The sequence below is a fragment of the Acinonyx jubatus genome, chromosome B1, assembly GCF_027475565.1.
Source record: "Acinonyx jubatus isolate Ajub_Pintada_27869175 chromosome B1, VMU_Ajub_asm_v1.0, whole genome shotgun sequence".
Taxonomy (NCBI): domain Eukaryota; kingdom Metazoa; phylum Chordata; class Mammalia; order Carnivora; family Felidae; genus Acinonyx; species Acinonyx jubatus.
The window spans coordinates 101072296-101649011 of record NC_069382.1 but is presented as its reverse complement, the minus strand read 5'-3'; the positions used below and the strand labels follow the sequence as shown (position 1 = coordinate 101649011).

Here is a 576716-nt window from a genome sequence, read left to right as displayed (position 1 = left end):
TATTTTTTAAAAATTTTTTTAGTGTTTATTTATTTCTGAGACAGAGAGAGACAGAGCACGAGCGGGGAAGGGGCAGAACGAGAGGGAGACACAGAATCCGAAGCAGGCTCCAGGCTCTGAGCTGTCAGCACAGAGCCCGATGAGGGGCTCAAACTCATGAACCTGTGAGATCAAGACCTGAGCTGAAGTGGGACGCTTAACTGACTGAAACCCAGGTGCCCCTCTCCATTCTTTTTTTGAAATTCCTATCATTCATATATTCATTCTGAGATGGTTTCTCTAAATTTCTTAGCTTCTCTCTCTCTCTCTCTCAAAGATTTATAATTTCCTTAAATATATCTTCTAAGTATTCTATTTTTTGTTTTGTGGTATCACCTTTATAATATCCAAGAACTATTTTTTTGTTGTTTAGTTGTTCATTTTAATAAGATAGGGTTTTACTTGTTATATATATTAATTAATTTTATTTATAACGAATTAGAACTTTTTGAGTACATAAGTGCCAAGCATTGTTTTCAACATTGGGAAAACAGCAAAGAACAAAGCGAATAAACTTCTCTGTTTTCTTGAAACTTACATTCCAGAAGGGAAGATAGGCAATAAATGAGGTTAACCATTAAAACATATAATATGTAGATAATAACAAGTCCTTATATGGGAACCCAGCTAGAAAGGGGCTTATAAATTGTAGGGAAAGGGAATGACATTGCAAATGGAGTTGGCAGGAGAAGGTAATGTGGAGAAGATGACTTAGAGTTAAGAACTGAAGAAGGTGGGGTAAAAAGTCATTTAAATATTTGGAGAGAAAGATTTTAGATTCTAAGGAAAATGAGTGCTTGCATTGAGCAAAAGCAAGCCATCAGAGTAAAGGCAATATGTGAGAGAAACTTTGGCAGAAGGTGAAATTTGAGAGAGGTGGCCTGACAGACCACTCACATAGACCTGCAGGACTTTTTCATTTTATTCCATGTATGAGGAGAAGGCATTTAAGCATTTTGAACAAGGGGTTTCCATAATTTGATTTGTTTTTAAGGAATCATTTATGTAGCTATGTAGAGAAGAGATGAATTTTTTGAAGGATAATAATATGGTTGAAATTTTTAGATTGCTTATTATTAGCCATACTCTGTTCAAAGTGCTTTATGCACATTATGTTGTTCAAGTCCTGATAACAATTTCATGTGGTAGGTACTATCATTTTCCTCATTTTACAGGTGAGGAAACTGAGACACAGTGACATTAAGTGATTTGCCTAGGTCATACAATAGGGAACTAGCTGATCTAGGATGTAAATCCTTGCAATGCATTTTCAAAATTTGAACTCTTAGCTCAAAACTACACTTTATGGGTGACAGAGCATGTGCAGGGCCAGTAGTTTGCAATAGTCCATGTGAGTGGGGTTGGTAGTTTGGACAAAGGTGGTAGAGATAGAGTTGTTGAGAATCTGCTGAATGCGAGAAGGGTTTTGAAGGTAGAGTTGTCAGGATTTGCAGATAGATCTGTGCAAAAAGGAAGAATGGAGGTTGAGGAAGACTCCAAATATTTTAACAGTTAGGTAAATGAGGCTCCATTCGTTGGGAAATGGAGCATAGTGAGGGTAAGTTTGGAGGGAGTAAATCAGTTTTGAACCTGTTGCATTTAAAGATGTCTGCTAAGTATTCCAATGGAAATACCACATGGCAGCTGGATATTGCTGAATTATGGAACTTAAAATAGATTAGGAATGGGATAAAAATTTGGGAGACATCAACAGGTTTGGTATTTAAAGGCCCTGGAGTGAATAAATTCAACTAAGGCAGACAGAGAGAGAGAGAAGAAGTTTGAGGATTGAGCTCTGTGTCATGGCAACATATAAAAGTCAGAATATTCAGAAAAGGAGACTAATGAGAGAGCCACCAGTGAAATAGGAGGAAAACCATGAGAATACAGACACCCAGGGGCCAATAAATATATGCTTCATGAAGGAAGGATGGATCGACAAAAAGAAATGCTTCTGAGGAATTGGAAGAGATAAGGACTGAAAAATTCTTAGTTGGATTTGAAAACATAGAGCCCAAATGTCCATCGACTGATGAATGAATAAAGAAGATGTGGTATATGCACACAATGGAATATTACTCAGTGATCAAAAAGAATGAAATCTTGCCATTTGCAGCAATGTAGATGGAACTAGAGCATATTATGCTAAGTGAAATAAGTCAGTCAGAGAAAGACAAATACCATATGATTTCATTCATATGTGGAATTTAAGAAATAAAACAGCTGAACGTAGGGGAAGGGAAGGAAAAATAAGACCAAAACAGAGAAGGAGGCAAACCATTCTTTTTAAAAAATTTTTTTTAATGTTTGTTTATTTTTGAGAGACAGAGAGAGAGAGAGAGAGCACAACAAGGGAGGGACAGAGAGAGAGGGAAACACAGAGGGAAACACAGAGCCTGAAACAGGCTCCAGGCTCTGAGCTGTCAGCACAGAGCCCTATGTGGGGCTCGAAATCACAGACCGCGAGATCATGAACCTGAGCTGAAGTTGGACACTTAAACAACCAAGCCTCACAGGCACCCCAAGAGATTCTTAATAGAGAGAACAAATTGAGTGTTGCTGGAGGGGGTGGGTGGGGGAATGGGCTAAATAGGTGGTGGGCATTAAGGAGAGCACTTGTTGGGATGAACACTGGGTGTTATATGTAAGTGATGAATCACTAAATTCTACTCTTGAAACCATTATTACAATATATGTTAACTAGCTTGGATTTAAATAAAATAAAAATAAAAATAAATATAGAGGTCATGAATAACAAACAAAAGAGCATTTTTAGTAAAATGATAGAATAGATTTAAAGAGAATAGGAAGAGAATAATAGATGAAACAGACAACTCTTTTGATGAGGTTTGCTCTAAAGAAGAGAAAAATATTGGAGGAGGATACTGGGTCAGTCGAGGCTGTTGATGGGAATGGTCCAGTAAGTGGATGAAATTGATGGTGGAAAAAGCAAAGGTCATGAGTAAGAAAGAGGATATGGGACCCAGTCCACAGAAGGAAGAATTGACCTTAAGAACAGCAATGATCTATTCATTGTCATCAGATTCGGGAATGGGAGAATCTGAATGCCCTCTTTTGTTTGCACATATTTAGTCAATAAAAAATGCAATGTAATCAGCTAAGATTGATGAGCAGGGAGGACATTTTGTCTGTTGAAGGAGAGATGAGAAGGGGTAGACTAATTTCAGAGAGTGGGAAAAAGAATGGACCATTAAAACTGATAAGTTGGGGCACCTGGGTGGCTCAGTCGGTTGGGCATCCGACTTCAGCTCAGGTCATGTTTTCACAGTCTGTGGGTTCGAGCCCCACGACAGGCTCTGTTCTGACAGCTCAGAGCCTAGAGCCTCTTTCAGATTCTGTGTCTCCCTCTCTCTCTGACCCTCCCCCCGTTCATGCTCTGTCTCTCTCTGTCTCAAAAATAAATAAACGTCAAAAAATATTTAAAAAAACTGATAAGCTTTCTGGGCAACAATGAGGTATGAGACCACGAAATTGAAGGGAGGTAAGTTACCAAGGTTGTGTATTTTTCTGCAGCAGTATGCATTTGTTCTCATGTAGACAGAAAAGACTGAAATTTGGATTTGACCAGGTAACTTTGACAGAGGATGAAGGGCAAGAAAATTGAGGGTGGAGAGTGGTTATACTGAAGGAAGAGGGAATTTAAGTAAAGAAAATTTAAGGAAGCTAGGGATGGGATGAAGAATATGACAGTAAGAAATTGATCATTTAATAGACTAGAGGTTCTAAAAGGGTCCCAAAATGGTTGTAAACAAGGTATAGAGCAATGAGCCCGAAAAATAGAGATGGCGGGCTTGCACTAAGCACATGATGCTCAGTCCATAGTTTTGAGTGAAATCAGAATGGACATTATTAAACTAACTGTACTTATATTCCCACTGCTTTTTGAGTCATGCCTAGACCATTTACTCAGTTGAATTAGTACGAGGCAATTTTTTTTTCAGCGAATTGCAGGTATTTTATTTTTTTTTAAACTTTTGTTTTAATGTTTATTTTTGAGAGAGAGAAAGAGAGAGAGAGAGAGCAGGGAAGGTCAGAGAGAGGGGAGACAGAGGATCTGAAACAGGCTCTGTGCTGACAACAGAGAGCCCAAAGTGGGGCTCCAACTCACAAACTGTGAGGTCATGACCTGAGCTGAAATCAAGAGTAGGACGCTTAACCAACTGAGCCACCTGGGCACCCCAAGAATTGCAACTATTTTAGAGGTGGCCAGAAAATAACTCATGGAAAAGAGTATTTCTTCTGACTCATAAAAAGTCGATAACAATTCATAGAACCTTTTATTAGAATTTTGGAAATAGATACATATTCTATATTCTTTATTCTACATAATTCTATTTTCCAAACAAGTGTGTTATTATTATTATTGTTATTATTAATTATTATTATTATTATTTTTTACTTTGGGCCCAACGAAAGGTTTTTTAACTCATGACTCCAAGATCAAGAATCACATGCTCTACCACCAGGTGTCACTGACTATTGGTAATAATGTATGGAAAATAAAATTTAAATTACATGTATGGTTATATGGTATGCATATTATACCTCAAAAAAGCTGTACCAAAATGAAGTGGACATGCCCACATAAGTTGTGGAAGTTAACTCAAAATGGAATCCTTCTTTGTTAAACTATATACCAAGTGTCTCTTCTTCCATTTATATTAATGGATCATGTCAGACACAATGGCCATCTGGAAATTTTTGTAAAATATCTTTCCATTAAAAATAATTAAAATGCAACTTTTCAAAAACCAGTTTTTCCTGCCCAAATTTGGTTACTTTCAAACACATGCATTGTCATAAGCATATTTATCAAGTTACCTTCTAGCTGCCTCCGTATTCTTAATCCACTTTTATTAGTAAATACAGAGGATCTTCCAGTAGCCAACATCCAGGAGCCAACTTGCTCCAGTAACAACATTACCAGGGATTCCCATGACAAGTAAAATTAAGTATATGGCCTTAGCTAGTAAAGTTTATTTTACATTCACTCAGCTAAATAAATCTTTTGAAGTCATAAATCTAAGGATGTCATCTCTCCAACTTAAAGTCTTCTAGCAACCTTCTGTTATAGGTAGAAAAATATTTGACATCTTTCCCATGATTTGTAAATCCCTACATAATCTAGGCCTGACCTCCAAGACCTTATTTCCCTGATACCTATCTGCCTTCCCTTCCACATGATCTAGTCACACTAGTTTTGTTGTTCCTGGAAGACTTATTTTTACCATTGCAACCAAGCTCATTCTGTAATGCCCGAAGTTCCGAAACCTCCCACAAAAGTCCACCAGAGTCGTAAGTCAAAGCCAAGCGGCAAGGGTCGTTTATTGCAGGTTCGAACCTGGTCCTCTGCGCACTCGTCGCGACTCGCCGGTGACGCAAGAGGCCTCGATCAGGGTTGGTACAGCGTTTTTATAGACAGAGACAAATAGCACAGGGGAGGTTTCAAATTATGAGGGGCCTGATTAGTTGATTTTAAAGTAAGGACATTTGTTGTTCTCTGATTGGGCGTCCTTTGTCTGTCCTTTGGCCGGAAGGCTTTGTCCCTTACTTGTGGCGGGAGGAAGAAGGGGGAAGGGGGAAGAGGGTAGGGTAGGTGAGGAATGTGCTAAGCAAGCAGGTTTACAGAAGCGAGAAATGCCGGTTAGTTTATGTACAATCACTCATTCCATTACATATCAGACTACATTTAGGAAGGTGTACAACCCATTCTACTACACAGCGGGTTACATTCAGGAAAGGCCTCACAATGCTGGTAGCAAACAGCAAGCAAAACAGACTTCTCAGCAATTGTATTTCTTATCAAAGATCCATAATAAGCAGAAAAGAGAACCTAGCTTTAAACTAAGGCAGGGCTGTCATTTGGATTGTTCCTTTCAATTCTTAATGTGGGGCTTTGCAATTCATCTAGAATGCTCTTCTTACCTGCAGGACTTCTTGTGGTAGGCAACTTTTAATATCCCTCTACCATGGACACCTGTGTCCTGTAATCCCTTCCTTTGTGCATGGACTAAACCTATAGACTTATTTCTATAGAGATAAGAATAGAACATGGTAAAATTAATGAGAAGTCACCTTTGAGACTAGACTATACGTGGTGGCTTCTCTTTATTTCTCACTTTCATGCCCTGGATGGCCATGGGTTGATTTACTCAATCCTTTGCTCAAGGAAAGCCAGCTGTTATGTAATGAGTAGGCCCTTGAGAAGCCCACATGGCAAGAAACTGATGTCTCCAGTAGCCAGTAAGGACCTACGGCCTGCCAGCAGCCTGTGAGGAAGCCGTGAAAGCAGATCTCCACCAGTTGAACCTGGAGTCGTGTGCTGCTCTAGCTGGCTGACACCTTTGCTAGAGACTCTAGCCAGTGGGCTCAGCTAAGCCACACCTGGATTCCTGACCTAAGAAACCATGAGATAATAAACATCTGTTTTAAGTTAGAAAGTCTTGAGGTAATTCCTCATGTGGTCATAGACAATTAATATACTTCTTCTTTTCACTCAGGCCTCATAACTAATATCTGTTCCTCTAAGATGGGGTCAGCAAACTTTTTCTGTAAAGGAACATATAGTAAATATTTTAAGCTTTGTGGATGATGCAATCTCTGTCTTAACTACTGAAATCTGCCATTATATCAGGAAATCAGACAAAGATAATATGTAAATGAATGGTCATGACTATGTTCCAAACTCGTTCTATGTGGAAAAACAGGTGGTAGATAGAGGTTTGCCCACCCCTACTCTTAGAGACCATTCCAAGCCCCTTGATTTAATGTCATTTATATCATACTAAAGTCACTATCATTTAAGCTTCTTGACTTAGGCTTTTATCATCCTTCTCATTAGAATAGAAGCTGCTTGAGGGCATACTGCACTCTGGGGCTCAGAACAACGGCCAGCATGTTTGACAGTAAATACTGAGTGGGGCCATGGATTGATTTGGATGAAGTTGGAGGGGACTTCCCAAATGAAGAAGTGCCCAGGAAGCCTAAGATAAGTGAAATAGGTCAGTCAGAGAAAGACAAATACGGTATGATTTCATTAATATGTGCAATTTAAGAAACAAAATAGATGAACATATGGGAGAGGGGGAAAAGAGAGGAAGAAACGCATCATCAGAGACTTTTAAGGATAGAGAGCAAACTGAGGGTTGAAGGAGGGAGTTGGGTGGGGGATGGGTTAAGTGGGTGATGAGTACTAAAGAGGGCACTTGTTGTGTTGAGCACTGGGTGTTGTATTTAAGTGACATTCTGCTCCTGAAACCAATATGCACTGTATGTTAACTAGCTAGAATTTAAATAATTGGAAAGAAAAAAAAAAGCCTAAGAGATACAGCACAATCAAATATACATGCTTGTTCTGTCAAAAAGGGCATTATTCTCTACTCCTTCAAAGGGCCAAACTGTGGGGTGCCTGAGTGGCTCAGTTGGTTAAGCATCTGACTTCAGCTCAGATCATGATATTGTGGTCCATGGGTTCAAGCCCCATGTTGGACTCTGTGCTGACAGCTGGAGCCTGGATCCTGCCTCAGATTCTGTGTCTCTCTCTTTCTCTGCCCCTCTCCCACTTGCACTCTGTCTCTCAAAAGTAAATAAACATTAAAAAAAAAAGGCAGAACTATGAAAAGTCACACTCTATGACAACATCTGTATAAAACTTTCCCTGACACCCAAGAATATTATTAATTTTTATCTCCTTTTTTCTACTTGGTACATGTACGGGTACTTATTTATTTACAAGTAATTATTTATTACATTTTTTAATCCTAGCTCCCCAAATAGAATGTAAATCACTTCAAGGCTAGGACCATATTCTTTTCATCTGTATACACCAGAACCTGTCATAGTCACTGCTCAGTAAATGCTTGTCTGATACAGTTTGTACACAATATATATCAGTGCTAGAGATGTGGATCGAGGGAGGGGAAGAAAAAAGAAATCAATTAGAGGAAGAGTTTTTGTTTACTCTTATGAGTTCCATAGAAAGCACAATCTTCTAAATATGAAAGATGTTTGACAATTAGCTGGTCTGCCTCTGCAGTGTCTTCTATCAGGAAATGTTACTCTTTTCATAGGATTTGTCTAGATAATTGCCTTTACTTTGCTAGTAGAAGCGAGCATTAAGCAACTTTATTGAATGTTTGCTTTCTATAGAGGTGCCAAGTCCAATCTTCCTTCTTCATTTTGCCACATAACTACTGTATTTTATTATAGCACAGGGTACATAAATTTCCATCTTTCTTCTGAAACAATGTTGTGAATCATTCTCTGTAACGTTTTGTAACATTTCAAAATATTAGAATAGACAGCAAGATGAAGGAACAGCTGCGTTTGGATAGAACCCTGTATTTTACAAATGGGTAATAATGCATCATATATTCTTTCCAAGGTTATGGTTGCACAAAATGCTTATTGAAATTATTCACAAGCATGAGTCAGTAAGATAAGAATGAGTTGAATTTGGCTTTTTAGCTATGTGGTAATGTATTGGATTATGCCTTATGCGGATGGTACACATACTTTTATCCAGATAATCATATGTCTGGCTCTACGATAATGTATGTTTGCTCTTTCAGCTTCGCAAATTACAACATGGCATTTGGGGGCAGAGTATGGTTTGGATGCCAATGGAACTGGCAGTCGATCTTAATCTTTACTGTCTTTGATTGTATATAATTTATTTTAATTGCAGAGAAGCACAGATTTCAAATTTAACTTTAGTATGGCTTTCAGCACAACATAATAGAAATCACACTACAATTTGGTCTTTATTGTTATATTTTAGTCTGTGATACGACATTTGATCATTAATATTCCAGGTTATAAATAAATTGAAAAAGAGTAAAAAACTGAGATGCCTTATAATGGGCTTTAAAATAAATTTTATCATTTTAAGTTTTGTGTTTTCTACATTCATTGTAGAAATAACTTTTGAAAAACAAGAAAAGCATGTAAACTATGAAATCATCTATAATTATAATGTTTGTAGATTGCCACAATTTATATTTTGATATTTAAGTTTCTAATATTTTAAATATATTTCTCTATAAAAAAGTCAACAATAAAAATCAAAGTCAGACTGACAATAATGTTTTAGATATGAAGATATATTATTTTCTGAGAAAGATAAACATAAATATGAATAGAAACATACATTTACTCTTATTTGCCACTCTGTGTTCTCTTGCCAGAATGTAAGCTCCATGGAGGCAGGAATTTGTGTGTGTATTTTTTTTTAACCCTCCACTCTCCATTGCCTAAAAGAGTGCCCAGCACATATTTATTCAGTGAGTTAATTAATAATTAACATTTTTATGTTATAATAGTTTATAAAATTCTAATTTCAATATGTTTTAAAGATTTTTTCAAGTTTATTTATTGCAAGACAGAGAGAGAGAGAGAAAGAGAGAGAGCGAGCAAGCCTGAGCAAGGTGGGGGCAGAGAAAGAGGGAGAGAGAAAATCCCAAGCAGGCCCCTTGTTGTCAGTGCAGAGCCCAACTTAGGGCTTGATCTCACAAACTGAGAGATCATGACCTGAGCTGAAATTAAGACTCTGATGCTTAACTGACTGAGCCACCCAGGTGCCCCCCCAAATTCAATATATGTTCAGTACTATTTTTATGACAGTTAGATTGTATCATATTCACTTTTAACCAATCTTCATTTTATGTACATTTGTCTCTGATTTTTTTACCTTTGTGAAAGTAACATTTTTAATATTGTAACAGTTGCACATTTTATTTATTTATTATTAATTAATTAATTAATTAATTAATCTTTTTAGAGAGAAAGGAAGAATGTGAGTGGGGCAGAAGGGCAGAGGGAAAGAGAGAGATACTCTTAAGCAGGCTCCACCTTCAGCACAGAGTCCTACCTGGGGCTTGAACCCACGACCTTGGGATCATGACTGTAGATGAAATCAAGAGTTGGATGCTTAACTGACTGAGCCACCCAAGGCGCCCAAGTTCTACATTTTTTATTTTTCTAACTTCATTGAATAGACCAGAACTTCCAGAGTAATACTGAGCCATAATGATTGATTGCAGTTGGGATTCTCATGCGAATCCTGAATTAAATGGCATGTGTCTGACGTTTTATAATTAAATTGAGTTCTGGCTTTTGGCTTTAGATAGAAGTTCTTAACCATTTTGAAGAAATATACATCTATTTATACTTTGCTAAGATTTTAAAAACTAAAGATGTGGCATGAAATTTTATGAAAAAGCTTCAAATGGTGTTTTTGCTTTTTAGTATCCTTTGGAACTTTTTCTCAATAGCCAGATATGATATTCCAGATAAAGTGAAATACTGTACTTGTGCCTTTAGGATGGGATGGGGGACAGGAAGCTTTCTATTCTAGTCCTCTGATTTGATCGCTGTCTCTTAGAGAACCTGCCCTAGGTACTGTGAAGTTGATCCAAGTAGTCCTGGGGTTTTAAAAATCATATACCTAAGTTTTTGTCTCTTTTATTTCTCTACAACAATGCCTGTCATAGGGTAGGTGTTCAATAAAGATACGTTAAATGAACAAATCGGTGAATCTTTTCTGTAGAACTGGTTTACTAAAGTTGTCTAGTTTGCGGAAGTTATCTTGCTGAGAAATAATTATTTCCAGCCAATGATTCATTTTCACATATTTTCAAATATATTGTTATCCAATTTCATGAGCTATTGTTCTCTTTTAATTAAAAAAAAACTCTTCTGAATATGTGACACATCCTCTTTATCATTTCTAATTATATATATTTTTGCTGTCTTTCTTTAATAGGATCTCAAAGTTTGCTTTGTCTTGCCTTCAATCCAGATTTCATTTTCAATTTAACTAATTTTAGCCTTTATCTTTCTTGATTCTCAGTTCCTACTTTCTTTTGGTTTATATTGTTCTTTTTATAAGATCTTTAGGCACGTAGTAGATTTTTTCCCCCCCTAATAATAAAGGAATTTCATTTTCATTGTATTTAGATAGGTTATACCTTTTCTTTAGATCTGAGTGCTGAGGAATGTTCTTTAATTCCCATATCCATTTAACAATTTTCCCCATTTCTGCCTCCCTCCTCCCCCCAGCTCCTGGAAGTCACCAATCTGCATTCTGCCTCTAAGGATTTACCTTCTAGGTATTTCATGAAAATGACATCATTAAATATGTGATCAATTGTTTCTGGTTTCTTTCACTTGCCATAATGTGCTCTCTGCACTACCATTTGCAACAACCGATCCAGGAAGCCAAAGGACAGATCCTGCAGCAATTGGCCCCAAATGACCAGGACTTCATCAATAACTGACAGTTCCCTAATTTTTGTCCCTGTTTCCAAATATGAAAGAATATGAAGAAAGCCAAATATGTTCCCATAACCAGTTGTATAGGATGCCCCACTTCTAGTTAGCCTGCATGCACTTTCCCCATGCTAACATACTCCAATCAGGGAATATCTAAAGCCTTTCCTTTTTTCACTGTAAAGTTCTACCACTCTGCCGGCTTTCAAGTCTATGCCAAACACAAGCAATGGTGGCTGCCTCCCTTGGCATGGCAAGCTCTGAATTAATAGCCTTGCCTGTTCTCCTCAAATTTTTGAAGACCCTAAGTGGCTAAGTCCCAGGGTTAAAACTCCAGGGGACTCATTCATTGGAGGATCCCCACACTTTTGTGACTTTTGCCTGCAGGATTTCAACCACATCCTCACAATAAATATCGTGGAAAAGAAACCATCTTGAAATACACCAGAGCATTCTGCTCTTCTCAACAAGGTCTGGCTAAAAACAAAAACAAACAAACAAAAAAAAAAAACCTAGTTGGCCAGGGCCTACCCTGTTGGGGTTTTATCAGAATGTAACTGACCTGGGGAGTGGGAAATATGAAACTATAGCCAGTTTGAGCCTTCCACGTGGGAGAAAGGAAATACCCTACTCTAGCCACTGTAATCATCCTGTCCCACTTAAGGAAAAAGAGAAAGGGACTGAGAAACACTTGTGAAGTTCACAGTCAATAGACATAGACTCACTAAAAGACTGTGATGTAATCATAGGACTAGAATGCTTCCTGTCCCTCACCCCTTCCTAAAAGCACATTTACAGCATTTCCTTTTATCTGGCATATTGTATCTGGCTATTGAGAAAAAAATTACAAGGGATACTAAGAAGCAAAACAAACAAACAAACAAAACAATTTGAAGTTTCTCATAGACTATATAAAGTTAGGTGGTATTTTTTGATTTCACTCTGACAATCGCTGTCAATAGACACATTTAGACCATGTATATTTTTAGTTATTATTGATATAATTGGATTTAAGACATAGCAAGGATGTTAAAATTATTAGACTGGGAATTTAAAACAACTATGACTTATTAGCATATTGGGATTAATATGTAAAGAGCTGTGATGGACAGATGAAGTAGACAGCAGGTCAGAACAGAGGAGCAATGTAACCAGAAAACCAAGGCTTTGCCTTTCATATCATAGCCTAGGCCTATCATTTTCAAACTACAGAGAATCAAATTTGTTTAAAACCCTGAAAAAAGCCAGAGGATAAAAACACCTTACCATAGAGGAATAAAGATGGAATAATATATGAATTCTTAGAAATCATGGAGGCAAGAAGAGAGTGGAGTGAAATATATAATGTGTTGAGAGAAAAAACAGCAACCTAGAATTCTTGTATTTGCAAAGTTATCCTTCAAAAGTGAAGGAGAAATAAGGACTGTCTCAGATAAACAAAACTTGAGGGGATTTGTTGTCAATAGACTTATCTTGCAAGAAATGTTCAAAGAAGTTCTTTAAAGAGAAGGCAAATAATGTAGGTCAGAAACTTGGGTTTATATAAAGAAATCAAGAGAATCAGGGCAGGAAATAAGTGAAGGTAAAATAAAGGGGTTTTTTTTTCTTATTCTTAATTGATCTAACAGGTAAATTTTTTTCAAAATAATAGCAACAACACATTCAGTTTATGTTTGCTTATGTATTTATAGATGCTTATATATAGATGAAATGAGTGGCAGCAATGATACAAGGGATGAGAGGGATAAATTAGGATTATTTTGTTATAAGGTATCTCATACTATCTGTGACATGGAGCAGTATGGTATTGAAAGAGGCCTTGGGATTAGTTGTATAAAAGTATATCACAGGGGCGCCTGGGTGGCTCAGTTGGTTAAGCGTCTGACTTCGGCTCAGGTCATGATCTCGCAGTTTGTGAGTTCGAGCCCCATGTCGGGCTCTGTGCTGACAGCTCGGAGCCCGGATCCTGCTTCAGATTCTGTGTCTCCTTCTCTCTCTGCCCCTCCCCCACTTGTACCCTGTCTCTATCAAAAATAAATAAAATATTTTTTACAAAGTATATCACAAACCCCTAAAACAGTAGAAAATTAAGTATAATTGATATGCTAAGGAGTGAAAATGGAATCTTATAAAATGCTCAGTTAAAACCACAAAAGGCAGAAAAAGAATGGAAGCCAAAAATAAGAATAAAGAACAAGGACAACAAATTGGAAACAGTAACAAATGTGGCAGATATTATTCCAACTGTATCAGTAATAACTTTGAACATTCATGGTCCAAATGTATCCACTGAAAGAGATCATCAGAGCACAACAAGAAACCCACTTTAAATATAAAGACACATATAGATTAAAAATAAAGAGATGGAGAAAAATATTATCACGCTAACACTGACCAAAAGAAAGCAAGGGATAACTATTAATCTCAGACACAGCAGACTTCAAAGCAAGGAAAGTTATCAGGGATAAAGAAGAAGATTACATAATGATAAGTAAAGAGATAATTCTTCAAGAAAACATGCCATGTGTATGCACCTAACAACAAAGCATCAAACTACGTGAAACAAATACTGATAGAACCATAAGGAGAAATAGATGAATTCACTATCATAGTTGAAGATTTCAACCCGCCTCTATAAGAAATGGGCCGATCCAGCAGGCAGAAAACCAGAAGGACATAGTTTAAATAAACAACACCATCAATCAACTGTATACAATGAAAATTTACATACTACTTTACCCAACAACAGCAGATTACACATTCTTCTGAAGCTCACATGGAATATTCATCAAGACAGACCACATTGTGGGCCATAAAATACGCTTTAACAAATTTGAAAGAAAAGAAATCATACAATATCTGCTCTCAGACCACAATGGAATTAAACCAGAAATCAATAACATAAAGGTAACTGGAAAACACCAAAATACATGAATATTAATCCATGTGCTTCTAAATAATACATGGGTCAAAGAAGAAATCTCAAGATAAATTTAAAAATATTTCCAACTATATGAAAAGATAATAACAAAATTTGTAGGATGCAGAAAAAAACATTTCTTAGAGGGAAATTTATAATATTTAACGTATATCTTAGAAAAGCAGAAAGACTTATAATCAATAACCTAAGTTTTGAACTTAGGAAATTATTTAAAAAATAGAGTAAATTAAATCCAAAGTAACCAGAAGAAAAGAGATAACAATAGAGCACAAATAAAGGAAATTGAAAAGAGGAAATCCATAGATAAAATCAATGAAATCAAAAGCTGGTTCTTTGAAAAGATCAATAAAATTGATAAGCTTCTACTCAGGACATCTAAGAAGAAGATAGGAGACAAATTACTAGTATTTGAAATCACAGAGGGAATATCACTCAAAGTCCCATGGACGTTAAAAGAGTAATAAAGAAATACTATGAACACCTCAAGGCCTATGAATTTGATAAGCTAGATAAATTGGACTAATTCCTTGAAAGACATCGTCTGCCAAAACTTACCCAAGAAGAAATTGAGAATCTGAATAGACTTATACCTATTAAAGATATTGAATCAATTATTAGTCTTTCAATTAGTCTTACTAATTGAATCAATTAGTAGTCTTTCAAAAGAGAAAGCGCCAGGCCCAGATGAGTTCACTGGTAAATTCTTCCAAACATTTAAGGATGAAATTATATCAAATCTTCACAATCTTTTTTGAACCATAGAAATACAGGGATTGCATCCTAACTCTTTCTTATGAGACCAGCATTACCTTAATATCAAAATCAGACAAAGACATCACATGAAAAGAAAACTACTGGCCAATATCTCTCATGAACATAGACACAAAAATTCTCAACAAAATCAAATTCAACAATGTATAAAAAGAATTATACACCATAACCAAGTAGGATTTATCACAGGCATGTAAGAGCAAGTCAATACTCAAAAATAAATTAATGTAATCTATCGCATCAACAGACTAAAAAAGAAAGTCCACATGGTCATATCAATAGGTGCAGAAAAAGTATTTGACAAAATCCAGCATTCTTTCATGGTAAACTCTCAGTAACCTAAAAATAGAGGGGAACTTCCCAAATTTGACAAAGCCTATCTACCAAAACCCTACAGTTAACATCTAAAAAGAAATACAAGTAAAAAGAAACTCAAAAGAAATTGGCTATTTATCCATTAAAAAAGACATGGAGGAATTTCAAATGCATATTACTAAGTGAGAGAAACCCATCTTAAAAGTCAACATACTGTGTAATTCCAACTATATGACATTCTAGAAAACATAAAATTATGGAAACAGTAAATAGATGCAGTAGTTGCCAGAGATGGGTGGGGGAGATATAAATAAGTGGAACACAGAAGATTTTTAGGGCAATGAACATACTCTGTATGACACTATAATGGCTGCATGTCATTACACATTTGTCCAAACCCATAGAATGTACAATCAAGAGTGAGTCCTAATATAAACTATGGATTTTGAATAATTGTATATGTCAGTGTAGGTTAATCAATTAGAATAAATGTACCACTCAGATGGGTGAAGTTGATAATAGGGAAGGCAATGCTATCTCAGGGGTTGTATTTTTTTGCTACGAACCTAAAACTGCCCTAAAATATAAATATAAAAACTGATCTATAAATATAAAATATAATATAAATATATAATATAGATTTACACTTGATATCTAAGTCTAATTCAGTTCTTACACGGATACTTTTTCTTCATTTTATCTACTGAATTATTTATTTAGGAAATTATTATTTTTACCCTGGGGTATCTCTAGTGCTTTACTAGAACATTGGTAAGTGTTCTATTTATTATTATTTTTGTAATCAAAATGTCATCTGTCTCCTTTAGCAGCTGTTTTACTAGCTGTGCATTATTATTTTATTGCTTTCTTAATTTTCTAGTTAGCTCCCTTGGGCTCCTTTAAGTGGTCTTTTTGACCTTTGATAGATCACTGAGGCACAGGTCCTCTTGGCCTCCGGCAGGCCAGGGTGAGATGATCCCTCATGCAGAACTGAAAGCTACCTTCTTTAAGTAGCCAGAAATCTCCTTTCAGGATTTTCCACTCTCTGTCTTGACCTGGGGTTACTGATACTAGACTTAGGTGTCTCCATTCTAAGAGATCCAAAATAAAATGCAGAGATGCTCCAAAACTATGACTCAGGATAGATTGGTTGAAAGCTCAGGAAAGGGGAATGATTTTCCATAAACCATACTGCTGGAATTATTTTGTCAAATATGCATAAATCACAGATTGCACCCTTCCCTCCCTCTTTCAGTCTATCATATATACACTTTCAATTGTTTCATCTGTAATAAACACAATACCCAGGGCACACCTAGATGGGGAGGACCCCAAGGTTGATTAGCAGGTCAGCTCTCTTCCTTTTTCTTCTGCTCATCACCTTCATCAGGTTTACTTTAAACCTTACAAAAGAGATGCTTATAAAGGCAAGAAGAAAGGAGTGGTGAGAGATAATGGTTCTTCTCAGGTAAAAAAAAAAACATTCCCTAGAAGTCCCCTTTTATCTCATTGGTCAGAACAGGGTCACATGACCACCTTTGGCCACAAGGAAGCCCCAAAATAGAGTGGCTTACATTTTTAACATTTTATAATGGGAGGGAGGCAGCTTCTGCACTAAGAAGGAGAGAAGGGAAGTTGCTGTTGTAGTAGGCAATGTACAAGTAGGCTTGCTGTAGTCCCAGAATGCTATTGGAGGTTAGGTCTTGAGTGGGGGAAAAATATGTATGTTGCTACTGCAGAAATCTACTTTCCTGAATTGGATGATAGCTGCCTCCTTTGGCTTGATGCTGTGTCCATGTATGTGGGGCAGTGTTCAGGACACAGACTATCATTTTCCCAGTATCTCTTGTCCTGCTGCTCTGACTTGGGGCTTCATTTGTATTTTGTGTGTGGAAATCCCTCCTGAGATCTAGCATACCTTTTATCAATAGTCCTAGTTTCTAGCACAGTTGCAGATTTACATCTGCTTTTGAGATTGCATAAGAATTTTATGGGGAAACTAAGGAAGGTATGGGAGGTGATGACTACTAAATCAGTCCATCTTAACCTCAATTCTGTATATTACTTTGAGAATATATTTTTCAGTGTACCAAAAGAAAGCATAACTGACAGTCAAAATCCTAACTGCTCTGAAATTAATAAACAATGTAATAATAGGCTTGACTTTTTGCAATATTTTCCTTTCTAAAAATTTTTGCTGATTTTTCAGACTTGTGTTAAGAAAATGTCTTTAATGTTAAGTGTTTAGTATTTGCTACACTAGATCATGTGGCATAAGGTGACTGTGTATGGTTGGATTCTTGAAGGACATTTCCAGAGGGAACAGGAAGGCAAGTCAGGATAGTAAAGCCCAGACAAAGGAACTCTGTATGCACAAAAGTAGTGAACTGTATGAAAACAATACTAGGTGTTGAGCAAATGAGCACAATTTTACATGGTTAGAAAGAAGTTAGGAGTGCTTTGATTGTTTGACCAAGCCACAAAGAACCTTCTATTATGAATGAGGCATTTATCTTATCCTGATGAAGTATTTGGGGGAAGGATGGGAGTAAATAGAAAAAAAAATACATATACAATTATTTTCCTAATACTTAGGAAATAAAGTGTCCTTTATAGACAGATACAATAATTTTTTTTTAATTTTTTTAACATTTATTTATTTTTGAGACAGATAGAGACATAGCATGAGCAGGGGAGGGTCAGAGAGAGAGGGAGACACAGAATCCGAAACAGGCTCCAGGCTCTGAGCTGTCAGCCCAGAGCCCGATGTGGGGCTCGAACTCATGGACCATGAGATCATGACCGGAGCCGAAATTGGATGCCGAACCGACTGAGCCACCCAGGCGCCCCCAGATACAATAATTTAAATAAGCCCCAGGTGTCTTATTCCCAAACATAAAACATTCTGATGTCTCCGGGCGCCTGGGTGGCTCAGTCGGTTAAATGTCCGACTTCGGCTCATGTCATGATCTCACCGTTCGTGGTTCTGAGCCCTAGGTGGGGCTCTGTGCTGACAGTGCGGAGCTGGGAGCCTGCTTCGGATTCTGTGTCTCCCTCTCTCTCTGCCCCTCCCCTGCTCGCTGTCTCTCTGTCTCCCAAAAATAAATATTAACAAAATAATTAAAAAAACAAAATTAAAAAAAAAACATTCTGACGTCTCATGGTATCTTACCACTCAAAATGTGGTCCATGAGCCAGAGGCGTCTGTATCACAAGGGAGCTAGTTAAAAATGCAGAGCCTTAGGTCATACCCCAGATTCACTGAATCAGAATCTCATTCTACCAAGATCTCAGGTACATTGGCATTTGAGGAGCATTCACAGTGTTTGAAGTTGAGGATGGAGTGAAGTGAGAAGTTGAAAATTGATCATCTTATTTCATGACACTATGAGTTTTTACGTTCCATATTACTTTCAGGCTCAGCCTTATTTACTAATAGAATTGCACACATCAAAAGACTTCCATGTTCTTATTTCCACCAATGACTTTCACCTGGGGCCTGAATTTTAAATGTTAGAAGCATGTCTTTGGATTAAGTGTGAGAAGAGGTTAAAATATTAACGTGTCCCTTGAAATAAGTAATGCCTTCTCCTATATATACATAAGGTAAGGTTTGCGCTAGTTGTGTATGTGTGTGTGTGTGTGTGTGTGTGTGTGTGTGTGTGTGTATTTAAACAATCGTGAAGCAGGGCCCAAGGATATTGGAATCAGAAGTTTGCATCTGGGGAAGGGGGAAATCTGAACCATGAGGCATAACTGTGGGGACCATGCCCATGGGAGCACGGAACAGCCCTGGAAAATTGAGAGATGGGGATTCCAAACAAGAAAGTTAGGAAAGACAGCTTGGAAGCAAATTATTTAGGGTCAGTCCCAACAACCCTACCTACCTGCATAATGTATATAACTTACTCAAATAACACATTTGATTCCCTTGACAACTCTTTCCTGAGACAAATAGCACTCCCAGTCGTTCAGCCTGAATTCCTAAAGGGTTAAGCAAAGCATTAGCCTCCAGGAAAAAAAATGTCATCAAAATGGAATATCTGAAATGTTTTTTATTTAACTTTGGTTCTGTACCAGAATGAAGCTTTAAGATTACTCTTATAAACACACAAACTGAAAACAATATGTCCCAATTACACCTTGGACTATACTTATTCCTTTTCTATTTTGTAATGAACTATTTTAAGATGTTAGAAAGAAAAGCTTTATTCTTGCATTTCAACTGGGAGGGATTCTGCAGCATCTACATTACAGTTTTGCTCCATGTAAATGATTTTTAACGTCTATACCTTTTTATCACTAAAAGAAATGACAATTTTATTTAAATACTTCACTTATCTGGGATAGGAAATGAACCCTTCTGAGTGCTTGCTATCTGACAACGTTGGCGCGAAGATGCTTAAGATAAATACTTTAGGTGGAATAGGAACTATTTCAGAGCAATTTTTACATGAAAATCATTCTAAAGAAAATATTCTCTGAAACTTTGGAACAAACCTCCAACCCATTTCCCCTTCTGCACTCACACACACAGGCAGAATCAGAAAAGGTGAGCTCAAACTTGAATTCATTCCTGCCTCTCTCTGAAGACTTAAGGAGGTTACTTAATTGACTTTTTGTTCCCCTGTCAACTGAGCGTTGGAACCTGAAAATAATTGCCTGGTATAAAAATCTATTATGTGACTTGAAAAGCAGAGATCTCCATCATTAAAAGTAAATATTTGGCTAGTCATGCAAATGTTAATTTTTTTTTTTTTTGGTACCAAAAAATGATGCTTTGCTAAGCTCATTCAAAATTATGTTTACATGTTTTGTCACATCAAGAGATGAATACTCAGAACAAGAGGACATGAGAATAATTCATCTAATTTCTATTGTTCTTAATATGTATAGAAACTCATCTGAAGGTGGGTATGCTTACATTTTTTTGACCTTGTTCAGTTGATAGGAGTATATATTCTGTATATATAAAATTATTTATTTATATTTATATACTATAGAGAGAGGTATAGGAATATAGATGTATATAAAAAGATATATAATGTATATGCATATGTACATACATTATATGCATGTGTATGTACATATGCATATACATTTAAGATTCTTTTCTATTTCTAATGAAGTTGAAATCTTTTCTATTTCTAATGAAGTTGAAATAAATAAATATATTTATTTACCATCCATAGTATTATTTTTTAAATATCTACTAATTTCCATTTTCCATACACCTATTAGTAAAATAATGGCACATTGTACTCATTAGCATATTCTCTTTATATATTATGAGTGTTACTTTTTTTTTCATACTCTCTTCAACTTCAGAAAGTAAGGTTACAGTTTTCGTTTTGTTTTATTTTTCTTTGTTTTAGTTTTAAATTATAAAAGTTTTAAATTCTTATATACCCCAAATCTTTAATTTCCCTAAATTAAAAATTGTTTCTTAAGCAGTTTACTTTGAAGTGGTTGTTCAAAGTCAAATGAGTTGAAATATGATAGCAGATAGAGATCAGGAGACTCTTTGGAGGTCCTAAACTCTCCTGCTGTGTGCTCAGGAGACAGAGACATTTAAAATAAATAAATAAACAAACAACATGCTTTGTTTCCAGAGCACAGTCACTGTTCATTTTGAAATCTGAAAATAAACATCTTATCATTCCCATGCATTATTCAAACAGAAAGATAAGTGTCTGCATACATAATCAAATGGTCTGCACTGGATAAAATCTGGACTCATTTGATCAACTAGTGTAGAGCCATCTTTATAGCTTTTCACACATTTTATCTAATTGTAGATAAATTTACATATAATCACAGTTGCTGCATGAAATAGGAGAAATCTATTTTAATCATTTAATATTTCATTTTAAAAGCCATGTTTTACAGCTTTAAAATAACTATAGCCCTTTAATTAGAAATTGCCATTATTGCGCATGAATATTCAAGTGGTGTGCTATTCAAAATGTCTATTCCATTATGTCACACATATTCCATACTATTGTCTTATCTCTATATCTCCTCGACAAACAAAAACTCTTTCTTAAAATATCTTGTGATTTATTGTTAAATTTTGAAGTTAATGTTAAGACTTTTAAGATGATTTGTTTAATAGAGAAAAATTTTGAAGATCAAATAATATACATTTCAAGTAAGTTTTTTTTTTAATTTGAAAGTTGAGCTTGGTTGAGTCAGAGGTGACAGTCAAAAATATTATTGGTATATTGTGATTACTATAAAAAACTTGTCTGAAACTAGGTTTCAGACTTTCTAATTTATCAAAAAAGTATTTGTTTCCTGAATTTTTATTTAATTGTAGGATTCCTCAGTGACATAGAGGCACACATGATATCAGAATTCTGTGTCCGATTGTTGTGCTTATTTTGTACGCGGCTGCCTCCTGATACGAGCTCATAAAGTTTTCAAGCTTGGGCCAGAATGCCTTTTTTTTTCCAGTTCTTAGAGGGGCTGCGCATGGATATGATGAATGCTCAACCAATGTTTGATGATTGCATGAATAGCTATATAAATTGATGTGGAGGGGCTCCTGGGTGGCTCAGTCGGTTACGTGTCCCACTTCGGCTCAAGTCATTATCTCACGGCTGATAGGTTCGAGCCCCGCGTGGGACTTTGTGCTGACAGCTCAGACCTCAGAGCCTAGAGCCTGCTTCGGATTCTGTTTCCCTCTCCCTCTGCCCCTCCCCCCTCCAAAGTAAATAAATGTTTAAAAATTTAAAAAATAAATTGAAATGGATATTTTTGAAATGCCTAAGCATAAATGTTGATTGGATGTTTCTATTTTTGTCAAATTTGATGACAGTATTAAAATTTGTGCAAGAGTTTATTCTAGGGTACCTCAGAAAGCAGTGTACGTGGTTGCACAGCTACTCTTCCCCATGATGTGGACCGTAGCGATTGCAGGAGAAAGCGTTGTATTTCAGTCAAGGACATTTATCCATATAATGTTCTTAATCAATTGAAGCTTTAGATGGGGGAAACCCCCAAATTATAGTTAAAACTCGCATTTGTGAGTGCAATCTAGAAGCTTGGAATGAGAACTCAAGAGGCATGCTGGATGGATTTCAGCTTTATTTCTTATATACAAGGATTCTCAAAATCCCTACACTGATGTTTATAACTCCAAGCTGACATGAAACTTCTGGCGCTTTAAGAGACCATTATTACTTTACTCCAAAATGTTATAATTATTTCAGACTTAGTACAAATGTTAGATCTTAAAATTGTTTAAAATTGTTTAACCTTGTTCTGTTAAAGTTTTGCAAAAGTTTTATAATAATAAGGGGAAGTGCAAATTTAAATATATGCACGTGTAAGGAAAATAATGAATATTCCTACTTATAAATGGTAACTCAGTTTCTACAAATGACGTCTATAAGGATATCAATTTTCAGCAAACCAGAAGTGAAAAAGTAGAGGGTATGTTAAGTAACTTTTTGGCAGGAATGTTATGCCTATTTTTTCAAAGCCTTTTAATTATTTTAGATCTTCGGAGGAAATTTTGAAGTGATTTGTAATGTATATATTATACCACATCTTTTTTTCCCAACAGATTTACTGTTTCCTCTTCATTTTCCCCCTAGTTTCATGGTTCTTCAGGAGCCACATGTACTCCTTCAAAGAAAGAAAAACAATTTTGCCCTCTTGGTGGAAATCTGCCTGAGGCTTTGGTATTCACAGCACAGCTTGGCTTACCTTTTACTGAGCTGGGAAAAAGTCGGGAATGTTTCATCATTTTACCACTAAAACACTCCTGGTTCAAAAGTCCCGGGATCAAGGAGAGCTCCATTTTTTCTTGCTCTTCAAACAAGCAAATAAAATAGGCAGACATTATATCACAATTTACTTCGGTTTGTAAAGAGAGTCACACTGTTTTGTGGTCCCTCACTGATGACTAATTGGGTTAAACTAGGTTGTCAATGACTTTGGGTTTTATAAATGGCAAACTGTAAAAAGCATTGCAAAAAATTACCTTCTGTTTTCAGGTCAATTTTTCTTCAATCCATGATCTGTGACTTTGGTGTAGATATAGAAGCAGCAGGTTTAGTATAGAGATGCTCTTAATATAGAAGGAGACACATGAGTGCCTCATTAGAATACTAATGTTTGAGAATCCTCACAGCGCTAGCAAAGTTAATGCCTGCCCTCAGGACTGAGCCTGCTGGGATGATGGCTCACTGACAAAAGACTCCATGTTGACAAAAGTGATAAAGTCAACAATATCAGATATTCACAAAAAGACTACACAAATCCAGCAAGCAACATGATTTCATTTCACTGCTCAGGAATTGTGCATATGTAGAGAGGTTAAGCTCTAAAGAAATTTGCCTTAGTTTGCTCACAGAACATATTTTGCTTTCTTCAGCATACCTTCAAATTAAGCACAGCATACAAATTAATACACACCTTGTACTCGGGGTGTAAAGGATATCATTTCCAAAAATATCACCTAACCATTTACATTTTATTGTGATCCTAAATTTTATAAAACTTAGCAGAAAATGCCACTAACTTGATTTCTTACAGATTCTCAGCCTGAGTCGTGGAGCCCATCCAAAGCCTTACATCCATGTGTCAGTCACGGCAACAGTCCCACCCCCGCAAAGTGGTGTTTCATGAGACTTTCAAAGTTCAGGGCATTTTGTCTCTGGTATTGGCTGGTATCCACTTAAACTGTATATAAGTCTGAGAACAAAAGCAATTGTTTAGAAAGTTGAATGTGTAAATTGAGGTAACACAGTCTAATTCCAATAATTTGAACATTTTTTTTCTAGTCAGAATACATACAATATCTACAAATTTACCTATCTTAAAGTGGTCATAGGAGTACAAGTGATCATATTTGCTAGTGGACAAGGCCAATATTAAGACAGTGGGCAATAACCAGTTTCCTTTCACACCACATTCCTCAAGTTAGCAGCTGTTAATGAGAGTGCATTTAGGGAAAACAGTCTACAGAAAGAAGCTTGCTGTCTTATCTTTTTTACCTCATACAAAACTTCAGGTATGGGTAAATTTTGGGAGAAGATAAGGGAGGCAGACATAAAGGAGGACACAAAAACATTATATGTGATTGGGGAAGGTTATAATATCATTTATTCAAATCTACATAGTCCACTGTTTTTAATACATGGCCATTTCTGCGTGTGTGGGATGGTGGGAATTATTACGTAGGATATGGAGATTCAAGCCACTTTTCCTTCCATCAAGAAACTCAGGCTCATGTTGCTCAAGCAAACCCATCATCATGCACAGAATAAGTGCACCTGTAAAGGCAAACACTGAAAGCTTCATGTGTAGAGAGAAGGTCTAGAGAAGGCTACCTATAAGTAAAGGCATCTAAGCCAAGTTATACAGCTAGTTAGGAATTAGTTAGATTAAAAAAAATGAAGGTGGGGGTGGCATTGTAGGCAGTAGAAGCCACTTGGGAAAAGTACAAAAAACTGTATGAGGGAATCATGGAATATTTGATAAACTTCAAGTAATTCTCAGCACAGTGTATGGGGTGGGAAGAAGCAAGAGCCCGAAATACGAGAGAACGTACATGATGAGAGATTTTGTATTCCATGCTAAAGACTTCAGATTTTATCCCGAAGGTGATGGGGATCCTTTCATGATCACTTTTCAAATTTCAAGATTCCTTTGGAACAACGATGGAGGCGAGAATGGAGGCAGAGAGATATGTTAGGAGGCTATAGCCACCTTATGCACAGAGGATGATCGGGACCTCGGTTGAAGTGGCATAGTGCTGGAGACCAAGACGAGAGATGTGACTGATGAAGATTAAAGAGGTAGACTTGACAGGACATGGGGTGTGATAGCCTGTGGGGAGGGGTTGTAGCTCAGTGGCTGTTAATGAGTCCAAGAGGAAAAATAGATTTTCAGAATAACATTTTGAAATCTGCTGAGTTTAGGGTTGCAGTGGGACATCCAAAAAGAAATATGCAATGAGTAGATTTTTACAGAGTATAAACCTGATGAGAGAGGTCTGCACTGGTGATAAAGTTCTTTGCACAATTGCATTGGTAGTTGAAGACATAAGAATGTATAATGCCACTTAACGAAAGTCTGTAGAGTGGAAAGCAAATAAAATGTATAACAGAATGACATCTCTGATACTATGACATCTTTAAAAAAAGACTGTGTTTGTGCTCCTTCCTTTCCCCCCTCTTTTTGATCATTTAAATAAGTAAACATACACACAAAACTAAATGACCATGTAACTCTAGTTATTGGTAGAAATATAAATGTATAATTATTGATAATATTAATTGTTAAAATACTTACTGAATTAATATTTACTGACTAGCCACCGGTGCTGCCCTAAACGTTTTACGTGCATGATCTAATATAATACTTCATATAGACTCATGATAAGAAGTATTATAATCTCATTTTTCAGATAACAAAACCAGTTTAGAGCAGTTTAAAAAAACTCCATAACGGGAGGTCACAGGAATAAAAGGCACAGCATAGGGAATATAGTCAATGGTACTGTACCAGCATCATGGTGACTGATGGCAGCTACACTTGGGGGAGCATAGTATAATACACAGACTTGTCGGACCATTATGCTGTATGCCTGGAACTAATGTAACATTCTGTGTCAACTATACTTAAATAAAAAGAATTAAGAAATTTAAAAATTTGTTCACGTTCATACAGGTAGCAGATGATGAAGCTGAGATACAGAATCTTAGTATGCCCTATTTAAACATTATTGGGGCGCCTGGATGGTTCAGTTAGTTAAGCGTCCAACTTCAGCTCAGGTCATGATCTCACGGTTCATGAGTTTGAGCCCCGCGTTGGGCTCTGTGCTGACAGCTCAGAGCCTGGAGCCTCCTTTGGATTCTGTGTCTCCCTCTCTCTCTTTTCTTCCCCCGGTCACACTCTGAATCTTTCTCTCTTTCTCAAAAATAAATACAGATTAAAAAAAAATTTAAACATTATTGCTCACCCCTTGGACAAAATTGTGAAATATGTGAAGTAGTATTTATCATCTTGCACTATTAGCTGCAGCATCGGCAACCAACCCACTTTTCTGAAATCTGCACCACGTGCCTTGATAAATATTTTAGTTTTAAAGATAGTTTCACTTGCTGAACTCTCTCTGTTCCCATTTTGTTTCAGTAAATACTCTCTGTTATCATCTTAGTGGTTTACAGAGGTGAAGTTAGTGTGTGTACTAATACATAAAAGGACAAAGTCTTCTTAGATCATACCTAAGCATAGAGGCAAATTAAAAAAGAGGTGTTAGACCATTTATGAGTCCTTTAAAGAAAAACAAAATACTGTTGAGCCTTGAACAACATGGGTTTGAGCTTCAGGGGTTCATTTACATGTGGATATTTTTCGATAGACACAGTACAGTATGGTAAATGTATTTTCTCTTCCTTATGCTTTTCTTTATAACATTTCCTTTTCTCTAGATTATCTTAAGAATATAGTATATAAGGGGCGCCTGGGTGGCTCAGTCGGTTAAGCCTCCGACTTCAGTTCAGGTCATGATCTCACGGTCCGTGAGTTCAAGCCCCCACGTCGGGCTCTGGGCTGATGGCTCAGAGCCTGGAGCCTGCTTCCGATTCTGTGTCTCCCTCTCTCTCTGCCCCTCCCCCGTTCATGCTCTGTCTCTCCCTGTCTCAAAAATAAAAATAAAACGTTAAAAAAAAAAGAATATAGTATATAAATCATATAACATACAAAATACGTGTCAATTGACAGTTTATCTTATTGGTAAGGATTCTGATCAACCATAAGCTATTAGCAATTGAGTTTTGAGGGAGTCAAAAGTTCTGTTTGAATTTTCTACTGTACAGGGGGTGGAAGAAAGCTTGTCAGTGCTGCTCACCTCCATGTTGTTTAAGAGCCAACTGTAAAATGGAATTGAGAATAGTGTGTTACTATGGGGAGTGAGATTTGGGCATATAAAGTTCACATTCTTAAGCAATATTTCTGTGGCTCATCTAAACCAGAAGTGTAATTTTTTTTTAAAAAAATTAATGTTTATTTATTATTGAGAGACAGAGACAGAGCACAAGCATGGGAGGGGCAGAGAGAGAAGGAGACACAGAATCCGAATCAGGCTCCAGGCTCTGAGCTGTCAGCACAGAGCCCCACAGGGGGCCCGAACCTATAGATGGAGAGATCATGACCTGAGTGGAAGTCAGACACTCAATGACTGAGCCACCCAGGCGCCTCCAGGAGCGTAATTTTTTAAAGTACTCCCCACTGTGTGCAAGCTCTCTCTTTCAAAATAAATAAACTTAAAAAATTTTATTTTAAATATTATAGGGGAAATCACTTAGGCTTGCAAAAATGAGAAAAAGAATTCCCTCATCTTCTACTTAGATGTTTTTTCTCAATAACGGGACAACCTATCAACGAAATTATTTTTTCCAATATAGCATGAGGTCATTTTTTTACCATTATTGTCAACATTATAATAAAACAGAAATTATGCATCCCTCCTTTTATATGTTCTTTCCACAATGAAGTACAGATTGTGAGCTCAATAATAGCAGAGACTCTGTTCATTATTTTCCATTTAAATTCCTAGTGTCTATCAAATTCCTGACCCATTTTTGACTTTCGACAACTATTTGTCAAATGAATGAATTATATAGATTGCCACATTTTTAGAAAATAGTTGAAATTTCTGGTGTCTCATATTCATTCTGCTTCTGCTGCAAATTATATGTGCTCTTTGATTTATATACTAGTGTACTGCACCAAAGTAAATATAATTGCCAAAAGATATTGTGGACAGCAAGCCTCTATTGCGGTAGAACAGTATTTCTTGAGATGAATACAGTGTTTTGTAAGGAATGCTGTGGTCACTGCACTTACCTAGTTTATTCTATCAAACTGAAACATATCTGCAGAGTATCTTGACAGTTTTGGTTTCATTTATCAATGTGCACTATAGATTTTGCTATAGTATCCTGTTGACTATTTTGCAATAATGCAACTCTTCAGCAATTGTATTCTAGTACCATTTTATATTGAAAAGGTCAGGGGTTTTCTAGGCCTCAGAAATTCATGTTTTCAGCAATTTCATCTATGTACAACATGGTATAAGCACATTCTACATTGAAAATTTAGAAAAATTGTGACTATGGCTGTTGGAAGACATAACTGGAAATCCATCTTTAAATGACTTTTGTCATTTTGTCATTCCTTTGTGAGGAATTGAAACCAGTTCAAAGGCGTGAAGAACATAGTAATTTTTTTTTTAATTTAAAAGTCCACTTTTGAAGTAAAGAAATCAAACATTTTTTTTTTAGGACTAGTATATAGTTTTTCATAGATATTGGACCCTCATTTTAAAAGGCTATAAGCATTTTTTTTTTACTTACCAGTCATGTAACTTGGTTTTTTCAAGGAACAATAATAGAATTTTGTCACCATAATATTTCCAGAAAAATTAATCTAATGTTGTTCAGAAGTCATTTCATTCATTTAAAGCCATTCTGGGTTATATCTCAGTTCCTGACTAAACTACTGATTATCAAACTTCTGAATGAATTGCTGTAGAAATGAAAAAGATTTTAGAAAGGGATAAATTACTATCTAAAAATTGTACTCGTAATATGTTTTATAAGATGATGATATTGCTTGTGATTTAAATATGCAAATGATATAGAAATATAACATTTAAAATATCATCTGAAACTCTACAACTGAAAATACCATTGTTAACAATATATGAATACTAATTCTGATGTCTCTCTTAACATAGTAATAGACTGAGATTAAAACTTAGATCTGTTTTACACCAATCGCCATTTTTCTTCCATTATTTCACAATGCCTTCACAAGGTTAAAGAAGTATATGGACTCTTACATAGCAATGTTTTGGGAGTGCAAAAATCATCATGACCAGGGAGATAGTGACTAAGAACCTGGATAATACTCCTTGTAACTGTTGAGAGACCATTCTTGCGTTTCTGCACATGTTGAGAGAGGCACTGACAACATTTTGCTCTAGACTATCTGTTAAATCATGTTTGTATAGCGAACAGCCTGGGAAGACAGTGTTTTCTTCAGCAGCAAACAAAGATTTGTTGGTTGAACAGTGTAATAAGCATAATATATCCCTCTAGGGATATATTTCCCTCTAAGGCAAAGTTTGGGCAGATTTTCTTGCAGCAATTATAAAAAATGGGACCTCCTAAGCTTGGGGTACCTCAGTTGTGACACAAAGCCAGTGCATGCACAGAGTGTAACTGGGCCACCCAACTCTGCCACGGAACTCACAGGGCAGGAGATATGACCAGACAGCTAAGATGTTAGCTTTAAGTTCAATTTTTTTCTTGGTGTGTGCACATCTTGATCACTGTTCTTTCTGACTCAGAAGATAAACTTTCTCTGCTAGTTTGCTAAAACCTTAGTACTTCTATGTATTTGTATGTGTGCCTGTGTGTGTGCGTTTACAAGAGGTGCCCTTTCCTTAAAAAGTTGTTATAATATTGACGTGAGGGCCATATGGCCTTCCAGTTTTTGGATGACATTGAGAAGTGCAATGCAATTTGCAAACAAAATGGCATACATCCTGGAGCAATTAAACTAATTCTTTTTTAATGACTAAGAATGCTATGTCCAAATTCCAAACCATTGCTTCAAAATTGATCATTAACCAGTACACCCAGTTAAATAATGTATAACAAAGGAAGAAGGTAAGAAGTGAATTTTTATATTGTAGGCTAGGAAAACAAATTTTATCAGGTCCTCGTTTATATTAATACAATGTTTTCTCCCCTGGTAAAGGCAATGAATGGGAATACTTTTTAAAAATATTGAACTCTATTATGTGTGTTTTTAAAAATGAGATAGCTAAGCATGCAGTGACATGGAAAGACTTCCAGGATACAGCAGGTTAAAAAAGCAGATCAGAGAATAATTACATAAATTGCCTACTGTGAAAGAAAGATTAAAATGTATGTATATTAAATATTCTGGTTTTGGTGCTTTTTTAACTTAAGAGATTTTTGTTTGTATGTGCAATTCCAAAATCTAGCCAGAATATGTCTAATTTGTCTCTTGATTTTTGCCTAGAAAATGATAAGCCCCTTTATTCTGCATATGGAGGTCTTGTTTTCAGGTTAGGAATGTTTCCTTCTGTCTTTGATTTTTCACTTAATCAACAGAGTGTAGTGGGCAATGGGAAAGCAGGAAATGAATAACACAAATCTGTTTTAGAGTTTTACTGTAATCATTGCTAACATTTATGGAGGGTTCTCTATGTGCCAGGTTGTTAGAATTAAACCTCGTTATATCCTCACACCAAGTATTCTAAGTATCCACATTTTACAGATCAGTAAGTTGAGGCACAGAGATGTTCAGTAACTTGTTCCAGGTGTCTTAACTTGGCAAACACACAGCCATGGTTTGAACCTAGGAGCTTTGACTTCAGTGCACATTACAATTAAGTATTTACCTGAATGAGAACTTCCTTGTAGTTGCCCTATGTGATCTTGTGCCTTTCTCAGGAACACTGCATGTGGGGCCTCTATTTCCTATTTCCCAAATTTTTCATTCTTTCTCTCCATTGCTTTTTTAGGGGAGGATGGACAGTATCTTTTTCTCTTTAAGTTTAGAGGGTATAAATTAATTTATCATTCACATTGTCGATTCACTTCTTTCTCAGGAAAAAAAAAAGAAATTTCTGAGAAAAAGTGTCAATTCTGCTGTTATTGCCTCTAGAGTGGATTTACAATATACTGTTGTTCTTGTTCTTAGTGAAGATTTTTATCTCATCTCTCTCTCTCTTTTTATTGCTTTTAATCTCATAATTGGGCTCCATTATTATACAGCAAGCTATGGTTAGTTATACATAGTATATCTAGGGGTGAACTGATTATACTCCTGCTGGAACAACTAGGAATCTTTCTCTGAATGTCAGAAAGCAACAGGGTCTGAACAAAAAGTCTTTTGGGTGGGGGAGGGCGTATTGTAAGATCAACAAAGCACATACACACGTTTACGTAAGAACTCTTACCACTTGTAACCATGTTCAAATGCTATAACCTCTCTTTATATTAGATATTTCCTTGTGTTTCAGTTTTCCAGAAGCAGATACATGAGATCAATATAACCGGAAATATATTTTAAGTTATTCCTTAAATTTCTGTCAGCATTATTGAATGTAGTCAAATTAACGTATGATGGACAAACTGGCTCTATTGCATTCTATAATTATTGCTGTCAGGATACTTCCAGCTAGAGATGGAATTGTTTTTGCATTTATCATTCTCTGTTCTTGCTTATGTATTTGTCAGTGCAGCTGTGATTCATTTATTTTATAATACTGCAGCTAATCGTGTATGGGCTATTTGATCAAAAACAACATTTTAACAAGACCAAAATAGCCAAGGCAAGGAAAAAGTGTAGTTATATAACAATGTTAGAACTTTTTTTGGAAGCAGCATTGAAAAAGATTATTCATTTGTATAGTTCTGAAAGCCAAATAATAATTATGTGGCATTGTTCTCTTGTCCATATTGTCCAAATCTGGGTTGGTAAGCCAGGAAGAGAAAAGTGAATTATCCCTCATTATCTTGTTTGATTTGGCCCTTTAAATGGTCAATATTGCTAAATTACCCTTTGGGTGGAAAGAAATTAGATTGTATCATATGCCACTAAAGGTCTATTTTCATGGTTGGATGTTTTTGAATTCATGAGGCTCGGAATGCCATGCTAAAGTAAAGATAATTATGAATGCAATTATTAGTCATTTATGCCATTAACATAACATACAAATGGATCATTTGCTCAGAATTTGTAAGGCACTTACAAACACTGGGATAAAAAAACACCCAAAACTCCAGGATCTAAAGTAAACTTGATTTGAGACAGTAAGAATTAAGGTATATACTCCTGACAATTTTTGTTCCAAATATATTTTAATTAAGATAATTGCTATTTCTTATGCTTTTGTGAAGGACCATCAAATCTGGGTCTAAGAAACTTTGAACAATGATCCTATAGTTTAAGCCCAGTTCTGTATGAGTGAAAAGTGCAATGAAGTCAGCATTGATGGGCACTTGGATAAATTTGGGGGGATTAAAGAAATCTTCCTTGTAGCTACTTCTATTATGTTCTAACAAAAGTGGTTTGATTTGATAAAATGAACACTCTGCTGGGATAGTCGTTGTTTTGATCCTACCAAGCAGGTTTTCCCAGTCTCATCCTCTGTAATAACACACTCCAACATTTACTTTGGGGAAGTATTCCTCCCTTGTTCCTGTGGTCCTAATGGGGCTCCCAAGGACAGTACCCTTCCTGCTGGGCCTGAGATTGCGGTTCAGTTTAGCCAAAAGACAGAGAAGTGATCGGTCATGAAATTGATCATCTATCCCCAGCTGGGCCAATCATATTGCTGAGTCATTTTGCACATAGTAATTGAAGCCAGATGAAGCATGTGACCCAAACCGAGAGGAAGGACAGTTGAAGTCCTCCGGAATACATTTCTGAGTTAGAGATGGTGAAATAGTGTTACCTATAGCTGAATCAATAAGGAGCAAAAATGGCTTAAAGTCAGTGGAGTTATATGTCTTATAACAGAGAAACGAGTAATGGTCATGGAGGCGGGGCTGGGCATGGTAAGCACTGAGAGGAGAATAAGATCATTTTTTTCTGACTCTATCATTCCCTGGAGTTCCTGAGGCTAACTGCATCCTTAGACATCTGAACTTCAAAAACCAGTACATTCCTTTCATTTAAATGCTTTTGAATTGTATTAATGTTATAATTAATTGAATAACATCACAAATTACTGAAAGCAACCTAATAGAAAAATTGATTTGCTATAGAACAGGAAATAGAATATTTATTTTGACATCTGATATTTCCTATATTGCTGAAGTAATTTGTAGTGATTTAGTGTTCAATTTCCTAGGCAATATGGAGATACCATATAGCGAAATACATAACTAGCAGGGGGAAAAAAGGAAGTAATGGTAGCAAGGCATTCTAAGTAGTAAAGTTATATATAAACATATGAACAATTGTATTAGTATGTTAGTATATTAGTACATTTAACAATGTCAAAATGCTTCAGAGAGTGGGCTGCATTATGTTGAAGATAAAGATAAAGCAAATAATAAGTTCACCAATGAAAGGTAAACAATATTGATGTTCAACAGTAGCATATCTATCAAAATGAAAGTCACTAACATTTATTGAATGTTTCTCAGGTGTTTTCACATATGTAATATTGTTTTAACCTCACATCAACACTGTAAGAAATTTAGTATCCTCACTTTATAGGAAATAGGTTTCTGTGAGAACAAGTAATTTTGCCCACCATTATATAGCTAGTGGTTCTTAAACCATACCACCAGCCTCTGATAAAAAATAATCATCCAATTGTTGAGTTTGCGGGTGCTTAATTTAGAGAAATTTTGGACATCGTGCAACATATGCAATTTATTGAAAAAATAAAGTGAATTTCATTTGAAAACACAGTACACAGCATATATAAAGATTGATCTGAATTTTGGGTAAGAAAAGAACCTGAGTATTTGTTTTAGGAAAAATATTGATTTTTGAATACACAAACATAAAAATTTCAGGTGATCAAAAATATCAAGTACAAAAAATTGATACTTTTTTAAAGCTAGGACAAATGCTTAGTATAATTATAATACAAAGAGTTCACATAAATCAGAAAAAATAATTCAATAGCAAAAGGAGCAAAGACATGAAAAGGTAATTCAAAAAAGTATGTTAAACATATATAAAACCAGGTTACCTAATTAGTTACTATAAATGCATAGTAAAATAATGAGATGCCAGTTTTTAATATACCAAAATGAAAAATATTTTTAAAATGAAATATTCCACCAAATTACTCATAAACAGTACCTATGGAGCAACAGCTTTCCAACACTGCTAATGGGAGTATAAACTAGAACCACACTTGTATAGGATAGTTTATACAGTATGTATCAACAACCTTAAAAATGTGCCACATCCTTTCACATGGTAAATTTGGGGGGACAAGTTTATTAATAAATTAATCAATGAGTAAAAGTATCCCAAGACTTATATCAAACAAATACTTTTCACAATGGTAGCTGTCATGAAAAAAAATTGACATAAATTCACCATCTATCTATAAGTGAATAATGGAATGGTATTTAACCATTAACTACTTTATAATAATTAAGTGGTACATTCACTAATAAGGTGTAAAAAAATCAATGTTCAACAAATGTACATCTGTAAAAGTGAAAATTGCTGTTCTATGACAATAGAATAGTTAATGTCATGGGAAATAGTAATCATTTATCTGCATGTATGAAAATGAAAGGTAACAAACTCTAACTTGTGGTCTTATAAATCCTGTTCTTTGGGGCCATACTGTGACAGGCCGAACTAACCAACAAAACAAAGAGAAATCAATTATTGTCAGAATCAGTTTGTAAAATCAGTCTAGGAGACCAGGTGATTCATATACCAATAAAACTTCATAATATTTGGAAATGTTTATATTCATTAACAAATGTAAAGAAAAAAACATTGATTAAAGGTGAAATAGACAACTATTAACTAAGCATATTTCTGAGTTGAAGGTAACCAGATATAATATTGTGATTTATAACAAGAAATACATTATTCATCTTCATCTCACTTCTGATACAGAAGTCCTAAATCCCTTAGAATTTCCTATATGACAAGAGTTATAGAACTGTCTTTTGCTATTCATAATGAGTCCCTTTTCATAACAAACCTTTTTATTAATACAAACCTGAGTTTATGTTAATGAGGAGACTTTCAGAAAGCCCCAACCAAGGATTGGAGGGTTAGAACTTTCAGCCCCACCTCCAACCCACCCCAACTCCGGGGAGAGGTGCGGGGGCTGGGGATTTTTAGTTCAATCCACAATGGCCAATGATTTAATCAATCATGCCAGTATAAGAACACAAAGGGCAGGTTTGGAGAGGTTCCAGGTTGGTGAACACATCCAACCCCTAGGATGTTGGTAAGCTCCAGTGCCATGAGGACAGAAGTTCCAGCATTCAAGATCCTTCTTAGCCTCACCCTATACACCTCTTCATCTGGCTGTTCATCTATATTCTTTATAATAAATTGGTAAACATAAGTAAATGTTTCTCTGAGTTGTGTGAGCCACTCTAGCAAATTAATCAAACCCAAATAACACAAATAACACAACTTGACTTGCAACTGACATCTGAAGTGGTTGTAGTGTTGTGGGACTGAGCCCTTACCTGTGGGATCTGATGCTTTCTCTGCATAGGGAGTGCTACAATTGAGTTAATTGCTTAGCGGTCTTAGAAAACACACAATAGACCGGGTAACCTTCTAAGTCCAATGTAGTTTGAGCACATGGAGCATTTTCTGTGATGCCAATAATAGAATTTTTAGTCTGAGTGACATTCCCAGTTGTCATCATAAATAAACAATGAGCATTCTAGTAGCTTCCTTAGATTTAGTTTTTTGTTTGTTTGTTTTTTGGGTTTTTTTTCTCTTGTAGCCAGTCCCTAAGACTGTGATTGCTCCAGGCACAAAAGACAGAAAATCTCTGAGGATTAAAAATGGACAGTGTTATGGACAGAATTATGTGTTCCCTCAATTCATATCTTGAATCCCTAAACCCCTGTACCTCAGAATGTGACTATATTTAGAGGGAGGGCCTTTAAAGAGGTGATTAAGACCAAATGAAACCATTAGAGTGAGTCCTGATCCAATCTGACTGGTGTCCTTATAAGAAGAGGAAGTTTGGACACACAGAGAGATACCAGAGATGTGCCTACACAGAAGACCTCGTGAGGGTACAGGAAGAAGGTGGCCATCTGCAAGTCAAAGAGCAAGGCCTCAGGAGACACTATATCTGCTGTCACCCTGACCTTGGACCTCTAACCTCTAAAACTGAGAAAGTAAATTTCTGTTGTGTAAGTCATCCAGTCTGTGGTAGTTTGTTATGACAGCCAGAGCTGACTGATACAGTTAGAGAGGCCAGCCACCCCCTTATTTAGCCCCTCACACACTTTCATCTGCTTTCACATGTTTGGCTACCTCCTGAGAATATATGCTTGGATATGAAGCCAAGTTCAGGAATAGTTTGCATTTTCTTCTTTCTACTTTTTTTCATTAGGTATGAATTTTTCTGTAATTCAAATGTATTTTTGTTTAAACTCTAGAAAACTATTTTTAAAACAAATAAAAAATAACCTCTCTATTTAAAAAGTTTCAGTTCAGCTAATGTTTCCTCATGTCACACAAAAGTGCCTTTAACAAATCATAAAATTCAATTTAACCATATATGTAATAAAATGTCATAATAATGAGAAATTGAGTGAAGCACTGATATGACTTATCTGATTGACAGTATTCCATATGCTTTTAAATATCCATATATTTGACTTTGTAAAACAGAATAGTTGCGATTTGGATATAAACTCTGTTGTTGCATTGCTTATGTTTTTGCTGGTTTTTTTCTCGTATCCCAAATCTGGAAATAATGATGACTTATACCCTTTCAAAAACATCTCTGCTATTAGCTTTTTAATAAAATTTCTTCCCTGTGTATAAACATTGGGGGACCAAATGTTGAGGGACTAATGAGAGGGCTCAAAACAGGTTTGAAAGTGAGAATGGTTCCAGTGGAAATACAGCTGCAGAAGAACATGGATCATTAGAAGAACCAACAATGACAGGGGTGATAAAGAAATACAATATGGGAAAGAAGGATCAAATTCAGGATACAGAAGAAATAAACTTGGTTTGGAGGAAACAAACCAAGATTTATGTGGCTTTTGATCAAATGTCAAAGTACAGGATACAGACAATAAGTAAGTGAACCCACAAGCAACCGAAATATTTTAGTTTATTCCCAGCTGACATTCCCAATGACATTTCCTCACTTATCATTGGAAAGAAAAACCATTGAAAAATGAAAGTGACTTTATAAATCACTTTGCTCTTCTCCAGTCAGCATCTAACCTTGCTATGCTTGTGTGGTAAAAAATAATGCTTTAAGGCACAACGCTCTCGGAACTGTGGAAAGACTGGAAAAAGCATTTTTTAGAAAATCTTTCATCCTAAATGGATTTGAAATATTGTACTAGCTGGCTACATACTGAAATAGTTATTCCACGTAGATGTGCACTTGGATTATACATCTATGCCTTTAGGTGTACTAGATTACTTTAGGAAAAGTAGTAAAATAATAATAATAATAATAATAATAATAATAATAATAATGGCTCCTGCTATTTGGGAGGGATTTTTTATACACGCTGTACTTTAAAGAAAATTATAATAGAAAATATAACATACTATATTATAATTATAATAACAGCTCAATAGTATATAAGGTTACAGATAAGGAAATCAGTGGTCAAATCCTTTAGTTACTTTGCTCCTTGTCTCAGATCTAGCAGGTAGTAAAGAATTTGAACCCAAGTTTGTTTGACCCAGAGCAACAGCACTTGTCTTCTACCTCCAATGTCTCTGATCTCAATACTGTGCTACCATCCTCTCTTGATGATTAAATGCCCGCTATTGTGGCTCCTTTCTGTTCCCTGAATATACTGATCTTATTTCCATCTCAAGATCTTTGCATTTACTGTTCCTTCTGCTCAGAAAGTTCCTACCCAGAAAATTCTTCTTATGACTTTCTCCTTTTGTTTGTTGATCTCAATTCAGCTAACACCTCCTCAGAAGGATTCCCTAACCACCTCATTTAAAGGAGTCCAACGACTGTCACATTTAATCGTTGTATTTTCTTTATGACGTTTATCACCACTAACTGATTTTTTAAATTTTATTTGTGAATATGGTCATCTGTCCCCATCTTCCTCATCATATCCTTATGTCCTAGAATAGAGCTTAATACATAATTAGGTACTCAATAGATATGTGAGTAATGAAGGAATGAATCTCATTTAATTCGTATGAGAGAGATTTAAAGAAAGTATGATTATCCTTAACTTTTTAAAAATTTTGAATCTTACTGAAATTCACAAAGGTAAAGGGTCTTTCCACTGATCATTAAATTAATGTGTGACAGAAATTTAGAACCAGATTAGTCTTGTTCCAAAACCCAGTAAGTACACTGCCTCAAGAGAAATGACGGTTTCCAGAGTCACCAGCTTGTGTGGCTAAATGTGTCTCCTTCAAGAATATCTTTAGTATAGAAGAAATAGCCTTGAAAATATAGTGGATCTCTAATTACTGGAAAGTTGTATTGGTTCAGAGACACAATAAAAGGAAGGGATAGAAAATCATTAGTTATCTTTTAGATTGAAAGTTTTTGCATCATAAAGGTAAACATCAATGAAGTTCAAGGGGGAAAATCACTAATGCTTAATTTTCGAAAAGTTACAGGAAGAACTATACATGAAATTTCAGAAGTTATCTTCCAGGACTAAACTATTAATTGGTACTTTTTCCCTGGTTATTTACAGGCCCATTTTCGTTTTGAAGCTATGAAGGGAGTACTTTCAATAATTTTATTTAAGGGGCGCCTGGGTGGCTCAACCAGTTAAGCATCTGATTTCAGCTCAGGTCATGATATCACAGTTTCGTGAGTTTGAGCCCTGTGTCGGGCTCTGTGCTGACAGCTCAGAACCTGGGGCCTACTTCTGATTCTGTTTCCCTCTCTCTGTGCCCCTCTCCTGCTCACACTCTGTGTCCCTCTCTAACAAAAATAAGGAAACATTTAAAAAAAATGAAAAAAAAGAATTTTATTTAAGCTACAACAAAATTAAAAGATCATGTTAGCAAAAATAAAAAAAAACTGATTTATTAATCTATCTATATGTATTTTTTGTCCATAACTATATCTGTCTATATATGAAACAGGTATGAATTTTCATGAAGGAGAACCATCAGGAAATAAAGTAAAAAAAAAAAAAATTCCAAGAAGCATTTCCATTGGAAAGTAATTGTCAGAGTCAAAAACCTAAAGTTGTTTGAATTCCAAGAACTGAAAAAGAAACAAGATTATTTGCAGATTGGTGTATTGCTTCCAGAAGGAAAGATGTAGGTTGTTAAAAATTACTGTTGGGTTCATTTTCTGACAGCCTGGCTGTCCCCTCCCCCCCCCCCAGACGGGAATATATTCATTCATTCCTACCTGTGTTAGTTGAGCTTTCCGTCTGTCTCCACCTCAGTCCACAATAGGATTATTTTACCTGTGTACAGGACAGCTCAAATTTATGTTGTGAAATTCTGTGCCTGTGTCCAGGAGTTCACACAGTAACATGGTAAATGTACAAAAAATGTAAAGCTCTTTGTTCATTTGACTTCCTTAGGGCAGAAGTTCAGATTTGAAAGGGGAGTTTAAGAGATGTTTATCTAAGATCATCATATATGGTATTTAGAATAGTCTTTCCTTTTCTTGTTCTTCAATAATTATAATTTTCTGGATTATTTTTCCTAAGGTTATATAACAGTGGTTATGCTGAAACATATGAGAAGATAATATACAAAATAAATCACAGGAAATGATTTTTGGATATTTTCATTAATTTTATTGAAGAGTATTCTACTGTACAGTTTCTGATAACCTCACGAAAGCTGTAATTAATAAAACCATATGATATGTAATAATAGTAGCAAAGTCATATAGCTGTGTCTCAGGCACTATTTTAAATGCTTTATATGAATTCCCACAAAATAATACATTCATTATGTCTTCTTTTGTGATGAGGAAACTGAGCCGGAGAGATGTGAGGAAAATTGCATCAAATCATCCAGTCAGTGAGCATCAGATCCGGGATTCTAACCCAAACTGCCTAGCTCCAGAGGCCAAGCTCTAGAGACACTAAATTGTACTGATACTTTGTCAAATGTATTTATCACTTAATGGGGCGCCTGTGTGGCTCAGTTGGTTAAGCATCTGACTTCAGCTCAGGTCATGATTTATCTCACAGCCCGTGAGTTCAACCCCGTATCGGGGTTCTGGAGTCTGCTTCAGATTCTGTGTCTCCCTCTCTCTGCCCCTCTCCTGCTCATGTTCTGTCTCTCTCTCTCAGAAATGAGTAAACATTAAAAACAAATTTAAAAATAAATAAATAAATCTTTATCTCTGAAATCCAGTCTTTAATTTTCAACTGCTAAATTTTTAAACAAAACCCTTTTTTTTTTTTTTTCTTAAATTCAGTGCATCATTTTCTCCCTGAGCCAACTGTGTTCCCATTTGCCATGAAGTTGTTCAGGGAGCATGAAATCTAACTTCAGAGAGCTCCTGCTGGGCCGTTTACCTGCTATGTGAACTTCCCTAGGACGTGTAATCTCTGTATTCCTTAGTTCTCTCTTTTGCGAATAGATGAAATGATACTGAATGACGGGTGAGGGAGGGGAAAGGACATTCCCTCCTGGACTCCAGCTTGGGCATCCAGCCCCATACCCAAGACTGAGATCTCATCCAACTGTCCTCAGCTTTGATGCAAAGCAGATGCTTCCTTCTCAGCCTCACGTCAGGGTTTCTCTGGCTCAGCTAACCTTGACTCCCTTTCCTCTGGGCTCTAAGAAACTCGGCAGTCCACCTCAGGGCCTCCATCCCGCACGCATCTGTTGCCCCTTCACACAACTGCCTCTCATCCTTCCATACTGGAAAGACGTTGGGAATTTTTCCCAAGTCCTTTCCAGGAGAGGGGAGGTACACAGGACCTTCCTGCTTTTATATGTGAAACCCATGAGATGTTTCCTGAAGCTAGAGGGCAGTGAAACACCAGGCCCTTTTGAAGGACTCCCCAGCATTTAACCCTCTTATGTCCTGTCTTATTTACCCCTCCGTCTCCAACTTTCTAGTGTCCCTGAGAAAGGGGTACTATCTCACACTGGCCAGAATCCTTCCAAGTATTTGTTTGAAAATAGAAAATCAAGTGTTTGAATCCCCCTCTATCCCTCCCAGTTTTGGTGTAACAACCATCAGCTGAGATGGTGGGGATTCTTTATGCGGATCTGCATGGGGAAGGCCCACAGAGAACAGAAAGGACAGGCAGGAAAGTATGATTAGTTCGTATATCAAAGTATCATACTGCTACAAATTGTAACAGGATGAGTTTAGCCAATAGTAACAAAACTGTTCTCAGCTCAGTAAACAGTTATTATCTCCAACTAAAAGCTTAACAATTCTAATAAAAGCCCTGTGGGAACTTTCTTTTTTTCTTTTCCAGCCTTTATTACTTTCACTAGTTTTTCCCCCTCATCCTCTTTTCAACCTTGCCTTCGCTTAAGGCATATTGACCTTTCCTTGCCTAAGTGAGATATGGTAGGAGTTGAAGTCAATGTTCTGAGGCACAAATGGGCTCAGGAAAAAGAACAGTTATCTTCTATGGACAAATAAGCCTACAAAGCTGACATATTACCTACTATATATCTTTCTCTCCAGCCCCATGCATATTAGTTTAGCAAATGTTCTGAGAAAATTTGCAAAAGAGAAACCTGTTTAAGTTGACCAGTTGTTAGGAGTGCCTGGGTTGCTCGGTGGGTTGGGTGTTTAACTCTTGATTTTTGTCTCAGGTCATGATCTCATGGTTCGTGAGATGAATCCCTGTGTCAGGCTCTGTGCTGACAGTATATGGAGACTGCTTGGGATTCTCTCTCCCTCTCTCTCTGCCCCTCCTCTGAGCTCTCTCTCTCTCTCTCTCTCTCTCTCTCAAAATAAGTAAATAATCATTAAAAAAAGTAAATTGACCAGTTGTTTTACAAACATCCAGTGCCAACATGCATTTTAAGTAACATATGTTGGAAAATGTTCCTTTGGATAAGTTTCTAGACTGGAGAGAGAGAAGTTAGAAATTCTTCTAATTTCTTAAAATGATATACTTTACATTTCAAAGTAATTTTAGGGGTCCCTGGCAATGGGTAGTCAAACTCCAGATGCTTCCATCCTAACTACATGGTCAGTGTAAGATCTTATAGAGGTACCTTATCTGTATCAGTGTGAAACTTAGAAACCAATATTTCAAAGCCCTATGTGCATTTTTTTCTTATCTCTATGGGAAAATATATGGATATTTGGATAACATATAAAAGGAGACAAGTTCATGCAAAAAAAACCCTTAAATAATGAATAAACTTCAAAGTCTATTTGGGTTTTATTAATTTTTTTTTTTTTGTCTCAGGAGGATTACAGTTTAGCTAATGTTTCTCTCTCTTTCAGTTCATATCACATCAATCTGCCCTTTTGACAAGAGACTCAACATTCTGTCTTTCCACAGTTAACACATAATATTTTTCTTGAAGAACTAGGGAGACTTACATTTGAAAAAAAAACACAGTGAGGCTGTTCTTTGCTTCATTAACAACTTGACCCCTTTCCTACATATAGTTTAAAGTATCTTTAGAATTGGGACATCAGAAGACAAACTAAAATAAAAAAAAAAACAGAAACCAAAGAAAAACAGAAAACATTTTCCTTGGTGCTAGGAAATTCAATGAGATGAGGGATTGTGTGTGTGTGTGTGTGTGTGTGTGTGTGTGTGTGTGTTTAACCTACAAATTACCTGTTGTTCAACCATGTGCCCTTGTTAAATTCAGACCAAAGTTTGGGTAGTTTTTATTCCATTATTCTTCATCATACTCAGATTAAAATATAACTAGATAGGAGTGCAAGGGTGAGTGGTCTCTGAAGTGAAAAAAAAAAGACAAAAAAACAAACACAACACTAAAGTTTAAAACCATTTTAAATGTTAGAATTGATATTGGATGTGATGTTGCTCTTAAATGTGTTTCCAAGGTTTTAGAAAGTAGAGTCGAACTTACAGTATATCGAATGCTATAAATGTGGCAAGATGATTTGCAAATTGACATTGAAATGAAAGCAAGGACGATCAAACCAGAAAAATAATGAGACTCAGCACCAAACACAACATTGTGTCTGATATTCCATGAGTGGTGGCTTTATGAAGGGATTGCTAGTTGTTAGTAGGTGGGAGGGTGTGGGTTCGCCTTGGTGGAGGTAAACATGGCATGACAGGTGTTGGATTTAGGCCTTTCCTTGCATTACGTAAACACACAGGGAACCAAGAGTGTGAGGCAAAAAACACGAGGCCAAGGGTTTGACTTTATACGCTCAGATCTCCTAGCAGATATCTGGCCAGATCCTAGAATATTGGGAAAATAAATTGGAGGTCTATGGACTTTTTATAGCCTTACTGACATGTAATCGACATATAATATTTTTTAAGTTTAAAGTATACAAAATGATGATACACAAATATACTGTTAAATGATGACTTCTATAAGGTTGGTTAACACAACCATTACCTCACATATTTATAATTTTGTGTGCACGTATGGTGAGAACATTTAAGGTCTACTCTCTTAACAACTTTCAGGTCTATAAAACAGTATTCCTATAGTCACCATGTTATACATTACATCCTCGGGACTATTCATCTTAACAATTGGAAGTTTGTATCCTTAACCAGCATCTTCCCATTCCCCTTACCTCTGAGGATTCTTTTGATAAACACTGCTCAGATGATCCTGTTTTTCTTAGCAAAAATTGATAAAGTCTTAAAATGTATACTGGTTACCTTCTTAAAAGTTTTCTTTTTTATTTATTTTTGAAGGAGGGAGAGAGAGACAGAGCATGAGCAGGGGAGGAGCAGAAAGAGAGGGAGACACAGAATCCAAAGCAGGCTCCAGGCTCTGAGCTGTCAGCACAGAACCTGATGTGAGGCTCGAACCCACAGACTGTGAGATCATGACCTGAGCTGAAGTCAGACACTTAACCAACTGAGCCACCCAGGTGCCCCTTAAAAGTTTTCATTTGATCTTTTTTTAATGGTTAAATTATCAAGTCCATTTTTATTAGTAGTATACATGCATATATATGCATATATTAATATATACACATACACAAACATATGTATAGATTTATTATAAGTTCTCACTTTATTCTCTAAGTTTTTATTCTTTCTTAACAGCAGTTTTGTTCTATACTGTTACTTTTAATATATTACCTTTTTAATTGAAAATTCCATTTTATTGATCTTAATCTGCATGTTAAAAGCTTCACATACTTGGTATGTTACAGTAAAATTAGTAGTATTATTGCCACTTTAAAATAAAGAAATGAAGGTACAGAGAACTTAAGTAACTTGCCCAAGTTCGCACAATTAGTAATTGTTCTTCATGTACAGTCCTGACTACATTCATAACTTGTGCTTCTAATCTCTATGAAATAATGCACAAAGCTCCTATTGGCCTGGTTTATGTTTGTGTATTCCCTGCTTGTTCCTTTATTTTTAGCTTATATTTATTAGTTTTCACCAAATTTAAAAATTGTCCTTTTAGCTTGAATACACCAAATGCTTTTTTTCTATCATATCATATCATATCCATTTCTGTATTTTGAAAATGTTTTTTTTCTGTTTGTCATAATATAGTAAACATTAAGGAGAAGAATGTGGAGTTTAGTGGCAGAACAGCTCAGGTCTAATGAAAGGGGCCATGCAAAAGAACACATTCTTTTGAAGAATTTTGCTAGATGTATCGCCAATAAGTTCTAGTTAAATTTCATTGGCCAGAACTTGGTTGCGTGGCCATTCATGACCATCAGTGAGTCTGGGACATGCAGACTTTCCTTGGGGCACATTTCCTAAGATTTGGTTACTATGGGATAAAAGGAAATGACTCTTGGGTGGCCTGGTAGCTGTCTGACACCTGAGGAAAACACAGAGATGTGGGTGGGAGAGGAGAGAGTCAGAGAGAGAAAGTGAAGCCTTCTGACATGGTTCTTTAGGTATTATTTAAATAAACAACCAGAGACTCAAACATCCTACCACCACACCTGATATGAAACTATGAATCTAGCAAAAACTTCTTATTCATCATTCATCAAATATTCGCCAGAACATGAACTCTATAAGAGCAGCTATTTTTATTTATTTATGCTCTACCCTAGCACTAAGGTCAAGTAGATATTTAGTAGGTACTTAAAAATAACTGTTAAATGAGTGAAATCTTTATTATACATCCACTAAACAGTTCTTAGTGTTGTGCTTAGGCTTGAGAATACATCAGTGAACTAGACAGAGAATGCGTTCTTATGAAGCTTGAAAACTAGTAGGCAAGATTGTAGATTCAAAACATAATTATGTCAATGAGTGGTGATTATCAAGATAAGGAGAAAAGAAAATGTTATGGAAATTTCTAAATATGAAATTACTATCAAATCAATTTATCTACCATTTGGAAAGTGTAACTGGAGTGAAACAAATATTTCTGTATTAAGTCATAAAATACAAACAACATAAGCCTTTAGGATTCTAGACCATGTAGGATTCCAGAGCCCAATATAAAATAGAAAGTGAAGAATGGCAGTGATTGTCATAGAGCAGGTATCAGATGGGTTTATAGACTCTGACTCAGTGCACTCCCAGGGCCAACTTCCATGAGCTACACTGGACTACAAGGTCTGTCTATCAGTTGTCACGCCAACTAGCTGACCATATTTTCCTTTGCTTCTCTGACTGTGTCATTAGATTTCCCCTCTGCTGAGAACTTATATGTGTTAGGCTCCTAACCTGGAGTTCTTTTGTCTAAGTTGAAAAAAAAATAGAATCAATATTCTTGGTTAGCCAACATTACAAAAATTCCTGGTTTGGTATTTGTGGTATGTGATATTCGAGTAAGATAACACAGAGCATGGAGCAGAGCACGGAGCCTGTTTGGGATTCTCTGTCTCTCTACCTCTACCTCTCTCCCCAGATGGTGCTTTCTCTCTCCCTCCCTCTTAAAAAAAAGTCAGAAAAAAAAAGCCATGTGTGACCCTAAGGTTCTGTGCTCTAAACATAAAAGTTATTTATCTGTTCTTTATGTGGTCTATAAATCGAATTGTTTTTCAAGACCTAGATGCAAGGATGAGTAACTAAACTGCTACATTTATTCATTTATTGTCTAGTTTGAAAGAAACCCATGGGTCCCCTGTGATTGCGTGAATTTTTCTGGCAACATTTATCTTTGACAGTGACATAATATTACTAAACTTAAAATTATGTGTGTGGTTATCTTTTTTTTTTAATAGGCTCAGCGCCCAATGTGGGGCTCAAACTCACGACCCTGAGATCAAGAGTCACATGCTCTACTGACTAAGCCAGCCGGTTCCCCATGTGTGTGGTTATTTTTATCAAGAGTTACTGAACTTGTACATTTGAGTAAGACTTTCAAAGAACTCATCTGTGGCAACTCTTCAGAATCTATCTGAAGATTGATCATTGCCCTCAGAACCAGCATAATCTTAAAAACCTCTGGTCTAGAGTGACTTATTTGGATACAGGATAGTATAGACACATAAAGTAATTCTTGCCTCCTCTTCTGCAAACCTCATAATGAATCTATTGTTAAGATTTGTTCATCTTTACTTTTAAAAATGACCTAAATCCAAGGACTTCTCATCACCTTCCCCACTTCTACCTAGCCTGAGACACCATTATCTCTCCTCTTGACTATTTTGAAAGATTCCTAAGTAGTTTCTGTTTCCTTTTTGTACCCCTACAGTGTCGTCTTCTTCTTCTTCTTCTTCTTCTTCTTCTTCTTCATGTTTATTTACTTATTTTGAGAGAGAAAAAGAGGCAGAGAGAAAGAGGCGAGAGAATCCCAAGTAGGATATGTACTGTCAGCAAAGGGCCCAATGCAGGGGGCAGGGGTGGAGATCCTGAGAACCATGAGATCACAACCTGAGCCGAAATCAAGACTCAGATGCTCAGCTGACTGAGCTATCCAGGTGCCCCCCACCTTAGAGTGTATTCTTCTAAGATCAGTCAGGATGAACTTTTAAAATTATTAATCAGGTAACAGAACTCACAGTTGGTTGTCATCACACTAAGAATAAAACGGAAAACCATTTACGCCTCCTACAGTGCTCTGCACAGTCTGACTCTATCTCCGTCTATATCTCCTGTCCTTGTCCTCTCACCTTTGCTCACACTGACCCCCTTGTTGGTTCAGAAGCATAGAGAGATTGTTCTTGATTTGGCGTCTTTGCTTTTGTCATTTGATGCTATTCTTACCTGACCCTCTCCTGTCTTACTCATCCACTTTAACAAGACTTCTGCTGAAAGATGTCATCCCCTCCAAGCTCTAGAGTCTAGGCCTAAAGTAATTAGGCTGCACAAAATAAGCACTTTCTCCACACCTCACTTTTATCTTTAGTTGTTCATTATAGATTTAATTTCCACCTAAAATTATATTATTCATGTGTTGATTCTTCCATAATCAGTCTGCCACACTGGAATTTAAGGTTCACAAAGGCTTGGATTTGCCTAGCACATAGTTCTCAATGAATATTCATCTAATAAATTAATACTGAGCCAAAGCAGCATCAGTGAGATGCAGGGAATCACTAATCTACTTCTTTGCCATCATACCACGTACTTGAAATTCTCACAATTTCTATTTACAACCCATGCTTGACTTGTTGATATTGTAGGCTGAGTTCTGCAGAAGCTATGCCACTGATGTCAAAGTAACAAATCACCATTGTCTTCTTCTTTGACTTTTGTTTGTGCCCTATTTATCTGGATGTGTTTGGAGTTTTCCAATGTGTTTTGCTATTTTGTTTCCAAGTTATAGAAAAAATACCATGTTTTGTCACTAGTCATTATTGTCTTTAAATTATGTTGCCTTGACCAGTTTCTCTTAATTGATTACCAGAAATGTCAGGTTCATGCTATTACTATTAATCATTTATAAATTTTGACATAATCCTCATAGAAAATGTCTCCAAGTTTTAAATAATGTTTCAGAATGAAGCTTTTTGAGTCTACATATCACACATAAGTTATCACCGTCCCACTTTCTATTTTTCTGTGTTCGTTGGGTTATCATATGACTGTTTCATAATCAACGCATACATCTTCCTTACTTTTTGTACTTTCCAAAAAGTTTTTACTCGACATTATTTCATACCTATAAGCCACATTTAACATGGCAATCATTGTGATTTTATAACATCACAAGAAAGTAATATTAGTTATTCAGGATAAATCACAATCATTTATTTTATACCTACAGAAAGTCTTCAATTACTTTCAGTTGCTAGAGAAAAAGAGAATGACTGATTTTGAAAGCTTTCTTGCTGTTGGTGGAAGCATGTTGCAACATGTCCTTAAAACAATCAGTTTTCAACCACTTTCACAGAAAACATTATTCCACTATCATACTACCCCACCTTTGTATATTTTGTATATATATAACTTAAGTACTCCACAGATGAGCAATCATTACAAAATTAAATGCACACAGCTTTATATATGTACTGTGTGTAATGGATATACAATCAAGAAGCATTATAGATGCTTAATTGCATTGGACCCAGGCCAGAAGAAGCCTTCAGGTATTAAGCAACTTTGAGTTCAGTCTCTGGAAATAATGCTTTGGATCAAATGTGCAAGGATATCAATGAGTTTTAGGCTCTTCTAAAGTCAACTATGACATTTAATTTGGGGGTTTCTATGCCTTATAACATTAACCTCATTTTAGATGGACTTCTTGAAAACTTTTATTTTTCTTTTCCTGTCTACACTTTGCTGTTCTGAGTAATGAATAGAGATGCATTCTGAATTAAATAGCTAAGCAACCTTTTGTGAGTAATGGGCATCATGGTATTTAGACCTACATTTGTCTATTTTTTTGTGGCTAGAAAAATAAGACAGTAGTTCTGTAGCTAATTACTTCAGTAGTTATTGAATATTTGTTGTGGCAAGGCTTAGTGCTTGGCATTTCTAATAAACTACAAAATTCATTTTATTCTAAGAAATAAAACGAATGATCAATATGATCCTACAGTGGATACTTAATGCCAAGTTTTTCTTGGGGATGAACAATTGGAAATGTTTGAGTTTCCATTTAAAATCTAAGAATTAATCTCAAATAGGGGCTGTTGGTTGGCTTTTCACGTTTGTCAAATGCAATTTCTGTAAGTTATTTTGTGGATAAACTGAGCTTGATTTGAGTGTGGTTTCTTTACTTACAAATCTTCAGAAGTCCTTAAAACAAATTTATTTAAATTTGATCTGGATTTTAGTGATATAGTCTTTTGATATCAAGATCTATGTCCAGAATTTCTCATTTTAGATCAATAAGAGAAAATTTCCAATCCAGATCTCCCTATAATTTTTGAACATATATTCATGAAATTAAAGAAAAGTGAGTTAAATTTGAACAAAAGTTCAAGGTAAAGAAAGATTCAAGTTACATCAATACTTTTTCTCTTTATAGTAAAGTCATTTATTTTTATCTTATTTATTTATTTTTTGAGATGGGGGAGGGGCAGAGAGAATCTTAAGCAGGCTCCATGCTCAGCACAGAGCCTGATGCAGGGCTCGATCACACGACCCTGGGATCAGGACCTGAGCCTAAAACAAGAGTCAGATGCTCAGTCTCAACTGACTGAGCCACTAGGTGCCCCTATAGTGAAGCCATTTAAATGAAAATAATGAATCATGGCAACTATAACAACTGTGTTCTTTCATGTAACAAAAAGTTTGCAACAGTTTTCTTTAAATATTGCAAGAGTGTAGGCTAAATGAAGAGAAGCAAGATTGCTTTTAGAGAATTTATACTCTATTTAATGTGATAAAACATATTCATAAAATACAGGATGGCCAAAGTCTGCCCAGGGTTTCACCAGAGAAGCTGAGTATGAGAGTTAAACCTTAGAAAAGTCACATTTGTATCTGCAAGGAGGAGAGAGAAGAGCATGACAAGTAAAGTGCCCAGAATGAATACTTGAGGATTCAAATACTTGCTCTGTGAAAGCTTGGCAATAACAAGGGTTATCCTCCTCTTTTCTTACTGATTACTCTGCCTCCTGGTCTCATTCCTCTTTCCAGCATGCCCTCTCATGGCTTTTGTCAACACTACATTCTGTTCAAACACTACCAACCATTTTCTCATGACAAAAACATGCTGCAGGAGTGGGACTGGAAAAAAAGATTAAGACCACTGAGAGCAGGAGAGTTGCAGAGAATTCATGAAAAGTTGGGGTTACACGGGACTCAGGATTTTGATAAACAGTATAAGGAAAAGTGAGGAGGAAATTCTTGCTCTGATGTGAGAAATGGATTGGAGTTTAGAATGAATCTGGTCTGCTTTTTTCTTCATTAGCACATTTATTTTGGGGAACATGGGTGGTTTACCATGGTCCATTGAAAAGACCCTGGGGGTGTTGAAAGTTATGACATGAATTCCTAAACAGTAGGATATTTTTAAAGATTCTTTTGGTCAAGGTATTTACTAAGCAGTACTTTAGATAAAAGTAATCTGACATAACTTACTTAAAGGAGCGATTCTGCAAGTTGATCAACAAACAAGAATGCTATGGTAATTAATCGTCTGCACTGACAAAAAGATGGTGTAACAGACTCTAGACAAGTAATGTTCAAATAAACTTTCTACAAAGATCGAAACATTCTACACTCTCCAATTTGTAGCCACTAGCCACTTGTGGCTATTGAACTTCAAATGTAGCTAGTATGATGGAAGAACAGTATTTATAACTTCATTTAACTTTGATTTTAGACACATGTGGTGAGTGGCTACTATTTTGGACAGTATAGGTATAAGTCACTTAAGACTGAGGTTGTCCATTTTCTTTCCAAACATATGTCAGGACAAAGAATTTTCAAGTTTTTATCATCATAGTTTTTAAAAAGGCTTTATTTCCATGAAAATCTCATTTATTTCAAAAATCTTATTTTTAAACTTAGGGTTTTATTCTCTAAAGTGATGTTGTCCAATACAAAATCCACTCACTACAAATAGCTATTTATATGTCAAATTAAATTAAATTTTAGTTATTACTTTCCTAGCCTTATTTCAAGTGACCAGAAGTCACCTGTGGTTGGTGGCTATCATACTGACCATGCCATTCCAGACACAAGTATAGTATCAGAAATAGAAATTAACTCTGAATGCCAAAGATCAAGCAAGAATCACTCGTCGGAGCTGTGATATTTAGACAGGTGGAGATATAAGAATAAGGAGAATCAAGGAAAATGCCAAGAGATTGAGCCTTGGAGACTAGAGAAATGATGGTAATGCTGACCGAGACTTAGAAGTAGGAGATGATGATTCCTTATGGTAGGAGAAAGAAATGTTCAATCTTGGATGCATTGAAATGGCAGGACTCTAGATAGAATGATTCCAGTCTCTTTGTTTTTGAGCTATCACTTGAACTTTTAAGTTGAACGATATAGAGAATGATAGGGAGGGTGATTTGGTTGGGAGGGATTAGACATTTGAAAGCATGGAAAAAGGCAAGGCCAATTTGGGGTATAGACTAAACATATCTTTGTGTTTCATAGTCATTGGGAAGAAGCAAGAGAAGAAAAACAGTGCTTACCAGAGGGAAAGGAAGAGGTAACCGTGGTGGGTTGGAGGAAGGACAGCTACACTGTTCACCAGGCATTCCACTGGCATTAATAAACAATTTTTCTAATAAACAATTTTTCAGAGCTCGAGAGCTCAATGTTCCACATGAAACCACATGGCCTTGGGGCCAAGATGTCTGGTAGGAGACTTTCTGAGAAAATCCCTCTGTCGGAACCAGAAGATGAAAGAGACCTGGATTTAAGTTAAACATCTCTTTAACAAATCATATCCTTTTAATTAAGCAATGTGTTATTTAATCTAGCAACTGGAGCAGTACTTTGCACACAGTGAATATATAGGAATTATACATCAGGAGGAAAACAGGAAAGAAGAAAGGAAGGAAGGGAGAGAAAGAGGAGGAGATTGCAAAATAAATTAATACTATTTTATTACATGTATGCAGCAAAAATATAAAATTTTCTCCAACATCTGACTATATTAGTGAATAGACATAAAATTATGAGGAGTATCTTATTTACATTTTAAAACATGGGCTAAAGAACAAAACTGAGTAAAAAAATAATACATACTTTTTCCCTTTCCAAAACTGTTTCATCTGTTGTGCAGGGAAGTATGAGTCTATATGGTATTAGACCCATTTTCCATGAGTCCCATACATCAAAGCATAATGTACACAATTCGTTACATTTAAGGTACTAGTAAAAATCCTCAAAATGGCCTTCAAAGGATGATACATGGAGGCAAAATGTACATTCATCTGGGCTTTATAACATAACAAATATATGAAAGAACTGTTCCCATCACTAATGTGAAGCAGGCACTGGCTAACCAAAACACATTTGCAGATGCCCCCTGAAAATATTTAAACATAATTAGGTATAAGTTGTTTATTGTAGATGAAAATAGGGAGGTTTAAAAGTGAGTGTTGGAAGGGAGGGATCAGGATAAATGTTGGCTTCATACAGATCAAATTGTGAGAAACAATAGGCAGAAAAAGCCTTAAATAAGGAATGTTCAGGAAAATAAATGTTTCTTCTATCCCACTTGGGTTGTTCTATCTGCAGCCTTAATTTGCTTTGGGTGTATCTCTTGAGCCCGAGGATCTATTCATAGTGTTACATTTTTATTCTGGAATATTCTTGGAACATTTGTTTTTAAATCCATGCCCGAATAAGGTCCAGTTCTATTGATCTATAAACATAATGCAAATTCTACTATTCAGTAATTTGGGGAAAAAAAACACCTAATAATCAAAATATATTGAAAGTTTTTGTCTACTAATAGGTTTAAAATAAAGAACAAAACATGCCTGAGTTTTACAAAATGAGCAAAGACAGGGCTAAGAGATATATGTTCAATACTCATCTTGCAGATTACAGAATTATATCCAGAATCATCTCAATATGTTGACTCATGCCTTGCCCTCCTCACCAGAAACCAGGAGGAAGAATGTGATTTATCATGTATTAACAATTCAACCCAAACCCTGAATTATAAATATTTAAACTCTTAAGCTTCTTTTAAAACATAGCAATGGTCGATTTTTTCTTGTTTAAAGGAAATCCATTTGAAAAGCAAAGATTGTTTACATGAGTGATGGCATTAAAAAACTAATAAAATACTTAGGCACAGTTACTGTGTATTCTCCATGTCATTTTAAAATAGTGCTATGTTCTTCATCTACATTAATAGTTATTATTCTTTACAGAATGAAAGACAAAGTCCTAAGCAGTGGAGTATATTTGGCAAGTAACCAGAAAATATAACCGAAGTTCCAAACAGTGGGAAAACAACAACAACAAAAACACAAACACACAATTGTGAATGTAGTTTTTGTCAAAAGGATGGCATGAAAGAGATCAGCAAAGCAGAAAGGGTTCAGGAATGTTTAATCCCGAAGGGATAACATTTATCAAAGCAATTTGCAAGGATAATTTCGTCACTTCTGCTTCTGTGAACAAAGGGTAACAAATGAGTTTGCAGCATTTACTACCAAATTTGAAGCAGTTTTTCAGCAACAGGGAAGTGATGTCATTACTGCTATAAGATTTTTTTTTCTTGTAGGCAAAAGGGCAAACCTGGCATTGATTTAAAATGTATTCCCAATAGGCATAGATTTTGAAAGGCATATAGTTTTATAAGAAATGAAATGCATGCCAGTTCTTTTAATAAAGAACAAACAAATCCTCTGCCTTTTATTTTTTATTCTACATGTAGCTGTATTATGTGGATATCAGAACTAAGAAAAATACATTTTATTAGCTTATAAATAAAAACATTTATCATTCGAAAAGTGTTGAAATATTTTAATACTCATCATATTTTCATTTTCATATTAAAAGTTCAATGGAACCAGAAAAATTGTGAGACTAAGACTGGAATGTTTGATAGTTTTTTCCCCCCAGAGTCTGACATGTACTTACGAATGCTTGGTTTACAGTGGTTTAAACAAGGTAGAAATCTGTTTCTCTCTCTTCCAAAAGTCTGGATGCATAGTCCAGTACCGATGTGATAGCTCTCATAATCATCTGTGTTCTAACATGTTGCTTTGCCCGCCTTCCTCAACACCACCCTCTTTTCATGCCGTGTGCAGCATGGCTTCTATAGCTCCTTCCTCCACTTCTGCATTCTGCCAGCATACAGTGGAAGGAGCTGTAGAGAGCGCGTCTCCTTCCTTTAAGGACAAGATCTAAAAATTGGACACTTCACCTCCACTCAGGGTCCACTGGCAGAATTTTTGGGTCTCACTTAGCTGCAAGGAATTTTTGAAAGTATAGGCTTTATTCAGGCTAGGTATACAGCTACTAGAATTGAGGGGTTTTGTTACCAGAGGAAGAAGGGGAAACATGTCATGGGGGATACCTTTCTCCCCCAAGACATCTTACTAATCTTTATAAACTAGAGCAATTAAGTTTTCGTCAATGCACTGCAATTTTTCTATAATTTAAAAGTAATTAAGACTGAAAGATGTTTGTAAAAACCTTTTATAAGGAATTTATATTAGTCTGCTCAGACTGCCATAACAGAATACCATAGACTAGGTGGCTTGAACAATAGAAATTTATTTTCTCGTAGTTCTGGACACTAGAAAGCAAAGATCAAGGTGCCAGCAGGATGTCTGGTGTCTGGTGAGACATGTCCCCTCAGAGAGTGAGACCAGCCACCTTCTCTCTCCTCACGTGGCCTTTCCTTGGTGCACGCGCAGAGGCACAGAGAGCAAGCTTCTCTGGTGTCTTTTCCTGTAAGGAGATTAGTCCTACTGAATCAGTGGCCCGTCCTTACGACTTCATTTAACCTTATTTCCATAAAGGCCCTATCTCCAAATACAGTCATATTGGGGGGTTAGAGTTTTAACATAAATTTGGAGGATACATAAACATTTAGTCCATAACAGAGTTTATTTTAAAAAGTCGTATATTTTTTCCCAAACTGGTTAAATGGCTTAGTCATTTTATCTCTTCGCTTGATGAAATGAAGGAATTGAACTAGACAATATCTAAAGTTGCTTTACGAACTGAAGATGTGTGATGGCATGAAGAATCTATATACTATTTATTTTGTTCTCATAATCATCTCATGTGTATTTTTTTTAAATTTTTTTTTCAACGTTTATTTATTTTTGGGACAGAGAGAGACAGAGCATGAACGGGGAGGGGCAGAGAGAGAGGGAGACACAGAATCGGAAACAGGCTCCAGGCTCCGGGCCATCAGCCCAGAGCCTGACGTGGGGCTTGAACTCCCGGACGGCGAGATCGTGACCTGGCTGAAGTCGGATGCTTAACCGACTGCGCCACCCAGGCGCCCCTCATGTGTATTTTTAACACCAGAAATTTTATCCACTTTTCAAGATTAATGTTAGTATTGCATATTACACAAAATAAATGTTTGGAGAAGTCCATTGGAATGATGTACTTTCAAAATATGGTTTGTCAACAATACTTCTGAGTACCTACAATTGTTTGCAGGGTGGGAGGAAAGAAACTTGTGTAAATAACTTTTTTCTTATGACTTCTACGTGTTTGAAAACTTCTTGTTTGGGAGGGGAGAAGAGCAGACAAGTCAAAAGAAGTTTTGCCAGGATCACGGAGTGCTGTCAAACATTCACCTAGTTGTTCACTTATGGTTTGATCCACATAACTGACTAAAGACAACTTATAGAATGAATTGGTTTTTTCATGGTGATGGAATAAATTCCTTAATAAGCCTATAGCCCTGGCATGTGTTATAGCATAAAAAAATAGCTCTAAACTATTTTGGGATTGACCTTCCCTTTGGTAGGATTATGAGGAGAAAAGAATTCAATATCATTAAGCTAACCTGAGGAAAAGTTGATAGCTCTTTGGCAGGTATGTTACACAGGAGAAAGATCTGTGGTTCTGGGATGGCAAGCCTTGGTTGTGAAGACTTGCTCCAACACTTAAATCTCTGGTCTGGCCGCAATCAAGTTCTGAACCTTGGTGAGTTATTAGCAAACACTGGGATAATCATGACCTCAGGATTAGTGGAGATTAATGTGTGAAAAGTAATGCACTTACAACCGTGATTCTGAGCAGCCACAGACACTGACTGCTGCTTCCCTTCTTTGTTGCTTGTTTGTTTTTCCCCCCTCACTGGTAAAGAAACACACACCCCCAAATTTTACCTACTATCAAAGTTGCATTTTTTACAACTGTGTGGAATGAAGGAAGAATTAATAAACGATGAAGAATAAGACTATATTAACATGCCATGCTGTGGATTAAGTTTGAAAGCATTGTAATGATGAGGAATTTTTAAGCAAAAACAAAAGAATTCCAGGGCAACAGATGAAACATGAGGTGGCATTAGCAGCATTCCAAATGGACTTCTAGGGTGTAATTGTTTCTGCTTCCTCTGGGCTGGGTGATTTACCAATGCTACTTAGCATTTCTGTGTTTGGTTTGGGAGATCAAAGCTCTTTACCAGCTCTAATCCTCATAACATTTAGGGTAAATATCACCTCTTTAAAAGCCCAACAATTCATTTGGTGTATACCAAAGCCTAGTAAGAAGTAACTCTAACATTTTAGGATTAAAACCATTATTTTCTACAGATTATTGAGAAAACAGTTTTTTGAATGTCCAAGTGCAAAAGCAACATTTTAAAATATTCGACTCTTTGCAAATAAGATTGCATCACCTCTATTTTTGCCTGCTGTGTCACAAAGATATGGAGGGTTAAAGACATAGCTACATCACAAAGGTCTTTATTTTTGTCCCAAACATATTGAAATTACAATATCAATATATATAATAGTGGAAGAAGATAGAAAAGCAGAAATAGAAAAATTTCTGAGTTTTAGATAAAGTATTTTCTGGTAGCTTATCAAAATCAATCATAAAATTAAATATTTTTACATTATTTAAATAAATTGCCTAAACCTCACAAGGCCTATAAATGCATTTTATTGCTCCAACAGGTAATTAACCATTGTTTTGTTTGTTAAGTAAAACCTGGAAGTAGAAGTAAATGAGGGAAGATTATGAATGTTGCAAATAGTAATTTACTACCCACGTTCAACAGTTCTCTTACTTCCTATCAAAGAATCCTGGAGGGGTAAGACTATGAAATGTAAAGAAAAGAGCAGCTAAGAAATGTATGATATATGAGGCGAATAGGATAGAAGGTTATATGTGAAGATAATTTTTTTCCTCAAAATAAATCAACAGTGATTATGTTCTTATCTTCTAGCAACTCAAAATGTAGCCGAGGGGAAAGGGCAAACATAACTAAAATATTATAAAACGAAATCACATGGAAAGAGTACCCAATATCATTGCAGATCAAGAAAATGTGAATTAAAAGTACAGTAACACACCACTTCATACCTACTAGAAAGGCTAAAAGTAAAACAAAACAAAACAAAACAAAACAAACCTGACAACATCCAATGTTAGCTGGGATGCACAACAAGTAGGACTCTCAGACAAAATTGGTGATGGTTATACAATGGCATTACCTGTATATTCCAGACATACCTTCAAGGTGGCATTAAGTGCTAAGAGAACTGGTTTTATTAAGTTATCATTTACTTGAATTAAGACATATACTGATGAGGGAGAATAAGGAAGACTGAGGGCAAAGTACAAGCTAGCACTTCCCCCCCTTCCCCCCACCCCACCCCAGGTGGGATATGTGTGATATTCCTCAGGCACTCTTGGCTGCCCAAAAACAAAGGAAAGAAAACAAATGGTTAACAATAGAGATCACAGTCATTCAGGACATGAGTCTCCATCAGTATACAAATATCTTAGTAAATTATAAGAAAAAGGCAACCTTATCAATAACCTAATCTTCAGAAACCTGTAGACTCAGTTTCCTGGAGCCCCAACATCACCGTCTCCTCCTTAGTGATATGGGGAACAAAGGCAAGAAGAAAATGGCAGGTAAAATTAAATTTCCTTATAACCTGCAGCCCACTGGCAAATTCTTGAGGCAAATACATTTCCTTAGGAACTCCCTACTGTCTTAATGTTAACGCTTTGCTAGAGAAAAAAACAACATTAGTTTGAAAATAGCTAGGCCTCCAGTAATCTGTGAGTCTTTAGTGTATGGAAATCCCTTTAAGAAACTTCCTCTTGACTTTACCTCCTCCAGCCCCATAGTGTATAACCAGTCTCTCTTCACAACCCCAGCATAGCTTTCTGCCCACGGGTCCTGTCCCTGTGCTTTAATAAAGTCACCTTTTTGCACCAAAGACGTCTTTAAGAATTCTTTCTTGGCCATCAGCTCTGAACCTACCATCAACCCACAAAAGTCATCATACACTACTTGTGTGTTTCTCTCTGGCCCAAAGTCCTGGTTTCCTATTTCCCTAATTTTATTAATGGAATAAAATCCTTAACTAGGACAACCTGATCTCATTCAAATATGTTTTATGGAATTTGGATGATGACATTTAAGTGTCTCTGATATACCTGGAAACTATTAAAATTTTCCACGAATCCAAATTGGGTACAATAACAACAACAACAACAATGTTTTATTAAAAGCTTTTGGAAGTAGAGTAAGTTCCATATACTTTCTGGTTAAGGTGAAAGAAATTTGTTAACTGTATATCTGGTAGTCACTCTGATACCTGAGCATTCTCGATTCTCAGTATTCACCCTGAGGACACAAGAGGTTGGTGTAACTGATGTGGGAAACAAAGGCAGTAGAAAATGGTGGATAAAATTAAATTTCCTTATAACTTGCAGCCCATTGACAAATACTTGAGGCAGACAGAGTAGAACATTTTTCCAGGAACTCCCTACTGTAATGTCAATGTTTTGCTAGAGGGAAAAACAATGTTAGCTTGACAATAGCTCGGCCTCCAGTATCCTGTGAGTCTTCTTTTGCATATGAAAATCCCATCAGAAACCCCTGGACTTTACCTGCCCCAACTCTATAGTATATAACCAGTCTCTCCTCACTGTCCCAGGGTAGCTCTTCCTGCCCAAGCTTCCTGTCCCTGTGCTTTAATAAAATCACATTTTTTGCACTGAAGATGCCTTAAGAATCCTTTCTTGGTCCTCAGCTCTGAACCCCACCACCACTGCAAAATCTCATCAGTAGCTGTGTAAGAAGGCAGAACGTACTGGATGGAGGTGCATTTGAAAGGAACAATCCAAATGACAGCCCTGCCTTAGTTTAAAGCTAGGTTCTCTTTTCTGCTTATTATGGATCTTTGATAAGAAATACAATTGCTGAGAAGTCTGTTTTGCTTGCTGTTTGCTACGAGCATTGTGAGGCCTTTCCTGAATGTAACCCGCTGTGTAGTAGAATGGGTTGTAAACCTTCCTAAATGTAGTCTGATATGTAATGGAATGAGTGATTGTACATAAACTAACCGGCATTTCTCGCTTCTGTAAACCTGCTTGCTTAGCACATTCCTCACCTACCCTACCCCCTTCCCCCTTCCCCCTTCTTCCTCCCGCCACAAGTAAGGGACAAAGCCTTCCCGCCAAAGGACAGACAAAGGACGCCCAATCAGAGAACAACAAATGTCCTTACTTTAAAATCAACTAATCAGGCCCTCATAATTTGAAACCTCCCCTGTGCTATTTGTCTCTGTCTATAAAAACGCTGTACCAACCCTGATCGAGGCCTCTTGCGTCACCGGCGACGAGTGCGCAGAGGACCAGGTTCGAACCTGCAATAAACGACCCTTGCCGCTTGGCTTTGACTTACGACTCTGGTGGACTTTTGTGGGAGGTTTCGGAACTTCGGGCATTACACATTAAATGCATAAAAATGTTTTCCACATGCACCTATGAGTGTCTGATTCTACTTGGACTGGTATTTGAATGGTTAGATTCTCATCGAATCCAGTTATTTTTTTAATTTTATTTATTTATTTTTTTTTTGCAGCTAATAGCATCTGTTACCAGTTAGTTTCATACAACGGTTTGCTTGACTGAAACGGAAACCTGAATCTTTTTGTTAATTTACTCTAAATTTAGAGACTGCATTTGCAATCTCCAGTCTATCCCTGTTAGAGCCAATCAGAGAAGAGCAATATGTGTATCTAGTCTGCATTTTCCTGCTTAGTTATTAAAGTTACTCTTAGATTGCCTTGGAAGCCATATGCAGTCACCTTCACCCAGGATTTCAAATTTTGAAAGGTCAAGAACTTAATGACTGGCACAGCCAAAATCTTGTCTTTACTCCTTGTGAGCAATTTCCCTACCATCTCAAAGAACACGGCAATTATGCCACGCCATTGGAAAGATGCAATTTTGATTAGTCTCATCCCATTTTAAATGTTTCCTCTCATTGTTGCACTTATTATGCTAATCTAAAAGAGAAGCTATCAATATAACTATTCATGCATTCAAAAAATGCCCATGTTAAGGTGTTAAAACTTTAATATTGTATTGTAATATCGTGAAATTCTCTAAAATTAGCAGAGGAGATCATTATTGTTACTCTGCAATGTCAGTGGGCCCTTTCAACCACGTTCTCTGTTGCCTCCCATGTGGTAATCTGTGGTCTCCTCTGTGTTTCTTAAACTATCCCAGATGAGAGGCAATCATTCTTTGCACAAATGAGACCCCTTTACTATCTCTGCCATGGGACTCTTTCCTATCCTCCCATTGAGGGCCATGTGTCCAAGGCAGGGGCGAGGAAAACAATATGCAGATGTTGTCCTTGCCACATGACCCCCCGGAAAAAGTTCACAACATGTTGGTTTGCTTTCTTCCAGGCCTGAAGGGGTGGCTCTCTCTGACGTGTCTCCTTCTATTAGAGGTGCCTTTGGGACACATGCATGGTTTAGTCAGATAAGCATCAGGCTCTGGTCATGATCTTGTAGTTTTGTGGGTTCAAGCCACAGTGCTCTGCACTGACAGCTTGGAGCCTGCTTGGGATTCTTTCTCTTTCTCCCTCTCTCTCTGCCCTGCCCATACTCATGCTGTCTCTGTCTCTCTTGAAATAAATACATGTAAAATAAATAAATAAATAAATAAATAAATAAATAAATAAAAGTGCCTCTGATTAAATTTGGCCTGCCCAGAATAATCTCCCTTTTGATTAACAGAAAGTCACTAATTCATGACTGATTGCACATTTCATTCATATAGTCCCTCAAACTCAAGAGGAGAGGATTATATAGGGTGTGTGTACCAAAGCCATCTTAGAATCCTGCCTACCTGCCTGAATTGTCCTGTAAAATGGCCTTTTAGTTTATTTGTTTTCTTTCTAAATAAACAAAGATATTATTTGCAAATGAGGATTAATGTAACTATTTTCCCATTTTACGCAGAACAAATATTAAATTACATTCTTCTGGACTTTAACGTGAATACTGTATCTCCTTTATGTTCTATGATTTATATGCTCACACATATGCATACAAAGATGTAAATGTATTCATCTATTCATATTTTGTTAAGAGCTTTCACTAAGAATGGATGTTGAAGATAGTCATTTCTGTGTTAAAAGATTGGTTATTGTGGTATTTAAAAGCATTATCTCTGGAGTCAAACTTGCTTGTGTTTTAACACTGGCTCTGTACTAGTTGGGAGCAAATCACTCTTCCTCTCCATGGCTCTGTTCACTTGCACATGAGGAGTATCTTAGTACCTGTGCTAATGAGTTACTGTGAAAATTAAATACATTAACACATATGTATGCTTATGATGAGTGCCCAGGCCAAGTTTTATATTATTAGTAATTCCATACTAATATGCTAAATTATCTTTTTTTTTATGTTTTTTATTTTTGAGAGACAGAGAGAAACAGAGCAGAGGCAGGAGAAGAGCAGAGAAGGAGACACAGAATCCAAAGCAGATTCCAGGCTCTGAGCTGTCAGCACAGAGCCTGATGCAAGGCTCAAATTCATGAGATCATGACCTGAGCCGAAGTTGGTTGCTTAACCTATGAGCCACCCAGGTGCCCCTGAATTATCTTAATAGATCTGTTAACAGAAATTCCCTTCTGTTACAATCATGAATTTTCCAAACAATTAATTGAAAAAAATTTCCTTTACATCCTATAATTCCAGGAAATATATTTTTTTAATTCAAATGGCTTGTTCAGTGATATAGATAAGTAAACTTTCAATATATTGAATAGCTTGAACCAAACACTCAGGAATAAAATAATTTGATTTTTAATGTTCAAAATAATATAATTCCTTAAAAGACAAATTGTGAGGTAACTGGTTGGGGTAAAATTTTCTCTGAATAGATTATTTTTTTTAATTTATTTATCCTGAGAGAGAGAGGGAGAGTTCATGTGTGTGAGTGGGGAGGAACAGGGAGAGAGGGAGAAAAAGAATCCAGCCGGTGTGTGACTCAAACTCATGAACCATGAAATCATGACCTGAGCCAAGATCGAGAGTCAGATGCCTAACTGACTGAGCCACCAGGTGCCCTTCTGAATAGATGATTATATTCATTTTCTGGAGAAAATTTTCTTTGGATATACACTTTTAAACTATATTTAAATTCATTAGGTAAACAGGAAGAACTACTTTGCAAAGAACAATTTACTAAACGAGTACATCAGGAAACAATCTGCCTGCTTTACATTGAAATTGACAAATGTTTAGCTTCTAAGTGCTTATATATGTATAGGACTGCTAATAAAGCAGTGCTCAGAGAGGCATCTTTACATGATATTTATATCCATGACCTATGTAAATATATAAGAATTTGCCAAGGTGATATTGGAAAATATTCAACAACTGTTATGGCTCAGGCCTGACCAATTAGAATGGACATGGCTTACAAACCACTCGTGTGACCTCCCTGTTGTACACAGGCTCAACTTTTGTCATCATCTAACAAAATCAACAGATGAGAAGAGTTAATATTTTCTGAACATTTTCTATGTGCCAAGCACTCTTCTGATACCTTTATTTGTATTAATTGCTTTAACTTTCACCCAAGCCCTGGGATGTAGGCACTATTATTTTCCTCACTGTAGAGCTAAAGAAACAAGCACAGAGAGGTCAAGAAACTCACCCAAGGACACACAGCTCATAAGTGGTGGAACCAGGCTCCAATCTCACAACCAATATGCTCAACACCCTCTCCCTCAATGCTTGATCCCATTCCTGCCCTACCATCCTGACTTGGGATTTTCTAACTGGTAGAAATAAAGAGGAAGAAAAAAATATCTTGTTGATCCTTAGTATGTGGAATATGTAGAACTTAGTTTTGGTCCAAAGTTCTTAATACTGAGCCTGAAACAAGTATCTTAGTGATGGATTCCTAACAATGTCATCCTCATGATTTTAAAAAGCCATTTTTAATTTCTCTTTTTGAAATATTTAATTCTTATGTTAAAAATTATACTGAACTTGTATTCTTTTAACTTAAAATTGTCATCTGTGTATATATCATCATCCATCGAGTGGCCCACAGATTCTGAAAATTTCAAAAACACCAATGTAAATTAAGAATACATTCTCCTATTGTATGATTAATGAGTATTAATTTTTCCCAGTGGTTATAATGGAATGGACTGGAATTATGAACCAGTCACTTACAATGTGGTTTTAAGTGATATTCACTTACCAGATGTGAGATTTATTTACAGTTCATTTTAACAATTTATTATTTCTAATACTTCCTTACTTCTTTCAGAAAAAAATTAACATTAGGATATCTATTACTACAAACCTATGAATTTTATTCAAATCTAAGTAAGCATTGATTTCTTAAAAGAACGATTTGTATTCTTAGGATTATGGAAGCCCAGTTCTCTATTATACTGAGAAGATAAACAACTAAAATTCCAGAAACCAAATGGGGCAATTATGGCTCAGAATTCACGAACATTAAAATATGAACACCATCATGTAGATGGTGCTTTTAGGTATCCATGTGTTCAAATCATTCCAAGTGATAATGACTCAGGAACTATAAATAAAAGTATGTATCACTGATGCTTTTTTGTCAGTTTTTCAATACTTGGGCCCAGTCATTATTTCTAGGCAAGGTAGCACTGGATTTCAGATGCTGAGGGTAGGAAAACTGGAAATTCGAGAGCTGGCTGCCTCACAACCTGCATTGCTTCCTCATGCTGGGGTGGTAACACAAGGCAGGCTAGGGGTGCTACACTCTGATCACAAACACACTGGCACCCTGCTGGGGAAAATATACGTGCGGGAAGATCCATTTGAAAGTTATGCCATTTTTCTTTTAAAGTGTAGATTCCTGAGTGACAAATAATAAAGTCAAGTAAAGATTTAACATTGCAGTCAAAGCAGTGAAATATTCTGAAAGTATCTTCTGACCTGTGATTCTTGTTCACCGAAATGGTTGTCGTGGAATTAGAGCCTTTGAGGCAGTGTGGTCATAAACAACACATACTCTTTCTGTCTCATCATTCTTGGGATATGGTCATAACACTTTGATACTTTTTCTAGAAAAATATTTTCTTTTCCTAATTCTGTCCCTTAGGCATGATTTCCACACCCTCACGTTTGCAGAAATGATTTCTTCTAAAAAAGAAATCTAATTAAACCATTTATCACTTTTTCTTTTTCCAAAGGGGTAGAGTAACAAATTAGCCTTAAAGTCTACTGTGCAGTTGATAGATGGGAAATAAAGATGTGAAGTCATTTATTTTAGCTGCAAACTTGGGAATAAAACACTTGTAGGGCAACAGGCCAAGGACCTTTCAGAAATGATAGCTTACAGGGTGTGTGAGTCCTGGCATAGAAACGTCCACCCATCTGTCCAAATGGGACAGAATGCTCTGTCATTCACTCTAATTCCAACCATTAACCAAGAACTGGGGAAATCTCACACTTTGTATTATAGCTAAAGCATAGTTTTGATAGGTTTAGAAAGATAAAGTTAATATTGCATATAATATAAATTTCATATCAGAAAATGAAACTCATTGGCCTAAAAGTATAGTGACAGTAAGCTAAGAAAAAATATCTATAATACAAAACAATGTAAATTAATTACTATTAATTTCAGTTGATAGTTACAAAATCAAAAACAGTGCTATGGATTGTAATGTATCTGATGGGTTCTATGGTCATTTTATGAATAAAGGTAAACTCTTGGGATGGCTGATTAAAGAACACAGAAATATAGCTGGCTCCATAATTTATTCTTCTTCTAGAATATAATCCTTATTATTCAAAGCACATACACAGAAAGGCTTATTCTTTTGCCAAGCACATAACTTTTATATAATTGTTCAATCAACATTAAAATTCAGAAAACCCCCTTTTCTTTTTATTTTGGAGTTTAGTTTAGAAATTGTCTTTTTTTAATGGAGAAAAAAATATTTTTCATTCTTTGGAAAAAAAATATATGAAAAATATACTGAATGCAAGCCTGATTGTCTTTCCCAGAGATAGATAAACCAAAAATACTTGAAAAGTCAAATAAAATTATAATATATGTTTAAGAGCATGATTATTTGCCAAGGGAGTGGTTGAAAATTATGCTAAGATTTCAGAAGAGGAAACCATTACTGAAGGTGACCATGGTTAAAAGAAGTCAGACAAGGGAAGAAAATGACCTAGGCTTTGAAGGAGGAATACGTCATATGCACAGGGTAGGCAGAAGAGACTAGATTTGATGAGCAATGTGGTGCAAAGAATCATTGTTTCAGTTGTGGTCATCCAGTGGCTTAGCACAAGAGAAGTTTATTCCTGCTCATGCAATAGTGCGAAGCTGGTATTTTGGGAGGTTTTGTACTCTGTGACTATTCAGAGAATAGGAGACCTTTCATTTTATGGTTCTGGTGTCCTTCAGGATTCCATCATCTTTTAAATGTGGTAGAAGGGAAAAAACACCTACAAAAAAAGAATACGCTCTTCTTAAAAGCCTTGATATGGACCTGACACACACAACTTCTCTACTCATACTGCGCAAATGAAATGCAGTCACTTAGCCACCTCTTAGTGCCCGGGAAATGTAATTTTTGGCTGGGCACCCACTTTTTAGCGGCAGAAAAGTAGTGCACACGTGTGCATATACGCAACTAAGTGTTGATGTTCTGTTGGTCTTTGTTTTTGGTTCTCTTTTCATTTCACTCTAAATGGTCTTTCCTGAGGAATTTCATCCACAAACAGAAATGATTTTTATATTTTCTCTTTAGCTTAGAATTTTCTGGAGATCGATCCTGTTTGTTAAACCTCTCTTTCCACTTGGGTATCTTTTAGATATCTAAAATACAATTTGTGGAAATGTGAATCATCAATTTTCTTTTCAAAGTTTATTCATATGCCATAGTTTCCATCGTGAAGAATGGCTATGCTGTCATATTAGTTGCTCAAGGCCAAAACCTGGAACATATATTTGACTCCTCTCACTCACTCACTCACCCTTTTTTTTTTTTTTTTTTTTTTTTTTTTTTACCATTGGTCACATCCTTCCCCCTCATCACTACTCCTTCCTTTCCATTCTTCCCCACCCTCCCTTGCCCTGGGATTTCTGCAAGAATATCCTGACTGGCCTCCTTGATGTCATTCTAGATGCTTTTCAATTTATCCATCATCATTTTTGTCAGGGTGATATATTCAAAAGGCATGTATGTTCTTATTTATCTCCTGTTAAATCTCATAGGATAAAATCTAAACATATAGCTTGGCATGCCAAGTTCAGCCCCTGCCTTTTTTTTTTTTTTTTTAGCCTCTTATCCCATTATTTTCCAATGTGTTCACCTAGCTGAGCAATTACAAACTTTGCATGTTTCCATATATTCTTTCCTCCTTATGTAAAAGAAATTCCTCTTTCTCCTGCTTTCTGTTGCTTCTTCCACCTGTCAGTGTGTACTTCCCTCCTAACAAGCTCAAAAATTACTTCTTCTGAGAGAGTCATGTGTACTCCATGTCCAGATAGGATGTGGCACCTCCTGAATTTTCTAGTTCTAGAACTCCCATCACTGTGTCACAATGACTTACTTGTCTGTCTTCGGTGGTTCTGAACCCATTATAATTTCCAGAGAATTTTTAAGAAGTACTAACGAGCAGCCTTCATTTCACACCAGAGAAACAATCTCGAGAGGTAGAATGTTTTAAAAGCTTTGCCAGTGATTCTAATGGGCAGCCAAGTTTGAAAACGGCTGCTGAAAGGAACTAATTGTAGGGCACTGCTATAGTGTATTAGCTATTGAAGGAATTAAGAGAAAGAAAGAGAAAAAAAGCAGGGGGAGGAATGAAGAAAGGGAGGAAGAACACTTCTTAGAATTGTATTCTGGAAGAAATGAGGAATAATGGAAATAAGTATTTGCTAGATACCTACTTAGTGCCAGGTATTGCATTGCATGATTTAAATATACATGGATTTTAGTTGAGCTAAATAGTTTGAAGTTTGTCTCAGTTTCTCTTAAATGTTTCTTGGAAGCCCTTAAATATTACATGGGAGTAGTGATTATAATGTTACCAACACTAATCCGTGATGGTGTGTTAAATGAACTCAAATAGTGTGAATAGAGTGAGATCAGTAAAAAGTTAATAGCTTAATATTAGTATTAATTGAATCCAAATTATAGCATAGTTTATCATAGTTCGTCATCAGTAAATGAGTCTATTTTTCCCCACTGTACATTTTGCCAAAACCTTTTTTAACATGAATTTCCACGCGTGACTTTATGTCACTTCAGTAATGTGCAGTAGTATACACATCTATGTTTGTCTCTAAGTTTGTTAGTAACTTTGCCAATTACACAGATGGGGTGATGTCATTATTGCCCATGTGAGCCTATGAGTCCTGCAGGTGGAGTAGGTTGAGTGGGAGGAAAGCAAGAAGAAACAATATGGAAGAAAATACTGGAAAGGGACAATAAAGAAGTAAACGCAAAAGAAAATAAATTTGTTTTTAATTTTTGAATCTCAAATTTTAGTAAAGTCTATTCTAATTTCAATAAAGTCTACGATATTTAAATATTTATAAAAAATTCCAGAAACATGACTGACACTTAATATTCATTGAGTTGCTGGTTCAAATCTTAAATTTTTTTAATGTTTATTTATTTTTGAGAGAGAGAGAGAGCATGAACAGGGGAGGGGCAGAGAGAGAGACGCACACAGAATCCGAAGCAGGCTCCAGGCTCCAAGCTGTCAGCACAGAGCCCGACGCAGGGCTCAAACCCATGACTGTGAGATCATGACCTGAGCCAAAGTCGGACGCTCAACCCACTGAGCCACCCAGGCACCCCAAGTCTTTTCTACTGTTTCAGGTTATTAAAGGTCAAAAAGATCAATATTCATATGTTCAAATACAAAACTAGAAGCCCTGTGTCCAGCAAATTATGTAAACCTAAGTAGGTAAAAAAGAAAGCAGACTAGGTTGATACTGAGGGGAGAGGGTTATTGAACCTTAGCTGTGGCTTAGTGTTCATTTCCGACTCTGTAACTGATAACAATAATAAAAAATAAAACACTCTGCTTTATTGTTGAGCCACTAGAGTAACCAATGCTGAAAGCTATCCTGCCCTAGAACTCTCCAGATAACAAATAAGACAGTCATGACTTCCCTATTTGTTTAGTTCACACCAAGCTGTGTTTTTTGACACTTGCTACCCAATTGTGTCTTGCATATCCTGAACTGATACCACAAGCTCTTTTTTATTAGAAACCTTATGGTGGCATTAATGTTCTCAATAGTTATACCTAATTGTAAAACAGCACCACTTTGCACATAATGAAGTAAATCCTTGTCATTCAAATGTCCATAATTATTTATATGCCTAGAATGTAATCAAGACACAGCAATTTTATTAAAAAGTAAATTAATCTGGAAGCTATCTTATGTTATATATTTCCCTATGTCATTTTTCAAAGTACAGGTAGAGATATTCTTGCTTTTCTTATGGTTGATTCAGTAAATGAAATAAAAATCTCAAACAAAAGAGAGATGAAATGTCAGGTTGTGCTGGAAATACAGGATTATGCTAAATAAATAAGAAATATGACATGTTTAATATCCAAACTATTTGTTTACCAAGGACAGACAAATATATATATTCGTGTGTGTATTACATTTCTCAATTCACAACCATATTATTTGCCTCAGTATGTGATTATCAGTGCTTGCTTGTAACAATATCCCAAAAATGGTACAGATGTTGAGTAATAAATAAATTTGTATGTTGGATGGATTTCGGAAAATCAGAGTTTCTGTTGACTTCTGGCTAAGCACATTTCTTTCTAATATTATTCCCAATGACTGTGTTCTTCAAAGTCACATTCCTCATTTCCTATGGCTTGCTGAACTCACACATTATGTAATTCACTCCACTGTATATTTATACAACATACCTAGATATGGGAATATCCTTGAATTAATTTCCCCTGTTTCTCAAATGATATGACATTTGGGGAAAATGTATCTGCATCTGTCATCAGCACTCTCATTAAGCAAAAATTGTCGAAAATAAATATAAAATTTCAGTTTGTCGATACTTTAAGTTACATCTATCAGATAACCCAAAAATAAGAAAAGATGAAGTTAGCATTTTTTTGTTGTTAACTAAGATATTTTTCATGTGAGATAGAAGAAAGATTAGTTATGTAAAAAAAAAAAAAAGAGAGAGGCATAGAGATTTGACCATTTCTGCTCTCTCCATCCTCTACCTATTCCTTCTGCTCCACATTCTGCTGTACTTACGGGACTTGTACTGGTTAACTTGTCTACATTTTTTTGTCACGTAAATGTAATGAACTTGTATCACAACATAAGAGATTAAACCCAAAATACATCAGATTCTTCCTTAGGCTAATACTAATGTTTCAACTTATTTTTTTTTTTTTGGCACTCATGAAAATAGCTATCTGAAGTCTAATTTTGGGGGAAAGTCAGAGATTGAAAGACAATTTGAGGACGTAGTATTAGGTCCCTCCCTCAAAGCTAACCTGAGGTTACTTCTGCTTTTCTTTTTATCTTGATGACTTTGTGACATCACTGTGCCTCAATAAATAGTATAATAAACTTTTATTTCATAAGTTGAATAGTTCTGACTGTAGGGTTTTCCCCTGCGTAGAAGGCTGCTTCTATAGATCTTTCCTTTGTTGACTGCTTTTCATTATCCACAGCTTAGAAAGTCCTGGAAAATCTCAAATAGCAACCCTTGCATCAGTCAGTTCTACTCCATTACTCTTCTTTATTTTCTTCATGGTAATAAGTACTACCTGTGTCATATCGTCTCCCATGATAAGAACGTGAGCTCCATCGGAGCACGTTCATTGTCCATCTCTGTCACAGTTGAACCTATGCATCTGTGATTTCAGGGCTTATGTTCCTTCAAGATTCGGTCAGTCCAGACCACCTGGGGCTGGCTCTAGCACAATGACAAAATCACATAAAATAGAAAAAGCTATCTTCTTTTGGTGAACTTGGCACAAAGTAACCTCCTCTTAGTGACATGACCCCTACATACAAAGCTCAACAATTAGAATGAGCTGTTGTATGGACTCAAAACACGTGTGATTCCCATGGGCAGCCTCATATTAGAACACCCCACTGGTTGAGTAATCTGTACTATCTCATAAGTGGTGGTGCTGATCCTACCTCCGCTGTAGTACACACTATCACCAAGAGTTTGCGGATAGTAGCAGATTACATCCAAACTTAAGGAAGGGAGTCAGTTCTGGTGGCAAGACATAGGCTCCTCTAACTTCTCCCTTATCCTCCACCTATCCTCTGAAAATAACAAGGATTATGTCTTACAGTTATGGCAAAGGATTGTGTCTTACTCACGTCTGTTTCTCCATTGCCTATCATAAGATTCAAAATTGTTCAAGAAATTCCTGGCTTCACTGACTTTGTATGAACTTGAAAAATTTCATAATCTCGTAATGTTTCAGGTACTTATTTGTAAAATAGGATAAAGTTTGTAAATAACTCCTAGGAATTTATTGAGGATTAAATGGGCTAACCCACACACACACAAAATTTTTTGAATCGTTTTTGGTAAGTAGCAAGCTTAAAAAAAATCAACTATTAGTAGTAGTAGTAGTGAATACTAAAATTATGTGAATTTGTATGCTAACCATCAGTTTCATGCTTCAATTCATTTTATTTTTGTAGTATTTGGTCTCTAGTGTTTCACCTGAACCCCAAAGGAGAGGAATGAAAAATAAGAAGTCTTCTTTGAGTGAATGAACTGCATAGCTTTCAGTGTCATACTTGTCCAAAAGGTTGCATTATGGCATAATCAACAAACATGTTCCATGTTCTTTCAGTCTTTCATTTTCCCATTTTCAGTTTCTTCTCCCTCCCTCTTTCTCCTCTCTTGCTCTATTTATACAGATTTCAAGAAATAATGTAATATATGGGAACCTGGAATTCAAATGACCTAATGTAGCATTTTTGAGTCCATCAAAGTCAGTGTTTATTAACAACAATACATCAATATCCCTTGCCCATTAAAAATACAAAAACTGTAGACTGTGTGAGGTTACTTCTCTCCCACATCCCATAATTAAGCAGGAGACTTGTTTTTGCAGGACGGGTATAATTTCTCATCAAAACCCACTGTTATCAAGTCTCAAATGTGGAAAATGTTTCAACTATTTTTTTTCCTTAGATTATAATTATTTCTTTACTGTTGCTAAGGTAGAGAATGGTTTTCCTTGAGTATATCTCCCATGCTTTTTGGTTCTGTTGTTTACCCATTGTTGCCGCATTTTTTTTTTCAGTTTCACCTTCCTGGGAAGCTCGCTTAGATTCATGGTACTGGATGCCACTCTTTCATTCAACAACTTTTAGGGAGCACAATCTATGTGTCTAACTCAGTTGGTGCAAGATCATCTCCATGGTCTTCCAATGTTTTTAATTATTACACAAATTTTTGTGTGTGCAGTCAATCAGGCTGTGGAGGAAAGAAAATAACAACACCAGAGTCACAGAAATGCAGGACTAGAAAGAGATTTTAATAGTCAAGACTTCCACTTTCAGGCAACACCACGATTACTGCCAGAGAAATGAGACTCTTGTTTTCAAACTTTCAGCAAAGTGATTCCAAAGCTTCTTGTTAACCTACTGTGAAGTTTTATTCAGAAAAAGTAGATGAAATGAGGATTTTCCACAGTATATTTGTAAGCTCCATTTAAATTTAATATAGATATTTCTGAAGATCAGTACTTAAAACATTAAGAATTCTTCAAAGATGAGTGTATTTATAATGAAACAGTTTTTAAAACACATGACGACTGTAATTTCCAACTTCAGAAAAGGTACGTTCTCTAGTCTTCCAAACTTTCCTTTGCCTTGCTTGGGTTCTTCTCCAGAAGTGTCAGGGAAAATAGTTTTATTTTCCTTTGATCATTCTTAAGAGCGTTTTCACTTTTTTGGTGTTTCTTGAATTGTGGTGTATGCACAGCTGTCTCAGCATGAACTTGGATGTCTGTCAAAGTGTCTGTTCATGGGCCCTATACCTCACAGCTACTGAATCAGAAATATTGGTGTCGTTGGATTCTCCTTCTTAGGAAATTTAATTCTTCATTATGTTCTGATATGCATGATTCTTCAATTACTTGATTATGTGTCTAGTACACAAGTCATTCATTAAATGGAATTATTTCCCCCCCAAAATTGTAAGTTCTTTCTGAAGCCTAGGGCACAACTCTATTATTCTTTGTGTGCTAGGAATATCATAATTTAGGAGAGATTCAGGATATTGAATTTAAGTTTCTTCACATCTTTATTACTTCTTTATATCACCTATTCCTTAATTCCACCTAGGTTCTTTTTTAACCCACTCCTAACTTAGTAGAATGTATTCGATGTGATGCCATACATATCCATGTTTTAAAATGTGACTGGATTTCACTTCCTTTCTCTCCTCTCTACTTGTCCCACTGATCCTATGGTACTTGTCTCATTTGCATTATCTCTTCCTTAGCTCTTCTCACTGCTTTTCTATTTCCTATGTCTTTATACCCAATGGTAGCTAATCAGATAAATGTTAAGAGAAATATCAAGTACTCGATAAAGTGGATGCTTCAATATGGTATTATCATCTATCGCTGGATTCTTTTCTCATATGTGAAATTGTGCCTCAATTACTAGCACTTGTCTCAACATGCTTCCATATAAAATAGTAATAGTAATATAGGCATACCTTAGAGATATTGCAGGTTTAGCACCTAACCAATGCAATCAAGTGAATATTGCAATAAAGCAAATACAGTATTGTAATAAAGTGAGCCAAATAAATTTTTTGGTTTCCCAGTGCATATAGAAGTTATGTTGACACTATACTGTAGTCTATTAAGTATGCAATAGCACTATGTCTAAAAAAAAACAAAATCAAAAACAATGTAGATACCTTAATTTAAAAGTACTTTATTGCTAAAAAATGCTAACCATGATCTAAAAAAAATGCTAAACATGATCTAAACTTTCAGTGAGTCATAATCACCTATCACAGCTCACCATAACAAATATAATAATAATGATAAAGTTTGAGAAGTGAGAATTACCAAAATGTGGCACAGAGACACAAAGGGAGCAAATGCTGCTAGAAAATTCGTGCCACTGGACTTGCTTGATGCAGGGTTGCTGCAAACTTTCAATCTGTAAACAAAACAAAACAAAACAAAACAAAACACAATTACAGTAAAGTGCAATAAAACAACAATAGTGTCATTTTTACTCTCTTTAGTGTCAGGTAGTTAAAAGGAATCGTTTGTTCATGTATGCTAACATATTTTATAAAAAAAAATTAAAGAAAGGGGTGTGTGTGTGTGTGTGTATGTGCATAGAGATACTAGCTATTTACCATATTTTGAATTTTGTGTCTTCTTTCACTTTAAAAAAATTTTTTTAATGTTTATTTATTTTTGAGAGAGAGAGAGAGAGAGAGAGAGAGAGAGACAGAGCATGAGTGGGGGAGGGGCAGAGAGAGAGGGAGACAGAATCCGAAGCAGGCTCCAGGCTCCAAACTGTCAGCACAGAGCCTGACTTGGGGCTCAAACCCATGAACTGGGAAATCATGAGTCAGTCGGACACTTAAGCTACTGAGCCACCCTGGCGCCCCTCTTCTTTCACCTTTTTAATCTAGATGATGCTAAACTTTTCATTTTATTCCATCACAGATTGAGGAGATTTTCCCCACCAATTTAGGCAGAAATCTCAGAAGAATAGGAAACTAAAATCCATTTAACAAAAGAATTGTGGGGAAAAGAGGAGAAGGAGGAAGGGGACATGGAGGTGAGGAAGAGGTTATGCTCCTGATTATTCTGCACCAGTATAGATATTGATTTAATCCAAGCAGGATTATGTAATGGGAAATAAACATCAGTGATTCACAATTCCTTGCTACAGCCAGATGCAGGCCTATGGAAACCATAAGAATTTTTCTACCACATAAAATGTAGTTTCTATTTAGTCTCAAAATATTTTCCTATTTGTAGCACTTTAGATATTTAAGAAAAAAATAATCACTAATGCCAAATTCTAAGGAACAATATTACCTTTGGAGACCAAATTCTTTAAGTTGATGTATAATAGCCAGCACTTTTATTATTAATTAATAAAGGAGTTTGTTAGGTATAGTGAAAAAATTAAATCATGAACATTGGATATCTTAAGAAGTTTTCTTTTTGAGAAAACTGATAACCAATGGTTTACAATGAACCTTTACTAGAGGAAGACATTGACTAATAGGACAGCATGGAGCACAAAAAAATGGAGTAAGAGAGAATTTCACGTTTCAATAATACTGAATATTGAATATGGTGGACAGGAATATGGTTCTCAGAGCAGTATATTCTGTTATGTGCCAGAACCCTTTGCTTAAATGTAATACCCATGAAGCAACTGGTTTGTCATGGGTACACAATACATGCTTTTTGAATGAGTGATTAAGTGAGAATGATTTATTAAATAATTATGACATATCCATATTTTGCCATTTAAAACAATATGGAGAATATTTAGTCACAACAATATCTTCACATATATTTAAAACAGGTTATAAAATTGCAGAGTATAGTCACATTTTTCTGTAATGATAACATTTTATTCTTTTTTTATTATTTTTTTAATTTTTTTTAACATTTATTTATTTTTAAGACAGAGAGAGACAGAGCATGAACAGGGGAGGGGCAGAGAGAGAGGGAGACACGGAATCTGAAACAGGCTCCAGGCTCTGAGCTGTCAGCACAGAGCCTGACGCGGGGCTCAAACTCACGGACTGTGAGATCATGACCTGAGCCGAAGTCGGACGCTTAACCGACCAAGCCACCCAGGCGCCCCAATGATAACATATTTTAAATTTAAGTTATATATAGAACTTTAAAAACAATACACATTGAGAAATATATTTCCTTTAATTTTTCAATATTTTAAGCAATTCAGTAAAAATCCTTGGTGATAGCCTAGAACATTGCCTAGTTATGTACTAGGATAATTGCTAGATCAAAAGGTTTCTTTCTTTCTTTCTTTCTTTCTTTCTTTCTTTCTTTCTTTCCTTCTTTCTTTGTTTTGTTTTGTTTTATTTTGTTTCGGCTTAGGTTTTTCATACATATCCATAAGTTTACTTCATGAAAGATTAAACTGATTAAAATTGTAAGTGTATTGAAGCTCAGTGTTGCCAACATAGAACTGTATAAAGTCTTTCAGGTATAGATAAAAGCTGTTTAATGTAAGAACAGGATGGTTTCTGTTTTGTTGCAAATAGTAACACTTGTACTTCTGCCATTTGGTTGGTTTTAACCCATATATTTCACTCATGTTCTCAGTAAGTTTTAATGTCTTTGGTCTTAGCTGAATACTCAAGCCTCTCATCTTTTACATCTGGTATGAAACACTTTTGCACATACACAGTTCAATTGAAAATCACCAGACAACTTTTGACTCATTCACACCACTCTCTCCATATATATTTTGATTTGGCATTTAGGAACTGATAATTTGGAGCATGTGTTCTCTTAGTCTCAACAAGATCATTTTCATAATTTTTTTTAAATGTAAGGCCAGTTTGAGTACTCATCTCAGAGGACCTCACTATTAACACTTCATTCTGTTTATCACCTCACCTTAAAAATATCTGCCCCCTCAACTAACTAATTGATTATTCTGGCAATATTTTCTTGTGTAGAAACAATGTTGCCTCTCTACTTCTCAAAGAGGAAAGGAACTAGCATTTATTAAGAATTTTTTTTTTTTGGTAAAGAATGTAACACTTTACACCTGATTTCGTTTAGCATTTTCAACAGTTATGTATGTAGGTCTCATTAATTTATATTTATAGATGATAAGATTGAAGCTTAACTATTTTAAGGAACGTTATCCCCCAAGTCCGAAAGTTCATGTTCTTTTTTGTTTAATTCTTTTCTTGTTAATACTGTTTTCTTTTCCCCATTCCTTTTCAGTTTCAGAAGTGATCAATATTCAGGAACTCCATTATGAGTTTCAAGCTGAGGCTTTGGGGCATGCAGGATAGCAGCGTGATATTCCAAACAGTTTAGTTTGGCTGCAATGCAGGTTGCTTTGGAAAGAATGGAATATGTGGACATCAATTCATAGTGAAAGTGCATGATTCACATTCAGAAAGCAAATAGGCAAAACATGATGAAAGATTAGATACGGGAGGTTAGGAAGAGTGAGGTATCAAGGATAATGACTGGGATTTTGGTTTATGGAATTAAATGGATACTAAATCAATGACTCAGATATGGAATATAGGACAAAGTCTATCATTAAGTAACTGACCATACGGAAAAGTCTGAAGCTCAGGGGAGAGAATGGGACTGGAAATGTACTTGTGTGGGAGGGTTAAATATAGAGAAGGTGATTGAAGTTCTGGGATCTGATCAGATGACCCAAGGACCAGATATAAAGAGACACCTAAAAAGAATCTTGGACTGACTTTTAATTGAGTCAGGACATCCAACATTTAATTGAGTAGAGGAGACTAAGCAGCAAAGACACTGGAGAAAGAGATGAGAAAAACCAAAGGAGAAAAGTGTTTCAACTGGGAATAATACAGACTATATAGAAAGGTGAAAAAACGATGACAGAAAATGAATGTTGGATTTATTGCCATGTATGTCCCTGTTGACTTTGTTGAATAGCACACCGGGAGTGATAAAGATGAAAGTCCCACTGTATTGTCAAGACATGAGTGAGGGCTGAGAAAATATGTAGTGTACAGAGAAAATGAATAGAAGAAACTTTATTGGGGACAGAAGAGAGAAAAGGCAGTATCTGGAAAGGTAGATATGTTCTTGACTATTTATATATTTACTTTAGATAAAGATATTTGAATAAGTTAATATTTATGTAACAATCCAGTTGGAAAGAAGCAAATTAATGTCGAGGAGAGAAAGGAAAATTGACAATGCAAGGACCCCAGCTGGGAAGACTTCAAGGTAAGGGGTGGCATTGACTTTAGCAAGAAGGAGATATAATGTGATGCTTTGCTTTGAAGACCTTTTTTCACACATTTATATATTATAGCTGACTTTATAGTCTTACTCCCTTACTGTGGCTATATTACTTTTAAATCTACAATAATATTAAGATTGGATACTTAATAAAATAGAAAAACTTACAGAAAATTTTTAGAACTTTCCATCCATTTTCTTTTCACTTGGGGATTTAGTTGTTATCTTAAAAGCAAAATAGTTCAGTAACCAGAAACCTTTCTTTTTCTTTATTTTCCTTTGCCAACCGCAGTGGATCTCAAATTTAGTTGTGCGCAAAAATTACTAAATAAGATTGTGTATGTGCTCTCACGTCCTCCACAACACTGGATATTATCATACTTGTTTTTTTTCATTTTTTGTCAACTTAATGGACACTTCCTCATTTTCATATTAATTAATCTATGCTCTTCCTACTTCAACACAGAGAATTTAGAGTGGGGGAGGCCTTATAATGCTCATTTTATTACTAAAACGTTATTAACATGCCCATAATTTGCTCATGTTGGATTAGCATGATTTCGAAGAAAAGTTCCATCCTTGGCCAAAGTAACACTATATTTGATCTCTTTAGCAAGTACCTACTCCAGAGAAACAAAATGTATAAAAAAAATGATCCCTTTCATTGGAAGAACTCACAAATTTGCTTTTAAAGTCTACATATTTTTTCAAGACCTTTGATGACTATCCATTAGTCAAGGTTCATTCCCTATTACCATTTTATATTCCTAAGCCTAGTGATAATCAACAATGTGTGTTCACTATATGAATGAATGAATGAATGAATGAATGGTTTCTGAATTGTTATATCTAAATTGACATGGGTTCTTCAAAAATGAACGTATTAGTGTTATTGTACACTATTATTTTTATTGACCAGTGTGATAGTTACTCAAAATGCAATATCTCTAATCCTCCCAACATTCTGTAGAATAAGTATTATTAATCCCATTTTACAAATAAGAAATCAAGGCACAGAGATTTTAAGTAAATTATGCTTATTTGTACAGATAATAACAGGCAAACCTGAGAGTCAGTTTTATGCCTGACTCCAGAACACATGATCTTTCAGCCATGTCATGAATGGTGATATATGCTTGGGTTATAAAAACGTGTAATAATGAGTAGATTTATTTCCTATCATAAACTTCTACCCAGACAGATCTATAAGGCAGATATCCTAGAATTTTAGACATCTTAATTTATCTTCTAGACAGAAGTATTAGATTTTCTCTATGATGGTATACTCTAGAAGCATGAAAAATAGGTTTTAAATTAGGCTTTTTTTTTCTGAAAAGGCTAGAACTATATGTTTAGTCATTTAAATATTTGTGTTAGTTAATTTTGCCATAGTTTTTGTGATTGAGCTGGGAAATATATCCTATTTAAGTACAATATTAGTAAATTTATTACTAATAGTTGATCCCAAATATTTAACTCTTTAAAAAAATCTAACTCTGGTTTTATGGTAAGGTGTTTTGGAAAGAGCTGACCCAGAGTTCTTGAACTGAGTCAAACTTTTTCAAAGTATACCAAAGAACCTCATCCTGATTTGGGGCTTCAGGGTAACTTGGCAATGAAAGCACTCACAGGCAACTTTCTGGCCATCTGATGGCCTTCCTATGACCTAGCCACAAGCACTCTATTAATCTACTTTATCATGGGGATTAGTAAAGCAAAGGCCACGTCCTTCCACCAAGCACATCTGGTCCTAACTCTTCTTATCTCTCCATGTCCGTTTCATACAGTACATCTATTTTTCGTCAGCCATGAATGCCTATGCTTTTTGAAGAGGAATCATTTTCTATTTTCTACCTTTTTTACTTCCATAAAAAATTTAAAAATAAAAATGTTCCTATTCTATCCTTTTCTACCTTCTATCTACTTCTGAATACATAAAATGTTTGAATTTGCTCATAGAACATAATACAATATACCCACTGTTCCATCAAGTTTTACCGGTTTCTTACTTTTAACAAGAATAATCCTTATTTAAAGCTATGAATGATAGTCACCAGAGCCCAGAGTACCATTTTTATATTTGCTTTAAACAACTGCATGAGTGGTTCTTCCTAGTGAGATCAATGAGGTTTTTCACAAAATGAGTCATACTAATGGCAATGTCTTTATCTCTGATTCAGCCACATTGAAAGGGAGGAAGAGGTGTGTTGTGCCTGGTTGATGGGGTGTCCCTCCATCTAAGCCAGCCTGGGACTGTGGTATAGGAAGCAAGGCAGTCTCATCAACAAACACCTTTCTCCCAGGGTCAAACTGGGGATTACACAGAAGGAAGAAGTTTCCTGTTCCTCCTCCCACTCTGTTTCTGAATAATGAAGGCTCTTTATTAGGTAGAGATCTTTTGCATTAACTATAGCAGCAAATAAACAGACAATTTGCCCAAAACAACCCTAACTACTTTTATTAAAGATGTTTATTTACTTATTTTGAGAGGGAGAGAGAGAGAGAGCAGGGGAGAGGAAGAGAGAGAATCCCAACTAGGCTCCGCACTGTCAGCACAGAGCCCAACATGGGGCTCGATCTCATGAACCTTGAGATCATGACCTGAGCTGAGATCAAAAGTCTGATGCTTAACCAACAGAGCCACCCAGGTCCCCTCCCCTAACTACTTCTGAATGACACATTTATCTTTAAGCTTCAATTTTTAAAATTAAATATCTATTTTTATTAGTTCTTACAATGATGAAGAGAGATTTAATAGAACATCATTTACTTATACTTAACTATCAATTAAAAAACTTAGGACAATGTTTTCTTTCTATATCTAGCAATAGTATAAAAAAGGGAGAATTCATCACGGAATGCATCTATGCTTCCATGGTTCAGATTTTCATGCTTTTACAAATACTTAAAAGTAAGATTGACAACGGAAATGCTGGTGACTTCTTGGTCAAGCAATTCATGAGATTTTGTGTGTGTGTGTGTGTGTGTGTGTGTCCATAAATTCATATACACTCTAAAAATCAGTGACAAAGTCGCTGTTTATTCTTTGTTTTAATGGACAATATTAATAAAATAGTTCCTGTGGCCAAAGGGATCTTTTATTCAAGCACATGCTTATCAACATACTCTATGGTAAGTTTCTGCTATTATAAGGCAGCCTCACAGCTGAAAATGGTTTGGGGTTTGTTGTCTGGAGCATTTTGATAAATGGAGATAAATGATTAAAATGGTTCAGTCTTTCTAAGCCCTAGCAGAATATGACAGCATATAAGTCTCTAAAGAGATTTATGTTTGCTCTTACAGCTGGCTGTCCATAGCTACACCGTTCCCTGGGGAGCCTTGCAGACCTAGGGAATGATGAGAGTGTTTTGCAGCTGTAAGAGATTTAGATCCCTTTAAAGAACTGCTTTAGCTACAACAAACCAGTATTTCAAAAGAAAGTGAGCAAGGCCATAGGCTGTTCGTGAGATTCCCAGCCTTAACCTGGGGAAGCTCACCTGTCAAAGGCAGCTCACGAAGACCATCCTAAATTCTTAGCTGACACTACAAAACGTCTGAGATGTCATCATGTGTTGTAAACAAATCTGTGCATTTCCACATGTTGTTCCTGGGGCCAAAAAACAGCAAAACATAATGAAATATTGTGAATAAAAGCATGCTTTTGATAAAGTTCAGTTGTCTGAAGAAAATGTGATGTGGGAGAAAGTGGCTATGTCATGTGTCACAGAAGTAGAAGGCTGGAGAAAGAATAAGAGGGAGGAAACTTTGTCTGTTGGGTGCCTTTTATGTACTAATAATGTTGACTCCCTGTTTTATGCTCTGCTCTGTGGTGGGCCTAGCCCTCTGTGGTGACAGCAAGGGAAAGAAAACCAGCCAGAAAACAGGCTGCCTGGATTTGTCGCAGCCCTGCACAAAAGAAGAATCATCAGAAGAATGAGCGTCCACATGTTCCCAGCACTGATTCCTCCTCTCTGGGATTTCCTTCCAAGTGGAGAGGCAAATGTATGGATCAGGCAACTTGGCTCTAGCACTTCCCAGTTTACGGTTTAATGTTGACACTGACTGGGTCAGCTAGGGAAGCACCACTGCAGATAACTGGAAGGATTCGTTTCTTCTACAGACTCAATTTAACCAATTTATATGTAATTAATATTCTTGCCTCATGATTACATTGTTCCCACCCCCCTGCCCAAACATTCAACAAGCGTTTATTTGCCTACCACAGAGTACATATTCAGAAGGCAGCAGCTCCAAGAGGAGTTGAAAAAAAAAAACAAAACCAAAGTTCTGCGTGAAGCATTGAGACAGAGCAAGGAGTGACTCTGTCCTCAGCCCTAACCACCTCAGCTCTAACTACCAAATCCAGGACTCCAGGATAGCTAAAACTCTAAGTCCTTGAAAGGCATACCTTGCAGGAATGCAGAGATAGGATGCATACTGAAAGGAGGGACTTGACTACAAAGACTGGCTAAGGCAGGAACAAACCAGTTTGCACCAAGATGGACCCTACTGCTGAACTTTCACCAACTTTTCACCTCATTATAACACTAAAAATCATGCCCAGGAGTAGAGATTTAACATTTTTTTAGGCGTTACTGTTTATTTATTTTTAATTTAAATCCAGCCTTGTTAACATATAGGGTAATAATGATTTCAGGAATAGAATTTAGTGATTCATCATTTACATATAAGACCCAGTGCACATCCCAACAAGTGCCCTTCTTAATGCCCCTCACCCATTTAACCCATTCCCCCACCCATAAACCCTCCAGCAACCCTCAGTCAATTCTCTGTATTGAAGAGTCTCATAGGGTTTGTCTCCCTCTCTGGTTTTATATTATTTTTGCTTATCTTCCCTTATGTTCATCTGTTTTGTATCTTAAATTGCACATATGAGTGAAATCATATGATATTTGTCTTTCTCTGACTTACTTATTTCACTTAGCATAATACACACTTGTTCCATCCATATTGTTGCAAATGGACAAATTTCATTTTTTTTGATCACCAAGTAATATTCCATTGTATATATACACCCACATCTTATATATCCATTCACCAGTCAATGGACATTTGGGCCCTTTCCATACTTTGGCTATTGTCAATAGTAATGCTATATATTGGGATGCATGTGGTCCTTCGAATCAGCATTCCTGTAACCTTTTGACAAACACCTAGTAGTGCAATTGCTGGGCTGTAGGGTAGTTCTATTTTTAATTTCTTGAGGAACCTCCATACTGTTTTCCATAGTAGGAAGAGACTGTCTTTTTTTCCATTGATTATTCTTTCCTGCTTTGTCAAAGATTAGTTGGCCATACATTTGTGGCTCAATTTCTGGGTTCTCTATTCTGTTCCTTTGATCTGTATGCTTGTTTTTGTGCCAGTACCATACTGTCTTGATGATTACAACTTTGTAATACAGCTTGAAGTCCAGAATTGTGATGCCTCCAGCTTTGGTTTTCTTTTTCAGGATTGCTTTGGGTATTCTGCTGGGTATCTTGTAAGCACCATATGGATGGGTCTTTTTTTCTTATGCATTCTGATACCCTATGTCTTTTGATTGGAACATTTAGTCCATTGACATTTAGAATGGGTATTGAAAGATATGAATTCAGTGCCATTGTGTTGCCTGTAGAGTTGGTGTTTCTGGTGATGTTCTCTGATCCTTTCTAGTCTTTGTTGCTTTTGGTCTTTTTGTTTTGTTTTTTTTCTCCACTCAAAGAATCTTCCTTAAAATTTCTTACAAGGCTGGTTAGTGGTCACAAATTCCTTTAGGTTTTTTTTTTCTTGTATATTATGGATATGAGTCCTTTGTCAGATATATGTACTGGAACTCTATTTTCCTAATATATCACTTGCCTTTCATTATTTAATGGAATCTGTGATGAGCAAAAGTCTTCAATTTTGATAAAAACATTTCATTTAAAAATTTTATTAGAGCTCTATGCATTATATTAAAGTGTTAAAATATTTGCCTATACCAAAGTCATGAAGATTTATTGTTTTCTTTTAGGAACATTATAGTTTTAGCTTCCACGTTTATTTCTCTGATCCATCTTTTTTGTTTGTTTGTTTTTGTTTTCAAATAGTGCAAGGCAGGGATAAAATTCATTTGCCTCCCCTCCCCTCCCCCCGTATGGATATCCATTTACTCCAGCGCCATTTATTATGTATTTTTTAAATTTATAATTGAGGTACTGTATGTATTTTTCTTATTACCATATCATTATCCTAAGCTGTTGATTCTACTGCCTGAGGAATATGCAAGTTTGGAGAGAGTCCACTATATGTCACTTGCATTCCTACACATGTTGCAGGGTGTAACAAGACTGCAAAGCCCTGATCACTCCTTACCTGCATGATTTCAGGGTTCTGATTGCAAGTGACCTTGAAAGATGAGATAATGTTTTCCTCTGGAACAAAGAGCAGGCTTTCTTATTGCATCTTATCAAGTCAGTGGATTTCCCAAGCTTGGTGCTTCTCAGCTCTGATGCAAAGCTCTGTGTACACAGCATCCATCTGGGCCATAGCATGTCACTTCCATAGGACTTCTGGGTAAGGATATCTCATGCAACCCTGCTGATGCTCATGTTACTTGCTGTGCCATGAGTATTCAAATCTGCTGTTTCTGACCCAGGAATCTCAGGCCTTCTACCAGAATCTTTGAAACAGTAACAGACCAACTTACTGTCTTGTAAGAAGGATAAAATCATGGAGAGCTGAATATGTTATCTTAATCATCAAAGCACGCTATTAAGTTGCCATATTCGTCACCATTTCTTAGATTAAAACACCCAGACCACAAGAGACCAAAGAACTTGCCCAATTTTATTTAATTCCACAGTCAAAACTCATTTTTAACGTTTAAACATTGTGAAATGTAGCATAAATATAAAACATGCCTAAAATATACACAGAATTTAAGGACTACTTATATAATGAACACCCATGTAACCACAACTTAAGTCAAGAACTGGAACATTGCCGCCAGGCCAGAATCCCTGTGTGGGTCTCTTAAAACTTATATCCCTCTTTTCGTCTCCTGTGGGGGCTAGATAGCCCTTATCTTGATTTTCATGATAATTGTTGTGTTTTCTTTATGGTTAATACATATACTTCTATTAACAATATGGCTTGAGTTTGAACTATATATAAATGATATGTATAGTCTATGAATTATTTTGTATAATGCTTCTTAAAATCAACATTTCTAAGATTTATAATTGTTGCTTATAGCTCCCCTTTGTCCATGTTCACTGTGGCATAGTGCACAATACTAATATACATGTTGTTTCTTTATCCTGCTGTTTCTGGGCATGTGAATTGTCTGTAATTTTGAGTTATTACCAAAAAAACTGTTTCTAAGAGAATTCTTATATCGGTTTTTGTGTGTATGTGTGAGCTTATGCATTCATTTCTCTTCCATATATAAATAGGAGTGGATTTTCTAGGGCATTGGGGAGGATATGTTTTTCTTTATTGGAAAATGCCATAGAGTCTCTAAAGTGATTCCACCATTTTACGCTCACAACAGCAGTGTATGAAAGTTCCAGATGCTCCACATGCTCATCATGGTTTGATACTGAGAATGTTTTTAATGTTAGCCATTATGTTTTTTACGTAGTGGTGTTTCACTCTGGGTTTAGTGTCCATTCCTCTCATGACAACTGAGATTGAGAATATGTTACATATGATTAGTGGACACTTGGGATATCTTCCTTTGTGCAGTGTCTGTACAAGTTATTTGCCCAACTTTTAATTAGTTAGTTTTCATTTTTCCTATTGATTTGTAAGTATATCAAAGATATTTATTTGTTTTCTGTTAAAGGACCTGACCTATAAATTTATCTCGTAATTTCTTGCTCCCTTTCTATTGGCCAGAACTATCACATGGACAAAGATAACTTGAAGACAATACGGGAAGAGTATTCTAACCTGGGTGGCAGTGTGCTTAGCCAAAACTTAACTATAGAAGTGAGAGAAAACACAGATAATTGTGCAGGATAGTTAGCCACTTTTGCTTTACTAGGGCTGGCCTAAAAATTTGATTATTCATTTGCTCTATATGTGACGCACATGGAACTTTGCAGAACTAGGTATAGAAACATCCAAAGCATCAAAAATTATTATTATAATTCTGCTTGGTTCAAGGAGAGCATTAAATGGAAATAAATGAGTTTCTTAAGATAATTCGTTCCATGCATCAGCTCTGCCTACAATACCAGACCAAGTTATACTTCTATAATTTACATGCACCTAAGCTCTGATGGTGGTCGGGGGTATTTGGCATGACACACACAAGTATTCTAAGGCCTAAAATTATATACCAAGGCCACATTAGTTAGAATCAACTACACAACCATATACACCATTTACATGGACATATAAACCATCACAAAATGACAGCATTAAAAAGTCACACAGGAAGTTTCTGGGTGGCTCAGTCGGTTAAGCATCAGACTTCTGCTCAGGACATGATCTCACAGTTCATGGGTTTGAGCCCCACATCGGGCTCTGTGCTGACAGCTCAGAGCCTGGAGACTGCTTCAGCAAAAATAAATAAACATGAAAAAAAATTTTTAAAGCCACATGATCTGCTTCCATCTCTCCATGCAACACTGCTAGCCAGATCCCACTCCTTGATTCCTTGACTAGTGCTCCTGAAGTTGGGAATTGACTCAAGTGAGACTCATTAGTTGGATCAATGGAAATCAGAGAGTCTGCCTTTTTCGGGTAGATGGTTGAAGAATGTGGCCTAGGTATGTAGCAACAATAGTTTCTGAACACTGAGTTCTGAATCAGAAAGATTTGACCAGCAGGCAGCGCTGGATGATCACAGGCCTCCTGTTGTAGTGGCAGTGCCTTTTCTACCCAACTTACAACAGGACGCAGAGCAGAGCAGAGTGCATGCTCTGTGCAGGAGAACAGATTCCAAAGAGGAAAGAGGATACAGCTGACTCACAGATCACCACGCATTAACCGTTCCTGTAAGATATTCCTCTTTTCATGAGAATCAGTGAGTAAAGAAAACATCAGAAATGACTTTGCCTATTCACTTCCAAATACACTCTTTGCAGTAGATAATAAAGTAAAAATGATGTAGAATGCTGAGTATAAATTGCTGAACAGCAATGTATGAAATGAATGCAAACACAAATGAATCAAGGTGATAATTTTAATATTATATAAAGCAGAACTAAAGGCAAAGAGATGTACCTCTGACAGGGGAATTTCATTCTGCTAAAGTGTTCTGTTCAAAATAATATAGAGTTAAAACTGTTAATTACTAAATAGCACATATTGCAATCTGTAAAATAAAACGGATTTATTTTGTGATTTGTTTTTGATAAAAAAGATTTCAATATAAGGTCAGTTGCCAAGAATATGATAATATGAGATATCAGTCTGTATCAATGAATCAACTAAATATGTAAAATAGAGGACTTTAAATGATGTCAAAGGATGATGTAATAAATTCTCAACAAAGTACACACCATCTTTTCACTATCCACAGAATAGTTATAACTTTTTAAATTACATCATAAAAAATCCACAAATTTTCAACTATAAATAGCATAAGCCACATTATTTAGTAAATTAATGGTGTGAAATTAGGAACTGACATAAATGTTTTCACAATAACAGTAATAACACTTTAGCCATTTGGAATTTTTACAAAGAAAAACATTCTACAAAAGAATACCTGGGTCAAAAATGATACAAGATGTAGGCTAAAGCCTACTTAGAAAATAATAGCAAGGGACACCTGGGTGGCTCAGTCTGTTAAGCGTCTGACTTTGGCTCAGGTCATGATCTTGTGGTTCGTGGGTTCAAGTCTTGTATCAGGCTCTGTGCTGACAGTTCAGAGCCTGGACCCTGCTTCAGATTCTGTGTCTCCCTTTTTCTCCGCCCCTCTTCAATTTGTTGAATGCTCTCATGATCACTCTCTCTCTGAAAAATAAATAAACATTAAAAATATTTTTAAGGGGCGCCTGGGTGGCTCAGTCGGTTGAGCGTCCGACTTCAGCTCAGGTCACGATCTCGCGGTCCGTGAGTTCGAGCCCCACGTCAGGCTCTGGGCTGATGGCTCAGAGCCTGGAGCCTGCTTCGGATTCTGTGTCTCCCTCTCTCTTTGCCCCTCCCCCGTTCATGCTCTGTCTCTCTCTGTCTCAAAAATAAATAAATGTTAAAAAAAAATTAAAAATATTTAAAAAAAAAGAAAACAATAGTGAGAACAGCAGAGAGAGAAACTGGGTGGGTGGACGGAGTGAACAGAGGAAAAAAATCAGTCGAAAGCATTTACATTTTGGTTCAAGAAATAACTGAAATAAATGCAGTTATAATTCAATTCACAAAATCAAAGAAAAGCACAAAACAAATTGTAGGGACCATAGGAAAATGAGTATAATGGAAATAAAGATAAGAAATGATAGAGACCCTGGGAATGTTATGCAATGCAGCTTTAAGGGAACATCATGAGCCCTTTTCCTATTATTACGTTCTAAAAAACAAAATCACATATTAAAACATTGAGAATATTCTTGTTCCCAGGGTACCTCATTATTCTATTAGTAAAATGTCTTTATGATTAAGATTAATTGATGTTCTGCCAGTATGTATGTACATGTGTATGTGTGTGTATTGCAAAATGTAGATTAACATAAAGAAAGAGTGCTTTTATTCTTAAAATGCATTATTCGGATAATCTGGACCACTAAGAACCATAATGCTTCAGTGTTTAATAGATGCTCAGGATCCATGCTGGGTTGAGAAGGGGATAAGTAATATTTCATTTAAAGTCAAAGTAAGGTTAGCAGGAAATAGTTAAGAAAATGATTGTGTTTCTAGTCATTATTTGTGTTATGAGAAGAATATGGGAAAGGTACTATAATCTACATAAAATCATTCTAATTCTTAGTGCCTGGAAGTACAATTCATTCCATAATTACTTACTCAGGAGCCACCATGTGCAAAGTACTAGGGAGGCAATGATGGACAAAAACTGATGCAGTTCCTCATCTCATGGAACTTATAGCCTAGAGGATAAAGAAAGAAGATATTAATGAAATATTACATAAAGATAAAAATATTATTTGAATTAAGTGCTATTTGAAGACATAAGATCATGTAAGAAGATTTGACATAGGCAAGTAAATCAGGGAAGTATTTCCTAAGCAAGCGACAATTTAGTGATGATTTCAGATCTAATATTGACTTCATCAAAGCAGGTAAAGAGCATTTCAGGCAGAGGGATAAGCATATTCATAGGTACTGTAGCAGAGGGACTAGATTCTTCAAGAACTAGAAAGGTGGTAAGTATAGCTAGTGTCCAGTGAGGGAGTTGGAGAGTAGCTCCTATGTAGTGAGAGAGGAGAGACCATACAAGGTCTGCCAGGAATTTAGATTTTTACAGAAGAGCCGTGGACATTCAGTAAGGTATTATAAACAAAATGTGTGTGTGCGTGCATGTGTGCATGCCCATGTGCATGTAGTCATGGGTGATTTGATCGGATTTGTGCTTTGAAAATATTCTGGCTAGAGTAAGTGAATAAAGATTGATAGAGATTGCTGGGAAGCAACCATGGATCTAGGGAACCCAAGGGGAGGTTATGGTAAGCATCCTGGGTGGCAGCTGATGATGATATGAATGGAGCTCTGGCAGCAGACTCTGAGAAATGTCTATTAGCATTGTCTAACCAATATTCTAATTTCATCTGGACCTGTTTATTCATGGTACTTAAAAAAATGGGAATTAATCACTCTTAGCAATTAACAATAAAAACAAGTTTAAAAAGAAAGTCAACAAGAGTTGCCAAATTTGAATTCTAAGTGGCCATCTCCAGAGATGCCTTTTAATAACGTTGTTTTAGGGCAAACTTGGTGGTCGAATACATAGGACTCACGGTGTTCTTTAAATCATACCATGAAACATTTCTGTGCTAAATTCTATTATGCAAATTAATGAAGACAACTATATTTTTATATATGCAGTCTTTCACATCTTGAAAATTACATTGTATAAATATTTAATAATGCTTCCAGCTTATTAAGTAATAATTATTGACTCATGTTTTAGTTTATTCATGGTGTGATAACACTTACTAATAGATAAGTGGAAATTGGAAAAGATTTATGACACATTTATAAAAAAAAATTAAACAAAATTTTTTCCATTGATTTTTTTTCAAATGATCATACGAAAATGAACGATTTTGCAATCCTATCATCAATACATTTAGTCTGCCCTTATAGACTTTTAGATTCTGTCAGATTATGGTTTGAGACCCACTGTTTTTAGGAAAATCACCAAAAACATTGCATGGAAGTATAGTGTCCACAACAATTAAGTGAATTTAATCAGGAATCAATGATGAGTCATACTTTTCCTGCCTTCAAATGGGGTAGGTGCTGTTCTTATCACTGATTTCAAGATAATCATAAAAAAGGTGTGTCGAGCCAATCTTTTTTCCGCAATGAAATATGAAAATTCTCCCTAACATATGTTGAATTTGAGGTTAATCTATTTGCAATATCTGCCATCCATGATTTGCTCTTGTCAGTTCTGCTGATCTGACTAGTGACATGTTTAATCAAAAAGATGAATTCTCTTGAACTGAGGAAAATCTTTTAAGGATAATGATTTAAAGGTGCATCATCTATGAAGACTACCTCCCTTATATATGTACTTGCCTCAGCTACTTTTCAAAGCAAAGTTTTTCTTTATCACTTATAAATCACTTCAGTTATTGTATTATTCATGTTTGTAAAGTACAAATGCACTGATTTTAGCGAATCAAAACCCATCTGATTGTAGATACATTCAAAAGCATTTATGCTCATGTAGAGTTTGACCCAGGTTACAGATAACTGTAAATCAATTTCTAAATGGTGTCTAGTAAACCACGAAGGGCCAATATTCATAAAATAATGACCATTGCTCATTTTACTACCTCTTACCTTTTATTACTACTTATTACTTTTGTTAATTCTGTTTTTTAATTTACCTAATTCTTGTTTTAAAATTTTTAATGTTTATTCATTTATTTTGAGAGGGATAGAGGGAGGGAAGGAGAGAGAACTCAAATTGGGGAGGGGCAGCTACAGAAGGATAGAGAGAGTCCGAAGCAGGCTCCACACTCTCAGTGCAGAGTCTGACACAGGGCTTGATCTCACTAACTGTGAGATTATGACCTGAGCCAAAATCAAGAGTCAGACACTTAACCAATGGAATCACCCAGGCTCCCCGCCTAATTCTTTTAATATTATTTAGGCCTATGAAGTTACTATTATTTGCTCATTTTCTAAGAATCGTGTGGATAATTTTACTTAATGGCTTTTATGAAGCATCTTGAGAATTTGAAACAGAAAGTGTTGAGTAGTTTGAGAAACTTTGTTGCTCATCCTCAAATTCTTCCTAACCAACTCTTTCACTGCTAAAGAGACCGTAGTAGATCTCAAGAGTGGGAGGAGGATATTGAGGGGTATAAGAGAAATCTCACAGGATGTCAAACCTGGCAAAAGTAAAAGCTAAAACAACAATACTCTTAATTTATATACTAAAAAGGCTGCTATTCGTACTAAAGGTCATGTGACTATATTTCTAATTCTTTGAAAACTTTGGGATCTTAGAACCTGCAAATTTGAATATATTTAACTTTTCAAATGTTTACTAACTTCTACCAGCGACAGTTCAGTTTCTTTGCTTTACAGCCCACATTAACAGTGTTTCAATTTATTGTTTCCCTTTAAGGTTGGCTTTACATATACACACGCATCCCCAAAATAAATATAAATAAATAAACAAGCAAACAAGTGTGAACGAATAAGTATTACCTTTTGTATTATTTAGGAATTATATCTGACTAAAAAAGTAAGAGCTTAAAACAGTGGCTTATGTAAATTAGGTTTTTCATTTTCTTTTTTTCTTTCTTTTTTTTTTCTCATGTGAGAAACAGCCCAAAGAGATAATCCAGGCAGGTTTAATTGGTCTGTCATTATTGCCCCAGACCTTCTCTATTTTTTTTTTTTTTTGCCTTGCCATATATAGAACTCAGTTCCCATTCTCACGTTGACTTGTGAGTTATGAACTAGGTACAGCAGATCCAGCAATAATGTCTGCATCGGTGGCAGAAAGGAGGGGGAAGAGAAGCTGAAAGGGAGGCATTTTATAGGTACGCACTTTGCTGCTGCTAACAATAAATAGTGTTAAATAAAATTGGGGTAAGTGGATTTTTTGTAGGCAACTAGTGCCTGCCATGTCTTTCTTTTCTGTATCTCTTGATATATTTTGTATTTTTCAAATAGTTGTAGCCACAAAACTCTCTCATAGAACATTTATCATCACATAGAACCCAATGATGTATAATAGCCCAAAGTGGAGCTTCTCTGGTGGAAGCAAACTGAAGGATGTGAGTGCCTCCAGTTCTCCCTGCATGATCACATTCATGCCTCTACGGACCCTCTGAACAGACTGCAAACTACACATGGGATCTCCATGTCCTCTTGGGTATGCCGTGTTTTCTTATGTAACTGCCTAGGGAGACTTGGCCAATAGATAGTCCTGGAGGGAGACAGAGATTTGGTCAAGATGACCTTAGGATTTCTTTCGAACCTGAGTCATTGGATGGAGTCTGTAAAGCAACACACTCCAGTCCATGTGCTGAGTCAACTAGATGAAGTCGTGGCTGTGTACACAGTTTTTTAAATATTTTTTTTAACGTTTATTTATTTTTGAGAGAGAGAGAGAGAGACAGAGCATGAACAGGGGAGGGGCAGAGAGAGGGGGAGACACAGAATCTGAAACAGGCTCCAGGCTCTGAGCTGTCAGCACAGAGACGACGCGGGGCTCGAACTCATGGAGCATGAGATCATGACCTGAGCCGAAGTCGGACGCTTAACCGACCGAGCCACCCAGGCGCCCTTGTTATCTCCTTAATACCTATGCATAATTTCAGTTGAAGATTCAAAACAGATGGGTAAAATAATACTCTGTGCAATTCTTACAGAAATGAGTAGTTGTAAAAAATAAATAAATTTCTAATAATCTTGGGAAATGCGGTATCTGGTTAGGGAGGGCCTGAAATAATGCTTACCCATTTATTTGGCCATTTATCATTTTCTAGGTATTAACTATATTATGTGCTTTTAAATACATTCCAAATAATTTCACAGCTATCCTAGGAAGTAAGCATCATTTGCTCTATTTTCCATCCAGAAATGTGAGTTGCAAATAAATTATTTGTCCAAATTCACATGGCTTATAAATTTTGAAGCTTGACTAAAAACTGTTTTCTTAACTACAAACAATATTTATATTTTTTTAAGTGATAGAAGCAAGGAAATACAAATCCAAACCATGATGAAATACCACCTCACACCAGCATGTTCGTCAGAATGGCTAACATTAACAACACAAGAAACAACAGGTGTTGGTGAGGATGTGGAGAAAGGGGAACTCTCTTGCACTGCTGGTGGGAATGCAAACTGGTGCAGCCACTCTGGAGAATAGTATGAAGGGTCTTCAAAAAGTTAAAAATAGAACTACCCTATGATCTAGCAACTGCACTATTAGGTATTTACCCAAAAGATACAAAAATACAGATTCGAAGGGGTACATGCATTCCAATGTTCATAGCAGCATTATCAACAATAGCCAAACTGTGGGAAGAGCCCAAATGTCCATTGACTGATGAATGGATATAGAAGAAGTGGTATATATACAAGATGGAATATTACTCAGCCATCAGAAAGGATGAAATCTTGCCATTTGCAACGATGTGGATGGGGGTAGAGTGTATTATGCTAAATGAAATAAGTCAGCCAGAGAAAGCCAAAACCATATGATTTAACTCATATGGGAATTTAGGAAACAAAACAGATTAACATATGGTGGGGGGAGAGAGAGGGAAAGAAACCATAATAGACCTTTAACAATAGAGAACAAACTGAGGGCTGATGGAGGGAGATGAGTGGGGGGTGGGCTAGATGGGTGATGGGCATTAAGGAGGGCACTTGCTGGAATGAGTACTGTGTGTTATATGGAAGTGATGAATCACTAAATTCTACTCCTGAAACCATTATCACAATATATGTTAACTAACTTGGATTTAAAAAAAAAACAGTAATGGATGCTCAAGTGACTGAGCCACCCAGATGCCCCAGTAGACTCTTAATGATAGAGAACAAACTATGGGTTGACAGAGGGAGGTGGGTGAGAGATGGGCTAGATGGGTGATGGATACTAAGGAGGACACTTGTGATGAGCACTGGGTGTTGTATGTAAGTGATGAGTCACTGAATTCTACTCCTGAAACCAATGTTGCACTGTATATTAACTAACTAGACTTTAAACAAAAATTTGAAAAGAAAAAAAAATTGATGTAAGGAGAAATTGCAAGTAAGGGTGATAATAAAATAGGGGCACTGTTTTCTCATTCACAAAGGAGCAGATTAGATTACCATTTTATGAATATCCAGCCAACATTCTGCTTCCTCACAGCTTGGCTCTGCTTGGTGCCTGTAGAAATCTTCAAGTGAGCTTGATAATTCTACTAAACAATAAGAAAGGAAGATTGTTGCCACTTGAGTGGGCATGGACTCCTGAGAGAGTGAGAGAGAGAGAGAGAGAGAGAGAGAGAGTTCAATACTTTTAAATTCTGTCTTCACATTACACATCCATAATAAATTTCAGAAAGGTAGATAATCTTGCCTTTTTCTGCTCTTGAAATACCTTCTTTAAATCTGTTACTAATATTTATTGGTCCAGACAAAATGTCACTTTTCCTGAAATCTTTCCATGGAGGATTTCTAGATTTAGCAAATAAAGATAGAAAATCACCGGTTGAATTTGAATTTCAGATAAAGAACTAATTTTTATATAAATATGTCCCATTCAACATTACAAAACAATACTAAAAAGCAATTTATTGTTTACATGAAATTCATAACTAGTCATCCAGTATTTTATCTGGCGGCTCTTATGTAGGAGTAACATTTTGAAATGGAAACCACAAACAACGATACCCATAAAAATGAAAAGATAGCACTTTTGAATTCAAACAAATCAGAGTCCAAAGTTCGTGTTTACCACTTAAATAAGTGACAAGTCAGTGCCCCTTCAGTTGGTCTGTGCATGTAGAAAGGGTATAACACCTCTATTCACCCATGGGGAGAATTAGAAAGAATGATCTGAAGAAGGGGCTTATAAATTCTGGTGCCCATTGGGATACTCTGTGGGATAGGCAGACCCATATGGATATTCTAGAGCATGGAATTAAAAAAATATATATTTTCACATTTTAGAAAAATAATTTGAAAACTTTTATTGAAGTGTATTTCTTATCTGAATTAATTCCTTTATATTGACTTACTCTACATATGGGTTAACATTTTTGTGGGTGATTCTTATTTCCACGACTCAGTTCTAAACTCTGTACTGGCACGTGAGCTATTCTAGTGGAGCATGGAACATACCGAAAAGTACACTGTGTGTCAAATAGTTTTTACAGAGCAAACAAATTCAAATAAATCTTAAGATAGCTTTAAAATATAAGACAAAAAAAGTATATGTAGAGGAAGCAATTCCATATTTTTTACATTCCCTTGGTGATAATGAACCATAGAAAAGTTCCTGGGGTGCCTGGGGGGCTCATTTGGGTGAATGGCAGACTCTTGATTTTGGCTTGGGTCATGATCCCAGGGTTGTGGATCAAGCCCCATGTTGGGCTCCACACTCAGTGTGAAGTGCTTGCCTACTGAAGATTCTCTCTCTCTCTCTCTCTCTCTCTCTCTGTCCCTGTCCTCTGCCCTCTGCTTGTGTTCTCTCTCTCTCTCTCTCTCTCTCATTCTCACACACACACACACACACACACAAAATAAATATAAATAAATAAATAAATATTCCTAAAAATACCAGCTTAGCTCTCCATACCTTCAGCTAGCATCACCTTAAATTCTCAAAAATTAAGTTCTGTGATCAATTGAATTGTTTTTATAATTAATAAGACTGTGTATGCATAGGCAATGTCTGACATGTTTCTGTTTCAGCTGATGTTCTAGAATGTAACAGAAGCTCAATGTGATCAATCAATTTGATAGGATCATTTAAATTAATTTCACAGAAAGCTTGAAGCTTTTCTCACTCTCACCAAAGAGTTTAGGTTGAACAGGAATCAGGTGAGATTATTTAAATAATATCTCAGCAAAAATACCTTTGAATGTGGTTACATAATAACCCTAAAAATAAATTAAAGGCATAAGCACTAGTCATAATTCCTTCCTCTACTGGCACTGTGATAAGACAGGCAACCCAAACACATTTTCATAGGACAGTGAAATGAATTTGTCTTCAGTTTTAATTAAAACAGGGACATCAGCATGATGCTGACCATCATTAGTAGACAACAGTTTCAGCAGGAAAAAAAAAATGGTATGACAGAGCATAAGCCTCTCTAGTAATCATTCATATAATTTGATTTGGAATAAATCACTTGGATATGAAAGCAAATGTCCAAGCAGGTCATAGAAGTCCCAATTCTACAAACCACCTTTCTTGGGCAATTTGAAAGAAAATGCATACTATCACAAGATACCTCAATGAATCTTTAGTCTGTATTTTTCATCACTCAGCACTGGTGGAATTAGAGTTCATCAATATCCTCAGGCCTTTACATCTTGAAACATTTGTTGACCAATTAGTAGCAGTTAACAACACCAGTTAATATAGTGTGTGTTTTTAAAATACGGAGGGTAAGGTTGTAAGCACTTTACATATACAATTTCATTTAACCCTCCAAATAACATTGTCAGGTAGGATATGCAAGATTTATGAAAAGTCTGAGATTTACCATACTCATAAGCTAACAAATTAGCTTACAACAGTTTCATGCATGTTAGCAGAAGACATGAGACTTCTTGTTTAGAAACAAAGAACAGTATTATTACTCGTGGTGATAGTAATTGTCAAAGTATCTACATTTTCTTGGGTTAGTTATCCCAGCCCTTTTCCCTACAGAGAAAAGTAAAAAGAGCCAGGTTTATCTGCCCATACAATGGATTGAATTATAGGACAGAAACTCTGAGTTTAGGGAACCCAAAACATTTATAATAGACAGTAAGCATTATTGTTTGGGAGGGAGACATTATCTCTCTTTTCTAAAGCTCTTATCTACACAAGCATCCTTAAACATATAATCCATAACAAAGATAGTCAGTGACTGCTCAAAATACAACCAGAAAAATGAGAGTTACTTGGCAATTGTCTCCCAACACGTAATAATATTATTTTCATTTTACATATGAGGACACTGAAGCACAGTAAAATCAAATAAGGTCATATAGCTAGTAATCAATGGAGTCAGGATTAGAATTGAAGTAGTTTGACTCTAAAACTCATGGTCTAAACAAAAAATATTTGATGAATTAGTTGTGAATGATTATATTTACTGAGAATTCAATAATCTTTGAGCAGTCCATTATTTTTCTACAAAATCTTTATAGAAGTTGAACTTCAGTTAGTGTTACTGTTTGCTTAGATTTTTCAGTTACATCTAGGACACATTTATGCTCATTTTAAAGATTAGGGTCCAGGAGAAGGATAAAAGAAAAAAAATAATTACAGAGCAAATTACACTGTAATGTTAATTAAAGATGCCTAGGGGCGCCTAGGTGGCGCAGTCGGTTAAGCGTCCGACTTCAGCCAGGTCACGATCTCGCAGTCCGGGAGTTCGAGCCCCGCATCGGGCTCTGGGCGGATGGCTCAGAGCCTGGAGCCTGTTTCCGATTCTGTGTCTCCCTCTCTCTCTGCCCCTCCCCCATTCATGCTCTGTCTCTGTCCCAAAAATAAATAAACGTTGGAAAAAAAAAAAGATAAAGATGCCTATATCTATATCTGTCTATATCATCTATATCTATATCTCTAAAGGCAAAATTTCAAGCAATCTTTGCATAACAAATGTCCTCTGTGTTCTCAAAATAAGTTGTCTATTGAGGAGGTAATGAGAATATCACCTAAACTATTTAGAAACTACAATCTCTTTGTGGCTATTTCCATTCCTTTATCATTTAATCAGCCTTCTCAAGTAAACTAGCATAAATAATAACAGCATAAATAATAACATAAAGCATGTTTAGGTTCACAAAGAACCATTTAGGAAATTAAAGTAAGAGTCTTGTGGACTCTTAAAGTCTTAGTTATATCGAAAATCTAGGTCTATTCAAAACCTAACACATTAAATCAATTATCTTCCATTGACCATCCTTTAGTGGTCTATTGCAAATGATTTTATAATTCTTAATAGTTTATAAGAAGTGTGGACTGAAAGGTCTGGATGAACTCTAATTTCAAAAGATGATAAGATGCATGCCATTCCTGACTTGCTATGATCTCTTTCTTACAAACTGATCGAGCTCTCCAGAATCAGCACTGTTGGGGGTGTTGGCAGGAATGACACACTTCTTATTCAGAGTAATAAATGCAGTTTTTAAAGATACCTAGCTCATCCTAGGATCAGAATTGACTTGCTCTATGGTTAAAAATATTAAGTTGTGTATGATGACAAAACACCTTTTAGTACCTCCACCTGTCGACCAATTTCAAAACCTTCCTTTGTTTTATACTGCAGAGTGGTTACAGGAATACACTTCATGCATTCTGTCATGCTCATGGTGGACATAGATATTTCATTGGTCACATAAACAGCTGAGGGATACCACCTTTTTATTCTCCAATTTGTGATTTACTTAGATTTCTGAGGCTAAAAGCTTATAGAAGAAAATCTTCTAAACTTAGTAAAGCAAACAAATAAATGGGGGAGGGGGGAAGAGTAACAGGCACAAACAGAGGTTATTTTCCTTAGTGGAATTCAGACATAATTGAGGCCAGAGGTACTGTGGAAAAGCCGAGATCATAGCATGGTACATGTTGAATAACATCCTTTAATTAGCATGTTTTCTTCTCCAGAACCTCTGTTCTTTCACACAGTCACATATTACATCTTACCAGGTTCTGGACTGACAATTTTATTTTTAAGTGTTTATTTTCAATGCCTGGGACTTTAAGCCTCCGTTGTCTTCCATGCTTCCCAGAAAGTTCTGGCCTTCCTGGGTGGTCCTGGAGACCAAATGAATTTGCGTTGGTTACAACCCCACACACCTGGCCTCTCCCTGGAACTGTGTAAGCTGCAGGGGTCTGAAGGCTGTGATAGCGTACATGGTGTAGGTGGACAGGTGTGTGTGCAGGGGAGGATAGAGGAGACAAGGAGAGGGAAGAAGTAGACACCGTTCATGGCCAAGTAAACACAACAACATTGGCTGGCTAAAATTCCCATTGTCTTCATATTTTAGAAGATTTGTAACTTCTAAAAAATAATTCCCACTGAATTCTCACTTTCATGAAAAAATTAAACTGAAAGAGCGGGTGGACATTTTGTTAACAAGTTGGTTGTCATCATGAAGATTTCAAACTAAAAAATTACTCTTTCAATTCCAAATCATCAATCAGAATTTCTCACCTTTTATCCTTAGAAGGAAGTAAATGTGTCATAGGCAGACAATTTTTATTTATGTGTTTGGCTGACATTTATATGCTAGGCACTGTTACCCAGAAGCAAGTAACAGACATTGCTCCTGCCCTCAGGAGGCTTTATATCTTACGAACTAAATGCAGAGAATACAACTTATTGGCAAAGACTAAAATACATAAACTTTTCCCCATGTATCCAGAGTCTCAGTCACCAAACCTCATTTAAGTTAGGGAAAGAAGAGAGAAGGGATGATCCACATGTGTGACTCATGAAGATTTATAATCTCACTCAAAAGGTTTTTTGAGTCAAATGTATGTGCCAGTTCATATCCCATTGTATAATAGTAATGATAAGTCATGTTTTTATTGCTAATAATATTTATTTCTGTATAAGGAACCTGAGGCTCAGAGACATTACAGTGGCCAGCGCAGGTCACACTGGACCCATAAATACAAGAGCTGGGAATCAACGCCACACCCTTTCTTCCTTCTTTTATAAAATCCGTCTTGCTACAAGTAGCAGGAGACAAGAGACCCAGCATAGCTAGTCTGTTCTGATGTGAGTAAAAGAAATATCTGCAAGTCCTAGCTTTATATGTTCTGTCAAAGCAAAGAATTTCAGAGATTGTTGTAGACATTGGTATTTTGGTTTCTTGGATCTAGCAACAACATGGGAAAAAAGGGAGGGAGGAAATACATGGAGCATTTTGATTCATTTCATGGGGGTAGGGTCTTTTATAATAGAATCCCAAGATTGATGATGAACTGTGTGTTGAAATAAGGGAATTACTGCATTCCTGTTTTTCTAACTGTGAAGAACAGGATTAGAACAACATTTATGAAACTACAAATCATAGAAGTGCATTAAAGTGCGTGTTTTTTCTTATAGAAGCTGGAATGATTGACTATTGGACCAAGCAGCAAATCTCAGCATGCCTCTTACATTTACTAATTACTGAAGTGTAGTTAGGACAACAAAGAAAACTGAAAATACTCAGGAGTACCATTAAATAAACAGAGACTGTTCCAAAGCCAGGTGCTGAGTTTTCTCTGCTTTTTAAGTTTCTTGTCATACTCTATATTTCTTAAATGTTTTGTTTTAGAAAGCCTGTAGTCAGTCTTTCCTTTTCAAAAGGAGTGATATAAATTCTGATTTATCTTTTTTTTTCCTTACAGACTTGCCACTAAAATGTAGTCAACAGACTGCAATGTTGACATCACTTGATAGTTGATTAAAAAAATGCAGAATCTCAGGTTCCACCCAGACCTACTGAACCAGAGTCTGCATTTTAATAAGATCCCCATGTGACTGAAAGCACAATATGGTTTGACCAAAACAAAGCTTTCAGGACATTAGAGCAATTATATGAAAAATTAGTTATATAAGGAAGCTAAGAGCAACTTACTCAAATCTGACTAATAGTGTAAACGAGTTGGTCTCTTACAGAGATTGTCAAGAAATCCTTGATTCAATATCTATTTATAAAGCCTCCATTATGCACCAAGCACCGAGTAAAGAGGATGGATACCACAATGTATTATACTGGTTGACATGCCAACTTTTGTTTATTTTGCTAACTTATTTTTTTTCTTTAATTTCAAACATCTCAAGTCCCAACAGGGAGAGGACTGTTTACTTTTCACCTGGTAAGATCACACTTCCCATGAACGTATACATGTGCAAACATTGCATTAGTTGAAACTAATCTTAAGTGGATTCTTCGCTTATGGATGGGACTCGCCGACAAACTTTCATACAATTGCAAGAATAAAGTAAAAGACTTTCAGTGACCTCTAAAGTTGAAGTGGTTGTCCTTCCGGAGCATGACAATAGCCCTGTGAAGAGCGGTGCTATGGCTGCACCCACCCACCTCATCCCACCCGGCCCTAGTGGCATTTGTGTTCACTCCCAGGGTATGTAAACAGAGGCCTCTCTAGATTTCAGGTGATGCTGCGCTATGTGTATCAATTCTTCCTCATCCATCCCCTATTTTGGTGTCCCGGCTCCAATATTTACATCTCTGTCTCTAAGTAGGTTTTCTTGTTATTGTCTGTTAAGACCCCTTCACTTTAACAATTTCACCCACAGCACTCAGTACCACTAAAAGCAATGCTGGGACTGGGTAACAGAAGGAAGAGCCTCCATCACTTTGTTAGGATCTTCAAGCACAATGTGTCCCCATTCACCACAATGAGAAACCAGAAGGGTTTCCGTTTTCATTTTCCAGGAGACAATGGAAAAGTTCGGGGAACTAGCTGCATCAGATGAAGACTTTTAATATTGCCATTGTTATTGTCCTTCTTGTCTGAATGGAAACATATGGGCTAGTGTAATTTAAGTGCATCCGGAATACCAGCTGTACTAAGGACTTGCAGATATAGATGTGGAGCAGTGGTTCTCAACCCTGGCTGCACATTAACATCACCTGGGGAGCTTTGAATATGCACTCGTGCTGCAGCCCCACCCCTATAGATTCTGACTTAATTGTTCAGTGATGGGGACCTGGCATTGGTCTCACGCAGACATGTGTGTATACCTCAATATATAAGAATATACACACATACGACTCTATGTATTTGTATTCATACAGCATGTATCCTTATGTCATTACTTTTCATATAGAGAGAGCTGAATCTCTTTGCCTTATTAGTATATCTCTATATGAAAACATACAATCATATATACATACGTATACATACATATGTATGTATATGTATATGTGTTTTAAACATACATATATAAAACATTCTATATAAAACATACATGCAGAGACAATGATAGCTATATATTTGGATCAGAACTCTCAACCGTTTGTGCTTAACTTTTCATAAAAACTGGCATGTTTCATAAAAACTGCATAAAATTTGGCACGTGATAATTTAACTCTTAGACTTCTGAAATTGCAAGATACAGTTACAAAGAGCTTCTCAGTCTGGGTGACCATAATGCTGAGCTATCATGCATGCTATTTAAAAACTCAGTAAAGGTGCCTGGGTGGCTCAGTTGGTTAAGTGTTCGACTTCGACTCTGTTCACGATCTCATGGTTCATGAGTTTGAGCCCCATGTGGGACTCTGTGCTGACAGGTCAGAGCCTAGAGCCTGCTTTGGATTGTGTCTCCCTCTGTCTCTGCTCCTCCCCCACTCATGCTCTGTCTCTCTTTGTCTCATAAATAAATAAACATTAAAAAAATTGTTTTAAATAAAAATAAAAACTCAATAAAAAACCTAGCAATTTTCTACATAAAATAATGAGATGTGTTATGTTTGCCATTCAGATTATTGACAATATTTTAGTTTCCAGTTGGGCACTTGGCTTCAAGTCAGACACAAAAATCTATTAAGTTAAAATCAGTGCCATAGCAGTGATTTAATTGTTTCACCGGTTATAGGTAGATGGAATCAGCAAAAAGTGTTTACAACCATGTAGCAGGAGAATCAATACCCCTTGTAAGATGACTTTTAACCTATAGATAAGTTTATCATTATTTCACTTATTTGTAATTGAATCTTCTGAAGTCTTCCTTATTTTGATTTTACTGTTGTAGCAACTCAGGCTGGGAGAAGCTGTCGTAAGCTGGCTGAGTCAGGGTTTGAGTCTGGATCCTCTGGCCCCGAGTTCAGTGTTCCTCATGTTACTCATAGTTGCTGCCAGCCTGTTGCAGCCGTGTCTCTAACCCGGGACGCAAAAGCAAAGCCATGGCCTCACACTTGGCACGATTTCTAAAGTCCTGTTTTTTTCAGCTCGTTCTGCGCTATCAGCCATGTTGTCCTTAACGTAGAAACCAAACATGGAGTCCCTTTCTTTGTCTTCTTCGGGGAATATTACATCTGATATTACTTAAACTGGCGAGTGATAAGGCTTACTGGACATGCTGAAAAACGACGTCAGGGATTTTGCTACGGAAACAAAATACATATTGGCAGAAATTTAGCATTTGGTGAAGAACAGCTTGAGTTCCTTCCATCTGCCACACTGATTTTCTTCACACTTAACCAAAATCATAAAGCAAACCCAGCTCAGAGCAGATGAAATATGGAAACAAGTGCGAAGAATACAGGTCAGAGGGGCCCAGTGACTCAAGATTAGCCACTGGCGTCTCACTTCTGGGATCCAGGACGTCATGAAAAGTTCCCTGTTGCAGTTCATAAACCCACCAAAGATTTAATGTCCCCTGTCAGCATTCAGAGCATTACCTTAAAGAGGCTGAACCATGACTGAGCCTAAAAATGAAATACACTGCCGCTATTTATGTTCTTCTGGTTTACATGCTGGGCACTAGGAGCAGATCTGTGTTCAAAGCCCTGTTGCACAGGCTTGTTTCCTTATGATAATACAATATTTTTTCCTGTCATAAATTCTAGTCTTCCCTGGAAAAACAATTCATAGAAAAATATTCTATCCTGAAAGAAAATCATAAAGGGTATGTGGGGAATGTGGAATTTTAGACTTCAAATATTTTCAGAATCCAGATAAATATACTTTTTGTCCAAATTATGCAATGGTAATTTATATTTAATTATTTTAGAAATGCTTCCCTTTGAACAAATACATACCATTTTGTGTTCATGTCTATCTATATATCTTTCTATATTATATATATATGTATATATATGTATATATATATATATCTTTCTATCTCTATCTCTATCTCTATCTCTATCTCTATCTTTTTTGAATTCAAAGAACAACTTGGCCTAAAATATTGTGAGTTTTCAATTACATATGCTTCTGTAAATTTTGTTGGTATACAAAACGGATCACTGTTTGGAAATGCATAAACTTATAGAAAAGTAATTTTGGGCAGTGTTAATTGTAGGTGAGTTGGGTAAGAGGATATGTTAAAGGCACTTAAAAAAGAAAAGTTGGTTAGAAGTCCATGGGCTTTTTGGAAACCCCTTATCACTCTCAGTGTTACTATCTAGTGACGTCTAGCATTATAATACTTCTAGTGAGCAATAACCTTCAGGATATCTACTTGGTTTCATGCTCTGTGTTGTCCTCAAGATTTCGTACCTCTCTGTAACAGTCACAAGTTATTTTGTATGCTGAGTGGATAGTACTCATTAGAAGACAGATCCTTTATATTGAAGGGGTATAAGTTATCAAGATTTATGAGTAGCAATAAAACATAAGAAGTCAGTGAGTTTAGGAAAACAAATACAGGCCAATGAAGCCTTGAGACTAAACAGGAAAATTAAGAAAGGGGAAACTGTGGAATGTTTATATTTCTGCAATCACAAAAGTGAGATAAGCCAAAAACATAAGTGAGAATGTAACCAAATAGAGTTAAAATGTGATTAACGATGACAGTACACATGTATGGTTTCTGGTTGTATTGCAAATAAGATGCCCACTTTTATGCTAATGAAATCACCATGGAATTAAAACATGCAAACAAAAGGAAGAATGATTGGAGTAACTGGAAAAAGTAATTGTTTACCTCCATTTGGGGGAAGGACCAGGAGGTGATGAGAAGGATTTGTGCCACAGCATGATTAGGTTAAATTGTCTCAGGTTTGTGTGGTAGTAAGAACATCTAGGTATGGCACTTACCAGCTGTTCTTCCTGTGACCTTGGTCAAAGTCAATATAAGTAGTAAAATCATGTAGCTTCATTTCCTCACTGTCTCACCTCTTTCAAAAACCCACATCACTGAAGAAACTGGGGAAAAGGTTGAATTACATTCTCCTGGCTTTTAGGCATTGGGGTAATAATAACGACAGTCTGTTAAAGTTTGTGTTCTCCTTGATACTATGTACCGTATGGTGGCTTATTCAGAGGGAACAGTGGCTAGAGCAGAGGAGGCCAACACAATGAACGTAATTTGTTTATAGTACTTCATGTAAACCTGACAGTATGTTATGCATGGAATATTATTGTGACTTGGAAAAGCTCTAGATTGGAAGGGTGGTGTGGTATAGCAGATTTGTTTTCGTGCAGTTTCACCTATTTTGAACGAACAGATCATATGTTGCACCCCATTAATCTGTAACTTAAACCACACTCATTTTAGAACTTATATAGAATGGGGGCACCTGGGGGGCTCAGTCAGTTAAGTATCTGACTCTTGATTTTGGCTTGGGTCATGATCTTATGGTTTGTGAGTTCAGGCCCCTCATTGGGCTCTGTGCTGACAGTGGGGAGCCTGCTTGGGATTCTCTCTCCCTCTCTCTGCTCCTCCCCTACTCGAGTGCAAGCACTCTCTCTCTCTCTCAAAAAAAAAACCTTAAAAAAAACCATATAGAATAAATAGTTTATAATGCACATAATTGTTAGCTAGTTATAAATCCTGATTCTGTTCTTATTGTTGCAGGTCTGGGTCTGTATTGTCTATGTCTTATCAACCCAATAAGGAAGGGTCTGCTTGTAATAATTAAACTTGTCCATTGCTACAACTAAATGGACTCTTAACAAATCACTTTGAGTGTAATATTCTCATAGCACAGATATCAGTAATGCCATCATTATACAATATTAGGAAAAACCAAATTGTCTCATCCTTTATTGTCTTCACCAAAAGGACCCATCCTCCTTTTATCTTTTCTTAGACATTTTCTAGACTTTTTTCTAAGTGTCACCAGCTAATCAAAATGACTATTAAAAAAGAAGACATTTTTAAATGGGTGCTTCTACCTCTCAGCATTTTTTGACATTAAAATTTTCATATAATTGTGGTAAAATGCACATAACATGAAATTTGTCATGTTACTAAGCATATAGCTCAGTAGTCTTAAACATATTCCCATTGCTGTACAAACGATCTCCAGCGCTTTTGAATCTTGCAAAACTAAAACTCAAAACCTATTAAACAAACAACTCCCATTTCCTCCTCCTCTCAACTCCTGGAAACCACCATTTTACTTTCTGTTTTTATGGATTTGAATATTCTAGATACCTCATGAAATTGGAAGAATACAGTGTTTGTCTTTTTGTGACTGGCTTGCTTCACTTAGCAAAACGTCCATGAGATTCATGCATGTTTTGGCATATGTCAGAATTCCCTTTCTTTTTAAGGATGAGTAACATTTCATTGCATATAATGCTACATTCGGTTTATCCATTCATCTATTAATGGACAGCTGTGTTGCTTCTATCTTTTGTCTATTGTGAATAATGCTGCTCTGAACAGAGGTGTGCAAATATCTCTTTGAGACCTTAAGCACCTTTTAAATACCTTAGTTCCCAAATTGTATAACAAGACAAGAAATTATTTATACTTCAACTGAAGTCACTCATCATCATGGTAAGAATACAGGTTTTGGGGGTTAAGTTTGTTAATTGTCTTAGTCATCATATGCCTTCTATTTGTATCAATACAGAGTTTGAAGAGGGTCATCTGAAATAACACAGCAATCCCCATCTCCCTATCCCTTTCCATCTTCTATTCCTTCCCCCACCTGATTCAGAGATGCTGGTGTCCCAGGAAGTGGGGCAATGTGGGGGACGGGAGCAGAGATGGTGGGCAGAGGTGGCAGTCTGAACAGTTGAGAGATTCATCACACCGAAGAAAGAGTTGATTAAACAAACTATTGAAAATGATGAGAAACAGATTTTTCACTGTCTTGGAAGAGATTTGCAAATATGGAAAGGGGGAAAGCTAAAAATAACCTTAAGATATTGGTTTGGAAATGGAAATGTCAGAATAAATTTATGTGTGTGTATGTACCTACATTTATATGTATAAATGTATACCTACAAACATAGAAATAGTTATAGATATATGTGTATTCATTTGTATATGTACATATCTGTGTGTGTGTGTGTACATATGTGTATATGTGCATACATATATTATCTATCTCTGTCAGCCTGGAAGCAATGACAACAATGACAACGAATACATGGAACATCCAAATTTTGGTTTCTAAATACTATCTTTTACTAAAGGGAGTCAGGGATTTGGGCATAACCAACTGATTCTGGGGCTGGGTCAGGGAAAGTATGCAAATACCATGGAACAGTTTATGCCAGAAAGTAAGGAAATGCTTAGGGAAAGATGAGGATGTATCAAAAGGTCAAGGACATATAGGCACCTTGACAGGGTGCCCCTGAACAATCTAGTTCAATTTGGTCTCAAAAGAGTATTGGACTGTAACTCACTCATGAATAAAATAGAAATCCTTGAAACCCCACAAATATAAAGAAACAAAAAGGGAGAATGGAAAGCTTTTTCTCACAATGAGATGCCAACTAATAACTGTAGAGAAAATGATAGAAATAGGTAATGACAATCTGGGTAGGATGAAAGTGTGATTAGCATATCATTAGAGTCATCACTCAATAGATGCTAATGGATGGTTACAGGTTTTCTGAGAGGTATATCGCAAGACTATTTCTCCACAAAATATTCGTCAGATAAAAACAGAGAGGTAGGGACTTATGTTAGAGTAACTTGATAGGTACTTGAGTAATTTATAGGCTCAAACTTGATGAAATGATCAGCACAAACTCACCAATTATAGGACAAAATCACAACAGTGATTCCTGACACAATGTGCTAAGAAAGACATAACATCATTTCTGTGGAATTCCTGTCAAGAATGCAATACCTAAGGCTGATCATGAGGAAGATCAGATGACCAGGTTGAGGTCATCCTACAGAATGAAGCTTGTACTCTTGAAGAGCATCTAGCCCACGAGAGACAGAATAATATTTAAGAACTCTGCAGATTGAGGGACCCTGACGCAACATGACAACTAAAGGCAACTAATGTTCTGGAAGATATGGACAAAGAGGGATTATTGGGACCATTGATAAAATTTGAAATGCATCTGTAGATTGGATGGTAGTGTCATATCAGTGTTGTTCTCCTGATTGAGAGCGTTGAATGGTGGTAATACTAGAAGGTTCTCCGTGTTCAAAGAAGGTAATCAAGATTTCCTGGATTTGAATTCTGGCTGCAGCCTTTTGTGCCACTATTAGGTTGGGCACATTAAATAACCTCTTTTCTTGAGCTTCAACTTTCTCATCTGAAGAGTTCAGACAGCAGGGTTACTGCAAAGATTAAATTAGATAATGCACGTAGTGCTCTTAGCATGGTGTACAGCCAAGTGTATCTGGCTGTCGTCATGTTCTTCTTCTCTCCTTCCTTTTTCTCAGGACATTTGTCTCTCTTTCCCTAGAGACTCTGTGGTCTTCTCAGGCCAAATGGCACTATTAGTTGTCTTCTATGCAGCATGTTACACAAGGTCTGGCACTTATCAGAGGCTCATCTATCTTATCATAGTGGGTTGACCGGTCACTGATTGATGTCTTCCACCAGGGAAAGCTGATAGGCCATGATGCTTATGCAGAATAGGAAAGAAAAATTACACCAGACATTGTTTGAATTTTTGTTTTGAATCTTGGTCCATTTAGAATCATAAGGGAAATCATGGAAAAATAAGATTTTCTGAACACCATCTACTGCCTGCTTTTCAGATCCTTGACAAAAAAAATGTTACAAGAGCAGCCTGTCCTGAAAACATTTGGCACTTTTGCCTCTTGTGTGGCTGGAAACCATCAGTAAAAAAAAAAAAATCCCTTAAAAATCTCCCATGAATTTATGTAAAGATACATATTTTAGTTTAGAGGAAAGGCTGAGAAGGTTTAAAGTAATATGTGGCTTTGGAAGATTTCTAGATCACCTGAATTCTATTCTTATAACAAATTACTTCAGTGTGAAAGGAGCTACCGGAAAATAAATCTCAGTTCGGTAAACCAGTGGCATAGTAACCTCCTTCATCTTGCGTTTGCACTCTGTTCCCAAGGAAGAGTCACAAAACTAGCAAAACCACTCCAATATGATTTAGACCAGAGGACTTGTTCAAACTTCCCTTTTTTGGTAAACATTATCTATCGCTTGTGATTCAAATGCTCTTCATTTAAATAAAACCGTAATAAGCAATTGGATGCTATCTAAAATTTTTGAATATGTAAAAATCAAGTTAACATCAAAACACTTAAATCCTAATATCAGAAAGACTACATACAAATAAATGAAATTGTGGAGCAGCAGAGTGGATGGCTTAGTGCTACAATTGCTTTGGATCTTTGTGGGAAAGCTATTCTGAATAAAAGAAACACAAAGGGGTTTCATATAAATTCTCAACTTGAAACAAACCACTTCACCACCCACTGGCCAAGAGCAGATTAGGGATGCTGACACACTGAGCATTCGATGGCATCTCTTTCTGCTATCATGCAGATATGTTAGTTCTAACTGTTTTTAAATGAGGGAAAGAAGTCTCAGAGACAGTCACGATTTAGATTACACTGGGAATAAAAACCATTTCTCTGCAAGTTTGCAGTTTTGAGAACTCTTGCTAAATTAACTTGGTTCTGCACATATTTAGCATAATCACATATTCTGTCTTTGGTGGAAGTTTTTTGGAAGGTAGAAGAGTATATTTTAATTTTTGCGTTGTTATATTCTTCAAGGAGAGAAATCGCCTTACGTCCATTAATAGATGTAGAACGTGTGTAGGACATCACTTGGTATCCGAGATGCTCTTTTAGGAGTCTCTCTTTGGAGCCTGCATGAGTTATGTAGGAAAGAAGAATGAACACTTGGCCGGGAGTTAACAGATGGTTATTAGTCCCAGCTTGACCATTAATGCACTTTGTGGGACTTACCTAGTCCCTAGGCCTCCTTACAGAGTCTCAATTTCCTTCTATAAAGAAGAGGAGGGAGTCTTGGTAGCCCCCCAGGATCCATTGCTGACTGAAGTTTTAATATTCAGTCTTCAAAGATTCATATGTGTCATTTATTGCTTTTCATTTTCAGGATACAGGATAGAGTTTGGTGTATTTTCTTGGTCTTTTATTATGGCATTTGCCATATTTTTCTGTAGTAGGTTAATGTGGGTCCCCTCAGACAAACCAGGAGTAACCTGGGAATGAAGGCCATACACTTTGTACTCTTGTATTCTTACAGACTGACAAGCATTCATGATAGAGTAAATGGAGCTCAGATTTTAAAGTTCAGAGAGACTTGGTGTTAAGTTCTGACATTACTCTGTCATGGTCACAGCAGACACACCCCAAATTTTAATGACGAGACGATTTAGAGAAGTATGGGCAGGATCACAGGAACTAGAGGATTCTAAGGCAGCTAGGGTCTACCACGAGCAGGAAACCATTACTGTCCTTTGACAAGGAAAGGAGAATCAAGTGAGTCGTACGCCCAGAACCCTGAGAGAACTTGGGGCCCTGGAAAAGGGGATCCCCAGTAGGACCTGGAATTGTAGAGACGTGCAATAATGCCAGAACCATTGCGAAGCAGAGGAAAGCAGAGGGAGTAAGTAAATATCCCACACAGTTTCTCTTCTCACACTTTGATCCACTGGTGCCAGTGAGCAAAGGAATCTGGACAGTGGGATTTGTAGAATTCAGATTCTCAGGGCCTGCACAAGGCAGAGAAAGATGGAGGATAGGATTGCATGGAAAATGGAGTATAATCGCCTCCTAGCTTTCAAGTCGTGGGGACATTTATAAATCATTGAACCTAAGTTTGTCATAAAACATTGATGCTACCATCTCTCAAGGCAATATACAAATTAAAAAAGAAAATTTATACAGAAGTGGCTACATTATGGAGATGCTTGATACATAAATATCGTTTCCATTTACTTGTTGAATCAATGGACAAAGAAATGGGTGATACGGGGCAGATTAACTTTTGCCTTTGTGGGTCTGACACAGTGGAGTTGTTAGCATACACATATACCATGGTGTGCTGGCGATCATATCACCACAGTGTTCTCTGAATAGAGAATGCACTGATCTTCACTGATCTGGAGTGAAGCTATTATCAGCATGATCTGTGATAACACAAGTGTGCCTAGTTATACTGTGCAGTCAGTTGCACTGCTTATACACTGTGACTTGCCTAAGGACCACTTCCAGTGTGAGGGTTCTGCTTTGTTTTTTGAAGCCTTCTTACTAATTGCTAAACACTTGAACATGGTAACTAACAAAAGAAAAAAAAAGTGTCATGATCAGGTTGGGAATCACTGCCTAATTAAAAGGAATAGTTGTACAGAGAGAAGATGTTGGACAACATCAAGGAAATTCACTGGCCCCACTGATGGAAAGGATATGAAAATAAGATTTATAGGAGAATCAGCTCCATTTAAGAAGATTCATGCAAAGAGCATTTCTCAGCTATCTGACTAGCCGTAATTCCAGTAATGCCTCAAAATCTTTCATTTTTGAAGTTTTTATTAATTGAAAAATAAAAGTATAGCAACAACAAAGACATTTTAAATGAACAACTATAAAAACATTCTGCATACAATCATTTACAACTGTTTCCGAGGGAGACTTAGGGTTAGGGATTCATTTATTGTACTTAGTTACTGCAGGGAAAAAAAACCACATTTCTGATGTATCAATTTATTATGATTTATTTTCCATATCTTGAAACAATGACCACCTTTTAAAAATAATTCACTTATCTGAACCAGAGTTTCTCAACATTGGGATACTGATATTTTAGACAAGGTAATTCTTTATTGTAGGGGCTGTCCTGCACCTTGTGGAATAATTTACCAGCATTTCCAGTCTCTACCACTAGAGGCTAATAGCACCCCTCCCCCCAGTGGTGACAACCAAAAAAATGTCTCCGACATTGCCAAATGTCCCCCAGAAGCAAAAAGTTTCCTTTTTGAGAACCACTCATCTAGTCTGCCCTGTTGCTAAATGAGTTCAAGGTTCATTTAATCAAGGCACTGTCCATTAATTATAGGAAAGGAGCAGTGTATTTTACAAAGTTTTTATGTTAATGTGTGTATGACCATTAGTTTGGGAACTCACCAGAAGGGAAGTATGTTGTAAGTACTGGGGCCAGGGGTGTGTTAATACAGTTTTGTGCTCAGGGCCCAGCAAGATGGGTTGAGGTGTGATCACTGCTTCTAAGTATAATTTTTATTTTGGTAGCCTAACATTCAATCTCTTTCCCAAATGGAGTAAGAAAATTTCTCTACATCATTGTGACATGGGCTGAATTGATTTTTGTTATATTATTTTGATTATTCCACCTAGAATAAAAGAATAAAAGAGCGAAAGACATCATGTAGGAAGTTGACTGCTGCTATGTCTCTTACAGGATGACACCATAATTATGGAGTGTGACCATGATAAATAATTATGTGTTGAGCATTTCAAACCCAGAGATTCTGGAGGCCTTGATCACTCAGAGTTGAGTAGATTCAGAAGATTGCCGTATTCTAACCGAGTCTGGGTGAGACTTACAGATAAACCAAAAAGCCCATTTTAAAATTTGTAACACACAAATTTGTAAGATAATTAATAAACCTTCATGAGTACTGCCATAGCTGTCAGCATTATAACTTCCATTTTGGTTAACTCCTTCAGGGTCAGTAAGAAATGAACATGGGAAGGCGAATGTTTCCTCTCATGGTCCTTTTGTGGAGCAAGGAATCAGAGCAAGGACAGTGAGAGGAGCAATTGATGGCATCCGTTTGAAATTATTTTGTGAGTTATACCTTCAAAGACTGTCTGGCTCTGTCCAGTTTTCTGAATTTAGCACCTGCTCTCTCGAAAGTGCTGGATCAAAACTGACACACTCTGGGTTTGTGACTATTTTTTTTTCTGCACACCGGGCATGACAGTAAACACATTGTATCTTCACATGGATAACATCTTTGTTTCAGACACAAACACTATAATTTGGTTCTGTAGGCCTGCTCTTCCAGCTTTGGGCCTGAATGACACTCTGTCTTTTAAGATGCCTTCTTTAGATATCTTGTTTCACTACCTGTGGGGCTAGTTTATTAAAGTCATGGGGTTACGGATGGTTCCTCTCCCCTCAATATAACAGAATAAAGGTAAAGAGGTAATAGATAGCATGAGATAAAATACTAACCTTTTTGTTACTATTTCTAGACATTCATTTTTGAAAAAAAGTCTAAGAAATACATGCATGATAGCTAGTAATAATTAAGTGCATTAACTCACTTTAAGTTAATAAATTGAATAACAGTATGATACAAAGTAATATATTAATACAGTTTTGTAACTTATGAGTGGTTTTCTTAATAGAACATTTTAGGGATTGCTATTTTTTTTAAATGAGCATTATAAAGATGAAACAAACAAGTCAGTTCTACAGTGCAATCTTGTAGTAATATACATTTATATGTATATTTATTTATATTTATACAGCTATACCTTAAACATATATGTTTAAGAAAATTTCCTATTTTCCCCATTTAAAAATATACAGAATCTTATCTATTTTACAGATATGGAAATATTTCATCGGGGTCAATGTCATTTATTTCCGATTACTTGCTTTTGTCTTTAATACCATTAAGAGCCTCATAATTTAACACAGCCCTAGACCACCACCTGCATCTCATTATAAGCCCCTTAACGAGGCCTCATTTTATGGCAGAGCTTCCTTCTACAGAGGAGTGGCTCAGTTAGATCAATTCTCTATCACTCTATATGTTTTTGGTTTTTGTCAAGGGTCAAAGGACTCATTTTGCAAACTCACTAAGTTCTTCTCTAATGTAATAGTTCTAAGAACACAGTTATATTTACCACATTTACTATTGGTCCGGGGCAAATCATTAATGGGATCAACATGAATTTGAATTTCTTATTGAAGGGAATTGCCCAATAAAGAAAAGAGATGTAGGCTTTTATAGCTCCTTTTGCATCTGTCTATAACTTCAAGCTCTTTGTTACTTTACCTGTTGTGATGTTAAATTCTTCAACAAATACACTATAGATTTGAAACAGAAACATGAGAGGGAAATGTAGACTAACCAAGGAGAAACAGGTGGGGTGACCTACTTTGCATTTTGCACGGATGAAAAGATTTAAAATTTATTTTTTCTTGTCTTGGGGATTTGTATTCCCCAAATTGAAAACAGTCTAAAATAGGAAAAGTGTGAGCTTATTAGCACAGTAATACTCTCTAAATTCTCACTCCCTGGTGAAGGTAGAAAAGCGCTAATTAATCAATTGCTCAATTAGGAAAGGCTCTGAAGTGCACATTTGTCCTGGGAAAATATAAGCAACTGATGATCTGCCATAAGAAATAAGCATTTTAAAGAAGTCATGTTCAAAGTGGCATATTTGGGGTACAATCTTCCAGATAAAAAATGTACTCAGAGATTTACTGACTTGAAGTCTTTCGATTGAAGATGAACTTTCTTCAATTAGATATTATACACAGAAAAAAAGAGCATAAAGTTTATGCTTATATACTTATTCACTCATCCTTGTAATTATTTATTGTCTATGTACCTTCATAGAGTTTTGTGAGGAACTGATAATACACGGTAAATGCTTAGAGATTGTGATGCAAAGGAAAGGGACATATATCTAGACAAATAATGTTATCTAATAAATAGACAACTTCCATACTCTAAGTATAACAATTTGTCCACCTATTTTCAACATGCAGGCACGTGTTAGGAATGGAGGATAGATACACCTTGATCACAGAGTTGAAGACGGGGAGATCGCACCAAGTGAGGCTGCACAGATAGGAAAAGCTAGATCATCACAAGACCTTATGGGTTATGTGTAGAAATTTCAACTTTATGATGAGAAACAGTAAACTGTTTTGAATTATGAGTTAATATGATCAGCCTTGGTTTGTAGCATAAGTCTGAGATCACTATGGAGGAATAAGAAGAATAAGACCAAAGACAGAGATAGTATAAGGAAATCACAGTGCAAGCTCTAAGGAGAGAATCTGCAGTCTTAAGCTAGGAATACCGGGCCTCCCATTCACTATCTGTGTTATCTCATGAATAAGTGAATCTCTTCTAATTGCAGTTTTCTAGTCTGTAAAAGGCTACAGTAAGAAATATTTATTCCACGGATATGAATTCAAACTCATTGGACTCATTTAATGCAATATTCTATCTCATGGTTCATATAGCTAGACCGAGGGGCACAGGGACCTGCCTGCGCCCTGTCTCCTTTCTTTGTTCTAACACCCTTCCTCTGGCTCACTGTCTTGCCTTCTCTGACATTTGGCCTTCTACTTGACTCCTGCCCCTCTTTCTAGCCACTTTGCAAAGGGCTGGTCAGACTACGTGTTGGCTTTTCATCTCAGCATCTCTTTCTTTTGACTCACCCTTTGTCTCCTGATTGATGGCCACCTCCCCCCCAGCCCACTCTGTCCTGAGAATCAGCCCAACTCTGCAGAGTCCCTGGGTCAATCAGTTTGTTGGGAGTACAGAAATAATGAGAACTAAATGAAAACTAAATTAATACTTTAATGTTATTTTTCTTCGTCATATTACAAAGTTTAGAAGAAAAATAGCAAACAAAAGTTAGGGATTTTCCAGAGTTCATTAAGTGATGCTAACAAATGTGATGCAACCAACATCAATCAGTTGCCCAAATTAATTACACAAAACATCATGACCAAGTAACTATTTTCTCGTAGGTTTAGCTTTTTGTGATACTCCTTACAGTTTTATTAGAATTAAGTAAACTACTTTGAAAACCTTACTTGCAATCTCCCTTTTTCCTTTTGATGTTAAGTCAATTGGTTACCAACCAGGCTGGTTATAATATAATGCATAAACAGGAAAATAATCGACTGCTTGTTATATGTCTAGTATTGAAAGTAAATATTTTATCCTCACTTCTGGTGTTTCCTTCCAAGGAGAAGAAGTTCAATCAACCCAACATTCCCGAATTTTCTCTACATCTCTACTTACTGCATTCTGCACTGAAGCACAACTATATTGAAACTGGTAAAAATTTCCATTATGTGGGTTTCAAGACTAATGACCCAGCATCGAGTACATACGAATTACAAATGAAATGTGTCAAACAGAGATCAAAACCAAGCACAAAAGCAAAGGGAAGTAAATAGACACTAGCTCAGCAGGAGAATGATGTTCTGCCAAATATCAATTCACACTCTGGAATTACTGTGAATGTCTTCAGTGATGTCACATGTGCTCCTGACATGAAGCAAGGAGTTCCTCTGCCTGGGCGAGGTGACACGAAAGGATCATTGGCCACCGTGGCAAGTTCAGCTACATCTTTTGAGATCCTGATATATGCACAGCACAGTTCTGGCTAAGGATACAAAGAAGATTGGCTATTTTTCTATTTTTTTTTATTTTTGTATTTATATTTATAAATATTTTTAAATTCTACCAAGAAGGAAAACCAATTTGAAGTCCTAACAAGTTTTTTCCTTTCATTTTTCTCCTCTTCTTTTGCATATGGAGTTGTAAATAGTACGAAATAACATCTACACATTCAGAGCTAAGATGATTTGTAGCTTACTGCTGGCTGGCAGAGTAAATATGGATGAACTTATCCAGTAAGTAGACCTCCTCTGGTCTTATAAACAAAAGAAATAGATTTTTTAATTAATATTACATTTTTTTCCTAATAATTTTCCAATGTTTTCACTAGCTTTTTGTTATATATTTAAAATACTACTCTTCACTTTCTAATCCAAAATGAACTCAAATCTCTGATTTTCACAATAATACAATAAAAGCAACACATACACTAAAGATAAATTATGAGTTATAGAATACTTGTATAAAGAACTCAGGAAATTAAATGAAGTTGGTGTATGGAATTATTTGATGAATAAAAGGTCAGATTGAAAAGTAAATATTGAGCAACAATTTTGGTCATTTGATCAAGTTGAACTACTACATGTGAGGCTAAAGAATTCCTAAATGTGAATACAAACATTGAGGGCAGAGAATGAAAAGTGGATTGGCCACGGACAACGGATGGTAAATGGCTGATGACACAGATCACCTCTTCTTTAGGCTTCTAAGCACAAGGTTGGTCCCATAAAGTGATGGAGCTGAGCTTGCATCTGGATACTAAGTAATGCCAGCTGTGAGGATTAGAGGGCTATAGGGACAAAAAGCAGGGAAGATATTACAAATACCTTGAAAAATTTGTTGGCACAGCTTCCTGCAATCATCAGAATGCTTATATAGCAAGACTGCCTTAAAACCTGTAAGTGTTCCATCACAAAATCCAACACTTTGTTGATAAGATACAGTTTAATGCAGTGATTTGCACACTTAGAGTCACTTGGGGAGCCTTAAAAAATACTAAAGTTCAGATCCCAAGAGATGATGATATCATTGGTTGGGGATGGGGCTCAGGCATTGGTATTTTTAAGCTCCCCTGGAGATTTGAATGTAAAGTCAATGTCGACAAACCTTGGATTACTGGTCACCGGCACAAGATCTAGATTCATGGTCCCCATGTTCAATATACTCCTGCTTAGCTTTTTTGTAGCCGTGTACCTTGGGAAAGTTACTTACATTGTATTGGTCTGTATTTGTCTCTTCCTCTCTGCAGTATAGATAAAAGAGTACCTATCTAAGGACTGATCTAAAGTTCGTCAAGTTTGAATCTTATAAAATTTGACAACTCTCTTTAAAAAAAAAGGAATACATAAAATTGTTAATGTAAACTTAGGTACAGAAGTGAATTTCAGTGATTCAAATATATGAAAGTTCAAACAGTAGAAGGATAAGATTATTGGCATCTTGAGTCAGACAGGCTTGAATCTTAGTTCTGTCACTTACTAGCTTGTGAAACCACGCTAGAAATAACTTTGCATAGAAATAACTGAACACCACAGAAGCATATCCAACAGAGACCACTTCAACTTTTCCTCAGCCAGATCCCAAAAATGTATATCGGTGCAGAAGTTGGGGAGAAAAAAGCAATCTGAGTAAATTAATACATTCTTTCCTATTCTACATGTTTACATAGGTAAGTAAATTAATTGTTATATATTATACTTTATTATAAATGTAACCCCAAAAGTTTCTCTTTTATTATATTTGACTTATTTATTTAACTTATTTTCCTAAAGTTTTGTGTATCCAAATTGTCAGAGAAAAAAATAGTATTGGAAAAAGGGAGTCAGCTTTTTTCAGGTTCATGCTACATTTGAACTTGTAGAACAGATCTATACCTGTCACAAGGATTCCACACACAGAAGGACAATTCTATGATTCTATAATCTGCACACACATTTACAATGATGTTTATGCCCTCCAATATACATCATTCAAGCATTTGATCCGTACACAGTGAAACTGGGCATAATGGAGGAAATCCTGCAGCTTAAGTAAGAGTAAAGCTGAATAAAATGGCTGAGAAAACCTTTGCCCCCCCCCCCCCCAGGGCTCAAAGGGAAAAACTGCATCTTTCTCTGTATGTTTTCTAAAATACAGTATCATTTGAGTAGATGCCAACTCAGTGGGTAAACCCCAATTTCAACGCAAAACCTTTGCATTGTTATTGTGTTTATGCTCCCATTTTTATATATTGACTGTTATGAATGGAGGCAGTATTTTTCAGCAACATCGACAAAGCAAATAAATAAGATGGGGTATCTCCACTAATTTCCATAGAAACAAATTAATAACAAATAAATGTTAAATATTTTCCTTCACAAATTTATACACACATATTAGGATAATACAACCATAGTCTTTTAAAAAACCCTTGATCCTTGGGAGAAAAAAATGTTTTTTTTTTCTCTTTGTTTTTGTAACTTATTCAGTGCCAAGTTTAGCAGTTCATCTAAACTGTGAAACCACACTTGAAGGCCAAAAATGTCATAAGCAATGGGATCAAATTAAGAACGCGATGGGAAGCAGAATCCTTAGATGAAATCAAAAAGGTTAAGAGTCCATTTCATTGTTTAAACTTGAAATATGTACTGTTTAATTTTCATTTGAGACTTCCTGAATTGTTGGTGGGAAGATTATTTTTATCATCACTAAATTTCAAGGAAAATTAATATAATTATTTCCATCTATAAATTTTAAAACAGGAAAATTTCTCTGTTAGAGTCAGGAAACTTCCAAAATCCAGAAGCATTGTAATTCCACTTGATCAGTGAGGAATCAGGTACAAAGAAAAGTAAAGGATTGCTAAATAGTAGAATGCAGTTTACTTGAGGAAAAAAAAAAAAAGCTATGTAATTAAGTCTCAAACATAATTAAAATTAAACAAGCACTCTTGAGAACTTTTACATCTATTTCTTTTCCCACATCTGTCCAATAGCACCCTGTAAACAACATTCTCCAAAAGGAGGAAGACCTTTATATCATAGATTTCAGAGGCAAAGTAGAAAGAATCAGAAAAACTTTTAAAGGGGAAGCTTTCCATGATGTCACTGAAACTACATTATGATTTTCACGAAACTTTCCAAAAATTAAGATTAAGCTAAATAAAGCAGTAAGAACACATTAGTAAGTCTTCTTTCTCTTCACTTTTTGTTTTTAAGAACTGAGATTTCTAAGAAAATTTCATCGTGTAATTGTGTCTTTCTTGACACAATTTATCATCTGGATTTGTCATCTTTCCCTATCTCTGAGGTTTTTATTGTCTTTTTTTTTCCTTGTCAATTGAATTGTTTTGCTTTGTTTTCCAAGATTTTACTTAAATTCAAGTTAGTTAACATATAGTGCAGTATTGGTTTCAGGAGTAGAATTTAGTGATTCATCACTTCCGTATAACACCCAGTGCTCAGGAGTGGCTCAGTCAGTTAAGTCTCCGACTTCGGCTCAGGTCATGATCTTGCGGTCAGTGAGTTCGAGCCCCACATGGGGCTCTGTGCTGACAGCTCAGAGCCTGGAGTTCTGCTTTGGATTCTGTGTCTCCCTCTCTCTCTGCCCCTTCCCCGTGTGTACTCTGTCTCTCTCTTTCAATAAATAAATAAATAAATAAATAAATATTTTTTAAAAAGTTTAACACCCAGAGTTCAACATAAGTGCTCTCCTTAATACCCATCACCCATTTAGCCCATTCCCCACGCACCTCCCTCCATCAACCCTCAGTTTGTTTTTTATTAAGAGTCTCTTTAGGTCTTAATGTATTTTAAATCATTTTAACTTTAAATCTCTCTCTGTCTCTCTCTGTCTCTCTCCATCTCTCTCTCTCATACACATAAACACACACACACACACACACACACACAGAGCATGTAATGAAAGAAAGGGCAAGTAGAAATAAGATAGTAGCAATAAGATACAGTTGAAAACTCCTCTCATCTTGTTCTGTGTTCTCACCACTTAATGTGATTTAAAAAAAAAAGCTATCTAAAAATGAAAACTAAATCCCACCAAACAGCATTAGCTTCTAAATTAAACAATTTCTTTATATTTAGTGAAAATACAACCAAACTGAAGATGTAGCTTACACTAGCAAGAAAGGATGAGCTTGAGGCTCAGAGTGAGGCAGTAGGAACTCTGACAGGCAACCTGAGAGACAAGGATGTAAACATCAATCACAATGTAATTTAGAATCCAAAAAGCGCATTGTATAAGGGTGAGAAGAGAACTTGGGGACTGATGGTGTGACACCTATTAAAAATGCCTGTGTGGATTCTATTGCATTTCAAATGCATTCTAGATCCAAAGTGCTGCACAGTATGTGTCTGTCAGTCTTGGCTGTTCTTTCCTCTGGCTTCTCTTCCAGGTCTTACTCCCACTTCTAGCATCTTCTCCATCCCCTGGCCCCAGCAGAATTCCATCAGTCTCTCACAAAGTGTTTCTTGATTTTTCCCATTTGTTTATAATCATAGTCTCCTTTGAAACTTGATGGCGTTTTGCCCTTTACATACATAGATATAATGCATGGTATAGATCTAATGACTCTCCAACCAGATACTGTCCTTGAGGGCAAGGTTGAAACATCACTATATTTTTTCTGCTAGAATCTTGCCTTGTATGTAGTATACATACTCAGCAATGGGGTAATGGGCTAGAAAAATAATTTATAATTAATAATAATGAAATGGGGTAAATTTGGAAACAAAGAAAATTCTGTATAGTTAGAATTTTTTCCCAAGAATAATTTTTTAAAAAATTGTAACCTAAGTAGTAACATGATTAAAGTTATATATTTCTTGAACATAAATTTGTCTAAAATTGGGGGAGGTAGTTACGAGAAGGAGAAAAGAGGAAAGGACAGAATAGTTAAAAATGATTAGAGTAGCACAGGCATTTTAGATGAAAGCTTATAAAAATGGCAGTGAAAGGAGAATAAGGGTTAAGAAAATAATTACCCAGGGAAAATTAGCAGAAACTTTAGAATGTTTATAAGGAAGATTACCAGCCCTAAAATATCTGGAGGGTAAATCAGGATGCAACTTTTTTTTTTCTTTTGCGTAAATGGAGGAGGAGCAGATACGTGTGGGGGTAATAATCGACTCTGTTGAGTTTGCAGTGATACACTTACTCCCAAATGGAAATGCCCTGTAGGCAATTAGAAATGTGATACTGAAGTTCATGATAGCGGTCAAGATTAAAGAAATAGATGGGGAATTATACAAATAGAGGTGATAATTGAAACTATGAGACTTGATAAGTTTCATGTAAAGGAGAAGGCAGGGAATTACAAATCCTATCATTATAGTGTCTTATTAAAAATTCAAGAATTAACTTTAGCTACCCTCAAAGAGACACAGGAAATGAAAAAAATATCAATTTATTTTGTATAGGCTATGGATAAATGTTCCTTTTACTAATTTTGACCAAATTTCACACACATACACACATAATAATAATAAATAAATAATAAATAAATAAATAAATAATATATATATATACATACACATACATATAATTATGATACAATATCCCTTTGACAACTACTACTATTATTACATACTATGATTATGAGAACTCCTGACTCTTAAATTAGTGCTTACTGAGTGCTATACATTTTGTAATGTTTATATTAAAAGGGTTGAAATTGTTGTAATCCATTAAGGAATATTAAGTGTTGGGCCATACTACACTGGAGACAAATGTAATATGAGTAAAATGTAAAATGTAGTCAGCACATAAGAAATGTAATATAAAAAGCAAAATTAGTACATCTCTCAAGTGGCCCCATAGTCAATATATTATATACATATGTGAGTGTACATGTTTTGCATATAGAACATGACCCGAGGATGTGTATACTCGATGTAATGTAGTATACAACTATATTAAAATATATGAAAAATAGCTTTCATACTATTTCAATGATTTTATGGGTGCGAATATACTCATTAATTGAACAAATATCTATTGCATGCATATTTATGAAAATCACATTCTAGTTTAGAGAGATGGACAAGAAATGAAATAATTGATATATGCATATAGCAAATTAAATTGTGACAAGGGTTAAGGAGAATTGCACCAGGAAAGGAGATGAGGGATTCGTGGCGGTGCTGCATGTTAAAATAGGGTAGTTGGGGAAGATTCTGCAAAGAATGCAGCACTTAGAGAAACACATGAGGGAGGTGAGGGAGTGAGTCTCTAGGGCAAGAACATTTAGGCCATTTCAGAAACCACAACCTTCCTTGGAGTGAGAAGGAGCCACTAAGGGTTTTCGGAAGAGATGTGGCACCGCCCCCCGCCAAAATCCCACCAACAGCTGTGTCGGGAATTGTTAAATACAGTCACCACTGTACCAAACATAGGTGCAAATATTCCTTAAAAGCTGTGGAAGAAGAAGAGGAAAAAGGAAGAGGAAGAAGGTAGGAGGTGGAGAGGGGAGAAGGAAAAGGAAAGAAAGAACATTTCTATGAAAAAAAATACTGCTGTCCAAGACTTGAAACAAACCTTCTCTTTGAACATACAAAGATCATTTGGAATGCTCTCTCTAAGCTTAGAAGTGTGTGATGGACAGAAACACAAAAGGTCTTTCAGTACAATTCCTAACGAGATCAGGATCTACACTGACCTTGGCGGTTCTGTTTGTCCAGGCAGAATGGGGCATATGTAGAATCTGTTCACCAACGCTAACGTGTCAAACCACCTTTTTCCTGTGAAGAAACCCAACAAACTGGCATCATCATCGAGCATGCTCATATGTGAATGCGTACTGCTGAATAAGCACAAGCGATATGCATCTGGGTCCCTTCAAAAGAAAACCATAGGCTTTATTTTAGAGGAGAGTTAAAGTAAACAACTGCCTTACAGCAACTGAACTAAGTAAAACCAGCATGGTGATTTGGTCAAAGTAGAAAAACAACAGACCTGATTTTCCTCATATGGCAACGTTGAATAGAGATAAAGTTAACAAATTCACTGTACTTGTTAAATCAGTTTTCCTCCCATGCCAGTTTTAATTTGAATGTTATTTGGATGGTATGTATTTCACTGATGCACTAGCATCAGTGAACAGATGTGTTCACTAGTAATAGTGTTCAGGCTCAGGTTAACAGACTGCCATGCATTTTTATTTTTCAAAGTATTTTTTAAGTTTTTTCATTCATTTTGAGAAAGAGAGAGGGAACAAGCAGGGGAGGGGAAGAAAGAGAGGGAGAGAGAATCCCAAGCAGGTCTGCGCTGGTCATGGAGCCAGGAATGTGATGCTCTCTGGGACATGCTTCACAAACGGTTGCTGTGCAGTTTCTGAAGTGGGGTGCAGGATGTGCATCTGGGCCCCAGCCCTGCCACGGCCACACACAGGGATGTCTCAAGTAGGACACGCGCTCCCCGAAGCACACGGAGGTGGGGGAAACAGGGTGTGTGTTTGCCTTTGCCTGGATGGTCTCTGGGATTCCAAGGGATCCTGTCAGCAGCTGTGGGAACTCTGGTCTGCACTGGAAGAGACCTAGCTTCAAAGGGTGGCTATTTTATGCAGTTTGTAGAAACCCATTTAGTACCCATTTATTTGTGTGTCATTTTTTTAACTAAATTAAGTCAGAAGAGTTTTGTATCCAAAAAAAAAAGGGGGGGGGGAGGCTCGAGCTCACCAACTCCTGAGATCATGACCTGAGCCAAAACTAAGTGTTGGACACTTAACCAACTGAGCCATCCAGGTGCCCCTAGACTACAATGCATTTTTAAACCAGTGTGTAATTCACATAACAGAAAATTAATGATGCATTTTTTCCTATTTCACTTCAGTGATGTTTAAATTATTTGTACATGTGAAAATCCATATATATATATATATTAATTTTTTCTGTTTCATTTGAAAAACATTTAATGTCTCCCAAAGAAATAATACTATGATAGAAGCAGAAATGATCTCTTCAAGTATTTCTGTAAAGAATTTGAGAAGAATCATAAATTTCATGGTAAAAAATATAAAATATAGTGAGTCCCTATAAATCCTTAGTATTTCAGATAATTAAATTATAAACTCAGAGCCTTAGAACTCTTAAGACCTTAAAGTTTACCCACATTTCATATAGTCTTGTGGATAACATGCTATACATCTGCACACATATAGAAAGAGTGTGGGTTAGACCATTAAATTGCCAAATCAATGCTATTTCGAGACATATCACAAGACAGGGATATTTCTTTTGTTCATACAATATACATGATTTATTGCATGCCTCTTGTATATCAGGCACTGTGTTGGGCTGATATTCCAAAGATAAATAAGTGATCTCAGGTCCTTCTAGACTAGCTTTTCTACAGCTTTAGTAAAGAATTATACACATTAAAGTATGTAGGTATCAATTGTCTTCTTGGACACGGTAATAATAATTTGTTTCAGAAATCACCAAACATCCAATTAACATATTTTCTAGCAATGCAAGTAAGAAGACAAAGAATCATCCAAAGAATATGGCAATGCTGTATCTCTAAGAACTGAAGTTTATATTAAACTTTGATGTTTATTATGTTCTTGGTAATAAATATAACTTAAATTTTAACAAGTTGTGGATTTTTAAAAATGTAAACTCAAACTTCAGTCTAGAGTTTGAGGAACTTTTTCAAATGGGGGGAAATGAATATTTGGGAGAGCCCAGTATATGTGCTAACTCATTTATTGAACTGACTTGTTCACTCTCGGCCTCATCTTGGTATCCACAGGATGATGAACTTCCCATCTTCCCTTTCCCACCTTTCTAATTGCATATTGTGAACAAATCCTGGGTGAATTTTCTACAAATATCATTCTCTCATGTCCCTCCCAGGTTCGAAATCTTCCAATGTTTACTTACCATTGACAGGCTAAACTCCTCTAAAATATGGCTCTAACCAAACTTATAGCCTCATTTTACTTCTTTCCAAAACCTACTTACTGCTCCAATGAGCAGAGTTTTGAATTGTTCTCTAGACACAGAACATTCATTCTTGGTTCTGTCTTGTCTCAGGATGAAAGATCAGAGATATATTGTGCTAAAATTGTCCATGCATGGAAGAAGGAAATGCTTAAATGACTAGTATTTGCTTTTAATTTGTTGCTATAGAAATAAGAGGTGTTGCCTCTCCATATTTATGTCCTAAATCAGTGTTACGTGAAAATAATGATTCAATTAATAACAACAAAGTTTTATGAACAGGAACAAAACCATAACAATAAAGAAAATAATCGCCACAGTTAAAATAGAAATTTATCTTTTACACTGACAGTCATTGAACACAAGATTGTGAAATATAAACAAAGGGGGGATTGATTCATTATTGCTAGCCAGGAAGACATAAGTTATGATTTGGACACAGTATGGAGTTTATCTCTCCATTATGAGAAAGTCAACTTTTCTCCTTACTGAAAATGCTCACCTCTAACTCGTCCAGGCATTTAGAGCCTATCTGTCTGCTCCATGTCCATTCCTCGCTGGGATCTCTACCTTATCCTGAAATTTGAGAGTACCTTGTTCTTGGACAAGCCTATCATTTTGTCTGCCATGGCCAACCTTTTCCTCGAGAATGAATGCCTCCACCCCTTCAGCTCTCTGCTGTGGGAATCAATGAGTGCACTGTGAATCCATATATAAATTTATTTTTATATCCATAATCCTGTGTTGCCCGTGACAGTCCTAGTTTATGCCTTTTGTCACAATGTGCTGTTAGTTTGGCATTTATTCAGGATTTTAAAATTTTATAACAAAGTTTATTAAAGCTGCATTAAAATAAGCCAGGGTGGGTGGGTTTGATGGATTTCTACTGTACCCACCCAACTTCTACAAGAGTTGTTTAGCAGGGAACAGTGATCTCTTTAGCATTCTGTTCAATATGGAAGTTGATCTTAAATAAGTCTCTCAATTTTCAACCCTTATCAAGTGCAACATAAGTGTAATTAACACCTCTCTTTAAGGAGAGCATGTAGGGCATTTGCTGATAAAATGAACAGCACTCAGACACAAACTAATTCCTGGGAGAAATTCAAACAATTACAAATAGAACTGCCATATGACCTAGCAATTCCACTTCTGGGTATGTATCCAAAAGAAATGAAATCCCTGTCTTGAAGAGATATCGGCATCTCATGGTCACTGCAGCATTATTCATGATAGTCAAGGTATGGAAACAACTTAAGTGACCATCAATGGATGAATGAATAAAGAATATATGGTACACACACACACACACACACACACACACACACACACAATGTAAAATTACTTAGCCATGACACAGGAGGAAATCTGGCCTGTGACAATATGGATGGACCTTGAGGGTCCCTTGAGGGCATTATGCTAAGTGAAATAAATCAGATGGAGTAAGACAAAATACTGTATGATATCACTTAAATGTTGACTCTAAAATAACCAAACTCAAAGAAACAGAGAGTATAATATTGGTTTCCAGGGACCAATTGGTTTCCAGGGATGGAGAAAAATAGGGAGGGTACACATTTCCAGTTAGAAGTTCTGGGGATCTAATACACAGCATTGTAAATACAGTCAATAACACTGTATGGCGTACTTCAAAATTGTGAAGAGACTAGATCTTAAATGCTCTCACTACAAAAAGGAAATGATGATTATCTGATGTAATGGAAGTGTTAGCTGAAGCTACAGTGGTTAATCATATTGTGATGTGTAAGTGCATCAAACTAACACTGCTGGACACCTTAAATGTACACAATGCTATATATGCATAAATTATATCTCAATAAAACTGAAGAAAAATGCAAGTTGTAATTCAGAAAATTTATAAAGAGCTGCATATAAACATTACTGGAATAACGATGACTTTTTTTTTTTTTTAATTACAAAGCTGAGTTTGAGTTAATTATCATACACCAGCATGACAGTGTGCACCTTCTTTCCTTGCTTCCCATCATCACCGGGATCTGAGAAAAGTGTGAGATTCTGGAGAATTATTTGACAATCAACCTATATGTTTTTAATTTTTTTTTAATTTAATGTTTACTTATTTTGAGAGAGAGAGAGAGAAAGAGCGCGTGAACAGGGGAGGGGCAGAGAGAGAGGGAGACACAGAATCTGAAGAAGGCTCTAGGCTCCCAGCTGTCAGCACAGAGCCTGATGTGGGGCTTGAACTCACAAGATGTGAGATCATAACCTGGGCCAAAGTTGGACGTTCAACAGACTGAGCCACCCAGGCACCCCTCAACCTAAGTGTTTTATAATGACATTCACCTTTTTTTTTTCAGCAAATCCTCTAGAGTTTGCATTATTTCAAGTCAGTTAGAAATTTTTAACAAACTCCCTCAACAAATGGAATGCCAAGAGTTCACCTTTCCAAGCTTTTGTAAAATTACTAAAAAAAAAAAAAAAAAAAAAAAAAAAGCACACTTGGAAACAAGAGCATATTAAGCATTGTCACTACGAAAGCAAAACATCAACTGAGTAAATGATAGGCTCACATGGTATATTAGATTTGATTTTAAAATTCTATAATTGTGCTTTGGAGTATTTCAATTTAGGGGAAGAAGATTTTGATGGAGCTTTGGTTTTTAATTGGAAAATTTCTATTTTGGATAGAATGAAATAAAATTAAGAAGGTCTAAAATATTGCAGCAATTATGGTTTCAAATGAATCGGGAAAGAGACAATCAATTTAATGAGTTTTACCTTGTAAAATATCTCTCAAAGAAGTTCTTAATAGACAGCACACACATACGTATATGAATTAATATTAACCACCACTTAACAGAATTTTCCCTGATTGCAACTAAAACCTTTAGAGAGAATATATTTACAGAGAGATAAACATCATAGTTTATAGAAAAAAAAGCAAAGAAATTTGTTTCAATTTTAAATTATTAACCAAATGTACTACTTTGAAAAACATTGACGGCATTTTTATAAAAATAAAAAAATAAAAATAAAACTATTGATAGAATTGTATTTCTCAGCAAAACACGAATGACATAGTATTAGGATAACATTTGCTAAGTTACTTTAAACATAAAAAAAGTACCAATATAGATATGTTTTATTTTATGCAGTATATGTGAATATGCTTTTTTTATAGAAATATTTTTTAGAAATATTTTTATTTTTGAAAATTATTTTTGAATAGAATTATTTGATAAGCAAAATGAACTTTCAGTAAAAATACATTTCAAACTTCCAAATTAGTAACTCCTTTAACTCACAAATGTATCCTGGTGTGAAAGATAAATTATACAGTTCCTAATCATGTGACCCAAATTGAGGAGTTTCATTTTAGCAGAGTCATGGTAAATCTTAGTCCGATCAGATGAGCCACCACCACAATGTGGACTGAGGCAGGCCAACTGACATAAAGCATGATGCGTTCCAGCCTGTCTGTACTATGGACATAATCTGGCAATTTATCTAAACTCTGAGCTTTAGTTTTCTCATATATATAATAAGCTAATAATAGTGCCTGCCTCGTGTTGTAAAGATTACATTGATTCAAATATGTAAAGACTTAATGCCTGGTACATAGTAAGTACCTATATAATAGTTCAGTGATGTTAAAATTAATTGCATGGATGCATGCAAATAAAGCCATAAATAGTTAAAGACATTTAGCAGCTGCATAGCGTTTCAATACCCACTTATTTCTGATGTTTTAGTTGTCATTTAAAACCCTAAAATAGCTATGAATCCTTGCCAGTGAGGAAAAACAAAATAAGGGAATAAAGGGATAGATATTTGTTTTTATAGTCAAAGTTATACAAATAACAGAAAAGGCCTTTCCAAATACACTAATAATGCCCAAACTAAACACACAGTTTCCATCCACCCATTCTTCACCCCTGAAGCCCTACATATGACTATAATTCAAGCAAATCTCCCAACTGTCACCCGCAAAATTAAATTTAATAGAAAACATGGGGAGAATTCATTTGAGGTCTGAATATACAAACTTCAGAGCATCATGATATCCATAAGTGATTCATAGTAATGAAACATTCATTAATGTTGGCTGCCAGATAAACACTGAATATTGTTACTTTTTGGCAGGCTTTTTCAAACATGTTTTTGTGAGCAGTATGAAGGCTAAATATATTTTTAAAGCACTTTGTCAAATGAATACATTGGCTATTCTCAATTTTCAAGAAGTTGCCAATCAGATGATGGTATTAGTGTTTGCAACATGACAGAATTGACATTAGAACATTGAATTTAAAAAGCTGGATTTTTTAAGACGACATCTTCAATAGACAGCAAAGAGTTGATGCCTGTGTACCTGAAGTATAAAATGTGATTATTTTGTGTGTAGTGCCATGTTCACATGGTTCAGTTGTACCAAATACAGAATCATTTTTGGATGTTTTTATTTGTCTAAAAACATGGAATATATAAATGCTCGCCATGAAGAAAGGAAGCAGGTTTCTGCCTAAAACTCCTATGAGTTCATTATCACTGTGAGCAATCACTGATAATTCTTCGAATTTTAGAATTTAGTCATTTTACTTTAGGACAAAGGTAGCTACTTCCCTGTGAGAAGCAAGCATAAGAGGTTAGACAGCTGAACAACAGGATAACTTCAAGGTTTAAAAGAGCCCCAAAGCAACAAGGAACAAACCAAAAGTTGGCCCATTATGGAGACTGCCAAATTCTAGATTTAGAAAGTCTGCTCTTTGTTGTTAATGTTTGTCCTCAGGGTTCCCACCACCACTACCTCCCCCACCAACCACCAGCTTCTTTTTATGTTTTTCATTTGTGATCACAAAACAAAACGTGACTACATGTTAAAGCATTAGACAAGGGCAATTTTAATAATTTTTAGAAGGGTACAATTAAGTTTGGGTACCATATGAGGTATATATAATAAAAGACAGCACACAGAAGTTTTTATGAACATTTAAAAATAAGCAAGTACAGATAAACATATAGATATATCATTCAAACAAATTTACATTAAGAAAAGAAAATGAGGAAGAGTTGTTAGATTCCTCTGGGTTACTAGAAGCCACTTAAATCCAAGTCTTTCCAGGTATATTTCAAAAACCACAGAAACCATTAAGCAGAGTATATAAATCCTTTTTCTCACCCATGCATAGAAAACTCAGGAGATAAAACCTATTAAAAATGTCATATTACATATAAGTAGGCAGATAAACATCTAGATCCAGAAAAGCCATCTCTAGAACCCACCCACAGCAGATCAAAACCATCAGTGAAGATGGTGGGGAAAGAGGAGAGGATCATGAAGGACCTACCAGAGATAAAACCACATTTAAAAAGAAGAAGTCCTCCCCTGAGAGGGTCTAAGAAGAAGGAAGCTGCCATGGTGTGAGAGCTTATGGAGACAGCCATGGGGCAAAAAGCTATAGGCAGTCTCTTAAGAGTTCACTAGCTTCCACCTAACAGCCAGTAAAAGAAGAGGGCTTCCATCTTACATTCCCAAGGAAATGGATTCTGCCAATAACCTGAGGGAAGAAAAGAAATGGAGGTGGGAAGGAAAAAGAGAGAGAATTTAAAAAAAGAAGAAGAAGAAGAAGAAAAATTGGAAGGGGAAATTCTTTATCTTAGACATTAATATATGTTGAAGCAAAAAGAAAACTAGAAAATTTCCATTTTGCAACAAAGTTTGAGAAGATACTAAAATCACTGAGTGAAAAGTTATTGGGGAACTGGTTATCCATATCCATATCCAACGTATCATTCCATAGATTACATATTAATAAGAAAAGAAACGGGGCACCAAGTCGGTTAAGCATCTGACTTGGGCTCAGGCCATGATCTCACGGTTTGGGAGTTCAAGCCCTGTGTCAGGCTCTGTGCTGACAGCTTGGGGCCCGGAGCCTGCTTCAGGTTCTGTGTCTCCCTCTCTCTCTGCCCCTCCCCTGCTTGTGCTCTCTGTCTCTCAAAAATGAATAAATGTAAATTTAAAAAAAATAAGAAAAGAAACAAAAGAATCTCTACAATGTGGAAATTTTGCTATGCCACTTTAACAAAATGATCAAAATTACCACTAATAATTAAACAAACTGAAAAAGTGTATCTCTAGACATGATGCTCTGACGAAGAGATATTCCTGCTATCTAACCAGAAATGAATCATTAGGAAACTATTAGGACATTCTGCAAAACAACCAGCCTGAACTCTTCAAAACCTCTTGATGTCATGAAAGACCAAATAAAAAGAAAACAAACAAACAAAAAAAAAAACCAAAAAACAAAAAAACCAGAACTTATCTGGATTTAAGGAGACAAAAGGGACATATAGACATGGCAACTAAAAGCAGTGAGTGATTGTAGATTGGATCCCGGATTACTTAAAAAATAAACACTGTGAAAGACATTTTAGGGCCTCTTGGGGAAATTTGAATTTTAAGTATCTACTAGGCGATATCATTGTGTCATATTAATTATTTGAGTGTGATTTTTATAGGAGAACGCCCTTGTTCTTAGGAGGTTCATGGTACGGTAGTTAAAGTATTATAGTATTTGCAACCTCCAGTCAAACAATTCAGCCAAAAGAGGTGTGTGTGTGTGTGTGTGTGTACATAATACATGGAGAAAGTGAATGTGAACAATTGGTGATTAGATGGAGGCTGAGGATCATTGCACTATTAATATAACTTTTTACTAGTTTTGAATCCTTTCAAAATAAAATTTGAATACAAATAAAGGAGCTATAGTGCCTACTTCAAGTTTTTAAAATAAACTCTTTTTTGTCTAGTCATGGTTATGAAAGTAATTCATCATATTTAATATTTTGGTGGAAATGTGGAAAATATTAAACAACGAATTTGTCTATAATCCTGCTGTCTCCAGATAAACACTACTAATATTTTGCCATACTCCCTTTAAGTCACTTATTTCTATTCAGATATACATCCTATACATTGATATTTCAGAACAGGGATCATAAATCTTACTTAGTTTTCTGCATTAATGGATAAGGAACATTTTCCAAATCATTTAATAGTTTCCAAAATCTATGATTTTAATGGTTATATAAAGATATATCATAATGATTAGATTATAATTTTACAAAATTTCTCGTCTTTGGATACAATTTATTCTCTTGGTTACCAGATTCCCAGACTCTCTGGTTTTCCCCATTCCTCACTCTCCAGTACTTTCTAATCTCCTTTGCTAGATGTTTCTCAAATCAGCACGTTTTAATGAATGTTTACTTATTTTTGAGAGAGAGTGAGCATGAGCAAGGGATATGCAGGGAAGAGGAGAAAATCCGAAGTGGGCTCCTCATTGACAGCAGAGAGACTAATGCAGGGCTCAGACCCATGAACCTTGAGATCAGGACCTAAACTGAAGTCACGCGGCTCAACCAGCTGAGCGACCCAGGCACCCCGCATATCAGTGCATTTTTAACATTGATGAGACCTAAGTCTCAGCTTAGTTTTCACTTTGGCTTCTCTGTTAATTCGCGTTCGCTGAGTGATCTCACTCAGGCTAATGGTGATAAACACCCTCTCTGTGCTGATACCGAAATGTGAATCTGTAGCCCAGACCTTTACTCTGAATACCAGTCATACCCAACTGTTTATTCCACCTGGATATATCAAATTAATGCTAAATTCAAATTTCTGATCTTCTCCCCCGAATTTTCTTCTCCTATAGTCTTAAACATCTCATTTAATGGCAATTACTTTCTAACGTTCAGGCCAAAACTGTTAGAGTCATTTTGACTCCTCTCTGTCTCTACTTTGTACCTATGTCCAGTCTGTCAGCAAATCCTGTGAACTCCTCTTTCTACATATGTCCAGGACCTGTCCCTTCTTACCAACTTCCTTGCTAATATGTTGGCCTGAATAATCATCAGTTCTGGCCTAGATCATGCATTTCCATCTGACTGATACTTCTTATGCCCTACTCTCTATTCAAAAAATAAAAGTAAGTTGTGAAATTATACCTCTATTTGAATCCCTCCAGTAGATTCAGTCTCACAGTAAAAACCAAAGCTATTTACAACGTCTAAAAAAGGGCCCTATTTTCTGTCCTCACTTCACCCTTTTTTTCCCCTCCCTCATTGGCCATCCTGCTGTTCCTCAAATGTGTTTGCTGTAATCCCTGCTCAAAACCTTCAGATTTGCTGACCTCCATGCCTGGAATGCTCTCCTCCCAGATGTGTGCACTTGGGGAGCTTCTTGCTCCCTCTAGTCTTGGATCAAACATCACCTTATTAGGCCACTCTAACTATCCTCTTTAAAGTTTTAACTCAGTAACCCACAAATCCTTATTTCCCTTTGTGACTTTATTTTCTTTATTTGATAATCTCATTTTTTCTCTAGTTTTAAATAGATCACAGAAAGTGAATTACACAGTCAAAGGTTATGGGTATTTTAAAATATTTTATTTGTAGTGCCAAAACGATTTCTCAAAGACAGCTTCAATGCCAAGACTTTAGAAGACTGTTTCAATACTAAGACTATTCTAATTATTAAAACTAAATATTATCATTTTGAAAAAGTCTTTGCCAACCAGGCCAAAATAAATACTATGTCATTTCTCCTCCCTCCCTTCCTTCCTTCCTTCCTTCCTTCCTTCCTTCCTTCCTTCCTTCCTTCCTTCCTTCTTTCCTTCTTTGTTACTTCAATGTCATTTAATATTTTGATTATATAGTGAAACTTTCCCCAAGAACCAGGAAATTATAAAAATTAACATGTCTCTCCATTTACTGAGAGAATAAAACCTGATCTCTACCTCACATTCTCCACAAAAATCAATTCCAGGTAGATTGAAGATCTACATGAAATGGTTAAACAATAAAGCTTCTTGAAGATAGTATTAGAGAATATCGTCATGAACTTGGTGTACAGAAAGCTTTTCCAAACACCACATATAGAAATAAATATTCTGCGTAACAAAGCATTGAAAATGCTGCCTCAAAGCCCACTTCCATCATGATACTTTCCTGTTGAAACACTTTCATGTACCTATTGTACTCAGTAGAGTTTAAACTCCTTGTCTAAACTTCAATTTTTTTCTATTTGATCCATATTTTCCTGGATTTTGTTCAAGTTGCTTCATTCAGTATGAATGCTTTTCATCTCCGTTTGGCAAAATATGATGTATTACGAGTTGTAACACCAACTCTTTCATCAGGTTTCCTCAGATTCCCAGATAATAGTGGTCCTTCTCTTCTATGAACATTGAGAACACTATATCGTGATTTTTCTTGTATTTACTATTTTATGCCTTATATTTGCGCCTTATGTCTGTCCCAACTAGAGGGCAAAAGCATTGAGTCTAGATACACTCTCTTTTCCACTTTATAGATCCCAAAGTGCTTACCATAGTAGCATGGCGATTACACATAGTAAGTCCTCAACAAATGGTCACTATATTAATTAGTTACATTAGATAATATAATAAAAGATATATAAGTAATGATATATAATAGGGCATCCCTTTAATATGGGCTTTCATTTTTTATTCTTGAAAAATGATTATATTAAAACCAACTGCATGTAGTTCAGGTTGTTCTAAGATTCTAGTTTTAACCTCAAGCAGGTGCGTTATATATTCTTGCTGAAGGATTAAAGAAAATTATTCTCCTTGCCTTTGTCAACTTTGTTGTCTTATATTTAACTGTGAATATAGCTTTGCCAGTGGCAATTTCATAGTCCAATGTGTATCTGTGTTTTATATTTTCACATATGGAAATTGTCCTAAGATATGTGTGTTTCATTTAAATACACTATATATTTTAATCTATGAAACAAAGCAGTGACTGTGTTAAACACTCCTAAAACTTTTACAACTTTAGGGAAAAACACAAATGGCTTTACATTTATAATCTAGCTTTTAGTTTTCTTTTCTCTGTTTACAATGAGGTCAGTGCCAAATTTTTTATATATTTTTTTATTTTTTTAACTTAAGGGACCAAAACCTTGTAAAATAAAATGTCCATGCCCACCTTCTTTTAAAAAGTAACAGTTCAACTTAATCCCCCAAACTATGCATTTTTTCCAATGCATCCTCTTATAACACTCTTTTATCCATATTCAACAAATGAAAAACTTTTCAAAGGGGAGAAAGGAAAATATTTTAAAAGCCTTGAATAAATGAATTTATGGATTTCAAGGGTAATGACCTCTTAGTTTTTATTCCAGATTTTTTTTTTCATTGAAAGTTACCATAGAATGCTATTGAGTTAAAAGAAATAGAATTACTATGTATAGTTTATTTAACTCTAGGAGGTAATTGGTTATTTCTTTGACATGCTTTCCAGATTAGAAAAAAATCACACAAATATTCTTTAGGATATTAAATATGTAAAAACTTTTATCTATACAATTATACTTAAGTTTCTGACCCAAATATGTATTAACAAATATAAAAATGTTAAAGGATTCATAATGTGGGTGAAATCATGTAGTGAAATCCTCTTTTCTAAACCTACAGGGTATGACCTGGGATCTTTTGTTAAGTAATGAGAATCTTTTATTGTTAATAAAATACATCTTCACAAGTGTAGTAATTTTTTAAAAAAGCATCTCTTGGTCTTTTTAAAAGATATTTGAATCTGAAAATAGTTTACTATACCAGTTTACTGAAAGTAAACTACATCCAATGTGCTAGAAATCAGTGATAAGAGCAAGATGTTTGTGACCAAAATGAATTGATTTCAATGATAACTGGAGGCCCTAAGAAAAGAAAATGTATGTGTTGAAACGTATAGGCTTTCATTTTAATCATTCAGCAGAACCTGATTGAAGTGAATAAGGACAGGAAATAATAATTTACTGTCACTTCAAAGAAATATGATTTTAGTGCAAAGAAAGAAATATGGCTGACACCTTAAGAGTAGTTATTATGAAAAACAATATTGGTCAAATTGCAGTTTGAACATAATTCAGCCAACTTCCTTCTTTCATCATAAGGTTTGCATTCTTTAAAGTTGTAGCTTTACAGAATGATGAAGTCTTTTCATTATTCATCTCTGCCACTGTCTCAGAATTAAAAGGCTTGATGGTGACAAAAAGCCAATTAATCATATTTATGGTGACAACCGTGACTGTTATAAAACAGACATTCTTAGAAAGCATGCCCTTTTCTTTACATCAAAACCTGTTGAACGTGCTCTTCCATTCCCTGAGGCTTTGAAGGTAGATTATTGTTCTTTTCAGAGAGGAATAAAGTGTTAGTACAAATCTAATCATTGCCATGATGATGGTAGAAATGGACCAAAGTCAGAATTTTATATTCTGTTTCTTTTGCCATTATTCTTTTTGTTGCCTATGTCATCATCTGAAAAAGATGGATATAATTCATTGTGTAGTAACTCATTCAATCACATTCTAAAGTTCTGGATTGCTCCCTAAGTGCTGAGAACAAGAAATTCAAATGAAGACAAAATCTGGACAAAGGTTGAATTTATTCATTAGGTAATGTTTGAAACTAATTATAGTCAAGAAGTAGGAACTTAATTATATCATCCTGATCACATTCATCAAAACCTTCAAAAATTCTCATGGCATGGTCCAACTGACAAAGTTCTTAAGAAATGTGTAGTTCAGTAGTCAAAGAGAATTGCCTTTTTATTTTATACAGTCAGATTAAGATAAAATAGGTCTTATCAGTTGTACGATTTTTATTTTTCAGTCAAGTATAATTTCTCCTTAATGAATTTAGAGTAAGTCTTTTAGAACTATAGTCACTGACTTTTAGAAATTAAAAGACCTTTAGAATTTAGTTAGTGCAGAGACTGGTCACTTTTTATATGCCCAAATCCTTTTGTACTCTGAAGAAACCCATAGCTCAGGCCCCTACAAAATGGAAGTTCAGGGAATTAACAAAGAAAACTAGTTATACTAAAACACTTACTAAGATATTTTTTTAAAAATCAACTTTGGCATAGTAATATATTCGATTATTTGTTAATGCATTAAATAACAAGACCTAGCAACAGATCTAATGGCTGTGGTGAATTCAAAGTAGTAATAAGCAAAATTATATTTCAGTATATCCGCAACAACTATATTATGATATGACATTATCTGTAATTTCAAAGTTAGAAATAGTACTACTAAAAATATATATTTGTTGCCTACAACCATAATTGAAGAAAATACTGAAGTTTAGATAGGTATTAGTGAAAATAAAAATGTAATATTTTCCTGCCCAAATTCACAGACTATCTCAAATCTATTCAGAGGCCTCTTTGAGGTCCTTGGACCTCAGGTGAAGAATTGTTACATTTATTGTTTTCATTTCATATATGGGTCCCTTTTCTGTATTATGTGATATCTAATGTATCACACTTTAATGTATATACTTTAACTATTCAAAGGATTTTTGTTTCATATGATGCTAAACTAGGAGAACTTTAGTAAGTTGCTTGTAGGAAGTTACACAATTGAAATTCTTAAGACATATTATACCAGAGCAAAAACATTTAAAATTATTTTAATTGATGTACAGACTTTTATATTATATGGAATTCTGTGCATTATGATAGATTAATGTTGTCTTCAAATAAGCTAATTATTAAAATAATTTCCAGGTAACATCTCCATTCCCAAACTACAGATGGTTTATCTGACATCTTTTGAAGCTACTCACATTCAACTCCACCTACATCACTCATAGTAGATAAACACTTTTTATTGGAGTCAGAGACATATTGATGGCTAATAGTATACTTTTCATATTAACACCAATTTGCTACTTATCTTGGGAGGCTGGATGAGAGGTGGAATAACACCTATCCTCTACTTGATAAGAACATATTTTTCATTCCTCTGAACTTCCTGTATTGGAAATTCATTAATCAATATGAATCACATAAGAAATTTTGGCTCAAGTGGAACTAGCACCAAGATTTTAAAATACATTCTTTGAATCATAGTAAAAAATGTAATCATGGTCAGGACTTGGAAATCAGCACACTAGCTGATAGGCCAGTTACCAGATTATAAAATACAGCATACTTAGAAGAAAGAATACCTTAGACATTTCTGTGATGGCCCAATTATGATTGACAGAGAGATCCAGTCCAAATTAATGCCTGATTAACCTTTCTACCACCTGAATAAACTTGTGAGACCTTTGAAGTTTAGAGTTATTATAATGCTTCATCAGGTTCAGTGAGACAAAAGTTATTGTCGGAGTTTCTCACTTAGACACTGTTGGCTGTCTATATACAGAAGTTCCAAACAATCTTCTTTGCTTATGGAACCTAGATTTTGATCAAGAATTTGGGATCATATTTTTGTAGGAGAAACTGGGCACCTCCATATCTCCGGGCTGGAAGTTTTTTGGTTATCCTCATGTGGCCCTGTTCTAGCCAGAGCTATGAAGGGGATTCTGTTGAATATATTTTGGAAAAGGAAAATAAATTAGCATATTTATATTGAAGAAAAATAATTCTTCCTGACCCCGGAAGCCATTCTATGAAGATGAGGTGCTTGACATTGGTATAGATATCTTGTCACTATGAAGTAACGAAGTTGTAAGAAATCAAGACACCAAGGGTATCAGAGCTTAAATATGACCCTTGGTGATTTATTTATGTGATAAGTTTAATACTCTGAAATAGCCCTGTCTCCTTGCTTCTTGATGTGTGAGATAAATTTATATTATTAATATCAACTTTCAGAGTTAATATGGTTAATGTCATTGCAACTGGAAACATTCTAACTGAAACATTTCACTAAAACATTCATCACCTGCTACTCTTGGGCTCCCAAGAGTTACAGCATAAGAAGTTCTCTAGTTACAGGCACATTTTTTTATTTCTAACTTGAGTTTCTGTCCCAGAATTCATGCTGCCTTTCCTACCTGGTTTTGGCCTCCTAGAGTAAAACATAAAGGTCCACTTTATTGCTCTTCATGGTGGATGATTTCTTACTGCACTCCAATTCCTCAAGTATAAACAATGTAATTAACTCATTCATGGAATTATTAACTGAATACCCACTCAATGACAAGCCCTGAGCTAGGCAAGGTGATGGAGCTAAAAATGAAGAAGACACAACCTCCATCCTGAAGGACTCTAGTCTTTCTCTGCACTCTAATGCAGACACAAATGAAGAGTCCATATAAACAAAATATCATAGAATGATACACCAAGTATTTCTAAGTAGTATGTGTATGGAAAACAAGAACTTCAGATTGAGTGGGGGGAGGGAATTCAGGAAAAGCCTTCTGGCCAATGCCAAACAAGGCAAAAACCCATAAAAGTGCATCATTAATATAGGTCAGGCATTGAGTATCTTCTTTATTTTCTGCCTCATCATTAAAACGTTTCAGAATCAAATGTGCTTTCAAACTGAGGGTATTAACAACAATACAAACCAGTCTTGCTCAAACTAAAGAAATTTAGGGACATCTAGAGGAAGAAACTGAAGGAGGACTAAAATCTGTTTACCTAAAAATGATCTCCACATTTCTTCCACTATGAATTCACTTCTTCATGATTTTGTGCTTATTCCTTACTCTTTCCTTAGCTTATTCCAGTGTGTTCTCTTAATATGTACGAGAAACTTCACTGAAGGGTGTGCAGTGGAATGTCAGACCAACACGGTGGCCTGCTTGCCAAGAGCTGTCATGGAATTCTATCTGCCTTTAGAAATGTTATCTTTAAGTCAATTACAGTATCCTTTTTATTTTGCAGATGATGAAAATAAAGCCAAAAAAATATTAAGTAACTTTTCCATACTCACATAATTGGTAAGAAGCAATTGATATCAAGCCCATTGGCTTTTCCACTGTGTCATTCTATTACTTAACTATTGTTTTCTGTAAATAGGACATCTGTGACTCCACTTGGGATATGGAGCAATAACCACTTGGGATATGGGTAATTATTTCTTATTTAACCAACTTTAAGGCAATATTCATATAAAACAAACTCATGTTATAGACCTTAGCATCTCAGTAATTGAACAGCATCTTTCCTGAACAAACTGAAAAGCATCATCTACTTGGGGTTCTGCATTCAAAGAACTATTCCTTCCATTCATTTCCAACAGTGCCTTCTCCACATTTTTCTTTTTTTCATTCCCCTGGATCACTCCACTTTGTCTCTTTTGACAAAGAGATAAAGGCTATAAAAACTGACCCTGTCTCCAAAGCTTACCAGGCATGAGCTAATGGGCAAGTAACTTTTAAATCTTAGTTTCCTCACCTGTGAAATGCAAATTATGATTTTTCTTTAAAAGTAATCCCTTAAAAGGCTGTCATGAAGACTAAAGAAGATAGCACATGTAAAGTACTTAATACAGCATGGCTGCTTGGCACAAAAAATAAATTAAAAGGAGGTAGATGTTATCTTAATAATGGTTACTTCCAATTCAAGTCAGCAGAGTGGGGAGGTGGGAGCCCTTAAAATTGTTTTTTAAGTTCCTTTTGCCCTGCTCTTTCTGAGTGGTGCTCTGTGAAACTCCTCTATAAAAATATGTAGATTTGTCTGTATTTGCTGATCATAATTTAACACGATAAACAATAAAGATCAAACTTTTCTCATTAAGTTCTCACTTCTGGTAACATGCCTTGTTTTTCTTGTTTTGTTTTTTTGTTTGTTTGTTTTTGTTTTTTACTCTTATAGACCACTGGCATAGACTTTGAGTTGCTTATCATTATACTCCCACACCCATAATAGTTAATCAGTAAATTCTTAATGATGGATGAATCTAATTATTTACATGAACTTACTGACTCCTTTTCTTTCTACTCTGGAATGTGCTCACTCTTTGGAACTTTGTAAAAAAGGAAAATACATACTTAAATGCAACAGGCAATATTAATTTGATAAATATTTGATTAATTTCCAAATTGTATGTGAAGCCAAAATATATACTCGTCAAGATGTCTATCTTTCAAGGAGTTTAACATCTGCGTATGCCTTCACTTCAAACTATTGCCTTGAATGGTAAGGTACCATATAATTAAATTAAAAGAATTTTATTAGGAAATTTTTTCTTACAAAGAACATAAAGCCACTCAAATTCAAGAAAAATATTCATTGAAAAGATCCAGGAGAATCTAATTTTGGGAATTCCTGGCCATAATGGGTCTTAGAAAGTCTTTAGACCTCAATATCTCCATCTCTGTCTCAGGAGCTGAAGATCTCTCTTTTCTACCTCTTTCTGTATTTTTACTCTATTCTTATTTTTGATTCCTACTTGTTTTTAGAAAATTATTAGTGTTTTATCTCTTACAATTTTGGTTTGCAAATTAATTTGGATTAGTAAGCCACCCATTTGCTTTTAATCTTTATTTCTTAGTCCAATTATTTAAGAAAGAGTCTCTTAGTGTCTCATATTAGCCCGTAAATAATTATTCTTGAATTGGGTGTCATTCTTCTTTAATAAATGTAGCTTAAAAAAAAGGTAACACATAGTGCCAACTAGGCAACCAAGGCTGTGGACAGAAGAATGAATACTCAGAGAGGAAAAGTGTGAGCAAAGAGGTGGTGTATCTGTGAGTGATCTGTGTTGAAATTCTTTATTATATGGATTTGATAACTAAAAAAAAGCTTCTAGGTACACAATAGAATCATGTTTGAGATCCTTCTTATTGTATTTCTTTATGGTCAGAGGGCTTTCTTTGGTCATGGCTGGAATTTACAACAAAACACAAGATTCTGCATCCTTTAGTGGCTCTGTGGATGCAATGACGCTGATGCTGTTTCAATCTAGCTATTTCACTTGGGGATGTTATACTTGTCAAATTGCTCAGAATGAGTGTGAATGAAGTTTCTTGCCTCCAAACAAGCTTGTGTAGAGAATTACAGACATTTGTGGAATCTGGTTGGTATAAGAGCATAGATTGGAAGGTATGGATAAAGGAATAGGAGAGAGTTATGACCACTTCAGCAAGGGGAAATACTATTATGGTATAATGGTTGTCTTCCCCAGCTTTTAAGTACTGGAAGACTGTTTATTTTAGAAATTTGTTTTGCTTTCTGAGTCATCTCATGTAAGTCCTGCACATGTAACTGTTCAAGATTACCATAAAGAATGATGGTTTATTTCTCTCATTCTAACAAAAGAGAGATGGAATGTGTGTATCTATTTTTAAACATCTATGTCATTTCTGCAAATATTTGCTGATGTCCAAAGACCTCATTTAAAAAAAAAACTTACCATAGATATATTTCTGAAAATAGGACTATCACATCAGGGTGAGAATTCTTTCACTGAACTATAGGTACAAATTCCCATGATCCACAAACACTATTGAGTTTCTAATACCACGTCATCATGAAGAAACTCAGGGAAAGAGTGGTATAAATTTTATTTTTTATTTAAAAAATGGCAACATAGTAATGCAAACTCCCAAATGAGTTAAGAGAAAATTCTTTTTAAAAAATCAATTAATTTAACGTATATTATTTGGAAGAAAAAAGGCAATATGTTTATCAATATGCACTACCAAGAATTCCCACTCAGAGTTCATGTAGGTAATAAGTTTAGATTCATTACTGATCAGATTGGTGAATTTGGAAATGTTTGAGAAATGTTCATCAGACCTTTCAGACATTCAAACAAACAAACAAAAAAGATTTTTCAGACATTCAGATATTTCAGTGTCAATGCAATGTTAATAATGAAAACTTTATTTGTTTCTTTATATTGTAAGTTCACAAAATGCAGATGAAGAGGTTAAGGACTATATTTAGTGATGTTAATTACGTCTTCATAAATGTTATTTAAAAAAAAACATGGTTAATACCAAACCGCAGGCATTCTTGCACTCACTTAAAGTGGGAGGTTTCATCAGTGGTAACCCTGTATGTCCAGTTGAGTAACCCAGGAAGACCAAGGAACCAATTTGTTTTCCACCCATAATGGCTATTTTATAGAAAGTTTTTTAAATTTGTTTTTTAGTGCCATAAAACTATTGCAGGCTAGAGGTTCCAGAAATTCTGTATTTTTAGTGATTATAAGCACAATTTATAAGACTGAAAATTTCAGGATATTCTGTCTTTTAATGCTTTCTCTCTGGTTATTTGAAATAATTTTTAAACGTTTATTTATTATTGAGAGACAGAGATGAGCAGGGGAGGGGCAGAGAAAGAGGGAGACACAGATTCTGAAGCAGGCTCACACTTGGGGCTTGAACTCACAAATCGCAAGATCATGACCTCACCGGAAGTAGGAAGTTTAACTGACTGAGCCACCCAGGTGCCCCTCTCTCTGATTATTTTAGAAAGGGAAATCATTAACTGGGCACCTTCTATGAGAATCATTACATAAGATGGATAAAAGTACATTTAAAATATTCCTTATCTCAGATCCTGACCAACAGAAATTCATAAATGAATTTATGAACTCCCTATTAAAGGCCAGAGGGAGTTTTCCATAAGGATAAAGGAATTACTCATTGTAACTTGGAAGTCTTGGTGTATGTGTTTGATCTGAGAGGTCTTGTTCTACATTGTGACCTAACTATCTTGGATTTTTACTAACTTTAGAAACATCTTCTTAGGCTCCTGAAGTTTCACATATTGTTTTGTGTACCTCATGGAAAGAAAAGATTCTTGAGGAAAGCTTGATAGTTGAAGGATGCATGCTTGTTAAGTAGAAGACAAAAAAGAGAAGAGCAAATTATGAACAGAAATAACACTGAAAGATAAGTAACAAGATAGAACTTAGAGCAGAAAAACTGGGAAAAATTAAGTAGAAGGCCTCAGTTATAAACACTCCAATATAAGAATGGGAGCAACAAATATTTACATCCAAAGCTCGAATCCAGTAACTCAGATTGGGAACATAGAGTAACAGAAAAAAATGGAATTCACATAAATCTTAAGAGAATAATGTAGGTCTAAGAGAGACACTGTAGTGCAAGCGGGTATAAAAACATAATTGGTTCTTTTCATTAGAAAAGCATTCTCAGCTGCTATCATGACATGATGCCATATTTGTTAATGAAACTAGCTTCCCAATTGTGTGGACTTGTCCCAGACCTCCAATATGTGTATTTTCATGGTTTATGAGAGTGCATAAACTTATAAGAGTATGCAATGAGAAACTGTATCACCATTTCCATGCTACCCATCCTGAGGGATCCTTGAACGACATCAACAATGCCTTCAGTCAAACTAGTATCTGTTGCACATTAATTATTTTCTTAAAAAATTTTTTTTAAGTTTATTTACTTTTGACAGAGACAGAGTACGAGTATGAGCTGGGGAGGGGCAGAGAGAGAGAGGGAGACACAGAATCTGAAGCAGGCTCCAGGCTCCAAGCTGTCAACAGAACCTGACACGGGGCTTGAACTCACGTACTGTGAGATGATGACCTGGGCCGAAGTCAGACACCCAACTGACTGAGCTACCCAGGTGCACCTAAGGTGTGTGAAATAAAGGAAGAGTACAATGAACAAAGAAAGGGTAAAGAGGAGCTTCTGATCACATTTTCAGGTCTGGGGCCTCAATGAGAATGTATGAGTTGAGATGAAAACAAACAAATAACAAGAATGTAAATAGTAACTAGGTCGATGTGTATAAGTGAGAATATCCCAAGGCAGAAGTATCAGTATACCCAAAGTCCCTGCATAAGGCTTTTGATAAAGCAGGTACTTTTGAGAACATGAAAGAATGCCAGCTAGCTGTACTCAGAGAGCTTAAGAGCAGAGTGGTGCAAGATGGTGTGTTCTTTTGTCAGCAAAGAAGCCAGTAACTGGTGAAGACTGACAGGACCAAAGACAAGGGGCTTCTAGCTCAGGAAAACCAAAGGGTGTCTATGAGCAGGCTTTCCCTGGAGTTTCCTAGAAGGCTAAAACTGGGAAGACAAAAGTGGACCTCTTTCGTAACTCATGGGCATACCCATTTAGCAGGAGAGCCACTGTGGAACTGTTGTCCTCACACGCTGCCCGCCCGGAAAGCCCATTCTAATTTTATTCCAGGGAGAACAGACTAGAATAATATAAGGAGGCCTCTGACTCTTCTGACACAATAATTTGGAGTGAATATGAGAAAAGAAATTTGGATTTGGCAGGGTCAAAATGTGGCTATTTTACTTTGAGGTTAGACTACCATGAGCATTTCCCCACAGCCCCTAACCAATATGCCATCAGCAATGGAAAAGACTGGACTGAATGAATGACAAGCCAAACCTAAAACCAAACACAAAAAGAGATACATTAGTGAGATTTGAGGACGAAAATGTGCTGGAAGGGACCACACAAAAATAAAAAATGAAAACAATGGGAATCATCACAGGAGACAGAAGACCTATGGCAGGGAGATTTTCTTTAGATAATCGAAAGGGTTTTCCCAATATGCTCAACCAATGTTTCCCAAGGTGTTGTCCCTGAATCAGCAGCAAATGCATAGCCTAGAAACTTGTTGGTTATATAAACGCTCAGACTCCACCCCAGTCCTATTAAATCAGAAACCCTGGGGCTTGTGCCCAGCAATATAATGCATGCAAAAGCTGGAGACTCACTGTTCTAAGTCTAATGTCTTTACCCTTGAGGACCAATAACAGGTTGAAGTTGTAACATATTACCATCTGCTGTGGATTCCATGGTGTGTAGAATAATAAGGTAAAGCTAAAATAAAAGACATTTATTTCTGGATTCCATGTGTGTAGTTGACCAGTTGTCAGGAAAAACATTAACTTATATATCATGCCTCTTTTCCATGATTAGTTCTGAGTTTCAAAATATATCTGTTTCTTTGGGGTATTTAGCACATATTTTATGTTAGATTTACAAGTATCACATGTGAGGCAAAGTAATAATATGTAATTGGTGAATGACTGTTCATCGGAAAATGTTTTAATTTGATAATTTCATTTGGCACAGAAGGATTCTACTTGAACTCAAAAGACAATGAGATAGCTATGAGGATAGTTGAATAACTGAATGAAATAATGAATGAATGAATAAATAATAATGTGTACTCCCATTATTAATATTTCAGAATTCATTTGCATAAAGTTCATCTGCCTATATCATTCTGATAAGTAATTAATCACGAACACACATGTTCTTTAGCTAAAAGCTCATACTTCAAAGGTGACCTGGTGACCTTTTCTAAGTAGTTTAGTGGCTTTATCCCAGGATAGTGAGAGGATCAGAACTTAAATCCCACAGGATATTATTGATATTAAAGTGAAGAAAAAAATAGAATAGTACATTCAAAAATCTGGGACATGATCTATTTTTCTACTTGAGTAAAATATAACTTTGAATGAAATTTGTATATGATAATTATTAATAAGCAAGACTTGCTACCTACTAGTAAGACAAATCCCATGCAAATCTCATCAAACTATAGTACCAACCAAAATCCTTCACTTATGGTTGCAGGTATTTCCGAATAAAATAGCCTGGGTTTCAATATCACAATTTCCTACCTAGATCATCTTAAGAAATTACTTAACCTCTCAGTCTTTTTTCCTCCTTTATCTTCAGAATGGGTATAACATTACTACCTACCATGTGAAACTCGTGAACATTAAATGACATAATACATGTAAAATGCTTACACTAGTGCCCAACACTGTGTTCAATAAATGTTTGTTATTATTATTGTATTCATAACAATTTCAATATTTTATATTGAATATGAAACCCACAGAATGACAGTGCTAAAATTAGTCCTTGGCCACCAGTAAGGGACTTATCTAGCAGTACTACCTAAATACCTTTGACATGTGATTCACAGCTCATTTTAAAACTTAACACATTGATATGGTACAAGGACTACCATGGATTTGCATGGTAATATTATATGAGATGGATTTAAGCAAGCCATTTGGGATAATCCAAGCAAATTACCAACAGCTGATAGAGGATTTCTGCACGTGTAGCTGTGTTTGCTCTGGTCTTCCTGCCTGCTGGTAGCAGCAAAACACCGTATTAACTTTATACTTCTGGTGTCCACCTGGCCCTCCACTCCTAGACCTTGAGTTCCAGTGATGTCACCCTTTGATCTTTCCACTTTTAATGCCCATCTGCTGCGTGACTTTCCCTTCCAGCCCGAAGCCCAAACCTGTGAGAAAGAACAACCCCTCACTGAACATGAAAAAGTGATTATTTCTATTAAATAATGTTTAAAAATAGACATGGTCTAATACTTTCAATAGATTTGGAGTTGATTCATTAAAACTTCAAAAATCTATTTGTTCTTTTGCCTATGGTTGACCCAACAGAAAAATGAAGCTTAATATCCCTCCATTTGTCACTGCCTACATTTTAAAAATAAAAATAAATTGAAAAAGCCACAATTAATCCCCAGTTCTCAATATTTTTTTCAACGAGGGGAAAAAGAGATGACTTGTGGATTTGGAATCAGAGCTGTTATGTAAAAATAGAGTTAGAAGGAAAACTGAAAACATGTGAATGACCAGATAAAAGAGTAATGAGAAAAAAAATTGTTTAAGAGCCATGGTGCTTTCTGATGGCTCTAGCTCTGAATTCAGCCAAAGGGGAAAAGCAGTTTGTGGTGGTAAATATTGCAGAATAGCAGCATGCATGTGTAGCTACACACATCTGGCATGCAGGTGTCCAAGTGGAATTTGCCATCACTCCAAGAAACAGTCAGATGTTGTCTTTTTAAATGGAGAATGGTGTGAGGACTAGTGGAATTCGGTGTTAGATGTCAAGCGTACAACATATTCATTTAGCGCAGGATTGCGGTCAGAGTTGCTGTTTGACATCCTTTTGCGTTAATTTTACTCAATAAAAATGTTTCATGGATATGAGACAAAAACCAGTTCTAGCTCTCCCTTCAGAATCACATCTTTGGAGGAAACAAATGAAAACAAAAGGCTGTTTCTAGTTTACATTGCTGAAAACCTTATTTAACTTTAGTTACAGAGGGATCAATTGCTTTTTCGGTTTGAAAGAAATAAAAAGATTATTGGGGCACCTACGTGGCTCAGTCAGTTAAATATCTAACTCTTGATTTGGGCTCAGGTTGTGATCTCATGGTTTGTGATGTCAAGCCTCACATAGGGCTCTGCACTGACAGAGGGGAACCTGCTTGGGATTCTCCCTCTCCCTCTCTCTCTCCCCCCTGCTTGCTCTCTCTCCCAAAATAAATAAATAAACTTTCAAAGAAGATTATCAGAAAAAGTATTGATCACAGAGTTATTTTTAAAGCAGACTCCCAAGGACTAATTTATTTTTGCTATCCTCCCTCCTCTCAAGTTTCATGGCACCTACCTTTAATTCCTTTTTCAGAGACATCTACTGTTAAACATGCCTAGTCTTATAAACTTGGATCTCTCCTGGGAGAAAATATAGTAACCAAACAATTACAATGGCAAGGTTGTAATGGCAACCTACAATTAGTCATAGGAAGCTTGGCAGCTGTGTTTTAGCACCTTGAAAATAGCCCTTTAATTTTTTTTCTCCTCATGCATATAAGTCAGGGCTCTGCTTACATGATGCTTGTGGGGTCTAGGAGAGAGTCATTTGTTCTTGGTTTTCAAGACAATCAGTAATGGATATAACAATAGCCTCTGATAACTGAGAATTCTATTAAGAGGATGTTTTACAGATTATTGACATCTCTCAGCACAGCATGAATAGAAACTTGAGCAGTTGGATCTGAACTAGCAGAAGCTATTTGCTAAATATGCTCTAAGTTCCCTTGCCTTTCTCAGGCTCTTTTATTTACACCAGGCTGAAGGGACATCTCCATGGGTCTCCCTTGTGCGGTCTTACACTGTGATGGTGACACAGACCCTATGCTTTCTCTCTGAGGACTGTCAGCCCTTTTAGTATCAAACTACCTGTCTGTGGCTCTGCTAAGGACCACATTGGTCACCTTTTTTTGTCCCTATAGACAGAAACTGATTCATAACCACAGTGGTGTGTGTGTGTGTGTGTGTGTGTGTGTGTGTGCGTGCACTTAAGGGATATTTAGAAATGTGTAAACCCTGATAAAAAGTTTTCTATCCTGTCAGTATTAATTATCCTCATTTCTATTCTGTTTCTTCTTTTTAAAATGACCTTATTGGGTAATTCCCCTAACTTAAAAAAAAGTGACATGTGTCCAATATTGAAATTCTGGAAATCACATACACACATGCAAAACTCAAATTACTACAATTAAGTTTTAATGTTAATTACTAATTACTGATGTTAGATTTAATTAATTACTCTTGCATTTTATTTAAAGAGATATGTAAACACATTTATATATTCTCGTATGTCAGGTCCACTGTCTCATTCACTCTGCTGCTTTGGTTCTAAGTCTGAGGGACTGAGAATCATCCTTCTGCTTCGATCCACACTGGTATCCCCAAAGGTATGAAAGGTTGTCTGTGCTTTTATTTGTCTGGACACATTTTGCAATTATAACCAATCCAAGATCATTTCTTAAAGTGATCATCTAGTTACTCTCCTTTATACTATTAAGGGGGTGAATTTCAATAATTAAAGTTTAACCCTAAACCAATCTTGAATTTCTAGAATAAGCCCTACTTGGAAATGCTATATTATCTTTCTATGTATTGCTGAATTTGATTCACTAATATTTGCTAAGGATTTTTGCATCTGTATTCATGAGTTACATTGGTCTGTAATTCTTTTATTTGTAGTATCTTTATATGATTTAATATGTTAAGGCTTGAATATTGAGTTGAAAAAAATGTATGAAAAACATACAATTCTCCTCTATTTTCTGAAAGAGTACGCTCAAGATTGGTAGGGTTTCTTTCTCATATGTTTGATAGTATTCACCAGTGAAATCATTTAAATTTGAAGTTTTCTCTGAGAAAAATCTTAAATAAGAAATTTAATTTTTTATAATATATGGGGCTATTCATATTTTCTATTTCTTTCTGTATTGATTTTGTTAATTTGAATCTTTCATATGATTTTTTACAATTTAGGTATATTGTAAAATTCATTCATAAAAGTTGTTCAAACTATTTCCTTACTTTTTAATGTCTAAAAAAAGTCTTTATTCTTGTTTTTAGTAATATTTTTATCTTGATATTTAGTAATTATATTATTTTTCAAAGAGCAAACTCTTGACTTATTGATTTTCTTTAATTGTCTATTTTCTATTCCATTGATAACTTCTTTCAATGCTCTTACTTTCTTTTTTCTGCTTAACTTGGGTTTAATTTGCTAGAGTTTTATTTTGGTGTTTTATTTGTTTTTACTTCTTAAGATGGAAATATATATAATAGATTGCTCTTCTTTTTAACATAGCCATTCAAAATCGTAACTTTTTAAAAACACTGCTTTAGCTGTGTCTCCTATTTTTACAAATGCTTTTATTATCCTTTAGTTATCATTACTTCAAAATATGTTCCAGTTACTCATGTGATTTCTTTTTTGCCTTAATGGGTTCTTCTGAAGTGTGTTGCTTAATTTAAACATATTTTTGAGATTTTATAGATAATTTCTTGTTTTTAATTTCTAATTAATTATATTGTAGGAAGAAGTCATATTCTGTATGTCTCCCATTCTTTGGAATGTACTAAGACATGTTTATAATCTAGAATGCTCTAGCTTGGTGAATGTTCATGTTTATTTGGAAATGCTACCGTAAATACCTATGTATAGTCTATAAGTATCAATTAGGTAAAATTCATTGATAGTGTTTTTCAAATCTTCTGTCTACATGCTATTATCTTTGTTGTATTCTATGCTTTAGAAGGAAATCACACCCATGGTCAAAGAGAAGGTATCACACAGGGTGCAGGAATCACAAGACTACTTTTGGAGTCTGTCTACCATAATCTAAATCTAAATATTTTTCTTATAAATATCATATGCTTGGTTTTTGTGTTTTTTTATCAAGCCTGGAAATCTCTAACTTTTATTTAAAGTATTTGGTCCATTTACACTAATGTAATATTGTTATTGTTGTGCCTACCTTTTATTTTAAAATTCTGTTTGTTTTTTCCTTCCTTGTATTTCCTTTCCTTGAATCATTTAGGTGACTCACATAATTTTTTTGTATTTAGTTTTATGTGTCACACTGACCTTTAGATAGATCTCTTTATGTTATTTTTGTGTTGTTCTATGATTATAATATATATTTTTAACTCATGGCAGACTGCCTTCAAAAATATACTATTTATAGTTAAATAATATATTCTGTATTATATATAATCATATATTATGTATCATATATATTATGCATTATATATTATACACTTCAAATAATATATTGTTTTTATATTATTTCATAACCATTGTAAGAACTTCATAACAGTTATTTACATTTTCCTTACCTATACTTTGTGCTTTTCTTGTCCTATATTTTAATTCTATATATCCAAAATATTTCACAAATGCAGTTACTTTGTCACAACCACAGATTTCAAATGGCATATATGAAATGCAGCTTTGCATTCTGTGAGAACTAGTGTACCTTGAAGGATTTTTCTCAGATTTCTTGCCCTTCCCTCTTCTTTCTGCAGGCTACTGTATTACACTTGTGTAATTACACTCGTGTATTACACTTGTGTACTTCAAGGAGCAATGTTTTATTTCCCCTGCCTGTTTCCAATATTCGGAAAACAAATTCTTTTTTTTTTAAGACAACATACACGAAACAAAATCTTTTTTTTTCAATACATGAAATTTATTGTCAAATTGGTTTCCATACAACACCCAGTGCTCATCCCAACAGGTGCCCTCCTCAATGCCCATCACCCACTTTCCCCTCCCCCCCCTCCATCAACCCTCAGTTTGTTCTCAGTATTTAAGAGTCTCTTATGGTTTGCCTCCTTCCCTCTCTGTAACTCTTTTTCCCTCTTCCCCTCCCCCATGGTCTTCTGTTGAGTTTCTCAGAATCCACATATAAGTGAAAACATATGGTATCTGTCTTTCTCTGCCTGACTTATTTCACTTGGCATAACACTTTCCAGTTCCATTCACGTTGCTACAAATGGCCAGATTTCATTCTTTCTCATTACAAAGTAGTATTCCATTGTATATATAAACCACATCTTCTTTATCCATTCATCAGCTGATGGACATTTAGACTCTTTCCATAATTTGGCTATTGTTGAAAGTGCTGCTATAAACGATGGAAAACAAATTCTATTTGTTTGGCCCCTGGGAGGACATTGGTGGTGGATTCATGACTCCTTTGTAGCTGGAACTTCTAGGGATTTCAGCATCTCAGTCTAGCCCATATACATCCATTAGAAGTTCTGCTAGTTTCTCCTTACCCCACCTATGATGGATTTCCCTGATCTTATTGTTGCATGTCTAAAGATAGGAGCAGCTATTGGCCTCTCTTTTCTAGAAAGAGTTGATTACTTTCTGGAAATCAGCTCCATTGGCTTTCTTTGCATCTTCTTTGCTGATATTTTAGCAGAATCTCTTGGGACTTTCTATATCTTAACTGGAAAAGGAAGTCAAAAAACAGACTTTTTAAGAAAAAATAAAGACAGGACATTCTTTTTTCTTGATCTATATTCATCTTTGTTGTAATTTTCTATGGACAAGACCAAGGAAGCAAAAGCAACATATGTTAATGTTTCAAAAGTATTTTTTGGCCTAAAGATTAAAGATACAGGAAAATGCTCTCTTCTAATTAGTGAAGTCTTTTTTAGAGAATATAAATTTTAGAGTTATTTGCTTCAGTGGAGAGCAGAATAGCTGTACTTGTAAAGAAGACAATTATTAGCAAGTACAATATAGATTTTGAGAGTGTTTTATTGATTCAAAGCACTAAAAATGTGACGTTGTTGGCCATAGATTTTTTTCAGTTAATAAAGTCACAAATTATGCTTAATAAGAACATGTATGCTTTTTACTAAGAGTCTTAATAAAGTGTTGAAATCAGATATCAATTTAATAACTACATTGGCTAAGTTGAGAAATATTTATCTGAACATTTGACTTTTAAGTATTCACTTAATAACCAGAGAGAAAATAAGCATTCCCATTTCAAGAAAAAGAAATTAATTATTTCCTTCTGAGCTATGTTCACTTAAGTTGAATGACTTCATTTTTTTATACTTTAAGCCATGATAATTCCCATATGTGTTATTTTTGTAGATGATAAGCCATGGAGATCACTGTAGTTAAAAAATAAAATCTAGGTGTGCCTGGGTAGCTCAGTCGGTTAAGCATCTGACTTTGGCCCAGGTCATAATCTCATGGTTCATGAGTTTGAGCCCCACGGTGGGCTCTGTGCTGACAGCTCAGAGCCTGGAGCCTGCTTCCGATTCTGTGTCTCCCTCTCTCTCTGCCCCTCCCCTGTTCACGCTCTGTCTCTCTCTCTCTCAAAAATAAATAAACATTAAAAAAATAAAAAATAAAAATAAAAAATCTATATAATATAGCAAATATTATTCAGACTCATTTTGTAATTATCAAAGACCACTGATGATTTAATGCATAGAGAAACTGAAATCTGAAAACTGTGTAGCCTCACATAAGCTCATTTTGCCTGGTTTTTAAGTTCTATTTTACTGTTGTGGTCATTTAGAATAAAAGCAGATTCTAATTTTATACACTGAAGAGAACCTAATATTGAAATAAAGCAAAATAAAGTTTGGGATATCAATTCTTTTTTAGACTATTTTTGGCATCCATTTTTTTCTTTTACTTTTGGAGAAAGTTAAAAGAACATTTAATTTCTCATGTGATAGGGTTAAATATATATTCACCACTCCATTTCTAATGACTTCACGTTGAACCACAATTATTCTAAGATTAGGAAGAAGTCAGATACAGGATGTCTGGGTGGCTCAGTCAGTTAAGCATCAACTCTTGATTTTGGCTCAGGTCATGATCTCATGCTTTGTGAATTCGAGCCCCTCATCCAGCTCTGTGGGGATAGCATGGAGTCTGCCTGGAATTCTGACTCCCTCTGTCTGTCCCTCCCCTGTTGGAACTCTATCTCTCTCTCAAAAATACATAAAAATAAACTTAGAAAAAGAGAAATTAGTCAGATACAATGTTTAACAAAGGATGCTTGTATTTTTCTATTAATTCAAGGAGAAAAGTAAATGTAAAAATAATTTAGGACAAATCACTATTTTCTCCTGATATCTAGAGTCTCTTCCACACCAAAAAGTGGCTCTCAAAAATGGGTCAAAGTGTATCCACTACGATCATCATAACAGCATTGCAAAATATGAGATTCAGACCCCTGAGCAAACTCAGTAAATCAGTTCCATTAATTAATTTCATCCTGTTTATGTAAAAATTCACTTAGGAAATCTGACTTTCCCTTCCCTGAGACTGTTTCTTCTCTCTTTAAGTTTGCAATTTGGCCAAGCCTAAGGTAAAGGAAACACTTAAAAGTGTAATGTTATTTTTACTTCTTAAAAATCTCATATGTGACGTTTTTTCAGTTATACTCAGAATGAAACCTGCTAATATTCTGTTTCACTTATAGCCCTTACAACTTTCTTTTCCTGGCCCACCCTAGACATCATGAGTTTGAAAGACAAATACATGCCCCCTTGCTTTATTCATGGACACATTCTCTCTTTCAAAACTAGCTTCTCTGATAGGCTTACCAATAAGAAGTTCCACCTGCTATACCTTTAAGTAATTAATCTGAAGTGTTTGCCAGACCTTACAGTTTTTCCCTTTGCTGATAAGCCCATTACCACTTTTAGGAACCACAATAGATAGTAACCTCTTTTAACCCAGATAATTCTTTTCCTCTTTAAGGACTATGTTGTCTGATATTAATGTAGCTGTTTCTTTTAGTTAATATTTACATATTTTCTTTTAGTTTCTTTTAGTTAATATTTACATATATGATATACATATCATATATATCTAAGATTAGAAATTAATCAGATACAGGGCACCTGGGTGGCTCAGTTGGTTAAGCAAATATATATATATATATATATATGGATTGAAAAAGAAATATGTATATATATATACACACATATGTATATGTATATATACATATACATATATATACATATACATGTATATACATGTACATATATACACATGTACATATATACATACACATATGTATATATACATATCAATCTTTCTCCTTTCAAAATATCTGTGTTTTCATCTTAAAAGGGTATCTTAGAAATGACACATAGTTATATGTTTTTTCCAACATGCAGTTGACCTTTGAACAACACAGATTCAATCTGTGTAGGCCCACTTACAGATTTTTTTAAATAAATACAGCATAATACTGTAATGTAAATGCAAATAACTATAAATGGAGTTTCATACATTTCATATTCATACATTTCATATTACATACTGTAAATGTATTTTCTTTTTCTTATGATTTTTAATAACATTTTATTTTCTCTATCTTACTTTATTATAAGAATACAGCATATAATACCAATAACATACAGAATATAGGTAAACTGACTATGTTATCAGTAAGGCTTCCAGTCAACAGTGCAATATTAGTACTTAACAATTTGGGGGAGTCAAAAGTTATACATGGATTTTTGACTGCACAGGGGGTTGATGCCCTAAAACCTAATGTGTTTGATGGTCAACTCTATATCTGAATTGACCTGGCTAGTTTGCTCCATTTACATCTATTGTTACTAATATATTTAGAGTTACTTCTATCCTCTTTTGTGCTTTGTCTGTTCTATTTTCCTATGCACCTCATTTCTTTCTTCTTGCTTTCTTTCAGATAAAATTCTTCAATGCCTTTTCATCTGTACTCTTTCAAACACTATACTCAGCCTTGAAATTTTAACAAGACACATTTAATCTACTAAAGTCTTAATCAGTGTCTCTACCCTTTCTCTAAAAACTAAAAAGCATTTTAATTCCAGTCACCTTCCTTCAATGCACCTGTTGATGCTTTTTTAATATTTTAATTGTATCCTGTTTTGAGTGCATCCCCCGTGAATGTTATTATTTTTGGTGTATACAGCAATTTTTATATTTATTTTACATTTGATTATTTTATCACCGTTCCTTATAGGATTTCATATTTTTCTCTGGGCTTGTTTTCTGTATTATTGAAGTAAACATCAAGCATCTCTGCTTTTGTTCATGTGAAAATGTCTGTTACCCTTAATCTTGAATGAATGTTTAGTTGGCTATAATTATGAATCCATATTTTGCAATCTAAGCAGAGATTAGATTTTTTTATTATTTTTTATTACTTTAAATTTATTTATTTATTTATTTATTTATTTATTTATTTATTTATTTTGCCAATTGACTTTTTCACTGAGGACGTAGTCACTGAAATGTTCCAAGTTCATGTGGCAGCCTAAGTTTCAATCCTCACCATTACTTGCCTCCCTTTCCTAAATATGGCCATTAAAACTAAAGCTTTAGGTTTGATGTCTCCATAGTATATCCTGGTTTCATGTTATCTTATCATTTTAGTTTCACCTCACTTTTCAGTATTGGCTTCTGTGTATTGACTCTACATGTTGTAAGAACAGTTTTGCATTTTAAAAATGTTTGCTTTATCTATCTCCTTCAGAATGTCTAGTGATTTCAATGAGATGATTTTTCAAGCAATAAATGCTATATTGCTTGATTCAACAATTTTTTCAAAGTTTGCCTCTTTCTCATTTCCTCTGATTTTGAGCTTGTGTTCCATAACCCATCATAATGACCACTCCTTGCACACACCCTCAATTCTTTTGTTCCCTTTTCATTCCATCACACGGAAGTAGCAAAACCACAGACCTGGTTACACAACTCCCATCTGCTTCATAAGCATTATGTTTAATATAATTGTGCTGACTGGGGTGTGCTTTAAATTTATGACAGCAAACCTTAAGTAATTTACCAGTGCTGTACAATCCTCTACCTCTCTACAGTCAACTGTTTGTTCTATTCTCCAGGAAGACATATTCACACTTCTTTTTTTCTTTCTTTCTTTCTTTCTTTCTTTCTTTCTTTCTTTCTTTCTTTTCTCTTTCTTTCTTTCTTCTTTCTTTCTTTTGTTATCAACACAGCTCGAACTAGTGTCTCTACCTCTTCCTTCACTGAATAAAAAGATAGTAAAAAAAGAAAATAAAGAATGACCTCATTCTTCCCAGCACCATATCGTCTGATGTTCCTGCATCTTTTACTCTTCACACAGCCTCTCCTTCCATTGGAGAGGCCCAAGGATGTCTGTGCTCCTGTCTTGTAATAATATGCTCACTTATACATTGGATCCCATCTCCTTCACATACTCAAAACCTGCTCCTTCAATCATCTCTCTTCCACAGCATTAATAGTTCCTATCCCCCTTCCCAACAGCATATAAACAAGCTGTGATCTTTCTCTGCTTAATGTCACTATGGCAACTCCCTAGCATAGCACTGTGAAATGAGGTACAGGGCCAGAGGGTATACTGAGACATGAACACATCTCACAGTTCCTGGCTTCAGACATCTGTGAGTAGTAGAGGAAAAACAAGGTCTGAAAATATTAAATAGTCTTTGTTATTTTCTTTTTTGTTTAATTTTGAAATAATTTTAGACTTGCAGAAAAAAATAATCTTTTCAACATATGGAGCTGAGTCAATCGGACATCCGCAAAACAAAAACACTTTTGAGAAAGGAAGTTAGTGCTTTGTTCATTGAATTATCTTGGTATCTTCATTGAAAATCAATTGATAGTAAACGTAAGAGTTTATTTTGGACTTTCAATTGTTTCACCAATCTGTGTGCCCATACCACATTGTCTTAATTACTATGACTTTATGGTAAGTTTAAAATTGGGTACTATAAGTTCTCCAAGTTTTTTTTTTTTTTCAAATTTATTTTGGATATTTTAGGTTCTTTGTATTTCCAGACATTGTAGGATCAGCATATCCATTGTTGGCAACAACAAAAATAAAAACATTTCACGTTTTTGACAGGGTTTATGTTAAATATATACATAAAATCTGGTAGAATTGACATCTTCATAATTTTGAGTATTCCAGTTCACGAATATATATTATTTCCTTATCTACTTTGAGTATTCCAGTTCACAAATATATATTATTTATCTACTTAGATCTTCTTTAATTTATCTCAGCAACGTTTTGTAGTTTTCAGTATAAAAATGTTACTTCCTTTGTTATATTTATCCCTAAGCTCTTATTGATACTAATAATAATAATTTAAGAAAAATTTAAGAAAAAAGTTATTATTTTTATTTTTAGGTTTTTCATTATTAGAATATTGAAATAAAATAAATTTTTGTTTGTTGGTCATGTACCCTAAAACTTTGCTTGATCTATTTTTTTCTAGTAATTTTTCTGTGCATTCCTCAGGAGTTTTACTAATAGGATCCAGTCATCTGCAAATAAAGTTTATCTTTTCTCTTTCCAACCTGTATAACTTTAATTTCTTTTGTCTTTTTCCTTTCCTTTCCTTTCTTCTTCTTCTTATTTTCTTCCTATCTTTTCTTGTTTTTTAATTGCACTTCTTGTGTTTGAATCCTGGCTTCACCACAAAGAAAGTCCGGGAAAGTTACCTTATCTCTTGGACTTTTCCATTTCACCATCTACGATGTGGGGTTAATTATTAGTAGTATATACCTTAAAGTGTTGTTTTTCAAATCAAATGTTTAAACATGCATAAAGGTTAGAATATCATGTGTGGAGTTGTGTACATTCTCAATAAATATTAGTTGCTATTATTTAACTGCAAACATGTATTAATTGTGTCTATAGTCAGTCAGAATTACCTTTCTGAGTTCTTTTCAATGTCTTTGGCTGGCCTCAGCTCTAAAATCTTCATTACAGCCATACTCACCACTTCTCTGAGATGAGCATTCAGGCTTCAGCCAGTACCAGAGTAGGTATATTTGAGACCATTTTTCTTTTTTTCAGTTATAACTCTTATATCCATTATATCAGAAAAAGTCAACAGAAAATGGCAAATATAATTTCTTAGTTTCTAGTGCCTAATGATTAAAAAAAAACCTTTTTAATGAATTAAAAAAGCACTTTTTAATGTATAAAGTCTATGAATAAGCTTTGAGAGCAAAAAACTTGAAGTTTGCCCAGAACATTCAATAAACTTGGCTTCTTAGTCATATATGTAAAAGTAACACATAAACAATACAAATGTTGGGGTTTATTGGGTGGCACAGTAGGTTAAGCGTCTGACTCTTTTATCTCAGCTCAGCTCACGATCTCACAGTTTGTGACTTTGAGCCCTGCATCGGGCTGTGCGCTGATGGCGTGGAGCCTGCTTGGGATTCCGTCTATCCTTCTCTCTGCCCCTGCTTCTGCCCCCCTTGAGCTTTTTCTCTCTCTCTCTTTTAAACAAAAAATAAACTTTAAAAAACACAAATGTGTTACATAGAATATAGAAAATAACAGGCATTCTATCACAGTATCATGTTAATGTTTGCATATATTTACTTGGGAAAACTTAATTTAATTAGGAAGAAAAATTCCAAGGCTATACCAAAAATTTGGCTCAATTTTTTCTTATTTTTAGTTAATATATCATGTTGTTTACAAGTAATACAAGAACATAGCACTCATTGCAACATTGAAAAGCCATTAAAAGTGTTAATTTTATGCCCCAACAATGTTACAGTGAGTTTCAGTCAATTGTGTATATACAGTTTGTTTTGTAAGAATTAAATATTACCTAATGTCCACTCAACAAAAGAATAATTTCTAAGCTTATAACACAGGGTTTGGCCCATTGTTCTATTTTGAAGAAAAGTAACTTATCTGAAATGTAATACTAATTTTTTAACTTTGCTCACTTAAGACATTGATGAAATAAACTGGGAAACAATGTAAACTAAAGCCCACTGCAAAGGTTGACTAAGCTCATTAGCATATGAAAAATAAATTTCCCAGGCAAAATGACAGTGGCATATATATTTAAAAAAAATAGATTTTCTTTGTGGAATTTCTGGAAACAACAAAATGGTGGATCATATTGTGTTAAATGGCAATCTATTCTGCTGCATCATGCAGCTAGTCTATGGTTTGAAATACTTCACAAAATTAATAACTGAATCTGGGTTCTTGCTATGACTTTCTGAACATAAATTCGAATATAATTGTTGGAACTGAGTAATGGGAACTAATAATCATATAGTAAAATGAGCTCAACTAAAGTAAACAAATATGCATGGTTACCAAATAAATTCAGTCACTAAAGCAATGTAGCTTATGTATTTCCCACTCTTCCTGTTTCCATAAAGAGGAGACATTTTCTAATCTCTTTCTTGGAGGAAAATCATGTGAAAGGAATCTATTCAGCTTCTGCCTGCCTTCTTGTTCACTTTTCCCCAAGAGAGGAAGAATGATTTATCTGTTTGATAAGCTTGGAAGAAAGGGCTGAGCATGCTCAGTTAAACCCAATGCACGGCCCCCTCCTGCTTCTCTGATCTGCCTGCTTGCAGATGTGACCAACTCCCCTTAGGACTGTTGTGAATGCAAACTACATGACTGCACAAAACTGCCAACAGTATCTGGAGGCCTTCTGTAGCCAACATCTAGGGATAATAAGCAACAATTGTGTGACTCCCTGTGGCTGATCTTGGCCTGGACTGGTAGGTGCAGCATTGACATAAGGAGGCACAGCTTCCAAATTAAGATCATAAATAAAGATAATGATAACCATAGCAGAACCCAGGCCTTCTGATTCTACCAATTTTCACTTCACTGTACGTATGGTCTGTTGTCTTGAACACATTCAAACTCTGTCTAACTTCTGATGCTTCTTGCATGAAAACAAGCGGAACCAGGCAAGCTCCTAGTGTTCTGTGCACATAAGATTATATGAACCCAAATCAGGGAAAATCCTACGTGGCATAAATCCATAATGTATAACTGTTCTGGCAGAACATAGAAATGTATATATAAATACACTTGAAAGATGCCAGGTGCTATGCAAATGTAAGACTTTATTATTGTTGTTATTCATCCATTCTTTATAAAATTATATGGGTCATTTTTCATTCAAAATATCTGCCTAGCAACTGCTAGTTTGAGCTTGCACCTCAAGAGGATTTTATGCACTGGCCAAAATCACCAGCCCGACCTGCGTTAGGTTTCTGTGATTGTGCCACGTGGACTCCGGGCCAGGTAGTCTTGAATTGGTTCCCTCACTTGGACTCTGCTCCCAGGTCCCTAATTTTCTGGCTCAGCTCAGGTTCAAAGATGTGTCAGACAGCAATATCTGGCAATTCTAGGGCAGGAAAGGCCCCAAACTAAACTGAATTGGGAAATCTCACAGGGTTTCTATGCCAGGACTTGCTGGAAAGGGAGCAATATTTAAGAGAAGAAGCAGGAATGCATCTTTCAGTCCTAGAGACAGATTTGGACTTCTCCCCCACCCCTGCCACACACACACACACACACACACACACACACACACACCATACTTTCAACATTAAAGCATTGCTTAATAATGAATTCTCCCTCTGCATCATGAGCAACCTAACAACCTAACAAGAATAATTCAAGAAATAAAAGGGACTGAACACCAGTGCATATGAGACTATTCTAGCAATACGTTAACGAAATATCTTTTTTTTCTAATAAGTAGATTATATGAAACAGTTAAGAGAGCCTGAGTTAAGATACATTTAAACTGCCAGCTTTACTTCATATCAAAGCTAAAACCTTTTAAGCTTTGTTTACATAACTCCTAGACTGTATGCTTCCTCGTCTACATATCTTGATGCCTTTGGATTGAAACACTATCTGGCTACATGATACTGAGTAGTGCCATGTGGGAAGTAACCTACTGAACCCTCCTCTGGAATGGAGGACAGAGAGTAATGCAGGAGATGACTTTGAACCAGTTAGTAGTGACACTGGCAGATACTGAGGAACCTGCCAGGGGAGTAAGTTCCAGCCCTCATGCAGCTGGGGGAGGGGTGGAGGATGGTGAAAGACATCCTTGTTTTCATTTATAACTTTATCAATATTGTTTGTTTCTTGGATGCAGAGCCTCTATGCCCACATTTCTGTCCTGGAAGCAGATTGTGACAAAGCATGGTTGTGGCCCACAGTAGACTTGTATTGATAGATTGTCTGATTAGATTGCTCCAGTACAAAGCATGTACCATATTAAAATATCCTGTGCTGTCTCTGGTATATAACAAGTGAGATGTCAGAAGCCTGGCCCTACGCTTGAGTTGGCCCATCTGCTTCTGAAGCAGAGGTGGTGCCTTAAGGCTGCTGGTACATAGGGGACAAGAGAAAATGGCATCATTACCTGGATCACTGGTCATCAGACTTGAGACTATGAACTTTCTCTTTTCCTAAAATCACTGATCACTGATTATGCTCAAATGCTTTCATGCTCCTCACGATTCTACAAATCCACACAGTATATGCAAATGCCCCTTCATGTGGCCTCTGATCTACATTTTTGTACCTTTCTATTACAACTCTCTTTCCTGCTGGAGTGAATTCTAATGTCAGTTCCTTCTGGCAGGTACCTGGTAACATCTTGACCTTTCTCCTGTGACCCATCTGACAGAGGACTTCCAAAATGTAAAAGCATCATTTTACTTGCATGAAGCTCCATGAGAGCAGGGATATTTGTTTTGTTCATTGATGTAGCCCCAAGTACACAACATATTGTAGATGTTGTTGGCTCGTGTTGAATCATTCATTGCATGTATTTTTTTATTCTCACGACTTCATTTTTTTCAGTGCTCTAAAGGTTATGCAACCAAGTTTTGATTTATCTTTATTCACCTAGCTCATTCTCTGCTTCTCCCTGTAGTATACCTAATACAGTACCATATGGTGAAGGCCCATCAAAATTCAAGTTCACTCATACACCTTTGATCTGTTAAGAATTGCTACACTAGATGGCTCTACCAGTAACTATATATATATATATATATATATATATATATATATATATAGCTTATTTATGTTGAGAGAGAGAGAGCAAGAGTGTGAGTGGGGTGAAGGCAGACAGAGAGGGAGAGAGAGAATCCCAAGCAGGTTCCACATTGTCAGCATAGAGCCCCATGTGGAGCTTCATCTCAGGACCGTGAGATCATGACTTGAGCTGAAATCAAGAGTCAGATGCTTAACTGACTAAGCCATCCAGGCACCCCTAACAGAAATTATATTTAAAGGGATCAACCATTATACTTTTTTGCAAATATTTTTTAATGGCAAAGCAGTGTTTGAAACAAAATAAATGGACTTTCATAACTGGGAGAATGTTAGCAATCATCCAGGTCAAAACTTTGTTAAGATCAAGAAATCAGGAATAGGGAGATTTAAACAATTATTGAAGGTCATATCATTACTAGTAATCACTCAATAAATAATTTTTGCTTAATCAATTCTAGAAATAGAAAAGCACCTCATCTTCTTTTATATATCTACAGATTCCAAAACATTTGTGAAAACCTGTCCTAAATCGGTACAGGATCTCTTTTTAATTTAGTTTAGGAATGTCAAGAAATAAAATATTTATATTATATATCTGTTATGTGCTATAAGAATTAAGAGTTGAGTTCAGAAAAATTCAGCAAAAACTTTCAGCTCCTGACATTCTAGCTCTGCCTTCCAAGGGCTTCGGGCTATTTCTCTTCCACCAGGGAGACAAATGGTTATTAAATCTCTGCAATTAAGTGTAACATGAGGATTTAAATGGACTCAAATTTTCAAAATTGTACCTTAATTTTTTAGCTTGGTAAGACTTTGCCTCAATCAAATAGCCCCACACTTAGCTAGCAGCAGGAAGAGGAAAACGAAGTTGAGGGCAATTAAATATATATTCAAAAATACTTCCCATGCACTAAATTTGATGTCAAGTTCTAAAAGAATACAAAGACGAATAAGTAAAACTCTCTGTTTCAGGAAGCTTAGAATTTATTAGCACAGATAGAGAACACCCACAATGGCGATACAAAGCAGAAAATTAAGAGGTATGTCTTGAGTGGCTCTAATTTTATAGGGAACTAAGAATGCCTGTGCATATGATAGGTCTGGGCAGAACAGAAGCTGAAAGAGCAGAGAGAGGTGGCAGTGGCAGCCTAGTTCATTATGAGGGCAAGACCCAGAGGTTACGCACATCACTTCTTCTCACATCCTGTTGGCAAGAACTTAGTCATATGACCACCCTAAGCTACAAGTGATACTGAAAAGTACAATCTTAGCTGGAAGTCCATGTGCCTAACTGAAATCAAGGAAAGGAGTTTTTTCAGTTGAATTTTAACTTTTTTTTCTGCATCTATTGAGATTATTATATACATTTTTAAAATGTGTTCTTGCAGTGAATTATTAATAGGTATCCTCACTGGAGCAATTTTGCATACTTGAAATAAACCCAATGTGATAACAACATTATCTCTTACTTAAATTTCTGGATTTGGCGTTCTAATTATTTTAGAGTTTTGCGTCTATGCTGATGTTTCTGCTCAGCTAGATATATACTTTTTTCACATTGACTGCAGTAGACTTTTATTTTTAACTTCTGAACTACTTCTGTTTGGCTTTAATATTCTCTAAACTGTCCAATTCTCCTATGATCTTCCACTTAGAAAATCTGCACCTATTTGAGGGGGAACATGCTTCCCTAAATTTGATCTGGGTTGACAGGTATGGAAATCCGATGTGGAGAGAGATATCACCGGAGCCCAGGGGACTCTACAGGACACATGATAGAATCTAAGAAAAAAACCTTTAAAGGTCACATTCCACAAAGGACTAGAAAAGAAATGAATGAAATAGCCCGTTAGGGACACTTGAGTTCTCAGGGCTGGCAAATCCCCCAGAGCTACTGCCTGGCCTAACTTCTTATTGTTTCTGGCCTCTGAGAAATTCCCTCATTTACCATCACTCAACCAAGCATCAAAGAGGTGTTGGGTTTTATTCAAAATACTACTCAAGTATATTATACATAGTTATCATATGTGCTATACCAGGAAGGGGTTTACTTTATATCTATTCCACTCTACCGCCAGAAAATTAAGTCCCCATTAGTCTTTCTCTGTGAACTTGATTATTACTACCAAATCCATACACCTGAACTTCCGACTGCGGTCTCATCAGTCATTGTTGACCACTCACCGTCAGCTTGAAATTCTCCTCTCTTAGCTTAAGTGACATCAGACTCTATGGTGTTTCTTCTACCTCAGTTACTACTCTTCCTCCATTTCTTTCTCTCTCTCCTCTTTCTCAACCTTATTTCTAAATTTTGGAATGTCCTATACTTGGTTCCTGAGCCTCCTCTAGTTCCACATTTTTTCCCTAGAAGATCTTTTTCACTCTAATATTAGATGCCATTTAAATTTAAACCTCCTGAGCTCCAAGTCCATTTTAACTTGTCCATGTAACCCAGACCATTGGGTCGCAATTAAATGTATCCACAAAACATGTTCTCCCCCCAGGCTTTCTTTTGTCAATAAATTACTCCACCAACCCAACTGCAGGAGTAAAACATATATGACTAATTCATCTTTCCTTTCTTTTCCTTGTCTCTCATTTGTAATCTATAAGCATTTCCTGATACTTCTGCTGCTGAAACATATCTGAAAATGTCCATTTAACTCTACCCACATTTATACAAAGTATCTTAGTCTTCTTACTGGTCCTGTTGAAATGTCCTTCTGTACAGTCTCTCTGCTTCTTTTCTTCTCCCCATGGTCTCTTTCCCACTGCTTAGCCAGAATGACTCTTCAAAAAGTTAATTCATAGTAAATCAATTGCTCTGCTTAAAAATCCTTCCAGGATTTTTGCTAGCACCTGTGGCAACATCCAGCATGGTAGCATACTCAACAGGGCTCTGCAAGTGAGGAAGGCAATCTTCAGAGCATCCTCCCTGCCTCACTTCAGCTGTGCAGAAATCCTCTTTGTTCCTTAATTCCAGCCAAGCTTTTGCCTGCCCTGGGCTTTTGTAATTGCTATTTTCTTCTTCCCTCCCTTCTGTTCCATGAATGACTGGTTCCTTTTCACTATTCAAGCATCAACCAAATACCAAGTCCTCAAAGTGTTTGCTCCTGGCCCTTTTAGCTAAGTAGCCCTCTGCAGTTAGGATCTATCAGGTTGGGATCTGTGGGTGGCTCAGTGGGTTAAGCGTCTGACTCTTGATTTCAGCTCAGGTCATGATCTCATAGTTTGTGAGTTTGAACCCTGCATCAGGCTCTGAACTGGTGGCACAGAGCCTGCTTGGGATTCTCTCTCTCTCTCTGCCCTTCACCTGCTTGCATTTTCTCTCTCTCTCTTTCTCTCAAAATAAATAAATAAACAACAACAAAAGAGAATCTGTCAGATCACCCTGTTCATTTTATCCAAAGCACTTATAAAGTCTGTATCTTATTTATATATGTTTACTGATTACATACACCTAAAGGAATATAGGCATCTTGAGACGAAACTGTCACTGTCTTGTCATTATTCATGTATCCCCAAGCCTGGAGCCATGCCGGCCTTCTTACTTCCAATAGTTATCAAGTACAGGAATAAGCGAAGACACTGCAAGATGGTATTAAATGACTATGAATTGTTAGGACTGATGGTTTCAGATAATCAACATTTATGGTTGCCAGCATGATGCATACTGTTCACTAATCTATTCTGAGTTTGTAAATAAATCTGTTTATTCAGATTTGCAGTTTACAGTATGATAATGAGGTTACAGACTTTAATAGTAAAAACTAAGAAACAACTTAAAAGCCTTAAAGTTAGTGATTGCTTAAATAATGTCTAGAATATCTATTTTGTATAATGTTTTGCAACCTTTAATGCCTTTCCGATGTCATCAGTGTTCTCAAACTAAATATATGCTGTACAGGTATTATTCTGTACTTAGAAAAACAGCCTAATTTTAATTTGAAGACTGAGATGAAAACAAATTTTATTTTGAAAGAAAAAAAAGATCATGTGGTGGCTGGACATTAATTTGTGTCATTTTCAGAAATATCTTTCTCAGTTTGAGTGTTTGGTGAACAAACAAACAAACAAACAAAAAAACCCTGTAATGTAATTTAGAAGGAAAAAGAAAATAAAAGAGCTCCATAAAGAATATAAAAATGTCTAAGATTTTCGAGTTTTATTTTATTTTGTTTATTCTTGAACATTATATACTAGGTTCCACATTCCATCACTCCCTTTTTCTTTCATGTTTTCCACACACCCTAGTGTCTCTGTCACCTTTACGTTAATAAATTTGTGCAAGAAAATACAACTTTCCCTTGTTTTCTTCCATTAAATTTGAATGAACTACAGAGCAGGGTTTGTGTTTGCAGTGGTTATAAATTTATATTCTTGGCAGCCATGACCAAAAATCCAAAAGGAAAAACGGGGTGTGAAGGGTAGGAGTGGAAGCAGAAACACCTCCGAAGCAGTGTTACCTTTTCCCTTCCTTCCTTTTGCGCTGCCAGAAGTCAGGACTCGGGAGGGACAACAGGATGTCAAAGAAAGCTGGTCTTCTCCATTCATTCCAGAAGGGCCAGTGGGGATTCTGCTTAGGCGTGATGCCAGGAATAGTGGAACTTTGCTTTCATTCTTTATATCCTTTCCTCTCCTAGTCACACATTCGCCCACATATTTAGACAAGTAGGAAGTTATTTCAACAAACATAGTCTTATAGCAATTCCAAATGAAGTGGGGAAAAAAAAACCCAGCAAAAGTTGATTCTGTTTTACCTTTATTTTTATAATACCATGAGTTGAATACTTTTTTAAGTATGAGGAACATTGCATTCTCAGGGAAATTAAGAATTAAAATTAATACCTTAGCAACATAATTGAGGCTCCATAGGTGAATTTCAAATTGATTTGGTAAATATTGCCTTCTCTGGGCAGAAAAGGGATGATGAATGTTAAATAGGACTCCATCTGAGTTTATGGAGTCCAAATGTTACTGCTTTCTAAAGCAATGACACTCACACCTTCTGAATTTTATGGTTAGCTATTTGTCTCCTAAATCAAAGTTGTGTGTTATCAGCTTGGCAAACTTGTGACAACATTGTCATTCCTGCTTTCAATGGAAGGTTGAAAAGGAAACCGCTCCTCATTTCTTTTCTCCTGTCTCTCACTGGGTTCTCGAAGCTTCCTGATTGGTTACTCTGTGACCCAAACCACCTCATTAGAGAAACTGATCCAATTTGGGAAATAACAAGGGGTACTTCCCGACAACAAACAATTCTAAATACTTGAAAGAAAGTTACGTCCATTTATGAGTCACTTTCCTAACTTATTCTGGACCTATTACTAGACAAAATAGAGGAACACCATCACTTTCTGATTCACATACAGATTTAATTAGTGCACAACTGGGAGCCTGTTTCAAGTCATAAAAATGTTGGTAACTCATAGGAGGATATTTGTGAGCCAATTTAGAAGGTCTACAGTAAGTTTAGCAAATTTAATGAAACCAGTAACACCACAGACTAGTAAAGGCACGCTCTTGGCAGTCCTCTGTGACATGCACAAATCACTTGTGTGTTTGGGAATAATTATACTGAAAGTGATTTATAAATTAAATAGTAATCATGGAAAGAGTAGAATGATGCCAAACCTGCATGTCTCCCAGACTTTGCATTCTTCCCCATCCTCAAGGGGGGACACTTGTCCCCCACACTGATATTTGTTTTTCCCTTAGACTCCAAAAATAATCGTGATTTTGGTTAGGAAATTAAAGAAACTCTAGAAACTAGGTCAACACCACAGCAGCAATCACCCTTCCTTTATAGTCCGTCCCTGACAACAAGCCTTCTACCATGTTCCAAAGAAAAGCTCCTCATCCTATCCCTCTAGTATGTAACTAATTTCCTGGATTATTCACAGATCCAGAGCCCCTGTTGCGTGGCATGCATAGTGTCCGTATCTCAGTCCCTTTACTACAGTGTTCTACCTTTGTTTGTCTGCACCGCTTTTGGTACTGCTTAAAAGCATTGCCATCTTGTTCCTACCCAGAGACCTGACTCAGCCATTCCTAACATTGCTCACCTCCTGCCTATCCAAGACTGAGTTTTGGTTACTCTTCCAAACCTGGTACATGTCAGAATTAAAATAGTTATTTGGCGTTGATTCTTGAAGATGGTTTGTTTCATACCCATTACGGTTATTGGTTGCATTCTCTGGATGCAGTGTTCTGCTCCTTTTTTTTTTAAAGTTTATTTCTTTATTTTGAGGGGGTGGAGGGGCAGAGAGAGGGAGAGAGAGAATCTCTAGTAGGATCTACACTGTCAACACAGAGTCCAATGAGGGGTTTGAACTCATGAACCATGAGATCATGACCTGAGCCGAAACCAATAGTCAGACCCTTAACCGATTCAGCCACCCAGGCACCCCAGTGTTCTGCTTTTTAAGAAGACTTTTCTCCAACTAACAAGCAGCTGGTAATTTCTTGTGTTAAGGGGTGGGCAGGTGCAGGGTGACAAATCCTAGGTCTTGGAGTCTGCCTTGTTAGTTAAAAGGTATAAGATCTGTCAAGGGACACTTGAGCTTCTCCTATGAAGATTAACAATAATGGAACCATTTTGGAAAATAAATCTTTAATACTCCTGGGGTAACCATTAGGAGGATCCTGAGAGCAGGAATAGTTGCTCAGAAAAGAAGACATCCAAATCCTTGGCTGCTGGTATGTGCCTCCTCTTATCACAACTCCTGTGAGTAAATCTGCCTATTGGCAGTTCTAAAAGCAAAGGCTATAGAAGAGCATGAAAGGAAAATTGTAAAGTAACAAAGTTTATATTTTTAAGTGATTACACAAAAACAAATAATAAAAGAATAAAATTCAACTTAATTAAAATATTAAAGTATCAAAGAAGAATGAGAGTTTAAATACTAAGTAAGAAAATTAGTGAAATTTACAATAAAGAAAATAAAAGGTAAAATTTAACAGGACAGAAATTTAAAGACATTAACATTAGAATGGATACCATCAAGAAGAGGAGAGATCATAGGTACCGGCCAGGATGTGATGAAAAGGGAACGCTTATATACCGTTGGTATGAATTTCAACTGGTCCAACCACTACGGAAAACAATATGGAGTTTCTTCAAAAACTTAAAAATAGATCTACCATATGATCCAGCAATTCCATTTCTGGATATATACTCAAAGGAAATGAAAACAGAATTTCAAACCATGCTTATTACAGTCTTATTCATAATAGCCAAGGTATGGAAACAACCTAAAATGTTCATCAGTGGATGAATATATATACTGGTATATACATACTGGAATGTGCATAGTAGAATGTAATTCAACCACAAGAAAGGAGAACATCCTGCCTTTTGTGACAACATGGATGGAAATTAAGCACACGATGTTAAGTGAGGTAAGTCAGACAGTGACAAGTATTGTATGATATCACTTGTTATGGAAGCTGAAAAAGCAAAACTATTAAAAACAGAGTAAAATGGTGGTTACCAGAGTCTGGGGAAAGGGGGGCTAAGACAGATGTTGTTTGGGAATACAAGCATACAGTGAGTGGTAAATAAGCCATAGAGAACGAATGCATAGCGAAACGAATAGAGATAATGTGTTATAATCATCAAACTTGCTGAAAGAGCAGAACTTAAGTATTCTAGCCACTAGAAAGAAAGGATAATTATGTAACGTGTTAGAGGTGGTAAGTATCTTTACAATGGCAATCATATTACAATACATAGATGTATCAAATTAACATGTTGTTCACCTTAAATTTATACAATATATGTCAGGTATATTGAAAAAAAAATCAAATTATACATATTGAATAAAATTTTCTGTATCTCCTTTTAACATATCAAATATGATTATGATTTAAAATATCAAAATGATTATGAGGAGCCAAAAATTAAATAAAGACATGAAAATGAGAGCAGCAAAAAATAAAAAGCTAAAACTGAGAAGTAACAATCTGTTACAACATTATAGAAAGAAAGTGGCTATGTGGGAATCAATGAGCAATGATACACAAATCTATTCTACAGCAAATTTAAATAGTGTTTCAAAGGTAATTCTGAATATTCTAAAAGTCTTAACCATTTACATTAGAAATTAACCTTCACAGGGGCGCCTGGGTGGCTCAGTCGGTTAAGCATCTGACTTCGGCTCAGGTCATGATCTCGTGGTCCGTGAGTTCGAGCCCCGTGTCGGGCTCTGTGCTGACACCTCAGAGCCTGGAGCCTGTTTCAGATTCTGTGTCTCCCTCTCTCTCTGACCCTCCCCCATTCATGCTCTGTCTCTCTCTGTCTCAAAAATAAATAAACGTTAAAAAAAATTTTTAAAGAAATTAAGCTTCACATAAAATGTGAGTTCAATTCATATTATACATTGTTCAACTTTCTGTTAACTATTTTGATTGCTCAACATTTTCATCGTCTAAAACATATGACACTTAACATCTTAGAAATGTAAAAGGATAATTTCCTTGGAATTATAAATACTTAAACATCTTGAGAATATTGATCAAACATATTTACAGAAAAGTTGTGTCAATTCATGTTTACACCAGAAGCATATAGAATGCTCATGTCATTGCATCCTTGCTGACATCGGGTATTAGCACAAACTGATGATTTATTTTTATTTTTATTTCTTTAATGTTTATTCATTTTTGAGACAGAGAGACAGAATGTGAGTGGGGGAGGGGCAGACAGCGAGGAAGACACAGAATCTGAAACAGGCTCCAAGCTCTGAGCTGTCAGCACAGAGCCCACTCAAGGCTCGAACTCACGAACTCTGAGATCGTGACCTGAGCCGAAGTTGGACGCTTAACTGACTGAGTCACCCAGGCGCCCATGATTATTTATTAATTTGATAGGTAAAGATAGACATTGTGTACATCAGACACTCGGAACAGATACCAATTTTCTGTGATTCTTCAAAACCTGGACAGTGCAGCATTACGAACCTAATAAGCACAATTTTTCAAGGTACTTCAATAATCTTTATATACCTAATTAATCAAATTTATAAATTAAATAATTCAGAATCTCTTCAGTATTTTAAACATTTTACAAGAGACAAATCTTATACATAGCAACACAGTGAGAGTAGGAAATGTGTATAGGCCCAAATTATAGAAAAGTCTCACACCGTGGTAAACACAACTATAAACATTTATATACACAGAACTTTTTTAAATATTAAAATTCCAGGGCACCTGGATGGCTCATTCGGTTAGGTATCTGACTTTGGCTCAGGTCATGATCTCACTGCTCAGCCTGGAGCCTGCTTCAGATTCTGTGTCTCCCTCTGTCTCTGCCCCTCCCCTGCTCACACTCAGTCTCTCTCAAATATAAATAAACATTAAAAAATTTAATATTAAAGTTCCAATTTATAAAAAAAATGATCCAAAATTAAAGAATCATAACACTAAAGTATTGCATTTTTTCTCTGTGCATTCAGATAATTTGCTAAGGAATCAGCCTGAAACTTTCAAGATTTGGTTTAAACTTTGTTAATAAGTTTAAACCCAAGGGCATCTGGGTGGCTCAGTTGGTTAAGCGTCTGACTCTTGGTTTCAGCTCAGGTCATGATCTCACAGTTCGTGAGATGGAGTTTTGCTTCTCACTCTGTTGACAGTGTGGAGCCCGCTTGGGATTTTCTCTCTGCTAATTGCCCCTCCCCTACCCGCCCACGTGTGTATGTGCACTCATGTGCACACTATCTTCCTCTTCCTCAAAATGAATAAATAAACATTAAAAATTGTGTTAGGCCAGGTTTAGATTAGCTTTTAATCTAGGGATTGGGTGACCCTTCTCCTGGGCCATTGCCTTTCTGGGGTCTCCATTGAACACTTGGGATATTCAGCAAAGTCTTTCTTCTCTAACTATTCAGAGCTCTCCAATCAGCATTATGCAAGCTCCAGAATGAGCTGCCTTGTAGGTAGGGGTCTTGTACTCTGGGTATGCAAAACTTAGTCAAACTAAGCCAAAATTTAGCCACTGATGTAAAGCAAACATCATGCTGATTTTCAGAATCCCTTCACTGAGTAGCTCCCTCCTCTCTGCTACCTTCACAGACTAAGAACTGGGTGATCAAAGGTCACCATGGCTGTTTCCCTTCTCTTGGGGATCTTAGTCTCATGCACTTATCATCCGATATCTGAAACAGGTACTTTTATTTTGTCCAATCCTATACTGGTGGACAACACGTGGGTAAGGCTGACACCATTTACTTTTTCATTCCCCCCACGTAGTACCGTAAATTGTTTTTTCCTCTGAAGTTTGTGCTAAAGGTGCGCTGGAAATTCTCACTTTGTTTTTTTTTTTTTTTTTTTAGTTTTTTAACCTCTTTTCATGTATTTTATACCTTTATTTTTGTGTTGGATTCTAGATAAAATCTCTTCACTTATATTACAGTTTATTAATGGTCTCTTCAACTGAATCTAATGTGCTGATAAACACTTAAGTTTTTATAATTTATTATATTTTTATTATGGAGAAATTAATTTCATACCTACTTAGTTACTTTTATAGTTTCATGATCTTGATATTTGTCATCTATTTTTTAATTAAATAGAGTGAACAAGTATAATCTCTGTGATAATTTTGCCTTAAAATCTTTATAGATCTCTTTCTGCATTTTTTGTTTCTGCTGGTTCTCTCTCATAATATGTAAGTTGCTTTTATGCTCAGGTACTTTTTTTTTCTCTGAGCTACTTATTATATTAGGAATATTATTTGTTTTGATTCTTTCATGCATTTAATAATATCTGTTTAGCATTTACTATGTTACAGGTAATTTATTGCAATACAGCAGTGAACAAAGCAGAGATAGATTGCATTGCTAGGGACATTTATATTCCAGTGAGAAGAGAATCAATAAATAAGTAAATTATATACCTCCTGCCATACAAGCACACACAAACAGGTGCCTAAATTAGTTATCTAGATCACGATGTGTGTTCATGGAAAAAAAATAATTCAGGAATAAAGTAGAATTGAAACAATTGAATGGATAACAGGATGGTCAGGGAAGGCCTCACTGAAGGATGAACACAAAAATGACCTTGTGTATTTCTGGAGGGATAGCATTCTAGACGAGTGAGTAAGGGACAACAAACACAATAATCTTGAGGCTAGAGCATGCCTAGAGTGTTCAAGAAACAGAGAAGAACAGTATGGTTGAATTTGGTGGGGTGTTTTAATTGCAATTGAGAGAAGCATCTAGGTCCATGGAGAGCATCTAGGAGTAAAGGTCCTCTGGTAGGGAGACAGGAAGGATGGGAAGCAGGAGTGTGTTTTTCAGGTCAATGGATATTGTGAATGAAGGAGCTCACTCCCAAAGAGAGGACCCTGGGAGATGGAGTAAAACTGACTCTAGAGATTCTGGATTCCAATTTCATTTAGATTTTGATCATGTGGCTCTTCATTATTTTACTATCTCATTCATGCTTTTAATAAGATTTTTTTTAATTATTCAGCATTTCTCATTGTTTCAGTCTGTTTTCTGCAGGAAAACAACCTGCCAAACTTCCAGACCCACCTTCTTTTAAAATGTGTCATTGATTTTTAAGTAATTGATAAAATATTCCATTACTCTTTTACTTCATAAGAAATAAATATTTTTGGAGATGCTTGTTGTCTATGACCTGAACATTCCCTCTATTGCAATAGTCCTGCTGCCCTTACTTCAATAATCCTTTTGGATAAAGTCTTTCCTTATTTCAGAAAGTAATTAATTAATCAAATATTTTTAGAGCTACCCTTAATGATGGCAAGCCTAGGCCAGACAAACATTTCACTGTGATGTCTGTGAATTACTACCAGAGAAAATTCTAGAGATCTTATGGCTCCAGGTAACACTATTTACAAATGGAACTCCCATGCAAGGCAACGGGAGGCTGGATATGAGAGCAGTCCAGAGCTCAATCCGAAGCAGAGAGTACGCATTCAAGTTCTCACTCTGATTCCTTTTGCTTCAAGTTGGGAAAGGTACTTCACCTCTAGAAATCTCAGTTTCCTCATATGTAAAATAAGATTGTAAGAAATAAAGAAGGCATGTGAACAACTAAGCATCATGCCTGGTACACAGTAAGTGCTCAAGCAATGTTAGCCACTGTATTAGGTTTCTATTGGTGTGAAATTACCACAAATTTAGTGGCTTAAAACCACACATATTTACTTAGTTCTGTAGTTAGAAGTCTAACATAAGTCTCACTGGGCTCTATCCAAGGTGTTGGCAAGGATGTGTTCCCTTCTGGAGGCTTTAAGGGAAAGTCTGTTCCTTTGCCTTTTCCAGCTTCTAGGGGCTAACTGCATTCCTTCACTGGTGGTCCCCTCCTACCTTCTTCAATGCCACCAGTGACAGTTGAGTCCCCCTCCCACTGCAATCTGTTTGGTTCTCTGCAGCTGGAACATATTCTCCACATTTAAGGATTCACATGATTACATTGGGCCTCTAATTCTAATCCAGGTTAAATTTCTCATCCGAAGGTCCTCATGTTAGCATCCCTGTCTCAATGAGCTTTTTGCCATGTAAGGTGACGTAGTCACAGGTCTCTGGGATCAAAATATTGACATTTTTGTGGAGCTATTATCCTACCTACTGCAGCCAAGGTTATTATTGTTTATTCAGCACAATGGCTGAAAATTTGAACCAAATACAGCCTATCATTATGCTTAATGCCAGCATTGATCTGACAACTAAAGAAATAGCACCAAACAAACAAAAACTCCGAAATGAGATTATGGTCTTTGACAAGGAAAAAGAAAGAAAAAGTGAACTCATGTGGGTAGGGAGTGTCAACTAAATCTTTCTCATCTCCATCCCCCATATATTCTGGAGTAACCAAAGTTCTCAAGGATGCTGTCATTGCCCTTACCTTCTCATTTGTTTCCTCAGTCTTGGACTTCGATTTTTTTAGTAATTCTTTCTACCTTTTATTGACAGATTACATTAGTTTCGTGGTATACAATTTGATGACTCAATATTTGTATACATCGAGAAACGATCACCAATAGTAAATGTCTATTGAGAGGATATCTTACAATAATTATTGGAATTTGATTTCAATTAAGTGTATGCCAACAGGCTAATCAAAAATGAGGTATAGTTCTGAGTCAAATCGTAAGGAGCTAATTTGTTTGATCTTCAGTTGATTGATTCTGTTTTTCTTTAAGTCCTCTTTTATTAACATTCACCTTTTGGTTGTATACTTTGATCATTTTATATGTTGTCAGTGAAGTTTTAGCGACATATGAAGAATTAATGAACATTGCAAATTTTCAGTGAGACACTGTGCTGAACAGGAGTTGAGTAACTTGGACCTGGAGAGACTTTGGCTAATGGCACCACTGGAGGGGCCTGGGAGGAAAAGCTTATTCTCCTTGATTGTTTTCTCTAAACCATCTGTAGTTTTCAACCAAAGCTATTTGGAAGTAAAATAAGCTGCAGCACATGGTGAGTCACACGGCATTTGTCACCATGTCACCTTGCAAGAGAAGTCATTTAGAGACAGCAAAGGGACCAACGTCCTTTACATACTGATGATGACAGCTGGGTATATCTGGGTCAAGGCCAGGATGGTGGAGCACGAGATTATACTGCCTTCTCTTAGGAGTTGGAAACTGATAATGTGTAATGCTAACAACCTCCGAAGCCTCACACTTTTAAATGTACTATTTTCAGAGCGAGAGCCTTGTCTTCTCTAGTACCTTCTCTTTGGAAGGAAACACACACACATGCAAGCAGGCACACATGCATAACCCCAAGCCATAAATAACTGTATAATGAAGCCTCATGCTCTGTGCTTAGGTTTTCTTTGGATAATAAGGTTGACAGAGTTTGTCCTTTAAGCACCCCATTTATATAATTATAAATAAATATACAGATGCATTTGTAAAATAAGTATGCTCTCCCTTCTAGTGCCCTTCTCCCTCTGAGAGTGACATTGAAACATGTTAAAAAAACAGTCTGCAAATGAAATAAAGCTCATCCTTATGTTATGCTGAAAACTTAAATATTTGAGCCCCCATCTTTGCTGAGCAGCCTTATTTGTGCTACTACTTGGATCAACGGCCTACAGTATATTCAGGTTTAGGGATCTAGTCTGATGGTATGGTGTCCGTTAAAAAAAATAAGTAAAAAGTTGGAGAGCAATATGGCAATATGGCAGCAGTAGTAGAAGCATAGATTTTTCAATCCCCCCAAATAACCCAAGAAACGAAGAAACTAGGTTAACAAAAAGCAACAAACAAAAATCATTTTTAAGTATCTTCAGCCAGACCAAGTGACAAGGTATCCCACATACTGAAAAATATTTGGCTGGGCCGAACCAGTAACAGCAAATATATTTATATGGTATAAAGACAAAAATGGAAAACAGGAAAGAGACAAGGTGACATCAGAAGGCTCTGAGAGGCAGGGACCCCAGAAATTGATAACAAGATGACAATCTTGAAAAGAAAGAGGCAGAAAATATTCCCACACCAAAGACACGTCAGAAAAATGTGCCTACAACACAGATGAAAGATGTAATCCAGTATTTTAAATATAGGTAATGGAATATAGCCAAATGGCATAAACATCTGAAAAGCAATCTTCTATGCATTTAGTCATCATATTGTTAGTGGTAATATTAGTATTGGTCTGGGATTATTAGATGCAGTAGGATAAAGCAATAATGAAAAGATTAAGAATAAGTAGAATGGATACATTTTATATCTTAATAAATTTGTAATGGTTAATTTCATATACATATTGCATATATTCCATTTTATAGGTGAAGAAATCAATATCAATTTAATTATTTTATTTTTTTTTAATTTTTAATGTTTATTTGTTTTTGAGAGAGAGACAGATTATGAGTAGGGGAGGGACAGAGAGAGGGAGACACAGAATCCAAAGCAGGCTCCAGGCTCTGAGCTGTCAGCACAAAGCCCGACACGGAGCTTGAATCCACCAACTGTGAGATCATGAGCTAAGTCAAAGTCAGATGCTTAACTGACTGAGCCCCCAATTTAATTATTTTCTGTAGTGCACAGTGAAGTACGTACATTAGTGGTTTTATAAATACACTAAAATCATTTAACTTTAAAAAATATCAGTTAGAGCATAATGGAAAAAGTTACTGTATCTTGAGAAAACATATCTGTGCAAATTGCATGATCCTTCCCTTTAATGTTATCTTTTTTAGGCTAAAATGTGTCTCAGTTTTGGGTATAATCCTGAACTGGAGGGAAAAGTGAAATCAACACCTATATTTTCAAAATGTGAGATTGTACATATACTGGAATAAGATTGAACATCTGAAATATTACACCACAATCATGGATTTGCTCTATCTTTTGCTTCTAAGTGCTTATGGCTTTGAATCTTAAATTGTTTACTTTCGGGGCTCCGGTTAAGCATCTGATTTTGGCTCAGGTCGTGATCTCAGGTTTCTTGAGTTCGAGCCCCACATTGGGCTCTCAACTGACAGCTCAGAGCCTGGAGCCTGCTTTAGATGCTGTATCTTCCTCTCTCTCTCTCTCTCTGCTTCTCTGTCTCTCTCTCTCTCTTAAATAAACATTAAAGACAATTTTTTAAATTTACTTTCTTACTTAGAATGGCCATTGGCTAAATATAAATTTTAGATACAGAAGCACTGTTGCAATCAGATTTTCAGTGTGATTTCTATGTCCACTTAACTTTTTTGGATATATTTTTTTTCTCACTTACTTGGCTGACTTTTAGTGTTTCAGGAATTCGTTTTCCTTATGATCTCAGGGGGTTTTCTCACGTCAAAAGACAACATTCTAACTTTTCTCATATAAATAAAATAATATGAGATCTGGAATACAGAGAGAAACATAATGTTTTTCAGGGTACCGACATAATCTTTCTTCCAGGAAAAAATTCCTTTCAGATGTGACCAAAATCGGAAACACATTCTCCTTTGTCAGATAACACTACCCTACTAGATGAATGAGAAATAACATTCAAGATAACTCAGGGATAAGAAATATAGCAAAAGGCAATCCCAAGGACCTGCATGAGCTCAGCTAGGTTGTTTCCCTCCTGATTGTATTTCCCAAAGGCATGGGCAATTCGAGTTATAAGTACCCATAAAGATGGACCCCCACATTCTCCACGTGGGAGAGCTGAGACCCAGAAAGGCTGAATGGCTTGTCCAAGCTTCTGGAACCAGAAGAGAGGTCTCTGTGATTTTATTCCAGTGTTCCTTGACCTAAACCATTCTACTTTCCATATTTCCAACTCCTGCCTTTTTATATGTCTTATGTAAGGAAATAACATTAAAATTAAGTCAGGAGGATAGTGATTAGAATATCCACATTTATTTTCCAACTTGAAGTGACATTTCAGGGCATAGGCTATGCTGAAGTAAAGCAAAAATAAAGTAATCCTTAGAATAAAAAATGATACATTTATTTACGTTTTGGTGTGGGATAACTAGAATCTTGTGATTATAGGATTAACCATAAGATAAAACCCTTGCTTATGGGTTTAGACTAATTCACCTTCCCTGAGTAGCAGCAATACAATTGTGCAATTGCTTACATATGGCTCACAGTGGCTATTATTGCCATATATAACGTTATTTAAATATATACATATTTACCTATAAATATTCTATAAATCTCCAAATTTATGAAAAAGACCCTTATTTCTATTCCTATGGCATATACCCTACAACACTCTGGTTAGGACTCTGCATGGGATTAATAAACTCTTGTCACAAAACAGTATGCCAGTAAAACCCAACCCACAAAAATGTTCTTCTTGAAAGCCCGTAAAGAAATAAGTTAATACCTATGTGGAGATTTTTGAATAAAGATTTCTTGTGTGCTGAAAATACTTGCTTATCACCTCCATCTCTATCCAAAATGTGTCTTGATTCAATGAAGTTGGCCTTCCATCCAGATACCCTCGTGATGTTTCCTGAGTTCCTATACTGGATGTTGGACCAATTATTGTTTTCATTTGTGAAAGGTGTTGAAATTGGAGTAGTGTATTCTATGTTTCCAGAGAATTTGATACACAATCACAGTTTTTGATTTTAAGAATATATTACTTCCAAAACCTTGAAATTCTTTGTATATTAAGTATTTCCCCATGGGAAATTTGTGCAAGCTAGTATTTATATGTAATTAAGCCTGAGGTTTATACTAAAAAAAAAAAATAATAGGTGGTAGAAATTATGGATTATATAAGTGGAATATGTTTGAAAAATCAAAATTATTCTTTAGAGTAAATGGGAAACCCAGGAATGGAAAAATATGTGTTTATTCAGTATATATATTTTTAGTGTCACTCAACAGTGACGTTATAATCTAATTTTGCTCTAATTCCTACATTCCTTTAACATATTTGTATGCATTAAATATAAATCATAAAGATCAGTAAAATTGTATTAATACATTTTACACTTAATTTTATTTTCCAACCAAAAATGCAAATGGTGATGATAAAGATAGTTTTGCAATCATTCAGAATAATTTTGCACACAATAGCTGATCGAGAGATCAAATTATTAGATGTAATTTTAGAAATCCACATTATTCTAAATAAGCTTCGACTTCTTTTTTTTGAATAACACAATAACAACTTGGTAGGCAGAAAAGCAGAACACAGTGAAAATGATGTTAGCAAGACAGCTTGGCAGCAAATATCAATTCTCACTTGTTAAGTGCTTTGAGCATCATAGCCAATCACACCTACCTAAAACCTAATGTTGAATGATCATGAACAGATTACAAAGGGATTAACATATTTTGGGTAAATATTTTAATTTTTGAGTAAATATATAAGCAATATTGGCTGCCTAGAAATGTGAGCTGGGCCATTACAAAAATGAAGTTAAGGGCTTCCACAATGACATCCCACATTTTTATCCTCGCAAAGCCAAATGTAACACCTAGTTTTCAATGCCCTCCTGAATTAATAGCTGTAGATGGTCATCTCTGATGCAAGAGAAGATCTTAGAACAGAAAAAAAAAACCTTTATTAATTGCTGCAAGTAATAGGGATTATTGTTAAGAAATGGAGGTCATGTGATAGAATAGGTGTGAACGTGACAACCATTGCTTATCTATCTACACAGGAAGCATGTTACCAGTATCTCCTTTGCGCATAAAATTATTTAAGAGAATTCAGCCTGATGCATTATTTATAATTAACTATTAACAAAGTGTTGCTTAAGGCAAAATAATTTCTGAGGGGAAAAAACAGACTTTAAGTATATTTCTGCCTAGAAACTTGAAATAATCTGAAGGAAGAATATTAGATAAATAGTATTTTGCTCTTTAATAATGTATACTCTATCCAAATCCAGTCATTTTCTTCCAGCTTTTTATTCTATGTTTTAGGGGGAAAATCTACTTTCACTTTGGTGTCTTGGGTAGGAGGAAGAGTCTTGTGAAATTTCATTCAGACCAAAAACAAGTATCTATTTCATCCATCGTATATTTCCCTTTCTGTTCTTTACCTTTTTTGTCCAGCTTAATCTCCTGTATTTGCAATGAAACTTTTTTGTACGTTTTCCATGATACAGGCACACATTTGGGACGTGTCCAGATATTCAGTCAAATTACATACAAAAGTAACTTTTGTATTTAAAGATGGCACTGTTGACACCATAACTTTCACACACTAAAGAAACCAGAGATTTGTTACATTTTTTTAATTTAAAACTCAGTTGTTGGGGCATCTGGGTGGCTCAGTCATTTAAGCGTCTGATTTCAGCTCAGGATATGATCTCACGGTTCGTGGGTACAAATCCTGCATGGACCTCTGTGCTGACAGCTCCGAGTCTGGAACCTGCTTCAGATTCTGTGTCTCCCTCTCTCTGCCCTCCCCTGCTTGCGCCCTTTCCCTCTCTCTCTCTCTCTCTCAAAAATGAATAATCATTAAAAAATTTTAAAAACTCAGTTCTTACTCTAATAATTATTGCTCTTCAATTGTTTTATATTCACAATGTTTTAGCTCTCACTTCTCCATATTTTTATGAATCTATCATGGTAGCTATGGTACTAAAATGTTTCTCAGATTAACTAATAATTCTCTCCACCAAACTACTCCCCGGTTGAGGACAAAATGCACATCTTATTTGACTTTGCCTATCCCAAGCAAAGAACTTGGCATATAGTAAACATGAGTAATAATTGTTGGGTTAACTAAGTATAACTACCTAAGATAACTTAATAGACTTCTACAAGTTTACATCAAAGAGCCCACCTGCAGTGATATTTCTGGTTACGGTAGAATCTGTGTGGACAATTGAGTTGACCACATCTGTGAGAAAGTGTAGAGCTTGGGAGGGGGGCGGAATTACCATGTACTTTGGCCTCTGTTTTTTCACACAAGTGAAATCTTCTAAAAATGTACATCAATGGTAATATTGAACAAAAAAATGAAAGAATCACAAAAGACTCATGCAAAAATTGTAGGCATATTGTAAGTGTGTTCAAAAATTGTGGACATAGTTACACAGTAGCCAGTTTGAGGCTAGTTGTTTGAAGACTATGTATCTTAGATAATTTTTCAGTGCTGGCTGGTGACATTCTTTCTGCCTCCCTTTCTCCCTCAACCAATTCAGTAATTCCATTCTAGCCCCAGATGCCTGATCCTTTTAAGGGGTTGGAGAATGAGAGGCAAAGAGCAAGCCCTAGGGCAATCACTTCAATTTGTCATCCCCTAGGCTCATCTGAGGGCAATTCCCATGGAAGGAGGGAGGATGAATTAAAATGTAGTGAAAGGGTTGTGTGTGTGTGTGTGTGTGTGTGTGTGTGTGTGTGTGTGTTTCCATTTGATTCAATAGAGAGTTCTAAACAGCCTTAGTCTGATACCAGCACATTCTGTCACATAATCAGAATTAAGTTCATTCTAATCCCTCTTCTTTTAGTATGACAGATAGTACTTTCTTTACATTCAAAAAACTAAGTTTCCTATTCTATGAACTCCTGATAGTGTCCACAAGGGAGAATATTCATCATTTTATTTGCAACTATCTTCTAGAGATCCTCAGATCCCTTTAATTTCAGTTCAGCAACTTTCCTTATTCAATAAGGGAAAAAGATCCCAGGGAAATATTAGGCATAATCTTTCTGAAAACTGTCAAAAGAATTAACAAAACATTTAAGGTCCAAAACTTATTAGTCACTGAGCAATACCCCATCCACTCCAGGGGTGTCCCTTGTGATTCCTTTCTAGTTGGGAAAGATGCAGAATCTGTGAGTGGCATGGCCCCAGCAGCCCCATCAAATTATGCCAGTCAGAGACCTCATGAATACTCACACGAACAATAAAGAAAGGCACATCTCTTTTCAGTCCCAGAAGATGGATCTCTAACTCGGTGCTTCCCACATGCTGATGTTTTCTTTCATTCTTCAGTTGTTAAACATAATAGCTTGTCATGGAACTTTCTAAATTAACTAATTCCATTTGAAATTCTCTTCATTTTAATGAGTTTTAACATACAGTAGAGACATTTTCAATTAAGCATGAGAAAAATCATACTTCACTACAAAACAGGCTTAAAGGTAGAGCAAATTTAATTTAAATATTATTTTCTCTCTCTGCCATGGATCTTAACTTTTCAACCTTGTCTTTTTGTGGGTAATTTAAGCCAGCAAGTTACTGAATTTTGAGCAACCCATTATTACATAGCTTGATGACAATCTCAATATAGTCTTTGAAAAATGTTTATTTATTTTGAGAGAGAGAGAGCACACAAGTGGGGCAGAGGATGAGGGAGAGGGAGAGAGAATCCTAAGCAGGTTCCACACTATCAGCATAGAGCCCAGCATAGGACTCAAACTCATGAACTGTGAGATTGTGACCTGAGCTGAAATCAAGGGTCAGATGCTTAACTGAGCCACCCAGGCACCCCCATGGGTTTTATTTTTTTTCAGAATAGAGTCAGTACACACATAACCTCTTACTAACTACACGTATTCTCTTCACTAATGTGCATATGACCATTTACTTCCTAAGAAAAAGCTATATCCTTTTCACAAATGAAGCCCCATTCATAGTTTTCATCATAAAGTCTTATGTACGGATGTTTTAAAAAACTGCTTGAACAGAAAATGCCCTTTCTTACATTACCAGTCATGACAGAACATCTAGCCCTGATTCTTCCCAAACAGTTTATCTCAAAGGGCACTAGTGGATGAAAAAGCTAGCAGATGGACAAGCTTTTTTGGATTGTGCTTTTCTCTTTTTAAGTAGGAGTACAGCGTGATCTGTTGCAGAAGACCAAAAGGAAGAAAAAAAAAGCAACTAAGCACCTTTTCCTTCCCCAGATGGGCCACAAGCATCCTTCCAGCATGTGCTTTTGGTTGCTAGCTCAGCTTTTCTACCAGGGGTCAGCAGTAGGTCATAAATGGAGTGTTGGCAATTTGTGGTAGGTGCTTTACAGAGTCCCTCCCTGTCCACCGGACTTCAAACTCAAATAAAAATTTGGAATAGTAAAGCCAAAAGTAATGTGCAAAATGAAACAGCCAAAACATTTTTTAAGCATCTGGTGTTAAAAAATTTATTGTGCAGATCAATTTTTACAATCTACTCCCTGCTTTTATTTCCCTTTCTCTCTGTACACAAATTCATCATTTAGTTTATAAAGCATATTTTAAAGTGAGCCATCTTGTTTTGATCATGGTACATGAAAAGGTAGACCAAGGTTTATAACCTCACCAACGATATTGGTCTCCTGGTACAACACCAGACTTTTATTTTATTAACACTTCACAGAAATCAGAACAATGCTAAGAATACCTGTAGATATGCAGTAAAGATATGTCTCTAATGCTACATGTTGCTGATTAAATATAAATGCAGCAGTAGTGAGGATGTGAAAACATTGGAACTCTCATACATTGTTGACGGGAATGTAAATGGGTACAGTTTCTTTTGAAAACAGTTTGGTAGTTCCTCCAAATGTTAAGCAAAGAGTTTATGACCTAGTAATTCTATCCTTAGGTACAAGCATACCTTGCTCTATTTCATGTTGCATCATTGCACTTCAAAGATACTGTGTTTCTTACAAATTGAAGGTTTATGGCAACCCTATGTCAAGAAAATCTAGTGGTGCCATTTTTTCCTTTTTTTTTTCTTTTTTTTTTTTTAACGCTTATTCATTTTTGAGACAGAGAGAGACAGAGCATGAATGGGGGAAGGTCAGAGAGACAGAAGGAGACACAGAATCTGAAACAGGCTCCAGGCTCTGAGCTGTCAGCACAGAGCCCAACACGGGGCTCTAATTCACGGACCAAGAGATCATGACCTGAGCTGAAGTCGGATGCTTAACTGACCCAGCCACCCAGGCGCCCCTAGTGGTGCCATTTTTCCAACAGCATTTGTTCACTTTGTGTCTCTGTCAAATTTTGGTGATACTCAACAATACTTCAAACTTTTTAATTATTCTATTTGTTAGGCTGATCTGTGATCAGTGATTACAACTCATTCAAACTTCAGATCATGGTTAGCATTTTTCAGCAATAAAGTATTTTTAAAGTAAAAAGTAAGTAAGTAAGTAAATAAATAAATAAAGCATTTATTATGAGAAATGATCTGGGGGAATGATCTCTCAGGAATAAGGAAAAGTTATACACATAGATGAAATAAACGAATATATGGATTCTGCGAAGGAATTGTTCTCATAAATAATTAAATTATTCATACAACTAGATGCCTTGGGAGGTAATATGATGCAACTCACATGATTTACTGTTAGTTGTAATATTGGTAAAAAGTAAAAGGACTAAGTGGTATACCCTGGATTTCAACTTGCTACCGACTGATTTTAGCTGCAATTTTAGATTATTCTTTGAAAAACTGCAACATGAAATGATGGAAGTATAGATAAAGTCCTAAAATTACTATGACAGCATATTCATCACCTGTCTTACTGGATAGTTTGCAGAAGTGTCAGAGATTTTTATTTTAACCTACTAGTTTTTTTTTTCCTGATTCATCAAGGAAAACCTAGTGAATCACTATTTCATTTTAATGTGGAAGTTATTTAACCATTTCATGTGAAACAACAAAATCATAATCAATATTAGCTAATGCCTACTGATTACTGAGCATATGCCAGGCACTGTGCTAAGTACCCCATTTATATTATCTTATTCAAAGAACTATCGATCCTTTACAGTCTTATTATCTCCATTTCAGCGATGAGAAGATTAAGAAACATTCAAGATATAGAACAAAACTCTTAGAGGAGTGGAGGTTGCCTTCAGCTCTACTACAGAAATTTGTTTGAGTAAAGGCACTAGAAGTGTCTTACTCTTCCTTTAATTCACAGATGGAACAGCACTCTATCAGATCCCCAGGAAGAATAAGACTAGAAAGAGGAAAATGAGAGTTGGTAAGAAATAAGTGTTAGCTACATACAGAGCTAGCTTCTGTGCATTCACACTGTCACTTCTCTGACCAGGGACTTCCAAATTCTCTTGTCATGGTCCATGGCATAAAATACAATTTACATTGTGACCCTGTATACTAGTACACTTGTATGCACACATACACTTTCTATTAACTGAAGCAGGTTTCGTAAAGCAATACTTAGCCTTACTTAGATTATGCTTTCTGAGAATATTTCATTCTGTTGTATCCATTAAGAAATGTTTGTCAAGCCTAACTTTAATCAACTTCAGAATTTTAGGGCCATAACTTGAAAAACTGCTCATGTGAACTTCAGAGGGCTTTGTATCCATGCTTACTTTGAAAACGAAATTTGAGAATATTCTTTCCTTATAGTAATGATATTTTATCTTCCTGTCAGAAGTAAAACAATAGGGAGGGAAGTATATGGAGTCTTTAAAATATATTTTTAAGTATTTTTAATAGTAAAATAAGAGAGTTGTCTCTACTCTTTACACATGGTGTCCAAGATATTATGCCAGAGGTCATACAAACAAAGCAAACGCACCCCAATCTAACGTAGAGATATGATGACATCATTCTCCAGTGTAAAGTTCTTCAATTCTGGGGCCCCTGGATGTCTCAGTCGGTTGGGCGGCTGACTCTTGATTTTGGCTCAAGTCATGCCTTGGGGTCATGGGATTGAGGTCCACATCAGGCTCCACATGGAGCCTGCTTTGGGATTCTTTCTCTCTCTCTCTTTCTCTCTGCCCCTCTCCACTGCTGTGCATGCTCTCTCTCCAAAATAAATAAATAAATAAATAAATAAATAAATAAATAAATAAATGTTCTTCATTTCCTTCCTATAGCCTTTAAAATAATATTTAAACTCTGTGTTATGGAAACAGAGGGCTCCATGCTCTACATAGTTTCTAACTACATGCCTACCTTTATTCCCCATCCTATTTTACCCACCATTCAAACCAAATAACTCCCAGCTCCCAGAAGAGATCCTGCATACCCTCTCATGCTATCTTTGCACATGCTCTTCCACTTCTGGGGAATGTCATCTTTCAAATCTCAGCTCAAATAAAGTTTCATTTAATATAATAGTTTGTCAGAATATATTACCTTTTTAACTATAAATTTCAGGGATGTAGAAGGGTAGTAGACCATCTTTGACCTAGAATATTTTGGACCTGATCCTTTTGGATTATATATAAGTCCAAAATTTAAATATCAACGAGGTCTCTGTATTTACAATGATAAAGAGTCATGACTTTACACATGCATTTATTTAGTTTTTTACATTTCATTACTATATGAATTAGTGGGATGGAAAATATTCCAATTCAGTTTATATTTTTTAAGTGATTAGCTACTAACAAGTAGGTAAATAAGAGCCACACAATTCATGATTTGCCAGAGAGACTTCTGTGTATGGATTCATTCATTATGAACTCCACCTTGACATACCAGTGAACTGTCTGAAACCCAAGAGATCATACAATCATCAAGGCCCAGGATCTATAGCAAATTGCTTCTCAATAATTACAAAGATGTGACTTTAGAAATAGGAGATTGTAAAAATAATCCTTTCATAATAATGCTTTTGTTTACATGCTGTAATGAACTCTGCTGGTGGCCTGCCCGCATCCCATTACCATCTGGTTAAAAGCAGTCTCCATCACTGTGAGTGTTGGCTGTTAATTGCTCATAGCCACCCCTTCTTGGTAGAATTTCCCTTGGCTAAACAGAAGCCACCTCACCAAGGATGCTAGATTTCCCTGCATGTTGATGCAGCCTGCAGTCAGTTAATGACTTACTGACATGGGATTATAAAAGTTGGTTCCCTCTTTCCTTAAAAGTGGAATAATCTCTGTAATGTAATTCATCCTTCCATGCTCCAGAGACCATATCTTTGCTTTGCTACTTCCTCTGGCCTATCTTTTTATTTTTCAAGTTTCTATTTAAATTCCAGTTAGTTAACCTATAATGGGGCCTCAATCTCAGGACCCCTAGCCAATCCTACTTTCCTTATTCCTTGTTTCCTGAAAGCGTTTCTTCAATGAGTGACACACACCCAAATTCTTATCTTAGACTCTGCTTCAGAGAAACTGAAATGAAGAAATGTGGTCCTTGTGTTTTATTTCCCAGCAGTTACTGAATAATTAATACGTGGGTATGTTTTCTAACATTCTTGAAGAAATATGTTTTCATTCTACTATAGTACATATACTAAAAGGTTTGTATTGTGATTTTCTTTAATAAGATTTCCCTTTATATACCAAATTGAACTCTATTCCTATGAAATGGTCTTTGGTCTACTATAAGCTCGCCTGTAGCACAGGTTAATTGTCAGGGTAAAAGGAAACCAATTGCCCTGTCTAAAGGCCATGTAACATCTTATAATCATCAAATAAATCAGGTAGAGAAATGAATATGTTTTCACTAGATATGTCTTTGTCATCATGCTCATAATGGCAAAAGGTTCTAATGTATAATTACCCACCAACAGCCCAGCACCAAAAGGGGATGGATGTAAGGTATTCTTGTTTAAAAAGAAAAAAAAAACACAGAGATCTGTCTCTGTTTTCCAAGAGTTTATGTAGTTTTATCTCTCATAGAGTAAAACCTTAGTTTGGGAACATAGTTTGTTCTGGAAACATGCTCATAATCCAAAGCACTTGTATATGAAAGAGAATTTTCCCATAATGGAAACTCAGATGACTCATTCTACAACCCCAAAATATCCATATAAAAATGATTACAATACTGTAATATAATACAAAATAATAAGGAAAATACAAAACATAAAAACAAATTAACCTGCACTTACCTTTTGAAAACCTTCATGGCTGGTATGAAGGAGATAAGAGAGAGGAGGATTATTGTGTACGACCTTTCACTATCGCTAACGGAATCACTGCTTTCTGTTGGCTTAATGGAATCTTTTTCTGCATGGGAGCCATTGTATACACTCACACGGATGTTGACTACAGTACAGTATTATATAAACTCTTGTCATATACCGTATTTAATGTAACTGGCAATAGGCAGCAGAGGAAAGGGTCTATGCCTGCAGGCAGCCTGATCTAGAATGAAGCAAAGCATTCCCAAGCTTCCTCTTGTATGAAAAAGCAAAGGACTGTCCATAAGTGCTTTGAAGTGATAAAAAATGCACGAGTGCCTGTTGTGGACACCTTCCAATGTTCTGAAAAATCACTGATTTCTGCCAAACACCATGGCCTGAGACTGAACATCTGAGCATGGGAGATGATCACCCACAATCCCATAGAGAAAGAGAGAGAGAGAAGAACCTTTGGTTCGGTTGTGATCATGTGACATTTGGCATCATGTACCACTTGCATTGCAAGACATTGTTCGTTTATCAAGTTAAAATCTATTAGGAATGTTTGCTCACCTTGAGGAATGCTTGCAGAACAACTTACTCGCAATCCAAGGTTTTACCATGTTTTTTTTTTAAATGCTTCTTTGAAAACAATATTAATAAGAATAAATGACCATTGCTACTTTTCAAAACTTTATTTTTTTGGTAGTACCCTCTGTCCTTTGGCTAAAACACAAAATCAAAACATACTTTTTCCCTTTTCACACCTGCTGCAATCCCTCACAAGGTATAATATTTGCAGAGCACTCCCAGGAGTTTAGTGTGAACAGAATGCTAGTTTAAGCTGCTTACATTCTAGTGTCAAAATCAGCTCTTCAGCATAAACAACAATCCGAATTAGGCATATCCATCACACAACCAAATTACCATGTGTTCATGACCTCCTTAGTCTCCAAGTGCCTTCTACACTTAAAATGGCACAATATTGCTCACAAGACAACTATAAAATATAAGACTATTTTATTTTTTTAATGTTTATTTTTGAGAGAGAGAGAGAGAGAGTGTGTGTGCGTGTGTGTGTGTGTGTGTGTGTGTGTGTGTGTGTGCATGAGCAAGTGGGGAGGGGCAGAGAGGGCTCTCCTCCCCAAGAAGGCTCCATGCTGCCAGTGCAGAGCCCAACATGGGGCTGGAACCCATGAACTGTGAGACCATGACCTGAGCTGAAATCAAGCGTTGGATGCTTAATCGACTGAGTCACCCAGGTGCCCCATGACTTTAAAATTAGCACAGATATCCAGGCAATTTATGGTAACATTTATCCACAAACTAACTGTAGATTTCACCTTCTGAATATTTATTTTATGAACTTGGATTAGGGAATCCCCATAGGCACGATACAATTCAAAAGGCAAAAAATTGTTTTCTGAAATACTGGTGCTTCTGCATGTGAACATTTATCCATATCCTGGTAAAGGTTAAAGTTGCACAGGTGTTTTCATTTGTCAAAACTCAGGAAGAAATGCACTTTAGATTTGTGAATTACAGTGTATGCAAGTTTACTTTTTAAAAAAGGGGCTCTAAGAAAATACTGAATAATAGTTAATGGTAAGTATTTTGAAGAATTTAGGGAAAAGGTATACTTTGAAATAAAGAAAGAAAGATGAACTAAATAGAGAACAGAAGGGTGGCTAGAGTGATAGAGATGTAATAAAGCAAATACAACAAAGTGTTAATTGCAAAATCTAAGCAGTTAGTATTAGGATCTTCATATGTAATTCTTTCAACTTTTTTGCATGCTTAAACATTTTTATAGTAACATCATAGGTGAACTTTATGTCTCAAGCAAATGGAAACTGTGATATGTTCCAGTACAATGAAAAAAATCTTTTTCCCCCTGTATTTTAGAGAAAGAGAAAGAGTGCATGAGCTGGGGAAAGGAACAGGGGTGAGAGAGAGAGAGAGAGAGAGAAAGAATCGTAAGCAAGTTCCATGCTCAGCTTGGAGCACTTCACAGGGCTTGATCTTACAAGTCTGGGATCATGACCTGAGCCAGAATCAAGAGTTGGTCACTCAACTGACTGAGCCATCCAAGCACCCCCAAATCTTGTTTTAAAACAATACACTTTAGGGGTGCCTAGCTGGCTCAGCTGGTTAAGCGTTCAAGTTTTTACTTTAGCTAAGGTCATGATCTCATGATTCATGATTTCGAGCCCCACATTAGGCTCTGTGCTGACAGTGTGGAACCTGCTTGGGATTCTGTCTCCTTCTCTCTGCCCCTCCCCTGCTTGCTCTCTATATTTCTCTCAAATAAAAATAAACTTAAAAAATTATTTAAAACAATACCTTTTATCTCTGAAAATTAAAGTTCAACACTGTCTTAGAATGTTTGAAAAATGAGTTTAACATTTTCTAATTAATGTATTCAATTCATCTTTGAACCAGAATTATACCGAGTGACTTTTTAAAGCAAAAATTTTACTGTATGGTCCTGATGAGATATAACTTAAGAAGAAAATGAAATATAAAAGTGTTCTTACATTGCTTTTAGTAAGGATATTTTTAATAATAGGGTTGATATATTTAATCTAACCTTTCCATTTGTCTTTTGTTATAGGTAAAGAAAATGAGTAATTATATTTATGGCATTGAAAACTCATACTTTTCCAATGTGATAGAAGATACATATTTAAAATCTTTGGGGTCAATTGAAATCTTATAATCCTGAAAGTGAAAGATATTATATTCATGATGCATTTTTATCAATTAAAAAAGTCCATTTATCTTTTAGATCTATCCACTGATTGATCCTGGAAATATTAAACAAAATAATAGCAGGAAGCACCCCTGGAGTTATAAGTTTGGTTTCTAAATGCCACCATTCACTAAAAGGTACCAGACTTCTTGGAAAAATGGGTGCTTTATAGCTGTGGATAGGTTAATATACAAAAGCAACCTAGAGCATCTTGTCATACTGGAGAGCAAGGAAGCTTTCATATCCCACAAGGATAACATCTAAGGGATCCAGGAAATAGCTTGAAACGGCAACCACTATCCAAATATAATATAATTTAAGCGTCAGTAATGATGACTAAAATAAAGAGAAGCACACTTGATATGTTTACGTATATGAACTTATAGTGCTACTGAAACATTTAGTCAATAGAATAGACAACAGCATGGTCCAGATATTAGAACTGGCAGAAAAAGATTTTATTGCAACTTTTATAAATATAGTTTAAGGACTTAAACAAAAATATAACCATTATGAGTTAATGAATATGGGATCTCAGCAGAGATTAAAATCTAAAAACAAAATTTAGAACTTAAAAATATAATATCTAAAATGAAAATTTCACTAGACTGGGAAGAAACAAATTATCTACTGAAGCCAATTTTTTAAAAAGTCAATTCTTAAGGATCCTAGGAAACCAACTCATTACTTAGCAGACTCGTACATAAAATAGTAACTGATAAAAATAAAAAGGTAAATACAGAGGCACCTGGGTGGTTCAGTCAGTTAAGTGTCTGACTCTTGATTTCAGCTCGGGTCATGATCTCAGAGTTCATGGAGTTTAACCTCACATCGGGCTCTGCGCTGGCAGTGTGGACCCTGCTTGGGATTCTCTCTCTCTTCCTCTCCCTCTGCTCCTCCCCCACTTTCACTGTCTCTCTCTTTCTCTCTCATTCTCTCTCAAAATAAATAAATAGTCTTAATGTTCTAAATAAATAAATAAATAAATAAATTGTAAATAAAGAAAAAGAATGGAAAAGATTTATCATGCCTTTTCTCTGCAAATAGTACCTCAAGGTAACCAAAAAATAATAAGACAAAGTTTCTCTTTATAGAAGTTTTCTACTTAGTACATTAAAAAATGATAGAATTAGACTAGCTTGATTTATCAACCTCCAAGTAAAGAATGAATCTAGGAAATTATCATCTTTTCTGCTATTATCAGTCTAGATTCAGCCAGGAAACACAGCAAATCACACATTATAGAAATAAGAAGTTTAATATAGGAATTATTGCTTATATTAATGTAAACATAAGCAAGGAAAGCAAAGGTCTGCAGGGTTGCCTCCAGGGAATCAGAGAAACAATTATAAATTACATCAGCTTAGGGGCATTTGGTTGGCTCAGTTGGTTAAGCGTCCGACTTCGGCTGGGGTCATGATCCCATGATTCATGAGTTCAAGCCCCACATTGGACTCTGTGCTGGACAGCTCAGAGCCTGGACCCTGCTTCGGATTCTTTGTCTTCCTTTCTGCCCCACCCCCACTTGCACTCTGTCCCTCTCTGTCTCTCAAAAATGAATAAACATTAAAAAAAGTAAAAAAAAAATTACATCAACTTAAACCACTGATGTAGCAGGGGAAGTGGGAGCTTATGAAAACATCCAAGAAACTGATGCATCTGTCATGATCATGAAGTACAAGCTCATGAGAGCTCTGTGATGGCGCAATGTCTGGATGCTATGATTACTAAGATCATTATGGAAGCCTCCATGTCTGGCTGCCAAAATCACCAAGAATGACTTTTGCTTTACTTTCATCTTCCAAATCATGCAGGAGTTTTTCTCATTTGCAAATCTTACGAGGAATCATTCAGGGAATGGGGTTCTGGAAAATACAGTTTCCAGCTTTCAAAAGTGTAGTTATGCTGCCAAGTTGACAAGAGGCAATGCAACACAGATGCTAATATCACAAAAAGGAGAACCGGGAATCATCTTTGTTTAGGTGAAAAAACACATTGTTGTCTAAGAAATATTATTTTTAAAAAACACTGAACAATCATTTAAACTTTCACTTTCTATAATAACTGTTAGGAATAAATGTAATAGAAGGTACCATAAAACTTTTGGCTTAAACTTATACATTACGGAGAGACACCTGCCTGGGTCAGTAGGTTAAGCATCCGACTTTTGATTTGGGCTCAGGTCATGATCTCGTCGTGGTTGGTGAGTTCGAGCCCCATGTCATGAGTTCGAACCCTGTGTTGGGTTCCACTCTGACGGTGTGGAACTTGCTTGGGATATTCTCTCCCTCTCTCTCTACCCCTACCCCAGTAGGACACTCACTCTCTCTCTCTCAAAATAAATAAACTTTGTAAAAATAATTTCTGAGAAAAACTAAATGAGACATAACTAAATGATGGTATATACCATGTTCATAGATTGGAAAGATTAATATTGTTTGGATTCCAATTCTAATAAAATTTCCATTTTTTTAATAAAATGACAAGCTGATACTAAAATTTATATAGAAGTGCAAAGTATCTAGTACATTCAAAGCATTCTTGAAAAAGGAAGACAAAGTTGGAGGGATTACACTACCTTACTTCAAGATTTACCATAAAGCTGCAATAATTAAGACAATGTAGTATTAACATAAGCCATATAAAGCAATGGGACAGAATAGAGGGCCCAGACATGTATCTATCCATCAGCAACCAATTCAGTAAAGGTAATTTAAAAGAGAAAAAAAAGTCTTTCCAGGAAACAGTGCTGGAACAACTGAATAAACATATTTAAAAAGTGAATATAGACCTCTACTTTAGCTTAGAACCAAAAATTAATTTCAGGTAGTTACAGATCTAAACAGAACAGCTAAAATTATAACACCTCTAGAAGAGGAGAGCCTGGGTGACTCAAATGGTAGAGCGACTTTGGCTCAGGTCATCTCACAGCTCGTGAGTTCCAGCCTCGTGTCAGGCTCTGTGCTGAGAGCTCAGAGTCTGGAGCCTGCTTCAGAATCTATGACTCCCTCTCTCTCTGCCCCTCCACCACTCATTCTCCGTCTCTGCCTCTTAAAAAATAAATAAAGATCAAAAAATAAATTAAAAAAAATAACACCTCTAGAAGAAAATATAGGAGTCAGCAAAGATTTTTTGCCTGAGTCTCAGGAAGCAACAACCGAAAAAGCAAAACTTGATAAATTAATCTTCATTGAAGGATGCTCACCAAAGTTACAGCTAAGAAAATGAAAAGTAGAGTCACAAACTGGGATAATTCTAGCAGCACACACATTTGACAAAATGTATCTTAATAGAGCTATGTGTAAATATACAGTTCTTATACCTACAACTTTAAAACACATTTATCAATTTGTAATATAAAAACAATGCCCATCAAAATATGCACCAATACTTGACCAGACACTTTATCAAAGAAGACACATAAATGTCCAATAAGCATTAAGTTGCTTATCCTCATTAGTTATCAAAGGCACACAATTAAAGGTATAGTAATTTAATACTTCACACCCACAAAAATGGCTACAGTTATAAAGACTGACAAAACTAAACATGGTTTGGTGGGTGGAACATGTAGAACAACTGGATGTTCAATATATTTCTGGTCAGAAGGTAAAATTGCAAACCACTTGAGAAAAACCTTTTGACAGAAAAATGAAAATACATATCCATAAAAATGACTTACACAAAATGGTCATAGAGGTTATGTTCATAAGGATTCCAATCCAAAAGCTACCCAATGTCATTAAAAGAATGAATAATAGCATGATAGACATGCAAAGAACATTGTTTAGCAAAAACAAAACAAATTAAAAACTGACTTAGACAGCAATATGCACAAATCCTTAAAAACACTACGTTAAATGAGGGAAGTTGGATATAAAATTGTACATATTTTGTGATCCCATTTATATGAAGTTCAAGGACAGACAAGATTCATCCATGGTGATAGAAATCAAAATGGAGGTTAAAAATTGACTGGCATGATGCATGAAAGAAGTTTCTGAGGGTGATGGAAGAATCAGGCAGGAAAATTTGCTTTATCTTTCAAAATATTATAAACCTATATTAAAGGCTTTTATTGACATAGGAATAAACAAGTAAACCAATGGAAAAACTGGAGAGATATTGTCTTTAAAACCTTAATGTGTGTATATATGTAGGTTATAATATCTATAAACATTGGCTAAAATCTCAAAAAAGTTATGTCACCAGAATCCCTTTGTACCTAAAAGCAAGCTTTTGTGTTCTGACAATTAAGTGATCCCAAAGACGACCAAGGTTTCCCTTGTGAACATATTTTTAAAATTAATCTTAAAATTTTCCTCAGAAATGGTTATTCAATGTTTTTGTTGTTCTTGATCCAACTATTTCCAACTTTGTATCATATATACCACTTTTGGTAGGCATTCTTGTTTACCTTGACTTTCTTACCTTTCCACATTTTATAAAAGCTTGCCTTTTCATCATTGGTTTTTTTTTTTTTTTTTTTTTTTTTTGGCTTTCCCAGTTGAGTATGATTGGTTAATTTTAAAGTCTATGGCTCTTTTGATCATTTTTCTTAAATTGCTTCTGAAACATTTCAGATAGTTTTTAGACTTCCTCTCTGTCTTTTTATTTTTCAATTTTAATTTTTTCCTCCAACCATTGCCCACACTTTCTGTTAATTCTCATTTCTAAAACTGCGTAATCACAAATTGAATTCCTTTGGATTGTTCTTGCATTAGTAGAATGTGACAGTTGTACCCTAATTAAATAATTCCTATCTCACCCACAATTACCTCCTGCATCACTTCCTGGTCCCGACCTAGGATAAAACATACTATGTTCCCCTTTCTTTTATGTTATAAAATGCTGGCTCTAAAATCATTCCCAAATCATTCCATTAATAATCACATTTTGGATTATTGAATTCCATCATGATCATTACATACATATTTTCTTATTTTCCTGAAAACATTTTCAGTTTAAACTCATTGGCCTGAACACATGCTTCCTAGTACAAAACTGTTACAGCATTTGTTTAATTTAATTTTTTTTTCAACGTTTATTTATTTTTGGGACAGAGAGAGACATAGCATGAACGGGGGAGGGGCAGAGAGAGAGGGAGACACAGAATCAGAAACAGGCTCCAGGCTCTGAGCCATCAGCCCAGAGCCCGACACGGGGCTCGAACTCACGGACCGCGAGATCGTGACCTGGCTGAAGTCGGACGCTTAACCGACTGCGCCACCCAGGCGCCCCTCATTTGTATAATTTAAACTAGGAATATGTACACCGTGAATTTGTAGCAATTCTTGTACTTGTCATATTGTGTTCTTTTTTTAAATTTTTTTAAATTTTTTAAATTTTATTTTTGAGAGAGCGAGAGAGAGAGAGAGACAGGGTGTGAGCAAGGGAAGGGCAGAGAGAGAGGGAGACACAGAATCTGAAGCAGGCTCCAGGCTCTGAGCTGTCAGCACAGAGCCCAACACAGGATTTGAAACCAGGAACCATGAGATCATGACCAGAGCCTAAGTTGGACACTTAAGCAACTGAGCCACCCAGGCACCCTGGCATATTTTGTTCTAATGGTATTTTTATTTCCCCTTACAGGCACGTTTTTCCCATTTACCCACATTAATTATAGCATATTATATTTAGAAATATCACAAATTATAACACAGAATTATGGGATGTTGGAAGTAGAAGTATATTTATAACATATTAGTTGTAATCCTCTGTTTGTAAATATTAAAAAAACTAAATGCAAAGCTCTGCTAAAACCATCTTTCCACTGTAATACTACAACACCTTCTCCCATTGACGACTGTACTCACTGTGATTTTCAAGTGTACAATTAAGTGATATTAAATGAATTCACAGAGTTTTGTAACTATCTGTTTTTAGAAGGTTTTTATCATTCCAAAGCAGTACTTATTTATCAGCAGTCTGATAAATGTCCCTATTTCCTGCCTCTCCAGCATCTGGCAACCACCAATCTAACTTCTGTCTCTATTAAGTGACCCAGATATTTTATATAAGTGGAATTATACAATGTGTGGCCTTTTGTAACTGGCTTATTTCACTTAGCATGTTTTCAAGGTTTATTCATATGTGTCAGTACTTAATTCCTTTATACGGCTCAGTAATATTCCAATGTATGGATATATCACATTTTATCTGTTCTTCAGTTGATGGGTATTTGAGGTCTTTCCACTTTTTAGCTCTAATGAATAATGCTGCTGTGAACACTGTGTATAAGTTTTTGTGTGTGAATGTTTTCAATCCTCTTGGGAGAATATAGCTAGGAGTAGAATCTCTGTGTAATATAGTATTGCAGTGCTTCCTCTGTTGGGGGGTTGCCAAACTGTTCTCCACAGTGGCTGGACCATTTTATAACCCCACCAAATTACCCCAGTTTTAATAAGGGCCTCCAGTTTTCACACAGATGCATTGAATCAGATGTCTTTACAACCTTCAGTATTAAGTCAGTTGGACAACTGAGGGATTATTAACTCCATTCTCACTTACTATCAGCAGAGTCACTCTACCCCAGCCTTTGTACATCTGAGCCTGGTGTTCTTTTGTTTCCTCAAACTTCCCCCATAGTTTTCAGTTCTAAACTTTCCCTGCCACTATTTTAATCTTTGGCACTGTAACCTTGGTGCAACTTTGATCTGCTTAGAGCCATTCCTGTAGGGGTTCTACTTGTCCCTAAATCCCTAAGTCACACCAAAGATGAAACATTCTTTCATGAATCACTGTGAGAGTTAAATGTCGAGGCTTGGGCCCCCTGCACTGTCCCACATGGCCTATGTATTGCCAGCCATAAATATAGACATTAAAGTGATTTATGGACCTAGCTTCAAATTCAAAGTGAAAATTACAAAAGAGAAGTGATGGAATAGATGGTGAAAATTATCAATCTCTTTTCCTTAAATTTAGTTTATACTATTTAAGTGATGACATAGAGTAACAATAAGAAAAGGGAGAATTACCTAACATTGAAAGGGAATCTCTACTCCAATATTTTAAGAGACTAATAATTTGAACACTTTTCACAGTATTTCTGTTCTGTTCTATAAAAAAAAAAAACAAACAAAAAAACTGAAGTTCATGGCATCACATGACATATAGAAGACAAATATATCAAGCCTTTGGCCAGCTTTCTCACATACACAGCACCTAGAATTTTTCTGGTTTTCAGTGACTCAAGTAATAGGATTCTGCCATTTCCAGTTGGTAGTAATTTGAGTTTGGTGTTCTGACAGGGTATAATTTTTTGTGTCTGATATTCAATTGGACTACATATTTATTTCTTTAACTTTTTTTGTACTAAAAATCACATATTTTCATGCTGTTTTATTCCTCCCTTTTAGTTAATATATAGCCATAGTTTCATTTTTTTTCCTTTCCTCACATATTTCAAGACTTTCCCAGATGTTAGTTTTAAGATTTGAGAAGCGAAGAATAAAATGAGAAGAAAATAAATACTGCTGACTCCCCGCAACATGGAAATGTAACTGAGTGGCTCCCCAAGGAAGGCATTAACTAGGTCCATGGCTGACCGTGGCCTGCACATGAGCCAGAGTGGTCCAGACCTGCCTCATAGAACCACCATGATGTTTAGAAGTTAGTTTCAAATCCAAAGAACTGTTTTTCTGGAGGTGATGTGGGGGATTAGATAAGTGGGGAAACTTTTAAGTATAATTTTGTCAAATACCCAAGGGGACCAGGAAAAAAAAATTATCTGTAATTATCCAAGTTGTGTGCATTCCATGTACAGTTTGCTCTTTTAGTTTCACTTTATTTGTCCCCATGCATAGACTACAGTGCTGCCCAGATATTTATAGATAGGGGGGAAGGGCTGGTATTTTTTAAATTGAAAACCACGTACCTATAACCTTTAGGGACTTGTCACCTTTTTGTTGCATTGAGGATTTACACATTGATCTCCTGCAGTGAGACTCTATTAGATTCCACAAATCTCATAGGTCTAATTCTGTGTTTCCCAGGTTTCTGCTGAGTTGTTTCATTGCCAGAATGGAGGTAATGGAAAATAAGAATAAAAACAAAACAAAAATCAAAATTATCCAGTTAGGAAATATTGTTTGGAAAGAATAAAGAACATTAAATTAGTTTATCAGTCTCTCAAGATGATGATAGGTTCTATGATACTAGAGAAGAGTCTTAGAAAACTGTAGTTTCTAGAATAAGCGAACATAATAATTGTGATTTCTTTATTTTTCAAACATAGCTTGAGATTAATCATTTATGTTTTATTTTGAATACCTTATGATGAGTATATCTAACACTTGAAATAAATTTAATTATTTAGTATATGAAGACAGGTCTGTAAAAGCTCAAATGTATATATACGTATACATAGATGTAAATATGGGAAAAGTACACGTAATTAATTTAGCAAAAATCAAAGTGAAAGGTGATTATTTAATTACCATCTGTTTTCGGGGCACCTGGGTGGCTCAATCAGTTGAGGGCCCAACTTCATCTCAGGTCATGATCTTGCAGCTCGTGAGTTCGAGCCCCGCAACGGGCTCTGTGATGACAGCTCAGAGACTGGAGCCTGTTTCAGATTCTGTGTCTCCCTCTCTCTGCCCCTTCCCTGCCCATGCTCTGTCTCTCTCTGTCTCTCAAAAATGAATAAATGTTTTATATATACGTATATACATATATATAATATAATTATATATATATAATATAATATATATTCTATATTATAATATATATTACTAATATATATATTATATACCTATATATATATATAATATACCTATATATATATATATATATAACCATCTATTTTCTGAAAACATGCATATATTTCAGATATGAATGATTTTTTTATCCATTAGGTACTAGGTGGTCTCTTCACAATCATTTGAGTATTTCTACTCATTTTTATTTTCATTTTTTAAAATGTTTATTTATTTGTTTTGAGAAAAAGAGAGCACACACGAGTGAGAAAGGGGCAGAGAGAGAGAGGGGGAAAGAGAGAATTCCAAACAAGCTCCATGCTCAGCCTGGGACTGGACTCACAGCCATAAGATTACAACCTGAGCTGATATCGAGTTAGACACTTACCCAACCGAGCCAACCAGGTACCCCTCAACTCATTTTTAAATACTCATTATAAAATGAGAAAAAAGCAATGCATGTCCAGTATAATATGAATATGCTTATGTCTAAACATGTTCTGATTATAAGAACGTTGGCATTCAGTAAATGTCCGTATCTCTTCATTATAAAATGAGTAAGTCTTTGGGGCACCTGGGTGGCTCAGTTGGTTAAGCATCTGACTTTGGCTCAGGTCATAATCTCAAGGTTCATGGATTTAAGCCCCACCTGGGCCTCTGTGCTGACAGCACAGAGTCTGGGGCCTGCTTTGGATTCTGTGTCTTCCTCTCTCTCTGCCCCACTCATGCTCTGTCTCTATCAAAAATGAATAAATGTTAAAATAAATAAAATTATAAAGTGAGTAAGTCCAACCAATCTTAATTGAGTAAGAAACTTTAACTCATGTTACTCTACCATCAAGTATCATTTACACTATCGTCCTTTGAAATGAGAATGAGATATAATTCTGACAGTACAGGTGCTCCTGGGAATGAATCTCTCCAATATTAATGGAAGTCTTCCAACCAAATTTGTCAAAAGAAGCACTATTTCAGTATTCAATATCAATCAATGAATGTTGTTAATTTTAAAATCCCCTCCCCAACAAAAAAGCTAATGGAAACATTTTTACATGCCATATTCTAGGAAAGCATCAATTCTTATGTTCAATACTAAACCAATACCAAATAATACCAAAGCACATTCTCAGCATTTTTAAGTAACAGTCACAATATTAACTATATTCAGAAAGATGTACAAAGCATATACTTCAGAACATCCACATTGCTAAAAGAAAAAAAATCCACTTTTGCCTTCTGTCTATATATCATAAGTGAGTGTTACTCATAAAGGATTTGAACTCCCTAAGCATATGTGTCCACTTCCACCATTAAAGTGAATTCAGGTGCTTGGCATGACTGTCTCCAGATGGGCTTTCTTTAAATAATTGATGGCTATGGTCTTATTGCCCCATCGAACTATATCTGGATACACTCATGTTGCTTTTACAAGAGTTTCATACAACTCCGTAGTCTGCAGAACACGTGGGACGCGTCCCATAGTTTCTTTTATTATTATAAACTATTTTCACTTTCTCCAATGACAAATTGCCCCAAATTAGATTTTTTACACCTATTATGACTGAACATGATGAGAAATTCATCTGTAGACCACAGCTGTGTATTGCAAGCATTATGAACCCTTGTGGCAAGAAGGTGATTGTTAGCTTGCAAGAATCCAGCAGAAAGAGAGTTGTTTATTTTGGTGGGAGACAGAAATCCTAGTTTTCAAATTTTTCAAAAAAATGTAAAAGATTACTTGTTGAGATTCAAAATAGCCATCTTCAACTCTGTCCAAAAGCAACATATTTCAATACAAGAGTGTTTGAAAACTTCTGCAGAGTCACTATATTCAAAAAGAAAAAGAAAATCTACTCTTTTATTATTATTTCAGTATCCATCGAATGCCAGAAACACAGCAAGCATTGCATCTGGCAGAAGCAATACTCAGCGAAGGCACCATTTACATGAAACAGAGAAAACAGATCCTTGTGAGAGTACAGGAATGTGATCCATGCACACCCTGATTCGTATTTCCTACACGTACTTGCACACACGTTTGTAATTATTCTCACCTGGCACAGTTATATTGCCTGATGATTTGCCACAGATGACAGCTGCCCTCCTTCAAAATCAAAATCTTTTTTTCAGAAATTAGTACGTTAGTACCTGCCGTGGATAACAACTGCCCTGCTTCAAAGGAAGCTGATGGTCTGACTTTTGAAGAGTTGATGACAAGGAGCAAAAACATATTAAAAAACTAAATTCAATACTAACATCAAGTAGGAGCCTTATAGTAACAACTGGAAAACATTGAGAAATCAAAAGTTCCATAAAATTGCAACAAACGTATGCCTCTCCTTTTCTTGGGCCATGAATGCCTGCATTAGAAAGGATTCCATTTGAATACTCTTCACTAAAAAAAAGAACATGACTGGCTACTGTTGATAAGTACTGTCATTAAATATAGGGTAAAATCAGTGCTTAAATTTCATGAATTGCAGGCATCATTTTTTCACAGGTCAAGAATACCATAAGTATTCTCAATGTCTAAAGTATACTACAAGAAAAATAGACTAATATCCATGCAATAATCATAACAATGCAGCAAGTTTGTGTTCACCAAATAAACATTTATTATAGCAAGATTTTATTCTTTAATTTTAGGTATAGGCACCTGACAGTGACAGTTTGAGATTGTATTCCTATATGAAATACAAGATTTAGAGTAAAATATATTTGTTGAAATTCTAACATATTCATATAGTCAAAGATAGTTTCCGTTTTTGTTTTTGTTTGTTTTTGGTTTTGTTTTTGTTTGTAGAGAGAAAAACAGAAGGCACAAGCGAGGTAGAGGCAGGGATAAAGGGAGAGGGGTGAGACAATCTTAAGCAGGCTCCGTACCCAGGCCAGCGCCCAATGTGGCTCAGTCTCACAACCATGAGATCATGACCTGAGCCAAAATCAAGAAGCAGACACTTAACCAATTAATCCACCTAGGCTCCTCAATAGTCAATGATACTTTTAATCAAGACAGAATGGGAGACAATAAATAGTTAGCTTTGTCAACATGATTATATAAAGAATACTAATTCTCATAATTTTCATGCTCGTCCTATTTTATTTGAATACTAAGCAGCATTTGATATTAAACATGTCATACTCATGTATTTGAATTTTATTTAAAAATTTTTAAACTCTTTAATTATTGAATTGGTTCGTGGAATTTCTCAATCCAACTGCAATTTATTGAATCTATCTCTGACTGAAAATTCTTTTTTTTAGAAATTAGTACAGCAAAAATATTTAAAATCCAACTCAATACTATGTATCACAAAACATGTAAAATAATTATTGAATAGTTGACCCTGTAATAGACCTCATAATGAATTAGTAAACTGTAAGGTTTCTTTCATTAAATAGTCACTTCAAAAGGAACATATTCAATAAAAATTGTAAGTTTAAACACTAGTTTAATAGTTCAGTCAAAATATAACAAGAAGAGGAAGTTGAAACTTCTAATTAAAAGAACAATTTTGTCAAGATAACTTTTTTAAGACCAGAATATGAAATTGCTTTTTAAATTTTTTTTAATGTTTATTTATTTTTGAGACAGAGAGAGACAGAGCATGAATGGGGGAGGGTCAGAGAGAGAGGGAGACACAGAATCTGAAGCAGTCTCCAGGCTCTGAACTGTCAGCACAGAGCCCGATGTGGGGCTCAAACCCACAATCTGTGAGATCATGACCTGAGCCAAAGTTGGACACTTAACCAACTGAGCCACCCAGGAGCTCCTGAAATTGCTTTTTAGATTGTGATTCTCTCAGAATCATGAAGACTTAGACCAAAGAAATTGAAATAAATTCTCCAAGAATGTCAGATCTGCTTCAGATATTTTTAGAATAAGATAGGTATAAACAAACCAACAAAATACCACATTCTTTAAAGAAGGTTGCACAGGTTTTCTTTAGAATATTAATAAAAAGAGGGGCCCTGGGTGGCTCAGTCAGTTAAGTGTCTGACTTCGGCTCAGGTCATGATCCCACAGTTCATGAGTTCGAGCCCTGCCTCGGGCTCCATACTGACGTCTCGGAGCCTGGAGCCTGCTTCAGATTCTGTGTCTCCCTCTCTCTCTGCCCCTCCCCCACTCACACTCTGTCTTTCTCTCTCTCAAAAGAAAAAATAATTAAACAAAAAAAATTTTTTTTTAATATAAATAAGAAAGAAGAAACCATTTCCTACATACGTTCCAAGTAGTAAGTAGTACCAAATGCTCAATAACTATTCCTTGAACAACAGACGAGAAAAAGCACTATGTGTTAAAAGTAAGCATCTAAGATTTTTAAAAAATGCATTTCAATTAATCACCTTGAAACAAATTCTGTTGTGGTGGTTCTATACAAGAGGTATGCACGATTAGACCTAAGTGACGAAAGCAAAACATTCTAGGCTAGAAAAATTTCAATTAAGGCAAACATTTTTCCCTCTTGAAGATATATCAATCAAATTATTAGAATATTTTTAAATCATACTAATGGAAAAGCCCTGGACAAGTTATTGAAATGTTATATCATAATTCATGTTCTTCTGCCAATTGGATATTTATTAACACTTCTGTAATGGTTATTAAAATACATTAAAATGTGTTTACACAAATGAAAATCGTTTGGGATCAATAGCTTTTTAGTATGAAAAATTTATGAACGTGGACTTTAGCTGACATAAATCTCAGTTCCAAATGATCTCATAAAAATCAAGAATGTAACGTGCACACTGTGATGTTGAGGTCTAAGCTGGCTAGGGAGTTTCTTCCTGCCTGTTGCTGAGCCTGTAAGTGAACTCGCTCATGGATGACACAGCTGTCCACATGTGCCTACTGTTTTGTCTCAAAACTTGTAGTGACAGGTGTGTCTTGTCACTCTCTGGGGTACATTACAGGCCTGCCTTGTTTATCATTCCAAGATGAGCTCCGATGTGTGTGCCCCTGACAGTGCAGAATATAATCAAATGCCCTTTGAACTGAGGAGCAGAATTTATTGCTGTTAACACATTTTATAGTTTATAGGGTCATTAACCCCCTGGCTTCTGGGATTTTTTTCAAGATTGGCTTTTGAATCTATAAATGCAGCTGATTTATACCACAGAATCGATACAAAATATGATACTTAGTGTTTCCTTTTATAAATTCCTTGCCTCCTATAAGGTATAACACACACACACACAAAAGGGTTAATATGATGTTTTTCTTTCCCTTGTCCACCTCAGCAAGAATTAATAGCAAACTTCTTTAACTGTATGTCTTTTATATTGGAGAAAAAGATGTTTTAACATGAATCAGTTTTAAATAACTGCATTATAATTTTAAATGCATTCTATAAACTCCTATCAACAGATCCTAAGGTTATCTATGAAAAATAAAATAGCAAATGAATTAAATACACAAAGCATTATTTTGAAATACTATGGAAATCTTAGCTTTCCATGTTTTATTTTTTAACTGTTTTCTTTTTCCTGAATCTGGAGAAACTTAAATTTAAAACAATTACTATTTGCCAAGAGTGTGTGTATTTTAACCTAAGATCTGGGATTTCAATTAATAATTGATTAGAAAAAAAATTGAAACTATTCCTAAATTCTAACAAGAAAAAAAAGAATAAAAATAAGTCAAAGTGATTCAATAACTTTACTTGGAATTGAAATCAGTTAGAATTAAATTAAATGATATATATTTCTTAATCATAACAAAGGACTCATATGCTAGACAGGAGTTAGTAGTTTACCTTAAATCTAGTCAGTTTACCTTAAATCTAGCAAAACCCTATTAGTTCCAGTACAATGAGAAGATGTTCCTTGAAATGGCCATTTAACATTAAAAAGCCATTTAAAGAATACCTTGAGCTTATACCATTGAATCATTGTTCTGAGAACATAGATGCAAAATATGATTAAGTATGTGCACCTGACAAATTTCTTAGTTATAAACAACAGAAACCAACTCTGGATAACTGGAGTCAGATAGGATTATTGAAAAGATACCAGGTATCGCACAAATCTGAAGACATGTTGGCAAATAAAGCTAAGAGAACAGCAAGGAACGAAGGGAGGGCAGTTCAAGGAAAACACCAGCACAGTTCAAGTGTTTCCCCTGGGCAGCCACCACCGTGTCCTCCCCACAAAGCCCCTCACTCGTTTTCTCGCAGGAGAGCAATCAGCTTCCACCTGAAAAATCTCCTATTAAAATTATTCTGTTGAAACCTAACAATAGCCCTTCCTAGTCACTGGATTTATGTTTAGCTTTGTATTCGTCCTAATTCTCCTCAGCTGCTGCTGAATTTAATTGGGTTGATCAAGTCTTCTCCTCAGACACTGAACTGTTTTCATTTTTATCCTGCTTTGTGGAGTGCTTTTGTGGTCAGGATCCCCTCTTCTTCAATACGCCCTCTAGCACAAACCCTTTCCTTTCCTTGCACACACTTTTCTGCTTAGGTGATTCCATCTACTTTCACAGCTTAGACTTTCTCTCTCACCCATAATTTAATTATGTCACTCCTTGCTTGCCATCATTCTCCATTACTTACAGAATAAAGACTTTAGTGTGACACTTAGACACTTCAAGCCCTATACAATCTGGACCTAAAAGTTCCCTTCTCATCTACAAGTCTTTCCTATCCTCTCTTATGTTATAAATTCTGGTCTTTTTTCATTTGTTATCTCACTTACCCATTAAATTTCTACCCCGTTGAACAGCACAACATACCTTTTCTCCTTCAGTGAATTACGCATAGAGAAGTGGATATGCAAGTCCCATGTTGTAGCCTAAATTTTATTTTCTCTGTCTAGAGCCATCGCCTCTGCAAGTCTGTTATATCTTATTTGTAGAATAGTACAATATATTAGCTTAACTTTATTTTTTTTAATGTTTATTTATGTATTTTGTGAGAGAAAGAGGAGGAGGGGCCGGTAGAGAGGAAGAGAGAGAGAATCCCAAGCAGGATCCTCATTGTCAGTGCAGAGCCTAACGCAGGGCTCAATCTCATCAACGAAGAGATTATGACCTGAGCCGAAATCAAGAATTGGACGCTTACCTGACTGAGCCACCCAGGTGCCCCTTTTTACTTGACTTTAAATGAGATTTGTGGGATGCCTGGGTGGCTCAGTCGCTTAAGTGTTCCACTTTGGCTCAGGTCATGATCTCACAGCTCATGGGTGCGAGCCCCGTGTTGGGTTCTGTGCTGATGGCTTAGGGCCTGGAGCCTGCTTCAGATTCTGGGTCTCCCTCTCTCAGCTCCTCCCTGGCTCTAGCTCTGATTGTCTCTCTTGCAAAGATGAATAAACATTAAAAAAATAATAATAATAAAATTTCACTCATGAGATTTTACTTAATTGGATGTTGATTTTATTTAACCTGCTGAATAGCAAAAAAAAAAATTATATGGGGCCCTTTGATAATATTTTTCGGAGATTCACGCAAGCCAACCACTGCTTTGTATATTCAGTGGACCGATGTGCATATTCAAGTTTTGCACGTGTTCTGCATCAGATTGAATTTTGTCCCCTCAGCAGTCATCTGAGACTTTGTCTGTGAACCCGAAGTTATGCCTGTGCTTTCTGCTCAAAGCAAACTGGAAAGCAGAGCAGCTGATATATGGGCCTCTGCCTTAAATTTGATCCCACTGATTAGGTTTTTTGGGATGATAGTGGGGTTCACGGGGTCCAGAGCTGACGGCCAAGAAAGAATTCTTGAAGATGTCTTTGGTGCAAAAATGTGATTATATTGAAGTACGGGGACAGGAACCATGGGCAGAAATAGCTGCCCCAGGACCATGAGGAGACACTGGTTACATCCTATGGAGTCGGGGGAGGTAAAGTCCAGGAGAAGTTTCCAATGAGATTTTCATATGCTAAAGAAGACCCACAGGATACTGGAGGCCTAGCTATGGTCAAACTAATGTTGTTTTTCCCTCTAGCAAAGCATTAACATTAAGAGTGGGGAGTTCCTGGAGAAACCTTTTACTCTGCCTGCCTCAAGTATTTGCCAATGGGCTGCAGGTTATCAGGAAATTTAGTTCTATCTACCATTTCCTTCTGCCTTTGTTTCTCACATCACCACTAGTGATGTGCCAAAGAACAAAACCACCTGGAAACCTTGTCAATCCACCTAAAATCATGGGATTTTCCTGGCTTTGCTGAGTGGATGTAGGCCTGGATGTACAATCAGGTCCATGTTACTGTGAACAACTGTTCCAACACTGACTCTGCAAAATACTCCTCCTTGAACTCGTTTGAGGCTATCTTCAACAATTCAACAACTGTACAATAGCCAGCTTTCCTCTGCCCCTGAGGAGAAAAGTAGCCCATTCCAAATTTTAGGGTTGAATTTAGATGAAAAGATTTTATTGTGGGGTACCTGGGTGACTCAGTCGGCTAAGCCTCCAACTCTTCTTGATTCAGGCTCAGGTCATGATCTCGCGGTTCATGGGTTCGAGACTCACGTTGGGTTCTGCGCTGACAATGCAGAGGCTGCTTGAGATCCTCTCTCTCTCTCTTTCTCTGCCCCTCCCCTGCTCTCTCTCTCTCTCTCTCTCTCTCAACAAAAATAAGTAAATAAAAACTTTTATTACAAATTTCATTGCTCTTATACCTCAAATACTCCGCAGTGAAATAACTGCTGGCAAATGAATTGAAGCAGATCTTTCATTTCAACACTTCTTACCTTTTGTGGAAACTTTTAAATATTTCCGTTGCCAAGGGCGCTGACAAAAACTTTACCACCCCTTGCCTAAGGCAAATGTCTTGCCTATTAAAAAGAACTATGTCAGATTTCAGCAAACTTATGAAGGCAAATCTATTGAAAAACAAAAGGAGTTTTGTCTTTTGCTGAGGGCTGAAGAATAGAAAAAAGTTTTCCGAGTTAATGGCTCAGGCTGAGAATCTCCAAGTCCTCTAGGCTTTGCTTCCATGTGGTAGCAATTGTATTTTAATAATGAAACTGCCGGGGTGTTTATAGTATAAGCAGAGGAATCAGGAGTCACGGTGTCTCCCTTGGCTTGGAATCATCCACCAAAAGTCAGGCAACTCACTTGCAGTGAATGCCTTAGCTTAATTATCATCAAAATTGTGATCTGAGAACCATCCTAGTGAATTCTGAGGTGTAGTTCTGAGGTGTCCTGTAGTTTGATACTGTTTGTCTTTCTGCTGCTTTTGCATCTCATGTTCCAGAAATATAGCCTTAGGCTCACAAAAGCACAGGTACTGCCAGAAGTAAATGCTTTGGCAAAGGTTTAATGGTTTCAGAAGTCAGATCTGGCAACCTTTTATTGGAATACTAGACCTGTCTGTTAGCAAGACTGCGGTACTTGAAATCACTTGTTGGTTAACTTGGAATCACTCTTCGACATAGGAAAGTTCTGGCCAAAGATTGAAGCTCCACTGATGTTACAAGTTCAATAGGTCAAAGATCTCTATTATTAAAAAGTATTATTACTATTTATGTACTCTATTTGAACATTTTTTTAATGTTTATTTATTTTTGAGAGAGAGAGAGGGGGGGGGAGGGGCAGAGAGAGAGGGAGAGGGAGAATCTTAAGAAGGCTCCACCCTGTCAGTGCAGAGCGCAATGTTGGGGCTCGAACTCACAAACCATGAGATCATGACCTGAGCTGAAATCAAGAGTCAGACACTTAACTGACTGAGCCACCCATGTGCCCCAATTCAACATTTTGCAAAATATTTACAGGCCCATTTTCTCTGATCTATTAGGAATTGTCTAATAGGAAATGCATTTCTACTACTTATCCAGACTCTTTTTAAAGGAAATGGCACCCCCAATCTGCTCATCTTCTGTACCCCATTTATATGTAGCACGAAGTGTTCAGAAGTTGTCCAGTTCCCTTTGCTCTGTGTAACACAAGGTGTATACAGCTCAGAATCCTTTCATTAACAATAGGGTTGAGCAGGGCTCTAGATATCTCTTACTTGCATTTCTTCTTGTTGAACCAGGCACCTGTTTTGGCTTCTTCAGCAGGACACTCTCAGGGCTTTTCCTCCTCAGTATTCTCCAGTAGCCCCACCTGTACTGCCTGATCATGGGGGGCATTTTGCTGTCTTCTCCCTCTCTTATCATGGCTTTAATTACCATACAAATTCTGCTGACATACACACTTAGATCTCCACTCCAGAACCATCTCTCTTAGACCTTGATTTTAAAATCTAACTGCCTACTTGTAACAATAACTTGAACAGTCCATACTCTTCTCAAACTTGACCAAAACAGAACTCACATGTTCTATCCCCTACCTCCAGTATGGCTGCTCTTGTCTTCTCTGCCTCAAGTACGTGGCATTACCATCCATCTTGGTGCTCCGGCCAATCTCCCTTTCCTATGTCCTCCTCAGCAGCAATCCTGTCTGTTATCTACAAGAGTATCTTGAATCCATGGTCCCTTCCACCATTCTCCCTTCCCACTGTAGATTCTTCCTACCTTGTATCTATCATAGCATTTTTTATCTTGTAAAAGTCTTTTGACAACCTACAATTGCTATGCTCATTTATTTATTTGCTAGCTTATTGTCTATCTCCACCATTAGAACATAAGCTCTATGTGAGCAATGCCTATGCCTTCTTTCTTCAAACACTTTATCTTTAAGCTCTAGCATTATCTAAATAGTAAGCACTTAATAAATATTGACTGATTGATTTTTTTGAATGAATGAATGAATGAACACCAGCCTTGACTCTTGATTTTTCTTGTAGTGCTCCTCAATAAAAGTATTTTATATGGTCTACCATTTTTAGTTTAGAAGTACTTAGTGTAAAAGCCTTCTAACCAGTATTTGTTTTAAATTTACAGCTGATAAATAGTTTTATAACTTTGTATTTCAAATTTAATGAGCTTATATAGTTTAAATGGTCACAAACTTCTCCTATCATTAATACATTCCTATGAATAACAAATTTCACCTCTTCTCAATGAACTGTACTTCTTTGCTATATTTACTCTCACCAGAAAATGAGATTGTAGGATAGCCTTATTTTGGTCAGATGCCTGATTTGACTGAGGTCGTGGAGCAAATTTTAATTGAGTTAAATTTAGAGAGCCAAGTAAATGATTTGTAAAGCATACCTTCCATTCCAAATTCTAAAACTACTGTTTTCTAACACACTAAAGTCCCCTGTTTGTCCCCCTAACACAAAGAAATAATTATTGATAAAAAAACTGAACTTTCCTTCTCATTCATTTACATATACATGGGCTTGTAATCATTAATATCTTCACGCATGTATGTGACCAACAGATTACAATTATTCGTACCACAACTTTTAAGTGCCTAATATGTACAGGCTTTGTGTGAGGCAGCAAATATATATATGAATAAATTCTAAATAGCAAAGGATGTTGCATTCCAGGAATGTACAATCATGATTCAATGGGATAAATGTCATGTTATATGTATATATAAGTTACTACAGAACAGAAGTAGAGGAGAAGTAGGTCGAATTTCTGTTGTATTCTAGGCATTGTAAAATCATTTCACATATAAAATATTATTTAATTTTCACAACCATTCTGGAGCTTGTAGCATGGTAGAAATGGAGTTTGTAGAACTTGGTAGAAATCTTGGACTTTGGCTAAGATTACACAGCTAGAAATGGTGGCGTGATTATTTCCAGCCCTCTTTATCTGATTTTAGACCCCTGTTCTCTCAACTACAGCAAGTTGCCTCATTCCCCCTAGGAAATAAGAAGATGGGAACGGAGATGCATCAGAAAAAGACGGAGAGGATGATACGACATTTGGAATGAGAAAGTTTGCCTAAGGCTCACAGGTCATTTAATCAGAACTGTCTTTTTGGGGGGAGAGAGAACTAACAGCAGGTAGAAAGCTTCAGGAACAAGGTGACCACGTTCAAAGACTGGCAGGCATTTCAGAGCAGTTGGAGCTTAAGGAGAAAACACAGATAGACAAGATTTGGTGATATAGAAGTTGAGAAAAAAACAAGTTGCAAATGGTCTTCAGTGTCAGGCCAAGGAGTCCTGATGTCATTATAAAATAAAGAGAAGATAACAAAGGCTCTGGGTGAATGATAACAGACCAGATACACATTTCTACAGGGAGTCTTCTGATGGCAGTGTGGAGAAGGCAAAGGGATCAAGGCTGGAGAGGTAGAAACTAATTTGCAGTGTTTCAGGCAAGAAATGATGATAACCTAAGTTAAATAGTGACAAAAGTATGTACAGCTAAGGATTGATGCTAAAAATTTTAAGGATATAAACATCATAGGCTTTGGATTTGAATGTATCAAATGGGTATGGGTTTAAAATTTACAAAAGTGCCTTTTTGTTCCTTTTTTAGTTACTTGATACATTTTGGCTTCTACTTTTTAAGCAGTAATTGGAAGGGAAGAATTACCTTTGAAAATGGCCTAAAAAATCATGCTTATTTGTTGCTATTTTAGTGTAAAATACAGATTTCAAGGCATTGCAGACAGAATATGAGCAAATTGAATTTAGTCTCTATCTTTAAATCAAAATGAACCAGAATGAGTATCACTGTATCATTAGAAAGAGGTACCTTCTGAACTGCCCTTTGTGTCCTGTCAGAGACTGTCCCCCTTTTTTAACTTTGGCAATTGGCTTTTGTTTCCTTTTCTAATTTGTACTATTTTTTAAACAATCCAGGACAACCCCCAGCTCTGATTCTTTCAAAGTCCAGAATGTCTGGGTCTTCATTCCACACTTTTCAGTTTGAAATGGCTCAGCTCTTTCTCTCTCATGTCTGCTGCAGGCATGGCTGTGTCCTGCCCCTGTCTGCCCCCTCTGGCCTGTATTCCAACACGGGGTCACCAGACCCTTGCCACAGTTCCGCCTTCTGATGCCTTAAAGCCAAAACCCAAGCTCTGTGATCAGAGCCTCTAGATGTCGAGCTCCAGAAACTTGACTCAGGACCAAGTGGCTCTGCTCTGGGGATTGGGCCCCTCTCCCCAGGGTCCCCACTCTCAGTACAGTGGAAGGCCAAAGCCTTGATCTTGGCAAACCAACCCCATTATCCTTCTTGCCCAGGCTTAGGTGCACAGACCTCTGGGGAGGTCCACATCCTGTCTAGGAGAGTGTCACCTCCCTAATCCTCTCTCACAGATCTTCCTTTCCTGAATTAAAGTTTGAAAGTAAATGGTTTTCAAGAAAAAAACAAAACAAAACACCACCTAACCAACTTCCATGTGTGTGTACTATGAAGCACAGCGTATAAAAATTTATCACACATATACAAAAATATGTACAGAAACACACAGTCTACCTCCTATGGAAGGAATACATACTCCAACTTGTTACTTGTTTCACCCCAACTTTAAAACATGACTCCTTCACTTCCATCTGGAGTATTTTATGAAACAACTTCCTAGTCTGTGCAGAAGGTCAGATCAGGTTTCCCAAATCTGTGGACTGCTGAGAGAGCATTCCCAAAAAATAAAGGCAACAAATCAAATTCAAAATGGAATTGAAGCTGACAGATAAAAACATAAAGGTCTACAGCATATGCAGGGTGGTGACAAATATTGAAATGAACAGCTAAGCTGTGAGCAAGTGCTCCATTATTTCTAACAACATTATTTGGATTTATGCTTGGCTTTCAAAACCCTTCAGCCCCCAAACATTTTGGACATGTAATCTCAGTAGGAAAGTTAAAATTTAGATATGACCATTATTAGCCTGAGGACACAGTCATTAGCCACAGTGGTATCAGTAATGTTCACTTTACAGGCACCACTGGATTAATTCTGTAGACACAGCGTTTTGTCCCCATTATAATAGTATTTGGATGAAAATTTTAAGATTCATCCGTTTAGAAGATTATCATTAATCTGAGGGAATGCAGTATTCCAAATTATACATGACACAGTGTTTTGACTGCATGGTACAGAATTATCTTTTGCAATTTACTAAATGCCAAGAGAGGTAACTGATGTTTCCTATGTTTCTAACGTTGGAAATTTACTTTCCAGCCACTGTGGAAACAGAGTTGAACTTTCCATGGCAATATCTAGTCAAAATATCTATTACTTTTCATTTCTTTCTTACTTAAAAAAAAAAGATACATCTACTTCAAAAGGAATGCTGATATCCCATGAATAAAATAATGGACAGTGATGCAACATATATTATTTTTTCCTGTGTTGATTCTGATATATACCTTCCAAAGGATAGAAATTAAGTAAGTCTAATTATTTTTTATCACTTTGCACCTCTAAAATGTCGCTGAACACACCTGTCATTTCCCCTTCCAGCTAAATGACATCATCAGCCCTTTGAACACATATGTGAGCTTATACTGAAAAGCTTATGCTGACCTCAGAGAAATCGTGGAGTATTAAATATATATTGTGCTTCACATGCTTATAAAAGTCATATCCACTTCTAGAGACCACTGGTTTCAGTTTTCCTCCCATTTGATATTATCTCACATCTGTGGAAATATGAGTGAAAGATCACCTCACTTGGCAATAGAAAATTGTTGAACTCCTTATGGAATATTCAGTATGAAAACTGAACAATGGGTCTTAGGGGCAATTCCAACAGGAATAAGAGTTCCTGGGGGGATATGAGCTAAAGCAACCATTTTAGAGATCCTGCACGTATTTCTCTTTGTGAAATGTGGTTGGCACCTCGTAATGAAAATGACACCATCGACATTTCTCTGTAAACATGTTTGAAATTCTATTTTTATAACAAATACTGTGTCTTTAACTTGTGTCTTATTTAAGCTCCAGAAAATAGTCACAGGTCCTTGTGAATCTCTGACGGAAAAGAATATTCCTTACACCCCCTCAGGTCCTCAATGCAAATATATACAAAAATCAGGAAAAAATAAACGGCCTTTCCTGTGCAACCACACTCACTGTCATTCCGATGTGCCCACAGTCTGCAGGGAAATGTACCAAAACACGAGGTGAACAACGTCTGGACAAGAGGTCTCTGTTCAGGTTCTCTGGGAAGGAGCAAAGTATCCTCTAGATTACTTTTAATCAATATCTTCCCCTGACCTGCAATCTGTACTTATCTTTATGATCAGAACAGTTCTAAGATTTAAATGTGTTCTATAGATTTTTCCCAGTAAGAAAGAAGTTCTGTTTACCCTAAATTTCTGTTACCTTAAAGCATGAATTCTAACATTTCCTCTGTACTTAGCATCAGTTTTTTTCTGTAGCATCAGTTTCTGCCTAAGAAGGGGAGAAAATCTACCTATCTATCTATCTATCTCTCATTCCCACAGATGAAGCCCAGGACAAAGGGTCCAATGGAGGAAGAGGAAAAGGTGACAGGGACCCTATCCTCCCCATGCGGAGTGGCGTGGTCAAAGCTTTATGGGTCTGTCTATCTCAGTGAGAAAAAGCAGTAGGGTAATGTCCTCTGAAAAGTGGCCACACCCCTCTGGGACTAGGGCAGGATAGTCTCCCCTCTCTTGAACACAGAGAAAGAAAAGGTGAAGAGTAACATACCTTTCTCAGAGCATCCTTTTCCACCAACCAACAATACAGCCCTTCCTCCCAGCCTCTTCTTCTGCTGTTAGAATATGGCTACTTTTGGGGCACCTGGGTGGCTCAGTTGGTTAGGCATCTGACTTTGGCTTGGGTCATGATCTTGTGGTTCATGAGTTCAAGCCCCATGTCTGGCTTTGTGCTGACAGCTCAGAGCCTGGAACCTGCTTCACAGCTTCTGTGTCTCCCTCTCTCTCTGCTCCTCCTTTGCTTGTACTCTGTCTCTCTCTTTTTAAAAAATAAAACATTTAAAAAAAGAGAATATGGCCCCTTTAAACAAAAATAGGCAAATATTCAAATTTTACTGTAGTATCAAGCAAGGTGACCTTCTTCAAAACATGTTTTGCCAATCACATGTGCTGCCTGGGTTTAAACAATACACTTGAAAACAAATTAATCTTAAAAGTACCAGCATTCTTAGTAACTTTTTTCATTTAAGAGTGTGGAATGGTAAGGAGTATTTCTAGTATGGTTATTGGAGATAAAACAGGCAAAGTTTTGGGAGTAGATCTGAAATCTTAGAGGAGATGTAACAAACTCCTGAGTCGAATACAATCTGTAGATATGCTTGATTTTTGCTACCATGCTGTATGCAGTAGAATTTAAGCCTATTTGCTGAGGCAGACTCAAAACACTTCTCAAAGGAGAATCTTGCATTTGTCTGCAGACATTTACTTAGCATATTTATGCATTTCCAAATACATACATATATATATATATATATATATATATACACATACATGCATATACATATGTATGTATATATATACACATACATGCATATACATATGTATATATATATATACACACACACACATATATATATGTGTGTGTGTGTATGTGTGTGTGTATATATATATATAATCCAGCAATGTCTGTGAAGACCTATGGGTGGGTGTTGAGCTGGCAATAAGAAAATAGTGCCCCCTCCGAGCCACCTGACGTTGAATACAACTTAATACAAAACACTATTCAATGTTTGCCAAAGCACTGGGGTAGAATAAATACTCCAAATAATTATTTCAAGGATTCCTGTCCTGATTGTGTAAACTGTATGCCTGGTCAAGGCAACTCAGACAAAAGTTGGACTTTGTTCTCTTTTCTACAGAATCACCTTTTCTGAATGGCTCCCTAGAATGTGAACACACACATTGTTGCATCTACTGTATCAGTTCTCATAGTTTTGCCTCAGTAGAGCTAGTGGTTAAGACCAAGACGTATGGAACTGGACTACTAGGATGTGCCCTGGACCCTCACTGATTCAGTGACCTTAGGCAGATCTTTAAATTCTCTGCCTCTCTTTCCTAATCTGGGCCTTTCCAGACTATCTATGGACCTCAAGCTAAGAAAGCCTAATTTCCTCCACAGCTACAATGGGAGAAATTACATTAGTTAATACCCTGTTAGCTTAAAATAAAATAATCTGGTTTAGACCAATTTAAACAAAAAGGGAATTTGGGGGATTATCTCAGATAATCTAAGTGAATGTTGAACTATCTAGTCTTGAGAAGAAAAGGGATTAGGCCTTCCTCAGTTGTCTCAGCAGCAGGAGAAGGAGTTCATGGGCCTGGCTATTAACACCAGCCAAACACAATGGCCCCAAGTGATGGGGTAGTTCAGCTCAAAATTCTTACTGGTAAGCAAAATAAATAAAATAAATAAATAAATAAATAAATAAATAAATAAATACCAAAAAAAAAAGAGCAACGATTATTTGACAGGTAGTATGCTAAGAGCTTGAGGTGTATCTGTGAAACTGATAGATATACATCCAGATTTACAGTTTAATTGGCACATGGCATGTAGGCAAGTGCCTGGTGCAGTACATATATTTGTTGAATGAATGAATGTGAAGGAATAAATAACAGACATTTATTACATACCATGTTGTGGATCAGGATGGATATATTATAGGGTGCTATGTAGGCACTTTGGAGATACCCTTATGATAAAACAGTTTTCTCTGAATCCCTTCATAGCCAAGCTTTTCAAAATGTTGTATTTCTTTATCTCTTGTTCACTCTTCAACTTTTGTACAGTTTCCATACACCACTTCATAAGAAAGGTCACTTGTTGAGATAATTTTGACCTTCTTGTCATCAAATTTAAAATGTAATTTCCTGTCTGCATCTTACACAAATTCTCAGTTGTTTAAGATATAGTAGGCCACTCATTCCCTGTTCTTTTTTTAAAGTTTATTTATTTATTTTGAGGCAGGGAGGAAGAGAGAGAGAGAGAGAAGGAAGGAGAATCCCAAGCAGGCTCCACCCTGTAGTGCAGAGCCCAATGTGGGGCTCCATCTCACAAACTCACAAACTGTGAGATCATGACCTAAGCCAAAATCAAGAGTCAAATGCTTAACAGACTGAGCCACTCAGGTGCCCCTCATTCCCTATCCTTTTGTCTATATCACCATGGTGTCTTAGTTTTTTTCCTGCTTCAGAAGACACGTTATCTTAGATTCTTTTGCTAGTTCTTTCTCCTCCCCAAATGTCGGTTTTCCTCAAGGTTTACATTTGGACACTCTTCTTTTCTTTTCCTCTGCTCTCCCTCCTCCTCCTCCTCCTCCTCCTCCTCCTCCTCCTCCCCCTCCCCCTCCTCCTCCTCCTCCTTCTTCTTCTTCTTCTTCTTCTTCTTCTTCTTCTTCTTCTTCTTTTCTCTTTCTCTTTCTCTCTCTCTGTCTTTCCCCCATATATATTCCCTTCATAGATGATCTCATTAAATCCTATGGTTTTAAAGACCAGTTCCCAAATTTATTAATTGTCTAGAATGTTTCTCCTCAAACATTTCTAATTGCCAGCATCTTCTCATCCTGCTAAACCTTAAAATCTCAGCTTACATTGCAGCAGCATCACTGACTGTTACAGGCTACACTGATCACCATCACTGAGAATTCCTTTTATTTGGTTTACTCACTTTGTTTTCACAACTCTGTCACTAGTCTATAAACTTTCCAAAGCAAGGGTCTTTTCTAATTTCATCACAGTCTCTTCAGCCCTTTTTACAGGCCTGACATTTAGTAGACCTTCAAGGAATATTTATTTAAGGAATGATTAGTATCTGAGCAAGGCTCAAGGACATTCAACAGAGATATCTACAAGAAGGAGCTAATATATGTGCCAGGAGGAAAATTTAGAATATCCAGGTGGACTGGGGATGGTGAAGTAAAGGAAGATTTCCATTATGGGCAGAAGATATGGTGCATGCAAATATTTGTAGACAGTGTTCATAAAATGAAGGATAAGTGGGTGGCATGGTAGTTGGTAGGTGTCCATTTTGAACCAGACATTACAATATTTCAGTGCTTTAGCTATATTTTTGGCTTAAGACCTTTTAAAGGACATGTATGTAATTGTTTATTACTTTTAATAATTACATGTTTGCTAAACCTTAATTTCTAATTAAAACTTAATCAGCAGTGTTTTAGCCCACTTTAGTTTTTACATTCTTCTGTAAAGTATTCCATGATCTGTAAACAAACCCTTGAGAAACTTCTGTTTTAAGGAATCTATGATCACATTGTTAAAGGAAAAAATCTTTATGAATGTGAAAATTTGTAGCCTTCAGATTATTGTCTGACACAAGATGTTCAAGTATTGTTTGACATTTTGTTTAATAAAGCAGAGAGCTGTTCTGTGAAAAAATGGGACACTTCTATAGAAATATCTTTCACTCTCTACCTCCATAGTGGTTGTTGGCCCTGTTGTCAGAGTCCCTGGGTCCAGGGGAATAGGGAGAAACAAAAGAGGAAAGGTGAAAGGTGACAGAATAGAAATGAGGTAAAGGGTTCTGAAAGCCACGTTAAGGACAAAGTCTTTGTGTTTTGTATCAACAGTTAGTAGCTATTGAATAACTTAAAGGTATTCAAAATACATTTAAAAATAATTACCAGCTACGGTATTAGTGTGTTGGGGCTACTATATATAACAGACTACTGTGGATTGGATGATTTAAAAAATGGAGATGTATTTATTATGGTTCTGGAGGCTGGAAGTGAAAACCAAGGTGTTGGATGAGTTGGTTCCTTCTGAGGGCTGAGAAGGAAGGCTCTGTTCCAGTCTCTCTCCATGGTTTGTAGATGGCCATCTTCTCCCTGTGTCTCTTCATATCAATTCCCTCTATGCTGTATATGTATCTAATTCCCTTTTTATAAAGATATTGGTCACATTAGATTAAGACCTATCCTAATGACCTCCTTTAAACTTGATTACCTCTGTAAAGACACTATGTCTGAATAAGGTCACATTCTGAGGTGCTGGATATTAGGACTTCAACATACAAGTTTGAGGGGACACAATTTAGCCTATAGCAGCTACCATGAAGTGAATGGACTATGGAGCAGATTTGGGTTGGAGTCAGGAAGAATAGTTTCAAAGGCAATGAGTAAAACAAGTGAGAAATACTGTGAATGGATCTTGGATCTTGGTTCTTGAACATAGCAGCATAGAAATGTAAGTGGATTTGAGAGATGTTGAGGAATGCAAATTTGCAAAAATTGGTGATTCTTTGAATAGATGAGTCAGGGAGAAGGAGGAATCAAGAATATTTCCATATGCTTCCAAAATGGATCACTGTGAATATTGATACTACTCACAATATGAAGAATTTAAGAATAGTTTGAAGATGATTTCTCTTTTGAATGTGACGATTTTAGGTGCCTGGAGACCATCCAAGTGAATAGGATCAGGAAAACTGGGTCAAAATCTGAGCTGAAAGCCATAGAGTTACATACTTAGCTTGTTTATTTCCTGTGTTTCTTCCCTATAATAAGCATATTTATTCCCTATCTTTCTTCTCTAAAATAAACATGTGGGCTATGATTGGTTTGATGAGTGTTGTTTTAGCTGCATACTATCAACTGTGATATCCAACAAATCCATACAGAGAACCTTCCTTCCAGAGGGCCTAAAGATGAGGGGAAGTTGGAAATATTAAATGGGTTTGTAATGGGATCTCAGAAAGAAGGAGAAACTTTAGGGAAGACTTGAAGACAGAAAAGCAATTCACCAAAGGTGTTTCTGGAAGAGTTCTAGACAAAGGGAAGAGCTAGAACAAAGTCCTAAGAGGAGTGCATGCCTGATGCATTCTAGGGCCAGCAAAGAGGCTGGAGTGGAGTGAGCAGCAGAGAGTAGCAAGATACTAGACTGAAAAGTTAGTGGAGGGGAAGACTAGCAGACCATCTCTAAGGCTTTTCTTCTAAATGAAATAAGAAGCCACTGCAGGGTGTTGACAAGCAGTGGCATGCTCCAGCTTGCCACATAAGGGATCGTGTCAGCTGCAGTGTTGAAAATAGACACAGTGGTACATGGGTAGATCTGTTAGAAGGTAATATGACAGCAGATGGCTTACACCATGGCAACTGCAGTGCAGGTAGCTAGAACTAGTCTTATCTGAAATATATTTTTTAAAAAAATTTTAATGTCAATTTATTTTAGAAACAGATACAGAGACAGAGCACAAGCAGGAGAGGGACAGAGAGAGAGAGAAGACACAGAATCTGAACCAGGCTCCAGGCTCCGAGCTGTCAGCACAGAGCCCAATGTGGGGCTCAAACTCACAAACCACGAGATCATGACCTGAGCCAAAGTCGGATGCTTAACTGACTGAACCACCCAGGCAACCCAGGAGACATAATTTTTAATGGTAGAGTCCTCAGGATTGCCTCACAGATTGGATGTAGATTTAAGAGAAAGAGGAGACAAGAATGACTCTATGTCTTTTGGCCTAAGAAACTGAAGACAGGGAAGCCTATGGGTGGAGCAAGTCTGGTGGGGGAAATCAGGTGCTCACTTTTAGCCATGCTGTGTTTGAGATGTTTATTAATCATTCACGTGATTATGCATAGTGGGCAGTTGAATAACCAAGTATATGGCATTCAGAATTAAGATCAGGAGAATTAAAATTTAAATCTATGAGGATCGCCTGAGTGGCTCAGTTGGTTAAGTGACTGACTGTTGGTTTAGGCTCAAGTCATGATCTCATGGTTCTAGAGATCAAGCCCGGCATGGGGCTCTGCACTGACAGCATTGCAGAGTCTGCTTCGGATTCTCCCTCTCTTTCTGCCCCTCTCCTACTCTCTCTTACATGCATGCTCTCTCTCTTTCTCTCTCAGAATAAATAAATATTTAGAAACATATAAAATCAAATCTGTGAAACCCATTTGTATTGTGGTCAGAGAATGTAATCTTTGTTTTATTGAGATTTGAGGTTTATTGGCACACTTGCTTTATAGTCTAGTATATGATCATTTTATAAATGTCCCATTCATGCTAGAGAAGAATGCATATTCTCTATTGGATATTCACCTTGATGTCTTCACCAATTTTTAATCTACTTGAGTTATCAATAAATTAAATGTGTGTGTGTGTGTGTGTGTGTGTGTGTGTAGGCTAATAGAAATTAGAATATTTAATCTTGGATGGTTAAGACTAATTATTAGAAACAGAAATGAACTATTGTGGTTTTTTAAAATATTTTTTAAATTCTTTTTCAGAGAGAGAGAAACACACAGCATGAGCGGGGAAGGGGCAGAGAGAGGGAGACACAGAATCTGAAGCAGGCATCAGGCTCTGAGCTGTCAGCTCAGAGCTGGATGTAGGCTCCAACTCATGAACTTCAAGATCGTGACCTGAGCTGAAGTTGGATGCTCAACCAACTGAACCATCCAGGCTCCCCTGTTTTTTTTTTAATCCATATTTGCTTTATCTCTTTTCACTTCCTTATTTCCAGTTTTCCATTTTAGGTTGCTTTGAACATCTCTCTAATAAGAAGAATATATTAGATTTTTTTTCTGTTTGGTTTCTACTTACTCCAATGACCTCTGTATTTTATTATGAGTTTAAGATCTTCATAATAGTTTTGTCTGGCATTGGCTTTTTGTTAAATTATAGCCAACATTCAGAAAACTACACAAATCATACATACGAACTCAATGAATTTTCACAAATTGAACACCCCTGTGAAACTATCATCAACCTCAAGAAACAAAATTCTGGGGGTGCCTGGGTGGCTTGGTCGGTTAAGCGTCCGACTTCAGCTCAGGTCATGATCTCACGGTCCGTGGGTTCGAGCCCCGCATCAGGCTCTGTGCTGACAGCTCAGAGCCTGGAGCTTGTTTCAGATTCTGTGTCTCCCTCTCTCTCTGCTCCTCCCCTGTTCATGCTCTGTCTCTCTCTGCCTCAAAAATAAATAAACGTTAAAAAAAATTAAAAAAAAAAAGAAACAAAATTCTGTTGTAGCCAGGAGCACGGGGATGCAAGGGCACAGGACTCCCAAACATCAGGTCTGGCCATTCGCCACCAACAAAATCCAAAGGCAGAGAGACCAGGGGTGGTGAACAAGAAGGAAATTTATTTCAGTGAGGCCAGCACCAGAAAGGCAGGGGACTAATGTCTCAAAGACGTTCTCCATAATGCTGAAAATATTTTCAGGTGTATATAAAGAAAGTGTAGGGCAAAGGTTGGTAGCTACATGCAGGTAGGCAGTGAAGGTCAAATCAGTTACAGTCTTGGGGCCAGTCACGGGTTCTTGCTGGCTCAGGGCAGTCCTTATTGCTGGAGAGGGTAGTTTGGGTTCTCATCAGGGGATGCTTTACCCACAGGGTCTTTTGCCTGAGTTAAAAGATAAGCTGGAAAGAAGACCTTAATCAATTAGAAAGTGTGAGGACAAAATGGAGGTAGTTGAAGTCCTCTTTCACTACCACTCCCAAAGTTCCCTCACAGCCCCTTCCAGTGACTCTTCTCCAGCTAGCATAGCTAGCATCCTGACTTCTAGTTTCATAATTAGCTTAACCTGCACTTTTGATATTTATGTAAATAGTGTCATACAGTATATATTCTTTTTTTTTGCCTGAGGGGGGTGGATATGTGGACAGAGATGTGATAAAACAAAACATAGCAAAATATTAATGATATAATCTCAGTAGTCAGTAATCTGGTGTTTACTGTAAAATTCTCTTAATTTTGCTGTATGTTTGAAAATTGCCATAATACAAAGTTAGAAAAATACTTTTTTATATTATCTTGACTTTCTAGAGAAAAGAAGTTAAAAGTGTAGGAATTTGCCAATTTTTATAGGGACTTTCTAGCTCAAGCTTTCTCAGCAGACCAGCAGTTTGATGGCTTTGCAAATATTTCTCTACAACTGAGAATGGCTCACTGGGATACTCACAGCTTGCTGACTTATTTTTAACTATCATCCTACACTCTTTATTCTGATTTTGCATTAATTGAATCATCTTCTGATTTTGTTTTTAAATTTCCTCAAAGGAAAGGAAGAATATAGTAATTTAGACCCCATGTTTGATAATTATCTTTCTCATTTGAATTGATTAATTATTTTTCTGTTAGGAATTTGGTTTCCTGAGCAGCTCAAGACAAACTGACCATCAAGATACAGGCTTCATGGTGTTCAGAGGGAGTCTCTGGGCCTAAGACAATCTCTTATGCAAAATAGCAAACCACAAAGTCCCAATTGCTTATCTTTATTAATATTGTGTACAAATAAAGGATGTTCCATTTCCATGAAATTGCTTTAAAGCTACCTGGGATAAAAATAAATTTGTTTATATTTAATTTCTCTTTCAAACAGAAAGTATAATTCCCATATCAGCATATAGTGCCATTATAGGCATTTTGAATACAGAAATAGCCTTGTGATAAACTGACTATTATGGTGCTATTTATTAAAGTCAAACCCGATTATCTCTCATCCCCTTCAGATGGTAATAGATTACTTTAAAAAATATTATCATTATTTAAAAAAATAATTTAACAACGTACCTCAATTAGGGAAAAAAAAGAAATTTACGCCTTCAGAGATATTGGGTATGTGTTTCTTTGCACTTAGTAATTCCTTATCAATTAAAATATAGTTTGCAAAAGCAATGGATACATGTTTTAGGGTACACTTAACCATCCCCAAAAACAAAACTTGAAAGTAAGTTGCTAATTTTAAGTATCTTCCATAAAATTCTGGAGGGAACGATTGAGATTTTGCAGAGATGATGAGCATCCTTATGACTTTCTTTATTACAACTATTAAGATGCTCAACTGCAGTTAAACTGAATTAAATTGGCTTTCAATGGTCTTTTAATGGAAAAGCCACAGGGTGGCCATTCACTTCCATTGCAAAATTATGGGGTTTTTTCCCTTTAGCAGAATTTAAGAATATAATGTATACCACATTATCTCCTGAGCACTGGAAAAATGAAAATGCACCTAAGTAACAGACAGAATACATTTAGTTTAAGAAAAACAAAAATTCCTATCATAAGAACCATTTTTGCTGCACTTTCTGTTTCAGCTCTGTATTCATGGCTTGTTAAGTGAATGAGTGCTAATCTCAAGTAAAAGCAAATTAAATATACAAATGAATCAAATAAGAGTTACAGAAACATTATAGGAAATGAATTGGCAAGAGATGAATAGGTGAAATTTCACAACTAAGTAGGAGATTGGGATCGCACAGTAGAGAAGAGCTCTGATCTCAGAGTCTGGACACTTGTTCTTCTTCAGTTTTGATAAGGCACCACCCTTGGACAAATTTCTTTGTCACTTGAGCCTCATAAACTAACCATAAAATAAAATGGAGAAAGTTCTTTTATGAGGATTAAATATAAGCATATAAACAGAAAGGCTGTATACATTGAATGATGCTGGTAAAATGACAATTCCTTTTCATGCTTAAATAGTTTTCTGTCCCTCATCATACCTAAGGATGTTTATCCTACATATGTAAGAGAGAGTCTAACCTTGACAGTGTTCCAGCTTTGATTACTTAAGAAATGTGACTTGAGCAATGCTGCAAGTCCCCTTCTGCCCCAGAAATAGCTCTGAAATCAGCCTTCCATTGCCTGGAATTGTCACGATTAATATTATTATTTTGTATTTATATTTTTACATTATTTATTTGGGTTATGATTTTGTTCCTAAAAGACATGCATTTATTTTCTCTTCCTTTTTCCTTCTCTTTCTGAACAATTCAGTCCTAAAGCAATTAGGGGAGGCAGAACAAGTATGGGTTTCCTATCACTGCCTTAACAAATTACCATGCACATGGTGGCTTGAAAGAACACAAATTTATTACCTTACAATTCTGGAATTCAGAAGTCCAGAATGGGTCTCACTGGGACTGCACTTCCTTCTGGAGGCTCTAAAGGAAAATCCATTTCTTTGCCATTTCTGGCTTCCAAGGGCTGCCTTTGCTCGTTGCCTCTCAGTCCCCTCCCATCTTCAGACCCAGTCACAAGGGCTGGGTCCTCCTTAGGCTGCCACCTCTACAGTTCTCCCCTTTCTGCCTCCCTTAAAGATCTTTGTGATCAGATTGGACCCACCTGGATAATGTAGAATTATTTCCCCATCTCAAGAACACTTGGTTAGCAATCTTAATTTCCCTTGTCACGTTCCCTAACATATTAAGCAGTTACAGAGATTAGGATGTGGACAACTTTAGGGAACCATTATTCTCCCTGCCACTGTAGGTCACTGTGTAAGCAGTGAGTGGTGGCTGCAATGGCTCAGAGTGGGGTGTGACCGCCTCAGTAGAGTCCACATGATGGTCCCATAGACAAGAGGCATATGGAATGTTAGAACCTAAGCAGGGTGAGGGAGCCACCCCCATTGTAGGGCTGCCCATACTGGGTGTCAGGCCCCAAGTAGGGTGAGGAAGCATTCATATTTGGGAGCAGGCCAGCATAGAATTAGAACTCAAGCAGTTGTAAGGTGGGCACTCATACCCGGGCACAACCTGCCCTGTGATGTTGGAGCCTATGTGGACAAGAAGGCTTTCAATATATGGGAGTTTCCAACATCAGGTAACATAACCCAAGCAAGGTGTCCACACTTGCAGGACATATTAGAGCCTGAGATTGTTGAGGAGGGCATCTCCATGTGGGGTGACCCAGTGCAGGATGTCAGAACCATAGAAGGAAATCTTCTTCATGAGAGGACGCCTGGACTAGGAAGTCAGAGCCATGCAGGTTGAGGAGGGCACATGGTAGGGCAGTTTGCTGTGGATACTAGAGTGTGCAAGGTGCCCACATAGGTGGACAGAGCATATTGGTGTCAGAGCCCGAGCAGAATGAGGAGGAAGTCCACACAGAAGGGTAGCTTAGCTGTCTGAGAAGAATATCCCCACAGGGTGGGGGTCCACATGGGACACAAAGCCTGAGCTGTTCGAGAAGGGAATACACGCATAGGACAACCCAACATTGGGTATCAAACTCCGACAAAGGTAAGGGAACTGTTCACGTAAGCTGATGCGGAGTGATGGAGCCCAAAAGAGATGAAAAAGGCCTTCGTGAAGGGGAGCATCCAGCACGGGGAGAAACAGTGTGGAAAGGGCATTCCATGGGTAAGGTGGGGGCAATATATATGAGAGATTGGGGACATACAAGGATATTGGTTAACAGAAGCCAAGCTTCTTACTGTCAGAGAAGTGAGTTAAGTATACAAAAGGGAGAAAACTAACATGGACCATGTAGGATTAAGTATTGTGTGATCACATATATATATATATATATATATATATATATATATATATATATATAAAATTGGTATTATCTTTCAATAAATAGATGATAGGTAGATGACAGATAGATAGATAGATAGATGATAGAAAAGTAAATACAGATGTAAATATATGTATGTGGGAACACACATATATGCCTGTCCACTGATTGGGGCTGGGTACAGCAACACCCCAATAATAATAACAAGCACATCTAGTTCTCAGATATTGACTTCTAAATCCCACTCTCCAGTAAAAGAAACCAGAACTCTTAAGGGAAAATGGCTAATCCAGGGCCTCAGCAGCACACTTCAGCAAGATGAATCTAAAAAATCTTGTTCTTCCAGAAAGAAAATGCTCAAAGAATAATGGAACATGTCAGAAAGAAACAGCAGGCAGCATGAACAGGTGTCCAATGGCCAAATCAGGAAAAATGTAAGCTTCAAAATAAATAGTAGCAGGTTATAACTCATTGAATGACATAGAAATCTCAAGGCCTTACAGATAAAAATAACAACGAATAAATTGAAAGCTTTTTATGTAAAAGGATATTTACACATCTCACAGTATCTCTTCCACAAAATGCACTTTGCAAAGATAGAGAAACCTAGTGCTACAACACAGCCTTCCCAATCAGGATACTACATTTGAGTCTAAGGACACACATTTGGCGATCATTTTCTCAATTCTTCCAAGAATGGTACATGCTATATTCATAAGAAATTCATAAGAAATAAATGAATTCATTACGTACAATGAGTATCTGAGAGCAGAGGTCAGCAAAATATAATCTGAAGGCCAAGTCCAGTCAGCTATCTTTTTTGTGTGTATATATCATGAACTATGAATGAATTCTTATATTTTTAAATGGTTGAAAATAGTAAAAAGAGGAATAATTTGTGATACATGAGAATTACATGAAATTCACATCTTATTGTCCATAAAGTTTTATTGAAACCTTTGAGCCAGAGACCTTTGTTTACACATTTTCTATGGCTTCTTTCAAGCGACAATGGTGTGAGTTATTTGCTATCTGGCCATTTACAGAAAAGTTTGCCAAGCCCAGCCTCAGAATACTTGGGCTTAATTCTCTCATAGAATGTTTGGTTGAGAAAAACTTAACCAAAGTGCACAGATTAGTAATGAAACAAATGAAATTGTGTGTCACCTACCAGGATGCATGAATTAGTGGATGTTGCATTATGCCAGATGTTTTTTCTTCATGTATAGAGATTTTTTTCTCATTTTTAGTTATTAATATGGTGAATTATATTGACTGATTTCAAAATGAACTTTGAAATCAACTTTGCTACTACTACCTGGAATATACCCACTAGGTCATGATGTGTCATCCATTTTTTAAATATTGCTATAAAATATTTAATAATATTTTACTAAAGATGGTTGGGTCTATTTAATGAGGAATATTAGTCTTTAATTTTCTTGTATTTTTTTTTTCTTTTTTTGGTGTCAGGCTAATTTGAGACTTGGAATGCTTGGGATATGTCTCCACCTCTTCTGTGTTTGGGAATTTATATAGTATTGGTGTTACCTTTTCCTTTAATATTTGATAGAATTTGCTAAGGAAGTCTTCTGACTTTGGAGCCATCTGAACTCTAGGGATTATTCCAGCTCTTCTTTCTTGTGATTCTTTTCTCTGTCTCAGGTAGTTTCCTCCCATACATGTACATGTCATGACTGGGTCAAGGGCTTGAAAGGCCCATCTGCAGATTTTCAGAGTTTGCTCTGTACAACTCCCTTCTTCCTGATATTCAGCCCTGCTAGCCTGACTTAGTCTCCCCAAATTCGACTCTGTTACCTCAGAGCACTGAGACTTCTGGGCTCTGTTTGGTTCCCAACCCCCCCACTTCTTCACTATGGCCTAGAAACTCTCTCCAGCCTATAAACTGAGGACAATTATAAGAGTTGTACCACTTTTTCTTCTTCTGTTGGGGATGACTATGTGAGCTGCCTATTATCCAAATTCTGAAAAATGTTGGTTCATATTATAATCTACTTTTCTAGTTGATCTCAGATGCTAAGTAAGCTGGCTTCTTTTACATCCTCATAACCAAGAACACAGGTTATTTAATACTGTTTTATATTTATATATCATCTTCCAAATTATAGACAAGATTCTGTTTTTAATTTGGCAACAAACATTTTTTTAAGTTTATTTATTTTTGAGAGAGAGAGAGAGAGCAGGGGAAGGGCAGAGAGACAGGGAGAGAGAGAATCCTAGGCAGAGTCTGTACCATTAGCATGGAGCCCCCTGTGGGGCTAGAACCCAGGAACTGTGAGATCCTGACCTAAGCCAAAACCAAGAGTCAGACACTCAACCAACTGAGGCACCCAGGTGCCCCTGGCAACAAACATTTTAAACGTACCTATTTAACAAATTTTTGAAGAAATACAAAATGCCCCACCTTTGACTCTTAGTTCAAGTTGGCATTCCAAATATCTTCCTTCTTAATCTTTAATGAAGGAGGAATAACTTTAAGTTTAAAAGTTTTTGAGATTGCATGTAAAAAACAATACTTCAAAATTATATAAAATGGAAGCAATTCATTGAATTGTTTCATATTTTGTTTTAATATGTGTGAAAGAAAATTACATTTTCAAATATATTCTAAAACAAAAATGGAATTTTAATTTACCACTTATTTTAAAGTGTAGAGCTTGTATTAAGAGATTCCATGTTATAAGAGATTAAGCAGAGAGAAATAATTAGTAGGCTCATTTTATTCTTATAGAGATATAATTTCTAGATACTGATGTGATTTCCCTATTCCCTCTAAAAGAAGCAAAATCCAGTTCTGAAGAGATGTAGACAATTATATGACCATTTAGTTTACAATGAAATCCAGTGATAAAAAGTAACTTTTGTTTCTGAATGATGCTTTCTTCCTAATAGGAACATTTACAATAGACAGCTAAGTTCATTTATGTTGAAATGCCTACCATCATTTCACAAATTGTTTGTTATCAAATTTATTAGATTAACAATCCTGTTCTCATTATACAATACTCAAGGCACATCCACAATCTATTGAGAGCTGTTCTATTATAATTATATTTAGAAGTAATGGCAGGAACGGGGGCTCAGAGAACCTCATGAATTGCAGTTTCCAATTATGTAACTTTCCAACTGAATTTAATGTTATAATCAAAGAGTTAGTAATTGATAACATCACGGAAACTTTTTCATTTAAAATTAAGAGCAATCTTACTCAAAGTGTCATATTTACTATCCATAGTAAAGAATGAAAAAAACTAACTACCTTAAAAAGGAGCCACCTCTCTAACTAAGCAATATTCAGTACTAAACATGAGCAATATTTGATAATAAGAAAATTTTTTCTAAGAAATTCATAGTAAGAAAAATATAGCTACAATGTGAATGAAGAAAGAAGGGAAAATATAGAAAGACAAAAATATATATATTTTGGGGGCGCCTGCGTGGCTCAGTCAGTTAAGCATTTGACTTGGGCTCAGGTCATGATCTCACAGCTTGTGAGTTTGAGCCCCACGTCGGGCTCCGTGCTGACAGCTCAGAGCCTGGAGCCTGCTTGGGATTCTGTGTCTCCCTCTCTCTCTGCCCCTACCCTGCTTGTGCTCTCTGTCTCTCATAAATGAATAAATGTTAAAAAAAATTAAAAAAAATATTTTGTTTTATTTTGACAAATGTTAACAAGCAGGAAATTTCACTAATAAACATATTAACTTGAAAATAAATGATAAAATACAATGGATACTTTAGACAAGGGAAGAAAACAAATAACACTTTACTATTAAATACAAAGCATAAATATGATGGTGCTGATGGATAATTTTCCAGGACATAAATGGTAAATATACATATAATTTTATGAAGTAAATCACATTTTCTTCCTCTATTAAAGCATTAAATGACATTATGAATCTCTCCTCTTCGAAATGTTAAAATTTCTAAGAACCTTTGGAGTTGTGGGTCATTTAGACCCAACCTTAGACACAGGCAAAAGAGGGTTTTGCCTTGGGCTATATACTTTAGAGAACACACATATCAGAAACAAAATGAAGGAACAAATACATTTGCTAAAGAATATATGGGCCGCTTCTCCCAGTGCTGACAGGATGTGACCTGGAACTCAAAACAACCTCTCTCGTTTCTGAAACTGTTTGGACCCCCAAGAAATATTTCTCACGTCTTAACCCATTTCTGAATGCCATGAAAATCTGTGGGCTGTCCATTTGCCGGTATCAGAAATGGGCAATGCTTTTTTGGATTGGAAAAGATTTGGGTGATAGCAGTACTTAGGTAAATAGAAAAGAAAAACAGGGTAATTAATTAAAAACTTCTTCCTCCTAGATACTATGATTCTTGAATAATGAATACTAATGTCAAGCATCCATGTTTTTCCTTCTTTTTGTGTTTTAATTTTTGGATCTGTGACTATACATGAATTAGTATAGTATTCACACCAATTGCAGATGGTGCCTGAAGAATAGTTTGCAATATTCCACAAATCATATTACTCTTAAATTTAAATACATGTGGAACTAGATCCAAAATACATGAAGCATGAAATACATTCTTTCACTGGTAATTAGACGAATGTTAAATGCTAGAACTGTGAATACTGTTACTTTAATCAAAATATTTAATAAAATTTAAATAATTTTTCAAAACAAATTCATGTATGTTATATTTTAATGATTTTGTTTTTTATCATTTACATAATTTTGCTTTTTTTTTTTTTTTTTCCGAGAGAGCACACATATGGAGGAGGCCAGAGGGAGACAGGAGAGATGGAGAGAGAGAATCTTAAGCAGGCTCCACACAAGGATCTCAAAGCAGGGCTCAATCTTATGGCTGTGAGATCATGACCTGAGCCAAAATCAAAAGTCAGACACTTGAGCACCTGGGTAGCTCAGTTGGTTAATTATCCAACTCTTGATTTTGGCTCAGGTCCTGATCTCACAAACCGTGAGATCAAGTCCCACGTCGGGCTCTGTGCTTGGGATTCTCTCTCCTCCTCTCTCTCTGTCCCTCCCCCACTCATGCTCTGTCTCAAAATAAATAAATAAATTTAAAAAAGGAAGTCAGATGCTTAACTGACTGAGCCACTCAAGCACCCCTAGATAATTTTACTTTTTAATAGTTTAAAAGAAAAATAGCTCTTAAAAGTATATAAATGCTATAGTGCTGCACTGAAACTCAATAAATATCCAGAAAGTACACATATCATAGCTCCATAAATTTTCATAACCTGTACACACCCAAGTAACCAGTACAGATCAAGAAAGAGAACATTGTCTGCACCTAGAAGTCGCATAATGCTTTCTTCCTGTCAATCTTCTCCCCAAGGTTAATCATTATTACATCATTACATTCTCTTCATCTTTCCACATAACATATAATATCAGTAATTGTGAGAGTAATATTCACTCATATTCACAGGTGCCACCAGACTCAAGTGGAGGGGTTATACAGGGCATATATGCTTGGGAGGGAGACTCACAGGGAGCATCTTACAGTTTTGCCTACCAGAGTAGGCTATCCATTTTCAGATGCTATTTTATAGAAATAAAGTAAATTCTTCAAGATTATATCCATAATGGATGATAAAGTTGAGACCAGACTGTAAGTATTCTAACACAAATCCAGTGATCTTTCTACTATACTAACGTAGGGTCACCCCACTCATTGTCTTCCATTTGTTTGTATATTAACACATTTTAAATATGGCAACTGGAACTAACAATTTTAGGAGTATAAGGATTTCTTTAAAAAATAATTGTATAGACCTTCCATGTTAGAAAACTGATATTTTCATTTAATCAGACTATAGTCAATAATCATTATGCATATTGAGTAAAAAATACTGTTAAATAACTCTGTATCTTCAATGGCTCTGAGACCCAGAAAACTCAAGTCAGGCACTGCTGTAAATGGCATGTGTCCAGTAGAGAGTAGAATGGGCTCACGTCTCTTGTTTTAGTCTGAATTCATATTACTTTCAGTGTTTGTCCCACATTTTAACCACCAAGTGAATTAAAGGACTTCATATGCTATGCCCCATCCCCAAAATAGCTTTTCAGCAATCATGACAAATAATCTTTTTTTATTTAAAAATGTTATAGGACAATTATTTAGGAAATTCTCAACAAGAAGCCTAGACTGACAGGTATGCATATCCCAAAGTGTGACTTCAGCAAGGTCCTACTAAATGCACATACAAAGTGCACGTCAGCTTTAAACATACATAAAATGAGTATCCTTTACTTTTTATTGGCACAATCTTTGCTCTACTTAAGAAAACATAAGCATCATATGGTAAACCCAGACTCGGGCTGAGGATACAAGGGCCGAATTTCTGCTTAATGTGGAGGGTAGAATCAGATCTCCCAAGTGGTACTTCCAGCCTCATTCTGAAAGAATCTACCCAAAGGAAGACTTGAGGCCGTGCCGAGACCGCTGGAACCAGCTCTTTCATCCCACAGAAGTTCTCAGTTGTTCTAGTTTGCCAAAATCACAAGGTAATAATTGGGGCGGGAGACAGAGAGCCAGGCACAGAGAATTCATAACAAGTTCATTGTGCCAAGATGCAAAATGTGCCTAAATATCTCAGATGCTCCCTGAAGCGGCCTCGGAAAACACTATCCACTTGCTCTCATCTGGAAACCACAACTGCTTCTTATAGAATGTTCTGTGGCTGAAGCTGGCAGTGGTAAGTTTCCACACAGCAAACTGAGTAAATAAATGCTGTATTTGCTTTTTAAAAAAGTTAACTACCCTTGCTGATTTCCAACTGCTCTTAGAAACACACCATTGTCAAGCTTTCCCTGGTTCAGGAATCATCATTCTTCTATTTTATGAAATCTATGACATTAATCTGCTTCAAATTATTATAATCAACATATCTAAAGCATCAGTCTAGGCATAAAATGGGTCTTTTTTGAAAATAAGTAAAACATTATTGATACAGTGTGGCTCTTTCTCCCATTGATTTTCATTCTCTGCAGTAACCATAGACTTCTAGAGTTAAAAGGAGCCTTAGAGATCATTTAGGCCTCCTGTGGCCTTTTTTCTGGGCAGCAAAAAGAGATCCAGATATGTGAGATAACTTCCTCAAATGTACAAAACTAGACGGTGGTAAATCCAGATCTAGGACTTGAGTCTCTTGATTCTTGTGTCAGTAAATCAGCATCAGGGTGTAGGCGCAGGGTCTCCCAAACAATGTCCAGCCCTCAGTTCAACCGAGGACTGCACATTGTACCCACGTGCATTTCTATACTGAATAACTAAAGGATATTTGAAGCTGTTAGTTTTCATCTGTGTCCCAAGCATACCTCCCTGTAATCTAAACCTCAGGTCCCCTCTTTCACTCTCTCAGTAGATCCCAAAGCCAAGGTGACAAATTCTGTCTTACATAGTGTGACCACAGCCCTGCTGATCCTGATTCTGATGTGGTCAGCAACTCCAGCATCCAGGGGAGCCTTTTAAGGGTCTGCCAAGAACCCTCAAGACCTGTCAAAATTGTATCTCCTTTAGGGTGAGTTCTGAAAATGTTCCAGTTCTTCTCAACAATTTTCCCAACTCTTTAATTCCCCATAAGATAACAAATCTTCCTAAGAATTTCTCTGCAGTTGTAATTAGCATTAAAACTTGCCATTATGGCTTTAATCCCATTGTTTTTATGTTTACACAAATCCTTTTGCTTCTTCTCATTATTATCTTATCTGTTTTGTTTTGTTTTGTTTTGTTTTAGAGATTCCCACTAGGTTAACATAATGATCTTCGTCTTTTTCTGCTCTGAAACTCCTGTCCCATTGATCCCAGTGAGGGTGCTTAACCGGAGACTTCTGGAGACCTAACAATGGCCAGAAATTATATTTTAAAAAAAAATAGTATTTGCTTTGATCTAAAGATTCAATTACAGCTTTAATCAGATTCTTGAAAGACTGGCATAGAAAATTTTTTAATGTTTATTTATTTTTCAGAGAGAAAGAGAGAGAGAGAAAGAGAGGGAAAGAATCTGAAACAGTTTCCAGGTTCTGAGCTTTTAGCACAGAGCCTGATGCGGGATTCAAATTCGTGAACTGTGAGATCACTACCAGAGCCGAAGTCAGATGCTTAAATGACTGAACCACCCAGGTGCTCCTGAAAGACTGGCATCTAGAAAAAGGTTGAGATTGATAGTTTCATAAAATTAGACCCACACAACTCACTCATTTTTGCCTCTGTGACTCTTTGTCCCTCCTTCCATTGGTTACAGTCCCTCCCATTGCGTGGTGCCCACACAGCTCAAGCACCCATCAGCCTACAGCATAGAATACCCATGGCCCTTATTGTTCTGTGGCATATGTAAGCATCCACAAGAATTATTGCTAGTTTAGACTGAAACTGTATATTGATGATTCAGTATAGGATGATTATGACTCAAAGGGACTATATGTCTAAACTTTGGTTGATAAGTATAGTCAGATCATGAATCATGGACTGAATGTATTCTGGGATGATCACTGTCTTGGTTGTTATGCATTATGCAAATAGTCAACATTAACTATTAGAGACCAGAAATAGCTCTGAAATATACATTCATGAGTGTATAACAATGCCCCAATTTAACCTTAAATTGGGGCAAGGGGTGCAGAGAGAGGGAGAAGAAAGGTGGGTGGGTCTCTGAAGAAAGACTGGGTGACAGGCATAGGAGTACACTACCAAACTTAGACAATGAAATAAATATTCTGCTTTTTTTTGATAAAGTATTCCCCAGTCGTGTGCTGTTCTTAGGAACTGGTGTGCTGGGCATATTTTATATAGTTCTAATTAACTTTCAAAGCAATTTTCAGAAGGTAACAAACTGAGGAAAGGTTGTATATAAACTGGAAGTTTGCTTATTTATTACTTTGGTGAATTTAAGACAGCTACTATGTTTCCCCAGTAGAAATTATTATCAGCACTGTATCATTGTAATATCACATGACACCCCAACCAAAGGGCTTTTTTAAAATTTACTTCATAGTGCAAAAAAAGAACAGCATGAATAACTTGTTAATATATCAGTGACTGATTAGTTACCAGTCATGAATATCAGCCTCTGCTGTAACAAAATGTTTGTTTCAAATTTATTTCTTCCATACAAAACCAGTCATACTTTACATGGACAAATGTCAGAAAATAAAGGTAGTTTCAACACATTAGAACAAGCTCTCCACATGCTGAATGTTGCCAGTAGGTGAGAGACTTTGAATATTTATGAGGTTCTAGGTCACCTTCCAACAATAGGTTATGACTGAGGTTCTGGAAATTTCTAGCTCTCCATGATGATGCACCAAAATAGCAGTTACAACGACTTTTTAATTATGTGCTGTCAAGTGCCAGACACTGGACCCTGCTATTAGAGGCAAAGGTAAGACCTCAGTAAGTTTTTAAGGGGAAGTCGGTATTCATTTTGTCATATTTAGGGTAGAAATTTAATTTTTGGTGTTTTTATCTCACTCTAGTCAGCAACATTAATATGCAGTTGATTTATGAAGGATTAAAAAAAACCCTTTAATTGGCATTGCATGATTTCGTTAAACAATAAACGGATTTGTATGCAAGCTAAATTTAGAGGGCATATTTTATATCGGTTCAACAGCTACAATTCCATGGTAGGCATAGAAAAGTCTATTTTGCTACTACAGACAGTGTGTACCCTGAGGTATTGGGTTACCGTGCAATGATGAATATTTCCAAGACTTTTCAGCTTTACTGAACATCTGCTTTTCACAACCACATTTTAAAGGGAAAATCTAAGAGACAGAAAAACATACAAAATCCCCAGGACAGGAAAATTTCCTTCTCATCTCTTCCATAAACCAGCACCAGATTTCAAATTGGAACCACTGATCACGTGAGGATATTTTCAATGATGTTTCTTTTTGCCAGTCTCTTTTGTGAAGCCTAATTTGGGGGTGAAGGTGAGTGTGGTTTGGGGAACACCCTGCAACAATCAGACTTTCCAAAACAGAACAGAGGGAGGCCAAAGGGATCAGACACACAAAACTCCTCTCCCAGTCTCTTGCTATATAAGGTTATTAAAGAGTTGGAATCACCCAGACATAAAAACCTCCAGACAAAACACTGGCTGTCGATGGAGTGGGAGATGCCACAGCCAGCCTGCCCTTCCATGGGTGAAAAAAAAGATGCATGTCTGCCTTACCTAAAGTCGAGGGATTTGCTCCTTCTTTTCACAGATTGTGAAACGCTTTCCTGAAAAGTAGGGTACTCTGTCTACCTCATGTTGAGAGTGAGAAAATGAAAGTTTGTCCAGTGATCCCTGTGGACATGAGCTGGTCACACATCTCCCCTTCACAATACAGGAAAAATAACCCTGCCTGAGTTATGAGGCATAGCTCACTGAAAATATGTTTCCTTTAGATTCAGATTTCTTGAGTCACCTATTCTTAAAGGTCTATCATATTTTATATGTCCGAGAGAGATTATTGAGCAGAATAGTCTTATTTTTCATTATTTGAGATAAATACAGTCACCAATATACAATCAGAGCAACACTCTATTATACGTTTGCTTCATTTTCTGTTGGGAACGCAATTATCTTTAAATACCAACATTTTAATAGTTATACAGTCCTATCAGTGTGGGGTAATGACCCAAAAAAACAAAACCATAGAGAATCATGGAATGGCAGAAATTTTTAAGCTAAACATAGCTTGGTGATCTCTAATTTTAGACCATGCATTTTATAGAAGAGGGAAAAGACGTTTGCCAAAGGTTGCAGGGTTTTCTCCTATGTCACCCCTTTTTATTGGAACATTCCCAGGAATACACAAACATGTTTTAGGGTCTAGTATTAAAAATAGCAATCCCCTCTATTTCCCCTTAAGTATCAGCATAGTCCTCTCTTACCCTCACAGCAGAACCTCCGGAAAGAGTTGTCTGTAGAGTTCGTTAGGACTTTCTCATCTCAGAATCTCTCCTCCACTCACATCATCTCCTACCACACTGGAGCCTGCTCTTGTCACATCTTCAATGGTCTTTATGCTGTGACCAGCTAGTTTTTGATCTTCTTCTGTGATTTATGTAAGAGCAAAATGGTTATGTATTAAGAATTATTTTGTAAATACCTTTTTCATTGATGTACCTAGCCTGTTATTTATATGATAAAAATAGTTTTTAAAAATTTATTAAGCATTTACTATTTTGAACAGTGTTACAGACATCCAAAATAATTTTCCCCAAGTAAATTTTCTTTCTATCTAAAAAAATAGGGACACCTACTGGAATATAAGGGAAATTATCAGTTATATCCAAAAGAACAAAATGATTTAATGTGTGTGTGTGTGTGTGTGTGTGTGTGTCTATTCAAGCAAATTAGAATACAAGACTAAAGGGAAGCACAAAGGAGGCCAGTAAGCTCAGGACATGTTTCTGAAATAGGTGAATTTTGATCCAGGATTAGAGGGAAGTAGTCAAAGGGAAGAAAGCAAAAACTCCTTCTAACTAAAATCTGACATTAAATTCCCAATACTGTGCTCTTCCATTTTCATTCCATTAACTCTCATAGTCTCCTCAAGATTCAGCTTCAACAGCTGACATATCATCTGTCCCTCCTTCCCCTTCCCTGTACCCACCCATTCTCTATTGGTTCCCTATATATTGCACTACAGTCACTGCAAAACATTGTCTGCCACCCCACTGGACTGTGAACTCTTCTTCCTCTTTTACCCATACTGACAACTGAGCAGCAACTGACATTTAGTAGCCGTCCAACAAATGTCTGTTGTGTGACCCTTAATGCATATTAGTATTAGTATTAATATTACAGAGGAGGACAGAGAATCCCTGAGGTTGAAGGGTTCTTAACTATTAAGAAGTAGGATGATGATTTTATGTCAACCCCACAACAAACCCAAGATTTTAGGACCCAAAGCCCAAGCCTATTCTACTATCCAATGTTGGCTTCACAGCAAGTATTGCTGGAAATAGCAGATACCTTATTCCAGGTGTACATGACTTTATTCCAGGGTTAAAGGCAGGAATTCATAAATAACACATGAGAGACAGAAATCAGAGTGATTTGTTTGAAGCACAGATACCCTATTAAAAGACAATGGGAACTGTTGCCCTTCATGTTTAGCCATAAACGGTATACTCTCTCACTCTTTGCTCTCTTTCTTGGTAACCTCATTGCCTCCCCCCCCCCCACCCAATTCAATTGTGATCTGTATACTGGTGACTTCAAAACATATATCTCTAGTCTAGATTGTTCTCATGAGGCTCTGAACCACATATCCATCTGCCTACTACACATCTCTCTGGATGCCTCTATAGGCCACTTAACCTGATGGGGACGCTTAAGAGTCTCCGTATATTTTTAAAGAAGATTGCATTTTAAGAGTTTCCCTGGATCACTGTGTTCTTGAGGAAATAATAGAGATGAATGACCCAAGTTACAGAAGTCAGATTTGCTTGTACATAATGAGTGAGACACTTAATACATCATTGAAACCTCACCCTAATTTTCCTTGCTTAATTTTCAGGATGTCACTTGTTCAGCTACGTGGTCTAATCCTATCCAGCTAGTTCCCTTCTCTGACTATACTTAAACTGTCCCATTCCAGTGTTCCCATCATGTTGTCTGCCTAGATTATATATCTGTTCACACTCTGTCAGCCAGGGTCCAGCCAGGAAAATGAGAACCAAGTCACTAGGTATTACAATAAAGGGATTTAGCATAGAGATTGGTTTACACATGCCCTGAAGGCCTGGACAAGCACAAAGAAGACACTGAAGGAACCCTGACATATCTGCAGGAAACAGCTCTGCTGGGGCACAGAGAACAAAGTGATGGAGATGGGGAATGTCAGAAACCAGGAGCTTGTGGGAGAGGCCCAGGGGGTTGGAGCTGAGACCTCTGAGGAAGGGATCCCACTTAACTGCTCCTGGAACTCCAGGACTGAGAGGAGAGGCCGTGTGGAGCTAGACTCAGAATCCTGAGGAGCAGGTACAGCAGAGTTTCTGCTGCTACCTCCACAGGGGTAGGACGTGATGGGTGCTCCAGTCCTGTAAGATACACGAAGTTGGGACTCATGAATATGCGGCCTGGGTTTCACACCCAGGTCTGTCAGAAACCAGCGCCTGATGTTCAAACCTTACACAGTACCACCCCACCCAATCCCTGCTTCTCTCTTTTGCGTTCTATTCTATACACTGCTGTCAAAATGCTCTTCCTAATGCACAGCGCTAATCATGCCATACCCTTTCCAAAACCCTATCACCATTCCCTATTGACTGTTTTAAATACATACTCTTCTGTCTGGTGTTGAAGGCCTTCTATAATTTTCTCGTCTTTTTTTCACTGCTACTGTGGGTGCCCTTTATGTTCCCAGAGGGTCTCATCCTTGCTTAGAAATGCAGCAAGTTTTCTATATTCAACATCTGATATCTTCAAAGCTCAGCCACATCTTGTCCCTGAATTCATTTCCAAAAAAAATAACATACATACATCAAAAATCACCTTGGCTTTCATTTCCAAGGGGTCAACACCACAGTGAATGAAGTCGCTGCTGCACACTTAAAACTTTGCATAGTTTAATTGAAAATAAGGGGCCTAATTTTATTCAATTAAAACTTAAGTGACAACTAAATGTGTAACTAAGGCTGAAAGAACTGAACTCTGTCAATGCAAAATTTTCACACCTTTTCTGATTTGCACATACATGGTAGACTAGTTAAGAGATAACTTCTAAATTTTCAGCAATTCAACAACTAAGATTCTGACTCAAGGCCACTTGCAGAAATAGTGGAATTAGAGTTCACTGCATGTGAGTTGTATCATTTCAGAAAATTCTAAAGCAACATTTTTTCCTTATTTACCCTTTGAGTTGCAAAACTAGCTCTCAACAGGAAAAGAAAATTTGCTACTTACATTGAAAGGTGTCTCGTTTATGTGTGAAAACACTAAGGTGAAAATGTCAAATATTTCACATTTCTTTGAGTCTTGTGAAATCTAAAAGGATGTGAGATTTTTAAAATTCAGATTATTCAGATTGGAGATATAGGAACACCTCCCTCCTATGTATATTTCCTGGTGCTGTCCTATCATTTTACTTTTTAAAAGGCAAATATTAAACATTTTGTTCTTCTTTTAAAGGCATACATTACTACTATTTCCCTTTATGTAGAAAAAGATAAGAATAATCCTGGAATTCTGAATTTGTGATTTAAAAAAGGCACACTTTGTATGACAATGAATTGCTCAGAGCACTTTAAAATCCAATTTCTTTGTACAAGTTCCAAATCAAGTTCTGAATAATGAGAATCTAAATACGAGTACTCTTTGTTTTTGCTAAGAATTTGCCTACATATCTAAATTATGTCAGTGTATAACTTATTCAACTTAAAGAGTAAGTTCATACATTCGTTTAGCCTACCTTGGGTGCCTACCTGCCTGCCACCTGCTCTGTATTAATGCATAATACCTTATGTCATTTCTGGAACTCTTCCAATATCTACAGGTCACAATGACAGTGCACCACTCCATTGGCTGAACGCTTGTTTGCAATGATGAGCTACACATGTTGGCTAATACTGCCAACAATTTAATGCTTCAGTTCCTCCAGTACCCTTGAGTAGATGGCATCTGGTCTGAATTTTGGCTCTCTTTGAGGATGTATGATAGGTAACTTTCATCTGGATAGCAGAGACACTTGACCAGCCAATTAAGTATTCTGAAATCCAGGAAGTTTATGTAGGTGAAGATAATTAGTCTTAAAAATAAACTCAGAATAAAAAGCCTCAGGAAGTGGAAACTAGCCAGGAACCCATCTAATAAAAATAAATTGAGTCGAATTTTAAATTTTTGGAGGTTTAAAAAAATCATTTACATAAAAGTTTCCTTGAGTTTGAGATTATATTTTAATAATGTCTGTAAAAGCAATGTGAACCTATCTATTGCAACTCCACTTTGAAGAAAATGGATACTTGATAGTTATTATTGAAAGAGAGAAAGCATTTCAAAATTTTACTTTTCCAACCTTATTCTTATTCCACATGTAATCGTTTTAACCTATTTTTGAACTATTTGAATAAAGCTAAATTAAAAAAACAGGAATGGAAATATATTTTCTTGCCTTTCTAAACAAGATTTTTGTGCATGAATTATAAGTCTGAGTAAATGTTTCAAGCTATACATTTTTATGTGTCTCACAGTGAGAATTTGTATAATGTAAAAAATAAATACTCCTAATGAGAACTATCAATGTTTTTCTTGAGTTGGACTTAGACATTTTGGTCACAGTATAGATGTTTGTTTTGTTTTATAACTTTACTCTGAAAGAACTTTTACTTTTAATGACAGAACTAATTTGGAAATATGCAACTTGTCTCAAAAACATGATGCCTACATCGACATCAGTATCACTTGCTTTGTAAGTGATAATTCTGAATTTTTTATGGAAAAAATGTTATAAAATAAGTTTCATAGTCAAAATCAAATGACATCAGACATTTTAGCAGAGTTAAAGGACTCTAGTATTACATAGCATAGTATAAAATGTCCACCATACAGAATAAACAATATAAACCCAGGAAGAGGAATATACTGAAAACTGGGACTATGAGAAGAAAAGAGCCACTGGGCTACTTTGTAATAAAAGATACAAAATTTTTACACCTGTAAATGATAACTATCATTAAGTGAAGAATTAATCTCTTATCTAACGGAACACCATGACAGGAAAAAAAAAAAAGAAAAAGCAAAAAGAGGAATGTGAAAAATAGAAACAGGAAGGCACAGGGTTTTTTTAATATAATTTATTGTTAATTTAGCTAACACACAGAGTATACAGTGTGCTCTTGGATTCAGGAGTAGATTCCCATGATTCATCGCTTACATACAATACCCAGTGCTCATCCCAACAAATGCACTCCTGAAGGCCAATCACCCACTTTCTCCTCCCCACTGTCCTCCTCCATTAACCCTCAATTTGTTCTTTGTATTTAGAGTCTCTTATGGTTTGGCTCCCTTTCTGTTTGTAACTTTTTTTTTCTTTCCCTTCCCCCATGGTCTTCTGCTAAGTTTCTCAACTTCCACATATGAGTGAGAACATATGATATCTGTCTTTCTCTGACTGACTTATTTCACTTAACATAATACCCTCCACTTCCATGAACGTGGTTGTAAATGGAAAGTTTCATTCTTCTTCACTGCCAAGCAGTATTCCATAGTATATATAAACCACATCTTCTTTATCTATTCATCAGTTGATGGACATTTGGGCTCTTTCCATAATTTGGCTATTGTTGATAGTGCTTCTATAAATATTGGAGTAAACGTGCCCCTATGAGTCAGCACTCCTGTATCCCTTGGATAAATTCCTAGCAGTGCTATTGTTGGGTCATAGGGTAATTCTATTTTTAATTTTTTGAGAAACCTCCACACTGGTTTCCAGAGCAGCTGAACCAGTTTACATTCTCAGCAACAGTGCAAGAGGGTTCCCCTTTGTCCACATCCTCACCAACATGTGTTGTTTCCTAAGTTATTAATTTTAGCCACCCTGACTGGTGTGAGATCATATCTCAATGTGGTTTTGATTTGTACTTCCCTGATGATGAGTGATGTTGAGCATCTCTTCATGTGTCTGTTAGCCATCTGGATGTCTTCATGAAAAGGTGTCCGTTCATGTCTTCTGCCCATTTCTTCACTGGATTATTTGTTTCTCAGGTGTTGAGTTTGGTAAGTTCTTTATAGATTTTGGATAATAACCCCTTATCTGATATGTCATTTGCAAATATCTCCTCCCATTCTGCCAGTTGCCTTTTGGTTTTGTTGATTGTTTCCTTTGCTGTGCAGAAGTTTTGTTTTGTTTTGTTTTGTTTTTTGCTTTTGTTTTTTTTATCTTTGAGATCTCCATAGTTCATTTTTGCTTTTATTTCCCTTTCCATCAAAGACATGTTGATTAAGAAGTTGCTGTGGCTAAGGTCAGGGTGCTTGTTGACTTTTTTCTCCTGTAGGATTTTGATGGTTTTCTGTCTCACATTTAGGTCTTTCATTAATTTTGAGTTAATTTTTGTGTATCGTGTAAGAAAGTGGTCTAATTTAATCCTTCTGCATGTTTCTGTCCAGTTCTCCCAGAGAGAGAACCCAAATATAGAAAATCATGAGTGAAAGAGCAGAGGTCACAACCAACACCAGAGAAATACAATTATCAGAGAATACTATGAAAAATTATATGCTAACAAACTGGACAATCTGGAAGAAATGGGCAAATTCCTAGACACCCATACACTATCAAAACTTAAATGGGAAGAAATTAAAAATTTGAACAGACCCATATCCAATGAAGACAATGAATCAATTATCAAAACTCTCCCAGCAAATAAGAGTCCTGGGTCAGATGGTTTCCCAGGGGAATTCTACCAGATTTTTAAAGTAGATTTAATACTTATTCTTCTCAAGCGTTCCAAAAAATGGAAATTGTAAGAAAAGCTTCCAGACTCATTCTATGAAGCCAGCATTACCTTAATTCCCGAACCAGACAAAGACGCCACTAAAAAGAACTACAGACCAATATCCCTGATGAACATGGATGCAAACATTCTCAACAAGATACTAGCAAATTGAATTCAATGGTATATTAAAAGAATTATTCACCATGATCAAGTGGAATTCATTCCTGGGCTGCAGGGCTGGTTCAATATCTGCAAATCAATCAATGTGATGCATTAAATTAATAGAAGAAAGGATAAGAACCATATGATCCTGTTAATAGATGCAGAAAAAGCATTCAACAAAATACAGCATCCTTTCTTAATAAAAACCTCAAGAAAGTCGGGATATGTGGAACATAATTTAACATCATAAAAGCCATATATGAAAGGCCCACAGCTAATATCATCCTCAATGGGGAAAAACTGAGAGCTTTCCCCCTAAGGTCAGGTACATAACAGGAATGTCCACTCTCACCACTGTTGTTTAACATAGTGTTGGAAGTCTTAGCCTCAGCAATCAGACCACAAAATGAAATAAAAATCATCCAAATTGGCAAAGAAGAAGTCAAACTTTCACTTTTCACAGATGACAGGATACTCTAAATTGAAAATCCAAAGACTCCACCCCAAAACTGCTAGAACTGATACATTAATTCAGCAAACTGACAGGATATAAAATCAATGTACAGAAATCAGTTGCATTTCTATATACCAATAATGAAGCCACAGAAAGAGATATCAAAGATTCAATACCATTTATAATTGCACCAAAAACCATAAAATTCCTAGGAATAAACCTAACCAAAGAGGTAAAAGATTTGTACACTGAGAACTATAGAATACTTATGAAAGAAATTGAAGAAGGCACAAAGAAATGGAAAAACATTCCATGCTCATGGATTGGAAGAACAAATATTGTTAAAATGTCAATACTACCCAGAGCATTCTACACATCCAATGCAATCCCAATAAAAATAGCGCTGGCATTCTTCTCAAAGTTAGAATAAACAATCCTAAAATTTGTATGGAACCACAAAAGAGCCCGAATAGCCAAAGTAATGTTGAAAAAGAAAACCAAAGCTGGAGGCATCACAATTCCAGACTTTAGCTTATATTACAAAGCTGTAATCATCAAGACAGTATGGTACTGGCACAAACACAGACACTTACACCAATGGAACAGAGTAGAGAACCCAGAAATGGACTCACAAATGTATGGTCAACTAATCTTTGACAAAGCAGGAAAGAGTATCCAATGGAAAAAAAAGACAGTCTCTTTAGCAAATGGTGCATGAAAGCACAGTTTTAAATCACCAGCAGACAATATCCAATTGAATCTAAGACCTGTTTCTTCTCTTCTTTCAAAAGAAATAAATATTTGGAACAGAAAGGCAGACTCTGAAAAATATTTTCCTCCTGTTATTGACATATTTAAAGTTTTTACAGTCTGGCCTCATCAATGGGTAAAAGGAGTGCACCCGATTTCATTGGTGCCATGCTAGGTTGCAACAGGAAACCAGTTAAAATCTTGGCTCTTAGATTCAATAGCCATATTCTCATAATTATTCATAAATGTTAAACAGACATGTAAGGTAATAAATTGGGAGACAATTTGAAAAAGATTGATAATAATAACAATACCTAATAGAATGTTTATTAAGTTAGGCATAAGGGCATCACTTTAAGTACATTATTATATTTAATTCTATTGAATTAATATCAAATAGAGGAGATATTGTGACTATTTTTCAGACAAAGAAAATGGGGTATCAACTATTCAATTTGGTGTATGACATATTATGATTAGATGGCTTTCAAACTAACATTGGACTTAGAAAACTTTATTCTGACTGTAGAAATTTCGATTTAGACCTAATCACAGTATATAATATAGATCTTTTCAATAATTAATGAGGAAGACACACTTCTGCTGGTAACCTCATAGAGCAAGTTTTTTATCTCTCATTTTGTCTGGAAAGCAGTTTCAAAACCATGGGGGTTTAAACATAAGATGCATCTGAGAAACCACCATCAAAAGCATGTTCTAGCTTTTCAATAATTTTATTAGCTAATATGCATTAGCAGAGCTTACTCTGTTCCAAGCACCTTTCCAAATATATATATATATATATATATATATATATATATATGAAATATATATATAATATATAATATTGAAAATATATAAAAATATATATATTTATATATAATATATAAATATATACAATATATATTAATATAATAAATTTAATTTAATAAATGTATATATGTATATATTTAATATTTGCATATATTTAATATATGTATATATTTAATAAACATATATATTTATTAAATGTTTATTTATTTTGAGAGACAGGGAGAAAAACAGTACAAGAGGGGCAGAGAGAGAGGGAGAGAGAGAATCCCAAGCAGGATCCACACTGTCAGCATGGAGCCTGGTATGACGTTTGATCTCATGAACTGTGAGATCGTGACCTGAGCTGAAATCAAGAGTTGGACATTCAACTGCCTGAGCCATCCAGGTGCCCCTATATTAACTCTTCTACTATATGACCACCTTAAGAGGTAAGTATTTATCATCTCCACTATACTGACGGAGAAACAGAGATAAAGCCACACACTTGTTCCTATGGCTGGTCAGTGGCAGAGCCAAGATTCAAATCTAGGCATTGAGGTTCCAGAGTCTGCCTTCTTAATCATCATATAAGGCTTTTTTTCCTACTAACATTAATTTCATCAAAGTAATAATATTTCCGGATACCCTACTACTAAAAGAGATCTGTGTTTGACAATGTAGAACACATGTGCATGCACACCACACACGCACACAGTTAATGGAAATAACACTTATTTAAGCACCTACACTATGTGCTAGGCCCAATGATAGATTACATAGGTTTAAGTCAAATTTCTAAGTCATAGTGTAAAACTATCCTTTCTAAAAGTCAAATGATTTTAAAAGCCATCATAATCACAAGCTATCACACAATATCCTTTATTTACATAAAGTTCAGTGCCTTGATCAAAGTCAACATCTCAGTGTGAATCAGATGCCAGGTCTCTCCAACTCCAAAGCTGATGGTTTCTTCATTATACTTTGCAAGAAGTGTCAGAAATATTACTATTTAAAAATTATTCTAGGAAATAAAATAAAATCTTTAAATATAGATTCAAGGCAACAGTGAAAGTTATACAACATTACATTCTATGAAAGCACAATGGCTAACTCCCTGTACATCTTCAAAAAAAGCTAAATATATACATGTACACACATACGTATGTATATTTAATAGGGGAGAAATGTGCTGTTTCTCTATTCTTCTAGTTTATTTTCCTACAATTTTCCTTCATGTATCTTCTACTTCATGTGATATCAAACATTATTTCCTAAATAACTTATGTACTTGAAATTATTTGGAATGCCCTTACATTCTTTGGAATATCCTTCCCATCATGAAGTACTATTCATCCATCAAGATAGTTTACATGTTATCTTCTTGGGTAGTGCTACACCAATATCTCTAAAATATTAGTTTGACAATTGTTATATGGCGAGCATCATATTAGATCATATACATATTGTTTTATATATTTGTCTCTTAGTAGACAGATTGTCCCTTTATGCACAAACCATGCTCCTTTTTTATTTTAAAATATTTTTTATGTTGACACGTCTTTGGTTTATCTTCTTCTGGAATTAATAAATTTACATCATATTTGAATTATCATAAGTGTAATTTTAAGTTCTCTAATACTATTTTAACATATATTTTAGGGAATTTTGCTCATTTGCTTATTTTTCTGCCTTTGTTTTGTGTTTTGTTCATTCCTTTAAATAACAATTCCAGGTTTTCGTCTTTCCTTGCTGCAGATTTATTTGTTTCTACATTTAGTTCCCTAGAACTATTTCTCTCATCCATTTGACTTTTAATCTAATTCATCGTTCAACAGTATTTATTGATGAAGATTATGGAAACAGAAGTACTGAATCAATGAGACTTGCTTTCATAAAGTTTATATTTTTATTCTGTGATTATGTGCATGGCTTTGTGTTCCATATCTTCTGTTATCCTATTAGGTATGCTAAATGGTTTGTAGCATTTTTTCTGGTTCTTATTTTGAAATGTTTTCAGAGATATGAATTTTTTATGAAAGTTCAAAGAAATACTCTATTTCCTTCCTGTAGATTAATGTGCATAGCTCCTAGCTAGTTTACTGGTGTCTACCATCTTTTCAACTATCATGGCTCTTCTGCCCTGATCAAAATCTGCTCCTTCTCCTACTGCCTAATTGTTGACACTACATAGAAACCAGTATCTGATAACAAATTCACTAGTCTAAAGTCCTACAAGGACACCTCTTAGATCTGCTCCACATTTCAAACACACAAAGCATTACTTCCAGGCCCTCCTCTATTTCATTACTCACCACCTCCCAACCCCTACACAAACCTGTCCAGCAATTTCTTTGGATATAGGAAGAAAGTAAGGTAGAATGAAGGAAGCAGCACTCTGGCTCTCTTGAGAAAACACCATCCACACATTAAAGGGATGATTTTCACTCTTCTGCTTGGCATAATCTTTGTATTTCTGAGCCACTCTACAGACATTGAGAGAACTATGGGTTTCCTGAAAATCCTTAAGTCAAATTCTTAGTTTTCTGGAAGGATGGTCTCCATATGGGATACACGTTGCCCTGTGCGATCTACTTTGAATAAACATGTTAATGAACATTTTCAAATTCTAGGAATGGGTTTATTTTTACTTCTAGTATTTATTATGAGTGTTTTCATCATTATGTATGTCTTCATAATAAGTTTATTGAGAAGTTAAGAGAAACAGCATTAGAATCTGCAAGAGATACACCATTTTAAAACTGAAGTCTAACTATTTAATTTTAAAGCTGACACATTCAAATTATCTGATTCTCATCGTAACAATTAGGCTTTGAAACCCAATAATAAAGTGGATTAAATTATGGGAATACAATTTTGCTATATATGACATAGAGAAACAATGGACTAGAGAGGTGTAAGTGTCAAGAACTGTGAAGGGTCTGTGAAGAGTTTTACGTTAATTAGAAGGTAACCAATTAGCCTACCAGCATTATATGCATGATGGCAGGAAACATGAGAATCTTGGGTCAGAGAAGAGGAAAGCTTATTACCCATAACATCAGTAGCCAGAGTCATTATCACTTTTGCACCAGTTTCCTGAGCTTCTGTTTCTAGAAGGCAATGTAACCAGAGCCAGAGCGATGTATCAATGGTATATTCAGTAAGTCATGGTACAAAAGAGGAACCCCAAGCTTGGAAATACTAGTAATTTATTATCGGCTAAAAGCAAGCCTGCCCAGACTTTTCTCCAGGAGATATTATCTTTATCATAGTAGATAGTAAATATGCCTTTCCTTTGCAATGAAAGGAAATACTATAACTTCTAAGACTGCATTCTATACACATCCTTGAAAAGATAATCCAGGAGAACTTGCTGTTCTGCAGAACTGATTCTTGGTAAATTTCCTAAAGTTGGCATTGGTTGTGCTTACAACATGTGCAGAAACACAAGAACCCATGGAGAATTGTCTCAACATTAGAGAAGAAGATAAAAATTAACATTTTAAAGCAATTATTATAGTCCAGGTGCAGCAATAGATATTTTATATGCATTATTTTATTAAATCTTCACATTCTATTAAGTATGCTTTATAATATTCATTTTACAAAATCTCAGCGACATTAAGTAATTTTCCCAAGTCACTGGTCTCCAAAATGATATAGCCAAGACTTGAGCCAAAATTTATGTATCTCACTCTACTACTCTAAAGTAGAATGTCTTCTACCTTAAGATTTAATTTCAGAATATAGAGAAATTAAAGAAAACATATGCTATCACATTTTCAATAAAGAAGTGACCCAAATTAAAAGATTACTCACGGAAGGATATTTTTTTAAGTTTATTTTAAAAAGTTTGCAAAAAAAAATCGCTTAGCTCATATTTCTATAGGCTTCCACTCCAGAGAGAGTATAAAGCTGAGTGACTTAGGCAGTCTCATTACTTGACTGACAAGGAGCAGCTGGAGGTTGCCTCTACTAGAAATTATCATGAGCTCAGTACCTTGGACATCTCCCCAAAGTGTTGTTTGTAGCTTAAGCCACTAAGCATGTTGACATTGTTCTAGGGAATGAAAAATTCTATTCCTTTCCATTCTTGTACTGGAAAAACAGGGTATTACCCCATCACCTGAAATTATCTTTTCAATATCTGAAGTGATAACTTTGAAATGTCTCTTAAATAACTCTATATTTGGGGTAAAGGATAAGTGTCCAGAGATATACTTCATTCACTCTATTTAAAATAACAGGTCCCCCTTTCTAATCAGCACTTTTTAACACATATCCATTATTTTTGTCTTCCATGGAATTTATCACTAACATATCAAATATTTTATTTGATAGCTTTTCTACCTTCCATAATTAAAATATAAGCTACATGAAGACAGGTGTCTTTCATCAGGTGTCTAGGATATGCCTACAATATCCTCTATGCCTAGAATAGGCCTATCACCAAAACTCAGCACATATAGTTTTAATGAGCAAATATAGATGGATGGTTCTTGTGCAGTTGTTTAGACATCATATAAATTATATTTTATTTAATCTACAATCATATTCCAAATAGTATCATTAGTAAATATGCCCCAAATGGGATTTTTCTGGTTAATTAATTCATATTTTATATGTGTAATATGTTTATATTTGTGTTTTGTGAATTTCCACTAATTACAAGTTAACTGAAGCAATGAATACATAATTTTTAAAAAAATCTGATGGTGTTAAAGTGGAAACAAAATAAATGATGTGGCTGTCAATTCTTTCATAAAGCAATGGCATTGGTTCTCTTCTCATTTGTTCTTGAATCAGGAACAGATTGTGAAATGTGAAAAAGACTTGATAGTCCCCAACTTGCAAAAATAAATGTGAAGAATAGAAGTAGAAACCCACAGGCTGTTTTAATATTGATTATGTACAACCAGCTGCAATTCTTGCATCTCCTCTCGAGACTGACCTAGTTGTCCCAAGGTATTGCTCTGCTGAGGAAAGAGGACCCATCTCGTAGATCGGGCTGTTACATAGTGGAAATAATCACCAACAGATGGTGATAATCTGTTACCAGTCTAATGGAGATCCCTGAAGATATGCTGGGAAATGAAGTTTTCGCTAAAGGACACTTGCTACTAAAGTACAAAGTGAATAAACAGAATATCCGGTACAGCTGGAAGGGAAGCTGCTTCTGATTAGAGAAAAGGAATACACAGCCAGTTTAAGTTCCAGTGGCAAAAATCACTCTACATCAATTTCTGTATCTACGCTTGACTTTTAGCCTTGTTGACTATTCAACCACTTACCCTGCTGTTTCCTGAGTATTGGATGTACTTAGTGACAGCTGTTGGGTCAAAGGTACCTAACGCATGTGGACACATACACCTTGGCCTGTCTGAGAGAATTCGTGCTCTGTACTTTTGGAGCAAGGGTCAAGACTGCTCAGGATTTATTTCTTTGCTCATCCTTATGGTAAGACATATAACCTGGATGTTATTAAGGTATGGGAGACTTTTAAAGAGGCTTTTTTATTTGTGAGGTTGGACTTGGCTACTGCCTGTTATGGACAATAGTAAATGGCACTTAATTAAAAACATCATGAACTAGAAATGCTGCATATAAACTTGCTACTCAAAGTGTAGTCCATAGGCAAGCATTATCAGCATCATCTGAGAACTCATAAAAATTCAGAATTTCAGCCCACTTCTGGCTAACAAATTTGAAATCTGCCTATTTTCAAGATCTGCAGTCACACCTATCCACATTGAAATTTGAGAAGCATTCCTCTGACTCTACAATATTTTCACATGGCATTACAAATTACAAAGAGAATTCTAAAATGTAAGGTTTGTATGGTGAAATGATTAATCGAAATATGCCACTATGATGGGATGATGTTGCTGTTCCACAGAATTGACCACTGGCAAATTTCCCAATCAATTTACATCAGAGTGATATTAATTCCAATGACCAAAATCCATATATTTAATCAGCATGTTGGCTCAAAGACTTCTATCTATCCATGTACTTTCTGTGAAGTCGAACCTCAGTGTATGAAAAATGAACTTGTTATTCTTGCGCCCCCCCCCCCATTTTTCTCCACCATGTCCTCTATCTTGGTGAATAGCTTTACAACTAATAGCACCTGAGCAAGAAAAGTTAACATGTATGGGTTCTTTCTTCTCCTTATCTTCCATATCTGATAATTTACTATATCTCATTCATTGCACTTTCAAAGTTTCTCTTGAATCTCCCTCTACTCCAATTTTAGTTTAGGTCTCCATTGTTTCTCAGCTGACCTATTCCTATAAAATTCAACTAGTCAACCTCTCTTCCATCTTGCCTCCCTCTGGTGAAATTTCTAGAACTTAAGTCTGATTACATCATGTGATTCAGCCATTAAAAATAAAACCTTATGACTGCCCATTTCTTATAAGATTAGCCCCCTTAAAAATTTGCCGCAAACTACCTTTCTAAATTTATCTTTGGCCTCTGTAATCCTTGGACTCTTCACCCAACTTGTGGAACTGCCTGGCATTCCTTGCACGTGAGAGGCCTTTTAGCAGTTTAGTACCTTGAAAAAACTTTTCCATCTACTCAAATGATCTTCCTCCTTTCTGCATGACAAACTCCGGTTCATACTTCAAGACTCAACTCAAATGCCTTAATGAAGATAAAGAACAAAATAAGAGATTTTGCTCAACTAGATATTTGGTAGATAAACTGCCATCTACTATATTTCTTCACCTTTTGCAATATGACTTTGCAGATTCTTTCAACAAGAAGTAGAGTCTATGTTTCCAGTCCTTTAATCTGGACTGAATTTCTGAACATATTTGTAGAATGCAGTGAAAGTGACAATGGGTTAGTTCTGAGCCTAGGCTTCAAGACACTTGGCATGGTTTGATCTCTGCTAAGAGCTGCCCTGGGAATAAGATCAGGCTACCTTGAAGGAGACCGAGACTAACTGTGTCACCTGTAGACTTTCAAAACGACCTAATATCAACTGACACCTAAACATGTGACAGAAACCAACCAAAATCACCAGAGCTGCCTGTCCAACCCACGGAGGAACCTACCTTCTGACCTACAGGTTCATGAGAAAAAAATAAATGTTTATTGTTTTAATCAACTGTGTTTTTATGGCGATGACTAACTGACACAGATACAAAAATTTAAAATAAACCTTTAGCAGTGTTCAGAGAACTTCGGCTACAGGCCAAATCTGATCCATAGTCTGTTTTAGTATATAGTATAGCCCTTGAACTAAGAATGCTTTTTTACATTTTAAAGGGTTGTTAAAGAAAAAAGAAGACAGAGATTATATGGGTCCTATGAAGCCTAAAAGAAATACTATCTAAACTTTATGGAATAAAGTTCACCAATCCCTGAACCATAGTAATGAGTAATTTGTGGGATTAGCAGAGGGATAGAAAAGTAGGCCAATTGACAGAATGGAGATCCCAGGATGAATCCAAAATTATATGGACTCCTGTTATCTGACAGAGTCAGTATTACAGATCTGTGAAGAAAAGATCATTTTTCAATAAATAGCCCCTAGATAATTGTTTAGCTCTCTGAAAAAAAGAAGGAAAGAAAAGGGAAAAAAATAGGATCACTTAAAAATAATTTGAGAATTAACTATAAGGACTTAGAAGATAATATAGGAGAATATCCTTATAATCTTGAATAAAGAAAGATTTCTTAAATAAGACACAAAAGCATCAACAAAAAGATAGATAAAATTATTACAATACGATGTAAAATTTCAAAGTAATTAATGTATATAAAGTAAATTAAAAAACTAACCACAGAGAGGGAGAAGACATTTGTAATACATGTAACTAATAAAGACTACTGCTCAGAATAAATAAAGAATTCCTACAAAGCAATAGGAAAAGACAAGCCCAATGGAAAACTACAAAAGAGGATTGAGTGTCACTTGACAAAAGATACATCCAAATGGCCAATATATTAAAACTTACTCAACTTCATTAACGACTAAAGTAAAACTCAAATCACAGTAAGAAACTATTACAGACCCACCATATAAGCAAAAAAAAAAAAAAAAGCAGCAGACAAAGCAGTCTTAAGATGGCTATGGGATTGCACATTCTCTTCTGATGGAATAGAAATTAGTCTAGCCACTTTGGAAAACTGGGATAATTTCATAAGACTGATGATACTTCTCTCCTATAACCTAGCAATTCTAGTCTTTGTTTATACACACTGGATCAGAGGTTCGGGTGTGGCCTCTGGGACCTCTAGGATCAACATCACCAGGGAACTTGCTAAAAATGCAAATGGTTTGGATGCTAAAATTTGAAAAACACTGTTCTAGACACTTACATCCCCAGATTCATGCTCAAAACTGGTCATAACATTATCATTCAAGGCTCGAACTAGAAACAATACAAATGTCATCAATAGTCAGGTTATAAACCATGGCATAATATCACTTACAAAGAATAAATGAACTTTAGCTTCATGCAAAACATGGATATATCTCACAAACACAAATTTGAGAAAAGATACAAAAAAAACACTGCAGTATGATTCTATTAATATGAAGTTCAAAATTCGGCAAACTAAGCATGATGGGGGAATGTACGTATAGATGGTATTTTAAAAAGCAAAGGAATTATCATCATTAATCTCTGGGGGGAATATCCATAATAAGAGATACCAATGACAATGGTAATGTTCTACTTCTTGTCATAGATAGTAACTATACGGGTGTTCATTTCACAACTATTACTAAAATGTAAACCCATTTTTCACATACCCTAAAAGATACATTCTGGGGGGCCTGGGTGACTCTGTTGATTAAATGTCCAACTTCGCCTCAGGTCATGATCTCGTGGTTGGTGAGTTCAAGACCTGCGTCAGGCTCTGTGCTGACAGCTCAGAGCCTGGAGCCTGCTTTGCATTCTGTGTCTCCCTCTCTTTCTGCCCCTTCCCTGCTCATGCTCTTTCTCTCTCAAAAATAAATAAATATTAAAAAAAATTTAAGATACATGCTATATCACACAGGAAAACACACACAAAATATATTTATAAATAAGATTCTGAGGATGCTGCAAACTTCATTCCAGAAATAATTCATATAAAGTTCTCAATAACATGGTTATGTATATGAAGTGCTCTGTAAATGTTACCTGTTATCATTTTATATTAAAATAATTAATTGAATCTATTGCATTGCATATAAATTCTGAAGTATTTTTCCTTCTGCCTCAAAATATTTTCAAATTGCCCTTTACATTAAAAAAATCACCTAGAACTCTGAGTGAAAAGAGGAGTAAAGGTATCCATGTTGAAAATATGGGATTTTGCTGAACAATTTGTTAGCTGTCCCTTTTGTGAACTTATTTTATAAGTCACTAAGGAATAACCATGTTGTAGTTGCATGCCAGAGAAATGAGTCCAGTTTCCAGCCTAGCTCTTATATAGTAGTAGACGATAATTAATTTACAGGTGGTGTCCTATTATAAAGAGTAGAAGGTAAAGGAAAGTGAAATTTTGACACTGGATTAGAAGTTTCACCAAGTAAGGCCTGATATTGAAGGAGTAACACCAGCGTCTGAAAATCTCCATCAGCTTATGTACCAGTAAGTATTCAGTCTCCTTAGTGGAGCAGATTCACTAGAACCTTTAAATGAAGTAATGGAAACTTTGATAGATTTTTCCAAACACTCTGCCATTTCCTTCAGCAACAATATTACTCTAAAGACTGGTGAGTCATAGGCTGACCCAAAGCTAACAAACAGAGGTTGTGTGTGAGTGTGTGGGAGTCTGGACACAGGGCCAGACATCAGAGAGGTCAAATAGCAAATTAACAAGTTTCTACCTTCAGCCAATTCTAGTGTTACCTACAGGCAACACGTGAATCATTAGGTAATCAGGCTCCCCTCTATGGTCTTTGAAAACAGTAGAAGTACAGTGTTAAGTTCCACTATAGAAAAGATTACATAACATTTGGTATTAAAAAATAGCATAAAACCACCAAGCAAAATATGACATAATGCACTCCCACATCGTCTCCCTACTCATGACTTTAATACCATAAAAGTAATTTGCTCTACGTTCTCTATTTTCTAGAACAGGAAACACTAGAGCTCTGGATTGACGCCTTTGCCCCAAATAGACACTGGGTATGTACACTGATGGAGAGATGGAAGGCTCAACTGTGAATTAATTTTTAAATATAATATATAGTTGCTATAGGTTCAATGTTTGTGCCTCCCCCCAGATTCATATGTTGAAGACTTAACCCACAATGTGATGGTACTTGGAGATGAGGCCTTTGGGAGGTAATTAAATTTAGATGAGGTCATGATGGGGGCCCCATAATGGAGTTAGTGTCCTTATAAGAAGAGACCAGAACTCTCTCTCTCTCTCTTTCAATTATACACAGAAATAGCAAGACAGTGAACATTTTGTAAGCCAAGAGAGCGCTCACCAGAAACTGATCATGATGGCATCTTTATCTCTGACTTCAGCCTTCAGAACTGTGAGAAATAAATGTTTGTGTTTTAATCTATCTAGTCTATGTCATTTTACTATGGTATCCTGAGCTAAGTTAATAGTATAAATTCAGAATATATGCCCTTTCATGTGTATATACACATATATACACATATACATATATGTATAAATTAATCTGGTATCTAATTTCCAATTTAATACACTTCATAAGTGGCAAGCCAGCTTACTATTATTAGGTAGCTACTAAAGATCGTTTACCATGTTATTTCTTGAGAACACATTTCTTCTCCTTTTCTAACAAAAAAGCATTATAGATAGCCAAGACAGAGACTATGTCCACAATGTGGAGACATTTTCTATCCATATATTTGCTCTGATATTGGTGATCTCTCAGTACCTGCATCTCTGACAAGGAAAGAGACACTAGTTTGTGTTTCTTCAGTGGTTAGTCTCAAGTCCTCCTCTTTCCATCTCTTTTCATCACTGACTGACAACAATGAATTTGTTTAAAATATTGCAAAAGTGTAATATGCTATTGTGGCTTAGGAAGTGATTACAAAAAAAATTATTTATGTATTTATAAAACAGTTGAGACAAAACTTGGTTTCTTTGCTGACAATTTTTTTTACTTATTTTCCAACTTGAATTCTCTGTATTACTCTTGTGTCTATGTCCAGTATGGTTTTTTTTTTATATTTTATTTTTAAGTAATTTCTACACTCAATGTGGGGCTCAAACTTACAACCCTGCAATCAAGAGTCACATGTTCCACTGACTGAGCCAGCCAGGTGCTTCCAGTGTAGTTTTTAAACACATAACAACAATGGTGAACAACGTTACATAAGACAAATGAAATTTGATTATCCTTATTAATACCAATATTCTAATTAATATCATATTTTTCTAGAATAAGTAAATAATAATAATAATAATAATGACACCTTAGAATATACTTTATAAGACATCCCAAAATATCAAATGATTTAATCCTAACAAAATTCATGTCTGTGTGTAACATTGTTATCATCCTGGGTTTTTTTGCTAAAGCCAAGAAAAGCTAATATTTGCAACAAATTCTATTATCCATTTTATAATTTTGTGATGTAATGATGCTTTTAGTATCCACCTAACATTAACATATGCTAACAACAGAAAGTTTTGGCAAAGCTATTTGGAGATTTTTAGAAGTGGCCCAAGGAATTCAAAAGAAGAAGCTATCAACAGATAATTTGTTTCTTTTTAAAATTTTTTTAATATTTATTTATTTCTGAGACAGAGAGAGACAGAGCATGAGTGGGGAGGGGCAGAGAGAAAGGGGGACACAGAATCCGAAGCAGGCTCCAGGCTCTGAGCTGTCAGCACAGAGCTCAACGCGGGGCTTGAACTCACAGACTGCGAGATCATGGCCTGAGCTGAAGCTGGACGCTCAACTGACTGAGCCACCCAGGTGCCCCAATAATTTGTTTCTTTATTCTCCCTTCCAAAGTTCAAAAGGAAGCTTGAAAAATATTCTTTTCAAACTAAGATGATATCATGAGAAGCAAACTAAGATGATATCTGTGCTTCAAAAAGGAAGAGAAAACTTTAACATTGACACTGTCTGTCTCTACCTATTCTTAATTTTTTTTAAATTTCGAAAGCAATGCTAATAAGGAACATAACTTTTATTTGAGATAAATGTGACTTTGTCTGTAGGAAACATAGCAGAGAAAGAGAAATAAATGAGTTGTACATTCTCAGTATGTTCAAACCAACTGCACAAGACTAATTGATATAATTATTCTGGTATACAAGTAGTACTATAAAATATTAACCTCAAAGTATTTACCTACATCTACAATTTTAATAATATTAACTGCCAAGTATTTAACTATACTTACAATTTTTACAGTGTTCAATATTTAATGCTGTAAACATTCAATGTTATAGCATAGCATTCAATGGCAAAATTAATGGGTCATTATATTTTTACAGATACTCAACAGTGTATTATTTCATCTCCCTGCAGTTTTTAATTATTCTCTTACATGGGTATGGAAATAGTTGATTTAAAAAATGCTTTGGTTTGACCTTCTGAGTTTATTTTCCATGTAATAACTATTGCTATGTAAAAACAAAACAAAACAAAAACAAAAGAAAAAAAAAAGAAACCTCCAAATTTACTGGTCCATGGATTGTGTGGGATAGCAATTTCAGCAATTTAGACAAGACACATTGAGTCTGGCTTTTGTCTCTCCCAGGATACCTAAGGCTTAGCTAGGAAGACTTGAAGGTTGGGGGTTACTTGATGGATAGAATCATGTGGAAGCGTCTTCATGCCCATGTTGGGTGGTTAATGCTGACTGTCAGCTGGGACTCAAGTTAGGCTGTCCAAAACACCTACACATGACCTCTTCATATGATCTTTCCATGTAGTTTGGTTTGGGCTACTTCACACAAGTGGCAATAGAGTTCCAACTCTATTCTCACTCTTGGTTTTGGCTCAGGTCATGATCTCATGGTTTGTGAGATGGAGCCTCTGTGCTCTAGCACAGAGCCTGCTTGGGATTCTCTCTCTCCCTCTCTTTCTGTCTGTACTCTCCTCAAAATAAATAATTTTTTTAAAAATTAAAAAAATATTAATAACAAAAATGTCAATAACACCATGAATAGCATGTACCTTACTCTATCAACATGATTATTCTTGAATCTAGTCTAAGCACTTATTTTTTTCTTTTTACAGAGACCATATTTTTTGGATTAGTGGTTTTTAAATGTTTTTGGAGGGGCACCCAGGTGGGACAGTGAGTTAAGCGCCTGAGTCTTGACTTCAACTCACGTCATGACCTCACAGTTCATGACTTTGAGCCCCACATCAGGCTCTGTGCTGACAGTATGGAGCCTGCTTGGGATTCTCTCTCTCTCCCTCTGCCTCTCCTTGCTCACTCTCTCCTCTCAAAATAAAAATAAAATAAACTTAAAAATTTAAATGTTTTTGCAAACAGAATACCTGTAAGTCTGCATAATTTTTACAGAAAATAAAACAGCAAGTTACTTAACTTTCTCTAAATGTCAGTTTTCTCAACTGTAAAATGTATATAATAATTAGTAACTCAGTTTTATTGTGCAAAAGAAAGAGACTATTCCTAAGAGAGGGTTAGTATAAAACTGATAAGAAATAGGTTTCCAGAGGAGAAATGGGGGCTACAAGTGATACATGGAAATTAAAGATAATTACTTCCTCTTACCTGGGGCAAACATCATGGGGAGTTGTAATGGAATTCATACTGGTAACAAGGAGGACACTTGGCAGTCAATTAGAAGATTCTGTAGTTCTGAAGTTCTGATGTTCCTGTAGAATAGCTTCTAAAACACTGTTCCTTCCATCAGCATGAGGCAGCATAACTGAGACACTGACTCAGCCTGAGACACTCTGCATCCTTTGCTTCACCTTAGCTGAGTCCTCTCAGTTTCTTGTCCCATTGTTTTCCTCCTCTTACATTTCACCTCAGGTCTTCACTCTCAAGGTTATACCCTGGACTGTAATCAAACCACTTCTATTAAAAATCTTTTGGGGAGGGGTGCCTGGGTGGCTCAGTCGGTTAAGTGTCCCACTTTAGCTTGGGTCATGATCTCACCATTTGTGAGTTCTAGCTCCACATCAGACTGCACTGACAGTGCCACGCCTGCTTGAGATTCTCTCTCTCCCTCTCTCTGCCCCTCCTCCATTCTCTCTCTCTCTCTCTCTCAAAATAAACATTAAAAAAAATATTTCAATCCAATTTCTCATTGTTTGCTCATAACCTGTATCAAGTTAACTCACTCAGATTACCCTATTATGACCATTCTTTAAGTCAGCCTAAACTCCAACCCATAGATCCTACCATTTTTTTTACACTGGGCATCAACTGCCTCATGATTTCACTCCATTTTTGTCCAGAACAGAGTCTATGGCTATTTGCTATAATCAGTCCATTGCAAACACTCACATATTTCTTGCCCATCTCTCCCTACACAGGATTAGATTGCCAACATCCCAACTCTGAAAATAGTCAGTTCTCAACCTTTATGTGCCAAGTACTTCCAATTTTATTTCTCTAGCCCAAACATGTCTTCGAAATATAAGATCCATGTATCAAACTAAAAATCTGAATACATATAAAATATAACATGTGCCAAGCCTCAGGTTTGACCTCTACTTGATTCCACATCTGTTCTCTCAGTCTTTCCCATTTTGGTAAGCAATCTCACAGCTGTCCAAGCCAGGTTTCTTGGTATCATGTTTGATTCTCTCTCCCTCTCTCTCTCTCTCTCTCTCTGTCTCTCCTTTACTCACATAAGAATCAGAGCCCTAGATAAGTATCTGTGTATATGTGATTTATTTAAAGAATATTATCAATAGAAATGGAATGAGAGAAACAGAACAAGACAGGGCAACAAACTAGCAAGGGTGTGCTCTCAGGTGGAATCTACCGGCACTCAAATCCCACAGGGAGCCCTGGAACATATCTTGCACTCCATATTTATGCTCCCTTCTTTAGTCAAGGGGCTGATTTACTTCAGCACAAATTACTTATTGGTTTGAGGGTTCCCCATGAAGGGATGTAAGGGGCACATAACCTCTCAGGCAAAGCAGCAATCTTATGGCAGAAGACAATTCTCTGGCAAAAGAGGCAACTGTGAGTTTTACCTCATGACTGTCTTCCACAGTCTACTTTGCACAACGCATATCTACTTGCTTCTATCCATTTGCAGAACTTCTCTAGGATTTGGGTTTATCATAAGTTCCAACTACAGTTCTTGCACTTGGCATGGAAATTTAACTGCTACTTATCATCTCCATCCTCATCACTACCACTCAGTCTAGTTTTCCTTCCCTCCTGACTAGCCCTTCTGCTGATCTAGTTGGTTACTCTAGAAGGGAAATCTAGACCTTCACTGCTATAGAGTCTGAGGCCCAGGTCACTATGTCCTTATTAGTCTGTGGTCTCTCTACTTGTGTTTTTACAGTTAAAACTGCACAGTAAATGCAAAAGGCAAAAATACACTTCCATAGATACATAGGTTTGCAGGTCTCTCCCAGACTTCCTAATCTGCAATATTCCAATCTTGGTTCATCCAGACCATTGACCAACCAGCTAAGCCAACTGAAACCGCCTATGAGTTGGTATTTACGTCTATTATTCAAACATTTGTCTCACAAAACGAAGTGGCTGAGTAGCAGCATTGCCCAAAACACTGCCAATTTAGGAGACTTCCCTTTACCCAAGTCTTTCCTTGACCGGTCTGTACAGCATTCCACTTTTCATTTGCCTCCATATGTTATATATTATATATTTTCATCATTGGTCAACCCATCTCGTACTTTTCCTTCCATCTTCAACCAGTCATATGGACATGCCCTGAGCCACCCAAATGAGATGAGGTAGAGTTGTTGGTGCAGCATTATGGGTGAAATGGGGTGAAACGGGGGTCTCCACCACCCTGTGCGGCTTATGTGCATGTATTGCACCCAAACCAGCACAATTTGGGTTTTTCTGCTTCCATTTTAAAAGATTGCTGCCAAGCTCACCTGACTGTGAAAAATGTCCTCCATTCCTTGGATTCAGTGAATACTAATAATACACTTAAAATTTATTTCTACAAGGAATAATTTATTGTTATGCTAAAAACTACTAACCAAAAAAATCCAAAATAATCTGATAATTTAGAATAATAATATCAGATAATATCAGAATAACTGATACTTCAGCTACTGATTCTTCACAAAGATAAAAAAATTACATAGATTGTAGTGTCTGATCCAGTATGGAAGGAATTTAGAAGTTGCCACTCCAGCCTAACAACAAAGAAAAAGCTGGAAAAAATGAAAAATCAACAACTCTTTGTAGATCCATCAGAAAATGAGGTCACAGGACCAGTCATGCCCCCAAAATTGGAAAGACAGACTGGCAGACATAGGAAATCACAATTTATCAGAACAGAAATCCATGAGTTGAAACCTGTACAGGAAACAGTGCCCAGGTAGGGAAACCTGAACTATAATAAGTTTCTAGTGGCTCAGCATGAGCAAGTCTGAGAACTTGAGGGGGACCCAGTCATAGAAGGGCCCGCATTTTATGAATTTTACCCTTCCATGGCTCTACCAAGTCTTCATATTGAGTATCAAAGGAAAACCTCTGTATGCTTCTGGCACATGTGATAGGGACGATTTAACCCAAATTCTTTAGCCAGGCAGGTTGAAAGAAAACAGCAAATATTATGAGGATGGTTTTTCATTCATTTAATGTGAATGCCCAATGTTATTCTGGAATTCATAGCATTATCTCATCTCTCTTGCACCTACCAGTCAGGTTTTGTTGTTGTTGTAGTTTTACTTCTAAAAGAACATACGATACCTAAACATGGCCATTCAGGCTTTACTTATCTTGGATTGGTTATTGGATTTCCAGCAGATCAAACTGGAGTAACTTCTCTCTACAGAAAGCCAAACCATCATTTTCCAACTACCATTTAATTAACATGGAATTTAGTTTGAAATGAGAAATAATGCTTTGTGACCTGCAAGAGTAAAACAGAAGAATACATATGTTTCTCATTCATGGATTGTCCATTCAGAGATAAACATATTAACACGTTACTCTTGGTGCTTGTGATGGCTATAATAGCAATATGTTTCTCATTTTCTCACATAACTCATTATACCACTCAGGCATCATGAATCACACTACTCCATCAACCCACATCACATCAAGGAGACTTCCAACTGGAAATTGACATCCAAGAGTTTACTTCAGTTTCTAAACTAGCCCTGGTATATGTATCAGAAAATAAACTATAAGTGAAAATAAAGAGAACAGAAAACAGTTTATTCCCTATTTTAAGGCAACTAAAAAAAAACTTTTAAATACAATATTTTATTTTGTAAGACTTCTACATGTTAACCATTTTTGTTTGTAGTTATTCATAACTAAGATAACTAATGCATCTTAAGTGCTTGCTATATGCCAGGTTTTGGCACTTACATATCATCTTATTTATTCCTTAAAGAAATTCCTAAGGTAGTTTGAATGTCCTAAGTAACCTTCTTGTGGCCACATAGTTGAGTGGCAAATCCTGGATGACATCCCTCAGACTTTGTAGCCTGAGCTGTAGGGCACTAGGCTATATTGCCCATTGTCTTTGTATATCATTTCAAAAACAATGAAAATAGACTTTTACTATTAAATGAGACCTTAAGCAAGTAGGAAAAAAGTGCTTATGTCTTCATTATTCATTTTTGTTTGAGATTCTTTAAAAAATAGGTATGAACTGGAAGGTCGCACAGGCCATATCCAACCCATGGATATATTTGTTTGACCCAAAAAGTGCTGTAAAATCTTTAAACAGGTAGGTAATATTTTAAAATAAGAATACAAATATATATGAAATCTGGACTTCTAAATTTCCCTGAAAAATCATATCTAACCTTTAATCTGGGAAATTACCTCTTGGAACATATTGGTGTTTTTCAACTACATCTAGGGATGAGAGGGAACATATGCAGAATATTTAATAATCTGTTTACTCTTTTGAAGTTGGAGGATGCCTATGGTCTGCCACTCTGCATTCTTTCTGTCCGAACATGCAGAGCCAACATGCATTGATCAGAAGGCTGAATGTAAGTTTTAGAAGTGACCCTGTGAACTGAGATATCCAGATCCCAAATGATTAGTAACATTTGCTTTGAATTTAAAAAAAAAAAAAACTTTATTCACCTAATGGTTGGGTCATTAAAAAGTACCTCTGAAAAATACTTTGCCTTCACTTTCTATGAATAAAAACTTCCATCAGGTGGCCATCTGTTACATCAGAAATCAATACATTCTGTCTAATTTGTCTCTGTTATTTCCAGGGTCAGTTTCCTTCACCTTCAATTATTAGTCTTACTGTGACATATAACAGAGTCAAGTGTTATAACCATTACCCAGAAAGTCTGTTTCTTAAGCAGTAATACAGGGCACATAATATCCTTAAATATGCCCCAGACTTCCCCAACTAAGCTATTTAAAGTTTCTGAAATATTTAAGATTCAGAATACTAGATTTCAACCTTCTCAAAAAAGTGTATCAAATCTTTGAGTGTATTTGTCATAACATCACTTTTATGGTAAATGGTAAAATATTTCAGGTACTTGGTAGAAGAACTAAAAATTTTAAGTTGAAATGTTTTAATGGGTTACAAACTATGTCTTTCAACAACTCACTATACACACATATACATAAATATACTTGAGGAGTGAAGGTCAGGGAGATCACTCTTTGCAGGTTCAAAACCACAGAGATCATAGGGATGTCACCAAAATGACCTTAATTTCCTGTAACATCAAAGTGGGCAATTCTTAGGAAGACACACAAATGCCATGTACCTACCTAGCCCACATGCCCAAGTCCTGCACCTGACTATAGCAGCCACCTGGAGAGGCATACTTCATCCTTCTTATCTGCTCTACAAACCTCTGTGAGTGTCTCTCATTGTCAGAAACTTATAGAACCTGATTGCAAGGCAGTCTGGGAAATGTAGTTTCAGGGCTATATATCCTTTTCAGTATGAGGAGGATCTTAAAAGATGATGATGTATCAACACAAAATATTTCATCTAGTGTCACTTCTTCTTTTTTTAAATTATTAAACAACAGAAATGTATTGCTTTAATATGTACTGCATATTAAACAACAGAAATTTAATACCGGAAGTCAAAAGTCTGAAATCAAGGTGTCTGAAATCGGTAGGTAGAGTTACTTCCTTCTGAGAACTGTGAGAGAGAATCTGTTGCATGATTCTCACCTAGCATCTCATGGTTTGCTGGAAATCTTTGGTGTTCTTTGACTTGTAAAAACAGCACCTTAACCTCTGTCTTCACCCACACATGCATTCTCCATGTAAACATGTTTGTGTCCAAATTTCCCTATTATAAGGAAATCAATCTTATCAGACTAAGACCTACTCTAATGACCTAATTTTAACTTTACTGCCTCTGTAAAGACCTATCTCCAAATACAGTCACAATTTGAGATACAGGGTTAGAACTTCAACCTATGAAATCAGGAAGGATACGATTCAACCATAACAATCATCTACTATTATTTAACAAATTACTCTAAAACTTAATGCCTTGAATAAATTACATATCATCTCATATGGTCTCTGTGAGTCAGAAATTTGGGATCAACCTGGATGGATGGTTTGGTTTGAAATTTCTCTTTAGTTTGCAGTCAGATATCAGGCAGGGCTACAGTCATCTGAAGGCTTGATTGGGGCTGCAGGATCCACTTTCAGGATGAATTACCCACATGGCTACTGGCAGCAGACCTCAGTTCCTCTCTTCCTCTCTCCCCTGACCTGTCCACAGGGTTGCTTGGGTGTCCTGAAATACGGTGGCTTATTATCTCCAGAGATAATCTGGAAATAATCTAAGGATCCAGAGATAATCTGGAGAATCTAAGGATCCAAGAGACCAAAATGGAAGTTAAAATGCTCTTGCTGCTGGCATCCTTTCTTGGGATTACACTGACCTGAGTGTTCTAGTTTCAACTGGTCTCTACAGTTCTCACAAACATATTCTGGTCTGTATATTATTATCATCTCAGTGTTTCTGTGGAATAATAAGGACCTGAAGCTTCCTAGTAGTCTAACATCTTGCTTCCAGTATCACTTCTGTAACTTCTCTAACCACAAAAATTTTCTATGAAAGTATTTATTAAATTTAATTTAATTTCCTTGGTAGTTTATGCCTTAAAAACACTTATAGAGAAGTATATAAAGGAATTTCATAGTGGAATCAAAATACTGATGTTAAATGAACTCACCTAAAATTGATATAAAAGGCAATATGAGCTCTAGCAGTGGTGGTAGGGCATAACTTGCCATTATGTATAGATGATTTCAACTTGGTGTTGTTTTTGCTGAACATTCTGTGTGATGGGTCTCAGCAATAAGGGCAAGAAAGTAGAGATAATTTTCATGTTTTACTTGATAAAAATACAATTACATCCAAATTATTACCTAGTTAAGTATGCTCCATGTTCAAGGAAATATCATGCACAACCAGTGCAAGGTCTCCCCACAATGGCATAAATGTTCAGCATTTATGTGTTCAGCATTTATGCTAAATAGTGAAACCTAGGCCAAGGATATTTCTTCATGACTTTCGGCTTTGGAGAGATTTGCATTTTAACCCAAGGAGCTATTGTTGATTTGTTTGTTCCTACAAACAGATGTTCTTATTTTTCAAAACCACTAATAGAATATGAAAATTAAAATGCTCAACTTTGCAACATATTTTTAACTTGTCCTAGGCAAAATTTAAATCCATAGTCTGTTGAGTCAACATATTATTACCAAGGATAATTGGAATTAATAGACAAATGGATAATATAACACCATAGTTAATACTTCTACTTTATGTCATAAAACGTAAATATGAGGTTTTGGATTCTTAACTAATTCTTTGCCCTAAAAGAATTAATAAATAAAAAGAGAGGTGAAAAGGGAAGAAATGAGGAATTAAGACAGAGAATGGAGTAGAGAGAAGAAAGAGAGGGAAAGATCAACCTTGAGAAATATTGAAGAGTGAATGAATAAATAAATAAGGAAATAAGGAGGAAGAAAGGAAGAGAGTGATGCAAAATGATGTAGGGATATCATGAAGATTTAGTTATATTGCCAACAACAAAAATTTCAGGAATTTTAGATAAATGTCCTATACTATGTTGGGTTACATATAGCACAAGTCCGATAGATGGTAGATAGTAGTAGAATATTAAGCATTATTCTGGATGCTCATTTATTGATTGTTTTTTGAGCATAGACTTAGTGCAAGGCATTGAAATATGTATGGATACATAATAGAGAAGATAGAGAAAATATTTCCTATTTTGATTCATCTGTAATAATTTTGGGTGAAAAATGTGTCAATAAATTTGATAATAGACATTTTAAATATACCATCAGATATGATTGTTGAAAAAATATTAATATTATAAAATAGATAGTTATTCATTTCTTTTACTTTATATTTTACCATCATAATTTGACAAAAAATGAATTAAATGTCATAATATTTAGATTAAAATGATGGAATACATTATCATGCACATGACATATGTAGGATATTGTACTTTTGTTAATGGGAACCATCTTCCAAATAAGCCTTGCCCTGACACATTTGAATCACATTTTTTTTATTAATGCATCTTTAGAAAACATGTGCAATAAGCTGTATTTAAACATATTTTTTCCACATGGGGGATTTAGAATAAAATACAAAGAATAGTAATTGTGCAGACAAAGCCAAATTCTTGACACTAAAGACTGCATGGGACCACGCAAGAAGAGTTTACAAACTCCATTCACCCAATGAAGAGCCAGAACTGGCTCTGTGTTCGAAGAGACAAGAAGGGCCTGTGCTGATGAAATAAACCACATTACTTAACACTGTTTAGTTTATACTGTAAATGTGGGTAGATAATGTAGGCTAGAAACATTATTCATCCATGGGGCATATGGTAATTATATCCGCATTAAAGCACTTCTGCTAATCACACACACACACACATCTTTGCTGCTGATGGGGTACAGCTGACACCAAGGGATACCTCACGGATTTAGGTTCATCATCACATTTTTCTCTGTGTGTATCTCCTACCTAAGGGGCTGCTGCAGCTCTTCTCAAGTGACACCTCCTCCCCCCTACTCACTACACAGAAGATTACAACATAAACACAGCAGCACTTGAACAGAAGTTTATAGTTTCAGGAGAGGAAGCGAGTCTGGCAGTTTTGATCAACTATTGTTTTCCCTGAGCTTAGTCTGAAGCTGGCAAACTGCACAGTTAGCTGGATGGCCCATGACATAAAATCCTATAGCTCCACAGAATTAGTGGCCCAGACTCAAACAAAAGGGAGGCCTTGGGTGATGGGCTGCCTCACAAGGCTATCTTGAGTATCTCCTATGTGTTACATTCTATATTGTTTTAGTGCACTTAAAAAAACTCCAAACAGTCCTATATGAATAAATAATTATCTGTGCTTATAAATGAGAAAAGTGAGGTTCATAAAGGATATGTAACTTACCTAGAATCAAGATTCAAACCCTGAACAATTCAGATCTTATGCTCTTTCCATTGACTCTGGGTCATAATTAGAGACCATAAGAATTGAAAGAAAAATTATGCCCTACAACACCCAACTACCACAAAAACATCTAATTAAGAGTAAAATAGTATTTTTAAAAACATCACAAGAGTACACTGTAAGCTGAAATTAAAAATACTTTTATTCTGGATCTGTGTTTGTAAAGTCCTAGATAAATTCATTGAACCCAGACTGTTCAAACTTTATTTCCATTTAGGCCTCTGTTTGCTGATGCCTTAAGAGAATTCATGGCGACCTGATGGGTAGTGTGGCATTGACTCTCCCATGTTGCTGCCTTAGAGGAAGATGTCTTAATATGCCATTTATAAGACAAACAATCCGAATCTCATATGCTCTCACTGGTGTTTTAGGCTCTTCTGCCTAAGGAGTCAATGGAAGTCACATTTGGTGTGCTTATTTTGATGTTCGTCCAGATCCCTGTGGGGCTTAAATAGATTAAGTCCTTGTGATAGCCAGATTGTTAGTATTTAATGCTCCATTACTCACCCTTCTGTGGGGCCCCAGAAGGCAGATTGGCAGAGCAGTTCTCAGGCAGCAAGTGATGCAGACACAAGTCTAGTTGAGATGGTCTCTAGGACCAAATGTGTCAGAGTGACCCCTGAATAGGAAACATGTGCTTTCCAGGAAATATGATGGGAAAAGTCCATACGTTCAACATGTCTTAATGTTCTGTTTGGCTATTATGGGATCAAAGGCCAGATGATTTTCACAAACGCTGTGCCATGTGCCCGTTTTCAAGCCAAATGCTGACAATAAATATTTCTGGTGGTGTTAGGAGACAATTCTCCATGAGTTTCCTGCATTTCTGCATGTCTTAGAAACAGGCACTAACTCCCTTTGTTTAGGAGTATCTTTTCAAGGGTGTTAGCTTAGCAAACAGCCTTGGAAGAGAGAAATCATGTTGCCTCCAGAGGAAAGGGCAGGTTTGATTACTATCCAGTATAATAAAATCAGTGTCTCCCTCTGGAGTTAAAGCAGGCAGACTTACGTCCATTATAAAAGACTTGGTTATCTAAGCTCAAAGTTCCTTTTTTCATACTCAAATTGGTGCATATGCAGGTATTACCTGGTCTTCTTCACAATGTCCCATATGATGTGGGGGAATTGGTGCAAACATGATGATACTCTTGCTATTGCTATGAGTAACAGACTGTCTTGTCTCTGACCCAGGAATCTCGGGTCTTCTGTCAGCAATTCTGAAACCAGTAGGCTAATTTGTTCTCTTGTAAGTAGAGTAAAATTTCAGGCCATTCAAAGTTCTTAAAAGATAGTTTTCAATCATTATTATTTGATAAAGGCATATATGTCATGTTTCAATGTGTGTGCATACATATTATCTATCTCTCTGTATTCATTATGTATAATAAATCCATATTGTTATGTATAAATGTGCTTACAAAAAACTGGTTTAATTATTTGTAATATGACAACCACATCTTCATCACTTGAAAAAGTGCCTACATTTGCACGAGCTTATTGTAATGATACAACTCAGAATCACATTTAATCCCTTGAAAAATTTATTTACCTTCTATAGATACAAATATTCCCAATTTACCAATTTCATGGCAGTAACTAGTTCCTCAAAAAGAAAGAAACAATTGACCTTTTCCTCAAAATTATATAGCAAATAAACGTCCCTTTAAATTGTACGTTAGCAAAGACATAATAATTTAAAGTCTTACCCTTTTGGGCTTGTCTTAAAAATGATGACTGGTGTCAGTGAAGATAATAATAAGCATAATAATAGTAAACACAATACCCCTTGACCTCAGAAAACTTAAAACATCAGGAAATGTTTCATGGGATAAAATCATGGATCATAGAGTGAAGACAATGAAAGAAAACATACTCTCAAGCCCTATCCAACATCTGAATCCCTCTCTGTAAAATCACTGAATATAAATTACCCAACCACTCCATCATTATCTCCAGAAAGAAAGAAGCAATCCCCTAGAGGCACCCCATTCCAATATTTGACAGACCAAATTCTTCTAAACTCTTTATCATATTTAAGAAATATTTGTGTCTCTGAATTTCATGTTCAGAGAATATGCTCCTGATTCTCATAGAACCAAATTTCTGGTATGGATTCCGATATCAGAGCTTACATTTGTCAGCTCAGTAATTTGTGAAATTGATTTAACACTTTAAACCTCAGCTTTCCTATCTGTAAAAGGTGTATAAAGTGGTCACTTCATCATCTGATGTGAGGGTAAAATGAACTTCAGCACATATAAAGTACCCAGGAGAGAGAGGTTACAGTGAATACTCACCATCATTTCATGGCCTGCTTGCAGGTGACAGCATTGTCATTTCTTAGTGATGATGGTACGGTAATGATTTCATCCAATGTGTACCACTCAGCAATGTTTATCAGTCCATTCTTAGATTTAGTCACCCAAGTTCACAATAGAAAAAGTCTTGGCTTTAATATTCAGTTGATATAATTTTTGCTTTGATTTTGGTTTGAAGATAGTATGAGGTTTCTGCATGGAACTTGGGAGTTTCTCTCTAATTTGAAACAAATTATTAAGTTAATGTTTAGACCCACTGCCTGTGAATATACCTTTTTGAATTTTATTAAGGCTCTTATTGGCTATTTATATAGCCTTTTACGTTTTCAAGATGGAAAAAAAAGAAAACACATGTGATTACTGAAGTTAATTATTGAAGTTGTTACTGAAGTTGTTATTGAAATAAATATAAGTTTAGAGCTAAATACTTTGAATACTTAAAATCTCACCAATCCTTCATACTTGAATACACTTTATTTGGAATACTAAAAAAAATGCTTATATTTGAATATGCAGTTGATCTCTAAAATTTTGGAATACATATCCTCAATAAATATACATTCCTTCACCAAAAACATGCACATCCTACTATATTATTAAATACCTTATAAAATATATACAACTATGAATCTTAAAGAGTTAAATTTGAAATGCAGTATCTGAGCTTTAATCTATTAACTATAATTAATGATAAGAGATGAAAAAAATCTGATTTCAAGTAGTCTCCTTGACAATTTCAAATTACTTTGACTATTATCTCAGAAGATCTAATTAGATAATCATTGTTCTTATCTTGTAATGTGGTCTGCAAAGAGATGATAGTAGGCACAGTTATCAGTATTACTAGCTCCTTCTTGGTTGCTTCTACTTGCATTATTGGTATTATTGGTAAACCACGATTTACTTAAAGAGATTTTTTTTAAAGCATCTGTTTATTTTGTGAAGTACAGTGATCATAACAAGATGACAATCCATCAGTTTGTTTAACTGCAATGCCTGGTGAGCTGCTGAATGCACTGAGTGAATGAGAATATCACAATCAGTCTTTCCACATTGTGGAACTCACACCTCATTTGCTTTGTGTGACATGTGACCTTCTAGTATATGGACTCAGTAAGGAGACGAGTGTCTATGTTTATATTGCAAAATAACAAGGCTTTTTCTTTTTTCTAGTTAAGAATCAACTATGAATAAAAATCATAATATATTCTTACAACTCCAGTGGTTCCAGTTTTTTACATTTGTGCTTGCTCTGGAGATCTGTATCACACTGTCTTATTCAGGCGTGGAACTTGGAAGTATTGCCATTGTGTAAGCTCCCATATTTTATAAGGAGAAAAATGCCTGGTCAAATAGTTACATCATCTTTTGAGGGGAAGTCACTTACACTGAAGCTACATGTAAAAGATTGGGCGGTACACATCCTATAGCTGCAGAGCCAGTAAAGGGCATGCATATAGCATTGCATTTTACCAAACAGACAACTAGTTTAGACATTTCAAGCTAACAACATATAACCCTCCTAGGAATCAAAGTGAGTTATGGAGACTACCTACATTGGCAAAACACACTGCAGATAAATTGGTACTCTCATCTTTTATCTGTGGACTGTGCTTGTTACAGTAGGTGACACAACACTGAGTGGTGAGAAGCCAGAAGAAAAATGAATGATTTCTGGGATGCCTCATGGTGTGGAATTTGTTCCAGAAACTCTGACTTTATGAAGTGCCCCTCTGAGTAGCAATTTGTAACACACATTAATTCAGTAGTAGCTGAGCAAAGCTGAACAAGATTTCCCATGGTGCTGAAGTTCCAGATTGTTTCTCAAAGGGTTACATCAATTATTGTCACCTTTTTGTCAGCTGTGAACCATGATTAATTGGAGAGATCCAAATTTCTGCATGTCTTATGTCACATACTTCTTTACTTCTCCATCTGTTTTGTCCAACGTTTTGACCAACAAGTTCCACTTCTTGTATTTCATCAAAGCTAGAGTAAATGTCTCACTCTAGGTTGGAAAGAAACACTGAAGACAGTAGAGAAAATGACATAAATGAGTAGCAAAGACAATTGATTTAGTAAAAGAACAAGCTGCAACCATATAAAAGGGAGACCTAATTACATTCTATGCTCTTCAGCAATGTGTAAAATGCAAAGATCTATTAGCTCAAACTTATTTGCATGTAACATTGAGTCCAGTACCCATCAGAATCAGAAACATGTAGCTTTCTTTACCTCTAAAAAATTCTGATAGCTAATTGACCAAATAATATAAAAACATTAGTGGAAATTAAAAACTGATACATGAAGGAGAAAAATGGGAGTTTTTCCCTAATGTGAAACCTTTTAGAATGCAACCTTTTTTTATTTTTATCTTTTAGAAACAAGAAAAATCCCATATTACCCAGCAGATGATGCATGGGGAATAATTGTCTACTCCAGGATTTTTGAGACTTCCAGTCACTTAATACTCTTAACTAACTTCCATCAAACATTTTCACAAATAAAATCCCTTGTAAGTCACCTTGTTGGAAAATGGAAGGATTATAAAAAATAAATAAATATATTATGCTTCAGCTGATAGTTTGCACAACAAAACTAATGGGCCTGTTCAATCAGGGAACTTGGGATGCAGGTCGGTTTGAATTAAGAAAACAAAGAGCTTTGTTGGCTTTAGAGCTGCTTTTCCTTCTATGATGAGGCAGGGAAACTAATTTGTAGCCCTGTTCATCACTGAATACAGCCTTCAACCTGTCCAATCGGGAAGCCTAACCTGAGCACAAAGGAAGCTTCACAGCCCGTAGAGCATAGCCCAAAGTTTCTCCCATCTGCAGAACAAAATTGGTGGTCTCACTTGACCAGGGAATTCAGTAAACATTTTGGCCTGATTCAAGTCCCCAAATAATGAGCTGTACAGGCCATGGGTCCTATCCTGTTCCCTGCCTGGAAAAGGAATCTAATGAATGGCTCCATGCACTACTGAATATAGTAACCCAGTCCTGACCATCCAGTAAACCTGATCAGAAAATCCAGGCAACCATGGAGACCACCCTATAGCCTCACTTAGGAAAAACAAACCAGCCAGTAAACCCTGTAAAACTCTTGTCAAAAAAAATGGCACATACCTTACCCTCCTGGCCCCCATTCCTATCCTCAGAGTTTGAACAGCTCCTTGCCCCAAAATAGAGCATTAAAACATAGACTGAGAGTAAAGGAATGGAAAAAGACATTTCAAGCAAATCGTAATAACAATAATAACAAAAAACAGCAGGGGTAGCTATACTGAAACAAAATAGACTTTAAAAATGATAAAAAGAGACAAAGATGGTCACTATATAATGATAAAATTGTCAGTACATCAATAAGATATAACAATTGAAATATTTATGTGCCCAACATTGGAGGAGCTAAATATATATAGCAAAAACTAACAGAGTTAAAAAAAAAACAGTAACACAATAGTTGGGGACATTAATACTCCATTCTCAAAAATGGATAGGTCATCTAGGCAGAGAATCCATAAGAAAAAAACAGATTTGAACAACATTATGAACCAAATGTACCTAACAAGTATATATAAAACATTCTATCCAACAAAAGTAGAATACACATTGTTCTAAGTACACATGGAACATTATCTAGGACAGACCATATGTTAAGACACAAAAAAAGTCTTAAAAAATTCAAAAAGATTGATATCATACTAAATATTTTTTCTGGTCACAATGGCATAAACTAGAAATTAATAAAAAGAGGAAAACTGGAGAATCCCAAACACATGGAAGTTAAACAACACTCTTCTGAACAACCAATAGATCAAAGAAGAAATTAAAGGTGAAATGAAATATAAATAAATAAATAAATAAATAAATAAATAAATAAATAAGAAATTGTAAAAGTTTGAGTAAGCAAAAATGGAAACACAACATACCAGAACTTGCAGGATGCCATAAAAACAGTTCTAAGAGGGAAGTTCATAGCAATTTAAGAAACAAGAAAGAGCCCAAATAAAACACCTGACTCTAAACCTTAATGAACTAGAAAAAAAAAAAAGGAACAAACTAAGCCCATAGTTACAAAAAAGAAAATAATAAATATTAGGGTATAAATAAATGAAATAAAGAATGAAAAAAACAATACAAAAGATTAACAAAACTAACAATTGGTTCTTTGAAAAGATAAAAGTGAAAAACCCTTAGCTAGACTAATCAAGGAAAAAACAGCAAGGATGAAAATTAGCAGAATTATATGAGAAAGGAGACATTACAACGGATACCACAGAAATATAAAGTATCATAAGAGGCTATTATGAACAATTATATGCAAAAAAATGGAACAACTTAAAAGAAACTGAAAAATTCTTAGAAACATACAACCTATCAAGACTTAATAAGGAAGCAATAAAAATTATGAATAGACCAATTACTAGTAAGGAGATTAAATCAGTAATAAAAAATCTCTCGACAAAGAAATGCCCAGGACCAAATGGCTTCACGGATGAATTTTCCCAACATTTAAAAATTCAACACCAATCTTTCTCATACTCTTCCAAAAAAATCTCAGAGGAGGGAACACTCCCAAAATCATATTACATGGCTAATGTTATCCTGATACTAAAACCGGAACAAAACACTACTAGAAAAGAAAAGAAAACTATAGGCCAATATTCCGAGAGAGGATAAAAAGTATTAAAAAGTTCAATAGAATACTAGCCAACTGAATTCAGCAGTACATTAAGGGGCTCCTACTTCATGATTAAGTTGTTTTGGGGGTGCAAGCATGGTTCAATATATACGAGTAAATCAGTGTAATACATCACATTAATAGAATTAAAGAAAATAATTATATAATCATCTCAATAGACGCAGAAAAAACATTTGATAAAATTCAACATCCATTCATGCTAAAAACTTTTAACAAATTAGGCACAGAAGGAACATGTCTCAGCATAATAAAAGCCATGTATGACAACCTCACAGATAATATAATACTCAAAGGTAAAAGTTTGAAATCTTTCCCTCTCAGATCAGGAATAAGACAAGGGTGCCCATTCTCACCACTCCTATTCAACATGGGACTGGAAGTCCCAGCTAGAACAATTAGGGAAAAAAATAAAAAAGAAAGAAAGGTATCAGAATTGGAAAGAAAGAGTAAAATTGTCTCTATTTTCATATGACATAATTTTATACAAAGAAAATCCTAAAGACTCAACCAAAAACTGTTAGGTCTAATCAATAAATTCAGTGATGTTGCCGGATACAAAATTAACATGCAAAATCAGTACTGTCTCTATACACTGACAACGAAATTTCTGAAAATGAAGTGAAGCAGTTGATCCCCTTTACAAGAGCATCAAAAACAAAAGAATACTTAGAAATAAATTTAGTTATGTAGATGAACGTTGTCTACTCTGAAAACTGCAAGACATTGATGAAAGAAATTGACAAAGACATGAATAAATAGAAAGGTATGCCATGTTAATGGATTGGAAGAATTACTATTGTTAAAATGTCAGTATTACCAAAAGTCATCTATATATTCAATAAAATCCCTATCAGGATTTCAATGGCATATTTTACAGAAGTAGAAAAAACCCTCCCAAAATTTGTATGGAACCACAAAAGAACCCAAATAACCAACGAAATCCTGAGAAAAAAGAACAGAGCAAGACGTATCATATTTTCTGATTTCAAGCTATACTATAAAGTTGAAGTCATCAAAACAGTGTAGTACTGGCATAAAAACAGACACATTGAGAAAAGAATCAAGAGCCCAGGTGAGCATCTATGGTCAACTAATATTTGACAAGGGAGCTAAGAGTACTCAATGGAGGAAAAACAGTCTTCAATAAATGGTGTGGGGCTAACTGGAAAAGGATGTAAAAGAATGTAAAGAATGTAAAAGAATGTAAAAGAATGGAACTGGACCCTTATCTTGCACCACTCACAAAAATTCACTCAACATAGATTAAAGACTTAAATGTAAAACCTGAAATCATGAAACTCCTAGAAGAAAACATAGGAATAAAAAAAAAACTCCTTGACATAGGTCTTAGTAATGATTTTTTGGATACCTAAATCACAAGAAACAAAATAAAAAATAAACAAGTGGGACTGCAGCAAACTAAAAACTTTTTCACAGCAAAAGAAACCCTCAACAAAGTAAAAAGACAACCTATGGAATGGGAAAAAAAAATATTTGCAAACTATATATCTAATAAGAGGTTAATACCCAAGATCTATAAAGAACTCATACAACTCAATAGCAGAAAAAGAAAAGGAGAATAAAGAAAAGATAGAAGAAAAGAAAACCAATTAATCCCATTAAAATGCAGGCAAAGGACATGAATAGATATTTCTCCAAAGAAGATACAGAAAAGGCCAATACGTTCATGAAAAGATGCTCAACATCATCAGTAATATGGGAAATGCAAATTAAAGCCACATTGAGATATCACTTCACACCTGTTAGAATGGCCATCATGAAAAAGACAAGAGATAACAAATGCTGGCATGCATGGAGAAAAAGAAACCCTTGGGCACAGCTGGTGGGATTGTAAATTGGTACAGCCATATGGAAAACAGTAAGGATAATCGTCAAAAAGTTAAAAACAGAACTACCATATGATCCAGCCAATTCCTCTTCTGGGAATGCATCCAAAGAAAATGAAAACACTAACTGAAAAAGATATCTGCACCCCTATGTTCATAACAGCATTAATCACAATAGATAAGACACAGAAGCAACTTAAGTGCCCATCAATGGATGAATGAACAAAGAAGATGTGGTATATATCTTAGAATACAATATACAATATAAGAATAGAATAGAATAGAATAGAATAGAATAGAATAGAATAGAATAGAATAGAATAGAATAGAATATCATTCACCTATAAAAAAAATTTCGTAAATCCTATCATTTGTGAAACATGGATGGAACTTGAAGACATTATGCTAAATGAAATAAATCACACAGAGAAAGACAAATACTGTATGTTTTCACATGTGGACTCTAAAAGAAAAAAAATCAAACTAATAATAGAAAAAGATATCAGACTTGTGGTTATCTGGGGTGGACCATGTGGGGTGGGGAAATCGGAGAAAGGTGATCTGTAGGTACAAATTTCCAGTTATAAGATAAATAAGTACAACATGATGACTATACTTAACACTGCTGTATCATATATAGGAAAGTTAAGAGAGTAAATTCAAGGAGTTTTGACTACAAGGAGAAAAGGGTTTTTTTTTTCCTTTTTTCTTTAGTTTCTTTTCATTTATTTCTATGAGAAGATGATGCTAGCTGAACCTATTGTGATAATCATTTCAAACCATCAAGCTGTATGTCTTAAACTTACACGGTGCCATTTGTCAATTATTTCTAAATAAAACTGGGGAAAAAAAGAAAAAAATTGTTGTGTTTTGCAACCTTGTATCAATGTTGGATCTTGTGGAAAAATACATCCAGAACACATGCACCACTCCACAGCCTGCGTGTGGATTAGTTACTTCATGTTGTGGGGAGTTTCCAGGTTTCACTGGGTGCTTGTGGTAGTTTTAGAATTGGTGGTACCCCCTTAAGATGCAATTGCTCAACAATAAAATTTATTTTTCTGGATTTTTGTGCATTTTGTTTGATCAAATTTGGCAGTTGTACTGAAATAGTAAAGAAATAGTGAAATTAGTCTTCAAACATGTTTCAGGATGGGGACTAAGGTAATCAAAATCACTATAGCTAATATGAAAGTTGAAACAGTTGATATTCAAGGGCAAATTTTGTCTGCGACACAGTGAGATTTGTTAATGATTCTGGCTTACTTCCTGCAGTAGGTCTCTGAACAACTTTCCACTGACCATGGCCTATAGTAGGAAAAGGCTGAGGGCACTCTGGACAACATGTTAATAAAATAATTATAGTGAAAAATAATAAATCAAATTTAATAAAGCTCTACATCTTACTGTTAAGAAGGTTTCCTATTATTTTGAAATGTACTGTCTTTAAATGGAAGGGAGAAATGGTGTTTCTCCGCAGGGTAAAGGGCAGATTTTTCTGCAGGAAGATTAATCCAAAGCTATGGCTCAGGATCGGCAATCACTCACCTACAGTTTATATACTGTAGGAAAGATAAGTCTGAAGAACTGAATTTCCCAGAGTAAAATATATCTCTAAATAAATGAATGTGATTTGAAACATCTCACAATTATCCTTCACAGTTTTTGATAAAGTTTCAAGTGGAAGGGGTGTCTCAAGAAGTTAAAGTCAGAAAGCAGACTTTCTTCAATTTGTTCAATAACTTTTATTGAATGTACATTATGCACTAGCCACTATTCTAATTATCTGAGCCTAATTTCGTCTTATATATAAACATAAATCATTTTGCATAGTTTTAATATATACTAAATTTTCCAGGAACATAACTAGCATTTGCTATACGACTGCTTTGTTTTGTTTTGCTCTTGATTTGTTTGGAAGTTTCCCAAGAGTTGTTCATGATTTCTCAAAATCATGTTGAAGATGGCAATGCTGCTCATGGCCTTTCATTCCCCCAGAGAGTACACATGTATCAGTCTGCATTTGAGCTGTTTTACTTCCATGATTCTATATGTACTCCTAATTGCCCCAGCATCACGTGGTGAAAAGACAACACTCTCTCTACTGACTCTCCTTTGCACCTTTATTGAAAGTCAATCACTATATTTGTGTGGGTCTATTTCTGGACTTTCTCTTTTGTTCTGTTGATTTATTTGTCTAATACTTATGTCAATACCGTATTTTATGATTACTTTGGCTTGAAATTAAGTACTGTAAGTCTCCATTTTCTTTTTCTTTTTCAAAACTGTTTTGGCTATTCTTGATTATTTGCATTTCTATATGAATTTTAGAATCACTTTATTGATTTATAAGAAAAGGCCTACTGAAATTTTTGTCTGGATTGTGTTGAATCTATAGATCACTTTGGGAGGAATTGTCATTTTAGTAATATTGAGTCTTCCAATCCATGAACAAAGCATATCTCTTCATTTATTTCAGTCTTTTAAAATTTCTCTCAGCAATATTTTGTAGTTTTCAGATCTTACACATCTTTTATTAGATTTATCCCAAGGTATTTTGTATTTTTAATGCTATTTTCAATTTCATTTTTAATTTCAATTTCTGATTATTCCTAGTATATGGAAGTAGAATCGATTTTTCTATTATGATATTGTATCCTACAAACTTGCTGAACACACTTATTAGTGAATTGCTTTTTGTAGATTCCATCAGGTTTCCTGTATAGACGATCCTGATGTCTATGAATAACACTGACTAGAACCTTCAACACAATGCCTGATAGAAGTGATAAGTGCAGACATCCTATCTTATTGCTGATCTCAGGGGAAAGCATTAAGTCTCTCACCATGAAGTATGATGCTGGCTATTGATTTTTTCTTGTGGTCCATACGAGGTTGAGAAAAGCTCATTCTATTCCTAGTTTGCCAAGAATTTTATGATATTGTTGTTGAATTTTTGTTAAATTCATTTTCTGCATCTATTGAGATGATTGTTTCATTTTTATTTTTTACTTTGATAACATAGTGAATTACATTGATTTTCAAATGCTAAACCAGCCTTGTATTCCTTGGCACCAATCCCATATATTAACTCTGAGTTCTGTCAGACATGAGAGAAAAAGTACCCACCACCTCAACGCATGCATCGGCCAAGCTGGAAAATCAAGCATAAGATCAGAAAAAACCTGAAAGCTATAGGAGAGCTTACTTAAACAGAGAGACAGTTTCAGAGATATAGGAGAAGGGTAAGGGTGGCATAGGGCCTCGGGGTGGCTGATGGTGAATGGTGTGGGCTACATTAGGAACAAGATGATTCAGAGCATTACAGGGATGAAAATATGATAGAGTATTTAGACAGATGGGAGACTTACACAATGAACATTGACTGAAAATGTGTGAGTTAGATGGATGCTCCGAGAGCCCAGGAACTAACAGAACCATATTCTATATGAAATCAGTTGCTGCAACTGTAAATATCATCAATATGTGACTGCTGCATGTTCTGAACAACAGTTCAGACACTGTGAACTCCATATGTGCAGGTTTTTAGGATGAAACATGTCCCAGAGACTGTGGTTATCTGGTTGGCTTAAGCTACAGAGACTCAAACTTGGGATGGCATCTATTGAATCTGATATACTACATGGTATCTGCCCCATTTTAGCAAGGCAATGCCTATAGAAGTTCCAGCCAATCTTTGCTACCTTAGCTGCTGACATCTCACGCCTGAACCTTAACTCAGCATCTGAGGACCTGCTCCTGGCCAGCACAATTCCATGAAACCAATTGTTTTCTAATCTGTTCCTGGACACCTGTCACTGGGTTATGCCTTTCTGCAGAGTATTAATGCTACTAATGCTGCTTCCAACCTATACCACAATATGAGTGGCCTAAGCATTTATTGCTAGACCCTCAGAATGGTATAGTATACCTTTTGGAAAGTTCTCCATATCATCCTCCTCTCCACCTTTCCTATTACTGACCTCTATACTTTAGTGGTTTGTTCTAGCCTTTCCATTCCCACTGAAGTCAACTGTGCTATATCTAGTTGTGTCCAAAGACAGAAATCACAGCAAAATGTAAAGGTCATTTGAAATATTATATTTTGGAATACTCTGCCACTGTTCTCTCCCATTGCTGAGTTAACACTGTATAGCTATACGATCAATCATATTATACTTATGTTCATTTGCACTTAAAGATATAGTAATACTTGGGGCGCCTGGGTGGCGCAGTCGGTTAAGCATCCGACTTCAGCCAGGTCACGATCTCGTGGTCCGTGAGTTCGAGCCCCGCGTCAGGCTCTGCGCTGATGGCTCAGAGCCTGGAGCCTGTTTCCGATTCTGTGTCTCCCTCTCTCTCTGCCCCTCCCCCGTTCATGCTCTGTCTGTCTCTGTCCCAAAAATAAATAAACATTAAAAAAATAGATATAGTAATACTTGAAGAGTTAATATGCTAGACCAGAATAAAATGAACTAGTTTAACTTCCATTTTGTTTATAGCCATGTCCTTGGCATATAGTGGTCAGTAGAAGAGAAGTATGATAAGGTCTCATGAGTATAGTCCATTTCACTTTCACAAGTAAATGCCACCTGCAGATGGGAAGCAAGTGGAGCACCACACATCATAGCTCTATTGCAATAGGCAAAACCTCCAAGGCTAACAGACTCTTCTGGGTTCCTTGACTTCTACAAAGTACAGATTTATCTCCAAACTGTCAGTCATGTCTGCAAATATCTTTTAGATTAGTTGGCACTAATTAAGTCACTATTGTTTAAAAACTATAAAAATTTTCAAGTGGGGCACCTGGGTGGCTCAATCAGTTAAGTGTCTGATTCTTGACCTTGGCTCAGGTCATGATCTCATGGTTCATGAGCTCCAGCCCTGCATAGGGCTCTTTGCTGACAGCACAGAGTCTGCTTGGGATTCTCTCTCTCTCTTTCTCTCTCTCTCTGCCCCTCCCCTGCACCCCCCCCCCTCTCTCTCTCATCTCTCTCTCAAAAAAATAAACTTTAAAAAAGTTATCAAGTGAAATATCACAGAAGTTTGCAGTATGTGTATATTCAAGCTCATGATTCAGTAGGAAATCTTGGACAAGTATGTGCTGAAGGCTGCCTTCTGGAAATAGGGCTACAAACAGCTACAATCGCTCAACACGCTGGCAAGATTAGTTCTAGTAATGCTAGTTGCTCTAGAACTTAGTATGTTTTGTTTCCTATGGAATCTCAATATTAGAAGCCATTGACTCTTTGAGCATCTTTCTTCTTACTAATTAAATGCTAAGTGAAGTAAAAAAAAATGACTTTAGTAATTGCAATTTTCTCAGTGAAAAACAGTGAAGGACTTCCCCATTTGAAGTTTGCAAGGCAAATTCTCTTTAGCAAATTATCACAAGATGTAAAATCTCCTGTCATATAGCACATGGAAAGGATATTAAAAATTTTTGTCAACCGCTTTATACTGGATCTTGTCAGTTTTAAAAGATAATCTTAAATCCTTGGTTCTCTGAAATAAAGTAAATAAAACTCATTTTGAGGCCATTATAATTTTTTCATGGGTAAAACCCTAAGAAAATGATTAGAATTTCTCTAAACTCTCTTAGGATATTTCTGTATAAAGCTTTCCGTGTACATGAATGTGCACATGGGCACGCGCACACACACACACACACACACACACTGCACAACTAGAAGACATTACCTCCAGAATGTATCCAGCTGTGGATTCACCTTTGCAAATTTTAAGTCCTTAAAATAAAATAAATATATAAAGTATATATCCTTTTGGTCTGTTTCTCTGAAGAATGCTGACTATGGGGGACTACACTAGGGAGTGGATACTGAGAGACATGATACATCAGGTAACAATCATGCTACATCAAGTAACAATCAATTTATCCTTGGGTCCTGTGTTATTTTCTGTCTTCAGATAAGCAATTTCCAAGATGGGATTAGACAGACATTAGATTTATTAGAGAAAATGTCTGTGAAAGATAGAGTGGGAGATACACAGAGAAGGCATGGAGCACCTTCAGACTGTGATTCAGGTCACCCCTTCCTCTGTGAGAGAAGTAAGAAAGAGGATTCAGTAGGAGGAGGTTGAGACTCGAGGTAGTTCTAAGAAAGTTTCATCTAGGCCAATGGGGAGCTTTGAGCCAAAGTTGCACATCAGAGGTATCTTGAGGCTGTCTGGAATGGGCCTCCATTACTACTCCTGAAGTCAGCATGAGAAGTGTGGCCTCAGCATGAAAGCAGTGGAGGATCCAAAAAGGCAATACCTAGAGCCATCATTTAACTATGCTTCCCATAGTAGAAGCTCTGAGTAGTATATATTCATGACTATTGCAGCCTCCAGAGACCCATGTCCCTTCCATAGTCAAAATACATTTACTCTCTATCAAGACTCCAAAGTCTTATCCAGTCATTGCATTGGGCTTAGAGTACAGAATTTCATCATATGTTTCTGTTATAGGTGTGATTGAGGATCCCCACATGCCACTCTTCTTTATTGAGACATCTGAACAAAAAGACAAGTTATTTGCTTCCATTAGCTCAATGTGTAATAATGAGATAGGGATGACTGCAATAAACACTTCCCTTCAAAGAGAGGAATGGAGTTCTTTTTCTGGAAAAAGTGGAATGGGAGTGTCTCTCTCACTGAATATAACTATTAAACCTGGGCAGATTGTGTGGAACAGCTATTTGAGAAATCTGAAATGTAAATGATAGCAAGTGGATTAGGGAAGATGATCAGAATTCAAGTATGAATAAATCAAATGGTGGTTATACCATTACACTCCAACTCAGTTTCCCTGAACAAATGAAGTAGACATTAGAGAGCAAATAGAAGCCCACTAGTTCTAGTACAAAAAGCAGGAAAAAGAAGCATGTAAGACTCAGAGAGAGATGGAAATCTCGCCTTTTCTATTTTTTTCTTCTGTTCTCTCACACTCCATCCCCTAAGTAATTCCATGGTGATGAGACACAACCAGAAACAGGGAACTGCAGGAGCTAAAACATTGAGGGAATAAAAATGTGCTCCCTATTCAGTGGATGCTTCCATGACAAGAGGGGAGCCCCATCTTCACCACTTTTTCCTCTGTCCTGGGAACTGACTCTGGTTGCACATAAAGTTGCAGAAGTATACAGCAGAGCAGGGTAATACGGAGTTGGAGGACCAACATTAGGAGCTCTAGGGAACCAGAAAGACCAGAAAGATTATGGAGAGGGAAGAACTCAGAAAAGCAACCTCATAAATTATGAACTCTTGGGCCCACCCTTAAACTATGAATATGATCTGATTCTACTTCACATGTCAAAAATTTTAGGAGCTGAAATAATGATATGCTACTACTCAGGTCCAAGATTGACTAATATGTGAGTGGCACACATATTAGATAGATCCAAATAGCACTGCAAAAAAGCACTGCAAAGAATTCAAAAACTGGATTGGAACTGACATTGGAACTAAAGTCTACAGAGGGAAGATTGGGAATTGTGACCTGAACTCAACCAATTCAACTACTTGCTTTAAAAAAATACCAACATTCTCCACAGGATTTAAATAAGACCCAAACTCTCATAATACTAAAAATGCTCAGAATACAATGCAAAATTAGAAAACAAATAACCAGGAAAATCTCAACTCATATGGGAAAAGAAAATGAACCGATGGTAATACCAACATGATCAGAGATGTTGGAATTATCTTACAGCAAGCAATTGTGAGAAGTCCTGTAAACAACAAGAAAATAGAAATGTTCAGCAAAGAAACAGAATCTTGTATTAATTGGGGTTCTCCAGAGAAACAGAATCTCTGGAGAGAGATTAATTTTTTACAAAAAATTTGTTACAAAAAATTAAACAACATTATTAACCAAAGAATTTAACTATAGACTGTATAGAACTTACTCCGCCCAATAATAGCATGCATCCTTTTCTTTATTATTTAAATCCAGGTTAGTTAACATATGATGCAATAATGATTTCAGGAATAGAATTTAGTGATTCATCACTTACTTATGACACCCAGTGATTGTTCCAACAAATGTCCTCCTTAATGCCCTTTGCCCATTTATCCCACCCCTCACTCAACACCCCCCAGCAACCCTCAGTTTGTTCTCCCTATTTAAGAGTCTCTTATGGTTTGTCCCCCTCTCTGTTTGTATATTATTTTTGCTTCCCTTCCCTTGTGTTCATCTGTTTTGTATCTTAAATTCCATATATGAGTGAAATCATATATTTGTCTTTCTCTTATGGACTTATTTTGCTTAGCATAATATACTCTAGTTCCATCCACTTGTTGCAAATGGCAAGATTTCATTCTTTTTGATTACTGACTAATATTCCACTGTAAGTATATATGTGTGTGTGTGTGTGTGTGTGTGTGTGTGTGTGTGTGTGTGTGTTTATTACATATTGGGCTAATGGACTACCCTTTATCCATTAGCCCAATATGTATGTATGTGTATGTATACAATATGTATGTATGTAGACATTTGGGCTCTTTCCATCCTTTGGCTGTTATCCATAGTACTGCTATAAACATTGGGGAACATGCGCCCCTTTGAATCAGCACTCCTGTATCTTTTGGATAAATGCCTAGTAGTGCAATTGCTGGGTTATAGGGTAGTTCTATTGTTAATTTTTTGAGGAACCTCCATACGGTTTTCCAGAGTGGCTGCACCAGCTTGCATTCCCATCAGCAATGCAAAAGAGATCCTCTTTCTCCACATCCTCTCCAACATCTGTTGTTGCCTGAGTTGTTAATTTTAGCCATTCTGACAGGTGTCAGGTGTTATCTCATTGTGGCTTTGATTTGTATTTCCTGATGATGAGTGATGTTGAGCATTTTTTCATGTTTCTGTTAGCCCACTGGATATCTCCTTTGGAAATGTGTCTATGTATGTCTTTTGCCCATTGTTACATTGGATTATTTGTGTTTTTGGTGTTGAGTTTGATTAAGTTCTTTATAAATTTTGGACACTAATCCTTTATCTGATATGTCATTTGCAAATATCTTCTCCTATTCCATCAATTACCTTTTACACTTGCTGATTATTACCTTCACTGTGCAGAAGGTTTTTATTTTGATGAGGTCCCAATAGTTCATTTTTGCTTTGGTTTCCCTTCCCTCTGGAGACATGTCAAGAAAGAAGTTGATGTGGCCAAGGTCAAAGAGATTGTTATCTGTTTTCTCCTCTAGGATTTTGATGGCTTCCTGTCTTATGTATAGGTCTCTCATCCATTTTGAATTTATTTTTGTGTATGGTGTAAGAAAATGGTCCAGGTTCATTTTTCTGCATGTCGCTGTCCAGTTTTCCCAACACCATTTGTTGAAGAGACTGTCTTTTTTCCATTGGATATTCTTTACTGCTCTGTCAAAAATCAGTTGGCCATATGTTTGTGGGTCCATATCTGGGTTGTATATTCTGTTCCATTGATCTATATGTCTCTTCTTGTGCCAGTACCATACTGTCTTGATGATTATAGCTTTGTAATACAGCTTGAAGTCCGGAATTGTGATGCGTCCAGCTTTGATTTCCTTTTTCAACATTATTTGGCTATTCAGGGTTTTTTGTGGTTCCATACAAATTTTAGGATTGCTTGTTCTAGCTTTGTGAAGAACGCTGGTACTATTTTGTTAGAGATTGCATTAAATATGTAGATTACTTTGGATAGTATCAACATTTTAACAATATTTGTGCTTCCAATTCATGAGCATGGAATGTTTTTTCCATTTTTTTGTGTCTTCTTCAATTTCTTTCATAAGGTTTCTATATTTTCAGCATACAGATTTTTTACTTCTTTGGTTAGGTTTATTCCTAGGTATTTTATGTTTTTTGGTACAAATGTAAATGGGATTGATTCCTGGATTTCTCTTTCTGCTGCTTCATTATTGGTATATAGAAATGCAACCAATTTCTATATATTGATTTTATATCCTGTGACTTTGCTGAATTCATGGATCAGTTCTAGCAGTTTTTGGTGGAGTCTTTTGGTTTGTCCACATAGAGTTTCATGTCATCTATGAAGAGTGAAAGTTTGATTCCCTTCTTGCCAATTTGGATGCCTTTTATTTCTTTGTGTTATCTGATTGCTGAGACTAGGATTTCCAACACCACGCTGAAAAACAGCGGTGAGGGTGGACATCTGTGTCATGTTCCTGACCTTAGGGGGAAAGCTCTAAGTTTTTCCCCCTTGAGGATGATATTAGCAGTAGGACTTCTGTATATGGCCTTTATGATCTTGAAGTATGATCCTCCTATCCCTATTTTCTTGAGAGTTTTATCAAGAAATAATGCTATATTTTGTCAAATGCCTTTTCTGCATCTATCAAAAGGATAATGTGATTCTCATCCTTTATTTTTTTCTATTTTTAAAACAAGTTTTAATGGTTTTATTTGTTTTTGAGACAGAGTGAGACACAGCATGAGCAGGGGAGGGCAGAGAGAGAAGGAGACACAGAATCCAAAGCAGGGTCCAGACTCTGAGCTGTCAGCACAGAGCCCGACATGGGGCCCGAACTCACGGACTGTGAGATCATGACTTGAGCCGAAGTTGGACGCCCAACCAACTGAGCCACCCAGGTGCCCCATCATCCTTTTTTTATTAATGTGATGTATCACATTGATTGATTTGCAGATACTGAACCAGCCTGGCATCACAGGGATAAACCCCACTTGATTGTGGTGAATAATTCTTTTGACAAACTGTTGGATCTAGTTTGCTAGTATCTTGTTGAGAATTTTTGCATCCATGTGAATCAGGGAAATTGGTCTGTAGTTCTCCTTTTTAGTGGGGGTCTTTGTCTGGTTTTAGAATCAAGGAAATGCTGGCCTCCCATAATGAGTTTGAAGGTTTCCCTTCCTTTTCTATTTTTCATGCAGTGGTGCAGCAGCAGAAGTTAAGAGATTATGGCAAATCACAAACATAGCTGGCACCAGGTTTCACTTTACCCTGGCATCTTTGTCCCAATACCAGGAAACGTGGCTATTCTCCAGAGTCCACTGGGACCTTTACCTGTGAGGAGGCTGTATGGTTTCTACTAAATGCTCTCCAAACAGGGGAACCAACTATCATCGTGTGGCACATGGTCGCCTCAGACCACGCTGACTGCTCCTGGGGATTTGCCCTACTTCCTCACCAGAGCACTGCTGGGCACTGGGTTCCGGAACTTCACACTCTGGCCTCCACTGTTTATAGAATCCTGATGGTACTGAAACCCTCTCCTTTCTTCCTGTAAGTGGTTTTGGGGAACAGATTTCTTGTTCAGTCCCCTAAGAGTGTTATCACTCTCTCTCTCTCTCTCCAACTACTTTCAGGGGAGATTTTTCCTGCAGTCTCCTGATTAGTCACTGTCCCCCTTTCTCTGTCCTTCCTCTGCAAAAACAGCTCCCTACCCTCCGTGGCTTTTGTCTCCTCCAGTTCACCCCTCTGCACCACGTACCTTCCCAGTTCTGTGGCCCAAGTTATGCAAATTGTTGTGTTAATCCTCAGATCAACTTCCTAGGTGTGCAAAATAGTTTGGTGCTTATCTAGCTGCGTTTCAGGGATGAGACAAACTGAGGGTGTCCATGCTGCTCTGCCATCTTGATTGCAATTTAATAACTTACATCTTTTAAGTGCACATGGAAAATTCTTCAAGATATATAGTATCTTAGATCATAAAATAAGTGTTACAAATTTTTGAAAATTGAAATCATGCAAAGCATTTTTCTGGCCAGAAAGGAATTAAACAAGAAATCAACAATAGAAAGGTAACAGGAAAGTCTTCAAGTACTTGGAAATTAATCAATATACTTCTAAATAACCCATGAGCCAAAAAGTAATTTTCAAGGGAAATTAGGAAATAGTTTGAACTGAGTAAATATATAACGTATCAAAATTTGTGGCATGCAAAGGGAAATTGCAGCATTAAATCCTTCTTTAGGAAAAAAAAGTCTCAAATTAGTAATTTAAGCTCCTACCAGAAGCAACTAGAAAAAGAAGAGCAAAGTTATTCCAGAGTAAGCCAAAGGAAGAAAACAATAAGGTGAAGAGCAGAAATCAATAAAGGAGGATACAGGAAATCAATAGTGAAAATCAGTAAAACCAAAAGCTGGTTCTTTGAAAAGAATCAATATGATTGATAACCTTCTAAGCAAGACTGATTAAAAAAAAAAGAAAAAAAAATAAGCTAATTATCAATATCAACAATGAAAAAGAAGATATCATTACCACCTCAAGATATTAAGACAACTATAAAAGAATGCTCTCAGCAACTATGCACATAAATTTGACAATTTAGATAATATTGCCCAGTTGACCAATTATTCAAAACCCACAAATTACCAAAACTCACCCAAGATGAAATAGAATAACTTGAATAGTCTTAGAAGGAAATAAAATTGTCCCTATTTACAGATGACAAATAGAGGAGCAATGAGAGGCACAAAGCAAGTTCAGGTCCATGAAAATTCTAAAATCCAGCTGTGGACACATGTTGTGAGAGCTTCCATTCAGAGCCCGGTACTTTCCTTGATTAGAGCCTAGGTCTGTTCTACAGGAGTGGTTCTCATCAAACCTTCTCCTCCTTGGTTCTCTCCTCAGGGAGGTCTTTCCTTTTCCATAGGAAATGGCCTATGTTTGAAATTTTTTGAATAGCTGAATAGTTTTTCCAGTCGGCTTCCTTCCCATAGAATGTTTGTGTCCAGATGCTTTTTTCATTTTGAACTAACTCAGTCCCTTTTAATCTAAGCTGATTCTCTTTGGGTATTCTATGAATCTAAATGAAACTTACTCCATGTCCCTAATGCCACATCAATAATTCTTTTTCAGACAGATGTTTCTCTTCTTTGCATGGAATGACAAAGTGCCATGGAACAACACCCTTAACATTCCTAGAAACAGTTTTTTGTCTAGTTGTACTGAGAGCCCACTGGGCACCACCTTCAATCTTTCTGAGGTCTTAATGAAGAGTTTTGCAGACAACATCTCTGATATGACTTTCTCCCAAAGGCTATTTCTTTCTTTGAGAATCTGTTGGCTAAAAAAATAACCCTGGCTGGAGATATTGGAAATGTAAAACCTTTCTATTTTCCTCTACACAGGAAGACTTGAATACACATTTTTTCTAAATTCCATTTGCAAACTGAACTATCCTTTCTAAGTTTGTCTCTTATCATATCTTATTACACACAAAGAAGTCAACTGCCGTTTCATCATTCTGTTGGAACTACAGGGACAGTCATGCAATTGTTTTATGATGAAAAAAAAAAACACAGATCACTGTTTTTCACACTTCCAATAGCAGTTTCCACAACGTTTTTATCAGCAGCCACTAAAATTTGTCTGCCATTCCTCCAGCTTCTGCCAGCAGCTTACCTGCCACTTATTCCAGCCATATATCCCTAGCCATATCCATATATGCCTAGTCTCAAAGCTTATGTCATACATTGTAGGTTTTTCTTAAAGTAGAAACCGTTTTCTATCTACTAATTTCTGTATGTGTTATCTGTTACTTTACAACAACCCACCCTAAAACTTAAAAATTTAAGGGGTACCTGGGTGGCTCAGTTGGTTGAGCATCTGACTTCAGCTTGGGTCACGATCTTGTGGTTGGTGAGTTTGAGTCCCGCATCAGGCTCGCTGATGTCAATGTGAAGCCTGTTTTGGATCCTCTGTCCTTCCCCCATCTCTCTGCCCCTCCCCTGATCACGCTGTCTCTCTTTTGAAATAAATAAATAAATAAATACATACATACATACATACATACATACATACATACAATAATAATGTATTATTTTTCATAGTTCAGGAGGTTCGGTAAGAGGTTCTTCTACTGGTCTTGACTATGCTCATTCACGTGACTCAGTCAAATTAGGTTGACTAAGAACTGGCTTAGATAGAATGGCTAGGTCTCTCTCTTCATGTGTTCTCTCATCCTTAAAATATGCTGACCTTTCTTTACATGATAAGAGGTTGGCAACATTCCCAAGATGTGAGCCATAGCTTTTTGATCATGTTTGCATATGTCCCATCAGCCAAAGTATGACAGGCCAAGCCAAAGTCTGTGTAGGAAGAGACTTGACAAGGGCACAGATGCCAAACGTCATGATTTACTGGACTTATTAATGTAACAATCGACCACAGGGACTTATGTGGAGAAAGAGCAATTAATACTTGATGTTTGGGTCTAGAAAATTCCTTCTGAAAACACACTGTAACAATTAACGACAAAAACATTAGGTCCTGTAAGCCTCATCATTTAGCAGACCCTTTTATATCAGAGGTTCCAAAGTACTCAATATTTCCATTCATAGAAGATATTTTAATTGATGAAACATCCCCTGTAAGATAATGACACCCTTGTCAGCAAGAGATAAGGGTATATTCTGACCAGTTCCATGAACATATCTAATTTACAAAGTATGAGACCCAAACAAATGATGAGGAAAGCAAAACCATTGCTTCTGGAGTCTCTAAAGACAGTAATGCCAAAGAGAAGGTGAAAAACCAGTTTGTTTTTTCCAGATACACTAAGCTATTGTAAGATTCAGAGCTTGAGGAGGCTATCACGTGCTAATTTGAAAGTTATGGAAAAGTCACATCTTTAAGATTTTATGTTCCTTAATATTTCTAGCTGTCCAGCCTCCCTTCATCAGCCACAGTAAAGCATTTGTCCTTCAAGATTCACTGTTGATGTTTGTCTAATTTACAACAGTATTCATGTCTAACATACTGTTCAATTAAATACTTGAAGTATTAATTATATTGGTGGCATAAGTTTCCAAAAACATGTGGAGAAAGTCAAAAGAGTATAAGCATTTTGTCTTTTATCAATGTATTTCAGAGTCTTTATTTGCCATAATTCCCCTATAAACTCTATTGATTCTCTATAATAAGATAGCCTTAATTCTAGGATATTTCACTACTGTTCGTTTGCTTAAGCAAATCTATTCAAACATTATCTCAGAATCTTTACATGAATAAAGGGTCATTATATGAATAACAAGACCTGTTTATACCATTTTTCAAAATATGACTTTGTTTTTCACCTCATGGTATATACTTTTACCTTAATTTTTACAAAGTACTAGCTGAACTTAGCAATAATAAATGAATCACTCATTTCCGTTTTTTTTAATCTCATAAAATTCTTCCCTTATCTTTCAATGTGTTTAAAGAGTAAAGATGTATTTACGTTCACTTGTGTATACTTGATTTAATTCATGAGTTTTGATGCATTTAAATTATTTTTAAGAGCCAGTTTTTGTTTTTGTTAGCAGAGTTTCATTTGAGCTATGTCATTTATTTATTTATTTTTAATTTTTTTTTAATGTTTATTTATTTTTGAGACAGAGACAGAGCATGAACGGGGGAGGGCCAGAGAGAGGGAGACACAGAATCTGAAACAGGCTCCAGGCTCTGAGCTGTCATCACAGAGCCTGACGCGGGGCTCGAACTCATGGACCACAAGATCATGACCTGAGCCAAAGTCGGCCGCTCAACCGACTGAGCCACCCAGGCGCCCCGAGCTATGTCATTTAAAATATGAATAATATAATAAGGTTGTTGTTACCTATTTGAACATTTGGGTACTACTACTTTGTTAATAAAGAGGTAGGTAGCTCAAGTTTTATAAAATCAAAATTATTGTTTAGATTATTAGATAAGAGCAAGATGTGGTCTCAGCACAATAAAAAAAAACCCTGATAATCTTGGCATTAATAAAAATAGCTTATTTATATGCTCGAGTCAAAAGTATGGGTAACTTTTATAATATGCTAAACTGATACAGTATACAAGAATTTTCAACATTCCCAAGTGAAATGCTTCTATCATTGTGAATATGTCGATGATATACAATATAAATCTTATCTAATTTGACTTGTGACAGATTTTCTTCAAGATATGAGCTAGAATGTTGCAGAGTAATGGAAGTTTCTGACAGCATATACAAGATGATAAGGGAATTACCTGGAGGAACACTAGGGCAATATTATTTCTTGAACCCTAGTTAAGTGCGAGGCATCCTTTGCAGAATTATATGCATTTTCTGATTTATTTCTCACAACAAAGCCAACGAGTAGATGCTATTAAATCCATTTCACTGTTAAGGAAATTAACATATGTCAAATTCAGAGTCAGAATTGGTATTGTGTAAGTGTGATGTGACTGATCTTCAGTAAGAGAAGAGAGAAAGAGAAGTCAGGAGATGAGGGTTTAATCTCAATGCTATATAACATAAAAGTCTTAAGAAAGACATATGAATTCTTAAATTGCAATACCCTTACCTGAACTTTTAATTCCAATGTATCCGGTTTTAGAAGAGTATTATATTCCTGTCTATAGGACATACATTTTGAATTCCTCTTTAAATCCCCATGACTTTGTACCACCCTCTCAGGATCTGTATTAAGCCATAAGCTCCATGCCCTTTACTGAATTGGCATGATTAGGGGTATGAAATAGTTTTTATCGGTATAAAGCCAATTGGCTCAACTCACAAATTAGTCTAATAATACTCTAATCAAGTAAATTCATCTGTCCCAATTTCATATTTTATAGTCAGAGCAGAAAGGATACAACTTAATATCCTAAATATCATAATTTGAGTCCGGGAACAACACCAACTTGTCACTCTCAACTCTCTGAGCTCAGCTGAAGGTAAAACTGGAAACTACACTGAAGTAATGCAGCAGCTGAACAGCACAGGAAATGAATTCCACGTGGAAAGAGCAAGAAAGGCTCAAGGTGACACTCAGTGTGTTGCACTTGACACTGCTTTACTCTATTTCATGTTCTGAAGGATGCTGTGTACTGTAATACGCCAGGCAGAATTTGAGCTGCAAATGGTGATTTCACTAGTGTGGCAAATCTGATTATCCAAAATGTGAGGTCAGGAGAGGATTTCTTACATTTCAATAATAAAACTAGACTTCAGGCAGTCAAAAGTAGTGACTGCTTATTTTCCACAAAATTTAATTTTTCACAAGTCCTCTTTACTATATGTAGTATTCCATACAGGATTCCTCAGTTTATGAACTTAAAAATAAGTCTTAGAATCAACCAAATGTGGTATCACTCCCTATCTCCATACTTTTATGTTCCTACTTAGCATAGGAACTACATATTTTGTTTCGATTTCATAGATGTTAATTTCAGGCCCCTTTTTCATCAAAGGCAATTTCAGTTTTCCAGATGCTGGCTAATACTTTAGAAAGAAAAAAAAACTTGCAAGACTTGGAAGCCAATGCACTTCCATTTTTTTATGGGTTGCTTTGTCAAATATTAAAGGACAAACAGAGGATATACCATTTCAACAACTAAATCCTGATAATGGTGGTGTATTTGTTCAGATTTCAACAGTTATACTTGCATCCATGCTATCAAAGGCCCTGGAATATTTTTTAAGGAATACCTTTTGCCTAAAGCTGTGCATCAGTAGCTTCCTTGGGTCAGCGAGATCCATACAAAGGAGGGTCTTGGATTATGTCTACAATGTCAGGCTTTTATCAGATTTACACGTTGGCGATGATGAATTTCACATGTTGGTGTAAAGAGCCTATTTCTCCCTGAATACGGACTCCAATATCAGGCCAGTCAGTCATCCAGATGGAGGCTACATGAGATCCTGGGTAAGGGAGGGCAAATTCATCACCACAGACTGAAAAGCACACAGCTTCGTCGCATAGGATAAAAATGTGAAATCTTACCACAGGTTGTTTATTAGAAACACATCTAAAATTTACATATACTCACAGAACGGTTTTCAACAGAAGAATGGGGAGGCAGAGTATACCAGTCAAATACTATGCAAAAGATGTCAGACAAAATTAACTTTGAAGAAAAGGGCATTATTTGATATTCTCCAAGAAGGCAAAACTTAAAAATGAAGTAATGGAATGTTTCAAGTGTCTCCTGTGAGCTAGGATTCTTTTCATTTTTATACTATTTTGTACAGGCAAATGGATTTGTGTGTTTGTGTGCTTTCCACGTGGAATTAATTCCTAATAAGTTTATAGTCTTTCTTGTTAGAAACAGTGATATTTCAGATGAACTCCTTTACATTAATTTAATCAAGTTTCAGTGGTCCCATGTCCTTTCTCAATTCTCAGCATATAAATTATCAACATTATTTAAAGTCTTAGTTTCCTCCTGCCATGTAATATGCCACAGTGGCATGAGCCCAAGGAATAAAATCTTATTCTCACTGCCTAAAGTTTTGCAGGATTGGAAGTTAAATACACCATCAAATATTTAAATATACTGTTTTGTAACAAATATAAACATTTGCATGGGGGAGGGGAAGGAAAAAAAAAAGGTTAGAGAGGGAGGGAGCCAAAACATAACAGACTCTTAAAAACTGAGAACAAACTGAGGGTTGATGGGGTGTGGGAGGGAGGAGAGGGTGGGTGATGGGTATTGAGGAGGGCACTTGTTGGGATGAGCACTGGGTGTTGTATGGAAACCAATTGGACAAGAAATTTCATATTAAAAAAAACAAATATAATAATTTGTTTTACAGTACTGTGCTAAGCATTTTTTTAAGAGGAAGAAAATAAACTTGGACATTATTTTAGTTTAAGATAGTTTTTGCACTTTGTACTATTTCATGAGCCTAGGAAACTTAGAATATTCTGACATGGCCCACACTGAGGGCTCCTGAGTTAGTTTTCTATTTTGTCACACAACAAATTAACAACCTGGTGGGATAACACAGTTTTGAGCCCAAGGTAGTCAAAGCTATGAGAGTCAGCTTCAAAGAACTCATGCCTTAGCGGATTCTGAGAAATCAAAGTTATATGAATGCATCATCTCCACATCCACTTGTTGGACACTTGATGATGATGATAATGATGATGATGATGATGATGATGATGATGGTTTTTGATTCTTGGAGACCTCACAAGATTGGGGCAACACCGAGATGATAAAACACTGCTTTTGAGAAAAGGAATACCTAAAACATTAGCTGTAACTTTTATCATGCTTATATTATAAGCGAACTTCAGGATATTTTTGTGAACTTCAGGATATTTTTGCTCAGAGATGCTACTATAAATCAGATTTCTTTTGTTTTTAATGATGTTCCTTTTTACATGTTGTGTGTGTATGACCAACAGTGAGATGAGATGTAAGGAAATGGTTTTTTCTTATTGTCCTGAGACCAACTCGGCTTAACTTCAGACATATTTGCCAGATCTAGAAATGCTTAGAATTAAACCATAAAAGCATGAAGCCTGGGAGTAAGAGCAATTATGTTTTCTTCTTTCATAAAAAACAAATTTAAAATGTTCACTTGGATTTTACTATAGAACTGTGCTAGTATAGTTTTATAGTAAAATACAATGCTCACACCAACTGTGACAGTGATTTATACAGATTCCTAAAAAAATGCTACTGAAGTTCTGCTACATTTACAATGCTACATTTGTATACACAATATGTATACAATGTGAATGATACAATGATGAAATCTTACAGTTTCAAAAAGGCACTTTTCCACCTACCCACCCATCTCCATATATTCACAACCACAAGATGAGCTTTAATAAGGAAAATTTAGGTTAGTGAAGGAAAAAATGAATATTTCCAGTACCTATCTTTTTCCTTCCTTCCTTTCCAGCTTTGAGAGATATAGCAGTACATAAAATTTAACGCACAAATTAAGGTTGGAAGACCTGTAATCTATGTTCACACCCATTGAGTTGGCTGCAAAAGATCAGAAGAACTGAGCAAAGTAATCGCTGTAAAGCACTGAATAAAAGTGATCTTCTGCAGACTCACAGACACACACAATGTAAGAAATATGTTTCTTAAAAGTAGCATTTTAACTATCCTGTATATTAACCCCAATAATGAATCACTAATGAACACTTTTACACTGCAACTGTTGAGCATGATTAATCAATCAAGTTTCCCATATAGCCAAAAAAAAAAAAAAAAAAAAAGAAAAAGAAAAAAGAAAAAAAGGAAAAGAAAGAAATGAGAAGGAACATCCTATAAGCCAGTGATTGTGAAACAAGAAGGAATTCAGGGGCACCTGGGTGGCTCAGTTGGTAAAGCATCCGAATCCTGATTTCGGCTCAGGTCATGATCTCACAGTTTGAGAGTTCGAGCCCCGCACTGGGCTCCATGCTATACCGGTGGAGATCCTGCTTAGGATTCTCTCTCTCTTCCCCACCCCCACCCCACCCGCTACTCCCACATGCTCTCTCTCCCCCTCTCAAAATAAATAAATAAACTTAAAGAAAAAGTTTCAAAAAATTTTAAAAAGAAGGAATTCAAGATATGTAAATATTGTAAATGTTAATACACAAGTATAATGATTTTAAGAGGATGTCTGAACCCACCGATGTTATTGAATACCTCTTAAAATTATGTAGCCTTGACTTCATGGGCACCTGATAGCTTGGCCTGTTCCCAAGAAAGCACTTGAGCCATAATCTTTTACAGCAGAAAAGCAGAGAAAGACACTTCCAAGTGGGTACCTGTACTCCCATTTGCCAACAGGACTTTTCCTCTGTGACTATTTATGTTCTTAATTTCTCAATGAAACCTGAAAAAAAATCAGTCCTCATCTTTTTGCTATTAGTGAGTGATTTAAAAGTTGCACGACACGAATGCTAATATATTTGAAATGCTTATAAGTAATAATATTTCGGTAAATGTAACAGCACACAAAGAGTTTTCTAAGAACTTCTTTTGATTTCAGTGCTTTGAAAAGACAAGACTGGGGACCAGTAGGTTTTTCTACATTATCTTCCAGAGTTTCCTTGACTACGAACCTTCAGCCTGATAAGGTCCAGCACCTCTTTCTCATCAGTTTATTCTGCAACATGGCAACAACATGGTTTTAAGGGTAATTTCCAATTAGAGCAGATCTGTAAACTGTGAGTCACTGAGATTTTACAAAATTGGTATTTGGCTTCCTTTCAAGTTTCAGATTCATCACACAATGGTGTGATTACCATACAGAGGAGGTAGCATCAAAAGAAATGAGCAGAATGTGTTTAAATAATACACACTACCAAATTTTACAGCTGGCCTTTTATATTCAAATGATATTAAGCACACTGTCGTGTTCAATTGAAAACATTTTAGATCTAAAAATATACTGTTGAAACAAATAACATAGTGAGAAACAAGACCAAAATCTATTTTTATAAAATACAGTCTATAATTTTCAGATATAAAAATGCTACATATAACCATACTTAGATATCTTCTAAATTATAATCTGAGATTTATATTTTTAAACATTATCTCTGGTGAGTTTCAAATTTAGTATTTTTACAGAGTTTAAATCTCTATATTGAATCTTTATGCTTCTTTTTAAAACTGGAACTGAGCAAAAACATAATTCTAAAACAAGATTCCTGACTTCAAAGAACTGTGTCTTCAGATAACCTTTCTTCTTAAGTTGGAACGAATTTCCTTAAAGTTATACTTCCTCTCCTTTGAGCTCTAAGTAGAAAAATTCATGATTTGGACTTCATTTTGACTTTCTTCTGGTTTTTGGATTCCTTTATGCTATTCTGACATCACTAATGCATCTTATCATATCTTCCCCCAAAGCAAGTTGCTCATTGTATGTTGCTCTCAAGTATTTTATTGAAATATAACCCAACAGAAGAAATTACACTTCTTGCTTCAATTTCCCTTAATCAGTGATAATTCCAATCATAACAATAGCTGGATTTGTATTTTTTATTCTGGATTCCTAATTACACGGAACAATTGAGGGTAATTCAAAAGTGTTTCAGAATCACCTACTGCCTGGATTCTGGAAGACGTCTTTTGTGAAACAGAATGTTAATGCTCTGAGGACTCTATTATAGCTGTGCCAACATGTTCTGTGCACTTTGATGGAATGAGAAGATAAAAGGCAAGGTTCACCATAACTAATATTGCAATGCCACTATGTGCTGACACTCCTGTCAGTCAACAAATATTGAGAACCTATTTCGTTTTAATTTTTAGTTGTATGCATTTGTATATTGTTAATTTCTAAAGATGACTGGTATAAACTTAGGAGAATCAGCTTCATATATACTTAAGGTATATGGTCATTTTTATGAAGATCTTATGAAAGTACTATAGACCATGAATGTCTGCATCTAAGTGATTAGAGGAGATAATGTTTCGAAGAATTATCTAAAATGAGCAATATTTCAGTAGATGCTTTAGTTCTTAAATACTTCCTTATTTTAAACTGACCTGTTGTAGAGAGCTATAAATAACATCAACTTTTGGTCTGTTTCACAAAATAGCAAGTTTTATCCTATATCATGCTTGATACTTTAAAAACCCTTGACCTTATCCTCATCTGTATGAAATATTTTGGTATATTAATTTCTTTCTGGATAAATCAGTAATAACCATTATGTGCGTGCATGCACACACACAGATAACAATAAAATAAAAAGGCCTAATAAAGAGTATGTTAGTAAACTTCTTTACAGAGAGGTAGCCAACATGGAAAGCCATGACTCCTTTTTCCATTTTATAAAACAGAGCATAAGTAGTATTTTGCAAGGCTACAAAGTTGTTTTTTTTTTTCTATTTGTACCATTTTTTGGTAAAAGTAGGAATTTCTTTCTTTCCTTTTTTTTTTTTTTTTTTTTTTTTTGCATATGCATCTACGAACTCTAAAGGTAGGCAAATAAGAACTGAGACCAGTGAATTACTTTTGTCTACTTCTGCTATGCTAATCAGGTGAGAGAAATCTGGGTTTCATATTAGGAGCCCTTCTGAACGGTGTAATTCCTTTACAGCTACCATTAGCTGTCAGCTTCGCCATGGATATTGTCCATGTGCACTTTGAGGTAGTCATTCCTTGTAAACTTCTTATGGCAAAACTGGCATTCTGCCAGGGGACGATTGGGATTGTGAGTCATCTTGTGTCGGATCAGCATTTTCTTCAGGCTAAAAGCCAAGTCACAAACCTAGAAAAGACCCAAAGACACCAATTGTATTATGCTGAAAAACCTGAAGATATGCTAACTTATCACATACACAACATACATTATGCATCTTCCTACTGTTAAGTATGCACTGACAGGCATAAGAACAAAAATTCCTAGAAATAAATGGAATTTAACATCCCAACTAAAGGGTAAAGAAAAATAATTACAGTTCCCAAGAGCTGTTTGCACCTAGTGTGTGTCCTCTATACCCTAACCACCCTCCCTTCCTCTCTACTGCTATATTTAAACATGTCTAGATAAACAACTCCCTGGGAACAATATCTTTCTCCCCATGATGGAGTGTATTGATATTTTCATATTAAACCCCTTAAACAAAATGCCTAATGGCCCAGAGGGCATCTCCCTGTTTGACATAAATAGCACAAGACTTGTCTCTCCAGTGATCCCTTCCATTTAGCCCCATTTGAGAAGTGAAAGGTTAATGCTGCTTTAAGCATCCTAAGTGGAAGTTTACTACCCACAATTCTGATTCTTTATTTCTTATCATATACACTCATTTAACTAGGGAATCTAACATGTTAACTTCATATAAGCTCTGCCACATTGCCACCTGGCCCAACAAATATGAACAGTCCAATAATTAAAATATTAAATTAACACAGAAGATGTAAGGCCCTCCTGCCTCAGTACTTTCCCACTTCTCTTTATGTAGCTTCCTCTTACTCATTCTTCAGGGACGCCTGTATGATCTGTGGGCCAGAAGTCCTCTGTTAAGTGCTTTCATGGTAGCCTTTACTTTTCCTTTATAATACCTACTTTAAATATAATTAGTTACTAAATAATTCCTTTAAATGTCTGTTTCCTTGCAAGTCTAAGAAACATGATAGTAAAAGTAAGAATTCTGTAAATATTTGTTGACTTAAAGAAAGAAAGATAGATACATGTTTGATAGATAGGTAAAACCCCTAAGAGCAATATAAGTATGTCAAAAACTATCGAATAATTCTAGAAAAATCAAGCACGGTGACTATGGAGATTATTTTCAAGTGAAACTCTAAACTTCTACATTGTTTTTTTATAAAATTTGTTAAAATCTATTATCATAAATAGCACAGAATTAAAATGTATCCCTTATTTTCCATTTCTCTGGCTCCTTCTCTAAAACCCATGTAATGAACAATAGATACCAAATTTTTCATTGGCTTCCCACTGAAATTAGATTCAAAATAAATTTCTTAGCATGCTTGAAAGGCTCATCAATTTGCTCTCCAACTTCACTTGTACCCTTTCTTTCTCACTATGCTTCAGCTCCACCTGCCTTTTTACCTCCCCTAATACCCAGGCTCATTCTCACCTACAGGCCTTGATTTGTACTGTTCCTTGAGCCTGGAATGTTCTCTTCCCCATGGCTGACTCCTTCTCCTCTTTTAGGTTACTTAGAGTTACTTTCTCAGAGACTTCTTCCTTAAGTATTCCTTTATCTCTTTTTAAATTGTTTCCAGTCTTTATCATAAAATGCAATTAGGTATTTATTTAGGTTTAGTTGTTCAATGTCAATACCCCACAGGAATGTTGAGTTCTGTGAGCACAGGGGACCTGATATCTTGTTCACTATTTCATTTCAGTGTCTGGCCCAGGGACTAGGTTGAAGGGCTAACATCAGCTTTCATTATGTGCCAGGAAGCACTCTGTGCAACTTATAAAAAATTCACTTGTGCAATCCTCACCTCACCCTTTTAGGCAGATACTAATACTATAAACTCCATTATATAGAAGGAAACTGACAGTCACTTCAGTGTCTCAAGCAGGTTACCCAAGGTCATAGAACTAGGAAGTGGTTTCTGGGGTTTAAACCCAAGCAGTCAGGGTTCAGAGTTTTTGTAACCCCAAGGACCAACTATTATTAAAAGCTCAAACTTCAAACAAAGATATGTAAGCTGACTGTACTTTTTCCACTTGTCTGGCTGATACCATTTTTAAGAAATAAAAACCTCTTTGGAAAAATACAGGAGGTTCTCAGTTCAGTTCACCAGTGTATTGTGAGAGACACAAAGTTCAAGTTCATTTACACGGTCACCATGGGAAAATTACAGCAGCAGCAAGCTAGAGAAATGGAAGGGAAGTAAAACAAGATGCTAAAGTCATTGACAATGGCTCTCAATTAGGGAGTCCTAGAAGCTCCATATAGGAGATGGGATGGGAACAACCCAACAGATTTTGAATGAGGGCCAGGTAGAGGATTCAATGTCAGTAGAGAGCAGGTGATGTCACAGTTGTGAAAGTGACTACCTAGACATTAAAAGCTATGTTTTTATGAACTTAAATGTAGTCACTAAGAGACTTCAAACTGATGTTCTGTATAAATCAGCCAACTGTAAGGACATTCATGGTCATTTTAATATTAGGGGAAAGCAAGGAATAATTCAAATAGTGTAACAGGGATGCTTCCTCTTCCTTTCCACCTGAGATTCTTATCCAATCCTTCAACCTACTCCAAATTAGTATTAATTCACAAGCAAAAGAATAGGAAAATATTTAGTCTTTTTCTAGGCTAGAGGTAAACTGAGTTTGTTTTAAAATGAAGTAAAACAACACATTTAATAGAACATACCTTGAGAGATAATACTAGAACACAATACAAACATCTTACAGTAACAAATATTTATCACATACAATGTGCCTGCCACTTCAGTTAGAAACAGAATGACAAAGAGTCTTGTCCTGTCCTGTGAAGTCCAGAGTCCTAAGGAGAAATATTTTCATGTCATGAACATAATTCTAGAAGAAGGAATAGAAGAGCACAATTAAGTCTTCCTGGATGTATGAGGGTTGTCATGTCATAAGGTGGGAAATGATATTCTGGGGGGAGGGAAGAGAAGGTGCAAAGGCACAGAGCTGTAAAGAGCAAGGCTCATGTGGGGAAGTAAAAACAGTTCCCTAAGGCTGAAGAAACAGAATATTAGATAAATAAATTGAAATCAATCAATCAATCAATAAGAGAATCAACTTGAAAAAGAAGTTAGTGTTAAAGTCTGGACAACGCCCTACTTCAGTTCAGGTCACAATCTTGCAATTTGTGAGTTCAAGCCCCACATCAGTCTCTGTGCTGACGGCTAAGAGCCTGGAGCCTGTTTCGGATTCTGTGTCTCCCTCTCTGCGCCTCCCCCACTTGCACGCTCTCTTTCTCTCTCTCTCTCTCAAAAGTAAATAAAAATTAAAAAAAGTTGGAGGCTAGAGCCAAACCCTGGTAATCATAATAAGAAACTGGAAGTATATTCTGCAAGTGGTGGGGATTTATTAAAGGATTCTAAATAGAGACTAACACCCAAATATCATTTAGTCAGCAAGCTTGAGAGTATGAAACTGGGGGCAGCAAGGCCAATGTTATTATTACACTTCAAGCCAGAAATGATTTGGATATGAACTAAAGACAGCAATCATTGATTCCTTTATTCATTCTTTCAAAAACCTTCATTAAGTGCCTCCTATATGCCAGGCATAGTTCTTGGCCTGGGGATCCAGCAGTGAACAATAAAGAAGAAGAAGAAGAAGAAGAAGAAGAAGAAGAAGAAGAAGAAGAAGAAGAAGAAGAAGAAGAAGAAGAAACAACACCTCTGTTGTCATTAAGCTTAAAATACACGATAAATAATTAAACAAACAAATATGTAATATATCAAGTGGATATAAGTGCCGTGAAGGAGAAGAATATGGGGTGAAGGTTAAGAAAGTAACAGAAATAAGAGAGTAATTTGAGCACAGAACTGAAATAAGTACAGGAGAAGGCCATAAAGTTCTCTGAGAAGGGTGTCCCAGATCAGGGAAGCAGGAAATACAAAGACCTATTCATTGGAATATGCTTTGTTTGTCTGAAAAATGGCAATGAAGTGATGTGGTCAGAGTGAGGTGAAGGTGGTAGTGAGGTCAGTGCTTGGGGCAGGAGGGTTGGGGGTGCAGGTCTGTAAGGACTTTCAGATCATGGTAAACTTTGGTTTTCACTCTAAATGGGATAGACCGCCATTGGAAGGCTTGAGCAAATGAGTAAATATATAGTCTACATATATAATATATAAAACCTGACAAAGGTTCTAAAAAGGACACTCTGGGTGGTAAGCTTAAGACTCTGTCAAGAGCAAAGACAGGAGAAGAAAGATAAATTAAGAAACTGTTTCATTATTCAAGGAGACTAAGCTGGTAGCTGGGCAGATGTGAAAAGTGTTCAGATTCTCCATTTATTTTAAATATGGAGCCAACTGAATTTGCTACTGGACTGGATATCAGGAGTGAGAAAAAGAGAGGAGTGAAGGTGGCAGTAGAAATTTAGAGGAAGAAAGATTTTCAGGAATTACTGTGTCTGAATGGCAGGTACATGAGCTTGAACCCTCGAATCCTGACTCGGCCAATTAGAAGTGGAAGGAAAGAGACAAGTTACGCACTTCAGTGAGCCTCAGTTGTTTCATATAGGTGGAAATAACACCTAGATATTTCTGGGTTGTAGTGAAGATCAGAGAGAATATATATAAACTGGATCACTGTGTCTTCCCCACAATAGAAGCTTGACTAGTTGATGCTATTGGTCATGGCTTAAGGAAAAAAAAAAGCGTCTGGCATGAGAATCAGAGCTTTGGTTTTGGTTATTTGGAGATGGTGAAGCCCTCAGAAAGACGTATAGGTTTTTTTTTAAGTTTATTTATTTGAGAGAGAGAAAGAGAGAGGAAGGAGGAAAAAGAGAGAGGGGGAGAAAGAGAGAGAGAGAGAGAGAGAGAGAGAGAGAGGATGCCAAGGAGACTCCACGCTGTCAGCATGGACCCAGATGTGGGGTTCGATCTTACAAACTGTGATATCATGACATGAACAGAAATCAAGAGTCCAAAGCTTAACCAACTGAACCATTCAGGAGACCCAGAGAGATGTATAGTTAAAGGGAATATGTTGAGCAACTAAGCTGGCTGGGGAAATATTGATTTCAGTAAGGAATATAGGAGAGAAGTCTCTTAAAATTTTTTTAAATGTGTATTTATTTTTGAGAGAGAGAGAGAGAGAGAGAGAGTGAGTGAGAGTGAGAACAAGCTGGGGAGGAGCAGAGAGAGGGAGACACAGAATCCGAAGCAGGCTCCAGGCTCTGAGATGTCAGCACAGTGCCTGAGACAGGGCTTGAATGCACAAGCCATGAGATCATGACCTGAGCTGAGCTGAAGTTGGACACTAAACTGAGTAAGTTACCCAGGTGCCCCAGGGGAAATGTCTTACAGACGGCTCAAAATATCTGCCTAGAGTTCAAAAGGGAGATCGAGACAGGAGAAAGAGAGATTTGGAAGTCATCACCATAGGGATAGCAGCAAAGATACTTACAGTTCAATAGCTATGGCATGCTCAGGGAGCTGTACACATGGAATGACTGTGCCTAAGGGGCTAGTGTTGATGAGTGAAAGCGGTATTTGAGAAAAATTGTAAAGAACTGAGATCAACATGTATCAGTTTCTTCTTTACAATTTTGCTCAAATGCCATTCAAGTACCACTCAAATGTCATATGTCTGTGTGTGTGTGTGTGTGTGTGTGTGTGTGTGTGTGTGTGTGTGTAAAGGCAGCGGGTACAAGAGATGGGGAGGACGTTCCAGGCAGAGGAAGTAGTGCATGAAGCTACAAGGAACAAGAAACAGAAATGCAAAATGGCATCGCTGCTTCAGGAAACTTTAAGTGTCAGTACAAACAAAATGCAAAGTACTGACAGATAAGAAATTATTAACATATTAATAATAACAGTTGACAAAACCCAGAATAATTTTTTCCGTCAAGCGGCAAGGTGGATTTTACCCTACAGTTTGTGAGATACTGTCATAGAGAAGCACCTGATTTGGTTTATACTGAAACAATCACATTGAGAAATTATTACTGACCCCAGAGAAATAAAAAGGATTATAAGAGAATACTATGAACTGTATGCCAACAAATCAGATAACTTAGATAAAATGGACAAGTTCCTAGAAACACATAAATAACGAAAACTGACTCAAAAAGAAATAGAGTAACTCCAGAGACCAATAATAAATAAAGAGATTGTATCAAATAAAAAACCTCCCAGGGCGCCTGGGTGGCTCAGTCAGTTAAGCGTCCGACTTCGGCTCAGGTCATGATCTCACAGTTCGTGAGTTCGAGCCCCGCATCGGGCTCTGTGCTGACAGCTCAGAGCCTGGAGCCTGCTTCAGATTCTGTGTCTCCTCCTCTCTCTGACCCTCCCCTGCTCATGCTCTGTCTCTCTCTGTCTCTCAATAATAAATAAGCGTTAAAAATTTTTTTTAAATAATAAAAAAAAAAACCTCCCAACAAAGGAAAGTCTGGAATCAGATAGTTTCATGGATAAATTGCACCAAACATTTAAAGACTTAACACTAATCCTTTCAAACTCTCCCAAAAATAGAAGTGGACAGAACACTTTCTAATTCATTCTGTGATGCCAGCATTAACTTAATACCAAAGCTAGACAACGATATCACAAGAAAAGAAAACTAAAAGCCAATATCCCTTTTGAATATAGATGCAAAAATCCTCAAACGAATGAAAAACAAAAACTCCAACAAGCCAAATTCAAAAGTATATTAAAAGGATTGCCAACAAAAAAAAAGAAAGAAAGAAAGAAAGAAAAGAATAAAGAAAAAAAAGGCAGGGCATGGATGGCTCAGTTGGTTAGGCATCTGATTTCGGCTCAGGTCATGATCTCATGATTTGTGAGCTCAACACCAGCATGGAGCCTGCTTGGGATTCTCTCATTCCCTCTCTCTCTCTGTCCCTACTCTGCTCGTGAGCTCTCTCTCTTTTTTGTCTCTCAAAAACAAAAAAACAAAAAGCAAAAAACAAAAACAAAAAAACCAAAAAGCAAAAAAACAAAAACATCACAAGTCATGACCAAATGGGATTTATTCAGACTGCAATGGTAGTTTCACATAAAATCAAACAATGTAATAAACCATGTTAATAAACAAAAGACTAAAAAATGATCATCTCAACTGATGAAGGAAAGGCACTGACAAAATCCAACAACCTGTATTGATAAAAATACTTAGAAAAATAGGATAGAAGGTTGCTTCCTCAACATAATAAAGGGCATTTATGAAAAACTCATAGCTAACATCATATGGAATGGTGAAAAACTGCAAAATAATGCAAAAGAATAGACCCCTACTTCATACCATATACAAAAAAATTAACTTAAAACAGATCAAAGACCTAACTGTAAGAGCTAAAACTATCATACTCTTAGAAAAAAAAACATGACAGTAAATCTTCATGGCCCTGAAATTGGCAATTCTTATATCTGACAACAACACCATGCTGAGAAAAAGAAAAAAAAAACATAAATTGGATTTCAACATTTAAAAGTTTCATGAATCAAAGGTATTATTATTAAGTGAAAAGATAACTTAGAAGATATTTGTATATCATATATCTGATAAGAGCCTAGTATCTAGAATATACAAAGAACTCTTATACTCAACAACAAAAAGACAAAATTTTAAAATGGGAAGAGGACTTGAACAAACATTTCTCCAGAGAAAATACAAACTCCAACAAACAAGCATATAGAAAGATGCTCAGTATTGTTAATCCTTTTGGAAATTCAAATCCAAACCACAATAAGATATCACTTCATATGCCCCATGGTGACTATAATTTTACAAAACAGAAAATAACAAGCATTGACAAAGATGTGGAAAAAATTGGTATTCTTGTGCATTGCTGGTGGGAATATAAAAATGGTGCAGTTTCCATGAAAAACAGTATAGCAGTTCCCCAAAAAGTCAAATATAGAATCACCATATGACACAGTAATTCTACTCCTAGGTATATACCCAAAATAATTTGCTTTTAAGACAGAGAGACAGGGGCACCTGGGTGGCTCAGTCGGTTAAGCGTCTGACTTCAGCTCAGGTCATGATCTCGCGGTTCGTGAGTTCAAGCCCTGTGTCAGGCTCTGTGCTGATGGCTCAGAGCCTGGAGCCTGTTTCAGATTCTGTGTCTCCCTCTCTCTCGGACCCTCCCCCGTTCATGCTCTGTCTCTCTCTGTCTCAAAAATAAATAAACATTAAAAAAAAATTTAAAAAAAGAGAGACAGAGAGAGAGAAACAGAGAGACAGAGACAGAGAGAAAATGCATATGAGTGAGTGGGGGAGGGGCAAAGAGAGAGGGGAAGAGAGACTCTTAAGCAGGCTCCACTCCCAGCACATAGTCCAATGTAGGGCTTGATCTCAGAATGGTGAGTTCATGACCTGAGCCGAAATCAAGAGTAAGATGCTCAACTGACTGAGACACCCAAGTTCCCCCAGCCCTGCAAAGAATTCAAAACAGGTACTTAAATACTTTTATGCATATGTTCCTCACAGAGCAATACACAATAGCCAAAAGGCAGGAACAACGTAATGTTCATCAGTGATGGAGAGATAAACAAACTGTGGTATACACAATGGAATATCATTCGGCCATAAAAAGGAATGATGTACAGACACATGCTACAATGTAGATGAACCTTGAAAACATTACACTAAGTAAAAGAAGCCAGTCACAAAGGTCACACATGGTATGATTCATTTACATGAAATATCCAGAATAGGTAAATCTGTAGAAATGAAAGGAGATTGGTAGCTGTCAGGGTCTGGAGAGTGAGGGGATTAACTGCTGAATGGGTATGGAGTTTTATTTTGGGACATTAATGTTTTAGAAAGAGATAGAGGTGATGGTTGCACAACATTGTTAATGCACCCAATGACAATGAATTGTTCACTTTAAAATGGTTGATTTTACATTCTGTGAATTTCGTCTCAATTAAAAAAAAAGACATTACCCTGGCAGGGTAAAGAACACACACATTGGAGATTGAATGTAATAAAACACAGGGAGGAGCCAGGCTATGCACTGCTAGTGGGAAAAGAAACTGAGAGGAAGTAATAGATTTGAGAGTTATTCAGGAAAGAGGAAGATTGGGAATGAGAGAGAAAGGATGACTTCTATTCAGAATGAGTGGGTTAAGAGGATAAGATTTTGGAACACAGACAGCCAGTCCTTTACAAAGCAGGATGCATTTCAAGGAGGTCTGGGAGGCAGTAAACTTGGATCGATAGTCAATGGACTAGTTTGGGCCACAGATCATGATCAGAGAGTTTTGAAAATATGATAGAAGTAGATGGAATAGAAGGAAAAAAATCATGTTTGTAAAATTATAGGTTTTTAAAAAAATAACATCGTGGTCCAGTTTAACTTAGAAAGTACTCAACAAAAATATCTAGCATAAATGAAAGTTGAATTGAATGTGATGGTAGGCAGATGTCTGTACACAGTCAATATTTAATTTCTATCTCCCATCAGCTATTTGTGCAGTTGTACAATTAAGTAATCTAAAGAGGTTGTGCCTATATGGAAATGTTTCCAATAAAAGCACTGACTAATTAAGCCAACTGAAATTATTAAGCAGGAGCTGTACCTCCAGTTCAGGATCGAGTTCTACATGTGCACATTTCTTTCTCTACGATACTTCTTGCCTTAAAGAAGTTCACTGTTCATAAAGGTACTTTTATGAGTAAGCCCACTGGGAGTACATTGTTGCCTTAACCTTACCACCAAAGTTTCATGGAAGGACAAGGAAAACATCTTGTGTTTGTGAGCTTCCTTTCATGTGGACTGCTTACCCTACACTTATCCGTTGGGATATGCCAATGGGACTAAGTACTCGAGTTTCCCTCCACATTTAAAGAGCATTCTGTACTGTGCAATTTTACACACTACAACTTTAATGTTTCTTCTTACATTGAGCTACATTAATACTCTTTTTGCTATTTTTGTATAAGAAATAAGCATCCAAGTGTTTTCCCTAAAGCCTGTGTCAATCTTCTATCAACTGTCAATCTTACACAGAATGGTGACACTGTTCACTGAAAAACCATTTTTTTCCTAGATTAATTAACATTCAGATTAATTTTATTGAGTGTGGTAGTATTTTTCCTTTCATAAATACTGTAAACAACTAAGTTGATAATTTTCAATTCAAATGTCATACACAGAAAATCTAAACAATTAGCAACATTATTTAAATAAAGGAGTTCATTCATGTTTTAGAAACTCATTGTTTGGCTGTAGCAAAATAAGTAATATCTATGGCCTCGTAAATCTCTGGTTTAACTGCCACTAACCTGTCAAAGATTTGGGCAGACATATGAAAGCTGCCTGGAATCATCATGAGTTTATACCTTGAAAGAACAACTCAATTGCATTAAAACTTTGGGTGCAGATGTGCCTTAAAGAAAATCGGTTAATCTGCTGCTAGTAAACTAGGATGAACAAAATTATGACAAAGTGGTTATATGGATTACATCAAAAGATGCAGGCAGCACAAGGCATTAACAGAAAGACCAGCACTGCAAAACAACACACACCCATCCATACACACCCAGGTGCGCAGATGCTTTACTCGCACACATGCACACAACACACGCATCTGTCACCGGAGGACACTGACGGAAGAAAAGAGGAACCAAACTCACATCACACTGAAAAGGCTTTTCTCCGGTGTGCGTCCTCTTGTGCTCATCCAGGCCTCGCTTCTGGCTGAAGGCTTTGCTGCAGTCTGAGCACTTGTAAGGTTTCTCCTGCAGTCAGCGACAAGAGATCGCCATGAATTTAAGGGAACATAAAGCCCTCCTTATAAAGGTGTATGTGGTGTGTGTGTGTGGGGGGGGGGGGTATTTTATCTAGTTTCGTCGGGTGCTGCAGCAAATCCATGGGGTTCCAGAAGTTATTTTCAGGGGAAACAGGACTACTCCACATCTGCTGGACAAACTGAACTACTAGCTCATGGCAGTTCACAGCCCCAACATTAGACTGCACCACTTTTCTTTGGGAAGCAAGGTCCTGAATGATTGCCATGATCTAACTACTCAAAGAAGTGAACTCTTAAGTTTTCTTTTGGTCTTTGGGGTCACAAAAATTTACTGAAATATTCGAGACCCTTGATCTAGATGGTGCAACTTGTTTACTATCTTGGAGGAATTCCTGGGAATGAAAACTTCAGAACAAAATTTTCATCAGATATGGGGTAAGTTTAAAAAGCTACAGCTCAACTGTGGTTTAAGTATTTTCATTTTTATTGCCCAATCTTTCTTCTTACGTAGGATGTTCTTTTGTAACATCTAAATTATGTTTTTAAATGAGGTATTTTTTAATTGTTTGCCATAGGCTCTTAAGGAAAAAAAATGTCTTCACAGGAGAAGAAAAAGTGTTCACATTCCTCAGCCAACTTTGATACCAAGAATTTGTATCACCAGACTTTTTGCTTAGAAAATAGATTAACATTGTTCCATTAAAACAGCCAGTCATTATCAAGCAGTGCATAAATAAAAAGGTTTGAGGGAAAAAAGTAAGATTTCTTTAAAGTAAACTTGCAATGAGATTTTTTTCAAATACATCTTCAAAAATGTTATAAAGTTTTTAAAATTGAGGTAGTGTGTGTGTGTGTGTGTGTGTGTGTGTGTGTGTGTTCGTATTTAATTTCATGTTATGTAGACAAGCTCCATACACATTTTCTCCTTAGTATTTAAAAGAATATTATAAAAATTGTCAGGCCTAAAAAAATGGTATGTAAAGAATGAAACAGATATGTGTGTGTCCACTGGCTAGGTCTTACAAAATCAAACATTACTAGTGCAGGTGTCCCTCTCAACTCCCTCCCCCAACCCCTCCATTCCCTAACTGCAGCACCTGCCCACTTCCTCAGAGGTGACCACAGTGCTGGATGGTGAACTTATCAGTCCTTTGCTTTTCTCTCTGTTTTTACTGAACGTGTATGGAAGGATCTCTAAACAAGACTTAGCATTATTTTGCTTTTTAAATTTATTTAAATGGCATCACACTGTATATAAACTTTGTGAGTTCTTTTGAAAGTTACTTAGTTTTGCTCAACATAATCTTTATGGGCTTCTAGTCCTCAATTTTATTTTTTGAACATATGTAGTTCCTACTCATTCATTTTTAGTATCATATAGTATTACATTCAATGGCTACACCACAATTTGCTTATATACATTATCTAGTGATGGGCATTTCATTTTTTACCAATTTTTCACTCTTACTTTACTCTGAATTTTTTTGTATGTGTGTACTTGAATGCAGAGAAGTGTAATTCCCTGTGGTGTGTGTATCTAGAAGTGGGTTGCACCTTCAACTGTTTTAGGAATGTCCAAAGTCTACAAAGTGGATAAACCATTTTACACTCCAAAATGCAGTATAAATGTCTCAAATCAATATGTTGTACCCTTTAAACTTATATAATGTGATAGGTCAATTATACCTTAGTTTAAAAGAAGGAGGCAAAAAATAATACAGTATTAGTGTTTGCTTGGTATATCCATTTTTTTACTTTCAAACAGTCTATATCCTTAGATATGAGGAATGTCTCCATAAATAGCATCCAACTGGATTTTTTTTCAAACCATACTTGTATCACTTTTGTTAAGATAACAAGTTTTGCTTCTTAATCTTCATTAATATGTATTATCATTTATTATTATAATTACCATTATAATATATAATTAATGTATCTATATATTAATATGTGTTATTACTCATGTATTTGAATATATTTCTTTGTTTTAAATATATCTGAATATATTTCTAACATTTTATTTTGTGCATTGATTTTATCTTGCTTGTTTTCAAAGTTCTTTTCCCCCTATAATATCTTGTATGTTTTGGATTGATAATTTTCCCCCTGTATTATCATAGAAGTTATGAACACTATTTCTATCTTCTTAGTGGTTATCCTTAACAGTTCTACCATGTACATTGAACACAGCTTAAAGATTACCTATGTTTTCCCTTCTACTGAATAACAAGTCCTGTAGAATGCTCCTGTCTTAGAGGTTATGTGTAATAGTGTTTTATTTGTATCTTTATTTTTAATGCCCAATATGGAATCATTATTACTTTACACAATCAGTATGGTTTAGTTTCACACATGCTTAAAAATTTCTTTACTTTTCATGCTTTCTTGCCTATCTGACCTTCGCAGGATCTGATGATGGTAAATTCCATTTTTATTTGATTGAAAATGACTTTATTTCTTATTTGTTATTGAAAGTCAACAAATCCAACTATATGTATAACAGACCCTATTTCTCATGTCTCTTAACCTCCCTTTACCATTTCTATTGTTTTGTATTGTACTGTATGCAAGTTCTTTAGAATCAGTTGATCAATTATCTTCAGGTATGAATAAATTGTTAATAGAATCATTTGATTTTTAATTTGTATTATATTTTAATTTTTTTAAAGTTTTTCTTTGGTTCTTTTCAATTATGCTTCATTGTGGATAAAATCTTTTTTACTCATGTTCTTATGTGTATTTAAACAAATATTCTAGGCATTTATATAATTTACTTCATCTGATAAATCATTATCTTAAGCTTTTTGGATATCTAATTCTGCTATTTGTGGTTTCTCCTGTCTCCTGTTCATGGCTCTTGTTTCCTTGGGTGTTTCTGGAATTTGGAATCATGGGCTCATGTTTGGTGGTCTTTATCTGTTAAAATGCTGTGACCCCGAAGTTGAGGGTAAGTCCCTTCAGACAGCATTGTGTTTGCTTCTGCCAGGCATTCTGGGATGCTATCAATCAAAGACCATTTTAAGTTTATTTCTTGCCTTAGGGTTTTCTGGTCAGGGAAGTATTTTAAGTCTGAACTCTACACACACTTGAGGCAAAGACTGTGGTTATAAACTCTAAGGAGAACTCTTTTCTCTAGCCAGCAATTACTGAGACAGTTAAATGTCCCAAACACCTCTGTTTGCCAAAGGTAGATGATTTCCAGTCCCTGACTTCATTTTGAGTGTGGTTTTTCTAGGGTCTCAGCACTGTGGTGGGATGTGGTTCCATCTTGCCCCTATAATCTAAGCCCAGAACTTGCCTCCCTTTCCATCACCATTCAAAACCAAAGCTTGAATTTACAGATATTGACAAACACCTTGTAAGGTGCTACATTCTCAATGTGATCATTCTGGCACTCAGCTTCAGTTTTGTTTGTTGGATTCTGGGGATTACTGTTACCTTTTTCTTTTTTAAGTTCAGGTATTTGCTATTTGCTTTACTATATCCAGCATGGATAGAGTTTTGTATAAGGTCTCTGTGTTTTATTTTTTATTTTTTAAGTTTTATTTATTTATTTTGAGAGAGAGAGAGAGAGCATGTGTCTGCGTGAGCAGAAGAGGGGCAGAAAGAGGGAGAGAGAGGGAATCCCAAGCAGGCTCTTCACTGTCAGCGCAGAGCTCAATGCGGGGCTCAAACCCACAAACTGTGAGATCATGACCTGGGCCAAAACCAAGAGCCAGACACTTACCCGACTGAACCACAAAGCTTCAGCTTCAAACCACAAACTTGAAACCCCAACTTTCTTAAAGTTTTATTTATTTATTTTGGGGGGGAACTCTGTATTTTAAATGACCGTTCAAAGTTAACAGAAAAAAATGCATTTTCTTGGCAGTCCAAAAAATATATTTTTTTCATTTAGTCTAGATCAACACAATCTCTTTTCACATATTGCATAACGTTTGGTGCCTATTATTTCTTCAAATATTGACCAGTATAAACACACACACACACACACACACACACACAACTTGAAAATGTAGTTGTTAAGTATTTAAATTAGAAATTTCTTAGGGTTGCTGGGATTTATTATATCTAAATGTTTTACTTACCTAATATTTTAAAAACATATAAGGAGATACCCATATGATGTATATGAGAAGAAAAACAGGAAAGCTTTTTGCTCTACAATTTATCTAGAAAACAAGATCTTATGAAGAAGTGAGAGGCACATCACTGCAGCGGCTGCAAGGACAGGTGAGTGTCTGGCAGAGAACAACCCAAGACCAATTATCTGGATGACGTCCTAAGAGGGTAATAGGAGGTTTCCGGGAAGAAAAGCCGTGAAAAACAACGTCTCAGCATCATTGATTAAGAACATCCTTCTCACTCATTCCCAAATCTCCTCTCAGGAAGTACTTAACTATCTAGGTGAGTACCCTGCAGTGCCCCACGGATACTGAGAAAGGTTCTGAGCCAGTGTATGGAGATTCTAGTGAAGCGCTCTTGCGGTTATCATGCGAGTTTTCAAAAAACCCAAATGTGTGTTATGCATTGCCTTGCAGTGAATAAATAATGTTTTACACACACACGTATATCCACCCACTCATATACTGGCATTTTTCAATGGTTTATTAACACTATTGGTGATTATTTCAATACGCTTTATTTACAAATGTCACAGAAATTGTATTACCTTCACCTATGTGTTTTCTCCCATAAAAGACGCTGAAAGTACAATAACTATCACGTGTTTCTGTGCGTGTGTTGGCAGGAAAGCTGGGGCTGAAACTTATAATGTTAGAGAGGTTCCTCCAATTCAAACAATTTGAGAATTACAGTTGGAGGAGGGACCCATTTAATGAAGCAGTTCTGCATCTGCCTGGACTCCCTCTTTTCTACCAAGAACCATTTGAAGCTAAGGATTCCCCGGGGTTTTGTCCTAAGATTATTAGCTCACAAAGGCTCTACAATTACATTTCAATGTCCGTCTAGAAAGAAAGGTTCTCCGAGTCCATAGGCCACAGCAAAGTATAATAATAAGCCCTGTTTGCCCTTCATATGTCTGTCCATTTCTTCTATCCCTGTATCTTAAACAATATCCAATTTTCCTGAAGATGTTGCAGGGAGGGATATAATTCCTGACACATTTGGTCAAAACGTCTTACAGGGCTCCTTGGAAAGACTTTAATGCCCACCCTTGAAAAGATCCCACTCTACAGTGAATGGTTCCAAAGTGTTAGGAAATTCCTGCTCCAGTAAACAGCTTTTATACCAGAGGCAGAGCCAGAAGGTCAGAGATCACTCACCTCAGATTTAAGAAAACCAAATGAACTGAAACAGAAAGAAAAAAGTGCATTTTCTTTTTCAGAAAAAAAAAATTCCTTTTCCCCCTTTCTTACTAATTTCTTCCCAACTAATCCTAATCAGTCACGTGAAAGAAATACCACCCCTCACATGGTAACCATAGTTGGGCACAGAGAGTAAGCTGAGTGGTACAAAGATACCTATACCTGTTCCCCCTCTCTTTCTCTCTGAAAACCGTGAAGAAAATCATATAGCCTCTAGAGTTTCCTAAGTATGCCTAGTCCTAAGTTCCCAGTCCAGAAGAATCCATGCTTGGAAGTAAGAGAACTTCAATTTCTAATTGCGGCTGCCTGCCCTTACCATAGCTTCTTTGAGGATGACAATAGTTAGGTAATTACATAGTGACTGACACAGCAAGAGACCATGTGACACAGAAAACTTAGGGAATCTCTGAGTTATTTTCAGGTTAGGCAGCAGAGCTGGGGCTGAACTCTCTGCTACATCCCCAAGTATACACTGGAAAGCAACCTGCAGGCTGGTGTGGCTGAACAGTTCAGGCTAGTTTGGATGCCACTGGACTTCCAAAGGTCACAACACTCCTCCCCCACAAAGAACTCATATACTATCACCACTTAACATTAATCATATCATAGCTTCATTACTTCTCTTCCTCTATCTTTTTCTCCATTTCAAAATCTTTAATATGGGCACAAAATCGGATTCAGTAAAGTATTACAGAAATTGTAGCACTGTTTCAGAGTGGAATATGTAGTATAAATTACACATTTGAAGTCATTAGCTGGGTTTAACTGAAGACAGAATAATTAGGCCCTTGATTAGTTCTGTTTCTCAATGATTACACAGTTTAACTGACAAATAGCTTGTCCTTTGTCATCGTAACTGGGGAATCATTACTAAATGGAGGCAATCTATTTGTCAGTTAAACTGTGTAATCTGTCAAAAGTAGAATTAATCAGTAGTCTAATCAGTCCACCTTAATTAAACAGCATTTGGCAGAATTCATTCAGAAGGTAGGATTTATAGAGTTCTACACCCTGCACCTTGTTATGTAGCTAATAAAAAGTCCTATTTTTGTGCTGTTAATGCCTATCTATCTATCTATCTATCTATCTATCTAAAACTTCAGAAATTGTATTTTTTTCCAACAAGAACTGAGTTAAAAAATGTAAAAATCATTTTAGAAACAAAGTCACATTTAAAAAAAATCTTGGAGGTATCTCCAAATTTCTCTAAATAGAAATTTGTTGGAGGTTTCCTCTTAGTTTAGCCAAGGATTGCTTGCCAGGAGGTAAAGAGTCATGCCCTCCACTACACAGACTAGCAGAGACAAGGATGGATGGTGGGCAGATTACCTGCATGCCACAGGTACACATTCTGAATATTACCCATGGTTGTTTTTATGTCAGGCCCAATCAAAGAGAAATAGAAAATATAGAAAATGAGCTTTTTCCTTTGTAGGCAGAGGCCAAGGTATATGGTATAAGGAAGTCATAGAATGATGGTTCATAAATGTTCTCTCATGACAGTGGTAGCCTGACTCCAATAAATTGAGAAATACAAATGAGTAAGCAATTATAAGAAAACAGGCAGACTAGTGAGGATGGTGAGGAGTATCAGAGCCTATAGTATTGTGAACATATATAAACACAGTTGCCTTATGACAGGGTTCAACCTATAAGCAAAAAACATCGGCTCCTTGGTTGTTATACAGTGTGTGAAGACACTTGATGGACAAATCTTTCCTCTACTTGTCTTGCTCAAAGCTGTAACAAGGCCAGAGTGTCCGTGCTGTTAATGAAATAACTTCCATGTGAGCAACTTGGACACCAAATACAATCTGAGAGAAGAAACTCACTGAAGAGGAATCAGATGTGGAAATAAGTCTCATTCTCTCTCTCTCTCTCTCTCTCTCTCTCTCTCTCTCTCTCTCACACACACACACACACACACAAAGTGTGTTAGGATATAAAAGTTATCTTTTGTTCCAAATGAATTTCACTGGATTACTTTTTCTAGAGTAGATATTTCTAACTATTAATATTTATCCTATTAAAGTTCAGAAAAATGACTTTTGTCAGATGATAATTTCCTATTTCTAAGTTTAAAAGAAAATCCTAAAAACCTCATGAAACAGAGATTCGATGTGAATTTCTTAAATATGAAATTTCTAAATAAAAAGAAATTGTGTACATTTCTAGTTTCCCATTTTCTCAGTTACTGCAGCAGTGGTTGACTTTCTACTCTGGCAAAGATGAAATGGTCAACTTGTGGCTAAATATAAAAGCATCATATATTTTTTTATGTTTATTTTTGAGAGAGCAAGAGAGATGGAGGCAGAGTGTGAGTGGAGGAGGGGCAGAGAGAGAGGGAGACACAGAATCTGAAGCAGGCTCCAGGCTCTGAGCTGTCAGCACAGAGCCAGACGCGGGGCTCGAACTCATGAACTGAGAGATCATGACCTGAGCCGAAGTCGGATGGTTAACTGACTAAGCCACTCAGGTACCCCCAAATCATCTTATTTTTAAAGCATTTGGGACAAAGTCATTTAACCCTCACACTTTTCCACCTGCAAAATGTCTCACTAATCTCCAAAGCAGAATGTGGAGCTTCTTGTGTAAGGAAAGATCACATACAAACAGCCTTGAACTCTTGCCAGGCTGCACCCTGATAAGACCCATTTGCCAGACCTTCCTGAGACAAGGCACAGGGGGCCTAAACCATCCACTGTGGTCTGACACAAGGTTTCTCAACCTCAGTATCATTGATATTTAGGGCCAGATAATGCTTCGTTTTAGGAAGCTGTCCTGTGTACCCACTAGATGTCAGTAGCACATACCTCTCCCCTCCAAGTTTATTCCCAAATTGTAATGACTCAAAATATCTCCAGACATTGTCAAACATCCCCTGGGGGTCAAAATCACAGAATTACCATACAGTAAAGTACTTTCCGAACTATCCGCTGTCAAAGACTGTGTTTTTCCCAGTGTGTTGCTGACCACTACTTTTGTGAAACAGGTTTAAGTTTGAAATTACTTAGATCCACAGCAATGTCAAAAAGCTGCAAAAGTCCTAAGTACTTTGTCACAATTTCTGTACCTATGTCATCACAGACCAGAAACAAAGTGGGCTGGTACTGGTCTTCAAGCCACACTTTGAATAGCACTGGTATAGAATAAAAATATCTTTGATTACAAATGCCCATGATTTAGTTGTATCATCATTTAAGTGAACAAGTTATATAATACATCTTACATAAAGCATAACTACCAACAGAGTTATATGTAAACCTTGAATTAAATATCCTTTTAATATTACATATAAAAATTCCAAATTTTTATGGTTGGGGGTAGCAGAAAGGTTATAAATGGAAAAAAAATGCATATTTGTTGAAACTGGGTGGGGTTACATGGAGATTTCATTACCCTATTCTCTTTGCTTCTGTGGGCTTAAATTTTTCCTTATAAAAAGTTAAAGGATTTTTTAAAAAACTGTTTTCATTTTATTCTAAAACTTAAAACATCATTCTCCTTCTGCTTCAAGGATCTTGGCCTTGTTTTAGGGAAACCGTTTCTGGTATCTGCTCAGAGACGACCTAGTGCTAACACTGACTGGTCCCACCGCCAGCCACACAAACTCAGCCTGGTGGGTAGATTCCCCACACTCAGCCTCTCCCCCCACCCCAGCCCAGCATGCTCAGGTTGTTCACTCAGAGGTGTGTTCAGAGCAGGGGGTCTCTTGTGCTCTCATATATAATAGGGTCGTTTGTCTGATTGGGTCAACATCATATGTCACGTGGCATTTTGCATGCTAGATCCTCTGAGAATAAATGAGAGCTCCAGGCCGCATCCTGCAGTGGCCCTGACACTGACCAGAGGTCAGGCTTGACGTGTCCCTTCAGGGTGGCAGAAACTGTGAAGCTCATGCTGAGATTTCCAGATTTTTCCACTGTTCTAGGAGCCAGCTAATTCTCTCGGTAAGACTGGCTCTGTGACCAAAAGATGACTACCCAGTTCTATAAAACATCCGGTTGGCAACAGAGTTGCAGGTAGAATTTAGAGAAGGCTTTGGGAGTGTGGCCCCACGGGCTGCTGTTACACACAGCTGAGGGGACAGATCTACGGCCCACAGTGCGGCATGCCATATATCTAACAGCTCCTCTTAATGGCCCTGTTTCTGAACACGCATGTGCCACCAGCTGCACACAATCAAAATGCACCGAGTTTCCCTCTAACGAGCAGCCTTGCCTAGAAAACTTCTTTTACAGATGTTTATAGCTTTTGTGGCTTTTTATTCACCATCTTATTTTTATAGCTGGTGTGATCTTTCAACATATGACAAAACATACCCATGGCCTAGTAAACAATGCACCTAAAAATTATAACTCTTAGGGAAGCTTACAGAAAGCTAGGAGAATATTTAAAGCAGGTTTCTACATAACACATCCGTAATTGGTTTTGCATTGTGGCTAATGGAAAACACACTTTCTAAAAACTAGGAAAATGAATTGCACAATTCACATATAGAAAACTAAAAATAAGCGCAGTAAACAGAATATAATTCTTATATTAAACTGTTGTATACAAACTTTAAATAGAAACAAGAGGGCACTCCGTCCCTTTTTAATCCACTCTTGAAGCCCAAAGAATGATGTGTGTAAATGAAATGGCTAGAATAAAGTGTGGTCACTTGCAGAGAGGGGATAGAAGAGGTTTTCTGGTATAAAGCGAGCAAAGAATTATCCGAACCAGCTCAAAAACCTTGTTTCCCTGGGGCTACATAGGTGACTGGGACCGGGACTCATCTGGAATGGTGAGGCAAACTGACCTGACTACACTTTTCCCTTATATTCTCCCAGTCTCTAACCTATGGATTGCATTCTTGCCTGCACTGAATCACCAAGGGAATCTTTTTTTAAAAATATCAATACCTGGGCTCCATTCTAAGAGAGCCTGATTTAGCTGGTCTGGGTGTGGCCAGGCACTGGCATTTTTTAAAGCTCGCAAGGTGCTTCTAACGTGCAACCCAGAAGTGAGAACTTCTAACCTGGTCCATCATCTTCTCGAGTAATAACTGTACTACTACTAATAAATATAACAACAGCAACAATAACTTTTTTTTTTTTGAGAGAGAGAGAGTGAGTGGGGGACATGGGCAGAGGAAGAGAGAGAGACTCTCAAGCAGGCTCCATGTTCAGTGGGGAGCCCAAAGTAGGGCTGGATCCCACGACCCTGGGATAATGAGCTTTGCCAAAATCAAGAGTCACACACTCAACCAACTAAGCCACTCAGGTGCCACATAACTTCTATTTCTCCTTGTCTTCCTATGATTCTCTCCTACCAAGGCACTATTATGCGTGTTAACAGAATGTCTAGTTCATGTTGGCTGGTAAAGTGCTAGAAACTTTTAAGGATTTTTTTTTTTCCATTTCATTGTTAATTTGGAATGGCTATTCTCTCTTGCAGGTGAAGCTGTATTAGTTTTAAAACATGACCAAGGTTACACCATAGGGTAGAGAGGACACAACTCAAAATACGGCACGCTTACTTCACAGCCAGTGTCTGTAGTGACCTTGTGTTGTGGCTTCCTAACCACCCAAACCCCTTCCGCCTGGTCAAACACAGTGGAAGAGGAGACTACCTGGTCCAGCCAAGAGACAGACTGTTGATTAGGCTAAGCTGCCTGCACACGGAATCACCTGGCAGCTTCAAAAAATGCTGATGCCTGTGACCCAACCCCCAGAGAGTGTGATTTCATTGCTCTGGGGTGAGGCCTGAGATTTGGCATTTTTAAAAGACTGTAGGTGATTCTAACATGGACACACATTTGAGAACCACTGGGCTAAGCCAATCATGGCAATTCCACTTCCTTTTCAGTGATGGGCTTAGATGTCACATGTCACATGACTGTGGTTATTAAGCAGAGTAAGGTCTGTGGGGAATTCCGAGAAAGGCTTTTCCTGACTGTCAAGGCCGACATGTACAGAGGTGATGCCTGGGTTGCTGCAAGCAGCATGTAAGGAGTTGTGGTAGCATGTGAGGAGTTGACCGAGGAAAGCAAGAGATGAGAGGAACCACTCAGAGGAGCCACTGAAGACCTTGTGGAGCCATTGCATTGACCAACCAGGAGACATCCCTACCTCTGAATTCTTGTTATGTGACTTAATGAATATCTTTATCATTTAAGGTCCTTTCAGTGGGGCTTCTGATTACTAAGGAATGGAAGTATTCTACTGTCTTTACCTTCCCAATCATCGCACCATATTCCACCGACCCTATGCTAGTGACAGAGAATACTTCTAGCAGATTGAAGCATAATGCTACAACAATAAGTCAAAAACTCAAAGTCAGTGGCTGGCTATTAAAAATGACAAGGTACGTAACATCCCAGTCTAAGAGCCTCAGCTCTAAAAATGGATTGAGTGTTCTTTTGGACAGCAGCATTTTTCTTATACATATGAAGAAAGTTAGAAAGGAGCTGAAAATAGGGGCGCCTGGGTGATTCAGTCGGTTAAGCGTCTGACTTCGGCTCAGGTCATGATCTCATGGGTTCGAGTCCCACCTCAGGATCTGTGCTGACAGCTCAGAGCCTGCAGCCTGCTTCAGATTCTGTGTCTCCCTCTCTGTCTGCCCCTCCCCCACTCATGCTCTGTCTCTGTCTCTCTCAAAAATAAACATTAAAAAAATTTTTTTAAGTAAAAGAAAGGAGCTGAAAATATATTTGCTGATAAGAATTCTGAGAACAATGTGAGAGTTGTGCTTTGTAAAGAATGTTCTTTGTAATCCTTGAAAGAAAAGGAATGCTGGTTAAGTGAAAGTGTGTTATTATTTAAATTATCAAAAGGGAAACTACTTCTTTGCCTGCATAATGACAAATTGTTTAGATTTTTTTCCTCAAAAATCTTACAAAAGAAGACTAATCGTATAAAGAGGACATTTTTTCATAATAAGGAAAAAGTGATTCTCACCAACTTACAAGATTATAAATCAAACTTTGAAACAGAAATTCAAATTGTAACAAAAATATGAGGAAATATAAGGGAAAAAAATAGAAGGGAGTAGAAGGAAAATAAATATGATAAAAAATATAAAGGATATATGGAAAAGATAAATGTATGTATACATATATACATAAAGATAGATATAGATACAGATATAGATAGTGTCAAAAATATTGAGTTTCACTTAACAATCAGAAATGAGGCCAATCATGGAAACAAACTGCTGGAGCTGTGAGAACACAGAACAGTAATGTGACTGACTTATTCTTTTGTCACATACTGTCTTCAACATTTCTGTTTGTTGTATACTAAAAATTTGCTAATGAAAATCAAAGTAGGTCTTGTAAGTTTAAAGCAGCCTCAATTTTTGTGCATGTTCTAAGTTGTTTTATCTACCTAAGGAATATTTCTGCAAAAATTAGTCTCAAGACACGGTAATGCACCACCAAAAACAAACTTAGGAAGAAAAATATTAACTACTTCCTCTAAAAAGGTACTTTTCTATATGTGAATTAGTCAAGCTTACTTATCAGTTAATTTCAACGTTTCAAGTTCTATTTACAAGTGATCTGACAGCAGTCAAGATAATCCCCATGATTAGACGATGGCGTAATTAAGGGTAAATTCATCAGCAAAAGTCTCCATTGTGTATTGAGCCAGACACCTTGTGGAAGACATGAGGTTTGAGACATGGTCCTTATCCTCAAGAAGAATCCAACGAATGTGAAAAACGACAGGGTAGATGGAGTAGATGGAGTTGAGATTTACTTGTCCATCAACCTTCGGTTTGTGTGGCTACACAATATGAAATACAATATGCAGCAAATACCAATATCCCTGTCAATTTAGGGGTCATAATACAGTGGCACACATTACAAAGAATAATATGAAATGAGAACACAATGCATTTAAGAAGCAGATTCAATCAATCCACAGAGAACTGATTTAATTCAACTTGCCTACTTCCAAAAATAACAAGCATGCTTTCTGACATATGTGATGGTGGCAAGTGTAATCCATCTTTGAATAAAACTATAAGGTTTATTCAGAGGTCTGTAGGAGAAAGGAATTATGTAAATGCAAAGCCTTAGAAAAGGGATATCTAATTCTGAAGAAATAACATACTTATCCCATTACATAACTTTGAAAATAATAAGCAGAAAGGTGCTATCACACATGCAACTAATTCGCCCATGGCCAACAGAGCATTCATTTTAGCCAAGTTCATGTCAACAAGTGAAACACAACCATCAAGGCACAGGCAGAAGTCAGAGGAAATCATATCATCAATATAAATTACATCTCTGACTCAACAGACTCCACAGATGGCAACAAGCTAGTAGCATAGACCTGCCCCCTTCAAACCTCAAAAATGCTGAAAAAACCAGCCTGTCTATTTGCACAGGTGAGGATTCCACAGTTGTCCTGGCAGAGACCTTGCTAGATTTGAATGCGCTCAAGTCATACAATGTTTTCACAAAAAGTTAGCTTAAAAATTGAAGGAAAGAAGGAAAAGAAAGAAAGAGAGAGAAAAGGAAGGAAGGAAGGAAGGAAGGAAGGAAGGAAGGAAGGAAGGAAGGAAGGAAGGAAGGAAGGAAAAGAAAGAAAGAAAGAAAGAAAGAAAGAAAGAAAGAAAGAAAGAAAGAAAGAAAGAAAGAAAAGGAAGGAAGGAAGAGAGAGAGAGAGAGAAAGAAAGAAAGAGAGAGAGAGAGAGAAAGAAAGAAAGAAAGAAAGAAAGAAAGAAAAAGAAAGAAAGAAAGAAAGAAAGAAAGAAAGAAAGAAAGAAAGAAAGAAAGAAAGAAAAGAAAGAAAGGGAAAAGAACACAACAGCATTATTGGAATAAGTGAGAAAAGTTTTGTTTTCCAAATTTGAATATCCATAAACATTTTTACCCCAAAAGCAACAGCAGAACATTATTTTTATTCATAAAGTTAGCATCTTCACTCTTTACCCTTTTCATCTGAACTGTTTTGTTCTGCAAGTAAATTTGAGCTCAATCTTCTTTTGCAAATGGGTAAGTTTTTGTGAAAACTTTTTGTAATCTCTGGTGGCACTACACAGCAGGCTGATAAATACTTCCTACCATGTGCAAAATACCATTCCTCCCCCCAAAATAAAATGACCTAATGTCATCAGCAGCAATCAGTAACAAATCAGATTTTGCCTTTTCTTTTTCTTTTTACATAATGGTGACTTCATTCACTAGCTTCTGATTGTTTGGGGTTCAGTATGTTCCTTGAGAAGAGACTTCTCATTAATTTATTTTAAGAACTATGACTAGTATGACCAACTGTCCCCATTTACCTGGGACTAGCCCAGTTTCAGGCCTTAAAGTCCCACATCCCAGGAATCTCCTCACTGTGGGCAAAGAGCAAGGTGATGCCAAGTTGGCGTCTATGTTAAACAGGCCACCTGAATTGGGGAATACCAGCCTATTGTAATGTCCCATTTACACACCATCTAGGGAACTACAGGCATCATCCGTATAAAGTCACTCAGCTGTCACCTGATAGCACAATATGCTAAACACAAGGCCTGCCTATACTACTCCTTGCCCTCTCTCCCGCTCTCTTACCTTAGGTACAAACAGAGTCTTCTGCCTCCCTAGAAGGATGGACTCAGCTCCTCAGGACAAGCAGTGACTGTCACTGCTGAAAAGAGCAGCTTCCTGTCCCTGCTGGCATTAAGTTAAGATGCTGGAGGATGAAGGACGAAGGGTGAAGAATGGCTGAGGGGTAAGAAGAGTAATACTTCAGGGTGAAGTGCCAAGGTTTTGCTTGGGCCAAGCAAAATGCTTTTTGACTCAAAAAGGTGATTATTGTTTTGTTGTTTTGCTTAAAGGAAGAACATTTGCAGAGAGCTACTTATGAGCTATCAGAGCGACTCAGAAATCATTCAACTCATTCTCTCCAAATACATTAAGTAAAAGAAAAGACTTTGAATTGAGGGAATTTCCTTGTGGTTCCTATTTTCCAAGACACAGCAAGTCTAATAGAATTGCAGATCTCAATTCTGAACCATTTCTTTGCATACTGGGATGATCTTATTTAATGTTTTCCTTCTTCACATTTGTTCCTCGATTTACATGTACCATCCCTTCAGAGTATCCTAACACGTTGGAAAAGAATTGCTAGTGCAATCTCTTAGAGATTTGTTGTCTCTTTTTACACCTTCAGGGGCAATAGTTTTTCTCCTAGTAGCCAGATATTCTCCAAATCAAATCAATGTAAGTAATACATTTGGTGGAAGATTCAGCTAACAGAATTCTTACTCTGCACACCAAGGAACGAAGCCGCAATGAGGCCCAAATGCTCAGAGAGAGTTCAGTGAGTGTACTTCTTTCCTATCAAATAAAGTACAGAACTAATCTCCAAGGACCGCTGTCCAGACAGGGGGGGAAAGAGCACACATTGGTCATCTCAAGACACAAAACCGAGGGTGTGGATGGGCGACAAGGCAGGTCTCTGGGGCTGTAAACTCAGTATTGCATGAAAAGGAACAGACATTTGGCATGCGGCAGCCGTAGCACCCGCAACAGCTCTTAACAGGACAGATGTTGGAGAACTCACTCATGTCCTGCCAATGGGGAAATATAAACAGAATTTAATATTTTAAAAATTCAAAATTTAGCCATTGAGTCATATATTACTTGGTGCTAAACTGTCCCGCATGTTAAAGACTATATTGTAGATGGAATGTCATTTTTTTGGCAACTGCTTGGTATACTGCTTACATGTCTAGAAACACATGTTAATTTTTGTTCCTTCACTTCTGTTGCCTCTACCAAGCCAAATATATATAATAGACTGAAAGCAGTCGTGTACATCACATTCTGGCAAAATGTTGATTTTAACTTATACTGGAAGAGTGAACCAAATACATTCATTCACTGAATAGGAGTTGCTGAAATGGCAAGCCACATATATAAGGGAGGTGTATGTATATATTTACATACATGATATGTACACATATAGACACGGTGGATGTGATAATGACAAAGGCTTGAGTTTAACAGAATTAATTCAAATTAATTCAGTGTAACACATATTGAGACCAGTCCTAGGAAAGCCACCAGAACTGTCCCTACTGATGTGCTGAGGTTTGGCACTGGGATCCAGCCGGTATCTGGCACGAATGCCCTGGGATGTTTGAGACCTGGAACAAGCCCAGGCTTTAGGGCTTTAGGGCTTTAGGCCTGGGCAGCTAGGCAGTCAGAGAATCTCAAGGGTAGACCTAAAGCTGCTCAAGGAGATTTTCAAGTGTCTGTCACTTTTTACTAAAGCGGAAAGCACTTTACACTCTGAAAGCACCACTGAAGAACTCAGACCATCCGTTTTCTGCCACGGTAAGAATTAGCCCTTGGATGAGTGGCTTCTGTCACTCACAGCTTTACCCTAGCCCAACCACTAACCCTGGAGTGAGGGGCTTCAGGTATGATTACCAGCCTCCTGCGTCTGTTGCCCATTTCTTCTTCCTCATGATTTCCAGAACACCAAATCTCAATTCAGTAATCTGCCCTAGGCATCTGTTACAATCTAGCAACAAAAAATCACAAGCAATCAGCACCATCATAATCACTGTAAACCACAGAGTTACGAAGCAAAGAAAAACTTTAGAAAAACAAGGTATGTGTTTGATAGGTCTTTAAAGTACAAAAAAAATTTTTAAAATAAAGTACAAATAAATAACATTTCATGACTAAAATTCATTGAGAAACTGCTGTCAATTTTGGTTCCTATTATTTCTATCCTATTATTTCTATCTTGATCATATAATGATATAGGAAACTAACTTGAAAAAAATACCAAATATATTTATATTGTATATGTGTATTTATAAAGTTACAAAGTCTATATTTTTGTGTATTTATAAAATTATAAACACTAGATATACATTTATATACTTATTTTACATATTTTTTACAAATAAATTATAAATTACAGTTATATATTCTGATTCTGACTCCATGCAATGATAACTTCAGAGAACACTTAGTTACACTAGTACTATTCAAATATTCATAAAAATAAAAAGACCTGGGGTGCCTGGGTGTTTCAGTCAGTTAAGCCTCTGACTCTTGGTTTTGGCTCAGGTCATGATCTCATGGGTTTGTGAGATCGAGTCCCACGCTGGGCTTTGTGCTGACAGTGCTTGGGAGACTGCTTGGGATTCTCTCTCTTTCCCTCTCTCTCTGTCCCTCTGCCATGAGCACTCTCTCTCAAAATAAAGAAACTTAAAAAAAGAGACCAATTGGTTTGTTCTTTAATTGAATTCTGTTTTTGTTTTGTAAGCACATGATATCATAGAACTTGCTATACTCATTTCTTTTGTAGAAACTCTTATCTTTCACTTTCTCAACAATAATACCCAGCCCACATGAGTATTCTGCCTTGTGTGGCATTTGACCGATGGTATTAAACTTTTAATATTCATACTTAAATACTCTCTGGAAAGAACAAAGTCATAAGGAAGGATAATAGCTGCATTACAGATTTCCTACAATGAGTAGACAAACTATTAAATAGAGAATATATGCAACAAATATGATTTCACTGGAAAATACCCAAGTCTGTGACCCCCAAAAAGATAATTTACAATTGAGAACTGAAGTTGAGATGAGAACTGAAGGAAAATTGGATTTTATAAGCAGCAGGAATATAAGTTTAAATATTCTTCAGGGGCAGTGGGACAAAAGCCTCCCTAGCAGCTATGACTCTAGGACCCCAGAAGGAGGCAATCTTCTCTCCACTGAATCACGACTGATACAGGGCATAAGGATTTAGTCTTAAGCACTGAGTGAAGAGAGAGTCAGAGCCTTAATGTTTCTTAGGGAGAGCAGATTTTTGGGTCAGTCAAATTGTAATGATATTCATATTCTTAGAACCACTAACTGCCTCATATATTATAGTGAAAAATAAAGAAACCAAAGAATAAAGCCTCTTTTATGGAGAAAAAAAAGGTATATCCATAACTATAATTTAAACTGAAACCAAAATAAATGACCTTGATCCTATAGGCCCTTTGCTTCCTTCATGAATTTAAGAATACATTTCACTCTAATATCTAGAGTTACTGAAATCAAAGCATTTAAAAAACATTCATGACCTCCTTAAGATGAAGGCAGTATGGCTAAGAGGCCCAATAGGTCCATCAAAACCATTATTCACTCAATCTGACTACTGGGCTTGATATCAACTTTCTGTGTGGCCTACTAGGAGTCATTACTGGCCTAGATGTATCTTTCTGGAAAAATATTATACCTAAAATAGCCTAAAATATTATACCTAAAATAGATCTTCAAAGATTTGAAAGGTTCTTACATTGAAAATGCTGTTTTAATTTCCAATAATGCAGAGAAACTGCAAATGAGGAATTTACATAAAGTATGAGGACTAAATTTCACCACATTGGAATTGCACTTATTAAAATGGATTACAAGGGACATGAAATAGCCCTCCTTGATGGTTTTCAAAATATTAATAATATTTTACCAAAAATAGCTTAAAAAGTGCAAGTGAAGGGAAAATGCCTGTAGAGGTCATACTGGTACTGTTGAATAATTTTTGATGAGGGGTGTCTTTGTGACAGCCATCTTGGGACATTCTCCAGCAAGAGACACTTTATAGCATGAATACTGGAGACCCTGAAATGTGGGACGGGGGAGTGCAGTGGATTTAAAAGGTACTATAGCAGCAACAAGTTGTTTTTGAACTCAATAAAAAATCAGCACCAGTTTTCTTAGAGTATTTGTAAAAGACTGGTTCATATAATATGGAAGGTAAACCTTTAAAACATCTCGATGACTATATAGTCATAATAAAGAATAAAGACTGTAGTGATAAAGATATCTAATTTCCAATCTCTGTGCTGCCCACTAGTCGTATGACTGGACAAGCTACTTAACCTCTCTAAACCTTACTTCTCTCATTTGTAACATGAGATTTTACCCCTATGTCATAAGATTTTGCTTATCATAATGCTTGGCTTATCATAATAATAATTCAATAAGGGTATTTTATATATTATATTCACTTGCTTTCTTCCATGTATTATCAAAATATGCACATAAATAATGTAATTCAAAATTGAAAAAGATACACAAATTATTAAAATATAATTGGGGTGATTTTATGAAGAAAGGGAATTATGTATGAGCCTCAATATAGCATTGTTCTTGAAATCCATTAATGGAACCTTCATATAAATAGATAGTCCTTTATTTCAAGATTCCTATGATACTTTAGTAATTAAAGTCCCTGAATAGAATGCAAGATGAATATAAAATCCTGTTTCAGAGAGCAAATAGTATGGAAAAATGTATTACTTTTCTAAGAATAATGGTCCCATTTCTTTTAAAAATTAATTGTATATTGCCTATCTTAAAAACAAAGAAAAATTCTCTTTATACATTTCACACAGCATGTACTTTTCTTTAAATCCCAAAGTATATTATTAAGGTCTAAAGATAATACAGTGGTATCGAAGCAGCAATCGTCATTTAGCTTAAATGCTAAATATTTATAGAGTTTTATTTTAGCTAAATCTGCAAACTGCTGAACATAGACTCTTTGTGGATACAGCACGTTCAGGTTCTGATACCACTCTGCCCCATCTCTTACAGGAACGGGTTCAATTGGATACAGCAACCCCAAGACAGTACATCAAGTTTCCACTGAGGATACCATGGGAAATGAAGAGACAGTTGTGTCCTAAATTTTGTCCTCACAGTAGTAATAGTAATAGCTACAGCCTTAGCAATTGAGGTATAATTTCATTAGTCTTAACCTGAAAGACAGTTTTTGTAATATAAAAAAAATGATATAAAAGATGTAAAAAATGTTAGTTTAGGGTATAGAATTGCTTGGAATGAACACTTGTCTTTACATCACAGTTGTGCATTTCTAAGCAGAAAGCACCTAGGATCCTTGCTTATCTTCTTCCTTCATTCCCTCGCTGGGAAACAAAAGTCTGTGTTGACTCATTACTACCCACAGCATCAATCAATCATATCTTCTTGTCCCAGCACAGAAATCTCCATGTGGTCTTGTGGAACTTGCCTCGTCCCCCACCTTATGCTGCAGTTCTCTCCAACACACACTGCGGGCTCTACCCAACGCACAAAGCACAACTTCGTAACTTGGCACACACTGCTCAGTTGATTTGGCATGCCCTGCCCCCAATTCTGCTCTTTTCCCTAGAAAGCTCATACCTATGCTTTCTGACCCAATTCAAACTTCTTCAGTGAACTCTACCTGGTCTCCCTCGGGTAAAGTTAGCTGCTATATTTTCCACGTTCCAATGTTCCTGTCACACACTGATCCTCTCTCTGAAACAGTATGCCTTTTATTAATGTAAGTTGTCTGTCTCCCCTCTGGGTATGCAGAAAACTCCTGATGGCTGAGAACAAGTCTTAGAAATTGTGTCCTTTCGGGGCGCCTGGGTGGCGCAGTTGGTTAAGCGTCCGACTTCAGCCAGGTCACGATCTCGCGGTCCGTGGGTTCGAGCCCCGCGTCGGGCTCTGGGCTGACAGCTCAGAGCCTGGAGCCTGCTTCCGATTCTGTGTCTCCCTCTCTCTCTGCCCCTCCCCTGTTCATGCTCTGTCTCTCTCTGTCCCAAAAATAAATAAAAAACGTTGAAAAAAATTAAAAAAAAAAAAGAAATTGTGTCCTTTCAACATCAATGAAGATCTATTTAGGAAGTCCATTTTTACAGAAAAGATATATAAATACCAGTAGGCTTATGTATGACATTATAAGACATAAAATTATATTGCTGAATGATTGAATGAACAAATGAAATAAGCTCTAAGGAAAAGAACAGAGAAAAGGAAAACTGTAATATACAACTGAAAAGAATGAATGAATATAGTATAAATAATGCCATCAGTAAGATATGTCCGTGGCAAAAGTGGCTGCGAAGCCTGGATAGAAAGTGATGCCTGGGACGCTTAGATGGTTCAGTTAGTGAAGCGTCCGACTTCAGTCCAACTTCAGCTCAGGTCATGATCTTGTGGTTCATGAGTTCCAGCCCTCCATTGGGCTCTGTGCTGACAGCTTGGAGCCTGGAGCTTGCTTCAGATTCTGTCTCCCTCTCTCTCTGCCCCCCCTCCCCTCTTTCTCTCTCTCTCAAAAATAAATATTTAAAAAAACCACAAAAAACAGAAAGTGACACCTGACCAGGAGCTTTAAGAAGACCTAAGATCTCCTCAGGGAAAAGTTAGAGTGGGGAGAAGATAAAAGAGGCCAGAACACAAGGATTATTTTATTTGTACCATCAAGAAATACTGAAGCAGATGCATAAAAACACAGTGAATTTGGGAGAAAGACCCATGGTCCAGACTGGCCAAAGCCCAGGATGTATCTGTGTTCTCGAGAAGAGAAGGGCTGGACGGTGGAGTGGCAAGTGGTATGACCAGTAGGACACAGGGCACCTCTGGCTACACTATCTGGGCGTCAGTGAGAGCCACCCTGGGGTTGCTTCTGTTTATTTTGTTTTCTTTAGTGACTGAGACACATGATAAAATCTGAGTCATAAGTATTACTGTGTCAGTCATACATGGGATAGAGTATACCAGTGTTTCTTTTAAAAAAAATTAACGTTTATTTATTTTTGAGAGACAGAGTGCGAGCAGGAGGGAGGCAGAGAGAGAGGAAAACACAGAATCTGAAGCAGGCTCTAGGCTCTGAGCTGTCAGCACAGAGCCCCCACACGGGACTCGAACTAATGAACTGTGAGATCATGACCTCAGTCAAAGTTGGACGCCTAACTGACTGAGCCACTCAGGTGCCCCAAGACCAGTGTTTCTTAAATTGTTTTGTAGAATGCTAGTCCCAGGGAGATGTAGTAGAACATATACACACGTCTCCACTCATTCACTCACTCACTCACTCACTCACTCACTCACTCTGCTCAAATTACCATGGCAAACGCTAGGTCAAACAAACTATAAGAGATGTCTTTACTGCTGAACTTTTCAGAACCTGTGATATGCTTGTGGAGATCACACAATTCCGAGGAAGACTGCACATATGGTTTTTCTACGTAATACTACAAATTCCTCTCCTTTGGCTTTGATGCCACCTCTTTTCTCCGGGTTCTCCTTCAGCTTCTTTGACTGCTTTTCCTCAGTTTTCTTTTGGAGGATGTTCTGCTACTCAATCATTTTCTCTTCATTCCATGGAGACTTCATGAATGAGCTTTCTACTCCCTCAGACTAAACTCCCATGTTTTTCCTGACACCTTCTCTGCCTGCACTCTTCTCCTATAGTGAGGCAGGTACCCCTCCTATGTGGGTTCACAGCACCCTTGGGATACTTCTATCATGGTCCCTGCCATGCTCTGATTATCTCCTCCAGATGCTCCATTCAGAATCTTTAAAAACTAGAACGTTTCCTTAACTCTTCCTTGAATACACAGCACATAAGACAGACACTAACTCAGCAAAAGTTAGCTGGCCAACTGAAACTAAACACATGCTTTCCTAAGTCTTAAAAAGTTGCAATTAGAAACACACCACATTGGTCAAAAAAAGTTTCTTTAATCAGGAGTTCTCTATATATGCAACAAATATTTAAAGTCGTTGGTAAGCAAAGTTAAATAGAAACTGTCACAGAAACCTCTATGATAAATTCTTTTGTTTTTAATGTTGAGGGCTTTATGTGAGATGATCAAGAAAAGCCATATGTCATCCCCAGTATTCGCAACTTAGGACACAGGGATCCGATTTTATTCCCATCATTCAGGATAACAGTAATATCAATCAGCTAACCAAATACTTCATAAGTAATCCCTTCAAATGAAAATCTGTCTGAATTTTACATTACTCATAAGCTCAAACCTTCTCCAATACCTCAGTTAAAATATCCCAGCTGTGGGAATAGTCCGACTGAAGGTTACGTGACAGATAACAAAAAAGTCACTTGCATGATATCTGTCTCATGTACCCTATTGGGGCAGGAAAGAGTTGCTCATTTAAATGCTGAAAAGAGCTCTCCTGTCAGGTCTGGAAGGAGGATGGGAAATATGGCCTTTTGATTTTAGGCACAGATACCTTATTCCTTGCTGTAGAGCAGTGGAAAAAAGAAGGGAGACCAAATGGATACTAGGAAAAAGGCTCTAGGAAAGGATATACTGTTTCTCCAGGGATGGTGAGCCTAGGAGTATTTTCCTGAAACGTTACCTTATCCCTACCCAAAGCTCCCAGGACAGAATAATCAAAACTTATCGGCAAGCTCAGCTGAGTCTGAGGTATCACTGAATCAGAGAACAAAGAAATCTCTAAGATTTAAGAACAAAGTAATTTGATAATTAGAGTGGGGCTGGTTCTGGCCACTAAGCAGCTAGAAACAAAGTATTTAGCAGTGTCTGACAAAGCCAAAATTCTGAGACTACTGACCTTTCAATGTTGAGGGCGTCTCAACTGCCCGTATCATCTGTCCTCTACTTACTCTGTAAGCCTTCTTTCTATCATTATTATTTATTATTATACCCTCTGTATGCTCCAGGAGCCACCACATAAAATTACCTGAAACTCCCAGGCACCTTGTACTAGAGATTCAACCATGTATCCCTAGTACCTAGCACAACTCTGGCACAAGGTATGCATAAAAAAACATTTGCAGAAGAAATAAGTTCTCCTATATCCTGGAATCTAAGAGAGACAACGTTTACATCCATGATCACAACCTCAATTCCTTGGAACAGTGATATATCTGTGTAAATTGATTTCCCATTATTAACAAAGTACTAAACTTTGCAAATAATCTACAACCTTTTCTACAAATGAGATGGGTTTTAATGCTTTCCCTAATAACATTAAATGAGAACATAATTGTTCTCATTCATCTCCATCCCAATGCTGTCTCAAATGAGCAACAAGCAGTGGGAGATAAGGCTGAAGCTTGAAGAATTTTACATGGTCTATGCTGTAGCCCAAGGTGCATGGCCCACCTGAACTTCATCTGTCAGGACAGCTAAACAGAGCAGTATGGCTCCATCAGAGGACCACAGACTTCTAGCTTCCCTCTTTCTTCCCTCTGAGAATAAAGTCTTTAGAGACTGATAATAAGAAAGGCCCAAGAGGGCAGTGAGGTATATGTCAACATGGTACATTAAGCACAGAGCAACAGGGGGATAATCACCTATTGTTGCCTAGAAAGAAAGAACTGCCTCCCATTCACTGTAACCTAGGGAAACACAGACATGCAGACGTTAATAGGAGACACCAACAGTCCAAAGAAGTACCACTGTGACACAGGAGAGGGTCATGACAAAGGCACTTCAGGACTTGGCTTGGGATCCAGCACTTCCCCACTCCATCACTTTGCGCCCTTGTTATTTTTTATGACTTAAAATAACGTCCTTATTGTTCGCCTTTCCTAATGGACATGAGGCAGGGCCTGTAACACTATGGTTTCTGGCACATAGTGGGCACATGACAGATATCTGCTAAATGCACATGCTCTTGTCTTCTCATACCTTTTGAGTATGAGAAGGAATTGTTGATTAAGCAAGAATTACACTTATTATCATAACCAGACTCCAAACTCACTGAGGGTGAGGATAATGTCTGATCTGTTTATTGCTGTATTCTCAGTTTGTAGCACACTGTACTCCTTAAACAAATGTTTGTTTGAAGAAATGAAGAATGAGTGAATTCATATACCTTATCTAGCTACATATTTGTTGGTAAATTTGAAATAGTTCACTTCTGATATAATTTTACTTCATTCATTCAAATCAGTGGTCTGATAACCACTAGGAGCCAGGCACACAGATGCTGAGAAAAAGGAGCTGTAATATATCTGTCCACACGGAAGTCAAGGTCTAAATAAGAGAAAGATATAAACAAATTGTAACAGTAAGTTTGTTAAATTCAAAAAGAGAGGTTTGTGTATTTCAAACAGCTTCAATCAGAAAGTGTCCTAATCAGGAGGAAAGTCCTAACCAAGGAACATCCCAACTAACCTGTCTTTTCATGATCATTACATTTGAGCAGAGACCACCCATAATTGTGTTTGCCAGACCACCATCCCCAAAGGCAAGAATTACACACCAGAGGCCCCCAAACAGGTAGCATTCCTGATCTAAACACTGCCAGAAAACCCAGTTTCAGACTCTTTGGTTGTCATTTAACTTTCTAAAAATTACTGAAAAGAAAATGTTATGATGGTGATGAGCCTGTTCACTTCAGCCATCCCAATATCACACCAATTATAAAGCCTACTATTTAAAATTTTTTTAATGTTTATTTTTATTTTTGAGAACAGAGAGACAGAGCATGAACAGGGGAGGGTCAGAGAGAGAGGGAGACACAGAATCCGAAGCAGGCTCCAGGCTCTGAGCTGTCAGCACAGAGCCCAACGTGGGGCTCGAACTCATGGACCATGAGATCATGACCTGAGCCAAAGTCAGATGCTTAACCAACTGAGCCACCGAGGCACCCCTACAGGCTACTATTTAAAAGAAAGCCCTTCGTTTAGCCAATTTATACAATTTTTAGTATTACATAAGCAGATGTGCCATTAGACTTTGAATTCGTGAATTAAGTTGTATATAAGTATCATGACAGCCTTTAAAGTTCACACATTTCTGGGTCTCTCAAATCCTTTTTAGAACAGCAAATGCCTTTATAAACAATTGTCTGTACTATTTGTTAAACTACATATGTATTATTTATTTATTTATTTATTTATTTATTTATTTTTATATATTTTTATTTTTATTTTTTTTAAATTTACATTCAAATTAGCATATAGTACAACAATGATTTCAGGAGTAGATTCCTTAGTGCCTCTTACCCATTCAGGGCATCCCCCTCCCACAACCCCTCTTGTAACCCTCAGTTTGTTCTCCATATTTATGAGTCTCTTCTGTTTTGTCCCCCTCCCTGTTTTTGTATTAGTTTTGTTTCCCTTCCCTTATGTTCATCTGTTTTGTCTCTTAAAGTCCTCATATGAGTGAAGTCATATGATATTTGTCTTTCTCTGACTGACTAATTTCGCTTAGCATAATACCCTCCAGTTCCATCCACATAGTTGCAAGTGGCAAGATTTCATTCCTTTTGATTGCCGAGTAATACTCCATTGTGTATATATACCACATCTTCTTTATCCATTCATCCATCAATGGACATTTGGGCTCTTTCCATACTTTGGCTATTGTTGATAGTGCTGCTATAAACATGGGGGTACATGTGTCCCTTCAAAACAGCACACCTGTATCCCTTGGATAAATGCCTAGTAGTGCAATTGCTGGGTCATAGAGTAGTTCTATTTTTAGTTTTTTGAGGAACCTCCATACTGTCTTCCAGAGTGGCTGCACCAGATTGCATTCTCAACATATGTATTTTTTAAAGTTTATTTATTTTGAGAGAGACAGAGACGGTGCAAGTGGGGGAGGGGCAGAGAGAAAGAGGAAGGGAGAGAATCCCAAGCAGGCTCCATGCCCAGCACAGAGGCTGACACAGGGCTCTAATTCATGAAACTCTGAGATCATGACCCGAGCTGAAACCAAGAGTCTGTCACTTAACCTCTACTGAGCCACCCAGGTGCCCCTAAACTATATTTTTAAAATCATATTTTCCAGGGGGCACCTGGGTGGCTCAGTAGATTGAGCATCTGACTTCAGCTCAGGTCATGATCTCATGGTTGATCTCATCATGATCTCTGGAGCCTGCTTTGGATTCTGTGTCTACCTATCTCTCTGCCCCTCCCCTACTCACTCTTTTTCTCTCAAAAATGAATAAACGTTAAAAAAATTTTTTTAATTATATTTTCCCAATTACAAAATATAGCTTCATTGCTAATGATATCACGATCCAATAGCTAATTCTGTTAAGGAACATACTGTAAGTGCTTACTTTAGTACTTTGTCCAGAAATGTCAACCACTTTAAAATGCATAAGTGTATCATAAAATTAAAATCGTACGTATTCAGCATTGGACAATATTTACCACTTGTTCTATTTACCTACCACTGTGTAATAAGCCATCTCCAAACCTAGTGACCTAAAATAAGTAGTTATTTGTGGACTGGATCTGTGGATTCAATGTGTACTGACACAGTTGTGTGGGCTGGGTTTGTGGGCTGAATGGGGACTGACATGGTTTGTGGGCTGTTAACAGAGACATCAGTTCTCTGTCTCAGTCTCTCCTGTAATTGCAGGAGATGGTTGCAGCCATGTGAAGGTTCAAATAGGCTAGGTGTCCAAAATGGCTTACTCTCATGACTGGCAGTTCGTGTTGGCTGTTGTGTGGAGTGCCTATCTCCAAATGATGTGTGATCTTCCCAGCATGGGTCCAAGAGATACAAACAAAAGCTACAAAGTTTCTTATGACCTACCCTCTGAGCTTCTAGAATATTACCTCCGCTGTATTCTATTATTGATTGGTCAAGCAAGTCACTGTAGCCAGGCCAGATTCAAAGGAAGGGAAGGTAGACTCTACTTGCGGATGTAAAGAGCAGCATGTGCATACAAGAAGGGAAAAAACTAATGGCAGCCATATTGAAAACATTACGACACCAATATTCTAACTAACACATGTTACATTTTAGATGAATGATTCTAGGTTTGTTCGTTTTGTTCCAAAATATCAAGTTAGGCATGGAAATACTCAATGATAATGTAAGTACTATTAAAAAAATTCTGCAGAAAAATCACACTTCATGCCTGGGACCAGTTCAATCCATCACATCAATGTAACTCTACCCTTATAATCCTAAATACAGTGAAAGAGAATTTAACTCCACAAAATACTTTTGTCCATTTTCCTATAGGATAATTTACCTATCCAATACATTTGTCAAAAGTATGAAATCCAATTTATTTTACGTTTTTGTCTCTTACTCTCAAATCCTAAGGAAATTCAGGGAACCAATCATCATGTTCTAGAATGCCTGAACCATAAGTCCTATTTTAAAATTAGGAATATCATTTGATATGCCAGAAAAGTATTCCTAACCAGAGAACTGAAAACTTTCTTTGCTAATAATTTTAAGAATGCTGACTAACTCATGAGCGTAGTTGCACAGAGGATTAAAAAAGGAGGCACTCGGCCAAACGGGTTGATGACCATCAAAAATAATTTTCACAGAAAAGAAAAAGAGAAAAAGAAAGGGAGAAAATGCTGTCAGTCCCTGAAAGGGAAGTTATTTTTCAAATGGTCTGATTTTCCCTTTTACAAAGGGAAAATCTATCTTATTGTGATAGAATAAGAATGTTTAATTTCATGAAGGTGTATTTTCTGAGCCAAATAAAATATAATAGTCTCAAAGCCATTTATCTTAAATGATTTGCAAGGCATATAAAATTCCAAGAAATATGTGTAGAAACAATAAAAGATTTACTAATTCCAAAACCAAATTAAAGATGTTTTCAAATAGTGGCAATGAGCCATACCCTTTAGTCCCCAAAAGCACAAAAGCTGGTGAGATTTCGAAAAATAAAAAATAAAAGCAAATTACAATGTTTTCTCTAAAGCCGTAATAAAGTTTTAAAATGTTATTAAATTTATTTTTAATCTCTTTCTCTTTTCTATATACAAAACTACTCTAGGGATGTCTGGGTGGCTCAGTCGGTTAACCATCTGACTTTTGGTTTAGGCTCAGGTCATGATCTCATGGTTGCGTGAGTTTGAGCCCGGCATCAGTCCCCTCGCTGACAGCGCAGAGCCTGCTTGGGATTCTCTCTCTCCCTCTCTCTTTGGCCCTCCCCTGTTCACATGGCCTCAGTCTCTCTAAAATAAATAAATAAATAAATAAACAAACAAACAAACAAACAAACTACTTTAAATCTCTAAATCTACTAGCTACTCTTCCTGTCTCCATGTGGAACATCACCATATTCTGAAGTGCCCCTTCCAAGCATCCCAGGTTCATCTGGGACTCCTCCCTATTCTTCATCACCTACAGGTAGGACGTGTCTAAACCGTTTCAATACCATTTCAAAGGTGTCTTTCACCTATGTTCCTACTTTCAAGTCCAATGGCCACCCAGTGTGAGCTCCCTGTCTAGCACAGCTGACTCCAGCATGCCTCCTGACTGGGTCTCCCTGCCTCCAGTACTGCCTCCTTTCATTCACCTTTGAGTGTATCTTCAGAGCAGCCTTTTCAATAGATTGCTGATCATGTCACCCCTACTCAAAATAAAACACATCACACAAAACAACATGCTTCCAGGATTCCTACCAAATCAGTCCCAGCCTGTTGCCACTGCAGCCAGACTTCAATGTGCATCCTCAGACTTAGTCATGGCAGACAGGCCACCTTACAGGATCCTTAGCTACTATCTCTCTCACTCTGCCCCTGCGGTTACATCTGCCTAGCATGCCCTCCTCCATAATTCTCAAAGCTCAACTGAAATACCACCCTCTCTCTCTCTGGCATTTCCTGGAATGAGCTTACCCACCCCCTTCCTGATTCAGCAGATTTGCTTCTGCATCTGTCTCTAGGTTTCTTGTGAATGCCTCATAATGTGTTCATGAGGACTGCAAGCCAATTCTTGCCCTTAAAAGACCCCTTTCTGTTCTCAACCAAGGCTACAAAAATCCTATACAATGTTCCTGTAGCTGGGGAAATTCTTATTGCCTCTTCCTCCTCTTAGTATCCACTTCTCACTCCTCCTCTTCACCCGTAATGAATTAACTCTTCTTTTTCCTTCAACATCAAGCTTACGCTGCATCCACATGATGCACCAGCTGGGTGCTCTGGTGATATTTTTATATAGTTTTCAAATTGCTACATTGGTATACCATCCCCAAAGCCTCCAGATAAATTCAGCAGTGCCTGATGCCCATGGACTCAGAGACATCCCACTCCAGTCTGGCCTTAGAGACCCAGGGTCTTATGGCATGGTGGCAAAAGAAAGTGCAAAGTGCATGAGTTTGCTAAACCCACCAAAAAACCTGAACTACCGGAGGATCTGGGATAGGAAGATTCATGAAGAAAATTAACAAAATATAAACAACATAAAAGACTTGCTGTTACTTTTAACCACTGGCAATTACTTGCATTTTCATATTTGTAAGAACTAATCTGGCTATTCCCACAAACAAGGCTAGAGAGACAGCTGTGATCTTGAAAGTTATGTAAGCTAATTGGGTTTCTAAGTGGTGTTCAAAAGGCAGACTTTCTGGAATAACTTTCTAATTTGTCCAGGTGCTTTCCGTGTTGAACATCACAAATGATGAAGTAAGATGTGAAACCTTCAGTAGTAAATAATTATAAAAATAATTCCTTTTGAACCTAATGTTGACAAAATGGATATTTATAAGAATGTGCCCTATCTCAGTGAGTGTTTTGGCTCTAAGACAATAAAAACCCAAGGTCCATAATTGCAGATGATTTTTGTTCCTAAGTGTACTGTACTAACTTGCACTTGAGACATTACACATAAAGATATCTACCTCAGATATAGTTTAGGGTGGTCAAGAAGACCTTTTAGAAAAAGGACTATAGCGATAAGGAGGGGAGAGGTCTGCCAGTGTGCCTAGAGCATCTCTAAGCCTAAAACCCCTGGGAAAATGAATACTTCCTTTTGAGCTTGTTTCAACAAGCCTTGGTTTGAAGCCAAATTAAGGAATCCCTCCCACGCCCACACAAAAGAAGTCTTGCTCCCCACAAGAGGTGGTCTCCTCCAACACCCAAGCAGAGGAAAAAGTCCAGGAACGGTAGAAGAGAAGCGAGATAAGGAGAGATACTTGGACAAGTGATGAGAAATGACTCCCAATGCACTGCCCTGTGGGAGGCCTGCCAAGCCCTTGCCCCGAGGCAGACTGACCTCTCCACAGCCTGGGAAACAGAAGTGCTTTGTACAAACCTAACACAGTGGTCTATGCCACATGAGTCTGTAAATAGGGATGCTTCCCTAACTAAATGGAGGTGTTAACTAAGGGAGTGTAAGATTTTCTGCTTTTATCAGCTTCCAGGCAGATAATTAATCTAGAGATATTACATACAAGAAGTTATCCCAACAGACCCAGACAGCTATGATAAACTATTGCTTTTAAAATGTTTAAAAACACAAAGAACATCACTCCCGCCCTAACAAGAAAAATAAAAAGAGCTGGATAATCTACATCATTGTTTTGAACCCAAGGTCATGGGACATTTTGTGAGCTTAGGTCACCAGACAAGCAGGTGAACTAAATGCCACAGAAGTGGAAGATAAGAACTGCTTCCCCTTTGCCTCAGCACAGAGGAAGTGACAGCTGTCACCTAAGTGAGTAGGAAGAAAACAAGTACAATGTTAAAGCGTTCTTAAAGGCCCATTGTGTGTTCTGGGGATAGCTCAGATTAGAATCATGGGGACCCAAGTACCCTAGAAGTCCACACCAATCACAGCTTCTTTTCCATTGGCTCCACCATGTGCTCATGAGAAAGATTAGGGGCAGGCCAGGACTTATCTGTGTTCTGGTCCTTGCATGATTACAAGGTGGTGATGGGCCACCGCCAGGGAATAAGCACAACACCACCATGGCCACAGTCCCTTCTGATGCAGGAAACAAATGCCTCTTCTCTGCCATGTTTTGTATCTTATCTCTGTCAGGAGGCAAAGCCATCTGCTGCTGGGACTGAGGCAGGAAACCCTGGTACACCCTGGTCTCAGGAAAGGGCTCTGTCTCTGGGGAAGAACGGAACCTTGCCCACACCCTGCACCCTGCACTGGCTTAAAGGGGAGGTACTCTTGGACTTGCTTTTGCCCAAGGTCCGCAATGAGGTGCACAAGAGGTCTGCTGCTGTCAGAAGAGGAGCAGAAACCTCACTTATGCCCCAAACTTTCCATTGACACGAGGCCAAGTTCAGCCACCAGACCTTCTAGATCTGTGCTGTAAAAAATAACTTTCTGCAATGACAGAATTGTTTTATAGCTCTGCTGTTCAATAGAGTAGCCACAAGCCACACGTCCTATTAATCACCTTTAATTTTAATTAAACTACAATTCATTGTAGTTACAATTAATTGCAATTACATTTTATTTTATTTTTTATTTTAGAAACAGAGAGAGAGTGAGAGTGAGCAAGCATCAGTTGGGGAGGGGCAGAGGGAGAGAGAGAATCTTAAGCAGGCTCCACACTCAGTGCAGAGCCCGACATGGGGCTTGATCCCACAACCCCGGAATCATGACCTGAGCCAAAATCAAGAGTTGGATGCGCCACTGACTGATCCACCCAGGTGTCCCTACAATTACATTTTAAATAGCCAATGCAGCTAGTGCCCAGGTCACTGCAGCTCTAGACCTGAACTAAGGCAGAAGCAGAAGTTGCCCACCACTTGGTAAGAGCAGGAATGCTGAGAAAGCTCTATCTCAGAAGCTCAGGTGCATAGCACCTGCCTCATCCTAAACCTAGAGGTAGAGAGGCAAGAGTCCTCTGCCCCACTCACATCTCATGCTGAGTAACAAGCACCAGCAGATTACAACCAGTAGAGATGCAAAGGCGGAGAGGAAGAGAGGGAGAGACAGGGAGAGAAGGTGACCTCTTCTGTGGCAAAGGCATACGGGGTCTGTCAGCAGAGTAGAATTACTGCAGAAAACTCCTGACCATCCAGACCATCCACCAAGAACATGTAAACAGCAGCCCACCATGGGAGGAGCTTAAAAGCTATGGTAACTATAGCAACAAGAGACCCAAAGTTAGTTCAACTGTTGACTAGATTAGCTCAATCCCTCACATTAATGATCTGTCTGAAAAAGAGGTGTGCCTATTCCCAGGTATAAATAATATTTACATTGGTCTCTACTAGTCTTTTACACACAGTAATAGGCACTGAATCAAAATTTTGTGTGACACACAAAAAGCAACCCCCCTAAACCCGTTATCAACAGACAGAATAGGCAACACAACAAGACTCAAAGATGGTCCAGATGGCGAACTGATCAAATAATTTAAAATAACTATAATTAATATTTTAAGAATCCAGTGAAAAGGTGGACATGTACAAACAAATGGGCAACTTTAACAGAGACATGGAAATGACTTTTTAAAAGCCAAATGGAAATATTAGAAGTGAAAAACATGATATCAACGATTAACTCCTTTGGGGCACCTCGGTTAAGCTTCTGACTTTGGCTCAGGTCATGATCTCATGGTTTGCGGGTTCGAGCCCTGCACTGGGCTCTGTACTGACAGCTCAGAGCCTGGAGTCTGCTTAAGATTCTGTGTCTCCCTCTCTTTGCCCCTCTCCCGCTCATGCTCTGTCTCTCTCTGTCTCTCAAAAAGAAATAAACATTAAAAAGTAAACAAAAGATGAACTCCTTCAATAGGCAGACTGGGGACAACAGAGGAAAGATTCAGTGGAACTGAAAATATCTGAACGGAAAATAGAAACACAAAGACAAGAAGAAGAACACTGTGATCTGTGATCAAAAAGCAAAAAGCAAACCTAGCAAAACAAAAACAGAAGAGAACTACCAAGAGCTATGGGACAACATCAAACAATCTAACATATATACTTGACATCCCTTAAGAAAAAGAAAGAAAGGGACCAAAGAAATAATAATAATAAAAAAATAGCTGAGAATTTTTCCAAAATGTAACTATTAATAACAAATATAGATACAAGCAGGATGGATACATCTAGCACAACAGAGTGTAAGTGCTGAAAACCAAAAATAAGGAGAATATACAATATATTGGAGGAAATGGATAAAAAGAAATCAAAAAAGGAAATTAAGTCTTGGACTTAAGCTGTGGCCTCTCCATAGGAGACCAATGAGTGTTTAGCCTTTTAGTAAAATGTGGATTGTAGCAAAGCTGTCTCCCACACTTGCAGCCCTTACTGGACCATATAAACAATACTTGAGTGAAAGGATTTTGTGTTCCTTCACAAAGGCATCCATGCAGTAACCACAGAATGTAAATCTGAGGATGCAGGCACGGCATGGCATTTTGTGCAGACTCACCAAAACTTCTCAAAGACGTAGCTTGCTGAATAATATAGTTTTTATTGTAGCGGAATTCAAATTATCTTTTGAAATAAGTCAAAAATGCCCGGAATTAGAGCTATCTGAATACCAAACGTAATGGGAGTACAAAACTGAAACTGAAATGTGTTATGGACCAAATGTAATGATATCATCTTTGCATTTGTTCCTGTAAAACCCCAATAAGACTGGGAAAATAAAACTTGCACAGCTTGCTCCTCTACAACTGTTTTTAAAAGTATCTTTCGGTTTTTGATATTAATTAGATTGCCTCAGTGGATAATCTTAGCTTTTGGAAAGTTGTGCTAATATGCAGAGGATATCTGTATCTATTTAATGCTTAGGAGATACAATTTCAAAACTAAAGCTGCCTGTTATAAAACACAATGCACGAAAAAGAATTTAAAGAAGAGTTTGAGGCAAAACCTGAAAGGCTCGTATCTATTTAGCCTGTTCTTTGGGGTACTCTATTATTTGTAGGGAATACTGTCTAAAATCCTGGGTGCTTCTGTTTGAGGCACTGTCAGGTGTTCCCTTAATCAAAGGGTCGGATTTGTTTTCTTTTTCTGCAGTTAGTGCTTGAGAGCTGCTAAAAGGTACCACCTGCACCTGGACACCTTGAGGCAGTTTCAGGATCCTAGAGTCAAGGCTCAAATATTCAAATGAACATGAGGCTTTTAAATTTGGGGTCATTACTGCAGTTTGTTTAGTTTAAAAATATATGGAAAGTACACTAGTCAGTAGAATGAAAATATTTAAGTAAATAAAAAGCAAATGTGTGTAGTAGGTAAGGGGGTGGTCTCTGTAGCCAATCTGTTTGCGTTCCCATCTCAGCTCTGATACTTACTTGCTTGTGCCTCAGTTTCTCATTTTTTAAAAAGGAATCATAATAATACCTACCTTAAAAAGCCCTAAATTTTTTTTTAAATTTACTAACAAATTGTTATGAGCTTTTAATAAACAAATTATTATGAGGCTTCTTAAATGAATTAATGTGAAGGCCCAGACTAGTACCTGGCATGTGATTGGTGGTCTTTGTATTTATTATAATTATTTCTATTAGTGTCATTAATAAACTTTATATTAAAACAAAGTAAAAATGGATTAGTTGAATTGGAAATATCATACTTTCTTGAGAGAACCCAAAAGACTTTTTTATTTCCTGCTGTGACTTAAACAGACTCTTCTGTGGTATAATCGTGTTTATTGTAGGTCATCATGTGGAATAATATAATATGTTCCCATAATGCCCAGAATTGGTTAACGTCACTAGTTTTGATGAGAGGGACCAGGATTCCTTTGCTGGTATACCGGCATCTTTAAAACACATTATTAACACTACTATAAAAACTGTACACATATAAGATAATTTCCTAAACTGAACTAAAAACAACTTAAATATCTTTAATAGTACTAATTGTAAAAAAAAAAATATTTTGACTATGCACATTTAAGTCATATTATGAGCAGTCATATTTGCCTCATCCTTTATTGTTTACGAAGTAATTGTATATCCCATAAGTACTCCAATTACTAATATTCATATAATATAAATATGATGTTATAAACGAGAACAAGAAACCCGCTATGGATTTGCTTTAATGAGTAGAGAAACTGCCCGTGTCCTCCACCAGAAAGACAAGAAGAGTTATTTTCTTAATAGGACCTCAGAGGGTATCTTTTATGGCCTACAGAACTGGAATGGAAGGCTAGAATATTATTATACTGGAAAGGATTTTATTATTATGTGTTTTCTCTAAAGTTTTTATTTTATAGTTAAGGTAAAAAGTGAAATCCAGGAAAGGCCTAAATTAGAATTGCTCTTAGGGGATTAAGCATGTTCTTAAAAGCTGGAAAAATATGTCATTTATATACAAACCATAAGCACTCTTAAAAGGCCAGACCAAAAAAGAACATCATGAGAAATAATGCAGTGACAAGACAGGTACAGCAAAATCCAGAACTATTTAAAACATCAAATTTCCAAGTGGAAAGTTCATAGAAAGTATCTATCTGTGCCCTAAACAGAATAGTGAGCTAAGAAACGTAGCTGGATACAGAGTGAGCTGTTCATGGTCTTTAATATGGCAGGTGACTTAGATGCTTGAGTTTGGGGAAGCCATATGTAACAGAATGAACAGTCCAGAGAAAGGTGTTGACAAGCAAAAGAACACAGGGCACCCTTGGAAAAGATTGGAAGGCAGCACCAGGCACACCCTGTGAAGCAGTGAGTTGTCCTTTCCAGTTTTCAGCCCCTACCAATAACTCACATTATTTTCAACATCTTTCTTGCAAATGTACTTGCTCATATGTATTAATTAGTGGTCACAGACTTACAGACAAGCCTCTAATTCAAGAATGTTCCTGTTACTGGCAAATGCTCTGCAAGATAGCATTTTTTATACTTTTTAGTATTAAAATGTTGCTATCTATTTATTTGGCACTTTGCAAATTATAACTCCTATTCCTCCTAAACACATTCACAACTCAAAGAATGGGGAAACTTTTGGAGTTTGGACTTTTGTTTCTTTCATTGTTTTTTCTTTTAAAAAAAGTGTATCCTCAAATGTCCATCATAAATATAAACATATAATTTCAGATACATCACTTTTATTTTTTTATGTAAAGTTAAATAACTTTTTTAAATTAAAAAAAAATTTTTTGAGAGAGAGAGAGAGAGAGAGACAGAGAGTGGGGGAAGGACAGAGGAAGAGGGAGACACAGAATCTGAAGCAGGCTCCAGGCTCTGAGCTGTCAGCACAGAGCCCGCCCGATATGGGGCTCAAACTCACAAACTGTGAGATCATGACCTGAGCTGAAGTTGGAGGCTTAACTGACTGAGCCACCCACGCATCACTAAATATCTTCCTTTTTAAAAACAAGTATAGGGGGCGCCTGGGTGGCTCTGTTGGTTGAGCGTTAGACTTCGGCTCAGGTCATGATCTCGCAGTTTATGAGTTCGAGCCCCACGTCGGACTCTATGCTGACCGCTCATAGCCTGGAGCCTGCTTCGGATTCTGTGTCTCCCTCTCTCTCTGCCCCTTCCCTATTCACACTCTGTATCTCTCTGTCTCTCAAAAATGAATAAATGTTAAAAAAAATTAAAAAATAAAAACAAGTATAGATTTTTATACTAAGTATTAATGAGTTGAAATATAATCTTACCCTGGTATGGGTACGAATATGCATCTTCAGTCCATCATTTTTACTGAATCCTTTTTCACAGTAAGGACATTGATAGGGCCGCTCACCTGCAAACAGAGGAAGTCTCCAGGTCAGAAAAAAGTAAGGTAGCAAAGCACTGTGCCATTTGGTAGGCCCTGCACTACCAGAAAGAGGCTCCACATGCAGCTGAGCCAACACACGGTGGGCAGTTCAGGGCAATGGACTGTGTCTTCCCCTTGTGCACGGAGGGACTGAGCCCAGAGCACTTCAGTATTTAAACATTTGCCAACATCAGGCTTGTGTCATGTTCCTTTTAATACGTGAGCCCGAGTTAAATCTCCTGATTTTATGCTGGGCTCAATCTCATGAACTGTGAGATCATAACTGGAGCCAAAATCCAGAGTCAGACAGTTAACCCACTGAGCCACCCAGGTGCCCTGATTCTTTGTTTAAAAAAATTTTTTTTTACTGTTTATTTATTTTTGAGAGAGACAGAGCACGAGCAGGGGGAGGAGAGGGAGAGGAGGACACAGAATCTGAATCTGAGCTGTCAGCACAGAGTCCGACGTGGGGCTCAAACCCACAAACCACAAGATCATGACCTGAACCGAAGTCGGAGCTTAACCAACTGAGCCACCCAGGCGCCCCTTGATTCTTTGGTTTTAAAAAGAGATTTCATATTCTATATCAGTTGGGGGTGATGAGTTTCAAAAGAATTTCACAAATTGGTAATATGTTAAGTAGAACCACTGGTAGTTCAATAACTGATCCATACTCGCTCAGATTACTGAGTACCTTCCATCTAGAGGTTATTATTTAGAAAACAGGCAAACGATTTTAAAAAAAAACAAGTGAACATACACAACACATTAAAAGAAATTTTACTATGAGATGACAAAATGTGACAAAATTTAGTCTCCAGGACAAATCTGAAGCTACCCTCTAGTCAAAGCCTAATTATTTAGAAAGAACAGTAACTCAGAATCACTATTTATTCTTTATTCTCTCATTTAACAATGCACTTACATGGCAGGATGCCAGACCCTGCAATCAAAGAAGGACACACTAAAATGTTTGCCTTCAGCATATGTAAAACTTCCATGTCTTCCCTTTCCCTCAGAGACAGGTCTTTCCTTTCATAAGCAGCATATGTTAGTCCTTTACTTGCTCATGTCCCATTTGAGTCTCACTCTCGTTCAATCTGGGTATCACTCGCATCATTCCAGCAAACTCCCCTGTGAGGTCAACAATGAACTCCCTGTTGCTCCAATGGTCACTTTTCATCACAGTCTTTCTGACCTTCCCATTGTGTCTGACACTGCTTCATGAGATGGCAGCGACAATGTTGAGTTGCAAGGCCCCTGTGACACATGGGGCCTTGCTCCGCCTAAGTACTGTGTGTTTTCAGCAGTAACATCACGTAGACGTGAATGTAGCAGAGCCCCCAGTGAAGCCTCATTTTCCCAGCCTCCCACCGGGAAGGAGCACCCAGGACTCTCCCTTTGAATTGGGCACTATAACATGATGGCAACCTCCTAAAATGGAAAAAAAAAAAAGGTAAATAAAAGTAACAATGGCCGTACAAACAGAAACAGTACTCTTTAAAGAACTATCCAGACATGTCAACTTCTTTTGTGAGACAAAAATCAACCTTTGCACTAGGGAAGTGGACCTGGAATTTTTGACCTTATTATAATCATGACCCCTAGGAAGGTGTGGCTCTTCACTGTCAGAAGAATAAAGGCATAGAGTCCAATTTATTTGAAAAACTATGAAAATAGAATCTTATTTTAACACTAAACTTATAACACGTATTTATCTTAATTCAGATCTCTCTGTGGAGCCCCAGTCTTGAGAGAGCCATACATCAACCAGGTATCTTTATTTGGATACGCCACAAATAACTCCAATTTAGCATTCTGAATTCATGTCTTCAACTTCTAATCCTATGTGCTCTGCATCTCCTGCCCTGATTAGTGATACCACACTCATCCAGTTACCAAATAGGAAGCTTAGCCCTCCAACGTACTTCCTTTTCTCCACTGTCCCCTATATCTAGTACCTAAGTCATACTGATTGTACTTCTCTGGTATTTCTGTAATGCTTCTCCTTGATGATGATGACAAAAATGAAAATGAATTAATAATAGTAGCAGTAGTAACAGCATCAGCAGTAGTGGAAGGAATGGTAGCTACAACTGCCATTTATTGATTTCTTGACCATTTAACCTTTACCATGCATACCCCTCCCCCCCTTGCAAAAAAAGAACTGAAGAATACAGAATAACACAGCAAAATGCTAATGCTGACAGTGGTAACTCCTGCATCATAGAATTCCAGATAATTTTTTTTTTATTTCCTTCTTATAAAGTATGAAAAGCAAAGCAGTCTTTTAGATTTTTCAAAGTTTGTTTTACTTTAGTGATAGACAATGAAGAATGCTAAAATGTTTCTTATTTATTAACAAATCAACCAACAAATCAAATCTAGATTACAAATAAAGCATGATAAAAACAGTAAGTGGTTTACACTTTCAAAAAGTCATTTCAAAATTCTTCTCACAAGCCTAAAATAATTTAATATTCATGGTATTCTCTTTGTTTAGCTTTCGGTGTCTTCTCACTCTCCAAATACCAACAGAATATCCAGCAAACAAAAATCAAAGACTTGTAGTCATCAGGTAAATTAAATGTTAATTAAGCCTAATGTAACATACCACATTACTATTTTCTTTCTTAAGAGCTAAAATTGATTAAGCAAAAAAAGAGATAAAGAAATTCTAGAGAATGGAGCAAAACAAATCCATTCTTTACATTACCCAGAGTCATAATATAGAAATTTCCTCTATAGACATGAAAATGTTAACTTCTGTTAGGATAGATTTTCTCCTTTTTTTAGAATCTGATTGTCCTGAATTTGAATAATACTTGTCCTCTTTCTATATAACTCTGGGGAGGTTATTCAACCTCACTGAACCTCTGAAAAATGGGATAAATTGTATCTATCTCATAGGGACAGTGACCATGTATTCAGGTTTGCCTAAGGCAATTTCAGTCTATGCTGCTTATCCCAGATTAATGATTAACACTACTCCCTTCACTTTCACCAGTGTCCCAATTAGGACAATAAAAATACATGGTTAACTATTACAGATTGAACTGTGCCTCCCCTCCAATTCATATGTTGAAGTTTTAACCCTCATTACCTCAAAATGTGTCCTTGCAAATGTTTTTTGAGTAGCGCAGATCCCTAATCTAATATACAAGAAGATGGTCACGCAAAGACACACACAAGGAGTACTCCCTGTGAAGAGTCCAGTGATGTGGCCACAAGACAAAGAACTACCAGGAGCCAAGAGAAAGATCTCAAACAGGTCCTTTCTTAGGGCCAGAGGGAGCTGGCCCTGATGATACCTTGATCTTAGACTTCTAGCCTTCAGAACTGTGCAACAACAAATTGTTTAAACTACTCAGTTTGTGGTACTTTGTTACAACAGTCCTAGCAAACGAATACAGTCACTGGACTCATAAGGTTAGCAAATTTTTATAATTTTTTAAAAAGTTTATTTATTTTTGAGAGACAGCATGAGCAAGGGAGGGGCAGAGACAGAAGGAGAGAGAGAGAATCCCAAACACGCTCTGCGCTGACAGTACAGAGCCTGATGTGGAGTTCAACTCACAAAACTACAAGGTCATGACCTGAGCTGAAACTGAGACTCTGACACTTAACCAACTGAGCCACTCAGGCGCCCCATTAACATTTTTTTAATGTTTATTTATTTTTTAGAGAGAGAGAAAGCAGGGGAGGGCAGAAAGAGAAGGAGACACAAAATTTGAAGCAGGCTCCAGGCTCCGTGCTGTCAGCACAGAGCCCAATATAGGGCTTGAACTCATGAGCCATGAGACCATGACCTGAGCTGAAGTTGGACGCTTAATCAACTGAGCCAACCAGGTGCCTAATTTTGGCAATTACTATCTTTACTGATGTCTCTCTGTGCTGCACATGAGGCGTATGTAAACTGCCCAGAAGAAGAGAAACTGGTACCTCCAGAGGACTGAATTTCTGCTCCGTTCCTACTCCAACCCTGAGATCCAGTGATAATGAGCTGATATGTTTGGGAAATTTGGGTAAGTCCAATTCCACTCATTCATTGTGATATCCCTGAACAGAACTCTAATCTTAAAGGATGTCACTGGGTAAATGGCTTTGATGAATAGAATTCATTTGAAATCTAGCCTGCGTGATTTGCAAATCAGCTTACACTCTACATTAAACTGCTACCCTCTCTATGCATTTGTTTGGAGCATCTTTAAGGCAATCAAGCCCTTAAGACTCTGAAGACAAAGCCATCTGTGGTCCCACACAATCTGCAGCTGAAGGTGACCTGTACAAGTGAACACGCTAATAACTATTAAAGTCATTTGCCTAATTTTCATTTTTAAAGGAAGCTGTTATTCTTAGTTGTTTTTTTTTACATTATGCATATGATACATTCCTTCATTATTTCAAATTATTGTGATGCATATGTCTCCAGGAAATATTTTTATCTACAATTAGATTATTCTGGAGTAAACAGGACCTAATCTTCAATTTGAGTTAATCCTGAGAATATAAATCTTTCTTTTTTATTTGAGAGAGAGAGAGAGAGAGAGAAAGCCTGTGTATGTGAGCTGGGGAGGAGGGCAGAGGGAAAAAGAGAGAGAGAGAACTTTTTTTAATATTTATTTATTTTTGGGTGAGCTCAAGTGGGGGACAGGGACAGAGAGAAAGGGACAGAGGATCTGAAGTGGGCTCTGCACTGACAGGCTGACTGCAGTGAGCCTGATGTGGGGCTTGAACTCATGAACTGCAGGATCATGACCTGAGCCAAAGTCGGAGGCTCAACCGACTGAGCCGTTACATATGCCATTACGTATCATAATGTGGCTAGTATTTTGTGTAAATTAGGATTAGAGTTTCTAAAGTTATTGACAAAAACTCTGCTCCCTGCAATAGCAGTTAGCATTAACCAGATTTTTCTGACTGGTAAATTCAAGCAGTCTTTTGGTTATTATCAAAGCTCATCAGGAAAAAGTGGAGGGCAAGTCAGGAATGTGTGTTATGTCTCAAAGCAGGTCCCAAGTTAATGCAAATACTAACATAATATTAAGCTGCATACTGAGAACCACCTTCAACATTCAGAAGGGAAATACAATACTGGAAAATATCTATGAGATTTAGCTACCAACAGCCAAATTTAATGACCACAGCAGCACAAATAATATTGACATGTACATAAAGGCAAAATATTTTTCACTTAACTAAGGAAAATAGATAAATTCTTTGCATTTGCTTCTCTCTTTAAATTATATTCTGACACTATAGTCTTAAAATCCACCTGTGTTTTCTTCAAACATATCAAGGAACAAACAGAAGCATGGTGGCAATTGTAAATGGTTGATTTCAAGTTGATTTTCAAAATGCCACAAAGTGGATACTGAATGAAGCTAATTTAGTCATGCATTAAATATTTCTTGAGCACATAACATCTTCTAGTTACTATCCTGGGCTTTGGAAATGCAATTGTAAATAGTCACAAAGTCACTGCCTTTTCAATTAATTTTACTAATGTACCGAAAAGACAAGAAAAAGTAAAGAAAAAACAAAATAATTTCAGATATTGATAAATTATATGAACAAAATAGGTTTCAAAACACAGAGACAGGTTTTAAGAAGTCCTCTGTGGGAATGGGGAGAAGGACTGAGCCAACTTTGTTACAAAAGGCAAAAGAAGTGAATGAATGCCAATGCCAATCCTTGATGCCAATTTCACATGATTGAAGCACACTATTTTTTTAACTCTTCATATTTGAATTAGAACTATTTAAGGGGGGCCTGGGTGGCTCAGTTGGTTGGGCACTGGGCTTCGGCTCAGGTCATGATTTCGCAAGTTCGAGCCCCATGTTGGGCTCTGTGCTGGCAGCTCAGAGCCTGGAGCTACTTGGGATTCTGTGTCTGCCTCTCTCTCTGCCCCTCCCCCACTCATGCTCTGTCTGTCTGCCTGTCTCTCCCTCTCTCTCTCCAAAGTAAATAAACATTTAAAAAAAACTTGAAAAAGAAGTATTTAAGCTTACTGAACTTGAAGTAAGTGCGTGCCTCCAAATTCTCATAGCTGGCCCACCTAAGATTGAAATAGCTTAAGTATTTGAAATGTGCAGGGAGGAGGGTAGAGGATGTTCAGAAAAGAGCTGCAGAAAATTGGAGAGGGCTTTCTTTTTTTTTAATGTTTTATTTATTTTTGAGGTAGAGAGAGACAGAGCATGAGCAGGGGAGGGGCAGAGAGAGAGGGAGACATAGAATCTGAAGCAGGCTCCAGGCTCTGAGCTGTCAGCACAGAGCCCGACGCGGGGCTCGAACTTACGGACCACAAGATCATGACCTGAGCCAAAGTCAGACGCTCAACTGACTGAGCCACCCAGGCACCCCGGAGAGGGCCTTCTTGATGCAGCTAGTGGTAACAAGAGGGGACAGCTGGATGCCACATGGAGCACCTTATCAGAGACTAGCCTAGTCCTCAAACACGTTACCTTGAGTCTTTGAAGAAGAAAATGCACAATGACCACAACCATCCTCTGGCAAAAACAGCTAAAAACAGGAAAAATCAGATTCTGGTTTAATATATGCCATTAGGATTATAATTTATTGACGTTACCGTTATTTCATGGAATGTAATTTTAATTAAAGACATCAGAACTCTAGACCTCACCAAAGGATTAACATATTAATAATAAAACAGAATCCTAAAATGTGTGAAGGTAGTGCAGGTTAGCATGTATCTTCATGACAAAAGGACCCCAAAGCCACAACATCACTGACCATCCATCTATTGTTCCACAACCAGCCTCAAAGTCCAACGTCTTAGAAACCTTGATATTCTCAAATTAGCCCCTGGATTTAAGAAATAAATTTGGCCACTCTATAAAAGGGATCTGCGATCAAATTTTATTTCAAGCTACTAAACACACTGCAACACATTTAGCAATAATGACCATGACCAACCTTGAAGATTAAAAAGTGTTAAAATGATAACTTTCATGTTCCGTATATTTTGCCACAATTTAAAAACAGAAATGTAAAGCCAATGAGCCCTATGCTGTGGAAGATTTTAAGCAAGCAGAAAAGCTTAATATATAATGCATACATTTTAAGAGATTTTGATTAAAATAAAAGCAGATTATTTTCTGAAAATATTTTAATAATTTTAACTTTTATTTCGTCAATATAATTAAAACCTATGAGATTTCAGAGACCTCTCATAAGTTTCTAAAGAGATGAAAAGATGAATACACACAGATAACATAATTTAAGATAAAATAAAGTTAAACTCCCACTTTCAATGAATTCAAATGAAATAATGTTTAAATAATTGGATTAAATAACACAACGATTTGGGGGCCATAGTTTTACTTTTCACTTTGAGTTTTCCAACAAACAATCAATTTTGGAGAGGGAAAATTTCAACTGAAAAAGCAAAACTTAAAAGTGTATGTTCATGAAAAATACTCTAAAATTATTCCATGTGGTTGAGCTTCAAAATATAAGTTCTATATGGGAATACTTTAGAGCTTTAAATTTGTTCTCCACAAATATCATGAGACTATCTTGTTTTGCTTTTGTGGACTAAGGGCATTGTTATAAGACATCAAAGTGACTCATTCTAAATAAAAATTAAATAAAAAATTTAATTGCACAAGCACCATCCAATCACTTTTCCAATTCCACCATTCCAACCCCCTCAATTTATGGAGCATCTAATAAACTAAAAGTACACCACAGAGAGAAGTGAAATGTTACCCTGACAGATGGGAGTAACTGAAGTTCATTCTTGGCACTTTTCTATTAATTGAAATACTTCTTTTTTTTCCTGCAGCAGAAAGAGCCATGAAACCCCACTGAACTCACTGAACCCCACGTTGTTACTCTTGGAATGCTCCTATTAATCAGATCCCAAAATCTCACTTGATCTGAAGAAGTTAAGCCCAAGGACACCCTCTCTGAAAGAAAGACATCAAAAATCTGAACTTGACATCTTCTCCTTGAGTAATTCAACTTTTATTTATTTTCTTTTTGGAATATTTATTCCCAACCAGAGAGAGCACTGTGGGTTTTTTTTTTTTTTAATGTTTATTTATTTTTGAGAAAGAGAGAGAGAGAGCAAGCAGGGGAGGGGCAGAGAGAGAGAGGGAGGCACAGAATCTTAAGCAGGCTCCAGGCTCCGAGCTGTCAGCACAGAGCCTGATGTGGGCTCAAACTCACAAACCGCAAGATCATGACCTGAGCCAAAGTCAGAGGCTTAACCAACGGAGCCATCCACGCACCTTGTATTTCAACTTTTAAAAGTTTGAATAGTTTACTATTAGAAGGAAATTTCTTCTAATTTACTAATTAGAAGAAATTAGTAACTTCTAATAGTTACTATTAGAAGGGCAATAAAATATAAAAATCAAAATTAATGAATGAGGAAACATTCATTAACTGAATGAATCAAAATTCAAAATTTCTGCCATCTGAATCAAAACAAACCAATTTTTAAATGCAATTTCTACGAATGGAGCTAAGAAAAAGCAAAAGATGCATTCTTTTCCTGAATATAGTTACAGTGTCCATCCCTCATTTCTAAAGAGATGCCAAATCAAATGAGGTGAGGTTCATAGAGGAACAGAAAAATAGGAGAGCCATGTGCTCACTAATTTTCTAATCTCAAATAAAAAGCCACAACTGTTTATGGGTTGAAGGCAATATAAAAACTGCATTTTACAGATGCAAACAAAATAGAACATGAGAGGCAGAATAAAAAAAAGACGAGTTCATGAATATGTAGCTAGGAAAAGAAAGTAAAAGACTCCCTAGTGAAGATGCTCTGACTTCAGCCAACCAGGTGTATACATGACATGATCACATGTGATTTGTCTGAAGGGAGCGCGACACCTTCACAAAGTCCTTCACGTGAGCACCGACAGAAGCAAAGGCAAATGTCGCACAAACAAGAGAAACATCTGAACAATCCAGACACGGGCAAAGTTTTAAAAACTCTGACCAAGAAAGAACAATTCTTACACGAGTTCTCCCCACTACGGTATGAAGGGACATTTTAAGGTAGGTAAGTAGACAAAGGGAAGGTAATTACTGATTTGGTTTTGTTCGTAGGGAGTCAGACTTCGGTGGGAAAACTAAGAATTTCACCCAGCAGTTTCCCATATTTAGGAATCTCCACCGGAAATGTTATTTAGCCCAGTATTTATGAGCATAGTTTGTGAACAGAGGTCCTGGAGTGATGAAGTAGTCAAACCTCAGGAGCCTGCACACAGAGGGTCTACCTACTAATAGTGCCAGCGAGCAAGAATCAAGAGTATATAACTCTGAGCAGCAAGAAACTGTGAAAATGATTCTCCTTACCCGCAAACCAGAAAAGGAATAAAACCTTCCCCAGCCCCAAGGCACACTTCAGAGTTGCAGGAAAACAACACACAGAGAAGCTGTTCTCGGGGGAGAAAGTGGTAGCAATGGTAGAAGAAAGTGTATATCAGAGGAAACAAATCTCTTATAGTTTTCCTAAACTAAAGGAAAATGTTGGTGCCCCAAATTGGATACAGGTCGCTATTCATATTATGTAGAAATGTACTAACAGATAAAGCTGTTGAGATACAGTTGATGAAAACTGTTGTCTGGGTCACTTCCATTATATCAAATAATACAATCAAAAGATCCAAGTATACCAAAAAAAATGAAGAGATGATAAAAAGAGAGGTACCAAACAATGGTACATTTTAAAAAGTTTACTTATTCATTTATAGAGAGAGAAAGAGACAGCATGAGCAGGGGAGGGGCAGAGAGAGAGGGACAGAGGATCCCAAGCAGGCTCTGTGCTGTCAGCACAGAGCCCAACATGGGGCTCGAACATAGGAACTGTGAGATCATGACCTGAGCTGAAAGAGTCAGACACTTGGGGAGCCTGGGTGGCTCAGTCGGTTAGACGTCCGACTTTGGCTCAGGTCATGTTCTCAAGGTTTGTGGTTTGAGCCCAGCATCGGCCTCTGTGCTAACAGCTGGGAGCCTGGAACCTGCTTTAGATTCTGTGTCTCCCTCTCTCGCTGTCTCTCCCCCACTCACACTCTGTCTCTGTGTCTCTCAAAAAAAATTAAAAAAAAAAAAAGGCAGATGTTTAACTGACTGGGCCACCCAGGTGCCTCAACAGTGCTTTATTTCAAATCATCCCTATAATTGGAGTCATTGTGACTACATTACTAATCCAGTTGATGCCTGTTCATGATGCCACATTCCAAGACCAGTGTTACGCCCTCATTCTTCCCTCCGTGCCTCATATCCACCCAATGACAAGCCCTGACATAAGCACTATAGTTTTTGCATTAGAAACTAGGGCCTTTGAAATGTTTGAAAAAATTTTTTAAAAAGATTATAATACTACCAATGAAAATGAAAATGAATATTTCTCCCTTTCTTTTAAGCTGTTATATATGCTTATCACTAACTCAAAAATCACGTGGGAGGAGTGAAGTACAGAAAGAGTAAAAAATAGGGAAAAAATATTAACATTCGACAGATGTGGTCAGTATTCAAAAACGATCTGAAGTGTCAAAATAATGCAGAGAAAACAAAAATCATGTAGTTTAAGACTTTACCCAGGAATGACTTCTTAAGGAAAATGTAAGGCTCTGGAATTGTGATACTCAGAATATCATTCATTTGTATGCAGATTCTACACTCAGCTGTTCTGTTAACTGTTAGATTATCTGCAGGTAAAAAAACATTCAATTTGGCCTAATATTAGTAATTAACCACCTAGAAAATAAACATAGCAAAATAAGCTTCCTCTCAACATAGAAGGTAATCTAATTCTTGTAAAAACGTGGAAAACATGCCTTTAATGTTCATCTGTGTTTATAATTACTTTGCTAATCGCCTATTTTTATTTACTCATAATTATCATATTGTCTTAATACAGTTTATAATCATTTATAGCTACTTTTTTATAACTTTGAATATTCTAAAAAGAATAAATGAATTCCTTTAGAAAAAGAATCAGAAAACAGCAGCTAAAACCCAAGTACAATCAAATTATGATATACTGATCCTTTATTTCTAAGCTGATCACAGGTATTTACTAAAAAAATTAACTGTTTCCTAAGACAGTGATTTATTACTACATTCAAATGACAATGTGCAAGCAAGCCTAAACAGAAGGGCCAACACAGCCGGTATCTATTAACACAAAAAGTTGGTTGGAACTGTAGGCAAGTAATTAACCTTCTGGCCCAGAGCTTTAAAACCCCAAAAGCAGTTCCTAGAATTTCTTTCATAATTTATGAACAACTGATGGAATTCATGTCACAGTCCATGGATTCCCTTGCAGAACTGACCCCAGCTCTCACTGACCCTAAGAAGCTATAAACCAACAGGAGAATGTGCTCCACCATTTCGGCTGACCTGCAGAGTGCCATCCCTGTCTCTGTAGCTTAGGAAACGGGATGATAAATTACAGAGCTGCCTGCCAGGCACAAACCTAAACATTCACCTTCACTGATGGTGACGGCGACACACAGAACATGCACCCTCACTCACCCCAAGGCATCCCTGTTTGACAGCAAACCCTCCTCTATGTTGTACAGATGATCTATATTCTGCTGCTAAAGGTTATAAAAAGATGATGATGATGACACTGGGAACAGAGGGGCGGGCCGTATAACAAGGGAGGTGGCGTAACTGGTTAAATTCAGGCAGGAATACCGAAGACAAAGCACACAGCAACCGTGGTGGCGGCAGCTCACACTACTGCGTGCGCGCACTGGGCTAGGGGCGGTGCAAGGATCCTGACGTAGACCTTCACTTGTTCCTCAAAGCAATGCCATGAAGTGAGCACTATGCTTATCCTTGTTCTTTAGATGAGGAACTAAGCTTTGAAGAAGTTAAGCAACTTACTGTAAAGCTCACATTGGGAGGAAATAAATAAAATGGAGTGAGTGCCTGTCATCTGACTCCAGGATCCAGATTTAGGATATGATCGAGGTATTAAATAACAAGGAAGTAGAGACAGCTGACTTTATGGTGAGAAAGTTTCTCCATAACTGGAATTAAGTAACAAACTACAGACCCTCAAGCTTCTAAATTGAGACTATCATCCTCAACTGGTTGATATATCACCAAACATTATGGAAGGAATGTATGTAATTCTATAGTTAGTTCAAGAGTAACAGTAAAAATTAGAATAAGAACTAAAAGTACCAGCAATGTGTACACTGAAAAAAGTTTAAGCCTTTAGCTCCAGAGGAACAACAGTAGCATAACCTTAGCAAATCACTGAATTTTGCAGGGCATGGGTGCCATTAAGAGGCTTAAACTAGAAAATTTATGAAATTCACTTCTATTCTAAAAGTGAAGACTATTATACTTTATGTTTTTATTATTTTTTTAATTTTTAAATTTTATTGAAATCCAAGTTAGTTAACATATAGTGTAATGATTTCAGGAATAGAATGTGGTAATTCATCACTTATATAACACCCAATGTTCATCCCAACAAGTGCCCTCCTTAATGCCCATCACCCATTTAGCCCATCCTCCCACTCAATACCTCCTTCAGCAACCCTCTTCTCTGTATTTAAGAGTCTCTTATGGTTTGCCTCCCTCTCTCTTTTCATCTTATTTTTCCTTCCTTCCTCTATGTTCATTTGTTTTGTTTCTTACATTCCACATATGAATGAAATCATATATTTATCTTTCTCTGACTGACATATTTCACTTAGCCTAATACACCCTAGTTCCATCCACATTGCAAATGACAAGATTTCATTCTTTTTGATGGCTGAGTAATATTCCATTGGGTGTGTGTACATGTGTGTATGTGTATGTGTGTATACCACATCTTCTTTATCCATTCATCAGTCAATGGACATTTGGGCTCTTTCCATAATTTGGCTATTGTTGATAATGTTACTATAAATATTGGGGTGCATGTGTCCCTTCAAATCTGTATAAAAGCAAATGCCTTGTACATACCTGCCATGTATGATCCTTTTCTAATCACCTAATTATGAAGGATGAATGGACTTTACAAGGTGGATACAAGGTTTGTAAAAATAACATTTTCAAAGTTAATGGGAAAAAAAAAAACACGAAGTTTTGTCAGACTTCATCCATGCAGTACAGAATGGTGGTAATGGGTAGAGGAGAAGAGAGGGGAGGGAAAACAAGGTGAAGCAAGGACACGACTGGTTGGCTATTTAAGATAGTAAAGGATAATACCAATCAAAATGTGAATAAGGGGAGTTTTTAAATGTTTTTTAAGCACTGTTGACTAAAATGAAAACAGTAACATAAACACTAAGACTCCTCCTGGAACTAACAGGTAGTAATCTAATAGCTAAGTTATCATTGTCTTACAGAATGACCCCATTAATCATGGACAAATAAAATAAGACCCGTTCTAAGAAAATTAATATGAAGGAAACTGCCTTTAATATTACACAAAGCAACACTGTCACTATACTGATAGAAAATGATGAAAGATACCAATTGGGAAACTGGAAGGAAGAAACACAAACAGGAGTCCTGTTTTCCTTCATAAAACTTAATGTTATTTGATGTTATAAAAAAGGAGATTTGGTTTCCCCAAATATTGGTGGACAGTTTCAATATTACAAAAAAAAAATGAAATTGACTCCTTCAACATAATGGGGAAAAAATAAAGACTATCAGCTCTATAAAAATCTTACTGTACATCCATTTCACTAAAAGGCCCAACTATCAATTAATAATCATTTCCTAGAGATAAAAAAAGTAATCTGTTCAACTACATGGCATTCTGAAAAATGTCAAACTATGTATATGTCAAGTATTTTTCCAGAAAACAAAACTATGGAGACAGGAAAAAAGATCAGTGGTTGCCAGTCATCAAGGGTTGGGGGATAAAGAGGTAAAGCACAGAGGATTTTAAGGTAGTGCAAGTGCCTTAAAATAGGATATTTTATGCAATATGCTGTAGGACAGCATACTGATGAACTCATATCATTATACATGTGTCCAAACCCAAAGAATGCACAACACCAAGAGTGAATCCTAATGTGAGCTACAGACTTTGGGTGATTATAATGTGTCAATGTAGGTTCACCAGTTGTTACACACATACCACTCTGGTTGTGGATGTTGATAACAGGAGAAGGTATATATGTGGCGGGGGAGGGAACAGATGGGGAAATCTCTATACCTTCCCTTCATTTCACTGTGAACCTAAAACTGCTCTAAAATAATAAAGGGAAAAAAAATCTGGGAAAATAAATTTAATCATCATTTTCTATGTTATTGCCTGTCATAAAGGTGACTCAGGAGAAAATGAACAGATGCATATGAATGCTAAATGCCCGTGCTCACGCACACGCACACACACACACACACACACACACACACACATACACACCCCTTCCATTTGACTCTAAAAGATAAAACTCTCAGGTGAGCCTGGGTGGTTCAGTCAGTTAGGCATCTGACTCTTAATTTCGGCTCAGGTCATGATCTCACAGTTGGTGAGCTGGAGCCCAGGGCAGGTCTCTGCACTGACAGTGTGGATGCAGAGTCTAGCCTATATGATATTCTCTCTCCTTCTCTCTCTGCCCCTCCCCCCGCAAGTGTGTGCTCTCTCAAAAATAAACATTTAAAAAATTATTATAAAGGATAAAACTTTCATACTATTAAAATAATATGTGACTTGTAGAATTTCATTCCTCATCTTTTTTACTGGAGAACTTAATGAATTTGTGTAATTCTTGTGTAATTATAATAACTGGGTAGCAGCCATGTAGCTTTTGTAGTAAAAAAGAAGAGATAACACCAAAATAAAATAGAACTTAAAGTCATAAGATTTGGATCTTACTACCTTGACTGGATAGGTCATTTGCTTCTCTGAATCTCTGCCTCATCTAGAAAGTAAGAATGGTCTTAGAAACCCAGGACACTAGCCATGGAAGAATTAACTCAGATAATATTTGAAAGAGCTTCTCTCCTTCAATAAACTTGATTAAAAACCTGAGCCTGATCTGGCCCTAAACTTTAGTTCAGAATTTAGTCATGGAACAAATATGGAAGGTAAGGATAATATCATAATTGAAAAAAGACATTTATATATAGTAAATAATGGGGGTGCCAGCGTGGCTCAGTCAGTGAGCGTCTGACTTCACCTCAGGTCATGATCTCACAGTTTGTGGGTTCGAGTCCTGTGTCAGGCTTTGGGCTGACAGCTCAGAACCCACTTGGGATTCTCTCTCTCCCTCTCTCTTTGCCTTTCCTCCACTTGCACTCTGGTCTCTCTCTTTCAAAAATAAATAAACATTTAAAAAAGCATATAGTAAACAATGAGAACCCCAAATCTCCACTAGATGAGAGGCTACAAAGAGCAACAGACTATAATATACTACACAATTGTTTGTCATGATTCCGGTTCCTGTAGAGTGAACCTTGTCAAACAAAATGGATAGGGCATTTGTCAGGACCAATTTCCTTTACCTTTTCTAATAAGAATTTTCAAAACTAGGCAATTCCAAGTTAAAAGGAGTCATAGTAAGTTTTTAGTGTTGGTTGGCCAAATATGGTTCTTTATTTATTCATTTAAGCACTGTAATTTTTTATATATTGGTGAGCTAAATCTTAAACTATGTTGTTAACTATTATTTGTTGTACAATTGTTTCCAACCAATTACATGATGAAGCCATGAGGTAAAGAATGGAAAGGAGAGCAAAGGGCCCAACTTTATATTGAGGTGGGACTGGCTAATAGATTAGGGAATTTAGCGATTAATTCTTTGATTCTAGCATTTCCTGAGGTGACTGCCACAATTTTTATGTCATTTTATGAAAAAGTGATTTTATAGTCAGTTAAATTTAGATTCAAATCCAGGATTTTTCAACATGAAGCCAACATGCTTTCCACTATCCCACAGGAACTGCAATCTATTTGTAGATTCCTTTATTCAAGAGGCATTCACTAAGTTCTTTCTCTATGCCAGGCAGTTCTTTGAATAGTAAACAAATAAGTTATCAGATATGAACACAGCTCTAAGGGAACAGAGAATCTACAGATGGCTGAAGAAGTATGAGTATTTGGAAGCATGCGGTGTTGAGAGCAGTATAAGATAGAGCATGCCAACCTATCTTGGAGGGTAGGGGATGGTCAGGTAATATATCACAGAGAAAGTTACATTTCATTGGAAAGCAAATGAAGCCCAAGAAGGGAGCCCGGGATGTCAAATGGGAAAAGAACTGGTAGTTGATGAGTTCCATGAAATAAGGGGCAGTCACTTTGCACAAAGCAAGGGGAAACCACTACCATAACTGGGTATAAGCCTCACCATCTCTTTAAGCCTTCTTTGGGAAAGAATGCATATATTTTCCACTGTATTGTTTTTTAAAGCTTCTAAAAGCCCTGTATGCCAATAGCAAATTTCATGGAATTCCTTTTTCAAGATGACTAGGCATGAAGTGATAAAACTCTGCTTTTTCAGAAGAATCTGAGTTTTCTCTGAGCAGCACTACTATAAGCAACAAAACAAAACAACAGAAAGTCTGTTTATATTTAAAGACTAGAAGTCTTCCTGTTGAAGGAACTAGGCTCTGAGGGAGATGTGAACAAGATGTAAGCTATGAAGCTGGATGTTCTGAGCCGCCATCTGTATCCACTCAGTTGTTCTCATTGGAATAAGACACTCCCACTTTTAATTATGAAAATTTTGAAACATGAGGAAAATGGAAAAATCGTATAGTAGGCACTATAGCCCTCACTTAGGTTTTCATGTCACCATATTTGCTTTCTCATTTTTTCCTTTTTAAAACATATAGTTTTTACACTTTTTGCTGGCCCTTTTGAGAATAAGATGCAGAAACCTGTCACACCTTAATAATTTAGCATGAATCTAATAATAGTTGTTACCTGCATAATCATAATGTTAATATACTTTAAATATTTTATTATATAAGAAGCTTAGTATATAAAAATTAGAAAACACAGAAAATCATGAAGAAAATTCAAACTGCCCATGTGTGCAACACGAAGAAATAACCACAGCTAATAATTTAGCATTTAACTCTAGTACCTTTATATAGAAATGTTTTATCCTTACAAAAATACATCATTTTGGTTTTGTAACTTATATTGCTTATTTTTTTCATGTTAACAAATAATATAATATGTAATATTTTTTTATTCCTTACAGAATATTCCAATTTATAGATGTATCATAATTTATTTAACCAATCTCTTCAATGTTGGATATGAAGGCTCTATTTCCATTTATTTTGCTACTATCAACAGCTCTTTAAGGAACGGGACAATATTCTTTTTTTTAACAAAATTTACTGCCTATAATCTCTTTTTTAGACTTAGAAATCAAGCATACTTTGGGTGTATGCCCAACAAGGAAGATAATAATAATTTAAAAAGCCAAGGACAAGTTTTGATAAAGGTATATTAAATTTTGAAAGGTTATCTTGGAGCCCATTATGGTTTAATTTCAAGAAAGAAATTAATGAAACACTAATAGTTCAGAATTCAAAACACCGCCAAAAATAATTTTTCCAACCAAGTTCTCCATTAAACATTTATTAAAAAGAAAGGCCAGGTTAATCAGAAACAGAGGGACCTAAACACGTTTTTTCCCATTGAAAATGCATTTTTCCAAAGGTAATACATTAAGAAAATCCCATGATTATTTATGCCAGACAACATGATAGTAAATTAGCTCCTTATCAATAGTCAATCAAGATTATGTTTATAAATTATTAAAGCTTCAGCATATTCAATGATTTAGGATCTTGAAAAACTTGACAGGAAAGGAAAAGCTACTGAACATAAAATTCTCATGATATCCTGTAAGAAGGAAACCTAAGAAAAGGAGAAAATTATACGAAATTATATCAATCACTTGCTTTTTCTGTACAATCAGGACATGGTGCTAAATCTCTGGCATAATTTTAAGTCCACCTGCCTTCAGTGTGATTCTCTGCTCCTGTCTTTTGCTTCTCTCTTCTTTTCTTTTTGCTGTTCTCTGCTTCTGGTTTGTCCCCAAAACTTCACTTTCCCTAGATACTTCTAAGCAAGAAGACCTCCTCTCTTTAGGGCACCTATTATTCATAGCCATTATGTATACTGTTTGATATGTTCTTGGTTATGGTTTCATTTAATAGTATTTAAGAGGGTACTCTAGGGGCGCCTGGGTGGCTCAGTCGGTTGAGCATCCAACTTTGGCTCAGGTCATGATCTCACAGCTCGTGAGTTCGAGCCCCGCGTCGGGCTCTGTGCTGACAGCTCAGAGCCTGGAGCCTGCTTCTGCTTCTGTGTCTCCCTCTCTCTCTGCCCCTAACCCACTCGCATTCTGTCTCTGTCTCTGTCAAAAATAAATAAACATTAAAAAAATTAAAAATAAAAAAAGAGGGTACTCTAAGATAACAAATACTACTTTGATATTCTGTGTTTTAGCTTTAGCCAAATAATTTTCAGAATAAGAAATTATGTTCCACTGCTATTCTTTCCTCCACCTATGTATAATAATTGTACTATTGATTCTTTAGCCTATGTAAACTAACATTTCCTCATCCGCAAGACAGTTACTGAGATAGACACTGCACCAGGTGCTGGGAATACACTGATAAAGTCAAATACTATGGTTCTTGAATAGGAATCTTCAGCAATGTAATCTAGCTAAATAGTTTACCACATACAGTCTAACTACTGAAAACCATTAAGATTCATGTACAAGAGTCTGGCTATCAATATTAAGAGTATTTTTTTTCAAGTCTTTTCAAGTACTTCTCTACTTAAGAGAGAAAATCCAGACAAGGTTCTTTCAAGAATATTTAATTGTTTAAAGATATTTGCAAATGATATATCCAGTAAGGGAATATACAGAACTCATACAACTAAGACCCAAAGAATAAATAATCCACTAAAAGAAATGTGCAGAGGACCTGAATAGACACTTTTCCAAAGAAGACATACAGATGGCCAACAGACACATGACTTCATGCTGAACATCATTAAGCATTAGGGAAATGTAAATCAAAAACACAAAGAGATAACATCTCACATCATTAAGAATGGCTAGTAACAAAAAAACTAGAAATAACAAATAGTGGTGAGAATGTGGACAAAGGGGGGCCCTAGTACACTGTTGGTGAAAATGTAAATTGAGGAAGCCACTCTTGAAAACCGTATGGAGGTTCCTCAAAAAATTAAAAATACAAGTACCATACAATCCAGTAATTCCACTTCTAGGTATTTACCCAAAGAAAATAAAAACACTAACTCAAAAAAATGTATGCCCCTCTACATTTATTGCAGCTTTATTTATAGGAGCCAAGACATGAAGGCAATATAAGTATCTATTGATAGATAAATGGGATAAAGAAAACATAGTATAAATACATGATGGAATATTACTTAGCCATAAAAAAGACTGACATCTTGCCATTCACAACAACATGGATGGATCTAGAGGGTATTATGCTAAGTGAAGTAAATTAGAAAAAGACAAATACCATATTATTTGACTTATTTGTGGGATCTGAAAAACAAAACAAATGAACAAACAAATAAACAAATACTAACAATAGCAACAAAAAGAGAAACAGGCTTACAAATATAGAGAAACAAACTAGTGGTTGCCAGAGGAGAAAGCAGTGGGGGGGTGGGAGGGTGAAATAGGTAAAGAAGATTAAGGGGTACAAACTTTCAGTTATAAAATAAGTCATGGGGATGAAAAGTACAGCATAGGGAATATAGTCAATAATATTGTAATAACTTTGTATGGTGACAGATGGTAACTAGACTTATCCTATACTTATGGTGAGCTTTTTGTGATGTGTATAATTATCAAATCACTATGTTATATACATGAAACTAATATTATATGTCAACTATACTTCATTTAAAAATATAAAAAAGAATATTTAGTTGTTTATACAGCCTTCACTAGGGCATAACCCTCCTCCATGGGAGAAATTGCACAAAAAGTCATAAGAAATGAAGACAACTCTTTAGGAAGCAATCCATGACATAATGGATATTATGGTTGCCTCACCTTTTTTCAATAAAATCTTACAGCATTCAAACAATATTCCAAGGACTTTTTGAATTTAAAAAGGCCACATCTGAAGTCAGTTATAGGAAGTAATTTTAAGAGGAGGCCCTGAGCCTTCTATAAAACGTAAAACTGCTATTCCCTATCCCATCCATTAGAATAGAATATAAAGTAAATCACAATTACATCACAACCAAACATTAGCTAAAGTATTTCTATTTCAGATATTTAACTTAGTTTGGGAAAGTAAACTTATTAAAAAAAAATTTTTTTAATGTTTATTTATTTTTGACAGAGAGAGAGACAGATCATGAGTGGGGGGGGGGGGGGCGGGCAGAGAGAGAGGGAGACACAGAATCCGAAGCAGGCTCCAGGCTCTAAGCTGTCAGCACAGAGCCCAACGCAGGGCTCGAACTCACAGGCTGCAAGATCATGACCTGAGCCTAGTCGGATGCTCAACCAACTGAGCCACCCAGGTGCCCCGGGAAAGTAAACTTATTTAAAATTTTCCGAGAGTAAGGAACTGGATTCTATAAAATTTTAAAGCAGAGAAAACAGCTAAGATTAGTTATTAATCGGGGATATAATATTATAATATTCCTTGTCTTAAAAGAATTGTATTTCTTTAAGCTGTTTTTATTACCAATTATAATCTACATACCTGTGTGGCTACGGATATGAACTCTCAGTGTACCACTGCTGGCAAATTTCTGGCCACAATATGGGCAGATTTTCTCCTTTTCTCCAGTATGGGTCTAAAGCGAAAGGAATAAAAAGAGTTAAGGATAAATATAAAGAATTAGGTAAAAATGATGAAATGCCTCTGACAATGGTAAATCCTTTTTTTCCAGGATTACGTTTCATTAAAATGATTTAATATCACAATGAGATTTTAAACAATTTATCATGGGTGTTCCCACTGCTTCAAAAAAAAAAAAAAAACCAAAACCAAACTTTAGAATCATGCATTAGTGCTAATTTGAAAATAATTCTACAGTTTACTTTTTAAGCCTTCACGGAGCCCCCAAGTAAAAATGATTAAGTTATACAAAACCAGTATATGCTGGTAAAACCACATAATCAAAATGGGGTTACGGCTGCCCTTGACTGCTGCCAAGAAATACTTCCTTAGAAGCATTTTTCACATTCTTTGTGTGTATTTAGCTCTTGAGGACAAAATTAATCTCAATAAAGTAATCTGTTACTTGCATTATGCTTGTCTGACTGGATTCATTTTACTGCAAAGCAAAAAGAAATATAAATCTGGTTTGATCTTTAAATCAGCAGGTGTTAATTGAGCAGTTTGAAAGAACATCCTGGCTCTCAACATACCTTTAATCTTGGCATAAAAACAATCATACAAAGAAAGATGAATATGTATCATCAAAAGTGAATTTTGACAGAATGTTAGAGAGTTCAAAGAAAAGAGTGACCTCTCTAAAAAGAGGAGGCAGATGGAGCTTTTAAAACTTGTCTCACAATCTCATCAGGATACCAGCTATTCTACCAACATCAAAAAGATTGTTCCAATAATTGAGGGGTCAGAGCTATTTTCAAGTCCCATTATTTTTTAAACTTAGGAGAAGGCACAAAGAAGGGAGAAGGAGGAAATTACTTCGGATATCTGCACATTCTCAATGAAACTATTTTTTTTTATTTCAATGATGACCTACAAATCAATAAAAGCAGACAGTGGATGACCTGGGTTACCACCATAAAACAGAGTTTCCAGGACTTGTGTTTGTATTAGTTTTTGTGCAAATTACTGGCACGTATTATTATTATTATTTGAATTGCCATGGGCTAATATAAAAAGAATAGGAAATGTTTTTGAAAAATGGGGGCATCTTTGGGGTTCCTGAGTAGCTCAGTTGGTTAAATGTCCAACTTAGGCTCAGGTCATGATCTCACAGCTCATGAATTCAAGCCCCATATTGGGCTCTGTGCTGACAGCTCAGAGCCTAGAGCCTGCTTCGGATTCTGTGTTTCTGTCTCTGTCTCTCCCCTGCTCACACTCTTTCTCTCTCTCTTTCAAAAATAAACAAACATTGAAATTTTTTTTTAAAATTGGGGGTGTCTGAGTGGCTCAGTCAGTTAAGGTGTCTGACTTCAGCTCAGGTCATGATCTCTCAGTTCACGGGTTCAAGCCCCACAGCAGGCTCTGTGCTGATACCTCAGAGCCTGGAGCCTGCTTCAGATTCTGTGTTTCTCTCTCTCTCTCTCTCTCTCTCTCTCTCTGTTTCTTCCCCAGTTGTGCTCTATCCCTCTCTCAAAAATAAATAAACATTAAAAATATATTTTTTAATGATGTGTTACCAGAAGGGACACACTGCCTGGGATAGAAAAAGGGGTAGGGCAGTTACCTCATCACCTGATAATCTCAAAAAAGCACCAATGTAGCAACACATTCTCATCTTCCATATTAAATTAATTGTTCACTTTAATATAATTAGTTTCATAGCCTTATTGATATGTAATTTGAAAATTTTCATATTTGAATTATAATCTATACTTGTATATCAACTATTGTATATGTAATTTTTTTAAAGAGCTATAAACTAAATACCTTAGTCAACATCAGTGTCTTTTTAAATATTTTTCCACCGAAAATTATTTATATTATAATCAAGTTTGAGAAATACAGTCTAACCAACTGCCATACTAGCCAATGACACCAGCTACCACAGACATCTCCTTGATTCTGCACTTGGCAGGCACTTAACTTTCCATTTTCACTACAACTTCTTACACAAAACAGTTATACATTCTTCAGAGTAAGAGCTGTTACTCCCATGGTTCACATTATGGCTCATTTTAAAGGAAATGGTATAACATTTTAACATATAGCAGACCTATATTCTTCTCGTTCCCTGACAGAGGAGCAAACTACAACAATTTTTTCTTGATTAGTGTAAGGTTGTTTAGATATTGTATACATCTATTATTACAACATTGGATTATTCCAAGCAGGCAACTACCAATTTATTTATAGTATCTTATAAAATCCATGGAACTTCTCTTGCTGCTACATAAGTATTTCATTGTTCATTTATATAACCTAAGTTACTTGTCAATGGTATAAGTTTCAAACTAAACAACATTAAGTCAATATTAATGAAAAGAATTAAAATGTTCCTTTGGTTTAATTCAAAAATATATCTTCTTAGGAACAGAATTTTGTTAAATCGTTTAATTTTTTTTAATTTTTTAAACATTTATTTATTATTGAGAAACAGAAAGAGACAGAGCATGAGCATGGGAGGGGAAGAAAGAGGGGGAGACACAGAATCCAAAGCAGGCTCCAGGCTCTGAGCTGTCAGCACAGAGCCTGATGCGGGGCTCGAACCCAAGAACTGTGAGATCATGATCTGAGCCGAAGTTGGATGCTTAACTGACTGAGCCACTCAGGTGCCCTTAATTTTTTTTTAATATTTATTTTTGAGAGAGAGACAGACAGAGCATGAGTGGGGAAGGGCAAAGAGTGAGGGAGACACAATATCCAAAGCAGGCTCCGGGCTCTGAGCACAGACACTGATGTGGGGCTCAAACTCTCAGACCATGAGATCATGACCTGAGTCGAAGTAAGATGCTTAATCGACTGAGCCACCCACGTGCCAGTGGTTAGCTGGTTTTAAAAGACATTTAAGGTACAATACTAAAATATGTTAAATACAGATAAAAAGGCATGGAAACAGGTCACTATGTGAACAATACTGGATGAATGTACGAGACAAAAATGAACAATGCTCTGCAAAATGTACTGTACGACCATCTGTGATCACAAACTATATCTCTCTTGAAAACTATTTTTTCTCACATTTATTAAAACACAATACAAATTTATTAAATTCATGCACAAAAGTAATTCAAGCAAAGATAGTTAAAAGATTATCTTATTCAGAAATTCAAAAAAGAGGACAATATCATTACTACTGAATATTAAAGAAACAGGAAAAGAAAGTTCCTCAAGTAAGTCCTTTTGAAACAGCTATATTGAGGATAGGTACCAAAATAAAAGTCACACTGAAGCATGAGTCACTTCCTCACATTCACTCAGAGTACACGCTAAATAGCAGAACCTATTACACTTCAGACTCATTTCTAATGTCAACATTAAAAACTGTAACTGTGTTTGGTACACTATGAATATTGCTATTTTTGAAAATATACTTAAAGTATACTAATAAAACAAATAAAAGTAACCTTGTGATTTGCTTAAGGTAATAAGCATCATATAAAAAAGATAACCTCCAAATCACCATAAGAACATCATTTTATTTGAGTTAAGTAAATTCTTATCAAGTCCCTCTTCTGTACCAGGAACTTCCCTAGATCCCAGAGATGCAAGATGAAAAAGAACCATTCCAGTCCTGGAAGAGCTCAGTCTAATAACTTGTAAATAAATATCTGAATTAGCTTTGAAAAATAAAATTATGGCACTACTCATTTAAAAAAAACCCTATGTTCATCCAAAAATGTACAAAAATTGACAAGTTTCCACTCATTGAGTATTTTGTATGACCCATGTATCACCATAGCTCAGGGCAGTGCAGAATCCATACTTAAATCTAGGTTCACCTTCATACAAATTTATATAACTCTTCTGAAAAAGTAAATAGAACAGTTTCTAAAGAGCTCATATAAATCATGCATCCCTTATGTGTCATTTTGAGTCATATATTGATTAATTAATATTAAATTGATTATCACATGATAATGAGCATACATGCCCATATAGCTTAAATATGTAATCCATTCAACTCAGGGAAGGCTTCTACTTACTTTCTTGTGACTTCTAAGCACTGAGGGTGTAACAAATGCCTTATTACATAGCTCACATCTGTATTTCTTGTGTCTTTCATGGACCACCTGGACATGAACATTTAAAGTATCCTTCCTTTTAAAGGTAGCATCACAGTGATGGCATTTGAAAGTCCTCTCACCTTAGAAACAAAACAGTCAAATAAGAGAAACATCAGATGAGCAGGGTGTTGTTAACTGCCCCTCAGAGGTACCAGATTTAGTGTTGTTTTCTTCAAAAACTTAGCTATATTACTAACAATTTATCATAACCAGAAAAGGTAGTTTTTTATGAAATATTTTGATTTCATATATGCTAATTCACTGTGTGACCAGTGGGAAGTCCTTTAACTTTCTTAGGTTCTCAGTCTCTTTAATTGGAAAATGTGGAGACTGAAATAGCGAATTTTCTAAAGGTACCATGAACTTTCTTTAAAGGTAGGTATTTCTAGAGCAGGGGCTCAGGTTTGAGGCAAGTAGGTTCTTGTGGTGACAAAAGGCTTCTGTCAAGCTAAAGAGATAAGGTGCTTTTGTCCCTCACTCCCACCACAACCCTTGTGGCCTTTTTAGGGGACAGGGCACAGGTCAAACAGGGTCATGGGTAGCAAGCTGGGGCGGGATGCCCCTGAGGGCACACAGAAATGGGTCAGAGCCAGCCCCCTTCTAGGACAGGAGAGGGCTACAACACCCTTTCCTTTCTCAGCACTGTCCCAGGAACCTGGACTACAGTCTCCCTAACACGGGTCCTTGGTCTGCTGTGAAACACCTGGGGAAAGGTTTCAACTCCCAGATTCTCAGACAGTTTGGGGGGCTGCCTCTCAGAGAGCCAGTTGGAATGGAGCAACTCTCCTTTTCTAGAGCCCCTGGGTACCTGTGAGCGTTTTCACCTTCTTCTTATTCTGGAGCCTAGGCCGGCAGGGAAAGCAACTCCAGAAACTACGTTTAGGGGCATATGGTATTTTTTAAACTTTCATATAATGCTCTCTATCCTTGTAGGTATTCATAACAAACACGTCAAACTCTAGTGGCCTACTTTAAGTACATTTTCAGTGATCTATGTGCACAATTAGAAGACAGTTTTATCTCTCAGAAAGTTACAAAATTTGAATAGCACATAGTTATACAAATAAGACAGACTAGAAGTTGAATATATTTTCCCTTTGTAGAGAACAACTGTATTAGCACAGAGTCACATATTATGTTCAACTATGAGACAAAATATACAGGTAACTTACTACGTCGAAATAAGAGATCACCTCAATTTGAACTAAACTCTTATATAAAACTTCCCTCCATTATAACTAGCATAAATTTAGAAATGTGAAGATCCTATTATTTCTTCATACCAAATTTAAGGAAGGAGGGACAAAAAGAAGGAAAAGAGAAAAAAAAGAAAAAGACAAATTATCCTTTTCAAACAGAATTATAGCTCTTTATGTTAAAATCTCTGATAGTCTTGTTAAAATCTAATGCTTGGTACAGTCACATCCAAACCATGCATGAATTGTGTAGATTCTTAAAGCTCTGTTTATGTTACCTTTGTGAATTTTTGTTGCTGGGTGCTATTATTGTAACCTAGTTTGTCTTTATATATCTTCTATATTAAATTTATTTAAATACTTCATTTATAACCAGTGAGAGTAAAAGAAAATATCAATTGACATAAGATTATAAATAATAGCAAATCAACTCAGGAATAAAAAGAAATTAAAAAAAAACATACCAAAAAAAACAAAACAAAGCAATCCTCCAAGATTTCTCCTTCAAAGCATATCTATTAAACTATCACATGAAACAAAATATTGATTCCAGAGTGCCTGGTGGCTCAGTCAGTTAAGCGTCTGACTTGGGCTGAAGTCATGATCTGGTGGTTCGTGAGTTTGAGCCACACATTGGCCTTTGTGCTGACAGCTCAGAGCCTGGCACCTGCTTCAGATTCTGTGTCTTCCTCTCTGTCTCTGCCCTTCCTCCTACTTGTGTTCTCTATCTCATCTACTCTCTCAAAAAATAATAAAAAAATTTTTAATGTAAAATTAAAAAATACATATATTGATTCCTATGCCAAAACCTCATCAAGCTATACCAAGGGAGCTCTTACCTTTCTCCTTTCACATTTAATTCCAGATTTTTTTGTTATAAACTTACCAGAATTTTAAAAATTCTGATGAGATTTTATCTGATGTTATCAGATTTCTTTGCCTTAAAGAAATAAAGCTATGATTAAAGATAGGATTTAAACCAAGAAGGTAGCTATCAAGCTGTTTTTTGCTTTTCAGTGCGTTAGAAAATAGCAATAATTTCCAAAATAATAATTACAAGTTATTCTTTACATTTTGAGCCAGAAGGCTGATATAAGTTTCTTTAAAAATTTTTTTTTAATGTTTATCTATTTTTGAGAGAGAGAGAGACAGCACGAGCAGGGGAGAGGCAGAGAGAGAAGGAGACACAGAATCTAAAGCAAGGACCCAGGCTCTGAGCTCTGAGCACAGAGCCCAACATGGGGCTCGAACTCACAAACTGTGAGATCATGACCTGAGCCAAAGTCGGATGCTTAACCAACTGAGCCACCCAGGTGCCCCTGCTGATATAAGTTTCTATGGTGATCTTCATGTTTTGAGTTAAACAGGTTTTAATTTTCATATTGTGCAAGATCACCTTTCATATTTTGTCCCATTTTGCCCACTTCTGGTTTTCTCCATCCTCACTGGTCTTATCTGATATTTAACTTTACCTGCAATAGCCTACTTACACAATTACAAAACTGATTTCCCAGTCTTGGTACAGCATCATAAAGCCTTTGATTAATGTGCTGATCAACATTATATTAAATACAGAATGTGCAAGCACAGTCTACACTTGCCACTTCAATCCCATGTCTCAGGTTTATGAGAATCGATCAGCTGAAATCGAAAGTAATAGATGCCTTATATTAAAAACTCCTTGCTGTTATTGAAAATTTTATTTACCCAAGGAAAAATTTCCTGAGCATAAGGATAAATTTGACCACAGAAGTGTTTTTTTTTAATGTTTATTTATTTTTGAAAGAGAGAGAGAGAGAGAGAGAGAGCGCGCGAGCAGGGGAAGGGCAGAGAGAAAGGGAGACACAAAATTCAAACCAGGCTCCAGGCTCTGAGCTGTCAGCACAGAGCCCAACATGGAGCTCAAACTCACAAGCCGAGAGATCATGACCTGAGCCGAAGTCAGAGGCTTAACTGACTGAACCACCCAGGCGCCCCCCACAGAAGTCTTAATAGTATGAATGAGGTTCCCTTGTTTCAATCCCTACTTTAAATCCATTCACCTCAGGGGCGCCTGGGTGGCTCAGTCAGTGAAGCATCTGACTCTTGAATTCGGTTCAGGTCATGATCTCACATTGTCTGAGATGAAGCCCCATGTCAGGCTCTGTGCAGGGAGCCTGCTTGGGATTCTCTCTCTCTCTCTACCCCTCACCCACTCGTATGCAGTCACTCTCTCCATCAAAACAAACAAACAAACAAACAAACAAACATTTAAAAACTAAAACTAAACTAAACTAAAATAAAATAAAATCCATTCACTTCACAATGATTGTTTTTCTTAGTCAAATGACAGTGAAATGGAATGAAAATATGCTACATGACAAATTTCATTCCTTAAATGCATGGCTGTCCTTAGTAAGAAAATAAAAAGTGGTGTTAACAAATTCTCCAGAACTGTAACATAAAATGCAGAATGGCACAAGACCACAACACTCTTTCCTGTAGGAAAAGATGTATTTTATCATAATCATTACCGCTCAGTATTTTCAAAAACTTTAATATCTTTGTTATTTTGAATTTTAGATACATCTACTCAATCAGAGAAAATGTCTTCCAAGATACTATCTTATCTCTAATGTTGTCATAACTGATTAATTGTTTTGCTTTCCTCAGACATATTAAAAATTTAATCAGCAGTAGTAACTTTATTTCAGAAGATGTTCTACTGATTAAACAACTCAAAAGCAATAAATACAAATATTACTTATGTTATGCCATTTTTCTTTAATTTTAGATACAGTAACATAGCAAATGTCTAGTTACTTCAATATCTGAACACAGAACCCACTTTAAAACTCAACTTAGCAATAACATTTTCTCTGAAATAAAGTGCTGTAATAAAGTGTCCTTCAGCGATGTGAGTATAAAAGGTTTAGTATTCTAAAAATAGCTCTGAGTGAACTGTCTTACCAGTTTGCATGGTATGCATGTGTATAACTTAACCCCAAGGAAAAGCAGTGCTCCTGCTAAAAGAAGTAAGAAATCAGAGGCAGTGTAGAGAGAAGTAGGAAAAGCACGTGACTATTGGAACCCATATGCGACCTCCAGATGCATTTGTCACCGTGTTTTTCTGAGTCTCATTTTTCTCTGCTCCCCAACAATCAACAGGTTACATTAGATTTGTATTTTGGTCCTTTCCAACTTTAAAAGAGTCCGTGAGCTAATAAAATCATGCCAGACATTCGCATGTTTTAAAGGGTCAGACACGTTTCCTTAATCATTATATTTGAAAGGGAACAAGAATGTCTATTTCAGAACAAATTTCAAAGATACCTTGCCGAACATAAGAAACGATTTTATATACAAACTTTATATAGTGGTAAGAAATGACACAAATAAAATGTCTCATAAAATGATTTAATGTGGAAAAATAAAGCAAGGATAAAGGAAGGAGAGCTGAAAGGCAGAATTACCAGCCTTTTAAACTACACATGGGTCCACTTCTGTGATGCCTACATTCTCAAAAGTTGTAAGGGCAAAGTTTGAGAGAATTCATTTTGTCCTCAACTGCTTGTATTTTGACTTACTGTTATGTATGAGAAGGTGTCTCTGCAAAGAAAATGGGGTCCGGAACAAAGCTTTACATTCCTCACACTGGAATGGTCTCTCTTCAGAATGGGTCTGCACATGAAAGAAACTGTGAGTTAGGAGGATCTAGAATCATCTAGTCATGACAATAACTGTGAGCCTATATCCATGGTATGAAAGAGGAAAGGGTAGGTAGACAATATCTTGTTTCTTCTGATGATGTTCTTTCAACATAAAATTGTAAACACAAATTTGCTACATGCATGGTAAAAAAACAACTGTATTTTTAAATTCTCACATTAATTATCAATTTGATAAATATTAAGGGAAATTGGGGCACCTGGGTGACTCAGTCAGTCAAGGTCTGACTCGGTTTTGGCTCAGATCATGACCCCAGAGTCATGGGATTGAGTCCTCATTTGGCTGTGCTCTGCGCATGAAGCCTGCTTGGGATTCTCTTTCTCTCTCTTTCTCTCTCTCTCTCTCCCTCCCTCTGTCCCTCTCCCCTTGCTTGCAGGGAAATTTCATCCATCATTTATTTTGTGCCCAGTCTATGCTATGCACTTCATGTTGCTATGGGACAGTCCTACTTTACACACTCGGGATACAGCAGTAAAAACAAAAGATGAAGTCCCTGCTATCATGGAGCTCTTACACTAGCTGGGAGAGGATAATTAACAAATGATAAAATATGAAATACATATTATAGAGAGAAAGAAAGAAAGAGAGAAAGAAAGAAAGAAAGAAAGAAAGAAAGAAAGAAAGAAAGACGACAGCAAAAGTTTCAAAGAATGGGGAAGCAATTTTGAACAGTGGTCAAAGAAATTACAGCCAAGAAGGCGACTTGAGAGAAGACCTAATGGAAGTGAGGGAGCAAGAGCAAGCCTCCCTCTGAGTGATCTGGGCAGAAAACACCATGGAGGCCAGCGTGGTTGGAACAGGTGGAAAAGGCATGGAAAGGGAGATGGGGTCAGAAAAAATGGGGAAATAATGGGAAAGAGAAGCAAATCATTTTGGGCCTGGTTGGCCACTGCAGGAGTTTTGTCTTTTACTGAGAGAGAGAAAAAAAATCTCAAGTGAGTTTTGAGCAGATGAGTGGCATGATTCACCTGACATTTAATAGGATGCTAAGGTGGCTGTGTCGAGAAGGGGATATATAAGAGGACAAGGAAAAGCAGAGAAACCAGAGAAGAAAGAGCAATCAACCAAACAAGAAATAATTAAGACCTATGTCATGGTGGTAGCCACCAATGTAAAGAGAAGCAGTAGGCTTCTGGATGTATTATAAAAGTTAACAGGTTTTGTGGAGAGACTTGGATTGGAAGCATGAGACACAGAAAAGAAGAATCAAATGTGCCTCCAAGATTGTGACCAAAGCAATGGTAGGATGAATCAGCCATTTACTAATATGTGAGACAGCAAGCTAAGAAACAAGTTTGGGTTAAAGATAAGAGGTTCAGTTTGGGGTAAGTTCAAAGGACTATTAAAAGATGTCTAGTAGATAGTGGAATATTTCAAGTCTGGATTATAGTGTATAAAATTTGGGGATGTCAGGTTATATAGTGTTAATATTTAAAGCCTCATGAATACAATGAGAGAATAAAAATTTAAAAAAAACATCATCTGTAGTATATCAGATTGGCAAAGGTGAAGAAAATGGATATTATTCATTGTTGACTAAAAGGTAAGAACAAGCGCCCTCATGTCTTGTAACTGGAAATATCAATTTTCTGAATGGCAATGTGGCGCTATTTACCAAAACGGCAAATGCACGTACTCTGACTAACCAACTGCCTTTCCAGAAATATATGACAAATTTTTACATAACAAAAACTTTTTAAAAAGCCTCCTAAATGGCCACTGACATTCGGTCAACTAATTCTGTGTGGCTATTATATGTTTATTTTGATATGGAAACCCCCACTAACATATTTTGATGTCAAAAGCACAATGCAAAACATTATACGTAGAATATCATACATTGCGAATACACGCACATGTAGAATGGGGGTAGAAAATGTCCTACAAAATACTGAGGAGGGTTCTCATAGTAGAGAGTGGTATTTGACAGAGTTTTCGTTGTCTTCTTTATACCTTTCTTTGATATTTTAATTTTCTACAAAGAGTAAATAATATTGTTACAAAAAGAAACTCCTTTGTTTTTAGAGCATACATATTGGAACAAAGGGTTGCTTTACTCTTCCAAAAATATGGCATTCCACCCTAAGCAATTCTCTCTCTTTTTCTAAATCTAGGACAAAACAACATGTGTGTGGACAGGATTTAGTGACTTGATTATGAAATAATGGGACAGCATAATGCCTTATACCTGTATTAACCAAACCAAAGCCACAACATCTAAATATGGCCTGAAGTCGAGAGCTATTTTAAGCAGTAAGCTGTTAGTGCATAGCCAGGTGAACAAATATTTCTGTCAAAAAGATACCGATACCACCAGCTGAGTTGTTACGGCATGACTTGTCAAAGTCTCAGCAGAGAACCCATGCATTCAAACTCATTTAAGTAAGGCGGCAGTGAAATGCTTGCCTGTTGTGAATAGACAACCTCTGTCTCCAAGACATAAAATACTTTACAAGTACTAAATAAAATCAAGCTTCTTAAACGGTGTCTTGTCCTTCAATTTTTCATCTCTAAAGGGTGTCAAACTTTTCACTGACTTATTAATTGTATTATCTTTCAGCTGTAGAATATTCCCCCACTTAAATGCCAAGTCACCGATGACACCAGTATCTGCTGATACAATAAATGAACTAGTCCATGAACTAGTATTACAAAATACACTTTTATGCACCAAGTCTGATTATTGTTACAGATGGAGAAAATACGTTAAGAAAATGCATTGCACTATTTATAGCGCCTAATGTCTCAAAAATGCTTCAGGTTTTTAACATAATTTTTATACAATAATCACCAAATTAGCACATTTCTAGCTACTCAAATGAAAAATTAATTTCATGAGAACAGAATAAAATTTTCATCGGGCCCATTCACAATTAAAAATTGTAACTGACTATCACCAATATATATTGCTTTGTAGTAATGGTATTATTGGAAATGGTATTTCTTCTTTGGGTCATGTGCAAAGCAACAAAATGATCATAAAATTCAGAGGAAATAATAGAGATAAAATAAATTTGGAGAAAATATTCCTGAGATATATGTGTTGGAACTATTCTTTTTTCTAAAAAAAAGGGTTTTGTTATTGAAATCTCAAGTCTGCATATCATAAGCATATTACTATCCCACTGGGCCATATAATAAACCTAAAGCTGCATAAAATGTGTGTCATCTGGCTGTTTACAAGGTCTGTGGATTAAATTTTTACTGTCAGCTTTATAACTGGATTCCTTAAAGGGCCTCCTCCTCACAAAAATGAATGGAAACTAGAGAGATATCAAAGAAATTGGCTCAGCACAGGAAAAAGTAGCTCATTTCACACAGATAAGTTAAGATTATAAAATTGAGGTTATGTTCTTACAGAAGTATAGCCTTTTGTGGCTAAGCCCAACCTTTTCACTGCTTGAACGCCACAATTCCATTAGTACAAAGCCATAACCTCATGGCTACCCCATGGAGCCAACCACCGATGCCTTATGTTTATACCCTGATCAGGGCAAAGGGAATTTGTTCAAAGAGGGAATAATCATAGATTTGCAGAAGTCCTCCCTGGAGGGCAGCAATTCAGACTCACTCTCAGGGAGTTCTCCCCCCTACAGTACTGCTAAAACATGGTATCTCATATTTCTATCCAAGGATGCTTCTAACAAATACTGCTTCAAACATATGACCCTTCAGGCTAGCTGATGTGACCATTAATTTAAAAATTCTGCCTCTACAATGTCCACCATTTATTACAGCTAGCCTATAGCCATACACAACAAATTTACTCTCCCTTCCACAACAAAGCCCTTTGAATATATGGAAACAGCAACCATGTCCCCTCACAAACTGTCAAGATAACAGACACTTGTAGTTTCACTCATGAAAATATGGCTTTCAGACACATCACAAGAATTGTAAAGCAGAATTTTCTGAATAAAAATAGGCATCCTAATTTTTGTAACTCGTATGGAACAACTCATAGCAACTATACCAGCTTCTCTACTGAATAACTTGTTTGCTGTGCAAGATGGCTAAATAAATTGGTAATTCTGCATTGAACTTTATGGGCCATCTAAAAATAAACAAGTGCAGATACCTAAACTACAAACGGACAAATAAACAATAATGGACCAATTCTAATCCTACAAAAAATTACGCTCTCTAAAAATTAATACCAGTTGTTGAATAAGAAATAGTTTTCTTAAAATATAAGTCCCTAGAAATTAACAGATTATAGGATAATAACGATAATAGGATAAAAACTAATAGATAATAAGAAAATAATGGGATTCAAAATATTTGGCTAGACAAGATAGATAGATAGATAGATACACAGACAGAAAAATGTTTGTGTGTGTGTGTGTGTGTGTGTGTGTGTGTGTGTGTATGCGTGCTGTGTATGAGTTTAAGCCACCATCCAATTATCTAAGTGTCAACATCACCAGAGGACATATTCTCATGAAACATCATAAAAACTTTATTTTTCAACATAATACAGATGCAAACTAAACTCAAAAGATCAGAGTTTGGGGTCAGTTTCTAATTTTAAATATAAAACATCCAAGATGGGATATTAGGTTCAAAACCTATTTTCTGCTGAAAAGACTACACTTTATCATAGTTTAATTATAATATATAGTTCTCATTTGCAAATTTTTAGTTTTCATTGATTCAGGTTTACGGAATTTGCTGGTATAATACAAATTGTTCACTTGTTTTGTTTTTCAGATTCTGCATGTAAGTGAAATCATATGGTATTTGTCTTTCTGCCTGACTTCTTTCCCTTAGCATTATACCTTCTAGGTCCATCCATGTTGTTGCAAATGGAAAGATCTTATTCTTTTTTATAGCTCAGTAATATTCCATTGTATGTATATACCTCATCTTCTTTACCTATTCATCTATCAGTGGACACTTGGATTGCTTCCTTACCTTGGGCTACTGTAAATAATCTGTAATAAACAGAAGGACACATACATCTTTTCAAATTAGTGCTTTTGTATTCTTCGGGTAAATAGTAGTAGAATTACTGAATCATATGATATTTCCATTTTTAATTTTTGAAAACCTCCATACTGTTTTCCACAGTGGTTGCACCACTTTACATTCCCACCAACAGTGCACAAGGGTTCCCTTTTCTCCACATCCTCACCAACACTTGTTATTTCTTACCTTTTTGATATTAGCCATTCTGATAGGTATAAAGTGGTATTTCATTGTGGTTTTGATTTGTGGTACAAATTGTTCTATGAGAAGAGTATCTATTTTTCAAAAATATAACTTTCTTTTTTCATTTAGTTTAGCTTCCAAATTTGTATTACCCATCCACTAAGATTATTGACATCATTCAAAATTCATTACCCTCTGCATTGAAGGTTCATATAGGCATACTTCTTGCTCTCTGTATATTCTGCTGCTCTAAAAGTCACAGAGTTTACTTTTCAAAGTTTTTGTCTTCTTTTGCTGTAACAAGCTATCACCACATCTTCCAGCTATCATTAACCTGTTTTGTTTTGTTTTTTTGTTTTGTTTTGTTTTGTTTTGTTTTGTTTTGTTGGTAACTCCTCCTTCACTTAATCTTCTAATATGTCCTTTGGGTTGGGAAATAAGTCAATGGAACTTGGTAGGATTTCAGGCAGAGTAAAAGTGAAAATTATAAAGAAAGGATATCCATGCTATGACTAAATAACAGCTTTTAAAACATGAAATTTAGCAGTAGTAGAGAATTAATGTGTAATTATACAGGAAAATGAGCTATGTTTTTGTTTGCTGTTCTTTCTACCAAGGAGGGGAAGAATAAAACATTCTGCTCCAAATCATCCACAAAAACAAATGTATATACGAAGACTTTCTGTGAGGAGAAGCTGTTTTTTAATATATGATATTGATGTCCAAGAAGATGAAAGGGAAGCAGTGTAAAGAAATCTGCTTGGTAACATTAATCTTCCCAAAACACCATGTAAAAGAATTATGTAAAAGAAAAACTAAAATGAGCTTTTGTTCAATAGATATTAAAGCACACTATAAAGTACAATTATTAAAGTACTACGATACTGCAAGACAACAGACATTAAATGGAAAAGAGTGACATGCAAACATAGTTTTACATGAGAGGCATTCAACAGTATGATTGATAGGAGTGATCATAAATCAGGATCTCACTGCATACCTCAAAACAAATTCTTCATTGATTAAAGTACTAACAAGAAGAAGTTAATATAACTTTTACAGGCATTGATAAATGTTTGCACAGTGTTGGAATAACAAAGTTTTCTAAGTAAGTTCTAAAACTCAGAAGCTGTGTATACTCAGAAGCCATAAAACTCATAATCTGTGTCATACTTCAAAACATAAAAAAGCAAAACTTCTTTATTCAAAAGATGCAAGTTGACATATGGGGACAAATAGTAGAAAGACAACTAGTGAAGGATTAGTGTCTGTAATATCTACAGAGTTCCCAGAAACCAATGAGAACACAGCCAAACAGTCCAATAGAAAAGTGGATAAAGAGTACGTACAAGCATCTCTCAAAAGTAATGTAAATGGGACATAAGCTTATAAAAAGAACACAATTTCACTAACCATTGCTTAAATGCAATGCAATATCACTCTTCAAGTCTCAGACTGAAAAAAAAAAAAAAAGACTGACGAAATCAAATGTTGATGGTACAGACAAAAGGACACTTGAATCACTGCTAGGTGAAAGTAGAGCTTTTTCTGAAGGCAGTTGGGCAAGAGCAATCAAAACTTAAAGAAAACTTACTATTTGAGCCATAAATTTCATAATTAAGATCTATTTTAGACAATACTATTGGCATAATCGTACAGTTTAATGTAAAAGGATGTTAACGAAGTATTCTTCAAAACAGGAATGGTTACAAAAAATGAGCAGGTGTATATGAACACATGTGAAAAACTCTCCAAGTCATAAAGTTAGACCAAAGAAGTAAGTTCCAGAATGACATCTTATGTCATAAAACCATTTACATTTAAATATACTTATCTCCCAGATGGGCAGCGAAAACCTTGTGCTTTTCTCCAAGCTTCACCCAAAAGAACATCTTACAGAAAATCATCAGTGGGAAATGTGGAAGTTGCTAAAGATTTGATTAGGGAGATGAAGGAGATGGCTGGTATGCACTTCACCTGAAAAATTCCCATCTGACCTAACACATGGGAATCTCTTTCCCAGCCAATGGTCACCTTTCCCAGTTCCTAAGCCCCATCTTTCCAATTCTGCCACCCAAACACAAACAACTCTCACCTTCTCATTTCTAATCTTCCATACTCCAACCCATAATAGTATGTCAAAGCATGGCAAAGGCATTATACTGAGAATAAAAATTGTATTTTACTCAGTGTAAAAAATATCCTCCAATTATTAGGATCACTAGCCTTTGAATATAGTAGAAGATGTGGTCATAATTAACAAATAAGTTGTACAAATAATGTGTGCAGCCTTTAACATACTTGAGAAAGCCCTAAAAAGTATCCACTGGGGAGAGAACTAGAATTGTGGGGGACTGGAGAAGGTAGGTGATGTCAAGGATTATAACCTAAGTTGCGTAACTGATTACCCATGCATCCATGTATGATTTTAAGGTTTTATTTTCTTAAGATATCTACTACACAAAAAGAGCAGAAAATTTTTTTAATTTTTTAATGTTTATTCATTTTTGGAAGAGAGAGAGCACAAGCAGCAGTGGAGTGGAGAGAGAGGGGAACACAGAATCTGAAGCAGGCTCCAGGCTCTGAGTTGCCAGCACAGAGCCGGATGCGGGGCTCGAACTCACGAACCGCGAGATTATGACCTGAGCCACCCAGGGGCCCCAAAAGGGCAAAAATTTTTAATCAAATTAAAAAACGGGCACTTGAGTGGCTCAGTCAGTTAAGTGTCTGACTCTGGATTTCGGGTCAGGTCATGATCTCACGGTTCATGGGATCAAGCCCTGCATTAGGATCTGTACTGGGAGCAGCACAGAGCCTGCGTGGAATTCTTTCTCTCTTTTCTCTGCACCCCGCCTCCCCGCTTGCTCATGTACTCTCTCTCTGTCTGTCTCTCTCTCAAAATAAATAAACATTTAAAAAATGTCACCTTCCTCTCTTTCAATATTTCCTACTTTGTGGTTTTAAGAGAGTCAGGGATATGCATTTTATTGGGCAGGTCAAGGGAAGGAAGTTCAAATCCCTGGACTGGGTTGGGCTGGGCTGGTCAAGAGCAGAGCAGGGAGCAAAGCTGATATCCCAGGGTGAGCTCAGGAAATAAGCATGAGTCTGAAGCTTTAAAGCAGAGACAAGAGTCAGAGGCCAGAGGTTTGGGAGGCAAGGCCCTGTGGCCAAAGGAGCAGGGGTGAAGGAAGCTCTAAAGGGCAATCTTTAGCTGATGGCTGCTATGTTAACATCTGGGGATGGGGAGGGCAGAGGGAGTAGAATAAAGCTGGGAGGGAGGTTTTTCTATTAAAGTCTGAGCATAAAGGGGGAAATCACTGATTTGGTAATAAATGAACTCCAAGTCAATCATTTACTTCAGAGCCAGAGAAGGGTTCAGAATGACAACAGTTCAAACTAAGGGTTTAAAGAGTACTTAGGTAGCTCAGACTGGGTAAACTCAGTTAGTACAGAATGAATATAATAAAGATTTCTCAGTGTGTTACTAGACCGCTAATACCCTCGTAAGTCAAGAAAGGAAGAATGTTCAGAAAAGCAACCCTGCAAATGTGGCAAAATGTACTGCAAATATACATTTTTTTAAAAACTACTTCTCATATTACAACTACGATTTAAGCACATTAAATCTTCTACATTTGGGATAATCTCTTCATGGATTTTATTTATTCAGAAAACACGTGCCACATTCAAAGAACAATGTGTTCAATAAGTGCTATGAGTACAGCATCTATCTTCAAACCGTAAACTGTAATATGGAAAATCAAGTGGTTTTGTTAGAGATTATATAGTGTCAGGGCACCTGGGAGGCTCAGTCGGTTGAGTAACTCTGCCTCAAGTCATGATCTTGCGGTTTGTGAGTTCCAGCCCCACACTGGGCTCTCTGCTATGAGACTTGTCAGTACAGAGCCTGCTTCGGATCCTCTGTCTCCCTCTCAGTGCCCCTTCCCCTCTTGCTTAAAATAAATAAATATTACAAAAAGAAATTATATAGTGACATCTCATCATCAACTTCAGAAAAATAATTTAAATAGGATATGTGATTTGCCATTAGCTGAATAAGCTTCAGACAAACCTCTATCTCTTGTTTCCCTCTGTCAGGTTCAATTCCTGCATGCGTCTCATTGTGCTCATCTCATCATTGTGAATGTGCTTCTAGAACACAAAAATAGGTAATTTTGTACAACACAGCACCGTAAATGAACCACCCACTACTTCACCTACAGCACACCTGAAGAAGAGAAACCTGGTACAAAGTTGAAGGAAAAAGCAACTGTGATTAAATTATGGAGTGATTTGTTCAGTCTATAATGTGACACACTTCTTAGAGATTTTCAGAGATTTTTTTATTATATATAACATATATAATATATAATAAAAAAATCTCTGAAAATACATAATATATTACATATAGCAATATACAGCAATATAATATATATATAATATATATGTTATATATATGGTGTAAAACTTACACCATATATAGTTTTAGAATCTAATTCATGATCTATTTAGGAAGAGATTTATTCTTTCCTTTAAAACAGCTTTAATAAAATTTTAAATGAGCAAAGTCTGGTCTGCAATATCTGTCAAACAGACCACGGCCAAAAAAATACTTTTTCTACTGAAACTCAACACACATACACATATGCACAAATACATATGTATCATTTCATTAAATGGCCCTTACCCTTATATTTTCAATCATATTTTTAATGGCTATTCTTGACCCAATAAATTGATCTTAAGATATAAAAACTGGCCACGGCCCAGAGTTTGGAAATCCCTGGATGAGATATTAGTATAGGCGGCCTCGTGGAATTATCCCAAGAGACAGTAGGACCAGAGTTGTTCATAGGCTCAAAAGTTCATCTCTGAAAGGATATAGAAAGGGTCAGTGTGGGGGCTAGAGTTCTTCATAGGCTTGAAAGTTCATCTCTGGAAAGATATGCAAAGGGTCAGGAAAAGGTCTTTTATTTGACTAGACATACCTCTGTCCCCAGAAGCTTGTTTACAACTTCATCAGGACAAAACCTCCCTGTATTCATTTCTATCATCAAGCACATAGTGTCAGCTTCCTGATCCAGGTGACTGAGTCCATCTAGACGTCCTGCCTACAGCAGGAGGAGGGAAGCTCTATATACCTTATCTTGGTTTTGCTCCGCAATAAATTTGATAAGGAACAAAATGGAGGGTGAAGACTGACTAGCTTCTGCCACCTCTAGTTCTGAAATGTCTGTGCAGTTGTTATTTAGAGATATAGTTAGATCCAGATAAACAATAATTAAGTAGATTCAAAAAATTCAACTAGTAATCACGCCAAATAATTGTCAGAATGGATTAGCGACAGGAATAACCAATTTTGACCTACTGAGACTATATAATTGGCAAAATGATAAAAACAACTAATTAAGTTTTAGAAATAGAAATCACCCCTTCACAGTTTGTCACTGCCATAATCACACTGAAAGATAATATTTCCTTTTCAAGCGAATCCAAACGATAAGAGAAGAATTGACCCCAAATGAATGAAGTCAGTATAATAAAAATGAATAAGTTACATAACCAAAGAAACCAAAAAATAATTTATTTAAAATAATAATCCTTGGTCATGCTATAGGATGAAGATCAGTTTGACTCAAATGTTTTTTTTTTTTCTAATTTCCTTGCATATCCTTATTTTTCAGTTTCTTAACTGGCTATTAATGAATAATGATGGAAGAAAAAGTTTATTGCTTTTTCACATAACTCTTGGAGAATATTTCAGACTTTTTCACTTAACCATAACAAATGCTAGGATCTAACAGTAAGAAGCACATATAGCAGAAGGATTGAATGTGCTTTCCACTTTAGAAATTACAGGCATCATTGTTTCTATCCTACCCAAGACATCATTATTACTTTAATATGATTTATGGCTGACTGTATGAGATGGTGCAAAGATCCTGTGCTAAATTCCCATATGGCATATAACATAAGCCAAACTGAAAAACTCGTAAATGTGGGTAGATCAGTTTCATCAAAGAATGGAGCAAGAGAGTTCCAGAGACTGAGCAGGAAACTAGCCAGATAATTTTTTATAGTCATGTAATTCCAAAGCAGCAGTAATGAATGTGATCCTGCCCCTGATCATTTAACGCTTGAGTAAAACCTAAAGGCAGTCAGCAAGAAATTAGGCAGAGATGATTTGGGACACTATCAATCAACTCTTTTTATTCTTTGGTAAATCTAACTTTTTTTCCGTTTAGGCTAAAGCTGAAAAGATATCATAACTTCTTAGATGATTTAAAAGAGAAAGAATGAATCTTTGAAGTCTCAATAAATGCTGAAGTAACTATAGCTCCAATGGAATAGTCCAAGAGAAAAAAAAGTAACAAGTTATTTTAAAAGATATCATATATATACATATATTTATTTGCATATATATGCATATACATATACATATACATATACATATACATATATGTATATGTGTGTGTGTGTGTGTGTATATATATATATATATATATTTAACAGCATGCTAAAATATATCAACCAATATCAATGAATAAGTAGTTTCACAACAAGCAGGGCAAGCACTCTGAGCCCCAAGCTTCAACAGCAGTCCACCACAGTCAGGGAGCACACACAATCTATACAGAGAACACTTCTTGAGTGTCTGGGCAGGAGGGGAATTCATGACTGGGGGGGGTCCCACTTCTGGGTCCACGAGTTATAGCAATACAGGCCTATCTCAAGAAGCAAGAAAAATCCCAAATAAACTAACTAATCTTACACCTAAAGGAGCTAGAAAAAGAACAAGCAAAGCCCAAAGTCAGTAGAAGGAAGAAAATAATAAATATTGGAGGAGAAAGAAATAAAATAAAGAATTAAAAAAGCAATAGAACAGATCAATGAAACCAGGAGCTAGTTCTTTGAACAAATTAACAGAATTGATAAACTTTTAGCCAGACTAAAAAAAAAAAAAAAAAAAAAGAGACACAAAGCAAAATAAAAAATGAAAACAAGGTAATGATTATAAAGCTTCTCACTGAACTCAGAAGAATAGATAAAAACTTTACAAAGGAAATAGAAAAATATAAGAAAGTACCAAACAGAAGCCATAGAACTTAAAAACATAATAACTGAACTGAAAAATACACGAAAGGGGCTCAACAGCAGATTGGATGAATCAGAAGAACAGATCAGCAAGCTAGATGTAAATAATGGAACTCACCCTGACAGAGCAGGAAAAAAAAAAAAAAGGAAAAAGAAAATGACAAAACATTTCAAAGAAATAATGACTGAAAATTTTGCTCATCTGGGAAAGGAAACAAACATGTAGGTCTAGGAAGTCCACTAAGTTCAAAAGATATCCACACCAACACACATTCTAATTTAAATGTCAAAAGATAAAGAGAGAATCTTAAAAACAGCAACAGAAAAATAATGTGTTATATGTAAAGGAAATCCCATAAAGCTATCAGCAAAATTTTCAGCAGAAACTTTCCAGGTGATAAAGGGAGTGGCATGAAGTATTCAAAGTGCTGAAGGGAGAAACCTTCCAACCAAGAATACTCTACTGGCAAAGTTATCATTCAGAACAGAAGGAGAGACAAGTTTCCCAGATAAACAAAATTAAATAAGTTCATCACCACTAAACCGTCCTAAAAGAAATATTAAAGGGACTTCTTTAAGCTGAAAAGAAAAGGCACTAATTAATAACAAGAAAACATATTAAAGTGAAAATCTCTCTGAAAAAGGTAAAATATATAGTGAAAATAGTGGAGTAATCATTTATAAAGCTAGTATGAAGGGTCAAAAGTAATTAAGATTAAATAATTAAGGGATACATAAAATAAAAGATGTGAAATGTGACATCAAAAACAAACTGTGGGAGAGGGGAATAAAAATGTAGTTTTGGAATGTGTTCAAATTTAAGTGGCTATCAATTTAAAATAAATTGTTATACACATAGGGTGATATATGTGAACTATTTCAAAGTAACCAAAAATAATATATCATAGCAAATACACAAAGGAAAATGAAAAAGGAATCTAAACATAACACTAAAGAAGTTATCAAAACAGAAGATAAATGGGGCACCTGCATAGCCAGTTAAGCATCTGACTTTGGCTCAGGTCATGATCTTACAATTTATAGGTTAGAGCCCAGCCTTGAGCTCTATGCTGACAGCTCAGAGTCTGGAGCCTGCATCAGATTCTGTACCTCCCTCTCTCTCTGCTCCTCCCTCTCTCATGCTCGTTCTCTCTCTCTCTTTCTCTCTCTCTCTCTCTCTCTCTCTCTCTCAAAAATAAATAAATATTAAAACAAAAACAAAAACAGAAGGTAAGAGAGAAAAAGAAAATAACAAGAAAACTGTGAAAACATCCAGAGAAAAGGTAACAAAATGGGAATAAGTCCACAATTTTCAATGATTACTTTACATGTAAATGGACTAAATTCTATAATCAAAAGATATACAGTGGCTGAATGAATAAAAAAAAAAGACTTAGCTATATGTTTCCTGTAAGAGTCTCACTTCAGAAGGACACACAGATTAAAAGTGAAGTGACAGAAAAATGTATCACATGTAAATGGAAATGAAAAGAAAGCTGGTATGGCTATACTCAATATCAGACAAAATAGACTTAAAATGACTGTAATAAAATGCAAGAAAAGGCATTACATAATCATAAGGGTATCAACCCAGCAAGAAGATATAACATTTATAAATATGTATGCACCCAAACAGAAGCACCAAAATACACAAACAAATATTAACAGGCCTAAAGGCAGAACTTTATAGCAATACAATAATAGTAGGGGATTTTTAACACCCCTACTTATATCAATGGATAAATAATCCAGACAGAAAGTCAATAAGGAAACATAGGTTTACACAACACATTATACCAGATGTACTTAATAGATAAATATAGAACTGTCCATCCAAAAGGAGTTGAGGGGCAACTGGGTGGCTCAGTCAGTTAAGTATCTGACTTCGGCTCAGTCATAATCTCACAATTCAGGGAGTTCGAGCCCTACATCAGGCTCTCTGTGGACAGCTCAGAGCCCAGAGCCTGCTTCAGATCCTGTGTCTCCCTCTCTCTCTGCCTTCCCCTGCTCGTGCTCTCTCTCTCTCTCAAAAATAAATAAACATTGAAAAAATTCAAAAGGAGATGAATACATATTCTTCTCAGGTGCACATGAAACATTCTCCATGATAGATCACATGTTAGGCCATAAAGCAAGTCTTAATAAAAAGACTAAAATCATATCGAGCATCTTTTCCAAGCACTAAGAAAAAAAAAGAAAAAAAAAGAACAAATAAAACCTAAAGTTAGAAGAAGGAAGGAAATAATAAGAATAGAGTGGAAATCAGTGAAATAGAGACTAAAAAGACAATAGAAAAGATGAATGAAACTAAGAGCTGGTTCTTTGAAAAGATAAACAAAACTGACAAACCTTTGGCTGGACTCACTCACTAATATATTTATTTTATAAATATAACATCAGAAAGAGGTAAAGATAAAACTGATATCACAAAAACACAAATCATCATACAAGACAACTACAAAAAAATTCTATGCCAAGAAATTGGACAATCTAGAAGAACTAGATAATTCCCAGAAATAATATTTCAAGACAGAATCATGAAGAAATAAAAAGTCTGAATAGACCAATTACAGTAAGAAGATGAATTAGTAATCAACACCTCCCAACAAACAAAAGTCCAGGGCAATATAGCATCACTGATGAATTCTACCAAACATTCAAAGATTTAATACCTACCATGCTCAAACTCTTCCAAAAAACTGAAGAGGAGGGAATGCTTCCAAACCCATTTACAAAAACAATATTACCCTGATACCCAAACTAGACAAGGACACCACAAAAAAAAAAGAAAGAAAAAGAAAAAAGAAAAGAAAAGAAAAGCAAAAAAGAAAAGAAAAAGAAAAAGAAAAAAAGTGAAGGAGAAGAAGATGAGGGGGAAGTGGGGGGAAGAAAAAACTTACAGGCAAATATACCTTTTAAACATAGATGCAAAAATCCTCAATAAATATTAGCACACTGAATTTAATAACACATTAAGAAGATCATACACCATGATCAAGTGGGATTTATTCCACAGATGCAAGGATGGTTCAATATCCACAGACCAATCAACATGATGAACCACATTAACAAAATGAAAGATAAAAATCGTATAATCATCTCAAATAGATAAAGAAAAAGCATTTGGCAAAATTTAACATCCACTTATTATAAAAACTCTCAACTAAGTGTGGAGGGAACATAGTTGCACATAATAAAGCCCATATATAACAAGTCCATAGCTAATATCAAACTAAATGATAAAAAGTTGAAAGTTTTCCTTTAAAATCAGGTACAAGACCAGGATGCCCACTCTCCCCGCTTTTATGCAACATAATATTGGAAGGCCTAGCCAGAGTAATTAACAAGAAAAAGAAATAAAAGACATCTAAATTGAAAGAAAGAAGTAATTAAAACTGTCACTACTTGCAAATGACATGATACTATATATAGAAGACCCCAAAGACTTCACCAAAAGAACTGCTGGAACTAATAAATGAATTCAATTATGTTTCAAGATACAAAATTAATATGCAAAAATCCATTGCATTTTCACACACTAATAAGAAACTATCAGAAAGAGAAATAAAGAAAACAATCCTATTTATAAGTGCATCAAAAACAATGAAATGTCTAGGACTAAATTGAACCAAAGAAGTGGAAAACCTGTACCCGGAAAATGATAACACATTGATGAAACAAATGGAAGACACAAATAAATAGAAAGATATTCCATGTTCATGGATTAGAATAATTAATACTGTTAAAATGTCCATACTACCCAAAGCAATCTATAGATTTAATGCAATCCCTATCAAAATTCCAATAGCATTTTTCACAAAAGTAGAACAAATAATTGTAAAATTTGTACGGAATCACAGTAAATCTCAAATAGCCAAAGCAATCTGGATAAAGAAGAACAAAGAGGCATCATATTCCCAAATTTAAAACTATACTACAAAGCTATATAATCAAAACAGTATGTTACAGATAGAAAAATATAGACACACAGATCAATGGAACAGAATAGATAGCCCAGAAATAAACTCATGCAATTAATTTATGACAAAGGAGGCAAGAATACAGAATGGGAAAGAAGAGTCTCTTCAATGAATAGTGATGAGACACGTGAACAGCCACATGCAAAAGAATGAACCTGGACCACTATCTTACACAATATACAAAAATAAATTTAAAATGTATTAAAAGACTTGAATGTAAGACCTGAAACCATAAAACTCCTAAAAGAAAACATATTAATCTCCCTGACATGAGTCTTAGCAATGCTTTGTAGATCTGGCTCCAAAGACAAGGACAACAAAAGCAAAAATAAAAAAATGGGACTACATCAAACTAAAAAACATCTGCAGAGCAAAGGAAACCATCAACAAAATGAAAAGACAACCTAGTGAATGGGGGAAGATATTTGCAAATGATATATCTGATAAAAGGTTAATACCCAATACATATAAAGAACACATACAACCCAATAACAAAAAAACAAACAATACCATTTTCTGAATTCAATTGAAACATTATTTATTATCTACACAAAGTAGATAAGATAAAACTAATACATTGTGAAACAAGAACTAGAATAAAGGTAGTATATAGGAAATGTAAACAAAAATTAATACACAAAACTAAGAGATTATAATTGAAGAAAGTCCTAACAGAAAAGAGGAAGGGTGGGGCACCTGGCTGGCTCAGTCAGTAGAGCAGGTGACTCTTGATCTCAAGGTCATGAATTCAAACACCATGTTGGGTATAGAGTTTAAATAAAAACAAAATTAAATTAAAAATTTAAAAAAAAAGAAAAGAGGAAGGGGAAGTTAGGTCATGCTGACTGAAGACAAATGTCAAGTTGTCTTAGGTATGCAGAGAAAAGAATAAACATCTGGAAAAGTTGAGGTCATGGGAGAGGGCAAGGTGCATTATAACTTATACAGGCATCGGAAATCTACTCATAATATTAGAATACAAGAGTGGTATGTCAGAGTTGCACTATGAGACAATTTATTTAGGACGATGGAAAGGTGGGAAGTGATAAGTAATAAGAATCTAATTAGATGGGTATTAAAGCAATGAAAATGAGCAATAATTGGAATGTTGGGATGGTAAAGGAACAAATGACTGAAGGTGACTAGACAAGGTAGAGGGTAGATTCTTTAAGAATCAGCATTTTTGTTTTTGTTTTTGTTTTTTTTAATGCTTTATTTATTTATTTATTTTGAGAGAGAGAGAAAGAGAGAGAGAGAGGGAGAATGAGCAGGGAAGGGACAGAGAGAGAGGGAGACACAGAATCCAAAGCAGGCTCCAGGCTCTGAGCTGTCAGCACAGAGCCCAACATGGGGCTTGAACCCACAAACCACGAGATCATGACCTGAGCCAAAGTCTCATGCTTAACCAACTGGGCCACCCAGGTGCCCCAAGAATCAGTGTTTTAAAAAGGGTCTAAGACTAAAGAAACAGACAGGAGTAAGCATATGCTTTTGTCATTAACAGAAAGAAGAAACTCCAAAAGAGAGGTTATCTGGGACATAAAGAATGAAAAAGTCATTCTGGGACATGCTAAATTCATTAGGTCAAAAAGATATCCAGTTATGTTTCAAATAAAAAAATTAATATAGTTTTGAAGACTGGGTTAAATAAATAAGTCATTTGGCATGTGTTGGTATAGAGTTGATAGCAGAAGTCATGGATGTAGCTGATGCAGAGAACACAGAAGAGGCCCACAGCCAATGCATCCAGCCAACCTCCTCAGGGAGGGGAGATGGAAGTGTTCAGAGAAATTGGTAGAACACCTAGCAAAGTATACACCAAACATGAACAGAATTTCAAAACAGGTAACGTGAACAAGAGTGTCAAACGTTACAGAAAAAAAAGGGAGAGAATAAAGACTTTGCAGTTAGTACACCACTGGGAAACAGTGGATGGCCCTCTGGGTGTGAGAACAGTTTCAACAGACGATGGAAGACAGAAACCAGGCCACAAGGGGTTGTGGCCTGAGTGAGGGGGTAGAAAGTAAAAGCAAGATCTTCTGTAATTATTCCACATGCACAAGCACGTCCAGATATACACAAATCTCTTATAAAATAATTAGAAGTCAAATCAGCAAATATAATAATAATAATAATAATAATAATAATAATGATATTTATACGCTTTTACCTTCTTGTGATTCTTGTAAACATTTCTGTGGGCAAATCCCTTTCCACAAAGCTTGCATTTATAAGGTTTATCTTCACTGTGTATTACTTTGTGGGCGCCCACTTGATCAAGCCTCTTGAAAGATTTATTACAAATCTCACAATTATAGGGTCGCTTTTCTGTGAAAAATGAGTGGAGACAATCTCACATCTATATAAAGGTAAAGGATAAAAAGGGAAACAGCCTTACCTTATATTACTTCTAATGGACTAGTCAACTGAAACATGATTCAAACAACTGAAAAAAATCTACTTACCAATCCATTTCTGTTAGACATGTGACCCTATTCACAAAAGAAATATGAACTCGTTCTTTCAGAGACTTATTTTTGTAAACTAAATGTGTAAAGTAGCTTAGATGTAAGAATGAAGCTCAAATTCAAGGAAAAAAAAATCCTATTTCCAGATGAAAAATGTGCTGATAGTATGAGTTTAAACCAAGGTCACAACTTCAAACGCTAAGAGTGTTCTGACAGTGATAAAAGTAAATGACAGACCTGCCTCCTACTTGAACAAGTGGAACTCATATAGGCAAAGCTTCAATTCTCAACAGAAAGCTTCAATTCTCTACATACCTAGGTTGTTGTATAGAACCCATATATATGCAACGTTAACGTAATGTTGACCACTAGATGCAAAAAATACTATTTGTTTCAAACAAAGCATATCTGAAGGCCACCAGTTTTTGATCCCCTATTTTCATTTGCCAAAATATATATAGCCATCACCAAACAAAGTGGATATGTAAAAACATTCTAACCTCAATGGCCTTAAATTATAGACGTTCCAAACTCTAGAAGGAGACTTCATAAAGCAAAATTTATTTTCAGACCTTACTCTTTTTAATCTGTATAACAGACCTATTACTCAAACTTGCTTAAAATGAAACTACAGCTTTAAAAACTTATATTCTCAAAATGTATTTATAAAATTCTCATTAACATTTATTAGTACCTTAGTGAGAATGTGAAAGTATCTAGAAAAGCAGAAACTATAATTGTTGAATCCCTCCTAAAAGTCAGACCCCCTGCTAGCACAGTACATAATGATCTCATTTAACCTTCACAGCAATTCTGAAAGGTAGGGCCCTTTTAACAGATAAAGAACAGAATCTCAGGCTCCAGGAGGAGTAGACAATAAATTAAATGGTGATTCTGAAGAGCTTCGATATCACTTAGTCCAATCACCTTGGCTTTATAAATAAACTGAGGTCTAGAGAGGCTAAGTAACTTGTTCAAAATCACACGGCTAGTTACTGGCCAACCTAGAACTAAAAGCCAGGTCTCCTGATTACTTATTCTCGGAGATCCTGAAAAGGACAAAGTGAATCTTTTGTAGTGATTTCAATATAAATGAACAAATATGTATTTTACCTGAGTGAGTGATCATATGACGTTTTAGCTGATTAGCTGAAATAAATTTCTTCATACATTCTTGACAATCAAATATCTCATGAATCTGCAAAAGGTTAAGTTGACAGTTAGGTCAACTGTCAAAGCCAAATAAATTATATAGAGCTCAAGTAAAGTATAAATATGTGGATAGCTGCTATTGCAATATCTATGTATATTGTAATTCAGCTCTGCTTTATTCACACTATCTTATATAAATTGAAAATGCAGTGAACCTGGTACCTAATAAAAACAAACAATTAAAAGAAAATACAAGATTGCAGCACACTTGAAATATGTGGTATAGCTGACCTATTTAGTGCATATTAAATTTCTACACTCTGTAAAAAGTTATACCTAACTGACACGAACTCTTTTTGTTATGCACAAATTTAAATTTGGAAATATAGAACCTGTATGTGATAATATTCCCTTTACAGTAGTGAAACTATTTTAAATTTAAATGTATATAGTACAAAAAAAAACATGAATTATCATGAAAGACAAGAAGATATATGATTCCGAAAAACATTTAGCTCAAAGTAAAATTCTTACATGATAGGAAGACCACAATAAAAAGAAAAGATCAAAAACTATAATAAGTAGGGAACATGACTTTATCAAACAGCTGGCTAATAAGTATTACAACTGAATATTAACTTTAGCTCTTTCCCTCTGAGACACTAACCAGAGAAATTGTATAGGTGGTATGAAAAGTAGAAGCCCAGTTTATTATCAGAAACAATGCACAAAGTTCTAAGAGGAATGTATTGCAAGAAGCCTCATATTAGAAATGTTGATCACCCCCAATGAACAAGAGCATCACACTGTTTTGCTGAAGATTCTAAAATAGTTCTGGTGAAGTTATATTTGCTTCAAACCTCACTAAAGGTAAAGCCCACAATACTAAACACCAGAGAAGCAAAGGCCCTTGTGCAGAAAGACAAGGTGCTGTGATTACCCCTGCAGAATAACGAGGGCTACTGCAGAGTGAAGTCAAGGCAGAGGGCCAAGAACTGAGTGAGTCATGAGTAGAAGACTGGGTTGTATCCTGGTAATTGGCTCCCTCGATCTAAGTGGCCATGGAAGAACTCAAAACAGAGAGACTGAAAAGAGGGGACAAGGCAGGGAAACAAAAGCTAGGGAAAATTACCAGGTCCCACGTCTGAGTCTGGGACTTCATTCGATGCCCAACCTCATGGCAGGTCTGAGGCTGCCAATCCACCTTCTGCCTTTGTCAGATCTGATTCTTGGTGAGTCAGAAAGCTCAGTTGGGAAAAGCACAGAAAATGTAGATAAACAAGGCAGAAGCAGAATGATGTTATTCCACTAGAGTCTGACTTACACCTCTGCTTATACGCAGTGTCATCTATTCTCAATTAGTGAATATATGGAGTCCAAAGCATTCTATGATTCCTCAGGCAAAAAAATGTGGGACCCACACAAGTACTCAGAAAGCAAGTACTATACAGTTAGAAGTAAAACTTTCAGCCTGAGCCATTTTAAAGACAGTCTGTTCAATCATCAAAGACCTTCACATGGTTTTGGTTCAACACCTATGCTTAAGGAGCAATATTATGTGTATTGTTTATTTAAAGATAGTAAGAACAGATTTATATTCTTAAACTCTATGTTTCTGTAATATATGTCTTTTATAATAACAATATCTCCTAAAAAAGATTATGTGCTTTCTGAGCCATACATCAATGAAAATATATTTAGTGTATTTTCATTTTAATATAAAACTTATATTAATACATAAAATTTTTTTAAATTATTCATCTATATATAAAGTGTTAAATGTTAAATAAAATACTGCAGAATAGTACCCATGTTTTTTCACTTCTTAGCTCTCACGGCTCCTGAAACATGAAACACTTTTTAAAGGTTCAGTTGAATTAATTTTCCATAATTATAAAACAGAATATTCACTGTATATGAAAGCACTTTTGCATTGACTATATTATTTATAGTGGAAAATTCAGGCCACAGCTATCTTCAAAAATCCTAAAAAAGCTTAATAAAACAACCAAATTTGGTAATACTATTTATTTACACCTAATGATAAATAAAGCACAATTTTCAAAATGTTCAGCTTACTAGTTGATATGGAGCATATTAAATTACAATTTTGAAGTCCCTAAATAAACAATTTTCAAGAAGGGTTATAATATGTCTTATTGTAACATAAAATAGTATATAGTAATGTAAGATACTATTCCAGACTATTATGTAATTTGGCATATTCATACAGCACCCTCTACTGGCAAGGTTAAATACTGCAACCAAACTCTATTAGACATTCAACATACCCAACTATTAAGAACAGAGTCAGAAACGGAAGTCAAAAGCTGTCTATGGATTCAGAAAGGCTAAATTAGATGAGCCATGCTGTAATGAAGGAAGTGCTGCATTCAGCTAATAAGTTATTAACATTTTGCAGAGATAATTTGGGTGCTGTGTTCTACCATCACCAAGTAGTATTTGGCTCTACCAAGACATTCCTTGGGGAAAAAGTTCTTATATTATGAAGAAAATAAATGGAAAAGAGAACACTTTTCAGAAATAGGCCCCACAAGCAACTTTGTTGAAACACTCTGTTTAGTACAATCTTTAATCTGGTAAACTATCTTAAATTTCAACTTCTTAAGATGTAAATAGACAAGGGAAAGAAATCATAGAATTATACAAGTAAGAAGATATTTAGAAAATATCTACTAAATTGGATTTCATCTTTTTGCCTCAGACTAAGATTCTGCTTCGGAAACCATAGGGATGAAGTGAGCAGTGCAAATACTAAAATTAGAATGTTACAGTGAAGATTAGCATGGCCGGTGCACAAGAATTATATGCAAATTCTTGATGTGTTCTACATGTTTAAACAATCCTATTAGAAAACCATTTAGAAACAAACAAACAAAACAGCTCATGGCACTTGGAGAAAAAATTAAAAAGCATGGACCCATTCCAAGTCACATTTAATAAAAGAGAGAACAGAGGCCCAACGTTACATGGAGTGTTAGGGACAGAAGATGACACCCACTGTCCTCACTCTCAGTCCACCGCTTGTTCCGTTATTTCTCCCTGAGGATCAAAATCACCCAACATATAAAATACAATCTTGGACATCTTTGAAATCTAACTATCTTGTGTGTTTATAGATTAAACCCACAGCACATAGTTAGAACTATCAGATTGAATATCATGAATTTTAAAGCCATTCAGGTTACTTTGGAATATATCTATATACAATAAAGAGATATATTCATTTTGTAAACCATAAGAAAAGTAAAATTTTATATTCACTAGTATTATATACTCTCTTCAATATTAAATCACTAAAAGAAAATATTATACGCTCCTAGATATTCTGAAAAGTGATGTGAAATTAAAAATAATCATTTATCTGATAATATAAGAGTTCTAGCATTTGTCACAATAAGAACAAAAATCTAAATTTTATTTTAGCTCTATTCTATTGTAAATTCTATTAAATAGTGCTAATGTTGTTAAGGTTAATAACCCCGGTATATTTTTCAGGTTAACCTTTCACATTAAATTTGTAAGTTAGTAATAAGTTTTATGTTTATTACAAAATACATTAAATTTATTTTCTTCTAATATAATCATTTGTTTCTGCTAACAACACTTTGACATACTTGCACATTATTTTTAGTTCTTCAAAATAAGGAGCTCTTGTCTTTGTTTTGTCGGACTTTACTATAAGATGCATGCATTTTAATAGCTAAATGCCATTGCAGGGCATATTATAAATCCACAAAACTTATATGTTTCCATCAAATACGTAGTATTTCCTGAGCAAAAGGCAAATAAAAAAGCTTGAAACTCAAAATATACTTTTACAAGAGCTCACTTTTCTGCATATCAGTCTTGCATTTTAGAATACGCTAGTGTATAAATTGATGACAAAGCTCTGTCTTTATAAAAAAATCAATTAAAAATTTTCATGGCAGGCTCTATAAATGACTAAAAGGTCTTACACTCTGATGAGCATTAATCTTCATCTTACTGACCTTTCTATGTTCCTGTAGGCTTGATGCTGAAGAACACTTTTTATTGCACACTGAACACATGAGCTTTTTCTTAGGATCGCCTAAAATGCAAATAAAATATCATCATGATTTAAATGAGAATATGAAGAGCATCAGATACAATGTTTCTAGGTGATATATAATTTCTAAACAGGTATTTCATCTTAACAAGATGTTATACAAGTTATTCTAAGTTATTCTAAATTATTCTAAGTTAACAACTTACAATTCCAAAATGTTCAATGTTATAGTTATAGCCATTAAACTGGATTTAAACCCTTTCTTTTTAAATTTGAAAAATATTCAGCATGATATACCACTTTCTACATATATAAAATAGGCATTTCACCTTTCCATAAACTAATGTAGAATTAAAAGAGAAAAAGCACACTTACATGAAAAATTGTAATTTAAATTAATCAAATGTGTTTATAAAAGAAAAAAATGGTTTTATTAATTCATAAGTTGATTTTGCTACTTGCTTTAAATTTTAAGAGAATATTTCATTTAATCCTCTGTGTTTTTTAAGATGGAATTTATAGATTATTCTTTCCAGCACGAGATTCTTACAAAATCTATGAGCATATACTTTCTCATATTAATGTCAAAAACCAGAATAAACCAAAATCAAGTACATCAAAACATTATATCAACATTTGTATTATTATACAAATCAAAACAAGCCAATTTTGTCTTCTTACACAGTGATTACAGTAGCTCATTTCATATTTCAAATTTCACAGTGGTTATAGAAATGAAGACTCAATAAAACATTTTTTTTCAAATATGATGTAATATCATCTGCACTACCACAAATAATCACAGAGTGGTTTCTTCAACTTTTAATTAATTTCAAATACACAAATTTGTATATTTGAAGTAATCAAATAATATGACGAACCACCATGTACCCACACCTGGCCCCAACAATGACAAATCCATGGCTATTCTTGCCTCAACCTCAACCTCAACCCCATCTACTTCCCCATTTCTCTATTATTTTGAAAAAACTCCAAGACATTAAAAAAAAATTACAAGATGATTTTATTTTATTATAGGACTGTGATTATACACTTTTAGAAAAATAAAGTATGAATTTGTTATTATTTAAGTTACTTGTTTCATATAATGCACTATTTTTAGCATGCTGAATGTTACAGCCAAGAAAATTTTTCATAGTGATTGACAAAAAATATGTCTATTAAAGGAGAAAATTCTCCCCAGCAAAATGAGTATCTCTATACATATAGATTACATACACGGCAGGGGAGGGGGGCACAGAAGAGGAATATTCCTTCTTTTCTAGCTTGCACTAGCTGGCATTTCCCTCTTTCAATTCATAATCTTTTGTTGCTCTGTCTTATCCCTCATACCGGCTGTTCTTTAAGACTAGACCCTATCCTTTCCCTGAGGGAGAGAAGAGAAATAGAACTGAGACATTCCCAACCACACCTCTTACTTTATCCTCATGTTCCTGCTACTGTCCCTACAGCTGGAATCACAGGCAATGCACCATACCCCCATCCCTACTCTCCAAACTTTTCCCTCCTCCTGTCGTCTTCTATTCTTCATCCTAGAATTGGAATCCAAGCTCTTTTGAGAAAAAAAACTATTTTTTTTTTTTGAGAGAGTGAGAGAGTGAGCACATGCAAGCAAGGGAGGGACAGAAGGAAGGACAGAGGAAGAGGAAGGGACAGAATGTCAAGCAGGCTCCATGCTCTGCGGGGCTCTATCTCACAACCATGAGATCATGACCTGAGCCGAAATCAAGAGCTATATGCCTAACCAACTATGACACCCTGGAGCCCGAAGAAAAAAAAATATTTTAAAAATTTATAACAATTCGTCCGAGAGTGCAGACAAATGTTATCTCCCACAAATACAAAATTTCTTGGTTTTAGCATCCATAGACTCTAAACAAAAGAAAAAAATGGAAGTGGGTTAAGGAAGTCAGGCCCTTCATTCTCTGTTTCCTCTTGGGTAACTATGAAGGTCATCATCACTCTACCAGCTTCCCTAGGTTGAAGGACAACAGTATCTACAAAGCCATAACTAGACTTTATACTATTTTAGTTTTGCTATATTCAGGTAAGTCTGATTTTTTTTTTTACTTTCAGATTCAACTTTCAAAACCATTCAGGAACACATTATTTACAATAGTAGGAGATGTATGAAAAATTAACACAACCCTACTGAATACACAGTCACCCAAGTACCGCAAGTTTCAGTACAATGTGGGTTAAGTGTGCTTTCAGGTATAGAAGATTCTACAATCATATGTGTGAACACTGCTTTGCTTGCTGTTCTGATGTGGAATATTCTTTCTCCAAATGTCTATGTATCTCATAGAAGAAAAGGGAGACACAAAAGAGGGGCTATGAATGAAAGACAGATTGTATACCAATCTCAACAAAAATTGTGCATAGTGACCTTTGGCTAATATTCTACATTCCATATTTTGTATGTTTCCACAACACAGAAAAATTAAAAAAAAACTTCCTTTTATAAATTATTTCCTACAAAGTCAACATGAGTTTCCAGAATCAGTAATATTATAATATCCAAGGACAATTACAAGAAGCCTCACAGAAATTATGCTTATAGCACAGCCTGAAGACCACATGCCCAAATAAAAAGAATGCAAGTTTCCAGAGTTTCAGTATGCATCTGGTTTTTTACTTAGTTCAGCAAAGTTAACTTTAAAAATGACATGAAAGATTTGTTATAATACATTGCAGACAAAGATGGAGAAAAATTAAGAACAGCATTTTAAACATAACAGCTTAAGAAAAAAACTATGAAGACAGGTCTATCAAAAAGTTATGCTTGCCTTTTGTAAGCATAGTGAAGGCCCAAGTTTAATGAATTCAGGAAAATGCCATCCTCCCTAAATCAGCCATATATTCTTCAAAAGGAAAGAAAGAAATCAGAACAATGTAAAGTCCTATTGATAATCATCCTGAAGCTGTATTTTGCATGGCCATACTTTCTACCACCCAGAACTTTCATAGACAGCTTACCCTAAATAGGTAGTCCAAGCAATGATGCAAAATAGGAGGCAGCAGACACACTCATATTAGCTGCTATAACTTTAACATTAAAGGAGATACTTTTTGGACAATGAACAAACATAGGATACAGAAGCTGAGTACTGATTATCCTGTTCTCCTGAATGTGGGAATAAACAAGATGGGAGAAGAGAAATCCACTTTCCTCATGTCCAGAAAGACATCTTTCCACACATTTCCCAGAAGCGAAGCGCAAATGTAAACATGTGCGAAAAGCATAGGCACAGAAGGATATGAGGAGTTCCATGAGCCTCAGCCTCTCTTAAGGAAAAGACACTGAGGAAGTGAAAAGTTAACTCTGACGATACAGCCATCTGTTCAACTCCGTGCAACAGATTCGATCCCTAAACCAAAATACATTTACCATGTGCTAAACAGATAAAATCTAAGTGACAGTCAAATTTTATATGGGTTTTATTGTTTAGCTGGCCATTAGAAGGAATTCAAATAATATCTGCTTTATTAATCCCGATACATTAAATTCCCATGTCAAAATGCAGTAATTTTCTCCAATATGGGAGAAATATAAATTTAAAAAATAGACTTTTACTACAAAACTTTAAGGCACAAGAGCATCATTTAATAGTTTTAAAACGTATCTACTAAAAGAGAAATTTCATATTTCACACTTAAATTGTTATTTAAAAACATTAACTTTTAATACACCTGACTACCAAGCTCAAGTAGATTCTAGCTTAGGTTTCCAGTTATGATTAATTCAGATATCTGAAAATGAAAAATACTGCTGAAATCAACTTAAAAAAGAAATGGTGCTCAGAGAAAGAAAAAAGTCCACTGCAAGAGCTCCACATCTGTGTGAGCATAATGTCAAAGCAAGCTCTCTCCTCAAGAGCAAGAATTAAAAACAGATCACAGCAGCCTGGGGAGAGGAAGCCCCTTTAAAAATGACCCTCCAGTGATTTCTCACCAGCATGGACATTTTCCTGGTGTCTTCTGAGGGCATCCTTGCTCTTCAGCCTCTTTCCACAGCTGTCGGCCTTGCACACAAACCTGGCATCTCCCCGGCAAGTCTCCTGGTGCTGCTCAAAACTACAAAACAACCAGGAGAGGGGAACAGGGAGAAGAAATGGTGAAGACATATCTTATGAAGTCTAACAGCACAGCAGGCTTTTGCAATGCATGCTCTCTAGTAGAGTTTCTGGGTCATTTCATGCATTACCTGGGCAGGTAAAAAGGAAAGCACTTATCTTGTAGCCATGTGATAATCACTAAGAAGCATAAAAAGCATGCCTGCCAAAAATGACCCACAATTATATAACAGCCATGTGATAACTCAGACACAAAACCTTGATGCTGAATTGAAGGAAGAATTGCAAACAGAGCACTGAAAACTTCGTGAAGAATCCTTCAGACTGCTTTTCGCTGTGCACTGAAGAACGCTGAGGGGGAAATAGAAAAAAACAAAAAGAAATAAAAACTGGATGTGTAAGACAAAAACTTATGAAAAATATCTCTACTTTAAATAAAATCCTGTTGGTGATCTCTGTTTTCATTTTGTTTTTTGTCCCTTTAATTTTTGGTAGTACCTAATTTAACTATAAGACCCGGCTAAGCAAAATATCTTTGGTGTAGACTCAATAAAAGCTGACTAGAATGTAGTTTTAACATCTAGTCTCTAAAAAGTATATAGCCCTGGCTTGTTTTTTTTTTCAAGAGCCTATAACAAAATTTCCAAATGTTTAATCTCTTGCTATTATAATTTTTTTAAGTTTTGAGCAGAAATTTTTCATTTCAAATTTCATATGCAAAAGTAGATGCATACATTAAAATAGTAAACATGAAAGCTTTCTTGCTCATATACAAGGTGACATTCTTAAAATAAAAAATATATGTATCTAATTTCTCACTTTTAATAATTAATGATCCTGTAAAATATTTAAGTAAAAAGATAAATTTATATGCTGTTAATATAAAGAGTCAAAATAATAAAGGGTACCGAGCAATGTGTGGGATCATTTAATTCATCTTCATGTGACAGCCTATATCTATTCATCTTTAAATTATTCCTCCTAAGTTGCTAAGAAATAAACAGTGCTTCCCCAAGTGTCCCCGTATTCTTTATTCTCTAAACTCTCTTCATTTCTTAAAACTCTTCTTTCACTGATTCCAGAGGGAATATCAAATGCAGACAACTGAAACTTGATCTGTGACCTCAGAGCACTAAATTATGCATAAATGAATTTCTGAATAGTAAATCAATGAGCTTGATTTGATATTTAATGGCAAGTAAATAAATGGACAAAGACTTATTAGCATAAATAATGTTTACTTGTTGGAAGTTCATAATCAGAATGTTTCAAAAATCACCATATTATACTAAGAAAAGATAAGTTAATGACAATGACAATATAGAATGCTTACTTTCTTCCTCCCCACCCCGTCTCCATCACTGATACCCACACACACACACACACCCACACACACCCACGTATAAAACAAACCAAATAGAATAGTTAAAAACAAAAGTGTTAGCTTATAATTTTAAAGATATTCTTTGCTGTACGCACTGTCTTTGCAAAGCCTGCTTAACTGGGAATTTCTTCCCACAGTTCTTGCACTTAAATTCTTTCTCCTCTGTAGGTTTCTGGTGCAATGTCTGAAGGTGCTCAGCAAGAATTTCCTCACTGGTAAAACTCGAGTCACACTGGGGACAAGCATAGTCCTCTTTACAGCCAAGGCAATCTGTACATTTACAAGGAAGCAAATTTATAAGACAAAAATTAAGAGCCAAGAACTGTTCAGTTTTATCCTCATTTTAAAATCAAAATTGTGTTTAATAGTATCAGAAGAATAAATTCTTATTATCTCTCTGAGTATTATTAATGTTGTCCATGAAAAATAATAGGAAGTGTTACTAGAAGTACCTTATCTTTTAATTCACTTCATTGGTGTTTCAGCAAATTAATACAAAATCAAAATCAATTTTTAATTTACCCTATAATGTTAACTTTTCACATGAAAGAGTTATTGCAAATGTGGAATGAGAAAGCAAAACTTTTCCCTGAAACAGGTCATCTTGAGTTCACTGAGTTCACAAAGAGAAAAAATCCAACCAAGGCAAAACTATGTGGAATTACTAAGGGGAATCTCACATACATGTGAAAGAGACTGAGGCCATAAAGACAGAACTCATTACAGCAGGTGTCGTGAGATTCCATGGTCTCTCTGGCTTGTCAGTCCCTAAGGACTGTCATGGATCCACCGAAATTTCTCAAAGTGCACTATTTACATCACATTTTTTTTCTGATTATTAAATAAGATTAGATTTAGAAAATTCAGGGAATATGAAGAAAATAAAAATTACCAATAATCCCACAATGAAGAGACAACCACTTAATATATTCTCAAGCCTGATTTGCCTTTTGTCCATTCATATTTTATAGTCTAAGAATAACTACATTTATGATCATACTTTGTATTCAATTTCATCTGTTGCTCTTTTTTTCCATTTAACATTTTCCCAAGTCAAATAAAAAAAAACATAATTATTTACTAAGCTCTCCATTGTTTGACATTGGAGTGGATTATTTGTTTTTTTTTTTTGCTGGTGGTTTGGTTGCTCTGTTTGTGTTCTGGCCTTTTTTGGGGCAAGGGGTGCTTTTATTAAATAACAACTGATTTCTAAAATAAAAATAGCAATAATGTATGTACCTGATTCATATGTTTTCAAAATCTGTTTAAGTTTCTATTGATTATTTTTACAAAAGTAAAAACAATTTGCAATTTGATATTTGTTAACTAAAGAAAAATCAGGGTGATAATAAATAAGCAGGAGACCCATTTTTAAGCTAAAATAGTGGACACAGTAATAATATGCCCTGGAGGTGGGGGGAGGGACCTTAAAAAATAAATACAAAAAGTATAGCATAGGGAATGTAGTCAATAATATTGTAATTCACATATATAAATATTCCCCAAAAAGAAAATACAGAATAATACAAAAATAATACCTACTACCCAAAGTCTGAAATTTGAAACAGCAAAATACATATTTGAAAGAACAGAAAGCCTGTCCTCATCTTTCCCTTAAATAATCCAACTGAAATAAAGAAACAGAAGCATAAGCTAGCAATGCTAGGAATGCTTATACTTTCTCAGCCAGTGACATATAGTTGGAGTAGAAAATTCATATGAAAGATATTACTACCATGGTGACTAAAGAAATCAGTGTCACTTCTTGAAGCAGATTTGCTAAAGAAAATGAAAAAAATACTCTATGGTAAATTTCAATCTATTACAAAACATGAATACCTTTAACATCATTCATATTTCCTTCAAATCCCATCAGGAGTAAAACACAATAAAATAGAAACAAGCCCCAATAATAATTGATTATTCCCCAGCAGATGGCAAACAAGCGACATCTCCTGGATTACAGGATTGATCTAAGCAGATCAGACCTCCCGTCAACACACATTTTTGGTTACCCAACTAGAACAACCTAACAATCCTACAGGCTTCTATGCTCAGAACAGAAAGAGATTTCCAGAAGCTCCAGATTCTCAAAGGATCTCAAACAAGAGGGAGGCCCAGGAAGAGTCCATTAGGGTCCAGCAGTACCCTCTGCACACCTCTGCACTTGCCTTTCCCCATGTGCAGATGAGAAAGTAAAGTCTCAAAGAGTTAGTGACTTGCCCGGTACAAGACTGATGAGTGGCAGACGCGGGGCTGGAGCACAAAACTCCTCATTCCTAGCCAACCCACTGTACCAGTGAGAGCAGTGAGAGTCAGGAGCTGGTGCTGACCTTGGCAGCTCTACAGGGCACATGGATCACCCACACCCAGCATTCTCCTTCTGCTAGAAGAAAGATGTGCTTACAGCTGGCTACTCTCTGAGAGTAGTTTTCACAAAAGCTAACTTTATTTTGAGAACACCTTATTATAACACAACTATAAGTCAACTGCAGTTCAAACTATATTTCTTCTACAACTTCTATGGTCTCAGATCACCAATTAGAGGCAATACCTTTTCTGCCAGCTGTTGATTGTCCTTTAGAATTTTTAACTTCCCCTTCTTTGATCATTGTTATAATTTGCTGTTCTTCCTCATCAGCCTCCATGTCACTGTCCAGGTAGCCAATCAGAAGTTCTGTATCTGTTTCTATGTCTTCAATTGCCAAATAGAAAATGTTTTCTCCTTCCTGAGACAAAATTAAAAAATATGCTATTGTATTACAAATATATCTCAATAATTTAAAAAATGTTGAACCATTTGTTTGTTTCTAATAATAATTAAGAAATAATTTTAAGATACACTGAGTACCAGGTTCCCATTAAAAATTACTATTCTTTTTTTTTTATATCTCCAACAGATCCAGATACTGAAAAAGGAAACTGACAGTATTCAGTCACCCAGAAAATAAAGTACAAATATATATTACAGATAGTGACATTTATATATATCAAATGAAAGCATACTTAAATTACTAAAAGTGAATTTCACATTGTTAATTTGCCTAATGTCATAACATTTTGGGGATGCCTGTAAATGCAGCAGAAAGATTTCTGCACAGAGAGCAATGAGATATCAATGATCTAACTATGATTAATATTAAATCCAAAACTGGAAGAAAAAAAAAAAACTTTCAAGTTATAAGCCATAGGAACTGCAAACAAACCGTGAAAGAACTTCCAAAACCCTAGACCAGAAATAGAAAAAAAAAGACCAGGTGGGGCACCTGGGTGGCTCAGTCAGTTAAATGTCCAACTCTTGATTTCAACTCAGGTCATGATCTCATGATTCACGGATCCGAGCCCTGAGTCAGTCTCTGCGCTGACAGTGCAGAGCCTGTTTGGGATTCTCTCTCTCTCTCTCTCTCTCTCTCTCTCTCTCTCTCTGTCCCTGCCCCACTCATGCTCTCTCCCTCTCAAAATAAATAAATAAACTTAAAAAAAGAAAAGATAAAAAAAAGAAAAAACAACCAGGCACCTGGGAAGTTCAAAGTATTAACTGAATCATCATGTGTACCTAAATCCCACTAAAATGACAGAAGAGAGAAGAAAAGAAAACAAGTTCCACTAACAACACAAAAAAATTCTGCAGAAAATTCTAGGAGATTGGAAATCAGGTTTGAAATGATAGATAATTACTGCAGAAGAAATCTCAACCCATAACAGACACAAGAAAAATACTACAAAGAAGAACCTACTTCCCAAGGAAACCCCAGAGGAACTTCACACTTGGAATGAACTGGTACAAAAAGCCCCTCTGGGCCTTCGGCCAATCACCAGGGAAGCCAGAACTGGGGCTGCTTAGCTCGCTGTCCCCAAGAGAAACACCCAGAATTGCTGTCTCTTACATAGCTGAGGATTTGTTCTGGGACGGCTCCTACTTTGGCTGCTGAGGATAAAGAGAAGCAAAACATAGTCTGAATTTATTGAACCTTGATGGTAGGCAAGGGGAGAAGAGGACAAGGACAGTGAGCTCCACCAAGGAGTGAAATTTAGTAAGGGAGAGAACATAGAACAAAGCCTTCTCTCTGGCATTATCACCACAGCACTTGCGTTAAGCAGGAGGAAACAGAGGAGGAGGGGGAATGGAGAAGGTGAGCTGGAGAAGGGAAACTGGAAGACGAGGAATGTGTAACATCTGTATGTGTGTATGTGTATATTATGTACACACAAGCAGAACCCCTGTGAAAAGCTGGGAAAAGATGCAGCAAACTATTATACAGTTATCATTTGGAGGCTGGGAGAAAGAGTAGTTTATAGTCCACTGTTTCAGGTTTTGTTTTGTTTTGTTTTGTTTTTTACAACAAACAGAATCTTTGTAATCTTTAAAACGGTATATATATATATATATATATATATATATATATATATATATGAAAATTCCATGGAAAAGACAAAAAGGATTAAATTCGTCGTTATTGGGCAAGAAAGGTTTGATTCAAAAGTTCAAAGCACTGAAGCAAATCTAACCATCAGCTACAGTTAATTAAAGGAAGTTTCTATATTTACAGCATCCTTGCAATTTTTGTAACTTCAAACCTCCAGAAACCTAAAGTGATTTCTAATTAAGAACACAATTAACTTCTATTCAATTGTTACTCTTTGTGCAAGAAAATAAACAAACCAACCAACAAAAACTATGCAGACATTCAGCAAAAGAGAGGTCTCTTTTTAAATGAACTCAGAAGTGGTAATTTCCAGGGTTTGGAAACCACTTGTTAATAGTTACCAAAAGCAACAAAGGACTCACCTAATGAAGATTTCAGAACACAATCATAAATCTTAGTGCTTATCTGATCAATATCCAAGAAATTTAATTGAAGCATCTTTCCAGAATATTAATAATCAATTTTGTGATGGCCTTCATAGCACCAAGAAAAAGTCATTTTTAATTTTAAAACATGATAACATTAACTTAAACTTCAGTCATAAGACACAGCATGCCATTCAGGGGCTCCATAAGAAAATTTTAATATACCAGTTAAAACCTTGACTTAATAAAAGCAATAGCATTATACCCACCAAGGACCAACTACATGTTTTGTCTATATGCCAAAAATATGGTAAAAGGAATGTCATGGTATTACTCCAATCTACTTATTTAACAGAAATATCTAGATAGCTTTATTATATAATTCTTACCAGTGCCTAGCCAATTTGCTACCACAATAGTTTTAAGAAGTATCCTCTTAAATTGTTCCTTGCCTACACTTCACTAAGTTAATCACAACTTTTCATTATATTATTCTCTTCAAAACTTCCCATTGGCAGACCCTGCCAGATTCCTAATCTCTGGAGTTCTCTTGAACTCCAATATTCCTTACCTGTAGGCTCACCCCAGCCCCAATTGCCTGCCCTTTGGCAAGAAGGACTTAAAGGGTATTGACTCAAAGTCCTGGGATTCTAACCTTGTGCTCCAGCTTTGATGACTGTTTTAATATTTTGATCCTGAATTTTACTTCTTATTACAGCTCTTATTTCCCATCTTCGGGTTTGTGGATTTTTCCCCTGAATACAGTTCCTTCTGTAAGAGAATAACTCCTTACATTTTAGGGGTTAGTGCCTTCCCTGACTCTGCCTGGGTTCCGGGGTCCTGCTTATGGTTCCTGTTATGGGCCCCAGGTGATTTTGCTGAAAACCTGTTAGCCGCAAGAAGGCTGTTCAACATGATGATCTGTTCAAAAGCAAATATTCCTCAGCCAGTGGTTTTCATTGTGTTGGGATACAACATAGAGTGAGTGGTTTTACAATTATTATTCAGCTCTTGAATTTTTGTTTTTTAGTCTTGTTTCATTTTGCTTTATTTATTTGTATATTATTTTCAGCTAATTCTTATTTTAAAGTTTATTTATCTATCTATCTATCTATCTATCTATCTATCTATTTAGAGATACAGTTGAGGAGGGGCAGAGAGAGAGGGAGACAGAGAATCCCAAGTGGTCTCTGCACAGGGCTTGAAGTCACAAACTGTGAGAGCATGACCTGAGCCAAAATCAAAAGTCGAACTCTCAAAAGACTGAGCCACCCAGATGCCCCTCAGCTAATTATTTCTACCGTAAGCTGTTTATACCATCAAAATGTTGCAGCCTACATGTCCAATAATATAAATTGGAAAAAAATAAATGCCTAATAATTGGTTTTAAAATTTACCAAATGTAATTTCTATAAAATAACATGTCATATATGTATCAATATAGTTAGATAAATATATAGATAGATAGGTAGATAGATAATGTGCCCCAAAAAGAAAAATATATCAACAAACATGTTTAACAGAACTTGTTTCTAAGTAGAGGTAATTCTAAGTATTTTGCAGAATCTCTTCTGCTAGTCCATAGAATCAGTAAGTGTTACTTTTGTAGTAAAATAAAATAATAAATAAGAAACAAACCTGGTTCCTTGATAACAGAAAGCAGTGCTGCATAATGACTAAGAGCGCAGGCTTTTTTGGGCTGGCCAGGGTTCAAAGTCTCTTTCTATGATTAATTAATTAGCTGTATGACTGTGCAAAAAAGCTTAATTTCTAGAATCACCAGTTTCTTCATTTGTAAAATGGAGAAAATAATTCCTAAGTCATAGGTTAATTGTAAGGATAAAAGTGAAAATATTTGTAAAACCTAGTAAGGTGCCTGGCATAAATGATAAGCATTTATGAATGGTAGCAGATATTATTATCATTACTATTATAACTATGCAAAACTTGAAAGCCAGTGGTTAAAATATTTTTTTTTCAAAATTTATTTCAACCCAACTGCCACATAACGTTGCTTTGACATTGCTGTTTTTGACTAAATTCCATGTGGCCAAACTGCCCTCAGCCAAAATATAATTAAATTCCACTGCCTGCCTACCAGAGCTCTGAACTGCTTTGGATTTCTGATTGTCACACTCTGTTCACTTGTTAACATACTAAACTATATCTGAACTATACCTAAAAGTGACAAGCCATCTGCTTTGTCTGTGACTTGGGTTTCCCAAGACATGAGGCTTTCAAAGCTCAAGCTGAAAGAGTCGGGGGCAAGCTAGGACAGTTGGTCACCCTAACTACACTCATCATGCTCTCCAAATTCTAAACTCTAAATTCTAAACTCTCACAGTCTCCATCCCCAGCTCAGGATTCTCAACACACAGAACCAGTCACATCCTCAAGTACAGCTCCAAAGGCTTATCAAATAGACTCCCATAATCTGAACCCACTTTGTCCTCTCATCCTCAACTGTCCTTCAAATGAACCTACTACCTCCGGTTCTTCAGTCCAACCGGTATACTTGCTCTCAGAAAATACTGAATTTATTCCTGTGTTAGTACAATTGCAAAGATGCCACCTAGCTTCCTTGCTACAACTCCTCAGTGTCATCTGAGGCACACCTCATTTTCATCCTTCTCCATGAAACTCTCTAATCTACTGAATTAGGTTCCAGGAGTTTTCTCCATATATAATGCCTTAAGTTTATTGGGCACTTGCAATTTATTTCTGTGTTTTTTGTCATTTAATTCATATGACCAGTAAAATTCTAATACATGTTGATCTTATCTCTCCAAAGATAATTTCCTCAAGGCAGCAAACAAGAATTACCAGGTATCCCCCACAGTGTAAGCTTTACTCATAACACTTGCTCACCATTTTACAAATAATGAATAGTGAAAAAAAATAATAAAAAGAATATTAAAAGGCCGTGTCTACAGAAGAAAAGTACTTATTAGTAAAAAGTTTACTGATATTTTCCTTTATTTACTTTTTGTGGTAGGCTATTACCATAATCCAGATAGTGGTGATTTAGGAGGATACATGTGGACAACGTAAGAAGAAGTCATGATTGTGACATTGGCAAAGGCACAATTCATTGTATTGAAAAGGTAGTAAGTAGTGAAAATTCAGATTATCCAGCCAAGCAACTAATGACCAATCAACACGATAGGAAATCATCTTCAAAATGCTTGAGGTTACAAACTGAAATTATACCAATGTGGAGGAAAAAAAGTTTGGACTCCTATTCGATTATCAACAGAAGTAGGAGACAAGTGGTAAAGATGGAGAAAAGAAAATGTAATGAAATAGGAAGAATTCCATATTTAATATCTTCTCAATTAATTCTTCTTTACAAAAACCCTGATTCAGTCTTAACCTGTGTATCAACATAATTTCTGTAGAGCTCAATATACAAAGCTGAAAAATATAAAAAAATAATCATTTCCATAGTGAAATTCACAAAGCATATCTATTAATAGCAATCTAATAATAAAAATAAAAACATTTAAAATGAGACATAACTGGGCCACCTGAGTGGCTCCATTGATTAAGCATCTGACTCTTGATTTAGGCTCAGGTCATGATCTCATGGTTCAAGAGATTGAGCCCCACATCCGGCTCTGTGCTAACATGGAGGCTGCTTGGGAGTCTCTCTCTCCCTCTTTCTCTGCCCCTCCCCCACTCACATTCTCTCTCTCTCTCTCTCTCTCTCTCTCTCTCTCAAAATAAATAAACATTTAAAAAATACAAAAATACTTTATTAAAAATAAATAAAATGAGACATAACTATAATAGAACATTGCATTCCTATTTATTTACTCCCTTCTGAGGAGGGGGCTGCACCCCTGTGATGTGGCTCAGAGTGGCATCTGTGGGAGGCGTGTACTGTATCAGGTTTGACAAGGTGACTTGTACTGACCCATGAAATGTGACTGGAAGCGAAGTGAACCATGTCCAAGAGAAAGCTTTAAGAGTCGTCACATGTTTGGGCCACTGCTCTTTCCCTTCTGCCAGAAAAACGCATGTCTCTGGTCAGTGCTGTTACTTTAGACACCATGGTTCACCACGTGGAACCGAATGGTGGAAAGAGTCACAGTCTCCAGTAGCCCATACCTGCATGGACAATAACTAAATCCTTGTTGCTATAAACCACTAAGACTTTAAGGCTCGTAGGACAGTCTTCTTGGCAAAAGTTGACTGATACAATGATTTAAGCAAAATAATACTTTTAAAATTATTTTCTTGGTGAGTAAGAAGAAAACATCAAGGAGAATAGTGTGAAGCCGGAAAATGACAGGTATATTTAAAAGAGTGAATGGTGCAAAATAAGTTAATTTCATGTTTACAGTGCATTAGTCAAGCCCTACTAAAACAATGGAAGTTTCAAACAAATGTAAATAAAATAATTTCTTTTCTAATCACAGCTGATAATCAGCCACACATCAAGGAGATTGTTTGACATGATTCCTAGGAATGAGTACTATATTAGACAAAAAACCAAGTCCACAAACAAAATACGATAATTACAGATCACTAACATATATGCTATCTTTCTCTGAGGGGCTCAAGCAAAGATAGTAATCTTTGAGGCATCTTACAAAACAAATCTGACACCATGGAGAAACGAGTCAACAGAAAAGATGAGGAGAATAAAAAGAAAAATTTGTTACACAGAAAACACATGATGTGATCCTAAGAAACTGGCTCTTCACGAACAAACAAATATTAAAAAAAAAAACTATACCTCAGCTATTTTACTTAGATATAAGTTATAAGTCAATAACTGACAGGCCAAGCAATCTTAGAGTAAGATTATGCTATGGAGAACAGAGCGGCTATTTTACATAGAAGCAATTAGAGGAAATACTGTGTTCTCACAGCATATCTGCTCTATTTAACATCAGAAACTCTTTTAAGTGGCCTCCACTTAACTCATTCCCAGATTTACCTGACACTCTACATCAAGTCTGCTGACTGATGCCCAGAGAAGTCTTCTCAGCAGCCTACCCTCTGCTTTCCCTCATTCCTCTGTCCTCACCACTTAACTTGTGTGCTTCTGTCCCAACTGTCTGTTGTGCTTGCTCCCACACCTGTTTAATGTCACTTGTACAAGTCGTTTTAATTATTAACTTGCCTCAATATTACATAAACCAAAGATATATGAGGAAGAAAATATTCAACCGTTTCAAAGAAAATCAGTTGTACATTTTGAAGACTCAAAGGTGAGTCTAAAAAGATTGTCAAATTACAGAAGGCAAAGCAATTACAAAATATGAGGGGAATCATAAATCTGGAAGGATTCTACACTCAGGCTGCTTTGCAGGAAAGAAACTTTACTCATATTACTTTAAAAATAGCAAAACTGAATACTATAAGGAGTGGTTATGAAAAAATATGGTAGCAAACTCTAGTGAGAATACCTATACTCAGTATCAAGAAGGCTGTGGTCATAAATCAAAAAAAATAAAAATAAAAATAAAAATAAAAAATAAAGAATCAATGTATATTTATAAAACAAGTTAAAATAAAATGGTTGAAATACCAATTCTATGATCCCTACTAGAACAAACTTTTTCTATTACTTGACCAAGTACTGGTCCCTATCACATTGGAAAAAAGAATTCCCACCAAATTATTATATTAACAGGTCTGAACAACAGGTTCCCCACACATGCCTCCCTAACTGTCTATGCTGTCCCCATCAAAGTATTTACCACCCTGATCTGCATTTATTTAGCTGCATCCCCCAAATGGGCTGGAAACTCCATGAGGAAAGGGATTATATCCTCAAATTATATATAAACTATCATTCCCAAAATATTCATTATTCTAAATGGCATGAGAATTAGCTAAACACAGGTCTCTCCTTCCCCTTGCCTCTTCCTTTCTCCAAAGATTGCTTGTTCCCTGAGGGCAGGCACTACATCATATCCAACTATGTGTAAATCTCAATACCTGACTCAACACCTTGTTCACTGAAGGCTATCCACAAAGGACCCACTGAATTGAACTAAGTAAGAGAAAAATAATTGTCATTTCCTTTTGAATTAATAAGACTGTAAAAGCAAGAGAGTCACTCAGGAACGTGGAATTTGCTACAAAAAGGGTTGGGGAATCAATTTCCCATTCCCAACAAATTCTTAAGAATTCAAAAGTTAGCCAACAATTGAGAGTGTTTCAACCAACTGGAAATAAGAGAACAGATTAGACAAGCAGATGTGCTTCCTGGAAAGAGAACTGCACTCAACATACCAAAAGTCAATTCAAAAACACATGAGAGAAACTGAATGTCCATTGAATGCATTTATTGCCATATATAATGTGCACGGCACTGCAGAACATCCACACTCACAAGAATACCCATACCGTTTTCTGCTCTGCAGACCTTTACATACTCTTGGTGGAAACAGAACAAACCGGTTAAATTACAAAATGGAGCAACAAGGGCCAAGACAATTGTACAGACAGCAGCAGCTATGGAATTTTTAGAGACGGTTTCACAACAGCCTTTGAAATTCACTCCGAACCCTATAGGCTGGATAAGTTTTAGACAAGACAGTAAGATTGAGGGGTGCCTTGGTGGCTCAGTTGGCTGGACGTCTGACTTCAGCTCAGGTCATGATCTCAGTTTGTGGGTTCAAGCCCCGCATCAGGCTCTGTGCTGACAACTCAGAGTCTGGAGCCTGCTTCGGATTCTGTGTCTCCCTCTCTCTCTGCCCTTCCCCTGCTCACACTCTGTCTCATCTCTCAAAAGAGGATAAATGTTACAATTTTTTTTTAAAAAAAAAGATAATAAGATTGAAAGGGAGTGGGCTTTTTAAAATAGGGAACACAACATCAGCAAATTGACAGTGCTGCAAAGGGTAGATTAGGTTATGGAAAGCAAACCGAGCTGTAACACTGGGTATTACAGAAAAACTGTAGAAAAGTAGACTGACAAAGCCACTTTAATACGTGGAGTGACTGAGAAGTCAGGCACAGATGAAACATGCCCTGTGAATTGCAGTGTTTGTAAGGCAACCACCTCAGACTAATGAGACAGAAAAAAAAAAAAAAAAAAAAAAGACTGAAAAGTAGAAACATGTAAGAAATTTTGTTCATTTGATCAATATGATGGTATATTTTACGTATCAACTTGACTGGACCACAGGGTGTCCAGATATCTGGTCAAACATTATTCTGGGTGTATCTGTGAGAGTGTTTTTAAATAAGATTAACATGTCAGTTCATAGGCTGACTATAAGAGCCTGCTGTCCACAACATGGGTGGGCCTCATCCAATCAGTTGAAGCCCAGAACAGAACGAGACTGACCCTCCACTGAGTACGAGAATTCCTCCTGCCTGACTTCCTCCATACTGGTACAACAGCTTTTTCCTGCCTTTGAACTTGAGATAAAACACATGCTGTGTCTCAAGCCTGAGGGCCTTCGAACTTAAACTATACCCTCAGTTCTTCAGGTTCTCAGGCCTTCAAACTCAGGCTAGAAGTAGAATATCAGGTGCCCCTGGTCCCCAGTTTGATGGCTCACCCTGCAGATCTTGGGACTTGTCAGCCTCCATAATCATATGAGCCAATTCTTTTAATAAAGTCTCTTTACACACACGTACCTACACATATACATACACATCCTATCGATTCTGCTTCTCTGGAGAACACTGACTAATACAATCAAACTCGAAATATAAGATGTTTGTTATACCACTACAATGGAATCTATCTGATAAAAAAACTAAAGTACATTTGAAATAACTTCTAGCCAAATAAAATATATTAACCTAGACAAAAAGGGAACATTGAATAACCTACAGATAATTTCAGAGCAGTAAGCTTTCAATATGAATAGTTTTAATTCTACTGTTTTTTTTTTCTCATTTTAACAAAGAAACACTTCTGATAGAGATAAGTAATTCATTTGAAAAAAAAAAATTAAGCAAGTATGTGCCAAGAGCTATGCTAAGATGAAGTATAACATAGTGAAATAAAACAGACACAGTACCCACCCTCAAAGAGCTTAGAGACTAGGAGTAAGCCATTGATACCACCAAAAAAATGGAAAACAACTTGATGAATGCAAGGACAGTGAGGAACATGGTGCTAATGGAGTACATAATGGAGAGAGCTGATCTCATCTGAGGTTCAAGGATGGCCTCTTGGCAATGTGATGACTTAGCTTAGATCTACAGGACACAAACAGAGGAATCTAGCAAAGGCAAAAGGGAACATGCATGTGTAGAGCAAGTGGAAGGAACTCAAATATTCAATAGCTGGGTAAAAAAAAAGTATAAGCTGCAAAAAAAGGAATGAAAATGAGTGGCTAGGAGGTGGTTTCAGAGAAGACAAAGGAAGAGAGCACTTCAAGATGAAGGTATTTGTCAACAACACCTAATGCCACTGAGCAGATCTAGCAGAAGGAGGTCCAAAAAGCCTGGAGTGCTTTAGTGATGCAGAGAGCACTGGTAGCCTGAAAGAGAACCACCAGATGCCAGGTCAGTGTGGGTTGAGGAGTGTGCCGGAGGTGAGAAAACCGGAGACCCAGCATAGAGACAATTCAAGTAAGGAGAGAGGATCCCCGCTGCAAGGGGATGTAGAAACAAGAGGAAACGATTTTGAAAGGAGAAGTGTGAATGTTTAAAATCAATGACAAGAACCCTGTTGAGTGTGAGAGGGTGAGTATCGAGTGAAGAGAAGGGATACTCTATGTCAGAAGTGTTCATCAGAAGGAGGTACACAGGTGGAGGACTTGTTCTCAGGAAAGAGGAGGGGACACTTCTCTATGCTGGGAGAAAGGAAAGAGAATGAGTGGGCTTGTAAGTAGGTGTGCACGTTTGCTGTCAGAGCTGATGGATGTGCAAGTTTTATACATATCACCTTTGTTAACATTCACCAAAATAAATGGTGAATATATATTCTTAGAATATCTTTTAATTTTCATGTATTTCCAAACACTAAAACAGGCTAGTTATATTCTCTTAACCACTGAACCTCTAAATAGAGTGTCCTCAATCCCCAGTGACCTCTATCTGTGATTTCTCCTCTAAGTCTCAGTTACATATTTCACTAGCTTTGGCAATAGGTCAGTTGTAACTATCACCCCAATTCATTTACTAAAAATGCATTTATTGGTAATATGGGTGAAATTAGTCAACAGATACCAACTTTCAGTTATAAAATAAATAGGTCCTGAAAATATCATATACAGCATGGTGACCAAAAAAATGTATTTGAAGCATATATTCAGAATTGCTCCTAAATGTACATGTATTCCTCTGTTTCTTCTAGATAAAAATTGACTCCAGTGCTCATCATCCCTCTGATTGGGAGAATATGGATATGGGATGGGAAGCTCTGCTCCACTATTCCAAGGCTCTATAAACTCAGGCTCAGCTTTTTCATCTGCAAAATGGGATAATACTACCATTTGGGGGAGGCGGACTGTTAAAATTAAGTAAGATAATGTTGATACAAAAATGTGACAAATTTTTATAATGGCCCAAAGTGGCACAATTTGAAATCTCATTTCATAACTATGGATAATCAGTTTTCATTTGTCTTGTTTTGTTTTTAGTTTTAGTGACTGATTTTCTAGGGTTAAAATTATGATAGGGTTTCCTACGGGTTTTAGATGATCTCAACAGAGTTAAAAATCGTATGTGTTATTGAATAGCAAGGTGCAAAGTATTTCAAGGGATTATCATATATCACTTTTTTATACAATGTGGCATCGATCTTACCATGAACTGAAATACAGCAGAATATCAGATCACCTGGGTGGCTCAATCGGTTAAGCATCCGACTCTTGACTTCGGCTCAGGTTATGATCTCATGGTTCATAGGATCAAGCCCTGTATTGGGCTCTGCGCTGACAGTATGAAGACTGCTTGGGATTCTGTGTCTCCCTCTCTTTGCCCCTCCCCATCTTGTATGCTCAGGCTCTCTCTCTCTCTCTTTCTCTCTCTCTCTCAAAATAAATAAACATTAAAAAAATAAAGCAGAATATATTTACAGAAGTTTAATAAAAGCATACAAATGCCCAATAATATGCATTTAAAACTGATAAAGAAAAAAAATGAGAAAAGGGAAGAAAAGCTATTTACAAGCACACTACGCTCCAAAGTCTAGTAATGGGCGGATTGAATTAAGTCACAGAAGGAAAGCTCTCAAAAGCCTAACTGGGTTTACATGCTATTGCCAGAAGAACAGTCAGGTTAACTCTTGGCAAGAATGACCATGCCCCTTCTTGTTCCTTTTTCCTGTATGGAAAACTAATAGAACAAATGAACGAACGAAAGAGAGGAAAAAAAGACTAATAGCATAGACAGATATGTAAACAACCATTAAGTGTGCACAGCAATATCTCAAAGGACTTAGTTAACCACAAGAAAAGAAACCAGGAAATATTGCTTTAATCTCTGCCCACTGAGGTGAATTAAATAAAATGTATATTAAATCCCAATTTAAGAAATAATAGATGCATTATTCAACTGATTATGCATTTAATTAAGCATAACAAAAAGTGTGTATAGTTTTGACATAAGTCAGCCATGATAATGATATACTTAATTACTTTCCAGATTCTTGCTAAACAAACTCCAAGTAAAAGGGAAGGTCACAATTCAAATCTTAGAATTCCCCTCCCATTCAACTCTGTACCTACCTTCTTGATGCAATAAAGCAGCACAAACAGTAGCCTACAACTCAGTAACTAATCTTCCTTTTTCCTTTCCCCAAGATGTCTTTTTTGAATCATGTGAGATTTTCAAAGAGGACTAAGACACAATTAAGGATGATAGATTAGATTCTAAGAAACATTTTTCCTAAGGTTTTGTGAGCCAGTTTTCTCAAATTCTCAGAATTTAATATACTTACCTGGATACAGTATAACTTTATTGCAGGTTACATTAATTGAAAGATATATAAATTATAACATAAATTTTATACTTTCTTTTGACTATTTTATTAATTCAGTGATATAATGTAGAACTTCACATTTTACTTTGTATTGCTAAGTAGTAGCTGAACCTTTTATGAGAATCCACGCATGCACTGAATGGAGCACATGTCTTTAAATAAAAATTTCCCTAGAAAACCCAACTTCCCTTCATAAAGAACTAAATGTGGCTAATTCTAGTGTTTTGTGTTATATGCATTAAATTAACTTCACTCTGCAGTTTACTGACTACTGTATTTAATATCAATCATTAAAAAATAATCTAAAACTCATCATAAAATGTATCTCCAATTTTAAAAAAACAAAAATAAAGCCATTTTACTCTTTATGTTTATACCCAAAAAAATCTTGCTTGAAAACAAGTAGTATATTTTTGTTGTCTATATTTTAGATTTAACACTTAAATATATATGTATATATAATAATAAAATATATATACATATAATAATATATAATATATACATATATTACATATATGTACATATAATACATATACATAATATATACATATATAATATATACATATACGTACATATATGTACATATAATACATATAATAATAATATTATATATATACATATGATAATATATTATATATATAATTATATATACATAATTTTAATTTCCTCCTCTGATATGGGGTATTTATGTTATTTGCTTCACTGTATCTAACACAAATGCCTCTTCTTTACATTATATTTTTTAGCAACTACAATATTTTAAACTTTCTTCTTTTTAGTTTCTACCACATCTCTTCTTAAACCTTGTAATTATAAAGCACAGTTCCAGTGTATTTAATACAGTGCTGATTAATTTTCAAATCCTAATCTTTGATTATTACATTTGTTAAGTATAATTTCAAAGAACCAGCTCGCAGCAAATATCATCTTTCCCACGAACCTCTGTCACTTCCCTATTCCATAGCCTAGGTTTCTGAGTTAGTCCAGAGTGGACTGCTTGCTGGGTTGTTAATCAACGGAGTATCTAAACTTAAGACTATCTGTAGTAATATCTGTAAAAAAAAAAAAACAACAAAAAAACTCTGACTTAACAACAAGGTGCTGTTGGCCACACAGTCATCTAAGAGATAAAATACTCACACAGTAGACTGAAATGTATGACACATACCAGTACATACTCAGCACTCACAGAGTAAAAATGTAACACCTTGCCAGACCAAATACTCACATACACATAAACAGCAGACCAGAGTTCAAGTGGAAGCATTTGCTTTCTGTTATTTCAAAGGAAACAGACATAAGCTTTCTTCCAAACTGACAAGGCACAACCAACTAGGTATACATCAGGAAAGAAAGAGCAGTGGAAGGAGCAGTGAGGCCAGGTCACTGAGCGCTCGCTGAGCCCCGACTAGATACATCCAGGCCACGTGGGCAGCGGGAAAACAAACATAACCAATACAGATTGTTCTTGACAATCTCAGTCCAGTGACAGAAACACATGTATAAGTAAATGATTTCTCCAAGTGAGCCCATGGACATATTAGGCAGTTTGGATTTCTATTCTGGAGGTATTGGGAAATTTTTAAATTAAATAATTTGCTTTTAAATTTTAAAAATTCTAGATTAAATTAAATTAAATAGAATTTACTTTTAAATTAGCAATAAATTTAAATTAAGTTTAAATATAACGCTTTTCCTCCCAGAAGAATAATTTCACAGAATTCCTATTTTAAGTTCTCCTTCATAGTTACACTATCACCAATCCTATTAACAAAGGCCCCAAATCAATTAGGAAATAAGCATTCTTTGGCCCTCTAGCTTCCCTTTGGTTAATGCCACAGAGGTGGACCTTGCTGGGTTACAAATTACGAAAGCACAGGAGCCTTTTAAATGATTTCTAGAGACAATACCTACGAACATCCAGCATTCCCCATTCTGAAAGATACCTGAAAGCAGGCAGAATGTCGATGTGCTAAGAGACAATCGGCCTGCACAAAACCTGCTTCTTTTAAAAAGCTGAAAAGTGTCTTAGCACAATCAAAATGATCTTAAACCTATCTCTAAAGGTTGTCCAAATCACTGTATCTGATAAAGGTCTCTGCACAGTACAACAGGACACCTTCCCCACAGGACATTTCTCACATTTACAAAGTCCTAGTTATCTTTCCAAAGGGAAGACAAGCCACACAGCTACAGCCAATACAGAGTCACAGCAAGCAGTACTCAAGTGGCCTGGGCAGACGCATGCTTCCCTGTGCATCCAGCAACCAGGACACTCAGGAGCAGGCAACCAGGCTGCCGCTGCATAGTTGAGAGCAGGCCCGCTAGGATTTAGTCATTCCACATAGCAGGTTGTTCCCTGAGTGGTGAATACTTACTAAAGAGTCTTCTACATTCTTGGAATTTATACTTGCTACCTCGAGAAGATGTTAGAAGAAATGAAGTAGATTTTGCTCTGTTTTCTATAGAAACAAAACGATAAAGACAAAAACTATAAACCTGGCAGAGCTGTGATCATGCAAATAGTTGCTAACTTGTATTGGCTCACATAGGGGCCAGGTGTTTGGCATATGTTACCCTTGTTTAATTTAATCTTCACAAAATCCAATGAGGTGGTATTGTTACCATTAATTCACAAAAAGGAAGAGGTCAAAGATTATTTTGACCACTATGGAGACAGTAACTAGCTCGTCTTTTTAACTACAATATCTCCAGCATTCCGGACAGGCCCTGGCACACAGCAGATCCTCGAGAGCTATCAGGTGAATGAATGCATTAAGTGAACTGCTCATCCAGCAAGGGTCAGAGCCAGGAATCTACTGCTTAAATTGCCTTTCTTAATAATACCAAACTGGGCTGGTTCTGCATTCCTCTGAGTCTGTATCAAGTCCTTGTTTTGTCCATGAACTTTAACCTTTCCCTGTTGTGCTCTAAAGCAAATTTTCCTCATTGACCATTGCCAGAGCCAGCTTTAAAGATGGCCCCCAATGATGCCCCACCTCCTGGAATTCACTACCCTTGTGTAGTCCCCTCCTCCACTATACCAGGGTTGGTCTGTGTCTATGTGACTAGTAGCATTCCACAGCAATAATGGTACAGTATGTCATTCCCAAACCTTGGTTATAAAAGATTGCTTGTCTCTTCCCCCTCCCCCCCGCCTCTCTCCTTCTCTCTCTCTCTCTCTCTCTCTCTCTCTCATTCTCGCATCACTCTCAGAGAAACAAACTGCCATGTCATAAGGAACCCCCGGGAATGTTTACATGGTAAAGAAGCCATGTGAGTGATCCTGGAAGTAGAATCCCCACCCCTAATCAAGTCTTTGGAGATTTCAAACAGCCCCAGATAATTAATGCTTGATCACAACTTCATGGCAGTCCTTGAGCTACAACTCCAGGACCACCCAAGTTAAGTTGCTCCTAAATTCCTGATCCTCAGAACATGTATGAAGTAATGAATGTTCGTTGTTTCAAACTGTTAAATCTGAGGCAAATTTGTTACATAACAATAGATAACTAATGCAATCACAAACAGATACAGATAAGACAAGCTAGATGAAAATCATTCTGAAAAATTATTCAAAAGAAATTCTCTAATAAAAGTGATTCACAGAATCTTCATAGTCAAAGGTGCCACAACGGTCTGTTTTGTTGCTGGATGAGACATGGACACTGGCAAGCGGGAGTAGTCTTCAATGGAGATAGTAGAAGAAATTACCTGTATGGTGTCTCACTTCAAAAGCCCAGGAAGTCCCACCTACTCAAAATTTTCCCCTATACTCAACCTGCCATGCTCAGATCATAGAATTTTACTATTATTAATATCAAGAGATTTAAATGTTAACTGTAACACACTTTTAACACATTAGCTAGCAGCTGGGGAGAAAGGAACCAAAGGAGAGAACAGGCAAGGACAGATATTACCTAAGCATGACCTTTATGTAAAGGAAAAGAAGGTGCAATGCTTGAATTCAGGATAGCTTGAGAACTTAAAAAAGATAAAGGAATATATGATGTAAATAACTTTAAAATATCTGTATTTTTAAACTGAACATAGGGAAGGGAGAAAAAAAGAAAAGCAAACCATAAGAGACTCTTAGCTATACAAAACAAACAGGGCTGCTGCAAGGTGTTAGGTGGGGGGATGGGCTAAATAAGTGATGGGTATTGGGGACGGCACTGGTTGTGATGAGCACTGTGTGTTATATGTAAGTGACTAATCACTAAATTGTATACCTGAAACCATTTTTACCATAAATGGAACTAGAATTTAAATAAAAACTTTATATAAATAAACAAACAATTTTACAAATGTTCAGCACTTTCAAAATATCTAGGTAGCAAGTTCAGAAACATGGAACGTTCTCAAAATCTGAATTTACTCCTTTATAAATTATCTCAACTCTAAGGTTTTAGAGCACAGAGGTTCAGAGGGTGGGAAGAGAAGACAGGTCACCTGGGTTCAATTCCTAGCCAGTACTTCTTGGCTGTGTGGTCTCAGGCAAGTTACTTAGAGTCTGTGTATCAGCATCCTCAGCTTACAAAGGTTGGTGACAATTATAGCACCTTCCTCATAGGGTCAGGGTAAGGATCAGGGTTATAATACACAGAAGCACTTACTGGTACATAGTAAGTGTTCAATAAGTGTTAGCTGCCATCTTCATCATCATTACTAAGGATTAACATATATTTCAAGGTTATCGCTATGCATCACTTAAGGATATTTCTATAAATACTCATTTGACTTGTCAATAAATTATACTCTGACTTAGAATAATAAGTTGACAAACAATATAATAATTCCTCTGCTCCCTACAGGAATATGTGGCCACAGCAGAGCTAGAATTTAAAACTTCAGAGGACCAACTGCTTGTAATTGTACTTGTAATTGTACTTTATTTAAACTTTTACCTCATGAAAGGCAAATATGTACTTTGCTGTAAGATAATCCCTTAAAAGATTTGCATATTATTTAACTGATATTTTTATGGTATTACTGAAGAAAATCATTAGACAGTTGTACCTTAATATTCTGTAACAGATTCTGGAAAATATTATAAAAATGCCACTTATATAAATCTGATAAGAAGAAACAGAAATAGAGAAGAAACTAAATTAGAGAAAACTAATTTGGTGTAGAAATGAAAAATCTTTTTGATATTTTTTATTTTTTTTATTTTTTGGTTGCTTGGTTGCTATAATGGTACCTGCTATACGAATGCTACATCAACACTATTTGATAAGTGTCTGGATGACAATGGATAAAGTCTTATCCATGCTTTAAAAATATTCTAGTTGCTTCACTCTTAGGAAATCTACATTTGATCCCCAGCTCTGCCATTCTGAAATATCATGTGTCACCAGAAGACTCCAGGATAAAGTAAGAGTGTCTGTCCATCCTCACACAAGGCAGAGGAAGGACAGAAAAGAACATGTAATAGAATAGCTCTCCTGGTAATGGGACAACTAAACTGACATCAGAATTGGGACCAACCTGTGTTGACTTCACAAGTTTGGCTCAATACCTAGTGCTCTCTCAACTTATTTAGACCATCTCCACAATGTGACATCCCTTATGAGGTATATCAAAACCCAAATGTTTTTCCATATGCTCCTTTTTCTTATAACACCAAGACACCTTTTCATTTATGTTGATAATATATTGCACAAAGTCCCAGGGAAGCGATGCCTGGAAATATGTCCTTAAGAACATGAGATGTAGCACTCTCTCTGAAATGTCCCAAGAATTCAAAGTCTCAACTTTAAATGCATAATCCTGTACTTAAATAGTTTTCTATGAAAAGATCAGAAAATGTTTAAAGCCTACAAAACACTGAGTAGGTCAAATCTTTTTTTCAAATATTACATTTTTTCCTTTGGTGTAACAAAATTAATACTTAATAAGAATCACCCATTTTTTTTATGGAGCCTAAGAATTCTTTTGGTTCATTTTAAGCCACATCTTTCACACTTTGAATTGTCTGGTTCAGTTGGAAATATTTTTCATAAGTCTGGACATACAGTTCAACTAATTATTCTAAAATGTGTGCATGTGGGAAGAATTTTTTGCTGAAGAGATCCTTCAATAATTCATATTTTTAAATCATTTCCAAAGCAAATTTTCCAAAATCAAATAAATTGCAAAACTACAAGTAAACTAAGTCTCCAAAAAGGAGTTTCAATCCACTGCCAAAACAGACCTCAAATTCTTAATCCCTAGTCCAAAAAAATTGGACCAAGTATTGACGTTTTCCACCAAGCAAGCCACATAGCCACAAATGTTTCTCATTTACTCCACTCCTGGGACATACAGCTCAAATAAAAAATTTCCTGAATACCCCAAATTTCAGATACAATTTGGAAGGTAAGTGATTCATAATGTTATGCAGGAAACATTATGATCTTCTCCTACCAACTCAATGTTTCTGGAATGCAACCCTCAGGAGATTATCCCAACGGATTAGAAGGCTGACATCACTGTCAGCCTTGTGACCCAAGCATTATGTCCTCTGCCCCCAGCTCAGATGTGATTTTGAACCCTGAACAATCTGCTACTCCAGCTACTGTTCAAGTGAAAAAGAGGTTCCATCAAGGGAGCTGACAAAGATCCATACTGTGCTCCATGGCAAGAAACATGGTAACAATGCACTAAACCCCCATCTAAGTAAAGGCCAAAACAACATTAAAAGGAATTAAAGGCACTGTCATCACTTGTGCACCCAAAGATACTCACAGTGGCCTCTGAACAGATTCTAATTAAATTCAAGTATGAAACTTCACAGAGCCTCTAGTTAGTTTATGAATCCTATTCTAATCCTACCCCCACTTCACCTCCTCTTCAACCAAATAATAATTTCTTAGAGTATCAAAGTTGCAACAATAATGTTTTGTGGATTCCTATTGTCTTTCAAGTAAAGAAAGATGGTTAATATAGAGAAAAAGCTCTACAATGAATGTACAGAATGAACATGAAAATTTTGTAAGTCTAAGCAACCACGGTTACTAAGAAAGACAGATATGCAGGTGGCCACCATGTAATGAAATAAATAAATAGGGCATAGAGAACAAATACTGACATAGTACTCCATTACCTAAAGGGGTCATTACAAGCAAAATGTACAGTTAGAGGAAATACTTAAACAAGGATTATCTGAAGGAGTCTGAGACAAAACTCAAAACTGAGCACACCCTGGAAATTCAGGCAAATGGAGAGAGCTACTGATGCTACAGAAATAACAGCCAATAAGAAGAAATTCTCAAACAAAAGGTGTCATCTGAGCAAAGGTTAAAATCATTATTTAAGCATAAGGAGGAAAGAATCTATTTTAAATAGAATAACCTCCTCGGGGCACCTGGGTGGCTCTTTTGGTTAAGCATCTGACTCTTGATTTTGGTTCAGGCCCTATCCCATGGTTTGTGACATTGAGCCCCCATGTCAGGCACCGTGCTGACAGTGTGGAGCCTGCTTGGGATTCTCTCTCTCCCTCTCTCTCTGCCCCTCCCCCACTCTCTCTCAAAATAAAGAAATAAACTTAAAATAAATAGATAGATAAATAAATAAATACAATAATACTATCTAAAACACAATAATAAAGAAAACAAAACAATGGTTTTGCCTAAAGTAAATTTCATGGGCTTTTTGACATTGGTAACATTCACAAGGAAGCACTTAAACTGAGTCTGGAAATGAAAATTGTGAGGTAACCAAAGCTGCTATGAGATGACTGCCTCCAGAAACCACAAAAAATAAAACAAAATACTTGAAATAACTTAATGTCTACACATTTAAAGAGATCAGTTTAAATCTGTTGTTGGATCAAAAGTATGTCATGAATAATCTAAAAAGTGGCTTGAATATCTCTAACTGCTGGAAGATCTTATTTTTCATCCCATCCTAGCCTGTCGGTAAGAGGCATCTCTCATTGATCCATACAAAAAAAAAAAAAAAAAAGACAGTAATCACATTGGTTATATCTAATACTTATGTGTACTGAAAAGATTTGGTTAGCTAAAAATACCAGGAAGTGGAATAGTCTAGATGACTATCTTTCTGGTTACTTTAAAACCTAATTCTATGTATTTTCCCTCTTGTGACCAATGGTATTACACTCAGAATTGAGTGAAATTAGATAACCCTCAGCAAATTATTAAACTTTCACAGTTCTTATGAATAAATACATGATGTAATGAAGCTTCTAGAACAGCACACATGGTAAATACTTAAAGAAATACTAGTTCCCTTATTATTTTCCCTTCTCTTACTTCTGCTAACCATTGTTTTGCTGCTTCTTCTGTAGTTTAGGATCCATGAGCTGGGTTTTCCCATGAAATGAGTCAATTCCCCAATAGAATGTAATGTTTTTTTATTCTGTTAATCATCCAATCAGTGAGTTTTAATTAGAGAACTCCTCTAAGAACTTATTGCCTTAACTTTTTCTCTTCTTGGCTGAGTTTCTACTGTGGAATCACCTAAGTTCAACTCATAGTTTGTATCAGAGCCTAACATTACATGCGGCACTATACTAGGATACAGGGATACAGACAGAATTCAATAAAATACGGTTCCCACTTGGGTGGTTAATTTTGTTAACTGAGCCACAGGATTCCCAAATAGTTGTTTAAACATCATTCAGGGTGTTTCTGTGAGGATGTTTTGGCATGAAATTAACATTTAAATAAATGGACTTGAGTGAAGCAAATTGCCCTCCACATGTGGGTAAGCCTGATCCAATCAGTTGAAGGCCTGAATTGAACTACAAGGTGATCCTCCCCCAAATAAGAGAATTCTCCTGCTTTATGCCCTTCACACTATAATATCTGCTCTTCCAGCCTAACGGCATGTTAAGTGGGACACTGGTTCTTCTTGATTCTATGGCAGCCTGACGGTTCTCAAATTCAAATTCTATAGCAGCTTCCTTGTTCTATGGCCTCTAGACTCAAAGTGGGATTTTGAGCTCTGCAGATTTTGGATTTGCCAGCCTCCATAATCATACGAGCCAATACCTTATAATAAATCTCTCTCTGTGTCTCTGTCTCTCTCTACCCCCCACCATTTCTAATATATATATATATATATATATATATATATGTGTGTGTGTGTGTGTGTGTGTGTACACACGCACACACACACACACACACACACACACACACACACATATACACATAGACATAGACATAGAGACCCTATTGGTTCTATTTCTCTGGAAAATACTGAGTAATACACTATCCTCACTCAAGAAGCTCAAAGTCCAGTCATGGGGATATACCCAAGTAAATTTTCTCCATGAAGCTTTTCCCAAACAATAACACAGAATATCCTACTATGAGCCAAACAACCAACAAACTAAGGAAACTATCAATATCCACTGAATGAATTAAAAGTACTTGAAAACAAGATCTGCCAAGGACAATATCAGACCATGTAATTCGTTCCCTCAAGAATTCCCATAAAGTGAGTGATCTGGTGTCAATTTACAACTAGACTTGCCCTTTCCTGCATATGCTGACTAGATGAGATTGCTTTATGAGATAGTTACTGTTATTTGAAGCAAGTCATTGGGAAATAAATCTAAAACAGGGAGTGCAGTTAGAAATTAGTTCATTCCCCTCACAGAGCATACATAGTACAAATAAGAAGCAAATAAGCTCACTTGAATGGCAGCCAAGTTCTTCTGCTCCTGAGATGGTGCCTCATGAACAAAGCGAAGCCAGTTGGAGTGTCGTGGATTGGTAGCATCCAAAATGTATAGAACTTCTCCCTTACTCCCACGAACCTGAAATATAAAAAGCTCCTGAGTTTGCACTTGAAGTCAGTATTAGTCATACTAAACATATCAAGGGTAGGATATGATATTATTTCATAAGTATATACCTTTCTTATTGACAGGTGTTGAATAGATGCTGGATTAACATCCATTCTTTCCCTTAAACACACATACAAATAGAGCCTAATATTTTATCTGGCAGATGTCTAGATGACTCACAACTGCAAGCAACTCTCAGAAACATCCTGTGTTGATAGCTCTTTTCTGGTTAAAATTATTTGTTTGTAGGTATATTTCAATATATGTGTTGCAACTGCAATTACTCAGGGGATAACCATAATTGCAACCCGTCCCCTTTTTTTCCACTGAAGAGGGTGATACTGCTTGGTTCCCAGTTGAGGGGGTGGAGCTGGAGCAATCCTTTCAATTTGTCTCTCCACCTGTTTACTGAATCATTTCCATATGAGGAGGACTTGCTAATGTAACCGGTAGAATCTAACATCCATTGAGCCACATTTTCACATTTTTAACTAGTAGGTGAATAAAACAAGTTCCATTCTGTCTTTTTTTAAAAAATTATTTTAGAGAGAAAGAGAGCGCATGAGTGGGGGAGAAGGCCAGAGGGAGAAAGAGAGAGAATCTTAAGCAGGCTCCACATTCAGTACAGAGCCCAACGCGGGTCTCAATCCCATGGCCCTGGGATCATGCCCAAGTCAAAATCAAGAATTGGACGCTTAACCAACTGAGCCACCCAAGTGCCCCATTTCATCTTTTCATAGGCTGCTGATGGCTTGCTGAGGACAGTGGGCCCTCTGCTTTGTGTTTCATGCCATAAGCCCTTCTGGTCAGAACCACTCAACACTCAGTTGGAGGGAGGAAGGTAACTGCCAAAGAAGTGTGTAATCTATTGGACATTCTTGAACCCAAGTTGCTTTAAACCAAGCTTCTCCAAAGCCCCCGCATTGTAGATTATCAGGCACTGCTCAGTTTAATAATACATATATCAATCTCTGTTCAACTCACTGTGTGTCTATATTCAATTGGAATCCAGGGGAGAAGAAAGAAGGAATGAGTGATTAGCACTTCAGATCCCTAACACCAAGTAACACAAATGTAAGAATGCAAATTCACCTTTGCAGACTTGGGGTGGGGATAAACATATTCTACATTTCCAAAATCTTATTTAATAAAATAAAGCACAACCAGCCTAATAAGATATGTATTTTCATGGTATATTTGGACAATCATGCATTCACTCAACATAATTTATTGAGTTCTTACCATGTGCCTGGTACAGCTTAAGGCACTGGGAATCTTTTAGTGAACAGGATAGATGAGGCCTGGCATCGCAGCACTTCAGAAAAAACAAGTATAGAATATAACCTCAGGTAAAGATAAGTCCTGTGAGTACAACTAAAGAAGAGTAGCAGGAAGCAGAGTGAGGGGAGATGAACAGTCTCAGATGACATGGTCAGGCATAGCCTCTCTGACAAGGTGATCTGAAAAGAGCTCTAAGGAAGGAAGGCGCCAGGGGCACCTGGGTGGCTCAGTCGGTTAAGCATCTGACTCTTGATTTTGGCTTAGGTCATGAGCTCATGGTTCGAGCCCCGTGTCATGTTCTGCACTGACAGCACAGAGCTCACTTGGGATTCTCTCTCTCTCTGCCCTTCCCCAGCTCACGCACATGTGCACATGCTCACTTGCTCTCTCTCACTCTCTCTCTCTCAAAATAAATAAACTTAAAAAAAAAAAAAGAGGAAGAAGAAGGAAGGCATGAGCCAGTGAAGAACCAAAGAGTGCTCCCAGACAGAAGGAACAGCAAATAAAAGGCAAATAGAAAGGCCCTGGGTTAAAGACAAATTAGGTTTGTTCAAAGAACAGCAAAAAGGCCATGGGACTAGAACAGAAGGAGCAACTGAGAAAATAATGGGTACTGAGATCAGACAGACTGCACTGGCCCAATCATATACTAACATGCGACCAGGAAGCCATCTATAGAGGTCAAGTTACACATAAAAACTATCATATATAAATATCTGCTACATGCACTGAAAAAAACAATATTTCAAGATTTCAGCAAATATTGTTCAGAAAAAATACAGTTTACCTGTTTCTACTATCATATACATTCACTGCCATGCTTCTCAAACAATTCCTGTTTTCTTAAATGCCCAAGGATTCTCAATAATCATTTAAAAATCTTGCTAATGAAATGCCAGACCTCACTGAGGAGGAATTTAATTTTCAATATTATAATTGGCTAAAAGAAGAAGTTAGGAGTATAAACACCTACTATTTATATCTCATGTTTAGGTGTGAAACTATGGGAATCTGTAACTTCCCACTAAATAAACTCATGCTGAGAAGATCTCTTTTGGCAGGCACTTAAAAATTGTACTACGTTCCTACCCTCAACCCGGAACCCTCACTGCCCAACAGGTAACATCAGAAATGTCCAGAAACACTGCTAGGATAGATAGAAAGGACCTTCTACACCTCTCCTCAAAGAGGACATCAACCCACCTTTCTTTAAACAGGGCAAATAATTTTAAATACTTGGGTATAAATTCTCCTTGCCAGGTTCCTCTCTAGCTACAGTAACAAAACTATATTGACAAACAGCTAAATTAAGCAGAACAAGTGGCAATGCCATTAGATGCTTGAAAAAAATATTTTTCTCAAGACCAAAATTAAAAACCTACATCTGTTAGGTAGAAGCTGGACAGGAGCAGTGGAAGGAACACCCAGAGGCAGAGTCCCAAATCCAAGAAGGGGAATGGTACAGACCTGAGCTGGAGGCAAGGATGGTGAAAAATAAGCAACATGTTAAATGCCCGGAGGCACAACAGTCTCACCTTGTGGCTTCCAAAACCTTGGGACTGGCAAATCAAGAGCCACAGATGCAGAGCATAAGTTCTTCTCTTCACCTCCGCCTCTGGGTAACCCCTAGACTCATTATAATGCCTTTGCATTGCAGGTACAGCCTCTCCACCCCCATGGAGAAAGGCTGCTTTGTGGGTTCATACACAAATCTTGTAGGTTCAAACTCCTCCTCCCAACCTGTAGGGGGCGTCTCCCAAATGAAAAGAAGCAGCCTCCATTAGAGACCATGCCACTGTACCTCACAGCTCCTCCCAGCCCACAGAGACCCAATAATATCCAATCCCAAAACAACCTAGGGGCCATTCTACCTCAGGGGAATCTGCCTGCTCACCCACTTTGATTTAAGAGTGTACTTTCCCTTTAATAAACTGCTTTGTGTTTGCTACTTTCCTTCTGACTGTCCTTTTGAGGGGCAGGGATCCCCATGTAAATCTTCTTGTGGAGAATCCAAGGACCAAGACCTCCATTCACACAACAGACTCTCCCACCAGTAACACAACTACTGTTGAAATCCACAAAATCCAGCTAAGTTTATTTAGGGAAACACCAATGGCTCTGTCTGTGACATATCTCAGTTTGAGAGGATATGACTACTTACAGAAACCAGTCAATGGCCCTTCTAAGTCATACATTTGTCACCTAGTATTAAGAACAATATATATTAGATGTGGTTGATATTTGGAATTCTTTCCCAAAGATGTGAAACATAACAAAGATTGCTCTGTAACTTATTATAGTAAGCACATTTTACCAGGGGCATTGTCTGTTCTTCATATATTTCAGTGTTTTTCCCAGGCCCTTTGGCTCCAAATACGTCCAATTATTCAGTATTACTGACTCATTTCCAGTCCGTTAGATATATGCACTCTCTGGTTGCCCATAATCTTCTCACACTACATTCCAGCTTAAGGGACAAGCACAATTTAATTTTATATTAAAATTTTGATGAAACATGATACTTTCAATAGATCCAAACTTATATATTGATTCACTATTACTTATATTCTCATAACAACACTATCACAGGCAGTGATGTTACTATGGTTGCTTACATATTCATAGTCGAAATCATTTTTTTTGTTCATTAACAGACCCACTTTCCATTTACTTTATTCTAGACACCCTTACCCAAATGACTTTTACATTCCTATGCAATCTTTGCAGGCTACCTGTTTTCCCCAACTTTCAAGTGCCTGGTCATTTCCTCATTCCCCTATCCCTGTCTTCAACACTTCACTAAAGCTGTTAGATTATCTGCTCACATGACTTTTATCTTGCTCCCCTGACCACAGCATTCTCCTCATGAAATATCTAAAAGAGACATTCAAAGATAATCTAAGCCATCTTTCTTCTCTCCAGAGAAACCAAATAAAAACTCTCCAGACAGATGGCTACTATTAAAGTCTCCATTTATCTATTTTTAATTTGATACTGAACCCTGAGGTAATAAATTGAACATTTTTAAAGTCCAACAAATAAAGAAGATACTCCTCTTAAGTATCATGTTTCAGCATCTAACCTTTGCAGCCAAAGTGTATTTTTTTCCATCAAAACTAGTCTTCCAAATACCATCATCTTTTATTTGAATTTTCATGAAAATGAAGTGTATGGGTTACTGTCCTACTGAGAACAGTCTTCCGCATGCCTGGGGGCCTGTAGTGAAGTAAATGTTCTCATCTTGCAGTAAAAACTATCTCAGCCCCAAACTCTGTTTAATTTGCACAGACTTCCTAAGCCAGTTACAGAAAAAAAGTTAGAGAAGGTGGGGAAGGGGAAGAAACCCTCACGCAAAAATGAAAACATTCACACTTCAATACAGTTGTTTATGACTTTGCCACTTTATAGTAAATGAAGATTATCACTGTGTAGGAATTGGGCAGGTTCTAGCCTCTGCTAAATGCTACTGACATCACTTTTGAAGTGATCTAGAGAACGTGCCACTTTAGATCTGTCCCTTTTTCCAGAGGAAAGATTAGTATTAAATAGAAGTCACAGCTGATGTCTTCCCACCCAGTAAAGAACAAAGGAAATTACAAAAAGGATTCAGCTCAGTAGGAGAAAACCCTAACTTGTAGGTAACAGAAAAAGTTGGCAGCAGGTAACCAATACAAATTCTCTTTCCTTAAATATAAGTATGTTCTGTATTAAATTGGGTAGCAGGGCTTACTTAATATTCGGATAGTTAATTTTCACAGGGAAAAAAATCTACAATGTTACTCTATTTTTCTCTTTCAATTATTCTGAATGTCTGAGGAATTTTTCACTCAATACATAACAGGCCATCAGGGCAAGGCTAATCAGCCAGATTTGTCTCCAGAACATGGCAAAATATAACCAATAGAATCTTGTCTAACATAAGGTAAAATTGAACGCAGTGAAGTACAGTCAGTTCCAAAAAATACAGCAGTAATGTCCTTAACAAGAAGTCACAGTATGCTGTAGGATTTATTTAGTAAAGAAAATACACTTCCCTGCCTGTCTTTCAACAAGGTTTTTCAAAGAACGTAGTTTCAAGCACTAAGATTTAAGGTATGGATATCTTTGGAGTATACAATGTCATCATATTTTTGGATCCAAAGGACAAGCAATTTTTTTTTCTGTGATTGTTTTTAACTGAAGTTAGGCCAAATGCCCTGCCTTCAGTGTCTAATAACCAGAAGTTTGTTCAAGTGATCAGTTCTGACAGCACACTGTGGTCAGATTTAAACCAAAGAGACATACTTTCAGAAATCAGCAAGGATTGTACTAGGAAACGTGATTTATAGTTTCTAAGCAAAGGGTGTGGGTTTCTTTTCTGTTGATTTTCGAAAAGATTCTGTTTAAAATTCTTGTTTTGTGCTCACACACACACACACACACACACACACACCATTCTAGTATATCTGCTTGTATCTCCTCCTCCATATTATCGAATAATCTCGACCCGTAGATTCCCATCTTCAGATGGGAAAGCAGACAGAGAAAACACAGACTTTTACAAACCCCTGTCTCTTTAACTGAACAGCATTCATAATATTATGCCCAGGAAGTTAAATAACTTAAAAGGATTGATGTGAAAAGTTAAATCTGTTTTTCATTACAAATAATTAGTGCCCTAAATATGTCAAGCTGAAAGGAACCTCAGTAAAGTATTCCCAAGCGGGAGAAATGCTGAACTAGAAATCAAAAAGCGAGGTGTTACCCAAACTCTGACTGTACCACTTAGAGTGAATCATTCCCTGTCACGGAGCAGAGCCACAGTCTCCTGACCTTGGGGATAATAATCTCTGCCCTGGGACCTCACAGAAACTGTAAGAGCATAGAATGAAATAAGATGCGGGACAGTACATTATACCAATGATATCTGCAATCACCAAGTATTAATAAACTGAAGAAACCAAGGCTCACAGTGGCTAACAGACACCTTAAAGACAAACAATACTTTCAATGGCACAGCCAGAAACATGCTAACTTTTTCCAAGGAAGGGACATGAAGGATATGCTAAACTCCTCTATTCACATCAAACACACATTCAAAGAGCCTCTGCTTGGACACGTACAGTAAGAGCAGGTGCCATTATAAGATAGTAGCAAATCTAGATGCCATTTCCACAGAACTGACACTCTCCCTTCTGCCAAATTGAGACATGTTACTCTATGACCACCTGCCATCAACTCCAGCTCTGTCCTCTTCTGTAGTTTTAATTTCTCTTATACACACAGGCCTTCAAGTTCCTGAAGGCAAGAGTCCCTTCTTCTCTTTGTTTTCTCTTCTACAAGACAAATCATTCTCTCCTTGTCTGATGTGATTTAGGCTCTTTTGCTATCCTGGTTGTTCTCTACAGATGCATACCCATCTGTCAGATCTCTCTTAATGGAGGACAGAAGACAGCATACAAAGGACTATATGACCCAGGATCTGGGCAGCATATCAAAGAGGCTTTTTTGGCCCCACATCTTACACTTAACTGAGGTTGCCTTTATATAAAAGTAACCTGTAGAAAGCAAGTTCTCACGATACAGTCAGACACAAAGGCGAATTTAACTGAGGAACTCGGTCAAGTTTACATAGCTAAGTAAATCCTATCTATCTATGCTTAGGCAGCTGACCATTCAGAGATGGAAACCTTTTATTTGGTAATGGTGTCAATAAATATTTTATGCACTAAAAGCTCAGCTATTGTGTCTTTTTTTAAAACTGTCATGGCCTTTATTTCCTTTTAAGGTTCAAAAACATTTTATGAGAGGTAATGTGAGACTTAATGTACAACTTTTAAAAGCACTCCTTTTTTGAGTCTTGCCTTTCAAAGTATTTTGAAAATTGGGCTATTTTTTTAAAAGAAGGAATAACTAACATAAACTGAAAGACAAAGTCAAAAGTGTATCCTGTTTTCCACAGGAAATTGATGAGATAGCCTTCACCGTGTAGCCATCATCCCTTTCTATGGTTTTACAAACATGTTCAGGTATTCAAATGTCAGTGACACTTTTGGACAGAAAAGTTTTCTATTGCATAAAAAGTAAATTCTGCTGACATTAGCATATTATATTATTGCTTTAGAGGTTTTTTGTGAAGGATACACAAGGCTTAGTGTGTGCATCTATTTTGACTACTTAGTGGTTTACTTTTTGATTTCTCTATACGTGTTACTTCACTAATAAATTAGAGAACCATATTAATAAAGTCAACATGTCTCCTGACAGTTTGGTAGCATCCATCAGATCCAGCAGAAATAATTCACAAAACTTTAAATCTAGTTAGCTCTGGGGCGCCTGGGTGGCTCAGTTGGTTAAGTGTCTGACTTCGGCTCAGGTCATGATCTCACAGTTCGTGGGTTCGAGCCCCGCATCGGGCTCTGTGCTGACAGCTCAGAGTCTGGAGCTTGTTCCAGATTCTGTGTCTCCCTCTCTCTCTCTGCCCACGCCCCCCCACTTGCACTCTGTCTCCCTCTTTCTCAAAAATAAATAAACATTAACAAAAATTTAAATCTAGTTAGCTCTATGAGACTATAGTGTTGCCCAATTGTTTAATATATATTTGAAACTTATACAAATGTAAAGCCTTGAAGTCAGCTTCTGGAGAACATTCCCTATGACATATTAAAAGGGTTACCTGTGCCCTTCAGTTCAGGCAGTTCAGAGCCTGCTTGAGATTCTGCCTCTCTCCCTCTCTCTCTGCCCCTCACCCACTCTCTTTCTCTCTCAAAATAAATAAACTTTTTCAAAAAGAGTATATGAAATGTGCCAAATAATAATAAGCAAATTTGAGTAGCAAAATTCTAATTCTCAGACATGAAATCATTGGAAAGAGCTGGTTGTATAAAAAATGATAATCTCCAAGATCCAGAGAGCACAGTTTTGATGGTATTTTTAGATAAGATGCTTTGTATCTGAAAACTTCTAGGCAAAGTTTATGGAAACACTGAATAGCAAAGAGCAGTGTGCAGTTCACAGGGAGGGGAAAAAAAGAGAAAAAAAGTATCTACTTTTCTTTTGATCCTGATCTTCTAACCCAAATTCCACTGCTGTAGTCATCGTGTTTTCAGATTTTTTGTGAAGTACATAGTTTTTCTACAGGCCATTAAAATTAAATCTACCCAATCCATTTAAATTAATTATATTCCCTTCATTCATATCTTCAAAATGTACATAACTCAATACAGACCAAATGAGTTATCTTTGCATAAAATGCACCTAAGACAACAATGTTTCTCAATTACTGAAGTTCATCCTTTACCTTCTCATAATCACCCAACAACTATAGTTCTGTGATGAAGAATTCTAAAAAGTGACAACAGTTATCAGTAAACAACATTTATTGGACATTTACTGTACATTTATTGGTTATTTTAAAACGTACTAGGAAAAGCTACAAATGAAATTCTAGAAAACAGCTCCTTTTCTCAACATCTTCAATATTAATGAAGAAGCAGAAAACAAACACTTCTTTTAACTCACAAAACAATGTACTGATTGTTATAAAGTGGTATATATATATGAACTTGATTCATTTCAAAAACATTTAGTACACATGCATATAAAATAGCATACAGTTCCAGGTCCCCTGGATGGACCAACATGAAAAGTCAATGTCAGAGCACCGAAGAGTACATTATAAAAAGCTTCCAACTAAGAGGTGTGCAAAAAGTGTAAACCCAGCAGGCTGGAGACCACCAGGCTTAGAAAGTCTGCTTGTAAGACTGGCCCTTGGCTGGCATGTGGGAACTCGGGCTCTCAGAGTGTCCCCAGTCAATAGTGAACAAGGGTGGTTCACTGTGCCTAGACTGTGGAAACAATTTCGTTTATGCTCAACACCTGCTTTTCTTCTGTAAATCTGCAATTTTCTTACATGTGATGCAGAAAATGCCTACAAGTCCCCAATAAAAACCTTGGGTACCAAATTTCTAATGGGCTTCTTTGTACAGAAACATCATGTGTGTGGCTGCAAGTTCATTACTGAGAGAAGAGTGTGCTCTGTGTGACACTTCATGCGAGGGAAAGAGCCTAAGGAAATCTACTCATGGGTTTCTGCAGACTCTGCCTGTGCCTTTTCCCTTTATGATCTGGCTTTACAGTATATTCCTACTGGGTCATTGCAATAAATCTTAGCCATGAGTAAAGCTATATGCTAAATCCCATGAATGCTTCTAGTGAATCTCCAAATGTGGGGGTAGGCTTGGGGATCCCCAGTACACAAGATGAGTTCAGTCCAGGGACTAAATGGATGGGATATAAATTTGTCAATAGAAGAGGCAGAAGGTCATTTCAAAACTTAACAAGAGTTCCACTGTACTCATATTAACTTACACAAATTACACTACATCTGTTCAATTAAAGGAAATAAGAAATGAGGGAAAAAATCAAAGAAAGAAAACAAATTTAAATAGTAAGGACCATTCCTTCATGGCTCACAATTTTTACTATATAAGACAGTTGCCTTAAGAACTTGCTTCAGAACCTAAGCCCTGCATAAGGTATGACTGCACTGGAAAAAAATTATACCAATGAAAGAAAGGTGGAGCAGCCTAGTCATAACAGTATGACTTGCACAGAAGGCAAGATGAAGGATACTGGTAAATTTGATTGGGAAGACACATTAAAAGATGACAGGACTCAAATTTGGTGGTTCAAGTAGCAAAATCAGAGAAACAAGAAATATATGGTGATTGCATCAAGTAGGATACTTTGTCCTCCATTTAACAGGAATGTCAATGGTTAAGTCGAATCAGGACCCACCCCCACAGGGATCAGCTTCTTGGTAATCATAACACCACTGCATGGAGGAAGAATGAAAACTCCGCCAATATTTTGCTTCAACCTGGAAATATAAAGGGAAGTGGATGATAAGCCAACAACTCTAATATGCAGAATGGACTGTGTGGTGGAGGTAAAATTTTGTGAAAGCAAAAAGAACCAGACAGGCTATTATGAATGACCTAGATGTGAATCAGTAAGTTCTGGAAAGAGGTAACAGCTATAAAAATGAAAACAGTGGGTCACTGAAAAATAAATACCTGGGTGTGTGAAATTAATGTGAGGTACAGGCCAAGGAAAGTTGCAAATACTCCAAAACTGTAAGCCTGTGTGATCAGTCTCATTGATACTAAGGAGAAATTGAAAAGCCAATGTCAATTTGAAGGAAACACTAAACAGGAAGATATATGCTTGGCATTCAACTTGAGAATTTTCATATATAAAAAGGAGACCTAGGGACGCCTGGGTGGCTCAGTCGGTTAAGCATCCGACTTCAGCTCAGGTCATGATTTTGCAGTTTGTGAGTTCGAGCCCCACGTCAGGCTCTGTGCAGACAGCTCGAGCCTGGAGCCTGCTGTGGATTATGTGTTTCCTTCTCTCTCTATGTCTCTCTTCTCATGCTCTGTGTCTCTCCTTCTCTCAAGAATAAATAAACATTAAAAAAATTTTTTTAAAGAAGACATAAAGAAAAGTCTCTTTGGAATTAAAAACCAGAGTTAAGGAGAGAATGAAAGAGGAATGGTAAGTGTTGATTTAAAAGCCTTGAATGCAATATCCCTGATGAATATGGATGCAAAAATTCTCAATAAGATACTAGCAAATAGAATTCAACAGCATATAAAAAGAATTATTCACCAGATCAAGTGGGATTCATTCCTGGGATGCAGCGCTGGTTCAACATCTGCAAATCAATCAACGTGATACATCACGTTAATAAAAAAAAAGAGAAGAACCATATGATCCTGTCAATCGATGCAGAAAAGGCTTTTGACAAAATCCAGCACCCTTTCTTAATAAAAACACTTGAGAAAGTCGGGGTAGAAGGAACATACTTAAACATCATAAAAGCCATTTATGAAAAGCCCACAGCTAACATCATCCTCAATGGGGAAAAACTGAGAGCTTTTTCCCTGAGATCAGGAACACGACAGGGATGCCCACTCTCACCGCTGTTGTTTAACATAGTGTTGGAAGTGCTAGCATCAGCAATCAGACAACAAAAGGAAATCAAAGGCATCAAAATTGGCAAAGATGAAGTCAAGCTTTCGCTTTTTGCAGATGACATGATATTATACATGGAAAATCCGACAGACTCCACCAAAAGTCTGCTAGAACTGATACATGAATTCAGCAAAGTTGCAGGATACAAAATCAATGTACAGAAATCAGTTGCATTCTTATACACTAACAATGAAGCAACAGAAAGACAAATAAAGAAACTGATCCCATTCACAATTGCACCAAGAAGCATAAAATACCTGGGAATAAATCTAACCAAAGATGTAAAAGATCTGTATGCTGAAAACTATAGAAAGCTTATGAAGGTAATTGAAGAAGATTTAAAGAAATGGAAAGACATGCCCTGCTCATGGATTAGAAGAATAAATATTGTCAAAATGTCAATACTACCCAAAGCTACCTACACATTCAATGCAATCCCAATCAAAATTGCACCAGCATTCTTCTCGAAACTAGAACAAGCAATCCTAAAATACATACGTAACCACAAAAGGCCCCAAATAGCCAAAGTAATTTTGAAGAAGAAGACCAAAGCAGGAGGCATCACAATCCCAGACTTTAGCCTCTACTACAAAGCTGTCATCATCAAGACAGCATGGTATTGGCACAAAAACAGACACATAGACCAATGGAATAGAAAAAAACCCCAGAACTAGACCCACAAACATATGGCCAACTAATCTTTGACAAAGCAGGAAAGAACATCGAATGGAAAAAAAGACAGTCTCTTTAACAAATGGTGCTGGGAGAACTGGACAGCAACATGCAGAAGGTTGAAACTAGACCACTTTCTCACACCATTCACAAAAATAAACTCAAAATGGATAAAGGACCTGAATGTGAGACAGGAAACCATCAAAACCCTAGAGGAGAAAGCAGGAAAAGACCTCTCTGACCTCAGCCGTAGCAATCTCTTACTCGACACATCCCTAAAGGCAAGGGAATTAAAAGCAAAAATGAATTACTGGGACCTTATGAAGATAAAAAGCTTCTGCACAGCAAAGGAAACAACCAACAAAACTAAAAGGCAACCAACGGAATGGGAAAAGATATTTGCAAATGACATATCGGACAAAGGGCTAGTATCCAAAATCTATAAAGAGCTCACCAAACTCCACACCCGAAAAACAAATAACCCAGTGAAGAAATGGGCAGAAAACATGAATAGACACTTCTCTAAAGAAGACACCCGGGTGGCCAACAGGCACATGAAAAGATGCTCAACGTCGCTCCTCATCAGGGCAATACAAATCAAAACCACACTCAGATATCACCTCACGCCAGTCAGAGTGGCCAAAATGAACAAAACAGGAGACTATAGATGCTGGCGAGGATGTGGAGAAACGGGAACCCTCTTGCACTGTTGGTGGGAATGCAAATTGGTGCAGCCGCTCTGGAAAGCAGTGTGGAGGTTCCTCAGAAAATTAAAAATAGACCTACCCTATGACCCAGCAATAGCACTGCTAGGAATTTACCCAAGGGATACAGGAGTACTGATGCATAGGGGCACTTGTACCCCAATGTTTATAGCAGTACTCTCAACAATAGCCAAATTGTGGAAAGAGCCTAAATGTCCATCAACTGATGAATGGATAAAGAAATTGTGGTTTATATACACAATGGAATACTACGTGGCAATGAGAAAGAATGAAATATGGCCCTTTGTAGCAACGTGGATGGAACTGGAGAGTGTGATGCTAAGTGAAATAAGCCATACAGAGAGAGACAGATACCATATGGTTTCACTCTTATGTGGATCTTGAGAAACTTAACAGAAACCCATGGGGGAGGGGAAGGAAAAAAAAAAAAAAAGAGGTTAGAGTGGGAGAGAGCCAAAGCATAAGAGACTGTTAAAAACTGAGAACAAACTGAGGGTTGATGGGGGGTGGGAGGGAGGGGAGGGTCGGTGATGGGTATTGAGGAGGGCACCTTTTGGGATGAGCACTGGGTGTTGTATGGAAACCAATTTGACAATAAATTTCATATATTGAAAAAAAATAAACATAAAAATAAAATAAAAGCCTTGAATGTTGGTACCTAATATCCAAAAAATAGAGTACAGAAGGAGAAAATTAGACAGATTAACCCTCTAGAAGTTTTGAATCCAAAGCAGACAAAACCATAGAGACAGGCATATTTCAGGTAATTACATGAAGGAATATAGGCACAAAATTTAAATAATATATATGTTACATGCAATCAAAGAGGAAAGGAGACAATTCTCAAATCTTCCTTCCACATGTCTAGACCATCGGGTGGGTTGGCCGATGATTCCTGACTCTCCATCTTTGAGTTGTATAATGGCACAGTGGAAAGATGGCAAAATATGACCCTCATATATAATTTAAAGAAGGCCCATGAATGCCACATGGGCATTCATCAGTAAGAACATTATCAGTAAGGGTGATCTGCAGAGTACCCTCTGAGTTAAGGAGTGTGCAGAAAAAGAAGTTTTGTCCAAGAAGCTGATCTCTACTTGCCCCTGAAACATTTAGGTTCCTCGCTCCAAATTTCTAGGTAAAGCTCTTAACTTCCTACCATCCAAATGTGAACAGAAGGACTGGCTTAAAAGGGGCCACAACATCTATGTTTTACATGCTTCTCTCTTACTTTAGCTCATTTTCGAGAATTCTGCCAAAAGTCTTGTGTTGCCAGGAGGCAGGATCACTGCAATAGGAATCTCTCTCTGTTACAGACCAAGCTGTGTCTGGCACCAGTAACTGCTCTGGCAACAAAGGCCTGGTAAGGAATGCCATCTAAACCTAGGATACAAATATTGCAGTAGGGGATGTTTTCTGATAAAGAAAGCTAGAGCCTTTCCCTTGATCTGATTGTCTTGCAGCTGGCGTTACATATCCAGGGAGTCATTGGAACTAAGAACGCACTCGGGAGGGGGAGCTCTTCAGAAAAGAAATCTTGGACATTCCAACAGATCCTTCAGGAATGTGGTCCCTTCCAGAGATGGGGGACTAAGCGGACCATCTGGGTGGGCCCTCTGAATTCAGCACTCAGGTCACTTAGTCCTCACTCTCAAATCCCCTGACCTGAGGCCAGTTCATGGCCTGTTTAAGAAAATGGGCAGACACTGAGATGATTTAGTCTGGTATCGCTGAGTCAACCCTGGCGTTAATTCTGTTCTGACTCTGTATCATGAAATACTAAAGCTGCATTTTTTTATTTGTTCTCCCATGGGACAGTCTCTCATTCCCAATCTAGTCCATACGTGATTGGGCTCCTACCCAGCTTGCTTTACACACAGGGCAGTCATTCTATTCACTGGATTCTTTTTCCTGAATCCCAACCTTTTTCTGACAGTCATGCACTGTTGGATCTGCCCGAGGCCAGAGGAAAGCCGGCCTTGTCCCTGCCAGGTGGGACTCCTAGGTCCTCCATGCCATCAGTCCCTCTCTTCTGGGATATGCAGCCCAAATGGTGGATTCTACTCCCCGGGTACCAATTCAGACACTCCTCATAGACTGATCTCCTGGGTTCCCATCTACTCTTCAACTCAAATCTCACTCAAGCCTGGACCTTCTTGATGCTCTCAGAAGCTCAAGATGCTCTGCATCTCCTGGTCAATAGCATCCACCAGGACCTCCTGGTCCAGACCTCTCTAGTCTGACCCAGCCTCACCTTTGGCAGAGCTTCCTAACCTTTTCTTATAAAGATGCCAAGGGAAGAAAGCTCTTGGATTTGGGGCACGTCCTGACAATGATCCACTATCTGAATATAGATAGCACTCCCATAATTGAGTATTTTTCCACATTGATTCAAAATCTATCTTCAAATTCATCCTTCACACTGCCTTCAGAGTTCTCTTGGTCGTTCGTGCATCTCCTCCTACCAGTACCTGTTTAAAAGCTGCCCAGTGCCTATCAGAAGTCCAAACTCCTTTGCATGACATACAAGGCCTTCACATGCTGATGTGGTTCATCTCAGCTCAGGCCACTCCAGCCTCTTCCCACTGCATGGCTTCTAGGTCTAAGTGTGAGTATCTGACAGTTGGGTTTTTCTGACTGTAATGTAAATGCCTGACATTAAGATTTTGATTGCTTGGCATCCACTTCAAAGATATCCATCTTGAATAAAGACACTGACAACCACACAGCTAGATAAAGAATCTGGCTGTCGCACTCATAAAGTTCCCTTTTTAGAGAGCTCTGGTAGACATAGATAACTGACCTTCTGACCACTTGCTTTTCCCTTCCCATATTTTAATTCCTACCCCCACATATGTTTTAAATTCATCAATAAAGAGGATACCCACAAAACCCTAGGCACCCCACCTTCAACTCCAATAAAAGGTAGAAACCCAGGTCCACTATCCATGTCTCTACCCTCTGTCTCTATCCACGACCTCACTGTGTGGTCCCATGCGTGCCATGTACCCTCCAGGACCCAGAAGTAATAAACTCATTTTTCCAAAGTTCCCTGATGGTTGTTGCTGAGGTTCATCTTGCAATCATAATTAAGAACCACAAATAAGGAGCAGTCCTACCACAACAATGTCCCCATTTGGGGAAATGTCTCTGGGGGGCTCACCACAAAGTGGCATGAACCTAGACGAATGTCCCCAGGCATTCCTCTGGGATGTCTAACACCACTACTGATAGGCTGAAACTGAGCCAAAACATAGGCACACACCCCCACACACCTGGCCTAGGCCATCTAAAAGCAAACTTCCCTGCCTAGAGCAGGGGAATGGCACTCACACTTCCATCTGAGAGATGCTCATGACAGTCAGATTCTCTAATGATGCAAGTCTCCCATGTGTATGAGTATCATGTTCCTTTTACTAAACATATGCTTTATATTTAGTCAAATTCATTCTAGGAAAACTGAAACATAAAAGGATCTGCTTTAAAGAACAAATAATAAGGGGCGCCTGGGTGGCTCAGTCAGTTAGCGGCCGACTTCGGCTCAGGTCATGATCTCGCGGTCTGTGAGTTCGAGCCCTGCGTCGGGCTCTGTGCTGACAGCTCAGAGCCTGGAGCCTGTTTCAGATTCTGTGTCTCCCTCTCTCTGACCCTCCCCCATTCATGCTCTGCCTCTCTTTGTCTCAAAAATAAATAAATGTTAAAAAAAAGAAAGAAAAAAACAAATAATAATAGTAATAACAGCTCACAGCTATTGAGTGTTTATTATGTGTCAGATACTTTGCTAATAAGCACCTTTACACATAATATATAATATATTCCTCAAAACAGCCCCATGAGGTGGGTGCTACATGTTAACCACATTTAACAAATGAGGAAACTGAGGCAAAAACAGAATAACTTATCCAAGATTTCATAGCTAGTTAGGTAGTGACGCTAGGGTTCAAACCAAGACAATCTGATTCCAGAATCTACCACATTACACAAACTCAATATCCTTATAACCTTGGTCCCTAGTTGCCAACTGGTAAGCAGAATCCTAAAAAAAAAGTTACACCCCAAGACCCTTGAGAATGCCTTTGAGTGCGAGTGGAAGCTGTGAGTACAATAGGATATCACTCCTCTGATCACACTGTATCACAGAAGGGAGAGTACCCCTGGGGAGCCTACCTAATCACACAAGCTATTTAAAACAAGACAATTTTCTCTGGCTGGTAAGTACAGAAGTCAGAGAGCCAGGAAGCATGAGAAGGATTTGACATGAGAAGGATTCTCTATGACTGAGATGATTGGGCTACACGGTGGCCTGAGAGTGACCCCTAAGAGATCAAGGGACTGAAACCTGACCAGCAGCCGGCAATAGAAAAGTTCTATAACCTCGAGGAACTGAATTCAGCCAGCAACACGAATGAGCTTGGGAGCAAACTGATCATCAAAACCTCCAGATGAGAACCCAGCTTTGCAACACTTTGATATGGACTTGGAAAACCTTTAAGCAGAGAATCCACCCAGACTCGTCACCTACAGAACAGTCTGATAAAAAAAAAAAAAAAAAAAGAAGAAGAAGGTGCTGTCTTCAGCCGCTAAGTTTGTGGTGATTTGTTATAGGCAAAAACAGTAAACTAACACCCAACTCCTGGTACCAAAATCTGTATTTGTTTTCTACTGCTGCATAACAGTTACCACAAACCGCATAGCTTAAAACAATACTCATTTCTTCTCTCAAAGTTCTGGAGGTCAGAAGTCTGGAAAGGTGTCACTGGATCCTCTGCTCAGGGTGTATGGGGAAGTGTATGTAGGAGTCTGCTTCTAAGCTCATTCAGGGTGTTGGTCAGATTCCAGCTCCTTGAAGCAGTCAGACCAAGGGAGATCCTCATTTTCTTGCTTCTTTCACTTTGGAGGAGATGATAATTGTGATTTACAATCTACACAATAGCAGTTATGTAAAAATATGCCTTTAAGCCTTTAAGGGTAATATAAATATGTTTAACGTGAGGGATTCAGTCTTACATTAAATGAAGGAAGGGAGGAAAAGAATAAGGAAGGGGCCTACTACATATTTATAAACTTTAACACTAATTCTTGGGTTACACAGATAATCAGTTCCTCTTATAAAATTACAAACAAACAAACAGACAAAAAACATGATTCTACATTTCCCATTTCATCAGTTTTCCCCAAATCTTAAACCTTCAATTGTGGGGTTATTTTTTTTTTACATTTATTATACAGCTGCCAGTATACTTTCACTAGTATAATAGAGATATCAAATTTGCATCAAGAATTTAACACATAAGGAAACTATTGACTATAAATATTTTTTCTATTACTTTTTCACCTTGTAAAGACATAACAAACCATTAAAAGCACAGATGTACAACACAATAAAGAGCAGTTGAGGAAATTGATGCTCAAAAGCTACTATGTAATATTAGTTTGGGTTTTTAAAAGCATGCTTACAAATCTAGGCTTCCCTTGAAGAAGTGTTTTTAAGTTTACAACAAACTACCTTTAAAGATAAGTCATTTAGAATTACAAAGCAACAAAACACCTTCTTTGTCGAGGGCATCTCACTTCACTGGCAGCTGTTAACACAAAAATGAGAAAAACTTGCTCTGCGCACACACAAAAACTCTAATATAAAACCCTAATGATCAGGTAGGTCACTGGACCCATGACTTCATCTTTCAATTGTGTTCACGGGGTGATACAGACATCAGGATGTCAGAAGCAATGAACTGCTGTTCTAAGACAGAACTCCTTACATGTGTGGGTATTATGTTCTGTCTCACGAATATACGTAACATTGTATCTTCAATAACAAAGAACCCTTACTGATTCTAAAACCTCCTGCTCTACTCATATATTGTTAGTATATTGTTAGCCTACTATACTCACCTTTAATGGTTCTCTCCTATAGAAATACCTCGGGGCGCCTTGAGCGTCAGACTTCAGCTCAGGTCATGATCTCATGGTTTACTAAGTTTGAGCCCCACATCAGGCTCTGTGCTGACAGCTCAAAGCCTGGAGCCTGCTTCAGATTCTGTGACTCCCTCTCTCTCTCTGCCCCTCCCCCACTCATGCTCTGTCTCTCTCCTCTCTCTCAAAAATAAATAAACATTAAAAAAAATTTTTTTAATGTCTTTAGAAATACCTATAGTTCTTGAGCTTTTACCTAAACAGGAATTGGAAATGTCCCTATACAACATCACAATTCTTTAACCAAATGATATTCTGGAAAGCTGATTTATTTTAGAAAGATAATATAGTGCATATACTATTTATGTAACATTTTCTGCAAAGCTTGGAACACCATCCCATAATCAGACACATTCATATTTCTACACTAAATGTACGAAGTCATGCTAAATAGGATAAAAACAAAAGACTACAAAAAGCCTTATATAAGTTCAAGTCAGGTTTTGCTGTTAAATAAGATATAGATAGATGATAGATAGATAGATAGACACACACACACATAAAGGAAATTTGGTTTTCAGAGCTTTTTGGAGTTAGGTTTCTCTACAAAGGTCTATGCATCTAGAGGTAAAAAGGTGATTAGACAACCCATTAGAGTTCTTTTTCTCCACAGAGATGTGACAAATTTATTAGAATGATGACAGGTGCTCTGCCAATGTTACCAAAGGAAAATGCAATGCCACAGAATTAAAGAAAAACATGCTAATTCATATGGGAACAGAGATCCTTAACGTGCTAACCCTGTAAATGGTAGCATGGACAGCAGGTGCTCTATAAAAATGCTGCTCAGCACTACAACTCTTAAGAAAATAGATTTCCTCTGGAGAGAACTACTCCCACACTCCCTTTGACCTGGGAGGAAAGCCCATAGATAAAAAACAGGACTTGATACTAAGATCTAAGATACTAAGATACAGCCTCCTCTATGCATAAGAATATATTCCTCTCTTGGTCACCCCAATCTACTTATTAATACACAAATTGGAGACAATGCGCAAGTCATGGGCAATATGTCAACATAGCCTTCTTTTGGGTTTTGAAATTTCTATGAGATTTGTAAACTACAAAACCAACTTAAATGCAGACAAAAGAATATGTAAGTGTTTTGACTGATCTCTAGGGCCTAGCAGAAGGGAAGATTTTATTAAAAACATGATCCGTTAATCAGAGTTACAAAGTAACAAAAATGCACGGCAGAACCTTAATTATCTAAGCTGTCCTAAAAGTTCTTTAAAGAACAAAGTACTTTCAGTATAGTCATTTATCATACAGTAAGGAAATTATAGGCCAAATCATTAGATGGAATTTACTCAAGTCCATGAACAGTAATCTTCTTCATTTAAAAAGAAAACATGGAATTTCTCAGGTAGAATTTTATGCAAGGTTTCAGCAATGTTTGGACAGCCTCCATTGTATGCAAAGAAGTTACATGAATGCTAGTGGGTTTTTGTTGTTGTTGTTGTTGTTGTTGTTGTTGTTTAAGTTTTGTTCATTTTGAGAGAGAGAAAGTGCAAACTGGGGAGGGCAGAGAGAAAGAGAGGGAGAAAATCCCAAGCAGGCTCCATGCTGTAAGCATTGAAGCCTGATGCAGGTCTTGATCCCATGCATCCTAAGATCATGATCTGAGCCGAAATCAAGAGTCAGACGCTCAACTGACTGAGCCAGCCAGGTGCCCTATGAATGACAGTGTTTTTGACTTGTAGAAAATACCACAAGTAACTTTAGAAAAAATTCATTAAATCTGCTTTGTTATACTATACATACGTTAGAGCTACAATCTGTTACTAAAACAGACCAAAAACTGAGTAACCGCACAACAGCTTATATGCCCAGATACAAATAAATCAAGCTGTTCATAAAGAGACTTCTAGCCCGCCTGTTGTTCTCACATTTAATTTACTACATAATAACAGCAAAAGGTCTTGGCAAAAACATAAAAACGTAAACTACCCTGAATACAAACAGAGCCTGTGTCACTGTAATATTAAAGAATCAACAGATGGTTGGCATCAGGAGACTGGCACAAATACAAAAAACTAGAAAGACAAGTAAATAAAAAGATGAATGTGTAGAAATCGAACAAGGTATATTTGAACCTCATTTGCCATACTGGAAAAAAAAAACCTCTCATGTCAACAACACACAAGTGATCTTGGATCTCTGTTAAGATCTATACATCTGAGGTCTTGGAAATACTTGGGCTTGGTTAACAGATGCATGAATTACAGAATAGAAAAACCCTGCCAAATTCTGCATGAGAACACTGTGTAAGGGGGAAGAGGGGTAGGAAGAAGGAGGAAGGAGAGAGGAAGGAAAGAAGTAGAAAGGATGAATAGGAGCAGGAAGAGGAGGGAAGGAGAAGAAAGTGAAGGAAGAGGGAGAAGCCGGAGAGAGGAGGGGAGAGGAGGGGAGAGGAGGGCCTATTGGTCTCCTGCTCCAAGATTCAGCCTGCGCATTTCAACAGATTAAGGTTTCTAGAACAATATAATGCTATGACCTAAACTGAAAACAATACATAGATTCAGCTCTTCTATTATTCCATAAGCCATAAGCAACTCCATGTGTCAAGCAAACACTTACTAGGCACTAGGGTGCACACATCAACAACATGTAGTCACCATCAAGGAGTGCACAGTCCAGCATGTGGGGACAGATACCCCAAAGTGCAGTACACTCAGGAACAGCAGCCTGCCTCAGGTGTTCAGAGAGTAATGAGGAGGGGCCCCTAGGTCAGCCTGGCAGGAATAGGAGAGAAAGAAGGATAGTCTGAGTAAAGCGACTAGCAAAAAGCAAAGACACACTTGGGCAGGGGGGGCGATGAATGCAATGTAAAATGATAATAAAAAAAGTTAAGTGTGAAACAGGAAATATTGAGAACAAGCATAGAGAGGTCAGCTATGGGTTAGGTCTTAGGCTCTGTATGGCACTTGACAGCCCTTTGGAACAAGAGTGTAGCTCATCGTCAGCTCAGAGCAGATTCTCAGCCGTCCAGACTCTTCCTATGGGAAGAATTTATTAGCTCAGAGTTCCAGGCAGGGTTGAGACTGGGTAGACAAAAATGGACACTACTAGATTTCAGGATTTTTGTGTATGGAACTGGTTTTTGTCTAGCTTCTCGGACTCTCTTGCTCATAGAAGAAGGCCCAGAACAGATTTTGCATGGCTCCATCTTGTCGGGTTTCCATCTCGCAGATGAATATCCTGTTCCGCACCCATCCTACTTCCTCCTGGCCTAAGCTCAAACACTTCCCACAACAGTGACTCTACCCCACTGACAGGTTTTTCTCATGTTCATTAGAAACATGATTCTCTCCAAATCCACATGTTGTTTTGTTTTGTTTTGGTTTGGTTTTTAGCCCTGTCCTCAAACAGGAAAGCTAAGCCCTCACCATCTTCCTCATGAAAACATGTTAAATTATATGAAGACAACTATGATTCTGGTCTTCCTCAGGTTAAGAGCACCAATTCTCTCAACTGACTGACTGACAGATCACAGTTTTCAGTCCCTTTCTGTGTATGGCTACTCTGAGTCTGTTGAATGTCAGCTGTTTACCAATTTCCACACTCACAGCTAACACCAGAATGGGACATGACCCTCCAGATGTGGTCTGACCAGTGAAAAGTACAACAGCACTATTCTCTCCCATGATCTCAACACCCCACCCTTTTATTGTGGTCTGGGTTTTTGATCTAGCTGCCAAGTAATACTGCTAGCCAAAATGTCTATGTAAATCAAGTAAACGCTTAAGATAATTACATGTGAGTCAATATCAAGTCTGGTATCCATCCCCCATCTCAGACTTCAAAAATTGGCTTTACATTTAGCCATATTTAATTTCATCACATAAGCATTTCTCCATCACTCTAGGTGTGACTGTGTATCTTAAAATATCATCTATTCCTCACACCCATTAGAGGCTGGTATTAAAAAAAATACTAACAAGTGTTGGCAAGGATGTGGAAAAATTGGAACCTTTGTGCACCACTGGTGGGACTGTAAAATGGTGCAACCACTGTGGAAAATACTATGGAGGTTCCTTAAATAAATAAATAAATAAATAAATAAATAAATCCAATAACATGATCCAGGAAACTCACTTCTAGGTATATACCCAAAAGAACTGAAAGCAGGATCCAAAAAAAAAAAAAAAAACGATGTTTCCATGCCCATGTTCATAACAGCATTATTCACCATAACTAAGAAGCAGAAGCAACCCAAATGTTCAGCAACAGATGAATGGATAAACCAAATACGATGTATACATAAAATGAAATAAAATACAGCTTTAAAAAGGAAGGAGGGGTGTCTGGGTGGCTCAGTCGGTTAAGTGTCTGACTTCAGCTCAGGTCACGATCTCACAGTTCGTGGGTTTGAGCCCCATCAGGCTCAGTGCTGACAGCTCAGAGCCTGGAGCCTGCTTCAGATTCTGTGTCTCCCTCTCTCCTTGCCCCTCCCTGCTAATGCTCTGTCTCTATCTCTCTCAAAAATAAGTAAACATTAAGAAAAATTTTAAAAAAATATTTTTAAAGGAAGGAAATCCTGTCACATGCTACAACATGGATGAACCTTGAAAACATTATACAAACTGAATAATCCAGCCACAAAAAAACAAACACTGTATGATTCCACTTATGTGAGGTATCTAAAGTAGCTAAACAGAAAGCAGAACGATAGTTACCAGGGGCTGAGGAGAGGAGGACATGAAGAGCTGTTTTATGGGTACAGAGTTTCAGATTTGCAAGCCTCTTCTGGGCTAACATAACCATTAAAAACCACATCTGGCCAAACCCAAGCTCTATCACACCCTATTGGTTTCTAGTGTTTGCCACCTTCCTAACCACTCTCAAGCAATGTGTCTTGATATTTCATCACCAAATTCTGTAGTTAAAGAATTTGATAATTTCCAAAATCTACCTTTTTCCCACTGGGGATTTCATTTGCCCTCTTCTCCAAGACTTCTCAAAAAACAATAAACAGCTTCTACAAGTACAGCTTTTCTTTCAGCACCAAGTATATTATTTTTTCTGGGACTACAGATAGAAACGAACTTAAATATGTACTTTCTTATTAGCTTCTCGGGCATCTTGGGCTATTATCTACACTTTATAAAATGCTTATCCAGATTTTTAGTTACTTTCATTGATGAAGATTTTCCCAATTGACCAAGTAATCAAAATCAGGAACTCAAAAACCCAACAGTAAAAAATTATATTATTGAATCAGAAAATTAACATATGAAGTCCATGCTAATGATTTTAATACCAGATCAAAAAAACTTGGGAAGTAGGAATAGGAAGTAGGGGAAGTAAAATGTTATCTTTTCTTTGTCTTTACTTATTAGATGAAAAAGAGATAAATACGTAGAATTGAAAATGGGGTTTCTCCTTCAAAAACTCGAGAAGATTTTAAAAAATGAAATATCATCTGACTTAACTCCATTTGATTGGCTTCACTTCTCACTACATTCTTTTTTCATGTTTATTTTGAAAGGCAGGGGAGGGGCAGAGAGAGGGAGACAATCCCAAGCAGGTTCTCTGCTCTTCCAGAGCAGAGTCCAACACAGGGCTGGAACTCAAGAACCATCAGATCATGACCTGAACCGAAATCAAGAGTCGGACGCTAAACCGACTGAGCCACTCAATGCCCCGCTTCTCACCACATTCTTAAGAATAAAGAATAAATAAAGAATATTATTCCAATATGAAAATAATAGCCAATTTAAATCACAGCCAATATACTTAATGATGAAATACATAAACATTGACATTAAAATCAGGAATAAGACGGGGCCCCTGGGTGGCTCTGAGTTAAGTGTCCAACTTCGGCTCAGGTCATGATCTTGTGGGTCATGAGTTCCAGCCCCGTGTCAGTCTCTGTGCCAACAGCTTGGAGCCTGTTTTGGATACTGTGTGTCCCTCTCTCTCTCTGGCCCTCTCCACTTGCACTCTGTCTCTTTCTCAAAAACAAATAAACATTTAAAAAAATTAAAAATAAATAAATAAAATCAGGAGTAAGACAAAATTTCTTATACCACTATTATTTAACAGTCCTCTGAAAATTCTAGCCAATGAAAAAACAAAGCCTTCTTTTCCCTTATCCTGTACTTAAGCATTGTAGGTATACCTGATAAAGCTAGTCCCTGGCTATAGGTTTCTCTGTCTGTCTGAAGCACAGGAGTCTCTGGCCCTGACAGGAAGTATACCTACTGCCTGGGACCTGAGACTACAGCCAGTACTCATGAGGCAATGGTGGTGCTTTGTAAGGAGAAGATAGGAGAAGCCTCCTGCTCTGAGCATGGCCTGTGGTGCAGGCGGCATAATCACCTTCCAGGCTGTCAGGCAGCAGATCACCCTATTGGGCTGTGGATGGGCTCTCTTCTCTACCAGGCAGACCATGGACAGTGTTCTCTGTCTATGATGATGACAAGAGGGACTGGCCTGGTGAACTGATGGGGATATCTCAAGTGAACCGCTGACCAAAACTGATGACCTAAGGTATGTATGTGGCCAACCTCCTGCATCTACCTATTAACCTACCTAGGGCCCTGGTTCGGGGCCTCCTGGAAGCCACGTACCACAGAAACACAGATAACAGTTTAAAACAGAGATGGGGAAAAGCTTTCAACTTGTATGCCAATTCCAACAGATCCACAGTGGCTGCCTGGAGCACTGTGCTGAGATGGATTCTGGGATAAAGCAGCCACACTATCATCACCAGGTGTAGAATCAGAAATATAGGGCTGGGGTTTCTTCCCAAGCCAGTGTCAGCCAATCGGACACTTCAAATACCTCACAGGGCAATGCCTGAAACCACAGGTTCACTTGTGCCCAGGGGGCAGAGCAACCAGGAAGGCCAAGCATGGTTTCTGCAGGCCGAGCCAAGTTAGAATAGGCCTATTGCAAGTAGCCATGAGAAAACTGGCCATACGGCAAGGGTGAGCCAAAGTTAAATGTCAAAGGAAATGCTGGGAAATGACTAATCAAAGAGCAAGAAGAAAGTGCGATGTGGACAGATCAATGAAGTTAGTAACAGATTCAGGAAAAAGTAGTAGACAAAGAGCAAAGTATAAATGGGTGAGCATTTTGGCACCTACTCCTTAAATACGAAAATATGTCCAGATATGTCTTTTTGCAGAGAATGGCAGGTATTTGAAGGGTAGGGACCATGTTGGGTTGGATAAGGAATTTAAGAAAAATTACACTTTTATAAAGCTATAAAGGCATCAGTATTTCAAGTGTATACAGTTTGTTCTGCTATGATGTTTGTTCTGATGTTCCAATGTGACTAGGGAACAATTTCAGAATAACACCAATTTTGCAACCACTTGTACAAATATTGTCTTCCAGAAACACTAAGAGGATGAAGTAAACTGCACCTAGTTGAATTGAGCCACACAGAAATACACAAAACACACCCACCTCAAATATCTACCACCTACTTCAGTTCACCATGTGTGTTATGAGACATACCCACCCATTTTGTGTTTTACAACCTTCCATCCAATTTCAGATAACCCTCCTTCTGCTACCTCACTGGAACACACAAGTTACAACCCTTCTGACAAACACTTCCAACAAGCAAGTTTTAGGTCTTTTTAAAACTAAATTGACATATTTATTACAGTATTTATGTATTTCCCAACCATTTAATATGTGTAAAACTACTACCGTTTTTATTAGATTCTTTTATTTTATACGCCACTGAAGATTTTTCACATCGTGTCCCTAACCCCATTTTTCCCATAAGCCTCAGTTTTTACTGAGCAATTTTGCATAGCACGTTGAATTTGAGGAACACACATATCACATTATAGCAGGATTGACTGTGTAGCCAAATAGCTAAAAAGAAACAAGGTCTAAAAACATAAGTAAAAAAGTTTGAAAACCCTCAAGACCATGAAATAAATTCCAGGTCTGATGTACATTTCAGGATAAAATTAAAATTTTATAAGATTTATTTAGTGGAGATATATATGATGAAAATTCCAAGGATGTTCTACCTACTACAAGTCTTTGGAATCCCCAGGACATGAAGGAATGCAAGTAAAATTTTAGAAAAATAAAAACCACCTTCATTCTCTATTGCTACACGAACTAGGATGTATTCTGCTTTATAAAACTTTAGTAAAATACTGGACAGAAATTTACAATGTCATGTGGGATCCATCAAATCCAGAGGAAGCCTTAAAAACAAAACAAAGCAAACTCTTACAGGACATTCATTCTAAGACTCAAAATAGTTGTGTCATCAAGACCTATCCAGAAAACGTCATCTGAGAAATATCATGTATAATTTATTATAAATGAAAAATGCTTTTTTTATGGGAAGCATAAAGACTTGCTTGCTGAAAATGACTCCAATCCTAACTTTGAGACAAGGTAGTTTCAACAAGTCAGAGTTCAGAGTCATAAGCTTAATAAATAAGAGAGCATGAGGTGATCTGACCTATGTTTTTCTGGCACCAAATAAATAGAAGACTTTGTTCCTGAAACACAAGTGACCTGTATAAGTAGCAAACAGTATTCTCCCCGAATACCCACATTTCTGACCATGGCGACTTTCAAGTACCACATCATTCTAGCTGGAATTGCCAGTGAACTAATCAAGATAACATTTGTTTAGCCTAGCAATCATTTATGTGGCCAGCTGCTGTGATAACCATATTCTGTTCCTGAGATAATTTTCCAATTTAGCAATTCAGTTGTTTTTCCACTCCTGGTACCAAATTTAACTCTAGGCTGTCTGCATGATTTCAATTAAAATGATCTTATCTTTATATGAACTTCATGTTTAATGCCCAGGAAATCATAAAATATGGTATGCAAGAATCTCTCACCACATGATGAGAGAAAAGAAGTACAAAACAAGGAAATGATTTTTAATTATTGAAAAAAACTGACAAACTTGTTTTCAGACTGGATGTCAGTAAAGTCATTCACTTATATTTGAAATCTCAAACATTATTTATTTACAAAAATTATATTTATATTATTGTATTGTATTATATTAAACCATATATTATTTATTTACAATTTTCATGACGGTAACTAAACATTCCAGAGAAAGTAATACAATTTTTTTCAACAAAAGTAATACAATTTTTGAGCAGCTAACTTCTATAAAATGTTATCTCTACACTTCATTGGACCTATGACTCCATAAGATACAAATTCATTGAAGTCATTTCTTCATTCAAAAGCAATCTGCAAGAATTTTCATTAAAAAAATAAGTTAAATTAAAAGAAGAGCAAAAGCTTTTCATCAGAGAAGTGGTGCTGGAACAACTGGACATAAACTTATTAAAAATAAAGTAGGTTTGAAAGGTGTAAACCTTTCAAAGAATAATTTTTCAAAATGGATTACAGACCTAATATAAATGCAAAATTATAAAATTTCTAGAAGATAACAAGGTTACCCTTAGAGGACCGTGAGTTTGGTGATGGCTTTCTTGGATACCATACCAAAAGCACCAATCCATAAAAGGGAAGTCTGACGATGTAAAAACTTCATTAAAATTTAAAAACTTCTGTTATGAAAAGATACTGTGGTAGTATCTGGGTGGCTCAGTTGGTTAAGTGTCCAACTTCAGCTCAGGTCATGATCTCACAGTTCATGAGTTCAAGCCCCATGTCTGGCTCTGTGTTTTGCAGCTTCTGTGTCTCCCTCTTTCTCTGCTTCTCCCCTGCTCACACTCTGTCTCTGTCTCTCTCTGTCTCTCTCTCTCAAAAGTAAAAATAAACATTAAAAAAAAAGATACTATGAAGAAAATGAAAAGACAAACCACAGACTGGGAGAAAATCTTTGCTGGCATATAAAAGATACAAAGACTTATTAAAACTTTAAGAAAACAAAATGAGCAAAAGATTCAATAGATGTCTTACCTAAGAAGATGTACAATTTGCAAATAAGCAATGAAAAAATGTTCAGTTGTATGTCATTGGGGAATTGCAAATTAAGACAACAATGAGATCCCATTCCACATCCATTAGAATTGGCCAAAACCCAAAACACTGACAATATAAAATTCTGGGAGGATGTGAAACAATAGGAACTCTCATTCATTGCTGGTAGCAATGTAAAATGGCACAACTGCTTTAGAACACAGTTTGGCAGGAAGAAGAAGAAGAAGAAGAAGAAGAAGAAGAAGAAGAAGAAGAAGACGACGACGACTACTACGACGACGAGGATGATGACAGGGAGGAGGAGGAGGAGGAGGAAGGGGAAGGGGAGGGGGAGGGGGAGGGGTAGGGGTAGGCATAGGGGAGGAGGGAGAAGGGAAAAGGGAGAAGGGAGAAGAAGAAAGAAAACTAAGGGCACCTGTGCAGCCTACTCTTGATTTCAGCTCAGATCATGATCTCACAACTTGAGAGTTCAAGCCCTGCATCAGGCTCTGTGCTGACAGACAGCAGCCTGCTCCTCTTGGATTTTTCTGTCTCCCTCTCTCTGCCTCTCCTCCACTTGCTCACTATCTCTCACTATCTCTCTCTCTCTCTCTCTCTCAAAAGAAACATTAAAAAAAAACTAAACATATTCATTATACAAACAGGAATCATGCTACCAGGTGTTTATTCAAATGAGTCAAAAATTTATGTCCACACAAAAACCTGCACACAAATATTTATAGCAGCTTTATTCATAATTGCCAAAATTTGGAAGCAACCTGTCCTTCAAAAGGTAAATAGATAAACTGTGGTGTATCTATACAATGGAACACTACTGAACATTAAAAATAAATGAGCTATAAAGCCACAAAAGGACATGAAGGAAGCCTAAATTTACATTATTAAATGAAGAAATCCAGCCCCAAATGGCTACATACCATATGATTCCAACTATATGACATCCTGGAAAAAGCAAAACTCTGAAGACAGTAAAACAATCATGACTGGGGGAAGGAAGAGACTGATGAATAAGCAGAACACAGAGGAATTTTAGGACAGTGACACTATATGTATGACACTATAATGGTGGACAAGTGTCATTATACATTTGTCCAAACACATATAATGTACAATACAAAGATATACATCTTTGTCAGAACACTTAAAGAATGTACAAAACAAAGAAGTGAAAGGGGAGCACCTGAGTGGTTCAGCCGGTTAAGTGTCCAACCCTTGATTTTGGCTCAAGTCATGATCTCATGGTTCCTAAGCTGGAGCACCCCCCATCGAACTCTGTACTGACAGTGAGAAGCCTGCTTGGGATTCTCTCTCTCTCCCTCTCTGTCTCTCTCTTAAAATAAATAAGTAAACTTAAAAAAAAAAGAATCCAAATGTAAAATAAAGAGCTCAATGATAGGGTATCAATATTGGCTCATCGATTGTAACACATGAACCATGCTAATACAAGATGTGAATAATAAAGGAAAGTGTGTGTGTGTCAGGGCAGGGGAAATATATGGGAACTCTCCTTACATTCCTGACAATTTCTCTGTAACCTAAAACTTCTCTAGTAAGGTCTATTAATTTAAAAACACACACACAAAATGGAAAAAGAAAAAAGCTGAAGCTAAGATCAAGTGCCAAATGTATATCCCAAAGTAAAGGATATATGAACTAAAACTATAAAGTTAACTTCTTCTATAACTATAACCTATGCTGCCATCCAATTCTGTTATGAGCTAAGCCCCAGGGAGGAGCTCAGGTTACTCCTGACACTGTCTACACCAGTACTACTACCCATTAGACATATATTAGAAGCCACACGTGCAATTTTAATAATAGTCACATTGAACAACAAAATATTAAATTAATTATAATAATATGTATATAATTTAACCCATCATATTCACAATATTATCATTTCAACATGTAATCAACATAAAAGTTATTAATAGACATTTTACATCTTCTGTCATTCAAACTCTTCGAAATCTTGGGTGTATTTTACACTTAACAGCATGTCACCTACCAATTTGTATGCTATATTTTAAATCAGAAATACTTAACTTCAGTTTAGATTTCATGAAATTTATAATTTAAAAAATGGATTCACAAAGGAAGTTGTTCCAAAGATACTTAAAATGTTTCTAATAATTAAATCAAGTACCAAAAATTCACTGATCTTTAATATATGCACATCCACATTAACAAAACTGGTTCATTATATTTAAAAGAATTGATTGACTTTGAAGAAAATGTGTATCAGTTTCAAAACTACATCTATCCAAGTTAAGTAAATGAATTCGCTTTTATATCAACAAAGTATTCATCAAATTGAATTCAAAGAGATGGTACAAATTAAAAAGCAATTCTAAATTTATCATTATCAACAATGCATTCATCAAATTGTTCCTGTGGCTCTTCACAGCAAGTTTACTTAACACGGCATATTACAATTAAAATCATCTGTATATTTATTCATTTTTTAAAGATGTATAAAGACATGGCTATTGATTTGTATTATTGAAAGTGTCAATTTCAAAATCAGCTAGGTTATAAAAATGTTTTTGCTTTTCTTGGAGCTTCAAATTTAGCTCATGTGTATGCAGCGTGATATTGGTGAGAAAAAGTAAATCAAAATGAAACTGCTCTTTGTCTTTGATTATTGAGTATTTATCAAGTATTCCTTTCTCCAGATTTAGTAGTATAGCCATCTTTGTAAAACTCTTCACCTCAACCACTGAGTACTGGCAAAGAGCACAAGATCATTAAATTCATTGTCTTCTACTGCTTATAATAATTGCATAAACTGGCAATGATTAAAACCATTTACACATAAATGAATGTATTTAATAACTGATTTCAAGATACTTTTGGTAGAGCCTACTTTAGAAAACTGAATGCAAATATTTTCAATATGTATTGTATAGTAGAATGAGGCAATATGGGAAACATTCATCTCTCTTTTAAAAAATTCCATAAATCTTGGTATTTTCTACCATACCTGGAATACCATCTTCCATGAAAAACTAACCATGTAAACATTTTCGTTTAAGTCTACACCGCAAGTTCATTTATTTAGGGCATGTATTGATTTTTCTTTGTAAATCTAGAAATCCTTTGAAACAAACTGTGTGGAAAGCATTCACTGGGTGGCGCCTCATGTCACATGACTCATCTAAAGCCAAAGAAAAATACCTGCCATTTTCAAACTTGGCTCAATTGATTTTAATTGTTAGAATAGCCATGTATTCTACAGGCAATTGTCTGATCTCTCACTTTTAGACTTTTCCTCATAATTTTCCAACAAAATTTTGATAACTGAAATAATTTCTCCCATAACTTCTCCAAAATAATTTCTCCTATAATCTCTCCAACTTAAAATATTTTGTTCTTTTTTTTTTTTTTTCTTCAGGTACCTGGGTGGTTCAGTCGGTTGAGCGTTCAACTCTTGGTTTCAGCTCAGATCATGATCTCACGGTTTCATGGGTTTGAGCCCCACACTGGGCTCTGCACTGACAATATAGAGAGAACTGGGATTCTCTCTTTCCCTCTCTCTCACACACTCCCTCTCTCTCTCTCTCTCTCTCGCTCTCGCTCTCTCTGCCCTTCCCCTGCTCATGCTGTCTCTGTCTCTTTCAAAAATAAATAAACTTTAAAAGTTTTTTTTCTTAGAAGAACCAAGGTGGCCAAAATTACATTCTCAGATACTGCTGAAATCATATACATGTTTTTTTTACTGTACATTTAATTCTGATTTCTGGCAACCAATTTCATAAATTCTTTCTTTAATATTGAGAAGAAACCTGTCATCAAATTCACTCTGTATTTGCTGAAAATGTCTCTTAAGGCAGTCATCTTTATGACCTTTAATTTGTTTTATGTATTTTCCAAGCAAATCACTTTTTTCCCCCCTCAGCACAGAAAATAGAATTGTCATTACTGTGAAATCTAGGGCATATGTTCTTCCATTCTCATTCCATCCTTTCTTGTTCTAGTTGTGGTACTAGTTTCTGTGTCTCTACTCAATTCTGCATCAGTTACATACTGCATATGCTTAAATATTTTCCATACTTTGTTTTTACACTATGGAGCTAATGTAATGATATAGTAATTAAAATAACCATTATTATATCTATAAATAAATATAAAACACATACCATATATAAATAATGTGTAACAAATATTTCCATGTAGTTACCAGTTACAAAAGTATCATTATAACTCATGCTGTCTACATAAAAAGTTCAAATAAACACATTACAATGTTATATGGGTGTGTAGAAAAAAATCATTTGATTTATTTTCAGAAAACCATTTGAATTATTCCACTGACCCCAAATGAACTGGGTATCTGCTTCTGTAAAATATTAAAAAACAACATGCACGTGCCTGACACACACCTACAATACAATGGTATCTCACATGACGCAACAGAAAAGTAAAATGTAGTCTTATCACAAAATGAAGCAGTGCTTAACTGAAAAACATTTTACACCGCTTTAGTTTTATAAGTTAAATTTTAATTAATTAAAAATAAGTAAAATTAAAAATTCAGTTCATCAGTCATACTAGCCAGATATCAAGTGCTCACAGCCACACACAGCTAGTAGCTATCATACTGGACAGTGGAGATCTATACACTTAAGGTTAAATAAGGTGCTTTGAAAGAGTTATCTTAGAAGAGATAAGAAAGATTTGAATGTAAGCACGTTACTCAGGTTTTCCCCCTTGGCCCTACTTTTTTTAGTTCTCAGTATAAAGAAAATAGAATTGTTAACTATGACAGGATTAGGAGGTAACAAATATCTGTTACTCTAATCCCCTTAGCACTGTACTTTCTTAAAGTTGACTTTCTCTTATTTTGCTAAATGCCTTCTTTTTCTATTACACAGCTAGACACCTAAAAACATAGGAAATGTGATTACCACAAATTTCATGAAATTTATTTATTTTTATTTATGCAATAAATATCAAAACATGTCAATTCCCAATAAAAATTCCCTGCACTGCTAAAGGTTTTATTTCCATAAATACATATATTCATTTCTCAGAGATGTTTCTAAGGATCTGAAATATTTTCACTGAAACTAACGAGTTAATGAAACATTCAGTATAAGGACATAAAATGTTCAGAAAATTATTTAGAGAAACATGGCTCTTTAAAATGTAATTTTACATAAGATATTGATGGGTACATAAAATATTCAAAAATGATTGCTAATAGATGCAAGGTTTCTTTTTGGGGAGATAAAAATATTCTAAAATCAAACAGTGCTGGTGACTCTACATTCTATAAATATACTGAAAACTACTGGATTGTATATTTTAAATGATGAATTTTATGGTATGTGAATTATATCTCAATAAAGCTGCTATACAAACATTCACAACTGCCTCCTACATTTATGTGCAAACTATTAGTGAAGAAGACAAGTCTTCCTCAGTAATCACATCTCAGATCTACAATATTACTATTGCATATGTTGAAATAAGACAGACATCAAAAACTCATATAATTCCTACTGGTTTTACATATGTATGGAAATGCACACAAATTGAATTACAAGAGAGGATACACATAAAAAAGATAATATGGGACTTTAACTTCATGTATATTGCTCTAATTTTTTATATCACATAGTCATACATGACTTGTATAATGAAAAATAAATGTTTTGAAAATATAATAACCTGGTTGATATATGATCTCTCTTCATTTACATTTTTGCCTCCCTTCCTTTATACGTTTTACTTGAAATACTTGTCCCAAATTCTACAACTGTTCTTATAAGAATCCTGATAACCAAAGACTTTCATTAAGTATGCTTTCTATGCTCCCCCTTCAAAACATTTGGAGAACAAGAAAATAATGGGAAATACATATACTGTACTCCTTACCAGACATTAAGCTTTACCTTCTCTGCCAGGTATTTTTTTTTTTTCTCTCTCTCTAGGTAAACCCAGCACCTAATACATCATCTGAAACAGAGTAAGCATTCAAGACAGAGTTGTTGAATGAACCAATAATGAATGTGGTCAGTCTCGTGAGGAATATACACTCTGTCCACCTTCCTTCCTCAAAGAACACTATACTTGTTCCAATGTCCACCCTCCCCTATGAAGTCTATGAAAAAGCTGACCTACTCCAGCTCCAGGCTATGCCTGACTGGGTAAGAGCAATCCATTTCCTTTGCCAGTTCAAGAAAGAATATGTGACACATGAGAGGAGATCTGCTACCAGAAGAGGGTTCTTGAAAAGGTGTTCTTGCTCCTTATGGACATTCCCTGTCTGAAACCTGCTTGGTACCTTCCACCAGCTTGAGGACTAAGCCACTACGAAGGTCAGCAAAGCAGAGAGCCAAGAGGGGGAAGGTACTTGGGTAACATCAGCAAGCTAATTAATCAACCATCCCTGCAGCTTAATTACTGAATCTCCTATTATTACTGAAATGTCCTCATTATTTGAAGTTGCTGTTGTTTGTAGCGAAATGCAACTATCTGATAAAATTCCTGTGGTGCTATAAGTTGATCAGAATCACAAGTATGGCAAAAATACTCTACCAATACAGATATTGAAGTTTTTGGTACTTTTTAACCAAACTACTCAGCCTGGATTCCCAACATTGTTCTAAGCATACCTCAGGTTTGGTTGAAGGGCCATAAGTTGGCTGATATGCTCAGGTAGGAGTCAACTTGTGAAGGGCAGACAAAGGACAACCACAGAACACACTTCCGGAAGCAGAATTCCCAGAAAACACATAACATTCAATTGCTGCACTTTATCCCTTATTAGAGGACTAGTATCAGAAGGGATGCAGAATGACATTTGTTCCAGGATTCCCAGCATTCATTTCTACAAGGCTTCCCAGGTGGTATCCTCCCACTAATGGCTACACTAAGTGGTTCCATTTGGAACCTAAGACAAAATGTTATCATCTACAAGAGAAAAACATTTGGTAGAGAGACTTCTTTATTCTAAACACCTAAAAGAACTTCCATAAACATTAAAGAAAAATAAAAGATTTTAAACAATTGAAAACACTTTTTTCCAAAAACTAAAACACATTGGAAACTTGGTGCTGAATCAAGTTCCCAAACATCAGAACAGCTGTAATCACAAAATAACTGCAAAGAAAGAAAAAAAAACATCTAAACAGAATGTCCAGTTTAAAATCCAACCAATCAGCTCCTTAGAAACCAGTTTAGTCAAGTCTTCACAACAATGAAAATCAAAATGTCTACAAAGCAGGCAAACTCAACACAGTAAAACACTAAGGAAACCAGTAAGTCTCTTCTTTTTAAACTTTAAATTATGTATTTTCTGAGAATGCCAATGGTAGAAACAGTTTATACATTTATTCAATATATTTATTGAGTATCAGTGTTAACTAGACTTACCAAGGTAATCATTTTGTAATATACAAATCATTTGCAATATATCAAATCATTGTTTATACATCTGAATCTAATATAATGTATTAGTTATACCTCGATAAAAATATTTATGGAATATAAATGATTTATTCAATACTATGAAAGGAATTGAACTTTTATTCAATTATACTTATGTTCTAGATCTGTGCTAGACCTAAGGGATACAGATTAATATGACAATGCCTGGTCTTCCAAAGTTTACAGTGTAGTAATCCACCCATCCCCCACCCCCTCACTCTCATTGTCCACATGCCCTATCTCAAACCCTTCACCACCTTCCACCCATATGATTCAAGCCAAACACTTAAAAGTCATTCTGAATTCTTCCCTTTCAACGCACAATCCATCAGCAAGGCTTATCAGTGTTAGTTACCTCCAACAACATACACACAAAAGCCAACCACTTCTCACCAACTCCACTGCCAAGGCCCAAGTCCAAGCCACCAGCACAACACTCCTGCTATAGCAACAGACTCCTTCCTACCTGGTGTCCCAGTTCTACTCATGCCTCCCTCCAAGAGTCTGTTCTCCACCCAGCGGACACAGTGCTCTTCTCAGGACATGACAAGGATCATATCATTCTCTTGATCAAATCCTTTGGTTGCTGGAATAAACTGTGTGATCTAACCTATAACTACCTCTCTAATCCTATGCCCTCCATCTGGTCCCTCATGCAGTAAACACTAGCCTCATTGTTTTCTTTGTTTCTGGCCTTTGAGCAGCCCAAATTCATTGACATCTCTGTTCCTTGCTGGGTTCTTGACCCAGATGCTCTTCATATGGCTGCACTCTCCATGTTCGGATCACAGCACAGCCTGCCAGCCCTGCTGGAGTGAGAAAGTAGAGACTCAGGAGCTTCGCATTTTAGCTCACTGTTCTGTTCTATTTCTTAGAGTACACATTTTGTTGAAGTGTAATGCAAATACAAAAAAAAGCAAAAGAAAAAGAAAGAAAATGCAGAAACTTTAAGTGTACAGCTCAATGAATCTCACAAAGTAAACACACCAATATGAGGAGCAGGCAGATCCAGAAACCGCACCCAGATGCCTTCCCAGGTCCCTGCTCCCAGTCACCATGCTCACAATGAGAAACTGCAGTCATGATTTATAATTTTATAAATTAGCCTTACATGTTTTTGAAATTTATGTAAACAAAATCATGCAGTAAGTACTTTGTCTCCTGCTTCTTTCACTCAATGTTGTTTTTTTGACATTCAACCCTATTGTTAAGGACAGTTGTAGCATAAAACTTTATAATATACTGGAATGCATTTGGCCATTTACTTATAGGTGGACACTTGGGTTATTTCCAGTTTCAGAAATAACTCATCAAGCTGCTAAGAAAATTCTTATACAAGACTTCTAGTAAATATTTGAACATGTTTCTGCGGGGAATATGCCTGATGGGATTGCCACATTGTATCATATTCAGCTCTACTACAATACCACTAAATGGTTTTTAAATGCTGATTTAAAAACCTAGCATCAGAGGCGCCTGGGAGGCTCAGTCAGTTTAGCATCTGACTCTTGATTTCAGTTCAGGTCATGATCTCATGGTTCATGGGATTGAGCCCCACATCAGGCTCTGTGCTGACAGCCTGGACTCTGCTTGGGATTCTCTCTCTCCCTCTCTCTCTCTCTGCCCCTCCCCTGCTTGCATGTGTTTCCTCTCTCTCTCTCTCAAAATAAATAAATAAATAAACTTTTAGAAAGTAAAAAAAAATAAATAAAAACCCAGCATCGGTGTAAATGAATTTCAGACAATCCTTGCAAATGTTTGACATTATATTTTTAATTTTAATCATTCTGTTGAATATATCATGGCATCTCACTATGTTTTTGGTTTGCATTTCCAAGATGACTAATGAAGCTGACCATCACTTCATGTTTATTAGCCATTTGAATATCTTCTTGTGTGAAGTGCCTATTCAAGTGTTTGTCCATTTTTCTTTTCATTTTTTTAATCAAATTATAAATATATTCAGGATATAAATCCTTTTTCAGACTAATCATTACAAATTTCTTCCCCTTTGTGATTGTGATGTGTTTTTCATTCTCTTTATGGTATGTTCTAGTGAACAGTTCTTAATTTTACTGTTATCCGATTTTTCATTTTTCATCTACTAACTTCTGCTTTATGCATATGATTAATTGTGGTAAATTTTCCATGGCTTATTTGATCAACTGTCACTGAGTAATGTTTTATGTACGTCACTTAGGGCACCCATAAATTATCTCTCTATACTTTCCAGTTTTATCTTCCTGCTTACTCTCTCTGCAACTGAGTAGAATGTGTTTAAGTCTTCCATTAGGATTGTGTCTATTTCTATTGCTAGTTCTTTCAGCTTTTGCTTTTACAGTTGAAATATATATACATACATACATATATATGTATATACGTATGTATGTATATATATTCTAGTGTATGAAATATACATACATACATATATACTTTATGTATGACCCAGTTGTTTCTTTTTTCTCACTTCATGCCTGATTTTTACATTAGTAAAATTCTTTTATTATCCAATCTTTTTCCTTTAATTAACTTGTTAGTTAAAATAATCTTTTACTATTATTTTATATAATTTAGTTAAATTTACTTGATGATGCTAGAACTTTGGAACTCTTAAATTCCCTTTGTTTCCCTCTTGCCTTTCAAATTGTTCTTATCACTATATAAATTGTACATATTTTCAAACACATAAAACATTATTATAATTATTTAGTACCATCCACATTTATATTTATTCACCCATATATTTATCCTCTGTTGCTTTCACTCCATTCTGCATTTCCATGTTTCCATCAGAATTCATTTTTCTTTCTCCCAGAAGAGCTACCTCATTTTAGTATTTCTTTGGTGCAGGTCTGCTGGATTTTTCTTGTCTGAACACATCTTTATTTCCCTTTCATTTTATTGGCAATACTACTTACTAAGCAAATCAGATTTGGAAGGCCTGAAATTTACCTGTTCTAAGTGAAAAGCATCAAATTCTTTATACATTCATTTAGTTTTACTGTAACAAGGAAACCTATATATACTTTTAAGATTTAGAGCTATTTTCTTTCCTTTTCCATGAAAGAAAAACAAAATTTATAAATAAACAGGAACAAAAGTATAACAAAAAGTGTCAATTCCAAAAAATTTTACACAATTTGGGTGATTCTTCATCAAGTGGTAGAACTCATCATTGGAAGAAAATTTTACTTTAAAGCTATAATATTAAACTTTAATTAAGCATACCCAAGGACAAGCCATGTGTCTAAATATCCACCTAATGCCATTATATTTTCAAATTTGCTTCTTCTCATTCTCTCTCCTTTTAACACTAAAATACCCAAACATCTCAAACCTGTCCTTTCCCTGTTTAATATAATTCCATTTTATTATACATATTTTTTTATTTAACAAAATGCTTGTATATGGTGATAGTGCTAAATGTCCATATTTATACAGAGACATAGTGTAATCTCCTAGCCCTTTAGGAAAAGGAAGTCAAAGTCAAGGATTTTAAGCATAAGGATGAGAAATCTTCAAGCTTCCAGTGGAGCAAATGGAACAAATTTTCTTCTTTCCCATAGTGCATGGCAATGTTATATCCACATCACTGCATTCACATTTTTGAGACAAAAAGGGATAAGTAACTTGAATCCAAAACAGATACATTTTTTCCCATTGATTGTTCAAGATAGTCTCCCACAAAATAAGTAGAGAATCATATCATAAAGATTAGAACAAAGCAATTGAGCACAAAAGGAAAAAATAGGAGATGGCAACTTGCTTCCAGAAAATATAAAATTTTAAGAAACTAAAGAAAGGTTAGAATCTATTCATATTCTTTTAGCTATCTTCCTGTTCAACCTTTCTCCTTCTTCCACGTCATCACCATTTTCATCTTCTTCCCCTTTATCTTCATTCTCTTCATTATCAATATTTTCCAAGTCTTATTCATCATTATGAAGTCAGCTTCTTCTCCTTCCCCTTCTCTATCCTCCATATAAGGAGCTAAACTATCACTTAATAGATCTGGCTAAATAGTATCTTTGATGAAGTCTCCTAATTCACCTGCTCCACAGCCAAATGATTGGTGAACCAGGTGAAGAAGGTCAGAGATTTGTGATGGTACCTCTTCAAGAAAACTTTATTTTGTGTCTGACATGAACATTTCATCAAGTCCTTCCTAGCTTCCCATTTGATCTCAGTCAACACCAAAATTGGTTCCCCACTCTTATTGAGATAAATGTATTTTAAAGTAAATATTTTCAGCAAAATAAAAACATATTTTATAATATGACTCAATATCTTTAAATTCTGTCACTTTAGTTTCGAGAAAATAGCTCAGCATCTCTTCCTCCTTATCCGCAAGCAACGCAGTCATTTGCACATGATTGATGAACATTAATTACCCCTAAATTTGGGATCTGGGAGATCAAATATGACTCTTTCAAATGGTTTGCAAAGTTTGTTAGACTTTTGTTCTACTTTGAAAATTTCCTCGCTAGATTCTTTGTAAAGTCTATTCCAATGTACACATCTGTGTATGCAAATACTTCCGATTGTTCTTTCCCTCCCTTCAGTGAATTCAGAGTGGCAAGTATTTCCTCTGGCTGGGATTTGGAAATAGTCTTGATTTGCTCATTTGCAGAGGGTGAAGACTTAAGGTTAGGGCTAATGCTGCGAGAAAAATCCAAAGAACCAGTCACATAGGGAAATATTCACATTTGAAGATGCTCAAAGAACGCCTTCACCTTTTCATATTTTTGCTAGATATAGAATTCTAGATTGGCAACTGTTTTCTATCACCTTAAAGATGTTATTCAATTGTTGACTATCCTTATTACCTTTTTATCTTTTCTGTTAAAAACCAGCTTTTGGAGCTATTGTTGCTGTTTTGACTGTAAGGTCTCTCTTTCTTTCTTTCTTTTTTTTTTTTTCCTGGCTGCTTTGAAGATTGCTTTAGTTTTCAGCAGTTTTACTAAGGTATATGTAGGTGGGTTGTTTTTCATTTTGGGGTTTTTTTTGTTGTTGTTGTTTTTTAATTGATGCTGCTTTAAGGCTCACAGAGTTTCTTCAGTTTTTCAGGTAATGTTTTCAAAGAGTTCTGTGGGGCACCTGGGTGGCTCAGTCAGTTAAGTGTCTGACTTTGGCTCAAGTCACTGATCTCATGGTTTGTGAATTGGAGCCCCACGTCAGGCTCTGTGCTGACAGGCTGGAGCCTGCTTCAGATTTTGTGTCTCCCTCTCTCTCTGCCCCTCCCCTGCTCATACTCTGTCTCTCTCTCATACTCTCTCTCTCTCTCTCATAAATAAACACTACCAAAAAAATGTTCTAAACAAAAAAATAAATAAATAAAATACAGAGTTCTGGAAAATTCTCAGCCATTATTTCATCAAATTTCCTTCTGTCCCATTTTCTTCTTCTTGCTCTTCAAATGCTAAAAAGTCATAACATTATAGATATATTAGATATTTTCACTGTCTCATGTATCTATTTTTAGTTCCTATGCTTCATTTTCAATCTTTCTATCAACTTCTTTTCCTCTTCATTAATCCTGTTATTTGCTCTGTAGTATATATAATTCAAATACTGAGTTCTCAGCTTCAGTTATTATATTTTTTCTCTTCTAGAATGTCCATTTGACATTTACACATCAAGTTTTGGTGTAAAATTATCCATCTTGTTATTTCATCTGTTTCACCTTCATTTGCTAGAACATATCAGTCATGATCATTTTATAATTTTTCTTCTTTTTTTTAATGTTTATTTATATTTGAGAGAAAGAGAGAGAGAGAGAGAGAGAGAGCGAGCAGGGGGAGGGGCAGAGAGAGATGGAGCCAGAATCTGAAGCAGGCTCCAGGTTCTGAGGTGTCAGCACAGAGCCTAACATGGGACTTGAACTCACGAGCTGTGAGATCATGTCCTGAGCCAAAGTCAGAGCTTAACTGACTAAGCCACCCAGGTGCCCCAATCATGTCCTCATTTGCAGCACACCTGGGTGGCTCAGTCGGTTAAGCATCTAGCTCTTGACTTCAGCTCAGGTCATGATCTCATGGTCATGAAATCGAGCCCCATGTCGGGCTGAGTGTACAGCCTGCCTGGGATTCCCTCTCTCCGGCTCACTCTGCCCTTCCCCACTGGTTCTCGCACTAAATAAACAAACAAACAAACAAACATGTAAAAAAATAAAGTCCTCATTTGCTAATTCCAATCAATATCTGCATACAATATCTGAAACATATTATTTGTCATCTGTCAGTTTCCATTGTCCAGCTTTTCTCTCAGATTTAATCATATGGTCCTATCTCTTAGCATCAAGTCATTTTTAATTAAGTGCTGAACCCTGTATATTAAGAAATTTTAGAGAATCCAGATACTATGTTTCTCCAGAGTAGGCTCACCCTGACTTTGGCCAGGCAGAGTAGAAAGTATTCATCACAAACTAATTAGGGAATAAGCTGATTCAAGGCTGGGTTGCAGTTGTAGCAGGCTTCAGCCAGCCTCAGTTGACCAAGTTCCTACCTCATAGCCCTCCAGCGCTTCCAACTGAAAGCAGTGTGCACTGAGGGCCCCTCCTCAGCAACATGAGACTGCAGAACACTCTGCTTTTCCAAAGTGTGTGGCTTAGCTTTAGCATTCTGCCACGCAGTTTCATAATTTGGCAAATGTGTTGAGGAGGAATCAGCAGTGTTTTTAGTTCTTTTAGATCTCCAACATTGTCACTCCAACCTCACAAGTCTGCCAAAAGCTCTACCTATTCTGCTATGTTCAAACACTCTCAGCTCTACATGGGCTGAGATCAGATTTTTTCAGCCTCTTGCCCATAATCCAGACTCAGCAAAAGTCTGACCATTTTCCCAAGTGAAAACAGGCTGCAGGTTGTCAATTCACCTCTCCAAGTTTTCTCTTCTCTGGAGCCTCAGACACTGCAGTACTCCTTGCTACAACAGTTCTGATGGCCCTACACAAATCTGTCTTTGTAGATCTCAGCAGTATTATCAATGTGTTCAAGCTCTTATCTGACGTAAATTTTCTTGCCCTATTTTTTTTTCTTTATATCCACATGACTACTTATCTTTGTATTCTTTTTTTTTAACGTTTATTTATTATTGAGAGAGAGAGAGAGAGAGAGACAGAGCATGAGCATGGGAGGGGCAGAGAGAGGGGGAGACACAGAATCCGAACCAGGCTCCAGTCTCTGAGCTGTCAGCACAGTGCCCAATGCAGGGCTCTGAGCCACCCAGGAGCACCATCATTGTATTACTTCGTAGGGGTGATTTATGTCTAACTTTCCCTACTGAAACATAAGTCCCAAGAGAATAAGGGCCTTGCTTTATCCTCAGGGTAAAGCCAGATTGAATATTTCCTGACCCTGGTATCCTTCCTCATTCTATCATGCTTCACTTGCTATGCCTATTTTTGTGGCTATATTGCTTTTCAGTATGAGAAAAGAGAAAAACTAATTCTATATGTATTCTTAGTCAAAAACTCTTAATCCCCCCTCTTCATATTTCCTTACTTTCTCCTCAATGAGAGAGCTATATCAGAGATACAGTCACTTTGGGTTTCTCTCCTTCATGGTTCCTTCCCTTCATTTGACTGTTGAAACCCTCACAGTCATTCCTCTCAATGCCCAACTCCTTGTTTTAGTAAGTAGACTTTCCCTCAGGCTCAAAATGTGCCTTCTACAGCAGGCTAAAGACCTGTCTGTCTCTCTCCAGGCCCTCTCATATCCTCCATTCTGATTATGCTGCAAACTATGTCTGAGTCAGGCCACAATTCTCCATGCAATCAATGGGCAAATATATTGAGAATCTACACTGCAGGCCCAACTGTTGCCTGCAAAGGTGAAGATTTAAAGCACAAAGTATAAAGGCCCCACTTTGTACACTTCCGTTGCAAAGGTCAAGATTTAAGAAGCAGAGTATAAAGTCCTCACTCTGACTGTGGCCCCAATCACATTCTCCAATCCATCTTTTCTAGAGCCATGAACTTAGAGTCACTGTACGCTCATTAATGAGATAGATTTTTTTTTCAAATTTTTATTTAAATTCTAGTTTGTTAACATATAGTATAATAATGTCCAAGAGTAGAATTTAATGATTCATCACTTACATATAACACCCAGTGCTCAACATGACAAGTTGAATACCCACCCATTTAGCCCCTCTGCCACCCACCTCCCTCCATCAACCCTCAGGTTTGTTCTCTATCGTAAAGATTCTCTTCTCGTTTGTTTCCCTCTCTCTCTCTCTCTTTTTTTCCCCTTCCCATCTGCTCAAATGTTTTGTTTCTTAAATTCCACATAGGAGTGAAATTATATGGTAATTGTCTTTCTCTATCTGACTTAATGAGGTAGATATTTTAATCTACAATTGGCTCCTATCTTTCTTCCTTGATTAGAACCAAAGAGAGATAGAGAGAAGGGTTATTAATTAGGAAACATCACCAGTGTCTAAGGCCTGGGGGTTGGGAAAGAAGTTGCCCAAAACAAACCATGTTTAAAGACCAATCACAGAACAGGCCCCAGCTCACCTGGTATGTACATTTACTGTATTTTGAAATAATAATTCACTGTAACTGTAGGAGATTAATAATTCTTACAAAACACCTGCAAATCTTATAATCATATTTCTATAGCTATTTTTTAGAAAACATGTTATTTACCCAGAAGTACAAAAGCTTTTCTGCTAACAAAAATCTAAAAGAACTATGATTATTTGATATTTTACATTTTGTGAAATGCAGCTACCTAGTAGAATGTAATGACCAATAGTCCTCTGATGGTAAATGCCACTAGGTAATGCCACTAGCCTCTGATATAAAAAATGTAGCTGTTCTCATCAATCCTCAAGGCAGCAGATTCAGAAAAATAAACAAATGTAAAACTTTTTAAATGCCATTAAGTCATAATAATACAGGTAAAGCTGACTATGCTCATCATACTTTGTGCATCCTACAGTGTGTTACTTCTGAAACCCTTACAAGACCACAAGCTCCTTAAGAGTAAGAGCTCTAGAGAACCCAGAAGTGGGCCCAGCAACATATGGCCAACAAAACAGATAAACATATGGGAAGGGAAGCAAAAATAATATAAAAACAAGGAGTGGGGCAAAACATAAAAGACTTTTAAATACAGAGAACAAACTGAGGGTTGCTGGAAGGGTTGTGGGTGGGAGGGATGGGCTAAATGGGTAAGGGGCATTAAGGAAGACACTTGTTGGGATGAGCACTGGGTGTTATAAATAGGGGATGAATCACCAGAATCTACTCCTGAAATCATTACTGCACTATATGCTAACTAACTTGGATGTAAATTAAAAAATAAATAAATAAAATTAAAATTAAAAACACAATAGAAGAAAAGAGTAAGAGCATGGACTTTTAAAAAGCAAAGTTTAAGCCCTGTTTCGTTGTCTTCCTAATGCTCTAAAATTACTTTTCTACTAAGTTGTAGATACTTTTCTCCTAAGGTTTAATAGCAAGAAATCAATTTGTATCTAAGTAAAATAGATTTGGGGGTGCCTGGGTGGCTCAGTCAGTTAAGGGTCCACCTTTGGCTCAGGTCATGATCTCACGGTTTGTGGGTTCGAGCCCCGCGTCAGGCTCTGTGCTGACAGCTCAGAGCCTGGAGCCTGCTTCAGATTCTGCGTCTCCCTCTCTTTCTGCCCCTACCCCACTCATGCTTTGTCTCTGTCTCTCAAAATAAATAAATGTTAAAAAAATTAGGTAAAAGAGATTTTAGTTTCTCTTATAAAAAGGTCACCCAAGGGCACCTGAGTGGCTCAGTCAGTTAAGCATCCCACTCTTGATTTGGGCTCAGGTTCGTGAGATTGAGTCCCATGATGGGCTCTATGCTAATAGCACAGACCCTGCTTGGGATTCTCTCTCCCTCTCTCTCTCTCTCTCTCTCTCTCTCTCTGCCCCTCCCTTGCTCACACTCTGTCTCTCAAAATAAATAAATAAACATTAAAAAAAAAAAAGGGATCACCCAGAATTTGGATATTTCACTTGACTCTCCAGGTTTTACCTGGTTATTTGGGATTCTGCACATGAGTTCCTAACTAGCTGACAACAACTTTTTGTCCAGAGCACCACCTAATATTACTGAACCATGGCATGGTATTTTAGCTTAACCTGCATCAAATCATACCACTGAATACCCAACTGCACCCACTGAACTGTTCAAAACTGAGAGGCAAACATAGACTACCATAAGTGGGAGAGAGTCAGGGGATGGGGTTGAGACCTTCCCGGATCTCAGAATAGATGCAAAGTTCAGGAATGAATGACTCCACTGGAAATATCAGGATGACACCAAGTTTCAAGAACTTACCAGGCCAGTTTCGAAACAAAAATCTCTTACAGGTATTAGAAGAGGATGCGAAGGGAAGGGAAGGGAAGGGAAGGGAAGGGAAGGGAAGGGAAGGGAAGGGAAGGGAAGACCCACTGCAAAAAGAGCAGAGCTGTTTGCAGGATTCAAGCAGAACCAGATTCACCAGAGGCCACTTTGGAATATCTGAATAATAAGCTGGGCAGGTAGCGAGGAAAATGCACAATCTGTGTTGCATTCTATAGGTGCCAAAACTAAAAAGAATGTGCAGGAAGCATAAGAGCCAGCGCCTGGAAAGAAGTTATCTGAACTGACTTGAAACACCAAGGGAAATATTAGAGAAAAAGAAGCTCTTGAAGATTTAAAAATAAAGGATGATTGAGTTTTAGCAACAGTACAAGAATGGATTTTGGTCTTTGAGCAAGGCTGAAATATACCACAAGCTAGAAACCACCTGGAAAAAAGTACATAAAAAGACTATTCTACAGAATGGAATACACTATAGACAACGGGGCTCGTTCCACTAAATTATCCATAGGAAGTATTTATAGTCAGTCAGGCACTGGTTTCCAACCTCAAGCTCTATGACTGGCCTGAGGCCCAAGAAATACAGAATTCTTCTACTAAGGCACTTAATTCTAAAAGAAAAGCAAAAACCTGAAGTTATCAAGAAACCTTAAGGACAGATGAATCTCCTCAGACCCGAATATCAAATCTTGGCGGCCAACACGGAAAGAGGCTGAGGTGCTGCTGACAGCTCTGAAGCGGTGGACATCAGTAGGTCTCCAAGCTGTGCCCTTGGAGGGAGGGAAGGAGGCTGCAGCAGATGGCATCGATGCTCCCCACTGACCCCATTAAACCAGTCCCAAACTGACAGGGGCTCACACACACCAGCAGGCTCAATCCTAACTGGTGCCTCCAAGTTCTTTGGTATGACATGGCCACCTAGGGGTTCCTGGCCCTGTCCCCCAGAACTGTTGGCACTATAAGCAAAGTGCAAGTATAAACGGAGAAAGAGCGATGCCACGTGCTCTCTCACAGGACATCATTTTCCAGACTATCATAAGTATCTGGTTCACATTCCAGGTTAACTGTTGGCTTGAGAAGGACAACCTGTTTTGAGGACTGCAGGTGGTTAACTTTGGAGCTATGGGCCATAATAGAAATGACTTAAATAACCAGTCCCAAAGGGCACACCAGCGAAGGGAAGGCTCATTATCTCCCTCTGAGAGGACTCAAAGGGTTCCATGAGAAGAAGATTATAGGGCCAGTTATTCTCCTTTCTCTCTGATCCTTCTGAATCTGGTACCTGCAAAGCTAAAATAATAAAAACAGACTCAAGGCTGGGAAGCTGCTCATTCAGTTAACTTAATAAATAATAGGATTAAAGCTAGCAGGCGGTAAACCTTCAGAATTCAAAACATGTTGATTGTTTTTTATGTGTCCCCCCCAAAAGGTGAACCACTGAGACAGGTGTCCACCTGCCCTGCCCCACCCAGCAGCACAGCTCAGACTGGCTGACGATCCAAACTGAAAACCACACTAATAGGAGGAAGGACTAGACAGAGGAGTGGATGGGCACAGGAACTAAGGGGTTAAATGGATCAAAGGTCTCAGGTGAAAAAAGAGCAGGCTCAAAGAGGAAGGGGAGACTCTTCATCAGTGCTTTTCTGAACTGTGTAAAAAGTACAAATATTACTTATTCAAACTCTGAATATTAAATCATAAGTAAAATAAAATAGAGAGTAGCAATCGCTATGTGAATGTAACATTACCTGAACCTGTAATATATAGAATCTGTAGCCGTTTGGGCGGCAGTGAGGAGAGGGGATACCTGTGTGAAAACAGGTAATAACATAAAGACAATAAAGACCCATGGGAATAGGTCATGCAAAACCAGATGACCTACACTGCTTCCCTGCCAACTATACAACAGTTCAGATGCAGCCTCCTTAAGTTTCCTGCAAGTACAGGAATAAAAATCACAATCATTATCTGCTTCACAATGCCTCACAACCAACGGTGCAAAACATTAACCCATTGTGCTCAAGTTTTGGGGACAAATATGAAAAGCCATTAACAACCTCATAAAATTATGTAAGTCATCTTTTTTTATTTGTCACATAGACGGTTGATTTCTGAAAACTGTCACGGTAAAAAAAGAAAAAAATAACTGCTGAGAAAATTAAGACCTTATAGAAAAATTGTAAAAGCCACTGAAAATATTATTATATTCATAAAAATAAACAACTAAAACAGCATGTGAAGTTAGGCAATTCAATAACATTTTCCACTTATAGTGAAGACTATATTATGAATTTCCATTTTCCATCTCCCACACTGTAGAAACCTTTCAAGAGTCTCTTCCTCAAACACCCCATTCCCCACTCCTAGCAGTTTCAGCAATATGGATGATTATTTAAAACACATTTTGTGGGGCACCTGGGTGGCTCAGTTGGTTGAGCGTCTGACTCTTGATTTCAGCTCAGGTCATGATCTCAGGGTTGTGAGATCAAGCCCAGTGTAAGGCATGGAGCCTGCTTGAGATTCTCGTTCCCTCTCTCTCTCTCTCTCTCTCTCTCCCTCTACCCCTCTCCTGCTCATTCATGCTCGTGCTCGATTACAAAAAATTTTTTAAAAAATTTTTAATAGTAAAAAAAAAAAAATATATGTATATATATATATATATATATATATATATATATATATATATGTATGTATATAGCTAAGCTATAGTAACCAGTTATTTATCAAATACTAATCTAAGTGTAGCTGTGAAGGTATTTTGTGGATGTGGTCAACACCTACAATCAGTTGACTGTAAGTAACAGAGATTATTGCCAATACTGCATATGGCCAACCCTCAGCCAAGCAGTCAAAGGCCTTCATTGCCAACTGAGGTTTGCCAGAGATGTTCTGCCTCAACACTACAACATCAACTCCTATCTGAGTTTCTAGCCTGTAAGCCTGCCCTACAAATTTCAAGTTGCCATCCCAACAATCATGTGAACCAATTCCTCAAAAAATATATACCATGTATCTCCATCCTATTGGTTCTGTTGCTCTGGAGACACGAACTGATCCATCCATGTTCAGAGAGACTTTTTCCGTGTAACTCTGAATGTCAGTATCCCACCCCTTTCCGATTTACTGATCCTGCTTCTCTCAGCCCCACCCACAGAGCTCAGCTGGCACCCTACTCATGGAATCCATCAAATACAATTCTTGGAACTGGGTTTTCTTTTCCAAGGTTTTAACAACCTCTATACCTTTACTTCTCTTTTTCTATTCCTCAAGCCCTTCTTTTTCTAATGACTAGAAATGAACAACAACAAATATAATTGGCATAAACTAAGATGAAAATTCTTACAATATACAGACATACATTGGCATTACCGATCCCTGCATTAGGGAAATTTCAGATTGCAAAAGACTGCCTAAGAGTCATAGTTCTTTAAATATGTGTTCCTAAAAGTAAGGTAAATTTTAAAGTGGCATTTTTCATTCCAGTATGGAGTGCAGAACAGTTTCAATGCAATCAGAACTGCAATAGAGAAATAGAAGTTAGAAGAAAAGTATAATTTCGTTTACAGAAATCAAATTCTTAATCCAGTACACAAACAGGCATATTTTAAAATCCAAACATCCTATGTATGGAAAACTCCATATTCAATGATGAACCATAAACTTCAGGGTTCTGGAAGAATTGTCTAGTACAATATTTCAACAGTATTTTTTAATGCTAAACTTTCAAACTACTCAGGTCCTTTAAAATCAAAACATTCCAGTGTTTAGTCAACTGGAATCAATGCCTATTAACTCAGCCTCATAACTGCACTAAATAGTATAAAGAGAAACATTAAATATTTAAAATAACAATCACATCCTCACCTCCCACATCAACCTGTAATCCATATTTTCATCCAAGTCTTCAGGCATTCTCTTCTCTCCAGCAAACGGTCCAAACTTTTCACCCTGGGTAGTGATGATTACATTGAAAAGGAGTTAGTACAATAATGAAGTTACTAACATAAATGTATTTCTCTTCTGGATTTTTTTTTTCTCCAAACCTTCATGCCCAATGATTGAGACACATTTAAAGTATTAAACAATTTACGCAACACAAAATATTTACATATTTAAAATCCAACTTAATCTGTTTTTAGCTTCAGAGCCTGAATCCACAACACAGGAGCCAACATAAAAGGGTTAAACTGCACAACATTCAAATTCTGACAAGGCCTCTGGCAAGTGGTCTTAAAATGACAAGCACTGAGTTTTGCCTGCCTTGAGAGACAAGCCCACCAGGCAGAAAATCACCTGGTTTCCATAAAAATCATAAATTCATCCCAATTATGAACAAGAAGGAAGTAGGCTTGGCATTCTCAGAGGAAGACTGTTCATAAATAAAGTTTAAATTGCCCTGCCAATCTCTCAAACAGCCAAGGCAGCACACTGTGCACCCGTTTCTCAAAGTGCAAGCTTTGAAGCCCACCTGTCATGAGAATCAAGAGCGACGCTTGCTCTAAATTCAGAATCCTGGGCTTACTCAAATCAGAATCTCTGGGAGTTGGGTGTGGGGAGCTGCATTTTGACAAGTTCCTAATTGTGAAGCACAGGTGGATGGCCCCTGCACTTACTCGTGAGGCAGGTTCCAGGGTAAGAGACATTGTTTTCTCAACTAAGGCAACCAAAGCAGACTGGAGGGAGTTGGAGTGCGGTTGAGTTTGTCCAGCCAGACAGTCTGTAGAAATGTGTGCAAAGAAAACAGAGAGCTTCTGGGAGAGTCCCCCAAATCTGCCTGTGCCTATTCTTCAGTAGAACCATCCCTTCTTAAGGGGAAGAAAAATCCAACAAAATCTCCAGGAGAACTTTTGATAAATGCTGCTGGAGGGAAAAACAACCACCAAACCAATGTTTCGAGGAATATAAATTACTTAATGAACAACAGAAAACCTAACTCTGGAAATAGTAAAAGGTTAAAGCTTAAAAGAATTACAACTCACTAACCCAGCCCCTCATCTTACAAACAAAGAAACAAGATCCTGAAAACCTACAAAAAAAAAAGGCAGAGGCCAGAAGACCTATTCTTGAATGTTAACTTAAGGACAAAAAAAAAAAAAAAATAGCTATACACATTGCTCAAATCAAGATTGTAATCCTAAATAACCCAAGCACAAACACACCAAAGACACAGGGAGACTGTTATTTATAATAACAGTTATTGGGGCACCTGGGTGGTTCAGTCAGTTAAGCTTCCAACTTTGGCTCAGGTCATGATCCCATGGTTTGTGGGTTCGAGCCCCATGTCAGGCTCTTGTGCTGACAGCTCAGAGCCTGGAACCTGCTTCAGATTCTGTGTCTCCCTCTCTCTCTCTCTCTCTCTCTGCCCCTCCCCAACTCGTGCTCTGTCTCTCTATCAAAAACAAACAAACATTAAAAAAAAAGAAAAATGTATATTTATAACGTAGTCAGTGATATAAAGTTCAGTGAGCAAATTTCAGAGGCTGGAAGCCAGCCCTGCTTCCCCAATCCTTCCAGGCCTCACTAGCCACTTCATACTAGCATCACTTCTCAGGCAGACACAACAGCGCCAAAGATGCTTTCTTTTAAAAACGAATCATTTTTCACCTCAACGTGGGAACTTACCAGTATTTAATGGCAGTTAAGAAAAGCTGTATCAGAAATGAAAGAAGAGGGGAGGGGAAATGATATATACTGAAATACTATGTGCCACACACCAAATAATCCTATGTGGGAATTTCCCCATTTAACAATGGAGGACACTGAGAATCAAACAGTTTAAATAACTTGTTTGATTAAGGTCAATCACCTAGTGAAGATCAGAGAAGGGATTAGGTACCAGCGGTTTACTCTGCTCAGGCACTGTCCACTCCACCACACCACCACTCAAAACCCTGACAATGACTGCATGACCCAATGCCCAGGCTGGCTCACACCTCCCTTCTCACTTTCCATTAACTACAACATTTAGCAGCCATGTGGGCCATGCCTTGCTCATGCATCACTCAATACATTGACTGCTGAACTGAATGAAGAAACTGACGGACTGATGTTAAAGCCAATCTGGAAGACAGACCAAAAAATAAGGTGTGCTTTTGGTAATAACTTTGAGGATTTGGTATTAATGCATGCAGTTCATTCATCTTTTCACTCCATCTAGTCATGTATTAGTGTTTACCAACCATTGCAGAAGGTAATAATCTAAGTACACAGTTTCTAATGCAGCTGATCTAGCCAGTCAGCTTCTCTCTGCAGTACAAATTTGGAGGGAAAAAAAACCTGAATCCATCAATTCAGCAGTGTTCAAAGGACTGAAGAGGAGACATAGAAACCCAGGTAAATGTACTGGAAACCAGTTTAAAAGACTGCTTGGATGTATGTCTAACAAGATTATTAAAAGACTTAATGCTTTGAAAATTCAAAATAAGAATCAGGACTGAATTTAAAGCCTCACTATTAATAGTGAACTCTATCATAAACTCAATTATCAAACTATGATAATACGGCTTTCTGGTTTTTCTTCAAGCCATAGTAGGAAATACGTTTTGCATCTCAGCTTGGCATATTCACACATACACATAGAAACACAGATATAAAACTAAAATATAAATTTCTGGAAACAATACTACCCTTACTCTGTACAACACACTCCAACATTTTATACTCTACTTTACTTCACTTTTTAAAAAAAATACTGGTTCTCACACAATAAGTTAATCTCACAGCTCACTAATGGCTTGCTATCCAGTTTGAAAAACACTGACACAAAAACATACATAGGAGAGGTAAATTTGTAAGTATGCCGTGAGTATGTTAGCATGATCCGATCAAATAAACCTGAGTTTCTATAGCTGAAAGATTACAAAAATGTAGCGGCATCTGGGTGGCTGAGTCGGTTAAGCATCTGACTTTGGCTCAGGTCATGAACTCACGGTTTGTGGGTTAGAGCCCCATGTCAGGCTCTGTGCTAACGGCTCTCTCAGAGCCTGAAACCTGCTTCAGATTCTGTGTCTCCTTCTCTCTCTGCCCCTCCCCCGCTCGCGCTCTGTCTCTCTCTCAAAAATAAATAAATGTAAAAAAAAAAACTTTTTTTAAAAAAGATTACAAAAATGTAAATAGCCAACTCTTTTTGTTTTTTATTTTAGAGAGAGAGAGCACACATGCAAGCAGGGGAGAGAAACAGAGAGAGAAATAGAGAAAGAGAGAGAGAGAGAATCCCAAGCAGGCTTCATGCTCAGTACAGCGCCCAACATGGGGCTCAATCCCATGATCCTGGGATCATGACCTGAGTTGAAATCAAGAGTCGAAGTGTCAACCAACTGAGCCACCCAGGTGCCCCAAGATCATATGAGATTCCTGTAAATAGCCAACTCTTAATTATCCATAGTACTTGTGGTATGAAACACTGCAGATAATTAAAACAATTTATATTTGACTTTAGATGAAAATTTTGTACTTACTAGACTACCTCTCTCACTCTGAAGCTTTCCCCTAAGGGTCTTAGCAACTGCTATCCACCCCTTCTCTAACTCCGTGTTCCTTGTTGTTTCTACTATGCAAACAGCACTTTCTTATAATTTTATTGCATTCCCTGCTTTATTTGCTAACCATTTCCCATGGGAATTCTAACCTAAGAGTAAGCCTCTTCTACCTCAGTGGGCTTCAAACCTGCTTGGGTAAAACACACCTGTGAAAGGACGATTTGGGGTACACACCCCATATATATGTGATTACTTTTCTTTTAGTTGAACCACATGAAATTGCCAATATTTGACCATTTCCAACCTGTGAAGTGAAAATTTTTCATATGATTCATTATAATACAAATTATATATACATATGCATATATATACATATGTGGGATTCATAACCAATGACAGGAAGGAAAGCAATATTTCAAACTATCTTCTTGACAATTTCAAAATTTTTGAGCCGACTTCTTGTCATCACTGGTTTTACTCTCTGTGATTAAGCTCCTGAAGATCTCATTAGCAAAAGGAAAACTGTCAGCTCCCCCATTTTCTTGCTGTACACGTATGCCTACGTTACTGATGTTACCTTCATTGCAAGAATTTTCCTAGAATTCTTCACTTCAAGCTCTTTCAGGGGTCACTATCTCCAATGCTTACAAGGTCAGGCAGGAAAGCAGCAGAACATCAGACATCCAACAACAAAAATGTAAAGGACACATTGGGAAGTGATTTGGAGGCAAGCTGGAAGGGCATGCCCACGTAAGCTTTTCCACTCCAACTGAGTGTTGCTATATCACAACAGGAACCTAATGTTGCTAAGTATCCGCAAATTTTTTAGAGAAGCTGACAACTCAAATGCATACATGAAATGACTACTTTTCTATGCTGGCAATGAATTCCAAGTTTTCAAAACTCTGAAGATCAAATAAAATGTGACTGCAAGACAAATTCAACCTGTAGACAGCAAACTTTCCAAGGCAAACTTACCTCTCAGACTGGTCCAATGCCCAGCCTACAATGGTGCTTCTTTGTTGCTTCTAAATAAAGCAGATAATTAATCTATTCAATTTGCCGCCCACTGGACTAGACAATAACTTTTTTTAAATTTTTTTTTTTATGTTTACTTATTTTGAGAGAGAGAGAGTCAGAGTATGAGTGGGGTAGGGGTAGAGAGAGAGGGAGACACAGAATCAGAAGCAGGCTCCAGGCTCTGAGCTGTCAGCACACAGCCTGACTCAGGGCTTGAACTCACGAACTGTGAGATCATGACCTGAGCCAAAGTCGGACGCTTAACCGACTGAGCCACCTAGAAGCTCCAACAATAACTTTTAATAGACAAAAAAATGTATGGTTACAAATATGGGCTATTTCTTCTCATTTTGCTTGTATTAGTAAGAAGTTGAAAGCAAGATTTACTGCAAATGTCTCTCTTAGAACAGTGGGAAAAGCAGTAGCTGAGACTTCAAGAGATCCCAATCCTAATCCCTGCTCTGCCATTAAAATAGGATGTCACAGGGGCTCCTGGGTGGCTCCTCGGGTAAGCATCTGACTTCGGCTCAGGTCAGATCTCACACTCCGTGAGCTCGAGCCCTGCATCAGGCTCTGTGCTGATAGCTCAGAGGCTGGAGCCTGCTTCAGATTCTGTGTCTCCCTCTCTCTGACCCTCCCCCATTCATGCTCTGTCTCTCTCTGTCTCAAAAATAAACATTAAAAAAAAAAAAAATAGGATGTCACAAACTTCTGAACTTCAGTTTCCTCACTTATAAAACTTAGGGATTTGGGGTAGCCGATTTCTAAGATTCCTTCCAGGTCTTGAATTCTACTAGAAAGAGCAGCCTCCAAAGACCAAATCTGAGAATCAAAGAGAACAATTTGAGAATCAAAGAGAACCAAAGTGTAACTGATTAAAACACATTGGTAAATTCTTAATGACTGTCTGAGAAAATTAAACCTTGTTTGCCTTCATTAGAGGGTAACAACTTGTTAAAATTAATAGAGAGAAAGAACTAACATTTTGCCCTACCTTTTCACTAATACCCTAGTTCATGACAACCAGATAACAGCAAATAATGAGGGAAAGCTCTTCTTTACAGAGGAATGATAATTTATAAATAAAGGAGAACTGTTTATTTGAATGAATCACCATTTTTAAATTTCTAATAACGTAACTGATTCAGGCAAGGATTATCAATGGATAATGGCTAAGACCATTAGGTAAAAGGTTGATAGTGAAATAGGTACTTATACAGTGTCAGCTCACAGATTAGTTATTAAGCACAAGTCCCTTTAAATGGAAAAATTACTAGCAGTGTTGGCATTACTAACAGTGGGAAAACCAGACATTATACACCCCCTGCCAAAATGCAGTCTTTAGTAAACCAACCTAGCCCTTCATTCCCCAGTGTCCGCCATAGGAATGTAAGAGGGGTGTTTGCTGAATTCTCCAGGCACCTCCAAGGGCGAAAGGGCAAGGGAACACACCCAGACCTCTTCCCCCTTGCCCTGTCTCTCACCCAACACCTGGGAAGATCTGTGCTTCCTAGGAAGAAAGCACGCGGTTAAAACACAGATGAGAGGGAGGTGGACACTTCGTGCAATTCCCACTGCTTAAAACGGCACTATTTACTACAATGTCAAAAGTATCCTGAGGGTAGAGAAAAGCATTTAATATGTCACTTCATTTAACAAAAAAAAACAACAAAAAAAAAATGGTAAAATAATCTATACCCCGCTTCCAGACTCAAAGAAATACAGAAGATAGAGAAACACATTAAATAAAGTCCTGGGAAAACAATCAGATAAATTCGGACTGTGAGATACTCTACAATTAGCCTAATTTCTTCAGAAAGGGGAATGGGAAAAGGGAGACTGTTAAAAGATTTGAAAGACCTAACCAAATGTAATAGGTGGTCCCTGATTAGATCCTGGTTCAAAACAAACAGCTATAAAAACACTTTGGAGACAACTGGAGTAGTTTGAGTATGGGCTGGAATTAGATGACATTAGGAAATTACTGTCATTTTTGCTGGATGTTAAAATGATATTATGGCTATTTAGGAGAATGTCCTCCACAGAAATATTGAGGGAAAAAAATCGTCATAATGTCTGTAATTTACTTTGAAATGCCTCAGTGAATAAAAAAATATATACATATTGATGAAATAAATTATATTAAAGTGAATCAATCTGCAGTTGAGTCATTCACATGTGAAATAATGATAATTTTTCACAGAAGGAGTCTAGGGTCCCCACTTAGAACATAATTATATTTCCATGTTACACTCCTGTTCATGTGTTGTTCTTATAGTACAATTAGGCCTTCAACACAGTATGTTTCTAAAAAGTTCAGGATGAAAAATATCTAATCTTCTTTCCCCACTGTGACTGAGCAGAGGCAAGTTGCCTTGCTATATCCATACTCCTTAGTACTAGAATGCTGACCTTTTGTTGAGGGTACTAATATACATAGGTAGAAAAACTATACTCACCAGCTTCCCATTTAGATAGGGAAGAGAGCTAACAATATGCAAGCAAAGATCATTGTATGAACCTACCACAAAGGCTCTTAAATGAGAGCTAAGTCAGCTGGCAAGAATACCCTTGGGCCTTGGTTACTTCTTCTCTCTCCCCACTGATAATAAAAGCATGGTAGCTGGGGCTAAAGCAGCCATCGTGAGGCCAAGAGAACACAAAGACTTCCACCCCAACACTTTAAGCCACTGAACTGATAGCAGTAAATGCCTAAGTGCCAACTTCTTATTATAGGGAGAACTTAATCCCCAAGGTTCAGATTCCTATAGTTGTCCCCATTACTCTCAGCTGATATAGCGAATATCAAGGAAGAGAAACACACCAGTGCCCAAGACATAACAGAATCATTCTTTATGAAATGAGTCCCTTATAAAATAAATACGAAATGGGAAATGCAGGAGAACTGTGAGGAAGAAGAGATTCTGAGTATGTGCTGACCTGTACGCACCACCTTCCCCTTAACTCAACCCTAAGCTACTTTCATCTTTTGAGCAAAACAACTGCCACTAGCATGTACAGTCAACGGGACATAAGTGAAGCCTTAGGCTCTGGCAAGGTACTGGTGTGAGGCATTCTCTCCAGTGGACTTAGTAATAAAGTGGAAAACAGCAGAAGAGGGCTGAGGACCGGAAACTAGGGAATGCTGAGAAACGTTTGAAAGTCAGAGATGGGGGAAGGGGCCACAGCCCACAGTCTTTCCATGCTCAGCAGTCCAGGAAAGTCCAAGGAGACAAGAGAGCAAAGGAACAGGGAACTGACAACCTATCTGCCCGGGCAGGCTCATGGTGACAGAGACCCCTTGCCTATAGGGAAGGGCTGACATCACAGAGGGCTCTCTAATTACCGGTCTTAGGCTTTGACAAAACAACCAAGGCAGACTGCCTAAACAAAGGGGCCCAGCTGCCTGAGAGAGAACAATCAGGCAGAAAAATGAGAACCATACTCTGTAAAACAGAACTTCTACAGGAGGCAGAATCATTAAGAGAAATACCTTAACTGCATAAGGGAATTTAAGGACATTCAAGTAGAGCACTCAAAAAAAATAACAACAACAACAACAACAAAACACACTTTTAAGAGTGAAAAAAGAAACACGATTTTCCAACTAAATATGTTTAGAGAATGAGTTGAAAGAGAAATGCAATAACCTGAAAATCACTTACCCAGCAGGAAGTCCTTTACAGTCAGGTGGAAGGAGAGCTACCTGATGATATACACAGATTCAAAGAGCATATTATCCACATGGTGATGAGAAAAAGAATCACAAAAAAGTCTCTAACTAAACAAATGAACCAGAGCAAAGAAAAGAAGATGGCAGAAGAAAAGGAGGAGCTGGTGTGTATACACACAAAATTAACAACTAACAGAGTGTGTAGATCATATAGGCTCTAACTAACAACTTTTCAACCAACGGGGATATACTCTTAAAAGAAATTCTATTAAATAACACACCATTTCATGCAAACTTAAGGGCTGTTGGGGAAGGATGGCAGGAAGGCAAAAGCATCCCAAAAGCTGCTGGGGTGAAGGTGGGCGATGGGCGGAGGGAAGGAAAGGGGAAATGGGACATCTTGTAGAAGAAATTGTGTGTTTTTGTGGGAAAACATAGTTGAGCTCTAGGCATCAGACAAAAAAAATCATATCCATCTGATTGTGAAAGAGGGAAAGAGTAAGCAAATCACTAATGAAAAAGAATATAACTAACATAGTAATCAGAAGAAAGAAAGGAACGAACAGTGACTTGAACAGACCGCAAAATAAGGAAAATTTAAAAATAAGTTACAACAATATAAAATAAGTAATGAGAATAAAGAAAGACAACAAGAATGATATCAGTTCTATCAGCTATTATGCTAAATATGAAGGAATTAAATTCCTCATTAAATGAGAGATTGTAATATTGCATTATGAAATATAATCTAGCTACATGTGATTACAAAAGATAAAACAAAATGATAAAAAAATGACTTTAAACGGGTAGACAAAGAAAGGCAATAGTGTCAATATCAGACAAGAATTAAATTAATGGCTGAACGCACTAAACAGAATAAAGCAGAACATTATATAGTAATAAAAAATACATTCATGAAGAAGATCTAACAGGGAGAAAACAGAAGTTTAAAAATACTAAAAATTCACAAACTTCCAGTTATAAAATAAGTCATGGAGATAAAAAGTACAGCATGGGGAATATAGTCAATAATATTGTAGTAAAGTTGCACAGTGGTAGTGACTATATTTATCGTGGTGAGTAGTAAATCATGTACAGAATTGTTGAATCAGTATGCTGTATACCTAAAACTAATATAACATTGTATGTTAATTATATTTCAATAAAAAATGATTAAAATGGCCAGTTTTAGGTTATGTATATTTTTAAAAAATAATTAAAAAACTTAACTAACTTTTCACCAAAATACATATGTATTATATAATACATATAGCATATATGTGTGTGTGTGTGTGTGTGTGTGTGTGCATGAAGAACTAGAGTGGGAGATTTTAAAACCTCTCCTTCAATACTGCACAGATTTATTAAGTAATAAAGATAAGTAAGAATATTTTTAAATGCCACTAATTTTAAAACTTAAATATCCACCAAGGATTTGAAAAGGGTATCCCTCCTACCCTACCAATCCGAAAGGCCAATAAACCACAAAATCCTAACTTTTCTTGAGGAGAGCACTGGCTTAGCTGCTGCCACAGATCACAGAATGCACAGCCGCCAGTCACCACACAAGCAGGTAAGAAATCAACTAACGCTTTAACAGCTAAAGGTACATGTGAGACAGCCTGCCCTTACAGAACCAGTGGAAGCCCCAGACGTAAGCAGAGTTCACACACACGTGCAGAGTCTTCTCCAAAGATCTCCCATACAAGAAAGATTGGGGGACAGACAGGAGAACAGTCTCCCTCAGGGATGCAAGCATGCAGGAGCGAACAGCATACGCTACAAGAATGACACAACACTCCACACCTCCTGCCCTGCCCTTTCTTCCACATAAGGAAAAGCCTTTAGGCACAGCAAGGGAAGCAGCACACTGTCACCTCTAGGACACAAATAAAGATCCACTGCTGCTAGGAGAAGGGCAGGAAGTAATGCAGGATCAGGAACGTATACCACAACCATCAGAGGACTCCTACCTTTGTGGAAGGGACAAGAAACACTCTCCCAGCAAAACACCAAGCTAAAACAAGGCAAAAGTTTGGCTCCTATGGAGAAGAGGTAGGAATGCTGAGAAGACACAACTCCCAGGGCTCAGACTGATAAACCCTGGATAAGAATGAAGCTGGACCAAGATAGAGAATCTCAAAAAACAATACATAGCGGTCTACTACTGATAGAAGGGGAAGAGCAAGGCAGCATGGTGAAAACCCTCTATGGTTCAGGCATTCAAGGACAAAAGAGAGCTGAGAGTTGGGGCACCTGGGTGGCTCATTCAACTAGGCATCCGACTTTGGCTCAGATCATGATCTCACGGATTGTGGGTTTGAGCCCTGCCACAGGCTCAGGGCTGACAGCTAGGAGCCTGGGACCTGCTTCAGATTCTGTGTCTCCCTTTCTCTCTGCCCCTTCCCCACTCACTCATGTGCGCTCTCTCTCTCTATCAAAAATAAAAACAAGAACATTTAACAAAAAAAGAGAGAGAGAGAGAGAGAGCGCTGAGAGTAGAACAGAAACACTGCGAAAAACCTTGAGCACTCTAGCCACGCCCAGTACAAGATAACTCTAGAAGGATCTAAAGCCTGTGATATATTGAAGGTAACAACAGCAACAAAATAATGCAAACCCATTTTAGCTCCTAACTAGATTGATCCAAATCCCCAGACTGACCAAAAAAAAAAAGAGGTGTAAATAGCATAAATGCTATTTACTGCACTCTTGATCGTTTCACACATGATGCTGGCATTCAATCAAAACTATGACATACAAAAAAGCAAGGAGAAAAAAAAACATTGTTCAGAAACAAAGCAAGCAATGGAACCAGATTCAGAGATGACACAGATGTTGGACTTATCAGATAAGGACTTTAACAATAACCAGGTCTACTTTGTAAAAGAATCTACTAGAGGGGTGCCTGGGTGGCTCAGTCAGTTAAGTATACGAACTCTTGATTTTGGCTCAGATCATGATCTCATGGTTTGTGAGTTTGAGCCCAGCATCAGGCTCTGAGCTGACAGTGAGGGGCCTACTTAGGATTCTTTCTCTCTGACCCCTCCCCGCTGATGCTTGCTCTCTCTCTCTCTCTCAAAATAAATAAATAAATAAACTAAAAAATAATAATAATAACCTAATAGAAAAGGCAGTTGACATGCATGAATATAGGGAAGATTTCAGCTGAGACATGTCAACTATAAAATGGAGAGTCCAGTGGAAATACTAGAAATAGAGATCACAATATCAAAGATGAATTCCTTTGACAGACTCACTAGGAAACTTGGCACAGCTGAGAAAAGAATCAATAAACTTGAAGATAAGGAAAAAGAGAACTAAACTAAACTAAAACACAAAGTAAAAAAGAAAAAAAAGCATAGAAAAAGCAGAACAAAGCATATATAGGCTGTGACATACTATTCTATCAAATGGTCTGACACACATGTAATTGGAGACCCAGAGGAAAGATTATACCAGAAATAAAATGTGAAGAGATAATGTCCAAGGATGTTCAAAAAATAATAAAAGACATCAAACCACACATAAAACCAAGTTTTTTTAATCAAAGACACATATTTAAATTTCTAAAATTCAAAGAAAAGTAGAAAAATCTTGAATGTAGACAGAAGAAAAAGATATTATGTACAGAATGTAAGACTTACAGCAGACTTTTTGTCGGAAACTACGTAAGCCAAAAAAAAATAAAGAAAGAAAAACAAGCAACATCCATAATGTAGTGGGGGGTGGGGGCTGTCAACCTGAAGAACATAGCAAAATACTCTTTCAGACATGCAAAAGCTGGAGAAATTCATTGGCAGCAACTTATGCTACTAGAAATGTTCAAAGAATATGGTTCAGGCATGAGGAATATGATCCCAGACAGTAACTTAGTTAAAAGCAAAGAAATTAAGAGCTCCAGAATGTTAAAAATATATAATAAAGACAATTTTTCTGATTTTTAATTGCTCTAAAAGTCAACTGATGATCAAAAGGGAATATAGCAGAAATGTAAGGTTTATAGAATAAAATAAAATAGCTGAAAATAGTGGCATAAAGGATGGGAAGGAGGATATGCAGGTACAACAACTGTATCTCACCACCTCTTTGACATCTCTCCCTGTTGTCTAACAGAAACCTCAAAATCAACAGGCCTTTGGGGTGCCTGGTTGGCTCAATCGGTTAAGCGTCTGACTTGATTTTGGCCCAGGTCATGATCTCACAGATCTTCAGTTAGAGCCCCACATCAGGCTCTGCACTCTCAGCAAAGAGCTTGGGATTTTTCTCTCTCCGTCTCTCTCTGTTCCTCCCCTGTTCACACTCTCTCTTCTCTCAAAAATAAATAAATAGAGGCACCTTGGTGGCTTGGTCGGTCAGTTGAGCATCCGACTTGGCTCAGGTCGTGATCTCTTGGTTCATGAGGTCGAGCCCCACATTGGGCTGCTGTCAGTGCGGAAGCCCACTTCAGGTCCCCTGTCCTCCTCTCTCTCTGCCCCTCCCCAACTTGCGAGCACACACGCACATGTGTGCACTCGTTCTCTCTCCTTCTCAAAAATGAATAAACATTTATAAAATAAACAACTTGAGTTCCTGATCCTCCCCCTTCAAACCTGCTCCACCCACAATCTTCCCCACCTCAGTTGTTGGCTGACAATACAACCCTTCCAATTTCTCACACTAAAATCCTTGGAATCATCTTCAGATCTTTCCCTTTCTTTCACCCTTATTCCACCAGCATACTCTGTCACTGCTATCTTCAAACTACACTACCAGCATTGCCACCATGTTGGTCTAAGCCACCATCATCTCTCACCTGGATCACTGCAAAAGAATCCTAACAAGTCTTCTAAGCTGCACACTTGCCCTGTGGCCAGTCATTCTCAGAAGGACCCTTGATAAACTCAAGTCAAATCATGTCAAAACCCTGCAGTGGTTCCCCATTTGACTCAAAGAAAAGTAGACACCTTTGCAATGTCTTGAAAGAAAGAAATGTGGCCCTTAGTAGGCTTCCCTTCATTAACTGACCTCCTCCCCTAGTACTCAGCCCCAACTCACTCCCTTCCAGCCTCATTGGCCTCCTTGTCCTGGGACACAACAAGCAAACACCCATCTTAGGACCTTTGCTCTCGCTGCTTTCTAGAATGCTTGTCTCCTAGAAATATGCCATCCTGTAAGTCACTGCCCAAACCTCCCTTGCCTAGTGAGCACTAACTGGACCACCTATTTATAACAACATCCCCACACCCACATCCACGCACTCTGCCAAGTTATCGATACCCGGCTCTACTTTTTTTTTCCTTAGCACTTACCACATTTTAACAGAGTATAAAATTTATCTAATATGTTCATTGTTTAGTTTCTGTCTCTTCTCACTAGAATGCAAGCTCCACAACAGACAGAATCTCTATTTTGTTCACTACTGAATTCATAGGACAGATTTTGGTGAAGAAGATATATCTTGAATAACTATGTAAAACAGACCCGAATAGGGGTGCCTGGGTGGCTCAGTCGGTTAAGCGGCCGACTTCGGCTCAGGTCATGATCTCAGGGTCCATGAGTTCGAGCCCCACGTCGGGCTCTGTGCTGACAGCTCAGAGCCTGAAGCCTGTTTCAGATTCTGTGTCTCCCTCTCTCTGATCCTCCCCCATTCATGCTCTGTCTCTCTCTGTCAAAAATAAATAAACGTTAAAATAAATAAATAAATAAAAACAGACCCGAATAAGTGGAAATTGTGGCACACTGACAGCATAAAATATATTCAGTCATTAAAAATAATCAATTACAGGGGCACGTGGGTGGCTCAGTCGGTTAAGCATCGACTCTTGGTTTCGGCTCAGGTCATGATCTCATGGTTCACGAGGTTGAGCTCTGCATCAGGTTCTGCACTGACAGTGCAGAGTCTACTTGGGATTCTCTCTCTTCCTCTGTCTGCCCCTCCACCGCTCTCTCTCTCTCTCTCAAAATAAATAAAACATTAGTAAATACATACATAAATAAATAAATATTAAAATAATAAATTACAGCCAAAGTAGATTACTTGAAGGGATTTCCATTAAATACTGTTGAATGAGAAATGTTGGATGATGAAATGAGTTTACTCTTTTTCTCATTTTTGTGAAATAATTTTGTTAAACTATATGGGTAGATGTGTGTCTGGATGGTCGTATATGAGCATGGACACAGCACTTTATCAGTATAGAGCAAAAAAAAATTTTTTTCAGTAAAAAGGATATATGGAATTATCTGAGTTCAAATTGATTAATCCACTTATTATTAATATAACTTTCCTCAAAATCAGCCCCCTCATCGATAAAACAAGGATAACAACGGCAGGATAAACCTTGCAGGCTTCTGGTAGGACTTGAATATGAACTGTGTGATGCATTCAGTGACTACTGTCTCTGTCATTCACCTTTCTGTCACCAGCAACTAGCCCAGTGAGTGCCTAACAATTTCAGGTGCTCAATAAATATTTGTTGAAAAAATTAACCACAGCTATTATTATCGCACACACAAAAAACAAAAAACGAAGTTTCAAAGAAAACATCCGTTTAAGTGGATTAGTTATATACTTTAAAATCTATAACAACACCAGGATATACAAAGCTGCTTTTAGTCTCTATCCTAGAGTATAAATGTGTAAACAGAAAAAAGAGATAGCACATATGGCAGGCATCAATGGTGATGATTTTTCCTCTGATTATGTTTCCAGGTTAGTTATCATCAGCCACCAGGAAATATAAGCAAACGTTCACTGGCAGAATTCTAGCTCTAGCATAAAGATCCATTGTTTCCTCATGAGATTCACCTTCCAAGCTGATCAACAAAACACTTTATTCCATAAAATCTCATCTCCTTATATTAACATTTATGCATGGTGATTGTTCCTCTATGCTTTTACTTACTTTTCTTTTTTTTTTTTTTAATGTTTATTTATTATTGAGAGACAGGGACACAGAGTGCGAGCAGGGGAGGGGCAGAGAGAGGGGGACACACATAATCTGAAGAAGGCTCCAGGTTCTGAGTTGTCAGTACAGAGTTCAGCGTGGGGCTTGAACCCACAAACCACGAGATCATGACCTGAGCCAAAGTCGGACACTTAACCAACTGAACCACCCAGGTGCCCCCTTACTTTACTTTTCAGGGTACCTCTTTCCCATATGGTTTTCTAACCCTATACAACGTATTTTTTTGTTTTTGTTTTTGTTTTTTAGCTTATCTTAACTTTCATAAACTCAGATTTGAACTTTACTTCAGGTATTTTTCACTGGGATTTGACTCATTAAATGTCTCTACTGCAAATCCCTCAAAAAGAACCAAAGTGTTTGCCTTGGTTTGAAAGAGGGCGCTGGTATCATGGAAGACATGGGAGCTTGAGAGGCAGCTGTTAGCCGCAAGACTCCATGTGAAGCTTCTCTGGGCTCTGGTGTCATCATTTGTAAAATAAGAATGTGCACATTAGATTACTTCTGAAGTTCTTTTTCTACTTCCCACGAACATACTTTTTCCTCCTTTTTGTAAGGGAACCACTCATTCAGGTTTTATTGCATGACAACTCTGAAGATCTCACCAGAATCAATACTGAAAACAAGGCATTATCATCAACATGGTAGATCTGCAATGAATACATTTTATCAGGATCAGTATGTGGGGAACAACTCACCCCAGTTAGTTATCGTAACACGTTCCACAGAATCCAGGCCAAGAATTATAATTTGGAGCCCAGGTAAGATAGTAATGGCCCACCAAAAATATTTACATCCTAATTCCCAGAATCTGTATGCTACCTTTACCTTACCTGAGATAAGAGACTGTGCAGATGTAATTACATTAGGGATCCTGAGATGGGGAGATTATCCTGGACTACCTGGGTCAGCCCGATCCAACCACAAGGGTCCTTATACGAGAAGCCAGGAGGGTCAGAGTAAGAGAAGGAAATGTGATCACAAAAGCAGAGGTTGGAAAGATATAGAGCAAAGGAATGACCAAAGGAATGTGGGCAGCCTCCAGAAAACTGCAAAAGGAAAGGAGGCAGACTCGAGAGACTCCAGAAGGAACCACTCTGTCTGCTCATTTTAGATTTATATTCTCCAGAACCATAAGATAATAAACTTATATTGCTTTAAGCCACTAAATTTGTGATAATTTGTTACAGCAATAACAAGAAACGCATACCCCAGCACTGCCAATAAGTTTTGTCCAGAAAAGCAGTTGTGTATAAAATCCTACGGTATCTGACGAAGTTTGAACTAGGAACCCGTGTTTGTTCATGAGAAAGGCAAAGTATAGTGGGACACTGCCCTAGGGTTCATGGACACAGGATGGCACTCAGGAGCCACTTGGGCAAGAAAGCACAAGATTGAGAAGGAAGGGAGCAAGGAACAGAGCTTCCCAGGGGGGTCAATTCAGTTGCTGGTGTGTAGACAGGTGTCGGCAATGCTATTTACTGCTTCTACTGGAATTAGGGGACCAGAAATCTGGGAGAGACATTTTATTTCATTTATATTTAGTTATTTCCTTTTCAGCTTTTCCTCAGCCTTCCTGTTAATCTTTGGTTGTTTTTAAAAATATAAGCCCAGTTCAACTACACTACGCTTATGCAGGTTACAGGGCTTCTAGATATAAAGGAAAATAACTACATATCTAACCTGGTAAAGTTTTAGCCTGCTAGTGAAGAATGAACTGGAAAGAAGAAAAAGTTAAACGTCAGCATAAGGACAATTGCAAACATTTTGACAAAAAGTAATCATCCACCAAGTGTGCAATCTGTAACTGGGGATAATAATAAACCTTCAAAGACTGTTGTACAATAAAATGAGATAGCATACACAAGTACACAGTAAACAGAAAACACAGAATTCATACTGTGTGCTTGTGTGTGACACTTTCAGGCTGCCGACCCAACAGTCTCCTCTGTGTAAGGTGGCCCTTCAATGGAAATATTTAAACAACTCCTATGGGGCACCTGTGTGGCTCAGTTGGTTAAGCGTCCAACTCTTGGTTTCGGCTCCCGTCATGATCTCACAGTTTCCTGAGTTCGAGCCCTGCACTGGGCTCCCCAATGACAGTGCAGATCCTGCTTGGGATTCCCCCCGCCCCTCCCCCACTCATGTTGTCTCTGTCTCTCTCAAAATAAATAAACTTAAAAAACAAAAAACAAAAAAAATAAACAACTCCTTTGTCTGCAATATGGCCTGTCACAAGGTCTAGCCCTTAAAGGACTGTTTCAATTTTTTTTATAATTTTTTTTTAATGCTTATTTTATTTTTGACAGAGAGAGACAGACCATGAGCAGGAGAGGGGCAGAGACAGAGGGAGACACAGAAACCAAAGCAGGCTCCAGGCTCTGAGCTGTCAGCACAGAGCCTGATACAGACTCAAACTCCCTAACAGGAGATCATGACCTGAGCCGAAGTTGGGTGTTTAACCGACTGGGCCACCCAGGCACCCCAGAAGTGTCCACCTTATTGTAATTATTAGCAAACTGCAATGTGTATAACTCTGAATGAACTCAGGTCTCCTTTTTCTACTCAAGGGCTTTCCAATAGTCTCATCCATTCTTTCTACAAGAACAATTCATGGCTTACATAGAAACAGCTACGAAAGGACCTTCTCTTCATCCAACCTCTAATTTCCATAATGGCAAGAAAAGGAAAGGAGGTCCTTTCCTTTTCATCTTATTCTCACTATGAAAATTTTCTACAGAAAGAGAGAAAGAGAGAGAGCTTGTGAGACAGCACAAGCTCAGGCCTGCAAAAATAGATTATTGCCAAGGAAAAACCTAATAGGGCTAAGGTGGGGCCAGGCATTAGGTGATTCTGTTGCAGGGAACTCACTCTGGCAAACACTGCACAAAAAGGAGTGGACCTAAAAAAGGATTAAGGGGTCCCATTGTTAAGAAAAAATCAAATTGACCTCATGAATGTAGAGGGAGTGGAGTCTCTAGAAAGATCCCACAATGTCAGTACCAGTCTGGATTAGCTTCTATGAATTTGAAATCAATAGATGGCTTTAGTTGCAATTGTTGTTTTTCTTTCTTCCTTTCATTCATTCATTTATTTATTTATTTATTTATTTATTTATTTATTTATTTATTTATTTTTGAGAGACAGCGCAAGCAGGGGAGGGGCAGAGAGAGAGAGAGAGAGAGACAGAGACAGAGAGAGAGAGAGACAGAGAGAGAGAGATAGGAAACACAGAATCTGAAGCTAGCTCCAGGCCCTGAGCTGTGAGCCCAACGCTGGGCTCGAACCCATGGACCAGGAGATAGTGACCTGAGCCGAAGTTGGACACCACCCAGATGCCCTGCAATTGGTTTTTTTGTGTGTGTTTTTTTGTTTTTATTGAAACAGAAGTGTTCTACAAGCATGTGTGTTATAAGCGTGTGACAAAAATTTGCTATTTGTAACATATAAAGTGATATATTCTAAAACTTATTCAGAATAGAGAATATGAAAAGTTTAAGGTCTTTGCTGAAATACAGTCTTCTCAGACCCCTTGATCCTTCATTTATGGCCAGAAGGCCCATTAAAGGTAACTTGGAAAATATTTAATAATCAAGAAACTACACACAAACAGGTAAGGACATTCAGCTTTGACTTTACCATTCAGCTAAAATCTGCTATTCAGCTTCAGCTTCGTCCTCAGCCTTTGGAAGGCAAAGGAACTGAAAACTAATTCAGGGTTATTTCTGGCATCAGTGAACCTGTCCATGATTGATGACCTTTTGATTGAGTATCTTGTGATCATAACTAAATTATGTCACTAATAGTAGGACATCTGAATTCAATGCAAACATCTGCATATTCACTTGAAATATAGATATGCATTCTAGATGTGATCGGGATGAAAAACTCTGTTTTACATGTTGAAACTGTAAGAGCCAGGAAAAGATAAGTGTCTATTTAGTACTGCAATAATAAGATAGACTAACATACGGTGATTTGGGAAGCTGTTCATTCTATATCCAAAAATAATAAAAAATGTCCAAATAACTAAATACATGGAAAAATAAGTTGGAATTTATAAAAATATCAAAAGAAAGTACATTGGCCAGCTGTTTCTAAAGCCTAAATAGTAATATAAGACACAATATAGGGATTATGTAATAATTCTAATTATTTGTACAACTTTTTAATTTATAACTATTAATAACAATAAACAAAATAATGTTTAAGAATTGTGTTTATTTTTAAGTAATTAAATTTAGGCCTGAGACTTTCATGAAAAATACATTTGGGAATTTTCTAGATGCCGTGAGAAAGGATTAAAAGCAGAATTTCAACTTCTGCTTTGAACGAATGTGGATGTTGACATTTACCTATTTGACAAAAACATCTATTCAGTTCATCTCAAATTCAGATAAAGTGTTTACTCCTGGTTTTCACCTTTGAGCATTCTTCCAAACTCCCATTTGAAAAAGTAAGTATGGGGTTGGCTTCTTCCAGTTTTATCCTAGGAGATGCTTATAGGTCATGTTGTCAAGGAAGCCCTCTGAAGCACTCATCTACCTTTCTTCCCCCTTTCTGATTTATACTCAGATGAAAGGCATCCTGGTGTCTCTGGGTGCATTCTGTGACCCTCTTGCTAGCATACCTTTCCTAACTAAACAAGCCTGCTCTTACCCAAACCTCGTTTTCAAAGTATCTGTTCGGTGCGAGTGTGAACTTGGTAGGGATAGATCTGGAAAGAACATGAGCTTTGGACCTAGAAGCCATGGGTTTGAAGCCTCTGCACGAAATTTAACTGTGCATTACTTCTGGTTTTTTTGTCTCTTACATGAGGATTAATACTGTTCTCAAGGGAGCTGTGCTGATGACGTTACTAATGTAGATAAAGTTCCAGAAAGTGGCCCTGGCACAAAGTATCTGCTCAATAAACGGTGGCTCTCGTTACCCTGGGCATTTTACCACTGGCTTTGTGGTTCCAGATTTTACACATCCTGTGAAACGGCTGTAACACGTATCTCATCAAATCCAAAGGTTTGTAATTTTCCAGTTATCTCTCCTCCTAGGCCTTTGTTTTCAACATCCAACATTTCCAGGCCGTTCCCCCATGCACAGCGCAACATGCCTGCCTTGCTCATTTGTCTCTAAACTTTTGGAAAGAGAGATCTAATCAGAAAAAATGCAAAGGCAGAGAAAAAAAGATCAAAGATTCTACGATTATCGAGTTGTCACCTCCCAGAATACACACAACACATTTTGGAAGCAAGGAAATAACTTCTGAGTGTGTGAATGAGATTCCAAAACCTGTTTTGAGCTTCGCTCGGGATGACCCCCTCCCAAAACCTATAGCGAGAGCGAGGCGCTTCCGACCACATTTCCAATCACCCTAAAGGAAGAAAGGGGGCGGCGGGGCTGCGTGCGCTCCTGTGAAGACACCCGCCCACGCGCGGCTCCGCCAACGCAAAGACGCAGCTCACTCCCAGCACCGAGGAAGAGGGAGGCTCCATCCGGACTCACTTCCTGCAGGGGAAAGGAAAGACCTCTCGGTGCAGGGCGGCCCGCGGCAGTTCCGCCCCTGGACCGGCCGGGAGCAGAGCGCGCCCCGCAGGCACTTACGTGGCGCTGCCCGCTCGGGAGACGCGGCAGGCGAAGGCCGCCCCGTCGGCCCCGGCCTTCCCGCGGGGGTCCCGGTCGGCCCCGGCTAGGGGCGACGGCAGGGACGCCCGCAGAGCCCCCAGCCCTGAGGAGGGGCGACCCCGGGAGGCGCACAGAGCGCGGCAGGAGCAGGGGCGCGCAGGCTGCCGCCGGGTCACCCACCTTTCTCACTCTGCGGGCCGTGTAGAGCCCCATCCCGTCCTGAACCCGGGAGGACTTCAGGGAGAACCTGTCCGGCACGTACATGCCCAGCATTTTCCAGGCCGCGGCCGCCGCCGCCTCGCTCAGCACCAGCGCTCTGCGCCCGGGAGGAGACACATCGAAATTTGGGGTGCTGGGTGGAGGGGAGAGGCCGGCAGGGAAGGAGGAAATGGAGTTTTCCTCCCAGAATCCCCACCTCCCCGCCGATTCCAGGATCCCCCGCGGCTCAGCCCCTCCTAGTCCCGGGTCTGGCTCAGCCCGGAGCCGCCGCGGCCGCTGCTGCCATTGCTGCCGCGGGGGCGCGGGGGGCGCGGGCCGGGGCGCTGCGGTCTCAGAGACGCCGCGCGCTGATTGGCCCGAAGTTGGCGGCTCGCACCCGCGCCGGGCGCGGAGCCGAGAGCGGAGCTGACCTCGGGCCTCAAACCCAGAGGCCGGCGAAAGGAGAGGACCAGCCTGCTCCCCGCGTCCAGCGCCGCAGCTTCGAGACCCGCCCTTGTCCAGCTCTGGGTTTTGCCGCGCTGAACTAGTTCTAGTTGGGAAATTGTACTGTTTTCAGATGCAAAACGAAATGGGCGTGACACAGCTGGGGGCATCCTCCAAAACAATTTTATGGAGTTCCAGACTCTGAAAGTATGCTTATTGCCCGACTACTGAAAACCATCCCTGAGGAGTAAGAAATTTGGGTCCTTCTCGTATTGTTTTTTTCATGCTTGTTTCAGGGATTTGAACTCGTAGGGGATCAGTAAGTATGGTGATTAACGTACAGGGAACGGGGGTGTACACAGTCTGCAACTAATCCATTTCAAGTTAATTCAAAATTTGTCGCGAACAGTTTAAATATTTAAATCCAGTAGAAACTAGTTATTGTATGGTGCTGTAACCCAGAGAAAGTGCTTACACTTCACAAGATACACCATTTCTGAATCCTCTCTTGGAAATCACCAGACCTGTGACAGATCTTCGGACATAAACCGAGGAGATGGGAGAAGGGAAAGCCCAAACAGCAGAATCCAGTATCGCAGGGATGACAAAAGTTTTGTTTCACAGTTTTTAATAAAGTTAGGTATTGTAGTGTGCTCAGAAGAAATTTGAAAAGGCGTTGGTTGCTTTTTGTTTTGTTTTGTTTTTTTTGTTTGTTTTTGTTTTTCCCTTTAAGACAAGCTAGGAGTTTCCTATCAATTTCTTTTGATGGTCTTCATAATTTTCTAATCTGAGGTCTTTGGGAATCCATTTGATGTTCCTTGTAAACCGTTAAAAATCATAATAATTTTGATAACATTAAAGACCACACTGTCAGAAAATAAAATTCAACTAAACAAATTTTAAAGATTTTATTGGATTCATTCACCAATCCATGAGTGGGGCAGCATCCAATCTGGCAAATAGAAAAGAGCTCAGAGAAGCTGTACTAAATGAAAAATTCTTACGGGTAAAAGGAAGCAGGAACAAGGAAATTATACCAAACAAAAAAGCAGATTGACTGTTGCAAGGTTGCTTTCTTTTAAGTGATGGCAGATGTCTCTGGCAAATCTAGTGCTTGGTCATCAGGCAACTCCTGATAACTGGTTTAAAATTACATTTCTAGAAGAGCCAAAGCTAATTAAGTTGCATCTCAGTTTGGTAACATGGGACTTAGCATAAGTAACTCCATTTTGAGCCTGTTGGCTTGTTGTTACCAATGCACAACCGTGGAAATGATTTCTGTTTCTTGGAGACTATAAGAAAAGCCTTGGAACACAAACAGTTCCTAATTTCCTAAGCAGAAGAACTTTATTAAAATCATATAATAACAATATTTGGAGATTGTAAATAATAGAATAAATGATCCTCTTTGAAAAATGTAAGGGTAGGGGCGCCTGGGTGACTCAGTCGATTAAGCATCCAACTTCTGCTCAGGTCATGATCTCACGGTTCATGAGTTGGAGCCCCACATTGGGCTCTGTGCTGACAGTTCAGAGCCTGGAGCCTGCTTCGGATTCTGTGTCTCCCTCTCACTCTGCCCTTCCCCTGCTCACACTGTCTCTGTCTCTCAAAAATAAATAAATGTTAAAAAAAAAAAGAAAAAAAAAACTTTAAAGAAAAAGAAAAATGTAAGGGTAGCTTTGTCAGGGGTAAGAACAATGCCTTAATCAGAGAACATTGCCTTAATCATTCTGAGTTTTGATCCCTTTGACCTACTGTTGAAGATACTATCTAACTTTCTGTATGGGGGAAGGAGATGAATCAATAAATAAATACAGTTTACTTGAAGGGAATTTAAAATTAGATGGCCTTGAAACACATAATAGGTATTCAGTAAATATTTCTTGATTAAAAGTCAATTCTAAGGCTAATCCGAGATTTTTCAAACTAGTGAATGAATGGTGAGACTAAATTTCACTTGTGCCCCAAAGAATCTGGACTAAGTCAGTTTTCCTGGGGTTCTTTAAACCAGTGCTATAACCAGGCCAGACCAGGTCCACTGTGCCCAGCTGGACCAGATCACAATCCAGAGGGTGGCCCATGGCATTTTCCCCAGAGCACTCACTCAGTTCTTTGTCAGACCCAGTCTTTCAGCTCTGGCCCTTAAGCCACACTGGCTTTTCAGTCAAAAGCTCTGTCAAGTCTCTTTAGGCACAGAAGTTTCCACAGCTTTTGATCATTAGATAGAAAAAGAAATGTTTTCTGGTCTTGGTCTGACACAACCCTCATTCACTCATGACCCTGGTTTGGCATAGCTCCCTTTTGGTTGCATGCTATGTTTCTGGGGAACAAAGTTGTCAGCTTGAGAATGTTCATCTTTCTGAACGTAGGCATCTCTACTAATTAATAAATAGTAAAAAATAAATGTAAAGATAAGTCTGAAATTAATTAAATAAGCTTTCCAGATCTTTTATGAATCTCTGCCAGAGATTTTGTTGCAACTGGCACAAACAGTAGATTTCAATAATGCAATGATCTTTTTACCTATGTGATAGAGTGCTCAGAAAATCCACTGCCTAGAACATGGAAACCAGTAATAAAAAGCTCTTAATAATAATCTCTATTACAAGACATAAAAAAGGATACATGTTTGCCAAATCAAAATGCATAATACTGACCGGAAATTTGATTTTGAATCCTGTAAGACAGTAGTTGTACAATGAGTCATTTCTTAGAACTTTAAAAGCTAGAAAGTGACCTTTCAGTATCATCTTTGAAAAACGGGAAATTAAAAGTCTGCTTTATATCAAGGGCTTAAGTGCAGTCTTTAAAAAATAAGTAAGAAAATAAAAATATTGACATCAAAGTACTACCATGTACCTGATTTACTTATTCTAGAAAATATTGCACTATTTTGACCCAAGAGAAATGACTCTAAAAAAACATTTCCCTTTACTTTCAAATTTGGTTCTGGAGGAAATTTTCTTCATGGATATGCCTAATGCCTAAAGTCAACCCTAATTATTGAATTCAAACTTGTGTACTGGAGCAGGCCTTGTTTTTTCATTAGAAGGAAAGACTTGAATTATAATTCCGTATTAATTATTTTACCACACATACTGTAGAATTCTCTTGATTGCATCAGTTATTAATGACTATTTCCAACTGTCAAAGTAGAATAAAAGCCTGACAGAAAAAAACAAAACAAAACCACTGAGGGTTATTTGTCTTTTGTTTTCTGAGAGTCAGGATTTTGTAGTGAATGAATATAAAACCAAGTCTCCTGAGCAGAAAAGAATAAAGATTTATTTGTTGTGATTCGAAAAATAATAAAATAAAATCCTGAAAATAAAATCCATAGTGAGGTTGTTGGCTTCTTGCTCTAAAATCATTTCTCTTTAGCATTGATTGCATTGTAGCAATAGCACCATGAAAAGATGACCCTGAAACCGGAAAAAGCCTGCATATTTAATTTTCCTTAATCTCTTGGTTTTAAGTAATGATACCAAAGACTTGTATGCAGTACCAAAATATAGTCATAAAATCCTTTAATTAGAAAAAAACCTAGAGGTGCCAGCCTGGCTCAGTCAGTACAGCATGAGACTCTTGATCTTAGGGTTGAGTTTGAGCCTACATGGGGCATAGAGATTACTTGAAAAAACAACAACAACAAAACAGCAACACAAGAAAACCTAGAAGTTGTTGAGACTAGAGTAACGCTGTAAAAAAAAAAAAAAAAAAAAAAAAAGCCGAAGGATAAATCAGTAGTCATCTCACGTCAAAAGTCAATACTATTGATGGAGCAGAGTATGGAAAGGTAACAGAAAGCTGAAGAAAAGTGAGAGGAGGGAACCAAGAAGGATAATAGTTTCCATGCACTGAGCCTAGTGCAGAAACCAGAAACCAGGCTAGGTTCTTCATATCCATTATCTTAAAGCCCTAACAGCCCTACCATAACAGCCTGGCAAAGTAAATTTTATTAGCCCCATTTTACACATAAGGAAACTGAATCCCAGAGAGGTGATTAATCATAGTCAGTTTCAGACATCCATGAACTGGTGGAGGTAATTCAAACCCAGGACTGGCTGATTCCTGTGTCTTGATTCTGTATCCTGCTGATTCAGTTGGCTTCACTTTCCAGTTACGCTTCCCATGAGGCTTCAGGAGAGGAGGAGCTCTCCATCTCTCTCTCTCATTCTCTCTCTCTTTCTCTCTCTCCCTGTCTTTCATTGCCCCTTCCAATGCCCTTCCAACTCCTCCTTTAAAACTGGGCAGAAATTTTGATTGGCCAAAGTCCATAAAATACTCGGTTGTCAGATACTCTAGTTTGGTTCAATCAACTGTGTCTAAGAGAAGATAGTCACATGGTTCTCCAAGGACATCTCTGCAGAGGGACTGTGAGATAAGACCTTGCTTTTACAAAAAGCTTCCCTGAACCTGTTAGATATTTTGAAACTTGGCCGATTTATAACCACAGCCTAGCTCATTCACACATTTTTAATCCGCAGAAGTGATAATATTAAGAAGAATCCCTAATTAACCAAAAAGCAATGACCAATACTCCTATGTTTGACAGAACCTCACGATTTGCTCTCCTGGTTTCTCTTTTCCCTTATTGAAATAAAATGGTGACTTCAGAACCAAACTATTATAAAAGAGTGGGGGGAGGGGGAGCACTTTCATAACATACTATTCCAAATGATTAAGGAGAAATATGAAAGTGATCATTTTCTATAAACTCTCTGAAACTATGTAGAGAGTAAAACAACAGTTATTATTATAATGTCTTACTAATTATTTAGCACCAAGGCAAGAACCATCCTTTTCCTTAAAAATGTTATTTCAAATAAACATCAGAGTTGAGTGCTGATGTGGCAACCTCTCACTAAAAAGGAGCACATGCATAACCAGTGATGTAATTCCCACTGAATTGGGGTCTCCAGAAGGCCTCCTCTCTACGGTTTCTTTCTTATGTTTGGCAGCTGGAAGTTTCACATAGTATTTCATCATCAGAAAGGTAAACTTCTAACTGAATCCTGTTACCCTCAGTGTGGGATCATAGCAAATTAACACTGTTTGGCAATCATTAATATTAAAATTTCTCTTTGCTGTTTCCAATTATAACCAAGGACTACATTAATATATTTTACATATGAATGAAGAATATTATTTTTTATTTAGTCCCTTAGGTGAGTTCAAGACAGTAATGTTCATTAACATTATTTTACTCTATTTTAAAAAGTCTTGGTAATAGGCAATAGTATATTAAATTATTTCTTATTCTTAACACTTGTTTCTAACACACCAACAAAATTTTCTATTGCTAAAGTACTTCTGTATAGACCTTAAGCTTTTATACCCAAATCTACTTTGTGAAGTATAGTACTTAAATTGTATACATGACCAAAGTAAGAGACCATTTATTTTTCTGAAAGTTATCAATACTGCTTGCCCTGAAGGTAATTTGAATCCATCCTTAGAAGAAACTTGACAACATATGGAAAACCAAATTGGAAGACTTCTGGCTATGTGACAGGTATATTCTCTGGAGAAAAGATACCCCCCAAAAATTAAAATAATCTCATATGGAAAAAAATAACAGATCCTCTTATACCATTGGATCAGATGTTTCCTCCGTGAATTATAAGCCAGCCAGTCTTTGTACTGCTATTCTCTTTGTCTGAGGAATTCAGTTATTATACGTCTGTCTTTATTGAAGGCCACTATGCAGCTGTGAAGAAAAAATTGGCATCATGCTGATCCCTCAAGTCATCCGTTCTGACTGCTTCTGCAAAATTTCACCATAAAGAACCTTAGGCCAGAAGGACACAAAAAGGGTTTTTAAAAGAAATCACACAGAGTGTGTTAGAGTCTGTGGTAAAGTATATAGGCTACCCACAAAAATAGCTTCTGGAAACCTTATCCCCTGACACAACTGCTGGAATAGTGTCCCTCCTTTGTTTCTGCCATGGGGAACTCTTTTCTGTTAGGAGTGCTTCCCAATCTTTGCTGGAGTGGTAAGAAGTCATGGAAACAGCAAGGATTTGGGACTCAGAGTATGAGTTTGAGTCACAGAGCTGAGAATTATTAACATGAGACCATAGGAAAGGTTAATAGCTACTCTACAACTGAAATGAAGATCATAATGCCAACTTTGTAGAACCCCAGACACAAAATACTTTCAAAATGAATGGAAATTATTGTTATTGTTATTATAACCATGGATAAAGACTAAGTTTCATTGCTACACTTTAATGTTCTTCACCAAGTCATCTAGATTTTGCTATAATTACACAGAAGTGAGTCTATTACCTACACTGTGGCATACGGCAGCCCCCAATCATCCTTCCAGGACAAGAATAAAAAATCTTTAATATTTGTATAATGCTGGCTATAAGACAATGATGCTTCCACAGAGATAAGAAGGGTACTAACATTTCCAATAAGAACTTGTAGGAAAGTGTTCTCTGGCTTCATAGGCCACTGTGTCACCCAGTAGGGGAGAAAATAAACCTTCCAGAAGTTAAAGTAGATTAAACATATTTTATCAGTTTGAACTTCTTGATTATACTCCCAATTTACATAAAATTTTGTAGAAGTCCTTCAATTTTTAACTCAAATTATGTTATCTATTTAAAAAATAAATCTTCGAGATCATCATAGATTCCTGCAACAAGTGTTTATGGACTCATAATGTGTCAAGAACAAAGAATAAGCAATACAAGTGATAGGATACTTTGCGTGAAAATTATACTGTAGCTAATACTACTACTTCAGGGTGGGAAGAAGAGAAAAGGAGTCCATTTAGTAGATTAAAATGCTGTCCCAATCTGTGTTTTTACCCAGTTGGAGGTAGAGTGAATTTGTGGAGAAATAAAGTCTTTCTTACAAGGAGGCTTTAACGGTATTTCTGTAACTATAGCATTTATTTTACTAATAGGAAGGGAACACAAGTATGGAGTGGTCATATTAGAGACAGAGTGCTATTGTCTTGCACAAACACAGAAAACATCTTGCAGAGCTTACAGGAAAAAAGCAAAGCCTTTCTAAATATCAATTGGTAACAATTGATAGTCTATTGACAATATGTTTGAGGAGGTGCATAATCAAAGATAAAACTCAACAGCAAGGTTCCTGAAGGTACAACTTGATGTGACCTTTTAACTTGGAAGAACAATTGTAAGGACATATCAAACATGACAGACACAAAGGAGGATTCACAAGGGCCAAAAATGATTCTTTACACACAAAGTTAGGAAATGGGGAGACACGGCCCAAATACTGAAACCGAACACATATAGTACATATAGCAAATTGTGAACATAGCAAATTATAAATTGGTGTGAGGGATAAACTACAGATCATTCTCATTAAAAGGATAGGCATTATCAGCCTAAACAAATTTCTCATTAAGAACCAGAAAAGTTCCCAGGTGCCTGGGTGGCTCAGTCAGTTGAGCGTCAACTTTGGTTCAGGTTATGATCTTGTGGTTCACCAGTTCAAGACCCACATTGGGCTCTGTGTTGACATCTCAGAGCTTGGAGCCTGCTTTGGATTCTGTGTCTCCCTCTCTCTCTGCCCCTCCCCTGCCTCTCACTCTGTCTATCTCTCTCTCTCTTAAAAAATAAACATTAAAAAATATTCTTTAAAAGAACTAGAAAAGTTTCCCCCAAATTAATTAAATATCAACAGTAGAACTGAATGACTTCTATCTGTGCTTCGCCATCAGAGGTCTGGTGCCCAGAGTGGGCGAGTAAGCAGAATCCCTTGTAAAATTCTGCCTACATGGGACTGAAGCTTGTCTGGGTATACTACACTACTCTAACATTTAGCAAAGATAATTAAGGTCAACACCAAAAAAAACAAAACAACAACAACAAAAAAACCCACACAAAACAACCAGAACTACAGGAACTCTTTGTAGTGATCACACAATGAGAATGTAGAGATGAAATAATATGAGTTAATCTTAAAACTATTTGGTTCACTTATTTTGGATTCCTGGGTCCAATATTTCATATACATTCTCCTCTTCCACCCTTTTCCCTTTCCCTTTTCCTGACAGTCTCCTACAGCTCCGGTGTTATTTTATGCTATAAAAAATATTTTACTCATGCAATTGAAATGCTTTTTAACTTTCAGGGTCAGTAGGGAAAAATATGGAGGTGTTTAATTCTCCAGTTTTATATTTTTTCATGGGAAATGAAAGTCAAAATCTGAAAAGTAGCAACTTGCAGTAAAACATTATTTTTCTTCTTTCCCCAATATGTCTAAATGGCATCAAGTTCAAATACTTTATTACAGATAATCCGAGCCAATTTAAATGTCCAATTTCTCAATAAAACATGAATCAAGAAAAGTCAATATCTTTGCAAATGTGATTCCAAATTTTGCCCTCAGATAGTCTAACTAAATTTCCACTCACTTCAGTGTGAGTTATAAAAAGTACATCTGAGGGGAGAATTTGGCCCGTGAAATTTAAAATGATTGTAGGGGAAGTAAAATATTTCTTATGCTTATGATTATATAGTAGCTGTGGAACTTTCAAAAGGAAGACGTTAAAAATCCATAATATAGCAAAATTTAATTAAAAAGTTGTTAATTTAACTAGATTTAAAGAGCTTTAACTTATTTTAAAGAACACATCTAATAAAGAGTGCTTTATTCATTCGTTTAAAAATATTTATTCATACCAACATCACTTATATTTCAAAGGATAAAATTTCCTAGCCCAATAATATTCCATACAATTAGGTCTAATGTAAACACTGAAAAAGTTCCAAATATTGACTATATAAAGAAAGAAATTTTTGACCTATGTAATATATTTATTTACAAATATATGATTCTAAGACTGGGTTCTAAGAACAGACAGAGACAAACAGTAAATAGCTAAAATAACTAAATAGCTGAAACAAACTGGCTTTAATTATGTTTTCCACTGAATCATGAGCAAAAAGTTTGTATTAGATCTTTAGTGACACAATAATCACTCTGATTTTCCTGCTCTGGAAACACTTCTGCCAGCATCTGCCTTTGCAATAGTGACTCCCTGCAGAACAGGTGTCTTGGATTTAGATTCATTTCATTCTTGTCTTGCCTCTTCCCATATGACTGGCACTATGCATAGTTTAGACCTTCAAAGCCCTCATATGATTTTGCTACTCTAGTTCCTCTCTGTATGAATTGTAGACATCACTGCTAGATTAATATCCCTTAAGTATCATCTTGAATTCCCTTTCTTCAATAATTTGAGTAATTCCACATACCAGCTGGATATTCCAAAAATCCTTATCTTGAAGTCAAAAGGCTGTCCACAACCTTATTCCATCTTATCCATCCATCCTGAACTCCCACTATTCTTTTAGCCTCCTCATTCAATCAAATCCACTTATTGTCCCTTTCCTTAAACTTTATCATACCTGGCTCAATGTTGTCCTTACCTTTTTTCCATTGCCTGAAATGTCCTTTTTGTTACTCTCTTCTTATTGAATGTCTACCATCCCTCACAGCCCAATTTATGCTTTATCTTTTCCATGAAACCATTTCTGATCACCAAAATTGGAAGTGATCTCTCCTGTTTTTAAATAGCCATGGTTTTTGTTTCCTGTTCATTAATTTGGCACTTAAAAATCACTGTCTTATCCATCCTCCTGGATAGGAAGAACAAATATTGTTAAAATGTTGATAATACCCAAAGCAATCTACATATTCCATGCAATCCCTATCAAAGTAACACCAACATTCTTCACAGAGCTAGAACAAATAATCCTAAAATTTGTATGGAACCAGAAAAGACCCCGAATAGCCAAAGCAATCTTGAAAAAGAAAACCAAAGCAGGAGGCATCACAGTCCCAGACCTCAAGCTATACTACAAAGCTGTAATCATCAAGACATTATGGTACTAGCACAAGAACACACACTCAGATCAATGGAACAGAATAGAGAACCCAGAAATGGACCCACAAACGTATGGCCAACTAATCTTTGACAAAGCAGGAAAGAATATCCAGTGGTATAAAGACAGTCTCTTCAGCAAGTGGTGCTGGGAAAACTGGATGGTGACATGCAGAAGAATGAACCTGGACCACTCCCTTACACCATACACAAAAATAAATTCAAAATGGATGAAAGACCTCAATGTAAGACAGGAAGCCATCAAAATCCTCGAGGAGAAAGCAGGCAAAAACTTTGATCTTCCCTGCAGCAACTTCTTACTCAACACATCTCTGGAGGCAAGGGAAACAAAAGCAAAAATGAACTACTGGGACCTCATCAAAATAAAAAGCTTCTGCACAGCGAAGGAAACAATCAGCAAAACTAAAAGGCAACTGACAGAATGGGAGAAGATATTTGCAAATGACATATCAGATAAAAGGTTAGTATCCAAAATCTATAAAGAACTTATCAAACTCAACACCCAAAAACAAATAATCCAGTGAAGAAATGGGCAAAAGTCATGAAGAGACACTTCTCCAAAGAAGACCTCCAGATGGCCAACCAACACATGAAAAAATGCTCAACATCACTCATCATCAGGGAAATACAAATCAAAACCACAATGAGATACCACCTTACACCTGTCAGAATGGCTAACATTAACAACTTAGGCAACAACAGATGTTGGCAGGGATGTGGAGAAAGAGGATCTCTTTTGCATTGCTGGTGGCAGTGCAAGCTGGTGCAGCCACTCTGGAAAACAGTATGGAGGTTCCTCAAAAAACTAAAAATAGAACTACTCTACGACCCAGCAACTGCACTACTAGGCATTTATCCATGGGATACAGGTGTGCTGTTTCGAAGGGACACATGCACCCCCATGTTTATAGCAGCACTATCAACAATAGCCAAAGTATGGAAAGAGCCCAAATGTCCATTGATGGATGAATGGATAAGGAAGAGGTGCTATACACACACACACACACACACACACACACACAGACAATGGAGTATTACTCAGCAATCAAAAAGAATACAATCTTGCCATTTGCAGCTACCTGAATGGAACTGGAGGGTATTATGCTAAGTGAAATTAGTCAGTCAGAGAAAGACAAAAATCATATGACTTCACTCATATGAGGACTTTAAGAGACAAAACAGATGAACATAAGGGAAGGGAAACAAAAATAATATAAAAACAGGGAGGGGGACAAAACAGAAGAGACTCATAAATATGGAGACCAAATTGAGGATTACTGGAGGGGTTGTGGGAGGGGGGATGGGCTAAATGGGTAAGGGGCATTAAGGAATCTACTCCTGAAATCACTGTTGCACTATATGCTAAATAATTTGAATGTAAAATTTAAAAAGTGAAAAATAAAATTAAAAAACAAAAAATCACTATCTTCTATTGTTAGGGGTGTGTGTGTGTGTTTCCAATATCTACTTAATTAGATGTTAAGGTCTTCAAAGGTGGATTCTACATCTTACATTTTATATCCTTATTTACCTAGCATCCCACTTTAAAGGTAGCCCAGAGTGAGCCACGTCATACATTACATACCTCTATGGGCTTCAGTCATAGCACAGTTAGTGTTATTGACTCCCTCTGGGGCTTGCAGTGCACAACTTGGCTATAAATGGCAACTGACTGGTCTATAAAATAAACTTAATATTTATACATGTTTTCTGCCTTCCTTGTATCCTTCACGAATTTTTTATAACAAAACTTTCTTAATAGTTTACAGACTCCTTTGACTTCTTACTATTGAAGAGTAGTAGAATATGCCTTTTTGGCAAAAAGGATTACTTTGAGCTGATTATTTTTGAGAAACAGCCGACACGGGAGAAGCTCTGAAAACAGAGTAGAAGTTACCTTCTGCAAAAGAAATTTACATTTATAAAGGACATCTACATTCGTAAGTTGTCTTCCTTTAGGTACCAGGAGGAGAAGGGTGATTTTAAATCACAAGAAACTTATTAATGGAGGAACAGTGACTAAAATCCACATAACATTCCTTACTCTACTATGCTTTTCCTGGTAACCTCCCATAACTGGCTTCTCCCCTCCTCCCTCAATATCTTTTGTCTTTAGCTGAAGATGGTATTTAAGGTGGTGGTTTGGGCCATCTGGAGGAGTTACTCAGTTTTCCTGGGTATCTCACATGTATGTGTGAGATACAGGTATGTCAATAAACTTCTGTTTGTTTTTGTTTTGTTAATCTGTCTTTTATTACTTGTGGTCTCAGCCAAAAACTCAGGAAGATTATTTTTCCTCCTTTACAGTTCTGCTGAAAAGGAAGGGGCCCACTGGTACACCCCACTTGTACCAAAGCCTGCAGATGGTATTAAAAGGTAAACTGAGACAATACTAAAATTGTTAAGACCATATTTGGGCAAAAATCGATTCAAATTGAGCAGCCCCAAATGGGAAGTGGTAAGGAGCACTTCACTCACAGGAGCTGGGAGAAACTTTTTCTTTAATTTTTTTAAAATGTTTTATTCATTTTTGAGACAGAGAGAGACAGAGAGCAAGTGGGGGAGGGGCAGAGAGAGAGGGAGACACAGGATCTGAAGCAGGCTCCAGGCTTCCAGCTGTCAGCACAGAGCCCGATGTGGGGCTTGAACTCATGAACCGCAAGAGCATGACCTGAGCTGAAGTTAGAGCTTAATGGACTGAGCCACCCAGGGTCCCCAGGGGGTTGGGAGACTTTTATAGAGAAAGGGTAGAAGCAAGATAAGGAAATTATTAATTGGCAATAGCTGAAAGCCTATTTGGCTGTTTATGATTGCTTGTCCTCCATATTTTGATTTTGTAACCTTGAGGCATTTACAGGCTGATGTTGGTTTGCTTATGTAGGCCACCACTGCATTAGAGCCACAACCGTCTAAAACCTCCTTGTTTAAACAGTTTAACAATGGGATCCTGGGAAACCAGCAGAAGCCCGCGAAGGATAAGAATTCTTACCAAAGTCAGCTCTCCGGAGATCCCTGTCTGTAGGGTCCAGTCCAGAGAGGAAGGTTAAATTTTATGTGACCTTTCTTTTTCAAATGCAAATTAACAGGACTAAGACATTTATAAGAATCAGTTCTGTGAATTGTAACTCTTCCGGATTTGGTTTTGGGGTGCCAAGTGGTTATTGATACTTTCCCTCCCAGGGATGGTTATTGCTTCCCTGTTTGTCTGGTTTTGTGTCCTGAAAACTTGGCTTGGCCTTCTTTTTCTTTCTGCCCAGGGTACACAGATTTGTTGGTTCTTGCGTGTGCAGGTGGCTCATCCATCAGGTTGGGGGCCAAAAATATGGCTGGACAGAAATGTGCATCACACCTCATTTGAGGCTGGTGTCCTACCAACTGATAGCAGCTCAGGGGAGTTGTCTTACTTTCTTTTGGCTCCTTGAGAGTGGCCCTGGATCCCAGGAGGACCGCATCTCTTGCACCTTCTTTGGGGGTGCCTCTTGCACCCATGGTTAGGTCAATAAAAAGATCATTCAGCACACTTGGGTGGCTTAGTCAGTTGAGGGTCTGACTTGAGCTCAGGTCATAATCTCACAGTTCATGGCTTTGAGCCCCGCATTGGACTCTGTGCTGACAGCTCAGAGCCTGGAGCCTGCTTTCGATTCTATGTCTCCTTCTTTCTCTGCCCCTTCCCTGATCCACTCTGTCTCTCTTTTAAAAATAAATAAACATAAACAAAAAGATTTTTTTAAAAGATTATTGGCTTTGATTTTGAGTCACCTGTATGTGTAATTTTGTTTTAAAAGATAAAGGGGAAAAAAAAACTTTTAAAAGGAATTCAGTGCTGTCAGAAATATTTATTATTTGTCCTGGCCAAAACCTGATAATAGGATTGTTTGAAAGAATTTTTAAAGAAGCTCTATGATTAGTTGCTGGCCTAACTGGAAGCTGATATTCAGAGCCTGATAAGAAATTTTTGCGGGAGCTGGATGGGCTTCTCTCATAAGCTGAAATGGAACTATATACCCAGAAGGAAATAAACCATTTTGAAGCTTTTATGGAATGATTTATTAAAATATTTCAAAAGCACACAATTCTAAATCTAAAATGTAAGAATCTTTTGATTTCCATCTTAGGTGGAAATCTTTGCCCTCCTAAAAGAAGTAAATTGAAGAAAATGTAGTTGTGTGGGTGAGTCAGCCCTTGATATTATTCAGACTGTAGATATTGTAAAAGAGCAGGACATTGGAAACAGAACTGTCCTGCACTTAAGAAAGAGAAGGAAAATTTACTTAGATTACTCTAGACCTCAGATAATAGGCTAATTATGCCCCAAAACTCCTTCTTGGAGGAAACTACATCAACTACATCCTTTCTCTGTGCCTTTGAGATAAATTTTCTACTCTGTCCTCTCTAGGACCTGGAAGCCATCTCTAGGTATCTAGCCATCTGAGCAGGTAACTTGAACTTATTTCACTGGCCAGAAATACAATTTGGATTCAGTTGTTCTTTATTTATAAACTAGGGAGTCTTTTATTATTATACCTGTCTCATGACTGAAAATTTTCATGAAAGTTATAAGATCTCCTCCCCTATATAACTATTATAAAAAACATAAGGCTGAGTCCAGAGAGTTGATTTCCTCAGTAGCTAATAGGATGATATTGTAAATGCCACAGAATCTCACATAAAAAGGGCCCATTGAGTACCTGCACCCATCATAGCTAAATTCAGAAGTAAATGAATGAAGAAATTATACTAAAAAATGAACAGAACACAAAGCTCAAAAAGAAATGAGAATCAAATTCTCATGAGTCCTCTTGTGAGCAATATCAGACACAGTAGAGCAATAAAGCAAAATCTTAAAACAGATAACTGATAAAGGAAAAGAACTGAATCTAGAATTTTATATCCAGGCAAGTTACCATTCAAATCTAAAAGAAAATAATGACATTTTCAAATATGGATGGATTCAGGACACCTGTGTGGCTCCGTCGGTTGGGTAAGCATCCAGTTCCTGATTTTGGCTCAGTTCATGATCTCATGGTTCCTGAGTTTGAGCCCACTTCGGGCTCCTCATAGTCAGTGTGGAGACTGCTTGGGATTCTCTCTCTCCCTTTCTGTCTCTCAAAATAAATAAATAAACTTAAAAAATATATATATGGATGGATTCACAAGATTTATTGCCCCCAAAACTGAAAGAATATAAAAGATGCAATCAAGGAAGAAGAGATACAAAACTAAGTTGAGGCAATGATATAATGAAGAGTGATAATTTACATCATTATGGATTGTAAAACTTCAAAAATCAGTTAAAGTATTAATCTAGACCTATAATTCAAGACACTATTGACACGACAAATGAGAGGTGTATATGCGTGTGGAGGATGCAGAGGAAAAACAGAGGTGAATAAAAGCATGTTAAAGTTTGGATCTAATTTTGGTTGATTGGCTCTAGATGTTGTTAGACAAAAAGCTAGGTAAATATGTTAACATTTTCAGGATGTTCTTAAGAAGTAGAAAAAAGTAAAAAAGAAAAATTGAGGGGAAAAATAGTAAAGAGAAAACACAAAACAAGAGGGAAAAGTCAAAACATAGACTTAATTAATTACAACCAATATAAATGGGTTTAGAATAATCTGTAAGATGTGGAAGACACCCAGATGTCCAAAAGATGATGTATAAATGAAATGTGATACAAAAATACAATGCAGTATCATTCAGTGTTTAAAAAGAAGGAAATTCTGACACCTGCTACAATATGGATAGATACTATATAATTCTACCTATATGACCTTAAGGTAGTTGAATTCTAGAAACAGAAGGTGGTTGCCAGGAACTGAGGGAAGGGAGAAATGGGGATTGTTGTTTAATGGGTATAAGAGTTTCATTTTCCAAGATTAAAAAATTCAGCGGATTTGTTTCACAACTTAACACTACTGAATGGTAGACTTATAAACAATTAAGATGGTAATTTTTTAAGTTTATTTATTCATTTTGAGAGTGAGAGCATGCATGTGGGAGGGGCAGAAAGAGAGGAAAAGAGAACCCCAAGCAGGTTCTGCACTGTCAGTGCAGAGCCCAACATGAGGCTCGAACTCACAAACCGTGAGATCATGACCTGAGCCAAAATCAAGAGTTGGATGCTTAACCAACTGAACCACTCAGGCGCCCCAAGATGGCAAATTTTATGTTACATATTTTTGAAAAAATTAAATTTTTTTAATTATTAAAAAGAAGAAAAAAACTGTAAGAGAGAGAGTCACTGATTGGACCCAAAGAGAAAAGCTAATGCATAGCTTTCTACAGCACAGTTTCCAAGAGTCCCTCTTGCAAGAGCCTAAGCACTAAACTGACTGGAACAAAAACAGAAACAAAACAAAAACAAAAACAAAAAACAAAAACAAAACTGGAATTATGTCACAGAGGCTGAACATACTGAATAAAATTAAAAATCAGTAATAATCAAATATTTAAAACTTACCAATAAGAAAATCTTACAAAACAAAAACTCACAGAGTGGAAACAAACTGGTAATTAATTGAAAAAATATACAGCCTTGATTATTTAAAAAAAAGTATTAAAAATAAATGAACTGTATCTTAATAAAAAAAATTGGGTGGAAAAGCAAAATAAACCCAAAGAAAGTGGAGCAAGAGATGCAATAATAGTAAAAGAATAAATTAATAGGACAGAAACAACAAGGTCTGTGGATTCAGCTATCTAAAAGAATGAAATCTTGGGGCGCCTGGTTGGCTCAGTAGGTTAAGCATCTGACTTTGGCTCAGGTCATGATCTTGAGGTTTGTGAGATGGAGCCCCACGAGGGGCTCTGTGCTGACAGCTCAGAGCCTGGAGCCTGCTTCGGATATTCTGTGTCTCCCTCCCTCTCTGCCCCTCCCCGCTTGTGCTCGGTCTCTCTCCCTCTCTCAAAAATAAACATTAAAAAAAAATTAGAAAAAAGAATGAAATCTTGCCATTTACAACAACGTGGATGGAGCTAGACAGTATTATGCTAAGTGAAATAAGTCAGTCAGAGAAAGACAAATACTGTATGATATCACTCATATGTGGAATTTAAGAAACAAAACAGATGAACATAGGGGAGGGGGTAAAAAAAGAGAAGGAAGCAAACCATAAGAGACTTAACTATAGAGAATAAACTGAGGGTTGCTGGAGGGGAGGTGGGTGGGGATGGGCTAGATGAGTGATGGGTATTAAGGAGGGCACTTTTGTGTTGAGCACTGGGTATTACTGGGTATTACATGTATCACTAAATTCTACTCCTGAAACCAGTATTACACTATATGTTAACTAACTAGAATTTAAATAAAAACTTTAAAAACTAAAACTAAAACAAAATCAAAAAACAAAAAATAGAATAGACTTGATTAAAACAAAAAGTAGTATTTGAAAAAAATTAAAAAGACAAATTTAGGGCAATTATAATCAAGAAAAATGTGAGAATACAACTAATAACAAAGGGGACCATTAGTGATTCAGAGTTTTACAGAATTCCAGATTTTAGTTACTACCATCAGTAATCTTGTACCAATGAATTCGGACATCCCCTACATGAATCAGATAATTTTCCCTGGAAGATATAAATCGCCAAAACTTGAAGTAATGGAAAACCCAAAAGAACAAAAATAAAAAAGCTCAATAGGTAACTTACAAAAGGAGGCTGACTGGAGATAAAATTAAGATCAAGGAACCCATAAGCCTCCTTTTATATGAACAGATCCAGAATTTAATTTAATTAAATCTAATTATCTAATCTCACAGGCTACAATATTCTGAATTAAAAGTGGACAAATGTACCACAAGAAGAGTTTTGTTTCACTTTTGAATATGAAGTAAAAACGCCTAAATGATGTATTCATACATTAACAAATAAAACAACGTATTAAGGAAAAAACCTAACAATATGTCAGATTTAAAATAGGCTGCAAGGATGATTCAATATTAGAAAATCTATTATTTTGATTCCCTATATTAACAAATTAACAGAAAAAAAAATCAACAGTTGCCCCACATTTTTCAAACAAAAGCCAACATACATTAATCTTTAAGAGAAAAATTATTAGCAAATTAGAACTCAAAAGAAATATCCAGATCTGAAAATAGATATGATTTGAAAAAACGTCCAGAATAGGAAAACAGATATAAACCAGAATTTAAGAGCAAATATCATAACTGAGAAGCGAACATTAGCATAGTCTTTAGGAAGTTCAATGTTGAAGTCGGCCTGCCTGAATTTGAACCTGGCAACACCACTTCCTAGCTGTTGGATTTGTATCTGGCATCAGGGAGGGAAGAAATGGATGTGATCTTCTCCTTACTCTTCTCTTTTCTTTCTCTAGTTGAATAGGCCTCTCTTCTCCCCACCCCTACTATAAATTCTCACACTAGCTTTCTTTCTGTATAGCAAGTAACAGAGAGGAGGAAGCAGAAATTGGGTCCATGTGTCTGTGCTCTGATTTGTTTGCTTTGAGGTTGATTCTCTTGTCTTTTCTTTTCTTTTCTTTTCTTTTCTTTTCTTTTCTTTTTTTTGGAGAAAGAACAGCAGAATTTAATCTCCTATTAAATTATGCTCACCAAAATGGGGGGAAACAAAGCTTGTGATATCCCGAAGTTCAGAATCCATTCATTTACTGTATTGCTATGCCTTGGTTCTGCAAGAACTGATCATTATATGAACACATTTGATGGGAACTTTGTAAAATAGGAAGAGGTCAAAAAGAAAATTGTATTCCTTGGAGTCCATTTGGTACCTTTTTAATATGTTTTCTTTGTTCTTAGGTATTTTTAGATTTTAAAAAATTGGGAAATTACCATCTTAATTTCGTATTTTATTTTTGCTTAAAATTATGCTATGGATGTTTTCTCATGTTATTAAATATGCTTCCAAGTATTTCAATGACTAGAAAATAATTCATTTGTTTACTTTTTAATTTCTCATCATAAGCAATGCTGCAATGAACATCTTTGTGAATAGATATTTAAATATATGAATATTATGAATGTTATGTGTAACACCAAATTGCTTTCCAATGAAGTCATTCTGATTTATAAATTTACCAGCAGGGTATTTAATTTTACCCATAGATTTAGATGTGTTAGTAAATATTTCAGTTGTATCTGTGAAATCTCCATAACGCTCAGAAAAAATCAAAACAAAATGTGAAAGACCCAAACAATAAGGTAGTTTTGGATATGTGGGAACATGCTTCTTCTTATTTTTATTAAAAAAAGAAAAAGCATGAGTTTTTACTACGCACCAATACTGACCATTACTTTTGATACATAATTTCATAAAATTTATTAAAGAAATGTAAGTTAATTCCAATTATTTTTATTATTATGTTTGAGCATTAATTTGTAACCATAGGAATGATTTAAGGAAAAAGCTATTAATTCGTACACAGATCCCTAAAGTCAAAGGCAGCAGTTACCTCAGGAAAAAAATTTAACCCAAATTCTTAATTGATATGGAAAATATAAGATGGTTTTGTGCTTTGTGGAAGTGCTTTCATATTATAGCAGAGCTACAGAAACTAAGTTGTCTGAGTTCTGCTCTTTTCTTGCTTGAAAAAAATGTTTGTTTTTATATACTTATTTTTTTAAATGATTATTTATTTTTGAGAGACAAAGAACACAAGTGGGGGGAGGTGCAGGGAAACAGTGAGACAGAGGATCTGAAAGTAGGCTCCCGGCTGACAGTACAGAGCTCACTGTGGGGCTCAAAGTCACCAACCACAAGATTATGACCTGAGCGGAAGTCCGGTGCTTAACTGAGCCACCCAGGTGCCCCCAAAATGTATGTTTTTATTTATTTGTAATTATTTTTTAATTTATTTTTTTGAATTTACATCCCAATTAGTTAGCATATAGTGCAACAATGATTTCAGGAGTAGATTCCTTAATGCCCCTTACCCATTTAGCCCATCCCTCTTCTCACAACCCCTCCAGTAACCCTCTGTTTGTTCTCCATATTTATGAGTCTCTTCTGTTTTGTCTCCCTCCCTGTTTTTATATTATTTTTATTTCCCTTCTCTTATGTCCACCTGTCTTGTCTCTTAAAGTCCTCATATGAGTGAAATCATAGGATATTTGTCTTTCTCTGACTGACTAATTTCACTTAGCATAATACCCTCCAGTTCCATCCATGTAATCGCAAATGGCAAGATTGCATTCTTTTTGATTGCCGGGTAATACTCCATTATATATACATTATCCATTCATTCATCGATGGACATTTGGGCTCTTTCCATACTTTGGCTATTGTTGATAGTGCTGCTATAAACATGGGGGTGCATGTGTCCCTTTGAAACAGCACACCTGTATCCCTTGGATAAATACCTAGTAGTGCAATTGCTGAGTTGTAGGGTAGTTCTATTTTTAGTTTTTTGAGGAACCTCCATACTGTTTTCCAGAGTGGCTGCACCAGCTTGCGTTCCCATTGAGGTTGATTTTCTTAAGGACTGATTCTTCTTTACCTGAGTTGCCTATCTGGCAGATGATCCCCTCCCTACTGAGGGACAACTTTACTCCCTGTAGCACTCACATAGGGTTCACCTGGCAATGGAGATGTCCACATTGGGTGTATGACAGCTTGGCTGAGGGACCAGCTAGGCAGTCCTAAAGCCTGAGTCTCCCTTTGCCACTTTTCATGTTCTTCCTGGTGAAGCCATAGGGAATCATTGGAGTTCTCTTCCAGATACTCAAAGGCCCACCAGGACCTTTCCAGAATATACCTTTGTATTCACACATACTACACTCTGGTCCCTTCATGACCAGCAAGGATGAGTTACCATAACTATCTCCTTTTCAGAAATCTTCAGACAAGAATCTGGCTCTAGTCTTTTTATGTTTAAGTACATCTTTAAATTTCTATAGACCTACATTTCTTTCACCACCTCCAGCCTATAGGGATAAGAACAAAATGGTGTACTTCTGAGCATACAGAACACCTTCCAGCAAATACCCTTTCTTTCCAAATTTCCTCTTCCTCTCATTGATAAAGACTGTCAAAGCAGGTTAGCCTTACTGGCACTTGGGGTTAGACTGAAAATCTTATGCCGAGAACCAGGCTTTCTTTGAAAAAAAATTTTTTTTAATGTTTTTTTTTTGTTTGTTTGTTTTTTGAGAGAGAGACAGAGACAGAGTGTGAGCAGGGGAGGGGCAGAGAGAGAGGGAGACACAGAATCTGAAGCAAGCTTCAGGCTCTGAACTGTCAGCACAGAGCCCAATGTGGGGTCCGAACTCGTGAACTGTGAGATCATGACCTGAGCCGAAGTTGGACGCTTAACTGAGTGAGGACCAAGCCCTTTCGGAACTCGACCTTGAAAAAATTAGTAACATTGCTCTCTGTAGAAATCTGTCTCCACTGTTAGTCTTACACTATTTGGAAACCTCAAGAGACAACAAAGATTTCAATCATCTAACATTACTACATATAAAATTTAAAACTTTAAAATTATAAGAGGAAAATATAGAAGAATATCTCCATGACTTTGGAGTGCAGAAAACTTCTTAAAGAATATTTTTAAATGTAAGATATTGATACAACAGAACACATCAAAATTGAAAACTTTTGAACTGTTCAAGAAATCATTATAATATTAAAAGACACACTGTGGACTAAGAAAAATATTTGCAACATGTGTAATGTAGCATACCAGTAGAAAAAGACAGATATCTAAAAGAAAAGTAGAGAGTGGAGGAAAATGGAAAAGTCAATAAAAGTAAAAATTTAAACGGCCATTGAAAAGATGGTTAACTTCTGTAGTAACCAGGGAAAGAGAAACTTAAGCAACAGTGAGATCACATTTTTAATTCCATCAAGGAGGCAAAAATCTAAAAGCTGAACAAGGACCTAAAGTTCCTGAAGTGTGGGGAAATGGGTGCTCTCTCATTGTATAAACTGTGAGATCCACTTTGGGGAGAAACTGAGCAATATGTGTTAAACCTAAATATGTATATATTCTTTTACTTTACAGTTCTATTTATAGGTTCCTACTGTTACAGAAACACTAGCGCATATGCTCAGGGAGAATTGTAAAAGAATGTTGTCACAATATTCATTGTAATTGCAATTATAAATTCAAATACGATATAGCGGCAGATAGAGTAGTTAAAATGAATCAGCTAGATCTGTGTGTCTCAAGATGGGTAGGTCCCAAATACATAACATTGAGTGATAAAAGCAATTTGTACAATTTTTTGCACAATATTACTTATATAAAAATAACAAAATATATGAAACCACGCTATACATGTTTATGGATACATCTATGTAAGTAAAAGATACTAAAGTTCTGAAAAATATACATTATAAATGCATAAAACCATTTGTCTCTGCAGAGGAAAGGGGGAGACTAGGATCAGAATTGGTTTTTAAAGGTACTTTAGCTTTAAACAGAGTGTTCTAGTTTTTTACGAAGAGAATGGATTTTTGGCATTACACAATTAGTTCAAAAAATAAAAATGAGGGAAAAGTGAGATTAGACTCTAGAGATCAAAAGATTATGCTTTAGCTTTTGGGTCCATAGGAAAAATCATCAAATGTCTGAAAATCAGTTTCCTCTTTTACTAACAGGGTATACTTATATATACATACACATACATACATATATATATATATATATATATGTATGTATGTGTATGCATATGTGTGTGTGTATAAAATATATATAGATAGATAGATAGATAGATATAGAGAGAGTATTGGATGATTTAATGTTGATAACACACAGAGCACTACGGCTGCTCAGAAAAAACGCCAGTTTTCTTCCCTTTGCATTCAGTGAAAATAGAGTACACACAATTGTACTTAAAGTCTTTCATGAGGGTGAACCTAATTTGTGGGTTCACAGTCCATATTCAGTCTATCTGGAAAACACTTGACCATGGGGGTGAGAGAGAACTCAAGCCCTAAATTCAGACTTGATTCATTAATCTGTATAGAGTCTTGACTTCTCTTTAAAACTCATTTGACAGCTTTGAAACACTTTATTTTCCCACAAAGGAACTAAAACCTTATTACATTAATTACCTTAGAAAATGAGAGAAAAGAACCAAAGGTCTTTGAAAAAACATTTTTTTCCTTCTTTGACAAATATTTCTAGGCACAGTAAAATTAAATATCCCATTGTAAAAAGATAAAGTGCCCCCAATTGGGATATTACTTTCTGAATAATCCTGTGGATATTCCCAGTCTGAGCACCAAACCGTAACTCACTCTTAGAGGTTTGCTAGAATCATAAACTGCCAGAGTACAGTTTTATGAAGGTTCAGAAGGACAGTCTGAACTTGCCCAATTAAACAGATTAAATTTTAGTTGTGAATTCAGGTCAGGGCCATGCATTATTGTTTTTCTACAGAATAAACATAAATTTGCCAATGCAGTGAAGCTTGCAGCTGGTGAAAGTCCTTTTTCCCAATTTTCCCAATGGAAACGTTTATTTATTTAACTCCATTTATAAAGTTAAAAAGCAATCTAATGCATGTAACGTAGAAAAATGAAGAAAGAAAACATCTGTAACTTAGAAATAAACATTTGGGACTAAATTGTTTCTTAGTTATTTGTGAACTATTTTAACGTGAGTTACATGCAAGCATGGGGGTGCACAATTCCACAAACAATAAAATATACCTTTAAAATATAATGTACCAGTGCCCAAGTAGCGATGGAGTTAATATGTCTAGAAAAATATTTGGCCGGGACCCCAGATGACTCAGTCGATTAAGCGTCCGACTCTTGATTTCAATTTAGGTCATGATCTCACAGATTTTAGGATCAAGCCCCACGTCGGGCTTTCTGCTGACAATGTAGAACCTGCTTGGGATTCTCCTCCCTCTCTCTCCCCTCCCCTCCCATTCCCAGCTCCTTTTCTCTCTTTCTCTCTCAAAATAGATTAAAAAACATTAAAAAAAAAATTTCACATTAAGAACTATATATCCAAATTTAATTACTAATGCAAGATAAAATTTTCTTTTTGTTTAGGTTGACCCATATATTTTCATTAAAAAAAGGATAATAGTCTGAAGAGAATGAGAATGTATTGATATTCATAAAATCTTTGACAATTTGGGGTCAGAGGCAGGAAGCAGAGCAGAGGCATTACTTATAAAGATTAAATGTTATTGTTTTACCTTGAGTTTGCTTTCTCCTTGATTCAAAAATTAGTCATTTTCCTTACACAACCTAAGGTATCATAAAGTCATTAACACTTCACCTATGACAACCTATATAAATACGAAAAATAAGGTACCATCTTTCTGCAGAACTGCCACATGATCTAAATAGCTTGTGAGCAGTGTTTGCAATAATAGTACACTAAATATAAAATTTGTACATTGACATTGCAAGATTTCTTAATGCACATGTAATAAAAATGGCTATTAATGAGTATTTGCACAATGTAAAACTTCTTTCAATATTTTTCCCCTCAGAGATGTACAGAGATAAATAGATTTAATACACTTCAAGAAACACTTCTACTTCTTGGGAATATTGGAAGTTATAAACGTTCTATGTCAAAAAACATATGGCCTTAAGAACTATGGTTCGCTTTCTTGTGGGGATTTTCATGGCATTCTAATGCCCAGAGAAGCATGAGATCATCCTGAACAGACTGACGCTTTTTGAACCAACGTGTAATAACTTTGGGCTTCACTTGGGGGTCCCTCTCTTGTGCATATGCATATAAAGCACACATGCGTTTACTCAAATAGCCAGGTTCGAGGAATCAAAAGCAGGAAGAAAATTATAGTCGTTTCCAGATGCTGTTATAATCAGATCTGAATTACCCATTGGCAAGCACCTCCTGGCAGGGAGCAGAATAATGAATCCTGACAGATGGGACACCTGGGCCTCAAATCAAAGCAAATTCCCTCTTCCAGCAAGGCCCAATGTCGCCATCCATACAGAATGGCCTTCCTTCCCCATGCTGACTATTGGCAGTGTGGCTTCTGCCATCTTTCCAGTTTTATTTGCTACGAAACCTCCCCAGGAGCCTCATCCAGCAATCAAACTGATGCCTCACCTTGTCCAAACACACCCACTGCATTTGTACTACACCCAGGGTGTGCCTACTCTCTTTAACTGAAATTTCTCCCTTCATCACTCTGCCTTCCAATTTTGCTTACCTTCAAACCTAAAAACTGAAACAAAACACAGGCAGAACCACGGACACATACACGCACATATACCCCTTACCTCCTCTTTGATGTCCTCCTTGATCTTCTCAGAAAAATGATCTTCGTCCAATCTGAACATCAGATGCACTCATCCATATTGTCTAGTTTACTTATAACCTTTTTGGACTTTGGCTCTGGGTACTTTCTCTCCAAACCTGGTAGGCAATTATGAGAAGACGGAGGGGAATGGGAGTCTTGCTGAAGGGGCCTGTCCTATTCACACACCATGAGCTACAGAGTTCTCTCTATAGCGAAGTTTCTTCAGTTGCAAAACAAAGGAATTGGGCCCATTAATCTCTAAGATACATTCGAATTCTAAAATTTGATAACTCTAGCATGTTACCTGTATCTGTAAGTTTTCATTTCTTGATTTCATATTCTTTACTCATTGTTTTAGTTTGCCAGGGCTAAAAAGTACCACGGTTTTCTGCTCCTCTTGCCTTCCATCACATAAGTATAATTGACAGTTGGTCATAATCTCCTGTCTCAAAAGAATGTCATGAAAACACTGCAATAAGAAAGATTTTAAAGCACACTGGGGACTATTTATCAGGCCCTACCAATAAATAGGAGCTAAACTGTTCACATTTCAAAAACATATTGGCTCTTTCATACCATAATAATGTGGATGCAACATGTACTGGTTGTATGGATCCTGATATTAAGCTTAACCCTAATGATACTTAATAAAAAAATCCCTTTGAAAATCTGATCCTCTATGAAAAACAAGTGTCAAGTTATTGCATTTCTTTTTCCAAGTTGATTGCCCCTTCTTAATCTCTTGGAATTTGGAAAATGCAATATCTTTGTGGAGCTAATCTGGTGATGAAGATTAGAGAATGGATTTAAACCAAATGTGAAGTACATTTCTCATATAATAAATGTAACATTGATGGATTTTTAATAAACTTATTGTCAGAACACCATGGTTTCTGTCTTTCATCTCTTCCCTAAATCATTCAAACCCATCTCTGAGATTGTGGATTTAATAAATCCACATTATTTCTAAACCTAGAGAAACCCAGCCAAGACTCATTCCGGTGTCTTCCAGTGTTCCTACAGCCCTCAATTTTTGTAACAACATAGGCAAATTCTGATGTCAAATTCAGGAAGTGGTGGGGAACTCTTACTGAAGCCTGGACAGATTGCCAGTGTTTCCTACATGAATAATAAAAATAATAGCAACAATAAATCTGCATTCTAAATCAAATAGTCCAATTCTGAAAATAAATTTCCCCAGGAATTCTAAGGTACCAGAGAAACCAGATGAAACTGGGAAGAGAGGTTGCTGGGCTCTACAAGTATGGAGTACCATCGGTCCAGACTCCCCTCCCCGCCCCTCATAGGTCTAACCTATGTCTCAAGGGTGCTCTTTCCTTGAATCCTGCCCTTCATCACACATCCCATCCTATCACCCACCCCTACTCTTTACTTTCCCAGAGGAAGCAAGTGCTTTCTTGTCCAACTCCACCCAAGTAAAGTTCTGTCCTCTCAGCTTGTTGGCCAAGGTGCCAGTATTCCTTCAGGCTGTCTTCATTATATTATTCACCTTGGATTCAAAGACGTTCATAAGAAATAAAATATATACATTCGTGTGCACAAATATATAACTCAGCATTTCAGTTTTCCTGACCAAATAAATGTGTATTGGTCTTTTGAAATGGTGTAAAAGTCACCCATTACTTGAAGTACTAAAAATGTAAAAAAGCATAGACTTTTATTCTAATTGCTTAATTTCCAATAAATAGATTTTATTTTAATATTGAATTATAGGGGGACCTAGGTGGCTCAGTTGGTTAAGCATAGACTTTGGCTCAGGTCATGATCTCGTCATTCATGAGTTCAAGCCCCATGTCAGGCTCTGTGCTGACAGCTCAGGGCCTGGAGCCAGCTTCGGATTCTGTGTCTCCTTTTCTCTGCCCCTCCCCCCCATCTGTCAAAAATAAAAATTAAAAAATATATTGAATTAAAAAAAATCACACTATGCATGAAAAGTATCTAAACTAGACTTTTAAAGTTCACTGTCTGCATCTATTTTCAAGTTCTTAATTCATGATATACTTAACTTGCTAAAGACAATTTTAAGGCTGATTTTCTTTACTAATTAAAACCTTGCAAAATACATAATGTGTAACAATTTAAAAATTCACTTCCATTCTGCATTGGGAAAGAGAAGACTTAAAAATGATTGCCAATTCTATTAATTGCATGTAAAGCTGCCCATAATTTTTCTTGCCTTCTCTTCTACTCATCTTCAAACTTTTTGTTGCTATTGTTACTTAAAGTGTTAAAACACAAAATTGTAACCTCCCCTTCTGGAACAACACGAAAGTCAACTATTTCTTCCTGTTCAACTCGAGAAATTGCTCATCCCCAGCTGAGGTAGTACACTGTAGAAAGTAATGTTTATGGATATGTGTTGTTCTATATTTACTTCAGTCAAATAAATATTGCTTGGTAATGTGAAAAAGCAGTGACTAAGTTTTTTGTTATGTTTGACTTTACAGTGAGCACATATAAAAGGTCTTTTTTTTTTTTTTAGAAGTAAATTATTCATTAGGTCAGGCCATTTAAACCAAATTTACACAGGAGTTTGTCACTTCACAACTAAATTCTTCCTCATGTTACGTTTAGGCAATGAGAAGCAATTTCAGTAAATACATAACTTAATGAGTGTGTGCCTAAACAATCCACCCCAAGGGTTCTCCTTACAGCTCACATCCCAGTATACCAATCTACAGTATTTCCCCTAGAAAGCACAGGTCTTCTGGGGCTGCATGTTGCTTTCATGCTCAGTGATATTCAACAAACTTCCCAGAACCCAAAGAAAGCACAGCTTCCATATACTCGAGTGTGAGAATTTTGTGGGAAACTAATTGCAAAGGTAAAATCATCTGTTATATCACCCTTTTTATTCAGTAAATGGTAAGTACTCATTCAATCCATTCTTCCATTACACTATCATAAGCAGTAATTATAGATATGAAATATTAATAACTTTAAAGGATATGAACATTAATGTGATAGCAGGCATAGCCCTCGTATAATTGGTTCTAACCAATCCACTTGCCATTTCTTCTCCTGTTTTTCTTAAGGGCATGTAAGTCTTCATTCTTTTCTTCTAATCCTTGCTCATTTAAATCCTCCAATCTGGAACAGTCTGCCCATTTCTTTTTGCTAATGCAAACCTTGAAGTTTTCCTTGATTCATCAGACCACATCCCCTTCTTTATGCACAGGTGGTTTCAATATTAAAACAATTGCTGACATGTGGACATGGTGTGACTACTATAGTTCTACTATTTTATTTCCGTGAACAAATAACATTTTGATTATAACTGTTTTTATATTTATATGGAAGTTGCACAATCTTTAACAAATAAGGAGAATTATAGAGGTGTCTGAGAAAAAGCTTACTCTAACCTAAAATTTGCAGCTTTAATTATTTTTTGACCCTGCTGTCTACATAGCCAGAGACTGATTTATTACTACAATATGATATTTATGTATGATATCTATTAACATTTAAGAAAATTATTTTAAAAGCCATTGATCCCATTAAATAATGTACTTCTCTAAATTATGGCTATTTTCATGGCTGAATTTTATAGTTACTCTTTCAACCATGAAAGTTCAAATTGAATTCAGTGTCTTAGTATAATAATATACACAATTTTATTACCCCTAAAAAGTTTAAGCAAAAGAAAAATGCTCCTCCAAGAACCAAAATGGATGAATAATTCATTTATCCAAAATCTTTCTTTCATGAGTTATCCATGTGGGGACAGTCCTGTGTAGGTGTCACCCAGTGGGTCTGGCCCTTCACCACCAATCTCCACTTAATGCCCATCATGAAGTAGGTCTGTCTCTGCCCACTCCTTCCTCTCCTAGTCCTCCTTATAAGTTCTCCTTGCATCTAACACACCTTTTCCCCCACTTCAGGCTACAAATCCATAAATCAAGATATTTAGACTCATCATCTTTGTCTAAATCTGTAAGATACCTTTTCTGAACTTTACTCCTTTAGCAACAGAAGACTGGGTACAAGGGGCCTTGCTCAATGGTCCAAAAGAAGGACCAACATCATGGATTATCTGAGAGTTCTACTTGACTCCTAACTCTTGGATGGACAAAGATCTGACCTATGCTACTATCCCACCTATGATAGGTAACAAGTGTGAAATGCTGTCACTGTCTCTGTCTTTGGTTGTAAATGGTTGGTATTAACATTTTGGGTACTTCCCCCTGACTATTTCCCTTCAAATTGTGTTTATGCAAGATTTTTCTGTATTTAAGAATTGTAAATGCAAAATTTTAGCACTCTTCTGTGCTAAATGCCTCTTAGCTACCTTCTTAGAGGATTAGCTAGCTTATAGCAGGCACTCTATAAATATGGTCAGATGAATTTTTTTAAAGTAAAAATTTTAAAAGAACTGTCATATTGGCTAAAACTAGACATCTCAATAGCTCTCAGAATGCCCAGGAATGGAATATAATAGTAAGAAATAAACACAAGCATTATTCACAAGTTGCTATTATTATCAAACTTGGTTCCAGCCTAGTCCTATCCTACAAAATTTCCCCTTGTTCATGGCCAGAAACAGGAATCTCTATTTTGCTAGCTATTTTATTCTTACTGCTTAGGATAATATTTGGTACACAGAAGGCACTCAATAAGTACTATTGAATAAATGAATGAATGAATAACAAAACAACAGCAACAAGAGAGGCTAACATTTATTAAGGACTTACTAGTAAAACACTGGTTGAATTCTCACATGGATTTTCTCATTTACCTGAACAAACACGAGAAACTTAGATCACTTAGAAAAACTATTCAGATACAGAAAATTGAACCAGAGAAATACCCAAATGATTCAAATTCTCCTAAAGTTGTGCACATACATCTACACAGCAAATAATTCATTTTACCTAGATTTACATAATTCAATAAAGTAAAAAATAAGTGTTTTGCCTAAATTATCATGTTATTGCTTGGAGTTTCCATATTCTTGTTTTACTTCATAGCAAACTCTGATTAACAGGTAGAAAGTTAAAATATTTAACCTAAATTTTATTTATGAAGGCTGTGGTAGAAAGCATAGGCAATGATGAGTATGAAGCGTAGAATGAGAGCTTAGTATATACTAAATTTTCACTAAATGCTAGTTATTCATATTATTTCTTAAAATACTGTTACCCAAGGAGCACTTACAACTATGAAGCAAATCAGTGGTCAAGATTTGTATTTCAATCAAGAATATATTGGGGTGCCTGGGTGGCTCAGTCAGTTAAGCGTCCGACTTCAGCTCAGGTCACGATCTCGCGGTCTGTGAGTTCGAGCCCCATGTCGGGCTCTGGGCTGATGGCTCAGACCTTGGAGCCTGCTTCCGATTCTGTGTCTCCCTCTCTCTCTGCCCCTCCCCCGTTCATGCTCTGTCTCTCTCTGTCTCAAAAATAAATAAAACGTTAAAAAAAATTAAAAAAAAAAAAGAATATATGACTGTGAGGGGCACGTGGGTGGCTCAGTTGGTTAAGTGTCCGAGTCTTGATTTCAGCTTAGGTCATGATTTCACTGTTGTGAGATCATGGCTCGAGGTTGTGAGCCCCATGTCGGGTTTTGCACTGACAGCACAGAGACTGCTTGGGATTCTCTCTCTCTCCCTTTCTCTCTGCTCCTTCCCTGCTCAAGCTCTTTCTCTCTCTATTTCTCTCAAAATGCATAAACATTAAGAAAAAGAATATATGACTGTGATAGTGTCATACTCTTTTCAAAAGTGGTTCATGTTATTTACTTGAGAAAAATCTCAAGGACTTTAATTCACAGTGGCCCATCATTTTACTCCTGGTGTCCACTACAAGTTACCCAGGGAAGGGGAGAGGAACTGGCTGGAACTCAATGAAAATACGGGCAAGCGTTAATAACCCACATATGTAAATATGGAACTAAAATGAAAAATGTAAAACAATGTGCAATTTCCCCTTGGACAGCTCAGTTTTACTTAGGTGTGGATAAAAGTGTAATGGGCATATGCTGATCTCTCTTGCAGAAGAAAGTTAGAAGAAGCGTATGGCCTCCAAACTTATGATCAACACTCTAACAAGTGTGCTCAGATTCATAAGAAACAATACTTAATGTTTGGCTTTAAAAAATGTTTCTTAAAGCTGAATTAAATGAAAACCCCCAGAAGCTCAACTTTCTTATCCTTTTTAGGATCTATGGCCAATGCACTACATTTATGTGAATATGTGATAATGACATTAAGGGAGTTAATAACGTGGAGAGAAGAGTCCGAAGATTGCATCTTTGAGCCAGTGAAAGTGAAATAGGGAAACTGAGGGGACTCCATTTTATTTTATTTTATTCTTATTTTTTTTAATGTTTATTTATTTTTGAGAGAGAGAGAGAGAAAATGCAAGCAAGGGAGGGACAGAGAGAGAGGGAGACACAGAATCCAAAGCAGGTTCCAGGCTCTGAGCTGTCAGCACAGAACCCGATGCAGGGCTCAAACTCATGAACCACGAGATCATGACCTGAGCTGAAGTTGGACGTTTAACTGACTGAGCCACCCAGGCATCCCAGAAGGGACTCCATTTTAGAAAGTCTCCATCTCTGCTGTTTTCCTCCTAGGCCTCACTAACTCATGTTTCATATTTTGATTCTGAGTAAGCCAAAGAAGCTATATTCCCACTTCAGGGGGGAAGCAAGAAAGTTAATCATTCTCTGGGTTTTCATTTAGGCCTCAAACACCTGATAACATCTAAGAAGAGTCACATTCTGAACATGTTCCAGGACATTAGCTTCAAACAGACCTCAGCAGATCCTGGCATCAATACCCCTGCCTTTGGTAATTTATGGAATAACACCTATTGTTCACCTGACACTCACCTCCAGTTGGACCCTTCTGTCACTCATGCTATTAAGCAAACTATTTTCACTTTCCAGCTCATGTTTGATTTCTATGTTGCATGAAGCCAAAGACCCTCTTGGCCAGTCCTATGGGACCCTCCCTTAGGTTCTCAGACCGAACCTGCCTGCATCAAAAGCAAGCTTTCTCCTCTTAAACTGAGAGGGCTAATGTTAAAACCAAGAGCTGTTAATGCCCTCTCTTTCTGAATTCTATTCAGGCAGCTGAACCTTTCTACTACTTAACTTCCCAACCAAGCTCTTAGGGAGTCTATTAGTAAATGAAAATTAGTGATTAAAGAAAACTATGAAGAATTTCCAGAGTTCAGTTTAATTTTAAATTGCTATTCAAATTTATTTGTTTATGCAAAACACATAAAAAATACTGCAAAAAAGAGAGTACCAAAATCTCAGATGGGGAAGATCTTTAGTATAAATGCCAAACTGTGAAAGATGTTAGGTTATAAAAATACACATCATACTGTACTCTAATATTATCTCACAACATTTAATCTTTTACTATTATTAATACTCCTTATATAATAATGACTCTGTTGATTAACTAACCAAAAAAATCTATACCCCAGATACAAGGCATTTAGTCGCCAGAACCGTAAGAAATTTTGGAATCAAACTTTCACCACATACTTACATTTTCCTTTTATTTTAGTGATTGAGACATTACTGACAGAAAATCAGGCAGGGAGTATCTGATTCATGTTCTTGAAACAGAGATATGTGTGTTTCTTTCACAACACAACCAAAGTATGTGACTTGTGCAAAACTGTGTTCTTTTCTCACCCACCTAAAAGAATAATGTAAATAGCATCTTCAGCCAATCTTTGAATAATACTTCCTGGCACTGAGTTGTTTACACTCACTCTTCTTTAGAATGGCAAAGCAAGTAAAATCAAGAAAATTGTAAACCTGTAAGGAGCTCTTGGAAGGTTTTAGTATAACATTCGAAAGAACAAAATTAGAGCCCGAACTTGCAAGACAAACCCTTGCTAAACTTTTATAATGGGCGACAAGTTTCCCTGGGTGCTGGTGAGAGCAAGTGAAACTGCGGGGCCAGTTTTTGGCCGCATCTTCGGGTTTGGGCCTGGAAAGTGACACCCTACTTTACAAAAATTGCCTTTGACAGCTTTTGTACTTCCACAGCAAAGCTCAGCACGAGGGGAGTCCCCTTGAGACACTAGGGGGGATGAGGATTAAGGCGAGGATGTGGTATCACCGCAGGGCATGGGCAAGGTCATCTAATGTCTCATGTACTACATTCTGCTTCTGAAAGATGGAGCTTTGGGACTCTGTTTTTTTCCTTCACAGTCTGGCGTTGATAGGACTAGGACAGTCAGAGATATAAGACCTGGAACAAATCGCATTGACAGGAACTCAACGCAAACCACATGTTCACTACTGATTTCCGAACTTGTGTTCCTCAAAAGAAATCAAAGACATAATCTACTTTCTTAAACAATTAAACAGGCCTTTTGTCAGTATTTAAGAAGGCCTTCCCACCCTTAGGGAAAATGCAACCCCACCCCCTCCCCCAATTCCGTAATGTTTTCTTTGCATACACTTTTGATGATGTAAAAAAACATGTTTTTTTCTTCTCTAATATATTTTGACTTGCTATGAGCAAATGATTTATGAAGATAAAAATTGGTAACATTTGCTTCCAGAAGTTGTTTCAAAACCGTTCAACTTTAATCAGTATTTCAATCTATTTAATTAATTTCGTAAACCTCAGAGATAACAGAAGTACCATCACCCCTCACTAAGTTAAGCTTAGGTGCAATCAGGTGAGGAGAATTTTATTTTTGATCAGCAAAAACATGCTTATTAAAGTGACATGATGCTCTCAGTTTGCTGCTGGGAAGAGGTTTTTCACTAAAATCATTTCTCAATTTGATAATGTTTTTCCTCCATTCTATTCATATTTTAAATAATATTGCCAAGAATGCTGTCTTTCCTCTCATCCCAGATTTCCTGACTACCACTCAGTTTCAAAAGCGCATAAATGAATAAAATTTCAAAAAGAACCAAGTCTGTGGGTCCTGCAGAAAGGACACACACCTGACTTTTAGTGTCAAAACTGACTGCATTCATTCACCAAGCCATTTCCCCTCCAACCCAAGCTTTTACTCAATGCATTATTAAAAAGTTCTGTTTTCTTTTACCATGGGAAAATAGACACTTAAGATAATTAATTACGATCATCATTATTTCTTTAAATAATACCAAAAATTACAAAGCAATTTAATACAGAGACTCCTCTTTAAAACCCTTTACAAACCTAAGCTAATTTGCCATCGTAATTCACCAAGAATGGCTATTATCCTCTCTTTATAAAGGGTAAACTAAAAGGTTAAGTGAAGAGCTTAAGGCCGCTGAATAAGTTAATACCATTTCTGGGAGTAGATCACAGGAATGCCAGGTTTCTGCCTTTAAGCTCCAATTAGAATACCACCCTTCAGGAGAATGGCCCATTGAAAAGTTTGAATAAAGGCACATTTTATTCAAGACACTTTCTCCTCTTCAAAAATAACTGAATAAAAGCTCTTTGCTTCACTTAATTTTAAGTATGTTTTTCTGAATAAATGTTTATTGGAAAACACTCAGCATATACAGAAATACATAAAGAATAAAATAATAACCATATACAATTCGGGATAGCCAGTAGTATAATTGTGTGTAGATGTATGTTTTCTGTACATAAATTTAGTATCATTTCACAAAGTTAAGAGCATGCTTGAGTTGAGATTTGTAAATTTTTTACTAAAATACACCATAGATACACAACATTTTCACATCAACTTAATTTTTTCCTAAAAGCAAAGTGCCAGTAACGAACAGAAAATAGAATAGAACCAAGGATACAACTGGAAGACAATAGCAAATGTTTGCATAAGAGGTAGTCTAGAACCAAAAAAAAAAAAAAAAAAAAAAGAAGGCTTTGAATATTGGGCAAAGGAATTTGAGTTTGATAAGTGAAACTCACTCATAAACCTGAATGCCCTGATCTCGTAGTGCATGATCTCACCCAAAGCTCAGAAGTATAAACCACAAAGGACAGAAATCACAGTGAACATTGATTGAGAGCTTCCTATGTGTCAGGCACTCCCCAAAGTGCCAGGGCTGCATCCAGGTTTTGGAGGATGTCATGCTTAGGCAGTGTGTGTGTGTGTGTGTGTGTGTGTGTGTGTCCGCCCGTGCGCGTGTGTTGCGGAGGCGGAGGGGGTAGGGGGGAGGGTGGTAACTGCAAGGAAAGAATACAAAATTAGACACAAAATTGAGTATGAAAGTGAGAATTTACTTAGAATGATAAAAGACATAATAGATTATAAATTTTTAATGGCTGAGAAACAGATAAGCACATTATGCAGTATACAAATTATACCCCAAACAAATTTAGAAAAGCTAATGAAACCACAAACATTCCAAAATTCAGAGGAAAAAAAAATATATGTTGGACATGCTTCTGTAATAACTTTTGTTAATAACCTTGTTGCCTTAATTTTGTTTTTTTTCTTTTTGATTGCCATTTCCTAAGGTAAAGATGTAGTGATATTGTTTTCCACAGAGAAAGGAGGAAGCTAATTTAAACTTTCCTCTACTTAAAATTTATTTTTATTACTAAAGTTTACAAAAGCACTTTATAGCTTCACAGGTCATTATTGGTAAAGTTATAGAAATATACTGAGGATTTTTTTGTCAAGTTCAGTAAAGGCTCCTACTTTTTTTTTTTTTTAATTTATAAACTGTAAGACTTCAGGGTATTTCAAGTTATGTGTGTGTGTGTGGCAGGGGGTGGATGTGGGTGCAGGGAATGATCACACTTACTAAATTGATGATTAGTTGGTTTTTAATTGGTATCTTTGGTTTTAATAGTGGTTATGACTATTTTGTTTTGTTTTGTTTTAAACTATTTCCACACCCAGCGTGGAGCCCAATGCAGGGCTTGAACTTCCAACCCTGAGATCAAGACCTGAACTGGAATCAAGAGTTGGATGCTTACTGACTGAGCCACCCAGGTCGTTTAAATTATCCTCCCAGTCTTCAAATCTATCACCCATTTAACATTTTTATTTGCTTCAATTGCATGAGGCACATGAGGTATGTGAGAAATATTTTTAATAGGTACGCTAAATATTAGGCTATCAGTGAGACGAACACAACCTTGGGTTCTTTGAGGGCAGGGACTATTTATTTTATCTTGGTGTTTTCTGTGTCCAACACAAAACTTGGCACCTCCTTGGTGCCCAGTGAATGGTGAATAAATAAAATGTGCCTGGTCAGTAATAGAGTAGTTTATAATCATAGCTTTGATTTCTTGGTTTGCTATTTCTTGCACTTCATTTAGTATCGAGGACAACTACCAAAGTTGAAACTGGCATTTAAATGTTCTATATACAGGGGTGCCTGGGTGGCTCAGTCGGTTGAGCTCAGATCATCAGATCATCATCTCACAGTTTGTGAGTTCTAGCCGCGAGTCAGGCTCTGTGCTGACAGCTCACAGCCTGGAGTCTCCTTTGGATTCTGTGTCTCCCTCTCTCTCTGCCCCTACCCCACTCATGCTCTGTCTCTTTCTCTCAAAAAACAAATCAACATTAAAAAAATAAAAATAACTGTTTTATATACAGAGTACCAGAAAATAATATGAGGTTTGGGGATGAAAAAAGTTTATTAAACCACACAATGAAACATATTAATAAGACTCTCTCCCCAATTTTTCCTCTATGTAGTACCTATTCAGTTTGGGTGGGCTCACCTCCAAACTCCAGCAGTGAAACCTAATTCATAAATAATTTAGGCTAATTCTATCTCTTTTGCCACAGAGAAGGTAAATCATGCTTAGCTCAGCTGAATGCAAGACCTTTGCCTGGCCATGGAGATGATTTCAAGGACGGTCTCATCCGCACAAAAGTCAGGAAAATTTCTGGGATTCTGACATCTCTCTTCGTTTTGGGATTGTGATTGATGTCATAAAGCAAAAAGCAGAAGATGTCCACTTCATGCTTCCTTTTGTGGCTTCATTTTTCTAAAGCCTGAGCCAACAGACAGTGTCCTGGGAAGTGGAGAGTAGAGAACGTGATCCTTCTAGATGGGGAAAAATGGAGATCTGTGGGGTGCAGAGGAACAGTACTTTCTCCCTGACAGTGCCCTTGAAGGCAATGCCTGTGTAGTACTAAAAGAGGCCAGTTTTGAGCCACTAGAATGTCCATGCCCAAGGGTAGAATAGCAGGATCAGGATGACCAGTCCCATTGGGTCTATTTAGGTTATACCCCTCAGTGTCCTATCAGCGACCAGTGTGGAAAAATGACCAGTTGTAACCAAAATTCCTCTCTGATGTATTGGAGCATATATAAAACCCCAAGACCCTTGCACAACTTGGCACAGGGAACCTAGTAATGACTGAAGCTAAATTATCTTCCAGCTTGACAGGATGAGGTCTTTAAAGACAATAACTACAATTTTTTATTTTGCTTACTTGAGTTTATGAACTAAGAATCACACTCTCTTAGGTTACCTTCTACATTATGCCTAACACAATGGCTTAAACATAAGGGGTGCCCAACAAATGTATGATGGGTGGATAGATGAATAAACAGATGGATAGTATTTTAGAACTGGATTTGAAAGCAAGTTCTCTAACAGAGGCTATCACAGTTCCTGTGCAATAACTTAGAGGATAATGAGCAACGATTAGAGATTATTCACATTCTTAATATGTCTGTAAGAGTCAAACCTAACTGGGTTGTTCTTTCAGTTGTACTGAGTATTATTAAAGTACGTTATATTTGGTGTTGCCTTCCATCTGGGTCACTGAGGCCAAACAAAACTGAGTAGAAAAGAAAACAAGAGAACTCCAAATTGCACAGAGCTCTTGATGATTTGAATCAGAGCTGTCTGCTCTGTCATCCAACCACAACATCAGTGCAGGTGCAGGCACGGGGATAAAAGTCACAAAAAGCGCATGTGATCTTGAAAGTCGCAGAATTTATTCACTGTGTAGAGGAGTTAACCAAGTGATTAAGTGGCTCCAGTGTGCTTTAGAAGCCTTGGTTTATTTTCCCCTATGCACGGATTGTCCTTTTGCAAAGCTATAAATTAGGTTCTGATGTAGGGACCACTTTGGTCTATCAATTAGCTCTCTACTTTTGGCAGTACAACTGCACAATAAATTAATTATGAACTCTTGTAAGAGCTTTAACGGTCTTAAGTGTTTTTGTAATACTGTTGAACAGGACGTGGAAGTTTAAATTCCATGTTGGGAATTTCCCAGAGAGGTAGATTGATTTTACACCTGAAGCATTTCTAATTGGTAAATGCCAATTGACTGATGTTCAATGTGAAGTGGTAAGTATTTCAATCAACCTGACACTTATTAAATTATATTTGAAAATTGATGAATAGCTATACAGGGTAGATATTCTCTTAAGATACTCTTAAGAGACCATATTCAACAACTGCCAGAGAGGTAATATTCTTACTGGCATAAGAATGAACATATTCTGAGTGTTTTCATAACTAACAGTACATTGGGAAAAAACATTTCAAGGATGTACTTCATATAAAAAAAATTACCTCAAAATTTTGCATTCTCTTCTATACATGATGAAGAGTATCATGCAAAATTGACCCCAAGACAGATTTCTCTAGATGATAGATGAAGTGTAGAGTCACTGCATACTGACAAAAAGAAATTCTTTGAAAATATTGTATATAACTCCATAACAACCTTGGAGTGGTTGTTAATTCTAAAAGGAATTGAAATTGAAAAGCAAGCTTATCAGTTGCAGTGTTAAAGATAGGTTTTCATTGCTCTGGAGCCATAGAGAATATGTCTTCAGGTGGGATGGTGTGCTTTTATTCTGCAGTTTTGCAGTTTATTCTGAAAGTTTATTCACAATTTTCCCCTAACCCATCTTTTGCAGGTCTTATTCATTATTTATAAAGTTCAAAAGATAGAGGTAACAAAACAAAAATACAGTAGTGGGAAAAATTGCATTATACCAGCAAAACTAATTGTAATGAATCTTTTGGCTGGGATGTCCAGTCCATGTGCTTGGAGCCTGGACTTCAAAATTGTCAGTTAATGAGAGGAAGAGTGAGGAGAAAGGAGAGACTGAAGAAATAGATACGTTTTGCTCTAGCTTTTGCTTCCAAATTTGATCAAGGATTGGCAAGACTAAAAGTTACATTGCCTCTATTTTCCTTGGTGTCATTCTTCTTGCTTTTCCCAGGGCAATGGGGAAAAGTTTTAACTCACCAAGAATGCTATGAATATCTCAAAATGGTGTAAAATCATCGTGGTGAGATGGCAATGATTCTCATCTCTCACAGGTTCCTTTTGCTGTAACCTGAGAGGTCATTGACCTTGACTGAACATGTGGGGGCCTTGTAGTCACCTCCCTCCATCTTGCCTTCTACTCTTCTTTACTAGAGTCATCTTTCCAAAAGCACTTTAGGGGCTGTCACATCCCTATAATTATTACCTGATTTGTCTCTGAAAGCAGTTAAGTTCACATATGACAATAAGTCAACATAGCAAGGGATCCTCCTAAAGTCACTGACAGTGTACTAGCAGCAAGAAGGTGAAAGGCTATAAGGCCATCTCTAAGAGCCTCGGTTTGTTATATGCCTGAGTTTGTCCCAAGTCTTGGGAAAAATTGGTTAGACAATACTATTCTACTGAATTCTCCTAACGTGTCTCCATTTTTTTTTTTAACCTATCTTCTCTTACCTTCCAATTGGCCAATGCCTGGCAGTTGTCTTTGATAATTTTCTAAACTAAATTTGGTCTAATACTTCTTAATTTGCACATAAGAGCCTTCAAGATATTGCAGTGAAGTGCTGGGATACAAGAAGTCAGAGGAACATGTCAAATCCCTTTGGTGTGTCACTTTTATTCAAAGGTTTGAAGAAAAATGTTTTGATGTTAGAGACGCCCAAGAAATTTTGCTCCAAGCATATCTACATTTTTCCTTTCCTGAGCTATGTGGAGTGGACATGAAGACTTTCTTTTGTGAGCATGTAAACGAAGACAATGAACCTTAAAATTGTATATGCACAGCCTCTGTCTTACAAACTCTACTTCTCTTCTAGTCATCTAAATTGAGGGCAATAAAAGGTGAATGTCAGAATGACCAAAGTTGTTTTATGTCCAGGATGACTCTATTTGCAGACCCTGAGAGAGGAACTAACCAGATTCACGTAGTAGATGACCCAAAGGACTGTACTTGGAAGAATACAATGAACTGTGGCCTCAAATCCTTTGCTGTTAGTCTTGGGCTACTCTCTATGATTAAGCTGTGGAAGGAGGTACTTATCAAAAGTTTTTGAGCTGATGGGGAAATGTTCAGGAGGAGAAGAAAAGATAGAGGACAAAAATCTTGGATATGGTGAATTAATTCATTGTCATCTTAACGATAATGGTTAGCTTATTAAGTTGACTTAACATCATTTAAAAAAAATCTCTGATGGCATTTTACTTAATGAAGGAAGATTACTTCAATGAAAGTGAGGCTCGAATGTCAAGTAAACAATATTGATTCCATGGAATATATATAAATTTTCTGTTTATACTTGTATATATAAGTTTTCTATTGTTAACTTTTAAAATGTATTACTTTAATAGTAAAATAAAGGCATATATGTTATGGAATAGAATGTAAAATTAACCTATATGATTGCGATGAAACAGGAAAATTTTTAAAAACTTGTAAAATGGTGAGCCACTTTGGAGTATGTCTACAGATGCCCCCGAAATAGGTTCTTTGAAAACTTGTGCTTACGTAAGTGTCCCTTTATGTGAAGAGACCTCATAGAAAGATGATGGCTAAGGGTAAATGAGGTAACGCTAAGTACTTAGCGTGGTGCTTGGGGCATACCAAAGACTTGGTTAAGCTTAGTCACTGCTGTTGTTACTACTATTGCTTTTATCATCATCATCGTCATCGTCATCATTGCTATCACTATCATTATCAAAGTAGAAAAAAGTAATTCCAAGACAGATTTTAGCATGTTAGTTAGGTTTGGCCATCCCCAATATCCACTGAAGGAAGTTTCCATTCTCTTTGAGATTACCCATTCAACTTCTTATAATAGCTTATAATTGACTAAGATGAAAATAATGGGAATAAATAAGATTTTACTATATCACAATTGGTGATGTAGCTTCATGCTAAACTTGGAAGGATCCAAGTATGTATTCTCTTAAGCCTTCAGGAAAGAAAGAGGATTTTCCCTGGTAAATATATGAAAAATAAAATCAAGTTAACATGTGTGACTGTTGCCCGAAAGTATGTGTACCTTAATGCTGAAATATTTACGTATGTGTATTAGATTCTTTCTAGTTATGGATACTGTTGAACAAAGTGAAGCTGCTTTTGGAGATTTTCTCCTCAGATATGAAATTGACTTCCAAAAGTGTCTTTACTCTTTGACAAAAATCCATGACATTTTAAAACAAATTGTTTTGAAGTCTTCTTATTTATTTAATCAATACTTTCTATGTTTTAATGAAGAATTTAATGTTTTTTTAGATAGTGGAAAATGCTTTTCATTGAAAGCTCCAATTTTTACCTTTGTGATAGGTATAAAGCAACATGAATGCTTCCTCACCAGTAGAGGATTGCTCCAAATTTCCTGGTCTCTCAAGCGCTCGTGAGAAGGCACCATTTTGTTTTTCTGAATGGCCAGTGGAAAATGAAGGAGTCTTAGGGCTATAAGTGAATGAATTAACTTGGGAAGGCAACTGATATGCATGCCACAGCCAAAGAAATCATTTGACCATTTGGATTATTTCTAGAACTGTCTGAATTCAGTAAGACATAGTTAATTTTCTTCTGCCTTTTGCATTAGTTTTACCAAGAATAGAAAGAGAATTGGGCCTTTGAGCTTACTTAGTACTAAATGACAGACAAATCCTAGCCCTGGGAGCAATTCCATTTTCATTTCCCAAGTCTAATACTACAAGTGATATGGCCTCCTTCCCACCCTATTGCATGAAAGCACCTTTGGGAGTTACCTTATCCAAGTTCACAATAGAACACCTCATTAGTCATGAACAACACCTATTAAAAAGCTGGAGATTCTTAGAATTCCTCTATAAAATTACTCGTCTCAGAATTTTTATTTTTGACATTCAAAATACATATCTAGGTCAATACGGAATCCTCATGATTCGATTCCTTCAACTTCCCAGGAAGATACATTCTTAGTTTCTCCAAATTGTTTAATAGGACATCACAGGCACGATGTTTCCTTCTCATGGCTCAGACTTCTCACTGGCAAGTGAGATAGATAACGATACAAGTTACTGCCCACAAAGATTTACTTCAAGAAAATGTATAGGTTTAAGGTAAACATGGAGTATTAAAACACTTAATTATATGTGCATAATTAGTCCTATGACAGAAAATCATTTCATATTCATAACTATTAGGTGAGAAGAACATGAAGCTTACACACAAGAACAGCTGGTTCTAGAAACCACAATCCTGATAATCTACTCTTCAGAAAATTCTGGTCAGCTTTTTGGTTGATAGTAGGCCATATTCAAATGATGAAGCTGCCAACTAGGTAAGCCAAAGTCATGAAACAAGTAAGGAAAATATCTTTAAATCTTTTTTTGGCTGCAGTAAGTTATCATTAATTTTGTTCTCAGTTTTAAGAAGACATTTTTTTTCCTTACTACAAATTGAAATGTATGTATTTAAAGTCAGACTCTTACCTTAAGATTTTAGTGAATATCCCAGAAATGGAAAACTTTCACTTAAAATCGGAAAGAAGTCTTCTAACCATCATTCTACATAAAACTCATTTCCCCCCTGCTATGGTTCTTATGGCCAAGACTTCTTCTGTTTATCTCTCCCTTATTTGGATCTGAATATGAGAGAAATCATAGCAGAAATAGAATTATTGCAATTCTAAATTATGTTGAAATGAGCAATGCCATTTGTTTCACTACAGACAACTTAATGGACCTACCAGAAAAATTATATAAAACTTGAAAAGAGATTATTGAGTGTTCTTTATTGTCATATTGGGCTTAATATGTTTGATTGTCTGGGACATATTACAATTTCATAGAAGCGAAGGTTAATTTACAGAGTTTTGTTCATCAGAGTTTATAAATAGTTTTTGTCTAGTGGAACAGATAACCACGAAAGTTAATAACTGTAAAATAATAACCAGTTTAGTATCTAATCTATTAATTTTATTCTAACATTTCAAATTTATTTGTTTAGTTAGTTATTAGTTCATTTATTTTGAGAGAGAGAGAGCGCACACAAGCAAGAGAGGAGCAGAGAGAGAGAGAGAGAGAGAGAGAGAGAGAGAATCCCCTGTGTTGTCAGTGTAGAGCCTGATGCAGGGCTCAAACTCCCAAACTGTGAGATCATGGCCTGAGCCAAAAGCAAGAGTAAGATGCTCCACCTACTGAGCCACTTAGGTGCTCTCTAAAATTTCTGTTTTAAATTTCAGATAGGTATTTCTAAAATGTCCTTTGCCCCAATTATAACTCTGTATCGGTCCTTCATTTATTAATGAGTTAAATAATATATTTGAAATATATTCATTTTATGTTTGCCTGATAGCATAATTGTAAACTGTTTGATAATTATATTTAACATGCCCTAAATTTTCAGTTTAAAATGATAATAATAACTAGAAATAACATAGCTATCCGTGTGTAAACTTAACATTACAAAAGTAAGACATCCGGAACTAAAGACCTCAAGGATCGCCTATTCCATTTTTCCTAATTTCAGTTGATACTCTTGAGGCAAGATAACTGAAAAAAAAACCAAAACATTTTTTATATCTCCTACCCCCATCCTCACACCAATTAAATCCCTAAATTCTGGGTATCTTACACTGTAAATACTTCTTTCCTTCCCTCTTCATATTTTTTAATTTTTTAAAGTTTGTTTGTTTATTTAAGTAATCTCTACATCCAATGTTGGGCTTGCCCTCATGACCCCGAGATCAAGAGTCCCATGCTACTCCAACTGAACTAGCCAGGCTCCCCTCCCTCCCTTTGAATATTGAAATATGGTCTATGTACAAGGTTAACATTAGTTTCAGGTGTACAATGCCAAGTGAATGGACAAGTCTATACATTATACAATGATGACCATGATAAGACTGGTTATGATTTGTCATCATGCAACATTATTACAATATTATTAACTGCATTCCCTATGCTGTATATTTCATCTCCATGACATTTATTTATAACTGGAAGTTTGTACCTCTTAATCCCATTTACCTATTTCACCCATCATCCCATCCTCCTCCTATCTGGCATCTGCCAATTTGTTCTCTGTATTTATGAGTTGCCTTAGTATTTCTTAGATTACATTTCACTACCCTAGCCCAAAGTACCATAGTCTCTTTGCATTACTATGATGGCCTCCTAGCTAGTCTCCTCATTTCCATTTCTATCTGTGTCTACCTATCCTGAACATAGAAGTCAGTGTGCCCTTTTGAAAATATTTACCTGGTTATGGCACTCTGTTTAAACCACTTCAGTGGCTTTCCATGGTCCATAACATAAAATCAAAATAGGTTAGTTCAAGCCTGCATGATTCAGGTTCTATTCACCAGCCATGTCCCTGGCTACTGCCTGCCCACTCTCTATGTCAACAGCCAGTACACCTTTTATTCAAAGGGCCAGATAATAAATATTTTAAACTTTTCAAGCCATATAGTCTCTTTTGCAATTGCTCACTCTGTAGTCATAGCACAAACTTTGTATTTTTGTTCTAGTGGTTTCTTGAGCTCCTGCATTTTTTAAATCACCTACAGTCTCTAGGTCCACTTCAAATTCTCAAATTGTGGTTGCCCAATACCTTCATCCACCACCTCCTCCCTTAGTTATTGTACTTATGTTATGTATAGTCTTTTATCAATTTTCACAATTTCTGTAGGACAGTTGGATCACAATGTTTGTCTCTTTCATGGCAATATTTTTTGAAGAATTTTCATTATCTATGGGAAAAAATGAGCCTCTTCGTTTCAGTTTCCCTTATAGTATAATTCATAATATTCTGTGCTTCTATTTTTTTTAATATTTGAATTTATTTGATTTTCCTGGACCATTAGCAGGAAGTTCCAGTGGAGGAAGAGGTGAGCCAAGGTATCATTCTAAAACTCACAACTCAAGGGCTCCCTTTTCTGTTATTAGAGTAAAGTTTCTCAACCTTGGAACTATTTTTTGTTTTAGGTTTATTTATTTATTTTGAGAGAGACAGAGACAGCATAAGCAGGGTAGGGGCAGAGAGAGGGAGGAGCGAGAGAGAATCCCAAGTAGGTTCTGTGCTGCCAGCGCAGAGCCTGGTGGGGTGCTCAAACCATGAAGCCGTGAGATCATGACCTGAGCTGAAACCAAAAGTCAGACCCTTAACCAATAGAGCCACCCAGATACCCCCACCTTTTTAAAAAAAGTTTATTAATTTTTTCTGAGAGAGACAGATACAGCATGAGTTGGGGAGGGGCAGAGAGAGAGAGAGACAGAAAGAGAGAGAGAGAGAGAGAGAGAGAGAGAGAGAGAGAGAGAGAGAATCCTAAGACAGGCTCGGGTCTGTCAATGTGGAACCCTGACGCGGTGCTCAAACTCACGAACCTTGAGTTTATGACCTGAGCCGAAACCAAGAGGTGGATGCCTAACCGACTGAATCCTCCAAGCACCCCAACCTTGGAACTATTGACATTTGGGGCTGTCCTGTGCATCACAGGATGTTCTCCAGTGTGACAACCAGAAAGGCTCCTGATATTGTCCAAGTTACCCTGGGTTGAAAATCACTGTGCTAGATTGAAAGACTTTCTTTTTCATCTGTGTAATCACACTTCTCTGACAGCCAGCGTCCCATCTGGTTTAGGAGGGCTTTTGCCACCAGTCCACGGTTTTCTCAATCTCCCTTCTCCCCATCCAGAGGCCTCCTTTTGACTGTCATTAAGAGGTAGCACTGCCTTCTGAGAATGCGCACACTCTCAGATCTGTATTTTGCTAGATCTTTGAAAGGTCTGCCACCTATAGGCTCCCTTGGCTAGAGTCCTTACCTTTTTATTTTCTCTGCCTCTCGCCCCATTCTTAGGCTGAAGGTGAGCCTAATTCATCCTTGAGCCCTGTTTAATCTCTACACTGATCTGTGCAGCTCCCTCTCCTGACAATGTTGTGGATATTTTCTAGAGATTTCTGGAATCTACCACTACTAGCTTCCTAGTGCTCCGTTCTTTAGCCTTGCAGTTTTCCTGTGTCTCCTGTGGCACACTTCTTACACATAATCTGTGGTTTTGGGGGGTTTCCACATTTTGTATTTTTATAGAAAATGCATTATGTTTTGGGAATGTTTTGGTTTCTTTTCCCCTATTTTTCTCCGTTATTTCTCTGTATAGGTTTTGGGGAAAGTGGGAAGTCTCAGAACTAAATTGCCCGTGTTCTTAGTAGAACCAGAAGTCCTGAAAATGTATTTTAACTATTTTTTTTTTATAGAACATTTTTTTTTTTTGTGGTGGGTATAGTGGATTGGCACTTAGCCACCCATTTGACCTTCTACTGTGCAAGAGTAATTAGGAGTCTGGCTTGAGGTGCTGGCTATCAGAAATAGTAATGCAGGGCTTTGAAGGCCATACATACAGAGGCCATGTGCCTGCTGCTTTTCTGCTAAGCAAAGGTCCTTGAGACCTTGGGAGTTTTCTTCATCAGGGATCAGTATCCAGTCACATCCTTGGCTAGTGGCAAGATGCAGTTATGGCAGTAACAGTGTCAAACCTCATCCCTGGGTCTTAGCTAAGACAGTCTGCTTTCTAAAATATTTTTATTTTTAATTGTTATAATATATACGTAACAAAATTTGCCATCTTAACCATTTCTAGGCATACACTTCAGTAGTAATAAACATATTGACATTGTCATATAACCAATCTCTAGAACTTTTTCGTCTTGCAAATCTGAAACTCTACACTCATTAAATGACAATGCTGTACTTCTCCTGCCCCAGAGCCCCTACCGACCACCCATTCCATTTTCTGTTTCTATGACTTGAATTATTCTGGATAGCTCTCACAGATTTATACAGTATTTGTCTTTTCCTGACGGGTTTATTTCACTTAGAGTGATATCCTCAGGATTCATCTGTGTAGCATTGTCAGAATTCCCTTCCTTTTTAATGCTGACTAATATTCCATTATATGCATATGCCACATTTTCTTTAGCCATTCATCTGTTGATGGGCATTTGGGTTGCTTCTATCTCTTGCCTATTGTGAATAGTGCTGCCCTGAACCTGGGGCAAGCGTGTGCTTTTGATGTCAACAGTTCTGCTAACAGCCCCTGATTCCAGTCTAGCCGAGGATGAGAGGAGAGGTGGAAGGCCAGATCAGCAGGATTGCTCTCAAGAGTGTTTATTTATCAGGCCCTTCCTAAGTTTCATTTTAGATTTTTAAACAACTAAAGCCCTTTCTCTTTGTGAGTGCTAGAGTAGTTTTAATTTCCTGCAGTTGGACCTCGTCTTTTTCAGTTGTTAGTTTCAAAATAGTTGCAGGCCACTCCACCTCAAATATGGGAAACGAAGTGTGGTTATCTGACATATTTGGGTTTGGTTACACACAATCCAGTTATCAATGGAAAATGGGAAGTGGCGATTGAAAAATAGTTATTTAAATTATCCCCTGGAATAAAGGCTCTTGAAGGTAAAGCTGGGGTGAGCTGGGGGCTGCTATGATGGCCCATTACATAGAGAGTACAAGGACTTGAAGGCAACGTGGTTTCTTCTGATTTCTACAGAGATTTATGGAAAGAAGTGAAAAGATCAGGGTTTTAAATGCTTGTTAATTGGAGGGCAGAAAACAAGGGAACTTCTATGAGTGATTTTAAAAATGCATTATCTCTTGGCATTTCAGAGCTGGTATAACTGTAAATCAGATACAAAGTCCAACCTTACAAGGTAGTCAAATTCATAGGCTTTCTTGGTCTATTATATGAAATTTGAAATATTGATTGGCAGAGAGGGGAGCTGAAAATTGGGGGGATTTAGATTAATCATAGCACCGAGAGCCCAAGCTTCACTGCACTGTGCTTGTCAAAAGAAGAGGTGACTCCCCATTTTTCCCCTAAGGATGAAAATATTACTATTGAAATGGGCTTATGGCTGAATGGCAACTCTAGTCATTATAGCAAAGACAGATGTGGTCATCATAGTAGGCAGGAAGTTAGGAGTGGTAATCAGAAAGGTCTGATTTTTTTCCTCTAGAGACCCTCGGTGATAGCTCCTAGATAAATGGAAATCCTTAAACTGGAAAAGAAAGGCAACTGAGTAAGTGTTCTAGAATACCCTACATTTAGCAAACACAACAGCCTGACCTGAGTTGATCACAGTAGAGAGATACAGCTTCTCATGCAATTTCCAGAGGTCCATTACTGAAGAGTGTATTTAAGGAAGGGCACTGTGATAAGGCCTAAAGCTTGGTTTGTAGTTTGGTCCCTAAAGGGATCAGTGACCATTTACTGAAGTTACTGTGTACCTAGACTTTTTCAGGGATTACTGGGCTCTGCTCTGATGCTAAGTTTTGTCACTTAAATAGCACTGTGTTCTACCAATGACAGTTGATTGCAAATCAGTGTATGAAGCTTGGGTGATAAAAGGAATTTTGGCTTGAGGCTGTCTCATAGTGGGCATAATAGTTCCACAAACATACCTTGGTTATTTCCTTCATTTATTAATGTAGATTTTAAATAGGAATACTTGGCAATTGGCAAAATATACACATTGGCTCACCAACTTATGAAGTAAATAAAGGCTGTTCTGATGAACATGCCCAGAGGAAGCATTCGTAACCATCCTTCCATATCAAATTGTTAGCCAAAAGCAGTATCACTTTTCTGGAAGAATTACAGATGTTAGTGTCATCTTTAAACATTTGAAATAAGTAGAGCTGGTGTTTTCTAACAAATGCCCTTTTAACTTGGTTTTTGGTTTTGGAGAATAAAAAGGGATTTTTCTGAAATTAATAAGGTGGTGACTCAAATTATAATTGCTGTTCCAGATGTGCTCTATTTACAACACCACTCCTAGCATATGGTATGCAGCCATTGATTTTGAGAATGCTTACACTGAACCAGCTGGAAAGACTTCTCATGCCCAGGGCCAGTTAAAGCTGGCAGCTTTATGACTTATCTGGTAGAGAGAAACATGTATATTTTTATGTATATGTATACATATATATTGAAAGGGCGGGCCTACGCCAGCCGACTCCATCTTGTTCTGTGTCCTTCACCTTGAGCACGCCTCCTCCCTTTGAGTAACCTCCCGCTCACCTGCCTAACCGGACTCGGACCCTTCCCCAGCCAATCGGCTGAGGCCACAGCCATTACCTCACCAACTGCCCCTAGGCCCCAATAAAACCTTTGTCCTTTGGAAACTCGCTCTCTCTCCCCAGTATCTCACCGCTGCGTCGGTGCAGGTAGGGGATTGAGCTCGAGCTAGCTCGAATAAAGGCTCTTTTGCTTTTACATCGGACTCGGCTCCCTGGCGGTCTTTGGGGATCACGAATTCTGGGCATAACATATATGTATATATATACACACGCACACACAGAGTCATCACAAATGTGATCTATGCTCCTTTCAAAATCCATATTCTTTCTAAAGGCCCTTCAAGCCTTATGCCTCTTCTTATTGGTGGCAGTGGAGATGCAGTAAGCTGCACCAATTTATATTTCATACCTTCATTTTGGAGATCAGGTTCTGATATGTCTCAGACTCCAAAAAAAAATCACTAAGGTAGAAAGACTTTGCACTTTCCCAGGTTATATATCTTTCTGTCACATAGCTATTTCACTAAGATGTTTCAAATGTTTGCAACATCATGCCTATCATAATAATATCATCCATCTAGTTGACCAGAAGGATGTCCTTGGAAGTTGGTGATTGTACGAAAACATGATTACTTTTTTAATGTGGGACACAGACTTTATCTGTTTTATTTTGTTTGTTTTATTTTTAACTTTTTACAGAGATTAAAAAACATTACATAAAATTTACCATTTTGATCTTTTTGGGGTATATTCAGTAGTATTAAGTGTATTCATATTGTTTTGCAACAGATCTCTAGAATGTCTTCATCTTGCAAAACGGAATCTTTATATCCACTAAGCATTAAGTTCCCCCGCAGTTCTTGGCAACCATTTTTCTACTTTTTTGTTAATATGAACGATTGCTTTAAATGTTTCATATGAGTGGAATCATATAGTGTTTGCCCTTTTGTGACTAGCTTTTATTTGCTTAGCATAATTTCCTAAAAATTTGTCCATGAAGTAACATGTGATAGGATTTCCTTCTTTTTCAAGGTTGCATAATATTCCATAGTATGTATATTACCACATTTTCTTCATCTATTTTTCTGTGGACCTTTGGGTTGCTTCCACACCTTGGCTATTGTGATTAGTACTGCAATAAACATATGTGTATAAATATCTCTTCAAAACTCTGTTTTCAGTTCTTTTGGATATATACTCAGGAGTAAAATTGCTAGATTATAAGTTAATTCTATTTTTTTTTCAACGTTTATTTATTTTTGGGACAGAGAGAGACAGAGCATGAACCTGGGAGGGGCAGAGAGAGAGGGAGACACAGAATTGGAAACAGGCTCCAGGCTCTGAGCCATCAGCCCAGAGCCTGACGCGGGACTCGAACTCCCGGACCGCGAGATCGTGACCTGGCTGACGTCAGACGCTTAAGGACTGCGCCACCCAGGCCCCCTAGGTAATTCTATTTTTAAATCTTAGGAAACAACCTCCATACTGTTTTCCACAATGGCTGCACCATTTTACATTCCCACCAACTGTTCACAAAAGTTCTGATTTCTCTTATCCTCACCAATACTTGTTATTCTCTGTTCTTCTGATAGTGATGATCCTGATGTATGTGAGGTGATATGTGACTGTGGTCTTGATTGCATTTCCTTATGATTCCTGAACATCTTTTCATATGCTTATTGGTCATTTGTATATCTGCTCAGGAGGATTATCTATTCAAGTCCTTTGTTTATTTTTTTAAAGTTTATTAATCTATTTTGAGAGAGACAGAGGCAGCACACATGGGGGAGGGGCAAAGAGAGGGAGACAGAGAATCCCAAGTGGACTCTGTGCTACCAGTGCAGATCCCCACATGGGGCTCGAACCCATGAAACCATGAGATCATGACTTGAGCCAAAACCAAGAGCCAGTCGCTTGACTGTCTGAGCCACCCAGGCATCCCCTTTTGTTTATTTTTTAATCAGGTTTTTTTCGTTGTTGTTGTTGAATTGTAGAAGATTCTTATATATTCTGAATATTAACCCCTTATCAGATATGATTTGCAAATATTTTCTCACATTCTGTACATTGTCTTTTCATTTTGATGATTGTTTCCTTTGATACACATAATTAATTAATTATGTTTTTAAATTAATCCCTTTTTGCTTTAGTTAGTTGTACTTGTGATGTCACAGCCATGAAATTGTTGCCAAATCCAAGGTCCTGAAGCTCATCTCCCATGTTTTCTTCTAGGAGTTTTATACTTTTAGGTCTTACATTTAGGCCTTTATTTGATTTTGAGATAATTTTTGTATACACTGTAGGTAAAGAGTCCAAATTCATTCCTTTGCATAAGGATATCCAGTTTTCCCAGCACCATTTGTTAAAGAGACTAACCTTTCCTCATTATATAATGTTGGCAGCCATGTCCATAATCATTTGGTCATATACACAAGTCCTTATATCTGAGTTCTGTTCTGTTCCATTGGTCTATATGTACCAGTACCATACCATTGTTTTTCTTTAATTTTTTTTAATGTTTATTTATTTTTGAGAGAGAGAGAGAGAGAGAGACAGAGAGTGATCAGGGGAGGAGCAGAGAGAAGGGGAGACACAGAATCTGAAGCAGGCTCCAGGCTTTGAGCTGTCAGCACAGCACACAGCTCAACACGGGGCTTGAACTCAAAACCATGAGATGGTGACCTGAGCCCAAGTCAGATGCTTAACCACCTGAGCCACCCAGGTGCCCCCACACCATCTTAATTACTGTTCCTTTGTAGTATGTTTTGAAATCAGGAAGTGTGAGGCCTCCAACATTGTTCTTTTTTAAGATTGTTTTAGCTGTTTGGCCCTTGAGATTCTATATGAATTTTAGGATGTTTTTTCTATTTCTTTTTTTTTAATTGCTTAACTGTTTATTTATTTTTGAGAGAGAGACAGGGTGCAAGTGGGGCGGGGAGGGAGAGAGGGAGACACAGAATCCGAAGCAAGTTCCAGGCTCTGAGCTGTCAGCACAGACCCCAAAACAGGGGCTCAAACATACAAACTGTGAGATCATGACCTGGGCCGAAGTTGGATACTTAACTGACTGAGCCACCCAGGTGCCCCTGGTTTTTCTATTTCTACAAAAAATGCCATTGGAATTTTGGTGAGGATTGCACTGACGCTATCGATTGCTCTGGGTAGGATGAACATTTCAACAATAGCAAATTTTCCAATCCACAACATGTACTATCTTTCCACTTATTTGTATTTTTTAATTTTTTAAGCAATATTTTGTAGTTTACTACATAAGTCTTTTACTTCCATGGTTAAGTTTATTCCTAGGTATTTTATCCTTTTGGATGTTATAGTAAGTACAATTGTTTCCTTAAATTCCTTTTTGTATTAGTCATCATTAGTGTATAGAAATGCAACTGATTTCTGTGAGTTGATTGTGTGTGCTGCACTTTTGCTGAAATTATTTATTAACTGTAACAGGGGTTTTAGGGTTTTCTATATATAAGATCGTGTAATATACAGAGATAATTTTCTAATTTGGATGACTTTTATTTATTTTTCCTATCTGATTCCAGAATATGTTGAATACTAGTAGTGAAATTAGGCATTCTTGCCTTGTTCCTCATCTTGGAAAAGCTTTCAGTCTTTCAGCATTGAGTATGATGTTGGCTATGGGCTCTTCATATATGGCTTTATGATTTTGAGGTAGTTTCTTCTGTTCCTAGTTTTTTAAATGTTCTTATCATGAAATTAATCTGTTTTATTTTTGATGAATATCCCAAGTGCTTAGAACTGTGCTGGCACATAACAGGCACTTGATAAATATGTGTGGGAACAAAATAGAAGAAAAAAATTAATTGTGAAAGGACCAAAGTCTCTATATACTAAATCATTACAAATATCCAGAGAGTAGACTTAGCCCTTGAGATAAGATAGTGGAGATACACTGTCGTCACTTTTGGGAAAGCGAAGTTCTTCTAGTGTTCTTTACTTATTTGGACAGAGAAAAAGCATACTCTACATCAATACTCTGAAGTAGACTATAGTAGCATTATCTTGCCTTAAGAGCTGGCTCAAGAAAAATGGTGGGAAAGAGAGATGCTCACAGTGATAAGAGAAAAAAGGGATGGGAGAGTGACCTAGTCTCCAAAGTTGCGAATCATTACTTTTACTTTATTCTGTTAATGAGAAGTAAATCAACTACAATTACAGCCCAAACTCAAAAGGAGATGGTTAAGCTCCATCTCTTGAAGGAAGGAGTATTGAAGAATTTGGAAATATATTTTAAAGATACCATTAAGAATATGGATATGCAAGGTACATGCTGAGAGAAAATATTCAAAATACTTATATTTGTCCAATGATATATCTATATCTATATCTTTATACTATTTATATAAAATGTCTTTTTATAATAAAATATAAATAAAAATATGATCTTACAATTCTTTCTTAGGTCTTTATTGAGAAAGAATAAAGATATATGCCTACAAAACATCTTAAATGTGAATATTCATAGTGGCTTTATTCATAATAACCATAAACTGGAAACAACCCACATTTCTATCAACAGGTGAGTGGAACTGTGATATATTCATACACTCGATTACTATTCAGCAATAACAAAGGGACAATGTACTGATTTATACAATAACATGGATGGATCTCAAAAATATGATCCTGACCAAAAAGAGCAAAAGGCACAACAGAGTACATCATATATGGTTTCGTTTACATGTACCCCTAGGAATAAGAAATCTAATCTAAGGGTACTTGGGTGGCTCAGTCAGTTAAGCGTCCAACTCTTGATTTTGGCTCAAGTCATGGTCTCATGGTTCCTGAGATTGAGCCCTGCTTCGGGCTCTGCGCTGACAGTATGGAGCCTGCTTAGGATTCTCTCTCCCTCCCTCTCTCTCTCTCTCTCTCTCTCTCACTCTCTCTCTGCTCCTTGCCCACACACGCATGCACACTCTCTCTCGCTCAAAATAAATAAATAATCTTAAAAAAAAAAGGAATCTAACCTATATTGAAAAAAGCAACCAGTGGTCGCCTGAGCCTGGGGAACAAGAAAAAGGGAAGTTCCTAGAATGATGGAAATATTCTACATTTTGATTGAGGTGATAGTTACACAGGGGTATATAGCTTTGCTGACACTTGCAGAACTGAATGTTTTAAATGGGTGCATTTTATAATATAGTAATGATTCCTTAATAAAGTTGATCCAAAAAGGGGAAAATAGTATTTTGCAGCTGGATAAAAGACCTAATATAAAAGGAAAAATTTTAAAGATTTTCAAAGTAAGAGATTATCATTATGATCTCAGGGTAAAAAAAGGATTTCTCAAATCATATACCATAAAGAGAAAACAACACCACCTATACACACTTTTCAATCTCACTCAGAGTTTGTCATTTATGTTCTCATCTGTGTTCTTTGCATCTGTTGAAGTTATTATTAATGTATCTTCATATATAAGGAAACTTTTCTGAGTTTTCTTGACAAACACACTGAAAGGTCCACATTTTCAAATATACTTTCTTTTCCCTCCTTTCATTATTATAGATAGGCTTTGCATTTTTAAATTCCCTGATATCAAAGAGGCTTACCTGTCTGGGGACCCTCTAAACCATTGTGGGGTAGTGGAAATCTCACAATATCAAACTAATTTTTCACTACTACTTCCTTTCATGTGACAAAAAGGCTCAACACATTCTAAGAAGAAGCAAATAATGACCAGAAGATACTTATTGCGTATTTGTGGGGGTGATGAGGGCTGGAGGTATACAAGGGAGCTGTAGGCATTGATTCCTGTCCATGTCCCATCTTTAGTCTTGCCAGGATTATGTTTTTGGTAAGTAAGACATATAATGGAAACATCCTTGGCAATATTCTTTTAAAAATGACATATTTTTATAACCCAAAGCAGGTCATTTTGTATGACCCAACAATAGTTTTGTGAACACCACAATTATCCTTAAACAATGTGTATTCTGATTTTTGCCAATGTTTTTTGCCTGAACCAGCAGCTTGCTTTGGCAATGGATGACCTCTTTGAATCTTTTTTTGAATTTCTTTTTGAAGGGTATGGTTGCAATAATTTTTGTTATTTCTGAAGAGTTCTGGAAGCCTCTTTGATTCTGAAGCATTACCTACATCATGGTCCATCCTACAAGTTTACCTACTGTTGGTATAAATATTTGCATTTTAACTTATATGACTTGTGTATCTCAGAGGAGGGTGATCAATTCAGCCATCTGGTGGACTTAACTTTTGGTGGAAACTCATACTCTAATGGTGAAGTTTGATCTGTGAGAATATAACCTGTGTAACATTTTCCATTTTTTATTTTTAGGTACAAACAAAATTAAATCAGGATTATCTAAGGGTGTTTCCAAAAAATTATCCTACAAAAGTCAAAAGGTTATGTGATTTTCCTTCTTAGGTAGAGAAAGGAGTGTTGCTATGTTTCAGGGACTATAGGAATGGCTAGAGATATTTAAAAGGGAAATAAACAATATTTCCCTGAATATTAGTAAGGTATCTAGCTGAGAAGGGCTGATGTCTGCACATAATGGGGAGTCATCATGTTTGAGGGGACACTAGAACTAGATCAGCGGAAGCTTTCACAAGCTCTGCTACTAGACCTTCTATGGGAGATGCACACGCGTTGGCCAATGGACTGAAATAAGCAATGGGTTCCTGGTTGTTTTCCTTGCAGCTGAGTCAATGCCCCAATTCCTGCCCAGGACATGCATGGTACAAAAGAGTACAGAGTTTGTAATAATTGCATATATACAGATATAAGATTGGGGATTGTTGGAGAGACTCCTTTAGTTTAAGAAAGGTGTGATCGTGTTTGTTTTCCCAAAGAAAATGTTGAGCGATCTCAGCAGAATTTAGCATTCTAGCCTTAAAGGTCCCACACGGCTTTTGGTATCTGATATAGAAAGTTGCTAAATTATATAGTTGACTTTTTTTCTTTTTGGTAATGGTCACATAAGTCCATTTGTATGAATATTTCACTTTATTTTATTTATTTATTTTACTAGTCTCTTGTTGGTAGACGTTTGGCCTGTTTCTGGTCTTTTGCTATTAAGGTAATGAAGCAATAAATAGCCTTGAATACTTTACGCATGTACCAGCCAATTTAGATGTGGCAACGTCTTCAGAAATAGCTACGTCTGGGGAAAACTAATGTTGGCAGAGCCAACTTCTCATCCATCTCTGGCGTTCCTTCTTGGGTTTACTCAGGCAGGCCTCTCCCACGTTGCCTGGAGTGGGCTCTGTAGTCACACTACCCAAATAAAAATCCTGGCTCTCCCATTTACCAGTTGTGTGATTTGTGGAAATTGCTATGTTTCTCTACTTCAATTTTCTCATTTTAAAACTGGAAGCAGAAACAATTAGTATTTTACAGGATTATTTGGAGGATTAAATGAGATCATACATGCGAATTATTAATAATACATGTCTTATTAGGGTTCCTGGAACATAGTAAACACCGAATAATCATTAGCTATTGTTAATGTTATTATTCTAAATGATTATTGAACCAAGCACCACGACTAAAGTTAAATGCCCTGAAGGAAAAAAAAATTCAACCCATCTGAGCTATATGGATTAAGAACAGTGAAATTTCTCAAAAGAGGTTCTGGAAAGAATAAAACAGTTATATATATATGCATATATGCATACATATATATGCCTAATACATACTATCACAAAGTACAACATAAAAGTAAAATCCGAATAAAGGTGCATAGAGAATGAAATAAATTTGTCAGAAAGGTAAGAGTGATTGTGTTTGAATAGTTGAATATTGGTATTTTTTTTAACTTCTATGTTTTCAAAAATGGCCATGAGAAATATGTATAATAATACATACAATCATATAATTATGGCTTTATAATAATAAAATCACCAATCACCCATTCAACAAAATCTGGTGTAGTTCCTATCAGTGAGGCTCTCATCTGTTAGGAATAGGAGAGTGGGCAAGAGAAGAAACTGCTTGCCTGGGACAGTTCACTTTCTAAAGACAATAGCACTCTATTACTAATTAAAGGAAAAGGAAGCCTGGATTTGATGACAGAATTGTTGGCACAGTCTTAGCTCTGCTACTTCCAGCTGTGTGAGCCTCAGGAAGTCACTTAACATCTCTGAGCCTAAGTATCTTCAACTAAAAGGGGTAAAAGACCTACCTAACCAGATTACTTCCAGGACTAAGCAGAGTAATGGGCATGTGAGTGCTCTAAGATGTACAAATATATAAGGTGTTGTTATTTGGGATCTTCTAAGTTAAAAACAATATTGTCAAGTTATTTTTATGACACACTGTGTCTATAGAAGCACTAAATGATGCAATATTTAGATCCTTTTTATTGGACTTGTTTAGTAGTGTGAAAAGCTATCTAAACATAAAGTTGTGTCTTTGGTTGTACTAGATGTAGAACCTGGATTTTAAACTATCCAAGATCTCTTTTATTACTTAAGACTGGAAACATGAAAGAATCTCTGGATAGAACTCCCACTCCAAGTTTTTATTATCTAGGAAAGTTGTCAGCTTTGTACCTCTCCTGAAATGCATTTCCTAATTCTGCCTAATTTGCTAAAGGTTTGAATGAATTGAAGCTATAATGAAATCTTCTTCATTGAAATATTGCTGCATACATAAAGTGTCGTTTTGTTCTGCCATTTCATTTTCTGCAAATATTATTTTCAGTTATTTCATGCAAGTAAAGCGTGCATAGAATTATTTATATTGTGAATCAGAATTTTGTTATTAAAAAGAACATTAGGGATTCTCTAATTTAATCCCTCACTTTACAGTTGAAAAAGCGGAGCTTCTGAAAAGCTAAATGGCTTCTGCCCACAGCCGGTGAGGCTGCCATCTGGACAGGGCCCCTGGGATCTGACTCTCAGTACAGCTTAACCAGGTTAGGGCTCCTTCAGGCCAGCCAGCGGGCCCAACAGCCTCTGCCCTCTTGGTTAAGTTTCCATTGGGTCCCTGGGCTGAAGCACCCAGGGCTATAAGAAATGAAACCTCAATAGTTACACTGTTAGAGGACATCAGCCTTCTTTCTCCATAGAAATAGTTACTATCAGGGCACCTGGGTGGCTCAGTCAGTTAGGCTTCTGACTTCAGCTCAGGTCATGATCTCATGGTTCCTGCATTTGAGCCCTGCCTCAAGCTCTGTGCCCTAAGCGCGGAGACTGCTTCTGATCCTCTGCCCCCCGCCCCCCCGTCCCTCCTCCACTCGCTCTCTCTTTCAAAAATAAACATTAAAAAAAAATTTTAAAGACATAGTTACTATTTCTATGGATGAATTTCCTTAAAGTTTGCTTAATTGATTTTGTCTTTTCTTCCTCTTGGTCCCAGATGTGTTGTCACCCAAACGCTTCCCTTCTAATATTTAAGCTCTGGAATTCAAGAGCAGAGCAGTAAAACATTTCCCTCTCAATTTGTCCCTTCAGGTTAGATTTATATCTTCATTTCAAAGGAAACAAGAGGATATCTTCTGTAGTGTAAACCCTTACACTTAACTTTTAAAGCAGCCCCTGCCATTAGCTTATTGCTAAGATTCTGATTTTGCCCACTATTCTTTTTTAAACACTTTTTAATGTTTATTTATTTTTGAGAGACAGAGTGTGTGAGTGCGGAGGTGAGCAGCGAGAGAGGGAGACACAGAATCCCAAGCAGGCTCCAGGCTCTGAGCTGTGAGTACAAAGCTGATGGGGGCGGGGGTGCTGGAACTGACAAATCACAAGATCATGACCTGAGCCCAGGTCGGAGGCTTAACCAACTGAGCCACCCAGGCGCTCCCCACCCACTATTCTTACTTGGCCCCCTAAATCTTTATGTTAGAGACAGAAAAAACAAAGCAAACAACAAGAGCTTCCAGCGGTGCTCCTGACGGTTTACAATGGTGTAGGAAACAAGTTCGGCTCTGCTAACACTACTGTAGCAGGAGAGACTCCGAAGGCCCCAGAGAACTCCGTGCTCCCGCTCTTTAAGGGCTGGCCTCTCCGGAAGGCCCCTTCATTATTCCACATGCGAGGAAACCCAGCAGCAGCATCCTCTCCTCCCCGCTGAGGTCACCCTTTTCCTTTGGTGTTGTTTATGGCTCCTTCTTGCTTTAAAGGATGGAGGATGTAGATTTCTGTTTCTGTACCAGCTCTGGCCTTTATTGGACCTCATTGCCTTTGGCTCTGGCTGGCAGTGGTTTTAATTCTACCCAGAGGCCTGCAAACAACTGGTGACTCCGTAAGGTTCTTCATAGTTACTGCTTCTCAGCACCTCAGGAAGGAGTGGGTCAGGACCAGTTTCCTGAAAGAGAACAGACTTTTTGATTAGGCATGGAATGCAGCTGAAGTGTGGCTAAACGGAGAACTGGCTTACAGGCCAGTCTCTCATTGTAATATTTTTATTGCAAATTGGTAAATGCTATTTCTAAAGGAAAGCTCCAATGTAAGTATTTTTAATGATCAATGTTATTACAGGTTGGAAACAGGTAGAGGAGTAGATGTATGTATTCCTGACCATCACTTTTACCACTTAACTCTAAAGTTTATATTTGCATGTTGTTTAGATCACTAACAATACTTCTGAAAAATAATTTTGACTATCAGGTTAACGTTTGCTAACTAATTTTGAAATTGTGCCACTGAATGAAGGAGCCCAACAAAGGAAATATTGTAGGGAAAAAAAACACACTTTTGAATAGGAAGCCTCTGTAACTGCTGTGTGACCCTGGGCAACCTGCTAATCCCTCAGAGACCATTTCTTTGACTTTAAACTGGGGATGTTGTACTGGATTAGCTGAGAGAGCTCTTCCAGGATCAATTACCTATGTATTCTCTATCTCTGTGGTTTTTTGACTTGCTACAAATTACTTTGTGTGGATGGGTGAGGTTGTTTCCATTCTGTTTCCGAGTTGTTGACAAGGTATATTGTTCATTTCTCGTCGTTTTAGCCTGTTTCATAACACTGCAGATTTACAGCCCTTGTTTCGGGGCACCTACATTATTTGTATTACAAATGTGGAGGGTCACAGAATGTTTTTAATAAGTTAGGACTGAAACAGCAAGACCATTACATAAGCTTCTCAGAACAGGGATGTGTTAAAGAAACTAATCACAGAAGCTCAAGTCATAACATTAAGCAGTCCCAGAAGAGGGGCATTTACCCTCTATTGCAAACAGTCAATTTTAGGTGGCCCTTGGTAAAGTGTAATTTTTGATAGTACATTTAAATGGTAGGGTTTGCCAGTTCCCCATGCACATGTTATTATTAAGACACACTTTTTCTTTTTTTATCGAAGGAATACATTTTCCATAGTTGTTTTGTGATGTAAGCAATAGGAAGTCATTGGATTTTACCACTTTCAAAATGCAAGTGTTTTCCAAGACTCCATTAGCTGAGTTTTCCAGGGACTCCATTCTAGTTTTTAAGTGGGCGAAGGAAGTGTGAGAGGAAACTTTAGTAACACTAATGTCAACACAAAGCAAAAATTGGAAGGCTAAGGTTTTCTTATCTGAAATCAGGTTTAGTTTCAATGAAGTTTTCTCTTTTGATCTTGATGTCTGCAATGGTGTCAGCAACCTTGAGTTTATTTATGGCTCCTTGGTATAATCTAGCTGTGTGTGAAAGCCTGGTACCAGGCTTCCCTAAATACCTTGGTGATAAAGGTCAGTCCAGAGCAGAAGTATGAGGAGAAGCAACTATCTTCACTCTGTTCTAGTAATAACATATCTGACCAAAGTTAGAAGTGGGCTTCTACAATAGATGAAAATTTAGAGGTGGATATGTAGATGTTTCTCTTATAGATATGTAAGATATATCTGCCTAAATAGGCATTCAAATAGGCCCTGGTAAGTTGAATTTGGGAAGAGATGGCTGAGGTCAAGACTAATAAAATTTAAAAGAAATGCAATGCTCCAAAGCAGCAATTTTTAATTATATCTTTGGGTCTGCACTCAAGGCTAATGTTCATAACCAAGAGAAGAAAGTCAACAACAGAGGGAGTTTCCACATTCATGAGTTTCTGGCACATAGATTCTATACCTTTCTGAAAACTCAACTGACTCCCTTAACATTTTGACTTAACATTTGTAAAATTTCCTTAAACAATACAGTCTCTACCTAAACTTGAAGATCAAGTATTAAATACAGCTGAAATAACAGCCATAAAGGTTGTTTTGTTTAGTAGCATCTTTCTTTTATCAATTGAAAATGATGAAAGATATTTGTTTGGGTTTCTAAATTCCATTTGCTCTGTTAAAACAACACTTCAGCCAAAAGACCCTAATGAAAGTTTCCCTGTGACAAGCCTAAACAGTGATCCAAGAGGAGTGAAAAACCAAACTAATGAGAAAATGATGTAAAAGGCCAGCTCTCTGCTCTCCCCACGAGGATTTTAATTACAGAGAAATCAACAGCTGTGCCAGGGGTAACACAGGAGTGCTGGCCATGCAAAATAACACCTTGGAGTGGAATGAATTTGAAGTAAATGGGCTGGAAATATTGGCTTTCCAAGCAATCAACAACAACACATGAGGGGAAACATGGAGCCTTTAATTGGGTTAAGTGTGCTGATCCCAGACTTCTCTGTAGCATCTGATTCTGGTGAGTGTGCAGGTACTCGTGATTCCTGATTAGATGGCAAAATAATCTTTCACTTAAACTGTCCATCATAGATCTGGGAGAGTAAGATGATATTCGGGATGTTATAAGCTGTTGTATACTTTCTCCACCTATGAATGTTCTCCACAAGTGAATGTTCCCTTGACTTTATGACTTACTGTGGACATTTATTCTTTATTGTCATTGACTTTGTGTACAGCTTTGTATGCTGAATATTTTAAATAAGAATTTTTTCTCAGTCTAGAGGGGCTTATATCCTGGTGCCTGGGTGGCTCAGTCAGTTGAGCGTCTGACTCTTGATTTTGGCTGGGATCATGGTCCCGAGGTCTTGGGATTAAGACCCATGTCGGGCTGAGCTTGGAGCCCACTTGAGATTCTCTCTCTGTCCCTTTGCCCCTCTCCCCTGCTCTCTCTCTCTCTCTCTCTCTCTCTCTCTAAAATAAGAAGAAAAAAACATATATTTTTTTAACCTTCTTGTTCCTTTCTATGTGAATGTTACAGTGAGCTTAAATTACCTAAAACATGTTCTTATTAATCAGCCCACTAATGAGAAGTCCAGATATGCCAATGAGTACCTGAAATACTGTTGTGTCAACCAAAAATGTCACGGGATTTCTCAAATGGGTTCAACATAGTAAAATCATGCGTCATCCAAAAGAAAAGAGAAACTGTTTTCAGCTTTTTTGACTAGAGAGTAACCCAGAGCTTTTATTATTACTTTAATTTTTTACATGAGTATTGTAATACCCCTCATTTCCTTGAAGGTTCTGTTACACATTGCAAAAGGAGAATCACTCCTGTTGAGGAATTAATCTGCACTTTAGTTCACCAATAAGGCGTGTGGCAAGGTATGGTCCTATTCCCTCACTCAGACCTTCTCACTCTGGCCCGGGGATAACAATACAGAGGCAGAGAACTTCTACATTTTAACATATATGCACATATCAGAGTCAGGGTCACAGTCTCTCAATCCCTGAAAAACAGGGCTACAATCTTTCAGTTCCTTTTACTTCCTTTTCTTATTTTATTTAAATTACATCTTAATGATTGAAACTGCTTCTAAACAATTGGATGCTTTCTTTTCCCTTTCCTCCCCAGGCTAAAATATTTAGGATTCAGAAAATATTTGGGCTAGACTTTGGCTCTCTTGGCTGTACATTGCTACTGTTGGAGCCAGGAGTAACCTCAGTAGGTATCTGCCTCAGCTAGGTTGTCAGGAAGAATAGCTGAGTGTTGGCTAGACTACCCTTTCTGGAAAGGCAGGGATGGTGTCTGGTTTTATTATTATTATATACCAAATATAATATATGTCAAATATTATATACCAAATACCTAGCATAGTGTCTGGTCCATAGACAACACTTAGTATTTGATGAGTGAATGGATGAATAAAAACAAAAACAGAGGTGCCTGGATGGCTCAGTCAGTTGGGCATCTGACTTCAGCTCAGGTCATGATCTCACAGCTGTGAGTTTGAGCCCCGCATTGGGCTCTGTGCTGGCAACTCAGACCTTGGAGCCTGTTTCAGATTCTGTGTCTCCCTCTCTCTCTGCCCCTCCCCTGCTCAGGCTCTGTCTTTCTCTCTCCTTCAAAAACAAATAAACATTAAAAAAAATTTTTTTAAATAAAAAGCAAAAGCAAAACAAAACAAATACAGTGACTTTAGTTTTATAATGGTTTGTATATTCATTTATTCATTCAGCAAATATTCAGTAACCTCATACAGTGGATATATCAATTAAGGTACTTAGGGATATATGTAAACCTAGACCATTCTGGTGGATTCACTAGGAAACTATATTTTTATAGTTCAATACTAGGCCATGCTGGAATCATTTTTAAGCTTTTTCTAAGGTCATGAGGCAACATCTGCTTCTTTTAATATATTCTATTTTTTAGAACAATTTCCAATTTACTGAAAAATTGTGAAGATAGTACAGAGGTCCCTATATACCCTATACCCAATTCTCTTATTATTAGACTCATATATTACTATGGTACATTTGTTGCAATTAATGAAACAATATTTGTGCATTATTATTAACCAAAGCCCATACTTTACTGCTATTCTCTTAGTTTTTACTTAGTGTCCTTTTTCTTTTCCAGAATCCCATCCAGGATACCACATTATATTTAGTCATCACTCCTAAGGCTCCCCTTAGCTATGAAACTTTCTCAGGTTTTTCTTGTTTTTGATGATCTTGACAGTTTTGAGGAGTACTGGTCAGGCATTTTGTAGAATGTCCCTCAGTTGGAATTTCTCTGATGATTTTCTCATGATTAGGTTGGGGCTATGGGTTTGGGGGACCTGGGAAGGCAATGGAAGATCATGTCAGAGTACTTGCTATCAAGATCACTTATCACTGTTGATGTCGGCCTTAATAACTTGAACCCAAAATTCATATATTGAAAACCTAATACTTAAGGTGATGGTATTAGGAGGTAGGGTCTTTGGGAGGTGATTAGCTTGTGAGGGCAGAGCCCACATGAATGGAATTAGTGTCCTTATAAAAGAGACCCGGAAGGCTATCTCATCACTTCTGCCACATAAGGACACACTGAGAAATTGGCAGTCTGCAACCCTTCATGGGGCCTTCACCAGAATCTGACCAGAATGGTGCCCTGATCTTGTGCTTTCAGCCTTCAAAACTGTGAGAATTAAATTTCTGTTTATAAGCTGCTTAGTATGGTATTTTGTTATAGTAGTCCACATAGACTAAGAAACCAACATCTGGGTGTTAGCTGTGCTCATTGCTACTGGGGTAGCATTGCTTCTGGACCCTCTCAGCTGAAAGAGCATGGAAACATAAGCGTATATGTCAATCCATGTTATTAATTTACTTTATATAATATATATTATATATGTTAATGTTAATATTAATTAATATAATATTAATAATTATATTAATAAGTATTAATATATTAATTATTAATATTACATAACTATATATAATTCAGTATATATTTTTCAGTATATATACTGAATATATAATATATAAAATAGTATATATTAATATTAATATAATATTAATGATTATATTGATCATTATTAATATAATATTAATTATTAATTAATATTATATAATTATATATAATTCAGTATATATTTTTCAGTATATATATACTGAATATATATAATATATAAAATATTATATATTATTATTTATATAATATTAATGATTATATTAATAATTATTAATATAATATTAATTATTAATTATTAATTAACATTATATAATTACATATAATTCAGTATATATAAAAATATATAATTCAGTATATATTATATTAATATCATATATCATATATAATAATATTAAGTATTAATTATTATAATTAATTATTAATATTAATTATAATAGCATCTCCAACTCTGTTCCATTACCACATGAATCACTCTAGCCTCCTCTTCTCCTGGCTTATTTGTAAACTCCCATTCTGACAGCAAGAAACCCATCTTTTTCCATCTGCCATACATTTAATCTAATTGTACAATTCCAGTATACATGCTTAACAGTATCAGAATTAACACTTACTCCACTGAGAAATAACTTTATCAACTGGACCACAGTGCTCATGTAGTTTCTTTTGCTTTTAGTCTTACACGTATTTTCAAAGGTACTTAGGTCGGAAACTTCCCCACCCCCATCCCCTACAGTGGGATTGTTTCATACATTTGTAATACAATTAGATTCTCTGGTCAAAATTTGTATTCTATTCTGGGATTCCCTGGCCTCTTAAATGATTTCTGAAAATTTGCATATGTTAAGGTATACTGTTAGAATATAACAAAATAAAAATAAATAAAGTGTTCGACTCATGTGATTTAAAAAACAGGATTAAAGCAAAGAAAGCAGAAGGAAAAAAGAAATAGAGTTAACATTAGAAATTCACATAACGTAAAAGCCAGAGGAGGTGGTTCAAGATGATGGCATAGGAAGATACTGAACTCACCTCCTCCCACAGGCACACCGAATCAGTAGCTACATATGAAAGAATTCCCTGAAAAAGACCTGAAAACTAGTTGAACAGCTCCTTCACAACAAATGGTAAAAGACCCACATCAAGAGGTTAAGAGAGGCAGAGAAGCTGTCTTGCAAAAAACTCCACCCCAGTGCTGTGACCTGGAGTTTCTTCCTGAGGAGCAAGGGGTTTGTGCCTTACCTCAGGCACGCAATCCTCGGGTCTTGCAATGGAGCGATGAGCCCCAAAATATCTGACTCTGAAAACCAATGGGAATTAAAGCCAACAGACCCAAAGAGAAACAGGGCTGTTGGAAGCTGAGATCCTTCTCAGTTAGAGCCAGGGGGAGGGGTATGGGAGGGTGTAGGCAAAATTGGTGAAGGGAGTCAAGAGGTACAAACTTCCAGTTATACAATACATAAGTCATGGGGATGTAATATACCAAAAGGAATAATAAGAAAGAAAGAAAAAAATTAGAAGATTAATGACAGCAGAAGATGCTTTCTTTGAGAAACATAAACAATAGATAAGTTCTTGGGAAGCTTTTAAGAAAATAACAAGATACAAATAATTTGAGAAATAATAAAGAAAATAAAACTATATATATAGAGAATAAAGACTATAACATAACACTATGAATAACTTTGGAGCAATGCATTTGAAAATGTAATGGCAAGTTATAAAGGAAAACATGAGTTAAATTTTGATTGAAGAGGAAATAGGAAAACTGAGTAGAATATGATCAGTAAATAAATAGAGTAAGTAGTCATAAGGCTCCAAAGGATAATAGAACCAGATGGTTCCCAGGTGTGTTTTATCAAATATTTAAGAAACTAATAACCCTTAATATTATACAAATTGTTGCAGAGCTTAAAGAGAAAAGGAAAGCTCCCCAATTAATTTTGTGAGGCAAAGATAACTTTTGTAAGAAAAGCAGACAAAGGCAGTAGGAGAAAGAAAAATTAGAATGCGTTCTCATTCTGGAACATGAGAGCATAAATCCAAGACAAACATTTTATGGTTATTATATTCTATACATGCTGTTTGTAAATAACTTTATATCCTCTGTGTATTTACATAAAATACATATAATTTTTTTTGTAAATACATATAAATCAGAACTTGTACAACAAACCAGATGTTGGCATAAACTGAGTATTTTATCTTACCCAAAATGCAGATGCAGTAATAATTTTTATTATATACTCTTTAAAAATACTTTTCAATTCTTAGTTTAGTCCACTATAGGTCCCTTGAGAGTAGTTTCATTTTACTTTTTTATGGTCGCTTTGTTTAATCAGAATTTGGAATGAGCATGAAATGGTAATATTAAAGCTATCTGCTCAAGCTCTTTTTTGAGAAATGTGTGTTATCCTAAGTGAAGAGGTAACGGAGGCAAGCTCGAAGGACCAAAAATTGAGCTTATTTGAGAATAGCAGAGGAATTGCAATTTGGGAAATGCAAAATGAAGCAAACTACAGGGAAGCCGTTGATGATCTGGCGTTGGGTGGGGGGTTGTCTTATGGGCAAGGAGTGCAAGAGCAGGAAGTCCAGCCAAGGTCCAGTCAGTAAGTTCATTGGCTTGAGGATGGGGAGAGATTCTTGTCAGATATTCACTGGCCCAGGAGATAAGCTTTGGTTTTCTAGAAGTCAGGCATTTATGGGAAATTGGTCTCTCACTTCTTATTTTCCTGAGGGCACATGTGAGAGGTTCTCCATTTCATATCCTCTGGTTCCATTTTAGATTGAGATCCTTTCACAGGTGTCTGTCTCTACATTTACCTCCCAGGTGATGGAGATACTAAGCCCTGAACCTGGGTCTTGGCTGTCTTTTGTCAGCCCCCTCCCTGAATGCTCCAAAGGCAGCACACACTGGAGAAAGCCTTAAGGGGACTTGACTGTGTCGGTCATTCTCCCCCCCCCCCCCCCAGGACAGAATTGTTTGGGAGTAATGGCAAAAATATAAGAGACTTTCCTTCCTCGCTATTCTTTCCCGAACAGGAAACTGATTCTTCCCAAACAGGAAACTGATTACAGCTCAAGACACATGCAGAATGGAGAGTCCTTTGAAAGGGCTCCATTTCTTGCTCTTATTGGATTAAGTGAGTGTCTGTGTGTGTGTTGGGGGGGGGGTGTGGTAGGGGTTTGTGAGGTTGATAGTAAAAGAGAAACCGGGGGGTAACCTGCTTTTAGCCCAACCTCTATGTCACATGGGCTCATGGACAATTTCTATGTAGATGGTCAGCTTCACTTGCCAAATGTCAGCTTGATTAGTGTGGAACAGAAACACGGACCATCCCAAATGATGTTTAATAGAAATGTTAACATAAAAGTCTCTTAAACTGGGCTTTCGAATGTTTCCTTTGAACTTACATTTGACTATATTTGTTTGTTTCTTAGAATTCTGTGTGCATTAACCCCTAAGCAATGCTCCATATTGTGGGAGGGAATATTCCCACAAAGATACTGATGAAGTAGAAGATGAAGACAAGGTCTGACCATGTGTTGCTTGTGTTGAAGAGAAAATTATTCTGACATTTGTTAAAAGGGTAAGTCAGACTTTATTCAAGACTGATATTATAGGTCCAGAGACCACTGCAATGGGGTTTGCAATAGGGGAGAGAGATCATTTCGGATCCAGATGTAACAAAGAGAAGTAGGGATATACAGTCAAGTAGCAGGGTGGGGAAGGGGTCTGTTGATGGAAAATGACTATGGGAGTATGGTCATTCTGGTTAAACTGCCCTAACAGGATTCTGGCTGAAGGCAAGCCAGGATGAAAAGATATTATCTTTGGGGTGGTGAGGGATGAGAAGTTTGGTCAGATATTAAAACTTACCAGATATTCAGGGTGGGGGATTCTGTCTAAACTGAGCAGAATTCTTGCAAAAATTGGCCTATGCAGGAGACACCTGGGTGGCTCAGTCGGTTAAGCATCTGACTTCGGCTCAGGTTATGATCCTGCAGTTTGTGGGCTCAAGCCCCGCATCGGGCTCTGTGCTGACAGCTCAGAGCCTGGAGCTGCTTCAGATTCTATGTCTCCCTCTCTCTCTGCCCCTCCCCTTCTCATGCTCTGTCTCTCTCAAAAATAAACATAAAAAAAAAAAAAATTGGCCTATGCAGGACCTACCAGGACACTGGTTGTTTGGGGTTTTTTTTTTTTGTCTTTGTTTTATTGTTTTGTTGTTGTTGTTGTTGTTGTTGTTATTGTTTGGGGTTTTTTTGACACTGAAAGTCCAGGTTTTAACAGCTTAAATGACAAGCCTCTTGAGAGAGGTCCAAGAGAATCTTTGTCACTGACTGGGAGAGAAAGTTCACGTGCAACCACGAATGCAAGAGAGGTAGGTGCTGGTTCAGCACTGACTTTGAGGATGGAGGTCACCACCATGTGTTTATGCTGATACACACTTCGCACATCTGAGGAGAATGTCTGGGAAGAAGGGATGCTTTTTAAAAAAGAATGAGATCAAGCTGACACGGAAGGTGGGCCAAAATATCAAGTTCAGTAATACAAGCCAGTTATGAAACTAGTGTATTGAGTATAATTCCATATTTGATGAAAATGAGTGATTATAATAAATATTAGTTTATGTACAGGGAAGTAAAAAGCATTGAAATGGGAACAGAATTGCTAAAAATAGTTTTCTTTGGAGACTGAAATTATAGTGAAGATTCAAGTTTCATGTTATGTGTTTTTTAATACCAAATGTTGCCTTAGCAATTAGGAGAAAATATTTTCAAAGTGGTGGGGAAGGAGGCCGAGGGGCAGAAGGGCACTCATCCCTCCTTAGCATTGTCTAAGAAAGAGCACTACTAAGGAAGCCACATCAACTAACTTACTAGCCCCAAAGGCAACACCTGAATCTCCCTCCTTCTCCATGCAGGGCACAAAGTTTACCCCACCTGGGATTCAGGCAATAGCTATGGGGGCTTTGTAAGTGCCAAATACATAGGAAGAATTTGTATGGGAACAAAGATATAAGAAGGTGAATCAGAAGAATATTAATAGCGGGGCACCTGGATGGCTCGGTTGGTTCAGTGTCTGACTTCGGCTCAGGTCATGATCTCATGGTTCACGGGTTCAAGCCCTGCTCTGTACTGACAGGTCAGAGTCTGGAGCTGCTTCGGATTCTGTGTCTCCCTCTCTCTCTGTCCTTCCTCTGCTTGCACTCTCTCTCTCTCTCTCAAAATAAATAAACATTAAAAATTTTAAACAAAAGAATATTAATAGCAAGTACCTAATGTGAAACAAAGCAAGTCCTTTAAAAAAAATTTTTTTTAACGTTTATTTATTTTTGAGACAGGGAGAGACAGAGCATGAATGGGGGAGGGTCAGAGAGAGGGAGACACAGAATGCGAAACAGGCTTCAGGCTCTGAGCTGTCAGCACAGAGCCCGATGCGGGGCTCGAACTCACGGACCGTGAGATCATGACCTGAGCCGAAGTCGGACGTCTAACCAGCTGAGCCACCCAGGCGCCCCAGTCTTTTTTAGAATGAACACTAGTCACCATCCTTTAAAAGTAAGCTTGTTCCAATGGACTTCATGGAAACCAACAAGCAAGGGATAAGAGTCATCCCTTCCAGCATTGGCTTATCTATAACCTTGGATTTGACACTGTGCTGTATATTTTATTAGCCATATGATGTTGGGGAAGCAACCTAATTAACCTCTCTGATCTTTGGTTTGTTTCTTCATCAGTAAAGTGTGGGAAATAGTAGTCTCTATCTCATAAGACTGTTGTGTGAATTAATGCCATAATGCCTCAGCTCAGGGCTTTACATATAATGAAGTCCTAGTAAATATCTGCCATT

The 576716-nt window shown here is 36.7% G+C and overlaps 1 protein-coding gene, 2 long non-coding RNA genes and 1 pseudogene across 7 annotated transcripts; 2 read left to right on the top strand and 2 right to left on the bottom strand.

Moving 5' to 3' along the window:
- Positions 1-146814: 146814 nt before the first annotated feature.
- Positions 146815-297126, bottom strand: LOC113600506 (uncharacterized). Its single transcript, XR_003421495.2, has 7 exons — positions 295978-297126; positions 294534-294666; positions 292118-292281; positions 273875-274049; positions 272003-272240; positions 238378-238540; positions 146815-147065 (listed from the first exon to the last, which is right to left on the bottom strand). It is a non-coding gene; the product is annotated as an uncharacterized LOC113600506 (long non-coding RNA).
- Positions 256983-257582, top strand: LOC128314475 (uncharacterized). Its single transcript, XR_008296163.1, has 3 exons — positions 256983-257220; positions 257319-257379; positions 257484-257582. It is a non-coding gene; the product is annotated as an uncharacterized LOC128314475 (long non-coding RNA).
- Positions 297127-299717: 2591 nt separating the features above from the next.
- PRDM5 (PR/SET domain 5) lies at positions 299718-506062 on the bottom strand. 5 transcript variants are annotated; one of them, XM_027063638.2, is made up of 16 exons: positions 505546-506059; positions 484493-484576; positions 434126-434248; positions 411336-411510; positions 408877-409051; positions 407656-407748; positions 407277-407398; positions 403263-403342; positions 399211-399295; positions 397800-397957; positions 379262-379355; positions 374419-374579; positions 370298-370391; positions 349521-349606; positions 312017-312121; positions 299718-301507 (listed from the first exon to the last, which is right to left on the bottom strand). In XM_027063638.2, exons 1-16 carry the CDS (start codon positions 505636-505638, stop codon positions 301343-301345), a joined length of 1893 nt encoding a protein of 630 aa, XP_026919439.1. In that variant the 5' UTR covers positions 505639-506059; the 3' UTR covers positions 299718-301342. The 5 variants fall into 5 exon arrangements, 4 of the variants coding, with proteins under 4 accessions (XP_026919439.1, XP_026919447.1, XP_026919456.1 ...); XR_003421502.2 differs by lacking the exon at positions 299718-301507 and adding an exon at positions 328876-328969 and having other exon boundaries at positions 312033-312121; positions 505546-506062; XM_027063646.2 differs by lacking the exon at positions 312017-312121 and having other exon boundaries at positions 505546-506062.
- Positions 402013-402107, top strand: LOC113600913 (uncharacterized; annotated as a pseudogene).
- Positions 506063-576716: the final 70654 nt, after the last annotated feature.

What these genes read in the sequence shown, in the direction of transcription:
- PRDM5 (XM_027063638.2), bottom strand. Translation starts at nt 505,638, where the DNA reads ATGCTGGGCATGTACGTGCCGGACAGGTTCTCCCTGAAGTCCTCCCGG. An exon ending in AGAACTTGGCTGCCATTCAA is followed by an intron (nt 411,511 to 434,125) that starts GTGAGCTTATTT and finishes ATTTTGTCTCAG; the next exon opens with GAAGGAGAAAACATTTTCTA. An exon ending in TTTACAAGAATCACAAGAAG is followed by an intron (nt 379,356 to 397,799) that starts GTAAAAGCGTAT and finishes TTTCATGTGCAG; the next exon opens with ACCCATTCTGAAGAGAGACC.